This window comes from Pectinophora gossypiella, chromosome 21 (genome assembly GCF_024362695.1).
Source record: "Pectinophora gossypiella chromosome 21, ilPecGoss1.1, whole genome shotgun sequence".
NCBI classification, from domain to species: domain Eukaryota; kingdom Metazoa; phylum Arthropoda; class Insecta; order Lepidoptera; family Gelechiidae; genus Pectinophora; species Pectinophora gossypiella.
The window spans coordinates 4,239,676-4,648,769 of record NC_065424.1 but is presented as its reverse complement, the minus strand read 5'-3'; the positions used below and the strand labels follow the sequence as shown (position 1 = coordinate 4,648,769).

The following is a 409,094-nucleotide window of genomic DNA, read 5'->3' as shown; positions in this document are numbered from 1 at the left end:
CGGGTGCGTGTTATATAAACAAAAATCTACAACACAGTTGCCTCGACCATTATAGACGGCGATACGGCTCACCACCTATCACGTTGGTCTAACAGAAGCTGAGGTGCGGGTACTAAGTACATCTTGCGATGGACGTACCCCTGACTACCCCCATTGGGATGTGGTCACGAGCTTATGTGTTACAATAAGTAAAAAATACAAAGCGGGATGAATTCGGAAGTCGCAGTACTAATTTAGACTTAAATACACGCCGAGAGGCCCTTTTATCTCAAGACGTTCACCACCACCTTATGATCATTCTAATGAACATCCTCTACACTTCTTGTACAGTCATGAGCAATGTAATGTACCCACTTTAGGACTCTGTCGCACTGACATATTTGACATTTAGTGAGACTTACAGTTCAATGTGTCAAAAAAGTTAATGTGACATTGTACCAAAGTGTATACATATTAATGCTCGTGACCGTACCTAATTGTTAGGTGAAAATTTTTAAGAGATGTTATTGTCTTGTCCTTGTGTGTGGCGTCTTTTTATAATAAACAATTTCTATTCTATTCTACAAATATTAATCCGTTCATCATCCATTTGGGTAGTTTCCTAGGTCAAAGATAAATTAAATGATACTATTCTAATTACTAAGTAAATAAAAACAGATCTAAAGGTTACAAAAAACGTTTTCAATTTTCTATTTAAGTTATTTGCTTCTATGCTGTTCTGGGAGCAAATAAAAAACATAGAAAACGATCAGCTGCTTGTCTTCCCGGGCATGTCGTTAAAACCGACAGAGGGATTGTGTCCTCTAACATGATGGACTAATGTTATGGGCGATAGGCTGATCCCTTATCACCATAAGGTTCATCATATCCAGCTTACGACATCGTATCAACAGTGGCTGCAAGTTATCTTTGATTACTTGTGGCTCTGCCCACCCCATTAGGGATTACGGGCGTGAGTTTATGTATGTATGTATGTTATTTATGAATTTTAATAAAGAAAAATGTAATAATAAGTGCCACATTTTGACATGTTTTTTCTAAGACGAATTTCGTGTTACGTTTAGTAACTACCGGGTGAAAGCCCTCAGTGCTCCCCATTTGTCCGGCCAAGTAGTTAATGCCATCTGCGGCAAATCTACAAATAGTCATTTAAAATAAAAGACTGAATTTGACTAGTAGGGAAGTACCCTATTCTTATTAAGTTTATATCGACAACTTTACTTGCGAGTTGTTTTAAAACAGTCCACATAATATCATCTACGTCACTTAAGTACAACATTTAATATGTGAACACATACATAATTTAGTCTCTTGTAATAAACTACTGGAGATGTATGATTGTGTATGGACATCACAATGTGACGTGAGGCCTCTGCACGATTTGTAAACGTCCATTTGACTTTAAACATATTTGTCGTTTATAAACAAATTAGTTCGCGTTTCAAATTTATTGGGCTACTGACTTAATGTAGTTTTAATAAATTTAATCTGCCGAGGTTGTCTTGTACTTAAAATCAATAAATAAACTGAAGACTACATTCGCAACTGCAATCAGAGGTACGGTCACGAGCATTAATATGTATACACTTTGGTACCATGTCACACTAATTTTTTTGACAAATTGAACTGTAAGTCTGACTAAATGTCAAATATGTTAGTGCGACAGAGTGCTAAAGTGGGTACATTATATTGCTCATGATTGTACTTATTTAATAGGGTAGGCAGACACCTCGGAATTCCACTTACTACAATCCTGATACATCACTTTCGCTTCATCCGCTCTCATCAAAGATCACCAAACCCTTGTCTGTAGCTTCTTGTCGCTTAATAAATAAAAATAATTTCTCTCAGACGATATTCATCTATATTGTGTCATTATCTTCCATTTTTCTTATTAGCTAGTGTTACATAAACTGCCTATATACGTCCCACAGCTGGTCACAGGCCTCCCCTCAATCAACCGCAGGGGGTATGGAGCATACTCCACCACGCTGCTCCAATGCGGGTGGATGGAGGTGTTTTTACGGCTAATAGCCGGGACCAACGGCTTAACGTGCCCTCCGAAGCACGGAATCATCTTACTTTTTCGGACAATCAGGTGATTCAAGCCTGAAAAGTCCTTACCAAACAAAGGACAGTCTCACGAAGTGATTTGGACAATGTAAATTAGCTAGTGTTAGTAACATTTTATTTAAGTAATTGTTTTTTTTTATATAATTTATTGAAGTATGAATCTACACCCAATGATGCAACAACGGAAAGTAGACCTATTGAAATAACTACTTGGCCGGACAAATGGGGAGCGCTGAGAGCTCTCAACTTGTTTAAAAAAGTAAGACGACAGGCCTGAGGTTTGATTTGGGCGTGAATTGTATCGTGGGGAACTAAGTGACGCGTACGAAATATGCTCTACCGCTTAACGTGCCTTCCGAAACACGGAGGAGCTCGAGATGAAAACTTTTTTTTTGTGGTCACCCACCCTATGACCGGCCTTTGCGAAAGTTGCTTAACTTCAACAACTACCTGAACGGTTCGGCGCTGGTTCTAGGGGTGGTATTAATAAAATTATCTCAGCTGAGACTGCCCTCAAGACCATGCTCAAGTCTCTGTTTTTATATGAGAACTGTCAGATTGACACGATCTTGAGAGCAGTCTCGAAGCTGAGGTTAGTTTATTAAATTTAATACAACCCTAGGTAAGTTTTGTGTTCAAATGAAGTTGGATAAAGAATAGATAAGAAAATATTACTTACTTAGGTAGTCGAGAGATGCCTATGATGAATCGTAGCTAGACGTAGCAATGAGCGACGTCATCCGAACTGACCTGTCGTCAGTCAGTTTCTTGCACGATTTTTAGGCACTTACTTTCTCGCACTTAGTTTTATATGCGCAAATGTCAAATTACAAATTATTTAGCTTTCTTAGATAAATTGTTTTTTCCCGTCGGTTTTTTCTGGTAACAAATTTTGAGAGAATGGTGGCTAATCGCGGGTACTTATGTTTTTTTTCGATTTTTTCTATTTGAGAAAGGCAAAGGAAAATCCATACAGCCTTCCTTTTTTAAGGCAAGAGAAAATCCATACAGCCTGGTCTGATTTCTTCATTCTCATAATGTTTTTGAAATAGACTCCATTTTGGGATATAGTCGTGAGCTTATGGTTATGTTATGTTCTGAGTATTATATAATCTGTGGTTCTGATAAAGGCCGAAACCATGTCAAAAAAAAAATATAAAAATACTTCAGTAACAAGTAAGTAAGTACTTAATGGAATGGAATGTCAAAAAAATATCTGACGTCATTTTTATATAGTATAGTATATAGTATGTCAATTGAGACGAAAAAATGACGTTAGATATTTTTTGACATTCTATTCCATTAAGTAAGTAAATACCTACTTACTTGTTACTGAAGTATTTTTATCATTTTTTTGTTTGTCAGCCAAGCTTGACAAGCAGCCAAAATTTACAAGCCAAAAAGTGTGTACTTACTTCTTCTTCTTATCGTGTCGATGGCAAACTAAATAGTATCGGCCCAAAACTTGGCAACAAGTATGGCGCTATCTGCAGCGCTCATCAGATCTTACTTAAATATTATAAACAACTTTAAAAAGTAGAGGTGAGCCATAACAACTTATTTCGCCGATTAAAAGCTAAGGTGTGAACCTAACCCACCTCCTTCGCGCCTCTACAAAAGCAGTGAACATTAAAGAAATAATAACAAAAATCAATAACGGCAACAAAATAAAAGACAAATAAAGACGATTGCAGATAACCCGCGAATTCTTCGAGATGTCTCCGAAGATGAAAACGTAAAGAAACAACAAAAACTTAATTATCACGTGTTAGACCGAGACGCGGCGCGCGGGAAATGATGTAACTCACAATTTTGGATATTTATATTTATTTTTAAGCCAAACAAAGGACAGTCACACAAAGTGATTTAGACAATATCCCCATCGGAAATCGAACCTGGACCTCCAGATCGTGAGCCGTGATCGTCACTTTGCGGGCTTGAATCACCTGATTGTCCGAAAAAGTAAGATGATTCCGTACTTCGGAGGGCACGTGAAGCCGTTGGTCCCGGATATTAGCCGTAAAAGCACCTCAACCAAGCCTGTGCCCAGCAGTGGGACGTGTATAGGCGTATTATGTTATGTATTCTTTCGCAGAAACTTACGGAGGGATTTTTTCGTTTTTTTTATTTATTTTATTCTGGCAATGGAATCCCATATATACCTTAAACTAAGAATACATAGAACTTTAAAAAGTTAAAATTAGTATTGCTATTTTTGTAGTATTTTTATGTCCTCCACAAAATGATGGACTAAGCATGGCTGTGACTGTGACTTGCTGCATATGGCATTAACTACTTGGCCAAATGGCGATAGTATACGTATATTTACTTAAGTAAGTATGTAGTCTTTACATGGCCTTGGGCGGCTCAACAGTAACACCAGGGGGGTTAAAGAGGCCACATCGAAGCAATTCATCTTTTAGGTGAATTGCTTTTTGCCTTGTGGTCTTGTTAACCCCCAGAGCTGACATGAGTTTAGTCAATGATTTCACAATCAATACCAGAAACACAATAAAATAGATAACCCGCAGTGGAGCAGCGTGGCGGAGTATGCTCCATACCCCCTCCGGTTGATTGAGGGGAGGCCTGTGCCCAGCAGTGGGACGTATATAGGCTGTTTATGTATGTACCAGAAACACACAGGTTTTTTCTTCTGGTGACTTATGGTTCCCTCCCAGTTAGGATTACGTGCGACTGTCATGTATGCTTATTTGTCCTCATATCATAAAGTAACCCAAAAGCAATCTTTTCCATTCCATTTCTCCGACACTTCGCTCGCAGCGATACCACAACGCTGCTGCCTCTTTTTTTTCTTTTTTGACGTGACGTATTGTAGATTTGCCGCAGGTGGCATTAACCTTTAACTACTTGGCCGGACGAATGGGGAGCGCTGAAGGCTCTCACCCGGTACAACGTTTAAGACAACAGGCCTGAGGGTGCCCAGTTGGGCGCGAACCCAGAAATCGCCATTTCTCACTTATACACTTTTGCATGGAAACGTCAATACATCAATACTGGGTAGATGGGGCGGAGCAAGGGCGGGAGATATAATTACAGGGCCGGAGCACGGCACCTCGGGCCGATACATACCCTGGACGTTGCTGCAAATTATTTAGTAATTTTAATTTTATTTGTACTTATTCAGCCTAATGGTTTTGTTGTGCCGTTTGCCAAGTGCGTGTGGTATGGGTTTGAATGTGAATAGCACCTAGTCGGCGGCTACGACGTTCTAGGGGTGATGAACGCGATACCGAAACGCAGTTTTTTCTTTTCACACGCCAATTTTTTTGACGTGACTTATTTATTGTAGGTTTGCCGCAAATGGCATTAACTACTTGGCCGGACAAATGGGGAATGCTGAAGGCTCTCACCGGGTTACAACGTTTAAGACAACAGGTTTAAACTCAGTGCGTCGTCTGAGAGGAAAAATATTTAAAAGAATTAATCGACCCTAGTGGGTGGATAGCGATAAGCGCTGATTGAAGGAAATTGTCGACCACGCCGGCGGGGTCGGTATCAGGGTCCTGAAGTGTTTGGTGTCGCGAGCTGATTGGCTGCCTCTATGGCTAGAATAATCAGGTCGTAACTTCACACGCCTAAACTAAAGGGGTAGGCAAAGGTGTACAGCTTACACAGCCGTTCCTCGCCGCCAGCTTTGTTTACGTCCCATGTAATAGGCCATTAACCGGGCACAATATTGGAAACTACGTGATATCAATAGGCTAGTTTCCAACTAGTCAAATCAATTACTTTTTAATAAACGTCAAAACACGAAACTGCTCTATGAAAAAACACATTGTGACGTCATAAAAAAACGTGATAAAATGTCTGTCTTATAAAATTAAGTTTTTCTTGAATAAAATTCATAAATAAATTAAACAGAAAAAAGAAATTGTTTTTCCTTAGTATTAGATCTGTCTTTATTTAGTAATCAGAATTTCATAATTTATCTTGAACATAGTACACGACACAATAATCTATGATCTAAATTTGAATTCAAACTCAAAGTCGAATTTTGAATTTTAATTTTAGAATATATTTTTTTTTTTTAATTTTTTACTTACTACATTTTAACTAGCTCACAATCGATTTTGCGTAAAGTAAATAGGTACCTAATCTGACCTAATTATAGTATACAATTTGGTTTTCCTTACTACTACTTACATAACAGTACCTAACCGTTCTCATTTCTAAGAATTATTCATTTAATATTTCGCAACGATACTAGGTTTTTACACTTTAGGTTTAGCGATTCTATTTCCTTTGTATTATTATACTTAATATTACAATAGGAGGAGCTCGGTGGCGCAGCGGTAAACGCGCTCGTTCTGCAATTGTTGAAGTTAAGCGACTTTCGCAAAGGCCGGTCATAGGATGGGTGACCACAAAAAAAAAAGTTTTCATCTCGAGCTCCTCCGTGCTCCGAGGCACGTTAAGCCGTTGGTCCCGGCTGCATTAGTAGTCGTTAATAACCATCAATCCGCACTGGGCCCGCGTGATGGTTTAAGGCCCGATCTCTATCCATCCATAGGGAAGGCCCGTGCAGTGGGGACGTTAATGGGCTGATGATGATGATGATTACAATAATACTTAACTGTGTGTCCCTGTGATCCTGTGGCTTGCTTACCAACCAGGGAGCGCCAGTTCGAACCCTAGTACCGGACTTGCCATGAATGAGTTTTTAATTTATCAAAAGTGCAGTTTTTACTAACACAGTTGGCTCGATCATTATGGACGGCGATACGGCTCACCACCTATCACGTTGGTCTAACAGAAAGCTCGGTGAGGTGTGGGTTGTTAGTTCATCTTGCGATGGATGTACCTCTGACTACCCCAATTGGGATAGTCGTGAGCTTAAGTTATAAATACTTAAGTAAATGATATGCTCAATGTATTAAATAACAACTGATTTCCTTATCTTCTTCTATCATGTGGGTCGTGAGGTGAATTACCAGCCTCATCAACCCTGGTGTCAGGGTCACTATTGAGTCGCCAGAGGCCCCTGACATGACTTTATAACGACTACGTACTTACATCAATAAGTAGTAACCGGGGCCAACGGCGTAACGCGCCTTCCGAAACACGGATCGTCTTACTTTCGGACAATCAGGTGATCAGCCTGTAATGTCCTAACCAAATTAGGGACCACAAAGTAATTTTTGTGATATATCCTCACCGGGAATCGGGATTTCCTTATGGAATTGAGTTTTACCTTCTAGACCTTCTTCTTCTTCTTATCGCGTGGGTTGAGAAGTGGAATACCAGCCTCGTCAACCCTGGTATCAGGGTTATGATTGAGCCACCAAAGGCCTCCACACCTATTCCTGTTTACCATCACCACTAATAGCTTAATATACAGGGTGTTTAGTGACATCGTACCAAATACTGAGGGGGACGATTCAGCTCATTATTTTGAGTTATTATCAGGCGGAGCCCTGGTATCAGGGTTGCCCGCCAAAAGCTTAACATCTACAAATAGTTGTAGAATCCGACTACTTCACATGCCATCCGAAGCACGGATCATAGCCTGCAATGTCCTAAGCAAACAAAGGGATTTTTGTGATATTTCCCCACCGGGAATTGAATCCGGGACCTTCGGATTGTGAGCCTAATGGTATGTGTCATATTGCAGATTTCGTTACGTCAAATATTGATCTTCTAATCGTATCGATGGCAAACCAAATAGTAGCCCAAAATTTGGCAAAAATCAACAAAAGTCTGTTATGTCCCAACCAAACTAGAGATCACAAAGTGATTTTTGTGATATGTCCCCATCGGGATTCGAACCCGGGACCTCCGGATCGTGAGCCCAACGTTCAACCACTGGACCACTTACTAACTAATGTAATGTAAGTAAGTAGTCGTTACATGAGCCATGTCAGGGGCGTTTGGCGGCTCAATAATAACCCTGACACCAGGGTTGATGAGGTTAGTAATTTACCTCACAATCCACACGATAGAAGAAGATCAAAAAAAGTCATCTGATCCTCCTGCGTGGTGGTGGTGGTGGATAGTGATGTAAGCAAAAGAATACCACATTTTTAGAATATAAATTTTATTACTCCTTATAAATTTTCTTACAAATAGGAAGAACTAAGATCGCAGTGCGAGTGTGTTTAACTAAACAACTAAAAAATTGCAACATAAACTAGAAAAAAAATTAAATAACTTTTTAGTACAAATATAACTATGAGACATTTTATTAATAATCTTACAATTTATACAGATAACGTATGGAATTCATAACTTTATAAAAACTAAAAAAAGATAATTATAAAAAATAAAAATAGGACTTAAAAGCTATATCTACAGGCTTATTGGAAGAGCTAACATTTCGTTTTTTTGTTATTTTCGACTACAAAATATACAAAAATAGTTACAAATAAATAATCTTTTACATAGGAATCGATTAATTTACCTTTGTGGTAAGTACATGGGTTTGGACAAAATGAAAAAAAAAAAAACTTATGCCGAAAAGGACGTTCTAAAGTAGCACCAAAATTCGCCAAATTGACAAAGTATAATGAAAAATATATTTCTAAAATTATGATTATTTACAAAATTCATCTCGTCAGATTCGTCTTTCCATTAAAAAAATATTACACAATAATAATAGGTATTTTTTTGAGTTAAGATTCAAATCTACGAGCGACTTTTCACAGATTTTTTTTTCACTAGACCTATTAATTTTCGCTTCTAAAAGCCTAAAACTGGGGCCTAGCCAAGTTGCAAACGATTATGGTAATCCACAGTGACAGTGAAATGTCAACCCTATATACCGGGTGTTAGTGACATCGTAACGAATACTCAGGAGGATGATTCAGACCATGATTCTGAGTTTAAAAAAATCATGATTTCTTTTTAAAATATTTTTAATTCTATACTTTTGCGATAGAAAATTCCACTTGATAATCACTCAGAATAATCAGCTGAATCATCCCCCTCAGTATTCGTTACGATGTCACTTACACCCCGTACAAGTACATACAGTAGCCATACAAGTAGGTATGAGTGTTAGTGACACCGTAACGAATACTGAGGGGGATGACATCAACTCAGAATTGTGGTCTGAATCATCTCTCAGTTTTCGTTACGACAGCCTGTATTTTTATCACTCTCACTGTTGATTGCCATAATTTTTTGCAACTTGACTAAGGCCGGGGCCTTCAGTATCAATTTCAGAATCAGTTTCTCTAATAAATATTCACAGGTAGCTTTTGATACACATTTTACCGTATTAGTTAAGTACGTTTTAGGTTATAAACCATGTCTGTTGTAGTCACTGTGGTCGTATGGTACATCGGCTTGCTTCTCAATCGGGGCAGCGCCGGTTCAAACCCCGGTCACACCAAAGACATTTAATACAAAACACCTAGTTTTACACAGACACTACACGTGTGTACGCGTGACGTCTGACGACCATAAAATTTAAGACAAAACTAAGACCGAGGGGGTGAGGTAAACCTAGCTCAACCGCTGGTGGGGAGCGGAAAGTTGTCTCTCTTTACGTAGTATTATTCTTTATCCTACGTCCCGGTACCAGACTTGCACCAATGACTTACAAATTTATCTTAAGTGCAGTTTTCACTAATAGAGTTAGCTCGACCGTTATAGTCGGCGATACGGCTCACCGCCTATCACGTTGGTCTAACAGAAAGCTCGGCGAGGTGTGGGTACTTACTGAGGTGTGGGGACTACCAACTGGGATGTAGTCGTGACCTAAAGTTATGTCTGTTGTAAAGTATGAAAACGCTTAGTTTGAAAGATTCCCGTGGTCTTCTAGTCTAGTTTCAGTTTCTGCTCACTGGGCATCGTCTACTAGGAAGGTCAATTTAGTGTCATGACAACATTTCTCCTGAATGTCCATCACGTGGGTTCATTATTTTTACCAACATTTAATAGAAAACATTTTGTATACCAAAATCTAGCTTCTGCGTTTCCTTAAATACAACAAACAATATTTCATGTGTTCAGTACATTTGCTCGTGGAATTGATCTTTTTTTATTTTCTTCGTTATTTTCTAAGTGATATTCACCTAGCACATCACCTAAAACATCTCAATCTTCACAAATTGGTTCCCTATTTATTACAGATACATTATCGACATACAAGATCTCTTTGGGCTAATTAGAAGTCCTTATAGTCTAATCATCAGTTCTAGTTGCTGTAACAGGTCTGTCTGACTCCGGCCAGTATGACGCTAAACTCATCCTCAGGCCTCACCTCAGGGCCGGGAGCCGCCGGAGTGTAGGTTGTCGGTGGGGCCCCGGAGATCACCGAGGCGTACGGAGAGGGGTACATCCTCTCGCAGTACTCAGGCCCCGGCGCCTGCTCGCAGTACGGAGCCCTGTACTGCTGCGGCTCATATCTGTACTGCTGCTGCTGTTGATGCTCCATCGCACCACCCTCCTGCCCATAATCCAGATACTTATCAAACTCACGAGCGTCAACATCTGACTCTGGAGAACCAGTCCGTATCTCCGGGCGCTGGTTCATGAACTGCTCCGACTCCTGCTGCTGCTGGCTCGGAGGAGGCTCCTCGGAGAAGTAGCTCCCGCCGGTGTCGTACTCCGTCTTCGGCTGCTCAGGGTAGTGGGACACGTACGATTCCTCAGTCTTATACATCTGCTCGTATTGCTCATATGGATGGTATTGAATACTGTATTCCGTCGTCATCGGACCGCTTGGAGCTGATGACACCCGTGGAGTGCTCGTGCCTAGTGCCTGCTGATCCTGAGACGTCGCGACCGGAGGGAAGAACGTTCCGGTAACAAGCGGCGGCTGCTCAGCCAGAGTCCTCTGAGTACACATCACGTACATCCCATTAGCCATACCCATAGCGGCCACAGGAGCGGGAGAAAAAGACCCCGGCGTCCTGTAAGGCTTGTAAGGTGAGTACGAGTCAGAAAGAGACGACGCATTTATCGCTCTTCGTCGTTCTTCGTATTGGAAGTTCTCTTTTTCATTCTCTACGGGAGAAGCGTCAGGCGTCGGAAGAGGCGCTTCGGCTGGGGCGCTCCTCCTGCCCTGGGGTTCTGGGGACCTCGCCGGAGAAGACTCGGGGGTTTGGACGTGGCCGTTGAACTGGTTTGACTGGTAAGAATCGGAAGCTAGCGGGGAGGTGCGGTAGGGGGAGAATCCTGCTCCGGGGTTGTGTGAGAATCTCGCGTCGGGGGAATCTGTGGCGGCGGCGTAGGGGGAACCTAGGGCCGCTGATGCGGGCGGCGCTGACGATGGCGTGGTCGGCTGGTTGGGCCGCGTCTTGGTCTGCTTCCGCCGCCGAGGTCGGTACTTGTAGTTAGGGTGCTCAGTCATGTGGATGACTCGAAGACGCTCGGCCTCCTCCACGAACGGTCGTCGGTCCTGGGGAGTCAGCGAGCGCCATTTTTTACCTGAAAAATGGAAAGGTTTGAATTAGACATCTATGTGAATCAAAAAAAAAATAGCCAAGGCTATATTTTTGAACCGTCTTAAGTAAACATTTCTCTCGAATATGATAGAGTGATGAGAGATGAACTGTGGTGTGTACTATCCGAGTATGGGTTGGACGGCAACCTGATACGCGCGCTGAAGTCTTTGTATAAGGGTTCTAGTGCGTGTGTCAGAGTTAATGGCGCTCTGTCTTCCTGGTTCGACATCACTGTTGGTGTCAGGCAGGGATGCGTGGCGTCACCATGGCTGTTTAATTTATTCATGGATAGTTGTCTGAATGAATTAAAAGAATCTGTGAGTGGGGTAAGAATGGGGGAGTTGCTTCTGAAGTGCCTCCTATATGCTGATGATCAAGTTCTTGTAGCATCATCGGCGGAGGATCTTCAGTACATGGTATCTCTAATGGTAGGTGAATTACAAAAGAAGGGTATGAGAGTGAATGTTAATAAGACGAAAGTTTTGGTGATGGAAAGAGAAGAAAATGTGTCTGAGTGTAGAATTATGATTGGGAATGAAATGGTAGAACAAGTGAATGAATTTGTGTATTTGGGTACTATGTTTACAAGGGATGGTAAATGTGATGAAGATATAGAAAGGAGAGTGAGATTGGGTAATTCAGTGAATGGGGCAATGCACGCAGTTGTTAGTAGCCAATGTATCTCGCAAGATGCGAGGATGGCTGTTCACAATGCAGTGCTTGTCCCTACGCTGAAGTACGGTAGTGAATGTTGGGTATGGCAGAAGAAGCATGAAAGTAGGATCAATGCCGTAGAAATGAGGTCTTTGCGTAGCATCTGCGGTGTGAAGTTGAGTGATAGAGTGAGAAACAGTGTGATAAGACAGAGATGTGGTGTAAAAGACGATATAGTGACTAGGATTGAGAAGGGAATGTTAGGTTGGTTTGGACACGTACAGCGGATGAAGGATAATAGAATTGCAAAAGCGGTATATAACGCGAAAGTTGATGGTAGGGCTGGCAGAGGAAGACCGAGAAGGACTTACGATGACCAAATTGGAGATGTCCTTAGAAAAGGTTCAATACGATCTACTCTGAACCGGCGTGCGTGTAAGAAGCGATTGATGAATGTGGAGGAAGCAAGAGAAGTGTGTCAGGATCGAAGCAAATGGAATTCTATAGTCTCTGCTTACCGCGGTGGGAAATAGGCGTGAGTTTATGTATGTATGTTCTCTCGAATAAGCGTTCCATTTTTCTGCACAATATAAAATCAATCATAGAATGAATACTAATGATTATTTCATGATATTGGCCAAAAATGAAAGGTTACGCTCAAAATGTCTAACATTGAAACCACACAACAGAAGAATGCAATACAAATGAAACATAACACCAAAATTATTACAAATTACCAAGATTCAGATAAACGGAAATAACGTAAGTGGAATGTGAAGTAAAATAAAATAGTCTGTCAAAGTAGTGAGGCTAAATAATCTCGATAATGTTTTATCGAGTAACTATAAAACACCTTCTTCGTGTGCCTCATAAATAACCTGCGAGGTTTGACCAAGTGACTTTTATTTGCTAATAGTTTTTAAGCTATATAACTTAGTGGGTAAGGTGTGTAATCCCTTGTAGGTGGAAGCGTGAGGTTCGTTCAGAAATTATCAAGAAGCTTGAACAATCTTTGAGGATATTTATCAACGCGACACTACTTGCTACTGGCAAAACAAACAACTTCACTCCTAGTGTTGTACCGTTTCGATGAAAGTATCGATTATTCGAATTTGAATAAACTTATTTAATCTAAGTAAATCATCATCATGGTGCTTTTCCATTTTTGTAAATGCACGCAATAGCATACAAGATTCAACTGCTGGATGTTATACTGGATTTTGTCTCGGCCACTTTCGCACCAGGGTTAATATGAGATTGGTCATTCATCTCACAACCCTTATGAGAGATGATGGACTGAGTATAAAGAAAAAACAACAAAGAATTCATATTATATCATTCCGGGAATATAGAAGACTATTGCCTTACTAATAAAAAAGGTGAACGTGTGTTTAAGTATTTGATAGCTAAACAAAGTTCAATTTGAGGATTCAATTTTGCATAAGAGACTGAAGACAAGGCTTCAGCTTATTTTGATTATGAATTACGAAAATTAAATTACTAAAGTCAAGGCTGTATGGTCCGCAGATCTTTGCCTGCCTGATATAAGGCAAATTTAAAAAAAATCTACAACTAGATTATCATTTGGCCGTCAAAACACTTTCATGTTTTGCGTGTTTTGCTTATTTTTTTAATGGTAAGACGGTAAAAGTTTATGCGCTAAAAGCCTGTCTTACACGATGTTCATGATTACACCACAATTTATTAAGAATAAAAAAATATTTATATGAGTCAATTATGTATCTAAAGATAAATTGCTTAGGTAATATCTATTAAACAAGACATAATATAGGATTGAATATAGGTAGGTACATAGTTAGTTATATTACAGTTAAATACTATATTTATGATGGGTTTTTTACTGCTTCACAATGACGTCAAGAGCAAAGTTAGAACACGTTTAACAAAATAAATGTGTTAAATTAAGTACCTAGGACATTTACGTATATAAAAATAAGTGCGCATTGCAAACAAATGTCAAATAGCAATATTGCTTTTTAGATGAATTGCTTCGATGTCACCTTTTTAAATCCCCAGGCGGTCTAAAGAGGCTACGTTAAAGTTTTTCATCTAAAACACAATGTTGCTATTTAAAATTTGTTGATGTTAAATTACAATGTTGATTTTTTTTTACTACTGTGCCATTTTTGGGCGGTAAACTGTAATATCAACTCTATAATAATCGTCTACCATCAAGTTTAGGTTTATATTCCACTGAATTACCGATCTATATACCGATAATATATGAAACAAATAAAAGAGAAGGTGCAGGTCGTGTCGTATCGGGAGGTGAAGGTTTTGGCGGGAAGAAGAGAGGAATGGCGGTTACTCCACCGACAAGAGCGCAGCTCTTAAATAGAGAGAGAGAGAGAATTACCGATCTATGATTACGTATTACGCACTGAACGAATAGCAGTGGCGCCACGGTTATGTAATTTTGACTCCATTCGCTCAATAAAAAACCTGATTAATTACAATTGTAATTTCTAACATCCAACCACTAGCTAAAAAATATTGTAAAGGAGCACACACACCGTCAATCAGAGCCAGGTATACCATCTGAGTGATGTTAATGTCAAAGTGACTAATGTGAGCGCTGCCTAGCGCGTCGCACGATTAGTGTGGCCAATCGATATTTTTTATCGATATTTTTATTATTCACTTAATGGAAAGAGAAGGGGGAGGCCTTTGCCCAGCAGTGGGACATTGATTAGGCTACAGAAAAAAAGTCAAGGAATTAATTATTGCTTTTGACATCGAAGAGTTTTTGCAGTCATTGTGTTGAGTTTGTATTGCCTCTCTCTTTGAGGTCCCAGGTTTGAATCCAGCTCAGGCCTGAACCAATGATTGACGAATTTGTTTTCGAATTCATGTTTGGATCATAAATGATTATCACGTGCTCAGCGGTGAAGGAAAATATCGTGAGGAAACCCACAAACCATGAGACATGAATTTTCGGAGGTATGTGACTTAACCTGTATTGGGCTGGTTTTTCCTTCGCGGGCTGGTAGGTCAGAGAGGCAGTCGCTTCTGTAAAAAACCGGACCTGTCAAATCTTCAGGTTAGGTAAGCGGACCCTGTGAAAAACGGGGTAATGCTAGGGTGATGATGATGATGGTGAGTTGAGTTTGTATTTTAAAAGTCCGATCTCTGGTAATCCGTAAGTATATTGTGTGAGGTTTACTCAGTTATTGTCATAATTAAAACACATAATGCCGGGTTCGTACCGCGTTATTATAAGGGATATGATACTACCAATATTTCAACACTGTTTGCAATGGGACCAATCCAATGATTCAATTTCATCAGTCGTCCCGTACCGTACCGTACGGTACTACCGTACCGTAATACCGGGTTTTTACCGCGTTATTATAAGGGATATGATACTCTCAATATTTCAACACTGTTTGCAAGTGCCATGATCATGGGACCAATCCAATGATCCAATTTCATCAGTCGTCCCGTGATCATGGCACTTGCACTAGTGTTGAAATGTTGGGAGTTTCATATCCCTTATAATAACGCGGTAAGAACCCGGTATTATGTGTTTTAATCCGTAGTAGATATTGCGGTGGAGTATGCTCCACTCTCACCCATCTGTGAAGGGAATGTCGACTTCCATACATTCATCGGAAGATGAACTAATCACCCACGCCTCACCCATCTCTCTGTTCACCCAACGTTAGAAGTTTAATTAAAAATAAAAACAAAAAAAATTGTCAATCACAATATGCAACACACCTTTCTTTTACAAACAAAAACCATGTAACTACTTCCTACATATTTCTTACGTCCAAATGAAAAAGTGTGTAAGTCTGTTTTTATTGAAATTAGTCGGTAAGATTAATGCCAGTGACATGTCTACTAGGGTCGTCCATTTAACTGTCTGTTCGTCTGTAGATGAGTACCACAGATTAAATAATAATAGTTTTATAATTAAGTGACGATTTACAGTTAGCGTAATATGGGTGGCGTGGTTCAGTTGAAGATATCTTTTGATAAATTTGTTTTTGATTTCTTTTTTGATTTTTGCTAATAGACGTGTTTTATAACCGATAAAGCCCACCTTAGAATACGTGTTTCCTGTGTCTTCTGAATCATTATCCCGTTTTTCATAGGGTCAACTTATTTAACCTGAAGGTTTGACAGGTGCAGATTTTTACAGAAGCGACTGCCTGTCTGATCTGCCAACCCGCGAAAGGAAAACCGGTCCAATACAGGTTAGGTCACATACTTTCCACTGAAAATCCATTTAATAATAATACATTCTCGGGAATGTGGGTTTCCTCACGGTGTTTTCCTTCACTTATGTTTATGATCCAAACATGAATTCGAAAACAAATTCGACAATCATTGGTTTAGGCCTGTGCTGGATTCGAACTTGCGACCTCAAAGTGAGAGGCAAGCGTTCTGCCAGCTGGGCTAGCATTTGTATTATTATTTGTATCTCGGGCCTATGGAGTCCCTGACTTTTGGAAGGCGTGTGTGGAGCTGAAACCAACTTATTATAGGACAAACGTCTCTAGGGGTGTATAGAACGTATTGGGTAAAAAAAACTAGACACAATATCCGAAGTCCAAGTAGTAATTCGCAAGTTAGATTTTTTTTACTGGTTCGACTGTCGAAAAATTGGAAAAATAATAAGCTTGTACATACACACATACATACATAAACTCACGCCTATTTCCTACCGGGGTAAGCAGAGACTATAGAATTCCATTTGCTTCGATCCTGACACACTTCTCTTGCTTCCTCCACATTCATCAATCGCTTCATACACGCGCGCCGGTTCAGAGTAGATCGTATTAAACCTTTTCTAAGGACATCTCCAATTTGGTCATGGTAAGTCCTTCTCGGTCTTCCTCTGCCAGCCCTACCATCAACTTTCGCTTTATATACCGCTTTTGCAATTCTATTAATAAGCTTGTAGTTAGGTGGAATGTAATAATTTCATAGACTAAAACACTTAGCTTATGATGATAGATAGCACAGCATAGCATATTACAATAGGCTAGTTTTACTAAACGTCAAAACACGAAATGACTATGGAATTTGTATGAAAAAGCACACTGTCACGTCATAGAAAAAGTGATAAAATGTCGGACTTTTTAAAGTTTTTCTTGATTAAAATTCATAAATAAGTTAAGTTAGAAAAGAAGAAAATGTTTTCGTTAATTTTAGATCTGTCTTTATTTATACGTAGTAATAAGAATTTCATAATTTGTTTTTTTTTTATTTTTTTTTATTTAGACCTACTGCTTATAAATAAAACAGAACATTTAACAAAGTACTTATTTAACAAACCAACTTAAGCTACTTAAAGGTTACCCTAGATAAGTTATACAGATAGAAAGGTACATTATCATTATGAGCAGACTTGTGCATCTTCAACTCTAGTATACGACCCAATTATATTTTTTTCATTTCTGTCTAGGCCGGTGTAGTACTACCAATACTAAATAAAAAAATATATTTTTGTGTTGAATTTGAAGAGATAAGTATCTATGCTTCGATCCTTCTGCTTTTATTGCAAGATAAGTTGAAAAATATCTCAAATTTTAAGAACGAATTTATCACACCATCGATATGTCTTCCAGAGATTGAACCAAAAACTGAGTTATCTTTTAAAAGTATGTCTTCCAGAGATTGAACCAAAAACTGAGTTATCTTTTAAAAGTACAATTTTTGACAAAAATAGATTTATTCTGAGAAACCACCCCAGTGGCTAAAATCTTATCCAAATCGGTTTAATAAATGAGCCGCCATTAAGTCAAGGGATGGGGAGCAAGGCCTTTTGTTAAATGAATCGTGGAATGACACTTATCAATCAAAATGGATGGGTTTGCCTGGAAATGTTTTTTTTTGAGTTACACCGCTTTAAGTAAACACAAAACAAGAGCGTTTTTGAGTTATGTAAGTTTCACTGAGAGTCAATGAAAAATATGAAAATTATTTGTGTCGTGAATTATTTAATAAAAAGCAGATATTTTTTAACATAGTTTATCTAGGTAATATATTTATCAACTTATTATTTTGTCTATCCCGCTACGCTTTTATTAAATTCATTTCCTATAAGTACCTAAAGGTTGCCTGGAAGATATTGCTACCTTAGCGATAAGGCCACCTGTTGTACTACCTCATCATCATCATCATCAGCCGTACGACGCCCACTGCTGGGCATAGGCCCCAAGGATCTCCACGACGATCGGTCCTGCGCTGCCCGCATCCAGCGGCCTCCCGCGACCTTCACCAGATCGTCGGTCCACCTTGTAGCGGGCCTACCCACTGAGCGTCGTCCGACACGTGGTCGCCATTCTAGAACCTTTCCGCCCCAGCGGCCATCGGTTCTCCTCGCTATGTGTCCTGCCCACTGCCACTTCAGCTTTGCAAGTGGTGGTGGGAGTGGTAGTGGTAGTTGTACTACCTATCTAATTGTAATACTTACCTAATGTATTTTTAATATGATTTAAGTGCAATAAAGAGAGTTTTTGTATTGTATTGTATTGTATTGTATTGTAGGTATTCTATAATAGAATGTGTTAGTACTTACTTAGGTACTCCTCACTAATTCAAAAGCCACATTCTTGTCGGCGTAGCATTTTTCATTCTTCTCTATCAAAGGCCAATTCTAATTCATATCTTCTAGATAATCACTAAACTTTAATCTATTGTAAGTAGAATGGAATCAAGAGAAAACCAGTTTGTTAAAAAAAAATATGGCACCGCCAAACTCAAGTTGTAAATACCGTATCACATTTACTACTAATACAATTAAAAAAAAACGCTAACCAAAGGCCTATGACCCCAATTTTTTATATATCCAAAACAGAAGCCGAAGAAAAAAACCACAAAACTAATGATAACATTTTAATGATGCGATCCATCATACTTGTTATGTTATGATACGAGCCACGGTGGTCGTCAGCCGTCGACGGTCGTCGTAGGCTGTATAACTCTTCGTATCATTAATTAGATCAATTATTTATGAAATTAATGACCCGTGGAGTAATAAGTGCAATTATACTGTCATTTAAGTTACGTCGTTTTGTCTTAGGTATTACTAAGCTCCCGGATTGAGTACTAAACAAAACAAAGTCCTCGCGTGCCGGCGTGTGTGTATGATACGATTGATGAATGTGGAGGAAGCAAGAGAAGTGTGTCAGGATCGAAGCAAATGAATTCCATAGTCTCTGCTTACCCCAGTGGGAAAAAGGACTGAGTTTATGTATGTGTACCCCTCAATTAACCGAAGGAGGTACGGAGTATACCTACTCCAAATACAGATAGACACAAAAACAGAATCGAAATTCGTTATGAGTTTGACCCTAAAATCTTCTGACCATATCGATTTTAACTTTAGTACTATATCAAGCCTCTAGATGTTGGTCTTCAATTTTTTTTACCGTCAACGGATGTCACCGCGCACGCGCTGCATTCTAAATTCGAAAAACCGCCATTCCGCTCTATCTAGAACATTTTATATACTGCTATCTCTTTCGTATTTATTTTTTTGCATTTCGATTCCGAATGCGTGGTCATTTTTGTCGTTTTTTTCTGAACCCCGTTGTCTATAGCCTTGCTGTGGCCGGTAGCGGGATATATTTTTTTCATAAAAAAGGTTGAATTTCCACTTTGTGTTTCGGTAATAAATTAAGGTTTGATTTAAGCGTGGTGTCGACAATTTCGGGTTTATTTGGCTGAAGAGAAAAGCTTGGAATGTACAAAACTGACATGACTCACGCCTGCAATACCTGTAGCGTATGTAGTTACCATGAGTTCCCAGAAAAAAAGAAGCTAAATACACTAACAACTTCTATTTTATTGATGTCCCTCGGTAATTATCGCATTTCCAAATTTAAACGAGTGCTTGTTTTCATGTTCATCAATTATTATAATAATATTTATTGTGTTGCAGAATTTGAATTTCGAACTAAGTAAGTTTTTGTTGTTTTTTTCACGCGGGAATCAAAAATAAGTTCTAAATTCAAATTTTAATTCTACTCAAAACAGTTACTTTTTACTAAACGTCAAAACACGAAATTACCATGGAATTTGCGTGAAAAAGCAACCAGTGACGTCATAGAAAAACGTGACAAAATGTCGCACTTATTATTACATATTTTAATTAAAATTCATAAATAAGTTAAATAGAAAAAATTAAAACGTTTTGTCACCTTTAGATCTGTCTTTATTTAGTAATCAGAATTTCATAATTTATCTTTAACTAGGAAACTACCTAAGTATGAGGGGCATTAACAAAATAGTGCGAAAGGGACATATATCAGTAGCTGACATACCAGTCAAGCTAACGTAGATAAGTTGGAAAGTCGTTTAAAAAAAATCCAATCCAAGTAGTTATGCCGTCTGCAGCAAATCTACAATAAGTCCCGTCAAAAAAGTTTAAAAAAATGAAATGTATTTCTTAGCTTCAGTATGTGGACTATCAAGGTATGTATTAGTGTAGTAAAATTGTCCATGGAAAATCTCTAACAAGTGATGTCAAAAACCCTATTGATTTTTACATCAACGATGGACTCAGCCCAGGGGTGTTGGATTCTTAACTCAATCCATTTTCATTCCCACTGGCTGCCGCAGTAAAATACTTGTATATACTAAAACTTTCAATCAGAAACAGCGGGCGAATAATATTCCTTTAAGTTGGCGCATTCTATATTCCTTAAGAGAAACAGTAGTGGCATTCTATGTTGTCGTTGGTTAGGGCTGCCGATGATGTTCTGGGGGGTTAAAAAGGCCGCATCCAAGCAATTCATCTAAAAAAGCAATATTGTAATTTGACATTCGCGCATGTGCAAACAAATGTCAAAAAGCAATATTGCTTTCTTAGCTGAATTGCTTCGATGTGGACATTTTGACCCCCAGATAGTTTTTCGTATCTGAAACTCTACAGTTGTTACTGACATCGTAACGCAAACTTTGAGGTATGATTCAGAGTTGATATCAAGTGGAATTTTCGTACATACATACATAAATAAACTCACGCCTATTTCCCACCGGGGTAAGCAGAGACTATAGAATTCCATTTGCTTCGATCCTGACACACTTCTCTTCTTCTTCTTGGAATTTTCATTATTAATAAATTGGTTAAGCAAGCTCTAAGCCAATGCTCTCGGTAGCCCTAAGGTATGGAGCTGGAGTCTAGCGACAGGTTTTTTGCCAATTCATCGGAACAGGCATGTAAATAAAACTGCAAAGCTGCCGAAATCCATAAACCAAGGTTTATTCCGACTTAAAGCCTATATTGGCGGAAACGGAGGTTTTATATCTCTGGTGTGCGACAAGCGAAGAGATGTAGCGATTTGTTTGTTATATCGGATGAATGAAAGTGTAGGTTAAAGAGTAAGATAATATAGAACGAGCTAAACTCCCGCCTATTTCCCACCGGGGTAAGCAGAGACTATGGAATTCTTTGTATGTGTGTTCAATACTCAAGACAAATTAAGCAAGGCATTATTTTCCATCGTATTCATCTTACCCAGGTTTATCATACTCAGCTTAATGCAGAACGAGTAAGCGAGAGAGATATGCACGTGAGACAGAGATGCAAGATACGAGTGCAAAAGAGAAATGATATGAGTGAAGACGTACTCGGTTGAACCGAGTGGAAAAGCGTGAGGTATGATAAAAGAAAGGGACAGAAGAGGACAGAAAAGAAAGGGACAGGATGACGTGGGTGCGCATCGCTGAAGGCTTTTTCCCCCAATTCGAATATTAAGGTGTTAATTCTATTTTGTACATACATACGTACATAAACTCACGCCCGTAATCCCAAATGGGGTGGGCAGAACCACAAGTAATCAAAGACAACTCTATTCTGTGCTGTGTAAAAGCAAAATTATAGACGGCGATACGGCTCACCTATCACGTTGGTCTGACAGAAAGCACAGTGACGTGTGGATAGTTAGTCCATCTATGGATGTACCTCTGACTTCCCCAGTTGGGATGTAGTCGTGAGCTTAAGTTATATATTATGTTGCTGTCAGGCATCGGAACAAATTAATTACAAAACAAATTAATAATAAAATTACCTAACTTGAATAGTAGAGAGTAGAGAGTGTGGAGTAGACGGCGATACGGCTCACCTATCACGTTGGTCTAACAGAAAGCTCGGTGAGGTGTGGGTACTTAGTTCATCTTGCTATGGATGAGGTATACAAACAAATGACAGTCGCGATGTAGAGCCAGCCGACAGTGAGGTGTGGGTACTTAAGATTATCTTGCGATACCTTTAAGTCTATTAGGATATAGAGGTGAGCTTATGTTATGTGTCCTCTCGTCCCCGCCGATCGCTCATAGCTCGCACCAACCCCCCCACAGCAATCCACTGCAAGTAATAAAGTGTGCGCAGGGCACTTAACTCGCCGGCGCGCATTGTGCAGCGAGTTACGTTACGCCTCCAGGCAGCGCTCGCTGTTACGACCATGTACCATATACATGCACGCTTAGACTCCCTACTGCGGTGGGCAGGCAACAAAACTGCTTCCCAGGACATTGTATCTCTGTTGCGCTTACAGAAAAAAAGAAGCAAATGGAATTCCATATTCTCTGCTTACCCCGGTGGGAAATAGGCGTGAGTTTATGTATGTATGTGTGTTCAATACTCAAGACAAATTAAGCAGTGTTTGCGAGCCATTCTTTTCCATCGTAGTCATCTTACCCAGGTTCATCATACTCAGCTAAAGCTAATTAAAGCACATAATAACGGGTTTTTACCGCGTTTATATCAGGGTTATGAGACTCCCGATATTCCGACACTGTTGCAGCTAAAGCTTAAGCTTTTTACCGGGTGAGAACCCTCAGCGCTCCCCATTTGTCTGGCCAAGTTAATGTTAATCTTATTATTGTATAAAAGATTATTTTGAAGATGCTTAGAAGTTGAATAAGTAATAATAACGTTTAGAGAGTTTTGAGACTGTATATTTATTTTTGTTAATTATTGTAAGTTTTTTTTTTAATTAGATTTATATTAGGTTAGTTAAGTTAGTAAGTAGATTTATCCTAGCTAATTCAAATTCAAAATTCAAAAATATCTTTATTCAGTAGGTATCATAGTTACACTTTGAATCGACAATTTTTACATAACGAACGTCTCATCCGCCTAAAACTACTGCAGCTTCTTAATTTTAAATTTAATTAAGTACCTACCTACTTACCTCCCAAATTTTCGCATGCTTATATTTAGCAGATTATGTGATACTTAGAACAAATAACCTACCAACTGTTTACAAAACCAGGAATCCTATGCGAATAAATGATTTGATTTGATTTTTAAGGCAAAGTTGGTATTAAAAGTGGCTCAAAGTTGTCTTCCTCGTAATCGAAGGATTTGAGGCTCTGCCCACCGCATTACGGATCACATGGTGTGATATATGTAGTAGTTATTGTACAATAAGCGTTGAGTTCACGATCCAGACGTCTCGGGTTCAAATCCCGGTGGAGACATATCACAAAAGTCACTTTATCAGCCCTGTTTTGATTAGGACATTACAGGATCACCTGATTGGCCGATAGTACCTAAGATGATCCGTGCTTCGGAAGGCACTATTATTCTAATCAAAATAAAGTGAAGCAATATAGTTCACAATTCTATACTAATCTGATCCAAATATCAAGCAACAATTATTTTTTATGTATGCCTCCGCTTTAGATTATATTTTTGAATAATTACGTACACCAAACAATGAAAAAATAGGTAATTATCACGTTAAATCTGCACAGTGTCATCTATTTTTCTTTTGGAGTACGTAGCCTGGAAAGTCCCCGTTATGTTTAACTCCATTAAATTACCACAAAGACATTAAACTCAAAACCTTAAAAACTCAAATCAAAAAGAAATAAAAATATCAATAATAAAAATTATTTCAACTAATTTGACTGCATTTCTTGTTTCGGAGTCGTGACCATCAATTGTGTTGTTGTCTCTTTCTAGCGTTAGTAGCGTGAATGCTGCTGTCTCTGTCGCTCGCGTTAACATGCGATGCGCGTAGGCAACTCGGCGAGCGCGTGCCGCGACGATTTTTTAGAATTAAACAAGAACAAGAAATACCATAAAATGGGATTGTTAAAACGTCAGTTTTTTTTAGGATTCGTTTCCGTTTGGTGACGTCATCTTGTTCGGTTGAATAGCGACGTCACGTGCTGAAGTTGATTTTTTTTAAGTTAGGTTGAATGTTGTTTTTTTAAATTGTTCTACCAATTGGCAATGGAGTGGTGTGGTGAATTTTGCCACTCTGGTAGACGTTGCGTCGAGGTAAAAAAAACGTAAAAGGCCATGGAAATTTTCATCGTCACCACGTAGGCGCTCGTACTGGCCCATGACTGTATTCCCAATTGGGGTAGTCAGAGGTACATCCATCGCTGATGAACGAAGTACCCGCACCACCGAGCTTTCTGTTAGACCAACGTGATAGGTGGTGAGCCGTCTCGCCGTCTATAATGGTCGAGCCGACTATGTTAGTGAAAACTGCACTTATGATAAATTAATAACTCATTGGTGCCAATCTTTCATATAATTTATAGAATAATACTACGTATTTTTATAGACGTATAACCTCCTAAGAATTCCTTAATAGCGAATAGCCGTAGAAGTGCGTGTATAGCGGTGCGGTAGCGCACGTGCTCATTACATCTCTGCGCACGCGGCGCCGCGCGGCACGTAGCGGCGGCGCACGCGCCCTCACGCTGCGGTGCTGTGGTGGTGTTGTGTGGTGTGTTATTTTGACGACCCGATTACTCTAGCCGATACCGACCCCGCTGGCGTGGTCGACGATTTCCCTTATGCAGAGCTTATCTTTATCGTTACCTGGAAGAAATTGCTGCAGAGCAATAAGGCTGTCTATCGAATTGTATACTTTTTGTGTAGGTATGTTTTAATATTTTTTATTTGATTTGAACATAAGTACCTACATACATTATTATCACACCTAGACCACGCTTGCTTCCTATTGGGGTAGACAGAGACCGCAAAAATCCACCTACTATGAATACAATGCAAAGATAAATATAAAACTTTAATGATAGTTCAAATTTTTGAAAATTTGAATTTCGTTAAAAATAATATTAAAAAAAAGAATTGTAATTTTGGCAGTGCGCTCGTTGATGTCTTTCGTATGGGGCAACGTTTGATGAGGGTGTTGCGTTCGTATGGCTAAAACTTCGAGAAAAAAATGTGGTGATTTTTACTTATAGCGCATCCCGGACTCATCATACAAAAATACCTCGTTTTATACATACAATACGCATTGACGTTATCGTACACGCGCATCGTGTGTGACGGCTGACGTCATACGATTGAAATGTAGCATTCGAATGCCGAAAGATTTTTATAAATAGATCCGGTAGTTTTTGAGTTTATTTGATACAAACAAAAATAGACACCTTTCATAATAATAACAAACATAAAATTATAATAACAACAAATATAAAAATACAAAATAACTTCTGTAAAAAACCGGACCTGTCCAATTTACAGGTTAGGTAAGCGGACCCTGAGGAGCTCGGTGGCGCAGCGGTCAACGCGCTCGGTCTGCGATTGTTGAAGTAAAGCAACTTTCGCGAAGGCCGGTCATAGGTTGGGTGACCACAAAAAAAAGAAAAAAGTTTTCATCTCGAGCTCCTCCGGGCTCCGGAAGGCACGTTAAGCCGTTGGTCCCGGCTGCATTAGCAGTCGTTAATAACCATCAATCCGCACTGGGCCCGCGTGATGGTTTAAGGCCCGAACTCCCTATCCATCCATAGGGAAGGCCCGTGCCCCAGCAGTGGGGACGTTAATGGGCTGATGATGATGAAGCGGACCCTGTGAAGAAAACGGGAAAATGCTAGCGAGTTCATGATGATGACAAAAATACAAAAAAAGTAACATTGTTTGAGGGTTACCCGGTTATGATCGTGTTGAAATATCGGGAGTCTCATTTCCCTGATAATGAAGCGACAAGAACCCGGTATATGTGTTTTAATTACAAAAAAGTTAAGTCCATAAAAACCAAAATTATAAAAAAATACATAACTAAAGACCGTTGGACAAAACACCGTTGGATCGTCGATCCCTAGTCACACTAACAACTTGTGACTAGCGGGGTACTGTGCTCTGTTCGGTACCCCGAAAAACATCCTTCGGCGGCAGCACATCTTCGCCGCCAAATAAGTATAGATTACTTACTTAACACTTTCGAGGACAGAACGTCTACGGACGTTCCGATTCCAAGGTCTCACACTACCTATTATGAAACAGCAATGACCCATGGTCTCTGTCCGTGAAAGGGTTAAAAACGTCTGTTACAAACAACACTAAAACACCTAATATGCAACAGTGGTTACCTGGTTACAAAGTTTAGCCGTTACATAATACGCTTGTTTTTTTTTGTATATTCGCTGAAGCTGGTGATATCCTAGAACTCCTAGATCAATATTCGGACGTCGAACATTCCCCGAAGCACATCACTCGCGCCCGCCGCTCACAGGGGTGGACTCAGGACATAACATTAAACATACAAACATAATGGTGCTAATTCCTGTAAACACCGTCTAATTTTATTTTAAGTTATATCTGTCATTTTCTTATCCGCCGAAAAGGAAAGGGACGGGTAATCGACAAGCATAAAATTTATGGAACACACGTCAATTTTAAGCACAAATCTAAAACAACCGTCTAAAAATTTTACATTGGCTAATAACCCGTCAGAATTATGTTCACAGTACACGTCAAGCGGTTTGCATACCAACGAGATACATTTTTGATTCGTCCGGGTTATTCATTAATTTACTCATTCTTCCTAAAATTAAGAGCAGTGAATCATCCGTCCCTTTCCTTTTCGGCGGATAAGAAAATGACAGGTATAACTTAAAGTAAAATTAGGAGGTGTCTGCAGATTGCTGCAGACGCGTTCCTCATTCAAAAATTAAATTCTCATCTAAACACATCATGGGGATTAAAATTCCACATTTCAGCAATATTATTTATTGACATTTGCCTCGCATCCAATATTTTTTATGATTCCTGATAGTAGGTGTCTGGAAGAAATTGTTTCAGAGCAATAAGGACGCCCATTTGTACTGTTATTAAGTGTTTCATAAATAAACATTTAATTAACTATGTTTTGTTTGCTTTGCGTACTTAATTTTACATGCGAAAAAGACAAATTGTAATATTGCTCCTTTAAATGTGGCCTCTTTAGAACTCTAGATATTTTAAATGGTCTTAGATTGGCCGGAGTCCGTGTCTGTCTTGACCGATTAGCATTCAAAGCAATGCCGCTTATAACGGTGGCTTGCTACCGGCGTTATTAACGAGTTATTTCGTGTAATGTCGTATTTTAACCAAAGGTATTTGTTTAAAAGTTATTCCATGTAATGGTAAATAGCTATTTGAGTTGGTAGTCCAGTAGAACAGCTGGGCTGGGGTTAGAAACTAGAGGTAGCAAATTCGAATCCTGTCTAACAATTTTAGCTTCTACAAATTTCGTATTTAATTTTAGCAGTTTGTCGTAAAATACAAAATAAACTTAGATTGTACATAAATAATCTAAAGCCACTCTTTTGAATTCCGACAGAGAACAAGTTAATATATCAGTCGGCTCTGATAAAAAAATAAAATAAACAGCCTATATACATCCCACTGCCTGGCACAGGACTCCCCTTAATTCACCGGAAAGGGTATAGAGCATACTCCACCACGCTGCTCCACTCCGGGAGGTATTTTACAACTAATAGCCGGGACCAATAGCTTAACGAATCTTACTTTTTCGGACAATCAGGTTATTCAAGCCTGTCAAATGTCCTTACCAAACAAAGTGATTTCGACAATGTTACCCTCATCGGGAATCGATCTTGCACCTCCAGATCGAGTGCCTAACTCACTAATCACTAGCCCACGGACGCTGTCCGGTATTATACCTTATTTAGTATATTAATTGCGCAGGACACTGGCGAGTATCTTAATATACAGGATGTTAATAACTTCGTAACAAATACTGAGGGGGATGATTCAGCTCATGATTTTTCATGGAAAATTCCACTTTATCAACTCAGAATCATGGTCTGGATCATCCCTCAAAGTTTTCGTTACGATGTCACTACCACCTTGTCATCATCATCCCCCTAGCATCCGTTTTTCACAGGGTCCGTTAACCTAACCTGAAGACTTGACAGGTCTGATTTTACGCAGAAGCGACTGCCTGTCTGACCTTCCAACGCGCGAAGGGAAAACGAGCCGAATACAGGTTAGGTCTCATACCTCCGAAAATCGATTTTTCGGGAATGTGGGTTTCCTCACGATGTTTTCCTTCACCGCTGAGCACGTGATAATTATTTATGATCCAAACATGAATTCGAAAACTAATTCGACAATCATTGTTTTAGGCCTGTGCTGGATTCGAACCTGCGACCTCAAAGTGAGAGGCAAGCGTTCTGCCAACTGGGCTACCACGGCTCTCCTGTATAAATATTATTATAACGACCTCCGTGGTCCAGTGGTTGAGCGGTGGGCTCACGATCCGGAGGTCCCGGGTTCGATTCCCGGTGGGGACATAACACAAAAATTAGTTTGTGGTCCCTAGTTTGGTTAGGACATTATTGACTGATCACCAGATTGTCCGAAAGCAAGTTGATCCGTGCTTCGGAAGGCACGTTAAGCCGTTGGTCCCGGTTACTACTTACTGTTTTAAGTATGTAGTCGTTACATGAGTCATGTCAGGGGCCTTTGGCGGCTCAATAGTAACCCTGACACCAGGGTTGTTGTGGTTGGTACTCCACCTCACAACCGACAAGATAAAAGAAGAATATTATTATAAAATATAGTTACGAAAATCAGCCATAAAAACACTTTGAAAAGTAAACATTTTGTACCCATAATAGTGGTAACTTAGGACCCTAATTCACCAGGCTCATTCTGTATGGAGTCGTGACCATGAATTTCACGATGTCTCGATTGAGTTGTCTTTACTGATGCATTAAATATGAGTTGGTTCCATCTCACCATCTTTTACAATGTCAAAATGTTGTTTAATAGATACCTTAGGATATATTAGTTAGTGGTACCCAGTATAGCTTGGTTGCGATAAATCGATCCCGTATTGACATGATTATTAATCGGCCAAGGATTTGTGTAACTTTTTTAAATAAAATGGAGATGTAACCGCGTCCTTTAGATTTGTTCGGTTGATTTTAAAATTAGAATGTGTCATTGTACGCGTTTTCAGTGTAGAATAATAAAAAAAAAAACACAAACATTTTCCGACAGGAAATTCCACTTAATATCAACTTAGACTCATGGTCTGAATCATCCCCTCGAAGTTTTCGTTATAATGTTACTAACACGTGTACAGTCATGAGTAATATCATGTACCCACTTTAGAACCTTGTCGCACTATCATATTTGACATTTAATGAGATTTGCGGTTTAATTTGTCAGCAAAGTTAATAAGATATGGTTTCAAAGTGTTTACATATTAGTACTCGTGACCGTATGAGGTTGACTTGTCACCTGTTGTCACTTTATGTCCATTGTTATCACTGTCACTTTTCGTCGTTTGAAACTTGACCAACCGGGCGTAGTCACTTTAAATATCATCACCCTAATACCTTTCGGTGTAGACAGACGCTTTATTATATAAACACAAGACTAAAAACAATTACAAAAGTGACAAGAGAAGCACAATCGGCGGCCTTATTGCTAAATAGCAATTTCATCCAGATAACCTTAGGGCATAGAATAAGGAATAATACTACGTCTAGAACGGCAACTCTGCGCTCCCCATTAGCGTCCGGGCTAGGTTTACCTTTTTACTTTCGGACAATCAGACATAACACAAAGTGATTTTTGTGTTATGCCCCACCGGGATTCGAACCCGGGACCTCCGGATCGTGAGCACAACGCTCAACCACTGGACCACGGAGGCCGTTATTTTACTGACCGAAGTCAATTTCAACATAAAGCTAACATACATGAATATCGTATAACCGGGCGGCCTAATAGCTCTAGAGTAATTTCTTCCAGGCAACCACTTTTCAGGATATAACCATTTACTAGACTTGAAAGAAACAACCCAAGTAGCAATCAAGAATTGTGATTAAGTCATATATGTCTAAACTTTAGCTAAATTGAGATTTATCCAAATCAAATAGGACTTATTAGGACTTCATAAATTCATTTCCTTCTTTAATACTATATAGTTTTCAACAAATCCTACTTTAGATAATTTAGAATACACAAAACCAAGTTAAGTATTCACAAAACTATTTAGTCTTATCTCAGCCTACTGTTAAGTCTACAAGTATTATTTTACTTTACTCAGATTATTTAAAGGCTCACTTAACACTAAATTGATTTAGTGAAGTATCAGTTTAGTCTTGTAAAGTAAAAATTGATTGCCTAGATATACTTAAGGCAATTTTTATTATTTGTTGCTCCTATACAAGACTGTTTTATTCGTTTTTGACTACAATAAGTAAAACATAAAAAAAGTCTATTCAATGGACGATAAAATCGAAATAGAAGCAAGCAGAAAGATGGATGAAGTCCAAATAATAAAAGGATCTGGTGGTTTTCGAAGGCAGAATATTAAATACAGAAAATTAACCTGTGATAATGCACATCCCACTGTTTTTGTTAGCGATGCGATATCTTCTTCATTGCCATTATTTTTTTTATATCGATTGGTATAACACAATCATTTAATTTTGGCAAAAAAAACGTAAGTAAGTTCCTGTTTTTCAAATCCGATCCAGCGTGTGGCAGCCCAGGTACCTACGTCTCGCACAAATCTTCTCAAAAATGACTAAGCTAGTCTAACCTAGTCTAAGCGCACGGCAACATTACACCATGAAAAATCGAGTTTTATATTAAAACCTGCTAAGTTCAAATATAAAATTAGGTACCTATTAGTCTAATAATAAATAAATCCAATCAAAAACATAAATGTGAAATGAGAGCCAAGCTCAATATTATGCAATGCTTTGGTTGTTGACTTCAACGACAAAAGAAGTGAGATCTAAATGGGTGCCAAGTTCAATGGTCAGTCAAATCAAATCATTTATTTTGCAAAATAAACACTTACAAACCATGCAAAAATAGTTTAAGCAGTACATAAGACTTCAAGTAACAATAAGCAATATAACAATAGTAACTACTTGATTTAATTAACAATACTATTGAATACTATTGTTATTTAGTCCTGAAATGTATTTATAAGTAACAGTATAACATATCATATCTTCTTATAACATAAGATAATATATTGTAGCCTAAGGTCTGTCTTATTGTAGGTAAGTACATATCTTCGTAACGCGTGGGTCCTTTTAAAAGGACAAATTCAAAACTCTAAAAGTCGACTTTATAGGTATAAAACATTTTAAATACCTATTAAACTCGTTTAAGGTTCACGTTAAGTTAAAAAAAAATAATATGCCAGTAAAATGGATGAGAGTTGTGTTGTATCGTGGGCGAAAAGCTGACAACCTATCACCGCTAATCACATGTTCCAACTTGCTTACCTACCCTTAAAGTACTTGTCGAATGTGGCATCAAGTAGTTTTATGATCACTTAGTGCTCTGCCTACCCCTATATAGGCGTGATTGTATGTTATGTTAAGTTAATCTACATACCTACCACAAAAAGACCGGCTGTCATGAGTTTTGATTACTTACTGATTCTTACATCTATAGTTAGGTACAGGCACTAATTAGGTATTTATGTTAAGCGTTCATGATAGAATCTAATTATTAAAAAGTTGCCAGTTTTTTTTTATTTTTTCCTTTATATTCATCTAATTACCTATCTGCATACCAAATTTTAACTCTCTAGGTCATCCGGAACTGGGTTAGAGTTTTGATAAAAATGAGTCAGTCAGTCAGTCAATGATAAAAATGAGGATTATGGTTTGAGATAAGCTTATGAAATTTAGAACACTTATATGTATCTCACAAGTCTCAATATATGAGCCAAATTTGATACGTTTATGTGAAATAGTTTTTGATTTATGAGGAGGTCAAAAGTGGCTCCAAATGGTTCGTGTAATAATACACACGGTGCGGCTCGCCAGTTCTATTTCTTGAACTTGGCTTGACATGCTACCGCGTGTCTAGATACTTTTCTTTCTTCTTTCATTCTTTCTTTTAATAATTTTAAAATGTACCTATTTTTAACTAAGCTTTATACACAATCATAAACAAAACATATCTATTTTAAGTTTTGTGTATGGTTAAATGCATTTAAATTGGGCATTAGATTCGATTCCTTTATTTTTTTAGCTTGATAAAGACATTGGGAATTTGGCCGCCTTTTTTAACAATAATGTTTTAGGTGGGATTAGAAACTACCGCGCACACACACGACGTTAATCAAATTGCAAGGGTTCTTCGTATATACAATATTCAACGGATACTCGTTAATTTTTACAATAATCACATTGTTTCCATTGGCAATTAGAAGCGCGGTGATCGTACCTACTTTGCGTCAGCGAACCATGTAGGTACCTATGAGAATGTATGCGCGGAGACTCATTAGCAAATTGAGTTTATGTTTGTTAGTTCCAATTGTGATAAATATTAAATAATTGAGTAAATCACATTCCTATCCAAGTAAGAACTCAGCATAACAATATTTTTTATCTTCCACGAGTCGAAAAACTTACCTCTCAAACAAACATACTTTCCATAGGTTTTAAGCTTGTTCGATTTTAATTGTTACTTGTTACATAGATGATTCTGGCACAGAATAAACAAACATGATTTTACGACATTACTTTACTAAATCAAAATAGAGGATCACTTTAGATATAAGAGTTTTAAGTAGGAATTCACTAAATACTTTTTGTCTTAAGTTGGTATACTCCTAGACAATTGAAGTAAAATTTATCTTAACTAGTACTTGATGAAGTGCAACTTGACTTTACTTTTCTAAACTGATTCTTACGAAATCAATTGTTTCTAAAGTCTTACTTCATTTAGAAAAATATTACTTAACGCCATTTTGCACTTACAGGAAGAAAACATGTAATATTTTTTTGACAATATTATCGTCAAAAACTGAAGTAAATTAATATATATTTCTGTTGTAGTAACAATTACTGCGTTCAGCTGTCACATATTAATAGAAAATGAATTTCTCTATACTATATGTCACCATTTATTTTATTTGCTGAATAATCAATCCAAATTTTATTATTATTTTTCTGGTATATTAAAGGCCCTTCTGTTTTTTAACACTTTCTATCGATTTTACACGAGAAACAATCATGCGTTTATAATTTCCTGTATGTGAAACGGCAGAATAACCTTTTGTTAAAACAACTTAACAAATATTTTAGACGCCATTTTCTTACAGACTTCATTTCTTGTGTTAATATAAATGTTCGCCATTATATTCTAAAATAAAGACCCGTGAAGTAAAAATCGTTTTAGTATGACCTGAAGTTTTACTTCGCTAAGTTACAATTGACTCAGTGCAATTCAATCCTATAGTCTTAACTAAGTATTGTAGATATCTTCAAGTATACATTCTTGGTATTAAGTGATACTACAAGAATTCTAAGTTTAGAATATGCAAGAACATTGTCTAAAGTAGGGTTAAAGTCTGACTTAGCGTTGTCTTAAGTCTGTCTTGTATAAGAGTTAAAGTATGTGCCCACTTTTACTAAACTGTATCTTCAAGATATCTTGAGGGATATCTTGGAGACCTATAAGACTTATCCAAGACAAGGGTTTGATTTAGTCTACTTGCCTTCAAGATATCTACAATTCTCTTTTAAGACAATCGGTTGCTACTTGGGAAGGTACCTATCAATTAACGACAGTAGCGGCAACTTAACACATTTACGCTAAGCCCATCTCTACAAAGGTCAATGACACCATTTACCTCCCCATTGACAATTCGTTCTCATAACACAGATGTTCCCATACATAAAAAACAAATGTCGATGACCCCGAAAATTCCACCATTCCACAAAATTATAGGGCTGCAATCGTTCGTCGCCCAAATGACACGCCCGCGCCAAGCAAATGACATAATTGTCAAAATAGTCACTGTGACAGCCGCACGTGACACTGACACTAGAAAGAGACAGACATATATCACCACCTAAACCCAGAAAGAGATACAAAATGGCGCGTCGGTGTCAATTATAGGCGGGAAAACGGAATTAGAGAGCACACCACGCCGGTTTCAAATTTGGAACCGTTTTGTTTTAAATCGATAAATCGATCGATTTTGTGGTCGCCTCTCATCGATTGCGTGTGGTCGAATTTCTAAGAATGATCGAATATCAATATTAAAACGATTGTGTAGTATTAAAATGATTACTATCCGTGAATGAAATCAGAGATCGGATTCATTCACGTCAGAGGTGCAAAAATATGGTCGCGACGCGGCAATAATTCTTAATAAAGACCATTCTATTAAAGGGCATTATTATTGAGTATACGGTGTGATTTTATGAGGGCATTTATTATGAAAAATCGGTCATATATTTGCGTGGCTCGGGCCGTCCCTTTCGACGCCTGTCCTGCTTCGTACCTCCTAATTATACAGCGTGAGCGATGTGGGTGTTCGAAATATAAAATTATGACTTGGCGCGAACGTGCGACAAACATTTGTTTATTTTTTAATTTTATTTCTCTTAATTACGATTTCTTCTTGACCCCGGAAACCGACATATACAGCCTAGTTTATCATTCTTACTGTAGTTTTGAGTAAGTACTTAAGTACTTACATTAAATTATGGTAAGGGAAGACATTATTTTCTGCTTCACTTACTACTCATTTGAAGGGGTACGCTACGCACCCTATTTCGTATTCAGCTATTATAGAAAACCCTTAAACTTAAATAAGTTAGCTTTGTGTTAAAAGAGTTCAGAATCTAGTTGAGCTATGATTACCTCCAGTAAAAATGGTATGTATTACTATTAAGACTGCTTGTGTTGTTTTTTTGTTTTTATAATATTCTAATTCCGTCATATAATAATTATTGAAGCTAGAAATAACCGTGCTCTCCGAGGAACGGAGGAATCAGAGGTGAATGCCTCAAGACGGCGGAGCTTACGGTCGGGCACGATCGCATAAAATCGTCATTCAGCACGCGCGGGCGACGCGTGCGCTTCTTAAATATTACTAAACGACATAAATAAAAATTATATTCAAATGATCACCGGTATAGGTTCGAGCTGAGTTGGTTTGTCGATTTGACGCAGTCGTTTTTGAGGTGCAACTCTAGTTGCTAACCTCTCTACTCTCTAGTAATAAATTTGGGTAATTTTATTAATAATTTGTTCCGACACCTGACAGCAACGTACATAAGCTTATGGCTACGTCCCAACTGGGGAATTCAGAGGTACCTCCATAGATGAACTAAGTACCCACGCCTCACCGAGCTTTCTGTTAGACCAACATGATAGGTGGTGAGCCGTATCACCTTCTATAACGATCCAGCCAAATGTGTTAGTGAAAAGTGCACTTAATATCTGGGCCCAAAAGTAGGATGATTATATATAGGATGTTAATCACATCGTATCGAATATAATAATGATTAGTAAATATTGTAGAAAAATTCATTTAGTGTTTTCTTTAAATTATTTTCAGTTCTATACTTTTGCGATGGAAAATCCCACTTGGTATTAACTCAGAATAATGAGGTGAAAGTATTCGTTACTATGTCACTAACACCTGTATGTTATTTATGTACTTTATATGTATGTTTGTTTATATTAGTATGTTGACGAAAAAAAAACATAAAAAAAGATTATCTACCCGGGTGTACTGTAGAAACTGTTTGCTATTGTGCCGTTTCTAATATGATGAACTACTTATATAGCGATGAACTGATCAGCTGACATCACACAGTTCATAATGTTAAGACTTCGAATCAAAAGTGGGTGAAAATTGTCTTCCGATTGCCTACTAGGCAGTTGTAACAATAAAATAATGAAATATGTCGGATATGGTAGTTTATCATTTGGCGATAATTATCCAATTAATAATTATTGAGGAGCTCGGTGGCGCAGCGGTAAACGCGCTCGGTCTGCGATTCTTGAAATTAAGCAACTTTCCAAAGGCCGGTCATAGGATGGGTGACCACAAAAAAAGTTTTCATTTCGAGCTCCTCCGTGCTTCGGAAGGCACGTTAAGCCGTTGGTCCCGGCTGCATTAGCAGTCGTTAATAACCATCAATCCGCACTGGGCCCGCGTGATGGTTTAAGGATATTTTTTGAAATACTTATACGAAAACTGTCGAGAAGCCAATTACTTGTGACTCGATCTTTAAGGATTATACAGAAGAAGTTGTACTCAGAAGAACTTATTGACTCCAAAAATAAGTTCTTTGAAAGAACTTACATGATTACGAACAGAAGTGACATTATTTTTATAACAGATAACAGGATAATATTTATGCGATATAAACATACCGTGACGTGCCCGTATTGCCCGCGAATCATGAAAGGAGGATAATATTATTTATAGTTTTTTAATGAGCTTGGTTGAAAACCGTTGGATGGGAGCGATATATATCGCTGCTAATAAAGTGTATGAAATGATGCGCCAGTAAATCTTTAAGGTTTTTACGCTGCATGTCGGGAAATGGCAATATTTGCTTGATTTAAAATGGCAACACAGAAAAAGCACAGATAAGATTTATTTTATGAATAAGTACAGTCATGAGCAATATAATGTACCCACTTTAGGACTCTGTCGCACTAATATATTTGACATTTAGTGAGACTTACAGTCCAATTTGTCAAAAAAGTTAATGTGACATGGTACCAAAGTGTATACATATTAATGCTCGTGACCGTACACTACTTATTGCTGCGTTCTTTTATAGTTTTTGTTTACTTCTTGAATGCCGTAAGTTGAAATGCAACATAACAAAACTCATGACTATATCCCAATTGAGGTAGGCAGAGAAACCGGTGAAGGCAGATCACCCACTCCAGGTGCAACCCTGATGCTGACCACGATCCTCAGATATGAGGGACCGACCCAAGAGAGAGAGAGAGAGAGGAAAAACTTATTCTTAGTCAACCTCAAGGAGCATGGCACCTTCTTGGTAAGCTCATTACACCGTTGACACTTTCTTAAATAAGTAGAATATACCTTTGAAATATACAATCAAAGAGCAAAAGTGCAGTCACTGAGCCCAGCGAATTATTTGTAAACAGTGTTGAAATTATGAACCATTAGTTGTCACAATTATAAAATTTATGTTTTTGTAGGTGTTTTTGGTCATTACAGAAACGACATGTAACCAGGAGGTGTTAAGTGCAACCAGTTAAATTTATTGCTTTGCAAGAAACTGATTGGACTTTTGCAGCTTATCGTACATACTTCGAAGATGAACTAAGCACCCACACCTCATCGAGTTCTCTGTTAATGATACTTTTTATAGGCCAATAGTTATCCAAGCTTATGGAAAGCTCGTAAATTATTTCGTTGGAAAAATTCTGACTTGGACCGGACTGCATGTCTTCCTAATTTTGTTTTTAAAAATTACTGATATCGACTTCTCTATAACTCTATATATACTTAAGTTAATGTATTAATCATAAGTTACCCAAAGAATTTTTTTTTGTTTTGGTTTTCTCCGAAGGGTAAGGCAAAGGGAACTATGCCCATACAGCCATGTCTTACGTATTACCCAAAGATAAAAATGTCTAGAAAGCAACTTTCTTTTCATATGCGAATTTAAAAAAAACAGCGATTTAAAACTCGAGTTGTAAATGCAAAGGCTGAATACGTCAGTTACCACAGCCAGTACAGAGGAAGTCAATAAATTCGCTAACATAAAATCACGTATTCGACAAACACGGTCGTCCATAAAAAGTATTAACCGTACTTATACGAATGGCCGCGCAAGAAATGTATTCGTATAGCTAGAAAAGTATAATTTTTAAGAGTCGAGCAGGCGTGTGCGCCGACCCGTGGCTTCGCTTCCTGTTGGGTGCTCTGACCTCTAGAACCTCTATGGTACAAGCGTCTTTTTTTAAATTTTAACTTTTTTAATTGCGCGCGACACAGGAAATTGCCCGGTGGATTTTTCGATCGCTCATTTAACGGTCTGTTGGCGATCGCCTTTTGAATTTTTAGGGTGCTCTGACGGGTTATGTCGATTGGTTTGATGGGATTCGATTTTTAAAATATTTTTCGGTTGGTTGAAAAAGTTGTAACTTTTTTTTAATAAGTATTTGGTTAGGTTTTCAAGACGTGACAACAAGCAATTTTGTCAAAAGAGTTTCCTAACATATTTAGCTATCAACTTTAAGTAAGTAAACTTATTATCTAGGTATTATTCCTACTACTTAAAAAAGAAGATTTGAAATTTGTCGTTCGCCTATAACAATAAATAAGCACACTTGCCTATTAGACACTGTCCTAAGTTTATAAATAATACTTACTTATCTTATCCAACATATTTCCCCTTTGCACGATTGTAAACCACCAAGTTCAAGTTAGAACGATTTTCTTACTTTCCACACATGAAGTAAGACAGGTAACAAATGACGAGTATCTAAGTCCTAGAAACTGCGCACACAATACACGCATGCGCGATTAAAAAAAGAAAAGAAAGTTGACCCGCAGCGTTTCCCATACTTCATATTTATGACGAAAGCACGTAGCATCGATTAACTGATCACTCATAATCGATATGTTTTTGTTCTCAATAATTACTCCAGTAGCTTCCGTGGAGTTTTTATCGATTTCGTAATCGATTCTAATAACGACGGTTCGTTGAATCGATTAAACGCGGGTCAGCACTGATTATGGGAATTATAAATGTTTTTTCTTTGTTTTTTTTTTATGCGAAGTTTTATGATAATTATTTAAGCAAATTGGATTGATTAAATGGTATAATACGTCAGAAATTATATGTTAATGTTACGTGTAGAAGTGTTAATGTAATGCATAAATGTGCATTAAGTATATCGCTTCCTTGAAAGAAATAATCTAGAAGAAAACGGTACTAAAAAGTACCTTATTTCGCAAACATTCTCATGTTGTTCCGACAAGCAATATAAAAAATTAAGAATCCTATAAGTGAATAATAACTACCTAATTATGATGGTGAATGGAAACAACCTATTTGTAACTAAGTACTTTCAATATTATACAATTTTTACTGAGTCCCTGTTTATAAAGTTTTATTTCAATATAAAACTATTCACGCATAGTTCTATGCTAGGCTGGGAGCGAATAGGGTGAGTTTATGTATGTACTTATGTATACTTAATATGGTTGTCAAAATGACACATAACATAGCATCGCATAGCATAGCGGTACGGCAATGCAGAACGGAAGGGGCAGGTCACAGGGACTGTAACCTGGAACCTGATAGAGGGCAGCAGTAACTGTCAGTACTATTCAGAGGCGGAGGACAGGAGTCCTAGTATGGCTTTGTAATAGATTACTCTGGACGCCATCCCACTTGCGTCAGACAGAGTACTGCGGGGCGGAAGGCAAGAGGGAAACCACTGCCCTATTTTTCCTAAAAAAGTATGGAAAATGCTGCACCGAATAGAGCGTGGCTCTTAAATTGATGATGATGATGAACATAGCATCACTCCTATATCCCCGAAAGAGTAAGCAGGGGTGCTTATACACCCACTCATTAGCTATGTTTAAGTCCCATGTAAATAAAGGGCGAGCCTTGCTATTGACCCGGCACAAAACCCGAAAAACCACGTGATATCAATTATCTGATCCAAACATGAATGAGGATAAAAACTAGAAGCCAAATGTAGGCGGCAGCACTGACGAGTTGAGCAACAGAGCAGAGTTTTGCAGATCATTTATCCATGAACCAAAAATTTAAACTGATAAAGTCGAATTCAATGTTTTACAGCAGGATTCGAACCTGGACACTGTAGATCCAGTTTCCTACAATTAAGATTCCACAGCGTATTTTCTCCCACAAATTGTCAATACCACGCATTACCTATACGTTACCATGAATCTATGGTTCCCATAGTCCCAGATACTCCCCCCTACCACGCCCTGTCCTGAGGCTGGTACTGGTATAATTAGCAGACGGTAGATGACCATCCGAGCGTGCCTTCCGGGGTCATGAGTGACACGGGAGAGTGGTGGAAACATGATTAGTGATGTCTTATTTATTTATTAATTTGTACACAACAGAACAGACAAAAGAAACATACAAAGAAAACAGACAGTCTCTTGTTATTGGAGGTGATTCCTATTCGTGGCATGTCATCTCCTTGGTGGAAACCACTTTTTTGAAAAATCATTATTCGAATGTGATTTTTATTAACAAAACCCCGCCATAGACAAGCTAGTTTCATTCCAAATTTAAAAATATATGTAAGTATTCAGTATTCTAGATAGATGGCGTCGGCGACGGCTTAATGACGATATAGATCGAAAGAATTTCGCATGGACAGGAGGCCCCGGTGGTGTAATAGTTAACACGCTTGTCCCGGCTTGACAAGAGCTCAGCGAGTCAGAAAAAAAACAAAAAATAAGTAAATAAAAAAATGAAGGGAAAAAAAAATAGAGTTTCCCGAAGCACGGGTGAGTGCTATAAAAACAAAAATCATTTAAAAATTGAATTGAAATTAATTGAAAGAAATCGAGATTTTGTTAAAAAAATCCATTCGAATGGGATTATTCAAAAAGCGCTTAAATTGGTTTTTACTATAAGGCGATGATGTACGGGTATGTATTATGCGGCCAGCCAAGTACGGAACGCTAAGAGGTTACACCCGGGAAACGGGACGGGGTACCCAATATGTTGTGAAATTCCCCTTGTACCTACTATCGGTTGAAGATCATGATATTTCTGGATAAAAAAAATTAATGACACATCCTACTTTACCACATGCACAAGAAAGCTTTTGAATGTATTTTAATGTTTTTTTTATTTTTTCCAAATCCCAATCTAGCACAGAAGCAAATCTAGATAGTTCTAATTTCTTTATGCTTCAAACTATGCATGAAAAAACCAGTCATTTAATTGAGTCAAATTAAGCACCGCGCTAAATAAAACCTCAAACTTGCTCTAAAAAACACCCACCAGGAAGCTCTAAGAACCGTGCACTATAAAAAAACCTTAGAAAGAGAGAGCAAGAGGTCAAAGATCACAGACCTTGCGTAATTAATGCGAAAAAAAGAGATATAAATATGTATCTCAATCACGGCAGTACTGTTACGGCCAGCGTCATGGGAAAGCACACCTCATGCATATTGCACTATGCCCATAAAAATACTTACATTGCTATAATTATGTTTAGTGATGACTCCAGCGGAGAGTTTACGGGACATTTTATTTGTTAATATGTACACAGGTACATAGTAAGAGATACGCAAATTAATTTATAAAATATTAAGTAAGTGGAGGTTAGGGTTATTAGTAGAATAAGCGAAATCCCTTTTAGTAGACACGGGGGAAAGATTACTTAAAATATTTTAGTAAGTACTTTAAAATATTAATTGTCTGTGGTCAAATGAAGTCTAATTCAAAGGCTAGCAAACTTTTTGCAAAGCTCTTGAAACTTTTTGGCGCAGAGATCTTGTACCTAATATTAATTTCAAGATTTTAAATTAAGAACACAATTTGATTACAGTAATTTACTCGGACAAGCTTATTCGATATACCTTCCTCAATTATTCTTTATCAAATACGAGTAGGTAACTGCGGGACACGACAAAAATACGGGACAAACACTACATCAGCGCTCGCAAGTGTTAACGGGCTTCGGTAAAGTTACCAATGCGTGTAAAATGATAAGTGTTTTTCATCAAAAGAAAATGATCTCTGTTAATTATGTTGGATCGAACTTTTTTCACATTTGATTGAACATTTATGTTTTTTTCATACTAGCGGCTAGCTGTGAGAAAGTTGGAAAAAAGTCGAGATAATGTTGTTAGAACATTGTGTGCGGTTTGTAAGTAAAGGGAATCTTTTAAAAAAGGTTTATAAAATTCTTCGGACATTCGCTACATTCAGTCACACATTTATGGACTGGGCGAAAAAAAGTTAAGATTAGATTCAGCTGCTTGTATCCAGAGCATGTCGTAAAAGGCGAGTCATCAAAATCTCCCCGGCGTTATCCCGTTTTCACAGGATCCGCTTACCTAACCTGAAGATTTGACAGGTCCGGTTTTTCACAGAAGCGACTTCCCGTCTGACCTTCCAACCCGCGAAGGGAAAACCAGCCCAATACAAGTTAGGTCACATACCTATCTGAAATATATTTCTCGGGAGTGGGTTTCCTCATGATGTTTTCCTTCGCCGCTGAGCACATGATTTGCTGAGACATGTATCATGAAAAAATAATCTATTATACATGTGGTTAACTAATTATTACATTTCCATATATCACTATGAGACATTAGTTAAACAAAGTGTGAAATGTTAACGCCAGTAATGAACAATTATCATTCTTCACGCCGTTTAGGTACCATTTCATACAGCCTTCCTACAGGTTTTTTTAATCTACAATTATCGTCCCTCGACCGAGTAATTTAATTTAGAACCCGTGTACTCTAAAAAACTCTCTTTACTTACTGCTTTAGATACAAAAACGCACTGTAAAACCACATAGATAAGGCTCGGTTTGAAGTCGCATCAAGAATCGGTCGCCGGAGCAATATGATTTTCTAGGAGGGGCCGGGCTATACAACGTCTGTGCACGATAAAGAACCTTATTTTAGAAAATTAAGTTTGCTTTTTTAACGGGTTTGGATGCAGTGAATTATGGAATCAATCCCTGGTTGGCTGGTTGTCTAATTAACAGTTTTAATTAAAAAAATATGTGTAAACAAATGTGCTGTCATATCATAGAGCGTATTTATTTTTCTTTCATAAATATTGGTGTTTAGATCTTGTCTAGTAGATATCATAATATTGAATGTTTGATAATGTAAACTTGGCACCTAGCATATGTTTACAGATTTTATCATAGGCTGTCGTGACGTAGAACTAGGTATGCGATACGGATAATTTATGGACAGATTTGTAGAGATGATTTTCATTATTCTGAAATGCTTTAGCGTGTTATAAGCACGTGTTAGTTCAAGTATAAATTATTTCGTCAACATTACGCAACATTTTCACAACTAACAATGATTTTAGTGTAATATTGTGTAATGTGGATTTAGCAATAGCTGAAGTTTGTCCGAAATCAATAACAAAGAATATCCCGTCCATTAAAAAAATAAAGTATATTTAAATTATTTTCTTTTTTCTCTACTTACAATAAAAAAGTAAAAATTTGAACAAATTTTATCTATTTTAACGTCATTTTTCCCGCCCATCCGCCATCTTATTTCAAGCCAACTTTTTCTTCTTTTTTCTTTTTATTGGCATGCCTCTCAAAGACAATTAAACGGACTTTTGTAATATGTTTCAACACGGTCTTACGGGTCGCAGATTCAAGAGCACATTAAAATTCGAACGGAAACGGTTAATTTCCTCATCTGTGGCACCCCACGGGCGATGGTGCGTTCCGACACGGGTGGCTGCGCGCGCAACTGGAGCAAAGGTGAAAGAACACGGAGAAACCTGGGTGTTATGCGCAAGATTGGCGGTAGAAAATTCTTTATTACTTTACGTCTTTATGCTTACTTACTTATACTTGAGATTTCAAAAGAAAAAACATTGTTTGGTAGATTTACCTTTATGTTTCATGAGCATGTATAATTAATATAGATTATTTTCGGAGCTGTACCTACAACTTAGATATCGTATGACGTTTATTAATAAAATTGCATCAAATTCGAGTGGTCGACATAGTAGTAATTCATACAAATCACAAAGAGAAAATTTGCATATGATTAAAATTGGAAGGTTTTCGAAAGAATGTTTTCGAAATGGATTATGTTGGTTGTCGCCGAACGAAGTAAATACTCCTTTGGCCAAAACTCCATGGTCCAGTCCTTTAAAGAGAAACATAATGGCGGACATTTTTACGAAGAAAACAAGATACGAAGACAGTTGACGATCGGGAGCGAAAGTATATTCAATTAGTCGTAATGAATAAATACAGAATACTAGTAAAATTGGTAGATAAACGAAACAAATGTACAAGTAAGTGTGTAATGAATGTTAGTTGTCAATATAAATGTGTAGGAACTAATATGGATTTTCTTTAATAGATACGGCATTTTGTTAATGTTATTCTATTTGTTTACAGATTTTCCCACTGTTTGCGTTTTGTTTCTAAGAACACTTACTTGGGTAATCACTTCTTGGCGGATTTCACGATAATATTGAAGTAAAAACAATAATTAAATATTCACAATTTCGACTATTTCTTGACGATGACGTTCGAAACCGATCGAAAAGTATTTAATTTAATCATTTTTCGTCAATAAAATAATAAAAAAAAAACAATTTTGAAAATCGGTAAGTAATAAATAAAAAAATTACAATAAGACTACAGATAACACGTTTAAGGTATGTACGTAGATAAGTAACACAGGTAAGTACCCTAGATTTTGGCGACGCCAACTAGATAGCACTAAAAATTTAAGTAACTTATTAAAAAAAAAACATTTTCCTTTAAAAATACGGTACTTCAACTTGTAAAATACGGTACTAAACATAAAAAAGCACTTGCAATAAGACCATGAACCACATCTGACGTATGTAGGTGACACGAGATGCGCCGTGGGATCTTCACACTATTGTCGCGACTTTCACGAATATTTTAATTATCTGTGTCGCCAATTTAAAATTAGCTTAATGGTTATTAATACCAGATAGAGATCGGGTTATGTATAGCTTAATTAGCGTTTTAAAACGTACAGGTTGGGGAAAAGTGGTTAATTGGTGTCGTAAAAGTGACGGATTGTTTGTAGACATTGTGTTCCGACCTCCGTGGTCCAGTGGTTGAGCGTCGGTCTCACCGTCCGAAGGTCCCGGGTTCGAATTCCGGTGGGGACCTATCACATTACAGGCTGATCACCTGAGTGTCCGAAAGTAAGATGGTCCGTGCTTTGCAAGGCTCGTTAAGCCATTCGTCCCGGTTACAACTTACTGATGTACTTAAGTAGGTATTTGTTATATGAGCCGTCTTAGGGACCTTTGGCGGCTCAATAATAACCCTGACACATACTTCTCTTGCTTCCTCCACATTCGTCAATCGTTTCATACACGCACACCGGTTCAGAATAGATCTACTGGTTTTCCCTTCAAGTTCGAAGGTCAGGTTGGTAGGTAGGTTTGTTGGAGATGTCCTTAGAAAACGTTCAGTACGATCAACTCTGAACCGACGTGCGTGTACGAAACGATTGAGGAATGTGGAGGAAGCAAATGGAATTCCATAGTCTCTGCTTACCCCGGTGGGAAATAGGCGTGAGTTTATGTGTGTGTGTATTTTTTTCTTAGCTACATAGGTCATTGGGTCCCTCCTTTCCTTTAAAATGTTTTTGTCTTCACAGCTTTTTTATGTTTCCAGTACAACCCGTGACCCAAATACACTATGTTTCTGCCGTTTGAGTTTTAAGTAAAGTTTTCACTGAATTCCGAATGCGTTTAATAAGCAACCGGGTCGGGTTACGACCTATGTTAATAGGTTTCCCAATTGCACCCGTTTACTGGCTGCCCTGAATGTGCATTGAACGTGGCAGACGAGCGGGTAACACACGCTGCGGTTAAAAAAACGCGTATAAATTTCCAGTGCAGGCACCGTTAAGACATACAGGGAACAAAGAAATAAAATTAAAAAAGAAGAATAAAAATATAGAAGACATATAGAAATCGAATCTGGACCTAGAAATCGTGAGCCCAATGGTCTAACCACTAGACCATGAAGCTGTGGTGTGTGATCCGTAATTGAAAGAAATTGCTATTTAGCAATAAGGCCGCCGTTTGTGCTTCTCTTGTCACTTTTGTAATTGTTTTTAGTGTTGTGTTTATATGTGCGCAGCGCAAGGCAAGAGGGAAACCACTGCTCTATTTTCCCTAAAAAAGTAGCATGCAGAGTATTTTAAATGCTACATCGACAAGAGCGTTGGCTCTTAAATTGATGATGATGGTTTATATGTGCAATAAGGGTTTTTGTATTGTATTATAAAGGTTATTCATTTTGAATTAGGTAACTAGCTAAAGTGTCTAGATTAAAGGGAGGACATGAAGTTGTTTATATCGACAGTCATCAAAAACAGTTCGTGTTTGTCAATAATTTGGCTGACACTACTAATAACAAACAAACTTTTTAGATGTAGACTAATAATATTCTTATTTTAATTTCTAGTTCTTATAATGATAAAAAATAAATCCGTTTGCTCTAAAACGCGTAATTACCTGAAAACGTCCGTTTGTACGCGCAAAATTATATTCATTGAAATGACCCGCGGTGCGGTCCCAATTCGATTTGGGCCCCGATTTAGAATAGCAAGTCATTATCAATGCGTAAAAAACAGATGTCGAATATACTTGGTACCTGTCTGTTCAAATCAAATGCACGGAATTAAGTAATTTTGTAGACCGGCGGTTTGGCGGGTTTTTACTGTTGCTAAATGTTTGAGTTTTGTTTTTGCAAGAGAAGTGTGTCAGGATGGAAGCAAATCGAATTCCATAGTCTCTGCTTACCCCAGTGGGAAATACCGAGTTTATGTATGTTTGTTTGTTCTTTTAAATAATATAGGCTAGAGTTTGACCACAATCTCACCTGATACACGATGTGATCTACGGTGCATTACGCTTACCTAGCAAATGCCTATTCACTCTAGCCTTGAAGACTCCCATATTATAATGAGTTGGAAAAACAGACGACGGCAGACGGCAGTTTTATGTTTGGGAAAGATCCTATCCCATCATGATAAACTGGGATTGGATATAAGTTTGGTTATGCTCATAAAATTCAGCACGGTCTACACGACAACCGTGTTTCTTGAGGGCTTCGACAAATAGCCGTATATAACATTCAGGACATATAATGTCATGTTTTTTCATGGTCAGGGGCCTTTGGCGGCTCAATAGTAACCCAGACACACGAGAGAAGAGATGGCATTCGTTGCGTTTATTGGCTGAAGCTCTCGATAGAATTCGCGCAGCCCGTGGCTCGGTTGCATTGTCACGAGGGTAAACATACATAAAATGCAAGCCAGTAGGATTATTCTTGACTGATGCCATCATGTGACATATCTCTCGAATCTTTCGTACTGTTTACCGTTAGTGCGAAAGAGACATTATTTCTCATCTCTCTCTGTCATTAGGCGCTATACTATGTCACTGTCTTGCTCTCATTCTAATCACGCTAGTTAAAAGTCAGTTAGCTTTTCTTTCTTCTGAAAAGAAGAAAACAAAACGACAGCTTTATGTCTTCTTTTTGTAGCTGAAGAAGGAAAAAGGGAGAAAGGAACTTACCAGTTCCAAGGCAAACCTCAAGCGCTTAACATAAAAAATTAACAATTCAGAAATCAACTCAAAACATAGGTCTTTAATTTGACAACGTAAACCAGTAATCTAACAAAAACTGCAATTACCTTTAATGACTTGCCACAAAAGATTTCACATAGCAAAACATAAAGGTGCATACACATTGTCTGCCCTTAGTGGCGCAATATGCACTTTGCGCAATAGATCAGTACGCATGTGCAATGGGCGTGCGAAAACGGTTTTTGTGTCTGTGTTAAAGTCTTTTCATTGTCAAGAAGCGGATATTTGTGAACGTGTGAAAAAGAGATTGGGCGGTGGATAAATTAATTGTAGGTGTTGTAACTTGTTGGTGGGTCTTGCTGTTTTGTTGGGGTATGAGGATGGGCAATAGGCTAGTTTCCAACTAGTCAAATCAGCTACTCGTACTTTTTACTAAACGTCAAAACATGAAATTACCATGGAATTTGTGTGAAAAAGCAACCTGTGACGTCATAGAAAAACGTGACAAAATGTCGCACTTATTATTTCAGTAAGTTCATTTCCTTTATTAAAATTCATAAATAATTTTATAAGTTTTTTAATTTTAAAATTGTATTTAGTAATACTAATTGATAAATAAGTTATAAATTTTGAAATAAATAAATAATAAGTTACTTAAATAGAAAAAAAAAATACGTTATTGTCACCTTAAGATCTGTCTTTATTTGGTAATCAGAATTTCAAAATTTATCTTTGAGGAAACCATCCAATTGTAAAAGTGTGAAGGTTTTGTCAGTGAGAAGCGTAGCTTTTGTAGTGGTTATGTACAAGAAAAGGTACAGTCATGCCAGCCACTTTGAAACCCTGTCGCACTGTCATATTTGACTTTTAATGACACTTTCGGTTTAATTTGTCAAAAATGTTAATGTGACATGGTTTCAAAGTGACATACATGTTAGTACTCGTGACCGTACACGGTAGTTAGTTAATAGTGATGAGGGACATTCCAGGCTACGTTCCCAAAAAAAAAACAAGATGGCGCTGTTCAAATTTAACGTGATAATAATTGCCTATTTTCTCATTGCTCGGGTACATAATTATTCAAACATTGTGGAGCTCGGTGGCGCAGCGGTTAACGCGCTCGTTCTGCGATTGTTGAAGTAAAGCAACTTTCGCAGAGGCCGGCCATAGGATGGGTGACCACAAAAAAAAGTTTTCATCTCGAGCTCCTCCGTGCTTCGGAAGGCACGTTAAGCCTTTGGCCCCGGCTGCATTAGCAGTCGTTAATAACCATCAATCCGCACTGTGCCCGCGTGATGGTTTAAAGCCCAATCTCCCTATCCATCCATAATGAAGGCCCGTGCCCCAGCAGTAGGACATTAATGGGCTGATGATGATGATGATGATTTTATATTCCTGTCAAAAAAATGACACAAACTTAAAAATGAAGTCTTTAAGTGGAAGAAAACATAACGTGGCATCACGCTAGTATTCCCGAAGGGTTAGGCAGAGGTGTAAGTATACCCCACTTCTTGCCAGCTATGTATAAGTTTCATGTAATAGAGGGTGACCCAATAGAGGGGCTAATTGAGGGCAAAAGCCATTCTTCTTCTTCTTATCGTGTGGGTTGTGAAGTGGAATACCAGCCTCATCAACCCTGAAGTCAGGTTATGATTGAGCCGCCAAAGGCCCCTGGCATGGCTCATGTAACGATTACTAACTTACATAGCACAATATCTTCACAACCCTTGTCATAAAACTTAGTTACACAACGGTATTGCAATAAAACCCCAAAATCAAACTACGAAACTTTTTAATAACCCGAAATCGCATAATCAGATTAATCTCATAATCGGATTACAGCAATGAATGACCTTTAAGTTTAGAAAGGTAAATCTTAAGCATAATTAAGAAAAACTCGGTACATATGACCGATCCATTGTCTAAGGAACATATTCTTTATACATACATAAAACCGGTTATCAGATTTTCGCACGGTTACCGTTAACCGTTACCGTGTGTACAGGGTGCTGTAAATAATTAGAGATAGAATAGGACTGATGGAGCTTTACGGTTTTTATTTGGTTATAAAAACGGTTAAAAATAATCAAATTGTTTTGGTTTCTTAGCAGTTTATAATGTTGGAAAACGTTGGGCGAATAAAAAAAAATAGAAATAAAAGGTTTTTTTTTGTATTATTAAATACTTAATTACCTACTTACCATGAGTATTCATCATGTCCCAAATGTTTCGTTTAGTAGTTTTCACCAATCGATATTTTAATGTGTATTTAGGCATTTTAACCGATTACAATTATTAATTTTAACCGCGTTCTGAATCCTTCAGCACATAATATAACATAGCAATAGCATAGCATGGGTAAGCCGACATGACGTCACATTTTAATTTAGGTATAAGTTTCTGTGTTCGTTTTCCATGTTTCTATATAGAAAATATTTCGTGTGTGCGTTGACTTCTGATGTGATGTCATTATAATGTATATATATGTAATCCGTGTCTGTGGTGTCCTAAATAATAAATGTTTCTTTCTTTCTTTCTTTCAATACTCCTGCATCCCCGGTGGGGTATGAAGACACCCACTGCTCGCCCGCTGTTTAAGTCTAATGTAATAGGGGGATGAGCCCACTGTCATTAACCAGGGTCATATCCTGGAAACCATCTGATATCAATTATCTGTGATCCAAACTTGAATTTTCTTCTATCGTGTGGATTGTGGTGTCAGGGTTATTATTGAGCCGCCAAAGGCCCTTGGACGTAACTCAAGTAACGACTACGTACTTACACCAGTAAGTAGTAACCGGGGCCAAAGGCTTAACGTGCCTTCCGAAGCACGGATCATCTTACTTCTGGACAATCAGGTGATCAGCCTGCAATGTCCTAACCAAACAAACAAACATGAATTATCCGTGGTTTAAGGTCTGAGCGATAAGTGATATTAAGATGTAAATTCCGCTTTCTTCAAACAGGGTTTCTTAAAAAAACCGTGAAAAGCCCCGTCCGTCACAACACCCTGTATATATCCAATCTAATGTTACTGCAATGAATTCGTTTGCGCCACTCACATTGAGCAACAGTCCTTGAAGTCAGCTGAAACACGCTGAAACTCCAATTTTGACAGATTTATTAACTATGCATCTTCTTTAAATTGAGCAGACGTAATTATTTACGGTCGACCTTCGCAAATCATGTCCCAATTTCGTACAGGCTTCAGCCATTTCAATCGCTTAGGTTCTTCTGTCGTATGGCTTGTGAGATCAATAGCCAACCTCATCAACTCTGGTGTCAGGGTTACTATTGAGCCGCCAAAGGCCCCTGACATGGCTCATGTAACCATTACATACTTACTAAGGTATATAATATCCGGGACCAACTGCTTAACGCGTCTTTTGAAGCAAGGATCATTTTACTTTCGGAAAATCGGGTGATCAGCCTGCAATTTCCTGGTCAACCTAGGAATCACATGGTGATTTTTGTGATATCTATGGCGGGATTTGAACCCGGGACCTTCAGATCGTGAGCACAACACTTAACCACTGAACTACAGTTAGTCACATCGTGAGGAAACCCATATTCGCGAAAAATACGTTTCGGAAGTATGTGACCTAACCTGTATTGGACTGGTTTACCCCGTGGGTTTACCCTTCGGGTCGGAAGGTCAACATGCAGTGGCGTCAGTAAAAAACCGAACCTGTCAAATCTTCGGGTTAGGTAAGCGGACTACGTGAGAAACTGTTATGGAAAGAGGACTAGAAAATATATAATGGCCCCGATTCCTGCAGACACCGCCTAATTTTATTTTAAGTTATATCCGTCATTTTCATATCCGTCGAAAAGGAAAGGGACGGATAATTCACAGCTCTTAATTTTAGGAAGAATGAGTAAATGAATGAATAACCCGGGCGAATCAAATAGGTATGTCGCTGGTATGCAATCCGTTTGACGTGCTGTCTACTTACCTGTGTCGGGTTATTGACTGATGTAAAATTTTTAGACGGTTGTTTTAGATTTGTCCTTAAAATTGACGTGTGTTCCATAAATTTTATGCTTGTCGATTACCCGTCCTTTTCCTTTTCGGCGGATAAGAAAATGACAGATATAACTTAAAATAAAATTAGATGGTATTTACAGGAATTAGCACCAATACCAAGGTTATGTAATAATAATTCCATTTCTATTAGATCAAAATAAAATTATATTATGTACTGGTGGTCTTAAGAAGAAACTGAAGGAATATATGTTGGAATAAAATAATGAGTGTAGTTGTGTTATGTCTGATTGTTGAAATTTTAGTTCTGTGCAATAAAGTATTTTTGATTTGATTTGATTTGTTAAGTTTAGTAAGTTAAGTGTGTGTAGTATAAGTCAATTTATAGGATTTTAGTGGGTGGAGGGTAGTTTTTGTAAATGTTGGTACTTAAACAAAATTAGGGAAGGAGCAACAAACTACGGTTGTAGTTTGGCGATAGTATTAAAATGTATATGTATGTAATTTTGTTTATAAATAAATAAAAAAAGGGATAATGCTAGGGAGATGATGATGTATCGTCAGTCTCCCGGTAAAATATGAATTTTCCCCCAACGTCACATTGAATTGAATTAGTACTGATCTACGTTACTTCCGCTTGGTTACGGGGATACTCAGAAACTACGTCTTCAATAACGTCATTCTACTTCTACATACCGTCCTTATAAGGATATAACTTTGAAGGAAGTTATATGACGTACATACAGGATTTAAATTCAGAATTTTACGTTACTTTTTTATTGTTTTTTTCATTCTTCAGTGGGCTGCTTTTATGGCGCGGATAAATATGCGACTATCCAGGATATTTTCACCAAAAACAATATTTATAGATGGCGTTGTACATAGATTTTTAAGTAAGTAAATAATTATTCAAAAATATAATGTTATGGCAAAGGCATTTTATAAAAATATTTTTTGCTACATATTCATCTCATTTTTTATCAGATAAGTATGGAAAATAATTATGTATATATTGCTTCTCTTTATTTTGATTAAAATAATAATGAGTGGAAGATATGTTGTGTCTGGGTGTAACAAAGATAAAAGTTACATATTATGTCTGTTATCCATGAAATTAGGAGGTTATTCGAGGGAAAATCTTTACAGGACCATCTGTATTGTTTTTGAAAAACGTAGCCTGAAAAGTCCCGAAAAAGAGGATGGCAATTATGATGACCCTGTGGTCGCTGAGAGGTAACCAAGCTCAAGGCAAGAGGTGGAGTACCAACCTCATCAACCCCGGTGTCAGGGTTACTATTGAGCCGCCAAAGGCCCCTGACATGGCCTATGTAACGACTACTTTACTTTGTGGTCCCTAGTTTGGTTAGGACATTACTGGCTGATCACCAGATTGTCCGATAGCAAGATGATCCGTGCTTCGGTAGGCACATTAAGCCGTTGGTCCCGGTTACTACTTACTGATGTAAGTAAGTAGTCGTTACATGAACGAAGAGTTGCCGTTCTATACGTAGTATTATTCTTTAATCTATGGCTGGGTAGAGGCCTCCTTTCCTTCCCGCCATCCTTTCCGATCCTGTACAAGTCTCATCCACAGCTTTCTAGCATACCTCACAATGTCATCCGACCATTTGCCTATCCTCCATCTTTATTATTATTGCCTCATCCTTCTGACACATAAGTATACTTTTTAATGACGAAGTTAATTAGTCAGGGTGTTAATATAATAGAACAATAAAACCACAGAGTCGATAAAAAAATGTTCAAGTTTTTAGTTTCCGCGCACCTACTATTTACCTAAGCACCTATATGTGATTTGTTTCCCGAATGGTTTTAAGAATGTACCTAATAATTCTACTTTATTTTCTAACGGCCTTGAATTACCTGATTGTCCGAAAAAGTAAGATGATTCCGTGCTTAGGAGGGCACGTTAAGCCGTTGGGCCCGGCTATTAGCCGTAAAAACACCCGCATTGGAGCAGCGTGGTGGAGTATGCACCATACCCCTCCGGTTGATTTAGGGGAGGCCTGTGAGCAGTGGGACGTATATAGGCTGTTTATGTTATGTTATTGATTTCATGTTGGGGTTGCGAGCATTAACCCAAAAGCAGCTTCTTCCAGTCACTTTTCCCCGACCTTAGTTCCTTCCTTGGCACGTGTCACTGATTTCCATTCACCATACAACACAATAAAGTCTGTCTGTCTGTCGCAACCGTTTCAAAACACTACATATACCGTAGTTTTTCTTTTTTTCGTGGGAACTGTACGTTTTCACCACATAGTCTGCCATTGTTGGCCGTACAGAGAACCACGTAAAGTTATACGGTTGATTGAGACTTTATGTTAAGGGCATATAAGGTGATTTCCCCTGTTTCAGTGTCTTAACTTGGGTTATCATAGTATCTAGATATTAACGGTGTTTAGTAATTATGTGGTTGGATATTTAGCTAATTTGTTGGTTCGTTACATGGAGTAAAAAGTTGGGACTAAGGGAAGTTATGGTTGATTGATTATGTTTGTGAATCGCTTGCCTCTCACTTTGAGGTCGCAGGTTCGAATCCAGCACAGGCCTAAACCAATGATTGTCGAATTTGTTTCCGAATTCATGTTTGGATCATAAACGATTATCACGTGCTCAGCGGTGAAAGGAAACATCGTAAGGAAACCCACATTCCCGAGAAATGCATTTTCCGAGGTATGTGACCTAGTCCGTATTGGGTTTTCTCTTCGCGGGTTGGAAGGTCAGACAGGCAGTCACTTCTGTAAAAATCGGACCTGTCAAATCTTCAGGTTATGTAAGCGGACCTTGTGGAAACGGGATAGTGCTAGGGAGATGATGGTTGATCTGGGGGCACGGTAGTGCCCCCGCCTATTATACATGTGATTATTTTCAGGTTTTTTTTAATTTTTTTGCGTATGGCAGACAAAAATAAAATATCCCGCGTGGATTATATATCCAGCTTAAGCTCCCCAACCAAGTCTCTGCCGCATCCGTCACACAATGCAGCCCGGCTATGCCACCTGGGAACCGGTGTAGAGGGCACTCGTTCACTATGTGAAATATGGCTTGATCCGGGTGACCACTTTCATAGTACACACACCACATTTAAGTCGAAGTTCGGTTTCAGAGCCTACCACAACAACGACCCGGGATAGATATTTAGGAGTCGCCGGAACGAATACGGTTTGAACGACATGATGATGATAATGTAGGTGATGGTGATGAACAGGCGGGATGCTATGTTGGTATTACGTAAAAAGAGCGAACCCATCAGAGGTAAAAAAGTATCTCAATTGAGTAAGATGTCTATGTTACAAAATCTTCTTATTCGACCTTTGAATAACGAAATGGCAAATTAAAAAGCTGCAAATTAAAACACCATTTCGAACCTTGGACGCTTGAAAAGAAGATCGTATCAAACACTAACAAATATATACTAATGCAGCTTCAATCCGTCTTATTACGAAAGAAGAAACAAATAGCCGAACGTGGGTGGGTATGTAATATGAATTTGAATGTTGGTCTGTATATTAATCATTGGTTGTAGGTATTTTATACGTAACGGAACTTCGCAATTTTTTTCTTTTTAATGTTGTTTTCTTTTATGCAAAGAGTTTTTTTTGGCACGTGTAGTTTTTTTTAACATATAATGGTAGGTTTATCTCTCTCGTGTCTAGCAAGTAGGTGCAATCTGTCCTATGTTAGTCCCTGACTTTCGATGTATCTATGTGTATATTTTCATACAAATCGGTCTAGCAGTTTAGGCGGGAAATAGTATCAGAAAATAGGCTAGTTTCCAACTAGTCAAATCAGTTACTTTTTACTAAACGTCAAAACGCGAAATTACTATGAAGAAACACATTGTGACATCAGAGAAAAACGTGATAAAATGTCGGAGGAATTATAACGTTTTTCTTGATTAAAAATCGTAAATAAATTCGTAGAAAAAAGAAAATGTTTCTCGTTAGTTTTAGATCGGTCTTTTTTGTAATCAGTATTTCATAATTTATTTTAAACTTAGTACACGACCCAATCAGAGTTACTTACACATACACATTACACGCACACACCCACACATCCTTACGCATTTACCCACACATTGGCCCTGTTGGTGTTTTGACGTTTAGAAAAAAAAATCCTTAGCGAATGTGAGTCTATTTGTTTATAGTATATCAGTGACATTCGCATGTTAAACGGGTGGTCGTCACACCGACATTATCACTTCACGTCACCGAATACTAATGCACCATCATTACGAATAGGAGGAAAACGTATTTCCACGTGCAACACATATTCTAGATTCATAGAGCCATTCATAATCATTGTTAAACGATATCGTAATCATATCGCCTTCCATCATGTGGGTTGTGAGGTGGATTACCAACCTCATCAACCCTGGTGTCAGGGTTACTATTGAGCCGCCAATGGTCCCTGACATGACTCATGTAACGACTACGTACTTACATCAATAAGTAGTAACCGGGACCTACGGCTTAACGTGCCTTCCGAAGCACGGATCGTCTTACTTTCGGACAATCAGGTGATCAGCCTGTAATGTCTTAACCAAACTAGGGACCTGAACGGTATTTGCGGCAAATCCACAATATGTCACGTCAAAAAAAGGTGATTAATTTATATATTAAGTGCAGTTTTCACTCGTCAATTATAGTAAATATGTAACATTGTAAAAAGAAAATAAAAATAAAATAAAGAAATAAATGTTATGGTAAGTAGGTAAGTACCTTTTTTTTGACGTGACTTATTGTAGATTTGCCGCAAATAGCATTAACTACTTGGCCGGCCAATGGGGAGCGCTGAAGGCTCTCACCCGGTACAACGTTTAAGACAACAGGCCTGAGGGTGTCCAGTTGGGCGCGATCCTCGGCTCAGGGCGTCGTCTGATAGGAAAAATATTTGAAAGAATTAATCGACCCTAGTGGGACGTAGAACCCTTGCCCAGGGATACGGGTGAAGACCTCAACGGCTGCAGAGGCGGAGATGGGAGCCATCGGTACGGCAATGCAGGACGGAAGGGGCATGTCACAGGGACTGTAACCTGGAACCTGACAGAGGGCAGCAGTAACTGTCAGTACTATTCAGAGGCAGAGGACAGGAGTCCTAGTATGGCTTTGTAATAGACTACTCTGGGCGCCATCCCATTCGCGTCAGACAGAGTACTGCGGGGCGGAAGGCAAGAGGGAAACCACTGCCCTATTTTTCCCTAAAAAAGTAGCATGGAGAGTATTTTACAGAAATGCTGCACCGACAAGAGCGTGGCTCTTAAATTGATGATGATGAGTGGGTCGATAGCGATAAGCGCTGAATGAGGGAAATCGTCGACGACGCCGGCGGGGTCGCTATCGGGGTCCTGAAGTGTTTGGTGTCGCGAGCTGATTGGCTGCCTCTATGACTAGAGTAATCGGGTCGTCGGGATCGTATATTACGTCCTAGTAAGTACCTTTATTTACTTGAAAGTACTCGAAACCCGATTGAGTGGCAAGAATAAGGCAATTGCTCGGTCGTAGCGTGATCGCTTTGCTACAATTTCTTCAGGGTTAAATACTGCTAATTAAACTCTTGGCATGGAAAATCATGGTTACTACTTCATCATCACTAATTCAAGAGCCACGCTATTGACAGTGTAGCATTGTCCATGCTACTTTTTTAGGGAAAAGCCAGTGGGTTCCTTCCGCCCCACATACCACAAACTCTGTCTGACGCGAGTGTATAAGTTACAAGAAAAACGACCGTTGTCATTTGGCGGCCAACATTATACCATAAACACCCTGCTATATAAGTCCCACTGAGCACAGGCTTCCCCTCCATCAACCTGCATGGAGCATATTCCACCACGCTGCTCCACTGCGGGTTGAGGGAGGTGTTTTTACGGCAAATAACCGGGACCAACTACTTAACGTGCCCAGCAGTGGCACCCCTCAGCCGATTTTCAGCTGATCATTTTTCAAAGTGACTTTTGTGATTTATCCCCACCGGGATTCAAACTAATATATATAATACATACTTATATAATACACGATCATTATCTTTAAATTGACATCTATGCTTAAAATCCTACTGTAGAATTATTTTTTTAATATTAAGTAGGTACTCAAATAACAAGCCACTATTTGTATACTAACAGGCTGAATACAAGATTGAATAATTTTATGCAAGTAACATCCTTTTGCACGCCTGTATTCACAAATATAGATTTTGATTTAATTTGATTTAAATCTTTCGGCATATATTTTATTAAGATACGTGATACTACATAGGCGGTTGACGTTCACGGAATCATTTTACTTTTTCGGACAACCAGGCCTGAAATCAAGCTTAAATCTTTAAAACTGCGTAACGGATTTTGATGCGGTTTTTTTTAATAGATAGAGTGATTTAAGAGGAAGGTTTATATGTATATAACATCCATTAAAAAGTGGAGAAATACTGTTATTTTTGAGGTTTTTAATGTGATGTCGTAAATTATTTAAATTTTTTCCTCAGCATTGTAGTGAGTATAAAACATAAGTACCTAAAAACTGTAAAACAAGTACCGATGCGTAAAGAGGTGTTGCATCGTTTTATCTGTTTGTCTGAGAACGGATCTTGCCACAGCCTCATTAGAGATTCTAGGTCGTACCGCCTAATTAGCCTGGCTATTAATTGCATCCATTGGACTGGCTGATATCTTGCATCAATGCCTTTTGCAGGTAGTTCTACTTGCTCTAAGCTTTGTTTTTCTTTAGGTACTCGCGTTGGCCTGCCTTTGTTGTATTCTAGCTGGTTTAAATGAATGAAAAATGAGGAGCTCGGTGGCGCAGCGGTAAACGCGCTCGGTCTGCGATTGATGAAGTTAAGCAACTTTCGCAAAGGCCGGTCATAGGATGGGTGGCCACAAAAAAAACGTTTTCATCTCGAGCTCCTCCGTGCTTCGGAAGGCACATTAAGCCGTTGGTCCCGGCTGCATTAGCAGTCGTTAATAACCATCAATCCGCACTGGGCCCGCGTGATGGTTTAAGGCCCGATCTCCCTATTCATCCATAGGGAAGGCCCGTGCCTCAGTAGTGGGGACGTTAATGGGCTGATGATGATGAAATGAATGAAGAATAGCAGGACATTTGCAACAATAGAATAAACTTGGGGGTTAAGAACGCGACATCGAAGCAATTCGTCTAAAAACCCAACATTGTAAGAAATTTTAATCTAACAGCACTTAAACTAGCGCTGTCCTTCACCAACAATATGTGCAAGAAAGAGAAGGAACTACTTCTAGTTCTGTCAAATTAAGTTTTATTAAGTTGTTGGTTGCCCGAATCGGTATAAATCTGCAACTTGAACCCATTTTAGATATGTATTTTTTAGTTTCGCCAAAATATGTGTTTAGAAATTCCATTATATTTATTTGTGTCTGAATAATTTAAGTAAGATTTTTATTGTTTTTATTTACAGAATTTAAGGTCACTTGGTCAAATCACTACTTACGAATTACTGCCATTTAAGGTTGCTCACTTACCTGTAAACAAGAAAACATTATTAATATGAGAATGTACATTACATCACAACTTAACATAGAATCACGACAGAATCCTGGAAGGGGTAGCCAGAAGTGTATTTACACCCACTTCTCACCAGCTATGCTTAAGTCCTATGTAATAAGGGGCGAACCTATTTCCATTAACGAACACCAATTCTAGAAATAGAATAGAATAGATATAGATTATTATAAAAGGGCGCCACACAAAAAAAAGACAACAACATCATATCAAATTTCCACTAAACAATTACAAAAAAAGCAAGACGGATTGTTTGTCGATCGTAAGGTGGTGGTGGACGTCCTGAGACAAAAGGGCCTCACTCTCACGCACAAGTCGCGGCGTGGACCACGACGCTGATATTATGTGGACCCTGTTGGGTGACGCACGAACATCGTGCTCCATAAACATGTTTTAATGAAATCACGTGATATCAATTACACAGCCTCACACACATTATACTCACACATTACACATTATAAACTATAGGTACTTATAAAGAACAGGAGGGCGCTGGTGTCCATTTCTGTACATTCTCCATTTCTAACAACTGTCAAAAAAGGCGTTTCCACAGAATGCAGGGGTAGTTGCTAATTTGGCCTCACCATACATCCTTATCGATGGCACTAGCAGATAAATAGAGCTCAATAAATAATAAATTATCTTTCGCACTAAGTTATTTCTCCTAAACCCAGTAGATATATTATTACTTGATATCCGTAAGTTTGATAGACTAGACAGTAGTACTGAAAAGCTGATTACCAACCACCGTTAGCGTATACCGGAATTGGCACGCAAAAATTGACCAACGAAACTTTTACTTCAAATTAAAAAAAAACCATTCAGAAATTTAAACCGTAGATCCTTCGAAATCGGACGAGACCGCTCGCTTCGCTCCAATGCGTCCGAATGCGGCCGAATCCATTGCGAAAATAGAACGGATATTGCTCGTTCCTCTCGGCGGCCATTCTGTTCGAAATTTGAATTTTGCCGGTTAACTGGCCGCTTCCGGTCGTGCTTTGTTTCTATTGGGCAAGGGATGGCAAAGGTGTTGGGCTGTTACAGCCTCCGTTTTGCTTAATCTTAATTGACGGGCGGATGAAAACGTTGGCTAATTTTCAAACAGCTACGGAATGCTTTGTTGGATTGGAGTGATTGGTAATAGATATTCCGATTCATCATACGATTAATTTATTCAATTCTAAACTTGCTTCTCAAACGGGGAGCGGTGGTTCGAACCTCCGTATCGGACTTGCACAAATAAGTTATTAATTCGTCTTAAGTGCTTTCACTAACACAGTTGGCTCGACCGTCAGACTATGCGGTGAAGTGTGGGTACTTACCTCTGACTACCCCAATTGGGATACAGTCGTGCTTCGGTATTTAATTGTCTTCATTTTAAGACAGTAGTAGTGTTTAAGACAGTAGTTAAACAAAAACTTTACAAAAAAGGTTATTTAGAAGATATTATGAATGCATGGGATTAACTGTCTGAGAATTGATATTAGGCAGCTAAATTACTCAATTGTATACCAATATTTTTATTTTTTTAAAGTACGTCTAGGGCCCTGTGCTGAGGTTTTTCTTGCAGCTTCTTTTCTCCGGCTATACAGGTTGTGAGAAGCTGCAGTAGTTTTAGGCGGATGAGACATTCGTTATGTAAAAATTGACGATTCAAAGTGTTTTGAATTTAAGCGTTGATAGTAGTCTTCAAAACCCAACCTTTCCGTACACTTGGTAATGGTAGGTGCTCCAAATAGGTACGCCTGTAACCGCACTGTATGCAATATAAATTCCACATAGACTTCTCCACAATGGCGCATAACTGTTCAGCCGTAATTACAGAGGGAGAAAGCGGTAGCCAGTGTGGAGTATAGAGTACCAGTGACGACCTCAGGGGGGGTTAAAAAGGCCACATCGAAGCAATTCATCTAAAAAGCCGGCCTCCGTGGTCCAGTGGTTGAGCATTGTGCTCACGATCCGGAGGTCCCGGGTTCGAATCCCGGTGGGGACAAATCAAAAGAAAGAAAAAAACATTTATTACTTCCGGACACCACAGACACCGACAGACATTGCAAAAAAAAACACAAAAATCACTTTGTGATCCCTAGTTTGTTTATGACATTGCAGGCTGATCACCTGATTGTCCAAAAAGTAAGATGATCTGTGCTTCGGAAGGCACGTTAAGCCGTTGGTCCCGGTTACTACTTACTGATGTAAGTACGTAGTCGTTACATGAGTCATGTCAGGAGCATTGGGCGGCTCAATTTGTTGTTGTTGGAGTTGGTAATCCACGTCACAATCCACACGATAGAAGCAGATCTAAAAAAGCGATATTGCTATTTGATATTTGTTTGCATTGCGCACTTACTTTTATATGCGCAAATGTCAAATTGCAATATTGCTTTCTTAGATGAATTGTCCTGCTCTCAATTCGCCCGAGACGGTTATGACTGCCGTCCAATTCAAAATCTATTATGTATAATAAAATAAAAATAAAATTTGTATGGATAGACTTACGATATTATTATAAGCAATGATGTGCCTTTCCCGGGAATATTCCCAAATTTTCCCACACTAATAATGAAGGTACATATTTTATCATTACTTGGACGGTGACCGTTACTAGGTGGTAGATGGTGACCAGTGTTGTGCCGGAATACTCCCAAAACGGGAATGTTCCCTTTGTAAGCTCTCTTTAATAGTAAGTTCACTGGCTGCTTTCTTTTTCAAATTGTTCTTTCAAAGCAGTAAAGCTCTTTTTACATGGGTTTCGTTCCTTTTTACTGCCAGGAACGTTCTAGAAGTGGGAACATTCCCGAAGCGGAAACATTCCCGAAGTGGGAACATTCCCGGGGACAGCACAACACTCATTATAAAATAGTCTTTTCTTTCATTCTAATTCGTCAAAATTGTCGATCATTACGTTTGTTCACATCTACCGACTCTTGTCTATGGTGGAATTAAATGCACATTACTACGTCATCGGACCGTGACGTCACCCGCCTGACATGCGGTGACCTGCGCACATTGGACAGTAAGAGTTTGTAAGTAGGAAAGTGCAATGGTCGATTCCCAGCTGTGTCAGTTTAGGAAACTAACTTTGCTCGAATAGGTGCGGTGAACAATTTTTCCAAATTTGAATTAAGCATATATTTAACTACTTAGTCACTTAGGACTTACGATGACCAAATTGGAGATGTCATTAGAAAAGGTTTAATACGATCTACTCTGAACCGGCGTGCGTGTATGAAGCGATTGATGAATGTGGAGGAAGCAAAAGAAGTGTGTCAGGATCGAAGCAAATGGAATTCTATAGTCTCTGCTTACCCCGGTGGGAAATAGGCGTGAGTTTATGTATGTATGTAATGATAACTACTTAGTCAGAGAGATGAACCAAGTCAGAATTTTGAGCATAGACTAAGGAATAATACAAAAAAAATATGGCTTCCAAAAGTCCGGGACTCCATAGACCCGAGATATTGAAACGACATAAGTACATAATAGTATAAAAAATATATATAAGTACCTAATTATTATAAAATAAATAACAGGAAGTCTGAAACTAGCTCGGGTCACTGAGACATTAACGAGCAACAGGTTAGCATGGTGTGGACATCTATTGAGGAGGGATGAAAGGCATATAACGAGGAAAGTTATGAGTATGGGACGACCCAAGAATGTGTGGATGGATTGTGTAAAGAAGGATATATGTGTGAAAGGTGTGAGTGCCGAAATGACGACTAACAGGAATTAATGGAAGGGGAATACTAGTTGTGCCGACCATACCTAGTGTGATAAGGACAGGAGGATAATGATGATAATTATTATTAAAAAATATATTATTTATTTCCTTTTTAACGTACAAAATAACAAAACAAAAAACAACGCCGAGAGCAGCGCGAATGATATCGAAGCCTTTAAACAGTAGCCGTTTGACGTCCATCTACGTAGATAGCAATCGTATCGTTTATTGATCGAAGCGCTCGATATAAGTCGCGCCGCGCGCGCGTGGTTATGCAGACTCGGCAGCTTTTTATAAACAGAATACTTCCTCCAGCGCGCCACGCTGAGGTACAGCGCCCAAAACGCTGGCAGCATTTCGCCTCTGAACTGCCAGGCCTATTCTCTGCGTAAAAAAGCTACCAGCTCTCAATGAGACGCGCCGAAATGTCATTAAAAAAAAACGTTACTGGTTTCTTTCTGAGCATTGCTTTAGGAAACATTCGTTACTCAGTTTTCTTGACTCCGTTTTCCACCAACCCGCAGAAGATCAGCGTAGTGAAGGATGCTCTAATCCTAGCTTAGATAATTTCACTTAGACTTCTTTAGAGTTCCTAGAACTAGTAATAAATAAACACGCCAAGACATGTTCGAACATGAATCTAATCTTTGAGCACGCGAGGTTTTTATGCGACCTACAAGAGCTACAAGTTATTGCATGAGAACATAGAAGACGGGGACGGTTTATGTATTTCTGCTTAAGTAGATTTAAAAATAAATTAAGTAAATAGAGGCCCCGATTCCTGCAGATACCTCCTAATTTTATTTTAAGTTATACCCGTCATTTTCTTATCCGCCGAAAAGGAAAGGGATGGATAATTGATAACAGTTAATTTTAAGACGAATTAGTTCATGAATGAATAACCCGAGCGAATTAAATATTATCTCGCTGGTTGCAACCCTTTTGACATTGGCTGTCAACTAAATTTTGTCGGGTTATTGGCCGATGTAACATTTTTAGATTTCTGCCTAAAATTGACGTGTAGTCTGTCGGTTACCCGTCTCCTTCTTTTTAAGCGGATAAGAAAATGACAGGTATAACTTAAAATAAAATTAGATGGTATGTACAGGAATTAGCACCAGATGCACTGTAAATACATACGTATGCATCTGATTGTCTGAAAGTAAGATGATCCGTGCTTCGGAAGGCACGTTAAGCCGTTGGTCCCAGTTACTACTTACTGATGTAAATGAGTAATCGTTACATGAGTCATGTCAGGGGCCTTTGGAGGCTCAATAATAACCCTGACACCAGGGTTGCTAAGGTTGGTGATCCACCTCACAACCCACACGACAGAAGACGGTAAAATCAGGGATACGAGACTCCCTTCTACAAGCGTCTCATACATGTCAAAGTTTACTCGATTCAGTGATTTGCTTCGCCGACTCGGGTCGAGCGAAGTCGCGCCTCACTCGACTAACTGTCTTCACGGGTCGTGGGTTCAGATTATCTGAGGCACCCACCCGTGACGGGATCTGCCTATAATTGCTATTACGAAAACATTTGTTGGTGATCTCCACTTGTATGAACTCATTCTTGAGGCGAGAATTAATATCTTCGTGAATTTCTCGCGTCTGTGAACGCTCCAAAATAGGCTAGTTTCCAACTAGTCAAATCAGTTACTTTTTACTAAACGTCAAAACACGAAATTACTATGGAATTTGTATGAAAAAGCACACTGTGACGTCATAGAAATTGTGATAAAATTTCGGACATAGGTACTATACATCAGTAATTAGTAACAAGACGACTTAACGTATCTTCCGGATAATCTTATTTCCGGACAATCGGGTGATCAGCCTGTAATGTCGTAATCAAACTCACAAAGTAATTTTTGTGATATGTCCCCACCGGGATTCGTTTTCGTAATCCTTTGTTGGTCTCCGCTAACAGAGTGTTACTTATAGTCATTTTGATTGTACCATCTACTAATAATCAGCACTACTGCACGAAGTAGAAGTAGAAGCATGGGGGGTTTTTTGTAGAAACCAGTATAAGATGATCAAAAATCAATCTCATATTTTTTTGACTTAATTTCGATATTTTTTTATGAATTGAGTACGACGTTTGACCGCCTTTATTGATGGCGTCAGAGGACAGTATTTCCATACAAACTCTAAAGAAAACTATCGTTTTGACGTTTCGTAAAAAGTATCTCATTTGACTAGGTTGTGAAGTAGCCTATTAATTGCTGTTGTTTGTAAATGTAGGCTACGTGCGTCATCGAGGCGAGTTCCTGACTAAACACTTTATGTACACCAGCCTTATTCCGTTGTTGTTCGGGTATCTATCCAAATAAAAGTATGTGTAATACTGTGTGTTTTATTTAGTAAACGTCGGGTGAAGAGTCGAAGGTCGGAGTCACGCGTCGCTTAGGCCGCGCCCGCCGCGCCCCACACACAGGCTGGTTCATTATAACATTTATAAACATGAAGAAAAAAACACGACTACATCCCAAAGTAGTCCATTGCAAGATGAACTAAGTACCCACACCTCCAGAGCTTTCTGTTAGACTAACGTGATAGGTGAGCTGTATCGCCGTCTATAATGGTCGAGCCGATTGTGTTAGTGAAAACTGTACTTAAGATAAATTAATAATTAATTGATGCAAGTTCGGTACCAATTTAAGAGCCACGCTCTTGTCGGTGCAGCATTTCCATGCTACTTTTTTAGGGTAAATAGAGCAGTGGTTTCCCTCTTGCCTTCCGCCCCTCAGTACTCTGTCTGACGCAAGTGGGATGGGCACCCAGAGTAGTCTATTACAAAGCCATACTAGGACTCCTGTCCTCCGTCTCTGAATAGTACTGACAGCTGCTGATGCCCTCTGTCAGGTTCCAGGTTACAGTCCCTGTGACTTGCCCCTAATGAGGATAAAAACTACAAGCTCAAATGTAGGCAGCAGCGTACTGGGGTTCAAACATCGAATAAAAAATACCTATATAAATATAGCAGACGGAATTTTAGAATTAATATTTGGAAGAAGAAAAGCTAAGATATTTATAAGTAGCTAGAGTAAATAATAATTACAGACTGAGTACTAAAATGGGTACATTATATTGCCTATGTACGGTCACGAGCATTAATTTTGTATACACTTTGGTACCATGTCACATGATTCAACTTCAACTTTATGGTTGTATGGCAACCGGTCGTCATAGAGAAGAGACAACCATTACTGCCAATGTCACCCGATCACATGATTCTTTTGACAAATTTATTTATTTATTTATTTATTTATTTATTAAATTCTTACATGCTCACTTACAAATTTTACAAATTTATAATTTATTACAAATTGCACTGTAAGTCTCACTAAATGTCAAATATGTTAGTGCGACAGAGTCCTAAAGTGGGTACATTACCTATGACTGTACACGACCCAATTAAGTGCACAAATCACCCTGTAGTTGAGTCCTGAGTAGACATGGGTCACAATGTGTGAAATCAACCGAGAGAGCCGAAGACCATTAAATTGTCGAGTTATTTATAGAAAAAAAAAACGAATACCTACATATAACTACGTAATTATCCATTTATCGCGGTAGGTATTTATTTAACATATCCGCCCTATAAACGCCCTCTGCTGGCCAAAGTAAAGAAGTTGGAAACGCGCATTCTGTCGCCGGTTCAACCCCGCTCTCTTTTACCACTACTCCTGCAAACATATAACTACGATAGCTCTACTGCTTCTCAAATTCCATAGCCACTTTACCGGCAATGTATATTTTATGTGATAAGCTGCAATTTTATCATTACTTTTCGTAAGACACTGCATAAGTACATAAGATTTTTTACTCCCAAATTTATATATTCGCCAATAACACGACAGAATTAAGTTGACAGCACACGTCAAACAGGTTGCATAATAGCGAGACGCGGCTTTTTGGCGGGAAACGGGAACGGGACAGTTGCTTTCTTCATTGAATGATCTAAATAATTAATACGAAGTGGTGTTTTGTGGTTGATGATCGCATTAAGTTAGTCGGAAGACATTCGCGAGTGTTATTATATTGGAGTATTCAATAAACAAAGTGTATCTGCCTATTTTCGCTTCGTGTCAAGAAGCCGCTTCATAACTCGAAAGTTTATGCGGACTTTCGAGTTAATTCGTTTTGGGTTCGGAGTAGGAGTCTACTCCGAGGGTGGGGGCTTAGGTTTCATCATCATCACCTTTCATCATTTCATTATTCATCAAGAAAAAAAATACGTAAGACATGGCTGTATGGGCATAGTTCCCTTTGCCTTACCCTTCGGGGAAAACCAAAACAAAAAAAAATAGCGAGACGCCTATTTTATTCGCCCGGGTTATTCATTTATTTTAAAAATTACCGTTGTCAATCATCCGTGCCTTTCCTTTTCGACGGATAAGAAAATGATGGGTATAACTTAAAATAAAAGGTGTCTGTAGGAATCGGGACCACTGTCTAATTCGCACTTGCGCGGTAAGGCAAAGAACCGTTTACTCTTCTAAATAACCGTCAAAACGAAGCATGCGCGTATTTTTTTTTCTAATTTGACACTCCTATACACTCGTGTTTCCACATTCAAATCTGGTGAATGAACTGTGAACGTTTGACTTTTACAAACCACTTTTTGTTATGAGCGACATCCGATCCGCTACGGTCTGACATTACTCGATTTATCATTCAATATCGATTGGTGATCGACTAGTCCATACAAATAATCATACACCATACAATTATCACCATACCAAGTTGATTTACCGTTGCAGAAACCCGTTTTTGAGCTTCCATGACCTTTATTTCAAAGACCGTAAGGTAAAAAGTCAATATGTGTTTGATAGTTAGATTAGCAGTAAGAAATTATTACAATGCGCAGGTATTTTGCTGCTTTAAAAACTTGCTTGGTGCAGCTATAGCCTTTATTTCAAAGGTAGTAAGGTGAAAAGTAAAGTTTAGAGTGGCGTTGTAACGGTAAAATGTGTTGGTATAAAAAGTACCGCATGATTTCATTCACAGTGATCCTCACATGTGACGTAGTGGTTTAAAAAATAATATAAACCGAGAGTCAGAGACGAAATGGTGTTTTATTTTTGAATGAAAATATTAAACAGTTTGATTTACAAACGTTGAAACATGTGTGGGATGATGAACTGAGCAGGGAAAGATGGTTTTACTTCAATAACAGTGCGAAAGGTTTCACATATTTTTAATATATACATGTACATGTACAAAAACTATTCATATTTTCAAATATATACATGTGGAAATGGAAGATTATTTTGAACGTGATGGTACGAGGTGAAGTTTACGAACGTGTCCTGAGGGGGTGTGAGAGGGAGAGCGAGGAAGGGGAAGGAAAATGGCGGCGGTTAGACATTAGAAGCGAGTGTTCTGTATTATAATTTAAAAAAATAAAAAAATATAGGAAAACGTTGAACATTACGAGTGATTTTATTATTACTCCACCACCCTACATACATTATTTTTTGTATAATGGATGTGTGTGAAGAGGTAAAAAGACGAAAACGAAAAGTAAGGTTCGTGAAAATGTCATAGACTCGACAGTCGGCAATAATCTGCCCGGAAAACAAATGACGTCCTCTAAACCAATTTGAAATAAAAAAAAAAAAAAACAAATGCTACGACTTTAAACTAACCAACGGCCAGTCACATAGATCACAGAACTTATATAAAATACATTGAGATATTTTATCCTTTTCCTTGACTGCGTTCAACTTAACAACAACAGACATTTCAATTTTCTTTTTGTAAGTTTCTTCATAGAATAAGGAACGTGTAGAACTGCAACTATCCGCTCCCCACCAGCGTTTGGATTACCTCACCCCCTCGAACATAATTTAGACTCAAATCGTATTGCGTCAAAAGTCACACACACAGATGCGCGTGTACGGTTATATCAATGTGTAGTGTCTGTGTAAAACGAGGTTGTTTGTATGAAGTGTCCGGGTGGTTTCTCTAAGCATAAGTTATAACATTCGATACAAGTTGAATATTACTCCAGACTCTAAATAGACATTTGCATAGGCGTTCAGTTAATTGAAATTTGAAATCTGACACCTCGCGAATTGAAAGTGTAGTTAGAGAATTATAATCAGTTTTGTTCCCTATCAAGTAGGTACCTTTACTATTTAATATTAGATAATAATATGGACATTCTGGGATATGGAAGTTTTGCACCCGCTGGACATTTCGGGATTTGGACCTTATGGACCTAAAGTTAATTTTAATAATGGAATCTAAAATTATGGATATTAATCTGAAATAAATAATTTGAATTGAATTGAATTTACTGCTCGTGCGAAACGCCTACTAAAGAAAATTAGCAACATAATTATCTACACATCGCTACATTTTTTCTCCATGTATCCCTTCCGATTGATACAGGCAACAATAAGCTCACGACTATATCCGAATTGGGGTAGGAGGTACATCCATCGCAAGATGAACTAAGTACCCACACCTCACCGAGCTTTCTGTTAGGCCAACGTGATAAGCGATGAACCGTATCGCCGTCTAAAATGTACATCATGTGTGTACATGTAACGACTTCCGTGGTCCAGTGGTTGAACGTTGTGCTCACGATCCGGAGGTCCCGGGTTCGATTCCCGGTGGGGACATACCACAAAAATTACTTTGTGGTCCCTAGTTTGGTTAGGACATTACTGGCTGATCACCAGATTGTCCGAAAGTAACATGATCTGTGCTTCGGAAGGCACGTTAAGTCGTTGGTCCCGGTTACTGCTTACTGATGTAAGTAAGTAGTCGTTACATGAGCCATGTCAGGGGTCTTTGGCGGCTCAATAGTAACCCTGACACCAGGGTTGATGAGGTTGGTACTCCACCTCACAACCCACACGATAGATGAAGATGTACATCTATAAAAATTACAAACGCTTACTTTATACCTCTTAAAATATTTTATTTTGTCGAAAAAGCTTTACATTTGGTAATTAATATTATTTTTCTTCAAATATTTTAAATTTCGCGCGAAAGCGGTTGGTTACGTGACATTTTGCCCAGAGACGTCACATTTCAACAAACAAAGAAACTGTCAAACAGTATCACTTGAAACCTGACAGATAGCTTTTGTTTATTTTGTGAAATGCGACGTCACACGAAGCTCAATCATGGCCGCCCGTGTTTCGGGTCTTGTTTGCATACACAGATAAAAAATTGCATTATTATTTTATAAAAATAATATATTTAAAAATTATCTTAATAAAAAATAATATGGGATATTATTGTTAAATGATAAACTACTATAACCGAGATATTTCATATTTTATTGTTACAACGGTCAAGTAGGTAATTGCCAGAAATGGCATTAACTACTTGGCTGGAAAAATGGGGAGGGCTGACGGGTCGATACGGAATTTAAGATAACAGGCCTGAGGGTGCACAAACACCGACTTCACAAATCCAGTAGGTAACCATAGCAACTGCTCTAACTTCCAATTCCTCACTTTCTCCTCGCCTTTAAAGCCGACCTCGTGGACGGGTAACGTGTTAGGTACTACTAAATAACTGTTGTAGCAATTTGTGCGATTATAATAAGAGAGAAAGCACGAATCATGCAGCGTGGGCGCGTGGGCGGCCGGCGCCCATCTGTACGGTGTGATGGGTGGTCGGGGGAACAAGTCATCTTGACAATTGAAAGACGAAAATGACGTGTTAAGTACCAAGAAAAAATAATTTGGAAAGATTTGTAAATTCATACAAAACACTGCGTTTTGCACAGACACTGCACACTGACGTTATCGTACACGTGCATCTGTGTGTGTGACGTCTGACGCCATAGGATTGAAGACTTAAAGTAAGACCGACGGGGTTGAGGTAACTCAGCCGCTGGTGGGGACCGGAGAGTTGCCTTTCTATACGTAGTATTATTTCTTATTAAATATCTTTTTTTTAATTTGGCTTGTTGTCCGTATAAAGTCATTAATGTATTTAATATTTCTCCGATAGACTTGATTATACTAATTATATTCTCTATTCTCTAAACAGCGCAAATCATGTTCTTGTTTTTTTTTTACAGAAGTATAGAGAATATAATTTGAGCTACTGAGATGCAGTGAAGAGGCCTTTGCCCAATAGTGGGACATTAATTAGGCTATAGAGAACAGATTGTGAGAAGCTGTAGTAGTTTTTAGCGGATGAGACGTTCTTTATGTCAAAATTGACGATTCAAAGTGTAACCATGTTACTTACTGAGTAAAGATATTTTTGAATTTAAATGTTATAGTATCATCCTAGTCTATCGTCAATTCGCGCTTTTCACGTTTTTTATCTGTTCTCTCTTGCCGGTGAATGTCACAATTGGATCGTGTAATAGGTTCAAAATAAATTATGAAATTCTGATATCTAAATAAAGAAAGATCTAAAACTAACGAAAAACATTTTCTTTTTTTTGTTGAACTTATTTATGAATTTTAATCAAGAAAAACGTAAAAAGTCCGACATTTTATCACGTTTTTCTATGATGTCGCAGTGTGCTTTTTAATACAAATTCCATAGTAATTTCGTGTTATGACGTTTAGTAAAAAGTAACTGATTTGACTAGTTGGAAACTACCCTATATGTTCAACATAAAAGTGATCTCAAAGTAATAGTTTAATTTCACTAGAGTGTAACAAAAAACATTGAAAAGTTCAATCGATTTTTCTCTCCAACTGTACAGATGGGAGCAACAAAAAATAGTTTAGCATATTCAATCTATCAGGATAGTGCACACGCCGTGTTCGTCACATCGACTTTCTGACGTTCAGATAAAAAAAGAAGTTGAGTGAAGTCTCTGTCTAGCCTGCAAGATGTTATCCCACCATAAACATAAATGTGAAATGAGAGCCCAGTTCAATATTATGTTATATAACAAATCAAAAACAAAAAAAACAGGGAAAAAAATCAAAAATTCAATTCAATATTATAATATTATTTATCCTGTAAATGTTTTGTGAATTTGTGTGCAATAAAGTGTTTTATTATTATTATTATATACCTATGCCTTGGTTGTTGACTTCAACGACAAAAGACGTGAGATCTAAATGGGTGCCAAGTTGTCAGACAACTGAAATTTATTTATAACAACATGAAATATAATTTTTTCTTATAACTTAAGATAATGCATTGTAGCCTAAGGTCCGACTTGGGTAGATTTTATAAAAATATTTTTGAATTATGAAGGGGTCAAAAGTGGCTCCAAATGGTTCGTGTAATATTACACACGGTGCTGCTCGCTAGGTCTGTTACTTGCTGAACTTGGCTTGATACGCTCACGTGTATCTAAATGTAATGTTACTAATGCAGCGGCCTCCGTGGTCCAGTGGTTTGAACGTTGGGCTCACGATCCGGAGGTCCCGGGTTCGAATCCCGGTGGGGACCAAAAAATTACTTTGTGATCCCTAGTTTGGTTAGGACATTACAGGCTGATCACCTGAATGTCCGAAAGTAAGATGATCCGTGCTTCGGAAGGCACGTTAAGCCGTTGGTACCGGTTACTATTGACTGATGTAAGTGAGTAGTCGTTCCATAAGCCACGTCAGGGGCCTTTGGCGGCTCAATAGTAACCCTGACACCCGGGCTAATGGGGTTGGTAATCACCTCACAACCCACACGATAGAAGAAGAATAATCAGCCACATTCGTGCCAGCTTTTACTCAAAGAATACAATGCAATTTGAAAAATGAAGATATTTTTTAATGAAGCGCCGGAATCGGGCTTTCTTCCTATTTCGATCTACAGAATTTAAAAAAATGATTTTCTGCCTGTGACGCGAGGTTGGTGCGCGTACGCAAGCACAGTAACACTACACCTCTACATGCCAGTGCTGCCAGTTAAATACGTAGTAAATCACATAAACGTTTTATGCGAATTCACTTCAGTTATTGCTTTGTGTACCGACTGCAAAATATATTACTTGTAAAGCTTGTATGGTTTTTGTATTGTGTAAAATACTTTTTCATCTGTGGTGCAAAAAGTGCTTTTCCCGCATAAAAAGTATAAGTAAAGACGTTAAACGCCTAGTTGGACGTGACGAAGTTACGTATGTTTTTGATTATGTGACAAATTGTATTATTATAATAAAATTGTGAATTGTAAAATGTTAATAAATTTTGTGAATTTTATGATCAAATTGAATAGAACATAATAATAAATAAATAAAATAAATTTATTGCCAGTAAAGACGTTTATTTTTCGTAAACAAAATTTGTAGATATACTAGTACAATAAAAACCCCACAAAACCAATTCTTCGTATTGTCTGTGGGAGTCGAGTTGGCTTGAAAATATTATGTACTTATTAAAATACGTGATATTTTACGTGAGCCATGTCAGGGGCCTTTGGCGGCTCAATAGTAACTCCGACACCAGGGTTGATGAGGTTGGTACTCCACCTCACAACCCACACGATAGAAGATAAATGTTCTCGTAAGTCTACCCCTTTCACTCTTTCCTTCAACACACATACATTTATTGACATTTATGTATTGAATACAAAAATCAATTTATTCTACACTAATCTGCTATCTGTACAATCCCTTACTGGTCTGTGGTTGAGCCTTAACGATTTTTCCAGCACACCTTACCAGTTTGAAGTACCAAGCGTGAATATTAGCTATAATCAGGCTTGCCAACATATACACGTTATATACACATATAATCCCTACTGAATTGAAAAGACAGAAATCGTTAGAATATCATTTTTGCCGATCACTACTTTTCGTTTTTATGTGGCAGCTCACATTATCAATATGATAAGTCGCAGCAACTGCTGACATAAGTACCAAGATGGATATGGTGAACTAGCGACGGATTTAAGCATATGCTACATAGCTGTAGCCTAGAACAGTCTTCCAGATTTAAAATTCAAATTTAACATAAAAATATTTTTATTTACTTTGAGTCGTCATTTTTTAAATAAAGAACGTCTCATTCGCCTAAAACTACTGCATGATTCTGTGGTAAACTCACTAAGTTTCCGCGAAACTATCTATTTTTATTTTTACAAATATAAATTCCCTGTTTTGCACACACACATAACCTTACGCATAATTACCACCGGAGTAAGCTTTTTTTAGTAACATAACATACGCTAACGACTATATTCCAATTGGGGTAGTCAGAGGTACATCCATCGCAAGGGAAAATAAGTATTCACGCCTCACTGAGCTTTCTATTAGACCAACATGATAGGTGGTGAGCCGTATCGCCGTCTATAATAGCTTTTATTAGTCATCATTTGATAAAGCGTTCCATACAGTAAGTACAGTGTTTGGTTAGAGTTCCGTTACCTTAAAAAAATGGGAATCCTTTACCCCTATTTATCTATAATATTAATTATTATTATTTTTGAGTGACATTTCGGCGCGTCTCATTGAGGCAACTGGCGATCCGAGAGCTGGCAGTTATTTTGCGCAGAGGATAGGCCTGGCAGTTCAGAGGGGGAATGCTGCCAGCGTTTTGGGCGCTCTGCCTCAGTGCGGCGCGCTGGAGGAGATCTTCTATTTATAATATAAAGTTCGTATTGTTAATATTGTTATTTTTAGATCATTTATTTATTATCATAAATTTATAGTCAGCTTTTCCGACAATTAATTTTTCAATTAATTATATTTCTGTTTTGTTAAAATAATGAATGAATAAAAAAGGTGGTTTAATTAATTGATTTAAAATAATTAACTTACTTATTTATATTGTGCGCATCTACATGGTGTTAGTGAAATCATAATGAAAACTTTGAGGGATGATTCAGAATCATGTTCTGAATCATCCCCCTCAGTATTCGTTACGCCCTACATAAGTAAGTAGTAACATAAAAAACATAAACAGCCTATATACGTCCCACTGCTGGGCACAGGCCTCGATCAACAGGAGGGGGTATGAAGTGTACTCCATCACGCTGCTCCACTGCGGGTTGGTGGAGGTGTTTTGCAGCTAATAGCCGGCACTAACGGCTTATCGTGCCTGAAGCACGAGCCCATCTTACTTTTCACTCTTACCAAACAAATGACAGAGTCACAAAGTGATTTCGACAATGTCACCATTGGGAATCGAAGTCGTATCTCCAGGTTGCAAGCTCAAGGCTCTAACCACAAGTCCACGGAGGCTGTTACATTTAATATACATTCGTCCAACAAAAACAAATACTACTTACCTACTTAAAAAATAATCGTTACAAACGATATGTCTCGTACCCAACATCTGAGTTTTAATCTTCGGAACACTTGGGTCCATGACTTGTCATTTTAACCACCTCTGATGCTTATTATAAGCCACATAATATCTTTTGTTAAGATGACGTTTCGATATTATGAATTAACCTTTTTTGTTCACCCTTTTTATATGGAAATAATTGGTTGGAAATGTTAATGATAGGTAAGTTTTTTGTTGCGTTTAACATGTTTACAATAGGAAGATTTAATTTAATATCAATCATGGCGGGTTGTCACGTCGCTTGTGTATATTTTGCATGGATAAAAGGTTTTTTTAAGATTAGCATCAAAATGGCGGGACCAATAGGCTAATTTCCAACTAGTCAAATCAGTCACTTTTTAATAAACGTCAAAACACGAAATTACTATGGAATTTATATGAAAAAGCAACCTGTGACGTCATAGAAAAACGTGACAAAATGGCGCACTTATTTTTCTTTATTAAAATTCATTAATAAGTTAAATAGTAAAAGAAAACGTTTATTGTCACATTTCGATCTGTCTTCATTTAATAATCAGAATTTTATAATTTACACCCATTATTATTATTGTTTTTTTTTTTTTGACACCTGCATGTATGTAGCTACACAGCTTCTCAATAAATGTTTCTTGTTTATCTTTGACCTAGGAAACTGCCCTATTGCTTAATGTTGAAATTAGATATTGTTAGATATACTACCTATCCACTAATATTTGATACCGATACTAAAAAATCTAGTGCCTTGCTCATTCAAAAGATATACACGTTAAACGCTCCCGCCATCTTGACGTCAAGATGGCGGGACCAGAGACAACGGGGAACCGGAGCTAGATAACTACTAAATACATATTTACTACCTATCCAGTACCTTCTAAAACTGCCATCAGATTGTAATTACTTAACATTAACTGGTGGTCTATTAACAGTAGCTGTCAGTACTATTCAGAGGCGGAGGACGGAAGTCCTAGTACGGCTTTGAAATAGACTACTCTAGGCGCCATCCCACTCGCGTCAGACAGAGTACTGCGGGGCGGAAGGCAAGAGGGAAACCACTACCCTATATTTCCCTAAAAAAGTAACTTGGAGAATGCTACACTGACAAGAGCGTGGCTCTTAAATTAGTGACGAAAAAGTTTTTTTATAAATCTTTAAGTCTATGTCTAATTAGTACATCATGAAGTGGTACCATGACGGATACTTCACCAAGAAATTGTATGGAGTTGACACTGAGGAGAAGTGACAGGCGAGGTTTATTAGTATAGTGTACACACCCATTCACCAGCTGTTAAGTCACTCGTAATAGTGGGCAGGCCTATTGTTATTAAACCGGGCACAAATCCTGGAAACCAGGTGATATCAATTATCTATGATCATCATCGTCTCCCTAGAGCATTATCCCGTTTTCCGGGTCCGCTTATCTACCCTGAAGATTTGACAGGTCGGACTGTCTGACCTTCCAAACCGCGAAGGGAAAACCAGCCCAATACAGGTTAGGTCACATACCTCCGAAAATGCATTTCTCGGGAATGTGGGTTTCCTCACAATGTCAAATTTTATTATTGTTATCTGAAACAATTTTTAATCGTTTACCATACCCATCAGAGTATATGGAATAGTTAATAAGTGGCCAGGTTTATCTACCGGGACAGATACTCGCCGAGTGATGGATCTGCGCGGGAGGGCCTGCGTCGACAAATACGACCCACTAGTGCTGTCACGCTATCGATTGTCGACTATCGACATACTGATAAACGTTGGACCACCAATGGTGTCATTTCCTGTACACACCATCTAATTTTATTTTAAGTTATACCTGTCATTTTCTTGTCCCGCGAAATGGAAAGGGACCGATGATTGACAGCTGTCCATCGGTCAATGGAATAAATAACGCGGGCAAATCAAATAGGTATCTCGCTATGCAAACCGTCAGAATTAAGTTGACGTGTACAGTCAATGGCCAATGTAAAATGTTGTCGGTTATTGGCCAATGTAAATTTTTTAGAGGGTTGTTTTAGATTTGTGCCTAAAATTTAATTGAAAGAACAGTAGCGTAACCTTTTATTTATTACTCGACGTGCAATTCAATGCAAATATATTACCCACCTATCTCAAAACAATCTTGAATAACAAATGTTAGATCCTAAAAGATGTCATTTGTGCTTATTTTTTTAATCTATGCAACTGATATTCGCGACGGAACAGCTAAGCAATAAATCACAAGAGTTATCGATATGTGGCCATCACTAGAGTACGCATACCGATACAATTAGTCGATATCATGGATCGCAGCGCTAACTTTACGTACGGTACATTTGTCAAAGCTAAAAGTGGAGTGGAGTAGAATTAGTGGTGTAATTTTTTTTCACCTTTAACTTTTAAAGAGCAAAGAAAAGGATTTGTTGACCGGATGGCTTAGATTGTAATCCGCCGCGGTATGTTATGCAAAATGTCTCAGGTTTTGTTACCGGATCTTTTTCCAGTGGTTTAGAGATAAAAGGTTGCTTATAATTACTTCTCTTCTTCTTCTATCGTGTGGATTGTGAGGTGGATTACCAACCCCATCAATTCTGGTGTCAGGGTTATTAGTGAGCCTCCATAGGCCCCTGACATGACGTGCTTACATCAGTAAGTAATAACCGGGACCAACGTCTTAACGTGCCTTCTGAACGGATCATCTTACTATTTAAAAATAATTTAATAATTTATAAAAAAGCATCTAAAAAGTTTATCTATATAATGAAACCTCTACAATGCAATGTGTTAATAGAAACATGCATTATTTAGTAAGTAGTTATTAAAAATATATATATACCGAAAAATAAAAGTAAAATAATGGTGAACGGTGGTGGTGAATGGGAATAGTGTAGAAGTACGTTTGTACCCATTTTTTTAAACATTTGTAAGTAAGTTTGCATGCAGGCCGAATGCATCATACGTAAATCGTGTTAACGCACATAAAAAATAGATGTAAGTGAATATAATAGAATAGAATAATTTATTTGCCAGAAAACAGTATTTACAGATGTTATTGTATACAGTAGTCCGTGTTTTCAGCTTACAAGTAAGCATGAACATTTATGCCGTTGTGCTACACATGCATTACATATTACATTACATAAGAATCAAATAATAATAAAACTCTAATTAACAATGTCAAAGTTTAGTTTTTATAATCTAGAAATTCATTAATACTATAAAAGATGTAGCAACCATTTTGTTAAATTAACTAATTAAAAGCAGCTTTGGTCATATTTTTTAATGCGGTGGCAAGTTTATTATATATAACTATACACATATAGAATAAGAATATATCGAAATAAAGGAATATATCAAATATTCCTCCAGTGTATTCATATATTGGATGATAAATTCTTACAGAAATCATCGATCAATTTTGCTCTTAAAAAATGTACGTAAGTAGACTTGTTTCCAAACAACCTGTTCTTGACATCTAATAAAATACTTCTCCACGAATATAACTCCCTTACGACATAAGATCATTACTGCACTAGCACCATTACTTGGAAGTGTTATCTGAGCGAGTGCGGGGTCCATCTCTCATTTTGGGACCTCACGGGAGGCACCAGGCGATAACGGGGATTAACTACGTCTATTTATCATACCTTCACTTTTTTGTTCACTACTGTATGACGATGGATGATACTTCATATGTATGTGTGGCTGGCAGCCGAAGTGGTTACTAAAAATCTGTGAATTTATTTCATTTAAATGTGCTGTGAACTGACAGCGTGATCTAACCACTGTAGAGCGTTAGGCTCACGTGACGATCTGGAGGTCCAGGTTCGATTCCCGATGGGAACTTTGTAGAATTCACTTTCTTAGGCTGTTCTTTGTTTGGTAAGGACATTGCAGGCTTAAATCACCTGATTGTCCGTAAAAGTAAGATGATTCCGTGCTTCGGAGGGCACGTAAAACACGTCCACCGACCCGCAGTGGAGGAGTGTGGTGGATTATGCCCCCTCCTCCGGTTAATTGAGGGGACGCCTGTGCCTACCAGTGGGACGCATTAGGCTGTTTATGTTGTTATGTTTGTGACATAAACATAAGTATTTATATTATATTCTAATTTTAAGATCATAACTGTACTTACGTATGTTCTAAGCAAATAAATTTAACGGTCAATGATTTTATTTATTCAAGTTTTTTGGAATGGTAAGATCTCAAAATGAAGTATAAGAATTAGGTTTTTTGACGTAACTTGTTGTAAATTTCCCGCAAATGGCATTAACTACTTGGCCGGACACATGGGGAGCGCTGGGGGCTCTCACCCGGTACAATTAAGACTACCGACTTTGCCGTCACCATTCCGTCAGACCTACTGAACTAAACGACACTACACTAAAACTGTGTTTACATTCGACGCTATACTTACTGTTAAAGATGTACTGACGACCGATTGAGTCGTAGCGAATCATTGTGTGCAAATAAACTTGTTAGACCGAGTGGGAAATAAGATGTCAAACATCAAAATCAATCAATGCACTAAACAAAGCCCCATCCGTTACATAACAGCCAACAGACACTAGTAATACACGTACAATTTACTCAAAGACAATGACTTAAGTTCATTACAACTCTTTCACCGATCAATGGTACGCGAGATAGGAATCTCTTGGGACCAGCTGATCTTAACAATGACGAAAACAAAGTGAGCTATTTAAATGAAAGGCTATGGTGAATGAACTGGCTGCCTTGGGGTCCTCTGTTCGCGCAAATATACAAGAACAATGCCCTATTGTGTGAGCCTGCGTCATACCATGGAATATAGGTCAGAGGCCCAAATGCGATCAGCTGGTCTACGATCGCCGGGATCGGAACTCTCCGTGTGCCCGTTTTTGTGGCCGTATTTTTTTTAACCCTTTAAGTGGTTTGGACCGATGCGGTTTAGGTTTTTATTCAAAGGTGTTTGTTTCAAAAATAGACTTGACTATTGTCTGTCTGTTTGTTGTTTTCCTGCAATATCCCTCTGGGGAAGTCCGGGGGATTGAACCAGAAAAATATGGTGTTGTTTGTAAGTTTACTCACCTCTGAAGATAAGCTGTACGGTCTTTTTGTTTTCATTACATCATTTATATTTATGAACACATTGCGATTACTCTTTTGTTTCTTATTTAGGTTTGTATAAATTGCACTTACATAATATTACTTTTTCCAGAGGAAACCCCCTGTCAACCAAGTACTATAATTTTCAGTAAGTAAGCATAACTTTTACATTATTTCCTAATTAAAAAAGGGAATTACCCATGGTGATGATGATAGAGAAATCACGAAAACAGAATAAGAATTAGAATTAAAATAAATGAGATAAAAGAGGGAAAGAAGACTGTGAATTATTAGAATTTTAATTGATTTTAATTGCGAAAAATAATGTTTCTTTTTTATTTAAGTAAGTAAAGCTTTTTCGAGAAAATAAAATCTCTTTAGAGGAACAAAATAAGCGTTTATATTTTTTTTAAATACTCAACCGAAAGCTGTCAAGTAGCCAACTGAATAGAATCCAGTTCAAGTTGAACAATTTGAACATTTCTCTGGAGTGAACGTCCTCGGAGACAATACCGCATGTACCATTGTTTGAGCTAAGACAATTATGTGCCACGTGGGGCATTGTTTACCAATTGTTCTTATCGCGCATCTAGTGTCCTTGAGGTTGGGCAGACGAATGAGATAGCGCGACATATCGTCGCCTTGTGGTAAACATTATGTAACCGTTTTTTTGAAAAATCACATTCGGGAATTTTAGAGAATTGTTTCGAACCGTGGTGGCCTAGTTGGTAGCCCTTGCCTCTCACTTTGAGGTCGCAGGTTCGAATCCAGCACAGGCCTAACCCAATGATTGTCGAATAATTTTCGAAATGTTTGGATCATAAATGATTATCACGTGCTTAGCGGTGAAGGAAAACATCGTGAAACATTCCCGAGAAATGTAATGGGACCTAGCCTGTATTGGGCTGGTTTCCCCTTCGCGGGTTGGAAGGTGAGACAGGCAGTCGCTTCTTTGAAACCGGACCTGTTTAAACTTCAGGTTAGGTAAACGGACCCTGTGGAAAACGAGATAATGCTAGGGAGATTCTGATGAATTGTTTTGATCATAGATAATTATTTCATAGTAAGTATATTACATTTTCACTTAGACAGGGAGATTGTCCGGCTGTGAAACTTGGTCCTGACACTCTGCCTCACTCTTCTAGCGTTAAATACCTTGGTTTCTACTTAGACCGGCGGCTTAATTGGAAAATGCATATCAAAGCCAAAAGAGATGCAGTTAACAACAAATTCCGTAGCTTGCTGTGGTTGCTGGGGCGGCAGTCAGCTTTATCTTTGAACAATAAACTAATGATTTACACTGCAATATTGAAACCAATCTGGCTCTATGGAATCGCCCTATGGTCTACCGCCAGCAAATCCAATATACTAAGTCTGCAGAGGGTTCAGAACAATATCTTGAAGACTATATGCGCGGCGCCCTGGTTTATTCGAAACTCAGAGGTACATCAATACCTAGACATGCCAACGATCACAGAAGAAATTGAAAAGTACAACAAAAGGCATAAGGAACGGTTGAGTAACCATCCAAATCCCTTAGCAACTATGCTGTTGGAAGCTAGCAACAGGGTGAAGAGGCTCAAAAGGAAGGATGTTCTTGGGCGCTGAGTACTATGGAAGATGGTGGCATTGGTTGCTTTACTTCTAACTAATCAATTCACACACCAAATCTGATTAAAGTCTTGCGACTGATTGCAGATATTTAAAAAAAAAAAAAAAAAAAAAAAGTATATTAATTATACAACCCAATTCCCTCATTCAGCGCTTATCGCTATCGATCCACTAGGGTCGATTCATTATTACAAATATTATCCTTTCGGACGACGCGCTGAGCCGAGGTTCGCGCTCAACTGGGCACCTTCAGGCGTGTTGTCTTAAATATTGTACCGGGTGAGAGTCCTCAGCGCTCCCCATTTGTCCGGCCAAGTAGTTAATGCCATTTGCGGCAAACCTACAATAAGCCACGTCAAAAAATAAAACCACACCCCGTAAGTTATTTTTTCGGATACAGGTATCCAAGCAGGGGTGTAATTTTTTGTTCACGTCTGCATGATGCTATGTTATGAAAGTAACGAAATATATTTGTGGCGAATATTAGTGGTAGAGTCAGAAGGGGAATGTAAAGACACCTAATAAAATTGGATATTTGACTGGGTCAAAGATAAATTATAAAATGCTAATCTAGAAATAGACGTCAGTCTGTGATGATCAAAAATCAATCTCATTGTACTAATCGACTTATTTTCGAATTTTATTTCTGAATTAAGTAACAACAAGTGAGAATGAGGAGATCCACAGGAGAACTAAAGTCACCGACATAGCTCGGAGAATTGCAAAGCTGAAGTGGCAGTGGGCAGGACACATGGCGAGGAGAACCGATGACCGCTGGGGCGGAAAGGTTATAGAATGGCGACCACGTGTCGGACGACGCTCAGTGGGTAGGCCCGCTACAAGGTGGACCGACGATCTGGTGAAGGTCGCGGGAAGCCGCTGGATGCGGGCAGCGCAGGACCGATCGTTGTGGAGATCCTTGGGGGAGGCCTATGCCCAGCAGTGGGCGTCGTACGGCTGATGATGATGAAGTAACAATTAACGAGTACGACGTTTGATCGCTTTTATTGATGACGTCACAGGAAAGTATTTCCATACAAAATTCAAAGAGAGCTTTCGTTTTGACGTGTCGTTAAAAGTATCTTATTTGACTAGGCTGTCAAGTGGCCTATTACAACTGACCTTTCATTGAAGAAAATTTTACAGTTAACTCGCAGTAAATTTTCCACCACCTTCGAACAACAGTTAGGAACACACTAATAATGAAGGTACATATTTTGTCATTACTTGGACGGTGACCGTTACTAGGTGGTAGATGGTGACCAGTGTTGTGCCGGAATGTTCCCAAAATGGGAATATTCTCGTTATAAAAATCTTTACTATTAAGTACACTGGCGGCTTTTCTTTCTCGATTTGTTCTCTCTTGTACTACATCTTATTTGTCTCTCTCGCTCTCTCTCTCTCTCTCTCTATTTAAGAGCTGCGCTCTTGTCGGTGGAGTAATCGCCATTCCTCTCTTCTCCCCGCCAAAACCTTCACCTCCCGATACGACACGACCTGCACCTTCTCTTTTATTTGTTTCATAAATGTTCTCCTATGTCTACCCCTTCCTCTCTTCCCTTAAATTTTTCCTTCTATAATGTTTGTTATAAATGAATCGTGTCGTATCAGGTGGCCAATCATATTTCCTCTCCGGTTCTCTATAGTCTTCAATATGGTTCTCTTTTCTTCAACTCTTTCCAGCACTTTTTCATTTGACACCATTTCAGTCCAGCTTATACCCTCCATCCTTCGCCAACACCACATCTCAAACGCTTCCAACCTCTCTCTGTCTCTCTGTATCTTATTTGTCTAAAGGTTAGATAATAAAGTTATAATTATAATAAGTTATAAACGCGGGAATGTTCTTTGGAAACATTCCCGCATCCGCACATCATGGTGATGGTCACGAGTGGTGACGGAGTGGTAGTAAAGTATCGCTTGATAGGTTTGTGTCTAAAACGCGTCGGTAATGAAGGCCAGGTAATAAGTGAGGTATGTAGGATCCGCTTGTTTTCATAAACACACATAACATATCATAAACAGCCTATATACGTCCCACTGCTGGGCACAGGCCTCTCCTCATTCACCCGGAGGGGGTATGGAGCATACTCCACCACGCTGCTCCAATGCGGCTTGGTGGAGGTGTTTTTACGGCTGATAGCCGGGACCAACGGCTTAACGTGCCCTCCGAAGCACGGAATCATCTTACTTTTTCGGACAATCAGCTGACCAAACAAAGGACAGTCTCCCAAAGTGATTTCGACAATGTCCCCATCGAACCGGGACCTCCAGATCGTGAGCTTAACGCTCTAACTACTAGACCACGGAGGCTGTTAAACACACATAACGTAACATAAATAGGCTATAATTATACGTCCCACTGCTGGGCAAAGGCCTCCCCTTTATCAACCGGAGGGAATACAGCATATGGAATGCATCTCTGCCACGTGACAAAATAAAGCAATATTGCAATTTGACATTTTCGCATATAAAAGTAAGTGCGCAATGCAAACAAATGTCAAATAGCAATATTGCTTTCTTAGATGAATTGCTTCAATGTGGCCATTTTAACCCCCCTGATGTAAGTAAGTAGTCGTTACATGAGCCATGTCAGGAGCCTTTGGCGGCTCAATAGTAACCCTGACACCAGGGTTGATGAGGTTGGTACTCCACCTCACAACCCACACGATAGAAGAAGAATACTTACCTAAGTCGATGGAAAATACGCAGTAGAGTCTTGTTAGATATTGGAAAGAGACAAAAAGATTAAATAGTTATTTTTTTCTAAAAATTCAAAAAGATCAAAAATATTTATCCTTCAAAATTGGCTTATACTAGACAGCGCTTTTTTGGCGTTCAGTGCGCGAATCTTGTCCGATTTATTATAAGTTCCCGTGACTCACACGGCTCTAACGACCCCGCTGAGGGTTCGCCGTGAAAGTAGGTACATACCATGAAATACAAGTCATAACACGTTGATATATTGACAGAAATATATTGAGTGGAGGTTGCACCGGAGTAAATCTCACATTTTAACTTTATGGCAAGAAGTGAGCCACATTACTCCCACAGAATTATTGCTCGCCTCGGATTTTTTCCCATTTCGAAAAAAGCTTCGGAGAAATACGTGTTGGGAAGGCAATGAGGACCTCTCCATACATAAACACAACACAAACTTACATGTAGGCATATCTGCTCACAAAAGTTACGTGAAATCTGTATAGTATTGATGTATTTAGTAGTATTGATAAAGGTAGAGTAGGAAGGTAGAATTAGAATAGAGTTAGGTCTCAAAGCACTCGGAAAGAACTTGCTAGATTCGAGATTTTTTTTAACGAGAATTCATGTTTGGATCTATGATTATAAGAGTTTATAATTTATTACTCTCCACACCTCAGACGATTTGTAGATGGGAGTCGCCTTACATTACATACACATACACACATTGCATACACATTTTAGCTTTACATATTTTTTGACACTTTTGGGAGGGTTGGGGGTTTGAAGTGTACACGTACAGCACACATCTCTTTACTGCCGCACACTTATAAGCCAAAGACGTCTCTATAGGCGCATACCAAAACGAAACCGTCACACAAATACACAAATAAAAAAAACATGAACGGTTCATATACTTCGGCGGAGGGGACGCATGCGCTTGGTCTGGTCAAGTAGTTAATGCCATCTGCAGCAAATCTACAACAAGTTACGTCAAAAAAAAAAGCAGGCGCTTAGCAACTCCCATCTACTATTTCTCCAAGCGCGGCACAATTCGATATGCTAATATTTTTTAGTGATCGTACTTGGGAACATTACTTACTTCCTACTTCAAAAGGAGCTGATTGATAAATCTCGGGGTTAAACAGGCCGAATCGAAGCAATTCGCCTAAAAGCAATATTGCTATTTGACATTTGCGCATATAAGAATACTGTGCGTAATATCAACACATGTCAAATAGCAATAATTGCTTTTTTGATCGATTTTTTAGAATAATTGTTAATGTTCACTATTTGCATGGTATTGTCAAAAGTTTGGCAGAAACGTGTTTTATAAGGATAAGCATATATTTTAATGTTATCCTTTTCAATGGAAAATAAAGATGATGATTGTGATTAAATTGCTGAAATATGGCCTTTTTAGATCCCTTTTGCGATAGTCAGAAATGACGTACTTTTTTACGAACCTTTGCCCTGTTAAACGGAAAGTTAATCATAATGCTACCACTAAGCCGACTACTTAACACCGAAAGGGCATATCTCAGAAATGTGTCAAAAATCGTTCGGGGAAGCGATCGAATTATCTCCGCGGAGATTTAACATGAGTTTTACGATGGCAACACTGTTGCGGCCATCTTGTTGATTTATAGAGCCTCATGCGCACGCGCAGTACAGTACCGAAATGAGAACTCATTTTGAGTTTCTCTGAGTTTTGAGATACTTTGTTGTTCTAAAGGTGGTGAAAGTTCATTTGGTTAGATTCGAGATCTGTTGTAGACCGATAACGGTCGGTTGGAAGGAATCTTAGCCAAACCACAGGTCTAAATGGCTCTCAAGTTGAAAAAACAAATGACTAATAGCAAATGAGGCTGCAAATTGTCGTATGACAACATCTGCCTACTCAGATTAAGATTAATGGGCCGTTTTTCTAAATAAAACTGATGAAAAAACGAGAAAGGTCCAATATTTATTTTCAGCCAATATTTTTTCACTCTAACCTTCAATTATAACTCACTAACACAGTTGGCTCGACCATTATAGACGGCGATGCCACCACCTATCACGTTGGTCTAACAGAAAGCTCGGTGAGGTACGGGTACTTAGTTCATCTTGCAGTGGATGTACTGCTTATGCTGTGTTAAGCTGTTATATTGAATTATAATATGTATGTACCTATGTAAAATATACAAACGAATACTGAGGGTGATGATTCAGACCGTCATTCTGAGTTGATATCAAATGGAATTTCCTGTCCAGAAATTCATGAAAATTTTAGTGTTTTTTTTTAAATTATTTTCAGTTACACACTTTTGCGACCTGACCTGACTATCTGAAAAAGTAAGATGATTCCGTGCTTCGGAGGGCACGTTAAGCCGTTGATCCCGGCTATTAGCCGTAAAAACACCTCCACTAACCCATCTCACATTTTATTTATAATTTATAATGTTTCTACACTATTAATTAATACTGGGATCAAAGTCAACACTAAAAACAATTACTTACAAATGAAACTTAAACACTTCTAAACACGAAATGACAAATGCAATAAAGTATATTTGATTTGATTTGATTTTTGATTCATTATATTATAGTAATGAAAGTTTAAGTCCTTGTATAGTCGCCTCGTGTATAGTAAACATATTTGAAGGTTGTCGTGGCCGCTGGCGGGGCGTACCTAATGCAGAGAGAACCTCGACATGTGGTGTTTCACGGCTGGAGCGGATGACCAGCTGGTTCAATCGCAAAAGGGCTAATTCTCAAAATGACAGCTGAATCGTAACTGGCCCAAATCTTAAAATGGTTTTTCTCTTTTCATTATCGATTCGGCTCGCCTATCACGTTGGTTTGAGAGAAAGCGCGGTGAGGGTACTTAGTTTTTTTTTTTTATATTAGCCAAGTATGTTGGCTCGACTATGCCCGATGGTAGATAGAGCCCTAATTGCAGTAGCAACTGAAAAGCAACGCAATGAGTCAGTTTCGAATCAGTTGCGACCACCATACTGGCCTACTAGGTGCTTCTTCACGCTTCGCTTGAAGGACCCCATGTTGCAAGAAGGAGGGTACACTTGAGCCGGCAACTAGTTGGTTCATCTTTCCAGGACAATATTTGGATCAAGTCGACGAGAGTCAAGTGATGTAGGTAATTACCATTTCTTTGGAACGTCAACAACAGTTCACAACAGTTTCTTCGTATCAACAGTGGCTGCAAGTTGTCTTTGATTACTTGTGGCTCTGCCCACCCCATTTGGGATTACGGACGTGAGTTTATGTATGTATGTAAGTTGGAACGTCAAAGTTCAAAAAAGTGTCGTCAAGTAAAACTAAATAGAATGCTATTTTTGAATTGTCGATTCTATTTTTGACGATACTTTTACTTGACGATACTTTTTTGAATAATGTAATAAAAAAATAGAATGCTATTATGTAATGAACCGGCGGCGGCGATTCTATTTTTGATATTTCCAGTGGTCCGCTCGCCGTTCTCTAAGCCAGTGTGTCCCCACAATAAACAGTGAGAAACACGACGCCTGCCGCTGTTTTTGAGCAAAATATTGTACGTTAATTTAACACAGTCGGGCCGGTCATTTGTGGCGTATGAGCCCGCTTGCCAACGCCAGGTTTTTGCCTCTTATTGGAACTGCGCAGGGACACATTTGGGGTACATTGAGACCCTCATAATTAGGTTCAGTAATCTATAGTTCGATAGTGAATGGCCAGATTCAAGTGCTCACTTTTAACAAGTTTTTTTCGACGTGTATTATTGTAAATTTGCCGCAAATGGCATTAACTACTTGGCCGGATAAATGGGGAGCACTAAGAACTCTCACACGGTACAAAATGTAAAATAAGAGGCTTAAGGGTGCCCAGTTGGGTGCGAACATCAACTCAGGGCGTCTAAAAGAATTACTTATAAGTACTTACTTTAAATAATTAATCGACCCTAGTGGGCCGATAGCGATAACAGCTGAATGAGGGAAGTTTTAGTACATAATAATAATAATCATTTATTTCCAGATTACTCAGATCCATAATGTGTTAGTAAACATAAACCATGTAATTAAAAAACAAAGACTAAAAGATAAGGTAGGTTTAAAATACAGTCCGTTTCGCGGCGCCACTGTCGCAGATTCTGCATAGACTTATAAGACTTGTCAAATAGTTTTATTGAAATCCGTCGACTTCTTTCTTGGCGCGAATTATTATTTTAAACTTAGTTTATCAAATCAAATCAAATCAAATATACTTTATTGCACAAAACTAAAATTTCAACAATCAGACATAACACATGAATACAATACAATTTGGGCGGCCTTATTGCTCTATCTTTAGTCTCCGTTTTATCATCGTCATTAATTTTAGAGCCCTGCTCCTGTCGGTGTAGCATTCTCTATTGTTCGACTTCTTTATAAGACACGATATTCGCCTTTTCTTTAATGTTCATTCATGTAAGCTCTTCTTGGTGTTCCCTTTTCTCTCTTTCCTTCTAGCTTCCCTCCCGTGTCTTATTAAGTGTTTCAATATCTCTCAATATATGTCTCCTTTCCCTTACCTTTTCCAGCACTTCTTCATTAAGTAATAATCCTTTCTGTTCAAGTTATCCTTTCCATCTTCCTCCAATATCGCATCCGTTTTGTAATAATGCAGAAAATATGTGACCCCCACTGCGCCTGAGTCCGTCCGCAGTCATAAAACCTCTTTTTACCTCTTATTGGTCCTTTCACGGTGTACGTTTAGTGACGATCTCACCGTTTTGGTGACCAAATACTTTTCTTTGCCGTCGCAATGCGGCTCAAATTTTAAATTGCTTTTTCGCCCCTCAAAATAAATGTTTTAATAACATTTTATGGCTCGGTTCTGGTACTTCATTAATTTAAGTTGCTTCGTAAATGTTAATGAGATTAAAATACTTTAAGTACTTATATTTAAAATTCGACAAAGATTCCGTACGGATTCAAATATTGGTGGGTAATGGTTTGAGAATCTATCATACTTGATTTCTTAAAAGAGTCACATTCATTTTATTCAACACATCATTAATTTAAGAGCCACGCTCTTGTCGGTGTAGCATTCTCCATTCTTGTCTATCAAAGGCCAATTATTTGACTTCCTTATAAGACACGACGTTCGCCTTCTCTTTAATCTGTTCCATGTAAGCTCTTCTTGGTCTTCCCCTTCCTCTCTTTCCTTTTGATAAATTCGTCGTGTCTTATTAAGTGTCCAATCTTCTTGCCTCTACTGTCCACAATAACTCTCAATATTTGCCTCTTTCATCACATTCATGTTAATTTTATTGCATAATATTTTGTTGTCATTTATTTTTGTTAGTTTGTTAGAAAATATCCTTAATGCTTAATGAAAACTCAAACTGGATTCGTATCAGGAATTATTCCGTTCTAAATGAGACACCTAGGTAGTGTTTCTGCGCTTTTCTTGTTCGAAATTTCACAATTCACTTAAGTACTTCTTGTTTCTTCACAGACCTAAAACTTTTTCTACAATCCCTTAAAAACTGCTCCTGACCTATGAACCACCTTAGCCTCATTCATTTCACCTTTTCACCTTACGCTTCATTATAATACCCGTTCATTCAGCTACGTTTACATAACCCTGCGCGGGCGCATAAAATATCGTCATAATGTTTATACAATAAAATAAAACATGCGGCGGTAACCTGACCGTGTTTAGACTGATCTCACTCAATGGACTTCTGTACGCCGATTTGATTCATGTTGCGATGTAGAATCACCCAAACGGACTTATGAATGAGTTAACAAAACATAAATATGGAGGTATGGAGCATACTCCACAACGCTGCTCCAGTCTGCGTTGGTGAAGGCGTTTTGGGGATACTACCCCAAAGCTTGGGGTCAATAGTTTAACGTGTCTTACTTTTGGACAATCGGGTAATCAGCCTGTAATGTCCTAACCAAACTAGGGACCTAAAAGTGATTTTTATGATTATGTCCCCACCGGCGTCCGCCGCCTGGACCACGGAGACCGTTGAGGTGACCAAGAAGATTTTAATAATGTGGAATAAATAATGATAATCGTTTATTTTGTAAAAGTACTCAGCTACAATTATACATAAAATATATACAGAGTAGACATCACAATAAAAAAGGGATTTCGGAGGTCCCTGCACTAAGCACAGGTTGTCGCAGGGGCCAAGATACGATTTATCATATACGAATACAAAAATGAACACACGGATCTTTGCCAGATATAACATAGTAAAGTAAGCAGAGACTATAGAATTCCATTTGCTTCGATCCTGACAAACTTCTCTTGCTTCCTCCACATTCATCATTCATTCATTTTTATTTACCTAGTAATATAAAATATTTATTAAAATCCACAAACACAGAGTAATATACAATTCCTAACAAATAGAAAAACTCCTCCAAAGCATCACACCGAGGGAAAGTGCCCCAAGACTGGCAGCATTTCCCCTTTGAACAGCAAAACTAACCGTTTGACAAAAAGAATAGTTCCCAACCCTCGGGTCGTGCGTCGCCTAGACGAGATGCTTCGAAAGGTCAGGTTAATAATTGACTTATTATTGCTACAATACAGTACGATTAATCAGATCCTTACCTACTTACTTATCACTCACAAAACTAACATTAAAATAATACAAGAATTAAGTAATTGCAAAGATTTTACACCTATTGTGATAAACGAATCAACTCGCATTAATCGATTTGTACGGATCGATAATTCGTCATGAGCCCGTATCGAGAGCTCGAACTAATATCTCTAATCGTCTATTTAACGAATGATTTCGTTTCAGATTACGATATGAAATAATTTTTATGATGCGTGATATTTTTCGATGCGCTAAATGTTTTAAAGGAAAATAACTAAAATAATTTTAGTCTAGATTTTTCTACGAATTTAAACTCGGAGTTATAGTAACAGTTTAATTAAATTTAAACTTTGAATTTCGAACAGTAATATTAAGAAATATTTTTTGTTTAAATTCGCCTTATCTATGGCGAGCAAAGATCTGACGCCCATACATACTTGAATTAAAAAAAATACTTAGATTTAAAATTTGAATTTGGAACAGTAACATTAATAAATATTTTTGTTTAAAATCGCCTTATCTATGGCAAGCAAAGATCTGACGCCCATTAAGAAGAGCCTTAAATTAAGAAATAATGAAGGACATAAATACGAACTGCGACATGTCATTTTATATCTAAATGAGTATTCGTACTATGCGTATTTAATATCCGTGTGATAATCCTTACAAAACATAAACCTGGTTCGATTTTTTTGATAAGAAGTGTACCTACATACCTACCACACTATCATCGCCCTAGCGGTATCCTTGTTTTCATAAGGTCCGCTTACCTAATCTGAAAATTTGTCATGTCCGGTTTTTTTGAAGAAGCGACTGCCTATCTAACCTTACAACCCGCGAAGGGAAAACCAGCCCAATACAGGTAAGGTCACATACCTCCGAAACGCATTTCTAAATATCTCTACAATGTCCGTTTTAATTTGTTCAGAAAGAGTAATAAGTTAAAATAACGTTCTAGTAATACCTACTTCTTGTGACTATTACAAGTGCTATCAGTTCAGTGATTATAGTGTCTAGGGTTCTTTAGTTAGAAAAAATAATAATTTTATTTATATCACAAATTCTTACTCGGTCAGAATACGGAAGCATAAAAGAAAGAACTTTTGTTTTTCTAAACCACTGAATGCGACTTTATGAGTTTGAATATATATTTGGGTCGTATATAATTGATATCACGTGGTTTCCATGAGAAGACATAGCTGGCGAGGAGGGGGTGGTACATGCTTTTGCTTACCCCTTTGGGGTACAGGCATTATGTTGTTATGTTTACTTTTCATAATATTTTATTTGTTACAATCGCAGACCAAGCATCTCTAAAAAAATAATATTTCTGCGATTGTTGAAGTTAAGCTACTTTCGCAAAGGCCCGTCATAGGATGGGTGACCACAAAAAAAAAGTTTTCATCTCGAGCTCCTCCGTGCTTCGGAAGGCACGTTAAGCCGTTGGTCCCGGCTGCATTAGCAGTCGCTAATTACTAGCTCAGCGTCTGCAGCTCAGCACTAGGCCAGCGTGATGTTTAAGGCCCGATCTCCCTATCCATCCATAGGGAAGGGTCGTGCCCCAGCAATGGGGACGTTAATGGGCTGGTGATGAGGTATTATTATTGGTAACGGATCTGGAAAACGCATTTTTTTTTAATTTAGATAAAGATTAAAGACCAGCTCCATCTTTTTGTGAACGCCACTGCTATAGAAATATAGTTATAATTACACGGAACCCAAATGAAAAGAATGGTCTCGCTCTTGGCAACTTTTTCCATTGAAATATGCAAGTTTGTGACGCAAGTGTGACGTCAGCCGATCCAAGTCCATAATTATGGATTCTTGATGTTTATTAGCAAAACGATGTTGCCTTCAGGTACCTACTTAGTTATATTTTGACCCTAACACGCCATGTTGAATAGGGTTGACTGAGATCATCTACTTACTCGTATCCCAAACCGCTGTAATTAAAAGCTGGAATATTGGAAGTCTCACTATCTACTAGATACATAACACACATACAGTCATGAGCAATATCATATATGTACCCACTTTAGAACCCTATCGCACTATCATCATATTTGACATTTAATGAGGCTTACGATATAAATTGTCAAAAAAGTTAATGTGACATGGTTGCAAAGTGTACATATTAGTACTCGTGACCGTACATAGCTTTACTCATGGGATAAGAACCATGGCTTCACTCATCTTTCAGACGGGATACGATTGGGTCGTGTAATAGGTTCAAGATAAATTATGAAATTCTGATTAATACTAAATAAAGACAGATCTAGAACTAACGAAAAACATTTTCTTTTTACTATTTAATTTATTTATGAATTTTAATCAAGAAAAACGTAATAATAAGTCCGACATTTTATCACGTTTTTCTATGACATCACACTGTGTTATTTCATATAAATTCAATAGTAATTTTGTATTTTGACGTTTAGTAAAATGTAACTGATTTGACTAGAACTGATATTAGGCAGCTAAATTACTCAATTGTATAAAAATATTTTATGTTTATTTTATTTTTTAAAGAACGTCTAGGGCCCTGTGCCGAGGTTTTTCTTGCAGCTTCTTTTCCCCGGCTAATACAGGTTGTGAGAAGCTGCAGTAGTTTTAGGCGGATGAGACGTTCGTTATGTGAAAATTGACGATTCAAAGTGTAACTTTGTTACCTACTGAATAAAGATATTTTTGAATTTGAATTTGAATTTGACTAATTGGAAACTAGCCTATTCTTATTACGAATTTCAAAAACTTCGGAACTTCGGAGAACTGTCAAAATTTAGGAACACTCAACAGTGCTGCCACCTACATTTGAGCATCTAGTTTTTATCCTCATTGAATATTCTGTTTTGTTTACCCTTGAAATATGGCAGAAAGTACGTTGTACTGAGCTCTTATCTATTACAGCCCTGGCAAAGGTAAAAGACTATACATAAATTATGCAAAGATTAATTATGATGGTCAAATGCAAATAACACAGCAATTACGGTGAATCATGTTTTCCTGGGGGGTTAAAATGGCCACATCGAAGTAATTCATCTAAAAAGCAATATTGCTAATATTGTTATTGAGGACAGATGAGGCAAGGTGATTGGACACCTAATAAGACACGACGAATTTATTAAAAACATCATAGAAGGAAAGCTAGAAGGAAAGAGAGGAAGGGGAAGACCAAGAAGAACTTACATGGAACAGATTAAAGAAAAGGTTAACGTCGTGTCTTGTAGGGAGTCAAGGAATTGGCCTTTGATAGACTGGAATGGAAAATGCTACACCGACAAGAGCGTGGCTCTTAAATTGTTGATGATGACATTTGCGCATATAAAAGTAAATGCGGAATGCAAACAAATGTCAAATAGCAATATTGGTTTCTTACATGAATTGCTTTAATGTGGCCATTTTAATCGCCCTGAAGTTTAAGATTATTCATTTGCTATGACAATTTTCAATTCTAGAAGTGTACCATAGTGTGAATTGCGGATTTGTCGATCCATTGGGTTACATTACGCGTATTATCAGATACGAAGCGTCGGAATTGTTCACTGTAATGATCGGGTCGATAGGGCAAATATTTCGTGATAAGTACATTTTAATAATGCTATACGCGATTCGCGCGATTTAATATACTATAACGACCTCTGTCATCCAGTGAAGCGTTGGGCTTACGATCCGGAGGTCCCTTCGTCTAAAAAAGCAATATTGTTATTTCAAATTTGTTGACATTGCGCACCTGTTTTTATATGCGCAAATGTCAAATTACAATATAGCTTTTTTAGATGAATTGCTTATAAGTGGCTTTTTTAACCCCCTTGAACGCAGTTCTTTAGGAAATATAGGAATAATTGCAAAGCAAGAAATCGTGCCTGACGCTCCGATTACACTTCAGTGGACGCACAACTTTACAGTGATAAATATAATAGTTGAAATGGTTATAATGAAATAGTGGGTACTTACAGACGATGATAAGTTGCAAGACATATTGGGTGACTTACCTGTAAAAAGATAAAGATAAAATTAAAAATATGATATGAATCAAATTAAAAAACAAAGAACCAAAGCACGTAGGAAACTAATCTTATAATATATTTAGACTCCGGAAACGATGGCGCGATGATCTCGACGGTTATCAAAAAGACTGGATAGAGCTCGCACAGAACCGGAATACTTGGAAAGATATGGGGGAGGCCTTTGCCCAGCAAATAATAATAATAAATAATATATTGCCCAGCTAATAATAATAATAAATAATATTTAGCACCGCGTTAAAACATGTCGATCTCATCGACACCTCCTGTTTCCAAACAATCGCATCGTGACATTCAAAAAACGAATTTTCTTTTTTATAAAACTCGCCTGCCAGCCAGGATGATATACCTTGAAGAGGTCATATCGCCACACTATCTATTCGTAACTACACTGGACTGCCTACCATTAACCCAGCCCCAGGGAGGACAGAGTCATCTTCTCTGCCCTCCACTAGGGCAATCCCTGTTCGGCGCATTCTTGCCGGAGGGTGGAGACTTCATACTTAAGTAGGCCGGAGTGAGTTGGTGGCTGAGTTCGGATACACACCTAGACCTACGGGGTATTACGTAGAACCTTTGCCCAAGGATACGGGTGAAGACCTCAACGGTTGCAGAGGTGAAAATGAGAGTCATTGGTACGGAAATGCAAGACGGAAGGGGCAAGTCACAGGGACTATAACCCGGAACCTGACAGAGGGCAGCAGTAACTGTCAGTACTATTAAGTGGCGGAGGACAGGAGTCCTAGTACGGCTTTCAAATAGACTACTCTGGGAGCCATCCCACTCGCGGCAAACAGAGTACTGCGGGGCGGAAGGCAAGAGGAAAACCACAGCCATATTTTTTCCTAAAAAAGTAGCATGGAGAATGCTACAACGACAGAGCGTGGCTCTTAAATGAGTAATGATGATCGATATGTCTTGGCACATTTTACATTTTTTTTTCTGGGATTATAAAAAGTGCAGTAAGTACTTAGTTTTGCAAGCCAGTGTATAAAATTAGTCCATCACTTTACACAGAACGGGTTGATTAGCATTTAAATAAGAAACTTAAAGTAACCGAACAGGCCAGCATAGAATTAACCTCAAAACACAATCAGTTTAGCATAATACCGGCGGGTTGAGTGAAGGCTTTTCTTAGCCTGTCAACTCCCCTGTCAACATCTACCGTGAAGGTAGTATGTGTGAATTGGAGCCATTCTTTGTTGACTTTGACAGGGCTGAAGTTTGTAGGTTAACTGTACAATGTGATTGAGAATGTTAAGCAATCCGAGATAGCCCTGTACCGACGACGCGTGACTTATTATATCGCAGTGTTACGGGTTCGAATCCTGTCTCGGGCTTTAAACCACTGATTTCGACTTTATCAGTGTTACTACAAAACTAAAAATAAACAAGGTTTGAAATAGTATTTCGCGCCACGAAAGAAGTCGGCGGATTTTAACGAAACTAACTTGTCAAGTCATAATAATTCTATGCAGAGACTACGACAGTAGCGCCGCGGCCTTCGGGACTTCTTTCGTATACGGATTATATTTTAAACATAGTTTATCTTTTAGTCTTTGTTTTGTAGTAACACTGTATGAGTTTGAATTCATGTTTCGATTTTAGATCTGATACCACGTGATTCCAGGATTTATGCCCGGTTATTTTTTTCTTTTTTACTTTTGATGGGTTTTCTCTTGACCCCAGACTTGCCCGAAGGCATTGTCGAGGCCTAAGATGGAGCGATTCACTCTTAGACAATCAGGTGATTCATGTCTGAAAAGTCCTAACCAAACAAAGGACAGCCTCACAAAGTGATTTCGACAATGTCCCCATCGGGAATCGAACCCGGACCTCCAGATCGTGAGCCAGACGCTCTAACCGCTAGCCCACAGAGGCTGTTATCTCCATAATACAAACTTTAAAGCCATCAGCATTCAAATTGATATTTATTAAAATTACCATAATAATATACCTACACAGGAATTTGAGCTTTATTGCGTAGGGCGTGGAGAAATCGCTCTAGTTTTTTTTTCATGAATATTATGCTAAATGATCTCGTAAATGGCATATTGAATTGGGTTGGGGTCTTCGAACTTAAGGTGCGTTCAAATGTACGATATTCCATACTAATAATATAAATGTAAAGGTATGTCTGTCTGCGAGATTTTTACGCATAAACCACTGAACCGATTTGGATGAAAATAATGATGGAGATAGTTTGAGACCCAGAACCTTAAATGTGATAGTTTTTATCATGGAAATCATGGCTTAAAGGGATGAAAAGGACTTGGAAGATTATGATTATGACGTGTTATGTGCAATAACCAAAGTCCACGCGGACGGAGATAGCTAGTTGGAATAAAGTCGAAATACGTCTCAGATTTGATATCCGGTTGGGTCTTCTTCTTATAGTGTGGGTTGTGAGGTGGAATACCAGCCTCATCAACCCTGTCAGGGTTACTATTGAGCCGCCAAAGACCACTAACATGGCTCATGTAGCGACTACTAACTTACATCAGTAAGTAGTAAACCAACGGCTTAACGTGCCTTGCGAAGCATGGATCATCTTTCTTGCGAATAATTAGGTGATCAGCCTGTAATGTCCTGTCCAAACTATGGATCACAAAGTGATTTTCGTAATGTGTCCCCACCAGGATTTGATCCCGGGGCCTCCGGATCGTGAGCCTAACGCTTAAACCACTGGACCACGGAGGTCGGTTGGGTAAAATTTTGGAAAAAGAGTAGCTTTTAGAGTAGAAATGCTACGAATCTCCGATGAAACATGGCAGCAAACGAATTTCCTGTCTTCGTTCTATTCCAATTAAATAGTGCCTCTGAAAAAAAAAACATGTTTTGGCAGATCCTACCCACATATAACCACTAATTGTAAGACTTTTGTTTTCTTTAGTGTTGTAAATTGTATGTTTAATAATTAATTAAATGATAAAAACATTCGTAAATTAAATCTGATCTCACGTAGGTACCTAACACATTTTTATCGGTTAATCTTTACATTTGGCATAATGTTCGCGCCTTTGCCAAGACGAAACAGTTATAAGTTCATTATAACCTCAAAATCTAGCCATACCAAAAGCCCGCCCACTCGTAACGGTATTTTTTATCTTAAAGTTCGGCCACCAACACGCTTCATACAGCCAAACGTATACAGCCACAGTCATACAGCCGTGTTGCCTTAGTCATTTGCATATTATTTCGACGAAACATAATAATATACTTTTCGTATGTAACCCGTATTTTACTTGTGTAATATGTGAGGGATAAAGGGCGTAAGTTGATCCAATGGCACATTGTCGATGCGAGTCGTTTTTTTTATTAGTGTTTTTTTTTAATGAGGCGTTGGACTATGGAAGCTTTGAAAATTACCTGGATACGACTATTCCCAATTGGGCTAGCCAGAGGTATATTCACCGAAAGATGAACTGAGTACCCACGCTTTGATAGCTTTCTGTTAGACCTCGAGGGTTAAAAACTCCACATTGAAGCGATTTATCTAAATAGAAATTTGACATTTGCGCATACAAAAGTGAGTGCGCATGCGCAATGCCAACAAATGTCAAAGAGCAATATTGTTTTTTTAGATGCAATTGATTGATTAGGATTGATTCCAATGTGGACTTTATAACCCCTCTGGATGCTTGTGATGAGTGGTGAGAGGTTGGTCGGTACAGAAAAGGATCGGAAATAGAGACCTTTGCCCAACAGTGAAACACTAGAAAAAAAGCTATATACCTATTATAAAACGAATTATATTACGAATATTTAATAGGTAAAGCTTCTACGTAAAATACATTACAAAGCTCTTTTCTATTCAAAAAGTAAAATTGTATAATGTAAAATAAAATAAAATAAAATAAAATTGTTTATTGTCATAGAAAAAGATCGACACAACATTGGGTACTACAGCTAGGACACACAAATGCTACAGAAGTATAACCCTGCTACCTGAACTAGGAGACCTGTATCTCAGGAAGCAGAGTGTTCAGCAATTACATCTTTTATAACGTCGTATAATGTGAGATGTAAATAAGTACCTATTAGATGAGCAACGTATTTTTTTCTGTAAGTACAAAGTTTTTTTTTAAACGAAATGTTTGCTCTATGTTTGCTTTGTAATGTAACGCATTAAAAACGAGTTCAAACAGTGTCATTGGCTTTAAAAATGTAAACGACCATTCTAATTGGTCCTAATCATACCCTCTTTTGGGTCTCGTGTTAGGTAGGTAATATTTTTACCGCAAATATACTTTTTATACATGTTTTTATGTAAATAAATCAGGTTTATTTTAATGTTTGGAGATATTAATATTTTAAATATAAAATTAAAAGTTCAGAACCTAAATCCGCTTATGGAAATTAATTCGTCGTAAAAAAAAATAGTAAGTAAACAAGTAAAGTGACGTATCTACTTACCTACTAGGTAATCAAAGTTATTTTCTTTAAGAAATTGAGGTAATTGGGTACCTAGTTTCTTAATTCAAATAATAATGATCAAAGATCAATTATGACATTCTGATTACTAAATAAAGACAGATCTAAAGGTGATAAAAAACGTTTTCTTGTATCTATTTAACTTATTTATACATTTTAATACAGAAAAAAATTATAATAAGTGCGACATTTTGTAACGTTTTTCTTTGACGTCACAAGATTTTCATACAAAATCCATAGTAATTTCGTGTTTTGACGTTTAGTAAAAAGTAACTGATTTGCCTATTTGTAAACGACAGCTAATACTGTCCTACTTCACTCCACAAAGCATAATAGTGAATGGTTTTAAATTTTAGCGGCAAAATTACAAATAAGAAATAAAACTTCTTTAAAATTAAAAACCTTAACAGATTTGAATCTTCTTTTTCCAATAACATAAGCTGCCAGCAACATTTCAAATTTCGAACTCGGCTGGTGACCAGCTTGGGTTGTATTAAAAAAAATCTAGTCACTCATGAACGCCCACGCGTTCGAAATTCGAAATCCGAGCACATTTGCAATTCAAAATGGCCGCGATGACGATGCAGGAAGCGTATTTATTCCTATGCTGTTATTATAATGAACATATTCAGATAATTATTTTTACGTCGCCATACTTGTGCGTTCGGATATGGATAAAGAATAAATAAATTTTAATATCCTTCACCTTAGGTCGTTCGCAAAAAATCTAGAAGAGAACTTTAAAGTTGTTGTTTTCATTTAAAAAGAACTAAAGTTTAGTAATACAAGGAGTAATTAGGAATGCCTATCTAATTGTCCTGTTTAAGTTTTATATTATACTGTAGTATAATATGTCTGCATGTCTCTGTGTGATCTATTTAGACTTCAATGTGCCTAAACACCTAAGCATCATGGCAATCTTAACTCTAGAAGCTTCTAAGCTGCTGTGCACATGACAGATCGTGTGTTTTATACCATCCTCTGAAATAACTATAGAAGTCGACTTATTGAACCTATATATTGCTTCTTTTTATTTTGATCAGAATAACAATGTAATTGAAGCTGGGTGTATAACAAAAAGGGTCATTATTTATCCCCAAATACAAAAACAGAAGATGCATTTTATCTGTTATCCATGAAATTAGAAGGTTAGACGAAGGAAAAACTGTACAGCGCCATCTATATATTGCTTTTGAGGAACGTAGCCTGAGAGCGGTCCACGCAGCATACAGCCGTACGGAATGGAAAACCATAACCTGTGGTCGCGATCCTCAGCAGTGTGGGAACGACGAAGAAGAGAAGAGAGAGCCTGAAAAGTCCTTCATTACCGTAAGACGTAATCGGATGTCCATTAGTTTACCTACTGAAAACCTGGCCAACCATTCCCTCCTTCAACTCAAAAGGATCCCAAACAGTTTTCCCTATCCACACAACCGAAGCGCTCCCTAAACAATTCAACTCACATTAATCTTGTTCAGACGAGATAAAGAGTATTTACATATCGCGACAGTTTTTGCCGATCGATAGGGACACAATTAGTGTCGACGCAGTCAAGGAGCCGCGTGCGCATCGATAAATTAAAGGAGACAAGGGCAGACAAAACGCGATGTTATCGGGAGCGATATATAGAGAGCCAGCAGGGTTGGGAGTGGTACGCTTTCATTGAGGAAAGGAGGGTTTGAAGGATATTTTTGTCTCTGAGGATTAGAATGAGTGGAACAGAGCTTCTGGAATATGAGTATTGTGAAGTGGGGGGTTTAAAGGTAATTTCTAGCAAACTGAGGAAGGTAATAATGAGGGTGTAAGCAGAATCGGAAGAGAAAGACAAAGGTAAACATACCACGATCAGGGGTATAAAAATGCCACACCGAAGCAATTCATCTAAAAAAGCAATATTGCTATTCATTCAGACATTTGTTTGCATTGCGCACTTACTTTTATTAGCGCAAATGTCAAATTGAAATATTGCTTTTATAGATGAATTACTTCGATGTGGCTTTTTTAAACCCCCGATTCATGATGGTTTACGAGTAAAAGCCTGGATAAGAGTACTCTAAATAGGCGAGAAGTGAAGGAGTGGAAGAAGCGAAAGGAGTCTCTCGGAATTCCGGGGTCTCTATCTACTCCAACAGTAAATAGGCGTGACCTTGTATTCACAAGACACAAATCCCTCCACAAAGTGTCCTCTTCAAGCTTCAACATGTTGGACATTATCTGGGGGCTGGTAAATTCAGCTCATTATGATCATAATAATGTCTTAGATTGTTAATACATCTTAAATGCTGCTGTAAGATGTTGCAGTGGATTTTTGGCTTTCTAACTATTTAGTGATATTGGCCCATGGATGGCATTACATACCCATTTAACCATAATGGAGTTTGGTCAGTGGTTTCCCCGTTTGATAAGTGGTTAGTTTCCTATGTCAAAAATAAATTATGAAATTCTAATTACTTACTTAAGTACTAAATAAAGACAGATCTAAGGCCCTGCGCAGACGACAGACTATCCGTGACGCACTTTTTAGTCTGTGAAAATATAACCTATGCAATTATATGCAGTAACGCACACGACGCGCAAAAAGTCCGGCGCGTTACTGCATATAATTGCATAGGTTATATTTTCACAGACTAAAAAGTGCGTCACGGATAGTCTGTCGTCTGCGCAGGGCCTAAAAGTGACAAAAAATGTTTCCTTTTCGCTAAGTAACTTATTTATGAATTATAATTAAGAAAAATGTAATAATAAGTGGGATATTTTGTCACGTTTCTATATGACGTCACGTATTGCTTTTTCATACAAATTCCGTAGTCATTTCGTGTACTGACATTTAGTAAAAAGTAACTGATTTGACTAGTTGGAAACTATCCCATTCCGAAAATGCGTTTCAGAGGTTTGTGACCTAACCTGTATTGGACTGGTATTCCCATCGGATTCGAATGTCAGACAGACAGTCGCTTCTGTAAAAAACCGGACCCGTCAAATCTTCAGCTTAGGTAAGCGGACCCTGTGAAAAAACGGGATAACGCTAGGGAGATGATGATGATGATGATTAAATAAGTATACAACGTATTATAGTATCGCACTATCGTCTCAATGCATATCTGTTATCTAAACCAACCAACACCACTGCCCTTTTCTTAACCAAAAACCTTCACAATTCCCGCTTTATACCGTACCTACCTTACCGCACGCATAACAGACAAATCTTGAATTTCGAACAATAATTCAGCGTCCAACCCTATCAATAAACGGTTTAAATGGTTTAATTCTTGCGCGCGCACTCGCCGGCCATTGGTCGGTTCGGCGGCGTCCGATTGGTCGGCGATCGCCGCGGCTGGCCAGTGCGGCGACTTCAAAGCCAGCGAGAGGCGGCGCAGGCGCACTGACAGCTGTCCGTATGAATATGGATGCTGCCTATTCATATATGGAAATTGTAAGCGAGTATCGGGTTTTCGGATGATATTGAGAGCAAGTTTTATGTTAAATATCTGGGTTTGTCTGGGTGGAATAGTCTTTGGTGGGAAGAAACTTTTATGGAGATGGTATTTAGTTGTACGGAAGCGATCTGGGAATTGAAAGATTGGAATTTATATAGGTATTATTAAATCGAAAGGAATAACATAGCATAATGTTTATCAGCTCATTCCCTTCGTATGTATTTAAAACGGAATAGAAGAAAGAATTTGGAAAAGCCCTAACGAGAGAACCGCTACCCACTCTCTTTTACTACTATTCCTGCAAAAAGACAACTACGATATCTCTAAATTCCATAGCCATTTTAATGGCAATGTATATTTTATGTGATAGGCTGCAATTTAACCATTACTTTTCGTAAGACACTGCATAAAAAAGTATTTTTTTTTTATATTTACCGATCACACTAAGGTTTTTAGCTTTCCTGTGATAAGTAGGAATCTCCCTGCATGATAGTCGATATTTGACTTATTGCCCTGCAGGTTATAATGTACGGTCACGAGCATTAATATGTATACACTTTGGTACCATGTCACATTAACTTTTTTGACAAATTGAACTGTAAGTCTCACTAAATGTCAAATATATTAGTGCGACAGAGTCCTAAAGTGGGTACATTATTTTGCTCATGACTGTACAAGACAAACTTTTAATATACTTACTATCGCGGAGCTCCGTGCGTCGTAAAGTTTCCGGACGAGTGGAGTGCGAAGTTAAAGTATGAACTTTGCTAACACTTGCACTTGGTCCTTGCAACTTTTTTCTTCTTTTCCGTGGTATTTGACGACCTATGTGGTTCAATAGAATAGAATAGAATAGAAATAGTTTATTATAAAAGGGCGCCACACACATAAAAAAAGACAACAACATCATATCAAATTTCCACTAAAACAATTACAAAAAAGCAAGACGGATGTTTGTCGAAATGATCATAAGGTGGTGGTGGACGTCCTGAGATAAAAGGGCCTCACTCAGCACAAGTCGCAGCGTGAACCACGACGCTGATATTTTTAATATTCGAGCGTCATAGCCCCAGATATAGGTAAGTAAGCAAACTACTTATAATCTGTAATTTTCAAAGAACTCATTTGCTGCATCGAAGTAAGAAGGTAACTAATGGTTCAATTAAATCGCAATCAATATTACAACGAACTGCACTTAGCTGAGATAGAGTTATGAAACGCGTCCGTGATCCGTTGTACTAGATCCATACTTAGTACGTAATAGGTAGAAATAATTACTAGCTTCTGTTCTATTAGCTACTTAGTGTAGGTACTTAAGATTTAATGAACAGACACCTTCCGGGCGAGCGCGCTCCATCTTAGGCCTCGTCAATGCCTTCGGGCAAGTCTGGGGCGAACAGCAAACCCATCAAAGGTAAAAAATGTTTTTTTTTTATTTTAATGAGGTACTTTTCAGGCTACGTTCTCCAAAAATAATATAGATGGATTTAACGTTATAATTACCTATTTTCTCATTACTCAAGTACATGATTATTCAAAAAATAATGTAATTGCAGAAGCATATAAAAATAATTGTTGCTTGATATTTGGATCACAGTATTGCCCAAATTGTACTGTATTCATGTGTTATCTCTGATTGTTGAAATTTAGTTCTGTGCAATAAAGGATATTTGATTTTTGAAAGGATATTTGAATTTTGTTGCTACCTATATTGCTTCTCTTTATTTTGATCAGAGTAGATTACTATTACCCATTAGGGTGGAAGATGTATTATGCCTGGGTGTAATAAAATGGGTCACCATTTGTACCCAAAAACAACGGTAAAAGATGTATTAGTACATATATACCGCGATGTCCGTGGCCTCACTCGGCAGGGCCCGCAGAATACCAGCGTCGTGGCTCACGCCGCGACTTATGCTGAGCGAGGTCCTTTTATTCCGGACTCCACCGCAGATGATCGGGCCGTCAGTGTGTTGCATTTAGAATACTTAGTTTTATTATAATTGTTTTTATGATTTTAGTTTGTTTTTCTTTTTGTTTTGGTATATATTTTTTTTTTGTCTATGTACTTATTGATTTCCGTGTGGTTTCTGTCCTGTGTTAAATGTAATGTACCTGTCTGTCTGTGTCTGTGGTGTCCGGAAGTAATAAATGTTTCTTTCTTTCTTTCTTTCTTTCTTATTACCATATTATGTCTTTCATCCATGAAATTAGAAGGTAAAATGAAGAAAAAATTTAACAGCGCCATCTTAATTTTTTTGGAGGAACGTAGCCTGGGAAGTGCCTGATTATGTTACATTGTATGGTTTACATTGTGAGCCTTTTTGTCAGGTCAAAGACCGACCTCAACAACTCTTATCTTAGGATTCGAACGGTACGGTACTTTCGGATCGTGACACCAAGGCTGAAACTTTGGACCACGGAGGTCGTACTATAGTGATCATTATATAAACAGGTTGTGAGAAGCTGCAGTAGTTTTAGGCGGATGAGACGTTCGTTATGTAAAAATTGACGATTCAAAGTGTAACTATTTTACCTACTGAATAAAGATTTTTGAATTCGAATTTGACTTGTCAATTACCCTATTCTGAAATCCTCAACTTTACACTAGGCTACTCTCCCATAACTCACCCTAGTGCCACAGTACAATAACACCAGATGTGCAACGGACATGACTCACTAGTAAGCAGTCTATCCACGTTACTCTGGTGAGGTACCTACACATTGTTGATACGTGCCCTGTTGTAGTATGCGACGGAGATTAATATTTAATTGAAGGACCGTAAGGAATGAAGATGAGAGCGCCAAGGTTGAGGGCTTGAAGTGGCTGAATGCGAAAGTAGATATATAATACATCTTCCAACCAACCTCATCAACCCTGGTGTCAGGGTTATCACTGAGCCGCCAAAGGTCCCTGACAGGCTCATGTAACGACTACATACTTACATCAGTAAGTAGTAACCGGGACCAACGGCTTAACGTGCCTCCGGACGGATCATCTTACTTTCGACGATCATTGGTTTAGGCCTGTGCTGGATTCGAATCTGCAGCCTCAAAGTGAGAGGCAAGCGTTCTACTAACCGGGCTACCCCATCTTCCAATACTTAGAATTAAAATTTAAATACGTAAAGAGTTACCAGTACCACTGAGCAAAGTTACTACGAAGCCCAAAGCTGGTGTTAGCATTTTCCTTATTGCAGACGTCACTCGTGGTAATATATTCTTCCCAATAAGTATCTTCCATGCATTGATTACATCCGGACTTCAGAGCGTTAGTCAGAATGAATGAAATTAAAAATACTGGAGGGTTAAAATGGCCACATCGACGCAATTCATCTAAGAAATTGCAATTTGACATTTGCGCATGTAAAAGTAGGTGCGCAATGCTAGCAAATGTCAAAAAGTAATTACTGCTTTCTTAGATGAATTGCTTCGATGTGGCCATTTTAACCCCCCTGGCTGAGAACAAGTTCAAAATTAACCTAACGAAATGGCTTATGAACAAATGTTATTATAATTTGAAGGAATATTTTAAACCTAAAAACAATTAAAAAAATAATTCATTTCTTATTTTTTTTATATTTGTACGCCTGCATGCAGGCCGAACACATCACAACACTGTTATGTACTTAAATTATTATTATATTGGAATATTCAATAAACAAAGTGTATTCTTTCTTTCTATCTATTTTCGCTTCGTACCAAGAAGCCGCTTCATAATTCGAAAGTTTATGCGGACTTTTGAGTTAATCCGTTTGGGGTCCGGAGTAGCAGTCTGCTCCGTGGGGGCTTAGGTTAGGTTAGTTAATCATCATCAAGAAAAAGCATAGGACATGGCTGTATGAGCATAGTTCTCTTTGCAATACTTAATCGTTAGTCATTGTCAATCAAAGGTACAATCTAGAATTTATTTATGACACATACTAACAGTAGGTGACATAAAGCAACAGGGAATTGCGGTTTTAGTCTTCGACTTCTTCCTACGTCGGCTTGATTGCCGCTTCAATCTAAACCTTTGTACATACAAAGTAGTCAAACAACTACCCTAAGAGTTCCATTTGAATTTAAAAAAAAATAACGTCACCTAAAGTCAGACCTCGAAAAAGATGACTCATTAGTACTTGACGATTTGACATACGTCATACCGAATCAGGCAAGTTATTCGGTTAGTAACTGAAGGGAAAAAAGTAACCACATGACTAAGAATGTTAACTTTAAGTACCTACTTATTTAAATTAAATAGGTAACAAAGTCTGTTCCACACTGCACGTTTTCTTTAATAAAATAGTTACCTTTAGAAAGACATCAACACACGTGCACAATCCCTAAGGACGGGAAAATTGGAAACAATGGGGGGGGGGGGGGGGTTATTGAAAAGGCCACAATAAAGCAATTCACCTGGAATATTACTTTTTAGATGAATTACTTTAATGTGACCTTTTTAGACCCCCTGGAACTAAATCTGGTGTCAAATTTCTAAGATGGTCTGGCTGTTCTAAAATGTTGACCCGTAATGATGGCGGATCACCAAACCGTCTATCCTATTGGAGAAGCTAAAAGTCTAAGTAAGTTTGCTAAATTTGCTCATATGCTCTATGAGTACAGAATCGTGGACAGTCGCAACAAAAAGTTGAATAACACATATCATAACGACTATAAAATTGCTCCAAAAATGGCGATCATTTAGTCAGCTTGATCCATTAAAAAAACAATAAAAATTTCCCTACACAAAAAACTACTTAATGTTCTTAGAATCGTCATGAACAACATACGTCAATTGTCACCAAATACGCCGACAACACCCGAAGATGCCCGAATATAGCCGAACGAAATCAAATATGGCTTCATTCCGATTGCATCTAATAACCTCAAAATCAAATGCAAAATGGCGTATTGAATAATGACGCCGCTTCGTTTAGCATTCCGACATGCCTTAAGCGTGTACACATTTTCATTTGGGGCCATTGTCTTGCTTGATATTAGTATTGATTTCAATAAATAAATTAATCGTATGCCATCGCGTATAGAATAGGTTTGGCACGCGTCGCAGGACAAACGATGAATTGATAACACCATTAAGGACCGTCTGGCTATAAGCGATTTTATTTCTTGACTCATATAGGTTAGGGCATTAACTTCTATGTTATTTTCATTGTTAACAAATTGGAAGCCATTTATAAGCAGCTTGTTAAAAACATATACAATAGTTTAAATAGGTGTTTTATAATACCAAGTATCTACAAGGTGTCTTTATTTTTATAACTTGGACGTGTCTGAGTATATTTTGTTTCATATATTATTTTAACAGAGACGGAATGGCATCATAAAAGACATACTAACATTGATTGAATGAATGAATGAATGAAATATTTCATTTCGGATATTTATCCATATTTTGTTAGTAACAGAATATTATAAGTTAGTAAATAATTTTCATTGGATGTCACATGCATGTACGTCCAGTGAGTGAGGATGGGACTGTCCATCCTTTGTGAGACCACCTTCAGGAGACATTGACAGTCATTTTCCTACAGATTGTACCACAGATATCGCGTAGGTAGGTAATTAAAAACAAAACGTTAGTTTAGTGTTCTGTCACTAGGCAGTGCCCCGATTCCTGCAGACACCTCCTAATTTTATTTTAATTTACATCCGTTTTTTTCATATCCACCGAAAAGGAAAGGGACGGGAGACAACTGTTAAATTTAAAATGAATGAATAACCCGGGCGAATTAAATAGGCAAGTCGTTCGTATGCAACCCGTTTCACGCGTGCTGTCAACTTAACTCTGTTGGATTATTAGCCAACATAAAATTTTAGAAGGATTTTAGGAACTAACCAAACCATAATCACCACAACCACAACCCAACATACCAACCATAACCACACCATACCCATACTGGAGACGCAAACCACCATCCGCCATGAACCATATTGAAGACTATAGAGAACCGGAGAGAAAATATGATTGGCCACCTGATACGACACGATTCATTCATAACAAACATTATAGAAGGAAAAATTGAAGGGAAGAGAGGAAGGGGTAGACCTAGGAGAACATTTATGAAACAAATAAAAGAGAAGGTGTAGGTCGTATCGTGTAGGTGAAGGTTTTGGCGGGAAGAAGAGAGGAATGGCGATTACTCCACCGACAAGAGCGCAGCTCTTAAATAGAGAGAGAGAGAATAAAAATATTATAAAAACACTCAAATTGAAAACCAATGTGTGTGTTTCTGTCAATACAGAATTACGTCACTTTATTGAAGTAGCAAACAATATTGGAATCATTATTCAATACTTACCAAACATCTTACTTGGAGGAACAATAAAGCAACGTGGAGGTTAAAATCATTACCCTATCTGCGCTACCTTATTTGTCATGTGGGTTTAGTGTAGATATTATAACTATTATAAGACTATCATTTGTTACCACCCACTTGATAACAGGTGAATACACTTTTATTCCGATGGGTCTGCCGATGTGGTGTTGCTATTCTTTCGTCTTTTGACTAATTTACAAATAATATCTTTAAAAAAATATTGTTAAAACCTAATCGGTATCAATACTCTAATGGATAATTGAAGGTATGTAGGTTTTAACAATAGATTTTTTAAATATATTATTCGTAAACTAGCCAAAAGACGCAAGAAGAAAAGACGAGAAGAGAGAATAAAGAGTAGAGTTGACTCCATTCTAGATTTTCTAGAGTCGATGAGCCCAGTACTGAGCTCACAATCTACACGAAAGAAGAATACTAGATTTTTAAGTGAGTACCTATTGTAACAGAAGGCTTAAATTAAATCATGGACGAGATTAAGGGTATATTACTGTCCTTATTTAAATCAATTTAAAAATGCATCAATACAAATGATGCTAAATCAAAAAAAAATATCAATGATTTCGATGGCTAGAAAAGAATAATGAGTAGAGCTTCATTTTTAAAAGTGGCAACGCTCAAAATGATCACTGGCAAAGTCGACCTGAAAAAAGGTAAAACGCGATTCCAAATTCAAACCACGTTTGACAGCTGTCAATTTGTCGTAAATAAAATATTGGCGCGCAGAATTCAGATATTTCCAATGTTTTTACGTGTCGCGGTAAAAAGTTGATCGTATCTTTCAAATGATTTGCGGTGGAATAGTTTATAATTTAAATATGTACGCGTTTTTGGAAAACGTTTTTGGCAAAATATCCTTTGATGGACATTATATGCTGTCGATCACATCCACCTATGTCGTGCTTCTAGTACTTCTGATATTTCACAGATATGAGCGTGAAATAGATGCAACTTTGACAAAGTGTATTTCATTATCCACAGTATTTAACCAATTACTACCAACCAATTTTTGTAACAGACATTAATTAATGGGTCAATTTAAAAGCTCTTATGTGTCGCCCTCACCAAATTTCTTTTTTGTCAGGATATAATGTACATAAACTGCCTATATACGTCCCACTGCTGGGCACAGGCCTCCCCTCAATCAACCGGAGGGGGTATGGAGCATACTCCACCACGCTGCTCCACTGCGGGTTGGTGGAGGTGTTTTTACGGCTAATAGCCGGGACCAACGGCTTAACGTGCCCTCCGAAGCACGGAATCATCTTACTTTTTCGGACAATCAGGTGATTCAAGCCTGAAAAGTCCTTACCAAACAAAGGACAGTCTCACAAAGTGATTTCGACAATGTCCCCATCGGGAATCGAACCCGGACCTCCAGATCGTGAGCCTAACGCTCTAACCACTAGACCACGGAGGCTGTTATAATGTACGTAAATATCAATTATCTTTTAATATTTTTAACCCAATTGCACATAATATATTTTAAATTGGCAACGACGACATGCTATTTGCCTTTGATATGTTTAATGAATACTACAGCAGTAATTAGAAAAAGTCTCCAATTTCGGTCACAACCTCATACTCTCTTGAATAATACCTAGTTTAATTAAAATACTATTTATTCTCTCTAGATCTTTATTTCGGCTCATTATAGTGTTGTTTCTGGACTTGCGAAACCAAATAAACCTAACACTAAAGCGTCGTGGAAACGCTACGCGTTACGCACAGCACGTCTGTCGAACAGAGGTGACACCGCTTTTATGTGAACACTCTTATACGTCGCTATATGTTTGAATTCCCCGCAACACGCGCCGCTCGACGCCTCGCGCCTCCATACACAGAGCCTTACCAACTGATGAAAACCAAACAACACCAATTAATAACGCCGACCCACAAAACGAGTTTCCCTCAGGAGATAAATTTCCACCAATAGAATAGATTTATCACTAATAGGGCCCAGCATCGATTAGTGGGTAATAACTATTTGTCGTCGACGTCATATCGTACTCGCCTACTTGGATGTAATATATTCGATGGCCTACGTGACGCGTGGGCTTCGGTGCTCGGGGAACCGTCTTGATACTTGCTGGGACTTCGATAGTTGTTTGTTAGTTTTTTTTTTTTTTAATTAGGTTGTTTTTTTTTTCAATTAAGGTAACTGACGGTAAATTTTTCAAAATTAAATTCTTAATTATTCCTCATACGTGTTGAATTTCTAATAATTATGTAATTTTAATTTTATTGTTTTTAGAATGAATGTAATATGGACTATCATGTCTGAAATATTTTTTTTTTTTTTTCTAAACCAAAGTTGTAAAATCGTAGAAGTTGACTACCCATTAACAGTGTATTGAATAAATAGTAAGTGCTACTTCGAAGTTTCTGACATATATTTTAAATACATTTTTGTAAGAGTGTACGTGTAAGTATATAATTTAAGAGCCACACTCTTGTCGGTGTAGCATTCTCCATGCTATTTTAAGGGAGAAATAAGGCAGTGGATTCCCTCAAGTATAAAATATTGGGATTCTTCTTCTATCGTGTGTGTTGTAAGGTGAATACCAACCTCATCAACCCTGGTGTCAGGGTTACTATTGAGCCGCCAAAGAATTGGATTTTGGGATTGTAGTAAATGGAATTCCGTGGTGTCTGCGCACCCCAAAGGGAAATAGGCGTGATCTTATGAATGTATGTATTATTCAACTGTTGTCTCTTGTAGATTACTAGATACTGTCTCTCATTGTAAAACGCTGACCGTTACCCCCATGGCCTTCACCTATTGGAAAAATGCAAGTATCAAAAAGTTAATTCGGCGCACAGTCAAGTCGCAATCAAAACTTGGTAACCGGCGGCATATAGTTTAGTATAAAGTATACTTGGTATAGTATAGTTATAGTTTACCGCAGTAGGAGCATGTCGTGACCCCTTTTGCGTGTGTGAGTCATGTTCACGGCGCGTGCGCTGGTGCGCTTGATTTTTGGACTTTGAATTTTGAATTTGCATTCGAGTGATTTGGCATGTTGAAGTCTGGCTGGATAGTGTCGTTGACGATATTTTTTTCGCGCTTTTCTTCTAGACTTGGGGTAAAAAATGACTTCATCTCTTCTAATATTATAAATAAATAAATAAGTTATAAATGCAAAAGTAGCTTTGTCTGTCTGTTACGCTTTCACACCAAAAGTACTGTACCGATTTTGATGAAATTTGACACAAGAGATAGATTAGACATTGAGTAAGAATATATGATAGTTGTTATGTTATTTAGGGGTGGAATACAAATAGCACATGAGCGATTATTAAAATCTACGCAAACGGAGTTGCAGGCGGAACGCTAATAGTACCTAGATATGTTTAATGTATATTAATAAGTAGATGTTATAATTTATTAAAAGTTAGCCATTTGAGAAAAATAAATTAAATTCAACAATTTTTTTCGCATTCTTCATTTGAATTTGAATTTCGAATGTTTATTCGAAAGAAATAATTAATTTACAATAACACATTATTTTATGCCTAATACTATTGTTTTGTTAAGTACATTCTAAATAAAAAGCCCTAAAAGATAACTAACGTGATGAACTAAATTACTAATTAATTGACAAGACAAATGTCCCTAAATTAGTTATAGTTCATCATATAAACAGGTATTCTCAGACAAAAATATCAAGAATGTAGCAAAAAGCTACAGAAAAAACATCATCATCACATGGGTTTTTTTTCTTCATTTTTACATTTATTATTAATTTTATCATCTTTATGTTTAAATATATTAATACTTATCCGGTTATAAAAGGCTAACCTGCCACCTGCGACTTTGTCTACGTATAGACATCGGTTATCGCGCGGTATGTGTTTTTTCATCCCCTTTTAGGAGTAGCATAACATAACTAATACTTTATTGCACAAACAGGAAAAAAAATTACAAAACAAAAGAGAAATAGAATGAGTACAATAGGCGGCCTAAGCTAGTAAGTTTTGAGATAAAACCTACTGTTCACACCATTAGAAATTACGGGCGTGAGTATGTAGGTACTAGCTTCCCGCCCGTGGCTGTGTACGGCACGTATTTCCATCCCCTTGTGGGATGATTATAAGAACCATCCTATATGTTCTTTCCTAGGTCTCAAAATATCTCCATACCAAATTTCATCAAAATCGATTCACCGGTTTCATCGTGAACGTAACTAGATGTTTAACCTCTATGACAGACAGACAGTTACTTTCGCATTTTATAATATTATTGTAGATTCTAATTACTTAATTTAACATTCTAGTGTAATAATTTTAACAAGACAATTAAGTATTCCTATGTGGGTAGAACGCAGTTCAACTACCAGTTATGATTATACCTAATTAACTTCTAATTGAAGCCTACAAACACTTTGCATATAATCTCAATGTTAGGTAATTAATTATTAATGAATTCTTAAAAAAGATCTAGTTCAAAGGAGTTCAAATTTTAGATCGAGAACCACACCACGCTACACCAACCACATGAGATTGTGGTCACAGGCAAGTTTGTTTGATCACTTATTTCTTTTTATTTTTTTTTGTTTTTTTTTGGCGGGAAACGGGAACGGGACAGTTGCTTTCTTCATTGAATAATCTAAATAATTAATACGAAGTGGTGTTTTGTGGTTAATGATCGCATTAAGTTAGTCGGAAGACATTCGCGAGTTGGAGTATTCAATGAACAAAGTGTATCTGCCTATTTTCGCTTCGTGCCAGGAAGCCGCTTCATAACTCAAAAGTTTATGCGGACTTTTGAGTTAATTCGTTTGGGGTTCGGAGTAGGAGTCTACTCCGAGGATGGGGGCGTAGGTTTCATCATCATCACCTTTCATCATTTCATTAATCATCAAGAAAAAAAATACGTCAGACATGGCTGTATGGGCATAGTTCCCTTTGCCTTACCCTTCGGGGAAAACCAAAACAATTATTTCTTTTTACTCTATGGCGCTAATCACTTGCAACTTGGCTGAAGTGACTTGAATACATTCAGTGGTTTACTAAGATAATCCATAAGTGGTTTACTACTATGTTGTAAGATTAGGTCGCCTTTTTTGTCGCCATCATCATCAACTCTGATGTCGGGTTACGAACTATTGAACCGCCAAACGTACTTGACACAGCTCAGATTATTTTATTATATCTATTCTTCTTCTTATCATGTGGGTTGTGAGGAGGAATACCAGCCTCATCAACCCTGGTGTCAGGGTTATGATTGAGCCGCCAAAGGCCCTTAACATGGCTCATGTAACTATTACTCATTTACATCAGTAAATAGTAACCGGGACCAACGGCTTAACGTACCTTCCGAAGCATGGATCATCTGACTGTAATGTCCTAACCAACTAAGGATCACAAAGCGATTTTTGTGATATGTCCCCACAGGGATTCGAGCCCAGGGCCTCCGGATCGTGAGTCCAACGCTCAACCACCGGACCACAGAGGCCGTAATATCTATTGATTGATTTATTATATTATCAACACTATATAATCTACAACAATGAACTACGCAGCTCCAATTTCCCTCCGAGACTACCTCCCAAGTCGTATCCTCCTAAGATTTTCTCCAAAAGGAAACACAAACTTACATCTACACCTAACTGTTACCATTCTCCACCTTACTCCGTCAACTTAAAGTTCTAACCGACTTCAAGAGGAAGTTGTCAGTGGTTTTATCATCTGCGACACATCAGAATTAATTGTATTATATTATTATAGTTGACGTGTGTCGAATAGTAATAAGACGGATGGTTTTTGTTGTTCGCAAAAGTGTTCGGAATTCGATTCTCGGAAATCGTCCTAAGTTTGTTTCTAGACAGAATGATGATGTCAGAAACACACAGTCTAGTCTAACAAATAGACTTCACTCACGCCTACATAGATAACCCATGGGGTGAGCAGAGAAAATATCGCCAGAAGACAATTTTTAACATAACAGGCACACGCAAAAGTTCGCACCCACATATAAAAGGAAGTGCGCAATGCAAACATATGTCAAATAGCAATATTCTTGTCTTAGATGAATTGCTTCGATGTGGCCATTTTAACCCCAAGGTCGCAGTGATACGTGTGTACTTACTTATTATAATACAATCGTCACCATCTCCCTAGCTTTATCCCGTTCCTCACAGGGTCTGCTTACCTAACCTGATTTGACAGGTCCGGTTTTTCACAGAAGCGACTGCCTGTCTAACCTTCCAACCCGCGAAGAGAAACCAGCCCATGCAAGTTACATCACATACCTCCGAAACACATTCACAATGTGGGTTTCCTCGCGATATTTTCCTTCACCCCTGAACACGTGATAATCCTTTATGATCCAAACATGAATTCGAAAACAAATTCGACAATCATTGGTATAATACCAATGGAGCTCGGTGGCGCAGCGGTAAACGCGCTCGGTCTGCGATTGTTGAAGTTAAGCAACTTTCGCAAAGGCCGGTCATAGGATGGGTGACCACAAAAAAAAAGTTTTCATCTCGAGCTCCTCTGTGCTTCGGAAGGTACGTTAAGCCGTTGGTCCCGGCTGCATTAGCAGTCGTTAATAACCACCAATCCGCACTGGGCCCGCGTGGTGATTTAAGGCCCGATCTCCCTATCCATCCATAGGGAAGGCCCGTGCCCCAGCAGTGGGGACGTTAATGGGCTGGTGATGAAATGATGGTATAATGGCCAGTGTACGCGGACCTTGTCGACGGGCAGGTACCTATGTTGTACCACGAGTCAACAACTACTTTGGTGACAGAACACTTCGTAAACGAATACCGTATCTGTACAACATGCTGCCGGTCGACATTCGTCAGGAGTGCAATATAAATAAATTTAGTAAATCTTTATTTAAACATCTTATGAAAAATATCTCTTAGCTTTAAGTTAACTGTAAGTATTTTAAGACATAATAACTAAGCGAACTCCACTCCCACAGACAAACCGAAGAATTGGTTTTGTGGGGTTTTAGTGTAACAAAATTTTGTGTATTTTTTTTATGAAAAATAAATATTTTACTTACTTACTTAAAAATACAATCATAAGTAAGTAATTAGAATAATAGTAGTGTCTAACACAACGTCACATCCGACCCAATTACATTTATCAAGCATACCTACCACCTACCTTAAGAAGCAAAACCGTAATTTGTCCAAGATTATACAAGCATCAAGATTAATATTTCCATCAGCTTAACGAATGGTCTGTAAAAAGTTGTCCCAGACCAAAAACGGTTGAGATAAGACTGCTGGTCTTAGAGAGTTGAGTCAAATATCTCAGATATGCTTGCCTGGCGTAAGTAAGTACTGTAAACTGTTTTAATTATATTTTGTTAAGGTGCTACCTTATATCATAGCTTGAGAATAGTACTGCGTACAGAACGGTAACTCTCCGCACGAATTTGACCTAACCTACCCCCCCCCCCCCCCCCGGGTTTTAATTTAGTCTTAGGACCTTGTTCCGAAGGCGCGATTTACTCGCGTTTTCATACCACAGAGTAATTTGATTACTTTATAGATTCCTGCATGCTTGGAGATGTGCATCTGTATCCGTACGGTGTTAAGTACTCTGTGGTATGACAACGCGCGTAAAACGCCTCATCTGGACAGGCTCTAAATGGTGGTATGCCAGCACGGACGCTCTCCGCCGCGCGCTAATTCGTATCAGTGCTTAGCTAGATTTACCTCACCCCCTCTGAGTCTTAGCTTTAAATGGGGAGTAAGGAAGAACGCGCGGACAATCTATCTCACTCGCCCTTTACGCGTAAGGCGGCACATACGTCTTCTTCTTATCGTGTGGGTTGTGAGGTGGATTACTAACCTCAGCAACCCTGGTGTCAGGGTTACTATTGAGCCGCCAAACGCCCCTGACATGGCTCATGTAACGACTACTTACTAGTAACCGGGACCAACAGCTTAACGTGCCTTACAAAGCACGGATCATCTTACTTTCGGACAATCAGGTGATCAGCCTGTAATGTCCTAACCAAACTAGGGACCACAAGGTAATGTTTGTGATATGTTCTGGAGTCGAACCCGGGGCCTCCGGATCGTGAGACCAACACTCAACCACTGGACCACAGAGGCCGTTTAGTAGGTAATATCAGTATGATGTTAATCCTTCACGATTAATTTCGGCCATCACATTTTCATACGAATAAATACTTATTGCCTTATTAATAAATTATAAGTTCGACAGAACGATACGCGAGTTTTTACCACGATAATATGAAGCATCATATCAATAAATCATTATTTATTTATAAGTAGAAACAAAATAACATACGAATGTGGAGTTAGTTTTAATATAAATGCAACTAGGTATAAAATCTCGAACATACAGTCATGAGCAATATAATGTACCCACTTTAGGACTCTGTCGCACTAACTTTATTGAGACTTACAGTTCAATTTGTCAAAAAAGTTAATGTGACATGGTACCAAAGTGTATACATATTAATGCTCGTGACCGTACATTCATCACACTTGATTCCTACCGGGGTAAGCAGAGACTATGGAATTCCGTTCGCTTCGATCCTGACACACTTCTCTTGCTTCCTCCACATTCATTAATCGTTTCAAACACGCACGCCTGTTCAGAGTAGATCGTACTGAACCTTTCTAAGGACATCTCAAATATGGTCAATGTACGTCCTTCTAGGTCTTCCTCTGCCAGCCCTACCACCAAACGTCGCTTTATATACTGCTTTCGTAATCCTATTCATCCGCTCTTCGTGTCCAAACCAACAGCATTCCATTCTCAATCTTAGTCACTATATCGTCTTAAAATCCCACATATAATAATTAACAAAATGGCGACAACTGCTATTTTAATGATTTAATTTAACTGTTTAAGAAGAACAGGTGTTCACGTTAGTACGTCTTTTTAATATAAACTATTTTTTATCAAAATAAATAACATTATGCACTTAATTGTTTATGGAAAACGTAGAATGAGTTGAGCTGCTTTTCAACCCGGGTATTCTCAGTAAGTAGACGTAACGACTTAACGTGCCTTCCAAAGCACGGATCATCTTACTTTCGGACAATCAGATCAGCCTGTAATGTCCTAACCAAACTAGGTATCACAAGGTGATTTTTGTAATATGTCCCCACCGGGATTCGAATTTAGGACCTCAGGATCGTGAGCTCAACGCTCAACCACTGTACCACAGAGGCCGTTAAAAAGGGGTTAGTTATTGTTTACAAAAAGTAAGTACCTACCAAACTGAATGAAGTTTAATTATGATGATTTGAATAAATAACGACCTCTGTGGTCCAGTGGTTGAGCATTGGTCGAGCGACCATTATAGACTGCGATAGTCCACCACCTATCACGTTGGTCTAACAGAAAGCTCTGTGAGGTGTGGGTACTTAGTTCACTTAGTTCTTCTTGCGATGGATGTACGTCTGACAAACCCAGATGCGGCTTTTCGGCGGGAAACGGGAACGGGACAGTTGCTTTCTTCATTGAGTAATCTAAATAATTAATACGAAGTGGTGTTTTGTGGTTAATGATCGCATTAAGTTAGTCAGAAGACATTCGCGAGTGTTATTATATTGGAGTATTCAATGAACAAAGTGTATCTGCCTATTTTCGCTTCGTGCTGGGAAGCCGCTTCATAACTCAAAAGTTTATGCGGACTTTTGAGTTAATTCGTTTGGGGTTGGGAGTAGGAGTCTACTCCGAGGGTGGGGGCTTAGGTTTCATCATCATCACCTTTCATCATTTCATTAATCATCAAGAAAAAAAATACGTCAGACATGGCTGTATGGGCATAGTTCCCTTTGCCTTACCCTTCGGGGAAAACCAAAAAAAAAAAAAAAACAAACCCAGATGCTATATTTATATATTCGTGAGCTTATATTATGAGATCAAGATAAAGTGAAATGGTCTTGTTTTTACAGTATTGCGTATTGTAAACCATTGCGAATTATAAATTCAATCTGCAATCGATTATCTACATCGATTTATCTGAATGGCGGCTGGTCGTCAAATGGGGTATGATGAAGATTTCACATTCCATATTCTGTACCTACTATAATGTAACGTTCTACCGTACGAGCATTAATATGTATACACTTTGGTACCATGTCACATTAAATTTTTATGACAAACTGAACTGTAAGTCTCACTAAATGTCAAATAATATATGTTAGCGCGAAAGAGTCCTAAAGTGGGTACATTATATTGCTCATGACTGTACTACTATAATGTAAGGGCTAACATGCGTAACTTGATAAAATTTTGTCGATTCTAACTCTTCTATCGTGTGGGTTGTGAGGTGAACTACCAAACCTCATTAACCCTGGTGTCAGGGTTACTATTGAGCCGCCAAAGGCCCTTGACATGGCTCATGTAACGACTACTTACTTACATCAGTAAGTAGAAACCGGGACCAACGGCTTAACGTGCATCTTACTTTTTTGGACAATCAGGTGATCAGCCTGTACTGTCCTAAACAAACTAGGTATCATAAAGTGATTTTTGTGATATGTCCGATCGGGATTCGAATACGGAACCTCAGGTGAGCCCATCGCGCAACCACTGGACCACGAAGGTCGATTCTGACGATAGTAATTATGTCGTTTTGTCGATTGGTGCTAATAAGTGAACCCAAATAAGTCATGTCGTTCTGTCAAAATACGAACAGAATCACGTGGCAAAAAAAACGTGTTGGGGAAAAAACAAACTTATCAATTTCGACAAAATTTATTGAATTGATCGATAACTTTATTACATTGCGGTTAGCTCTGCAAGGTTGATGATGGTGGTGATCAGCCTCATAACCTGGTTGATAGAAGAAGACTCCCACTATCGACAGCTGGTTGGCCACGTAGACAGTAGCTATACCTGAGTGCTACTCGGTTTTAAGAGGCCTCGCTTAGTCTGCACGATTCGCGTGTCATATGTAGTTGGTCGATGATATCAGTTGAATGAGTCCATTTAGAGTTTTTATAGGGATCTGTGATCTTCAGTACGATAACTTGCTGATGATATGTGATAATGAAATGTGTCTTTTTTGACGTTGACTGTATGTATGTTTATGTATACAGACTCCGTGGTCTAGTGGTAAACTCTTAGAGCCTGTCCAGGTGAGGCGTTTTACGCGCTTTTTCATACCACAGAGTAATTTGATTTTTGACCTGCATCACATCATAGAGTCATGATTCTGACATCTCCACTGAACGGAGGGCCTTGCTGTTTTAAGACCTGAGTGGCGCCACTGTGTCAAAACAGGGGTGGCCAACTTTGAGCAAAATCGTCTGAAGGAACTCGACGAAAAACGCCAAACACGCAAGGATCGTCCCAAACCCATCTATAGGTACACTTTCAACTCGGATGGACAGCTATTCTGCCTCCATTGTGACCGGGTGTTCAGAACAAAGTTTGGCTTTGCCAGTCACATTCGAGCGCACGAGAGAAGAGACTGAGGTCGCCGTTATCGGATACGACAAGGAGGACTATATATATAGATTCCTGCATGCTTGGAGATGTGCGTCTGTGTCCGTACGGTATTAAGTACTCTGTGGTATGACAACGCGCGTAAAACGCCATCTGAACAGGCTCTTAGACTCACGATCTGGAGGTCCGGGTTCGTTTCCTTAGTGGAACATTGTTGAAAACACTTTGAGACTGCCCTTTATTTGGCAAGGACTTTGCAGGCTTGAATTACCGGATTGTCCAATGTAAGATTTACGTGTTTCGGAAGGCACGTTAAGCCGTTGGTACGGGCTATTAGCTGTAAAAACCACCTCTATCAATACGCAGAGCAGCGTGGTGGAGTATTCTCCATTCCCCCTCCAGTTGATTGAGGGGAGGCCTGTGTCCAACAGTGGGACGTGTCTAAGCTGTTTAAGTTTTTAAATTTATTAAAAAAAATATATCTGACGCATTTGCTCTATTTTAAACTTTTTGATGGACTTCTTGAACTTTTTTTGTTTTTTTTTTATGTTCTTCGTTGTTTAATTGGGTCGTGTACCAGGTTCAAGATAAATTATGAGAAATTATTCTGATTACTAAATAAATACACATCAAAAACTAACGAAAAACGTTTTACAATACAATACAAATACACTTTATTGCACCAAAATAAAAAACGAATAACGTTTTCTTTTTCCCATTTAACTTATTTATGAAATTTAATCGAAAAAGACGTAATGATAAGTCAGACATTTTATCACGTTTTTCTATGACGTCACAGTGTGCTTTTTCATACAAATTCCATAGTAATTTCGTGTGTTGACGTTTAGTAAAAAGTAACTGATTTGACTAGTTAGAAAGTAGCCTATTCTATTGACGTAAAGTGTGTTATCCGAGAACACAAATACGTCATTGTGACCGCCGGCGTCAACACAACGTCATGAATAGGCATGTTCAGTCTAGCCTGTCTGACCACAAAACGTCATCAATAAAGGTCTATTTTTATTCAACAAAACATTGTTTTGTTCTAATTTATTTTATTAAATAGGTATATACCTACGTATATATTGCGGTAAGCGTCATGTTTTTCAGTGTTGCTTGCTTTGTTTTAAGATAGGGTTAATCCCGCTTGAGCAATACCTATTTATACGAGTATCATTGAGCCGTGGTAGCCCGGTTGGTAAAACGCTTGCCTCTCACTTTGAGGTCACAGGTTCGAATCCAGCACAGGCGTAAACCAATAATTGTCGAGTTTGTTTTCGAATTCATGTTTAGATCACGAGGAAAACATCGTGAGGAAATCCAAAAACCTACCCGAGAAATGCGTTTCAGAGGTAAGTGACCTAACCTGTATTGGGCTAGTTTTCGGGCTAGATTTGATAAAAACGGGGATTTGATCAAATCAGGGAGGATGTTAAAATAACAACACGATTTTATCTTTTCCCTAAAGAAATCTGGGTGAATTGAATAAATCCCTGAATTGGTTCAGTGAAATGACAAAAAACATGTCAATGACCGGCCTTTGCGAAAGTTGCTTAACTTCAAAAATCGCAGACCGAGCGCGTTAACCGCTGCGCCACCGAGCTCCTCAACGCCCTGTATGTATTTATGTTTATGTACTTATTGATTTCCGTGTGGTTTCTGTCCTGTGCTAAATGTAATGTACCTGTCTGTCTGTGTCTGTGGTGTCCGGAAGTAATAAATGTTTCTTTCTTTCTTTATTTATCTTATAACAACTTGAAGCTCTACCTACCTCAATATCGATTATAGCCGTAATTTTACATATGTATTTTAGTCTCGGCCTTGTCATGATGCTTACTCAACTATGACCTTGGCCATCCTTCCTTCATCGTTAGCTAAATTGCACACCATTTAAGGCGAAGCCTCTATAATCATATCCTTGGCCACACGCGGAGCCCATACCTATGGTTAATTAAGTGTTCGCCTTAAGTAGATGGTATACGTTGAATTACTAGGGTGGTAGACGTTTGCATAATATAGATAGCTAGTGTAAAATACTACGTTGGTATCTATATGACTGGGTCAAATATTTATTACAAGATTGCTACTAATAGATAATAAAATCCAATCAAAGATCAAATTCAAAAACTAACCTCATTCACAGACATATTTGTTTCTTCTTTTTTTGAATTTTAATTAAGAGTAACGTAACTACGGCATTTGACCTTACCTATGATGATGGCACACTCTTTAGTGGCTTGGCCATTTACGGACAAAAATAAAAACCACAGGGGGTGAAGTCAGCACGTGATTTGAAATGGTGGGAGGCGGAGAGTTACCATATGCGTCAACGTGACGGCATACATACATACATAAACTCACGCCTATTTCCCACCGGGGTAAGCAGAGACTATAGAATTCCATTTGCTTCGATCCTGACACACTTCTCTTGCTTCCTCCACATTCATCAATCGCTTCATACACGCACGCCGGTTCAGAGTAGATCGTATTAAACCTTTTCTAAGGACATCTCCAATTTGGTAACGGCATAATATGGTAAAGTTGTCAAAAGACAACTTATGACGTCCCACTATTTACGTATTACTATTATAAATAGATTTTGTAATATAACTACTTACTTAAGTAAATAGGTAGAGTACGCGCCACGAAAGAAATTCCGCTGATTTTAATGGAACTATTAACCTAAGGTATAACGTAGAACCCAGGGATACGGAAGACCTCAACGGTTGCAGAGGTGGAAATGGGAGCCATAGGTACGGCAATGCAGGACGGAAGAGGCGAGTCACAGTGACTGTAACCTGGAACCTGACAGGGCAGCAGTAACTGTCAGTACTATTCAGAGGCGGAGGATAGGAGTCCTAGTACGGCTTTGAATTAGACTACTCTGGGCGCCATCTCACTCGCGTCAGATAGATTACTGCGGGGCGGAAGGCAAGAGGGAAACCACTGCCCTGTTTTTCCCTAAAAATAATGCTACACCGACAAGAGCGTGGCTCTTTAATTAGTGATTATAATTGCCAAGGCAAATACTGAGGCACTTCCTTAGTGACGCGGACTCTAATAATTAACAAGGACTAGACGATCATCGTTAAATTAATATAACATCATAACATAAATAGCCTATATACGTCCCACTGCTGGGCACAGGCCTCCCCTCTATCAACCGGAGGGGGTACGGAGCATACTCCACCACGCTGCTCCACTGCGGGTTGGTAGAGGTGTTTTTACGGCTAATAGCCGGGACCAACGGCTTAACGTGCCCTCCGAAGCACAGAATCATCCTACTTTTTCGGACAATCAGGTGATTCAAGCCTGAAAAGTCCTTACCAAACAAAGGACAGTCTCACAAAATGATTTCGACAATGTCCCCATCGGGAATCGAACCCGGACCTCCAGATCGTGAGCCTAACGCTCTAACCACTAGACCACGGAGGCTGTTAAATTAATAAAACATACATAAAGTATAAAAGCAATAATGAATAAACGTTTTCACACTTCAATAATAACTTTGAAGTATGAAGAATCATTATTACGGTACTAATTTTACGTGACCACATGGTTTATCTTGCGGTTTGGAATTACCATAATATAGTGATTAAAATAATACGTGTAAACAAGGAATTCCCTGTTATACCGACCATGGCGTCCTGTTAATTAGTAATAATATACTTAGGAGTTCGGTGGCGCAGCGGTAAACGCGGTCTGCGATTGTTGAAATTAAGCAACTTTCGCAAAGGCCGGTCATAGGATGAGTGAGCACAAAAAAAGTTTTCATCTCGAGCTCCTCCGTCAGAAGGCACGTTAAGCCGTTGGTCCCGGCTGCATTAGCAGTCGTTAATAACCACCAATCCGCACTGGGCCCGCGTGATGGTTTAAGGCCCGATCTCCCTATCCATAGGGAAGGCCCGTGCCCCAGCAGTGGGGACGTTAATGGGCTGGTGATGAGACGTTTATCGCTTCCCTAATGGAGCAGAGTGAAGTTTTGTAGGTACTAACACCCAGTGGCGGTCCTAGGGCGATGTGAGCGGTGCGACCGCTCCGGGCCGAAATGGCAGGGGGGGGGGGGAGGAGGAGGAATCAACCAACCAAGACTGGTCCACCCTGGCCGCAAGCTAACTTCATAGGGTTAGATGTGGCCGCAAACTTCATCGAGTTAGATTGCGGCCACATAAAACTCATACAGATGGCCGTAGACAACATTTTTAAAAGATTTAAATAGGTAAATTTCGGTGGCCGTAAACTGATCGAAAAATTTTGTATTTTATGGGGCTGAGGGGTGCCACTTTGAGGTTTCGCACCACCTAATTATTTTTCTAGAGCCGCCACTTCTCACACCCGTATTCAAAGATGTTAACTCGACTTTTCGACCACTAGACTCGGCGTCAGCTAGTATTTTAAGTTGACATTTACGCCCTCGATTTGAGGACTTTACTCACTGGAGTCGAGCATAGCATACTGCCAACAAATAATACGATGATTAATGACGTCATGCCCCGATTGTCCTTGCCGCGGGGGTGGGCGCCTCTTACTTCAGTAGGCCGGAGTGAGACGGTGGCTGAGTTCGAATAGGGACCCAGACCTACGGGGTATAACGTGGAACCCTTGCCCAGGGATACGGGTGAAGACCTCAACGGTTGCAGAGGCGAAGATGGGAGCCATCGGTACGGCAATGCAGGACGAAAGGGGCAAGACACTGTAACCTGGAACCTGACATAGGGCAGAAGTAACTGTCAGTACTATTCAGAGGCGGAAGACAGGAGTCCTAGTATGGCTTTGTAATAGACTACTCTGGGCGCCATCCCAGTTGCGTCAGACACAGTACTGCGGGGCGGAAGGCAAGAGGGAAACCACTGCCCTATTTTTCCCTAAAAAAGTAGCATGGAGAGTATTTTAAATGCTACACCGACAAGAGCGTGGCTCTTAAATTAACGATGATGATGCCCCGATTAACTGTGGCTCTGCCAACCCTGTGAGTATATGAATGCATTAAGTAATTAATTCAGTTACAGACAATAAGTACAACTACATAACAATTTATAATAGTAGTAAGTATGTAAGTACCTAAAGTTTAGCAACTCATAATTACACTTTACTAAAAACACAATTTTATTAATGCCTTTGTATCAAACGAGATTGTTCGAGTGACGACCTTGGTACTTCATAATAAGGTATTAGAAATTAAAGGTTATGTTTAGCAGAGATAAGATTAAGCTTGGAAAATATGAAAGGAGATGCGAAGGCGCTTATGGGACGAAGTTTTTGTGTTTATCACTCTCATAGGAGGTTTTTTTTGGCTAAAGTTTTTCGTTTACAAAGTGTAAAAAATCATTGATAATATTCTTAGATCATCAATAGTCAATATTGGCAATCTTGATCAATATTGCTTGTCGACTTGGATTATCGAAAATATTGACAAAGGAGTTTTTCATCTATCACTTCAAAGACCATCATTAAGACAAAAATATCAATAATTGTTAGATTATAATGATTTTTTTGTTTAGTTCTAAGGCTGGAGAATCTAACAAGAGTAAAATAAGGTAAATAATAATAATTTATTATAATAGCATGTATTTTTTGGATAACTATATATCTATAACAAAATGAACAATAGTTTCATTTCAGTAGTTTGTATGCATATTTTCCAAATAACATTTTCTAAGATAACAATTTTGACACCAACTATCTTAAACTCGCTCCAAATCTAATTTGGCCGATAATAGTTGATATCGGCGTCACGGCGGGCTTCCATTTTTTTTATTAGCGTTTTATTTCATTAAGAACGATAGCATCGCGCCACCCACGCCGAACGGTAATGACTTGCCATATCTAAGACTGCCCAGTACAGAGGCGAGTCAGGAGGAAAGCGCTTGTCTAAATGTTAATAATAAGTTGATGAATTTTATTATTCTAGATACTTACAAGAGGGAAACCATTGCCCCATTTCCCATAAAAAGTAACATGGAGAACAATGCTACACCGACAAGAGCGTGGCTCTTAAATTAGTGACATAACAATTGAATAAATGCATATAACTGTACGTAAAATAACATAACACGACATAAACAGCCTATATTCATCCCACTGCTGGGCACGGACTTGCCGTCAATTAACCGGAGAGGGTATGGAGCATACTCCAACGCGGCGTAATCCCTAACAGGGTAGGTTGAGTCTCAAGACAGCGATGAGTTAAATCTTGTCGGATAACAGTTTGTAGGACTTCAGTTTTTAAATCCGTAGATTTCTTTCGTGGCGCCGACACGGATATTTTAAACTTTTTATTATCTTTGTGGTACACCGGCTTGCTTCTCGGGCGCACCAGTTCGATCCACGGCAGCGGACTTGCACCAATGAGTTACTAATTTATCTTAAGTGCAGTTTTCACTAACACAGTTGTGGTCCAGACCATTGTAGACAGCGATATAGCTCACCTGTCACGTTGGTCTAACTGAAAGCTCGGTGGGTACTTAGTTCACCTTGTGATGGATGATGATCTCTAACTTCACCAATTGGAATAAAGTAGTGAGCCGTGAGTCAAAATAAACAAAATGCTTAACGGTTTGTGCGCGTGAGTGTACCCGTGTACATTACTCATTGCGTTTATACCGCTCGTGTCTGCTCCCGCGCTTATCAGAGAAAGTAGACAGGCCGGACAATTGTGACTACGAAATGACCCACAGAAACTGACAGAATTCAAGAAACATCGGCAACCGGCTGAGAGCGAGGGCTCCCCATTTGACCGGCCAAGCGGTGGCGTAACACCTTGCAGAGCAAAATGACCAGCGCTTCGTCTAAAAGCCGTTTGATGTCCATCTACGTAGATAGCATTCGTATCGTTTATTGGTCCAAGCGCTCGATATAATCCGCGCGGCGCGGTTTTTCATGCAGACCCGGCTGCAACAAGTTTATCTTGCGAAATTCACCCCATAAGGGAGCTTAATGAAAAGTTTTTACCACGCACTTCCCCGTGTTGCCAGTTCAGCGCCTAATCGCGCACTGAGGTAAAGTACTGTCAACGTAGCGTCGCTATATTAACAGTAACTTTGCGTCCCACTTTTTGCGCGCTGATGTTCAATCTACGGTAGTAGTAAATGTATGAGTTTTCTAGGTCAAAGATAAATTATTAAATTCTGAAATACTATACACTTCTGCCTACCCCTTGGGCGATGCAGGCATGATGTCATGTTACCTCGGAACTTTTTATCACCATTACCTTACATTCCACCAGTGATGTTAATATATAGTTTTAATGAAGCCGTCACAAGACAACTCGTTCTACCATTTTCAGTATAAGAATGTTACTATGAACACTTTAAGACTAATAAGTTCAATATTGCCAACATACTTTACAACATTTCTTAATTTCTTGCCTAATTTGGCCTTTGCCTATATATGTAAGGCACCGTCTATGATTTCTTCTCACGACTCTTATTTTAATTTGTTGTTAGATTAAGGAGCGTTTGCATCGGTTTAGTAGCTTGCTTACAAATAGTTTTTTCATTAAGTTCAGTTACTTGACTGTAAACATTTTATTGTTTTATTATTACTTACTTCATCATCATCAGCCCATTAACGTCCCCACTGCTGGGGCACGGGCCTTCCCTATGGATGGAGATCGAGCCTTAAACCACCACGCGGGCCCAGTGCGGATTGATGGTATTAACGACTGCTAATGCAGCCGGGACCAACGGCTTAACGTGCCTTTCAAAGCACGGAGCTCGAGATGAAAACGTTTTTTTTTTGGTCACCCATCCTATGACCGGCCTTTGCGAAATTGCTTAACTTCAACAATCGCAGACCGAGCGCGTTTACCGCTGCGCCACCGAGCTCCTCATTTAATTACTTACTTACTTAATCATTCAATATTTTTTTTTATTGCAACAAATATTTATTTAACACCTAATTATATTTTAGCACGGGAGCTTTCGCCCAAAGTAAATAAATGCCGATTGTCAAAAAAACAAGAATTTAAAATGGACAATAGAAGCAAAATCATTCACTTATTTTTTGTTTTTTATAGGACTCTAACAAGAGCTGCGGCGTTCAAGTCAGATTTCTTTCGATTTTAATTTACTCTTTGTGAATCATTGACCCTTTTGGCTTTCAATAATAACCTTGACATTAGGGTTGATGAGGTTGGTAAACCATCTCACAACCCACACGATAAGAAGACTGAGTTACTTTTACAGGTGACTCTTAACACGCCTATAGATAGACCTATCTAGCTGCAAACGGCTAAAACTATTTACTTATTGCGAATTGGCAAAGTTCTTCCGGGCAACCTTTGAGGGAGCGCATTTTTATTTTATTTGGAGAGCTTACAGCTTTTACAATGTTACATAATAACTTAATAACAGCCTCTGTGGTCTACTAGTTAGAGCGTTAGGCTCACGATCTGGAGGTCCGGGTTCGATTCCCGATGGGGACATTGTCGAAATCACTTTGTGAGACTGTCCTTTGTTTGGTAAGGACTTTTCAGGCTTGAATCGCCTGATTGTCCGGAAAAGTAAAATTAGTAAGATTCCGTGCTTGGGAGGGGCACGTTAAGCCGTTGGTCCCGGCTATTAGCCGTAAAAACACCTCCACCAATCCACAGTGGAGCAGCGTGGTGGAGTATGCTCCATGCCCCCTCCGGTTGATTGAGGGGAGGCCTGTGCCTAGCAGTGGGACGTGTATAGGCAGTTTATGTAACTTAATACCTAAAAGCCATTACAAGCTTCCACAGATTGATATTTACAAATGAATGAAGATGTTTTACAGTTGTTGTTCTAAGCTCACCCTTATAAGAATAGTAAAACAGTTGTGAGTGAATACTCGTGTAGGTAGTTATATTCGTCATTTAAATAACAAATCCCCGTGATTTGCTTATTGCTGAGTCACTCGAGTTTAATATGTTTTTTGTCTGCGCTTGTCGTTGCATAGGTTGAATCTCCATAACGAATTGTTTAGTGTCTGCTTATAGAACTTTAAGAAAGTGGTCCAGTGGTTGAACGTTCGATTCCAGGACGTATCACAAAAAAATGTGGTCCCTAGTTTGGTTAGGACATTACAGGCTGATCACCTGATTGTCCGAAAGTAAGATGATCCATGCTTCGGAACGTTAAGCCGTTGGTCCCGGTTACTAATTACTGATGTAAGTAAGTAGTCGTTAATTCAGCCATGTCAGGGGCCTTTGCCGGCTCAATATTAACCCTGACACCAGGGTTGATAAGGTTGGTACTCCACCTCACAACTCACACGATAGGAGATGAGTTACTTGCATAGATGACTCGTAATACGCCTATAAACCTATCGAGCTGCAAACAGCTAAAACTAGTCAAAAAAACACGCTTGATTATATATATACCTACCAAAGAAACAAGTAATTATGTCTTAAGATAAATCAATACTAGAATTAACAAGTTTTACAGACCGTCATTAATCTGCTAAAACTTTTATTAGCTGTGCGGTTTTTTGCATTAAATTAAATGCTCCGTTTTTATAAATTTTGTTTATTGTGTTGTTTTTACGAGACTGTTAAAATTATCCAAATATAGTAATTATAAGTGGGATCTTTTTAGTTAAACTGTTAATTGTCAATACATTATAAAATTGTAACGCACTAACAAAAAAGTAGACATTTAAGACAGCTAAAAAGAAAAACAAATCAACACTCCCTCCAAAATTATCAGAGCCCGAAAACAGAAATTAAAAATCAAAAATTTTTCTCTCACCTAACATTTTACTCAAGTCCGCGTTGTGCAGGTCTGGATTCTCATCGGCTAGCTTCTTCCTTTCCACCTTCGCCCACACCATGAAAGCATTCATTGGCCTTCGAATCCTCGCTTCCTTCAGCGCTTTAGCTTGCCCCATTTTCGTTGTAAACGGGGCCCGAGCATACTGCTGGTTGCTGTAATCCCTTGAAGTATCGTACGGACTACGGTAGTCGTACTGTGCTCTGTAGTCCAGGCCGTAAGGTAGTGTGGACCAGACCACGAGTTCTGGACTGGTCTGGTCTTGGACCGAGTCAGTGCTGTTCTCGACACCTCCTTGCACGTATTGCTCGTAGCTCCGGTGGTAGGTCGGGGGGGACTCCGCTATGCCCGCTCCGCCCGGGTCCATCATGCTGGGGAAGAAAACAAAAGGGTTACAGAACAACTTACAGGGGGCAGCAGTAACTGTCAGTACTATTCAGAGGCGCAGGACAGGAGTCAAATCAAATCAAAATAATTCTCTGCTCAAAAAAAAAACATTCTGAAATAAACAAAAAATAGATAAAAAAAAACTCTTAAAATAATAAAAATAATCAAAATCATCTCTTTAAATAATTCTGTTCTACTCTAGGCGCCATCACATTCGTAGCAGAGTACTGCGGAGCGGAAGGCAAGAGAGAAACCACTGCCCTATTTTTCCCATAAAAAGTAGCATGGAGAATGCTACACCGACAAAAGCGCGGCTTTTAAATTAGTGATGTGATGATTACAAGCTATACAAAGTTACACAACATAAGCTCACGACTATATCCCAATTGGGGTAGTCAGAAGTACATCCATCGAATGATGAACTAAGAACCGGCACCTCACCGAGCTTTCTGTTATCGCTGTCTTTAACGGTCAATCCTGACACACTTCTCTTGCTTCTTCCACATTCATCAGTCGTTTCATACACGCACGCCGGTTGAGAGTAGATCGTACTGAATCTTTTCTAAGGACATCTCCAATTTGGTCATTGTACGTCCTCCTAGGTCATCCTCTGCCAGCTCTACCATCAAGCTTCGTTTAATAAGCAAGAGAAAATTATTTACCACAATAACATAATTGCCACGAAAATCACTTGCGAGAAATAATAATTATATTTAATGTGGGTAATATATAAATATAACTAACAACACGACCTTTACATTAAAACTACATTACCGCACTGAAATGAAGGATTTCATCTCAAGGAAAATATGTTATATTATTTCAATATTTTTCATATATTATTATTGTTTTTTATCTTGCGGTTTTGGTAATACCGTAAACTTGATAATTTTATGTTTTTTTATATAATAATATAAAGTACGTTATTCTGCATTACGTAAATATTGTTTCATATTTTTCTCGTTTATAAATAAATACTAAGTAATATGCCTACTTAGTTTTTTTTTACTACTTAGGTAAATATGTAGTCGTTACTTGAGCTAAGTATGTCAGGGGCCTTTGGCGGCTCAATAATAACCAGGACACCAGGGTTGATGTGGTTGGTACTCGTAATCCCCGTTCGGGGTTCACACAATAGAGCGAGTAAAAAGTTTTTATTTACATATTTTTTTAAATGAATTTAGTGTTTTTGGTGTGTTTCCTTGGGCAGCTAGGCTTACTACCAGAAATATAAAACATAGAACAAGTGGCTCTAACATCATCCCACACGAGCAAAGATTCTCATATATATAGACTATTATACATATACCAATGGGGTAGTCAGAGGTATATCTATCGCATGATGAACTAAGTACCTACACCTCACCGAGCTTTCTGTTAGACCTTCTGCTAAACATTCTGAACCACTTCAAAAACCGTAGTATAAACAAGAATCCAGTAAACACACTATCGACTATCGTCTCGCACGTTACCGAGAAGGCGTCACTTCTCATGTACATGGAATTTGAAAAATCCAGGCTTCCCTCAAGTATCTGGTTGCTTCAAGCGAACACGCGCTCACAGGAAACAGTAAGTCGACACGGCTGATAATGGGTATCGGTTAGTTGCATTACTGGATCCCGTATCTATACTGTAATAGGAGAGGAAGTTAGATGCCCCGTTGCTATGGTGGTAAAATGATCGAGTTAATGTCCTGCATTCGGTGTCAAATAATAAGAATAAACACTAGAAGCTCAAATCTAAGCGGCAGAACTGTTGAGTTTTGCAAAATTTTGACAGTTCCCCATCCTGTCCAGCTAAAATTCGTAATAAATTGCTATTAAACGAGGAGCAACGTGGAGTGTATCCCGTCTGAAGGATAAGTTACGAGAGAGAAAAGCCATCAGTTGGAAAATGTCTCTTTTGATTGAAAATAAGTTTTCTTCCTTCCAATCTTTAAGGAACAAAATATAACACTATGATTTTGCACATTTAAACGCTGCGCAAAGGGTCAGGTCGAATTCAACGGTCCTTCTTACACAGTAAATTAATTACTTAATTAAAAATGTATTTCTAAGTGACTCTCAAGTGCACCAAATTTAAAAGAAAGTGTAGGTTGTCGTTAGTTTCCGAGAACGCCGTCAGCGGCGCAGGAGTGTGGGAATCTCATTGTGCGCAGATTTCACTGCGCACACCATGTGAAGTACATTCTTTGATGAGAATGTCGAGTACGTAACGGGCTGGGTATGGTATTCTATCATTATGATACGTTACCTTCTATGAGGAGCGGTGGGGGGATGTTGCATAGAATAAGGAATAGTACTACAGATAGCACGGCAACCCTCCGCTCCCCATCAGCGCCTGAGCTAGATTTACCTCACCTCCCTTTGTATCAAGTGTCCGGGGTGTGCTGTTAGCTAAGTTTTCAGATTTCGAAAACCGATCGTCTTCTTGTGTGGGTTGTGAGGTGGATGACCAAGCTTATCAACCCTGGTGTCAGGGTTATTATTGAGCCGCCAAAGTTCCCCGACATGGCTAACGGCACATGGGTAACGTCTTAAACCTAAATAAAGATTTTATCTATCTTCTTATTTCTAATTAGTATTGTCCTGTTCACCGCTTTAAGTGTTACGGGTATGATTTTGTTTATATGTAAGTATACATAATATTAAGTGTCGGCGGAAATATGCGTGGTTTAATAACCCCAACATAGCGCAGGAAGTTGACAGAAAGCTGTGGTGTTTCTTTTTCAAAAAAGTTAAATTCTATGCCATTGTAAAGTTCTATTGCGGTTCTCCAAAATCATAACACAATTCCAAGCGATAGTAGAGTACTTACTACAAAATTTATCGATAGTTCGCCTATCGTTAATAGGGTAGTCGTTACATGAGCCAATAATAACCATGACACCAGGGTTGATGAGGTTGGTAATCCACCTCACAACCCACACGCTAGAAGAAGAATAGAGCTTGAAAATCGTCATTCCTTACGCTATGAAGTCGTCTTAAATTATCGACAGACAAACGAAGTCACTAAAACAGTGAAGATAATTCTCAGCGTACAACCCAAATCAACGGAACGAACCCTGACACCAGGGTTGACGAGGTTGGTACCTCACAACCGATACGTTAGACGAAAAACATAAAATAGTCGTAAGTAGTCTCTGCTTACCCCGGTGGGAAATAGGCGTGAGTTTAAGTATGTATGTATAATGCTAACTTACGAACCACACTCTGAATTTCAATATAATTACGTAAATCTCGGTTTAAACTGGCACGCGCGGTGACCTGACAGAACAATTCAAGAATTTATCTTTAAGAAAACATTAATATGTGTTTTCCATTCTTCGAGTGTTTAGTATAGAGGTATGCGGCATCTAATGTTCAACAATCGTTCATTGATATGATATTTATTATTTACCTCATCATTAGAAAAATAACAATAGAAATGTCACTTGTTTACAATCGAGATTGGAAAATAATGCAGATGATGGAATAATTACGTTTGTTTATAAATTAGAAATAACGTTGTCTTGCTAGTAAGCCGTGAAGCTGTGATAGCCCAGTTGGTAGAACGCTAGCGAAATTCAGCACAGGCCTGAACCAATGAATGTCGAATTTGTTTTCGAATTCGTGTTTGGATCATAAATGTGCCCAGCGGTGAAGGAATACATCGTGAGGAAACCCACATTCCCGAGAAATGCATTTTAATGCAGACCTAACCTGTGTTGGGCTAGTTATCCCCGTCGCGGGTTGGAAGGTCAGACAGGCAGTCGCCTCTGTAAAAAAACGGACCTGTCAAATCTTCAGGTTAGGTAAGGGGACCCTGGGAGAAACGGGATAATGCTACGGAGATATTGTCTAGCTTTTAAATGTTGCGTCATATTTTTTAGAGCTCACGAAGTGGAGGTCCGGGTTCTGTTCCCAATGAGGACATTGTCGAAATCACTTTGTGAGACTATCCTTTGATGGGATTGGAGTTGGGACTCTTAAATGCAACCCGGATTTGAGGATTGGAAGCTTTGCTTTAGTCCAAGAAAACCACCAATTTGTACTATCTTTTGGTGTAGTAAAGTCGTACTTTAGTAAAAGAAAGAGATAGAACTATTTTTCGAACTAAATTGTGTCTTCCAGAATCGACAGCATAAACTTTGAGACTGTGTTGGACTGGCAGTGAATAGAAAACCGATCGCGTTCATCGGCTTATCTAACGAGATTTTGTCGCGCGCCACCTTTTTCCGCCCCCTTAGGCGATCATTCCCAGGATAACTGCCCCTTGTTCCTCCCTAGGTCTCAAACTATCTCCATAACAAATTGCATCTAAATCGATTCAGTGGTTTAAGGTTGAGAAGGTACCAGACAGAGTTTCTTCCGCATTTGTAATATTATAAAATATGTGTAATTACTTCCCCCCCCCCCCCCCCCCTTAACAGCCTCCGTGGTCTAGTGGTTAGAGCGTTAGGCTCACGATCTGGAGGTCCGAGTTCGATTCCTGATGGGGACATTGTCAAAATCACTTTGTGAGACTGAGACTGTCCTTTGTTTGGTAAGGACTTTTCAGGCTTGAATCACCTGATTGTCCGAAAAAGTAAGATGATTCTGTGCTTCGGAGGGCACGTTAAGCCGTTGGTCCCGGCTATTAGCCGTAAAAACATCTCCACCAACCCGCAGTGGAGCAGCGTGGTGGAGTATGCTCCATACACCCTCCGGTTGATTGAGGGGAGGCCTGTGCCCAGCAGTGGGACGTATATAGGCTGTTTCTGTTTCTGTAATTACTTCCACAACCAAATCAACGCTTCAGCGATTTTCAGGCTTCAAACAAAAAGATGACTTATCAAAAATTAAGCAAAAAAACTTCGAACGTAAACAGTATCAGTGATACAGCCCGCCCCGCTCCCCGCAAGGGTGCTGTGGCGCATATTTTCAAACAACATCCAAGACAATAGGTATTGTTGACATTAGCAACGTCAGCGCACCTCGCATCTCTCAACGACGGCTTTTTTCCTGATGATAAAGAATCAGCGACTGATTTTTGAGTTCATGAGTCATTACTATGGAATGCAATTCCGACTCGAGATCGCAAATTCGAGATCCCGCGGGATTGGAAATATCAATCCCACAAGATCCCGAAATTTTCGACACATCGCCTAGTTCATAAAAAAAGTTAGGATAACTGAAAACGATGAAAACTGCTCGTTTGTGAGGTTAAGAAATCCAAAACCGGATATTACTAACTTAAATAATTAAGTTTTCTTTGGAAATTAGCGTAATCAAAACAATTAGTAAACTCAATGCTTCTATGCTGTTCTGGGAGCAAATAAAAAACATAGAAAACGTTCAGCTGCTTATCTTCCCGGGCATGTCGTAAAAACCGACAGAGGGATTGTGTCCTATATGGGCGATAGGTTGATCCCTTATCACCATAAGGTTCATCATATCCAGCTTACGACATCGTATCAACAGTGGCTGCAAGTTGTCTTTGATTACTTGTGGCTCTGCCCATCCCATTAGGGATTACGGGCGTGAGTTTATGTAGGTATGTATGTATGTAGTAAACTCAAGGAGATTCGCCCGATCCCGTCAATCTCGAATGGGATCTCGTCATATTATGCTTCGGGATTAATCCCGAAAAATTAGACGAGATCCCGCGAGATCGGGATTTCATTCACTATTTATTACTCGTGAAGACCTACCTATTGGCTACCTCATAAAATTTACCTACTTTACCTAAATAATGTTAGATATAAAAGAATCGATCGACCTAATATCTACTGATGCATCACTATACTCAACTACTACCAATACCAATGATCGCTACTAGACCACGGAGACAGCCCATATAATGTCCCATCATATTAGAAAGTCGGTCACCAATTTTCACCAATTCTGTTCACCGTTTTCACCAATTCTGTTCACCAATTCTGTGAACCAATTCTGTGAACCAATTCTGTGAACCAATTTTTCACCAATTTTAAGTAAAATTACATGAGTCACTTTTTATGGACGATAGGCTGATCCCTACAATAAGGTTCATCAGATCCATCTCAGGACTTCATATCAACAGTGGCTGCAATCTTTGATTAATTGTGGCGCTGCCCACCTTATTAGGGATTACGGGCGTGAGTTTATGTATGTTTATGAGTCATTCGCTACCTCATGAAATCAAAGTAACTGCAGTACCTACCTAAGTAAGTTCATTAAATATGACTCAATGTTATACGAGACAGGATGTGAAAACATGAAGCTTGATATATTATTAATCGGTTTTCATTAGAATCGGTCGACAGTCAAAATCGATTTGGAATCGACTTACGTCTTCTGACAAAAAGTTATGTTCTACGAAAAAACTTTTTCAAATCGATTCGACTAACAAAATTAAATTAGCTACTGTCCTTTCAATAACAGTCTCTTTGTGGGCAACGCGAAAAGTTATAAGCGAACTGCCTACGACCGATCGAATATCGCGTGTATTTATGTTTATAGAATAGAATAGAAATTGTTTATTATAAAAGGACGCCACACACAAAGACAAGACAATAATATCACTTAAAAATTTTCACCTAACAATTAGGTACGGTCACGAGCATTAATATGTACACATTTTGGTACCATGTCACATTAACTTTTTTGACAAATTGAACTGTAAGTCTCACCAAATGTCAAATATGTTAGTGCGACAGAGTCCTAAAGTGGGTACATTATATTGCTCATGACTGTACCTACGATATTAGTTAAAACACATAATACCGGGTTCTTACCTCGTTAAAATCAGGGATATGAGACTCCCTCAGGAGTAGGAGGAACCTGGTATTATGTGTTTTATTCATGACAATAACCGCGTAAACTTCAAAGAATTTATGTACAAAATTAGGGTTAGGTTAGTAATAGACTATTGACCGCCTTTTGACGACGTCATAACTCATTTCTTTCATCGCATAAAACGATGATCGAACCTCCGTTGTCCAGTGGTTGAGCGTTGGTCACACGATCCGGAGGTACCGAGATCGAAACCCGGGACTTATCGCAAAAATCACTTTATGATCCCTAGTTTGGTTAGGACATTAGGCTGATCACCAGATTGTCCGAAAGTAAGGTGATCCGTGCTTACCATGTCAGGGCCTATGGCGGCTCAATAATAACCTGACACCAGGGTAGTTAAGTTTAGTCATCCACCCTCTAACCCACACGATAGAAGAAGATCTCATGAAAGTTTCATAGACATATTGAGTCAATTTGTATCTAGGTTATCATCTACTCTGTACTCATATCATCATTTGATGAACTAAGTACCCACACCTCACCGAGCTTTCTGTTAGACCAACGTGATAGGTGAGACGTATCGCCGTCTGTAATGGTCGAGGCAATTGTGTTAGTGGAAACTGCACTTAAGATTAATAACTTCATATTTGACACTAAATAAGTTTAATTTGTCAAAAAAGTTAATGTGACATGGTTTCAAAGTGTATACATATTAGTAGGTACCTACTCGTGGCCGCACCACAAGACCACAGATAGTCACAATAAGAAGGTGCAGTATAAAAAGAAAATAGCATAAAGGCCTTGAGTAATAGCAAGTAAACTATTTAATTCTAAACTGGGGTCTCGCTCCGTTGGTGCTGATAACAGATCGCTTATCTGGCGATAGCTTATCAGCTCGCGCATGCGCCTTGATATGATATGTTTACGTTGCATACTAGAATGCAACCCGCTGCAGATTCCAACCAGATTATTTCTGCAGTTTTGATTTTACTATCTATGTGTACCAAGAGAAAATTAAATCAAAAAGTCAGCTCTGTGTCCAGCCGAACTTTTTCGTTTTAGTTTTCTCTGTGTGAGTTTCCCTCAATTTCCCAAAGAGTATTTTTTTGTCCTAACCAGAAAATTGTAAAGTGGAATATTATTTTATTTTATAAGTACATAATTATTTTATTAATACTCATATTAGCCATGACATTGTATTGATTTTATTATCATCTATGTTGACATTCTTTTGTTATAATTTTCGAGGATCACATTTATGTTGTTACCGTTTTATATTGTATCTAAAATGTGTTGTAAAATACACCATCTAGTAAACTATACATCAGCCTATATACGTCCCACTGCTGGGCACAGGCTTCCCCTCAATCAACCGGATAGGGTATTTAACAAAGCACGATGTAATTTTAGTTTTTCGGGCAATCAGTTCTGCAATGTTTACTGTCTATTTATTTGTAATTACTCTCTTGTGTAAGTTATGTGTTATTCCGTGTTTTGTTTTATATTTGTTACTGTGGTGTCCCTTTATAATAAATGTTTCCTTCTTTCTTTCAATGTCTTACCTAACCAAAGTACAGTCTCAGGAAATGATTTCTGACAATGTTTGGACTTCCAGATCGTGAGCTCAACTTTACTAGACGACGGCTGTTTCCACAGAGTAAACTATATCACTACATATTTCTACATCCGCGGAATGTTCTAGAAACTGCGGATGGTTGTAGATTATTGCTAGTGTCTAACGAGGTTGATTCCGCGAACCACTTGTTTGGCTCACCGCAGCTCCCAGTATTGGTTGTTGACGGTATGCCGGCGGTTGTTGGTATGACAATACTGTGTATCACCACCGCCCCTGTGTAAACTTTGACAAGTAATTTTTCAATGTTTAGCTTTAGTTTCTTAGATGTTGATTATTTAGAAAGAAATAAATTAAGAAAGAAAGAAACATTTATTATTTTAGGACACCACAGACACACATAGACTTACACAAAACACACACAGACAGAGACTTGTTTTTATTTTAAGTATCTGTCCTAAGAGTTTGCTTGCCACGGCGGCAAATATTATTACTATTCGGAAGAATTTCAGGGAACTGTTCTTATTTCATGCTTTTTGCAGAGGTTTTTCCGTACATAGTCGGTTTTTTTTTTTCAAAAAATAAATTCTGTGATTTGGTTCCATTCCCAATTCGTCAATATATCCACATTCATTGTCATAACTTTCCTCATTATATGCCTTTCATCTTTCCTTCATAAATAAGTAAGTTAAATAGAAAAAAGAAAACGTTTTTTGTCACCTTTGCATCTGTCTTTAATTATAGTGCTTAAGTATATTAAAGCATATTTCCCTCGCCATCCAACGGGGCAACGCTGCGAGCGTGATGGGCACATTCAGTCGAGAGGTGATAAAAGGGAGCATCTTTAATTGAGCTTTTAATTTAGTTTTAGTAGTATAGTTTTAATTATTTGTAATTTTATAATGCTTAAAGTAAGTTATTTTAAGTTACATAAACAGCCTATATACGTCCCACTGCTGGGCACAGGCCTCCCCTCAATCAACCAGAGGGAGTATGGAGCATACTCCACCACGCTGCTCCAATGCGGGTTGGTGGAGGTGTTTTTCGGCTAATAGCCGGGACCAACGGCTTAACGTGCCTTCCGAAGCACGGAATCATCTTACTTTTTTGGACAATCAGGTGATTCAAGCCTGAAAAGTCCTTACCAAACAAAGGACAGTCTCAGTCTCACAAAGTGATTTTGACAATGTCCCCATCGGGAATCGAACCCGGACCTCCAGATCGTGAGCCTAACGCTCTAACCACTAGACCACGGAGGCTGTTATTTTAAGTTATGTAGAGGTATTATACAGTGTTTTGTTTTATACTTGTATCTGAATCTTTTGTAAAAAAAAAGTCCTACTTAATCTTTTCCATTTTTAAATATTTGTCGTAAGTCAACTTTTTTATTTGTTAATAAACAATACAATTGAACTTTATAGATACACGTGTTCGTATATCGACCGCGCGCGGGTCGGCGATGTGTTTTGACAAATCATAATGGATATCTGTGATATATCGTGACGGGATTGACGGCTGGTTACTGCAATCGCGAGCTACGAAACTTTGGATGCGGCTTATACTTCATTTACACACTGTAGTTCATTGTTACACACACATGTTGGCCCCGATTCCAGCACACACCTCCTAATTTTAAGTTAAACCCGTCATTTTCTTATCTGCTGAAAAGGAAAGGGACGGATGATTGATAGCTGTTAATAGGCTACTTGACAACCTACTCAAATGACGAAACGTCGAAACGAAAGTTTTCTTCTTTGTTTGTATGGAAATATTGTCCTGTGACGTCATCAATAAAAGCTGTCAAACGTCATTTTCAAATTTCAAATTCGAATATAAGACGAAAAGTAAAATGAGATTGATTTTTTTGATAATCTCAGACTGGCTTCTATTTCTAGATTAGCATTTTATAAATTTATCTTTGACCTAGTCAAATACCCTATTTTAAAATGAATGAATGAAATAGGCATTTCGCTCGTATGCAATCCGATTGACGTGTGCTGTCAACTTAATTCTGTCGAGTTATTGGCCAATATAACATTTTGGAAGGGGTTTTTTATTTTTGCCTAAAATTGTCGTGTGTTCCATAACTTTTATGTCTATCGATTACCCGTTTCTTTCCTTTTTTGGCGAAAATGACAGGTATAACTTAAAATAAAATTAGATGGTGAGTACAGGAATTAGCACCATTAGGTCGTCATCAAAGCTCGGTAAAGTGCGGGTACTTAGTTGATCTCGCGATAGATATACCCTTGCGCGTCATGCTATATTATGGTATAAGTAAGTAATTATTACTACCTCTGCACACCCCAGTAGATTACGACCATAAATGAGATTATAAATAAAAAAATACTTATGAATATTTATTAAAAGGAAATACCGCATCCACGCACACATAGATCGTTGTATTATATTATTATTACGAAGCCTACTGGTCGGCCTGCTTTCTAATTTGCCTGTCTACTTGTGATTAGCTGCAAAGCTGCGCCAGCGCACGCCGTCGTTTCGCCCGCTAATACTTGCGCAGATTAAATATTTGATTGTAGATCATAATGGGCATAATAGTTTAAAAAGATATTGAAGAGACATTTGAATGAATACTATAATATTTTATCAATGAAGATGATTCGTGCTTCGGAAAGCACGTTAAGCCGTGGGTCCCGGTCCATATGTTGGCAACATCCAACAAAATTATTATTTTTTACTTTTTAATCTATAAAATAGCAATACTTTTTCCTTCTTCTTCTACGATCAACGAACTGTGTAATAACGCAAATTGTGTGTGCCTAATTAATTTAATAAAACAACGTGGTCAACTCAAAGTCGCTGTATTCTTTACTTTTTTTTTTATTGACGTGACTTATTGTAGATTTGCCGCAGATGGCATTAACTACTTGGCCGGACAAATGGGGAGCGCTGTAGGCTCTCACCCGGTACAACGTTTAAGACAACAGGCCTGAGGGTGCCCAGTTGGGCGCGAACCTCGGCTCAGGGCGTCGTCTGAGAGGAAAAATATTTGAAAGAATTAATCAACCCTAGCGGGTCGATAGCGATAAGCGCTGAATGAGGGAAATCGTCGACCACGCCGGCGGGGTCGGTACCGGGGTCCTTCACAACAACATCTGTGTGCGACATGGTCCTTCGAAGCCGGCATTAAGAAGAGGCTTTTAAGAAGCGCCGACCAACGAGTTGCGATTTTTCTGCGAGTGCGATTTTATGACGCGCCGTCTATACAGCCGTCCACCCAAAGAAAATCTTGCAGAATCTTTTTGGCGGATAAGAAAACGACAGGTATAACTTAAAATAAAATTAAATGGTGTATACTGGAATCAGCACCATTAGAATAATTAATTATAGAACCTACAATAAATTGTTTATATACTTTATTAGTTAGTTACTAGGTAAGTACTGCAATAATAATGCCTTTAGGCTGAACTAAACTCGCAAATGACTACCCTGCGTACTTTAACATTACTCTGTGAATGCAAAGATTAATGTAAGATGTCACAGAAATTATATTTTAGAAAAATATAGATTATTTTTAATTTTAAGTATATTTAGATTTGATTTTAATAATTTTAATTTTGATTTCATTATTATTTTTAAATTTTTGATTGTAACTTTTATTTTATTTTTGAAATTGACATAATTGACTTTTATATAGTCTGTGGAATCCGCGATAGTTCGGAGAACGCGTGACATCGTAGTTTCACGGGTTCGAATCCCGGTTCGGGTTCTAAAGCAGTCTTTTAGGTCAATGACCGAATGTCCTTTTAATATGATTTATATTATTATTATATATATATATATACCTCACTTATATATATAAGTAAGGTATATCAGGTAGGTAACAAAGACACTTAAATGCCTTACTTATATGTACGTATTTATTATACTTTAACCTCGTAAGGCCGAGATTTCTTGACACAGCAGTTAAACGTTGGTGTTTAGATTTTAAAAGGACATTCGGTCTTAAAACTTGGACCTAAAAGACTGCTTTAGAACCCCAACCGGGATTCGAACCCGTGATACTACGATATCACGCGTTCTCCGAACTATCGCGGATTCCACAGACTATAATCTTTTCATACATATTATTATCCCGAGCGTGTCTTAGATGGGGCTAAATAAGTAATTCTTTTTCCTGCTCTACCTACCGCAATAGGAATTATGGGCGTGAATTCATGCATATGTCATATTATAATAATACCTTTAGGCAAAATAGCGTTTGCAAATGACCACCCTTTACTTTATAATACTCTATGAGCGCACAGATTAATGTAGCCTGTCAGAGAGATTAGAAAAAATATAAATCGAATAGTTTTATCGAGTCAATTCGAGTCCCCATGGCTACTCGAGTTGGAAGAAATGGAATGCCGATATCTGTGGTCGAAAGCCTCGATCAGTTATACAGCTTGTGATTTGGCGTTTCATTTTAGTTTACGAGTTTTCTTTTTACGATTTTCGCATATTAACAATGTATGACATTAAAAAAATACTTATCAGAGTGGCGGCGATGGGTGGGTGGGTGAAGAAAAACATCGTGAGGAAACTCACATTCCCATGAAATGCATTTTCGGAGATATGTGACCTAACCTGTATTGGGCTGGTTTTCCCTTCGCGGGTTGGAAAGTCAGACAGACAGTCGCTACTTTAAAAAACCGGACCTGTCTAATCTACAAGTTAGGTAAGCGGACCCTGTGAGGAACGGGATAAAGCTAGGGAGATGAGTAGATGCTATGCGATAAAATCGATTGGTATTTTGGTTAATATGTTTTTCGAATGACTTTTATTGCATATTTACGTTGTCATAATATATAAAAATAAGTTCACGGCTATAGCCCCAATTGCGCTAGTTATAGGCATCCCGAGGGATGAAAGAAAGCTCAGGTTTATTGCGATCAAGATGAACTGACCCGACTTCATCTGAGCTACCTATTAGATCAACGTGGTGAGCTGATTTGCCTTGCGTAACGGTCGAGTCAACTGCGTTAGTGAAAATTGCACTTAAGATAGATTAATCAAATTATTGGTGCAAGTTTGGTCACGTAGAGCGGATGAAGGATAATAAAATTGCGAAAGCGGTATATAAAGCGAAGGTTGATGGTAGGGCTGGCAGAGGAAGACGTAGAAGAACTTACATTGACCAAATTGGAGATGTCCTTAGAAAAGGTTTACTACGATCTACTCTGAACCGGCGTGCATGAATGAAGCGATTGATGAATGTGGAGGAAGCAAGAGAAGTGTGTCAGCATCGAAGCAAATGGAATTCCATAGTCTCTTACCCCGGTGGAAAATAGGCGTGAGTTTATGTATGTATGTATTGATGGAAGTCCAACTGGGGTTCGAACTGGCGGAGCTCCGAACACGCCGGCAACACACAGAACCGCAGTGGCTTATTTTTCTTTCGTTGTTATAAAAGAACATAACAATCGATGTTTGCTCACATATATCAGACATAATTTTAACTTTAGCATACATCAGGGTAAGTATAATTAATCTGTAAGTTAGGTAATCTGTAATTTTAATTTGTAACAAGTGCTCATTCAGTTAAGTGCCGTGAAGTGTATATTGGGAAGTATTCGGACCTCTACTGTGTTTATTACTGATATGTACCTAGATATATAAATATATATAGATATATTAATAAGGCCGCTTTTTGTGCTATTCTGTATTATGTTGTCATTATCTCTGTATTTTGTGTCCATTGTGCTCAATAAAGTATTTTATCTATCTATCTATATATCCGTAGTAAATAAAATAAAGTGAAAGTGCAATAAAATATTACATTGTACAATTGTACCATAACTACACTGTCCGGTTATTGGTTTTCGGTAGTGACAGTCAGGTGGTCAAGAGTCATACGCAACGTTTTGTACGAGATACGAACAATGCGCGGGCTGCTTGCGCGTTGACAGGTGATTTATGAACCGGCAGACATGTTCAAATTGAATCAGTTTGTCTAATCGCTGTCTCGGCTTGTACGCTACTCTGTGCGCAGTAATTGTTGGAATGCGCTGGACTATTAGAGATTTAGCGCGTATAGATGAATGAAGTGGCGGCTTAAGAATTTTTTAAAATCTAGTCATTCCATAGTAAAATTTTTCGTTCTCTTCATGATCATTGAACAAGAACGCTGGGTTACAAATACAATAATATTTTACACCCTACATACAAGTAAACTAATCTAATCTAGCCTACAAGATCCCACTGCTGGGCAAAGGCCATACAACTAAGGACAGTAAAATCGATTTGCTATTATTCGAAAGTTTAACTTTAAGTTGGGAAGTGAAAAGTGAGCGAAGTTCAATACAATACAAATACACTTTATTGCACCAAAATAAAAAGAAATACTTAATTACAAAAAAACTCTCAACTAAGTACATGGCAAATGGCGGCCTCAGTGAAGAAGAAAGCCTTAGGAGGCCTTAGAAGTTCAAACTCCTATTACGATTCCATAAGAGATCCCGCTATTCCTGCTTTCTATAAGATCACGCCTGCATTCCAGAAGGGTTAGACAGAGGCGTATCGTATAACACCCACTTATTGGTGTATAATTATGTTACTATTTCACCCACTTCTCGCAAGCTATTTTTGCAAGTCCCATGTAATATAAAGATCTTTTTTATTTGTTCTCCACAATGTACATAGATGGGTTTCACAAAATAATGCACAATTGATAGAGGGCTAGTGTATCGCTATTAACCGGGCACAAATGCATTAATCCATTTTGCATACCTAATAAACTCAGAAACAAAAGGTATATTATAGTAAATTAAATTTAAAAGTAGCCGGGTAGATCGGCGTGTTGTGCGCAAGAGTCGTTCAACTGTCCGCATTTCATGCTTGTTCCTTTGATACGACTACATGAACAAATAAACCAATATTATTTAGTTTTAATACACAGTCGTGGCCAGCCACTGACAACCGCTGCCCATAACTCCCATCTGTGGCAAAACAAAAAACAAATTTGCAAACGTATAAAGAAATTGAAAGGTACCGGCGGCCCCGATGCTATCGCAAAATTATTTCCAATTTCACCAGTTTGTGTCCCCGACGGAAAGCTTTTTTTTTTAATTTTATTTTTTTAAATTTTATTTCGAGCGATGGCCGACGCGCTCGGCCATCCAGGCCCCATAAATTATAGTTCGGTAGCTCTCTTAAAGGGGTTTTCGTGATTTTTTATTTTTGTTTAGCCGTTTGAAGAATTTATGTCCCGTCTTACTTAGTAGAGGCCGAGGAGCCTCCGCGAAATGTTTTCTGCTTGCTGCTCGCCTCAAATATGCTACAGTTTAAATATCTACACTGAGACTGCGGGTTATTTTGTTACAACGTGTACGAGTGGTTTTTGTTGTGCCATTAAATACTTTTTAAAAGCTTACGTCTTTAAAATGGTAGAGTTATGTAATACCTTATTAAGTTGCCCGTCAGACTGAACTGTTTAATATACCTTTTTAAATCCTTTTTGTCCTATCTTTTTCACGTTTATTCCCGTTCGCTTACCTAACCAGCTGAAGACAATTGAAGACATAGACAAGCACTAGTTTTTTTTATAAAAACACGACTGTAATTTAACTTCGAAAACCGATGAAAAAAAGACATTTGAATAGGTACAGGTTAGGTTAGGTCACACGTGTCCCAAATAGGGTATTTGACTAGGTCAAAGATAAATTATAAAATATAATTCTAGAAAAAGAAGCCAGTCTAAGATAATCAAAAATCAATCTCATTTTATTTTTCGACTTATTTTCGAATTTTGTTTATGAATTAAGTAACAATGGGTACGACGTTTGACCGCATTGATGACGTCACAGGACAGTATTTCTAAAACTTGTTTTGACGTTTCGTAAAAAGCATCTCATTTGACTAGCTTGTCAAATAGCCTATTAAAAGTGTTATACTATTGGTGACTCATCGGATACCTATTAAATTCAGCCATATTGGAACATAATTCGTCATTAACAATCAAACACTGTAGCATAGATCTTAATTTGTCAAAATGACATCATTTTGTTGCAAAATCGAAACGATTCAAAAAACATTTTCTTTTTGTTTTTTCAAAATGTGACGTCTCAAAAACAAACCATTGTGGCCATAGAATGATGGTCGATGGTTATTATGGCCGCCAGGTTTAAAAAAGCTCTTAAAAGAGGCAAAGTGATAGGTACTCCGTTTCAGTTTCAGGAAACAGTCAAATACCCTATTCATATTGGCATCATCATCATCAATTTAAGAGCCACGCTCTTGTCGGTGTAGCATTTTCCATTCCAGTCTATCAAAGGCCAATTCCTTGACTTCCCTATAAGACACGACGTTAACCTTTTCTTTAATCTGTTCCATGTAAGCTCTTCTTGGTCTTCCCCTTCCTCTCTTTCCTTCTAGCTTTCCTTCTATGATGTTTTTAATAAATTCGTCGTATGTGTCAATATTGGCGCTCGTTTCTTTTTTAACATTTACCAGCAATAAGTACCTATAGTCACTGTGTTCCTGTGTCAGAACGGCTTGCTTCTCAAACGGGAAGCGCCATCGAACCCCGGTACCGGGGCTATTCATCATCATCATCAGCCGTACGACGCCCACTGCTGGGCATAGGCCTCCCCCAAGGATCTCCACGACGGTCGGTCCTGCGCTGCCCGCATCCAGCGGCTTCCCGCGACCTTCACCAGATCGTCGGTCCACCTATTAATCCGGTCCGGGGCTATTAATGAGTTATTAATTTATCTTAAGTGCAGTTTTCGCTAACACAGTTGGCTCGACCATCACAGACGACGATACGGCTCAACTATTACGTTGGTCTAACAGAAAGCTCCATAAAATGTGGGTAGTTAGATGTTCTTACGATAGCGTACCTCTGACTACCCCATTGGGATATAGTCGTGAGCTTATGTTAGTATTTACAAATTAACATCGTTTTAACTACACATAAGTAGGTAATGAAAGGTTACCTATTTGGTACCTAAGTAATCAACCACATTTCTCAAGCCAAGAAGGATCAAAGTATGTGGATAAAAAAAAACATTGACATGTTATTTTTTACACATTTTCTGCTCATTAGTCGTAACACCTACCAAAACGCCAGTGAGGTCATAAAAACAACTTTTTTATACCGTGGTCTAGTAGTTGAGCGTTCAAGATCCGGAGGTCCCGGGTTCGAATTCTGGAGAAGACATATCACAAAATTCACTTTGTGAGGCCCTGGTTTGGTTAGGACATTGCAGGCTGATCACGTGATTGTCCGAAAGTAAGATGATCCGTGCTTCAGAAGGCACGTTAAACCATTGGTCCCGGTTACTACTTACTGATGTGAGTAATCGTTACATGAGCCATGTCAGAGGCCTTTGGCGGCTCAATATTAACCCTGACACCAGGGTTGATGAGGTTGGTAATCCACCTCACAACCCATACGATAGAAGAAGAATACTTAAGTCGATGGAAAATACGCAGTAGAGTCTTGTTAGATATTGGAAAGAGACAAAAAGATTAAATAGTTTTTTTTTTTCTAAAAATTCAGAAAGATCAAAAATATTTATCCTTCAAAATTGGCTTATACTAGTCAGCGCTTTTTTGGCTGTAAAACTACTACCACATCGGAAGCTGTATCGATGAGGGAAAGACGTGGTCAGAAAACTAACCAGCACAGGGCCCAACTCCTACTGTTTTATTTAAAAATGTCTTTATACACAATTTTTGTTTGCAAATATTTACGTACATGTTGATATTGGTAGGTACCTATACGTATATTTAAAAAATAAGTACTTATGTACTTTAATAAGCCATAATAAAATAAGTGCTCAATACCCCCTCCAGTTGATGGAAGGGAGGCCTTTGCCCAGCAGTGGGACGGGTATAGGCTTCTTCTTCTTTGCGAGTCGATGGCGATCGATACTAAATTTTTGCTGACCAATAATTGGCCACGCTTACGGCATTGTCAGTGGCTTCGTAAAGGTCTTTAATAGTGCAGGTGTTAGGGCACTTAGGACAGCACAAAAGGTGAGCCATTGTTTGTGGTGATACTCCACACTCGCAATCATCGCAACCATCAACCAGATATCCCCACCTGCAGAGATTATCCTTGCAGCGGCCAACCTGTGTCCGGAGCCTATTTAAAGACTTCCATGTGGGCCACGCTAGATAGCTGTTTATGTTTTTATGTAATAGAATAAGTATTATAAAAAATATACCTAAGTAGGAATATAAACTAGAATACCAAGCGAGTGATTAAAATTAATAATATAATCACAGTCGGTTTACATATTGCGTTACGCCCTCTGGAAAACATGTTAATGTGATAACTTTATTCAAAGAATAAAATGTATGCTAACATTTTTCACAGAATTAGCATTCTATTTCCATTATCATTAATCAAAGGAATATAGCAAAAATAACCGCAAACTTAACAGCAGACAAAACGGATTCCAAATCCTGGCAATTGGAATAGTTTTCAGTCTTTTTTGCCATTTTTCGTTGGGAGGCATCCTAACGGTATCAGAGACATAACTCCAAGCCGCTCCGACATTTTTTCTTTTTCTTTTTTAATGTTATTTTTCTCTTGACCTCTCTCGGTCACGTTCGATTTTCGAATCTAACTTTATAATCTTTTGTTTTAAACGTTTAGGAAAAGAAGAAATTGTTCCTAATATTCAAATATGATTTTCAGCAGTTATGTGCGTTACTATAAATTGAAATCAGTATGGGCAGAAGGAAGATAAAATTAAATACAGAACATAGACTTGGTGGCGCCATGACATGACCAAGCGAGAATTTTGACATTGATTTGTTCCGCATACCTTTATAGAATCAAAACCGGGACGGGCGCTTTAATTTCTATATCATAGAGCGGTATAATGAACAATTAGTCAAGAACAATGAAAAATAAAACGTATTAATGAAATTGAATTAATGAAGAACTCCTTAGAATTGCCTTGTTAATGAGCAATGTTAAACAGAATTTAAAACGAACTATTATCGCCGCACGGAGATTGTGACAAAAAAGTCATACTGGCAACCTCTAATTGCGTTCAACGCCGGTCGAAATTAAAAAGAAAAATCGCACAGCAAGAATCCCGCCTATTTTTAAAAATGGAACCCGACGATGATTCGCCTAATTAATAAACCAATCACGTACAGTCAAGACGCGGCGTTGAGGCGCGGCGGACGTGCGGGCGCGGGGGATGAACGTTCGGAAATTCGAATACTATATTTTTTCTGCACTCAAACCATTGCGACTTCGTTTGTAATTGGCTTGACAGCCATTGACGTTAAATCTTAGAGTCGAGAAAATCAATTATTTATAAAATAAACTATAATTTTGATCGTTATGATGCCTAGGAATTCATTTTACGAATCATTCAATGGATACCTGCGCGCGCGAGATACTTATCAGTTAAAATATTCACTTAGAATGTGGTGACACAAAAACCAATCCAGTAGTCGATCCGTCAAATCAACTCGAGAAGTATAAAAATTAAACTGGGATCGAGTTCTCAGAAAGCTGTTATGAGAACACCGCGGATTATATGACACAGCAGTATGTTTTCCTTTCTGATTGAATGGACATGAATGAAGCTCACACATTATTAACAAAGAGGGCCCTCCAATATTGACACCGAAAAATTACGTGAAAAAATGTTTAGTAGAAAAAATATCATTTATCAAATAAATGCATTCCCTGTTATGTCCTTGCGCAGCGTGACTGCAAAAACTAGTTGAATAATAAATGCGAAGGTTGGCAACACTGAACCGAGGGCAGCCGACGCGACGCGAACGAGAGCGAAGATTAGCGAGCGCGCGCTTTTTCTTTGCATCAATCGATGCGCTCGAGCATTCGCACGATGAATAATTCAAAAATTGACATGAAATGGCGTATGGTTCTTTTTTTTAAATGAAAGGTGCCCGATTGAGGACTGTAACCGCCTGACGAATTCATTGGGCAACAGGTTTTTGCGTTCTGTAATTGCTTTTAGGTTATAAGCCTGCTCTAGCATTCTAGTGCCTAGAGTATTGCCCTTACATTCCATAGCACGTTATATGATTATGGTTAAACAATCACAAACCATTTTCATATGTCAAATATTATTAAATGACTGTCACAAGTGCTAATGTCAACAATGGAGTGAAAACTTGTAATAGTATTATATAAAAAGTATCCAATTACTTTTAATAACATCATGCTTCAAATTGGAAAATACATTTAAAGATATCCTGTGAAAGAATCATGTAAAGTAACAATGGAATAAATTGTCTCTTTTAACTGCAACGCTTTGGGTAATTCGTTTCTTACTGAGTCAGATGAGAATGTTTCTGTTACCAATTGATCACAGAGCCTTCATTTTAAAATTTTAGGAAACTGGTAAAAAAACTTGTTTTTATTTTTACCTTTACCAGTATTTTTTACATAAGTAGCAACACTTTTAACCCGCCATTTTCTTTTTTCTTGCCTACGTTTGACGCGATTTCAAATTCTAAATTCAAATATACGTTTTGATTTTTCAATAAAATAAAAAAATGAACGTTGGAATTATTATTATTATTGAACTATTTCCAACGTGTCACGTGTGCCCGTCATCGAAGTGGGCAATAAACATGAATTTACTGTCAAACCGCAAATAAAGTTTCGCCTTGAACGATTTCAAAATATCAGGCGTAAAATTCCATAAATGGTAACCCTGGATTATTATTTCATCTGGTAATTTATGGGCGGTTATAAAATTATCGATAAGTATTAAATGCTGGCTGAAAAATACGTCAAAAATAGCTTCAGAAAACAACGGTCCTCGGTTTGGTGCCTAGCCTTTTGCTGTAGGTAATAAAGGCAACGAGACGGTGATATATGCAACGGTTTCTTTGTTTTTTTTTTAATAGTCGCACATATTTTTACATAGGACTTAATATAGCTGGGCTACTGAATATTATATAGCTCTACCTACTCCTTCGAGGATACAGGTGTGAAGAATCTAATCTAGCCTACAGATCCCACTGCGCGGGCAAAGGCCTCCCCTTCTTCTGCGTTCAAAAACGGGAATCGCTGATATGGGACGAAAAGCCGCCAGACTCAAATGGGATTGGGCCGGACATGTTTGTCGCATGCACCCTGAGCGGTGGGCACGGATTGTCGCGCATTGGGTGCCTCATGACGGGTACAGGCGTCGTGGTAGACCTCGAAAGAGATGGCGTGACGACTTGGACGATTGCCGGAGGGACTGGCCGGAGTACGCACAGGACCGCGAAAAATGAAGCTATGTTATGTTTTTTTTTATTGACTCCGTTCTGGCTATTATTATGGCTAACCCGCAGTAGGTAATCTGAAGATTTGTCTGGTCCAGCTTTTTATCCTGTCGGACCTTCCAACCTACGAAGAGAAAACCAGCCCAATACAGGTTAGGTCACATACTTCTGAAACGCATTTCTCGGGAATGTGGGTTACCTCACGTGCTTTCCTTCATCGCTGAGCAAATGACATTATATCTGTATTCGAAAATTATTGGTACAAGCCCATGCCGGGATTCAAATTTGCGACCTCACAGAGAGCGTTCTTCCAACTGGAATACCACGGCTCATCCAACTTACGATTATTTAGTAAAATAAGTACCTACCTTAGTTAATGATTTATGTTTTGAATGGCCTGATTCCTGCAGTGTCCTAATTTTATTTTAAGTTATACCCGTCTTTTTTTTTTCCGCCGAAAAGGAAAGGGACGGGTAATCAACAGGCATAAAATTTCAACTTAAAATAAAATTAGATAGTGTGTACTGGAATCAGGCACCATTGTTAAATCCAGCTTTTAGTTTGCACTTTTATAAAGAGTTTGGGGTCATTTCAGGCCAAGTAATGAAAGCCATTTGCATCAAACCCACAATAAGTCACGTTAAAAAAAACTGGCTCATAATATAGATTCTGTGATTTTTTTCAAAACGACAAAATAGTCGTCACAATGCGTCCGACTGAACACGTCTTCTAAAAAATACGATTGAAAAGCTATACAAAATCAGTGGAGGTATTTTTCTGACCGACTGAGACTTAACACAGTACTATTTACCACCTTAACCATAATATAACAAAATCATTATGAATATACATAAAATATAATTTTATTTTATTTTATAATGTTCGTTAATATTGAGAAGGCTATTTAATAATAAATCTTTTCATGGGTCACACAAGAAAGAAACACTTACAGTACAGACAAACCTTAATGCTACAGTGGGTAAATGCCGCATTATTGCTAAAAGTAACCTCTTCCGGACAACCCATAAGTAGAGGAAGTATAACATAATACAGACTAACATTTTAAGATTTTCTATCGGCCACACTAGAACGGAAAAACTATTCTAAGAGCGTTTACAAGCGGATGGCATTTGTACTGTTCACTGTAAATCTGCATCTTAGCTATAATTTTGATGCTGCCATTGCAACTGCAAATCGACTGCAAACCAACTTATTATAGTTTAGTTGGTTTGCAGTTTCAAAGGGTTAATAGAATGACTTCGATTGCAGCTCAAATGCAGTTTGTTTGTAATAGCCCTAAAGTAGCCTCAGCCGGCAATTAGCAGTATCGAAAAACCTAATTAATTCTTATATCGGTCGCGTTAATGATCCGTTCTGAAACTTCGATTTCCAAGTATAAATAAATAATGTCCCATCTCAATTCTGGTTGCGATTGCTCAAAATACCGTCCAGCTGTTTTTGGCTAAATGGCTTCATTGGGACGTCGGGATGTTTCAAAATATGCTTATGATGCTTTTTTATTTTAATTTTATTGATACAGAATGCCAGTGCGTTTTTTTTAATGGACACTCGGTTGAGAATTTTAATTCCGACGCTATCAGGGTTTGAGCGTATGCAGTTTACATACAATAAGTATTCAAACATTTGATCATAGTGGTTGAGCGTAGGGCCCACTATCCGGAAGATCCAGGATCGAATCCCGGTGGGGACATACCACAAAACTCACTTTGTGATCCTCAGTTTCGTTAGGACATTACAGACTGATCACCTGATTGTCCTAAAGTAAGATGATGCGACTATTTTGTGTGATAAACATCAAGTAGGTTAATTATTCAAATTAAAAAAGTAAAGTAAAAAATTAGACTTACTTATAAGAAGAAAACGACATATTATTGTCGAGGCAAGTCTGGTCGTCGGCTACTCCTCCTGTTGTCAGCATGAGGGTGTTCATCCGGGTAAGGCAGTCGTTTAAATCGATCGATTCTTCAGAATACCGATATCGCGCACAACACTAATCTTTCAAAGTCCGTCGATACTGCGCCGCGGGGACGCCGAGCATCCTGTCCGTTACATCACTACCCCTCCGTCTGGAGTCATATCTGAAAAAGAAATTATTGTTAAACCGTTGGTCCCGGCTATTAGCCGTAAAAACACCTCCACGAACCCGCAGCGGAGCGTGGTGGAGTATGCTCCATACCCCCTCCGGTTGATTAAGGGGAGGCCTGTGCCCAGCAGTGTGACGTATATAGGCTGTTTATGTTATGTTATGTTTTTAATAGTAAAGACTCCCATCAAAGATAAATTATAATATGGTATCTAGAAATAGAAGCCAGTCTAAGATGATCAAAAATCATACAAATAACCTCAGAGGTATATCCATCGCAGGATGAACTCACACTTCACCGAGCTTTCAGGCCGGTCCAGCCAACTGTGTTATGAAAACTACACTTAAAATTAGTAAATAACTCATTGGTCCAAGTCCCGTACCGGGATTCGAACCGGCGCTGCCCGATTGATAAGCAAGCCGGTGTACCTCAGGACCAGTCTGATCCCTTGTCATCTTAAGGTTCCTACACATCTTCACTTCGTACCAAGAGTGGCTGCAAGCTATCTTTCGATCACTTATGTCTCTGCCCACACCGTTTGGAACCGGCGTGAGTTTATCTATGTATGTATAATTAAATTCTTTGTTAGTTTCAAGTTTCAAGATTAGTAACGCATTTTCCTACAAGAAGTCATTAAACTTATATTATACCTAGTTCATAATCCACATCAAAGTTCTCTAAACCTTTAGAAGTCTGGAGTAACCCTGGTCCACAATTCCACAGTATTAGAATTGTACACTGTAACTTCCTGCCCTCACAGTAACGATTTGATGGAGATACGAAACCGGCTCGGCAGCCATGTTGAATCTGATTGACAGCTGTCAATGTTGGCAGCACTGCGACGCGTCGACGCGCTTGCGCACCACGCGGCACTCTAATTCGTTTTGAAAAAATGTTGTATTCTCTTTTTAAATAATAGTTGGGATTAGTTGTTAAGTTGATTGAGTTTGTCTTTAGAAGTATCTATGTTTAGCAGTAGGGTACACTGTACAGGATGTCATTTTTTAAATTTATCAGTAAACAATAAAATAGTTAACAGTAATAATTAATAATGTGATCCAAATATCAAGCTACAATGATTTTTATATATGCTTCTGCTGTTACATTGTATTTTGAAATAATTGTGTACGGTCACGAGCATTAATATGTATACACTTTGGTACCATGTCACATTAACTTTTTTGACAAATTGAACTGTAAGTCTCACTAAATGTCAAATATGTTAGTGCGACAGAGTCCTAAAGTGGGTACATTATATTGCTCATGACTGTACCGACCCGAGTAATGAGAAAATAGGTAATTATCACGTTAAATCTGAACAGCGCCATCTATATTACTTTTGGGGAACGTAGCCTGGAAAGTCAATCATTGTCTTCTTTCCCTTAGTCTTCTTAATAATGGATACCAATAATAATTAACAACTTTCGTAAAGGCCGGTCATAGGATGGGTGACCACAAAAAAAAAATCATCTCGAGCTCCTCCGTGCTTCGGAAGGCACGTTAAGCCGTTGGTCCCGGCTGCATTAGCAGTCGTTAATAACCATCAATCCACACTGGGCCCGCGTGATGGTTTAAGGCCCGATCTCCCTATCCATCCATAGGGAAGGCCTGTGCCCCAGCAGTGGTGGTGGTGGATGTTAATGGGCTGATGATGATGATGAATAATAATAATTAGGTCCGGTGGTCTTTAGTAAAGAAATAGCATAAAATCAAAGTCATGGCGCATGCGCAGAGGCAACGTTAAAACAATAATACTTATATGTCATCGTGGATCTATAAATTGCCATAATTTCACAACCTCATTACAGCTTTACATGAGGAAAACCCGATCAATAATTCATTCCCTCGAACATTATACATAGATAAATAGGCAATCCTTCAGCCAATCTTATTTTATGACTAGTGACGTCATAAGATACCTACGTCCTGCAATAAACTGCTTCATGTTATTTCTATGAGAGCTGTTAAAGTTTAAGTTAGGTAGTCCTATTGCGTAATATTTGCATGTTATTTTAAATAAAATGTATTTTATATTATGTATTTATCTACTAAAAGCGGTCGGGGTCGAAAAGACAAACTTACTGAGCGCACAGGGACCATAACCTGGAACCTGACAGAGGGCAGCAGTAACTGTCAGTACTATTCAGACGCGGAGGACAGGAGTCCTAGTATAGCTTCGAAAGTGACTATTCTAGGCGCCATCCCACTCGCGTCAGAGTACTGCGGGGCGGAAGGCAAGAGGAAAACCACTGCCCTATTTTTCCCAAAAAAAATAGCATGGAGAATGCTACACCGACGACAGCGTGACCCTTAGATTAGTGATGATGATGATGTATGGATTACTAGTACATTATATAAACCTATATACGGCCTATATACGTCCCACTGCTGGGCACAGGCCTCCCTTCAATCAACCTAAGGGGGTATGGAGCATACTCCACTACGCTGCTCCACTGCGGGTTGGTTGGGATGTGTTTTGTAGTTACTATAATAGTATGAAGCGAACACTTCCCATTGCAATTCAGAAATTCTACCTCCGAATCGATTCCAGAATAATGAATACAACGTATTAATGTGATAAATATCATCTACCTATATTATACTCACACCCGTAATCCCTAATAGGTTGGGCAGAGGTTGGCGAAGACAACTTTCAGGTACTTTCAACACGAAATTCTAAGATGCACCGTATGTACGCGATCAACCCATTGCGCAATGGTATATCCTAATATTAGAAAAAAATAAAATGTACTAGGTACCTACTTGTTTAGTTAAATGAAAAATACTCGGTATTTATGAACATCACCGTTATGTCGTAGAAACATGGAATAAATATTTTTGAATAAAGAATTCAGAATTTTGAATTTAGAATAAAACTGTTAGTTTAAGGCGTTCGAATTTCAACAAAAATGAACATGATTTTTTAAAAGCAAATATTGTAGGTAAGTTACTTTTAATACGATTAAATTAAAACTACTTACTTAAGTAAATAATTACTTATTCAGTTTTTTTTTTTGTTCTATGCGTTTGATTTAATTATCCCAATAAAAACTTTAGTTTCATTTTTCTTATCATATATGTATTGTATGTACAATCATGAGCAATATTTAAAACCCTGTCGCGTTATCATATTTGACATTTAATGAGACTTACGGTCTAAATTGTCAAGAAAGTTAATGTGACATGGTATCAAAGTGTATACATATTAGTACTCGTGACCATACGTAAATCAGTTTCTAGAGTTATTTTTATATTTCATAATGGCAGAATTATGAAATTAGGTTAAAAAATGTTGGACAATTCATTGATTTGGTGTAGGTATAATACCTAAGTAAGTACCTATCTTTCAGATAATAGAGGTAAACACCTCTCAACTCACACTGTAGTAAAAGACTATTTAAGTATTTAACTCCTTTTTTATTACTAAGTAATTGTCAGTTCCCTATCGATACCAGTAATCGATTGACTACAATTGTATCACCGCCCTTTATCGACAAATTCGATCGATTAACGACAACGTTGTCACATCACTATCGAAGTCGATCGCAATCTTGACGGCTAGACGACGCAGCTGGGCGAATTACAATTAGAAAATTAAATATTCGTGTAAGTAAGTTATAACCAGACAAACACAAAATCACGCCTGCATCCCTAATAGGGTCGGTAGGACGTTGCAAAATAAACTGTCTGCTTCTATCGTTAATTAAGTCGTAAATGTTGTTCAGCTCCTTATCTTCCCGGACTATGTCGTAAAAACCGACACATGGGTCTAACGCCAAGAACCATTATCCTACACTTCTTCTTCTATAGTGTGGATTGTGAGGTAGAGTACTAACCTCATCAACCCTGGTGTCAGGGTTACTATTGAGCCGCCAAAGGCCCCTGACATGGCTCCTACACTGATCTGATCACTTGTAATCATACGGTTAAGATGATCCGTGCTTCGGAAGGCACTTGAAGCCGTTGGTCCCGGTTACTACTTACTGATGTAAGTAAGTAATCGTTACATGAGCCATGTCACGCCTTTGGCGAATCAGTAATAACCCTGACACCAGGGTTGATGAGGTTGTTAATGCAATTCACAACCCACTTGTTAGAAGACGAAGGTTGTCATAATTGTCTATTTTTGGGATTCATATCAGGATTATTACGTGCTCAACGGTGAAGGAAAACATCGCGAGGAAACCCTCATTGCCCAATACAGGTTAGGTCAGGTATGTGACATATAAATTGGGCTTTTCCTTTCACGGGTTGGAAGGTCAGACAGGCAGTCTCTAAAAGACCGGACCTGTCAAATGTTCAGGTTAGGTAAGCGGACCCTGTGAAAATGGAACAGAAGAAGAAGCGACTGCCTGTCTGACCTTACAACCCGCGAAGGGAAAACCAGCCCAATACAGGTTAGGTCACGTACCTCCAAAAATGCATTTCTCGAGAATGTGGGTTTCCTCACGATGTTTTCCTTCACTGCTGAGCACGTGATAATCATTTATGATTCAAACATGAATTGGAAAACAAATTCGACAATCAATGGTTTAGGCCTGGATTCGAACCTGCGACCTCAAAGTGAGAGGCAAGCGTTCTACCAACTGGGCTACCACAGCTTTTTCTATTCTTCTTATTATCTATCAATATCAAAGTAATGTAAGTTTACAAGCGCGCCTATTGCCAGGATGATGCGTTTACTCATAGTTTATTTTTGCAACTTTAAGTTATTAATTAGGCCGGTCATAGGATGGGTGACCACAAAAAAAAAGTTTTCATCTCGAGCTCCTCCGTGCTTCGGAAGGCACGTTAAGCCGTTGGTCCCAGCTGCATTAGCAGTCGTTAATAACCATCAATCCGCACTGGGCCCGCGTGATAGTTTAAGGCCCGATCTCCCTATCCATCCATAGGGAAGGCCCGTGCCCCAGCAGTGGGGACGTTAATGGGCTGATGACAAAGTTATTAAAAGCAAAAGTAATGTTTATCGTCACATCGGCTCGCGAACTTACAATTAAAATGCGACTTCCGACATTAAGTAGGTAGCCGCTAACTAAAACACGTTAATGTTTTGGTAACCAACCAGTGGTTATAAAAAAACATCCGTGTCGTGGGATCCTCAACCAGTACCTCGTGTTATGCTTTGTCCGTCCGTTCGTCACTATTTTATTATATATTATATTTATATTATAAATTCATTGAAGGTTAAATATAGAAATGTTGGAATATGAAATTAGTTGAGTTACTGCGGTTTTGTTTTCGGCCACTAGCCACTTTTTCATGATTTCTTGCATACTTAGCTAGCGAATATATACAAGGTGTACCTAAGCTGATGCCACTTTTTCATGACTTCTTGCATATTTAGCTAGCGAATATATACAAGGTGTACCTAAGCTGATGCCACTTTTTCATGACTTCTTGCATACTTAGCTAGCGAATATATACAAGGTGTACTTAGGTACACCTTGTATATAGTCGTTTGTATATATATTCGCGCATCAGCTTAGGCTGATGCCACTTTTTCATGACTTCTTACATACTTAGCTAGGCTGTTGAAATGTTGATGCACGTATCGGCCGGTTCTTACCGTCCCTACGTCCACATGCCACGACATTTAAACCAGGATGTTAGTGACACCGAATACTGAGGGGACTCATTCAGCTCACAACCCCGAGTTAATAACAACTGGAATTTTCCGCCGCAAAAGTAAAGAATTGAAAATAATTAAACAAACCCCAAGTTTTGCTGTATTCATGTGTTATGTCCGTTTGTTAAAATCAAGTTCTGTGCAATAAAGTGTATTTGATTTGAAACATTATAAGTGAATTTTGCGACGGAAAATTGGACTTGATATTAACTCAGAACCATGAGCTGAATCATCCCCCTCGGTATTCGGTACCTACGGTATCGCTAACAGCCTACATAGGTATCTAATTCATCTCCACCGTGAGTACTCAAATATCTTCAAATGATTGTTTATGAATAAGTTAACGGAGAAAAGGATGTCAAATGGCACATATTTTTAGCGGATAAAAGCAGGACGGATAGATTTGTGGTTTTAGGGACTGTACATGAGTCATGCACATTGTCATGTACCCACTTTAGAACCCTGTCGCACTATCATATTCCTAACATTTAATGAGACTTACGGTTTAATTTGTCAAAAAAGTTAATGTGACATGGTTTCAAAGTGTACACATGTTAGTGCTCGTGAACGTACACCCCAGACACTTCATACAAAACACCTCGTTGTACACAGATACTACACATTGACGTTATCGTACACGCGCATCTGTATAACATCTGACACCGTACGATTGAAGACTTAAGTAAGACCGAAGGGGGTGAGGTAAACCTAGCTCAGCCGCTGGTGGGGAGCGGAGAGTTGCGGTTCTATACTATATAATGACAAAAGTGAAGCGAGCAGTTATAACAACTAAAGCTGAATAAAGCAATTAGGAATAGCTAGCAGCTATAAATTATTTCCTAAAGGCGTTAAAAGCTGTAATATTTTTAAATTCCCTTAACTTTTAATGACTTTTTGTTTAAGTTTCACGCTTGATTGATAGGGGCGCGTGTAAGCGTCTGTGGTAGTTTAAATTTACAGATTTACCTACATTAAATAACATTATTATCTTTCAATTTCAATTTTTACATATTTCCTCCTGTCTGGAAGAAATCGCTTTAAGTGATAAAGCCGTCATTTGCCATGTACCTAGTTAAGAGTCTTATGTAAATATTTCCTTTTATTTTGGTGCATTAAAGTATACTTATTTGTATTAAATTATTTAACCGTAATAAATATCTTTATAATTAAAAAATATAAAAATAATCTCCATAAAAAAATGTTCACTGAAACACGAAAGTGACAAGTGCAGTAACTCTATATTTTTTTATTTTTAGGGCGATCGTCAGTTTTGTTTTAAGTTATTTCTACTTGATAGTTCTTTTTACATTGGTTATTGTCTCAGAACTGAAAATAAATAATTATGTGGTTATTGTAGATTTGGTTTAGATAGCACGGGATGATTTGACTACTTAGTCGGGCAGATGGGGAGTGCTTAGGGCTTGCCCTGTACCTAAATAAAAAAATAAGTTTTTTGTTATTTGTATTACGTAAACAATTATGTATACTGAAGCATACTTAAGTTTATTAAATATGTGTGTGAAGTGTTTGTAAAATTTCATCGACATTGCCTTTTTTAAAGTTACATGTTTTCCTCCGACAATAATCCTTCGGAGTTTGTTCAACCATCAGATGCATATTCAAGTAAGGTGAAGAGGTCGCATTCGTTAAAGTCCCTCATTTTCTGTTAATATGCCTACGGTTTTGACACTTTTTTCGTGTTTTTTTTTTTTTTTTTGGAAACAGCTTTTTTTCTTATGCATACAAGAAAATGTATATTTTTGTTAAAAAATAAACTACCAGAATAGAAGACTGAATAAAATGACTACAGAAAATATTCGAGGAAAAGATATTACGCTTACTGTAGTTTTTTATATTAACATTAAATAGATAAATAAAAATATTTTCCTAGATTTTTTAAATAGCCTTTTTTAGATAAACGTATGAATTATTCAGATATTTTTAAGCATCTTTACGTAAAGAAATGACCTCAATTTGAACTTGTCTTTGTCAATCATGTATAACTAGTAGCAGTGGGGCTAGGAACAGCAACGCACTTTGAATCAACATAAATTGATAAAATTTAACGATATTTTTTGAACCGGTGATGCTTTTATTTTGCTGCATTATAAAAAAAGCTTATTAATACTTATATACATAATACGCTGGCTCTATATTTTCGATCAAAATAAATGGTACCTACTTAGATATGTACGATAAAATAATAAACCTATAGGTACATACTGTGCATCGAATTTTCATCACTTTATCGTAAGTTCCGATAAAGTCACAAGTAGTAAAGATAATAGATAAAAGCAATGTTGGAAAGAATTTCAATTGTAAGTCAAATCATACTATGGCAAAGTTTATAAATATCCGTTTCGTTTTATGCGACGTTTTTCATCTCAAAAAGGATGTGCCTTGTTTTTTTCTTATCCAAAATACAAATTTAATAGCTTACGACTACTTTTTTACTGCAAAAGAGTCATAATTGGTACTTACAGATTTTCAGAGAATTCTCGCCAAATGGCATTTTCGTTGTTACTATTGTAATTTAAGAGGTGTAAATAGTTTTTTTTTTTATATTTATCAAATTCGATTTTTCTTATTTGATTTCACTACTGTCGGCGATAGCTCGTTTTAACGCTAGAACGCTTTTGAGTTAAAATGGGGTGAAATTACATTTCCAGGCAATAACATTTGTTTTATTTTTAATTCGTTAATAATATTTTTTTGCGTTTGCGTTTATAGTGGCCTATTATAAAATTTAAAAGACATAATTATAGTATTTTACGCCTTTAAAATTAGTTTTAAAATAATATAGGTACATAACCTACACAAATCTTAGCTAGCTTTCATCAAGAGTTTCGGTATTTATCTATTGGACGGCAGTATCTCGTAGAAAGGGTAAAACTTGTAAATCTGGAGCTTAAAAAGTTAAGTTCCTTCTCATTGTAGTTACTTATTGTGGAAAAGTAGTTTTTATTTTCATTTGTACCGTTGCAAGTCACAAGTTTGAACTTTAAACTTGCAGCTTGTAATATGCAAATTTCTAAAATATTGGAAAAAAATGTGACGTAGAAAAGAGTACCTATATGCCACAAAAGAGTCTAACGTATAGATGCAAGCATAGAAGATATATGAGGAAAAACTAATCGGACAGAAGTCTTAAGGGAGTACGCTACTATCTACCTTAAACAAGTGTTAGTGCATCAAATACTGACACAAGATAATTATTATCTAGGAATAGTATCTAATTGCAATTACAGATAACTATAAACCACACAAAACACACACCTGTTCATCTATTATCAATTAATTTGCTGTCTTCTTTCTACCTATCGTTTTTACCATACACCACAAGAAACACAAGTTTTAATAAATAAAAAAACACTAAAGTATTTGAATCCCGGCCAATATCCAGTACATCCACAGAGGTGAACGCGAATAGTGAACTTTAACCGCAACTTGTCACATAAACTTTACTACATAACACATTTTCAAGAAATATTAAAAACACGGGTTATACAACTTCGCACTATGACACTGGAGGTACGTCGCGCGTTTTTTTTTTCTCAACGTCAATATGGCAAAGGTGAAAAGTCACACGGTTTGAAAAGCATTCGATGAAAGTTCGGGATATAAAAAAATAGTTTGACTGAGTGCACGGTGTGCGCCGGCGGCCAGCACGATCGACTGGAGTCGCACGCGCAGCTCGCCGCGGCCGTAGCTGAATGCAGGGCTCGCCAACCTTTTCAATACAATTTTATTGAAGCGCTTATTCTTTAGGATTCTCTTCAATACATCTACAATTTTAATTAAGTGTAATACGATTTAGTTTCTTGAATAGATTTACAGACTTTCAGCTAATATTATCAGTGATTTCATAATTTGTCTCAATTCAAATATATTTCTGAGTTTATTTGTTGTTTGAGCATCTAGCAATTTCTCATAAATATTTTATTTTGTGTTATCGATGAAATAATTTAGTTTGCAGATATGGAGACTTTCTGATTTTCCATAAAAAGCTTTATTATTAAAATTACAAAACAAAATGTTTGCAATCACAGCAAAAACCTGTTTAGTCAGCGAGCGTATGCAACCAGAGCCATCGGTGTCTGTTGAATATAGAATTGTCTCTTTCCCTCTTCAACGATTTATATACTGTATTAGAAAAGGACAACCACATCGTTACAGGTGATTTCACATGGAACTTACGAAAATTATTATACTTTGAAAAGTCCTAAGTCAATTAGCTACGGGTCACTCAATTTGAGATTTTAACTTCGAGTAAATAAGTCACATATTCGATTTTTTTTATCTCCAAGTTTATGTTGTCAGGCCAAAAGATAGTTTTGGTTTGTGTGAATTGGTCAATATTATTGTATTTATATTGCGGACTGTATTTATGAAGAGCTTTTTAGAAACAGAGGGTATTTATGTAAAAATTCGCGGTAAATCTCAAGTTAATGGCAGATAATTTCGGCATGGGATGCGTAAGCGACCGGACACTGGACACGTTTGATTAGTTGCGTACCTCATCAACAACCTTCGTCTCTTTCCGTCCCAATATGAAACTAAACGCCCAAGCGAGACAAAATGATGTTTACATCTTTATGGACCGAAATGGAGACGTGGCTTTAATGGGATCTTCCCAGATGTACGCTTAATTTTTGTAGGTAAGCGACGGGTAGGAGGAAAATGTGAATTATACGGTTACACCAGTTTTACATAACGCCGGACGCTTTTTTTTCTATAAATTTATTAAACGAACGCGTTTTAATAGCCAGTTGACTTGTTAAAGTTTTTTTCTTTTTAATTCCTATTTGTTGTACGGTTTTTCTCAAAGGAGTTTCTTATTAAATTAGTATCTCTTTAATGTGATTCAGGCCAGTTTCTTTGCACCTTTTGCGCTTCGTTTGAGGCATATTTGTAAATGTCACCGATGCAGTTTTTTCTTTTTCAAAAAACGAATAATAGTGAATGAACATTTGAATGAACCTTTAACGTCTCATTCCTTTTATCGTTATGTCATACTGTACGTTAATTTAATTACTTACTGTATTAAAATACTGCAACCAATCCATTTTAATACAAATTATTTGTACATTGAAATAATTTTACAGAATGCATTGCTGTTTTATTTAAAAATTAGGTGACTGTTTGGATAAAGAACAAAAAGTTTATTTGTGTTAGGTTTTCTGTAATTTTGTGCGAATTTGTGTTGCCTTCATATGGCAACACTAGGAGAAAGGGTATAAAAAGGCGTGTTTGTCTTTCATTGGGGTTCTTTTGATTCGAGCACGCATCGAAGGCAGACGTACCATTTTGAACACGTGTACACTTGTGTTTGAGCACGCGTGCGTTTTGGAAATTTAGAGTAAGTAACCAATATACTTATTATTTATTATTTCAATGGTTGTTTTCTTTATAGAGCATGTACCTGAGGCAGCTTTATGTATATCCAGGTATCCGTATGTTAGTTAATGATCATGTTACCGTGGTCTTACTACATTTCAGAAGTGGGATCGTATCCATATTTGTTAATCAGGATACACCGTTTTTGAGATATTTTACTTTGGAAATATATCTGTATAAATATATACATATAGGGTTATCTGAAGAATATTTACATGTTCCAATGTTTTCGAGTTCCAGATTATGCCTCTTGAAGACGAGATCGTTCCACGAAGACGACTGACGAGCCGAGACGAGCCGAGACGAGCCGAGCCGAGCCGAGCCGAGCCGAGCCGAGCCGAGACGAGCCGAGACGAGCCGAGACGAGCCGAGACGAGCCGAGCCGAGCCGAGACGAGCCGAGACGAGCCGATATGAGCCGAGACGAGCCGAGACGAGCCGAGCCGAGCCGAGACGAGCCGAGACGAGCCGAAACGAGCCGAGACGAGCCGAGCCGAGCCGAGCCGAGCCGAGCCGAGCCGGGAGCGCAGCCGGAGAGAGAGCCGGGAGTGCAGCCGGAGAGAGACGTCGCTTCACGCGTCGGCACAACGAGCGACACAGCCAACGACGTCGCGGCGAAGGGCAGGAGGTGCGACGTTCGTCGGCAGCTAAGGGAATAGAAAGGTCAGATAGCCCTACATTTTCATCTAAAGATGTTCTTAATATTGTTGAATCATTAGTTAACTTAAGATCTTAACCTAATCCGACAGCAGTCGCCACATCACATCCTTCCAGTAGTATTATGAACCATGTTACCCGAATTTGGACCCTCATCGAAAAGTCAAAAGATTGATACTTGGTTAAAGAAAGTTAATGAGTGTGCCACTGTTTACGGATGGGATGAGAACAACCGTTATCCACTTCGCAATGCAGAAACTGCAGGAGTTGGCCAAAGTTTGGTATGAAAGCTTCAATTCTATTTTGTACAGCTGGGCAGAATGGCAGCAAAAGTGGTTAGACGCATTTCCTTTTGAACATGATTATGGCCAATCCCTGGAGGATACGCTTAGGCGAAAGAGTAGGTTTGGTGAACCGCTAGAGGTTTATTATTATGAAGAATTAGCCATCGTGAACCGGTGTGACATCGAAGGGAAACGAGCCGTGGACTGCATTATCCACGGATTAAGTGACAAGATAATTAGATCCGGCGATAAGCGTTACGATGTACGCAGCCTGATCAACTCCATTTTCTGATGAGTAATAAGGAGAACCAACCGCCGTCCGATCGCTTTCATTTTAATAAAACAAAGTAGTCGACTGAATCCACAGCGGGAAGTAATAATGACAATAGGGATAAATCAGTTAAGACTTCAAAAAAATTCAAGTTACAAATTATTTTGTTTTAACTGTAGGGAAAAAGGTTACCCGTATCTTAAATGCCCCAAACCTCTGGTCCAATGTACAGGATGTCGTAGGTTCGGTCATAAAATGGAAACTTGCAGAGTCCCTTTTTTTTTGAAAACCGTGATAATCTAGGTAACATTCCTAAAATCATGCGCATACTTACCTCTAAGTCGGGCTCAAAATATTTCAATACAGTTAGGGTAAATGACACCTCTATGATATCGTTTATAGATTTCGGTAGCGAAATTTCGCTCATAAAACAAACAACGACACTGATTTTGGGGTAGACTTGTGATCAACCCCCGACTCCATTAAAAGTTTTGGTAGTAATTTTATTTTGTCCATGGGCAGGACACAGGTTAATTTATGCATCGACGGTGTTAGTGCGGATGTTTTGTGTCACGTGGTTGACAGTAATCTGCTCAATTGTCCGATATTAGTAGGACAGTCCTTCACCTAACAGAAGCAGGTGCTGGTATTCAAGAATGCCAACGAATTGAGGTTTTATTATGATGATGAATTCCCTTTTGCTAACGGTGGTAGTGGTGATACTGCGAGTGTAAAGGTCGTCTCCGCTTCATGCGCAAGATTGAGTGGAGAGGCGATTATCAGAGCTCGTACTGATGTTGTGATTAATTGATATGTTAGGCTTAGCGGAAGAGTCGTGGGGAAGCCAAACCGAGAATTCACGATAGCCGGCGGGTTATACAAAGTAGAGGAAGGTCAGCTCTTTGTTCATATTACCCCATTGTCAGCTTTTGTTATATTGATGAAGGTGATATTATAGGTAGATGAAATAGAGTTCAGATTGTCAATCATATTTGTACATCACCCACAGACCTCGTTGGCGAGCATTTAGGTATAGAGCCTAAAGATGTTAACTTTAGCAAAAACGCTTGAAGAGCCACATAAACGACGTCTATTTTAACATTTTGAACGAATACAAGCATTGCTTCGCGCAATCATTAGAGGAGTTGGGATGTACAAATATGACTGAAATGAAAATTGAATTGAATATTGAGCGTCCTGTGGTTTACCGGCCTTACATATTGTCGCACAAGGAACGACAACAAGTAAGAGAAATGGTTGGTGAGATGATGAATGCGGGGATTGTACGAGAAATTGTATCGGAATATGCGAGTCCAATTATGTTGGTTCGTAAGAAGGACGGTAAACAAAGGCTCTGTGTTGATTATAGGTTTCTGAATTCAATGACAGTTAAGATAAGGTACCTGATGGCAGTGATTGAAGACGAGATTGCTCGATTAGTGGGGCAGGCCTACTTTATAACTTTGGATCTGGCATCTGGATACTACCAGGTGCCTATTGCAGAAGAATCGAAACCCTTAACTTCCTTTATCACCCCAGACGACCAATATGAATTTAATCGTATGCCGTTTGGGTTGGCTAACGAACCAGCTGTATTTCAAAGGCTGATGAATAAGGTATTGGTTTCCGCTAGGTTCTCAGAAGCTACTGCTTACATCGATGACGTATTAACTTACGAAAAGGATGTAGAAGAGTGTTTGGATAGGTAAGAAAGGGCTTTACAGTTGATAGAAAAGGCAAGCCTAACTCTGAATTTGGCAAAATGTAATTTCTTACAGCAGAATTATTAACTATTTGGGTTATGATATTAGCGCTGCTGGGGTGCGGCCGGCTGACAAAAAGACACAGTCAGTGTTTGATGTTCCTCGTCCCACCAGTCCACATTCCGTCCGCCAATTTCTGGGACTAGTAGGATATTTTCGGAAAATTTATAAGGAGTTACGCGTCTTTATCACATCCGTTGAATAAGTTGCTCAAGAAGGATGTGGAATGGTGTTGGACTGAGGAACAAGAAGCCGCATTTGTTGATCTCAAGAGTAGTCTGATAGATAGGCCAATCTTAGCCATTTACGACCCGACCGCCGAAACACAGTTGCACACTGACGCCAGTGAAGTGGGCGTCAGTGGAATATTGATGCAGCGACGTAATGGAAACGACACCTACCATCCCGTAGCGTACTATAGTCGCCAGACATCTCCAGAAGAGAAAAGGTTTATAAACTTGAGACTCTTGCTATAGGTAGTAAGTTCGCTCAAAAGTTTCGGGTTTATCTTCTGGGTCAGAATTTCAAAATCATGACCGATTGTAGTGCGTTGCGCTCCATGCTTTCCAAACGCGATTTGGTTAGACGTATTGCCCGCTGGTGGCTGTTTTTGCTTTTTGAATATCGTGCTGGCACGAAAATGTCGCACGTGGACCTTCTATTTCGGAACCCAATTGAGGATCTTAGTTCAATGGAAATTGACGCTGGTCTTTACCCGACGGTTATGTCAATCAATGAGGGGGACAGGTTGTAGACTCTTCAATTAGGTGATAGTGAACTGGGTCGCATTCGGGAATTTCTTACCACTGATATTGATGCAGATGGGTTAAAGTACATAACAGAAAACTAATTCAAATGAGGGCCTATTCCACGTAAACGAAAAGTCGAGGTGCCTTTTCACACCCTGTACATCAATCACCTTGGACCTTTTTGTGCGATCAAAGAGAGGAAAACTCTTACCTATTGGTAGTCGTAGATGCCTTTACGAAATTTAAATTTATCAGGCCAGTCAGAAATACCAAAAACAGTTACAACAACGCGAGAATTAGAAGATATTTTCTATACGTTCAGAAACCCAGATCGAATTATTAGCGACCGCGGTACTTTCTTCACCTCGTACGTGTTCAAACGTTTTGCTCGGATAAAGGTATTAGACACGTGTTGAACGCAGTTGCAAGTCCTAGGTCCAATGGACAAGTAGAGCAGTGTAATCGCACGATGTTAGGGTCGTTAACTGCGCAAAATCTTAATTTTGACAAGAACGTCTGGGATGACAAGATAGGTAGAGTCCAATGGGGCATGAACAACACCCGTCGGAAGACAACGGGACGGACTGAGGTAATGTTTGGACTTCAGATGGATGCGGAAATTAATCCTATGTTGAACGAAATAGTATGCGAAACGCAAAATTATACTTTATTGTCAGTTCGGGAATCCCTTAAAGATATAAAAATTGACGATTCAAAGTGTAACAATGTTACCTACTGAATAAACATATTTTTGAGTTTGAATTTGTTGGGATTGATGACTACTTCATTTAACAAATCGAATGTCACCCTGGATTCACGTTAATGATGATAAAGAAAGTAGTGATGAAGATGACTGATTGTGTCATTATTATATACAATCAAAAGAAAGTAAGTAGAGGTACTGTTTGTTGGATGAAACTGTAAGATGTGTATTTAGTAATAGCTTGAGAAGGAGGGCTCATAGCTATTTAGTTAAGGTGACTTTCAATTTTGTGAGGAGGGTTCACAATTATTTTAATTATCGTATATAAGAAGGAAGGGTTTGTATACGATAGTTACAAGTGTGAGAAAGAAGGTTCACACTCAATTGCTTTGCAATAGTTCGTGAGAAAGAAGGGTTTGCGAACTATTGCCAACTTGAATAGCTTTATAATGTTATGATTATTTTAATTATCGTATATAAGAAGGAAGGGTTTGTATACGATAGTTACAAGTGTGAGAAAGAAGGTTCACACTCAATTGCTTTGCAATAGTTCGTGAGAAAGAAGGGTTTGCGAACTATTGCCAACTTGAATAGCTTTATAATATTATGATTATTTTAATTATCGTATATAAGAAGGAAGGGTTTGTATACGATAGTTACAAGTGTGAGAAAGAAGGTTCACACTCAATTGCTTTGCAATAGTTCGTGAGAAAGAAAGGTTTGCGAACTATTGCCAACTTGAATAGCTTTGTAATATTATGATTATTTTAATTATCGTATATAAGAAGGAAAGGTTTGTATACGATAGTTACAAGTGTGAGAAAGAAGGTTCACACTCAATTGCTTTGCAATGGTTCGTGAGAAGGAAGGGTTTGCGAACTATTGACAACTTGAGTAGCTTTATATTATGATTATTTTAATTATCGTATATAAGAAGGAAGGTTTGTATACGATAATTACAAGTGTGAGAAAGAAGGTTCACACTCAATTGCTTTGCAATGGTTCGTGAGAAGGAAGGGTTTGCGAACTATTGACAACTTGAATAGCTTTATATTATGATTAGAAAGAAGAGCTGATGTTTCACCCCGTAAATGTGATTATATGTCGTTGTACTTTTAGATTTTAAGTGAAGCTTTGTAACTGTTCTCGATGAGTGTGGAATCACTTGGCCCGCCGAATGTTAGGTTTGAACATTGGACGTTTTGTCTACGTGCATGAGGACATGCACGACGTCAGGATGGTCGAATGTTAGGTTTTCTGTAATTTTGTGCGAATTTGTGTTGCCTTCATATGGCAACACTAGGAGAAAGGGTATAAAAAGGCGTGTTTGTCTTTCATTGGGGTTCTTTTGATTCGAGCACGCATCGAAGGCAGACGTACCATTTTGAACACGTGTACACTTGTGTTTGAGCACGCGTGCGTTTTGGAAATTTAGAGTAAGTAACCAATATACTTATTATTATTTCAATGGTTGTTTTCTTTATAGAGCATGTACCTGAGGCAGCTTTATGTATATCCAGGTATCCGTATGTTAGTTAATGATCATGTTACCGTGGTCTTACTACATTTGATAGCCATTAAGTAAAAAAATAAAGTTATTTTTCTTTAATTTATTATACCTTTTTTGCGTATTTATGTGCCTTATGTATTTTTAACTTGTATTCTTTTCCTTTTTTGAATGTAATTTAGACAATATGTTTATTTAATCTATTATTAAATTGAAATACTACTACTGCGAATATATTTTTTTATTTATATTTACAAATGTAGCTATATAACTATTTTGACAAACTGACTGTCGTTTTAACATGTTGGACCATTGGGCGATAGCATCAATAGTGGCTGCAAGTGTCTTCATTCATTACTTCCGGCCAAGTAGTTAACCATGTAGTGTTTACATAAATACATAAACACATCTTATTGTAATACACGTAGGTATAATTAAATATATAAATATGTAATATATTATAAAATACTTGAATCGATATAATCGATTCATATATATTCTGTCTACGGGCAATGCACTACGCGGTGGCCACAATTAAAAAGTAAACTGTACGGGTATGTACGGGGGTGGAGTGAAGACGTAGTGTGTGGCAACGAGCCGATATTTATTTATTTAATTATATTGAGACGAATACACTACAAATGCCATATGGGGTAAATAATAGCTCCCATGTAATCCTGGAATGCACGGGAGTGACAGCACAACGGATACAAATCCCCAAAGGAATGGGGTCGCTCCGCGAAGCCTGTGAAAACCCCAGGAAGCTTCTGAGCTTCTGGAAGGAGTTAGGTTGGCTTATGTAGCCAACAATAGCACGCATAATGGACCATCTTAGAGTTTAAATGCGGAAAACAGAGCCCACAAACTAAAACAATCATCATAATTAATTTAAGAGCCACGCTCTGGTCGGTGTGCCATCCTCCATGCTACTTTTTTTGGGTAAAATAGGGCAGTGGTTTCCCTCTTGCCTTCCGCCCCGCAGTACTCTGACGCAAGTGTGATGGCGCCTAGAGTACTTAGTCTTCAAAGCCGAGCTAGGACTCAATACATACATACTGAATACTATACTACTGACAGTTACTGCTGCCCTCTGTCAAGTTCCAGGTTACAGTCCCTGTGACTTGCCCCTTCCGTCCTGCATTGCCGTACCGATGGCTCTCATCACCGCCTCTGATACCGATGAAGTCTTTACCCGTATCCCTGACCAAGTCTCAATAAAAAAAAATACTTACAATAACTCTCGTCAATATACCTCCTCCGGTTGATTGAGGGGAGGCCTGTGCCCAACAGTGGGACGTATGTAGGCTGTTTATGTTAAGTCTCGTCAAAAAAAAATCATTCATTAGGTACAATATACAGCCTCCGTGGTCTAGTGGTAAGAGCGTTAGGCTCACGATCTGGAGGTCCGGGTTCGATTCCCGATGGGGGCATTGTCGAAATTGTTTGGTGAGGACTTTTCAGGCTTGAATCACCAGATTGTCCGAAAAAGTAGGTTGATTCCGTGCTTCGGAGGGCACGTTAAGCCGTTGGTCCCGGCTATTAGCCGTAAAAACACCTCCACCAACCCGCAGTGGAGCAGCGTAGTGGAGTATGCTCCATACCCTCTCCGGTTGATTGAGAGGAGGCCTGTGCCCAGCAGTGGGACGTATATAGGCTATTTATGTAGGTACAATATATATTATTCATTCATAATAAACATCGTAAAGAAACCCATATCCCCGAAAATCTTTGACCGCCTCTATGGCTTGAAACGTTAGGAAGATGATAGGTAATGTTTTTAAGAGAAAAAAACATGTTTGAGATGTAAGATTAATGTAATGTCTTCTGTGAAAGTCAGTAGCGCCAAGTGTGACAATAATCACGACTCTGTGAAAGCAAAAGTGTTTTTTTTTACATCCCAAATAAGTAGATATTACTATATAGGTATTATTCTCTTGATGATATTAGTATTATTAACAATAATTCCCAGGTGAGAGCCCTCAGAAATGAAAAGGAAAAAATAAAATAAAACAATAAGTATAAATAATAATAATAAAGGCGTAGGGATGTGACAACCCTATCTCTGCTCCATCTCTCATCGTCCCTGGTGAATTCAACAGTGCAGTCAGTCTCCGCAGACACCACGGAGCTGAGATCCTCCGAGAGTCGGTCAAGCCCTCCGTCTCCGGCTTGCCTTCACTAGCCGGCCGGAGTGGACCCCAGCGGGGGCTGCAGGACTCTCACCTCTGGCTTGCCTTCATTGGCCGGCCAGAGTGGGGCGTTAGAGCTATACGCAGGGTGGAAGTGAAAGATGCATAAGTCGCGAGTTGGTAAGGCGGGTAAACCGCCTCGCAGAAAGCGGTGTACACCACTCGACGCCCTGAACTGCTCACAACCATGTTGCTGCGTTGCCGTCCAGTCGGCCAGATAGGGATGAGCCATGTCAGGGGCCTTTGGCGGCTCAATAGTAACCCTGACACCAGGGTTGATGAGGCTGGTATTCCACCTCACAACCATTTTTACATAACGAACGTCTCATCCGCCTAAAACTACTGCAGCTTCTCACAACCTGTATAGCCGGGGAAAAGAAGCTGCAAGAAAAACCTCGGCACAGAGTTCTAGACGTTCTTAAAAAAAAAAGAAACATAAGCTAATGGGGCGATGCATGCAATTGTTAGTAGCGAATGTAAGATGCGAGGATGGCTGTTCACAAGGCAGTACTGGTCCTGCTAAAGTACGGTAATGAATGTTGGTTATAGCAGAAGACCGGCCTCCGTGGTCCAGTGGTTGAGTTCCTGGGTTCGATTCCCGGTAGGGACATATCACAAAAAAAATACTTTGTGGCCCCTAGTTTGGTTAGGACATTACAGGCTGATCACCTGAATGTCCGAAAGTAAGACGATTCGTGCTTCGGAAGGCACGTTAAGCCGTTGGTCCCGGTTACTACTTACTGATGTAAGTACGTAGTCGTTATATGAGTCATGTTAGGGGCCTTTGGCGGCTCAATAGTAACCCTGACACCAGGGTTAATGAGGTTGGTACTCCATCTCACAACCCACACGATAGAAGATAGCAGAAGACACATGAAAGTAGGATTAATGCCGTAGTAATAAGGTCTGTGTAGCATCTGCGGTGTTAAATTGAGTGATAGAGTGAGAAACAGTGTGCAGATATATTTTTTGACATGACTTATTGATTTGCCGCAGATGGCATCAACTACTTTGCCGGACAAATGGGGAGCGCTGAAGGCTCTCACCCGGTACAACGTTTAACACAACAGGCCTGAGGGTGCCCTGTTGGGCGCGAACCTCGGCTCAGGGCGTCGTCTGAGAGGAAAAATATTTGAAGGAATTAATCGACTATAGTGGGTCGATAGCGATAAGCGCTGAATGAGGGAAATCGTCGATCACGATCAGTGTGTAGATAATGACCCCACCAGGAATGATTATTGATGGTTTAAGGCTGGCCTACCCCGATAGGGATATAGGCGTGACTGTACGGTGCAGTAAAAGGGATGTTCAACATATTGAAAGACAGTCGTCATAGTGTACACCGGAGGGCGATTACGGACAATTTTCCACTTTCACGATCGCCGAAACATGGGCGCGCTTTGTGCACCGTACACACGCAGGGAATATTGTAAGTGTTATTGAGTGAATTATTTTTAGCGTTTATCTGTACGAAATGTTTTATGTGTGCGCCTTAAACAGCGTCGACTAAACGTCGTACATAATACAAAAGCTATATTTAAGTCCCAAGTGATAAGAGAGAAATGTGGTGTAAAAGACGATATAGTGACTAAGATTGAGAAGGGAATGTTAAGTTGGTTTGGACACAGAACGAATTAAGGATAATAGGATTACGAGAGCAGTATGTTAAAGCGAAGATTGATGGTAGGGCTGGCGGAGGAAGACCTAGAAGAACGTACCAATATTGACCAAATTGGAGATGTCCCTAGAAAAGGTTTAGTACGATCTACTCTGAACCAGCGTGCGTGTACGAAACGATTGATGAATGTGGAGGAAGCAAGAGAAGTGTGTCAGGATCGAAGCAAATGGAATTCCATAGTGTATGTTTACTCTATGTATGTATGTATGTATGTTTAAGTCCCATAGAGGGTGAGCCTATTGCCATTAACCGGGCACAAATCTTGGAAACCACGTGGTATCAATTATTTATGATTCAAACATGAATTCAAACTCATACAGTCGAATTCAGTGGCTTAAAACCAGAGCTGAGATTTGAACTCGTTGTCTTCTGACGATTTATGAGTCTGCTAAGCATATTAGGAATGAGGTACAGAATTGAGTTGACGTAGTTACGTACAGTCATGAGCAATATAATGTACCCACTTTAGGACTATGTCGTACTAACATATTTGACATTTAGTGAGACTTACAGTTCAATTTGTCAAAAAAGTTAATGTGACATGGTACCAAAGTGTATACATATTAATGCTCGTGACCGTACCTACTACTTACTGATTTTATGCAAATTAAAAATATTATTTGCGTTTTGTAAAAACTGCCGTACAGAAAGCATTGCGCCCGCGCATGTAGTAACTACTGTCACAATCAAGATGGTATCTGGGGCGTGCCCCGCAGGTTTCACACTCGACGCCACTGACTCTCTCAGGGGACAATCTTCGCAATCTTACATCTTAAACACGATGGAAATACCAGAAGTGCATTACATTGGTCTTTTTTGACTTGATTTTTACTAACACAGTTGGCTCGGCCATTATAGACGGCGATACGGCTACGAACCTATCACGTTTACTTATTTATTTATTTTTATTGGAAGACCAACAGCTAACGATACAAAATAATAGTTAATACTAAAAAACAAACAGCCATTTACAGGTCCTCCAATAGACACGACTAAAAAAATGCTAGAAAACTTACAAAATAGGTACACAAGAAATAATAATAATGTAATTAATATGGTAGAACACGATGCAAAAGGTTATTGATTTATTCAACGAAGAAACTCTTGACTTAAGAGACGCCTACGTGATGCTTACGTGTTTTACGTTGGTCTAACAGAAAGCTCAGTGAGTTGTGGGTACTTAGTTCATCTTGCGATGGATGTACAATGAAAGAGCAAAAGTGCAGTCACTGACCCCAGCGAATTATTAGTAAATAGTGGTGAAATCACTACAAACAGCCTACGTGGTCTAGTGGTTAGAGCGTTAGGCTCACGATCTGGAGGTCCGGGTTCGATTCCCGATGGGGACATTGTCGAAATCACTTTGTGAGACTGTCCTTTGTTTGGTAAGGACTTTTCAGGCTTGAATCACCTGATTGTCCGAAAAAGTAGGTTGATTCCGTGCTTCGGAGGGCACGTTAAGCCGTCGGTCCCGGCTATTAGCCGTAAAAACACCTCCCCAACCCGCAGTGGAGCAGCGTGGTGGAGTATGTTCCATACCCCCTCCGGTTGATTGAGGGGAGGCCTGTGCCCAGCAGTGGGACATATATAGGCAGTTTATGTTATGTAGTGGTGAAATTATGAACCATTAGTTGTCATAATTGTAAAATTTATGTTTTTGTAGGTGTTTTTGCTCTATTACAAAAACGTACATGTAACCAGGTGTTAAGTGCAACCAGTTAATTTATTACATTGCAAGAAACTGATTGGACTTTTGTACCTTATCGTACCCCAATTGGGATATAGTTTGTGAGCTTATGTTATGATTTATTGTAGTTTTGTCACAAATGGCATTAACTACTTGGCCGGACATACGGGGAGCGCTGAAGGTTCTCAGCCTCTCAGTCGATACATTTAAGACAACGGGTCTGAGGGTGCCATGTTGGGCGCCAACCTCGGCTTAGATTATTAGAAGGATTATATTTTAGAGAATTAATCGACCCTAGTGGGCCAAATCATCTCGCCTGTATACATTTAAGGGGTAGATAGAAGTGTATAGACAATTACTTGTCGCCAGCTATGTTTAAGTCCTACGGGAGCGAACCTATTGCCATTAACCGGGCACAAACCTTGGAAACCCAAACATGGATTATAAAGTCGAATTCAGTATTTTAAAGCCCAAGGGATTCAAACTCATGACCTGATGTGACAGCGCTATCTCGAGATGTTGATAAGTAACTAAAGTACATAATGTAGCAATTTCTTCAAAACCACGTAATCCCCAATTACTCCTATTCTTCAGCAGCTAGGTACTGCCCAAACCACCCATCTGCGCATGCGCTTAGGTAATCGAATTACCAAACGCGCGTTACACAACGCGCACAATATGGAAAGCTGGGGGCAATTGCGCGCGGACAATTTCGGCGAGATCGGTGCGCGTACGCGTAGTACTGTGCGCAGATATGGGAGAATAGGAGTTTTCAATTTTAAACTCTTGCCCATGATCGATAGGATAGGAACCTTTCATTAAAACACATAACATACATACTGAGTCATGTCAGAGGACTTTGCCGGCTCAATAATAACCTGACACCAGGGTTGACGGGGTTAGTAATCTACCTCACAAACCCATAACCCACACGATAGAAGAAGATTAAAACATAATATAATAATACTTTATTCTTACCGCGATAAATCCGAAATGAGACTCCTGACTCCTGATATTTCAACACTGTTGCAAGTGCCATGATCACGGGGTAACTGGAGTGAAGTGGGTAGATCTATAATTTTCTAAAGGCAAACAAATCTGTCAACTTATTTTATTGTAAAAGAAAAAAAACCTTCTATTTGTTAGTGTTGAGACTGCATACAGAATTTCGAAAGAAAAGAGACATCCCGAGCTGATTTTTATTGAAAAACTGACCAAAACATTAAAAAACAAAAAAAAAACGAAAAAAACTTATTAAGACAACGGAAACCGTTGTTAACAGTCAGTCTACCTTCTGTTCTAATATAACATGGTAAGAACGAGTGGTCCTGATCCCAGTAGTAGATTCACCGTATCACACACCGGGGGTTAAAATGGCCACATCGAAGCAATTCATCTAAGAAAGCAATATTGCTATTTGACATTTGTTTGCATTGCGCACTTAATTTTATATGCGCAAATGTCAAATTGCAATATTGCTTTCTTAGATGAATTGCTTCGATGTGGCCATTTCAACCCCCACCATCTAATGTTATTAAAAGTTATACCTGTCAATTTAATTCTTATCTGCCGAAAAGCAAAGAGACGTGTAATCGACAGGAATAAAATTAACCGTAAAATAGACCTCCGCTAAACCGCAGTGGAGCAGTGTGGTGGAGTATGCTCCGCCCTCCGGTTGATTGAGGGGAGGCCTGTGCCCAGCAGAGGGACGTATATTCACCTCTATTACATTCCCATGTAATAGGGGTGAACATGCGCACAGCCAAGGAATGGAATGGGCTGCCGGCGTCGGTGTTTCCTGTATCTTATAACCTGGGGTCCTTAAAATCACGGGTGAATAGGCATTTTCTGGGTAAGCTCGTTCCACGGTCGATCTCTTCTTCTCCTCTTGAAAGTACGAAGACAAGAGCAAACCCATCTTAATTTAAAAAAAAAATACTTAACAGGAAGCGAGCCTATTGCCATTAACCATCCTGGAAACCACGTGATATCAATTGTCTATGGTCCAAACATGAATTCCAGCTCCTAAAGTCGAATTCAGAATTCAATTCAAATTCAAATTCAAATTCAAAAATATCTTTATTCAGTAGGTAACATAGTTACACTTTGAATCGTCAATTTTACATAACGAACGTCTCATCCGCCTAAAACTACTGCAGCTTCTCACAACCTGTATAGCCGGGGAAAAGAAGCTGCAAGAAAAACCTCGGCACAGGGCCCTAGACGTTCTTTAAAAAAATAAAAATAAACATAAAACATAAAATATTGGTATACAATTGAGTAATTTAGCTGCCTAATATCGGTTCTCAGACAGTTAATCCCATGCATTCATATCTTCTAAATAATCACTAACTTTATAATAACCTTTTTTGTAAAGTTTTTGTTTAACTACTGTCTTAAAACAGTTGAAAGGCAAATTCTGAATGTCAATGGGAATCTTATTGTAAAAACGTATACATTGCCCCTTAAAAGATTTAGTAATCTTATGTAATCGACTGACTTGTAAAGCAAGTTTATTTTTATTCCTGGTATTAACAATGTGCCGACCGCTATTTTTCGCAAATAATCCTATATGTTTTTTTACATATATTAAGTTTTCAAAGATATATTGTGATGCCAAAGTTAAAATATTAATTTCTTTAAATTTATTTCTAAGTGACATCTTGGGTCCCAATTTGTAAATCGCCCGAATGGCCCGCTTTTGCAGAACAAAAATGCTGTTCACATCTGCAGCATGACCCCACAGCAAGATGCCGTACGACATTAGACTGTGGAAATAGGCAAAATAAACTAATCGCGCGGTTTCTACATCGGTTATTAAACGAATTTTTTTGACCGCGAATGCTGCTGAGCTGAGCCTTTTGGACAACTTATCAATATGAGGACTCCATTGCAACTTAGCGTCCAAAGTAATTCCCAAAAATACAGCAGTATCCGAGAGGTCCAATTCTTTATTTTTTACAATAATAGAATCGAGCGGCCTACTAACATTCGATAACGTAAAATAAACATATTTTGTTTTATTTTCATTAAGTAGCAGGTTGTTTACAGTAAACCAATCCACTACCTCTGAAATGGCGTTGTTTACATCGTCAAAGGAATCTTGTCGTCTCTTTACTTTAAAAAGTAAGGAGGTATCATCTGCAAACAGCACCACTTCATGTTTTACAAGACTAGGTAGGTCGTTTATGTAAACTAGGAATAGAAATGGACCTAGAATTGAGCCCTGCGGGACGCCTATAGTGACGTTAGATCCACACGATCTGGAGCCATGCACATCAACCCTCTGAACGCGGCCACTAAGGTACGACTCCAAAAGAGCGATGGCATTATCTGTTATCCCATAGTGACGAAGTTTCGCGATCAATATATCATGACAAACGCAATCGAAGGCTTTGGAAAGGTCACAAAAGACACCAATAGCATCTTTGGACTCCTCCCAAGCCTGAAAAACATGATTTATTAACTCAACACCAGCATCGGTTGTTGAGCGACCCTTTGTGAAACCAAATTGTTTATTAGACATTAAATTGTTTAAATTGAAATGTTGAAGTAATTGCAGTAATAAAATTTTTTCAAATATTTTACTAAGCGTGGGTAGTATAGATATTGGTCTAAAATTAGTAGGGTCAGAAGTACTACCAGCTTTAAACAATGGAATGACTTTACTGTGCTTCATTAAATCTGGAAACACACCATTGTCTACACATTTATTAAATATACATGATAGATAGGGAGCTATGCAATCAATCACGGAGTTAATGATTTTAACAGAGAGACCATGAAGATCTGCAGTCTTTTTCATTTCTAAAGATTTAAAAGCTCTTAAGACGTCCCTAGGACTCACGTGTGTAAATGTTAGTTTATCTACTTTGGACGTATCTATGTGCTCCTTTACAAGTGATTGAGCGAGTGCAGGAGATGACTTCAAGTCCTTGGTAGTCGAAAATGGAATGTCAGTAAAGAATTTTTCAAAAGCTTCAGCAACTTGCTTATCATTTGTGAGTAGTTTACCGTCAATTTGTAATTGATACTCGAGATCGCGTGCTTTGACTTTCCCATTTTCGCTATTTATAACTTTCCAAGTCATTTTAATAATATCTGAGCTACCTTTAATTTTACTGCTAACAAACATTGCCTTCGCGGTAACGCAAACACTTTTGAAAACTTTTGAATACCGTTTTACATAGTCGTGAAAAGCTACGCTATGATTGTATGTTCTTTCTTCATAAAGTTCATACAACCTGTTTCTACTCTTATAAATTCCTACCGTCGCCCAGTCACTAAAAATTGGTGTGTCTGCTTTCTTAATTGTTTTTGCCTTAAATACTTTACTAACTTCCGATTTTGTTAGATTAAATAGGGAGTTATATAACAAATTTGGGTCATCACAGTAAGGAAGTTCTGGTAATTTGTTTGACATATTATCTTTGAATTGTTCTAAACGACTACTTGATATGGGATTGCATGTAACATCCTTTTTCAGTGAGCGGTCAATAAATAAGTTGAAAGATATTTGTTGACCACAGTGATCTGACTTTAATTTATTAATTATTAATTTATCACAAGGTTCTAAGTTACTAAAAATATTATCGATACATTTCGCGGACTGTGACGTGATTCGGGTTGGTTCTGAAAAAAGATTTACAAGATTATAACACAGAAATAAAGATTTGAATGTAGTACTTAATGAGCAATTTTCCAGAATATCAATATTAAAATCACCGCAGACGATAACATGTTTGCTTTTATTACATAATTTGCATAAAGCTTCATCAATAACTTTCTCAAATAGATCATAAGATGAAGCGGGGGGTCTGTATACGCTCAATACAATAAGCCGGCTGAGTTCAATACAGGCTAGCTCAACAGTTCGCTCAACTGAGAGACTTACAATATCCGTTCGTTCCTTATATTTTAAACAATTACGTACTAATATTAATGAACCGCCACGGATAGCCGTCTCCCTGCTGTACGAGCTGGCAACCTGGTGATTATTGAAGCAAACGAACTCATGTTTTTTTAGCCAATGTTCAGTTACGCACATAATATCAACACAATTACTGTTTAAAAAAAGTTCAATTTCAAGTTCCTTGCCCAATATTCCTTGTATGTTTTGGTGTACCAGGTTGATTACATTTGTATTTTTCTTATTGAATTTTATATTTAATATGTCCTCATTTAACTTACTACAGCCAAAGTTTTTCTCTGTTGTCATTAAATTTAATTTAAATTACAAATGTCAGAAATAAAAATAGGCTGCTCAATAGGAGCAGACGCGTTAAAAGCCAACGAATTGGCTGATTCTATTGTAAAAAAAAAGGATAGCGACTTCGCTATTTGTCTTTTGTAAAAGTTAGATAGATAGTAATATCTATCTTTGGTCAAATAAAAATTCCTAACATAGGAATTCGTATCAATAAACTGAAATTTATTATAATAATCGCATACTAAAGTATGCAACGTCAGGTTTAGATCATGTCTAAACTTATTTTCGGTTTTTAGCTGACTTTGGCTGAAAGGCAATGCAAACAAAATCACTTGTGCTACATTCGGTAGGCTGTTAAGTAAGGAAATATAATGAGTAAGTAGTTCTTTGTTCGCGTTACCTCTCCTACCGGCCAAGATTATGATTGTACTATTTTGTGAGAATTGATATGAAATTATTCTTTTTAAAATGTCTAAATAGGAGGCACCCGGCATACAATTATTAATTACTGCCCGCCTCAAGAAATGGCTAAGTTGTAAACCCATTGATTTGCCAATTTCGTCACTAAACATAATAATATTTTGCGCTTTGTTTACCGGCGCGGGCGCCGCCTGCCCGGTCGCCGACGAGAAGGACGTATTATTATCATTATCAATAGGTGTGAGGAGCAGGTCCTGCGGCGCCGGTACCAGCTGATGGGCCGGCGCAGGCGCGGACAGAGGGGAGGATTCGGAAACACGAGCAAGCCGCTCAGTCTGCGAGGATGAATGCTTGCATCTATACTGACGATTAATTAGTGAATCGAAGCGTTCCGCGTTGTGAAAACTCAAACTCACCATCTTATCAGCGGTCAGCTCGTGCTTTCGAATAGTTTTCTGAGCTACTTCGTAGTCCAGTGTCATATTTTCTAAGGATTTTGTCAGTTTTTTTATCTGTGCCTGGAGCTGATCAATTTCACACTCATATTTTTTTGTTTGGTTTTCTAACGTTACGGTACAAGTATTAATTTCGTTCAATAGATGTTGCCCCGTATTAAACAAGTGATGGTGTGAAGTTGATGCTTGTGGTGAGTCACAAGTGAGGTTACTCTTTGAACACAACACCTCGTGAGATGGGGTGGCGGCAGGGACCAAGTCAGGTGAGTTCAGGTGAGAATAGTTATATAAGTCACTAGCAGAAATAAGCTATGTATGTAGTTACAAAAAGTCCCTGCCTATCCTGTGCGGCAGGGGTACAAGAAAAAAAAAGTCGAATTCAGTGGTTTAGATCCCTAGCTGGGATTCGAACTCGTAATACTACGATCAAAGTCACGCGTTCTCCATACAGGGCTATCACGGATTCAAAAAATCTAAAAAAAAATATGAGGGAAATGATGAATGATGATGACCATGCAGACTGTACGCACACATCCCGTGCGCTTACGCCGCCCAAGTTCATGCGCGTGCGCTCCGCTAGCGTAAAATTGTCGCACTCTTACTTTCTCGATGCGCGATAGCCGTCCTTTCGCCTTAATTGCAATATTATTGTCACAAGGTGCTTGCACTGCGGTTAACATTATATTTTAATTACTTAGTACATCGAACTATAAATAGTAACTCTGTTCTACTTAGATGACCTGGGCACGGAATGAAATAGAGGATGGAAAGCCCCTAACGCGCATTTTGTATGAGAACCGCTGTCGCCGGTTCAAACCCGCTCTCTTTTACTACTACTCCTGCAAACCGATAACTACGATAGCTCTACTGCTTCTCTAATTCCATAGCCACTTTACCGGCAATGTATATTTTATGTGATAGGCTGCAATTTTATCATTACTTTTCGAAAGATAATGCCAATAAAAGTTTTTTTTTTATAAACAGCCGTCCATACTAACGTTTTTAGTTTTCCTGTGATAGGACATTACAGGGTGATCAACTGATTGTCCTTAAGATGATCCGTGCTTCGGCCGGCATGTTAAGCCGTTGGTCCCGGTTACTACTTACTGATGTAAGCAAGTAGTCGTTACATGAGCCATGTCAGGGGCCTATGGCGGCTCAATAATAACCCTGACACCAGGGTTGATGAGGTTGGTAATTCACCTTACAACCCACACGATAATTATGGTCTGAAAATAAACTAATAACAAGGAAAACATAAATCAAATTGTTAGTTTGTGAAAGAAATCAGAATCTTATTAGAATGTGCGAAATCGATCAAATATAAACCTCCTCCTTTTCTGAAGTCGGTTATACAGGAGCATTCTATTCTATTATTATACTACTTACGTACAATAACGTATAATACTACGTATTAAGTATTTCTTATTCTATGACAGAAGGTACTTGAGGCTTTCTCTCTACCCTCCCTATATTTGTACGTTCGGTCCAATACACCCGGGTGAAAGGCCTCAGCGCGGCCAAGTTACAGTTAATACCATTTACAGCAAATCTACAATAAGTCACGTCAATAAAGTCGGAACCAGCAAAAAAGTTTATGCAATAAGTCACACCAAATTAAAACAAAATTGCATGCGGTTTAAATTAGAATTGCAAGTTCATAACTTACCATAATCACACACCGGACCTTTCATACAAAACACCTCGTTTTACACAGACACCACACATTGACGTTATCGTACACGCGCATCTATGTGTGTGGCGTCTGACGCCATACGATTGAAGACTCAAGTAAGACCGAAGGGGGTGAGTTAAACATACCTCAGCCATTGGTGGGGAGCGGAGGGTTGCCGTTCTATACCTACTATTATTCCTTATTTTATGACATAACTGGCAACTTTCCCAACATAAGTAACCGTGAAGTCGACACAAAAACGCGCGGAAGCGGCGGGGTCGCCGCGGAAGGCAATATCCGCCAGGTAACCCTATTTTATTTTATTCACAATTACGAAGTTATTCGCTTCATTTCGTCGTGAATATAAATTGGTTCATAACGGTTGTGGTCTTGTAATTTTGTGCTTTATTTTAGTACATAAAACTCAACAAACACTGAGGGATATGATTCACCTCATAATTCTCAGTTAATATCAAGTAGAATTTTCCGACTCTGAATTCATGTTTTGGATGACAGCTCATGATTCTGAGTTAATATCAACCGGAATTTTCTTGGACTCGGTCAGTCAGTATTAACTCAGAATCATGAGCAGAATCAACCCCCTCAGTATTCGGTATATTTTGTCCTTTTCACACCAGGCTCTACAATACACGAATAATAAGCAATAATAAGTAGGTAGCAAAATTGTTGCAATAAATACTTTAATTTCAACACAATTCAGTTTCATCTTACATCATAACATATCAGTGTATATTTTTATACTTTTCACATTATTTTGCTATTTTTATAATATATATTTTATCTAGCACTTTGTCAATCCAGTGTCTTTGAATCATGAATTGTTTTAGGCGTCGTTTTACCAAATGTTTGGAATTAAACAAAGTAAATAAGAATAAGTTTAAGTGAGCGACAAATGCTTTAGGTAATAAATATATTTAAATTAAAATTCAACAGCGAATATAGTGTAAAGGCAGATAAACACGTACTTAGGCTTGGCATATGACGAATAACATCGCCGAAAAAAATATTAAGTTTTTTAATTGCGTTGTCTTTTCATTTCATAAAAAATAGATTTACCTGTGACTACAATCTTACCTGATGGTAAATGAAGACGTAGCCTAGTAAATGCATTCACTCTAGTTTTGTTGTTTTGTAAATTATACTAATACCTTAACTAGGAATAAAAAAATAATAAAATGAAGCTAACGGTAGCACCGACTAAAGTGTACGTCTTTAAGTAGTTCGATGCTGAAGTGCAACTGTTATGTTGTTGTGTGCGTGCTGTTGTGTTTTGTTGTTGTTGTGTTGTGTGAGTGTTGTTGCATGTTTTGTGTTCTTTTTGGCGCGTTTACTTATCGAGCAACTTCACCTGTTTGTGTTTAAAGTAGGGTTCACTTTGCGACGAATGTTACACGAAATCCGCTGTCGATTTTACATGACAAAACAGACGCCTAACACTTTGGTAACTTAGAATTCATAGCACCATAAAGTATTATCAAGTTTTTTCAGTTTTACTTCATAAATAAAAACTTAAGGCATAAACAACAAATTTCTGACTTCACTCTCTATTGTACGGTTACCCCGTGCAGGAGGAATGTTACAATAACAATTAAATACTGTTTTGTAAATTGCAATGTTCGTATGACGAACATATACGACTAAAGCGAGGAATGGAAAGAGCACTCTCGAATAAGTGGATGTAGGTTAACAGTAATATAAATCCTATCTACGTCACAGCAGAGCTGACTTGAGAGCAGCTTTTTTTATTATAAAACAGGCGTTTAAGATGTGACTTAAGGTTGTACAGTTATGAGCAATATCATGTACCCACTTTAGAACCCTGTCGCACTATCATATCATGACATTTGATGAGACTTACGGCAAACAAGTTAATGTGACATGGTATCAAAGTGTGACTCGCTTACTTAGTAAATGCCCATTCACTATAGTGAGTAGACAGGGAGAAAGCAGTGGGGCGAGGTAGTAAGTTATCGGCTCACGCAAAGTTCAACTGCCCGCACCTATCTATCCTTTTCTGTCACTCAAAACCGACATTTGCCAGAGCGAGAAAACTCGACTGCACGCAGCGGAAACGACCAGTGCAGTCGCACTAGCTCTTTATCTCGCTCTGGCAAATGACGGTTGTGCGTGGCAGAAAAGGATAGACGCAGAAAACAAGGAAAGTGACATACTGCTTGTTACTGTATTTGAGAGCACCTGAAAAACACAGATTATCTCTATCGTTGGGCATATATTTAAATAGTTACCTATATAATCAGAAGGTCTAAAGTCCACTGATCAAATTTTAAAAACATAGCGAATAAAATATCAAAGTTTAAAATAACGGTTCAAATGGTTTGACCAAAAACTTAACCGAACAAAGTTTGGTAGGTACGATAAGGTGCAAAAGTGCAATCAGTTTCTTGCAAAGTAATAAATTAACTGATTGCACTTAAGACCTCCTGGTTCCATGTCGTTTCTGTAATAAACCAAAAACTTAAATTTTATAATTATGACAACTAATGGTTCATAATTTCACCACTGTTTACAAATAATTCGCTGGGCTCAGTGACTGCATTTTTGCTCTTTGTAGATCTAAATTTAAATGGTCAAAATTACTTTTGGCCAAATCGTTAAGCCTTTTGAAATTTGACCGATGGATTTTTGACTTTTCGATATGGTCCCCATTTAAATAAAATGGTTAATTACTTTAAATCATTCACAACTACACATTAAAAGTTTTCAACGCTGCTAAGTACACAATTTCAGATTATTATAACAAAAAATACTTTAGAAAATTAAAATACTTAAATATAAAATAATAAATTCATTTAACACGTATGTTTAAGTTCGATTTTGAATTAAGTTTTGCTTAAATGAATAAAATTAATATAATATTACAGATAATTTTGATATGAGATTACCAATCCTACCCTTTAATTTAAGTATACATTGGCCCCGATTCCTGCAGACACATCCTAATTTTAAGTTATACCCGTCATTTTTTTATCGCCGAAAAGGAAAGGGACGCATTATTGACAACTGTTAATTTTAGGAAGAATGAGTAAATGAATGAATAACCCGGGCGAATAAAATAGGCATCTCGCTTATATGCAAATCGCTTGACGCATGCTGTCAAGTTAATTCTGTCGGTTTACTGGCCAATATACAATTTTGGAAGGATTTTTTTAAAATTTCTGTCTAAATTTGACGTGTGTTCCATATATTTTATGCCAGTCGGTTGCCCGTCCTTTTTTTTGGGGGAGTAAGAAAGTGACAGGTATAACTTAAAATAAAATTAGATGGTGTGTACAGGAGTCAGCACAATTAAATTAAGAATAGTCCTCTAAGTACGCAACTAAATATACCAAATTGGACCAAACAATATAATTTTAAGAATGCATAATTCTTTAAATGTAGAAACACTTAAAACAATATTTTAATCTACGCATAATTTGTAATTAGCTGTCGTGTAAAAAGAACAAAATAAGAGATTAAAAATAACCTCCTCCTTTTTGAAGTCGGTTAAAAACGGTCTTAACCCTGTTATATTGTCTCATATATTTTTATATTCATAATACATTTTGTATACAGGGTGTTAGTGACATTGTAACGAATACTCAGAGGGATGATTCAGACCATGATTCTGAGTTAATATCAAGTGGAATTTTCCGTCGCAAAATTCATGTTATTTTTTTAGTTTTTTTTTTAAATTATTTTTAATTCTATACTTTTGCGATGGAAAATTCCACTTTATATTAACTCAGAATAATCAGCTGAATCATCCCTCTCAGTATTCGTTACGATGTCACTTACACCCCATACAAGTACATACAGTAGCCATACAAGTAGGTATGGGTGTTAGTGACACTGTAACGATTCTGAGTCGATATCAAGTGGAATTTCCTGTCGGAGAAGTCATGAAAATTTTAGAGCTTATTTAAATTATTTTCCGTTCCATACTTTTGCGACGGAAAATTCCACTTGATATCAACTCAGAATTATGGCCTGAATCATCCCTCAAAGTTTTCGTTACGATGTCACTAACACCCTGTATATAGCACATCATTTCTTTAGATATTTTTTACACGATAACTTCTACAAATGTTGTGAATAAAAACACTTGCAACTTGCAATGACTTGTAAGAATAAAGGTGAATATAAAATCGCATTTTTTAAATTAACACAAATAATTAACATCGCTAATCCGTTAACAAGAAAGTTAACTTCGTTAATCAGTTAATTGAAACATTTGTATTCCATAAATTTTATGCCCGTCGATTACCTTTATTTTTCAACGGATAAGAAAATGACAGGTATAACTTAAAATAAAATTAGATCGCGTCTGCAGAAATTAGCACCATTATCCGCATTAAAAGTTAAAGCGTTACATTTTAGATGATAATATATCGTAAGTTGACGTAAATCGTTTACTCGTTAGTAATTTAGTTATACAACATTGGTTTAGGGGTTTTTCAAAAGAATGAACCATTGGAGTTTGTAATATTAAGTATATAATTTTAGTACTTGTCAAATTAGAACATGTTTTCGACGTTGCGGCGCTATCTACGGAGTACCCTTTTGGCAAATAGTAGGTAAGTAATTAACGATTAACGGGTAAAACATTAACGGAATTAACGAATACAGGAACGATTTTTAAACTTAAATTACAAGTTAATCTGTTGAAATGTTAACTTCGTTAATTAACGGACTAACGACCTTGTGCAGCTATGATTACTATAAATACCAATCACCTTCTTCAATAAAAATAAATTGATAACTATTTACCAACTTCATAAACTAATTAATTTCTATAAATCACTCGTTTTCAATGGCATTATTCCGAATTTTGTACGCTTAAAGCCGCGTTTTCACTTGGCAACATTTGGCGCGCAACATGTAGAAAGTTCAGCGCGGAACTTTTGTTTCACCACGTTGTCTGTCTACGCATCTACTACACGTCTGTCGTCGACAACATGTCGCCAGAGGAACTTGTGTTGTTGCGCGTCACGTCTCCACTCGACAACAATTGTTGCTCAACTAACGATGCTCTAAACAAACAACAATCCGCGCGACATGTTGCGCTTCAGCTGGCAACGTCGCGCGCTGTTGTGCAACGTTGCCGTACGGCAACATGTACATGTTGCGCTTCAGCTGGCAACGTCGCGCGCTGTTGTGCAACGTTGCCGTACATGTTGCGCGTTACGTTGCGTGTTACGCGGTAATTGTTGCTTTTTTATTCTTTTTTTTTGCTGTGGATTTGAGGCTTAATACCAAACACAACTTGATTGCTTTTAAAATTAAATTACATGCCAAGTGTCAAAATGTATTTGTAGGCTGTCACAATATTTACTGTCACTAGCCTAACCCATTCTATGTCCACTACACCCTCGCCTAATGATGGACTTTCCATGCCACGTTCCTCAAAAAATATATAGATGGCGCTGTATTCCTTTAGCGTGATAATTACCTATTTTCTTATTCCTCGGGTACATAATTATTCAAAAATATAATGTAATTGGCATAGGCAAATATATAAAATATGGCAAATAAATAAATTATGTTTCTACCTATATTGCTTCTCTTCATTGACCTTCATTGACATTGACCTTCAACAAGTTTATCCATGATAATTACGTTGAATAAATGATTCTGATTCTGATTCTTCATTTTAATTAGAATAAGTAATAATGTGTGGGAGATTTTTTGTGCCTGGGTGTTATAACAGGGCGCAGGGGTCATCATGTATACACAAAAACAAAGATAAAAGATGCATATGACATAACATAACATAACAAATACTTTATATATCTGTTATCCATGAAATTAGGTTAAACGAAGACAAGTCTAGACAGCGCCATCTATATTTTTATTAGGATACATGGCCTGGAAAATCCTTCATTGTATTCGAAATGTCGTATAGCTATTGGTCGAAACCTGCGAAGCTACATCGAGGTGCGTTCGATAGGAAAACCGTGCTGCAGGCGTAAGTCTGTTTCGGCTCGGCATAATATACCTAGTACTTGAAGCACAGCTCGGCTTAAGCGACAAGAGTGCAGCAGCTTTAAAGTAAATACATGGCGCGGTGTTAAATATTTCTGTACCGCAGTTTACTATGTTATTTAAAATTATACTAAATCACAAGTTCTACTAATATCATTAACACAGTAGCTATAATAGAGAAAGTATTAGGTAGGCACTTAATAGTTTTAACAGAACTATTTTTTGTGACCCGTCGATTGAGACATGAATCCTGGGATACGAGATTGCTCGGCGTCGAAACCCTTCGCCTTAATACAAAACGCAAACAAAAATTACCAAGAGAGCTAACATATCGATCGATACAATAAATTTTGCCGAAATCGATACGTTAGTTTTTTCTTAACATGCGTACAGTCATGAGCAATATAATGTACCCACTTTAGGACTCTGTCGCACTAACATATTTGACATCTAGTGAGACTTACAGTTCAATTTGTCAAAAAAGCTAATGTGACATGGTACCAAAGTGTATACATATTAAGGTGATGTGTTTCAGTCAGCTAGGTAACGCTGCGTCAGTAGATGGCGTTACTTCTGCAGTTTTCGTATTTTTTTCCATTTATTCGTTTAGTGTTGAGTTCTGACCCAGTGAAATGTTAGGTGGCGAAATCTTACATACATTATCTTTAAGTTAAGCTACAATTTTGAAGTATTTACTGAAGATATCATATTGAAACATTGCATCAAAAGTTGGTGTCATTTCAATTTGTGTACAAACACGAAGCTGTCACACACACATGCGAACTAGGTTAGCTATTAAAAGAGATGCATAATTTGAAGTCTACTTCTAACTTCTAAATGGCGCATTTGGTAAAGCAGTAGCCGCCATTCTTAAGGTTCACGGTTCAAACCCAACTGCATGTTTTAATTGTTTTTACTTTTTGTATTTTTTTTTACAATTGAATTTGGCGAACCCGTCTATTTGTTACGGAATTTTCAAAAAGTATCACTTTTACCAATAATATTATAATTAAGTATACAATAATTTACTTTGCACTAAAGTACCTTCCGTAATTTCCGTATTTTTTATTTTGTAAAATTCTAATAGGCATTAATCGGATCAGTGAACATGCGGCTAACTAAAAAACTACTGAACGGATTTTCATACGGTTTTCACCAATGAGTAGAGTGATTCATGGGCGTGCTTTAGGGTTTATAATTTATACAAGTATTTTTTTTGTATAAAATGGTTCAAAAATGATGATGAATGTCAAACATAATTATCGTTACAAATATAGCCGACTTGGAGCTTTCGGCGAAAACGCTGCCTGAGCCCATTGAGATATAACAAAACAACGTATGGTTGAATTGTTCCTTTTTTGTAGGTATACCGAAAAGTCCACAATATGTCGTAATAATTATATTGTGTATAAAGAATTGTGTATATGTATTGTATGATTTTACAAATAACGATCACAGTACAGTAATAATAAGGTAGATTTTTCCTAAATTGCGTAGGTTCAAACTTTGTCGCATCGCGTTTGAAAGATGTAATAGCGCTTCAGGACGTCCCGCAAGCACGGCGCTGATGTCGCAGTATCCGCATATAATTATTATGACTTGTCATTTAGTTCCAATAAAATCCGCGGGACTTCATACGTATGTCAGTGACAGCTGGTGATAGCATGCGGGACACTTAGCACCTAATCGAATTCTATGTTGTTTTCGCGCCCAGTCCAGACGACTCACAGCGCATTTCTGGAGATATATTTACGCGTGGTGTTTATTGTTAGGTTAGTTAGTTCAGGTTAGGACGTCTTTTTATAACGAGGACGTTAAAAAAAGACGAGGCTGGGACGTATTGAAGTGGTATTTCCATATATACGCGGCCTGAAATGGGCTGTTTCGGGGACCTGAACTGGTTGCTGTCGAACTTATTATCACGTTTTCTTGATTAAAATTCATAAATAAGTCAAATAGAAAAAAGAAAAAAGATTTTATTTAGTTTTAGATCTGTCATGATGTCTGTGATGTTTGTTTATTATACATAAGAATTTCAAAATTTATCTTATTTTTTTTCCCAAAGGGCAAGGCAAAGGGAACTATGAACATACAGCCATGTCTTGTGTTTTTTTTCTTGATGATGATTAATGAAATGATGAAACCTAAGCCCCCACCCTCGGAGCAGACTCCTACTCCGAACCCCAAACGAAGTGAGCGGCTTGTTGGCGCAAAGCGAAAATAGATAGGTACACTTTGTTTATTGAATATTCCGATTTAATAATACTATCGGGAATGTTTTCCGACTAATGTGATCATTAACCACAAAACACCACTTCGTATTGATTATTTAGATTATTCAATGAAGAAAGCAACCTTCCCGTTCCCGGTCCCACCAAAAAGTCCGCGGCAAAGAGAATATAAATAAATCTGTATGTGAATGTAAATGACTACTATTTGAGGCCGGCAAATGCAACAACTTCTTTTTTGATTTGGTTTTCCCCGAAGGGTAAGGCAAAGGGAACTATGCCCATACAGCCATTTCATTTTATGTATTGATTTTTTATTATAATATATGTCCTCTTTTAAAACACGGTATTTACCCATTATTTAAAAATGTTTAAATAAGATACGTTATTACAAAAATATTTTTCCAATATTCCTTTTCTCAGATTGTAGTATTTTTAGTTTTTTATTTATATTTATTCTCTTCATACAAAATCTCTTTATAAATTGTCACTGACATTCTATTACACTTGTCAAGTAGTCAAAGCCTTTAGAAAAAAAAAAACTATCACGCACACAAACTAACATTGACACCTCTACACGCTCAGCAAATACACTGTAATCTGCACCACTACAAATGTAGAATTGATCAAAATTGAGGGTCTGAAATATGGTACTTCTCGTATTCGGACCCTAAATTTTTGTTAGTTTGCGAAAATAATACACCAAAATATTACTATTTATCGGTTTTATAACAATATTCCTCTATCCGTTTTCCTGTAGCACTGCATCAACTTTTGTATGGAAAACGAATCACCTTAATGCTCGTGACCGTACGTGATTTTGTTCGTATTTTGACAGAACATGACTTATTTGGATTCACATATTAGCACCAATCGACAAAACGACATAATTATATTGTATCGATAAAATGTCCGTGACAAAATTTTATCACGTTGCGTAAGTTAGCCATACTGGTCTAAAGTATAGTCCCCCCAAGAAAGAAGTCCTCGGATTTTAATGGAACTAATTGACTAGTCATATTTCTATGCAAAATCTGCGACAGTAGCGCCGCGCCGCGCCGTGGTGTCGGGACTATTTTAAACCTGGTATTAGTGCCTGTTTGGGCGCCAAACTTAACCCAATTCTTCAACAGCTCTTAAATTACTGCCGTCCTTCTCTTCTAATACGTGTAAGAAAGAGATGCAGCTAGTTTTAGTCCTGTCAAATTAAGTTGGTAGTTGCCCGAAACGACGCTATTATATTTAGTATTCGTTTTGTAATAAGACGGCGAATGTTTACTACGGATATACAGTCATGAGCAATATAATGTACCCACTTAAGGACTCTGTCGCACTAACAAATCTGACATTTAGTGAGACTTACAGTTCAATTTGTCAAAAAAGTTAATGTGACATGGTACCAAAGTGTATACATATTAATGCTCGTGACCGTACATCGCAGCGTCAGTTAGGGGCGTTATTTTTGAATCGCTCGCTTTTAACTCACGTGCGAAAATATACACCCGTCTCATCTTGCTAATCCCACATTCTGATGAGCTATGTGAAACAGGTATATACAGGGTGTTAGTGACATCGTAACGAATAACGGGATGATTCAGATCATGATTCTGAGTTGATATCAAGTGGAATTTCTTGTCGGAAAATTCATGAATCATTTTCAGTTCAACACTTTTTCGACGCAACATTCCACTTGATAAATATTCAGAATAGAGGTTTGAATCATCCCTCAAAGTTTTCGTTACAATGTGCTATGAGAAACGGGTATGTATTTTCAAAAGTGACTTGAAGGCGAGTGGTTGAAAAATAGGGTCACTGGTCACTTTACATTGCGGGATATGGTACGGTCACGAGTACTAATATGTATACACTTTGAAACCATGTCACATTAACTTTTTTGACAAATTACACCGTAAGTCTCATTAAATTTCAAATATGATAGTGCGACAGGGTTCTAAAGTGGGTACATGGTATTGCTCATGACTGTACTGGGCTCTATTTTCCGCATTAGAAACGTGGATGGCCCATTATGCCTACGGTGGTATTAATTAAGTATGTTTTTACATTTCTATCAAATAACCTAGGGGGTTAAAATGGCCACATCGAAGCAATTCATCTAAGAAAGCAATATTGCTATTTGACATTTGTTTGCATTGCGCACTTACTTTTATATGCGCAGATGAATTGCTTCGATGTGGCCATTTTAACCGCCCTGTAATTCCTCCTGTTTGTTTGTGCCTTGTTTGAACGAATGTTCTCTCTCTATATGCTGGATAGGTGTTACGGTTGTTTCTTCTCCACGTTGCCCAGGGTGGCTTTACACACGTAGCCTTTCAAAGCCAAGACTCCTCGACACTTGATGTGCACCTGGTAGCGCGCGCACCACTCCAGGTTGCCACAGCCGACACCCGCGTCCGATAACGTCTTCACCGCCGCTATTGACAGTAGGTCTGGAAAGAGACGGGTTGAAGTAAGTTTCATGCTGAAGGATCGCCTTTCCAACGTGATGGATGGACCCTTGTATTGGTCTGACTATGCTGGAGGACGGAGGGGTTCATCTGGGCGATGACTGGTGGTGGTGACCTCACTTTTTTGTTTATTGGCCTAACCACGTGAACAGAACATGAAATTCTCCCCAATAACTTACCCTAAAAAGTTTCCAATGACCCACATTTTCGGGTAAATTTCCCTTCGCTTTTGATTTGGTTACCATACGAACCAGTATGAGTGAGCAATTGTACTGCCAAAGACAATAATTCTCCACTTTTTAGTTTCTTCTTTTCGGGGAAAAAACTTGATCTCATGAAAATCTCCCAAATAAATTACCCTAAAAATTGCCCATTACCCACATTTTCGGGTAAATTTCACTTCGCTTTTGATTTGGTTACCTTACGCACCAGTATGAGTGAGCATGTACTGCCAAACTTTTTAGTTTCTTCTTTTCGGGGAAAAAATGTGATCCAAGAAGCATGGAAATCTCCCAAATAAATTACCCCAAAAAATTACCAATTACCCACATTTTCGGGTAAATTTCCCTTCGCTGTTGATTTGGTTACCGAGCGAATCATAAGTAAGCAACTGTACTGCCATGAAAGACAATTCTCCACCTTATAGTTTCTTCTTTTCGGGGAAAAAACGTGATTCAAAAAGCAAAAGCATGGAAATCTCTCAAATAAATTACCCTAAAAAATTGCAAATTACCCACATTTTCGGGTAAATTTCCCTTCGCTTCTGATTTGGTTACCGAGCGAATCTGTAAAAAGCATGGAAATCTCCCAAATAAATTACCCTAAAAATTACCAATTACCCACATTTTCGGGTAAATTTTCCTTCGCTTTTGATTTGCTCACCTTACGAACCAGTGTGAGTAAGCAACTGTACTGCCATGAAAGACAATACTCCACTTTTTAGTTTCTTCTTTTCGGGGAAAAAACTTGATGTAAGAAGCATGGAAATCGCCCAAATAAATTACCCTAAAAAGTACCAATTACCCACATTTTCGGGTAAATTTCACTTCGCTTTGATTTGGTTATCTTAGGAACCAGTATGAGTGAGGAACTGTACTGCCATGAAAGACAATTCTCCACCTTATAGTTTCTTCTTTTCGGGGAAAAAACGTGATTTAAAAAAGCAAAAGCATGGAAATCTCTCAAATAAATTACCCTAAAAAATTGCAAATTACCCACATTTCTACACTTTTTAGTTTCTTTTCTTCGGGAAAAAACTTGATCTAAAAAGCATGGAAATCTCCCAAATTAATTACCCTAAAAATTACCAATTACCCACATTTTCGGGTAAATTTCCCTTCGCTTTTGATTTGTTCACCTTACGAACCAGTGTGAGTAAGCAACTGTACTGCCATGAAAGACAATTTCTCCACTTTTTAGTTTCTTCTTTTCGGGGAAAAAACTTGATGTAAGAAGCATGGAAATCGCCCAAATAAATTACCCTAAAAAGTACCAATTACCCACATCTCGGGTAAATTTGCCTTCGCTTTTGATTTGGTTACCGGGCGAATCAGTATGATTAAGCAACTGTACTGCCATGAAAGACAATTCTCCACCTTATAGTTTCTTCTTTTCGGGGAAAACATGTGATCTAAGAAGCATGGAAATCTCCCAAATAAATTACCCAAAAAAAATACCAATTACCCAAATTTTCGGGTATATATTTGCCTTCCTTTCGTTTTATATTTGCTTACCTGGCGGATCAGCATGAGTGAGCAACTGCACATCATTGGCGCGACAGAAGGCATGCAAGGACGGCGGCACGACGCAGCACGAGGCCAGGTTGATCTGGGCGATGGCGGGCCGCACACGCGCCCACGCGTGCAGGCGGCGAAGACACCCGCCGCCCACGTCCGCCACGCCCAGCTGGAGCACGCGACCTGAAGGTACACAACGGCGAATGTAAGCTTCATAACGTGATTCTAAACTACGGTAGGACTGACGAAAAATTCCATTGCCGCTGATTCCCTTGCCCTGGGATACGGGTGAAGACTTCGACGGAAAAAAAAAGGTAGGTAGTGCCCTGCCCTTCGCTTTTACTCGTCTTGGCTTGCAGAAGATTTAGGATACAATTTCGAAAATCAAGCGGATTCGAATCGGCGGATCACAGTGGGAGTCAATCGTTCATTCAAGTTCCAACTGGTTGTTCGAACCAGTCACCTTAAAGTTTATTATCCATCTTTGGACCGGAATACATGTGGTTGCAGTTTTCTGGGGAGTTGTGGCTCCGCTAACATGATATGTCTGTAAGATAAAGCTATAGTTTTAATCGACTGCCTACCCTGTTTGACATAATCTTCAAGCACGGCCCACAGCACCTTGATCCCCGGCAGGATGGCGTCACACTTGCGCGCGTCCGCTTCGCTGTCCGCGTCTACCTCCGTACTCGACATGCGCGCTGGAGACATAGGCAACAATTTATTTTTATTTACTTATAAAGGTACATACAACATTACAGTGTGGCCCAATGCGCTGTATGACCAGAAAACAATATAAAAACTAATACAACAAAAATAAACAATGAACGTATTTATAATATTTTTTCTATTTGATATAATGAAAAATAAATTTATAAAACGGAAAAAGAAACAAAAAGAAAAATAAGACTATAGATAACATGAAAAACACTAAAAAAATACAATTTCACAATTAAAAAGTAAACTATCACAAAAAATAAAAATAATAATAGAAAATAAATCTTCTCGCAAAAAGCCAAACACTCTCTCCATACACTCCACCATCTGTCAGCGAACACAATGTTTCAACAAACCCATAAAAACCTTTCGTATCTTCAAAGGTACTTACAAGTCGTAGTTCGAGCGTTCTTAAAAGCTAATAGATAATAGTATTTTATGCAACAGTTGTATAAGAAGGGTCAAAAAATGCGAGTGGCGTGAGTTGCGATGTGAGCCTTGGCGAACATCGCAATAAGAGACGCCACGAGCATTTTTTGACCTAGTTATACAACGTTGCATACAATACTTTTTCTACGACGACGTCATTTTTCCTTTTTATTTTATACTTTTTAGTGTTTTGAAACGAAACACAAAAATTTTCCAATTTATTTTCCAACGCGCGGGAAAATGGCGGCAAATGTATACTTTTTTTTATAGTATATCTATGGCACCAAACAAAGTAAAGGTGCCAGTTTCCAGGTCAAAAAAAAAAAAAAAACAACAACAATGCTTTTTTGGCGACATTATAGTACAGTTACACTTTGTAAACAATGCTTTTATAGGCCATAGAGCGTACACTTTTTCAAAGAGTTTAATTATGTATGTACTTATATTAGACTTTTTGGTTATTTAAATGCCAGATTAAAGTAGAGGAGTAGAAAAAATAACAAACATACGTACAACTATGAAATTCGGCATATGTATTAAGAAGCCCACGTTGACTAACACATACCTAACATAGACCACGTAAAATATTATGCAATGATGGACTTTCCAATGGACGTTCCCCAAACATCGTGTGTTTCTGATGCCTGTCGAATACCCGTCCCTTCCTTTTTGGCGGCTAAGAAAATGACAGGTATAACTTAAAATAAAGTAAGATGGTTTGTACTGGAATCGGCACCATTATTGTGTGTATAAATGTCAACTAGCAATATTACTATTTTAGATTAATTGCTTCAATGTGGCCTTCGGAAGTCACGTTAAGCCGTTGGTCCCGGTAACTACTTACTGATGTAAGTAGTCGTTACATGAGCCATGTCAGGGGCGTTTGGCGGCTCAATAGTACTCCACCTCTCAACCCACACGATAGAAGCTGTGCTTACCAATATTGCTGCCGAGTGATATTGGTGACGCTTTGGTGACGTAGCTGTGGTTGATGTTGGCGTCGTCACCGGGTTCCTCGCGGTGGGACAGTTCAGGGTTGTAAGCCAGTATCACATTGTCTATGTAGTCCGTCTGCAGGGCTGTGAACACTGAAATGAAGAGAACCATCATCATCTTCCAAGCATTATCCTGTTTTTCACAGGGTCCGCTTTCTGGTCCCTAGTTTGCTAAGGACATTACAGGCTGATCACCTGATGTCCGAAAGTATGATGAGCCGTTGGTCCCGGTTACTACTAACTGGTATAAGTAGTCGTTACATGAGTCATGTCAGGGGCTCAATAGTAATGCATGGGATTAACTGTCTGAGAACTGATATTAGGCAGCTAAATTACTCAATTGTATAACAATATTTTATGTTTATTTTTTAAAGAACGTCTATGGCCCTGTGCCGAGGTTTTTCTTGCAGTTTGTTTTCCCCGGCTATACAGGTTGTGAGAAGCTGCAGTAGTTTTAGGCGGATGAGGCGTTCGTTATGTAAAAATTGACGATTCAAAGTGTAACTATGTTACCTACTGAATAAAGATATTTTTGAATTTGAATTTTGGTCCCGGTTACTAATTTTGACTGATTGGATTTTTGACGACTTTTCAGTCACTCGACCGATTGCGAATTTGACCATATGCGATGAAAGGACGTAGTATTATTCCTTATTATATGCCCTAAGACTAGACCTAAGTCTATTGTTTTAGTTTAAGTTGATACAAATGTATACCTTCAGTTATACATAATATTATATGATAACCTTATTATATTAGACATAAATATAGATTACATATTACATAGTTAATGAATGGATCTCCTCTTACGAACGATATGGTATAATTAACAGATAAGTTAATTATGAAAGGAGACCTTGTTTGGGGGTACTACGCTTCATATTTATCATGCTGTGACGGTGTGATAGGTGGGTGTACCGTTTTGGGGCTTTATCTTTTTTTTTGACGTGAATGGGGAACGCTGAAGGCTCTCATCCAGTACAACGTTTACTGGGGCTCTAACGTGTACCTAAGAATTACCACACCCTGGACACTTCATACAAAACAACCTCGTTTTACACAGACACCACACATTGACGTTATCGTACACGCGCATCTGTGTGTGTGACATCTGGGGGCTGAAAATCACAATACCTAATTTAACCATCGTTACTTACTTAGGTAGGTAGTACTACTTACGAAAGAAACTTTTATAATCATGTTATTAACTAAATAAATAAATATTTCTTTACCACACAAATCACAAACAAAAAAAATTTGAACACTGAAAGTTCAAGAGCGTGGCTCTTAAATTAGTGATGAAAGTTCACAATATAAGTCAATAGCTTTTACACTTGACTTAAAAATTCACTGAGTTAACTTATTGCATTCATATTATTTTTACATTAAGCACTTAGCCTAGGTTCAATTTTTACCGACTGCAAAAAAGGAGGAGGTTCTCAATTCGACCGTATATTTTATTTTTAAGTGCATTTTTTGATGAATAATCACCTAGTTTACCTATGACGTAAACCTAGCACAGACGCTGGTGAGGAGCGGAAAGTTGCCGTTCTGCACTTAGTATTTTTCTTTGCCATAACGTCCACTCCCCTAAACAACCTATATGTTGAGCGCTTCACCGCCAACCGCGTCGGTGCGCGGACTCGTGTGAGAATAGCCTTAGTACATTTCCTTATCAAGTTCATTGGGGGCTCACGAATACACGAAACTTATAATTTATAACTGAGCATTTTAAATCACCACTTTAAAATTACAGATAAGATAATATACGGGAAGTGAATGCAAGTGATAACAGTAAATGAGTGTATGAACGAAACAAGAAGCGTATCAGCTTAATATTGATATTACTTTAATCAGATAAAAAGGTATCCATCAAAATGATAAAAAATCTGGAAGATTTTATTCGATTGTGATTATTAAAATTCGATTGAGGGAGCTCGGTGGCGCAGCGGTAACCGCGCTCGGTCTGCGATTGTTGAAGTAAAGCAACTTTCGCAAAGGCCGGTCATAGGATGAGTGACCACAAAAAAAAGTTTTCATCTCGAACTCCTCCGTGCTTCGGAAAGCACGTTAAGCCGTTGGTCCCGGCTGCATTAGCAGTCGTTAATGACCACCAATCGGCACTGGGCCCGCGTGGTGGTTTAAGGCCCGATCTCCCTATACATCCATAGGGAAGGCCCGTGCCCCAGCACTGGGGACGTTAATGGGCTGGTGATGATGATGATTATTAAAAAGTGCCTATTCAGACGGACACAAGCTTAAACTAATTTTAATCTGACAGCTCAAAATCAAATCAATTTATTTGCGAGAACACATAAAATACAAAAAGGTGGTAAACATACATACATACTTATTATTAAAAAATTACAAAATTTAATTATTGCTCTTAAAGTAACGAACTACAGTACTGTAGTAGATGCAGTATAAATAACATGGTATGCAAACTCACCATTTTCCAAGCACTCCGTCAAAGCAGCAGTACTGTCTTCATTTATGAAAATTTTCACGCCAATCTTCAAATTTTTTCTCTCCTCCTCCGCCATTTTGTTTCTGACGTCATCATGCGGCCTGGTGATGTTGAGCACTGCTTCTTTGGGCGTCGACGTGGACACTACCATGTAATCTGAGTGTGTTCTGGAGGTCTGTGGATTCTGGGCGCTCGGTGGATGACCAGGGGTCGAGCCGTTTTGTAGCGGTGTAGGGTTTTGTGAACCCCATTCTGTCAGTGTCAGCTTAATGCTCTCTGATAGCTGGAAAGAGTACAAAAATTAAATTAATAAATCGAACTGAAACATAATAAGAGTTAATAAGAGTTCTCTGTTGACAGTACAGTCATGAGCAATATCATGTACCCACTTTAGAACCCTGTCGCACTATCATGTTTGACATTTAATGAGACTTACGGTTTAATTTGTCAAAAATGTTAATGTGATATGGTTTCAAAGTGTATGTACATATTATTACTCGTGACCGTACATATGCATACATACATAATCACGCATATTTCCCGTTCGAGTAGAGACTACGGAATTCCATTTACTAGGATACTGACATCCCACTTTCGTTTCTCCCACACTCATCAAAGACTTCATGCGTACTCGCCAGTTTACAATTTCGCCAAACTTACAATTGTAAATTACGACGACAATTTGGTGTTCATTACGTATCTAATATGAAACTGTGAAGTATTCGTGATCACACACTCCGCAATGTACATCAAATTGTCATTGTAAATTACAATTGTAAGTTTTATTAAACAGGCTTCTGGCCTCACCGTACACGACATTCAAAATACGCTAATTTTTTGTGTATAAGAATATTACAAACATTACAAAAACTCGTGCACCCACGCGGAACGCTTCGCGCTTTTTTCGCGGCCGATCCGAGTCCCTGAATGACAGATAGGAGAATAGAAAATTAATTAGAGATATCGGATGTACTGCATTAAACTACCATACCAGTAGTGCTACGACTACCTACTTCAGATTCGTTATTTCACGAACTCGGATCGGTTCGGATAGGTAAAATCTTCGATCACCGGAAGTCAATATTGGCCCCGATTCCTGGAGACACCGCCTAATTTTATTTTAAGTTATATCCGTCATTTTCATATCCGTCGAAAAGGAAAGGGACGGATGATTCACAGCTCTTAATTTTAGGAAGAATGAGTAAATGAATGTGTCGGGTTATTGACAGATGTAAAATTTTTAGACGGTTGGTTTAGATTTGTGCTTAAAATTGACGTGTGTTCCATAAATTTTATGCTTGTCGATTACCCGTCCCTTTCCTTTTCGGCGGATAAGAAAAAGACAGATATAACTTAAAATAAAATTAGATGGTATTTACAGGAATTAGCACCATTGTACGTCCGACATGGACATGCTGTTGAGACAATTTTATAATGTTGACACCTGCATGTATGTACCTACACAGCTTCTCAATAAATGTTTTTTCTTGTTTCTTGTTTCAATATTATTACCGTGACCGCAAAAATATGCTAAAATAGGTAGTTTCCTAGGTCAAACATAAATCATGAAATTCTGATTACTAAACAAAGACCGATCTATAATTGACGAAATACATGTTCTTTTTTCTATTTAACTTATTTATGAATTTTTCACGTTTTTTGTAATTATTTCTTTTTTATTTTGGTACAATAAAGTGTCATCATCATCATCATTAGCCCATTAACGTCCCCACTGCTGGGGCACGGGCCTTCCCTATGGATGGATAGGGAGATCGGGCCTTAAACCATCACGCGGGCCCAGTGCGGATTGGTGGTTATTAACGACTGCTAATGCAGCCGGGACCAACGGCTTAACGTGCCTTCCGAAGCACGGAGGAGCTCGAGATGAAAACTTTTTTTTTTGTGGTCACCCATCCTATGACCGGCCTTTGCCAAAGTTGCTTAACTTCAACAATCGCAGACTGAGCGCGTTTACCGCTGCGCCACCGAGCTCCTCTAAATAAAGTATATTTGTATTGTATTGTTTTTCTATGACGTCACAGTGTGCTTTTTCACACAAATTACATAGTAATTTCTTGTTTTGACGTTTAGTAAAAAGTAACTGATTTGACTAGTTGGAAACTAGCCTAACCCTCCTTCACGAATTCGATTCAGCAGGGCTAACATGCACAATGAGATAAAATTTTGTCGATTCTGGCGATATAATTATGTCGTTTTGACGATTGGTGCTAATATGAGAAGCCTAATAAGTCATGTCGTCAAAATACGAACAAAATGACGTGGCACGCATGTTAGGGGGGGGTTGTAGTGACAAAACGTTCAAATTCAAATTCAAAAATATCTATTCAGTAGGTAACATAGTTACACTTTGAATCGTCAATTTTTACATAACAAACGTCTCATCCGTCTAAAACTACTGCAGCTTCTCACAACCTAAAGCTGTTGGCTATCTTAACGACTTGACCATCTCATCAATTATAAAAAAATCTGTGTCAATCCAAGACACGATATAGGCGAGTGTTGTAAGGACTGGCAGCGCATACGCCGCATGTTTTGACAACAAAGTAGAACGAGACCGATACAAAGCGACATAATCAATACGTTTCCTCCACGAAGATGGTAATATGACATGGAAACACTTTGATACTTTTGTATGGACGTTTCATACACACCCATACATATCCGTTAAGTTTTATTGAATAGTTAAGTAATTGTATTTGTTTAGGTGCAAATATGTTCAGTGTAGAGGTAACCATAGTAGTCTGTAGGTTACCAACATTGACCTCGCATGACCACGGGACTCAAACTCAGTATTTCTGTGTCGTGAGTGAAAGTCACCAGGCAGACCTTTGGTCTTGGTTCCATACAAGACCATTAACCCGGCCCCAGGGGGGACAGTCATCTTCTCTGCCCTCCACTGGGGCAATTCCTGTTCGGCGCGTCCTTGCCGCGGGGGTGGGCGCCTCTTACTTCAGTAGGCCGGAGTGAGATGGTGGCTGAGTTCGAATAGGGACCCAGACCTACGGGGTATAACGTAGAACCCTTGCCCAGGGATACGGGTGAAAACCTCAACGGTTGCAGAGGCGAAGATGGGAGCCATCGACATGGAAATGCAGGACGGAAGGGGCAACAGGACTGCAACACAGGGACTGGAACCTGACAGAGGACAGCAGTAACTGTCAGTACTATTCAGAGGCAGAGGACAGGAGTCCTAGTATGGCTTTGTAATAGACTACTCTGGGCGCCATCCCACTTGCGTCAGACAGAGTACTGCGGGACGGAAGGCAAGATGGAAACCACTGCCCTATTTTTCCCTAAAAAATAGCATGGAAAATGCTGCACAGACAAGACCGTGGCTCTTAAACTGATAATGGATGATGAGTGAAAGTCAAAAAAATACAAAGGTGGCAACCCTACCAGTGTCTGCAATAAAATGTTAATGTGTTGTATTTACAACTGCAGTATTATTGAATGGCCTCCATTGTGATTTATCCTTTATTGTACTCTGTACTTATTTATTATGTTGTTTTGTTGTTGCTTCAATAATATCAAAACTACTCATGCTCCATTTTATTTTAATGTTTTTTTCAAAATAGATAAGTTTATATATTTATGTAGGAATGAAAGATTATTATGAACGTGATGTGTATGAGGCGAAGTTTATGAACATGTCCTGAGGGGGTGTCAGAGGGTGAGAGAGGAAGGGGAACCAAGATGGCGATTAGGTTATTAGAAGCGAGGATGTGCTCTGTATTACTATTTTAATTATTATTATTACTGTAAGTTACCCGAAGAAAATAAAATATATAAAAAGAACGTTAAATATTATAACATATTATAATGGAAAATTTCAACTGACTATCCTGTAATGGGGTCTTGAATCTAAGAATGTATTAGATTCATGCACATGTTCCTAATAGGGTAGGGTAGGAAGTATCCCTTAGCAATCTGGGTCTCAAAGGTCATTTAGTTTAAGTTTAAGAAAAACAAATTAAAGAGTGTGTTTAACGTGATTTGTATGTATGTAAGTATGGGTTTGTGGGTTTGTGTGTGTGTGTGTGTGTGTGTGTGTGTGTGTGTGTGTGTGTGTGTGTGTGTGTGTGTGTGTGTGTGTGTGTGCGTGCGTGTGTGCGTGCGTGCGTGCGTGCGTGCTGCGTGCGTGCGTGTGTGTGTGTGTGTGTGATGAGGTTAGTTGTAGTAGAAAAAAGCATGTATACAATAATGTAGATAAATGGACTAACATTTACATATGTATCACAAGTAGGTACTTAAGTATGACTAATTCCAATCAACAGAACAATATGATATAAAGCGTGATAACAGGTGTATTGATGCTAATACTCACTAACTGTAAAATTAATAGGTAATGTAACTGAATACTTTTTATGCACATATTTTATTTTCTGAATAAATTAACAACAGGATTTTCTTACAAATACAGTGTACTAACAAAACATGTTAGTCGTAAGACCGAATCTTCTTTTTTTTTTCCCTCTCTAACTTGAGACCGGTCTTTCAACCATAAGCAGTAGTAACTTAGGATAACCTGTAGTAGATTGCTACAGGTTATCCCAAGTGTAGGATCTTGTTCTTTTAAAATTCAAACCGCATTGTTTAACTATTGTGTCTGGATATATCGGTGTTATGGGGTTATAGTAAAACTTTTAGCACACCTTAAGGGGACGAGATTGGTGCCTGATACGAATAAGTGAGAAGCATATCCTTTTTTTTATACTAATTTTTAATGAGGCTTTAAACACCAGATCATGCCAGCATCATAGGTGCTTTCATGTACCTATTTCATACCCAAATGATTGGTCAATTGGTTCTTTATTATTGCAAACTTTTTAATCAACTAGAATACAATATGTACAGCGACTTAGACTGAAGTAAGACCGAGCATGGCTGCAGGAAATCTAGCTCGGCACTGATACAAATTGGTACAGGGTGCACTGACTATTCTATACATACATAGTATTATTCTTTATTTTAGGACTTAAATATGCTAAATATCAACTTCGTTCGATTTTAGTAGTTTAAACACAACAAATAGGTTTGTAATTTATTAGTTTTAAAGCAAAAATGTGTCTAAGTACTTAAAGGCCAAATAAAGGTGTGTTGTAAGTTGTAACTATTGTATAAAAACTATAAAAAGCGAGCATTTAGTGAAGTTCAAGTTCAGAAAAAACTATTAAAAAAAGTATTAACTGCAAAAAATATCGAACAAGCAAAGGTACAAAAACTAACCTCCTCTGAAACGTTTTGTCCAGCCTTCTTCTTAATATCGATGAGGTTCAAAACATTCCCCGTATTTATAGTCACTTTCGATGGTGTTTTCAACATTCTGTCTAATTGGAACTGTTATGTACTGCACAAAAGAAAATATTGACCACCACACCTGCCTCCAAGGTTACCGGCCAATCTACAGATACTAGAGTATAAATATTTAATTCTAATCACGCGTAACAGCAACCGTGCAACGCCGGCGTCGTACTATACTGGCCTTGCATGAATAAACTCATAATTTTATAGCGAATCAGCTGGCGAGCCAGTGACGTACTTATGACAAATTATGACGAAATAGTAGCAAATGTCTGTGCGGCTTATCATCATTAATCAGCATATATGGGGTGGGCGTGGCTTTTGGTTTAACAACGAGTCTGCAAATACTAGAATTTTTGTAATTATTTCACATTTTATCCAGTAATCTGATGACAGAACAGATGAATTGACAGAAGAAAATAGAACCTGATGCGCTTTATTTATTTCTTTTTCGCTACCTTTTAAAACAGAAAAACAACAATTCCTATTGTTGTTTTCTCTTTTTATGATTATAATGATCTCTAAAATTGTGCCACAAAACCAAATTACACATTTATAAATACTGCTTTAATTGCATTTAATTAACATACTATACAAAAAATGGAGTAATATCGTATCGTATCGTATATTAAAAGATCCAAAAAAGATCGGATAAAAATAGTTAAAGTATCTGCCTGAATTTTAAATAATTGCAAAATAATTGACATAAAATTTTGTTAACTAAATAATAGTAGCAATATTTATAAATGTTTATTAGTGTTTTCTACACACTTATTTGCTTACAACTAATGTTAAACGACAAACCAATGCCATCAAATTTGTATAGCATTGTTTCTTTTTTACTAAATGTTTAGCGCACAATGAAAGTCCGAAAATCTACAGTAGTCAACTTTGACAAATTGATTGACATTTGAAATTCTCGATTTCGTTTTGTTCGAGTTCCGAAGTTCCGGTGGAAACGTTCGTGAATTTACTTTAGTTTACGTGTTTATTTGTGAAGAATCTTCTAAAATCAAGTAGCCATGGGTCTTGACCTTCTTGGATTCGCGTACGCCGCCACAGTTGCCGCTGGCGGCATAATGGGCTACGCTAAAGCAGGCAAGTTTATTTTCCTTATCACCGATATTATTTTTGATAAATAACAGTAGGTACCTATCTTCTTTGCGACTTTTTTTCGTAATTTATTCAACATGAATAAACGACTTGTTTTGTATGAATTGAAAATAGAAGTGAAAGCTTACTTGGTAATGTAGGATTAAAACAATTCAATCAAACTTATGTCCGTAAATCAAATCAGATAATGGTCCATTATCTGGTAATTGTTATGTATATAGCAACATTCATATATACCTTTACCTCATAGATACTGAATATTTAACATAAGCCAATTTAAATACACTTAATTATCTTGATGAAAGAAAGAGATAGAGCGCTAATTAATTGTCTAATCAATCACATACATAACAGGTGATCTATAGTATGTTTTAATTTGTGGTATGATAACACTATTGTGAAGGGTTATGTAGAAGAAACCATGTCATAAACATTGAGTGGACACCTATCATGAAACATTGGGTTTTTTGCTAAGAAAGTTATTTCAGTAGGATTATTATTTTAGGATTAGAATTTTTTACTTTTAAATAATATTTTTACTGCTTTACATCGTTACAGCCTTTAAAGATTTTTAAAATAAGTACATTAATATTTCGATTTTTAAAGTTGGTTGGTTCCAAAGTCCTAGTGGTACATGTTGGATGCAACATAGAGAATGTCCAAAGTGTGTGTCATAGACAATAAAATAACCCAAAGATAAAAGTACAATGTTTGAGTGGCAATATTTTATGTGCCATTCATAATGTTATTGAACAGTGAGATAGATGTTATATTTTAGTAAAGTATTAGGCATCTTACATGGTATAAGAAAACCAGGCATACTCAAAATTGACAATATATAAGTAAAATAATGCAATTGCAGTTTTTAAATTATAATTCACCATCTAATTTAATCACACAGACGGAGAATGTATCGTAAGGTACATTATTGTATGTAACATAGCATCACACAGGTATCTTCGAAGAGGGGGCATCTATAATTCAAATATGAATTCAGATGTTCCTTCGTTATTTACATAACATAAACAGCCTATATACGACCCACTACTGGGCACAGGCCTCCTATATCAACAAGAGGTGGTATGAAGCGTATTCCACTGCGCTACATCACTGCGATTTTACAGAGGTGTTTTACAGCTAATAGCCGGACCCAATGGCTAAACATGCTCTCCGGAGCACGGAATCATCTTACTTTTTCGGACAATCAGGTATTATTGTACTAATGAAGTGTAATTCATTTTCAGGATCTATACCATCACTGGGTGCTGGACTTATCTTTGGATCTATTTTAGGTGAGGATAAATTAATGAATTTCCTATATAATCTGTTCAGTCATACTCACATAATTCTACACACTACACATAATTTGCAACTATAATGGCAAAATTTATAACCATATGTAAATCTTAATGTTATTTTCATAGAGACTAAAATGCAGCCTCTCATAGCATCACTATCTTACTAGGGGGCATTGCAGGCTCATCAATCACATACATAGAATGGAGCTGACAGAGTCCCCTTTATACAGATTCTGTTTAAAGGAGGATGAGACGCCATTACACCTGCTGTGCAGCTGTGAGGTTCTCATACACAGAAGCCAAGCGATGGTTAGCCACATAATGTAGGTCAAAGGAGGTCATGGAACTGCCTCCTAAAAAGACACTAAATCTAATCGAACGGATCAGTCTAGAGGAGCATTTTAAAATGTAGGGCTTTGCCTTGCTTGCTCTCTTGACTTGCTCTTGCTAGTTTGCAGTGGCCATTCGGGCTGCATCAGCTCTCAAGCCCTTTTATAATAATGGTATGACCATTAAATCAATGTATAATCTATGTATATTACTTCATTGTATTCTTTCAGGTGTTGGAGCTTACCAGCTGAGTCAGAACCCATCAAACTACGGACTAATGCTGGGCACAACCACTACACTTGGAGGTCTTATGGGTTACAGGTAATATTAATTATGTATATCTTCTTTAATTTTGTTTAAAAAGCCCTAAGGTAGTGATGATGGTAGTGGTGTAAGGTGGTGGTGATGGATGATCAGCTCATTATCCCTTTGTCAGTCATTACACCATGACAAGTAGGCTCTAGACGGCAACTGCGGCGCGAGTTATATCGACGGTTTCGACCAAAAAACGCAGCAAATGCTATCCATGGTATGACAAAACCAGCCGGGTCTGCATGACAACCGCGTCGTGAATTATATTGAGCGCTTCGATCAATAAAAGATACGAATGCTATCTAAGTAGATGGATGTCAAACTGCTATTGGTCGAAGGCCTCAATATAATTGGCGCCGCGCGCGGCGCGGTTACCGTGCAGAGCATACAGGTATGCTCAAAAGTGACAGCTAACATTTCAAGGTTCGCCCAGCTAACGTCATTCCACCCTGCGTTGCCATTTCGTAAAAAATAAGTTACTAAAATACATGACAATACTAACCTTGATGTCCTCTCCTTGTCACAGATACTACAACAGCAGAAAGTTCATGCCAGCAGGGCTTGTCTTCTGCCTGTCGGTCGGCATGTTGGCTAGACTGATTGTCAAGAACGTAAACTCGGCCTCCACTGCGGTCCCTGTCAAATCCGGTTAATACACTCACTCTATTTTATCCCTGACATCTTGTGAAATAAGTAGGTAAACCTGGGTGTGAGCTTCTTTAAAAGCGGTTATTACACCTACCTGTCCGTCAGGCTAGATGAGTCAAGGTCACGTGTGGTTGCCAGGGTTCCTCCCCACCAATTCAAAACTGTTTATCAAAACTTACAAGCCCCGTATTACAAGAAATTTTCTTGTAAAAATTTTCATTATTACAAGAATATGAAAATATTGACACGTGTAGAATGTAATTTATATGTGTAATAAATTACATGTTACAAGTGTCAATATTTATTTCACAAGTATATTTTACAATCCCTCTACTTTTTTGATTAACGTAACTTACACATACTTGTAACTTGTAGCTTGTGAGTGTACTTGTAAGTTTTGATAAACATGACACAGATTGTGTAGTCTAATAGCAACGGTAACCACCCGTGACCTTGATGCATCTAGCCCGATGGACAGGGTATTGGAATATAATAACCGCTATTATCGTAAGAAATGTTTTTCTAAAATCCAAACCCCATTGTTTAACTAATGCGTCGGGAAATTTCGGTCTTACGAAGTTATATTAATGTTTATTTTACACTTTTACATTCAATTCAGCCATTAACGTCATTACCAGCGTGGCTAAAAACACACATTACACAAAACAAGAAAAAACAATTTTACCGGTATTGATCAAAAACTGTTATTTAGAACTACCCTAAAATATTGTCAAAATTGTGCACTATTCTACCAACAACTGAATTTGTTTTGACAGATCATATGTTGCGCGTGACTGAAGATAGTTTTTAGGTAAATAGCAACAGAAAAGATAATTGCACAAGTGGTTTTAAAAAGTAAGGTAATTCCAAATTTCTATCTACCCTACATTTGGTTTTTTCGAATAAAATAGCTTTATAACGTAGAATATTCGTAGTGAAAACTTTAAATACGTACCTATTGTAGACTGGTAGTAAATCATATTTATTTTAACATCACTTTTAAAGTAAAAAAAAAAACAGTTTTTTATGTGATGTCAGGGATATTGCAACTACAGTATAGTGTAGAACAATTAATAAATCTAGTACCTGGGTTGGATTTGGCTCCATTTGTGTTCACAAGGCATTCTTGTACCACTTCAGTTTATTTCTAGCCAATCAAATGAAAAATATAATTACGATTGTGGCGCCAAACTTATTTCGAAATGCTACCCAAGCGGATTGGAACTGTAACTTTTGCAGTTCAATATTTTCATTGAGAATTTTTCTGGCTTATTTAAAGTCATAATAATTTTGATTATTATTTTTACGAAAATAATATATTTAAATGATTAGATCCAATATAACAAATAAATGCTCAATCATTTGTGTTAGAATAATCAAGAAATTGTAATATTTAGCATTTATGTATATTTTTGTTTTTTTTTTAATTTATATACCTATAACAATTTTTACAAATGTTATTTTTAGGTGAAATGAAGCTGATGTGTGTCATGAGTATTTTTACAAGTGAAAATTGTAATAAACTGGTGTTGGGATTAATAGTATTTTTTTTTAATTATTTTGCTGTAGGTAATCACGATTATGAATGAAACACAAGAATTCAATATTTGTTATTTTCTATATTTTTTCTTAAAATTTAGGCAATTTGTGAGGAAATAAGAATTTGTTCATACATAAATAGTTTGAACGTAATAAATAGATTTCATAGGCAAGCGATGTTACAGATTAAAAGTCACTGAATTGGCCTATCCTTCTCGCCAAACTATAAAAATTTAATCTATTGGTAACTATAAAATTAAAGTTCTATATCATAAATAAATTTCCAAATAACAGACTTAAGTTATAACAATGTTTTTTTTTCGTTCAAATTGCATAATAAGTCAAATTTTTCAAAACAGTGAAAATTACTTAAAATAAAATGTATTTTAACTTAAAGTTGTTCGGAAGGCCGCGAACCAGTCGCCATATTATATTCGTAGTCAAAAAAAATTTTAAAACAAAAAAATATAAAACCTTATTTTTTACATCTTAAAAATTACTGTATAAAAGGCACATCGTGGCAGTATTATGTACTTAGAATGATGCTATTTTACAACCATTTTACAATAATAATCATAGGCTAAGGAGTATTTTGATCCAAAACCAAGCTACGCTTCGATCTCCTTTGTCCTGTTCTAATTGGGTATTATCCTAATGTACTTACAGTTCATTAATAGTAACACAATCACATGTAATATCACTCACAACTGTGTCCGACACTAATGTTCGTCTTCAGACACATTTTCACACACGACGCACGCTCCCGTCGATACCCGCTGCATAATCGAATATTACACAAACATTACAATTACACGACCCACTCGTGTCAAAACTTAAATAAAAGCAAGCAAAGTGTTGCATTCTGCTTGCTTTTATTCCCGTGTAATTATTACTAAGTCGATTACAGATGTATCACAAAATACATTTTGGTAATTACACAGTATTGCAGAAATCATATTCCGTCATATCATCGCATTACACGCGGATTATTCGTAATCAAATCACATAGAGTATTAAATTACAGTATTGCATTCGCTTGATCACAACAAAAGTATTACAATGAATCATATTCGTAATACGTTTGTATTACAGTTGTAATATTCGTTTTTAACGGGATGTGCGTACATTTCACAATCTGTTATGAAGTAGGGACTGGAAATGGGGCTGTCCTGGGGCCAAGAATATTTAGACCTGGGGATTGTGGCCTCGTTGAGGAATCGTAGACCTTTTAATACTACCTAATGTGTAGCCACCAATACTATGGTGTAACGGTAAAGTATCTCGATTGCCAAACCAGCATATTCCGGATTCTATTAAACTTCTTAATTTGGTCAGGTTTTCTTATTTCTGCAGCATAGCAGTGTGGTAGAGTATCCGTTGCTATTTTGTCGAGGTTATATCCTGTGCCCAGTAGTGGGTAGTACTAGGGTCAAGTGCCAAGTCTAAGCTTGGCCCTGGCTGTGACAGTCCGTCGATCCAGGGTGGCAGTCTTCAGTTGTCGACCAGCTATCTTCGCTAGTGGCGGCTGCTGCGGACATGAAACACGTATTAATATGAAGTTATGTTTGTGCTTTAGCGAGTGTAGTGTATCTTCAGCGAAAATAAGCCAAAATATACGTAGTCAGGACTATCGTCACCTTGTGAAAACCACAAAAGCGACTTTTTCATCAACCTCATTCGAATGTGATTTTTCTCAACTAAATCTCGCGATAGTAAAGCTTGTATCGCTCCAGGTAAAAATTGTGGTTGCAATTTCTACCCAGATTGAAATTAATCGGAAGTTTTATCGAAGAAAATCACAATAGAATTAAATTTTTCAAAATACGCTTACTTGGTAAAGGCGACGTTACGTGTGTTGAAAAGAAATAACATATTTTCTTATGTACATATCTATATTTTATAAGCAGCTATAATATAATTTTATGTGTCTACAAGATTATTTATGTACTTTCGCTGAAGATACTATGATTATAAGCTGAAACCAAGATAAGTGACCAATATGAAACAGATAGAATATTATTTACACAGTACACCTGAACTAATATTCAAAGATATATGCGAATATATCTTAATAAGAATATTTACATACAGAGTATATGAAAACTTTACAAAATAAGTATGTATTAAGAAACAATGGTAAGAAGTAATTTCTTAAACCTGACCAGAAAATATTTAAAATGAGATTACTAGGATTATGAGGTGGATTATTAACCTCATCAACCCTGGTGTCAGGGTTATTTTTGAGCCCACAAAGTCCCCTGACATGGTAACGACTACTTACATCACTAATTAGTAACCGGGGCCAACGTAAAGAAAAATATTTCATATTAAAAAGTATCTAGTCCTATTTTGTTACTTTTCTGATCAGGATATAAAAGTATGTAGACAGAATTAGACTTATGATATGATTTAGGTACTTATTTATGTATAGGTATATGTAATATGCTGAAGTTGTGTAGAAATTTACAGGTATGATGTTGAATAAGTAGAGCATGGTAGAAGAATTGAAGTCTTGCTTTTGTTAGAAATGTCCTGGGATAATGCAGTAACTGCCATAATTAGTAGCGCTGATGGCTTGAAGTTACCAATAAAGGCGCGAACCTTGCCTCTTGGCGTTTCATGCAATTTTGAGAGCCCTGGGATTCTTCCGCTATAAAAGTTGAAAAGCAAGACATCATTTTCTCCCATGAATTATGGTCGCAATGTGTGTGGCGCGTGATCAGTAGGATTGAAGTAACAGGCCGAGACCTGGTATGATTCAGGCATGAAAGGTTCACAGATGACGTCGGACAGTTGAAGACGATGGTGACAGAATGGTCCAAATACTCCAATGTCTCTTACCAATAATTTTGGCACTAATTTCGTATAATCTCTCCAGTGGTCAGATTCCTTTGGTAAGAGAACGCTAGTCTTGCAGGCTCTATGCTCACTTGCTGCGACGCGTCAGGTCGGATGGAGTTATCATTAGATTTCCCCTGGGAGGAATAATAAGTTCCTATCTTAAATAGGGACTTTATCCCCTTCTCCTGGTATGGGTTTTTCGTCGTCGACCTCCCGAAGTAGCTGTCGAAGTCGTCTTTATTGTAGAACCCTCGCCGCGCTTCGGATTTCTCTGTGACTTTAGTCGTTTTCGTTGTGATAAAGTCTTTGAAATCGTACGGGTTTTTCGTTGTGCTTATTGAGTACTTGTTTATTGATGGTGGGAACGAGCTCCTCTGAGTTGTTGTTGAAGGCTTATCTGAATAGTACGACTTGTAATCGAATGGTTTGCTCGTCGTTGATGTGGTTGACTTCTCAGTGGAATAGGAATAGTAGTCATAAGCTTTGCTAGTGCTCGATGTAGACTTGTCAGTGTAGTGCGAATAGAAGTCGAACGGTTTCTTTGTCGTAGTTGTACTATAGTAATTATTGTAGTATTTTTCTGTTGTTGATGAGGTTTGTTCTTTGTATCCTGAGTAGTAATTGTACTGTACAGGCGTCGTGCTAGATACGTATGGCTGTGTCGTTGCTTCGTAACTGTTGTGTATGTAAGAGATATTTCATTAGTATAAAGCTGTGTGGTCGTATTTACACACGCTGACTGTAAATGAGAGTGTGATGTGGTCTCATTTTTTTATCAAGTCTGTGAGTGTGGTTTACTTAACCAAATAACTAATTTGATCTAGGAACTAGTCATTGCAGGTGTTAAAAACGCAACATTGAAGCAATTCATCTAAATACCAATATAGCAACTTGACCCATAAAAAAGTAAGTGTGCAATGTGAACAAATGTTAAAAAGCCACGTCGCTTTCTTAGATGGATTGTGCTTCAATGTTGCCTTTTCCAACCCCCAGGCATCTTTAGGTACTTAATTATTTATCTACTTTATTTGATAAGTTGCCATAAAAGTGTCCATTTACATACATACTAAAGTTACCAGTGAGGAAAAATACTACTTTTGGATTTCGTACCTTTTTACTCAACTAGACCTAACAAGTAAACTATTTAATTTATTTATATATTTCCATCACATTTTAAACAATAATCCGAATATGCAATGTCACAACTGTTATTCACTCTGTAATTCCTTATACCATAATTGTAATTCAATACACTCTCTGTAATTTTTGCCAATTACAATTGTAATAAATTACCTGGTGATGTTCCCGTAGAAGGGGCTGGTCTCCGGCCGGACGTAGCTGGGCGTGTGTTGAGAATAGTCCGGTATTATATTCTCGTGTTCTGTTATACACCGCCCGTTTATGCAGTACTGTAATTATGTGATTACAATTGTAATTTATATTATGATGGTTATGTTATTTAATTGTAATGATGAGTTTAGCGGGTCAAGCTTTTATTTTATTTTAGTTGGCCAACTTTTTAACATTGTGTCTTCACGAATCGACATGGAATCTAAGTAAGTACTTATAACATCAACTTTATCAGTTAATGTACTACGAGTTAGTTATAGTAACAGATAGGTGTTGATTCCAGAACACACTAATAATCTTATATAAAGTTATACCTGTCATTTTCTTATCCACTGAAAAGGAAAGGGACAGGCAATCGACAGGCGTAAAATATATGGAACTCACGTCAATTTTAGGTAGAAATTTAAAAAAACTTTCCCAGATTTTTATATTGGCCAAATAACCCGACAGAATTAAGTTGACGGCCCACGTCAAACAGGTTGAATATCAGCTGTTAGTTACCTGTCCATCTCCACAGGGCGAGCCCTCAGCGGCGGGCCGGTACGCCACACAGTATCCACTGGCTGCGTCGAAGCAGAACAGCTGTGCGCACACTCGCTCGTCTTTGAAACACGCGCTGAAATTGTAATATTTTATTAGGTATATTATTTATACTATATATTGTAACCCTCGGAAGCAGCGTGGTAACTCCAAATACGAGCATATTAAATTGCTTACTGGGAGGTCCACAACTTCGATATTGTAAAATACTGGAGAACAAAAAAAAAGAAATTATTATTATTTAATACCCCCGCAGTGGAGCCCTCAGGTTCATTGAGGGGAGGTCTGTGCTCAGCAATGGGTGGTATATTAGGCATTTTTTTTGTATCATAAAAATAAAGGTACTTAAAGATTAGTTCTAAAACTCCTAGGTTTAAGATGATATTTGGGATCGCTACGTTCAGGTCGGTTACGTCAAATACCGCTAATCCCGTCGAGTCTCGCCTGCTACATCAAGTCTAGTTATACCTAGTCAGCTACGTCAAGTCTTGCTACGTCATATCCCGTTCCATTGAGTCACACTACGACGAGCCCGGCTACGTCAAGTCTCGCTATGTTCAGTCCCGCTACGTCGATACATGCTACGCCGGGTCCCTCAACGTCGGCCCTGTTACGTCAAGTTTCGCTATGTCGTGTCCGGCTACGTCAAGTCTCGTCATGTTGAGTCCCGCTGCGCGAAGTCTCCCTATGTCGAGTCCCGTTGCGACGAATCCCGCTATAATATGAAATACCACATCGTCGAGTCCTGCTACATCGAGTCGGGCTACATCAATCCCGTAGTTTCCGTAGCATTTTAGAATCAACGAATTGCGAATATAGGAAATCATTAATTATTATGGTCTGAAATAAATTATTTGAATTTGAATTAATATATAGTGTCATCTCACCTAGTGCCTCTATCCTTCCGGCACTGCGCGTCGAGTGTGAGCAGTCTTCCAGGCAACACGCGAGGTAGGGAGTCGTCTTCGTGAGGAGAGTTGTATAAGCAGGTCGCCGTGTCGCCACTGAAAGGGAGACAATATTGAAAAGGAAGGCACGTTAAGCCGTTGGTCCCGGTCACTACTTACTGATGTAAGTACGTAGTCGTTACATGAGTCATGTCAGGGGCCTTTGGCGGATCAATAATAACCCTGACTCCAGGGTTGATGAGGTTGGTAATCCACAACACAACCCATACGATAGAAGAAGAATTAATAGTGGGGTTTCACGCGAACGAAATCGCGGTGAATAGTTAATTCTCCATACATCTGCCTGTCATTAAAACATGTGCTAATATTATACTTACTTAAGGAAGTGATGGAAGCTCTGCACGCTGCAGGGTGACCAGCGGAACCCTTTCTCGGTGTGTCTCAGGTCGGACATGATGAAGCCGTCTTCCCACCGGCACTTCTCCGCGCCGGGCCCGCCGAGGTACGACGGTGGAGGGCTGCCATCGTGGACTGCGCCTAGTCTGTGGTATATGGGTGAAGTTTAATCAAAGTGAATCTCGGATGGGTTGGGTTGGCGGAGGTCCCCGAAACCCCGGTACACGCATTACAAATATCAGTTTGTTTTCCCTGCTTTGGTTAGGACATTCATTATACACTTTTTAGCGAGATGTCAAATTTCAGTACAGTCATGAGCAATATAATGTACCCACTTTAGGACTCTGTCGCACTAACATATTTGACATTTAGTGAGACTCACAGTTCAATTTGTCAAAAAAGTTAATGTGACATGGTACCAAAGTGTAAACATATTAATGCTCGTGACCGTACATATATAATGTATGTCTACTGTTTTAAAACAGCAACAAGAATGCATGTTATGCCGACCCCACTTACGAGTGGGATAGGGGCAGTAAGATGATACTTATGTTTAATATTTGTACTATATTTTCAGAGGTATGACGCCATACAGAAAACATATATACAGGTGTTAGTGGTATCGTAACGAAAAGTTTGAGGGTTGGTTCAGGCCATCATTCTGAGATTTAATAAAACACTAAAATTTTCATGAATTCTCCGACGGGAAAATCCACTTGATTTCAAATCAGAGTCATGGTCTGAATCATCCCCCTCAGTATTTGTTACGATGTCACTAACACCCTATCTACTTGTATATACTTGTACAGGGTTTAAGTGACATCGTAACAAATACTGAGGGGGATGATTCAGCTCATTATTCTGAGTTAATATCAAATGGAATTTTCCATCGCAAAAGTATCAGAATTGAAAATAATAAAAAATAAAAAAAAACACTTGATATTAACTCAGAATCATGGTCTGAATCATCCCTCAAAATTTTCGTTACGATGTCAATACACTCTGTATACTCATATTCATGTCGGTAAACAATTCCCAGTTATAAATAAGTACCGTAGGAACGTAACAGCCTAGTTTTCTAATTAGTATACCTAATCAGCCCATTAACGTCCCCACTGCTGGGGCACGGGCTTTCCCTCTGGATGGATAGGGAGATCGGGCCTTAAACCATCACGCGGGCCCAGTGCGGATTGATGGTTATTAACGACTGCAAATGCAGCCGGGACCAACGGCTTAACGTGCCTTCCGAAGCACGGAGTGTACCTAATAAAAAGCAAAAACTTAAACATCTAGGTGTGTAGGTAAAACACTTACAAATGACCAACTTCATGGGCAGCAACGATGATGCCAGAGAAGCCACCTGTATCCTCAATTATGGCCACAGAGTTCACCTTCTCCAGTCGCTTGTTCACCACACACGCGCCGCCCACATACGCAAACCCTGGGGGTGGGAGGTCGACTTAGTTGCAAATTGAAGGGGGTGATGTCGTGTTGGCGGTGCGATCTTTGGGGGTGAATGGCTTAATGAATGGTGGAAAAAAGATCTTTATTTTTTATATATTTTTATAGGTCTCTTCTCTCGTGTGGGTTGCGAGGTGGATCACTAGACCTTGGACGTCAGTGGTTTTCATAGTTACCTACTAATTATGTTCTTCCTAAGTAAGGGTGGATTTCCATTTCCGCCAAAGCGGAGAGATATTTTTTTGACGTGACTCATTGCATTTGCTTCAGATGACAGTAACTACTTGGCCGGACAAATGGAGAGCATTGAGGGCTCTCACCTGCTTCAAAAAATTACGTGCTAGGGCTTGGGGCAAGTCACAGGGAAAGTCACCTGGAACCTGACAGAGCGGAGGACAGGAATTCTAGTACGGCTTTGAAATAGACTACTCTGGGCGCCATTTCACTCGCGTCAGACAGAGTGGGGGCGGAAGGCAAGAGGGCAGTGGTTTCCTGCCCAATTTTTCCCAAAACAAAGTAGCATGAATATGCAACACCGAGAAGAGCGTGGCTCTTAAAGATGGTGAGAACTTGAGGGTACATAGTTGGGCCCAAACCTCTGCTCAGGGCGTCGTTTGAGCGGGTTTATATTGGAAACAATGAAACTTTTTTTGAAGTGAGTTATTGTAGATTTTCCGCAGATGGCATTAACTACTTGGCCGGACAAATGGGGAGCGCTGAGAGCCCTCACCCGGTAGAACGTTTTAAGACAACAGGCCTGAGGGTGCCCAGGGCGCGAACCTCGGGTCAGAGCGTAAAACAATGAAACGACCCTAGTGGGCCGATAGCGATAAGCGCTGAATGAGAGTGAGACACAAAATACTCATATATAATTGCTATTTATAAGTTTCTGATCGCAGCCTACCATAACACGACTGTAATGCTTAGGTATAGAAGCAGGTAGGGACTTAGTTTGTATAGGAGGGTAGTAGAGAACTATTTTAGTACTTACATGAGGCGTTCAGAAGATGGTAGGGTGGATGGATACATTTGGATAGAAGTTTAAATAATATAGAATATATTACTAATAAACTGTCAAGAATATTTTAATTGGGTAGCTTTCTAGGTCAAAGATAAATTATGAAATACTTTTAACTAAACGTTTAATATAAGTTTGTAGTGCGCCTAGTATGGCTATTATTTTAATATTTTTATCTTTATGTATGTACTTATTACACAAATTAAATGAGTAAGCAGGTCACTTATAACCGCCTTCGAGTTTTATAACACTTATTACATTTATAACGTCTCTTTGCTTTAATATTTCTTTCAGGCGCTTAAAAACTCGTCCATTCTTGACAGTTTAATAGTTAGTAAATATAATTAATGAAGCCAATAATAAAATCTACGAAAGCACATATTTTTTATCGTAAATACGTAATATTTATAAGAGCGGGATTTAATAATCTGTCCCACATATATTTAAGTGTGGTAAGCAGTTTATTTATTATTGACTTTAAAATAGAAATAATTAATTATTGTACTTAAGATATAGGAAATATTGAATATGTAGGTACTTACGACAGTATAATGATGATGTACTAGGAGAGTGCTACAGATTAGTACTACACAAACTTAGTTAGTCATGCAAAATAACATTTAAAGCATTCCCATGCAACATGTTTCTTCACATAAAGTTAGTTTTCGTAATAGAACCCCTTAACCTTAAAATTTTCCTTTATTGTAATACCTACCTTAGTGCAGTTAATAAATTGCATGCAATTTTATTAATTTAGTATCAAAAATACAAAAACAAAATAGGTATTCTGACAACAAGTTAAAAATTCCCGCCTTATCCTCGTAACGCCGAAGCATAATTACGATTTCGAAGTAATAAACGACGGTGCGGTGGTACCTTGAAAAGGACCAAATTTTTGTAGTCGTAAAGGCCGAGCACTTCAAGTACAAATTTTTAAGTGTTAGAGTTATCCGATCGGGTTCAAATTAAGTGGAGACCTATGTAAGGATGAATAGAAGACATTTTTGAAAAAAATACGTTTTTTTTTTAGTTCTTCCAGAAGGACTCCCGGTTTAAGTCACTACTTTTAGTAAAATCTAAAAAAATATTATTATTATAAAGGGTTATGTATTTTTTCATTAACATACATACCTATTTGTACGTCATAAATATGTGTATATACTTACATATTTAAATATAAAATAAGTAACGAGTTTTAGTTTTTATGATGTAGTTTGTGATTAGTCCCTCTGGAAGTACATTAGGTTTTTATTATAAGGAAAGAAATTAATTCATGGTGTCAGTTTTTATCATCATTAGAAGGAAAAAGGAAATAAAATGAAGACGGTAGTTTTTTTTTAATAATAAGATCACGTAAGCAAGTCAGTCTATATCGGTATGATTTAATCACATATAATAATTTAAAAAAGTATTTGAAAAATATCCGGACATGACACCTAAAGTCCCTTGCAAAGGACTAAAAAAGTTTGCTTTCATATTGCTAACGATATCGATACGAAATTGATAAAATAACTATGTCATGTTGTTGATTATTATATTACCTACGATTTCTGAAAATAATGTGTATGAAAAACTACGAAATTCGATTATTAACTTGATTTTTTTTCACCTCGTCGCCGTGTGCGCACCATCTTTACCAATAAAATGACAAATTACGACAAGTGATACATATTTCTTTTTTATTAAAGCCACCTATTCACGAAATTGAATGAACTAGTTCATAGACAAAATATTTTTTTTCTCAATCGGCGCAAAGGTTTGAATTAAATTGACAGGCAAAGTTTTGGTACTTTTAAAAGTACCTTCGTTGATTATTAGAACAAACTATTTCAAAACCTTCGGCCTTTATGACTACAATTATTTGGTCCTTCTCAGAGGACCCCAGGGCTTACGAGGTTATTGCATGCTTGTTTTTCATATTTTTTAAATCGTAGTGCTGTTGTACCATTAATTTTCTCGACTAATAATAATCGCTACTCAATTTTTTGTTGATTGCGTATAAAGGTTGCCAATTAAAATAGCCTGATGTACCTTCATGTAAGGTAGGGTCAACCAGTCTCGTAATTAATTTACGCAACTTTCTTACTAATCGTAAGGTTACAGACGATCAAGTGAACTTTTAAGTCAACCTCGGTGGCATGCAAGTCAATTTTATTGCGAAATGCGAATGAAACATCCTTTACAACAAATGAAAGGAAATAGGTATCGAATTTCTACCAATTTTATCATGCATGTAAGTTTTATCTATTTCGAAAGACATGCTAGTTTACCTTTTTTTCTACGTTTAGCTAACTCCCTTGTAAGAACTAAGAATTTTGAAAATAAAATATTAATTAAATTGTTACATTACGAGCGTACAGAAGAAAAAAGTAGTTGAAGAAATCAGCTAGGTATCTAGAAAATAATAAAAATAGGTACTGTTAAATTAAATAATGTTTTTTCTAATGATATTTAAACACATATCGAAAATATGACATGAACATTGGATAACGATTCTACATAAAGGATACATTATTTACATAACTACAAGTATAGTTCACAGATAATTTACAATGAGCAAGAAGAGAAGACAAAAGAGACAGAATATTATTCACAAGGTGCGAACATGAGATGACGGATTCGGATAAAGGTATCGGGTGGATAATCCCAAGTAAAATTTGTGTACAAAAAGGTGAGGGACTTTGATGAAAAGAGTAAGGCGTGCGTGAGGAATCATTAGGTCTTGACACACGCCTACCTGCGGTCCCTCTATTGCACGCATCGTTCGCAAATTGCCTCCTGCACATGTCTAGTCTGAAAGGGTTGGAAATACATAACTCAATAAACTGAAAACAACATTTCCTCACAATGTATCGACCTAAACATTAATAAAACGTGGCCTGACAACACATTTATTCCATTAAAATATTGATATTAAAATGAGATAAACATGCTTTTGAATTGTAAAAATAATGTTGGCCCGACCTTAATGTTCAATATTCATACAAACCTGAAATCAAAGAGTCTCTAAGATTTCAAATAAAAATATTGATCGTTTAAGGTGGCCTATATTTCGTGCTAATACTGTGTGTTTGTGATTGTGTAAAAAACTCTCATAACATATTCAGCGCCATTACCAAATCCTTTACCTCATACATTAAAATTATTAAGCCAAATTAATATTTCCACAAGCTTCTGTTAAATGCCGAACTCGTCAATACCAATCCTATGAGAACTTGTGTTTACCAGCGGTGCCTTTTGTACAGCGACCACCCTTGCGACGTCGGCACATGTCATACCTGTTGGTCAAATTAGTTTTGGTATCTTCATTCGGCTGTTTGACCGTGGAATACCTTAAGTATTTTAAGTGTAATGTTTAAACAATTTTTATCGGTCAATTAAGCTTGGAATAATGGCGCTAAATTCAATGTCAAATGTGTACTTACCTCCTTACCTGAACAGATCCATATGTGAAAGCTTTAAAAACAATAAATATCTGAAGTGATTGAGCTAGATAATAATATTAGGCCAAGGGGAAATTAAGTTTCGTTATTATAAATAGAACATTTTTTTGAACCGTGTTTTAAGTTTATATTCCGGTGTTGATACACTTTTACAACATATTCTGATTATTACGTCATATGATTCTGTCAGCGCTTTGAGATTTTAACATCAAAATTTATTTTCCTCTGTAGCCGTGAATTCACTATTATTAAGTAATTATAAAATGATGTTATTATGAATTATTTTGTAATATCCTCTATAAAAATTATTTGAAACCAAGTTAAGTTCTTCATACAAAAAAGATATAACACAATGCACTAGTATGTCTAATTTGATTTTGTCTTATTTGTAGTTACTCTGTTAAAGAGGCACTTACTTGGTGATAGCGACTGCGATGTCGTAGACCGGCAGCCTGCGCTCCCTGAATAGATACTTGCCCATGTCAGTGAGCGCGGCCGCCGAGTCTATAGCATCGCGTCCTACGCGGTTTCTTTCGAGGTATGGTGTCGCATCACGGCCCTGTAAACGAAAAGTAACACCGTTGTAAAAAAAAAAACAATAATTATTGTAGACGTGGCAGGTTAATTCTATTTCTCTTTTGTTTTGTATTTTGTTTTTTCCTGTTTGTGCAATAAAGTATTTGTTATGTTATGTTATGTTGATTTTCAACGTAAAGCAAAAGAAATCAAAGTCATAATAAAAAAGATCACGTGCAAGTAACGACTAGTAGAAACGTGATTGGATGTTGACGTAACTTTCACAACCTTGAAACATTGCGAATTTCCTAAACATAGAAACAAAACTAGTTTCTTCTGTCGTGTTTATCTCATTTTATGTCCACTCGCCGTGTGGTTTCTGCCGTTTTATGTTTAATAAAACAATTAAAGGATTTATTTGGGACTTATAAATATTGCAGGTGTTCATAATTTATACAAACTGATACCAATAAAATTATTTTTGATGTTTTTGAAGAACCATCAGTTTTATGACTTCTTTTAAAACGCCACGATTGCGATATATAAATTACTACTCTGATTTATTTTAATGTTTTTGACGTTTAACCCTACAACTAACCGCCTAAAAATTGAAATGTTGACAAAATATCGATTATACTTTTTGCTGAATCGAGAAAATAATCCTACGCACATCACTAAACCAGAAAACTGTCAAATGGAATTTCTGGCGGCATTTTAGAAAAATTGTTACGAAACCTTTGTTTATTTTGTTTTTACGAAATCTTTATCTGCAAAAACTACAAAAATGGCTAGCGATGCAATTCTAAAATACTTAACGGACACAAACAGACCGTATTCATGTGCAGATGTGACAGTGAACTTGCGTGGTGCATACACAAAAGGCGTCGTGCAAAAAGCATTGGACGCTTTGAGCGAAAGTGGCAAAATAAAATGTAAATTGTATGGAAAACAGAAAGTTTACGCTGCCATACAAACTGATAAAGTCGAAGGAGACAGTGATGTACAAGGTAACACGTATAATATGCTAAATAGTCATGTAAATATAATGCTACTCAATTTTATGTCAGGCAATAAAATTTCCTTTCCTTTGCGTTATTTTTCAACAGAAATTGAGTTTGTGAGGTCCTAAAATTATTCCTTACTACTTTATCTAGGTACCTACTTACTTACATAACATAAACTGCCTATATACGTCCCACTGCTGGGCACAGGCCTCCCCTCAATCAACCGGAGGGGGTATGGAGCATACTCCACCACGCTGCTCCACTGCGGGTTGGTGGAGGTGTTTTTACGGCTAATAGCCGGGACCAACGGCTTAACGTGCCCTCCGAAGCACGGAATCATCTTACTTTTTCGGACAATCAGGTGATTCAAGCCTGAATAGTCCTTACCACTACTTACTACTTACTTAAATATTATATTTATTGCTATTTTTTCTATTTAAATTAGGTATACCTAAGTATAGGTAATGATTAATTAAATACCTATATTAAGTAAGTAATTGGGTACTTATATAAATAAATTTAAATATTAAAATTTAAACACCTCCACCAACCCGCAGTGCAGCAGCGTGGTGGAGTATGCTCCATACCCCCTCCGGTTGATTGAAGGGAGGCCTTTGCCCAGCAGTGGAATGTATATAGGCTGTTATGTATGTTATTAAAAGTTAAATATTTTTCAGACTATGATGCCCAGATGAAAGTCCTAACAGAGAACCTATCCAAGACTACAGAGACCCTAAGAACAGCAGAAGTAACCCTCAAAGGGCTGACAGCAACACCAACCAGTGCCGCAGCCAAATGCCAAATTGAAGAAATAATGAAAACAATTGACAATCTAGAGAAGAAGCTGGCCACATTGAAGGACTCTAAGGAAGTTGTCAGTGCTGAGGAGAAAAAGGCTATATTGGGCGAACATGACAAACTTTTGAGGGAATACAGGTACCTATTTCTTTTTCCACTCTACAGGAATTATTGGCGTGTGTTTATGTACCTATGTGTGTATGTCATCATCACTAATTTAAGAGTCACGCTCTTGTCGCATTTTCGCTGCTACTTTTTTAGGGAAAAATAGAACCGTGGTTTCCCCTTTCCTTCCGCCCGCAGTACTCTGACGCTAATGGGATGGCGCCCAGGGTAGTCTATTTCAAAGCCGTACTAGGACTCCTGTCCTCCGCCTTTTAATAGTACTGACAGTTACTGTTGCCCTGTCAGGTTCCAGGCCAGGTGTGTGTGTATGTAAGTTAACAATATTGTAGATGAGGAACTGGAAACACGACAGGGGGGCTAAAAAGGCCACATCGAAGCAATTAATCTAAGAAAGCAATATTGCTTTTTGACATTTCTTTGCATTGCGCACTTACTTTTACATGCGCAAATGTCAAATAACCCCCCCAGGATTTTAACTAGCTCCTTCTCTTTCTTGCACTTATTGTAAGTGAAGGACAGAACTAGTTTACAAGCTGAATTAATGAATGTCCGCCCTAAACTGATCCTTATCACACGCATATTTTAACCTAAATGTCCAATCAATATGATAATATGCGGTAATAATTGTAATGTGATTGAATTATTTAATAGGTACGAAAGTCTGCGGTCGAATGGCGTGTTGTATCTTTTTTGCATTTTTTATTGGCTAAGCAACCGAGTACATGTGGATATAAGTTCAGGGCTAAAAGGTAAACCCCCCCCCCCCCCCCTTTCGATGAATTTGGAACACATATCACATTTCAAAAACTTAAAAGTAGATAGGTGGTAGGAAGGGTCAGATAGAGTACTCTTAACCGGCGAGCATGCATGGAGTCTTTGATGAGTGTGGAAGAAGTGAAACTGTGTTATGCAGGCGGCGTCCATGTTATGTGGTGTAATAAAAATGCGAATAGTCGATTTATTTCTTAGGTTCAAAATTACGTACCTATTCGATATGGAAAATTGTACAATTACATTTATTCATCGATTGTAATATCAATCAAGTTTTAAGTATAATCGACACCAGCGCCACTACCGGTGGATAATGTTACTAATTTTACGATATGATTGCCAACGTTTGGCCATATCATGAAGTAATCATGCGTTTAGTTGCTCATATCGTTAAACGTTTTGTGTTCACTGATTAGCCATTTCATGAAATGATCGACCACATCATGAAATGATCGACCACATCATGAAATGATCGACCACATCATGAAATGATCAATTCTACGATCTGGCCAAGACACCACCAACCCGCAGTGGAGCAGCGTGGTACCTACGCAAACTCGTATAGGCTGTTTATATGTGACGTACCTATGTATATTTTTTTTTATTTTAGGAGACGCAAAAGAATTTCATCCGACATGCTTGAAACAATATTAGAAGGCTACCCTAAACCGAAGAAGACTTTATTAGAAGAATTGTGCTTGGAAACTGATGAGATGGTGAATTTCAAACTCACATCAAACACATAAAAATACTCTTTAAAATACCTAAGTGATTCATGTAAAATGGCCTTTATAAATTTGTTGATTAATAAAATAATGGTATGCAAATTTATTTATTTTATTCTTTTATTTAAAGAACAAGTTTCGCTTTAATGTTGTTCTAATAGGAGTGATTTGTTTAACTATTTAAGTAGGTATATAATATACCTATATCAAAATGTATTTCCATAGATAATCGTAAAATCTATATAGTTAGCAAAATAGTCAGCCGAATTTATAATTCATGCATGGATTAGTTAATTAACATTTAATAAAATAATAATGTATTTTTAACCGACTTGAAAAAAGGAGGAAGTTCTCAATTCGTCTATGTATTATATTTCTTTTTATGTATGTTCACCGATATTTCCGTAAATTATAGACGGATTTCACTTCCGAAGTGTTCCCATTTTCACCAGGTCAGGATCTGTTGATGGGATCCAGGAGAAATCGAGGGCATCCACCGAAAATTATATGATCATATGATGCTTTCGTTATTAATGACGTTCATAATAATGTTATTCATATATGTTGTGTATAGAACTCCTTTTCAAATAGTTGGTTTAGTCTCCAACCTTCTTTAATTTTGAACTTTGTAGCTAGAAAGCAGAAGAGACAGTATACCAACCGAGCACCCCCGCTGACGTCACTAAACCTGAAGTTGCTCTACTTTACTTCTTTTTCGATTATCACGTGCTCAGCGGTGAAGGAAAACATCGTGAAGAAACCCATATTACTTATGAGACCTAACATTTATTGAGCTGGTTTTCCCTTCGCGGATTGGAAGGTCAGACAGGCAGTCGCTAAAAAATTCGTCGTCCGTAAAAAACCGGCAAGCGTTTTTTTTTTGACATGACTTATTGTAGATTTGCCGCGGATGGCATTAACTACTTGGCCGGACAAATGGGGAGCGCTGAAGGCTCTCACCCGGTACAACGTTTAAGACAACAGGCCTGAGGGTGCCCAGTTGGGCGCGAACCTCGGCTCAGGGCGTCGTCTGAGAGGAAAAATATTTGAAAGAATTAATGGACCCTGGCGGGTCGACAGCTTTTTTTTTTTTGACGTGACTTATTGTAGATTTGCCGCAGATGGCATTAACTACTTGGCCGGACAAATGGGGAGCGCTGAAGGCTCTCACCCGGTACAACGTTTAAGACAACAGGCCTGAGGGTGCCCAGTTGGGCGCGAACCTCGGCTCAGGGCGTCGTCTGAGAGGAAAAATATTTGAAAGAATTAATGGACCCTGGCGGGTCGATAGCGATAAGCGCTGATTGAGGGAAATCGTCGACCACGCCGGTGGGGTCGGTATCGGGGTCCTGAAGTGTTTGGTTAGCGGACCCTGTGAAATAACGGGGTTACGCTTAGTAGATGATGAGTAATTTAAGTAAGCTCAACAGTGCTGCCGCGAACATTTGAGCTTCTAGGTTTTATCCTCCATGGTTTTGAATTAGAGAGAGACAGAAAATGTTACACTTACCCTGGATATAATGATACCAGCGATGGATATCCTTATCCTGGGCCCCTTGAGCAGCTTGTATCGGAGGTCGACGCCGTTCCAGAAAGATACAAAATATCTCTTTATCTGTACGTTGTCACCGCCATGCAATCTGGGAACAATTAGATTTTTTTTATTAAGTATATTTTTTTTAAATATTTTTGTATGTCATTTCCATGTCTCGGGAATATGGAGTCCCGGACTTTTGGAAGGCGTACGTGGGGCCGAAGCCAACACGTAGAGGCCCTATAAGACAAATTAATCTAAATTATTATTAAGGCTTTAAATAACATTGGTATAAGAAGATCAGAGTCTCACTAAGATATGGTTAAATAGAAAAAAAATAGTTACAGGATTAACAATTAATTTGACAGCCTCCGTGGTCTAGTGGTTAGAGCGTTAGGCTCACGATCTGGAGGTCCGGGTTCGATACCCGATGGGGACATTGTCGAAATCACTTTGTGAGACTCCTTTGTTTGGTAAGGACTTTTCAGGCTTGAATCACCTGATTGTCCGAAAAAGTAAGATGATTCCGTGCTTCGGAGGGCACGTTAAGCCGTTGGGCCCGGCCGTAAAAACATCTCCACCAACCCGCATTGCAGCAGTGTGGTGGAGTATGCTCCATACCTCCTCCGGTTGATTGAGGGGCGGCCTGTACCCAGCAGTGGGACGTGACTTCCAGGGCCAACATGCGCACTTCTTCTACTCCTTTTATCCCCTGTTGGGATGTAGAGCTCGAATAACAGATTTCCATTCCTTGCGGTCTTTTGCTGCCTCTGTAGCTTATAAACGAGCGTCGCCAGGTCTCCTTTGCGTTCTTTTGCGTTTTCCACGCGCACACTGGGCTTCCGTGTTTCGGATGGCCCGTTAAGCCGTTAATCCCGGCTATTAGCCGTTAAAAACACCGCAAGTGGAGCAGCGAGGTGGAGTATGCTCCATACCCCCTCCGGTTAATTGAGGGAAGGCGTATATATATGCTATTTATATTTATTATAGACGGCGATACGGCTCACCACTCACCACCTATCACATTGGTCTAACAGAAAGCTCTGTGAGGTGTACTTAGTTTATCTTACAATGGATGTACCTCTGTCTACCCCATTGGGATATGGTCGTGAGCTTAAGTTATGGTATACTACCTGTAGCCATCATAGTCGACGATGACGAGTATCTCAGGGTAGATGACGTAGGGGGCGTCCCTCTTCCGTCGCCGGTGCACCTCGGTTGATCGCTTGTTGCGCACTTTCCTTGCCAGTTGGTCCGGTTCCATGAAGGCTGAGGACAAAGCATACGGTTGTTATTGGTGCCGATTCCAGTACACACCTAATTAATTTTATTTTAAGTTATACCTAACTTAAATTATAGTTTAAGTTATAATTAACTTAAATTATTTTAAGTTATACCTAACTTAAAATAAAATTAGAAAATTAGATTAATTACCTAACTTAAATAATTTTAAGTTATACCTTAGTTAAGTTATATTTAATTTTATCTAATTTAAGTTAGGTATAACTTAATAGATGGTGTGTACTGGAATCAGGTAAACCTACCTGTCATTTTCTTATCCGCTGAAAAAGAAAGGGACACGTAATCGACAGGCATAAAATTTATAGAACACGTCAATTTTAGACAGAAATTTAAAAGACCCTTCCAAAATTTTAAATTGGCCAATAACCCGACAGAATTAAGACAGCACACGTCAAAAGGGGTTGATATAAATGTAGTAATAAATGTTTCTTTCTTTTCTTTCTTTCATATGGGCGAGAGGCATATTTTATTCGTTCGGGTATTTCATTCATTTTTTAAAGTTGTCAATCATCCGCCCCTTTCCTTTTCGGCGGATAAGAACATGACAGGTATAACTTAAAATAAAATAAGATGTGTCTGCAGGAATCGGGGCCATTATCACAGTGGATATCTAAGGGTGGTATTAATAAACTAATCTCAGCTGAGACTGCCCTCATTATCATGCTCAAGTCCCTGTTTTTATATGAGAACGACGCTCTCATTAGTTGTCGAGTCGCTGTGGCCGCCCAAGTAGCAACCGATTGTCTTAAAAGAGAATTGTAGATATCTTGAAGGCAAGTAGACTAAATCAAGCCCTTGTCTTGGATAAGTCTTATATGTCTCCAAGATATCCCTCAAGATGTCTTGAAGATACAGTTTAGTAAAAGTGGGCACATACTTTAACTCTTATACAAGACAGACTTAAGACAACGTTAAGTCAGACTTAAACCCTACTTTAGACAATGTTCTTGTGTATTCTAAACTTAGAATTCTTGTAGTATCACTTAATACCAAAAATGTATACTTGAAGATATCTACAATACTTAGTTAAGACTATAGGATTGAATTGCACTGAGTCAATTGTAACTTAACGAAGTAAAACTTCAGGTCATACTAAAACGATTTTTACTTCACGCGTCTTTATTTTAGAATATAATGGCGAACATTTACATTAACACAAGAAATGAAGTCTGTAAGAAAATGGCGTCTAAAATATTTGTTAAGTTGTTTTAACAAAAGGTTATTCTGCCGTTTTACATACAGGAAATTATAAACGCATGATTGTTTCTCGTGTAAAATCGATAGAAAGTGTTAAAAAACAGAAGGGCCTTTAATATACCAGAAAAATAATAATAAAATTTGGATTGATTATTCAGCAAATAAAAAAAATGGTGACATATAGTATAGAGAAATTCATTTTGTATTAATATGTGACAGCTGAACGCAGTAATTGTTACTACAACAGAGATATATATTAATTTACTTCAGTTTTTGACGATAATATTGTCAAAAAAATATTACATGTTTTCTTCCTGTAAGTGCAAAATGGCGTTAAGTAATATTTTTCTAAATGAAGTAAGACTTTAGAAACAATTGATTTCGTAAGAATCAGTTTAGAAAAGTAAAGTCAAGTTGCACTTCATCAAGTACTAGTTAAGATAAATTTTACTTCAATTGTCTAGGAGTATACCAACTTAAGACAAAAAGTATTTAGTGAATTCCTACTTAAAACTCTTATGTCTTAAGTGATCCTCTATTTTGATTTAGTAAAGTAATGTCGTAAAATCATGTTTGTTTATTTTGTGCCAGAATCATCTATGTAACAAGTAACAATTAAAATCGAACAAGCTTTTAAAACCTATGGAAAGTATGTTTGTTTGAGAGGTAAGTTTTTCGACTCGTGGAAGATAAAAAATATTGTTATGCTGAGTTCTTACTTGGATAGGAATGTGATTTACTTAATTATTTAATATTTATCGCAATTGGAACTAACAAACATAAACTCAATTTGCTAATGAGTCTCCGCGCATACATTCTCATAGGTACCTACATGGTTCGCTGACGCAAAGTAGGTACGATCACCGCGCTTCTAATTGCCAACGGAAACAATGTGATTATTGTAAAAATTTACGAGTATCCGTTGAATATTGTATATACGAAGAACCCTTGCAATTTGATTAACGTCGTGTGTGTGCGCGGTAGTTTCTAAGCCCACCAAAAACATTATTGTTAAAAAAGGCCAGAATCATCTATGTAACTCCCGTTGACTTTATCAAGCTAAAAAAATAAAGGAATCGAATCTAATGCCCACTTTAAATGCATTTAACCATACACAAAACTTAAAATAGATATGTTTTGTTTATGATTGTGAATAAAGCTTAGTTAAAAATAGGTACATTTTTAAAATTATTAAAAGAAAGAATGAAAGAAGAAAGAAAAGTATCTAGACACGCGGTAGCGTGTTAAGCCAAGTTCAAGAAATAGAACTGGCGAGCCGCACCGTGTGTAATATTACACGAACCATTTGCAGCCACTTTTGACCCCCTCATAAATCAAAAACTATTTTACATAAACGTATCAAATCGTATCGTATCGTATCGTAAATTTGGCTCATATATTGAGACTTGTGAGATACATATAAGTGTTCTAAATTTCATAAGCTTATCTCAAACGGTTATTTAGATATTAATGTACAAAAATCCTCATTTTTATCATTGACTGACTGACTGACCTATAAATCAAAAGTCTAACCCAGTTCCAGATGATCCTAGAGAGTTAAAATTTGGTATTTGGTAAGATAGGTAATTAGATGAATATAAAGGAAAAAATAATAAACTGGCAAATTTTTAATTATTAGATTCTATTATGAACGCTTAACATAATTACCTAATTAGTGCCTGTACCTAACTATAGATGTAAGAATCAGTAAGTAATCAAAACTCATGACAGCCGGTCTTTTTGTGGTAGGTATGTGGATTAACTTAACATAACATACAATCACGCCTATATCGGGGTAGGCAGAGCACTAAGTGATCATAAAACCACTTGATGCCATATTCGACAAGTACTTTAAGGGTAGGTAAGCAAGTTGGAACATGTGTTTAGCGGTGATAGGTTGTCAGCTTTTCGCCCACGATACAACACAACTCACATCCATTTTACTGGCTTTTTATTTTTTTTAACTTAACGTGAATCTTAAACGAGTTTAATAGGTATTCAAATGTATTATATCTATAAAGTCGACTTTTAGTTTTGAATTTGTCCTTTTAAAAGGACCCACGCGTTACGAGGATATGTACTTACCTACAATAAGACAGACCTTAGGCTACAATATATTTATGTTATAAGAAGATATGATATGTTATACTGTTACTTATAAATAAATTTCAGGACTGACCATTGAACTTGGCACCCATTTAGATCTCACTTCTTTTGTCGTTGAAGTCAACAACCAAAGCATTGCATAATATTGAACTTGGCTCTCATTTCACATTTATGTTTTTGATTGGATTTATTTATTATTAGACTAATAGGTACCTAATTTTATATTTGAACTTAGCAGGTTTTACTATAAAACTCGATTTTTCATGGTGTAGTGTTGCCGTGCGCTTAGATTAGGTTAGACTAGCTTAGTCATTTTTGAGAAGATTTGTGCGAGACGTAGGTACCTGGGCCGCCACACGCTGGATCGGATTTGAAAAACAGGAACTTACGATTTTTTTGCCAAAATTAAATGATTGTGTTATACCAATCGATATAAAAAAATGATGGCAATGAAGAAGATATCGCATCGCTAACAAAAACAGTGGGATGTGCATTATCACAGGTTAATTTTCTGTAAGTAAGTATTTAATATTCTGCCTTCGAAAATCACCAGATCATTTTATTATTTGGACTTCATCCATCTTTCTGCTTGCTTCTATTTCGATTTTATCGTCCATTGAATAGACTTTTCTTATGTTTTACTTATTGTAGTCAAAAACGAATAAAACAGTCTTGTATAGGAGCAACAAATAATAAAAATTGCCTTAAGTATATCTAGGCAATCAATTTTTACTTTACAAGACTAAACTGATACTTCACTAAATCAATTTAGTGTTAAGTGAGGCTTCAAATAATCTGAGTAAAGTAAAAGAATACTTGTAGACTTAACAGTAGGCTGAGATAAGACTAAATAGTTTTGTGAATACTTAACTTGGTTTTGTGTATTCTAAATTATCTAAAGTAGGATTTGTTGAAAACTATATAGAATTAAAGAAGGAAATGAATTTATGAAGTCCTAATAAGTCCTATTTGATTTGGATAAATCTCACTTTAGCTAAAGTTTAGACATATATGACTTAATCACAATTCTTGATTGCTACTTGGGCGAATACGGTCAGGAAAGGATTATTCTTATTATTATGAGAACTGTCACATTGACATGATCTTGAGGGCCGTCTCAAAGCTGAGATTGGTTTATTAATACCACCCTAAGTTACCCAGTAAGTAGGGTAAGAAAAGGTAGGTGTTATAGTATGTCTCTCGGTCGCCTAGAAAAGTTGCTGCTAATACGTAGCGCCGTCGCACACGCGCGCGGGGTCGGTATTGGGATCCTGAAGTGTCTGTTATCGCGAGCTGATTGGCTGCCTCTGTGGCTAGAGTAATCGGGTCGTCGGGATCTTGTATTACGATCTTCACCTACATGGATAGACCGATTATTGGTCAAAACTCTCGATATAAGTCGCGCCGCGGAGCCGTGCAGAACTTGCTGACATGTAACCACGAACTTTACCTTGGTACCATGGTACCGTGTACCTAATACTAAATACATGTTTATATTCTCAGTACCACCCACCCAAGTCACTGTAATTTGAATAATCTTTATTTTGAACATTACACTTGGCTTGGTTACTCACGGCTCGGCGATTTCTATTCAAATCGTAATAGTTTTGCATTGTAAGTCCATAAAATGCAATAAAAAGATTTCATTAATTCCATTTGCGACTGGATGTAATCCACTGACCAATTTGGAATTAGGTATTACAGAGACATGTTTTACAGACGGAAAAGCTCTGTCATTCCATTGTTAAAATAAAAAATACGGGAATCCCTTTCGGCCCTACAAATAAAAACACTTGCATCATGGTTATACTAGGAATAATCAAACCTATTAAAAGCCGAAAATAAAGTTTAGACATAGAATAAAAAATAGAAGGGACACTCCTCTGAGCCTTACTTTAGTTTTAAATTGTCTGACTGCCTCGCACTTACACGTTAGACTTTTATATGGAATGTCCGGGATGTGGTTTAGATCACACACTCTCTCTCTCTCTCCTTGGCATTTATTATTCCCATCTGATGGTGGGGTCTGCCTTCTTCGTACTTCTTCTTCTTCTTCTTCTTCTTGTGGTGTAGATCACACATTTCCAAAAATACCTATTATATCTCCGACGCCTTACTAATCGAAATTTTTCAATTAAATGCAAAAAAGTAATCCTATCGTGTGGGTTGTAATGTGAACGACAAATCTCAGCAACCGCGTTGCGCACGGCGTAAATATGTAGGCTAGTTTTCATCCAGTCAAATCAGTTACTTTTTACTAAACGTCAAAACACGAAATGACTATGCAATTTGTATGAAAAAGCACACTGTGACGTCATAGAAAAACGTGATAAAATGTTGGACTTATTATTACGTTTTTCTTGATTAATATTGATTTAACCTCGTAACGCCGAAGCATAATTACGATTTCGAAGTAATAAACGACGGTGGTACCTTGAAAAGGACCAAATTTTTGTAGTCGTAAAGGCCGAGCACTTCAAGTACAAATTTTAAAGTGTTAGAGTTATCCGATCGGGTTCAAATTAAGTGGAGACCTATGTAAGGATGAATAGAAGACATTTTTGAAAAAAATAAGTTTTTTTTTTAGTTCTTCCAGAAGGACTCCCGGTTTAAGTCACTACTTTTAGTAAAATCTGAAAAATATTATTATTATAAAGGGTTATGTATTTTTTCATTAACATACATACCTATTTGTACGTCATAAATATGTGTATATACTTACATATTTAAATATGAAATAAGTAACGAGTTTTAGTTTTTATGATGTAGTTTGTGATTAGTCCCTCTGGAAGTACATTAGGTTTTTATTATTAGGAATGAAATTAATTCATGGTGTCAGTTTTGATCATCATTAGAAGGAAAAAGGAAATAAAATGAAGACGGTAGTTTTTTTTTAATAATAAGATCACGTAAGCAAGTCAGTCTATATCGGTATGATTTAATCACATATAACAATTTAAAAAAGTATTTGAAAAATATCCGGACATGACACCTAAAGTCCCTTGCAAAGGACTAAAAAAGTTTGCTTTCATATTGCTAACGATATCGATACGAAATTGATAAAATAACTATGTCATGTTGTTGATTATTATATTACCTGCGATTTCTGAAAATAATGTGTATGAAAAACTACGAAATTCGATTATTAACTTGATTTTTTTTTACCTCGTCGCCGTGTGCGCACCATCTTTACCAATAAAAAGACAAATTACGACAAGTGATACATATTTCTTTTTTATTAAAGCCACCTATTCACGAAATTGAATGAACTAGTTCATAGACAAAATATTTTTTTCTCAATCGGCGCAAAGGTTTGAATTAAATTGACAGGCAAAGTTTTGGTACTTTTAAAAGTACCTTCGTTGATTATTAGAACAAACTATTTCAAAACCTTCGGCCTTTATGACTACAATTATTTGGTCCTTCTCAGAGGACCCCAGGGCTTACGAGGATAAGTTAAATAGAAAAAAGAAAATGTTTTTCGTTAGTTTTAGATCTGTCTTTATTTAGTAAACAGAATTTCATAATTTATCTTGAAGCTAGTACGCGACCCAATTATATCGAGGGCTTATACCTATAGCCGTGCGACGTTTATCTCCTTAGATAGAATACACTGCGTCTATTGGTCGAAGACCGTTCGATATAACTTCCTGGTATATTCGATGTAAGTTGCTGTGCCGATAAAAGTGAGGATCGAATAATGATTCACGTAGACAAATACTTACTCGCTTAGACCGACTGACCTTAATCCGAATCACAATAACATCAAAAGTAAATACATCCACTAAGGCACACGAAGAGTAGGATTACCAAGCTAAACATAATAAATTACGTAAGTACATATATATACATACATAAGTAAGTAAGTAAGAAGTATTACGTAAGTATTGTCAAATATTGACTTTAGAAAAACCATACACCTACCTACCTAGAGCAGGTACGTAGACGTCTAAATCAGAATAAGTAAGTACTGGCCGATAACGGACCCGACTCCTGCAGACATCTCCTAATATTACTTTTATACCTATCATTTTCTTATCCGCCGAAAAGGAAAGGGAAGGATGATTGACAGCTCTTAATTTTAAGAGTGAATGAATAACCCGGGCGAATCAAAAAGGTATCTCGCCGGTATGCAAACCGTTTGACGTGTGCTGTCAACTTAATTCTGTCGGGCTATTAGCCAATTTTTTTTATAGGGTTGTTTTAAATTTGTGCTTAAAATTGACGTGTGTTTCATAAATTTTATTCTTGTCGAATACCCATCCCTTTCCTTTTCGGCGGATAAGAAAATGACAGAAGTAACTTAAAATAAAATTAGGTGGTGTCTACAGGAATTAGCACCAATGATAATCTATTTATAAGAATTTAAACTTTAGAACCTACTTATTTAAGAGCTAGTTTAAAAAAGTTTTAAATGCTTATTAATTATGCATTTATTTAATTTAGGTAAGTACTTGTAGCTTGTAGCCTCATCTCTACACTAATCTACCATGGCCAAAGAAAAAAAAACTCAAAAGCCATTCCGTCAAAATATAATTTGCCATACAAACAAACTATTACGTGTCGGTATTCACGCGGAACCATCTGTATTATCATAATAATCGGCCAATCTATTATCTCGGTGCAGTAATTGTATGCGCAGGCGCACGTGTGCAACTGAACACGTGATGTTTTGACGAATCGCACTCATGGTGATGAGTGAAAACTAGTTTTTAGGGTTCTCTATGAAGGGCTTGAAGGGCTATATTAAAATAAATTATTTATTTCAGATTTTTTTTGTCCATTAAAGAAAATAAGATAGTTACAATAAGCGGCAAAACTCCAATCAGTTTCTTGCAAAGTAATAAATTAACTGGTTGCACTTAAGACCTCTTGGTTACATGTCGTTTCTGTAATATACAAAAAAAAAACACCTACAAAAACATTGATGAATGTGGAGGAAGCAAGAGAAGTGTGTCAGGATCGAAGCAAATGGAATTCCATACTCTCTGCTTACCCCGGTGGGAAATAGGCGTGAGTTTATGCATGTGTATTAAAGTTAAGTAGGTATATTAAATTTATTTTTGTTTAATTACAATTTTGGAAGAAGAACGTCGTTACCTATGTCATAAATAAAACCTAGAAATGTGTTTAATTAAAAATTATAAATAAATTAAAAATAATTTATTTCAGATATCTACCTCAGAAATTTGTAACATGAGTACCTACATTCGATCTAGCTACTTTTCGCGGAACTCTTATCACCCGAGTCCGACTCGAACTTGACGACTTTTTAGTCCGGCATGCGCCTCTGCTACTGTTCTCTTGATTTATTGCTGTCAGCTCATAATTGATTGCTGTTTACCACACAATTATGGTAAATGTATGGTAATTCACGTCAAATCGACTATTGCCGTGGTAAAGTTTGTCGCGTGTTCTTCCTGGGGGTTTGGTATGCACGTGGGAAATTGATTAGCACATAGGGTGTTAGTGACATCGTAACGACAACGTTGAGGGATGATTCAGGCCATGATTCGTTCTTTTTAAATTATTGTCGTTCCATATTTTTGCGACGGAAAATTCCACTCGATATCAACTCAGAATCATGGTCTGAATCACTCCCCTTAGTATTCGTTGCCAGCTATGTGTTAGTCCCATATAATAGGGGCTGTCCGGATGGCAAATCCTGTTAACCACGCGATATCAAATATGAATTCAAACTCATAAAGTCGAATTCACTTAGATGGGATGATTGGGCCGAACATGTTTGTCGCATGCACCCTGAGCGCTCGGCACGGATCGTCACGCATTGGGTGCCTCATGACGGGTACAGGCGTCGTGGTAGATCTCGGAAGAGACTTGGACCTAGACGGAGGGACTGGCCGGAGTACGCACAGGACCGCGAAAAATGGAAAAAATAAGGGGAGGCCTTTGCCCAGCAGCATTGCGAAATCAGTGGTTTAGAGCCCAAACCAAGATTCAGACCCGTAACACTAGGCTGTACGGTCACGAGCATTAATATGTATACACGTTGGTACCATGTCACATTAACTCTTTTGGCAAATTGAACTGTAAGTCACACTAAATGTCAAATATGTTAGTGCGACAAAGTCCTAAAGTGGGTACATTATATTGCTCATGACTGTACGTTATCTTCATGTTATTTCTGGCTCTACCCACCTTGTTAGGGGTTACGGGCGTGTGTTTATGGTAGATACTAACCGTAGTCGCCGAGGTGGTCCCCGTGGGCGGGGTCCCTCTTGATGATGACGTGGTGGGCGCCATTCAGTGCTCGCTGTAGGGTCTCTTGCTGTTCTCGTTTCCTCTTTACTGGAATAAACAGATTATACATGAGTATGTTTAAGTTCTTCTTCTATCTTGAGGTTTGTTAGGTGGATTACCAACCTCATCAACCCTGGTGTCAGAGTTATTAACCAGCTGTTTGTAACCTAAATACCATGCATAGAATAAAATTCATTTAATTTCATTATGAGTAAGCCGCCATAGGCCCCTGACATGGCTCAAATAGTAATTGAGACCAACGGCTTAACTGGCCTTCCGAAGCACGGACAATCAGGTGATGATTCTGTAATGTCCTAACCTAACCAGGCATCATAAAGTGATTTTTGTGATATGTCCCCACCGGGAATAAAACCCGGGGCGTCCGGATCAACCACTGGACCACAGAGGCCACATCGAAGCAATTCATCTAAAAAAAGCAATAGTGAAATTTGTCATTCGCGCATATAAAAGCAGGTGCGCAATGCAAACAACTGTCAAAATAGCAATATTGCTTTTTTAGATGACTTGCTTTGATGTAGCCTTTTTAACCCCCCAGAGCTGGGGCCTGTTTAATAAAACTTACAATTGTAAATTACAATGACAATTTGATGTACATTGCGGAGTGTGTGATCACGAATATTTTGCAGTTTCATATTAGCTACGTAATGAACACCAAATTGTCGTTGTAATTTACAATTGTAAGTTTTATTAAACAGGCCCCTGGTCTGTAAGCGCACTATTACCCACTATTCCTCTTTCTATAGTATCTTAAACATCAATCTAATGCAGAATAGAAAGCCACGTAGCAATTAATGGTCGATTAATAGTTCTGTGAAGGTATTTATATAACGTTTAATTAACGATAATAGCTGATCACTGCTTATAAACGGCACAACGCAAGAATAGGCTAGTTTACAACTAGTCAAATCAGTTACTTTTTACTAAACGTCAAAACGCGAGTATGCAAAAGTACCCGAGACGTCATAGAAAAACGTGACAGAATGTCGCACTTATTATTAAATTTTAGAATTAAAATTCATAAATTTTAAGTTCCTTAAATAGAAAAAAGAAAACGTTTTGTCACCTTTAGATCTGTCTTTATTCAGTGATCACAATTTCATAATTTACCTTTGATTTAGCAAACTACCCAATTTACTGGTAGGTAAGTACTATGCTTCATAGCTAGCTGTGTCTTATGGCGAATAGACGAGTTTACTTAATGATTGTAGTCTATACCGGATGAGAACCCTCAGCTAGAGCTGTTGACACTACACATTGAGATTATGTTCAAATATTCAGGAAGCAAGTGAAGTGTTTTTGTTAGTGACTGCTTAACCTGGTGAGAGATCGGCGTGTTCAGAACAACCAGTTCAGTAATATTACTGATTATATTTCAATAAGATAACATTTTACAATCGTCTCAATGCGCGGTAAGAATTAGATCTGTCAAAGTACGCAAGCTAGTGTTGTGACGTTTGTTAGTACAGTAATGTATCAGTCGATATTAGGTCGATCGATTCTTTTCTATCTAACAGTACGTACACACGTTAACTTACAGCTTCCTCCCCAGGTAAGCAGATACTATGGAACTCTATTTGCTTCGATCCTGACACACTTCTCTTGCTTCCTCCACATTCATCAATCGTTTCATACACACACGCCGGTTTAAAGTAGATCGTGCTGAACCTTTTCTAAGGGCATCTCCAAATTGGTCAGTGTATGTACGGTCACTAGCATTAATATGTATACACTTTGGTACCATGTCACATTAACTTTTTTGACAAATTGGACTGTAAGTTTCACTAAATGACAAATATGTTAGTGCGACAGAGTCCTAAAGTGGATACATTATATTTCTCATGACTGTATGTAGGTATATAAAACTTACAACTGTTTTCTCCGTCCTTACCAATAGGCAAGCCAGTGTCGATGGAGACCATGTCCGCCATGCTGCTGGGGTCCATGAACATCTCGTCATCCTGGGCCGGTGACGTCATCGAGTCCGGGATGGGCCTGATGACCAGGTCGTGACCGATTGAGCCTTCCTGTTGACATAACGGTTGATTAGGTTGTGAAGCTGTTGAACGTATAACGGTTGATGCTGAAGCTGATGAACCGTTTTTTTTTTTGACGTGACTTATTGTAGATTTTCCGCAGATGGCATTAACTACTTCGCCGGACAAATGGGGAGCGCTGAAGGCTTTCACCCGGTACAACGTTGAAGACAACAGGCCTGAAGGTGCCCAGTTGGGCGCGAACCTCGACTCAGGGCGTCGTCTGAGAGGAAAAATATTTGAAAGAATTAATCGACCCTCGCAGGTCGATAGCGATAAACGCTGATGGAGGGAAATCGTCGACCACGCCGGCGGGGTCGGTATCGTCGTATATCGGGCCCTGAAGACTAACCGTTATTACGCTTCGGACACTTCATACAAAACACCTCGTTTTACACATTGACGTTATCGTACACGCGCATCCTAGTGTGTGACGTCTGACGCCAACACGATTCATGACTAAAGTAAGACCGAGGAGGGGTGAGGTAAACCTAGTTCGGCCGCTGGTGGGGAGCGGATAGTTACCGTTCTGTACTTAGTAGTCCTTATTACGGTGAGCTTATGTTACGTTAGTTATTTTGTTAATTCCGTAGGCTACTTAAAATATTAACGATATCGCAAAATTTTTGTACCTACTTAACAAGCTAAAAAATACAGCTCATAACCCTTTTAACGCCAAGGTCTTACCTCTCAAAACTAGAGGACACGCGTTTTGTAAAACTTAACACTGTTATTTAATCTGTGCCAAAGTGCCGAACACCATGAGACAATGGCGGCAAGTAGACTAAGGTCGGCGCTTGCGCAACCCCACGACAATCACAAGATAAAGATAATGCTAACAATAAGATCGGGGGTCTGGCCCCGTTCGCGGAGTTTTCATTCCAACACGGTTTGGCTAATGTTTTTGTAATGGTTTGGGAGTAAAATACGTTTAGGTACCTACGGTCACGAGCATTAATATGTATACACTTTGGTACCATGTCACATTAACTTTTTTGACAAATTGAACTGTAAGTTTCACTAAATGTCACAACTGTTAGTGCGACAGAGTCCTAAAGTGGGTACATTATATTGCTCATGACTGTACATAAAGGCTAAAGGTTAGACGTCGACGTCTTCAGACGTCGTTTGCGTACAAATTCGTCTCGTGCGAATACGTACGAACACACAAGAAGAGGGGGACTAAAAAGGCCACATTGAAGCATTTCTTTTAAAAAGCAATATTGCAATTTGACATTTGCGCATATAAAAGTAAGTGCGCAATATCAAGAAATGTCAAATAGCTATATTGCTGTTTTTAGATGAATAGCTTCGGTATTTTTCACCCCCCATTTGTGCCGATTCGGGCGGACACTAACCGAATTTTAGTGTAACAACTTAAACTAATCGTCCTTTACTCACTACGAAAATCACTTTTTAAGACTGTCCTTTGTTTGGTTAGGACATTGCAGGCTGTAACACCTGGTTGTCCGAAAAAGTAAGATGATTCCGCGCTTCGGGAATCATCTTACTTTTTGGCACTTTGAGGAACGTTAAGCCTTTATTGAATTGCGTGGTGGGGTATGCTTTATACAAACTCCGATTGATTGAGGGGCCTGTGCCCAGCAATGGGACTTATATAGGTTGTTTTTATTTATGTATAACTTGTTTGTAGACATACATACTAATGCCAAAAGTCTTAGTTTTATTTGAAATAAAAAAATCTTCAATATTGATTTGACATTAGTTACCGGATCTACAATACAAAACAGCTGCTGACATTGTCTTGAGTCGTGCAGATAAAAATAGATTTACCTATTAACCTACCTATTGGTTAGTTGTTGTGATCGAATATTGTTTTTTATAAACAAATAAAATTGATAAATAATAAATAAAATAAAAATACTTAAATAAAATTCGAAATTCTTCATATCGAGCTCCTCCGTGCTTCGGAAGGCACGTTAAGCCGTTGGTCCCGGCTGCATTAGCAGTCGTTAATAACCACCAATCCACACTGGGCCCGCGTGGTGGTTTATGGCCCGATCTCCCTAACCATCCATAGGGAAGGCCCGTGCCCCAGCAGTGGGGACGTTAATGAGTTGGTGATGATGATGATGATGAAATAAAATTCGAAAGTGCACGAATGAATTATTATCTTAAGTGCAGTTTTCCTGTGGAACACCTGTCACGATGAGCTCTGAACAGTTTATGTTTATGTGCGGATATTAGCCCTATAAACAGCCTATACAAGTCCCACTGCTGGGCATAGGCCTCCCCTCAATCAACCGGAGGGGGTATGGCGCATACTCCACGCACGCTGCTCCACCGTGGGTTGGTGGAGGTGTTTGGGCTAGTAGCCCGGGACCAACGACGTTCCTTCCGAAGCACAGCACAGTTACATTTTCGAACAGTCCATACCAAACAAAGAACAGCAGTGATTTCGACAATGTCCCCATCGGGAATCGAACCCGGACCTCCAGATCGTGAGCCCAACGCTCTAACCATTATACCATGGAGGCTGTTCTTATACAATATATCATCATCATTATCATCATCAGCCCATTAACGTCCCCACTGCTGGGGCACGGGCCTTCCCTATGGATGGATAGGGAGATCGGGCCTTAAACCACCACGCGGGCCCAGTGCGGATTGGTGGTTATTAACGACTGCTAATGCAGCCGGGACCAATGGCTTAACGTGCCTTCCGAAGCACGGAGGAGCTCGAGATGAAAACTTTTTTTTTGTGGTCACCCATCCTATGACCGGTCTTTGCGAAAGTTGCTTTACTTCAACAATCGCAGACCGAGCGCGTTTACCGCTGCGCCACTGAGCTCCTTATACAATATATAAAAGTAAAAAAATACATGTACTAACTAGTCTACTTGACTTTGATTCTCATCAGGTTACCACCCAGATATTTATGATTCCGAGTTAAAACGCGTCTATTCCGACCACGATCCAAGGTCAACCCATGACATAAGTCTGCACATAACTAATTTTGACTTCGGGACGTGACTTGCCCACTTATGGGATAGCACCTACTTGTTGCTAAGTTGTCTAGAAGCGATAAATTACTTACAACAACGTGTATTTTAAATCAAGTTGGGTTTCGATTCCAGACTAATTGATTGCAAACACAGAAAATAATTAATTCAATATGCAATGAGGGACTTTCTAGGCTACGTTCCTCAAACACAATATAGATGGCGCTGTATAGATTTTCCTTCGTTTAACCTTCTAATTTCATGGATAACAGACACATTGGGTGCATCTTTTATCTTTGTTTTTGGGTACAAATGATGACCCTTTTTATTACACCGAGGCACGATTAAAGAAAGAAACATTACTTCCGGACACCACAGACACAGACAGACAGGTACATTACATCTAACACAGGACAGAAACCACACGGAAATCAATAAATGCACAGAAAAAAAATCCAAAACAAAAAGAAAAACAAACCAAAATGATAAAAACAATAATAATAAAACTAAGTATTCTAAATGCAACGCACTGACGGCCCGATCATCTGCGGTGGCGTCCGGAATAAAAGGACTTTGCTCACACACACCCATCCACATATCCATTGGTGGATTACATCTTCCACCCATTATTATTCTGATAAAAATAAAGAGAAGCAATATAGGTAGCAACATCATTCTACACATAATGTGATCCAAATATCAAGCAGCAATTATTTTTATATAAATGCGTCCGCCATTATGTACCCGAGTAATGAGAAACAAGGTAATTATCACGTTAAATCTCAACACCGCCATCTATATTATTTTTGGGGAATGCGACCTGGAAATATGTATGTCGGGAACTACCTACCGTTTAAATTAACCGTAAGAATGTTATGTTTTTTTTTTTCAGTAATTAAACAGGTATACTAAAATGGAGATGGTCATAATGATGACAACAAGGAGGGCCAAACGGAATAAGGATATAACGGAATGGTATCCCAGGAACGGAAAGAGACAACGGGAAAGACCAACTAAAAGATGGGAGGACGACTTTCCCAGGATCTGGAGGAGACTAGCAAAAGATCGAGACATATGGAGGGAGCTAGAGGAGGCCTATGTAATGAGACAATCTGACTGCTAAGGATGCTGATTTAAGTACTTAAATAAATATTAATATAAAACATTAGATAGCTATTATACTTACGTACTAACAATTAAACGTAAGAAAATCTACTACTAACTACTTTGTAACTTTTGAAATCAATAAATAAAGGCTATTTTCATTTCATTTATTTAATTTCAAGCAGGTACGAGGGGAGGTCAAAAAGTTCGCGGAATGGAGGGGTTGGAGGGGGTTGGTTTGCTCGTACAGGTAGCCGCTAGTTGCACACCTCATTAACAGTATATGTACCAAGTTTGAAGCAAATCGGGTCATTAACGTTTGAACTATCGACCAGCAAACAAGTGAATCGGGAAGAACTCAGCGAATATGGAGAAAATTGAACACCGCGCCGTCATTAAGTTCCTCACCAAGCAAGGAAAATCCGCTCAGACGATTTTTCAAGAGCTGTTAGCAGTTTACGCGGACTCTGCCCCTGGTAAAACCATGGTTTACAAGTGGCATAGTCTTTTCAAGCAAGGAAGAGAGTCGATTGAAGATGACCCCCGCTCCGGACGGCCCATTGAGGCCACCACACCGGAAATCATCGAAAAAGTAGAGAAACTTGTATTAGAAGATACCCGCTTGAAGAAGAAGCAGCTTGCAGCAATGGTCGGTGTATCCGAAACAAGTATTTTAAATATCCTACATCAACATCTTGGGATGACTAAGGTCAGCGCAAGATGGGTTCCAAGAATGCTCACGCCACTTCAAAAAAGCGAGCGTGTCGAGTGTTCTCGCCAGTTTTTAGAGCTCTGTGGAGAGAATAAGGAAGAAGTTATGGCCCGGATTGTTACTGGAGATGAAACCTGGGTTCACCACTATGAACCTGAGTCGAAGCAAGAGTCGATGCAGTGGCATAAAAAAGGCTCACCTCCTCCAAAGAAGTTTAAGGTGTCACAATCGGCCGGAAAGATCATGGCCACTATTTTTTGGGATACAGAAGGTATTTTGCTGATTGATTATAAAGATCGTGGTGTTACTATAACGGGACATTACTACGCTTCTTTACTGGATAGATCGAATGAGGCTATCAAGGAAAAAAGAAGAGGACAGCTGTCAAGAGGTGTGCTCCTTTTGCACGACAACGCACCCGTCCACACGTGCCATGTTGCGACGGCTGCCATTCACCGATGCGGGTTCGAAAAATTAAACCACCCGCCTTACAGTCCAGACTTGGCCCCCAGCGATTATTATTTGTTCCCAAAAATGAAAAAGGAACTGCGTGGACGAAAATTTGGCGATGATGAAGAAGTCAAGTCTGCAATTTCGGCCTATTTTGACAGCAAAGAGAAATCTTTTTTTTATGATGGAATAAACAAATTATTTGATAGATCCGGAAAATGTGTTAAGGTTAAGGGAGAATATATTGAAAAGGAAAAATAGTTTCGTGTTTAATTTCGACCCCCTTCCCCCTTATTCCGCGAACTTTTTGACCTCCCCTCGTATACTGACCACCACCAGCTTGTCGTGTGTGGGATGCCTCCTGATAAGCAGCGCGGCGCCGCTCTCCTCATCCTGGTACACCTCCCCCAGGTCTTCCTCGCCTTCCTGCAATATAAACAATAAATAAACATTCAAAATATACTTAGATCATCTTACGATGGATGTACCTCTGAACGGAGTATCGTTCCGTGGTCCGTGCTTCGGAAGGCACGTTAAGCTGTTGGCCCCGTTTACTACTTACTGGTGTAAGTAAGTAATCGTAACTTGAGCCATGTCAGAGGCCTTTGGCGGCTCAATAGTAACCCTGACACCAGGGTTGATGGGGTTGGTAATCCACCTCACAATCCACACGATAGAAGAAGTAGGGATAAGCGTTAAAGAATGTAAAATTCGGTCCGTATTGGGAACCATAAAATAAATATTGAACAACCAGATTTTGAGCCTTCGTACTTATAGTATTTAGTAAGAGGTAACATCAAAACGTCCAAAATCGCATGGCCACCTTCACTTCCCTAAGTTTAAGGGCATCCACTCAATATGCCGATACAAATGCATTGATAATTGAATTACCATAAAAACTTAAAGAATTTTAATTAACTACTTAGTATTTTTTTCCTCAAACATTGTAAAGGCGGTGACTTTTTCAAGTTTCGAATTGGAAACAATTGACGGAAGACGGCAAGGCTGCGAACTTGCGCGTGAGCCTAAGAAACTACGTCGATAATTTCGGAAACTAACGACTGCTTCCGTATCGTGAAAATGTCGTTAATGAATTGTCCATGGTGTCTATCGACAAAAGATATGTAATTAGATAAAGCAGTGATATCCGGTGACTAAATAACTAATTTAAAAGATAACCTAATGATTGGAGACAGTGTACTAGGTATCAAAGTACTAAGCACCTGATTATCTGCTATCAGAAATGCATTTTATTACAAGAGTAAATCCAATTAATGTTTTCAAAATACTGACCAAGCACTAAATAGAGAGCGACAGTTATAAATAGAAAATTATTAATAAAAAACTAGTGTCGCTGACTATGGGAAAAACGCATCTACCACAAAACTCGTCTTTTTGTTAACAGCAGCAGATTTTGTTAAAGCGTGCGGTACGCCGTGAGAACCAACGGAAACGTGACTTGAATACACCCATTCTTGTGTTAAAACAAATATGACAAAGACAACAGTCGAGGCAGGCAACGCAACATAAGAACGAGATCAATATCTAATTAATTTAAGCCTATGGTATGCAAACACGATAGAATTACCGTGAGGAGATATTTCACAAAACTTGATGAGAGGAGCTTTTTTTAAGCCTAGCAAACTGCCTTCCATACTGACTTTAAATTAATTAATTTACCATCTAACATTCAACATTCATTTCATTCATTCATTTCATTATATTCATTTATTTTCACTTATTTCATTACTTTTTCATTTTCATTTTATTCATTTAACATTTGAAAGGATTATTAGTATGCTATTAACTTTTAATGACGTCATTCATTACATTAAACGTTACGTTATGTATTTGAATAAAAAGAAGAAATGTCTAGTAACTGCATTTATACGTTAAATTGACATTATACGAATGTCTTAGCCATTTAATAGCCCGTAGAGACAAGCTTTATTACACAAACCAACAAAATAGAAACAACAAGTAACATACTTGTAACTAATTACTTAGTATGTGTTAACCATTATTCATAGCAATTTAATGTTCCCAATGACAGTATTTATCACATCGCCCGCATACATTAAACTTACTTCCGTGGTCGCGTAAGTCGACGCGATGCGTATCATCTCACGACTGAGGTAAAGCGTTTTATAAAGATGACATACCCACAGATTATGAATTATGTTTACCACGAGAGTACGATGTAACATTCTTTGCGGTTAAAGATGCTTAGATAAGTTCTCAGTCGCACAGTTTTAACATTTTGTCTCTTTTAAGTGTTTTAAGAGGCTTGCAAAGCGTGACTGCCGCAAGGGAGTGTCTTTGGACCCTTTTTATTATTAAATAAAATGTAAGCACGAAGAAAGTTATTAGTTATGTCAACATTTTAAAAGTTTTCATAAAAAACCTATGTTCTTTAGTATGAACTGTTTGTTTTTAGGAAGAATGATAATCATGTTGTTTCATCATCAGAATAATTTAAAGAGTTTTTGTATTACGTACACTAACCAATTCCATTTGTCTTTACTAATGCATTAAGTACAATAATTTTTGCATCGGTAATGTTGTGTACAATAAAACCTCCATTCATTTACTCTCAAAGGATATACGCAAATAGATAATCGTAAAACAAATGTCCTATTAATATATGCACATATTGATATCATTTTGCGGTTGGATGCATCACCGGAGGGTATTATAATAATTGCAATAATTTGCTGATAATCGTTTATAAGTGATTTTCTCACGACAGAGACATTACTTGTTGACAAATATGAATGTTCCACGTGTAGACAAAGTTGGTAACTAAGTGAGTTTATTGATGACAAGTCTCTGAGTTTATAAGCCTTCATCAAGATTTCATACCTATTTGCTCTTTATCTCGGACTAGTATTCTAAGAAAGCGGGCAAGGAAGACGATTTCGTGGCTCTGACGTAACATACCGAAGTATTGCGAAGAGGTAGACTGAGGTTTATACAACACTTACTCCAGCTATGTTCTATGTAAGTACATACACAGCTTTGCTTATTTTTAACTTTATTTACCTACTTACTAATATTTCCAGGGTTGCTAAGGTTGAGTAATTCACCTCACAACCCACGCGAAGAAGACCTGAATGAAATCTCTTCTGCTATCTATTGAGTTAGAAACTAGCTAATTCTACTAAATTAAATAAAATTTATAAAAACACCAAAAAGGCGAGCCTAACTTAAAGTGATTATTATGTCTTCACCAATTATCATTAATTATGACGAAACTATTAATTAGATGCTTAATTATTTATCGGCATTCAATTATCTTACTCTATAATTAGCATGAGCAGTAAGTATAGATAGTCGTTTTAACTTAATAGATACTTAAGTGTAGATAACTATTAAATAATGGATGCATCTAATCCAGTTTTGTGGTGACATTCCATAAATATTATATATTTATTTGCGAATATTATTTATTTATTTTTTGTGATAGAGTGAGAAACAGTGTCATAAGACAGAGATGTGGTGTAAAAGACGATATAGTGACTAGGATTGAAAAGGGAATGTTAGGTTGGTTTGGACACGTTGAGCGGATGAAGGATAATAGAATTGCAAAAGCGGTATATAAAGCGAAAGTTGATGGTAGGGCTGGCAGAGGAAGACCGAGAAGGACTTACGATGATCAAATTGGAGATGTCCTTAGAAAAGGTTCAATACGATCTAATCTGAACCGGCGTGCGTGTATGAAGCGATTGATGAATGTGGAGGAAGCAAGAGAAGTGTGTCAGGATCGAAGCAAACGGAATTCTATAGTCTCTGCTTACCCCGGTGGGAAATAGGTGTGAGTTTATGTATGTATGTATTATTTATTTCACTTAACTAGTTAGGCAAGAGGGAAACCACTGCCCTATTTTTCCCTAAAAAGTAGCATGTAGGATGCTACACATGATGATGACATGATGAGTTGGACAAGCATGTAATGGACTGGACAAGGGATGACTTATCTCTAAGAGAGATCTCTTACTGCACACCCAGAGATAGCACAAGAATAGCTGCGGGAGAACAACAAATGTGTCCCGATTCCTGTAGACACCTCCTAATTTTAAGTTATACCCGTTATATTCTTATGCGAGGAAAAGAAAAGGGACAGATGATTGACAATGAAAAAGAATTATTCAGAAAGAGATAGTGACAAAATAATGATTTCTGGAGTAAGTTAGAAAATCTTGAAAAAAGTAAAAAATGGGTTATATCTCCTAAACCGGAAATAATCGCTGAACATACATGGGGGTGTTTCTCATATCTCTATTTTTTTTTTCATTTTGAACGTGAACTTCTGGGCCACCCTGTATAAAAGATACAAAATATATAAAAATTGTCTTCTTAAAAGTAGTTTGAGTTGTTTGTTTGTTTATAATTTGCTATTTGACATTATAGACCTCATGTCAGAAACACGAACCCTTAACGGCGGCGCCGGCGTCTTTAAACAAAAATGTAATTAGATTTATAAATAACCTACCATCATCACTAACGGCTGCGCACACGCAATTAGCGACCCGATCATGTGTGAAACTGTCGCGTCTCACGTGACTGACGTCACCTAATGACGATCAATTTGAAGTAATGGCCGCCTATGCCCCTATTAGAACATAAATAAGAATTATGTATTGCACCGGACAATTATACCTGATCGTTATTAAACAGGATCTGCTTTTAAGGACACGTGTAGGATTTATAAATAGAAGGAGAAAGATTATCATCATCTCCCTAGCTCTGGCCAAGTAGTGAATGCCATCTGCGGCAAATCTACAATAAGTCACGTGAAAAAAAAAAAGATCTGAAGATTTCACAGGTCCGATTTTTTACAGAAGCGACTGCCTGTCTGCCCTTCCAAGCCGCGAAGGGAAAACTTACCTAACACATACCTCCGAAAATGCATTTCTCGGGAATGTGGGTTTCCTCACGATGTTAGGAAACCCGCAGGAGAAAGATATAATTTAAAAAAAACTCACGCCCATAATCCCTAATGGGGTGGATAGAGACACAAGTAATGAGAGGGCAGCTCGCAGCTTTATTCGTATACACCTTTGATACGAAATCCTAAGATCCATAATACGATGAAGAAGAGAGATAGATGAATTTCAAAATAAAAAAAAATACCTAAGTATTAAAAAAAAACGGCCTCTAAATCTGTATTTTTTTACTAGCCTGGAATGTCCTACTGCTGGGCTTCCCCTCTGAGCTTCCACTTCTCCCTGCCCTGGGCGATCTCTCTGCAATCCATCTCAAACGCCTAATAAAAAATCAAATCTGTCTAATAAAAGTTCAAAATAACATTACGTTAAATACAACGTCAGAAAGAGTGTCAATTCTGAAAATTTATTGTTAATTTTTTATTGGTAAAGCGGTTAAAATATACTTACTATAATAACTTGGGAACTTAACAGCCTTTGTGGTCTAGTGGTTAGAGCGTTAGGCTCAGGTCCGGGTTCGATTCCCGATGGGGACATGGTCGAAATCACTTTGTGAGACTGTCCTTTGTTTGGTAAGGACTTTTCAGGCTTGAATCACCTGATTGTCCGAAAAAGTAAGATGATTCCGTGCTTCGGAAGGCACGTTAAGCCGTTGGTCCCGGCTATTAGCCGTAAAAACACCTCCACCAACCCGCAGTGGAGCAGCGTGGTGGAGTATGCTCTATAACCCCTCCGGTTGATTGAGGGGAGGCCTGTGCCCAGCAGTGGGACGTATATAGGCAGTTTATGTTTATGAATAACTTGGGAGCCAGCTACAGAGGCAGCAAAAGATCGGGTGGAGGGGAAATCTGTTATTCGAGACCTACATTCCAACAGGGGATATAATAACTTATAACTTTTCAACATTTCTCTAATGTTATAACTTTTCTTAATCTTAGTTCATCTTTAAAGGTTATCTTCAGTTTTATAACTGTTAGGTACCTACCATTACGTTTTCGCGGAAACATTTTGCGATAACACTTAATGGCTTTTTGTTAAGATCATACCGACTAAGTAGTTAATGCCATCTCCGGTATTTTTTTTTAGAATAGAATAGAATAGAATAGAATAACTTTATTCCCAAAACAGTGCAGTACAATAGTAGAGAAGATAAAGATAAGTATACAAATCAAAAATACACTGCCAGGGAAAAGGGACTGACTCAGCATGTTGTTGCGAAGAATAGTAGAAATACCACTCTTAGCAACACTGATATTCTGCCAGTACCTAAGTTACGCTTATAAATACTTTGAACTATCGTGCCAACAAAAAGTGTCGGGATTTACTTACAATAAATAAGAAAATAAGCAAATATAATTATGAAGAAAATATATGAATTAAGGGATTACGAAAAATATGAAAGTATTAGTCAAAGGTAGATAGTATGCCAAGGGGTTAAAGTATACATAATAGATACGACAAATAAACAGATGTGTAAAATAAAAGCCACAGATAAACAGATAACGAGAGAGATTCATAAACAATATATGACAAGTAGATGTGTATAACATAATTATGAAATAAGTATAAAGTTCAGTTACCGACGTTTTTCTGAATATTAAGAAGATATTCCTTATATTTCACCTTAAAAGTAATTTTGGAAGTAAGCTTCCGAAGGGGCGGTGGAATATCGTTCCAACATTTATTAGATCGGTAACTGAAGCCTCCACGAAAAGCGGCAGTCCTATGTCGCGGCAGATGCATCACTATTGAGCAGGACCTCGCAGATTTGCGCCACAAGAGTTTTTTAAAGAGGTATTGAGGTTCTTGAAACTTAACAATATCGTGCAGTTGACAAGCAAAATATAAACTTAAACGATGATGCATATTTAGCAAATTAGAATTGTTGAGAAAAGGCGTTATATGAGTACGAGGAGGAATCGGAAAACAAAAACGTGCACAGGCATTCTGAACACGCTGAATGATTTTTTCAGATTTTCCATATAAACAAGGCCCGTATACAGTGAAACCGAAGTTCAACTTTGACAAAATCAGTGTTTCACAGAGCATAATTCTTATATCCGTGTTTATAAATGGTCTGATTTGGTACAAAACTTTTAGCCTATAAAAACAATTTCGTGCCACTTCGACCACATGACTATGAAATCTCAACTGTGAATCGAAATTTAAACCGAGATTGCGTGCCTCGGATACGTGATCAAGAGATGTACCCTTTTTTGACGTGACTTATTGTAGATTTGCCGAAGATGGCATTAGCTACTTGGCCGGACAAATGGGGAGCGCTGAAGGCTCTCACCCGGTGCAACGTTTAAGACAACAGGCCTGAGGGTGCCCAGTTGGGCGCGAACCTCGGCTCAGGGCGTCGTCTGAGAGGAAAAATATTTGAAAGAATTAATCGACCCTAGTGGGTCGATAGCGATAAGCGCTGAATAAGGGAAATCATCGACCACGCCGGCGGGGTCGGTATCGGGGTCCTTAAGTGTTTGGTGTTGCGAGCTGATGGGCTGCCTCTATGGCTAGAGTAATCGGGTCGTCGGGATCGTATATTACGTCCTTTGGACACCGATACTTTTCAGTACCGTCCCTAAGCGGAACCATATCCGGCAAATCTACAATAAGTCACGTCAAAAAAAAAATGGTTAAGATCACAGCTTTTAAAGCTAAGGTTGTAAAACCTAAGTATTATTTAAAAAAATCTCACTAAAATGATTAAGTAAGTACATTACAAAAACAAATAATGGTGCTGATTCCAGTACACACCATCTAATTTTATTTTAAGTTATGTTTTCTTATCCGCCGAAAAGGAAAGGGACGGGTAATCGACAGACATAATTTATGGAACACACGTCAATTTTAGGCAGAAATAAAAAAAACCTCCCTAAATTTTATATTGGCCAATAATCCGACAGAATTAAGTTGACAGTAGGTACACGTGAGACGAGCATATGAGTGAGATACCTATTAATTCGCTCGGGTAATACAATCATTTTAATATTAACAGTTGTCAATCTCAATTTCCTTACCTTTTCGGCGGATAAGAAAATGACGGGTATAACTTAAAATAAAATTAGGAGGTATCTGTAGGAATCGGGGCCATTGTAACAATTAAAGTCACGAAATACTTATCTAGGCCAAGGTCACAGTTCTAAACCTAAAAAAAAATTAAGCAAATTAATTTCAATTAATACTTAAGTAAATTGAACACATTCTAAAGGAAATCTATGAAACTAAGGCTAAAAATGCTCGTATTATTCAATTGCGATGCAAGGGTTCTGTTTTTGCTTTTCAAGTTTGGAACCCTAAAATAATATACTACTTACTTACATCGACAATTGTATTAATTGTATTGTATGAAGTGTCCGGAGTGTGACAGTAGGCAAATAAAGTAGGTACAATTCCATTAATCGATTGATTACAAAATAACGGCCAATTCTCACTATTTGGTGTACACTTTATGTAAGTTTTACGATGACAGTAATATATTCATGTATGCATAGCATAACCAAAATGGCTTCACTGATTTATTATTTGAGTTAAGATTTAGGTGGAATGCAGTTTGTACTCCTATTAAATATGTAAGTTAGATGTAAGTGTTTTGATTTGAGTTTAGAGTCAAATGAAGTAAAATATACTTTTACGTTTCCATAGTATCTTACATACATACATAACATACATAAACTCACGCCCGTAATCCCAAATGGGGTGGGCAGAGCCACAAGTAATCAAAGACAACTTGCAGCCACTGTTGATACGAAGTCCTAAGATGGATATGATGAACCTTATGGTGATAAGGGATCAGCCTATCGCCCATAACATTAGTCCATCATGTTAGAGGACGCAATCCCTCTGTCGGTTTTTACGACATGCCTGGGAAGACAAGCAGCTGAACGTGTTCTATGTTTTTTATTTGCTCCCAGAACAGCATAGAAGCAATCTTATATATGTTTAGTATCTTATATATTTAATTTAATATTAATATCGTTATTTACGAACGGCCTCCGTGGTCCAGTGGTTGAGCGTTGGACTCACGATCCGGAGGACCCAGGTTCGAATCCCGATGGGGAGATATCACAAAAATCACTTTGTTGATCCCGAGTTTGGTTAGGACATTACAGGCTGATCACCTGATTATCCGAAAGTAAGATGATCCGTGATTCGGAAGGCACGTTAAGCTGTTGGTCCCGGTTACTAGTTACTGATGTAAGTGAATAATCGTTATATGGGTCATGTCAGGGGCCTTTGGCGGCTCAATCATAACCCTGACACCAGGGTTGATGGGATTGGTATTCCACCTCACAACCCACGTGATAAGATGAGAGCACTAAATACCTCTGCCTACCCTTGCGAGGATACACCCGTGATGCTTTGTCATGTTTAATGAAAAAAAAGTCACATCGAAGACAAAAACCGAGAAACGACCGACACAATACATTCAATCTTTATGCTTTATGTATTGAATTCGCATCAATTTTGTAAATTCAACAGGTCATTTGAGACTGATCAAACATATAGATTTACTTGCAAATAACTAGAATTTAGATCAACCACGTCTCGCAAGGTCGGCGGGATTGCTCTAGAAGCTAAAACAAAGCTAGAATCTAGATTTTAGTTCGTTACTTGACAAACTTAATTATGGCTTTGTTTTCGAATTCATGGCGCGTACTTACCAGAATTTAATTAAGTATATAAGTATACTTACTACAGAGCCTATTCATACTACATGATATAATAAAGAGTATTTTTATTAAAAGTATTTACTATAGGTAATAACAATAACCTAATTGGGGTAGTCAGAGGTATTCATGGTGTGATGAAGTAAGTAATTAAGTACCCACATACACTTCACTGAGTTTTCTGTTAGATCAACGTAACCAGTAGATAATGCTGTCTGTAAAAGTTTTATATGTACTGCTGTAGGTATGTGTACCTAAATAAATAAATTATTTCCAAATTCATGTTTGGATCATAAATGATCATCACGTGCTCCGTTGGCGAAATCTAACCTAAACTTATACGAAACAAATAATATAATATGTATATTAAACTACCGTCAAATTTAGGTTAGGTTACGTTGAATGGTAATATCAACTCTTTATACGTACGTAGAGTTGATATTACCGTTCACCACCTCGATGCCGTGCCTTGACTAATTTATGACTTTATTTCGACTACGAAATGACGGAACTTGATAATAACTTGGTTCTTGGAAACTTGAGACTTATATACTTTGTAATTGGCATTACGTTAGCGGATACTGACTCAGGTTACAACTAGATACCTATATAATAATATAATTATCACATCACTAATATAAGAGCCACGCTCTTGTCGGTATAACATTCTCCATTCATATTTATCAAAGGCCAATTCTTTCACTTCCTTATAAGACACGAGAAGTTCGCTTTTCTTTAATCTGTTCCATGTAAGCTCTTCTTGGTCTTTCCCTTCCTCTCTTCCCTTCTATGATGTTTTTAATAAATTCATCTTATGCAGGCTTGTTGTTGACGATGAAGAATGAAACCTAAACCCCCAACCTCGGAGCAGACTCCTACTCCGAGCCCCAAAAATATTAACTCAAAAGTCCGCATAAACTTTCCGAGTTATGAAGTGGCTTCTTGGAACGAAGCGAAAATATATAAGTACACTTTATTTATTGAATATTCCGACAGAATAACAATATCGCGAATGTTTTCCAACTAACTTAATGCGATCATTAACCACAAAACACCACCATGTCGTTCACGTTTCCGCCAAAAAGCCTCACCATAGATATCTGAGGCAAATTATAACACAATAACTTCAAAAAACTTATAACTTTACAAATTACACGCTATTTATAGGACCTCGAAATGTAAACAAAGCAAAACGCTACACTGTACAAACTTTGCACAATTAAAGATTATAAATATAAAGACTACACACGACACATTAATTTTAAACTTAAAAGGACGTTATCCATCTTTGACCACAGACAAGAAAATACATTTTTTTATTCTGATCTTGAACGTTGAGGCGTGACCGAGTTACAAATATTCCGTATTTAAAATTGCCGGGAAACGTTCACAAACTAAATACAAATTCAAAGTGACGTGTGACACGTGACCGAGTTAATAATATTCCTAGTTTAAAAACGGCGGGAAACGATCAGAAACTGCGCGTCACAACTTCATGGTTAGATAAGCGGCGGTGGGAACTGCTTTCACCCACATCAGGTGCTACGGTTTTTGCGACTAGTAGAACAATTGGCTGCTTGCTGCTGGTGTCTTTGCCCAGGCGCGGATTTAGAGTAGTATTTTTTTTTATTTTGCGTTTTATATGGCTACACTGGCTTTGCCTTTCCCCAAGGGCATAAACAAGAAAAAAATGCGTTTTATGGTCTGTTCTTTTGAGGTTTCACTAACATAGTTGGCTCGATCATTATAGACGGCGATACGGCTCACCACCTATCACGTTGGCCTAACAGAAAGCATAGGTGAAGCTTGAGTAGTTCATCTTGCGATGGATGTACCTCCGTCTAGCCCGATATGTGAGCATATGTTAGGTCTTTTGAGGTGTAATGGCTACTATACTGACTTGAAGGTCCTGTTCGATTACCCGTATTACTCTATATTTTACTTAATTCTTGTTATGTATCTTATTATTGTGTTACTAAGTATATATTATATGTTTTATTTAACTGACATATTGATAAGTAGACTAGTAACGCTTGTACGATACTTTTGACACATGTCAGTCGCGGCCATACTGAGTAAATGGCCTTCAAATGACTTGATAATTCTTAATTATTGAGTTAAATTCTATCTAGTATGCTACCACTATTATTATAGTAGTAGGGACTATTTTTACCCACTAAGTAGTACCAAGTACAGTCCTTCTCGTGTTTGCAAAATATTTTTTTAGTTTGACCAAAATAAGACTAATAATCTGTTTTAAAATAATATTCATATTAAGATTTCCTTTTTCTTTTCCTGTGGGTTCTGAGGTGGATGACCAACCTAATCACCCCGGGTGTCAAGGTTATTACTAACTTCACATATCATCAGGCCTGTAGGTAGATTGGGAGGTAATTATTGATATTACTTATATAAAATTTCCAAAAAGATACATACTTGTCTGAAAACCGTTCCACCTTAAACAAAAACGCAACATAAGCGAAGTCATCAAATTACTAAAGTCAAGGCTGTATGGTCCTTACATCTTTGCCTGCCTTATACAAGGCGAATTCAAACAACAACAACACAACAACGAAGGAGAAGTCATTCAAGAAAGAAACGGCTTTATGGCGGGAATATGAACGACATAGTTGCTTTCTTTATTGAATAATTTAAATAATTAATACGAAGTGGTGTTTGTTGGTTAATGATCGCATTAGGTTAGTCGGTAAAAATTCGCGATAGTGTTATTATATTCATCAGAATATTCAATAAACTCAGTGTACGGTCACGAGCATTAATATACAGTATACACTTTGGTACCATGTCACATTAACTTTTTTGACAAATTGAACTGTAAGTCTCACTAAATGTCACATATGTTAGTGCGACAGAGTCCTAAAGTGGGTACATTATATTGCTCATGACTGTACGTGTCTATTCCATAGCAATTACGTGTTTTGATGTTTAGTAAAAAGTTACTGATTTGACTAGTTGGAAATTACCCTAATTACCTTCTAGAAGAAGCCCACTTGGCCAATCAAATAGGACATCAATCCGTCACTACGCCCCTGGCCACATTAAGTTGTATAACATTCAATCACTTACATTGTGATCATAAGACGACGTGTGATCAGTTTTCGCTTTTCACCCATTTAATTATAGGCCGTTCTGTATGGGACGATGTTTATCATATGGGAATCCAGGTTGTATGCGCATACGATGTTATCCGGCGCGTGAGAAGGTTTCTATTGCGTATCTTGTGTGAATTGAAGGTTTATGGGGTTGTCATAGTTTCATTCAAAAATTCAAAAATATTTATTTTTCAAAATTGGCTTACAAAGTTAGCGCTTTTTGAACGTCAAAAATTTAATTACATATTATGTAACTAGCTATAAAACTACTACCACATAGGAATCTGTATCGCTGAGGGAAAGACGTGGCCAGAAAACCTCCCAGCACAGGGCCCTAGTCCTACTGTTTCATGTTTTCCTTTCTTTTCTGTTTATAATAAATCAAAATATAATAAATCTATTATTTATTAATTTCATTTCATATAACAAAAATATCTTTATTCACTTGTTTTTTTTTGGAATTTTTGTTTTCGAATTCATGTTTGGATCATAAATGATTATCACTTGTTTTTTTTTATTCGTTTTTACATGTCCTAAGTTTATGTTTTTGTGCAATAAAGAATTATTGATTGAATCATTAATTGCTACTATATAGTCTGTCAGTTCCGAAAGTCACAAAAAGTCCATCAGTCACAAAGTCTTCAGTTCCGAAAGAAAACAAAATGTTCATCATCTTCCTAGCATTATCCCGTTCCTCACAGGGTCCGCTTACCTAACCTTAAGATTTGACAGGTCCGGGTTTTTACAGAAGCGACTGCCTGTCTGACCTTCGGAAAACCAGCCCAATACAGGTTAGGACACATACCTTCAAAAATTTCTCGGGAATGTGAGTTTCCTCACGATGTTTTCGTTCACCGCTGAACACGTGATAATCATTATGATCCAAACATGAATTCGAAAACAAATTCGACAATCATTGGTTAAGCCTGTGCTGGAACCTGCGACCTCAAAGTGAGAGGCAAGCGTTCTACCAACTGGGTTACCACGGCTCAAAAGCACACACCTACAATGAAATTGAAATTGGAACTCTATTACGTCAGGTCATTAGTTCATCGCTTAAGTCAAACTGGTTAGATAAATTACAAGAAGGCAAATTTTAATAGTTATGCGGCATTATAGAGAACTGATGTTAGGCAGCTAAATTACTCAATTGTATATCAATATTTTATGTTTATTTTTATTTTTTTAAAGAACGTCTAGGGCCCTGTGCCGAGGTTTTTCTTGCAGCTTCTTTTCCCCGGCTATACAGGTTGTGAGAAGCTGCAGTAGTTTTAGGCGGATGAGACGTTCGTTATGTAAAAATTGACGATTCAAAGTGTAACTATGTTACCTACTGAATAAAGATATTTTTGAATTTGAATTTGAATTTGAATTATAATTGTATCATACCATATTTTATTCACACTACGTTTCTATGATCGTTATACTTATATTATAGAGATTACGATTCAAAACTGGTTTGTAAGAGGTTACTAAAGATTACGATTATAATTGTCGGAGTTATAATAATATGCGTGATTGTAAATATTGAAATACGGTAGTCTCATTATGTACTTAGTCGAATAACCGGTTGGGAAAATAGCATAAAAAAATAATTGAAGTAACATTGCGAGTAAGAAAAAATCACTTATAAAATACTCATACATTAAAATTTATGTAATACGTCTATGTGTAGGTATTTTATAACACACACACACATAAACTCACGCCTAATTCCTATCGGGTAGTGACTATAGAATTACATTCGCTTCGACAACTTCTCTTGCTTCCTCCACATTCATCAATCGTTACATACACGCACGCCGCGGTACTAATAAACCTTATCGACATAATGCGATAGATTTTTTACTTACTAGCGTATTCCGTCAAACAGCCTATGTTTTAAAGTTTTTTTTTAATACGTCCCACTGTTGGGCACAGGCTTCCCTTCAACGGCTATGGAGAATACTCCAGCAGGCTGCTCGTCAGCAGATGGTGTTTTTACAGATAGCCGGGATCAATGACTTAACGTGCGCTCAGAAGCAAAGAATCATCTTACTTTTTCGGACAATCAGGTCATTCAAGCCTGCAATGGCCTTACTAAGCAAAGGAAAGTCTCACGAAGGGATTTCGACGATGCCCTCATCGAGAAGCGAAGCCAGACCTTCAGATCATGGAGGCTGTCAATCTAGCATCTAGCTACTCACCGTCTCCAGCTCCTCGTAGTCGACACCGTGCGGTTGGCTGTCGTTTTTCATGACCTCCCACACCTTCAGGCCGTCCTTTTTGAACAGCCCCTCTTGCTTCTTCAAGTTCAAGCTCAGCTGTCTCCCGAACGCCTCCAACTCTATCCTATGCACATCATCTAACTCACTTTTCACATCATCATTCACTTCCTCACTGACACTTTCACTAGAATTGGACACACCGAACTGAACGCTCACAGTGTTGTTGAGATCTCCTATTATGTCTACATCTTTTATATATTCCTTCGCTTTGACGAACATTTCATCGTTCAGCAAAGATGGCGGACTGGTCTCAGTTTTCCAGCTCTTGAAGGGTTTCTGGTATTTTTCGTGTGGGATTTTGGTGGGGTTGTTAGTGTGGGTGTTGGTAGGGTGGGAGTGTGGGATGTTCCGGCGGGCCAGGTGGTGGAGGTGGACCAAGTGGTATTCTGGGACCAGGGTGTGGTGGTCCACGTGGAACACGTGCCGCAGCTCGTCTGCTGTCATTTGCTCGTGGATCTGGAAAGATAGAGAAAGAAAATTAACTTCGCATTGTTTACAGAAACATAATTTACAGAAGGACGTTTGGAAGAGATCGCTTTAATTTGAAAAAAGGCTCAAGAGAACCCTGACACCTGGGGCCTGTTTAATAAAACTTATAATTGTAAATTACAACGACAATTTGATGTTCATTACGTAGCTAATATGAAACTATTACAACGACAATTTGATGTTCATTACGTAGCTAATATGAAACTGCAAAATATTCGTGATCACACACTCCGCAATGTACATCAAATTGTCATTGTACTTTACAATTGTAAGTTTTATTAAACAGGCCCCAGGACTGATGAGGTCGGTCGATAACCTCACAATCTGCACAACGAAGAACGGGGGGAAAGGGGGGGGGGGGGTTTAAAAAGGCCACATCGAAGTAATTTCATAATTTTCATTCATCTAAAAAAGCAATAATAGCTATTTAACATTTGCGCATATAAAGTTAAGTGCGCAATGCAAACAAATGTCAGATAGCAATATTGTTTTTTAGATGTATTTCTGTTCAGAATATATAGAGCCACCAAAAGAACTTGGTAACGAAAAGATAATTTGTGTAGTAATATCTATATAACTGTTATTTTAAAAAAATAAAAGCTTTAAATATTAATTTTTAAACAAAAGTAATTATTTTTAAACACATGCTCGACCTTTCACCTGTAAAAGCCCTTATATTCTTTTTTACTATAAAACTTAACAAAGATCCAGTTCTGCCTACATCCGTATTGACTGTAAGTACACATATGATTGTTGAATGTCATCCACTCATTCTCGTATACCTTGACAACGGTCAATAACTATACAGCCTCACCAGTTTGCTGATTTGTATGCCGAGTTTACTTTATGAATTGGGTTTTTTAAAATCAATATAATAAAAAGTTTTTGTTTTATAAAACCTAACAATAGACACGCTAATTTCAAGTCTGGTATCATTTAATCCAGATTAAAATTAATAAACTAGTTTCCAACTAGTCAAATCAATTACTTTTTACTAAACGTCAAAACACGCAATTACTATAGAATTTGTATGAAATAGCACAGTGAGACGTCATAGAAAAAGTAATAAAATGTCGGACTTATTGTTACGTTTTTCTTGATTAAAATTCATAAATAAGTTAAATAGAAAAAAGAAAATGTTTTGCGTTAGTTTTACATTTGTTTTTATTTAGTAAAAACAATTTCATAACTTATCTTGCATTTTTTTTGAACAAAGTTTTGTTGAAGAAAGTCACATCAGAATGTGATTGTGAGCCCCAAATAACCAAAAAAGAGCCTATTAACCAAGCACAAATCATGGAAACCACGTGATATCAATTATCTATGATTCAAACATGGAATCAAAGTCATAAAGTCGAATTATGTGGTTTATCGATTTTAGTTTTATCGATTATATTAAAGAAGCACCAAACGCAATCCAAACCTTCGACTATCATTATTTATCGAGTCATCTACGAAGTTATAACTTAAAAAGTAATTTACAAATTATCATAATCCTTACCAAGCTGTCATCATAGGCCTATAAAACGGAATTAATTAGCGAAAAAGGCCGTACTCTTCTCATTACCAGCAACATTCCAAAAGACCGGAAGTTTAAAGGAGATATATTATGTATGATACTGTATGAATATTATGCGTGGGACGACCGTAGTATTGTTTAGTACGGGTTTAGACCAGGGCTGGACAGAGCGGCTTGTATGAGGGCCGCATTGGAATTACAAGTTTCGTTATTGATAAGTATTATGATAATATTGGCGATAATCTCGTCAAGTTCAACAATTGAGTATGTTCTTACTATGAGGCTTATTTTTTTTAAATTTATTTATATTATTAAAGTATTACATAGTTAGGTAAACCACTGATACCGTTAAACCACAATACGGTTTCTCTAGATACAGTCATGAGCAGTAAGTATAATGTACCCACTTTAGGACTCTATCGCACTAACATAATTATTTGACATTTAGTGAGACTTACAGTTCAATTTGTCAAAAAGTTAATGTGACATGGTACCAAAGTGTGTAAATATTAATGCTCGTGACCGTACTAGTCTCCTCAGTTCGTTCGTTACACAAACAGCAGTAAGTTTTATTATCTAAAAAATGTTGTTATGTTCCTCGTAATGAATTTTAAATAAATTTAAGTAACGTAAACCTTCAAATGCTATCCCCAAAAATATACGGGTTAACGCACAACGTTTAACATGTTTAGACAAAACTATTAATTAAAAGAAAAAATATTAATACGTATTAAGTATGAGCTAAATTATTATAAAACACTGTAAAATGTATTTATTATTTTGTGCTAAGACTGAACTGTCCTCTCTTTTACCTTTACTGTGCCCGTCAGGTTACTCAATGATACTTATTTTAAAATCTCACATGGAGGTCTAAACATGCCACATTGTTGCAATTCATCAAAAAAAAAAAAAATAAGTATTGCAATTTGAGCATATAAAAGTAAGTGCGCAATGCAAACAAATGTCAAATAGAAATATTGCTTTTTGAGATGAATTGCTTTGATTTGGCCTTTTTAACCCCCCTGTTCTATCTACATAGTGGAATGGCAATAAAGATAAATACATGATATCTCTCCATGTAAATAATAAGAGTTTTACTTTTCTTAATAAGTAACACTAATAAACAGGTCCTCAGGCTTTTTTGTCCAAAGTTGGCAGATAGTAACTATCGCGTATACTGGTACCTATTTTTTTAATGGTAACAAGTCACACACACACAACAACAACACACAACACAACACACACAACAACACAGGAATGCTTTAGAATTATTAGGCTGCAGATAAATAATAATAAATTGGAAATTGCGGGCCGTGTTAAGACGAAACTGAACACACTACGCCGACCCCGCTCGACTGGTCTACATATTATGCAACAAAACTTTTGTTCCACACAACGACAGCCAGACAGACACACTAATATTAATTTCTAATTGTTCTTAGTTATACTATAATCTTATAATGTCAAATAGAAATAAAAAAAATGTAATAATATTATGTAAGTATATAATGTTAGTAGTCGTTACGTGAGCCATGTCGGGGTCTTTGGCGGCTCAATAGTAACCCTGACACCAGGGTTGATGGGGTTGGTCACCCACCTCACAACCCACACGATAGAAGAAGATAATGCCACAAACCTGTGAATACTATGAGGGTGGCATATTCTAATCAATAACATTAAAAAAAAAGTAAGCACTTTAGTTAATGAAAATTAAATATCCTGTACTTTACGCTTCCAGAAGGCAAGTCAATACTCAGTAATGAAAGCTGATACCGTGTTATGTCATTGTCCAATATCGAATAACCATTAAACCAAAGGTACGACACGCAGATAACGTTACCCAATGCTAGTTTCCTTGTACGACAAAGTTAGTTCAGATATAGATCAATACCTACTGTAGACACTAGACGGAAGTACGAGACTCGTTGTGTAACTGAATACTGTTGTACCACGGAATAGAAGAAAGACGTTGGAAGGGCCAAGTGAGCGCGGAACGCGCGCCATACAAGTACGAGCAAATGGGTGAATATCAAAATGCGCCAAGTTTGGTGGCAAAGAGAGGAAGGGGAAGACCAAGAAGAGCTTACATGGAATAGATTACAGAGAAGGCGAACGTCGTGTCTTATAAGGAAGCGAAGGAATTGGTCTTTGATAGACAAGAATGGAGAATGCTACACCGACAAGAGCGTGGCTCTTAAATTAGTGACTGATATCTGATCATACTATAACGTTTTTAGCTTACTCTCCTTGCATGATAGTCGTTATTTGATTTTTTCTCCTGCAAGTTATAATGCACACGACGACCTTTTAATATGCTATCGTAGAGCTTCGTGCGTCGTAAAGTTTGCGGACGAGGGGAGTGCAAAGTTGAAGTAAGAACTATTTGGATAAATATCAAAATGTCAAGTTTGGTGGCGAACTTTCATATTATTTTTTCGTGAAAAATTGGATTCCGACATGAAAAAGGATAGTTCTAGCTACGAGGTAACTTGTTCCTCGAGGAACATGAACATGCAAGGAGAGTAAGCTAAAAACCTTATAGTATGATCAGATATCAGTCACTAATTTAAGAGCCACGCTCTTGTCGGTGTAGCATTTTCCATTCTTGTCTATCAAAGACCAATTCCTTCACTTTCTTATAAGACACGACGTTCGCCTTCTCTTTAATGTGTTCCATGTAAGCTCTTCTTGGTCTTCCCCTTCCTCTCTTTCATTGTAGTTTCTCTTCTATGATCATCATCATCATCATCAGCCGTACGACGCCCACTGCTGGGCATAGGCCTCCCCCAAGGATCTCCACGACGATCGGTCCTGCGCTGCCCGCATCCAGCGGCTTCCCGCGACCTTCACCAGATCGTCGGATGTCGGATCGTCGGATTGTCGGGTCTTTTATGATGTTTTTAATAAATTCGTCGTCTCGTGTGATCGGATATATATAAAAAAAATACTTTTGTATGCAGTATCTTATGAAAAGTAATGATAAAATTGCAGTCTAACACATAAAATATACATTGCCGGTAAAGTGGCTATGGAATTTGAGAAGCAGTAGAGCTATCGTAGTTACATGGTTGCAGGAGTAGTAAATAGTAAAAGAGAGTGGGGTTGAACCGGCGACAGCGGTTCTCATACAAAATGCGTGTTAAGGCCTTGAGGATGGATCCTCTTTCTACTATTTCGTGTTCTATTCTAACTATAATTATGTCGTAAGCCGTGGTAGGTAGTGAATTCCAAGACAAACCTATACTATAATTAGTTAAAAACAAATAGGCAAGTCATAAAAGTCATAATAATATCGTCAGTTATATGAACTACAGAACTGCGGAACAAAAGACATCAACGAGTTGCATTTATGACAAATATATTTAGAATAATAATTATTATAAAGTTTATTCCACATAAAACACATACATACATAAACTCACGACTATTCTCTGCTTATCGTGTGGGATACCAGCCTCATCAACCCTGGTGTCAGGATTGTGATTAGAGCCGCCAAAGGCCCCTGACATGGCTCACGTAACGATTACTCACATCTGTAAATAGTAACCAGGACCAGCGGCTTAACGTGCCTTCCGAAGCACGGATCATCTTACTTTCGGATAATCAGGTGATTATAATTAAAGCACATAATAACGGGTTCTTACCGCGTTTAAATGGGGATATGAGACTCCCGATATTTCGACACTGTTGCAAGTGCCATGATCACCATGTATCTCATATCCCCATTTAAACGCGGTAAGAACCCGTTATTATGTGCTTTAATTATGATAATAACCGCGTAAACTTAAAACAATCAGGTGATCAGCCTGTAGTATCCTAACCAAACTTACTTGGTAGTCCACCAACATGGGAACATTCCCACTTTGGGAAAATTCGCGGGAACAGCACATCAAATGTATGGGAACTTTTGGCGAATGAATAGCTCTTAAATACGATTCTTAGTAAGACAGTTTATGTATGGGCATAACATTTTTTTTATGTTCTTTCTCACTATTCTATTGTCTTGTAGAAATTGAAATATATTTACAACTAGGAAGCAGCATGATACGCAATGTCTATCGTAATTGGGTCGTGTACTAGGAGTAAGGACACAGTGAGTGCGGTTTGTCGTAGTGAGTTTGGTGCGAGTTCAGATGGTTCCGAACATTCCGATATCAAATACATAAACAAGCGGCAAAGAAAGAGGGTAGACAGATATGTCTGCCCGTAGAAAATTATGGATCTACCCCTTTGTTCTCACTAGTTCGATTCATTAGTTCGATCGTCGAACTAGTGAGAATTATTTTTCTCAATAGTTCGATCGACGAACTAGACCAACTCCACTCCAATCTCCTCAGTCATCCCGTGATCATGGCACTTGCAACAGTGTCGAAATATCGGGAGTCTCATATCCCTATTTTAAACGCGGTAAGAACCCGTTATTATGTGGTAATTAATCGTGTACTATGTTCAAGATAAATTATGAAATTCTGATTACTAAATTAAGACAGATCTGAAAATAACTAAAATCGTTTTCTTTATTTCTATTTAACAGACATAATATATTATCACGTTTTTCTATGACGTGTTTTTTCATACAAATTCCATAATAATTTCGTGTTTTGACGTTTAGTAAAAAGTAACTGATTTGACTAGTTGGAAACTATCCTATTGTAATTAGTAGGTACATTAATAAGTTTACTGGTAGCCCTGTTCGGAAAATGCGTGACTTTCATCCTAGTGTCAAGAGTTTAATTCCCGACCCAGGCTCTAATCTACTGAATTCAACTTCGAATTCTAGAACTTAAGACTTTGAATTCGATATTACGTGATATTTGATACTCAACTCCTCTGCTGGATTGGGAGTAAAGAAAAAACATAGAATGCTTCCAGCTGCCAATCTTCCCGTGCATGTCGTAAAAGGCGACAAAGGGACAGCGTCCTGTCGAACATGATGGGTCATCTGTAAGAGCGATAGGCTGATCCTCTATCATCATACGGTTTATCATTATCCACCTTAGGACTATGTATCAAAAGTGGCTGCAAATAGTTTCTTGATTATTTGTAATTCTGCCCACCCCTTCGGGGAATACGGGCGTGAGTTTATGTATGTATGTATGTTGATATCACGTGGTTTCCAGATGACGATGACGATGTAAGTCAGAAGCTAATTAATTACCCATTTACATTCGAATATAAAAGTGCCGACTTATACAAAAACCAGTACTATTGTTTTTAACAGCTTTCTAATTGCAACAGAATCCCTATTCATGTGTCCATAGACCAATTAATCTACTGCATTGATATGGCAACAGTCAATGGTCGGCTAGATGGTACTTGATAGCGGTTGGCGATTGATTTATGTTGCCTTATGTAATTCATGTTCAATAAAATGTGGGCGAACTCGCTAAGCGATTTGTAACGAAATTACTGTTATACTGTTAGATAGAAAAGAATCGATCTACCTAATATCGACTGATACATCACTATGCTCGTAAACGTCACAACACTAGCTTACGTACATTGTTTTAAGTTTACGCGGTTATTATCATAATTAAAACACATAATAATGGCACTCGCAACAGTGTCGAAATATCGGGAGTCTCATATCCCTGATTTAAACGAGGTAAGAACCCGTTATTATGTGTTTTAACTAGCTTACGTACTTTGAGAGATTTAATTCTTATCGCTCATTGAGACGATCTTCTCTTCTTCTTCTTCTATCATGTGGGTTGTGAGGTGGATTACCAACCCCATTGACCCTGGTGTCAGGGTTACTATTGAGCCGCCAAAGGCCCCTGACGTGGCTTATGTAACGACTACTAACTTGCATCAGTAAGTAGTAACCGGGACCAACAGATTAACGTGACTTCCAAAGCACGGATCAACTTACTTTCGGGCAATCAGGTGATCAGCATGTAATGTCCTAAACAAACTAGGGATCACAAAGTGATTTTTGTTATTATACTTAAGCTAGTAGATACTATTGATGTTTGACGCGTGCGCAACAAGCCTTAACAAGGCTGTGGTTGTTTGCGTTCTGTGATCTGTTTGTATAGTGAAGGACTCCACATGAACATAACTACAATGTTGATACAAATAAATACTTATTGTCAACACTGTCAATGGCCAAAGCATAGAGTTTATTAAGCCGTAGATAGGTACTTACCTACTAAACCACACCCCGGACACTTCATACAAACAACCTCCTTTTACACAGACACCTCACATGGACGTTATCGTACACGTGCATCTGTGTGTGTGACGTCTGACGCCATACGATTCAAGTCAAAACTATGCGAGGGGGTGAGGTAAACCCAGCTCAGATGCTGGCGGGGAGCGGAGAGTTGCCGTTCTATACGTAGTATCATTCCTTGTTCTATGAAAAAAATATGGTTTGTGTTTAAATTGTATTAAGAACGGGAATAAAGTTGTCATTTCATTTAAAAAATAAGGTAATAAAAAATTTAATAATATAAGTATCTTACACCTCAATCTCAAAGTATAGAAACTAGTGTTATGACTTACATTAGCATAGTGATGTGTCAGTCGAGATTAGGCCGATCAATTCTGTTACCTACTTATCTTTCAACACATTACATAAACATAAAATGTAGATAGTATATTATACGTCCAAACACATAGTGTGTTAGAGTTCGAGATTACGTACAGTCTAAAAATCAAACTTTAGTCTTTACAGATAAAATCTATGTCAGGTCTAGATTGCAATGGCCGATATCAGTAGTCAATAGAAATCAACGTAATCATTATTTCCTAACATTGCTGCTCACATCCGAAGGTAAAGACTATTAATAATAAATTATTACTAAATCAGTTGAGTTGATTATCAGTTCGTGAAATATATTGCAAATCTGTTACGATTTTACATTGTAAACTCTATTTTTATGTGGAGTTATTTAGGATGACTTTTTGGATTGATATTTTCAATCCCGCGGGGGTTCTCGAATTTCCGGTCTCGAGACAGGATTGCATTCCCTAGTCTAGAGTACAAAAAAAAACATGATGACATCCATATATGACATCAAATAACTAGCCATTTAGAGTAGAATACATAATGAATGACTTCCGATCTCAAAAGAGCTACAGAGACCTTCTACAAAACTTAATCTAAAGATACATTGTTTTAAGTTTACGCGGTTATTATCAAAATTAAAACACATAATAACGAGTTCTTCCCGTGATCATGGCACTTGCAACAGTGTCGAAATATCGGGAGTCTCATATTTCCCTGATTTAAACGCGGTAAGAACCCGTTATTATGTGTTTTAATTATTCTAAATATGATGTATAATTACTAAACACTGGCCAGTAGTGTGTATTAGGCTGTTTATGATGCTTTTAAATACCGTGGTTCTAAAAGTCACTGTGGTCCTGTGCTTCACCGACTTGCTTCTCAAATGGGGGGCGTCGGTCCGAACCCCTTTGGACTTCCACCAATGAGTTATTAAATTATTTAAGTGCAGATTTCACTAACACAGCTGGCTCGACCATTATAGATGGCGATACGGCTCACCACCTATCACGTTGGACTAACAGAAAGCTCGGAGAGGTATGGGTACGGTCACGAGCATTAATATGTATACACTTTGGTACCATGTCACATAAACTTTTTTGACAAATTGAACTGTAAGTCTCACTAAATGTCAAATATGTTAGTGCGACAGAGTCCTAAAGTGGGTACATTATATTGCTCATGACTGTTCTTAGTTCATCTTGTGATGGATGTACCTCTGTCGTGAGCTTATGTTACGTGACACACCGATAAATAGTATTAATTGGTATTAGTTTAATAACGTATCATTTAATTATATTTTTTAAATCAAAAAAGCCTTATAATTTGTCTAACACGATTACGTGATAATACCTCAGTAACAGCCCCGTTCCAAATTCGAATTGTTACGCCACGCCATAGTGTAAAGATAACAGTAGATTCAATACATACAAGCACTATTTATTATCTGTATGCCGCATACCTTGTTCGGATCACCGACGTCGGTCAAAAGTATATTTTCTTTAGTAGATGCACAAAAGATAAACTATTTTGGATATGTACTTATTACAACTTATATCTATTGAAAATTGAATATACATAACATGTTATGTCGTTTGTTGATAGTTAAGTGAGTTTACGTAAAAATTAAATAAGCTGTGATTAATTTGCCTGACAGGTTGTTTACCTTTTTTTAAGTCTACTAAGCAAATAAATGTGTGTACAGGTGTGCGTTATTTGTTCTTGAGCGTGCAATTAAGGCTTTTATAGACTGTACCTACTGTATTATTTTTACTACAGCCACGCCTCGACTTTCGTCCAAAACCTCCGCCATATCACGACTTGAAGCGAGAGCCGAAGCGAGCTTATTGTTTCTGAACGTTGCACAATACAGTGATCTAATATAATGTAGCAGCTAAAATACTAGTGGTAAATGGACTTTAAACACGGCAAGTAACTGGAGCAAGTAGCTTGAATGTTTAGCAGTTTAGCTAGTTCGTTTAGATTTTTACAATTTTAGGAGCGCGAAAATTCTCTTCCTCGATTTTAGAAAAACATTTAATAAGACAGTGAATTTGTTTGTGTGTGTAATTTACATACATACAGAGATACATTTAACAATCGCCGAGTAAACAGTGTTTTTATTTGCTCCACTTTAAAAAATAATTACGGTGGTTTTAACTGAACTGTTTAAGTTAAAATTTATACTCATACATTCCTTATAAAATTGTGATTTCGGACAAGTGTTTACTAGTGGAAAAAAGTGATATTTAATAAGTAATTTATTGAAAAAACACAGATATTAATTACTTACTTATATTTTTTTTTTTTACATATACTTATATCTTTCTAATTTCTAATTTTTAAGTTTGATGTGTAATTTTAATTTTACTTTATTTTTAAATACTTAAGTACCCTTAATTGTATAAGTTATGTACGCCGTAATTGTCATATATATTAGTCACAATACCGTAACCTTATAAATGTAATAATTATGTTTTAATATATGTGATGTGGTTGTACTTTATAAATAAATAAATAAATTGAGGAGCTCGGTGGAGCTGCGGTTAACGCGCTCTTCCTGCGATTGTTGAAGTAAAGCAACTTTCGCAAAGGCCGGTCATAGGATGGGTGACCACAAAAAAAAAAGTTTTCATCTCGAGCTCCTCCGTGCTTCGGAAGGCACGTTAAGCCGTTGGTCCCGGCTGCATTAGCAGTCGTTAATAACCATCAATCCGCACTGGGCCCGCGTGATGGTTTAAGGCCCGATCTCCCTATCCATCCATAGGGAAGGCCCGTGCCCCAGCAGTGGGGACGTTAAATGGGCTGATGATGATGATCATTGTCTATTAAGAAAGTCGTGTTTTTCATGAAGTACAATAGAAGGCCTTATTGCTAAGTAGCAATCTCTTCCAAGCAACCTTAGGGTTGTTATTTTTGTTATGATAATATAGACTGTATTATTTTGTCATGACATGTGTTTAGTATAGTGATAGAGATGTCAAGATCGTTTTAGTAAGGTTCTTTAATTATTGTACTTACGTACTTACTTAACATTTAATTGATCGTTGAATGAATTCTTACGGAATATTAATGAAGGTAATAAAGAGTTATAAATGGACTATACAATTATCATAATTATAAATAGGTAATTGTGTGCAAAACGTTTATAAATGTTTCTTACAGGAAATTTTGAAATATCAGGTAAACGCGCAAGAACAAGTTACTCGCATTGTGTAAACGAACCTTACTAAGTATTCGAAAATGACATCCGACAGCATCCACACACACTTAGTAACAGTATCTACGTTCTTGACTCTTGAACTTCTAACAAGAATTTAGCATAAAATGAACATCGATTACTTAAAATTTATCAAAAGTAAAGGTTAATACATACCTACTTAGCTAAAATCGATTTGGCGGCAGAGTGTATCAATTTTAAAACGTTTCATAACCTAATGCATGTTGGTTGTTGCATAGTAAATATTGTACTCTTTGCTTTTTTCGCACGGCCGCAATTTTGTACGTCCGGCGATCGGCCGACCTTGTCGTGTTACAAAACCTATGAGAAAATACCAAACAAAAACAAACTCTTACTTTTATTTCAAACTGGCTGTCTGATTGTCAGTCATTAGCTCGAATTAAGAATAAAAAACAAAGGTCATAACAAAGCGAAGGTGTTAATTAGTTTTAGGTTTTTGTTTCCAATGGTTATTTTCATTTCAACACCTAGGTATTTAGAAGATGAACTGCCAATGTTGCCATGTATGATAATTTTGCAAAGTATTACGACATGTATATTAAGGCTAACAGAAAAGAATTTAAATAAATAAGTGGTCGGTATACGTCAGCTAAGTAAGTATAAGACACTGTTTTAGTTTAAATGTTTTAAATACGAGTGAGTCTACGTAGCATGACAAGAATTTGCTATAATATTTTACACCGATTAATATTGCTTTACAATTCTAACCTCTACAGACCGGAATTGCCTATTTTCAACGTTACGTGTCGTGGCTGAAAACAATTACCAAAAAAGGCGAGTGGAACTACAGTACCTACATATTATTTAATCTGTGGTTGCAGGAAGTGAGCGCCCGCATTGTCTGCCAGCGGTTTTGGCGCGAAAGCGTCTGACATTCGCTGCCATGTTGCTTGACGGCCATCTTGCCGCGACCTTGCTCCAGAAACCGCACCGGTTTGTTTCGCAATCCGTTGGTGGGAAAATTCGTTATTCTATCGATTCCTTTTTTAAAACTTTTATAAGATTTTCACGGATTGAATTAAGTATTTTGAAATTCTTTGCTGAATGTTTTTTATGCGAAATAATTGAATTAAGAAAATTATTCTTTTTCTTTATCTTCAGTCAAGCGAACCGATTTTTTGTTAATTTTTAACGACAACGGAATATGAAAACCTTAGTATTGCAAAATTTTGCTAAGACTAAACATTTCACCGCGTCAATGTCCCCGTTTAATTTAATTTATTTCTAATTTAGACCTCAAATTGTTTGATTGAATGACAATTAATTGTCCCTAATAAGTATGTGTCAAGAGATAGCGTATCAATGAAATTGTTATAAAATAAGTAGCTTAGGGTTGTCATATTGCAGAATGTTGAATATATTTTAGGTAAAATTTATAATAATTTCTAAACCCATGACTTTTTTATTTATATTAATGTCAAATCTATGCGTTGAGAAAATTGGAAATTTAATGTTTATTTTTTCAACTTTAGTCGGGTTGATAAATTTTATCCTTTTAAACTTATTTACGAGAAACAAAGGCTTTCTTATCAATCTGCCTCCATCTTTAGCATCACGTATATCGTTCCGGATATGTCCAACGAGTCAGTTGACCATGTTATGGACTTGAGGTCACATGGTGCATTGGATTGGGAAAGGCGAAAATAGATACATGCCGATAACTTATCACATTCCTAATCATGAGTAAGAGTTGCGCCGGCGCCAGCTAAAGTGGGGAGTACGTTGTTGCTTCATATAGTAGGGTATTCAAATTATAACCTCCTAATATTTACACACATAATTCACGTTATTCATATGGGAGTTCACAGATACTATAAGTTCTGACTTAATGGTGGCAACTGTTGTAGCCAGCATAGGGAAACCTATATATAATAAAAGAGAAAACACTATATTGTGACAAATTATCACACTATCGCTATCTACGTACCTACATAGGTAGTTCATGAAATTGAAGAGGACAATTACTTTAAATAGTTTTTTTCCGCAACTGTCACAACATGCCTAGGATAATAAGGAGCTGAAAATATTCTACGCCTTTTCATTTATCTAGCTCCAGAAGAAGCGAAGCTGATATAATTTACAACTGGGCCAGGACTAGGCTTCGGTTGGTTGGTCTGGTTGGTCAGAAGTGAGACGTATTAAACACCTTATTTACAGTTTTATTTTTAAGATAGTTTATTAAATTCTCAACAGAACCAGCCCTAATCTGCAGCCCTGTCTATCACCGTCCGTCCAACAGCTTACATAATTCATTACGAGCCCTGAGAATATTCGTTTGTATGTAAATGTTGGAATTCCAGGCAAAAACCACAAGCACAGACAATGACCCGAGGACAATGCTGAACTGTAAACAATGAAAGGAACTCCGTTCCAGTCAACACTCTGGTCTACACTTGAGGTTTGGACAGTGGGTGGCACTCGGCCTTAATAATATCGTCGCTATGGAAAAAGCGCCTTTCTGTAAAATCGCACTCATTGGTTTGCGATTTTCTTCAACAAAACCTCGATTTTATTCAATAAATTTCATACCGGGTAAAACTTATTGTGGTATTAATAAACTAATCTCAGCTTCGAGACTGTCCTCAAGATCATGTCAATGTGACAGGTCTGATCCACAAACAGGGCCATCAAAGAGAAAAAAAAAGAAAAAAATCGCATGGACAGATGGAGGACCCAGTGATGTAATGGTTAACACGCTCGTTCCGGCTTGACAAGAGCTGGCGGGTTCAAGACTCATCCAAATCATCAGAAAAAAAATCGTTTTAAGTAATTTTATCTTTTGAGAATTTCGCTAAACACGCATGAGCGCTATAAAAATAAAAATAATTTTAAACTTGAGACCACATTTTTTTACCTGGATTGAAACTAGCGTGTTTATTGCGAGGTTGTTTAAACAAAAATCAAATCCGATCATGCGAGTTTTCAAAAAATGGTTACGTTGTTTTCAGTAAACGCCGGAGATATACAAGACTCTATTATAGTTGACTTAAGAACAATATTGAATTTGGTAATGGAAAGCAGTTTTAAAAATGGAAAAAGCTTTTTAATACCTAATTTTGAAAAGAGAATGTGAGTTGCATAAACTCGTGAGAGACGTATTAGTGTCTGCAAAGTTAGGAACAAGGCGAAACCATTCAAGAAAAAAGTTAGGAACATTGCTTTTTTTTAAATATACGTAAACATTAAGAGCTAAATAACATCAAAATACACAATAAACATTGGTAGATAACATCATCAATTTCCCTTAAAAATAAGCACATTTTTAAATTGCAGAACGGTTATTGTTGCAAAGAAATCGCTCTAAGCTATAACACAACCATAAAATAATACATTATTTTTCATATTTTTTTCTGCTTTTGGGCAATATTGTATAACTCTTTAATACGTAACAGTGCATAGCACTTACTGCCGATCATTCCGATCAACAATAAACATTCTACCAATTCAATGACAACGAATGACTTGCAATTTACATTCGTATGCAGATACTATTGTGTCTCTATCGGCACTGTAGTGATCTTTGTTCGCTCAGTCAATCCACGAGTACTATGAGTGACATTTTGACGGGTTTATCTCGAAAGAAAGCTTCTTTGTTAGGGCGTGTACAGAAAAAATACTAATATTAAAATTTGTAAGTAGGTACTTACATACGCATATAAACTCACTTCACGTCTAGTTTTTAATACTTCAGGAAATGAACAGAGCCTCAAATATGAAGACAACTTGCAACCGCCTTTGACATGGTCCTAAAATGGATATGACCACAGAGTTCTTACTATAGAGAGATGCCACGAGAGCATAGCCGGTGTTAGTCAACGATCGTATTACTACTTTCCATATCATTGCTTCTTTTGTATCGCGCAAGTACAGCTAGCGCTTGTACTGCTTTGCCATGAACAGCGAGCAAATCGATGTAGCGATCCGAAATGTCTTGGTGCGGCCGCTTCCCACTTCGACGTGAGTTAACAGGCGACATGCGGACTGGTGTAGGTTTAGTGCTAAGGGCATATCTCGCTTGTTTTTATTATCTGTGGATATAACGACACGTAGAGGTGACAGATCATCAGTCAGATCAATAGATAGGTACCTATCAACCACAGAAAGGAAAGGGCACAATCCCTTTGAATTTTGTTTAGATTTATTTCAACTTTCCTCAAACAAATACAACCTCTTTCTAAGACATTGTATGCCTGTTCTAACATAATAATACAAAACAATAGTCACTTAACAGTAAACAATAGAAAGTGGTTATGCAAATATAATAAGAACTGTAATAAGAATAAGTTTACACACAGAGTTCCGGTGCTTAAATGTCACTTGTCAAATTATAACGTCCGCCATCTTATTACGATGGGGTTGCTAGATTAGAAAATTGAATTATGGGATTAGGTAGAGCCAGGTTTTAAAAATGTGACTCAAGATACTAAAACAATAACTAGGATTACCTACTGAGAGCTTTTATCTGGATTTATGTGGTAATAAAGCTATTAAAATATGAAGTTAGACACGATGAACTGCAAGATGATAGCCTACTAGTCTTCCGGGTAGACAGACCATGGTTACATTACAAAATAAAAGGACTGCACATAGCTACTATCTTAACTGCTATAATCTTAAAATGAAGGTAGAATTTCTTCCATAGAAACCTAATCAAATCAATTAGGAGTATAACATAAATAAACAGCTTATAGATAGGTATATACGTCCCACTACACAGGCATCCCCTCAATCAACTGGACGGGCATGGACTCTACCACACTGCTCTACTGCGGGTTGGAATTAAGAATATAAAGCAGCTTATTCTCACAGATCACCTTTTATTGACGTGACTTACTGTAGTTTTGCCGCATATTGACATTAACTATTCGCAGGGTCAAACGGGGAGCGCTGAGGGCTCGCACTCGGTATAAAATTTAAGACAATAGGCCTGAGGGTGCCTTGGGCGCGAACCTCGACTCAGGGAGTCATCGGTGAGGATTATATTTGAAAGAGCTAATCGACCCTAGTGGTCCGCTACAGTCAATAAATAAATGAATACATTACATAGTTCACCATTTGGCTTAACTGCCGGTAAAACAATTTGCCGTAGATTACAAATAATTTTCAACTTAAGACGATGTTATCATAGTACTAAATAACATAGCGGAACTTGACATAAAACACAGTGACTAGGTACTTATTATTTTATCTATGGCAAGGAACCTCATTCCATTCAGCCAATAATAGGATATGCAAGTAGCCGATATTAAGAGGACCTCCGCTTATCAGTCCGTATGACTAATGTCCTTGTGTTCAAGAATTAATTAATTCCATTTGATATCCTACAGACTAGGATATGATTGGGTACAATAAGTTTATCTTATGTCCTGTATTGCGGCCTATTAAATAAATAATATGTATTTACGTCGGACATTTTTTACGCATGGCTAGTTAGACAGTTCTGGAAAAAGCTACGTTTGTATAACATGAAACAAGTTATTTTTTTCTTTTTTATACTTAATGTATTGATGCAATAAGAACAATATTTCTAGATACTTAAACATTTATATTGACATCGATATACGCTTAGGTACATGTGTTTTAATTAACTACCAATTACCAGTATTATTTATTATCTGTAGTTCTACCATGACCAATCTCTTTATTCCGCTCACAAAGTATTCGCCATTAAGTCTCTTTTGAAGAACCGTGGCTCAAAACAAAAACAAAAAGTAAGACTCAGAAATACCTTGCAGCAAGTTATGTTGCCTGCGCATTAAGAATTAAGATAAATAAAATATTCTATTCATAAATAAAAAAATCCTCTAAATTCTCCAAAATACTCTGGGCGATAACCTGAACTACGAATATTTATCACGTTTTAACATTACTTCGTGCTTCTAAAGAAAAAGGAACTAGAGTTACCAAAGTTATCGATTAGACAAGCATTATGATTGCAGGTTGTCGATTATGATATTAAAAAAAAAAAAAACAAATATAAAGCAAACAAAAACCCGCGCTTTGCGAATCGACAACAAACTTTGAATGTCAAGACCAAGGCCTGTACGACAGCCATTTATAAAAAAAAGTAATTAAAGTTTTTACATTCCAATTATCGAATGAATGTGATATTTTGTGTTCCGTTTTGGCGCACGGAAGTATGAACAATAGTCGCCGAGACATAATTGTTCTTGGCTAAGCCAATTGCGATCAGCTGATTGCGATCGTTTGAAACTTTGAAACTAACCAGTGGTTTGGTAATAATTACTGTACCAGCGTTGGCCTCACGAACTTTTGTAATAAAAGTATTTTTAGACCCGCCCATAGGCAAAGGTATGACGAAAATGGCGACGAAAAAAATAAGGTAGGTTCTTTGTTTCATAATCTTTCGATATCTCAAACTGTTTAGTTACACCTATTGTACAATAATGAATGTACACCTGAGTAATTATCTACAATAGAAAGAATAACTATTTGAACAAGATCCATTCAATTTTTATTTGTTGTTGCTTTTTAATGCTCTATAATCAAAGCATACTTCCGAAATTTGAAAAATAGCGTGAAATAAGAGGCTATTCAAAGTTCAAAGTTCAAAGTTCAAAGTTCAAAGTTCAAAGTGCTTTATTTGTAAGAATATAGGTAAGTACAAATTGATCTTATAGCTAGGATGTCCGCCATATTCGACCTTATAATTCAGGTATACAAATTAAAATTATATATCATGCATTATCATGTCACATCAATTCAATAAATTAATATTATTAAGAATTATAATTAAATCTATAACTTAAGTCATCTAGTAAAATTTGACAAAAAAGAAAAAAAAAAACAATTCATACAAAAACAATTACATTAAAAGTCATTATCATACATTTCATCAAAGTCAATTATAATAAAAAATAGAAAAAAATGTTTATATTATATTATATTACTTTGTAGAAAAATATTTAAAAAAAAAAAAAAAATAGATATTGTCCTAATTTAAATTGAAGTAAACTAATTAATAAATAAATTCTCTTAAATTGTATACACATTTATCCAACAAAAGCTTTTTTAATGCGATTTTAAATGAATTAAAAGGAAGTGCTCTGATTTCTTTCGGTATTTTATTATATACAGTTGGTGCCATACATATGACACTCTTTCTCATTAGCGCTGTGTTAGCGTATGGTACACTCACCAGGTCATTGTCCCGTCGGTTACGCATTACATTTTCTGAGAGTTTGGGGAACAAACTAGGATTAGATTTCACAAACATTGCTATTTCTAATATGTATATTGATGAACAGGTCAGTATATTATATTTCTTAAAATATGGTTTACAACTTTGATCTGATGGTACTCCAAACATTGACCTCACGCACTTTTTTTGTTTCTTAAATACTAAATCTCCATGTGTCGAATTACCCCAAAAAATAATACCATATCTGAGGTATGATGCCACAATGCCATGGTACGCAGTAAGAAGTGCTTCCACATTAAGAACTCCTCTGAGTTTGTTAAGCGCATACGAAGAGGAACTAAGTTTTTTACACAGTTGATTTATCTGTAATTTCCAGTCAAGCCTTGAATCTATAATTAAGCCTAGATATTTCGCATTTTCCACAACACCAATAGTGTTACCATCATAACTAATATCTACATTTTGTGGGGATATGCGCTGTCGAAAATGTGTTATTTTAGTTTTGTCAAAATTAATTTTTAAGTTATTATTATCAAGCCATTTTACTACAGATTTGAATGCGTCATTTATATCAAATTTGTAATTATTCTTATTTTTTGCGTCAATAGTGATAGTACTATCATCAGCAAATAGTGACATGTGCTGAGACGTGCATTTGGGTAAATCATATATATATATGTTAAATAATAAAGGACCTAGCACACTACCCTGCGGTACTCCATACACATTAGTTCTTGTCTCAGATTTGTAGGTGTTTAAAAATTTTGTATGTAGGTCTATTCTATTTATTTCTGTAATTTGTTTCCTGTTAGTCAAGTATGATTCTAGTAGTCTGTTCACATTTCCTCGTATGCCATACAAATGAAGCTTTCTTATTAACAAACCATGATCTACATAGTCGAATGCTTGGGTCATATCACAAAAAATTGAGCATACAGGTATTTTTCTGTCTACATTAGGTATAACCTTCTTCAGCAAGTCATAAATTGCCATTGCAATCGTTTTACCTTCTCTAAAACCTTTTTGTTCGATAGATAATAAATTAAATTTCTCAAAATATTGACTAAGTTGCTTATAAATATACTTTTCAAATATTTTTGAAATTACTGAAATAAGCGAAATGGGTCTATAGGAGCTAATAAACTCTTTATTATCTTTTTTATAAATAGGTTTGACAATTGAAATTTTTAGGAGCTCCGGGTAAATACCCTTGCTGATGCATAAATTCAATATATGACTCAAAGGATAACTTATAATCTCACTAACATATTTCAGAACCTTTGATGAGATTTCATCATGTCCTACGCTAGGAGTATTTTTAAGAGATTTGACAATGTCAGCTATATCTTTTGGTACACAAGGCTTCAAAAACATCGAGGAGGCATTAGAATTTATAATTTCAGTGGTCTCTGGCACTGGGTTTGGTATGACTTTATCTATGAAATAGTTATTAAAAATGTTAGATATTTTATGAGGATCTGTAACAATTTTATTATCATGCACAATTTGCGGAATATTATCTATATGTGTTGTTTGCAGTGTGTTGTTGATTATTTTCCACGTTGCCTTTAATTTATTAATAGCTGTCTTAATTATATGTACGTTTTGAGTTTTTTTCGTATTTGAAATTATATGTTTAAGGGTTTTTGAATACTTTTTATAAACGTTTCTATTAATATTACTTGGTTTGCATCTATATTTATGCAACAAATATCTTTTCTTTTTACTGCATGCCCTGATGCCGCGTGATATCCATTTATTCTTATGATCAACGTTGATTGTTACTAATTTGTAGGGAAAACATAGATCGTACATAAGTTTAAAATCGTCAATAAAATTTTGATACGCTTTATTGGGATCTTCCGTATCATAGACACTCGAGAAATATAGCTGTTGTAGGCATTTCCCAAATTTATCAATGTTGTCTTGACCAAAATCACGCCTTTTTACCTTCCAATATTTTATTCTGTAAATCTTTTTTACCGGAATTTTGATGACCTGGGCTGTATGATCAGACAATCCAAAGTTGAAAACTACCGTTTCAAGATTTCTTTTATAATTGTGTGCTATGTTGTCAATGCATGTATTACTCACAAGTCTAGTAGGTTGATTCAATGAAAGCCTAAGGTTATGGTTTAATAAAAGATACTCAAATTCTAAAGATACATTAGTTCTGTCAAGTCTATTAATGTTAAAATCACCAGCAACAATTAGATGTTTATTGCGATACCTGCTAATCTTAGTCAATACATTATCAAGTCTTCCAAAAAAATCGTTAATATTATTTGTATTAGGTACTCTATACACACACGCAACAATAAGCTCATAGTTTACTAATTCTATTGCACAGCATTCACAAGTGCCTGTTATTGAGAGGTTTTTTATTTCAGGAATCTCTCTCCATTGATGTCCATTTTTGACAAGAATGCATGATCCCCCTCTATTTATTTCTCTACTATAGCATGCGGCCAACTTATAGTTAGGAAGGGTGAGAAATTTCTCATTTTCTTTATTTATGAAATGCTCACTTATACATATTATTTCTACATTAATATTTTTTTCTGACAATTCTTGCAAACAAATACTTAATTCGTCAGTCTTATTTATGAGACCTGCTATATTTTGGTGAAGTATGTAAAGATTATTCTCGAAAAAATAAGTTCTGAGTCCCTGTTTCATTTTCGACACTGTCATTTCCGTTTGCTTCAACATTTCGATGAAATTGCAAGTTCCAGTCTTCAATTTCCTTAACTTTATCAGCGACATAATTGAAAATTGTTCTCATCCCGTTATTGTTAATTTTTCCAGTATATTTATGGAACATGCTTTCGTCATATTTCAGATGTAGATTGGAGTCAACTGGGCATGCATACTCATAGGTCATCACGTCATTATAAAATATTCTATTAAATGATTCTATTCTTGAATTATATAGATTTGAGTAATTAGCGCAATTAAATGTAGGTACGCATATAAGCAGATTGGTATTTTGGATTTCTTCCAGCAACGTTCGCATGTTTGAAACAAGCTCGTGATAATTACTTGAGGTTTTAAAATCTTCTTCGCCGATTAGTATGATACAATAGTCATCAAATGTATAGTCAACAATTTTGTAAGATAATTCTTCTATTATTTCTTTTATACCTCGATTAGGCATTATGTAATGAATTAGATCATAATTTTCATAAAAAGCATTTTCTGCAGCATTCAATATTTTATTTTTATTATTTGTGCTCATAATACATATTCTTGCTTTATCATGAGTAAATTTCTTACTAAGATGCTTGTTGTTTTCAGGTTTCCTTGATTTATTTGTTGTCGCATTTCTAATTTCACATTGTTGTATACTCTCCTTGATAGATTCAACTTCCACTTCTTCACCAATGTCGTATTCAGGGGTTTTCAAAGTCCCTGTATCTGTATCTGAATTAGCTACTGAGAAATCACCATATTCCTTTTGGCTGGTAAAATTGTTTGTATTGTTGTAACTTAGATTTTTTTGTTTCGGGGTCTTTTTCTCAGTCGCTTTGCATATTTGCATAAGTTTATCTACTTTTCGTTTGTAGAGCGTAATTGCTTTTTTTAAGTCGTCATTTTCTATCAGTATTTCTTCATATAGTTTGTCAGTTGTCTTTAGCCTGACTTCTAATTCTAGTACTTTCTTTTGTAATGTTTCGACAAGTTCATCATTACACACCTTTAAATCAGGACAACTCCTACTCACGCTAATTACAGGTATATTATTATCGCTTTCACTATATTCGTCTATATCATTTGAGTCGTCGTCATCTTTTACTATTAATTTTTCGAAAGAATTTGATGTTGGTATATTTACTTGGCACTTCTTTCTATGAGTAACATTTTCTTGAAATGCATTTATAGGTGAAATAGTATCATCTTTGGTGTTAAACGATGGATTGTGGTTTTTTTGAACTAAGTTTATGACATCTTTCTCATTCTGGTTTTGTGCGATATTATTATCTTGTCCAGTCCGCAATGGTGGTGTTTTGTCATTACTGCACGTCTCGGATGATAGTATTTGGATCTTAGGTTCCGGTGTAGATGTCGATCGCTGAGAGCTATTTTTATATAAAATAGGATTTTGTATGCATGATGTGCATTTCCATATTACTTTATTTCTGCTTATTCTATACAATTTTTCAGAATACCCTGCGCAGTCAAAATGATACTTTCCTTTACATTTACAGCAAGAAATAATTTCTCTCTGACCAGCCATATCATAACATTTGCAACATTTGTATATTGCTTCCATTTTTTGTCTAGGTTTTAAAGCTTTCTTTGTAAACGTATTCATTCATTAGACTATGATTTCTTAGGTATGCGTGAATAGGAACGTTTGTTTCAAATATCGCTCAGTATAGCGTTATAACGTTATTTTTCAAAGCGAACGCATCGCTAACATGTGTTAATGTTGGTAGTATTGACGCAATCTGTCATTAGTGTCCGAACTGTACGTCGTCAATCGCCAATCAGCTGATTGTTTATTTTGGTCGTTCTATGATTCGACGATTCAATTCTCATTACTATTTAAAATACAGCTGGTAACCGAAAAGCTTTTCCATACCTGAGTGTTGAAGTGTAGATAAATAGCTACAATCAGTGAATCCCAATACATTTGTGCGCACTTCCAAAGTTGATGTGTATACTCGTCACATTATTTTGCAGGTTAAATTGTGTTTTCTAATTATATTCAAATTATTAGTACGAGCACTTTGTTTACTAGGTGACGTTACGTTCCGTTCAACTTTATTTACTTATATAAATATAACGAATAAAAAGTAAACGGCACACCATTATTTGAAATATTATTAAGTAAGTACTTCCCTAGTTATTTATGTATTTTGGTGTACTTATTTAGAATTACAAAATCGTTCAAAATAGGGTTTTTCACTGGGTCAAAGATAAATTACAAAATGCTTATCTAGAAATAGAAGTCAATCTAAGATGGTCAAAAACCAACCTCCTTATTCTTTTTGGCTTATTTTCGAATTTTAATTACTTACGCATTAAATGACAATCAGTGCGATGGTTGACTACAAAATCAGTCAACAAAAATTGGTGACAAAATGAAAATTTTCGTTTTGACTTTGACGTTTCGTAAAAAGTAACTCATTTGACTAGGGTGCTTTTTATTCGGGCAGGCAAAGAGAGCTTAGCCCGAACAGTCTGATTGACTATGGTGCATTATAACTTAATGGCTTTATAAAAAAAAATACGCTTATAAACAGTTCCGATATTTTGAGGTTATATTTACAGAGCCAACTATGTCAGCGCACGATTGCGGGAGATTGGGGCCGCCCGGCCGCCACGTAACCGAGAATGTGGCTCAAACGACTCAAATCATTGTGCTCGGCACATTTCCGAACACTTTCGATCCCACCCGAGCCCACTTTCGATTTCTACCGACGTAACTTGTGACGTCATAACCGTAACACCTTCAAGCGTTTTTGCTCTTAATTGTATTAGCTAAAGCATTTATTTAAGGTTATGTCAGATTCATAGCAAGTTAATGAATTAGTGTTTAGGTTAGGTTAGGTTTTGTCGCATACATGGATTTAGAATACTTAATTGTGCTGTAAGAACTATTATAAACAAAATTATAAAAATTATAAATACATAATAATATACTTAGTAGGTAGGTGTATTTGAAAAAATATGTATATTGGAAAACACACTCATTATCTTTTAATTTATTGTAAGTTGTAGTTCCTAACCGTAAACAATGTCTCAGTATTTATTTTATATCAAAATAAATTTCCATAACTCATCTCAAAACAATATTATGTCTATATATGTAAACAAAATATACATAATTGGTATTGTATTCTTATTTCACATTTATTATTAGTAATATATTGATTTTAAAGTTAAATCATCATCTGACAAAATAATTTGAGACAATGACGCCATTTTGGGGTCAGCGCGACGCAAAATGGCGTCGTTATAAAAATATTAAATTGGCAAATAATTATCTTTAATAATGAGGAAGTGTCACCGTCATAAATCTTATCAGTAATTTCTTATAAACACAACTTGTGTTTTAACACAGCAATAAAGGTGACACCATAATTTTGTATTGTCTATTTTGTGCCAACTTTATTAGTTCGTAACATATTGCGAAAATGGTGAAAACAAATCGGATACAACACATTAATCGTCTTAAGAATAAAGTAAGTATAAAAATAAATCCTTAAAATATTCCAGACAACTTTATTATGGAATCATAAAATGTAAATAGATAGGTATAATTATATTAATTTAATATTAACATTCTCTTTAATATTATAATATTGTTGTTCTAAAAATAAAAATGAGTATCTATGCTTCTCGTAAAGTTATGTGATATGTCATATCTATATATTACATTTTAATCGATGCAAGTAAATACTGGCAAGTTTGTTAAAATTAATTTTATTATATTTTTTTAACACAAGAGGCCTTTGCCTTTCCCCAAAGGGATAAACAAGTTTAAAAAAAAGAACATGAGGCCAGTATCTTTTGTTTTAGGTATTTTAAGAGTCAAACTACTATAATTATGTAAGGTATTTTATAGTGTCGGTACTCGGTACTCATTATTTTACTTGTTACTTTTATTGTACCCATTAAAACCAACATAAAAAATCTTTATCTTAAAGTTGCACAATAATAATTAAACAAATACTTAATTTTACTTATTTGTCTTACAAATTCAGGATGCATTATTCAAGTTAATATGCTGGTAACAAAAGTAAATTTGTATGTTCCATTATAATAATCATTCTCGTTTTTCGTATTTGTGACCATATTTTTTCAATCTTTGTACTTATAACTTGAGCTAACGTTAAGGTGAATTATTTCGTTTTACATAAATTGAAAATAATGTGGAAAATTATCACATAAATAGACTCAGGTTATCATGACCGCACATTCACAATTAGGTATCATTAAGTAGCTAAAAATAGTTTCGTAAGTACGTCACAGAGGTCCTTTACGAATTTCATTTTTTTTTTATTGGGAATTTTAAACAACATAAACAGCCTATATTTTACTGCTGGGCACAAGCCTTCTCTCAATCAAGCAGAATGGGAATTTTAATGTGTAGATATTTTAAAACGTATTAACCGTAACATGTACTGTGACGAGCAGTAACATGTGTACACTTTAGGACCACGTCACATTAATTTTTTTGTCAAAATTAAACAAAGTCTAACTACATGTCAAATATGTAAATGTGACAAGGTTCTAAAGTAGAAATACACATGATCACGTACAATCGTACGTATAATCGTAGTTTTTTTTGACGTGACTTATTGTAGATTTGCCGCAGATGGCATTAACTACTTATGGCCGGACAAATGGGGAGCGCTGAATATAATCGTAGTCTCCTACAGACAAACTAAGTGCACCGATAAAATAAAATGTGCACCCGTTCTCATGAACTCTTTTTGTAGCTCTAGGGGAGGTTAGCTGAGATTCAAACGATTTCGAAAAGTGACTACTTATTACGAAAACTGACAGTAACTGTAATAAAAAATGCGTTTTTTTATCATGTGAATAAATTACATTTTTATCATTGTCACTGTTGTTTTTCGTAATCGTTTGCAACTTGACTAAGGCGTTGGTAGTTCAACATTACCATAGTCCTAAGTCGCTTTTGCTATTTCTCATAACTATTTTAGTTGTAGATTACGTATTGATAACTGGAGAAAGTCTAAAGGCGTGATAATGAAGGAAATAATATGCAACACCGGCAGTTTATTGGCGTGATCTAAATCTGGACCGTTTCACTGCGCTTGCGCCACTTACTGTTAAAATTTATGAATTGTTAAAATCTGTAGGTATGACAATTTAAAATATTAGGCTAGTAAGTATTCGAGTGAAATACTTAATTAATATAAGTAGATATCAGAAATCAAATCAAATATATACTTTATTGCACTAAAAAAAAAAAAAACAAACATTTATAAAAAATAGCAACAGTACCTACAAATATATTTGTACAGTAATTTAATTGTTTAGCAATTTTTTTTATTTTAGAAAACATAATTAGACATGAAATTAAGATGGACACTATTATTTTTTTATACTGCTTGATTATGGCCGCCATTTGCCATGTACCTAGTTAAGAATATTTTAGTAATTTTCTCTTTAATTAAAGTATATTTGTATTTGTACGAATTTAATGACGTCATACCTTACTGGGGTAAAGGTTAACTCGGGTTAAGGTTAAGGCGCTGTCTAAGAATGCTGATGTTGAGCTGCAGTAGTTTTAGGCGGATGAGACGTTCGTTATATAAAAATTGACGATTCAAAGTGTAACTATATTACCTATTGAATAAAGATATTTTTGAATTTGAATTTGAAAAATTTCGAGGAAGACCCAACTGAGGACGGAGTCTAGAAGACATCTTAGACGTTAGACAAGCTATGTTTGACATTCTGCTCTTTTGACAATTTGCTACCACTTGACATTTCGCTCTTTTGACCTTATGCTTCAAAACGTGCGCTCGTTCGTTAATTAGGTACTATGTCACGCGAAGTACAGGTAACCGAGTGACGACTGACATAATCTTCCTTCCCGCTTCCGAGCCCGCTACAATGACGTTGCGTCATCTAACTGTATTAGGTACAGTACGACTGATAAACAATAAACATAACATAACATAAACAGCCTATATACGTCCCACTGCTAGGCACAGGCTTCCCCTCAGTCAACCGGAAACCAGAACCGGATTGTCAAACAATAAAAAATATTAAAAAAAAATACAGTACTTAGATATCAGTTTAATACTTTGTCAGATTCAGTGATTTAGAAGATACAGGTTCTTCCTAGTTTGGGGATCAGAGAATCGTTTTTTTTATCTCCATTACAACCTATTCTATTGTAAGTAGATATTTTTTTCGCGGCAGTAATTTGAAATAAGTAAAAATATATTATTATAATTTTATCCTAAGGCGCCATGATAATATATACGTATATATACGGATATAATTTGTACACTTTTTCTACACATACAAACTTGCGCTGTTAGACTTTTTAGGATCAGAATAGGTATTACTAAAAAAAAACAACAATTCAAAGATGGCAGTATGATTTCAGTACCACCTAAGTAAAGTTTGTAGTAGTTGGGATGACGTGGTCTGTGTCATTGTCATTTGATTCTTCAAATGGGCTACTTAAGTGAAATAAATTTCCCAAGAAAGGTATTTTCTTACACTCACACTCTCAAAATGCAGCCACATTTGAGTCAAAAGGCAAATTTTAGCCCAAAAAGGGCAAAAACCAGTCACGACAACCCAAAATAAACGTGAGAAAAAATATCGAGACACTCAAAAAAAAAGTTAAGTAAGTTTATTGTATTTTGGTTCTCGAGTAAAGTACGAAAAATGTACACATCAAGCTTCGTACTTCTCTCTTTTTAAATAAAATCGTGTATTTTATGAACAAAATACTGCTAAGACCACGTTTTGCATGAAGGTTTAAAAAAATAGTGCTCATAAAATCAAATATAGAATAAAAAACACTTTGTCGGTAAAAAAAATATTATAATTATAATTAGGTACCTAATAATTCAATTAAAAAAAAAACCTGCCAAACATTTGTTCAATGGCGTTTTTCTGCGTAATACCGATAATAAAATTAGATAAACAATTCAGAATTCTTAATTAAGTAAATTATTTGTCAAAATTGCGGAATAGATTTATTTTTTAATAAATAAATAAAGTGTACTTAACCGATTAAATCAATTTGACTTTCGACGTTTCAACGTTGCTAATGAAATTATAATTTATTTATTAATTGTTTTTAACTTGGCTTAAGTAAGTAGGTATTAAGATTAAGATATTTATATTTATTGTCGGTAAAAGTTTCATCATGACTCTACATAATCAAAAATAGTTTTATACAAGTTTTAAATTATAAATCGATTCTTCTTCTATCGTGTGGATTGTGAGGTGGAGTACCTATAACCTACCTACCTATTAATCGATTTATAATAGACAATAACATAACATTAAGCTCACGACTATATATTTCCTATGGGGCTAGTCAGAGGCACATTCATCGCAAGATGAACTGTACCCACGCTTTTAACGAGCTTACATCCTAGATTCCATCCGGGCTAGACCAACGTGGTAGATGGTGAGCCGTAAACAAAGAAACCACAGCTTAATAAAACAAAATATTGTTCCAACTCCAAAATGTTCACAACCATAAACAATTAATAAAATAGATTTTAATCTCAACTTATTAATTTTCTATGCGTTGCTATAACTTAAATTAATTTTGCTGTCAATATTTTGACGGATTAATTTTGATAGTGTTATATGTCGGTATCTTTATTTATTTATTTATTAAAGACTACATCATATATATTATAAAACATTAGCAACTAAGACAATTACTAAAATTAAGACATACATATGACAATTACAGTATATAATATAGCATCTACAAATTAGTAATTGTTATAAACAAGCTTTATAAACGTTGTTGTAGATATTTTATGAGATCTTGTTACTATTCTCCTTTTTTATATATTTTTTTTGCCTGTGTCTTATGATAGGGTTGCAAACGGGGAGTGTCAAGGGCTGTCACCTGGTGGATTAAAAAGGCCACATCGAAGCAATTCATTTAAAAAAGTAATATTGCTATTTGACATTTGTTTGCATTGCGCAGTAACTTTTATATGTGCAAATGTCAAATTAAAATATTGCTTTTTTACTTTTGTATATATTTTGTTTATAGCTGCGCTTAGTAGGGATTATGTATATACGAGTAATATAATGTATGTATGAATGTTTTGAAATCCACTTTGATACATTGTTCTGCATCATGTTCGACGTTGTTATATTGCAAAACATCGCGAACTAAGCTGAGGTACCTTCTGTCAAGTCGATTTAGAAACTTGCCATTGAACGTTGAAACAATAGGTCTGTACATGAGACGAATTTTTAACACCCACTCAATCCCCAATTTACATAGAAGATAGAAGATTCGTTCCATCTCCTATCAGGATATTGAATTCTTTTGTTTTTTTTTTTTAATTAAATTAATGCGCGAGAAGGTTGATCGTAATTGATCCTTTGCCTATTTTTTCCGCGTTCATAAGGCCAAGGTATTATTGCGTACAGCCAAAATATAAACAAAAGAAAGTTATTGACAAGCTTGACAAGTTCACGATAAGAGGAAACGGAAGTGGGTATTGTCGCGGTATCGATTTCCGGTGATATGAGGCGTTTAGTTTTGAGGTGAAGGTCGGATCGTGTCAGATTGTTAAGGAGCATACTATGATTATAGAAAAGTAAGGGCGGAGCAATATATCTACAGCTCATAGGAAGCAGAGCCCCAAGCATAGAATAAGGAATAATACTCCGTATAGAACGGCTAGTCTCCGCTCCCCACCAGCGTCTGAGCTAGGTTTACCTCACCCCCCTTCGAACATAGTTTAGATTTGAATCGTATGGTTTCAGACGTTACACACACAGATGCGCGTGTACGATAATATCAATGTGTGGTGTCTGTAAACGAGGTATTATGTATGTAGTATCCGGGATGTGCCCCAAGTAACTAGAACATAACTTGCAGCCACTTTTGATACGAATTGAGAAACATTAGGGACTACTACTGCAGCATATATGTAGTTTTCTGCCCGCGACTCCGAAGACTTAGGTTATCGCGACACCTTTTGTTACACCCTTTTTCAGGGGTGATTGCCGGAATAAAACTATCCTGGTCTTTCCCGGGTTTCAAACTATCTCCATATCAAATTTCATCTAAATCTGTTCAGCGGTTTACGCGTGAGAAGGTAACAGAAATACAAAGCATCTAACTAAATATTTACGTCAAACGTTGTTCACTACTTGGCCGGACATACGTACGTGGTTGCTAAGGACTATAAAGTAACTATACCTTAATACGGCCACCAGACCGCGTAAGATTTAGTATTGCGGCAGAACAATGGTCGTTTGACCTAAATATTCAACTGTTCGTTATTATGATTGTATGTTGGTAGTCATGTTTATAGCTTTGTCAAGGTTGTCACGCTTAGAACTTCCTCCCACAGGCATAATGGGAGTATAAACTCCAGATTATGTACGATCTCTTTATTATACTATCGTGTGGGTCGTGAGGTGGATTACCAACCTCATCAACCCTAGTGTCAGAGTTATTATTGAGCTGTCATAGGCCCCTGACATGTCTGCGTGAAACGAGGTTGTTTGTATGAAGTGACCGGGGTGTGCCAATAGGGTAATGCAGTGTTGTCAGTGTAAATTAGGAAAGATTACCCATTTTAATTGGAAATCACGACAGCCATTATAGTAGAAGTATAATTTGACCAAAAGCACACTTAACACATTCCATACTAACGCGCAAGTGTGACCAAGACGCAAGTCCGCGCGCTTTCCCTTACTCATTAAAGAAGAGATTACGGCTTTTTAAGACTGAAGTAAAACCCAGAGGGGGTGAGGTCGAAGCCCGATACGAATTAGGGGGGAGAGTTACCGTTCTATACGTAATATTATTCTTTATTCTATTCTAAAAGAATGATCAAAATGTATGGACGGAAATATCAAAATCCATAAGGTTTAGAAGTTATAACAGCCTCGGTGGTCTAGTGGTGAGAGCGTTAGGCTCACAATCTGGAGGTCCGGGTTCGATTCCCGATGGGGACATTGTCGAAATCACTTTGTGAGACTGTCCTTTGTTTGGTAAGGACTTTTCAGGCTTGAATCACATGATTGTCCGTAAAAGTAAGATGATTCCGTGCTTCGGAGGGCACGTTAAGCCGTTGGTCCCGGCTATTAGCCGTAAAAACACCTCCACCAACCCGCATTGGAGCAGCGTGGTGGAGTATGCTCCATACCCCCTCCGGTTGATTGAGGGGAGGCCTGTGCCCAGCAGTGGGACGTATATACGCTGTTTATGTTATGTTAGAAGTTATGTAACAATATACGTATAATACTTGAAATGTTTGGACCCTATAACCAAATCATCGTCGATCACGGGTCTGTTATGAGTTAAAACACCCTTAAATAAGGATTAGCAAACTTAATAGCTCATCTTTTTGTCCCGATCTCCTCCGAATATACATACTTATACAGCTGATTAGAAGTAAAAGGTAAAAAACCTATGACCGTTGACCTTATACGGGTCATAGCACTGTCGGATTCAAGAAACTTCTAACGTATTGAAAAATATACTTATATATTTTTTGTTATATAAAACGTGTATATGACGGTACAGAAAGTGTTTGAAGTCAATAAACTCTCAATGATAGGTAATGATCGATTCTATTTTCAAACCGATGCTTCGTTGGATGAACTGGCTTCGAAAAACACAGACCGCGTTCAGCGCTCATCAGGGCATGTTTTAAAAACTGACATAGGAATTGTGTCCTTTGCAACATAACATAGCATCATACGGTACGGTCACGAGTACTAATATGTATACACTTTGAAACCATGTCACATTAACATTTTTGACAAATTAAACCGTAAGTCTCATTAAATGTCAAATATGATAGTGCGACAGGGTTCTAAAGTGGGTACATGATATTGCTCATGACTGTACTCCCGAAGTATATAGGGTGCTAGTGACATCGTAACGAATACTGAGAGGGATGATTCAGACCATGATTCTGAGTTAATATCAAGTGGAATTTCCCGTCGCAAAATTGAGGATATTTTTTAGTTTTTTTTTTAATTATTGTTGACAACCCCAACATTTTAGTTTTTTAATTATTATTTAAGCATGGCAATACTGTAACATATACCTTTTTCTAATGGTGAACAATACACGCGATTCTCTACACTTCGGGCTTTTGTCTTATTTTAACCAGCACCCTATCGAAAGTTAAACAATTATTTTCAATCGTATACTTTTGCGATGGAAAATTGAGCTAAATATGAAGTGAAAAAAGTGCCTCATAGATACTGTATAAATCATCTGAAAAAGATGTATGAGGCCTGATGATGATGTTTCAAGGCCATGCAATAGGGGGCGAGCCTATTTCCATTGCCACAGGCTTCTCGATCAACCGGAGGGGGTATGGAGCATACTCCACCACGCTACTCCACCGTGGATTGGTGAAGATAGTCGGGCTTAATGATAATCAGGTGTTGCAATGTCCTAGTCAAACAAAAAACAGTCGAAAAGCTATCATAATTATTAAGTATATTATTTGTAAGTATCTAATGGAACAGCCTCCGTGGTCTACTGGTTAGAGCGTTAGGCTCACGATCTGGAGGTCCGGGTTCGATTCCAGATGGGGACATTGTCGAAATCACTTTGTGAGATTGTCCTTTGTTTGGTAAGGACTTTTCAGGCTTGAATCACCTGATTGTCCGAAAAAGTTTCCGTGCTTTGGAGGTCACGTTAAGCCGTTGGTCCCGGCTATTAGCCGTAAAAACACCAACCCGCAGTGGAGCAGCGTGGTGGAGTATGCTCCATACCCCCTCCAGTTGATTGACGGGAGGCCTGTGCCCAGCAGTGGGACGTATATAGGCAGTTTATGTATCTAATGGAAAAAGAAGACGATCTTTCTTTTAAAAAGTTTTTTCCTTCCAACTCGTCATAAGGCTCGTCAAACGAGGAACAACAAAGTCAAAGACCCGAACAAAAGCAAAAGCAAGGTGCTTTACCCTCTCACGACTTCCACAAACACAGGAAAGGCCGTTTATATCCCCATTATAACTAGAACCGTGACATATCAAATCAAATCATGTACACCTACTTTATTGAACAAAACTTAACATTAACATAGACATAGCATATGAATACAGGACGATTGGCCGGACTTATTGCTATAAAGAAATTTCTGCCAGGCAAAGGCAAGAAGTCCAAAGATGGATATGACGAACCGATAGGTGGCAGAAGGGGACATTAACCCCTCTATCCCGGAACGATAAACAGCTGATCGCGTTCTATTCTAAGTATGTTCTTATTGGCCGCCAGACTGCCGTAAACGCAGATTTGTACGTCTTAAATAATAATTATTATTTATTTGGATTTATTATTTTATTACATAACATAAGTCATAAGCTATAACATAAGTTGATCTTATGTTATAGCTCATGTCTATAACATAAGATCAACTAAGTACCCACACCACACCGAACTTTCTGTTTATTTTTACTTTTTTTAGTGAGTCTTTTTGAAATTATTTCTTTTTATTTTGGTGCAATAAAGTGTATTTGTATTGTATTGTAAAGTATTTATATAATATGAATTTGAATTTTTGAACTATATATACTCAATGTCAGGGGTCAGAAAGTCCTGGTTTGAACACAGTTTTAAAGTTAACTCGTTTGTTTACTTTCAATATGTGCGAGCCTCCGAGTCATAAGTGGAATTTTTATTTTGTAATTCTTTTGACATTGATAATTCAATTTAACAATATTGATATTCTACTAATTTGTACCGAGTTAAGATTTTATAAAAGCTTGATACTGGCAGTATTGTGATCGATCATTGCCATTAATCAAAATTGAATTAAAAGATTAAAACACTCAAATAAATCAGGGATTTTCTTTTTATTTATTTTTTTATTTTTATCCTACTGGATATAACTGGCGCTGAAGTTAGTAGTTTACTGCATGGAACGGAACGTTATACTTATTACTTGTGTTTTTCTTTTTGAAATCATAAAACGAAACGTACATGTCACATTGATTATGTTTTGAAATAAACAAATAACTACCCGCAATCTTTCAATATTTTTTTAACATTTTTCTTCACCTTATAGTTGTCTGGAAGAAATCGCTTTAAGCGATAAGGCCGCCATTTGCCATGTACTTCGTTAAGAGACTTTTTGTAATTATTTCAGTGCAATAAAGTGTATTTGTATTGTATTGCAAGTGAGGAAATAAAACAGAATCTTATCAGAATGTCCTGAGAGAATGAAAATAAGAAAAAAATCTTTGTCTCGTTTATTTTTTTTTCTATCATTGGCATCTTGGCAATGGCCTAGTAACTTAGTTGATAAGCGCCATCTAACGAGGTCTTGAGAACTATTTTTTTTAAATTCTAAAAAGCAACCTCCCATTACCAATTAATTGAGTATTTCTAACCTAAACAGACATTTTTATTTTTTATATTTATTACTCGGCCGTATACTTTAATTACTTAGCCGGTTATAAACATAAGTACACATAATATATCTAAATAAATCCAGACTTAAAAAAGAAGACTATACTTAATAAGTACTGCTCACGTTTCAGGTAAACTGTATACTTACTAACAATTTTGATGCTCAAAAAGTTTTTTTTTGACGTAACTTATTGTAGATTTGCCGTAATGGCTTACCTACTTGGCCGGATAAATTGGGAACGCTGAGGGCTCTCTCTCGGTGTCAAAAAGTACAGAAATCTATACTTTCACGTTTATATTTATCGTTTACAGTAATTCCATGTTTTATTGCCCCACATATATTACACAACCAGCGATTAAATAAAGAAATCTTTCTATGATTCCAGCAATAAAGTACACTAATATTACATTCATATACTGAATTAAAACGCAACCACAAGATTCAATCAATCAAAATACCTAACTATTAAACACATTAACCAGATTATATTTGTCTGTCTGTTACATTTTCACGTCCAAACCGCTATACCGATTCGGATGAAAATTGAGACATACATAGGTCGAAAGGGATGAATATAGGTATAATAGGTTTTTTTAAATATAGCATTAGTAGCATTCTCCAACCTTGTCTATCAAAGACCAATTCCTTCACCTCCTTATAAGACGACGTTCGCCTTTTCTTTTATCTGTTCCGTGTAAGCTCTTCTTGGTCTTCCCCTTCCTCTCTTTCCTTGTAGCTCCATACAAAAATCTTATTCTTACCGAGTGCCTTTTGGGTTAAAATAGCTTACCATTTAGTAAAATTAGTTAAGTAAATGCCACTCCTGAGGAGCTCGGTGGCGCAGCGGTAAACGCGCTCGGTCTGCGATTGTTGAAGTTAAGCAACTTTCGCAAAGGCCGGTCATAGGATGGGTGACCACAAAAAAAAGTTTTCATCTCGAGCTCCTCCGTGCTTCGGAAGGCACGTTAAGCCGTTGGTCCCGGCTACATCAGCAGTCGTTAATAACCACCAATCCGCACTGGGCCCGCGTGGTGGTTTAAGGCCCGATCTCTCTATCCATCCATAGGGAAGGCTCGTGCCCCAGCAGTGGGGACGTTAATGGGCTGGAGATGAAATGCCACTCAGGAATAAAATACAATAAACTTAAAAAAATATACTCTACACGGACGAAGACGCGGCGGAAAGCTAGTGGAATATACATGTAAGCGAAATCAGTGGGTGTCTCCCTACTAACGAGTATAAGGTTGTATCCTGTGAAACCTAACCGACGACTTTCGATCTAACCAAGCGACAGATCGACTCTACGAACGTGATATCTTGATAAAGTATTTGTTGAAAGTAAACGCCTTTAGTTTTGTTTCTATAGCCTTCCTTTACGTCATAAACAAACTCAAAAATTCCTTTATTTATTAGGTAACACAGTTACACTTTGAATGGTCAATTTTTACATAATATATTTTTTGTATCTTCGGCAGAGGGCCCTAGATGTACCAGTGATAGTCGACTTTATGTATCTATAAATAAATAACCAAAAATAAGCATTTACTTTTTTATTTTTAGATTGTACTACACCGATAATTTAGTTTTCCACGTTTCCACGTGTATTTTCCAACCCCGACAGTCTGGCAGAATTGACAAAGATGATAGAAGCCATACTTCAAAAAGTTGAAGTAATCATACTTCAAAAGTTTGAAGTTATCATACTTCAAAAACTTGAAGTAAGCCTTACTTCAAACACTTGAAGTGAGCCATACTTCAAACACTTGAAGTTTTCTGTCACTCTCCTTCCGTTTAAAGGGGAATGGGTAGATCTTTGAACACCGGTGGACAATCCCATTACCGTTACGCAAAAATATCCTACAATCATTAGTGTTCTTTGCGAATATCCAGTTAGTTCTAACTGGATATTTGGGAAAACACAAAAACGGGCCGAATCCTGGCTTCATTAAAACAGTATAGATACAATAGGTACTTACATAGGGTTAAAGATTTTTTAGCCAATTCAATTAGGTCTAACAATAGTTATATGAAATACAGGATATTGTCGATTTGTGCAAATTCAATGGCATAATTAAAATAGCAAACATGGCATTCTTAGATCGGAAGTATATTATGATATTCGTATCCAAAGAGTCACGCTTGGAATCGACTTCCGAATTCGATATAATCAATACAATACTACAAGGACCGCAGATATCAAAATGACACTGACTTTTTTTGCTTATTCAATGCAATGGAATTTATTATTTGTTTTTTAATATATAGTTTAAGAAAACAAATAGTCTGGTCACAGACAAAGTGTCACTGGAAGGAGGGGTAGTTTTCTAGGTCAAAGATAAATTATGAAATTCTGATTACTTACTAAATAAAGACACATCTAAAGGTATTTCCTTTGTTCTAAGTATATAACTTATTTAGTAATTTTGATAAAAAAAAACATAATAATAAGAGCGGCCTTTTGTCACGTTTTTCTATGACGTCACAGGTTGCTTTTTCATACAAATTCCACGGTAATTTTGTGTTTTGACGTTTAGTAAAAAGTATTTGATTTGACTAGTTGGAAACCCTATTATGTATCTGTCCTTTCAGTCATTAATTTATATTATTATTTTATTTACTTAGAAGATCTTTATACATATTGCTTTCTCATTTGATCATCATAAACCAATTTTTAAGATATGCCCGGGAAACCTGGGCCGGTAACCAGTTGAACAACTCCTATTCTTTTTTCAGATAAGCTAAGATATTTGAAGATTTAAGTGTTTTTTTTTTTATTCAGTCAAGGTTCTTTGACATGTAAATTCAAAAGTACCTATACCTAACCAAGATAAAGTTTCCAAGCATGTTATTCACAACATCATATCAATATCATATTGACAAAAAAAGTACCTTATCGACATTATCGTAATTTGAGAAGCGACGCTCAATATTTCCAAAAATAAATAAAATGTTGCCTTTTTCTTTTTATAAGTATACATTTCTATAAATATCCTTTTTGGGGTAAAGATTGACCATTACCAATAAAGATTAAGTTACATTTATTGACTTTTAGGCATTTAGCCCTGTAGGCTCTGCACGGTAACCGCGCCGCGCGCGGCGCGAATTATATCGAGGCCTTCGACCAATAGCCGCTTGACATCCATCGATGTAGATAGCATTCGTATTGTTTATTGGTCGAATCGCTCAATATAATTCGCGCCGCGCGCGGCGCAGTTATCGTGCAGACCCTACTGGGGCCTTAGCCAAGTTCCAAACGATTATGACAATCGACAGTAACAGAGACAGTGATAAAAATATACGGGGTAGACATATCACCTTATATGACAGTGACAGTGATAAAAATGTATGTAAGTATATACACCTCCGAAAATTCATTTTTCGGGAATGTGGGATTCCTCACGATGTTTTCCTACACGTGATAATCATTTATGATCCAAACATGAATTCGAAAACAAATTCGACAATCATTGGTTTAGGCCTCTGCTGGATTCGAACCTGCGACCTCAAAGTAAGAGGCAAGCGTTCTACCAACTGGCTTGTGTACGAAACGAGACTGAAAAAAATGAAATGTCCTATTTCTGCTATCATCCCTGATACAAAATTCTAACTAGCTTAAATATTCTCCCACGGTACAACTTTTTCACACTATCTCACGACCTTAGCACCTACCACAGTCCACAGAAACATCAGGCACGTACCACGGAGGCGTGGCTAGTTATAGTTACGACGTAATTACGCAAAAACCGTTTTATTTGGCGGTAAACCTTCGGGTTGGTCTTGGACTGGATTATGCCTTTTGTCATTCAAAGCGACGTGCTAGCTGGCGTGGATTGAATCGTGGAAAAAAGCGAATTGGAAGCATTATAAGGGGGTTATAAGGCCACATTGAAGCGATTCACTTTTTTCTTTAACTACTTCTTTTTTCACTGCTTAAATCGCCCTCAGTAGAATAACGAGGCTTTTGATTTTGATAACAGTAGTACGGCTTTGAATTAGACTACTCTGGGTGCCATCCCACTCGCGTCAGACAGAGTACTGGAGGGCGGAAGGCAAGAGGGAAACCATTGCCCTATTTTTCCCCATAAAAGTATTATGGAAAATGCTACACCGACAAGAGCATGGCTCTTAAATTAGTGATGAATAGTATATTAATTTGTTACTTGACTACTCTACATACTTCTTAAAAGGGTAATTTTTAAATGTCATGATTAAACACAAATTAAATCTTACACTAGTGACAGAGTATTTCGTGATCCTCATTTTTTTCCCAAAATTTTTCTATTCAACTTTTTTATCGCAATGTGAACCAATTTTTCAAAATTAACTAACTAGGTGGCTATTAATTGAAAACAAAAAAAAAACTAAACCTCTATGGTCACAGTTTCATTCAACCTTAAGTGTAGGCATTACGAATGTTAATAGTCCGTACGCGGCCCGTTTTAATGTTGTTTTAATTGCGCATGCGTGCGACCGAGCCAGCTGATTGGTTGTTTTGTAATTCGTACGCTGTGGCATGCCGCGGCTTCAATTAAACTGTCTAATTTATTTATTTACTGTTTTTTTAAGCTGCGGTCTACCCTTATATTAAATTGGATATATTAAAAATCTAAGTATACAACTAAGTATTTAATAGAATGCCTTAGTTTTAATTTAGATATCTATTTACTAGTTGAATAATTAGCAAATATAAAAGTAGGTATATTATACAACTAATTTGAAAAAACATAACATAACATAAACTGCCTATATACGTCCCACTGCTGGGCACAGGCCTCCCCTCAATCAACCGGAGGGGGTATGGAGCATACTCCACCACGCTGCTCCACCACTAATACCACACACTAACCACTAATTTGCAAAGAAAAGATAAACGTTTAAGTCACATCACTAATTTAAGAGCCACACTCTTGTCGGTGTAGCATTCTCCATGCTACTTTTATAGGGAAAAATAGGGCAGTGGTTTCCCGCTTGCCTTCCGCCCAAACGTTTAAGTAAGTCATGCGTGAATCAGGCTTGCTTCTCAAACAGGGAGCGTCGGTTGGAACTCCGGTACCGGACTTGCACCAATGAGTTATTAATTCATCTTAAGTACAGTTTTGGGCCTATGCCCAGCAGTGGGCGTCATACGGCTGATGATGATGAAAAGTACAGTTTTCACTAACACAGTTGGTTGGAGCATTATAGACGGTGATACGCCTCACCACCAATCAAATTGGTCTAACAGAAATCTCGGTGAGGTGTGGGTACTTAGTTCATCTTATGATGGATGTCTCTGACTACCCCAATTGGGATATGGTCGTGAACCTGCGTTGAAGAAAATATATTTTTGCCACAGAAATATCTATCTAAGTTATTATACCTTGGTACTTAAGAACATTCCTTTATCAAATATCAATTAGTCAGCCAACTCGTTAATATTAACCCGACTAGCATGCAATCTAAGAACTCTATCAAAAAAATCGCAACTGGCGATTTTAATTTGGCAACAGTGAACAAGCGGGCCAATGTTGCCATTATAATTGGTCGATTCGACGCGCTTCGAGTTGCGCAGGAGTCGATCGTTTCAATTATTTTATTTGCATTCGATTTACGTTTAAATGCATTATTTGTAAATGTAGAAGTGTTTGTACCAGTGTATATATCATCATCATCAGCCGTACGACGCCCACTACTGGGCATAGGCTTCCCCTAAGGATAGAGTGTATATATAAACATACCTAAATAGCAAATATACTTCCCACTGCTGGGCAAAGATAAACAAACATTTCGTTTTGCGAACATAATATGTGTCAAGACATTTTGTCTGAATGGCTCTTTACATTGGAGTAAAAATAAAAAACTGTTAAAAGGGTGCGTGCGTGTTGACAGGGTTAAGAAAGGTACCATAAGTGTTTACCTTAATATAGATATGGACAGATTATTGACAGCATATACATATATATATAACATGACTAAGCTACTAACAAACATTTATCTGAATATATATGGATATTTAAAGTACAGTCATAAAAACTTATTTGCTTGATTAGAGTTAAAACAAAACATTGAATATATTTGGCAGTCAAACGGCCTTCGTAGTATAGTGGTTGAGCGTTAAACTCACGACCCGGGTTCGAATCCCGGTGGGGATATATCTCAAAAACCAATTTGTTCTTTATCCCTTCGTTTTGATTGGTTACGGCATTCTAGGCTGATCACCCGACTTCCCGAAATTAACATGATCCGTGCTTCCTTATTAAGTATGTAGCCGTTACAAGAGCCACGTCAGGGGCCTAAGGCGGCTTAATAGTAACCACAGAATAATACGTCACCTCTGACGGAATATTATTTGTAGTCTATTTATATTTTCTTATTCATCATTAATTTAAGGCTCTAGACAGACGGACTGCCAAATTGCAGTTCCGATGTAGTTTGAATGCAGTTGACATGACTGCAACAAAACGTGCGGTGTTGTATTGTTAGCGATGTGATAAACAAGAAAAACTTCCTCTTTGTCATACTGATGTGACAACCTGGTGTGACCACGAGTCCGAAGGCCTTTTTTTACTTTTAATTAAATTACTACATACACTAATTACTGAGTACGTTCGGGCGGAACTCGCTTTCCGGAGGGCTTTTTGACGTTTGATATGGTTTTTTTTTACATATTTTGATGTATTTTAGTGTAGGTTTTTAATTTGACTATGTTATATATTTTATTAACATTGTAACTATAATAAATAGACAAGTATTAAATTACTTTATTGGAACGTTAGCCTTTTGCATCGTCCTTCGCATTGAGCTAGTATTTTTGTGACCGTGTCAAATGAGCAATCAACTCTTGACACGCTATGCCTAGTAGGTCAGTTGCGAAACGTTGTCAAATGCATAACGTTGGACCAATTTTTCTAAAGTGCTATTTATCAGCTGTCAAATGGTTATAGTGTTAAATATAGTGTGCTGTGGACAGAGGAAGTTTTGATTATAGAGTTTTCAGGGTCGGTTTGTGTTGAAGAATTGCCAATGTTTATAAAAGTATTTTACTTTATGTACATATGTGTTCAAAACTTCTTTATTAAAGTATTTTCGGTCCCGTGACACTAGGTTCCTAGTATTTCCTTATGTTATTTTGATAGGTTATCTGTTTTTGGGGGTTTCAAATGGCCACATCGAAGCAATTCATCTAAGAAAGCAATATTCCAATATGACATTTACGCATATAAAAGTAAGTGTGCAATGCAAATAAATGTCAAATAGTAATATTGCTAATGTCAAATAGTAATATTGCTTTCTTAGATGAATTGCTTCGATGTGGCCATTTTAATCCCCCTGTTTTGGAATTCCATAGTCTCTGCTTACCCCGATGGGAAATAGGCGTGAGTTTATTTATGTATGTGTATGTATATAAATTATATTGCCTTCTAAACTTAACAGACTGGCAAGTTTCAGTATCTGTGCCTGGTTAATAGCAACAGGGTAAGATGATCCGTGCTTCGGAAGGCACGTTGAGCCGTTGGTCCCGGTTACTACTTACTGATGTAAGTAAGTAGTCGTTACATGAACCATGTCAGGGGCCTTTGGCGGCTTAATAGTTACCCTGCCACCAGGGTTGATGAGGTTGGTACTCCACCACTCCCCACACGATGGAAGAAGAAGCAACAGGATCGCGAGGAATATAGGTGTACAGTCATGAGCAATATAATTTACCCACTTTAGGACTCTGTCGCACTATCATATTTGACATTTAGTGAGACATACAGTTCAGTTTGTCAAAAAAGTTAATGTGACATGGTACCAAAGTGTATACATATTAATGCTCGTGACCGTACTTCCTATATACACCTCTGCCCACTCCTTCGGGGATAGAGGCGTGATACGATGTTATGTTGTTGTTTTATTGGTAAATAAGGTAGCAATTATTCAAAATCTAGATAAGTATTTGCTCTATGAATGAATTACTTGAAATTATGATGTCGTAAACGTCCGTAGATCGAAATATGAAGTGCCACAGAGAATTATTTACATAATCTAGTTACATTTCGTTCTCAAACGTAAGCAATTTAATATAATAATTATTATACTTCATAATACATAATAAACTATTCTAACCTGCGCAGCCGCATCTTTGTAATAGTTTTAATTATGTTCACCACAAATTGCTGGCTTACCAACGTCGGACGCAATGCAGGGTAGAGGGTAATTATTTAAATTATTATATATCTCGATTTCTCTGCCTTACCTGAAACAATAATAATATTTATTAGAGAAGGAATGATCGCTTATTAAAGTGGTAAGATGGCCGTTTTGACATAATAAAGTAAGTACATTTTGACACAATTCGCTACATCATTATAGTTATAAATTAATTGGATTGTGTACGGTCACGAGCATTAATATGTATAGGTACACTTTGGTACCATGTCACATTAATTTTTTGACAAATTGAACTGTAAGTCTCACTAAATGTCAAATATGTTAGTGCAACAGAGTTCTAAAGTGGGTACATTGTTGTTCATAACTATACTAGGTTCAAGATAAATTATGAAATTCTTACTAAATAAAGACAGTTCTAAAACTAACGAAAAGATGTTTTATTTTTTCTATTTAACTTATTTATGAATTTTAATCAAGAAAACGTAATAATAAGTCCGACATTTTATGACGTTTTTCTATGACGTCACAGTGTGCTTTTCATACACATTCCATTTTCATGGTTTGACGTTTAGTAAAAAGTAACTGATTTGACTAGTTGGAAATTAGCCTGGCTTTTTGGCGGGAATCGGGAACAGGACAATTGCTTTCTTCATTGAATAATCTAAATAAATAATACGAAGTGGTGTTTTGTGGTTAATGATCGCATTAAGTTAGTCGGAAGACATTCGTGAGTGTTATTATATCGGAGTATTCAATAAACAAAGTGTATCTGCCTATTTTCGCTTCGTGCCAAGAAGCTGCTTCATAACTTGAAAGTTTATGCGGACTTTTGAGTTGATTCGTTTGGAGTTCGGAGTAGGAGTCTACTCCGAGGGTGGAGGCTTAGGTTTCATCATCATCATCTTTCATCATTTCATCAATCATCAAAAAAAAATACGTAAGACATGGCTGTATGGGCATAGCTCCCTTTGCCTTACCCTTCGGGGAAATCCAAAACAAAAAAAAAATGGAAACTAGCCTATTATGAAACTCGATAGAGTCATGTGAGGGGCCTATGGTGGCTCAATAATAACCCTGACACCAAGGTTGATGGGGTTGGTAATCCACCTCACAACCCACACGATAGAAAAGAAGATGAAACTCGATAAGCAGGACACACGTAAACACAAAAGTCATTAATAGTATTTGATGTTAACTCAGAATCATGAGCTGAAACATTCCCCAGTATTCGCTACGGTGTCACTATTATTATCCTGTATATGGGTGAATTTTCGGTGGCGTATCTTTGAACATAATTTAGTTTCTTGTCGATCGAATCGAATGGATTTAAAAAAAATAACACTTTAGTTTTCTAAAGTGTTATTTTTTTTTTTTAAATTTATATTTTAATATACAGACTCTAAACATCAATCTCAACATTTATGCAGTTAAACTAGAGTTCATATATAAACTGCATGGTTCGTGCTTTAGCATTGTAATAGTGACGTGTCTTAGAATATTCATGGCTGTAACAAATTCATTAAGTTTAAACATTTAATAAAATTTAAAATCTTCTTCTATGGGTTGTGAGGTGAATTACCAACCTCATCAACCCTGGTATCTGGGTTATTATTGAGCCGCCAAAAGCCCCTCACATGGCTTAACGTAGTAACTGGGACCAACGGCTTAACGTGCCTTCCGAGGTACGGATCATCTTACTTTCGGACAATCAGGTGATCAGCTTGTAATGTCCTAACCAAACTAGGGACCACAAAGTGATTTTTGTGATATGTCCCCACCGGTATTCGAACCCGGGACCTCCGGATCGTGAGCCTAACGCTCAACTGAACCACAGAGGCCGTAACTACAAGTGCTAAGCATGCATAAGATGGTTATTCCAAATGTCACAAGTGCGAATTCCCATGAAGAACACATACGTCATTTACAAGCGGTAATTTGACCACTATAGGTCTTCAGGCACCAGGAAGTTACAAGCTTCTAAGAAAACTTGTCCTCAGTTTATTTGATCATCGTAAAGGTTTTACAAGGAAGTGGGTGGATGCGGTTTGGCTGACGTCATTTTTTATAGTCTATTTATCTACTTATCGCTGTTTTTTTGCAAGTAATAAGTGTTGTCAGATCCAGATACATCATCATCATTAGCCCATTAACGTCCCCACTGCTGGGGCATGGGCCTTCCCTATGGATGAATAGGGAAATCGGGTCTTAGACTGCTAATGCAGCCGGGACTAACGGCTTAACGTGCCTTCCGAAGCAAAGAGGAGCTCGAGATGAAAACTTTTTTTTGTGGTGAGTGACCTTTGCGAAAGTTGCTTAACTTCAACATTCGCAGACCGAGCGGTTTACCACTGCGCCACCGAGCTCCTCATACATACATAAACTCACTTTATGTGCCTTACTTTAAAAATCTGTATCTTTATCTTTAGAAGGCGTTCAGCCGCTTATTTTCCCGGGCATTTCGTAAACACCGACAAACTGATCTTCCTCTTATCGTGTGGGTTGTGAGGTGGAACACCAGACTCATCAACCCTGGTGTCAGGGTTATGATTGACACAGCTCATGTAACGATTACTCACTTACATCAGTAAATGGTAACCGGGACCAACGGCTTAATGTCCTAACCAAACTAGGGATCACAAAGTGATTTGTGTGATATGTCCCCACCGGGATTAGAACCCGGGCCCTCCGGATCGTGAGTCCAACGCTCTGCCACTGGACCACAGAGGCCGACAAACTGATTATGCTGCCTACGTTGCTCGTCCCGATCGTACTACTTCATTCGTTCCGGTTATTATTTCATTCACTCATTCGTTTTGAAATAGCTATCAATCATCCGGCCCTTTCCTTTTCGGCGCTTAAGAAAGGGACAGGTGAAACTTAAAGTCATGAGGCGTCCACTGAAATCAGCGCTATTATTTATATAAAGTTCATTGACATTTCATTCCAAATTTATTGACGTCACCCAACCTACTTACATGTAAAATACACTTAATTCATTCACTAAATCAAATCACGTCATTCGTTATAGTTCATTTCAGAAATTACTTTTATCTAACGGTTGTAACATGTTAGGTTGATATTTGGGCTTTGACTCGCCATTTGGTTTCGGAAGACGAATAGATCATGTAAATTTTATGTGACTCATCCTTTGATTAATTGATCTTGAGTTTAGGCCTAAAAATGGACGTTATATCTGCGAGAAGTGATTCAATACACGTGTAATATGGTTAAATTTACGTACACGTGTTTAGTAAAAACTTTTTATAAACGCGGTAAGCACAAAATTTCCGATTTGCTATAATGAACTAGCAGAAAATAAATAACAAAAATATCATCATCACTAATTTAAGAGACACGCTCTTGTCGGTGTAGCATTCTCTATGCCACTTTTTAAGGAAAAATACGGCAGTGGTTTCCCTCTTGCCTTCCGCCCCGCAGCGCTCTGACGCGAGTGGGATGGCGCCCAGAGAAGTCTATTTCAAAGCCGTACTAGGACTCCTGCCCTCTGCCTCTAAATAGTACTGACAGTTACGGCTGCCCTCTGTGAGATTCCAGGTTACAGTCCCTGTGACTTGCCCCTTCCGTCCTGCATTGCCGTATCGATGGCGCCCATCTCCGCCTCTGCAACCGTTGAGGTCTTTACCCGTTAGTCTGGGTCCCTATCCGATCTCGGCCGCCCCCTCACTCCAGCCTACTAAAGAAGAGCACCCCAGCGGTAAGGACGCGCCGAACAGGAATTGCCCCAGTGGAGGGCAGAGAAGATGACTGTCCTCCTTGAGGCCGGGTTAATGGTCCAAAAAGCCGCAGGTTCGAATCCAGCACGGGCCTAAACCTATGATTATCGAAATCGTTGTCAAATTCATGTTTGGAACATAAATGATTATGACGTGCTCAGCGGTGAAGGAAAACATCGTGAGGAGGCCCACATTCCCGAGAAATGCGATTCGGGGGTATCTGACCTAGCTTGTATTGGGCTGGTTTTCCCTTCACGGGTTGGAAAGTCAGACAGGCTTTTGTAAAAATCCGGACTTTGTCAAATCTTCAGATTAAAAACGAAATAACGCTAGGGAGATGATGATGATGATGAATGACGTAACGTATTCAATATAACGCAATAAATATATCCGAAACAGCCTAATCCACCAAAGTTCCAAGAAACCCGCAAAATATATCGCCCATCCGTTACGAAATGGAACACATTAATAACACTAGAACCACAATACATAATTTGTTAGTAACGGAAACGTTTTTTTTTTTACTGAGAGAAATATAAATGTATTCTTTTTTTATTCCATCAAATGTGGCCGAATGAGGAAACTAAGTATAAAAGTGCAAATTATATGACGGGTTTTACCCAATCTCGCCTCAGATATACATACATGTAAACTATTATACGTATACATAATACATACATAAACAGCCTATATACGTCCCACTGCTGGTCACAGGCCTCCCCTCAATCAACCGGAGGGGGTATGGAGCATACTCCACCACGCTGCTCCAATGCGGGTTGGTGGAGGTTTTTTTACGGCTAATAGCCGGGACCAACGGCTTAACGTGCCCTCCAAAGCACGGAATCATCTTACTTTTTTTGGACAATCAGGTGATTCAAGCCTGAAAAGTCCTTACCAAACAAAGGACAGTCTCACAAAGTGATTTCGACAATGTCCCCATCGGGAATCGAACCCGGACCTCCAGATCGTGAGCCTAACGCTCTAACTACTAGACCATGGAGGCTGTTATTATACATATAATAGGTTCAAAAATGTTTGGCAAAAATCGTTTTTAATTTTCACATATGTAAATAATAAAATGCCATCCACCCATCTACTATTAGACCATAAATATCCCAACGGAGTAGTCAGAGGTACACCAACGCAAGATGAAATAAGTACCCGCACCTCACCGAACTTTCTGTTAGACCAACGCGATAGGTGGTGAGCCGTATCGCCGTCTATAATGGGCGAGCCAACTGTGTTATTGAAAATTGTACTTAAGATAAATTAATAGCCCATTGGTATAAGTCCTCTACAACATTATAAAGGCTGTTTGACGTTATTATAAAAAACTCCAGCATCTTCCTCAAAGTAGCTACATCTGTACAGAACCATTAATATAAAGTGATTTAAATTGCTGTCACTTGTGTTAAATTAAAAACCGTGAAGTGAACTGAACACAGAGTAATGATTGGTGATTATGGCGGTATCATAAATTTTATACCAGAGGTCATTGAACTTTAAACGGCCTCTGTGGGCCAGTGGTTGAGCGTTAGGCTCACGATCCGGAGGTCCCGGGTTCGAATCCCGATGGGGAAATATCACAAAAATTACTTTGTGGTTCCTAGTTTGGATAGGACATTACAGGCTGATCACCTGATTGTCTGAAAGTAAGATGATCCGTGCTTCGGAAGGCACGTTAAGCCGTTGGTCCTGGTTACTACTTATTGATGTAAGTAAGTAGTCGTTACATGAGTCATGTCAGGGGCCTTTGGCGGCTCAATAATAACTCTGACACCAGGGTTGTTGAGGCTGGTATTCCACCTCACAATCCACACGATAAGAAGAAGAAGATTGAACTTTAACATTTGAGGGGGACACAAACGTACATAATCTGTTGGTGTGGATAGAGAGTTTAGTGTATGCTCCATATCCCCTCCGGTTGATTGAGGGGAGGCCTGTCCTCAGCAGTGGAATGTATATAGGCTGTTTATATTATGTGAATATAAAGCTGTAGACGAATTGATAACAAGATCCCACTGCTGGGCGAAGACTTCCATTTCCTCTTTCTATTTCTCGCGATCCTGAGCGCACTCCAGCTAGACCCTTCGGCAAGTATTTATTAAGTACTTATTTATCATATTTTTTATGCAACAACACTGAGGGCTGTCACCTTGTAAATAATATAATTGGGTCGTGTACTAGATTCAAGATAAATTATGAAATTCTGATTACTAAATAAAGACACATCTAAAACTAACGAAAAACATTTTCTTTTTTCTATTAAACTTATTTATGAATTTTAATCAAGAAAAACGTAATAATAAGTCCGACATTTTGTCACGTTTTTCTATGACGTCACAGAGTGCTTTTTCATACAAATTCCATAGTAATTTCGTGTTTTGACGTTTAGTAAAAAGTAACTGATTTGACTAGTTGGAAACTAGCCTATTATATAAGTATTTATTTTATTGTACACATCTGTCCTATTATAAAAAATGTACAAAGAAAATAGACAGTATAGGTAAGTTTGGGTTTTTTTAAACTTCAAGTTTTAGTAAATTTTCATATCTCGGGACTATAAAGTCGGGACGATTTGTGCTGAGTGACGCCCTTTTATCTCAGGACGTCCACCACCACCTTATGATCATTTCGACAAACATCCGTCTTGCTTTTTTGTAATTGTTTTAGTGGAAATTTGATATGATGTTGTTGTCTTTTTCTTTTGTGTGTGGCGCCCTTTTATAATAAACTATTTCTATTCTTTTTAAAGTTCCGGACTTTTGAGATACCTATAGGGATATATTACATATATAGGAGGGCTTATTTTTTGGGTATATTTTCTTTTCGTTTAAAAATCCGCACCCTATCTCACTCACCACGCCCGCCTTGCTAACCACATGTACAATAACCAAACCGTCTTCACTAATCTACTCTGAGGTGAGTGACCCATTTCACGGGTAAAATATATTAAAATGTAATTAATTATACATTCAGTCATCCGACACGGGCAACGGGCACTTTGAGCATCTAATTTTGTATACTCAAACCTGCTTAGAATTACCATTTCAATGAGGACGAAGTACTTAGGAGGTACTACGAATTCCCGATCAGTTTTGGAGTCCAATAGGAAAATGTATTTCAAATTCAAAAATATCTTTATACAGCACACAGTAGTCACTTTGAATCGTCATTTTTTACATAACGAACGTCTCATCCGCCTAAAACTACTGCAGCTTCTCGCAACCTGTATAGCCGGGGAAAAGAAGCTGCTAGAAAAACCTGGGCAAAGAGCCGTAGACGTTCTTTAAAAAAAAATATATTGCTGCTTTAGGATTTGATTTATTTCGATAAAACCTAGAAATACACATGTTATTTTTATTCCAGAAAAAAAAAGTAATTACAAACTGTAACTGGGGTTGAAATTAGCGTGTTTATGGCAAAGTTTTGTTTAAGAAAAATCACAACCGAATGTAATTTTTCAAAAATGCTGTAAGTGTATTGTTGGATGGTTCAGCGGTAAAAGAATAGATAAAATTAGAAATTCACATTTTATTGCTTCTTAATTTTTTTTCACAAGAATGACTAACAATTGTTATTTATTGCAATCACAACAAGGCGATAGAGATGTGCCATGTTCACAACATTCGTGTAAGTCGCCTACTGGGGAGTTAAAATGGCCACATTGAAGCAATTCATCTAAGAAAGCAATATTGCTATTTGACATTTGTTTGCATTGCGCACTTACTTTTATATACGCAGATATCAAATTGCAATATTGGTTTCTTAGATGAATTGGTTATATGTGGCCATTTTAACCCCCCTGGCTCTGCCCACCCAGAAATAACTCGAATCTGCCTTAGTAGGGGCAACTGGACACGTGAGCATTAGTATGCAAAGAGCAACTGCTTGGTACCTAATTGTAGGTACCTTTCATGGTACTCTTTTTCCTTTATAACTTTTTGGTGATTGCGCAACGATTTTGTAATACATAGTTCGTATAGGACTGTACGTAAATAAATATGAGAATTACATCTTCTAAACCTGCTTCAAGTTATATTGGAGGGAAAAATCTAGGGTCGTAGACGCGTGCGCTAAAACGTTGTACCGGGTGAGAGCCTTCAGCACTCCCCATTTGTCCGGGCAAGTTAAAGCCATCCACGGCAAAACTACAATAAGTCACGTCAAAAAAGAGACGCGTGCGCAGACCGAGGATGACATGGTTCGACAACATCAAGGAGTGGACGAAGGTGGCGACTGCCGAAGAACTATTTTATAATCTGTATATGCTGTTAATATACATCAGATCGTTATAAAACTATTATACTTAAGTAATTGTCGTAATTTTTTTTTATTAAAAAGTGTTACAATAATAATGTTTACCATAATTAGAAACTATTAATTTAAATTCGGTAAGTAGCCATCTTTAAGATCTTGATCAGGGGGGTTAAAATGGCCACATCGAAGCAATTCATCTAAAAAGCAATTTTGCAATTTGTCATTTGCGCATATAAAAGTAAGTGCGCAATGTAACCAAATGTCAAATAGCAATATTGCTTTCTTAGACGAATTGCTTTGATGTGGCCATTTTAACCCCCCTGTACTAATGTGTAAGCCAAGTGAACACAACATTCATCATAAAACCACCACTAGCCAGGTCTTCCCATTTATTCGAGTTAATGTTGAATGCAAACATGTCACGCACAAGCAAGCATTTATTTTTAATCATATTTAATCCAAGCACTATGCTAAGCTCCGCTGCTGAACTGGGAGTAAAGAAAAAACATAGAATGTGTTCTGCTGTCTCTCCTCCCGTGCATGTCGTAAAAGCCGACAAAGGGAAAGCGTCCTACCAAAAATGATAAATCTATACGGGCGATAGGCTGATCCCCTATCACCATACGGTTCATCATTATCCATCTTAGGACTATGTATCAAAAGTAGCTGCAAATAGTCTTCTGATTATTTGTGGCTCTGCCCACCCCTTCGGGGAACATGGGCGTGATTTTATGTGTGTATGTATGTACTATGCTGCTACCGCGCATGCCCGCGCTAAAACAGCCGCCGCGACTGTACCTGGTTACTTTTCGTGTGCCGGCCGATGGCTTTAGGAGTACAGTCATGAGTAATATAATGTATCCACTTTAGGACTCTGTCGCACTAACATATTTGACATTTAGTGAGACTTACAGTTCAATTTGTCAAAAAAGTTAATGTGACATGGTACCAAAGTGTATACATATTAATGCTCGTGACCGTACCTTTTTTTTTTTTTTTTTTTTTTTTTTTTTTTTTTTTTTTTTTTTTTTTTTTTTTTTTTTTTTTTTTTTTTTTTTTGGTAACGAAGGGGAAATCCTCATGGATACCTCGCCACCCGGGGGAGCGACGAGGTTATGTCGGACTCCTACCGACTAAAACCCCTCCGATGGCCCTCTGCGGTGCATGTCGGGGAGCTCCGGGATCTCTGTCGAACGCACCGGTGCTCCCCTCGCACTTGCTTTCACTAAAGCGCGTCCCGGGGTAGATCCCCACCCCTACGCCATCCCAGTTTTACGGCGATGCGAGGCCATATCGCATTGCCGTCCATCCCGGAGATCGTGTGTTGAGTGGTTCGGGCCCCCGCCCTTATCACTCACGATCCCCAGTGTCCCCTTTCAGTCGCCTCTTACGACAGGCAGGGGGTACCGTAGCCCTATTCTTGCGCCCGGAACTACAGGGCGGTCGTGACCGTACCTACGTATATAAAGGAATAAATTGCATTTTCTAGAGTAAACTCACAGTGCAATACGATCACATGAACTAAGTAAGCACTTTACTTAATGAAAATTAAATAACTTCTACTTTACGACACATTAATTATGCCCTTCAACTCATAATTACTGTTACTTGTTGCTTCAAATGACTCTTGAATGAAAGTCATTAAAGTTGAACTTGCAGCAATGGTTGAATCAAGGGCTATTATTATATGAAAAGTTAACATTTAATTAAGAGTTTGAGACATTTTGAAGCCTTACTAAGAAGTTGTATTTCTGTAATACCGACACGGCACAGAACCTTAAAAATAATCCATAAGTACGTTTGTGTCCTATCCCGCACAGTAATTTGAAGTCATAAACCATTCATAAATATAGAATTAATAAATAGTAAACATAACATTTGGGCCTTATTAATTTTTATTACCTATGTACTATTTTTTATAAACTAAAATGATGGGTAAGTAATTACTTGCGTACTTAGTAGGTAGGTATTTAATTTCCATGACATTATACTTACTATTAATTACTTTATTTATTAAATATTTTATTTCAAAAATATATTTTGTATATTTTTAATACATTTTTCTTTCGTTATTTTAATTAGTTTTACTCTCTTGTGTAAATTGTTTTATTAATACGTGTTTTAATTATTCCGCCTTTTGTTTTATATTTATTATTATGCTGTGCATAAAATACATTCTTTCTTTCTTACTATTGCCGGGAGTAATTAAGTATTTTAAGCTAAGGAGTAGAAATTCAGGAACCGTAAATAACGCGCTTTGTTTGACCTAATTTACTGAAGGTTTGCCCCAAAAGGCATTAACTGCTTGGCCGGACAAATGAATAACGCGCGCGTTCTATTTTACCTACGTAGGTAAGTAAATGTATTTAAATTAAGAACCCGAAATTTCCAAACATGTCTAAATTAAATTTAGAGTGACGATAAGGTAAGTGGTTAGTATTGGACCAGTAAATCATGTTCGGAATGAGGTGTCGATACTGTCCACAGTGTTCATTTCACCACCGCACCACGCCCGGTTTCGTAACCAACTCGCTTGAACGAAAGAACGCGTGTACATTCGTTCTAGTGTTAATAACTTGGCGAGTTTTGTATATAATGTTTTGTTCAAAGATATAATAATAAAATAAGTTTATTTAGGTAAAATCTACGACACACATATACATATATATATAAATCATCATCATTAATTTAAGAGCCACGCTCTTGTCGGTGCAGCATTTCCATGCTACTTTTTTAGGGAAAAATAAAAAAAAGAAAAGAAATAAATAAAAAAAAAGATAAAAAAATATAAATAATGACACTAATTCCTGTAGACACCATCTATATTTATTTTAAGTTACACCTGTCATTTTATTATACGCCGAAATGAAAAGAGACGGATGATTGACGGCTGTTAATTTTGAAATGAATGAGTGAACGAATGAATACCCCGGGCGAATCAAATAGGTATCTCGCTGGTATGCAACCCGTTTGATGTGTACTGTCAACTTAATTCTGTCGAATTATTGGCCGATGTAAAATTTTTAGTGGGTTGTTATAGATTTCTGCCTGTTTTCAAATTTTATGCCTGTCGATTACCCGTCCCTTTCCTTTTCGGCGGAAAGGAAAATTACAGATCAACATTGACTCGGTAAAGGCTCTGCAACTTGTAGAGAGGACAACATACTGAATTATCACTCAGTGAGGTACAGTATTCCATGTTCAGTAGGTAATACGCCGTCGCCGACTCAAATATTTAGCAAGTTCTCTCACCCTAAGGTTGCCTGGAAGAAATTGCTATTTAGCTATAAGGCCGCCGATTGCCCTTCTGTTTCATTTTTGTATTTTTTAATGTTGTGTTTATATAAATATGTAATAAAGCGTTTTTGTATTGTACGTATTGTGTTGTAATATAAACTATATTATTCCACCAAGTGATAATGCGCCAAACGCGATTGGGAATAATAACAAAAATATTATAATAAAAACAAACAAACAAAGCTTCACATCCGCGATTAATATATTAATGAAGGTATAAAATTTCCAATTTACATAATTTTTTTGATGAATTTCTGAGAAGTAATTCGAGGAAAATAACTTGAGTAGATGTAGGTACCTACCACGGTACCGGTCTGTGGCCTGACTAGCGTTGAAAATTCCGAAAGAAACAAATTGTTTTTTTCGGTGAAAAAAACGTCAGTTCGTTTTTTACCGTTTTATTTGTTTGTTACATTGAAATATATCCGAAAAAAACCTTAGGAAAAAAACGGGTATTTAATGAATTTTCGCCGTTTAATTCGACAAATTAGAAAAAAACGATTGAAAAAAACAAGTTTTTATCACCAAATTTTTAAAACAATAAGGCATATTGTATTTCTATCTTGCTCACAAATCAGATACAAAGTCACTGTCGCTTTCTGAAGAATCAGTATTACAAGGCTCAAATTCAAAAGATTTAGATTGCATTAAATGTAAATTTGATCTAACGTATACTAGCACGTTGCTTATTATTAGGTATTTTGTGTGTACTATTTATATAAGTAAATTTAAAGCTCACGTGAAGCTTACTTTATGTAAAAAAGCTTATTATAAGATTAATGATTACCTAAATGATAAACATGTCTGGTATTAAATGTGTTCCTCTAGTTATTAAATAACTTGTAATGTACCCTCGTTGATTTAAAAGATGTGTTGCTGTTGCAGTTTCTTGTCATTTCTTCTCCTCAGCCATAACACCTTGCGAAATGACGTAAATTCAAAATGTTACATTGACCTTCAACAAGTTTATCCATGATAATTACGTTGAATAAATGATTCTGATTCTGATTCTGATTCTGAGTAGGTATATATGCTAGGTTATGTATATAGGTTACACCCTGTATATTATATTTGTAAGTATGTTATATATTTATTTGCATGTATTTGTTGTTAAGTTGTATGCATAGTTTGTACCCGCAATCTTTCAATTTTTTTTTTACCTTTTTCCTCACCTTATGGTTGTCTGGAAGAAATCGCTTTAAGCGATAAGGCCGCCATTTGCCATGTACTTAGTTAAGAGACTTTTTGTAATTATTTCTTTTTATTTTGGTGCAATAAAGTGTATTTGTATTGTATTGTGAATTGTTAAAATTATTCAATAAGACTGAAAAGTACCTAACTACTAAAACTAAAATTAGGTACATGTAATGATTGTAGTAGTGCGTGCGTGACATGAACTAAGTATCTGTGGGTCGGAATGAGCGTATGACAACAAAACAAGAAAAAAAAACATTCGACCCTCCAAAATATAATAAAAATATTCTTCTAAAAACATTAATGTAAAGTATTAATACTTTTCCGTTTCTTTCATATTTTTCCGGTTTCTTTCGTTTTATTCATAAAAAACATGAAATATTTCATATTTATTTTTCTTGAAACTTTCGAATAAAACTTGTATAAAAACGAAAGAATTTGAAAAAAACGGGAAAAATTCCCGCTTTTTTCAACGCTAGGCCTGACCATAGACTGTATGGCCCGTAGAGGTCAGACATATACAAAATGACACATACTTGTGTAATAGATATGAGTTATACTGACCCGACTGCGGCGAAGCAAAAAGGGGGGTTATTATTTAATAAAGTTGTAGTGAAATGACTCATCCAACCAAGACCGGTTACCATCTCAGGACTACTACTTCGGTTACTACTTACCGGTGTAAGTAAGTAGTCGTTACATGGACTATGTCAGGGGCCTTTGGCGGCTCAATAGTAACCCTGACACCAGGGTTGATGAGGTTGGTACTCCACCTCACAACGCACACGATAGAAGATCTCAGGACTGCATATCAACAGTAGTTGCAATAATCTTTGATCATTTGTAGCTCTGTCCACCCCATTAGTTCAAAAGAAGGGATTTAATGGCCGAAATAAGCACAGAGCAGAGAGTTGTACAGGAAGTATGGTGGCGTGTGTTCATGTGGAATACATCAGGCTAGGAAATAGAAAAAGAAAAAACTAATTACTTATATAAAACAAAATTCTTGTATTTGTTAAGTTTATTGTTTTTATTTTGAATTTCGAAAGCAGTTGTCTTTGATTTTTCTTTTATAACAGTCCGTTTAAAAAAGTAATATTTGAAAGAAAGAAAGAAAGAAACGTTTATTATAAAGGAACACAACAGTAACAAATACAAAACAAATAACAAATATATAATATAAAACACAAGAGTAACACATAACTTACAATCAAACAAAACACATAATAAAAACAACATACACGAGAAATACAAATAATTGAGTGTATAGACTGGTCAACGATGGTGGTGGTGTCCTTTATAAAAGGGCCTCACTCAGCATAAGCCGCTAATATTTCAGTTACGCCGCCCTTCGTTGAGCCACCAATTAGTGGCCAAGCCAACCAAGTTATTGACAAACAGCTGTATACACGAAACGTAAGTATAAGTAATGTTTCCTCTCAACCTTGGGGATTCAGGTCGTAGTTTCCACAGTTTTTGTAAGACATCTGACATTTTGATTGACCGATGAGTCGCTTGCGCAACCACTGGGCATAATTGGGTCGTCGATCGTCACTTGTTCAACCTGACACAATTGCTATTGGACAGAAATGGACCCGAAGTTATTGGACAAGATTTTCGTGTATTTTGTACTTTGGTGACTCTTTTTTTTTTTTTTGACGTGACTTATTGTAGATATGCCGCAGATGGCATTAACTACTTGGCCGGACAAATTTGGTGACTCTCTGTCTCGTATCTATCTTGTATTGACTTCATCCTCAAAGATTATGCTCTTCAAAACTTATTATTAATATTGGTACTGATTCCAATACACACCATCTATTTTTATTTTAAGTTATACCTGTCATTTTCTTATCCGCCGAAAAGAAAAGAGACGGGTACTCGACAGGCATAAAGTTTATGGAACACACGTCAATTTTAGATGGAAATTTAAAAAACCCTCCCAAAATTTGATATTGGCCAATTAGCCGTCAAGATTCAGTTGACAGCACACGTCAAACGGGTTGCATATCAGCGAGATGTCTATTTTATTCGCCCGCGTTATTCACTCATTTTAAAATTAACAGTTGTCAATCGTCCGTCCCTTTCCTTTTCGACGGATAAGAAAATGACGTGTATAACTTAAAATAAAATTAGGTGTCTGCAGGAATCAGGGCCATTATGCTTGGAAAGAAAAGGAGATTACATGGAATAAATTAAAAAGAAGACGAGCGTCGTGTCTTTAAAGAAAGTCAAAAAATTGGCGTTTGATAGATAAGACAGGAGAATGCTATACCGACGCGTGGCTGTCAAATTAACGGTTATGATTACATTTTAGGGATCAGCTGAAAATTCACTCTTTTGACCTACGGCCTTCAGAGTTGCTGAGCTGAAAACCCACTGTGGTCTAACTGTGGTTTGCAGGGTCCACAGAATACCAGCGGTCGTGACTCGCGCCGCGGCTTATGCTGAGTGAGGCCCTTTTATAAAGGACACCACCACCATATCGTTGACCAGTCCATACACTCAATTATTTGTATTTCTCGTGTAAGTTGTTTTTATTATGTGTTTTGATTGTAAGTTATGTGTTACTCCGTGTATTATATTATATACTTAATAGTTATTTTTTTATATTTGTTACTGTGGTGTCCCTTTATAGTAAACGTTTCTTTCTTTCTTTCTAACAGAAAGCTCGGTGAGGTGTGGGTACTTAGTTTATCTTGCGATGGACGTACCTCTGATTACCCCTATTGGGATATAGTCGTGATTATGTTATGATGAGCGGAAAAGTGACAAAAACTGCTCATAAATCTCTGACGTCTTTAACACGTATTGACGTAAGAGGAATCGAATAAACAAAACCTGTGGTTTTGACACCTGCACTTCTAAAGGTCAAACCGAACATCCGACTGAGTCAATTCGTCTCATAAAGGGCTATTATCCAACTAGTCAAATCAGTTACTTTTTAATAAACGTCAAAACACCAAATTACGTATTTTCTATGAAAACGCACACTGTGACGTCATAGAAAAACGAAATAAAATGTCAGACTTATTATTACGTTATTCTTGATTAAAAATCATAAATAAGTTAATGTTTTTCGTTAGTTTTAGATGTCTTTATTTAGTAATCAGAATTTCGTAATTTATCTTGATGTAAACTACCTAATTATAGTAGCTATTAAAAGGGGGGAATCCATCACATATTGTGGTTAAAATTCCTAAAATCATTGGATATATTTAAAATTTAAAAAGTAGCGGGCTTCTAGCCCACTCGCCTCCACCAATACGCGTTGGAGTAGCGTGGTGGAATATGCTCCATACCCCCTCCAGTTGATTGAGGTGAGACCTGTACGCCAGACGTGTTAGGTTATTTACTTTTTTGTTTTATTTATAAAAAAGTCACCGGAATAATTAAAAATTGAGCACAAAATTATAACGAAAAAACTGATTTCCTTTTAAATGAATAAATTAATTTAATCTTAATTGCTGACACGATTATAATATTAATAAAGATGTTACTTATTATATTTGGTATAATAACGTCTTAATAATTAATTTCCTATTCATAATATATAAATCACAGGTACGAATAAACATGTTAGTCATTTAACTTGAACTTGAGCCTACAACTCAAATCCGGAAATGGCAAATGTTTCATCGATTTGCTATTATGATTATTGACTGACCAGATAACGTGGTACTTTATAGCTCTGCTCACCCCGTTAAGGAATACGGGTGTGAGTTTTGTCGGCATGTGTTTCTATACACCTGTGCCTAGCCCTTCGAGGATAGGCATGATGCGATGTAGATATGTTGCCGTATGGTTCATCATAATATACAACTCATTTAAAAAAAATCTAAGGGCGCGAAAATTTTGAACATTAAGAATTTAAAACGTATTACTATTGTACCTATATTTTTCTGGTAATCCAGGGCAATCCTTATAAAACATACACTTACTAGGTATTTGGAAATGTAGGAAAAATAAACCGTTGTAAGAAAAATTAAATGTTTTTCGTTAGTTTTATATCTGTCTTTATTCAATAATCACTAATTTCATAATTTATCTTGAACCTAGTCGTCATCACTAATGTAGGAGCCACGCTCTTATCGGTGTAGAATTATCCATGCTACTTTTTAAGGAGAAATAAGGCCCTTTCCTCTTGCCTTCCGCCCCGCAGTACTCTGTCTGACGCGAGTGGGATGGCGCCCAGAGTAGTCTATTTCAAAGCCATACTAGGACTCCTGTCCTCCGTTTCTGAATACTACAGATATTCACTGCTGCCCTCTGTCAGGTTCCAGGCTACAATTGCTGTGACGCACCCCTTCCGTCCTGTATTGCCGTACCGATGGCTCCCATCTCCGCCTCTGCAACCATTGAGGTTTTCACCCGTATATCTGGGCAAGAGTTCTACGTTATACCCCGTAAGTCTGGGTCCCTATTCGAACTCAGCCACCATCTCACTCCGGCCTAAGTAAGAGCCGCCCACCCCCGCGGCAAGGACGCGCCGAACAGGAATTGCCCCAGTGGAGGGCAGAGAAGATGGCCCTGTCCCCCCTGGGGCCGGATTAATGGTCTTGTATGGTACAGTCATGAGCAATATAATGTACCCACTTTAGGACTCTGTCGCACTAACATATTTGACATTTAGTGAGACTTACAGTTCAATCTGTCGAAAAAGTTAATGTGACATGGTACCAAACTGTATACATATTAATGCTCGTGACCGTACATGATGGTACCAAAGGCTATTTTTGTGACAAAACTCTTAAAATTAAGAATGAAAAAAAAATGTTTTTCGTTACTTTTAGATCGGTTTTTAGTTAGTAATCAGAATTTTATCTTGAACCTAGTACGCGATCCAATTCGCACGTGCGAAGCATCTCGCCAGAAACAGAGAAAGTAATGCGGTAACCAGCATTATGTATCTACGCCTCCGGAACACGCTTCCGAACCGATTCACTCATTACATCAACTACACTATAATAATCTTGATAATTGAGGAATTAGACGCACATACGTATACTTAGTATAATCTTGTTGGTATTCCGTACTGGAGTGAGTAAAATCAGTTAAAATATTCATGTACTTAAGTACTCATCATCATCATCATCACCAGCCCATTAACGTCCCGACTGCTGGGGCACGGGCCTTCCCTATGGATGGATAGAGAGTACGGGCCTTAAACCATCACGCGGGCCCAGTGCGGATTGATGGTTATTAACGACTGCTAATGCAGCCGGGACCAACGGCTTAACGTGCCTTCCGAAGCACGGAGGAGTTCGAGTTGAAAACATTTTTTTTGTGGTCACTCATCCTATGACTGGTCTTTGCGAAAGTTGCTTAACTTCAACAATCGAAGACCGAGCGCGTTTACCGCTGCGCCACCGAGCTCCTCGTGATTACTTAAGTACTATGAGAAATAAAAAGAAATGATTAGAATTTCTCTGTTGGGGTCTACAAACACATGGGAGCCGCATTGAGAGCAAAAATATTAATCTTAAAAAAAACAATAAACTCTCACCACTTACCACGTTGGTCTAACAGAAAGCTTGGTGAGGTGTGGGTACTTGCTATCTTGTGATGCATGTACGGTCACGAGCATCAATATGTATACACTTTGGTACCATGTCACATTAACTTTTTTGTCAAATTGAACTGTAAGTCTCACTAAATGTCAAATATGTTAGTACGACAGAGTCCTAAAGTGGGTACATTATATTGCTCATGACTGTACCTCGTCTCTTGTTATGTGTAAACAAAGCAATATTGCTATTAGGCATTTGTTGATATTGCGAGGTTGATCTCAGGTTGTCTAGATAGCAATATGGCTAACTACATTAAAACCTACATCGCAAAACGACTAGAAAAAAATTTACCAAACGGCCTCCGTGGTCTAGTGGTTGAGCGTCGGGCTCACAAAAATTTCCGACAGGAAATTCCACTTGATATCAACTCAGAATCATGGTCTGAACTGTCCTGCCCCCCTCAGTATTTGTTACGGTATCAATAACACCCTTATCTACTTGTATGGCTACCTATATGTACTTGCACGGGGTGTAAGTGACATCGTAATGAATACTGAAAGGGATGATTCAGCTCATTATTCTGAGTTAATATCAAGTAGAATTTGCCATCGCAAAACTAAAAACAAAACATAAATACGACGGAAAATTCCACTTGATATTAACTCAGAATCATGGTCTGAATTATCTCCCTCAGTATTCGTTACGATGTTACTAACACCCTGAATAAAAAAAAAAACATTTCCAGTACATTCACCCGAGATAGAAAAAACCCATGTTTCATTCAGTCGTGATAAAATCAGTTAATTTTACCATCATTAAGGTATTATAACTTGTAAGTATTAGGGAGAAAAAGAATCAACAAAACACGAACCAGTTTCGATGTAATTATAATAAATTATTTGTAATTAATATTTAGAATTCTGCTATCAACAAAATGGAACAGGTGTGTGAAAAATTTTAAAAAAAGTTTTTAGAAAGAAATCTAAAGTATAAAAGGTTTAAGCAGACATTAATTTATAATGGTTTTTAAGTATAATGTTGTTTCGTTATTAATCAATTAACACACAGATTCTGAGTTAAAATGAATGAATGAATTATACATATTACACACACACACACACACACAGTCAAAACGCGAATATATTCAAATGTTGGAAAATTCTGCTATTTCCTACATCAATCCGGTTTGTTTCTTTGACGTAATTCATTGTAGATTTCCGTAAAAGTGTATTTCCTATTGTCCAGGCAAGTAGTGACACTTCCATTGGTACTTATTGATGATAATTTGTCGTATACTTTCATCATCTCTTCATCATTATCCCGTTTTTCACAGGGTCCGCTTACCTAACCTAAAGATTTGACAGGTCCGATTTTTTACAGAAGTGACTGCCTGTCTGACCTTGCAACCCGCGAAGGGAAAACTAGCCCAATACAGGTTAGGTCTCGGGAATGTGGGTTTCCTCACGATGTTTTCATTCATCGCAGAGCAAGTGACAATCATTTATGATCCAAACATGAATTCGAAAAGAAAGTCGACGATCATTGGTTTAGGCCTGAGCTGGATTCGAACCTGCGACCTCAAAGTGAGAGGCAAGCGTTCTACCAACTGTGCTACCACGGCTTCACTGGCTATACGACTTTGTCGTATACTTTGAATATATTAATTTCGATATAGGTTTAAAGGAAGCCGAGTCGCAAACAAATGGCCAAATTATAATCATTGACACATGCAACACATAGAAAAGAGGCATGATGAAATATTAAACTGGGGTTATACGTCTTTCCGGTGGAAGACATACTGGACAAAGTTAGCTACATACAGGGTGTTACTGACATCGTAACGAAAACTTTGAGGGGGATGATTAATAATAATAATTCCCGTTGTTCCCAAAATCTGCAATAGTCCTACACGAACCGGGGATTGTCTTTGGGTGCACTCCCATAGTGCATACAGGGATAATCGCCGGTTGGTGTCACACCACATTTAGATTAAACTGTCTTAAGGGGCCTCTACGCTTCGGCCCCACGCACGCCTTCCAAAACTCCGGGACTCCGTAGGCCCGAGATATGGAAATGATAATAATAATAATAATAAACGTTTATTGCAAACGTGATTGAATTGATTCAATTCATTATCGTTTAATAACAACTAAAATATGTTTTTATTATACACCTACGTATCTCCACTTATGATGGAAAATGGGACTCAAGCGGCTATAAGAGTTTGCAGTAGTTTTTGCAAAAGTTAAAAGTAAACTCTGTTTTGAAACATATAAGGTAGCAAAAGCGTCTGATTTGGCGTCACATAACGTTTCAAATATATACCAAACGTCGAAATTCGGCAACGCACAGTCGAAGATGTAGGTATACAAATCGCTAGGCTTAAGTGGAGATGGGCAGGACACTTGGCAAGACGGGAAGACAACATATGGACTAAAGCTGTTACTGAATGGTGGCCAAGGGATGGTATGCTATATCGAGGCAGACAACCAGCCCGGTGGTCGGATGACATTGTGAGGCACGCCGGAAAGCGATGGATTAGACTTGCACAGAACCGGAAAGGATGGCGTGAAAGAGAGGAGGCCTATACCCAGCAGTGGGTGGATACAGGCTGAGTAGATAGATAGATAGAACGATTCAAATTAGCCAAATCTCACGGCGATCAACCTATATATGTATACACTTCATTCATTAAAAAAAATGCTTACCAACAATAAAACAAGTATAATAACAGCAATCCCCTGCAGCAATATAACAAGAATTGGCAGAATGAATTAATTGGCTAAACGGCAGCCCGTCCCGCTGGGTGCGCACGCGTCACGTGCCTTCCACGCATGCGCGGCGCAAGCATCGCACGCGATGCACACGCATGCATTACCTGCGTTGAAGATCATACAGGAAAAGTTGCGTGCGAGATCGGGAAGAGGATACTTTTGTTACTTTGTATAACAGATGCTCTTGCGCCGCCAAGTATTTCTTTTTTGTTATTGAATTATTGTAAGTGAATTTTCCTTAAGACGGTTTCAATAAATGCTCAGCCGAAGAGATATTATGTCGTATGTAAAGCGATATGAATTTGCTTGGTATGTTTATGATATTTCCTTATAATAGTAAGAATATGGGGGGAGGGGGAGGAAAGGGTTAAAAAGTCCACATGGACAATTCATTCGCATTCAAATTCAAAACAATTCATCTAAAAACGCAACATTGCAATTTGACATTTGATTGCATTGCGCACTTACTTTTATTAGTTGATAACGCTTTGACTAAGGCAGACTGTTTCCAATCTTCGCTAATTCTTTATATCCCCAATGACGGGGGGTCTTCTTTATTACCTACTTACATCGATAGTTTCTACAGACGTTACCCCCCACTCCTGCACTTCCCCCTCACACAGTCCATCCATCTACTCTCCCGTCCGTCTCTTCGTATTTGTGACCAACTAGTACCGCGCATAGGACATAGGTGGCGCTTATCGAGGCCTGAAACGCGGTATCGAAGTTTTAACATCGCGACGCATATATATAACTAGGTTGCTTACCTTAGTGTTGAGCGTGTGTGTGGAGAAGAAGGAGCAGAAGAGGATGAGAGCGGAGAGCCAGGAGGCCGGCACGCGGGGCGTCGACTCCATACTGGAACTGCAACAATAATTATGATACCGATTAATTATTTGATGACGTAGCTATTTCAACAATATGATATCATGTCAATACAATGTGACATGTAGACGTTACATGAGTCACGTCACGGGCCTTTGGCGGCTCAATAATAACCCTGACACCACGGTTGATGAGATTGGTTATCCACCTCACAACCCACACACGATAGAAGAAGATTAGAACAATAGAAATCGTTTATTATAACAGGACGCCACACACAAAGACAAGATATACCATCATTTAAAAAAAATCACAAAACAATTAGGTACAAAAAGCATAGAGGATGTTCATTAGAATGATCATAAGGTGGTGGAGGAGGTCCTGAGATAAAAGGGCCTCACTCAGCACAAGTCGCGGCGTGAACCACGACGCTGGTATTATATGGACCCTGCTGGGTGAGGCACGAACGTTTGTTCCATAAATATGCGTTGATATTCGTACATAGATCAAATATTTCCTATTACTTACATAGAATTTAGGTTTACATAAACAAATTATTTAACATACTGGGGTCAGAGGTTCATCCATCACAAGATGAACTAAGCCACCCACACCTCACTGAGTTTTCCGTTAGACCAACGTGATAGGTAAGCCGTATCGGCGTTTATAATGGTCGAGACAGTGTTAGTGAAAACTGCACTTAAGATAAATTAATAGCTCATTGGAGCAAGTCTGGTACCGGGGTTTGAACTGGCGCTCCCCGTTTGAGAACCACATCACCACAGTGACTAAACTGAAACTGGATTACCATGGATAAACAAAAACTAAATCTCACTTATGGTCATTTGATCCCTTCTAAACATCCAACTAAACCTTGGCAGTCTAAAATATATGCAGTCGGCGTCTTTTAATCTAGACAGTCTGTATCTGTCTGATCAGCTGATAGCGGGGAGTGCGGGAGGCACGTACATTTTACGTGCTCTTGCGCATGTCATGTGCGTCACTCGGGCTAGTCTCACTGATAATATAACGTTTATATTTTTAATATCTGGGTTTGTAAGATGTACTTTATAAGTATAATATTTGCCTTCTGATTACTTGAAGATCTGTCCATCCTATTAGAGATTACGGGCGTGTAGCACATAAAGCATACATTACACAAAACAATGCCCTACTATGTATACGCACATACGTAAATATTCTAAAATAAAACCATTAAGCTAAGCATTGTTAGAGTCAATAACCAGGCCTACTAAAGCCGTCGATCATGTGCACGCGCATCGGAAGTGAGCGGCGTCGAACCTGCGACCTTCACCCCATCTGATAGCTAGATAGCTCGCACACTAACACTCATGTTTGTTTATTTGTAGCACGATGTAACAGAAGACCACTGACACCATTAAGAAGGTCTTTCTATCGATCGAATTAATTATTTATCAATTAAAAAAAAAACTTTATTTTTAAATTTTTATGGGACTTCGCATACAGCCATACATAAACTCACGATATTTCCCACCGGAGTAAGTAGAGACTATGGACTGTTTTATCTAACACAAGAAAAGTAATAATAATAAGGGAATTGTACTGTATTGTACCTGAAGCAAAAAAGTCTTCGTCGTGCTTTACCACCTCCTGAGGAGTCGCGTTTTGTGTGCGAACGATGTGGCAAGAAATGCCGCGCTGCCATAGGGCTCTATAGCCATCGGCGGCGCTGCGGGAACCCGTAGACTCACAAGTGCTGCAAGAATCATCTACGATAGATGCGTGGCCAATGATGATGATGATGATGATGATGTACTGTATTCATGTGTTGCCGCAAATGACATTAGCTACTTATCCGCACGTAAGCATTTTTGATATCATTCTTTATATTGAACAAGTTAATATAACATAAAACGTGTTAGTAGAAGTTATAAATATTTTCAAGTCATAGTGAAAGGATTCGCCTATGCAACGGTCAGGGAGCAAACTCATGAATGTAGAGTTACGAAAGACGAGTAAAAGGCAAAGGTTAATAGGTTGCTAGATGTAGAGTTACAAACACCCACCGAATTCAAGACACACTTCATGTATTAGATGATTATGTTACATTAAACAGAACAACCAGGGGGGTTAAAATGGCCACATCGAAGCAATTCATCCGAGAAAGCAAGAACGAAAGAAAGAAAAATATTTATTTCCCCACACAAAAACATTGTACATGACAATTTACTAGTTTAAACTGACAGATTTTGTGAAAGGGCTGATGCCTAAACTAAGTTAAAAACTTGTAGGTTATTTGCCGCAGATGGCATTAACTACTTGGCCGGACAAATGGGGAGCGCTGAATGCTCTCAGTTCGAACCCGTGACATTACTATGCAAGTCACGCGCTGGTGTCGGATTGCGCCGACACTATTGTTTAGTTAGTCTTCATTACACAAAGATTATTGTATATAAATCAATAAATAAATAAAATCATACTTATATACGTACAAGCTTAAATAAGTTAAAAGATAAATAAACAAATAACCAATACGGAAAACACTGAGCGATCGTGTCTTGTTAGTTTTAAAAAGTAAAAAAATGTAGACTAAAATCCAGTCAGAGCCGACCAGTAAACAAAATAACGAAAGCAAAGACCGTTGACCTCAGGACAATGTCTTTTCTGCGAAGTCAGGACGAAATAAAAAACCTCCTCCCGGTATGTTTCCGCGTTCACACGAGTTCTTTCGGGTTCGTGTGAGTTCGTGCGAGTTCGTAGGATCGCCGGTCGCCAGGTGCGCGGCGATATGCTTTTGTTTTCGATATTACTTTTTTTTAAACTTTCAAGTAACTTTGTACCGAGTTGACAGTCGATGCGCTTTAAGGTGTTGTGGGCACGGGAATTTATGTTGTGTCGTATCGTAAGATAATTTGCGTGCGATTTAAGCTTACTCTTTCTAATCGAAGCGCGGAGAGCGAAGCAAAAAGAAGGGTTATGGGTTTGACCGCTATGTACGGTCACGAGCATTAATATGTATACACTTTGGTACCATGTCACATTAACTTTTTGGACAAATTGAACTGTAAGTCTCACTAAATGTCAAATATGTTAGTGCGACAGAGTCCTAAAGTGGGTACATTATATTGCTCATGACTGTATATATGTTGCCCACGGCATTGAACTCATAAAATATACCTACTTACCTATTTCCTTGTTTCATACTTTTTAGAGCACCCACTTGCGTCAGACAGAGTACTGCGGGGCGGAAGGCAAGAGGGAAACCACTGCTCTATTTTTCCCTAAAAAAGTAGCATGGAAAATGCTGCACCGACAAGAGCGTGGCTCTTAAATTGATGATGATGATGACTTTTTAGAGCGTGATTTTTCCATAGTCGGGTTTTAGTTTATAAACTTTTATTTTTTGTCATCGTGGCAAATGCATTATTTTATCATATCAGCTTTTAAAAGGTTTGTGTTTATTCGTAAATACATTCCAGCTAAGTATTTCATGCCTTCAGAGGCAAACCTCTGTGGTCCAGTGGTTGAGCGCTGAGCTCACGATCCGGAGGCCCCGGGTTCGAATCCCGGTGGGGGCATGTCACAAAAATGACTTTGTGATTCCTAGTTTGGATAGGACATTACAGACTGATCACCGACACGACCACGATCGAAGCACGGATCCGTGCTTCGGAAGGCGCGTTAAGCCGTTCGTCCCGTTTACTACTTACTGATGTAAGTATGTAGTCGTTACATGAGCCATGTCAGGGGCCTTTGGCGGCTCAATAATAACCCTAACACCAGGGTTGATGAGGTTGGTACTCCACCACACAACCCACGCGATAGAAGAAGAAGAGGCAAACCTACAATAAATAAGTCACGTTAAAACAATTCACCTCTGCCTACCCTTTCGGCGATATATGCGTGATGCTTAAAAAGTCAACAATATTCAATACATAGCTCACGACTATAGTCCCTAAAAGGGTGGACAGACTCACATCCTACAATGCACTACTTACTTATATAATTAAAAACATACATTATGTTCTCAATTACATTATAGTTTAAAACAAGATCCAAAACAGAATATATTTTCCTTTAAAATTCATTTCGTCATCGTATCTCAGTTTATACAAAGGTTATCTTTGGTTTAAAGTAGAGGTGCGCCGAGTAACACTTTTGTCGAGTAACGAGTACCGAGTTTTACTCGGCTCAATTTTTTTTCAACCGAGTACTCGGCCGAGTAACTCGGTTCAATCAAATTCGCATTTCACGAGCGTATACAAGTACAAACAGGTTTGCGCCGGTCAAGATGTCGGCTCGCGTTGATACACCCCTCACCCCGCCCACGCCTTTCAACAACTAGTCACTTGATTGTTTGCAAACAAACACGTCACGTTGCGCGTCATAGTAGATAAATAATTGAAAAAGTTTGTTATTTACCAGTGGCTGTATACTCGTTACTCGTCGTCAAATAACCGAGTTATTCGGCCGAGTACGAGTATCAAAAAACCCGCCGAGTACGCAGAGTACCGAGTATCAAACGAGTACTCGGCCCATCTCTAGTTTAAAGCAATGAGACATGTCATTAAAGTTCCGTAGATGTTTTAGATAAACGTAGATTAAGTACATAGATAAGATATCGTACTAATTCCGTAATTGTGTACTGAGTCGGTAGTCGAGAGACATATTTAAGGTACATACATTTCTTTATCAGAAAGGACAAACGATTCAATTCGACTTGATATTAACTCAGAGTCATGGTCTGAATCATCCCCCTCAGTATTCGTTACGATGTCACTAACACCTATACGATAAATCATTAAATATTTCGAGTCCTTTTTATTTCGAGATCTTATGTAAGTACTTCTATGCTGTTCTGGGAGCAAATAAAAAACATAGAAAACGTTCAGCTGCTTGTCTTCCCGGGCATGTCGTAAAAACCGACAAAGGGATTGTGTCCTCTAACATGATGGACTAATGTTATGGGCGATAGGCTGATCCCTTATCACCATAAGGTTCATCATATCCAGCTTACGACATCGTATCAACAGTGGCTGCAAGTTGTCTTTGATTACTTGTGGCTCTGCCCACCCCATTAGGGATTACGGGCGTGGGTTTATGTATGTATGTATGTATGTAAGTACTTAATCAAAAAGTTATCTTATTTAGCCTATACGATCCCACTGCTGGGCAAAGGCCTCCCATTGCTTTTTCCACTCCTCTCGACTTTGCGCGATCTCCGGCCAAACCCTCCGATAAGCATAAAAAATTATTATAATTTTAAAAGTGTGCAACTATAAATTTACAACTTGAACGATGAATAAATATAATTTTCATTTTTGTTGCATTTCAGAAGCGCACGCGCAATACTTACGTGCAAATTGATTCACCGGAGGATTTATATCGCAGAAGAAAAAACTTGTATTATTACAAAAGGTGTTGCGTTTCATGCGAACAGAAACAACGGACTTGCAACACTGCTTTTACGCAACAAAAGTCATATTTTGGTGACAATTTACGTCTGCGCTTGCGACGAAATTGTACGTCGCTTCTTACAAATATACTTTATTGCACCAAAACAGAAACAATTACCGGCCTCGCGGCACGGCATCCTATCCGCGCGCGGCGCGATACATATCGAGGGCCTCAACCAATAGCCGCACCACGTTTTTCTACGTAGATAACATGGCTTAGTAGACAAAGGACTTATTCGCAAAACGCCTTACTCCCAAAAAAAGACCTACTCGTAGTAATACGAAGTAATTTTTGTGATATTTCCCCACCGGGATTCGAACCCGGGAGGTCCGGATCGTGAGCCTAACGCTCAAACACTAGACCACGGAGGCTGATATTATTATCCTCTTGGTCACCTATAAAAAATGACTAAATGACGTTAATTTACATTGAATAACTCGATATTGTCACTCTATAATGGCTACTTTTATTACCCTTCCAAAAATAATTCTAGTTTCAAAGTTTATTAAAACACAATAATTTTTATGACGTTGTGTCTAGTGCTAATACATTAGCGCCAATTTTAGCATTCAGACTATTTTGCATGTCAAGGTAACTTTTGTTATTAACAGTACGCTAAAACGTTACTTATTACTATGTCATAATAATAATCATTATTATTTTAAGTTTTTTTTTATTAAAAATGTATTGTGTAGTACACAATGAAGGATGCAACAATATTTTATGTTTATTTAATTTTTAAGGAACGTCTAGTGTCCTGTGCCGAGGTTTTTCTTGCAGCTTCTGTCCCCCGGCTATACAGGTTGTCAGAAGCTGCAGTAGTTTTAGGCGGATGAGACGTTCGTTATGTAAAAATTGACGATTCAAATTGTAACAATGTTACCTACTGAATAAAGATATTTTTGAATTGGATTTTGATGTTACTAATAATAATAAGATTTTGTCATTTATGATGGCTACATTATTATGTATGTGCGCCCGACATATGCGGTTATACGTACAGTCAAAGTATGTACTTATATATTTTTGTGGACTGTACAAGTTTTTGGCACATAATTCGTGGTATAAAGACGTGTGTTGTTTAAATCGCCGTTTAATGAATTGGGTAGTTTCCTAGATCAAAGATAAATTATGAAATTCTGATTAAGTACTAAATAAAGGCTGATGTAAAGGTAACAAAAAACGTTTTCTTTTTTCTATTTAATTTATTTATGGATTTTATTAAAGAAAAATGTACTTAATAATAAGTGCGACATATTGTCACGTCTTTCTATGACGTCACATGTTTCTTTTTCATACAAATTCCATAGTAATTTCGTGTTTTGACGTTTAGTGAAAAGTAACTTATTTGACCGGTTCAGAGTAGATCTTATTGAAACTTTTCTAAGGACATCTCCAATTGGTCAATGTACGTCCTTCTAGGTCTTTCTCTGCCAGCCCCACCAGTAACCTTCGCTTTATATGCTGCTTTAGTAATCCTTTTATCCTTCATCCGCTCTATGTGTCCAAACCAAATTAACATTCCCTTCTCAATCTTAGTCACTATATCGCCTTTTACACCACATCTCTCTCTTCTCACACTGTTTCTCACTCTATCACTCAATTTATTTATTGATGCTATATAGTAACTAATAAGTTTTATCGAGAAGTGGAAATGATGTCTGTTTCTTACTAATGTATTTATACTCCAGAAAATGCAGATTTTTTACATGCCCATATCTCCAATGCACACCTTACTTATCTTAACGAAAACCAGCACTTTTGCACCAATTAAATTAAATATCATATCTGACAGTAAGCCGCATCTGTGAACCCAATCTTTATATTTTCACTAATTGACTGACGCGATAATATTCGGTTAAAATTCGTTTGATGTCGCCGCCGACGTGTCAAGCGGTTAAGTAAACTAAGATTTTGGTCTTTTTACGTTCACACGACTTTTATAACAAAGTTTTTTTTATTTATTGAGATAAAAATTCTCGTGTGCTTTGTAGCGAGGTCTTTAACCGGCCAATGTAAAGTGCTCTGTTAAATATATCGGTGTGAACGTGCCTAAATTATGTAGATGTGTCGGTTAAGAAAATAATTAAATTTATAAGCATCTATTAAGCTTAAAAGTATAGTATAGAAAGCCATACAAGTAGGTACGGGTGTCAGTGACACCGTAACGAATACTGAGGGGGATGATACAGACCATGATTCTGAGTTGATATCAAGTAGAATTTCTCGTCAGAAAATTCATGAAAATTTTAATGTTTTTTATTATTTTCAGTTTCAAACTTTTGCGACGGAAAATTCCACTTGATATCAACTCAGAATCATGGTCGAAAGTTTTCGTTACGATGTCACTAACACTTTATACATACCCTTTCCCTTATCACCATAAGGTTCATCATATCCAGCTTACGACATCGTATCAACAGTGGCTGCAAGTTGTCTTTGATTACTTGTGGCTCTGCCCACCCCATTAGGGATTACGGGCGTGAGTTTATGTATGTTTCCCTGTGGGGACATAGGACATCGCGTGTCTCTTAAAATATACAATTTACTTACTTAATTAAATGTTATATAATTTATAACAAGTTATTTTGACACGTGCTAACTACAATCGACGTTGTCAATTTATTTATTTTTTCAATCGATCTCACTTTTTTGGCATGACTGTTTTTTTCTTAATGAATTATTATTATACAATCCAATACAAGGTGTTGTTATATTAACGTTCCAATGTAATAATTTATAATTTATTACATTGACACGTACTTAAGTATAATAACGCTATGACCTTATCTTCTTATGTAAATTTAGCTATAAGATCATTTTGTACCTGTATTCTTACAAATAAAGAACTTTGAATTTGAATTTGCATTTAAACTGATTCAATTGGCTATTTGACAGTAGTATTAGTTACGTTGTCACTATCACCTGTATTTACCTAGTAGCTAAAACTAAATTCCACTTTCCCACAAAGTAAAAAAAAACCCATCGAAACCGGAAGAAAGTTTTTGATGGAAGAATTAAACCCATTATCGATTCTCCACACGACTCAAACGGGCTCAGTTAAATATTGTACATTCGGTAGCCATCACTACTGCGTATAGAATCTAAATTATTAACTTTCATTGGTTCTGGGCACGTAACATGACGGAGTAAGAGAGATAGAAGACAAGCGAAATTATTCGCATTTCATTTTCCTAATAGCCCTGTTCGGAGAATGCGTGGTATTCATCGTAGTGTCATGAGTTTGAATGTCAGCTCGCGCTCTAAAGAATAGAATAGAATAAAAATAGTTTATTAAAAAAGGGCGCCACACACAAAAAAAACAACACCATATCAAATTTCCACTAAAACAATTACAAAAAAGCAAGACGGATGTTTGTCGAAATGACAACAAACTCTTCAGAACCCCGATACCGACCTCGCCGGCGTGGTCGACGATTTCCCTCAATCAGCGCTTATCGCTATCCACACACTAGGGTCGATTAATTCTTTCAAATATTATCCTCTTAGACGACGCCCTGAGCCGAGTTTCGCACCCATCTGGGCACCCCAGGTCTGTTAACTTAAATTTTGTACCGGGTGAGAAACCTCAACGCTCACCATTTGCCAAGTAGTTAATCACGTCAAAAAAGCACTAAACCACTGAATTCGATTTTATACGTTTGAATTCGTGTTTTGATATATGTATAATTGATATCACGTGGTTTCCAGGTTTCGTGCCCGGTTAATAGCAAAAGGCTCGCCCCGTATTACGTGGGACTTAAACGTAGTTAGATGTAGGCGTATTGCTGTGTTTTGTTATTTTTTAACGTTACTTTTGTAGAGTTGTCTTAGAAATGGGAAAGGTAAATATGTGACCTATCACATAGATACCTCCGAAACGCATTTCTCGGGAATTTAAATTTTCTTACGATGTTTTCCTTTACTGTTGAGCTCATAATAAGTAATTAACATTGATGCAAACATGAATTCGAAAACAAATTAGAAAATCGTTTGTCTAGTCTAGGCCCGTGCTGGGAAACAAACCTGCGACGTCACAGTAAGAATCAAGTGTACTTAAGTGTTTTTTTATACGTATTATAAAGAATAAAATAAAACAACATACAGCTTTAAGGTTTTGAACCTTATGAATACTTTTTAACACAAAAACTGGGTTAACACAAAGCGTATTAAATAAATATCTTTACTGCAATAATCTTAAGTTCATTGCTAATTCTCTTTATCGTAAAAACGGGATATGTACATAAAATTACTAAAACAGGACGGTCCATTCAAAAAAACCGTTCGGTTGAATACAAAGTCCTTATCATTTCAAGTGCGGAATTACTTTAAAGCAATTGTGTTAAATAAATGTGTGTCTTACGCGATATCAAAAAAATTAAGCTGTATAGATAGTCTTCTTTGTTGTACCGCGGTATGATAGTCTGAGAGCTGGATGTAGAATACCTAATTTTTGATCAAACCCTTTCCAGGATACGTTTCTCAAAAACAATATAGATGGCGCTGTATACATTTTCCTTCGTTTAACCTTCTAATTTCATGGATAACAGACATATGCATCTTTTATCTTTGTTTTTGGGTATAAATGATGATCTCTGTCATTACATCCAGGCAAAACATATCTTCCACCCCATTTATTTGATATATATATATATATATATATATATAAATTCCTACTTGATATCAACTCAGAATCATGGCCTGAACCACCCCTCAAAGTTTTCGTTACGATGTCACTAACACCCTGTATATACATATATTATTAACATTGTAACTATAATAAATTTTAGTGTTAATTGTACATAATTTATTTTATTTTGAGTTTTGGTTATTTGTTTTAGTTTTATTTAATTTAATTTTTGTTTTGTTTCATATTTTTGTTCTGTAACTGTTTTGTTTATGGTCTAAATAAAGTTTGATCATAATGTCTTAGAAAACATAAAGTAAGTACATTGTATACAAATAAAAATACTGGCTACTATTTATTTATCATTCATAGAATTCGTTAATTATTATTATTATTTTAAGATTTTATTGCATTCTATTTTGTTTAAACAGTTTTGGAAATAATAATTTATTATAAAATAAATCAATTCAAACCTCAAGCTCTTAATCTAAAAGCAAGTCCTTTCAAAAAGAGCGCGCCAAAATAAAATTCGGATACACAGTTAATGAATTTCACGTCACATCATTATTGCATAACGGGAGGTTCGATGTAGTGGAGAGGCTCCGATATTGTGAGGTCAATGACCGGGTAATATTTTTTTGGAAACAGTAGGGGGGCTCGGGGAAGGCTTTAGGCCATGTACACATGGTCGTACTTATAACTGATAGGGGGGAATTCAGCCCTTTTTAACGGCCTCAGTGGCCCAGTTGTTCTGCGTTGGGCTTACGATTCCGGGTACGAATCCCAGTAGGGACATATGACCCTGGTATGGTTAGAACATTGCAGGCTGATAATTTGATTGTCCGAAGGTAAGATGATCCGTGGTTTTAAAGCCGTTTAAGCTTTTGGTCCCGGTTACTACTTACTGTTAAGTAAGTAATCTATTACATGAGTCATGTGAGGGGCCTATGGCGGCTCAGTGATAACCCTTCTTCTTCTTGTCGCTTCTATGGCATTCAGATTTAATCAGCCCAGTATTTTGCCACTCGGATAGCATTTTCGGTGGCATTCATCAGCTCCTCTCGCGTATAGGTATCAGGGCACGCGGGCAATAACCCTGACACCAGGGTTGTTGAGGTTGGTCATCAACCTCACAACCCACACGATAGAAGAAGATTTTATGGTCTATTATAATGGCGAACGGGCTGATTATTACACACCATTTGGTTCGTCATATCCATCGTAGGCTTAACAAGAATAGAATATAATAAAAATTGTTTAATACAAAAGGACGCCAACCGAAAACAAGACAAAAACTCTTCGGTTCGGTTGGGCCTGTGCGTAGCAGTGGGACGCATATATGCTGTTTATATTAAGTAGTTTTATGTTGAAATAACTCTAACTTTTCTTCTGATTAATATGGCTCTGCCAACCCCTATAGGGATTAAAGACGTGAGCTAGAGACTTAGTTAGGGGAGCTTCAGCTGGATAATATGATCCACGCAGGATATTTTATGTTTCTTTGCCATACGCAATAATAATGTATTATTCACCATACAACAACAAAATAACATCTTTTTTTAGCCTTAAGTGTTCCTTCCGGCACATCAATAACTCATTGAAATATAAATATACATGTTGAATAAAAACATTTTCAACTTAATATAAGTTTGTCATTACCAATAACACTAAAACGTGTTTCCACAACATTGTGGCATAATGTTAGGAAGTGGACACGGCGACGTTGTGTAAACAGAAGTCTACAACCAGTTTCTTATTTTTTCTTTGCGCAATTTATTTTTTTATTTAGCTTATTATATTGAAGTTTGTATTGGTAGACGTCGATAGTCTTTTTGTAGGTCTATCTAGTATAGGTCAACTTGTGACTTTTTTGCGAGTGCAGTATAGAGAAACTCGCTTTTGTTTGCCCAAAGACGCAACTATAAAATACCACTGCCACTCAGATGACAAAACAGGGCTAAGCATTGTGTTTTTTGGTATGCATACAGGATGCTAGAGACTGCGTAACAAATACTAAGGGGGATGATTCATACCATGATTCTGAGTTGATATCAAGCGGAATTTGCTCTCGGAAAATTCATGAAAAATTTAGTGTTCATTTTCAATATTTTCAGTTCCATACATTTGCGACGGAAAATTCTGTTTAACAGCAACTCAGAATCATGATGTGAATCACACATCAAAATTTTCGTTACGATTTCACTAACACTTTGTACATATAAGGTGTTAGTATACAATATATATAGTTTATTCAGGACTAGCTTTTGCCCGCGACTTCGTCCGCGTGGTGTGTTATATAAGAGAGAGATCTTTGTGTGTGTGGTGCATATCAAATTTCAAGCATCTAACTTATGCAGTTTAGATTTTTTCATACAATTTTTTTCCCAATAACTCCCATTTTTCAAAATACAGCCAAAAATAAACTTTATATTTACTAAGGTATGCATGCATGCTAGATTGAATCAATTGATTGAGATTTTTTTTTAATTGATTGTTCATTGAGTTTTAATTTTAATACACACTTCCTCTGTTCCCTTCAATGTTGCTGTGCCCTACAGGGTCCATGTTTTAGTTCCTATGCCTATGTAACACCCCATTGTACTACATGGAATGCAATAAATAATTTAATTGAATTGAATTGAAAACATCTATCTTACGCGGTTTCGATTTTTTCATACAAATGTTTTTTTCCCGCTAACTCCCGTTTCCGTGGGAATTTTGCAATATCCTGTTGCAACTAAGCTTTAAGTTAACTAAGGTACCTGCATGCCAAATTTCAAGCATCTAATTTAAGCGGTTTAGATTTTTCATACAAAACGATTTTCCCGCTAATTTCCGTTCCCGTGGGAATTTCAGGAATTCCTTTCTTAGTGCACCTCTACGGTACTTAAGCTATGTCCCTTCCAAATTTCAAATGCCTACGTTTAGCCGTTCAGGCTATGCGTTGATATGTCAGTCACTGAGTCAATCAGTTTCTCCTTTTATTTAGATTTGATTTTTTCATACAAATGTTTTTTCCCGCTAACTACCGATCCCGTGGGAATTTTGTAATATCCTGTTGCAACTAAGCTTTAAGTTTACTAAAGTACCTGCATGCTAAATTTCAAACGTCTAACTTGAATGGTTTAGATTTTTCATACAAAAGGATTTTCCCGTTAATTCCCATTCCCGTGGGAATTTCGGGAATTTCTTTCTTAGTGCACCTCCACGGTACCTAAGGTACCTGCATGACAAATTTCAAACGTCTAACTTGAGTGGTTTAGATTTTTCATACAAAAGGATTTTTCCGCTAATTCCCATTCCCGTGGGAATTTCGGGAATTCCTTTCTTAGTGCACCTCCACGGTACCTAAGGTACCTGCATGACAAATTTCAAACGTCTAACTTGAGTGGTTTAGATTTTTCATACAAAAGGATTTTCCCGCTAATTCCCGTTCCCGTGAGAATTTTGGGAATTCCTTTCTTAGTGCACCTCTACAGTACCTATGGTACCTGCATGCCAAATTTCAAACGTCTAACTTGAGTGGTTTAGATTTTTCATACAACAGGATTTTCCCGCTAATTCCCGTTCCCGTGGGAATTTCGGGAATTCCTTTCTTAGTACACCTCTACGGTATTTAAGGTACCTGTATGACAAATTTCAAATATCTAACTTGAATGGTTTAGATTTTTCATACAAAAGGATTTTCCCGTTAATTCCCGTTCCCGTGGGAATTTCGGGAATTTCTTTCTTAGTGCACCTCTACGGTATCTAAGGTACCTGCATGCCAAATTTCAAACGTCTAACTTGAGTGGTTTAGATTTTTCATACAAAATGTTTTTCCCGCTAATTCCCGTTCCCGTAGGAATTTCGGGAATTCCTTTCTTAGTGCACCTCTATGGTATCTAAGGTACTTGCATGCCAAATTTCAAACGTCTAACTTGAGTGGTTTAGATTTTTCATACAAAAGGATTTCCCTTCACTACTCTGCTCCTATTGATTGCAGCGTGATGAAAAGTATACTATAGCCTGTCCAGGAGTGTGAAGAATAATTGTACCAAATTTCATTAAAATCCGTCCAGTAGTTTTTGTTTCTATAAGGAACATACAGACAGACAGACAGACAGACAGACAGACAAAAATTTTACTGATTGCATTTTTGGCATCAGTATCGATCACTTATCACCCCCTGATAGTTATTTTGAAAAAATATTTAATGTACAGAATTGACCTCTCTACAGATTTATTATAAGTATAGATTTTACCAATGACGCTACGCAGTGACATAGACATTCTTAATGTTATTAAATAATGACATCTCTGCATCACTAATTTAAGATCCACGCTCTTGTCAGTGTAGCATTCTCTATACTACTTTTTAGGGAAAAATAGAACAGTGGTTTCCTTCTTGCCTTCTAGCCCGCAGTACTCTGTCTGACGCGAGTGGGGTGGCGCCCAGAGTAGTCTATTTCAAATTTCCTGTCCTCCGCCTCTGAATAGTACTGACAGTTACTGATGCCCTCTGTCCGTTAAATAATCTACTTACTTACATAAAAACTATTCATCCACCTTTTTAAAAACATGTAAATTATTACACTATGACAGGCAACATTTAGCAGGCTCAACTATTGGCAAATAAAAAGAGGAAGAACTAAAAAAAAACTTGCAAATGTCATCCCATTGATCAAACTTGAACCAACAAAGGAACAAAAACAATTACATCACCGAAATCTTCCATTATTAATGCTACTTATAGATTAATACGATAACATTTTTGACTTCAAAAGGAGTACTTTGCAAACTTATAAAAAAAGACTTGAAAAAGTACGAAATTACTACAAAAAAACTGTTTGAAAAAAATTGAAATATCAAACGCTAAATGTTTTGAAAACAAACAATGGGAATTTTTTGCAAATAAATCACAAGTATATATCCTTAATTAAATGCTACTAGATAACCCGTCCATTCAAAATAGCAATAATCAGTAGCACACCTATCGCGATCGAAATAGTTTTTGCAAATAGTTTTTGCATGATTAAGTACTACTAAGGCAAAGGAAGATCCATTGTTTCTTAAGTACGTTAAGGTTGTAAAGATTAAAATTATGTTGTCAGTATTCTATGCTATCTAATTACTATAAAGTTTTTTTTTTTACGTGATCGGTTCGATTTTGTATTAAAATAATAAGGATAAAAAACTAGAAGCTCAAAAGTAGGGGGCAGCACTGTTGAGTGTTCCTAAATTTTGATAGTTCTCCACACTGTGTAGCTAAAATTCGTGATAAATTGCTATAAAATGTGGAGTAACATAGAGTATATCCCAAAGAATGAATTACGAAAAAGAAAAGCGATCAGTTGGAAAAAGGCAGTTTTGATTGATAATAAGTTTTTTCCTTTCCGATCTTATTAAAATAAATATAACACTATGATTTGCAGTTAAACGCTGCGCACAGGGTTATAGTGTCAAAATATAACTAAAACAATATGTTTCTTTACTCAAATAGTAACTGTAAACTGTCAAAATTTAAAAACACTCAACAGTAGCGGCACCTGGTGGGAGAAATCGGCAGTTTTTATTCTCTCAAATATACTGCTGTATATGTATATCACTTACCACTAGATTATTTTCAGGAAATATCAGTGACTCAGTGAAAACCTTTTAGTCCAACAGGAAGATGACGAGCGACATTGACACTTACCTGTAAGAGAAAAAAGTGCATAAATTTACTATATAATTCACAATTCATGTATATCTGTTATCATGTGTACAAATAGTTCTTGTAAATAAGTATAGCAATTACAACATGAGACCCCGACGGGGCATTGCCAATGATTTCTTTGACTTAACAAATGATAACCAAAACAATATTATTTGAAAAAAAAAATTGTTTCGTCCTAGGTTTATGTCCTCTAGAGGGCGCCACATTGAATTAAGCGTGACGTCACATAGCCTATAACCACCGGACATTCAAGACGGTTCTAATAACACCTCATTTGTTAAATTCTGACAGGTGGTTTAGAAGTTAGGTGGGAACAGACGAGCGTTCACACATACATACAACTTCTTTTGCTTCGCCCGCAGTCGGGTTATATTGAATTTAATTAAACAAATAATACACACAAACGAAACAACGCACAACATTACGATAGTCAGTAAATAAACACTATTACAAATAAAAACTTTTTTTTTTCGATTATATATCTGTTTTTTGTTATCTTTTTCAAACGATACGCTATAAAGTTGACTTATTGGAGACTTTCCCCATATAGCATTAGCTACTTGGAAATGGTAATGCTGAGGGCTTTAACCCGGTACAAATTTAAGTCAACAGGCCTGAGTGTGCCCAGTTGCGCGCGAACCTCGTCTTAGCTCTAAATTCTAAACTTGAATATTAATTGCTGTCCGAGACAAATTATCTTAAAAATATATACTTAAGTAATATTATTATTTGTAAGTACTCTCATAAATACAAGTCAGTGTCATCGACCTCCAAACACACTTAGGTACAAGTATTGAGTAACAAAGTACACATTACATAAGTGCCCGGCGACTGAGGTAATTAGTCGGCGGTCACTAATAAGTTGGGCACATATCGCTCGGGGCCCGTTAGTGACAGGTGGACCATTTTAAGCCCATTTGTCACTAATAGATAGGTGTTATACAGTAACGTTGACATAATAGTCGAAAAATGTGTTGACGGAATTGATACCTAGTGAACTGTTTGTCACGTAATATACAATAACATAACATATATAAGTTCACGACTGTATCCAAATTTGGGTAGTCAGAGGTACATCCATCGCCTCATACCTCACCGAGCTTTCTGTTAGACCAACGTGTTAGGTGGTGAGCCATATAGCCGTCTATAATGGTCGAGCCAAATGTGCTTGCTAGTGGAAACTGCACTTAACTTTATTTTGGGCTTTTGCATACATAATTATATAATAGGTGAGAAAATCCACATTCCCGAGAAATGCTTTTTGGGAGGTATGTGATCTAACCTGTATTGGGTTGGCTTTCCCTTCACGGGTTGGAAGTTCAGACAGGCAGTCGCTTCTGTAAAAAACCGGACCTGTCAAATCGCCAGGTTAGATAAGCGGACCCTGTGAAAAACGGGATAATGCTGAGGGGAATGATAATATAATAGGTATACATAAATAGTTCAATTTTCTAAGTATTTATATCCAAACGTTTGCGTTTTCTTTACATTAAAAATACATTTTAAACGCCATTATAGTAAACCCAGTTCATGCCGGCTTGTACGTGGCCTACTGTTGCCCAACCGTGGTAATATGCGGCGAAATTGCATCGTAATTAGTTTCAGCTCGCTTTCTACACCGCTCGGGCCTGCTACTAATATTATTCACACCTTTTGAAATTGCATTATTATACTTTACATAAACATAATCAGCCTATATACGTCCTACTACTGGATACAGGTCTCCCCTCTGTCAACCGGGGGGTGTGTGGAGCATACTCCACAACGCTGCTTCATTGCGAGTTAGTGGAGATATTTTACGGCTAATAGCCGGGATCAACAGCTTAACTTACCCACCGAAGCACGGAATCATCTTATCATTGTTCGAAAGGATGATTCAAGCCTGCAATATCTAAATAAAGGACAGTCTCACAAAGTGATTTCTACTTTGTCCCCATCGGAGATCGAACCCAGTCTGTGCCCAGCATTGGGACGTACCTATATAGAGAGGTTTGAATCACCTGATTGTCCGAAAAAATAAGATATATTTAGCATTATTTTTTCATAATATAAGGAACACACACCATTAGAAGGTGACCTAATGCGCTGTATGGTTAGTACACTACATGTACTCTATACGTAGGTATAAAAATAAATGTCCTCACTAATTGCTAATTTAAGAGCCACGCTCTTGTCGGTGTAGCATTCTTCATACTACTTTTTTAGGGAAAAATAGGGCAGTGGTTTCCCTCTAGCCTTCTGCCCCGCATTACTCTGTCTGACGCGAGTGTGATGGCGCCCAGAGAAGTCTATTTCAAAGCCGTACTAGGACTCCTGTCCTCCGCCTCTGAATAGTACTGACAATTATTGCTGCCGTCTGTCAGGTCTGTATGTAGATATATGAAGTGACTGATTACTTGTGGCTCTACCCACCCCATTAGGATTTACGAGAGTGAGTTTATGTATATATGTACACTGTAAATATCCTGTAGCTGTTTATTGACTATGTTTAATTTCAAGAAAAGCTAATGAAGCAATGATTCCAAGACTAATCATGTACGGAGGTTTCTAGTTCTCTGTAACAAGTTTTACGTCATACTTGTTCAAAGATACTTAATTATTTGTTTAAACTACAAACGTGTTAAGGTTAAGAATAAACTTGAATAGGTAATTTTTGTAGCCGTAGTAGGCCAGATGGTAGAACGTTTACCTCTCACTTTGAGGTCGCAGGTTCGAAACCAATGATTCTCGAATTTGTTTTCAAATTCATGTTTGGATCATAAATGATTATCACGTGTTCAGATGTGAAGGAAAACATCGTGAGGAAACCCACATTTCCAAGAAATGCAGTTTGGAAGGTATGTGACGTAACCTGTATAGTGCTGGTTTTCCCTTCGCGGACTGGAAGGTCAGACAGGCAGTCGCTTCTGTAAAAAACCGGGCTCGTCAAATCTTCAGGTTAGGTTAGCGGACCCTGTGAAAAACTGGATAATGTTAGGGAGATGATGAGGTATTTCTTGTAAATGTTTTAGAAATGCGTGTGAGTTATATACACACATACTTACCATATTGTCATTATAAATACAAAACTTTGAATACAAATAACCCATTAAATCTCTATCTGAGATTTTGCTTTGAAATTTGACTAATTTATATTAAAATTTATTGTATTTTTTCAAATAATATTGTGATTATTTTGGATAATATTGTCTCTTAGTGTCAAATTAGCATTCTTTCTTTAAACGCAGTTTAGTGTGACTATCGACCATGACCGAGTGATCAATTTCTGACCAACGTACAGTCATGAGCAATATCATGTACCCACTTTAGAACCCTGTCGCACTATCATATTTGACATTTAATGAGGCTTACGGTTTAAATTGTCAAAAAGTTAATGTGACATGGTAACAAAGTGTATACATATTAGTACTCGTGACCGTACCTGTATATATTCCGCAAATATATTTTTTTGGTCCTATCTGGATATTGGTTGAGTGATAGAGTGAGAAACAGTGTGATAAGACAGAGATGTGGTGTAAAAGACGATATAGTGACTAAGATTGAGAAGGGAAGGTTGTTTTGGAAACGTAGAGCGGATGAAGGATAAAAAAGTTATTTTAATGGTGCAGTGTATCGCGTTGATGTCTTTTGTTCTGAGCTTCTCTGTTCTAAATGGAATAGTTAATAAAATGATTCCATTTATTTCATCTGACGTAAACAGTGAATACATTTTTTTTTGCAATTGTTCTGTGAAAATTACAAGTGCTGTTTTTGTCTTGTTTTTGTGTGTGGCGTCCTTTTATAATAATCATTTTCTATTCTATTATATTATTATACAAGCCCCATCGATTTGCAAACGATTATGATAATCGACGGTGACACTGATAAAAATGTATGGAATTGACATGTCACCTTATGTCAATCCCATACATTTTTATCACTGTCACTGTTACTGTGTAAAAGTAAATGGCTGTTAACATTTAACAACAAACACGCAGCGGTGATGTAGTACGGTCTTCTTGAGCCTTAGCCAAGTTGCAAACGATAATGACAGTGACAGTGATAAAAATGTATGAGATTGACATATCACCTTATGTTAACAACCACTTACTTTTACACACCATTAAAGATCAATCATTCGTTAATTCAAGAAATTGATTTAGACTAATTAATTGTTTATCGTCTTGCCTACGTTATTTTTGAAGGAGATCATTAAAAGGGCACTTCCGTGCACTCAAAAAGTAACACAAAGACGCAAGTAGGCGTTTCCCGAGTATCTGATGATTATCGAAGGTTAGGTTGGAAGCTGGTACTTACGTCAGTTTTTAATAAGATATATGGATACTTCTTCTTCTTCTTCTATCGTGTGGGTTGTGAGGCGAATTACCAACCTCATCAACCCTGGTGTCAGGGTTACTATTGAGCCGCCAAAGGCCCCTGACATGACTCATTTATAACGACTACGTACTTACACAGTAAGTAGTAACCGGGACCAACGGCTTAACGTGCCTTCCGAAGCACGGATCGTCTTACTTTCGGACAATCAGGTGATCAGCCTGTAATGTCCTAACCAAACTAGGGACCACAAAGTAATTTTTGTGATATGTCCCCGCTGGGAATCGAACCCAGGACCTCCAGATCGTGAGCACAACGCTCAACCACTGGACCACGGAGGCCGTATGGATACTTATTACGCATCAAAGTACAAATTCATTCATGGACATAATTGAAAATGTACTTAGAAAAGATTCAGTACGATCTACTCTGAACCGCCGTGAGTGTATGAAACGATTGATAAAATGTGGAGGAACCAAGAGAAGTGTGTCAGGATCGAAGCAAATGGAATTCCATAGTCTCTGCTTACCTCGGTGGGAAAGTTTATATCGTGAATCAAAGTAGCTTTATTAAACGATTTATTTGATAGTGTGTGAATCCTACTTCTTTGGGTCTTTTATAGTACAAGATTTTGACTACTATTGATGGTTTTAAAATCATTAGACCCGTAATGTTTCAGTATTGAGATACATGAATCGCATTAGTTACTTAAACAACCAGAACATAACCGAATTGTGTTTATAAAACATTTTATAATTTTAGCGACTAATTGAACATTTTAAACGTAATAAAACGTACCATATAAAACACCTTTTGTTACTTAGTAATCCCTAAAAGAAATGGTGTAGGTACAATTATTTATTTCTAATATTAGTAATTTCTTCTGGAATCAATTTTTATGTTTTTATCTAGAATTGGGATTTTATGTTATGTTATTACCAAAAAAATAATAATATTTATTATTAGTTGTAACATGTTTCATGTTTCTTGATTGTGTTGTGTTTATAATGCACTGGTATTTAATTAACATTTGCAATAACGGCCGTATATGCTGGTCTCAAATGTAAATAATAAATATCATATTCTGCCAAATAACATAACATACACAGCCTACCCACATACATAAACACCTATATACGTCCCACTGCTGGGCACAGGCCTCCCCTCAATCAACCGGACGGGGTATGGAGCATACTCCACCACGCTGCTCCACTGCGGGTTGGTGGAGGTGTTTTTACGGCTTATACCCGGGAACAACGGCTGCCAAATAAATGATTTGTAATTTTATTTTTATCAATTTTTATTATTATGTAAGTTATAAAAAATAACACAACTTGTTCGGTGGCCGTAACTTTTTATTATTTCCATCGTAATAATAATTATTATTATTTTTATCACTATTACCGACATTAATGGCATTTATTATCTTTGTTGTACTACAAGTTTAGTAGTACGCAAGTGATTATAATTCTCATTGCGCCCACGTAAGGTCTTAACACCATTATGTAATTCTGTCGAAGTATTCAACCAGACCACTTACCTTGTAAGTACTGTGTATTTATTGGTGTACTTATTTGTTTAAATGTTATACACTAGTATCAGACGCGTGTTTAAAGCGTTTATGTTATATTGACACTTGCATATACATTACACGTACCGGGTGCGCGCTCTATTTGTCCGGCCAAGTAGTTATCGTACATTTACCTGATAAACATGTTTTCCTTATCATGTCTGGAAGAGACAAAACATAAGTTCACGACTATACCCCAATCGCGGATTACCGCAAAAAAATTGTGAATGTGAAAAAATGTATTACCTTTGACTACAGAGGTAATACATTTTTTTTGACGTGACTTATTCAGATTTGCCGCAGATGGCATTAACTACTTGGTCGGACAAATGGGGAGCGCTGAAGGCTTTCACAACAATGTTTACGTTAAGACAACAGGCCTAAGTATGTACATTCATCCATCGCAATATTAACTAACTCCCCAACACCTCACCGAGCTTTCTGTTAGACCAATGTGATAGGTAGTGAGCCGTATCGCCGTATATAATGGACAAACTCATTAGTGCAAGTCCTGTACCGGGTTTCGAACCGGCGCCTCCCGATTGAGAAGCAAACCTATGACACGCAGAACCAGTGACCACGTCGGCTGGAACAGATCAGTAGCAACATAATTCTATAAATAATTTTATCAATTTTTTTTATAAGACAAGCCATTACATTGTATTTTGGAATAATTATGTACTTATAAGTTCTTTTTTTTTATTTTGTCACCACTTGCGATCGGTCCGAGGACCAAAAGCAGGTCTGTTCCTTCATTTCATCAGTCGTGTGAGGAGAATATGGATTCATCAATCTCATCACTCCTTATTAGAAGCCAATCCTCTTTTGCACAATTGCAGGATCTGGTGTCTTTTAATGTATCCGAGTAATGATTTTTTTTTGACGTGACTTTTTGTAGATTTGCCGCAGATGGCATTAACTACTTGGTCGGACAAATGGGGAGCGCTGAAGGCTCTCACCCGGTACAACGTTTAAGACAACAGGCCTGAGGGTGCCCAGTTGGGCGCGAACCTCGGCTCAGGGCGTCGTCTGAGAGGAAAAATATTTGAAAGAATTAATCGACCCTAGTGGGTCGATAGCGACAAGCGCTGAATGAGGGAAATCGTCGACCACGCCGGCGGCGATCCGAGTAATGAGAAAATACGTAATTACCACGATTAAAGCTGTACAACGCCATCTATATTGTTTTTGGTGAACGTAGCCTGGAAAACCCCTCTTTGTAAACAAACATTCTCAGAATTACTAAAGCAATAGCGTGCAGGTAATTAAAAATTGTGTACCATCGACCTTCACTAGACGCTGTCGAGGGTTCGTTGCTTAATAGCGATTATACGAGGAACAAGTACTTTATACATTGTTTTAAGTTTACGCGGTTATTATCATAATTAAAACACATAATAACGGGTTCTTACCGCGTTTAAATGGGGATATGAGACTCCTGATATTTCGAGACTGTTGCAAGTGCCATGATCACGGGATGACTGATGAGATTGGAGTGGAGTAGGTAGATCCATAATTTTCCAAAAGAGTCTCATATCCCCATTTAAACCCGTTATTATGTGTTTTAATTAGAACAAGTACTTTACTTCATAATCACAATCATTTGTTGCGTTCCACATAGTAAAAAGTTAGTAATATTAGGTGAGAAGCACATTATGGACCCGGAGTGGTCACAGCGATTTTAAAAAAAGAGTTACAATTTCATATCTTGTTAGTTTAAGGGCCGAAACCGAATTTCTACCAGTGTTAGTTTCGGCCAAAACCGAAACCGAAAGCGAAACTTCCATATAGATAGATAGATAGATAAAATACTTATACTATACTACTACTTACTTACTTACTTACTTTTTACTTTATTATATTGCATGTTTTCGTGAAAAAAAGAAATAAATTAAATATTATGCTATTAAAAAATATATTATTTATGATGTTTATGTAGTATTAGTTATTTTTTAAAAGACACCTCCTAAACCGAGACCGAAACCGAAAGCTCATTTTTTATGACGTGACTTATTGTAGATTTCTGGAGAACAGACAATACCTTTTGAAACCACTCACTCGCACGATCTTGACTGTTGCGGGACGATAAAATGACGCTCACTGGGATTAATTTATTATTATTTGAGTATATATTTATTTCTGTGTTATTTCCAAATAAAATCTTATAATTTATTTTTATTATAATTTTCTACCAATTATTATTAACCACTTTAACGTTAACGACGAACGATATATTACTAATGTCAGACTTAGCTGAATCGATCGATTGGAAACATCACTGATTTTTATCACGCTGATCACATCACTAATTTTCACTTTCACAGTTCTGACTCCCGCCGCGTAATAAAATTGTAAAAGTTATGATGTATTAAAATGTTATTGTTTTTTATACTGAACAGTATCTGTGAGTCAAAAAATGACACATTGAAGCAATTCATCTGAACAGCAGTATTATACTTTGACATTTGCGACCAATGTCAAAAGCAATATTGCTTTGCTAGATGAATTGATTCAATGTGGCTTATTTAACCCCTCTGTTCTATGTATATCATCTTAGAAAAGCACTAAGAGCTAGCTAGTTTTCGGTTGACGTCTGTTCAGTAGCTCTAACCACAAGGAACTACGGACAGAGCTGCTATTTCATCGTTTTTCCCAACTAAGTTTGTTTTTTTTAGTAAGTATTGTATTTATATATTCACTTCCTCTATAGCTACATCAACAACAAATATTCAACCGGACATCACTTACAGCTAATAGTTATTAAACAACTCCGCGCCTATTAGGAAATCAAGATAGACAAACAAAAACTTAACAAAATCCGGCTAAAATTGTTAACATCCTAAATTAGTACGAAGGACGACCTCGTCCGTATAACGGTTATGCATTTTATAAACTCACTATTGTTAGTTCGAGTCTCTGCCAAATGAAATTTTCAAAACATACGAGGTTGGAAAAATTCCACTTGATATTAACTCAGAATAATGAGCTGAATCGGCTCCCTCAGTATTCGTTACGATGTCACTTACACCCCGTACCAGTACACACAGGTAGCAAGGTACAAGTAGGTATGGGTGTTAGTGACACCGTAACAAATACTGAGGGGGATGATTCAGACCATGATTCTGAGTTGATATCAAGTAGAATTTCCTGTCGGAAAATTCTCGATTTTTTTTGTTTTTATTTAATAACTATTTTCCGTTCCATACTTTTGCGATGGAAAATTACAGTTGATAGCAACTCAGAATGGCCTGATCATCCCTCAAAGTTTTCGTTACGACGTCACTAACACCCTGTATACCTGAAAGAGTTTCTGTCGCATTTATAACATTAGTAAGTATAGATCAGTAAGGCTAACACGCAACGTGATAAAATTTTGTCACGGTCATTTTATCGATTCTGACGATTTATAATTGTCATTTTGTCGATTGGTACTAATACTAAGTGAACCCAAATACGTCATGTTGTTATGTCAAACTATGAAGAAAATCACGTGACACGCATGTTAGGGAAAAGAAAACTAATCAATATCGACAAAATGTATTTAATAGATCGATAATTTTATTATATTGCGCATGTTAGCCCTGCTGGCAGCATTTTACTGGCTTGCAACCAATCACAACGTTGGCAAAGGTTGACGTGTACTTACAGCCAAAGAGCCGAGAGATCGGGTTTACTTTAGTCACAGACTAGCAAAAAAAAGTAAAACAATATTAAAGAACGCGTTTTAATTTCCTAAATTAATTACGATTTGGGATGGAGTAGCGTGAAGAAGACTGTTTTCGAATTTGAACTTTTTTTTTAATTATCTGCTGTAGATTTTTGCTTCGTAAGGTATTCATCTACCTGGCAGAAACACGAAATTAATTCTCCGAATAAAAAATTCCAGACAACATTTCTGTATATATATAAAGAAGTACATACATAAACTCTCGCCCGTAATCCCTAATGGGGTGGGCAGAGTCACAAGTAATCAGAGTCCTAAGCTGGATAATATATCGTCACTGGAAAGGCAAAATTACGTAAGCGCCAAAAGGCCATTTCGAGAAAAAGCCGTTTAAAGTTTCATTTTTTCGTTTTTTTATCATAACTTTTTACCCAATTATCCAATTTAGATGATGTCAAGGTAAGGTTACATTGTTTTTTAATTTTCTATGTCCAGCAATACATATTATAACTGTTGGATTTCTATTTTAGGATATAGTGGCGCTTACGTAAAAATGACTTCAGTTTACAGTAAAGCAAATTTACTTAACCGCCATCTGGTTAAAATATTATTTGGAAGCAAAATTACTTACAGCTCTTAAGACAATGCATACGAGAACGACAATATTTCTTTAAATATAGTAATACTGTAATGTTAGCGGAGTAAAAGTTACTGTAACGACTTTTACACATCTGCTCTCATTATGTAAAAATTGCCTAAAAAGTGATCGATTGATTATGTCAGTTCACCAAAAATTCTTTAAAGTAAGTTTTTGTAATATCTTACATGGGTAAAAAGACGTAAGAGACAAATAATTATTCTTAATACCTCCTTAAACTACTTATTACTTCAATTGATTTATAAAAATGGCTATTAAAATACTGAAGTGCCAGAAATAAAGTTTCATAAAATATAAAATAATAGCGTACAACCCGTTATCTGTTTGTAAAAGTTTCTTTTTAACACTTTCAAAGACAGAACGTATACGGACGTTCCGATTCCAAGGTGCCATACTACCTATTATGAACCACCAATGACCCATGGTCTCTGTCCGTGAAAGGGTTAAACGGTTTTATTTAGCTAAACCCGTACGGTATATTTGTATCAAAATTAGATATTGCAATTTAAGTACCTTCCTGTTGTCAGATTGATCTGAAATTTGGTACGCACCTTTAATTCCGATGTCAATACAATATAATTAAATCAATAACATTATAATAAATCTAAGATGGCAGCCGGTACATAATGGGGGATTACATATTTTTCCAAACCCCCTCAATATGGGTATCAAATGAAATAGCTACACAAGTAGAATACTGTGATTATGTCAAAATTTAAAATACAAGATGGCCGCCGTTCCAAAATAGCGGACTAGGTACATATTTTTCCACAACCCCCTCAATATGGGTATCAAAGATAGGACTACACTAGTAGAATACTGTCATTATGTCAAAATTTCAAATCCAAGATGGACGATATTACAAAATGACTGAAAGAAGGATGTTGCCCTTAATTTTGTCATTGTCATCCACCGTCCATAATATGCAGGGCAGCACAGTGGATCGCTGGGTGGGGTCGCTCCGCGAAGCCTGTGAAATCCCCAGGAGGCTTCTGAGCTTCTGGAAGGAGATAGGTTGGCTTACGTAGTCAACAATTACACGCATAATGGGCCACCTTAGAGTCTAAATGCGGAAAACAGAGCCCACTAACATAACATAACATATGCAGGGCAGCACAGTCGACCATGCAGTAGTATATTTGGGCTCAAAATTGTTTGAATTAGGCAAGCATACGTGGCTCTAAGTCGAGTCAAGTCTCTGGAAGGGTCAAGTCTTTTTAATTCCTCAATAATTCCCCTTATTGTTTTTAAGAGTATTTACCACGAAGTTTAATACACTTTTCCATTCGCTCGAACCAGGTGTTATTTAACATTTATTCCACTCCAAAGTAGAAGTGTTCAAAATGGCTGACTTGAAAGCGTTGGCCGCTTCTTCACCGCACTGGAACCTTTGACCGCGAAGAGTTTCTTTTTTAATTTTAGGAAATGTAAAGAAATCATTGGAGCTTAGGTCAGGACTGTATGGAGGATGGTCAAGAATTTCTACGTTTTCCTGCTTCAAATAATCGTTTGACGAGCGGTGTGTGAGCTTGCGTTGTCATGGTGCAGCATCCTGCACTCCTGCGCATCATCATGCGTCGCTTTGGGTTAGATTTTCGAAGTTCGGCGATGACTTGTGGTATACCAATCTGCATTAACCGTCCTACGATCTTCAAGTGCAATTGTCGCAACATGACCGATTTTCTCCACGAAGGTAGCCACCATCTTCTTTGAAGTGCTTCGAGAGCGAACAACTTTGACTCGTTTTGGAAGACCCAAACTGTGGATTGTTGTTTGGAATCAGGATAATAGCATAAATCATCACCACTGATGATGTCGTACACGTGATTTGACTCTCCTCGGTTGAACCTCTGAAGAGTTTTCTTACACCATCTGACGCGGGCTACCTTATGATCGTCAGAAAATGCGGGATGCAACGGCAAACTAGTTTTCTCACACCAAGTGCCTCATTCAATATCGTTTAAATGGTTGTCCCTGAAATGCCTAATAACGCCTCTATTCTCGGTATGTCACATGACGATTTTTGAGGATTAGTTGTCTCACAGCAACGATATTATCTTCAGTGAAGGCGGATGTCCACGCTCGAATTCTAAATACCAGCGTTCGATGGCTCGCAGACATGGCACTTCATCGTGGAATAGAGATTTTAACTGTTTGAAACACTGAAGTCGCAGTAGGCCTCTTCGAAAGTTATAGAAAATTTTTCTTTGTAAGATTCATTTTCGGACCTGACAGATTCAAACCAACGCTGTGACTAAACAATTGCATTAAATCCTAATGCTTTCAATTGTTTTGATATTCGAAATTCCAACAAATTTGAATTTTGAGTTCTCAATTCAAAATTGGCGCTAAATATGCATCGACAGAACTTAAAAAGTATAACAAAGTCGCTTTTTCTGTCTTTCTTCTCAAATCTTTAAAATTGCGCAACGGATTTTGATGCAATTTTCTTTAGTAGATAGAGTGATTCAAGAGGAAAGTTTATAGGTATGTATAATAACATCCAATAAATAGTGTAGAAATACTGTTATTTTTGAGGATTTTAATGTGATGTCGTAAATAATTTAATTTTTCCTCAGTATTGCATCCGAGCGAAGCCGGGTCGCTAATAAATTATAAAATCAATTCTAAAATAGTTTTACTTTTAGATCTATTGTTAAAAAATAACTTCCTGGGAAACTTACTGCTAGCCCACAAACTTGCTTAATAACAGCATAAAAATGCGAAGGCAAATTTACGTACACGCCTTACTTATTCTAAATACTGTAAGTCAAAATTACTTATACGCCATTCACTGCATAAACATGCTTAGACATTTTTTTCTTATACGCCTTACTTATTTTAAAAGCTGTAAATAAAAATGACTTATACATAGTCTATTTTTTATTTTCAGTAGTCCAAAATTACTAATAAAATTATACTTTTCAAACTATAGAATGCCAAATTTACTTAAAGTTATTATGTAGTTATTATATAGGACCACAATATTACTTATACACCAGTCACGAAAAAAACACCAAAATCTTGTCGTTTAAGAAACTGGAATTGAAAAAAGTCAACTATTTTCAAATTTACGTAAGCGCCAAAAAAGTGCTCGTATCGCAATGCTACCCAGACAGATCGACGCAGAATGAAACGCTGATTCCGAATATATAAAAAACCCAAAATACCTATTTTGGCGCTTACGTAATTTTGCCTTTCCAGTGACGATATGATGAACCTTATGGTGATAAAGGATCAGCCTATCGCCCATAATACTAACTTACTCCATCATGTAAGAATCCACAATCCCTCTGTGAGATAAAGAAGTAGTGCCTATACAATTGATGTTTTTATCTAGGTGTTACTATAGTCACTAGAAAGTTGAGCTGCTTATTGTAGGCTGAATGTGCTCTGTTCGCTTCTACTATATACTGTTGAATAACCTCTAACATTTGACAGACACAGGTACTGAGCTACTATTTCATCATCTTTCCCCAAGGATCTCCGTAGTCCAGTGGTTGAGCGTTGGGCTCACGATCCGGATGTCCTGGGTTCGATTCCCGGTGGAGACATATCACAAAAATAACTTTGTGGTCCCTAGTTTGGTTAGGAAATTACAGGCTGATCGCCTGATTGTCCGAAATTAATATGATCCGTGCTTCGGAAGACACGCTAATAAAATTACTTGGCCGTACAAATTTTAATGCGGAGCGCTGAGGGCTCTCACCCGGTCATCTCTTTCGTACTAAGCTACATATAGTGCGAACGAGACATCGCTCATCTCTTTTCCACTAAGCGATGTACTGTATCGCTGTCTTCTTCTAATCATGCTGCATTAAACAGGATATATTTCCTACACCGACAATAATACCTATCCATTGGTGACAAAGAGAGCGATTCAGTCTTCATTAGTAGTACTTATCGCTTGAGAGGTGCGTGGGTTTCATTGTCGACGCGGAGTATGACATGAATGAGCGGTATAATGTTGAAAGTGATAGGCTAAAGCCCACAGTTGGGCATAATAACCTGGAACTTAATTTGACTACTTATTTAATTAGAAATATGTCTGTAAGTATATTAATGACGCAGTGAACACCAAATTGATGATGTAATTTAAAATTGTAAGTTTTATAAAACCCCTGATGCCTGCGACAAATATTAAACTGATAAGCAGCATGATCCCAAAGCATTTAGGTAACTACTGTCAGACAGAACAGAGTCGTTAGGGCTAATCTCGACAGACGCATCACTATGCTAATGAACGTCACAACACTAGTCCCTGTAGTTTGACAAATCTAACTTGTACCGTAATAAATAAATAAAAATAAGTTATATTTCTCACTCACAATTACAGTAAAAACTTGACGACCTCCGAGGTCCAGTGGTTGAGCGTTGGGCTCACGATCCGGAGGTCCCGGGTTCGAATCCCGGTGGGGACATATCACAAAAATCACTTTGTGATCCCTAGTTTGGTTAGGACATTACAGCCTGATCACCTGATTGTCCAAAAAGTAAGATGATCCGTGCTTCGGAAGGCACGTTAAGCCGTTGGTCCCGGTTACTACTTACTGATGTAAGTAAGTAGTCGTAACATGAGCCATGTCAGGGGCCTTTGGCGGCTCAATAATAACCCTGACACCGGGGTTGATGAGGTTGGTAATTCACCTCTCAATCCACACGATAGAAGAAGAAGAAGTAAAAACTTAACTTAGTACTACTCACAGTGAACATGTTTATATTGTGAGAGCGACTGGTGTCCATACTAGACGGAATGCCTGTGTTACGGATCACCAGTCTCTCTTACTCCCTATTTTCATAGTACATGGCAAGGCATTGTTATTGCTATTGTAGCTATTGTAAAACTTTTATAAGACTTTTTTATCTTTTATTTTTAAAATATAATCACTGATTTAATGAACTAGGCGTTCTAGATAATAATACTAGTAATACTACACAATTAAACTGTTACCTTATATTATGGTTATGTAATATACTATTCTATGCACTTATAAAGTTATGATTGTATACAGGCTGTTAATGACATCGTAACGAATACTGAGGTGGATGATCAGGCCACGATTCTGACTTGATATCAAGTAGAATTTCCTTTCGGAAAAATCATGATTTTTTTGTGATTTTTAAAAATTATATCATTTTCAGTTCCATACTTTTGCTACGGAAAATTCTACTTGATATCTACTCAGAATCATGATCTGAATCATCTCTCAAAGTTTTCGTTTCACTAACACCCTGTATATATTTACTTGTAATGCTCTATATTTCAATGGGCCAACAACTAACTGCAGAGCAGTAACGGTCGAGCGAATTAGAGCCTTTATAACTGCTGTTTCGTAAACGTCGTACGATTTATAGCAGGAATCGAACTGATTATAGACGTTCATGGCAATGGACAATTACGCAACGGCGACGTATCGATGGCTTTACAGTGAAAATTGTAGGTGTATTTGTGGTTTCCTTAATAAATAAATGTACCTTTTCATTTTTAAATCAAAACAAATCAAAATTATTGTATGAATTATTAAGGCTAAGTCCTACCAAACTCTATCTTTGTAGAAAAATTCAAACATTATTTATAAAAATAAAAGAACATTCATAACTTTACAATTTAACAATATGTAGTCTTATTTATTTAAAAATTTTGTTGAGATCGTAATAACATTTTTCAATTAACCAGTTAAAATTATTTTTTAAATTCAATAATATTCATATCTTTAAATTTATCAGGTAAATTATTATATACATATTTCTATACTCATCAGGTAACAATTATTTGAACATTTTGTTTTAAGTTCAACTGTGGTAGCTTTGTAATTGGCGTTTGTTTACACATATAAATATCTACTTTGTAAAAGAGGCTGTAAGCTACCCGAATAAAATAAAATAAAATAAAAAATAAAAACATAACGCAAGTCTTATATTTGTTAAGATGCCATAGAGGCAGCCAATCAGCTCGTGACAACAAACACTCCAGGGTCCTGCACCGCGATACCGACCACGCGAGCGTATTCGACGATTTCCCTCATTCAGCTCTTATCGCTATCGGCTCATTTTGGTCGATTAATTCTTTCAAATATAATCGTCTCAGACGCGACGCCCTGAGCCGAGGTGCGCGCCCTATTGGGCACCCTCAGGCCTGTTGTCTTTGAGCCAATTGAGAACTCTCAGCGCTCCCCATTGTTCCGGCCAAGTAGTTAATAGCGTCTGAGGTAGGTAACAAAAAGAACGCTGCAAAACGTCATTATTTTCGTAATTTTTTGCCACTGTCACCGGCGCGCGCGACGCCGACGACGTTCGATCATTCGTCCCCAACCCACATGCTCACTCGCGTGCTACGTTGCGACAGTAGGAAGCGAGACTCTTGCGCAACTACTAGTAGTTAAGACGATACTGTTCGACGACAATATTGTTATTTGCGAATGGTATTATAGTGTTTATTGAAGTGCACTGTTTATAGGGTGATATAATAAAAAACATACATACATGAACTCACGCCTATTTCCCACCGGGGTAAGCAGAGACTATGGAATTCCATTAGCTTCGATCCTGACACACTTTTCTTGCTTCCTTCACATTTATCAATCGTTTCTTACACGCACGCCGGTTCAATGTAGATCATACTAAACCACAACAAAATAAAAGAAAATATTTACCTATTATGGCCTATAAGGTCATCTGCTATAGCAGATTTAATTTCTGATATTAAGAAAGTGTTATTTTACCAGGAATGAATTCAATTAGAAGAAATCAAGGTTTTGCTGAAGTAAATCACATCACAATTAGATTTTTCAAAATGGCGCCAACGCGGTTTTTGCTATGATGACAATAAGTACCTACTTTCATACTATTTATTGCAAACACCAGGGACCAACGGCTTAACATGCCTTCCGAAGCACGGATCATCTTACTAACAGGCAATCGGGTGACCAGCCTGCAATGTCATAACCAAACTGGGAACCACGTAGTGATAAGTCCCCACCAGGATTCGAACCTGGAACCTCCGGATCGCGAGCCCAACGCTCAACCACTGGAGCACGGAGGTTACTAACTGTTCATTAAGAAACCATAATGTAAAGCACATTACCGCATTGCAAAACTATAACGGACAAACAACATGCAACTATAGGAAGACTAGCCATTGTTCACAGCTGATGGCGAAACTCAGCTTTACATTATCGTAAACATCGTCGAGCTGGTGGGAAATAAATCGAACATGGACCTACGAACAAATAACTAAGTGTGAAGTGATAAATAATTAAAGAAAGAACAGAACATACACACACACTCACACACATAATCTACCTTTTATAAAAACCACTGATCTCATACTATTATTTGAGAGTTGTGAGGGCCGGACTGAATACAGCCCGCGAGATCACTGCGACCTTGACAGATCTATTGTGACCTAAATCCGTACATTTAAAAATCCTCCTCTAGACCGATCCGTTCGAAGAGATCCAACGTCTTTTTGGGAGAAAGCTCCATGACTTCCTGGCGGTCCATTATGTGCCCCCCCCAAGTTTACGGCTTCTACTATGTATGAGAGCCTCACAGCTGCACAGCAGATGAAGTGGCGTCTCATCTGCCCCTAAGCAGAATCTGCATAAAGGAGACTCGGTCAGCTCCATTCTGTGTAGGTGCTTATTGAGTCTACAATGCCCCGTGAGGGCCCGTATTAAAATCCTAACCTGCCCCCTAGTGAGAGTGAGGATTTTTGATGATAATTCCTTAGAAAAAAGGTCTAATCAGCTGCGTCGAATGTTTCAGGCCAACTGAGTTGGACCAAAATTTCTTGGATTCATTTCCTAGTCGCACCCCAGATGATATCTAGAGGTGCTTTCTCATAATATACTCATATACACAAATATGGCAGATATCACCATTTTTTTTTGTTTTTTTTTTTTGACGTGACTTATTGTAGATTTGCCGCAGATGGCATTAACTACTTGGCCGGACAAAATCAGATAACACCAGAGTACAAGAAAGAACTACTTAAACGAAAAAGAAAAGCAGCCAATGTCCTTAAAGCTATACAACGCCATCTATATTGATTTTGGTGAACGTAGCCTGGAAAGTCCCTCATTATGCAAAGTATACTTTTTTTTTTTACTCCTCTTTTTAATGCACTGTCATCTATCAGGCTTGCAAGGCATAGAACCATTATCCCATCCTAAATGGTTACTTGGTTAAATCTTGTGGCGCTTTCCTCTTCAGTCTCAAAAATGTGTTTGGGCAAAGTATACTTGAGTCTATAATGATAAAATTTATGAATTGTTTTGGTCAGGGCATATGCCAGTTCTTCGAGCCTACATACTTACAGCTTGGACACCTGTGTCAGCTTAAGCTACAGGCTTACAGGCCACAGTAAAATGACCACCCTTAGGCACTAGAAAGATAATGCTAGTACCTTCATAGAATGCCCGAATGCAGGCACGGAGTAAGGATAGGATTTTGGGGCACAGACAAAAATCTTGCCAGTAATCCCAGTCACACTACCAGGGTGGACAGAACAACAGACGACAACATGGCGGAGATGTAAAATATATACACCATCCACCATGATTCTGAGTTAATATCAAGTGGGTTTTCCGTCGCAAAATTCATGGTGTTTTTTTAGTTTTTTTTAATTATTTTTAATTCTATACTTTTGCGGTGGAAAATTCCACTTGATATTAACTCAGAATAATGAGCTGAATCATCACTCTGAATACTCGTTACGATGTCACTAGCACCCCGTGCAAGTACATACAGATAGCCATACAAGTAGTTATGGGTGTAAACTGTAACGAATACTGAGGGGGATGATTCAGACTCTGATTCTGAGTTGATATCAAGTGGAATTTCCTGTCGGAAAATTGATGAAAAATTTTGTTTTTTTATTATTTTCCATACTTTTGCGACGGAAAATTCCACTTGATATTAACTCAGAATCATGGCCTGAATCATCCCTCAAAGTTTTCGTTATGATGTCACTAATAGCCCGTATTATTTACAAAAGAAAATGTATTTCAAGCTCATAAAGTCACCGCAAGATAAGTCTTTTTTTATATTTTGATTTTATACTCTCATATAATATTACCTAAGTAAGTATATTATTTTATAACCCTTTGAAACCCCAGTCTAAATACACACCTGTCTACTACCAGCGAACGATTTTGTAACAGCGAACTAGAAATGCGAGGTTAGGGAAAACAAATGTCCGCCATTTTGTATTTACATTTTATTGTTTTGTCGGTTTAGTAGTTCCTTGAAGTCGATGTGTTAAGGTTTATGTTGTCTTTCGAGTTACTAATAAACTGCGTTCTTACCCATAGGCATTTCAACACTCGCTAGCATTTACGATATGTAGATTATATTTCACAGTATGACAGATAAGACAAATCGCAAAGCAACCACACTATACGAGTTTTCCAGGCCACGTTTCCCGAAAAAAAGCCGCTGTATAATTCCTTGCACGGCGTTCCGAAGCACGGATCATCTTACTTTTTGGACAATCAGGTGATCAGCCTGTAATGTCCTAACCAAACAAGGGATCACAAAGTGATTTTTTGTGGTTTGTCCCCAATGGGATTCGAACCCGGGACCTCCGGATCGTGAGCACAACGCTCAACCACTGGACTACAGAGGCCGTTAAAATAAATACATATATTATTTGTGTATATTGCGGACCAGAAGACTCGATACAACGACCCGAAAGAAACTTTATCTACTTTTATAACTCTATTAAATAATAATTACTTACTTAATAAAATAAAAAGCAAAATAAATAATAAACGTAGGTAAGTACTTACTATAAAAACATCGTAAAATTCTAATTTCTTTAATTCCAACCTTGCCATATAACAACATACGCTGCATATACAATTATACCGCGAGTCAACGAACGAAAGTGAAGGTACGCGCACACATATGCGCGTGCGCATACGCATAAGAGCGTGCGCGTGCGCGTGGAGGAAGTGACGCGGGATCAGTGAGATCTAGCCGCTGGAAGTGTTGTGTTGCAATGGATTTATTGAGCGGGTCGGTAATGTAGAGTTTACGTGTATGAAACCGTTATGACGGGTTTTGTAAGTCTGTTGTCGTTTTCAAAGTGTAACTAGCTTGTCGTATTAGAACTAAAGAATGGTGGATAATGTTCCCTATTTTACCTATTTATAACAAATAGAGAGAAACAGCAAATAGAGAGTGAGAAACAGTGTGATAAGAGAGAGTTGTGCTGAAATAGACGATATAGTGACTAAGATTGAGAAGGGAATATAATACTTAGTTGCTTACCGCGGTGGAAAATAGGCGTGAGATGTACGTATGAATAGATAAATTATAGTTTAAGTGTTTGTTTGTTCACTGTACTGGATCCTATCACCCAAACGTTATCTGGAAAATATTGCTACCTTAGTAATAACGCCACCTTTTACACATGTGTTTAATTTGTATTCCTGTGTTGTATGTCTCTTCTGTGCAATAAAGTATTGTGAATTGTATTGAGTACCTATAAAGATAAATTAATCGTCGATTTTGCTTCGCCGCAGCCGGGTAATGAATGCAGATTTTTATCATACCGCGCTTGTCGGCAAAAGCGACTCCAGCTCAAATTATTTATAGACGGCATACAGGGTCTAATTATATATCATCATGACTAATATAAGACCCACGCTCTTGTCGGTAAAAAAATAGGGCAGCGGTTTCTCTCTTGCCTTCGCCCCGCAGTACTCTGTTTGACGCGAGTGGGTTGCGCCCAGAGTAGTCTATTTCAAAGCCGTACTAGGACTCCTGTCCTCCGCCTCTGAATAGTACTGACATTTTCTGCTGCTCTCTGTCAGGTTCCAGGTTACAGTCCCTGTGACTTGCCCCTTCCGTCCTGCATTGCCGTACCGATGGCTCCCATCTCCGCCTCTACAACCGTTGACGTCTTCACCCGTATCCCTGGGCGAGGGGTCTACGTAGCGTTCAGACCTACGTGGTCTAATTAAATATACGTAATGAAAAAATATATCTATGTTATTAATAATCATTTATTTTACAATGGAAAAGTTTAAAAACCAAATAATTTATAAGAAAAACATTTCAAATTAAGCTAGAAGATTCTCTAAACGTCAAACTAAAACAACAATTACGCCATTTGCATTAATTAATTGAAAAGAATTCGCAAACAAACACGGAACGGTATTTTGTTTCTTTTTAAATATCGATTAATATTCACTCCGTATCGATTACGGTCTATTTGATATGCTAATCGATTATCGGATACAGTATTCAATCGCTTCTGGCGATCTTATCCACGCCCACATTGGAATCGTTGTTGCCTACACTTGTTATTTTAAGGGTAAAAACAAATAAGTAAGTAAGAAATGTAATGTAAAATTAGTAATAACTCTTTTTGTTCGATTTTATTACATAAATAACATGCGTATATAAACTCACGCCTATTTCCCAACAGAGTAAGCAGAGCCTATGGAATTCCAATTACTCTATAGACGTCAAACAACTAAAGAGTAAATAAATAGCTCTTTTTTATTATAAACGTCTCTAGACGTTTCTTGGTTCAAAAGAAATGTAAGTTACTTACCTCGAAATATCCTCAAAAGGGTCAGTATTCCAAACGCAAAACGAACAATTTATCTCAAAGTACAAAGTCTACTACTCTTATACAGGGTGTTAGTGACATCATAACGGAGACTGAGGGATGACAGAGCCCATGATTCTGAATTGATATCAAGTAGAATTTGCCGTATGTATGGAAATGAAGATAATTTAAGAAAACACAAAAAATGAGAATTTTGCGACGGAAAATTCAGCTTGATATTAATCCAGAATCATGGTCTGAATACCTCACTCCTCCTCCTTACTTGTGGCTCTGCCCACCCCATTAGGGATTACGGGCGTGAGTTTATGTATGTATGTATGCATGGTCTGAATCATCCCCCTCAGTATTCTTTACAATGTCACTAACAAGCTTACCACCTTAACAAATTGATTTCACCTTTCCGCCCTGATTAGGTTTATGAACTTACCTGGAATAGAAAAACAATAATTTAAAATCAATGAAAATAGGTAATAAACATAAAAGTTAAAACCATAGAATCGCGTCTGTAACGGTTCTACCCACCCTATCACACATCAAGAGCGTGAATATTTGTATTGTAACTTTGATGGCTTCTTCCAGTAACAGTAACAAACTCCGCGACATGACAACAGAGATCTATCGATCGATAGATCACGTTATTTGCAGAGAAACTCGCCATAAACCGGAATGCGAATTATCGATTTATTAAATCGATTATAATATTGGCAAATCGATTTTCCATCGCTACTGCGTGATTGAGGAAGTGACAATGGAATCGAACGCATAGGACTTAGAAAAAAAAATGAAAGTGTAACGGACAATTGCAATAGGAAGTATGGTTATTTATTTTTAATCTTAAACAGTGGCTTCAAGTTGTTTTTTTATATTTGTATACCTGCCCACAGCATTAGGGATTTATGCATGGGTTTATATATGTAAGTATTCTATCTTAAACTTAGTATTTATTGTTATTAAAGCCTAAAACAATTATATATTATTTTCTTATGACAAATAATGTCTTTTTCTATCGTGTGGGTTGTGAGATGGAGTACCAACCTCATCAACCCATAATAATAAATAAAAAAAATAATGTAAAAAATACCTGCTCAGTTATTCAGGGACTAATGTACTTTCCCATACTTACATAACATATAGCATCACCGAATGGGTAAGTAGAGGTGTAGACATATTTTCCTTTAAAGCGTTCATTGATACGGACACAATTTTTTTCTTAATTTGACAGTTTTTAAAATAATGCAACCTTCTCTAACGATAAGTGCAAGAAATAGACAGAACTCGTGGTGTGCAGGGTGGTAAAATGGCCACATCGAAGCAATTCATCTAAGAAAGCAATATTGCAAATTTGACATTTGTTTGCATTGCGCACTTACTGTTATATGCGCAAAATCGATGTGGTCTTTTTAACCCTCCTGGTGGGTTAAAGACAAAACCTATTTACTTATTTTTAAATTGTTATTTATTATTAAGACACAAAATGAATTTAATACAAAAAATAAACAAATAAAAAATAATAATAACAGAAGGTTCTTGTGGCAAAAAGTGCAAATTATTGTCACCTTGATTTGTGTATGAATGGAAACGCTGTGACCATTCACATTTGGTTCTTAATAATGAATCATGGACACATAGTTCCACGGCAGAACTAATGAAACAAAGGTCGTACGGCGCCATGGTGACTTTGACAAAACTATTTTACATTACAATACAAAACTACAAAAAAAGTAACTGCATAAAAACGTATTTTGAGACTGGCTAGTTTTCTAGGAGTGCAGCTTTATAACCATCTACCCACTGAGGTGAAAAGTGTTAAAACTCGAAATATCTTTAAAAAGGCATTAAAATTCCACATTGCATCCCTTCCGGGCGAGCTCGCTCCATCTTAGGCCTCGTCAATGCCCTCGGACAAATCTAGGGCCAAGAGCAACCCCACCAAAAAAAAAAAACTTAAACATTATTAACCTCTCATATGCCGGGATACCAGACACAATAGATTTTACGCGTTCCGGCATTCGAAAGATTAATGGTTCTTTTTCGTAGTGTGGATCTTGCGTTGGTGCTGATTAGAACTATGAAATTGTCAACACATATAGAACATTTAAATACATTATATTCCAATCAACTTAATAAAACACGTTATAGATTTAAGCAAGGTGTTTCAAGTCCGCTCAGTACGCTCTGCACGGTAACCGCGACACGCGCAGCGCGAATTATATCGAGGCCTTCGACCAATAGCCGTTCGACGTCCATCTACATAGATAGCATACGTATCGTTTATTGGCCGAAGCGGTCAATATTATTCGGGCGGCGGGCGGCGCGGTTGTCATGTAGACACGGCTGGTTGAAGTATAAATAATAATATATCTAAATTGACATGTGTAACTGCTAAGCAGATTTTTCATTTTTCTTTCTGTACGTATGGTGCATATGGTGTGCAATAAATACTTTGACTTTGACGTAAGTACACTTTGAATCGTCAATTCTTACATAATTTAACGTCTCATCCGCCTAAAACTGCTGCTTCTCACAACCTGTATAGCCGCCGAAAAGTAAATATATAGCTGCAACAACATATAGATGTATAGGTAGGTATATCATCCCAACTTACAGCTTCAAAAACAAAGTACCTGCGCCTCTTCAAACCGCATTGATACAGATCTCACATTACTTAAACTTTTATAAACCACGCTGCGTAGGCGCCACTTGCATGAATGACATTTATGTTCGTTAAAGGGCACGAGAATTCATTCAATTTCATAATGGGAGCCCACCTGACGACCGCTGTTTTAATAAAGGGTTCAGTATACTTTTTTTACACTACCTCAGAATAAAAAAAAAAAAACAAAAAGCGTAATAAGTATGTACTTATTGTGTGTGTATGTGTGTACATTTTCTCTATTACGTCTTGTATGAGAATGAAAATGTCTGTGATTTTTAGTATGTTTAACAGTCTCTGTGGTCCAGTTATCGTTGTGCTCACGATCCGGAGGTCCTGGGTTCGGATTCCGGTGGGGACAAATCACAAAAATCAGTTTGTGATCCCTAATTTGGTTAGATTGTCCAAAAGTACGTTAAGCCGTTAGTCCCGGTTATTACTTACTTATGTAAGTACGTAGTCGTTACATGAGTCATGCCAGGGGCCTATGGCGGCTCAGTAATAACCCAGACACCAGGGTTGAAGGGGTTGGTAATCCACCTCACAATCGACGCGATAGAAAAGAAGTATGTTCAAGAGTCTTCGGAGTTAAGTTTGATCGATGCCTGAAAGCTTAACATATGAAAATTACTGCGATCAATGTTTGCAATATAGTTTATATTTGAATTTATGGTTAATTAATCTAGAGGCTTTCCTATACCACCCGCGGAACCCTAAAACGATCATGTCGCAACGATTACGATGAGATTACAGTTATTACTGATACAACCTTTGAACTGGTAAAAGTCACTTTGTTGCAAAACTAATAATAATATATTATATATATAATAATATACACGACTTACTGATTGATTGCTTGTTTTTTTTGTCAATCTTTTTCGTGGATAAGAATACTTGACAACTGAATAGGAAAGCACACATGTCTACTCAGCTATCAGGATCATTTATTCAACATAATTATCGTAGGTATTTGCTAGAGTGATCCACCCTAGGCGACATAGTCACTTACCATCAGGTGAGATTGTGGTCAAATGCGACCTACGTTATTAAAAAAGAAAGATGGATAGATAGATGAAATGGTTTATTGAGCACAATGGACGCAAAATACAGAGATAAGGACAACATATATAGAAAAGCACAATAGGCGGCCTTATTGCTCATGCAGCTATTTCTAAAGAAAAAAAAAAGATACATTTCAAATGATACATGGCCGGACATATTTGTCCCATGCATCCTGAGAATTAGCCACGGATCGTCACGCATTGGGTGCCTCATGACGAGTACAGGCGTCATGGTAGACCTCGAAAGAGATGGCGTGACGACTTAGACGCCTGTCGGTTACTATTTACTGATGTAAGTAAGTAGTCGTTAAATGAGGCATATCAGGGGCCTTTAGCGGCTCAATAGTAACCCTGACACCAGTGTTGATGGGGTTGGTAATCCACCTCACAACCCACACGATATACGAAGAAAAAATAAAGAGAAGCAATAAAGGTAGCAACATAATTATGTACATAATCATCATCATCAGCCCATTAACGTCCCCACTGCTGGGGCACGGGCCTTCCCTATGGATGGATAGAGAGATCGGGCCTTAAACCATCACGCGGGCCCAGTGCGGATTGATGGTTATTAACGACTGCTAATGCAGCCGGGACCAACGGCTTAACGTGCCTTCCGAAGCACGGAGGAGCTCGAGGTGAAAACTTTTTTTTTGTGGTCACCCATCCTATGACCGGCCTTTGAGAAAGTTGCTTAACTTCAACAACCGGTACGGCACCGAGCTTCTCGGTTGTACATAATGCGATCCAAATATCAAGCAACAATTATTTTTATATACGCTTCTGTCATTACATTGTATTTTTGAATAATTATGTAAGTTCCCGAGTAATGAGAAAATAGGAAATTATCACGTCAAATGTCAACAGCGCCATCTATATTATTTACGGTGAACGTAGCTTGGAAAGTGCCTCATTATAATAGAAGTACACTGCGTACCGAATGTATAAATAACATTATAACGTAACACATCGATAAATAACTGACAGGTAAAATAAACCAATAAGAAAGAGATATGATTTCTTTTATTCTTATTCTTATTTGATATGAGCACATTACATAATTCATCTGTGGCACTTTATATAAAGTACGGTACCTACATAATTGTATATCAGAGCGCCAAGGAGAAAGATGCGATGTTAAGCGGGTAACCTGCAATATATTTCATCATGTTTATCTTATGTGACACCAATAAAAAAGTATTTTTTTTCTACCGGGAAAGAGTCCTAGCGCTCCCCATTTGTCCAGCCAAATACTGCATGCCCACACAAAAAACCCTGTTAACCCTTTCACGGGCAGAGACCATGGGACATTGATGGTTCATAATAGATAGTATGACACCTTGGAATCGGAACGTCATTAGACGTTGTCCTTGAAAGTGTTAAAAAGTCATGCTAAGAATAGCACTTCATCCAACATAGAACGGGCGTGAGTTCACATGCCGAAATGTTACACAAATTACATTACATTTGGTCCATCATTTTCGTGCTCACGCGCACCCATCTCATAATGATGTGATGTAACTCTCATTTCATGTATAATGATTACAATTTTCACCTAGCGTTTGTATAATTAAATAATTACGAAGGTAATTTCGACAATATTTTTTTTTAGTTATTGTTGTATCGTGCAGTGTGGGTTTTGACATAACACAAACTCACGACTATATCCCGATTGGGGCAGGCAGAGGTACCATCGCAAGACGAACTAAGTATCCACGCCTCACCGAGCTTTCTGTTAGACCAACGTGATAGGTGGTGAGCCGTATCGCCGTCTATAACGATTTTGTCATCACAAGCTTTATATAAAAGGTAGTATTCAAATGAGCATTTACTTTGGCCCAGCAGTGGGAGTGGGACACAACATAAAATCTCGTACCTCATCCAATATATTTTCACATCATCACTAATTTAAGAGCCACGCTCTTGTAGGTGTAACATTCTCCATTCTTATCTATCAAAGACCAATTCCTTCACCTCATAAGACACGACGTTCGCCTTCTCTTTAATCTGTTACATGTTAGCTCTTCTTGGTCTTCCCCTTCCTCACTTGAGGACAGAAGAGGCAAGATGATTGGACACTTAATAAGACATGACGAATTTATTAAAACATCATAGAAGGGAAGAGAAGAATATATTTTCTAATTCGCCAGAAAGAAAAATATTTTTTTTTTTATATTTCAAATTATTTTTAACCATACCAAAGACTTAATGACAAAAAAACAAACAACAATATAGAATGACCCGATAAAATAAATACCTAGTGATGTGCACAATTTTCGGTATCGCACCCGTTGAACCAAATAAACCGGTTACGAACAACGTAACGGTACGTAACAGGTATCGCTATTGAGTAACCGATATAACCGTTCCGGGACGTAGCGTCCAAAGTGGCATATAACTTGCCACGGTCCACTCATCCTATTACGTCACTAGTCACTAGTTGCATTCTAGACACACGTTAACGGTAAAATTTCGGTATTACCGGTAAATCGGATTTGTGATTCGATTATGTTGATTTGCGTTCGATGTTCAAAGTAGTGGTACATAAGTGAATTAGGTTTAGGTGTAGATGATAATTATTTAAAATAAATAAACATAAACAGCAACAGGTTTAATAAAAAGCAGATAAATTAAACCATGTGAAAAAAGCATGTAAATATTTTTATAGTCACATCATCACTAATTTAAGAGACACGCTCTTGTCGGTATAGCATTCTCCATGCTACTTTTTTAGGGAAAAATAGGGCAGTGGTTTCCCTTTTCGCGCGCTCTTGGTTTTCTTCGATTTTTACAGTAATGGTTATAAATATACGAGATTTTTATCCTAGATTAATCGCTTTAAGTATAACAAAAAATTAAACGATTGAGTATTAACTGATGTTTACTTAGCGAGGAGACAAACCCATGTCGCGTTTAGCAAAATACTTCTTAGCGTACCTATAAAGTATACCTATTTACGTTTTTCAACAAATAAATTAAAAAATAAAATAGTTACCCACTCGTTGTGAAATTTAAAAAAAAAATGCAAACAGAAACGCGCGAACAATTGCAAATTCTACGCGTTTATTGATTTTACAGTTAAGAAATTGTGTTGACATTTTAAAATTCACGGTCATGTAACTGAAATAAAAAATATAATATAATCGCGTTTAATTAAAATGGCTCTTGAAAAAAGTTGAAAAAAATAAACAGTTTTTTCTTTCTTGCAACATAGGCTATAATAAATAGAAAAAAAGTACAAAACATGACACTAACCAACCCGCAATAGATCAAGTAGGTATCAAGCAGGTAGGGTAGGTAGGTAGGTAGTATAAATGAAGTAGGTACCTACCTGACCGGGTGAGAGCCGCGCGCCTCATTTGTCCGGCCAAGCAATTAATGCCATTTGCGGCAAATCTACAATAAGTTGCGTCAAAAAAGGTACCTTGTGCTTGTCGAAAACCCCCTTCGGTTGGTGAGTTACGTGGTTAGCGGTGAGACGTACTTATAGGCTATTATGTATCGAGTGCTATTAAGTCATTGACTCTCCTATCAGATATAACATCAACGTTAGATACTATTAAAGATTGGCTTTCTTTTATAATTGCATTAATCCAATTACTCTGTGTATCGTACAGAGAACTTAGTTCAATGTTTACCCCATTTTTACTTCAGCGTCCGCTAACCAAACATAAAACTATTGAAATGTTCGTTTTTTATAGAAGCTAAGGACTAATCTGACCTTCCAACCTGCAGGACAAAGAACCCTGATGTCGCGGTTATTATTGAGCCGCCTAAGACCCCTGACATGTTTCATGTAACGACTACGTGCTTACGGTAAATAGTAACCGAGACCAACAGCTTAACGTGCCTTTCGAAGCACGGACCACGAAGTGATGTCTGTGATATGTTCTTACCGGGATCCGAACCCGGCTCGTGAGCCTAACGCTCAACTACTGGACCACGGAGGCAGTTAATGCAATGTCCTGATCAAGAAGAAGCAAATATCTCACAAAGTGATTTATTTACCAATGTCCCCACCAGGAATCGATGATCACGATGGCTGTTGCCCCGGCTATGCTTATCTACAGCAAAATAATATTACAATCACGGGATAGAAGAAAGAGGATGAAAAGGCCCTAACGCGCATTGTGTATGAGAACCGCTGTCGCCGGTTCGACCCCGCTCCCTTTTACTACTACTTTAGCAAACAAATTTAACTACGGCAACTCTACTGCTTCTCAAATTCCATAGCCACATTATTGGCAATGTATATTTTATGCGATAGAATGAAATTTTATCATTACTTTTCGTAAAATACTGCATACAAAAGTATTTTTTTTTTATCGTCATCATCAGCCGTTCGACGCCCATTGCTGGGCATAGGCCTCCCCCAAGGATCTCCACGACGATCGGTCCTGCGCTGCCTGCATCCAGCGGCTTCCCGCGACCTTCAACAGATCGTCGGTCCACCTTGTAGCGGGCCTACCCACTGAGTGTTGTCCAACACGTGGTCGCCATTCTAGAACCTTTCCGCCCCAGCGGCCATCGGTTCTCCTCGCTATGTGTCCTGCCCACTGCCACTTCAGCTTTGCAATTCTCCGAGCTATGTCGGTGACTTCAGTTCTTCTGCGGATCTCCTCATTTCTGATTCGACCGAGCAGGGAAATACCGAGCATAGCTCTCTCCATTGCCCGCTGAGCGACACCAAGCCTCCTCACGAGACCCATACTAAGCGGCCACGTCTCACTGCCGCATTTTTTTGAAAAATAGCCTTATACTAAGGTTTTTAGCTTTTTTGTGATAATGAAGGTTCTCCTTGCATGATAGCCGATATTAGATTTTTTACTCTGCAGGTTATAAAGCACAAGACCACTTTTTAATATATTATCGCGGAGCGCCGTGAGTCGTAAAGTATGCGGACAAGGGAAATGCAAAGTTGAAGTACTTATGAACTATTTGCTCGTACTTGTTTGGCGCGCGTTTCACGCTCACTTGGCCCTTCCAATCTCTTTCTTCTATTCCGTAATTACAATGTTACTTTTCCGAAATTTTTATTAAGAAATCTGTCTATTGGACACAGTTTGCTCTGACATTTCTTAAGAGCAAGCTGTATTTTTTTTTGTGAACACAGACAATAGATGGAAATCTATTGCGTTTTATTACAATATTTGAGATTGTCAAAGTAATTTATTACTATTTCAGGGTGTAACAGCCACATCGCTAAAGTTTGTCACACTTTTAGTGCATTTCGTAAACTATAGAGTGTTGAAACTAACTAACTAGAACTAACTAACTTAATAATTAGTTAATCTGAATAACTGACCGTGAACTAGAAGGTTTACGGTTTTGTAAAATTATTAGAAACCGTAATTTATGGGTCAAACGGGTTTCAGGTTTCGGAATCGTGCTTAACAACGATTTTTTTATTTCAGAACTAGAAAATGTTTATTAAGGCTAAGACTATAGATATCGTGACAAATTCATTAATTTACTTAAAGTCTAGAGCCGAAAACTATCTAGCTCAGCCTACTTTTTTGCGACTGAATTCCCTGAGAATTATTTGAGAAGACGCCCGGAGTCTACGGCACCAGATCCTCAGGCATGTCGTCGTTTTTTCGTCGATCGTATCGTATAATACGTTCGGGACGATTTAATACATTCATCATCATCAGCCATACGACACCCACTGCTGGGCATAGACCTCCCCCAAGTATCTCCACGACGATCGGATCGATTTAATACATTAATCACGTATTTTTATTTATTGATTTGTTTACAAAATAATAAACTTAAAGCTCACATCATCACTAATTTAAGAGCCACACTCTTGTCTATGTAGCATTCTCCATGCTACTTTTTAGGGAAAAATAGGGCAGTGGCTTCCGTCTTGCCTTCCGCCCAGCAGTATTCTGTCTGACGCGAGGGGGATGGCGCCCAGAAGTTCATTCAGCGCTTATTGCTATCGACCCATTTGGGCTGATTAATTCTTTCAAATATAATCCCCTAAGCTAAGATTCGCACCCAACTGGCCACCCTGTTGTCTTAAATGTTGTACCGGGTAAGAGCCCTCAGCACTCCTCATTTGTCCAGCCAAGTAGTGAAAGCCAAATGGGGCAAATCTACAATAAGTCACGTCATAAAAAATCACTTTAAAGTCTGCAATATACTTTTGTTAAAACATTTCTCAGGCATCACGACATTAGATAACAAATGACAACCACTCCTTACTATACTATAATTCTACAATAAACCATTTCGCAAAAAATATCAATAACACGGTGGCATTACAGCAGTCAAAGAAACTTAACAACAATTTTCTAAGAAAAAAATAGTTCGCGATCACGTAAAGTTATTGGCGACGTGACCATCGACGATTTGGCAAACGATAAGAGCGCTGGCGCGGGCGCACAATTGCACAGAATTGCAGATAGACCACTTTCGATAAGTTATGTAACATTCGCTAACATAGTTTGAGAATTCCCGCGAGATTTCGTACAGATAGCGCTGTTTATTATTTACTTCTAGTCTTGTAAATACTTGCAACAAATGTCTTTTTAATAGTAACTATAATTATGTGACGTGTTGCTAATTAATTAATGTGATTCATTCAATTTGATATAAGTCAACGAAAACAGAACAAAGAGACAGAGATGGACATTTTGGATGGACATTTTCAACTTGAGCCCTTGCGGAAACGCAGGAACGCCGCGTGGGCCGCGAATTACCTATATCAAAACCTTCGACCAATAGACGTAGTGAAGGCTATCTATGTAAACGGATGTCATACGGCTACTTTTTAAAATTTATTTATTTATTTACAAACTAAAAAGATTCAGTACGATCTACTCTGAACCGGCGTGCGTGTATGAAACGATTGATGAATGTGGAGGAAGCAAGCGAAATGTGTCAGGATCGAAGCAAATGGAATTCCATAGTCTCTACTTATCCCAGTGGGAAATAGCCGTGAGTTTATGTATTTACATACATGTATTGGTCGAATCGATATAATTCGGGCCACGTACGGCGCGGTAGCGATGCGAACCCTGCTGAAGTTTGCAATTCTATTGCGAGTTGATGGAGAAACAACAATACTCGGGTAAAACTGTTTTAGTAAAGATAAATAAATCATAACATAACATAAACAGCCTGTATGCGTCCCACTGCGCTGCTCCACTGCGGGTTGGTGGAGGTATTAGGGCTAGTAGCCAGGGAGCACACGGAATCATCTTACTTTTTCAGACAATCAGGTGATTCAAGCCTGCAATGTCCTTACCTAACAAACGACAGTCTCACAAAGTGATTTTGACAATGTACCCATCGGGAATCGAACCCGGACCTCCAGATCGTGAGTCCAACGCTCAACCACTGGACCACGGAGGCCGTTAAGGGTTTTAGTAAAGTTAAATGAATGTCAAAAGTCAAAAGTACTTCGGTAGGGCCACGCAAGGGCCGGTATTTCGGCACGCAGTGTTTGACTTTGCGCAAATCTTATTACGTGTACAAAGTACCGGAGTCATATTGCGACATTGCTTAGTGCACATCTGTCAGGGCGCGTGGGCACAGTGGCCATTGCTAATGCATAACACACGTTGGCATTAAACCGTCGATCATCAATACTTATCATATTATAAATTCAAATTCAATATTGGCTCCGATTCCTACAGATACCTCCTAAATTTATTTTAAATTATCGTCATTTTCTTCTTCGCCGAAAAGGAAAGAGACGGATGATTGACAACTGTTAATTTTAGAATGAAAGAATAACCCGGCGAATAAAGTAGGCATCTCGCTCATATGCAATCCGTTTAACGTGTGCTGTCAACTTAATTCTGTCCAGTTCTGTTCTGTTTTATAAATTTTCCTCTTCGGCGGATCTCTTCTTCTTTGCGAGTCGATGGCGATCGAAACTAAATTTTTGCTGACCAATAATTGGCCACGCTTACGGCATTGTCAGTGGCTTCGAACAGGTCTTTAATAGTGCAGGTTAGGGCACTTAGGACAGCACAAAATGTGAGCCATAGTTTGTGGTGATACTCCACACTCGCAATCGGCGGATAAGAAAATGACAGGTATAATTTAATATATACAACTTTAAAAATAAATGTTGTTGTTTTGGTGGGAAATAGGCGTGAGTTTATGTGTATGTATGTATATAACTTTATCCACCTTACAAATAAAAATGTATGAAAGTTGAATCCAATTGTCGTACAATTTGACTGAACTTTGCTTGGCTATCAAATGCTAAACCCACGTTCATCCCTGGTTTATTTTTTATGTGTAAGGTGGTAAGAGTTTAAATTCATTCATGTTTGGGTGATAAATAACTGAAGTCACGTAGTTTCCTAGATCTCTTTCGGTTATGGTTATGGGACTTAAACATAGGTGGTTAAGAGTGGCTGTGTATACTTATAAAGAAGGACTTTCCAATCGACGTTCCCCAAACACACGATAGATGGCGTTGTTCACCATTAACGCGATAATTACTTATTTTCGCATTGTTGGGGTACATAATTATTCATAAATTTAATATAATGGCAGAAGCATACATAAAACTAATTGTTGCTTGATATTTGGATCACATTATGTATAGAATGATGTTGCTACAGTATGTAGTATGTATCTTGTTAAGGAGCTCAGTGGCGCAGCGGTAAATGCGCTCGGTTTGCGATTGTTGAAGTTAAGCAACTTTCGAAAAGGCCGGTCATAGGATGGGTGACCACAAAAAAAGTTTTCATCTCGTTCTCCTCCGTGCTTCTGAAGGCACGTTAAGCCGTTGGTCCCGGCTGCATTAGCAGTCGTTAATAACCATTAATCCGCACTGGGCCCGCGTGATGGTTTAAGGCCCGATCTCCCTATCCATCCATAGGGAAGGCCCGTGCCCCAGCAGTGGGGACGTTAATGGGCTGATGATGATGATAATGATTTTGCTACCTATATTGCTTTATTTTGATCAGGATAATAATGGGTTGAAGTTGTAACTGTACCTTGGTGTAATAAAAAGGGTCATCATTTGTACCCAAAAACAAAGATAAAAGATGCATATGTCTGTTATCTATGAAATTAGAAGTTGAAACGAAGAAAAAACTTAACAACGCCATCTATCGTGTTATTGGGAAACGCAAATTGGAAAGTCCCTTATTGTCGATAACGTATTGTCCACAACGCGGTTTGAATTAAGTATGTCCATAATTTACTTACCTACTTATTTTATTAATTACACTGTGATCATCGTTAATTATCAATGCAATTTAAGTCCACAGCAACATTTTCATTTCACAACATCGGATGTAACTTACCTGTAACAAAACAAAATAAATAAAATCAATAAATAAGAACATAAAAAAGAAAAAAATAACATATTAACACTTTCAAGGACAGAACGTCTAATGACGTTCCGAACCCAATGTGTCATATTACCTATTATGAACCATCAATGACCCGTGATCTCTGTCCGTGAAAGGGTTAAACTTATGAATGTGGATAAATATAGAGGTAGGGAGGGGATATGTGTGTGAAAGGTGTGAGTATGGAGAAGACGACTGGCGGAAATGAATGGAAGAGGGATACATGTTGTGGCGACCACACACAGAGTGGGAAAACGGCAGGATGGTGATGACCTATGGTGACGGCGCCCCTCTGCCTACTCTTTCGGACATACAGGCGTGATGCTTTTATGTTATGTTACGCATAAACGTATTTAACTGTCGTTAATTGGAGATAACACAGCCTCCGTGGTCTAGTGGTTAGAGCGTTAGGCTCGCGATCTGGAGGTCCGGGTTCGATTCCCGATGGGGACATTGTCGGAATCACTTTGTGAGACTGTCCTTTGTTTGGTAAGGACTTTTCAGTCTTGAATCACCTGATTTTCTGAAAAAGTAAGATGATTCCATGCTTCGGAGGGTACGTTAAGCGGTTGGTGCCGGCTATTAGCCGTAAATCACCTCCACCAACCCGCGGTGAAGCAGCGTAGTGGAGTATGCTCCATACCCTCTCCGGTTGATTGAGGGGAGGCCTGTGCCCAGCAGTGGAACGTATATAGGCTGTTTATGAATTGGAGATAGCGTATTCAGAATAAGCTTCCAGTGAATACAAATAAAATACGTAATATTTTTAACGCACGCAAAGCGTCTCGCATAATTGGGTCTTATAGATTCAATTTAAATTATGAAATTCTACGAAGGAACGCACGTTAAGCCATCGGTCCCGGTTACTACTTACTGAAGTAAGTAGTCGTTACATGAGCCATGTCAGGGGCCTTTGGCGGCTCAATAATGACCCTGACACCAGGGTTGATGGGGTTGGTAATTCACCTCGCAACCCACACTATAGAAGAAGATGAAATTTTGATTACTAAATAAAGACAGATCTAAATCTAACGAAAGACAATTTCTTTTTTCTATTTAATTTATTTAAATGAACTAATTTTCATTAAGAAATCCGTAATAATAAGTCCGACATTTTATCACGTTTTTCTATGACATCACAGTGTGCTTTTTCATACAAATTCCATAGTGATTTCAGGTTTTGACGTTTAGTAAAAAGTAACTGATTTGACTAGTTGGAAATTAGCCTATTCCTGCCGCGTCTAACCGCTATCATGTGTTTCTTACTTTTACATCCGTTGTGCAAGTATAAACAATAACAGTGTCCAAACCGGAATCATTACTTAAAGCCAACGTCTATTCGCATTGTTTCGCTACTTTCGTTATTTTATTTTCAATCGCGATAGCGAAGAATAATAAAATATCAATTTTGTAACTTATATTAATGGTCACTTATTCCCGTTTGTAATCAGAATCGATCGAGGCGCTTCGAAATCGATTGCCAAAATTGATCGATTATTTGTTTGTTGAATAACTACTGTTATTAATTGTGTTGACTCGTGGCTTATCTTTTTGACTAAGTACTGTTTTTTTTTTGTCGACTACTGATTTATTAAGTAATTTAATAATGCACCGCCATGACATGTTTTTATCTTTAAATTGAAAATGTGTAATTTAGCACGTTAGAAAGGACTAGCTTCAATGTATGAGAATGTGAAATTTTCCTTTAAATCTGTCTGTCTTGCAATCTTTGAGGACCAATTATTTTGTTTTTTTTATTAAGAGTTTTTTTTTCATATTTCTAAAAGCCTATTAAATGGAGCAGTTTTTAGGAATACCTTCAGGGTCCATGACTAGCTCATTTGTTTACTCAAGGCGAAGTTTTGTAACAATTTTGGTCAAATTTTCACTTTTTCGCAAACATTTTTTATCCTTTTATTGGCTGTTTTTATTTTTTAGCTAGTGGTCCACTTTCTTAAAAGAATTATTAAAAAAGAGATAGCGACGAAATAATGAATTCTGAAGTAAGAAAAAAAATCTTGACAAAAGTACAGAATGGATCAAATCTCCTAAACCGTAAATAATCGCTAAACATACATAGGGGTGTTTCTGATAGCCAATGACCACCTGTATCTAATTTTTCATTTTGAACGTGAACCTCTGGGCCACCCTGTATAGGCTAGACTTTCAACGTTAAATATATTCATACAGTCTTTTTCTTTTAAATTCCGACCTGACTTTCTAAACAACTTAGTACCTTTCTTATTTGCGAAATGAATAGAAAATGTCTTCGCCATATGAATGTATAAGCGTATTTAGTTTTCAAAATTTGACGCATAAACAGTTGCATTGTGCAGTTGAATGAACCGTTGCTAATGCGTTTAAAACGCTGACACTTTTAACGAAAAATATATTTTTCGCCTTCTATCGTGTGGGTTGTGAGGTGGATGACCAACCTTAGCAACCCTGGTGTCAGGGTTGTTATTGAGCCACCAAAATATCCCCGCTGATATGGCTCATGTACAAACGTATGACTTACCAATTAGTAAGTAGTAACCGGGATCAACGGCGATTTTTTTAATGTTTTATTATATAAGCTGTTGGTGTACCTTTTTTATAATAAATATTACCTACATAATCTTTTTTGATTTTTAGTTTTCGATTTGCCTTATAGATGATATGCCTCAGAATACATTCACTACTTGGCCGGGCATATGGGAAGCATATGGGGCTCTCACTTACTAAAATAAATAGCTAATCTCAAAGTAACCTCTAACAAGACCCATCAAAAACACGTTCCGGGAATCAAACCTTGGTACTGGTTTAGTAATCTAAGCAATAGCTATTTGCGACATGTCCTGTGAATAATTAAACTGTAAATTTACTGCTTGCAGTTATATTAAATCGTCAATTACGAACGAACTCGGTGACCCGAATAAACTGGATTACTTTAAACGAGAGTAAGATTAATCAATTACAAATTAATGGTAAATAAATAGTCAAATGAATCATTGATTGATAATGGATGATGAATGTCAGTGATTGTCGAATTTGTTTTCGAATTCGTTTTTGGATCGTAAATGATTATCACGTGCTCAACGGTGAAGGAAAACATCGTGAGGAAACCGACATTCCCGAGAAATTCATTTTCGGAGGTATGTAACCTAACCTGTATTGGGCTGGTTTTCCCGCGGGTTGGAAGGTCAGACAGGCAATCGCTTCTGTGAAAAACCGGACCTGTCAAATCGTCAGGTTAGGTAAGCGGACCCTGTGAAAAACGGGATAATGCGAAATCATGGTTTTTGTTATTCACATCAAAGCAAGTTATCTAAAAAGCAACATTGTCAAATAGCAATATTGCTTTTTTAGGTGAATTGCTTGTAAAAACAAGACCTCCAGATTATGTGGGTAACGTTACAGCCAATCTAAACATACCAGGGCTTAGACCAAGAGGACGACCAAAAACAAGATGGGCGGATGTGGCCAAAAAGGACCTGTGTATGTGCAATGTCTCCGAGAACGACACGTCCGATAGAGCGAAGTGGAAGAGAAGTACGAAGAAGGCAGACCCCACCATCAGATGGGAATAATAAATGCCAAGGAGAGAGAGAGGTGAATTGCTTCTATGTGGTCTTTTTAACTACCCAGATCATTTATTAGGCAGCTACAATGAACAACATCCAATTATTTTGCAAGAGCGTTGGCTTCATAACTTGCATTATTACTTAGAAATTCCCACACCATTAACACCTATAATGAACGCGCAGACAATACACTAAAATCCTTTTATGTAGGTATACAAATATAGGAAAATCTTTTTTGCTTCGTGCAAAATTGCCTGCTATTGAAATAAAGATATAAAATGTGTGAGACGTTTTGAAGAAATAAGTTGGTAAGACCTCTTCTTTTGATTGAAATGCATATAATAAATATACCTACTATCGCGGAGCTCCGTGCGTTGTAAAGTTTGCGCACGAGTGGAGTGCAAAGTTGAAGTACTTATGAACTATTTGCTCACACTCGTATAGCGCACGAAACGCGCGATTTTTCATGATCACAAACGTTTCAAAATTGTCTAATACATTTTTATTTAACGTCAATTCATTCTTTTAATTTAATTTCATTTACAAAACAACTATTTGCGAAACAATCCCAATGCTTATCTAATTTCTTTTAAATTAAATTAAAAATTGCGTGTCAAATAAAACTAGATAGAATAACTTGAAAAGAGCAATTACGTTCAGTTATATAATTGACCACAGTATAGCTCAAACCAGTTATACCACTTACCAACAATAGGCAGTTTAAGTATTTTGGAAGTACAATCGAATTTTAGTATAGATGAATCAAATTTAGTAATTCAGATGTCGACAAATTTAGTTGTTTTTTTCACGACAATTTAACGGTTAAATTGTGTTATTTCTTTTACAGTTAAAATCATAGTTATCGTTATGAAAAAAATGTCTCCTACGCACTGTATAAATCATCTGGAAAAGATGTATGAGTCGTGATAATAATCACAGAAATACTTTTCCAATAAATAGGCAATAGACACCATAGAATAAGGAATAATACTACGTACAGAACGGCTCAACGTACGTACGGAACGAACTCTCCGCTCTCCACTGGTGGCTCAGCTAGGTTTACCTCACCAACCAACTCCTCTCCTGCCATTTTTCAGTCTTTGTAAATAAAAAAATATTAGAAATTACCCTTTCTTTCACAACGGAATTATTTTATTTATTTTTTAATTTTTAAGTACTTATAAGATTATTTACTGAAAATTAAAATGTTATTTTTACCTATGATATATCTGCACATGTTAAACTTGTAATTCATTGTTAGTAATCTACTTTAAATTTATTTTTGTTTTATATATAAGAAACTGTGCATATATACCTTTCAAGCTTTTCTATTTAGAGATGCATTACGATACTTATTATTACAAAAAATAACAGTTACATAACACCCACTTAATGCATTTAAGGCAGCCCTAGTTTTAAGTCACGAACTCATCTGACCATTCCAAATTACACTCTGTACCTGATAAAATAAGTAACAAACTGCTATAAAGAGATATTAGGATGGTAATGTCAAATTTTGACCGCAGAATCTCTTACACAATGGTTATGGGAACTTTTGCAAGCGTCTAAACTTTTTAAATGGTACTGAAGATGTAAGATATCTACTTCCTGTTTCCAATGTGCAACTGTCACGAAATGAAACTGTAATTGGGTCGTGTACTAGGTTCAAGATAAATTATGAAATTGTGATTACTAAATAAAGACAGACCGAAAACTAACCAAAAACATTTTCTTTTTTCTATTTAACTTATTTATGCATTTTAATCAAGAAAAACATAATAATAAGTTCGATATTTTGTCATATTTTTCTATGACGTCACAGTGTACTTTTTCATACCAATTCCATAGTAATTTCGTGTTTTGACGTTTAGTAAAAAGTAACTGATTTGACTGGTTGGAAATTAGCCTATTATGTCGAAAGTAGTTGACATGATGTTGTAATATATTCCTATGATAAACGGCATAGCGCTAGGGAGATGATGAAAATGGAGAATGCTACAGCGACAAGAGCGTAGCTCATAAATTAATGATGATAAGAAGCGCTGTCCGATAGAACACCCCGGAAACTTCATACAAACAATTTCGTTTTACACAGACACGACACATTGACGTTATAGTACACGCGCATCTGTGTGTGTGTGTGTGACGTCTGACGCCATGCGCTTGAAGTGTAAACCATGTCCGAGGGGGGTGAGGTAAACCTAGCTCAGGCGCTGGTGGTGAGCGGAGAGTTCTTCTATCGTGTGGATTGTGAGGAGAATTACCAACCTCATTAACCTTGGTGTCAGTGTTATTATTGAGCCGCCAAAGGCCCCTGACATGGCTCATGTAACGACTACTTACATCAGTAAGTAGTCACCGGGACCAACGGCTTAACGTGCCTTCCGAAGCACGGATCATCTTACTTTTTTGACAATCAGGTGATCAGCCTGTAACAGCCAAACTAGGGATCACAAAGTGATTTTTTTTGTGATATGTCCCAACCGGAATTCGAACCCGGGACCTCCGGATCGTGAGCCCAAACGCTCAACCACTGGACCACGGAGTTGCCGTCCTGTACGTAGTATTATTCCTTATTCTATGCCGATAACTGGGTACTATGACTATGAGTTTTATGAAGATAGCTCATTGTACCTATTGTATAGTATTGGACAAGGTGTGAACACAGATAAACCAGTAGTTGACAAACAAATGACATATCGGTACAAGCCATTCCGTTAAGTATACCCGAGAAAAACTCTCGAATAAACAAGTCATTGCACTATGAATGGTTGTTCGAAACGTGCACATAAGTGTTGGTTATAACCGTGTTGTTTTGACATAAGGTATTAATCTGGTATTTTTTAACACTTAGAGCATGTGAGCACAGTCGGCTCGACCGTTATAGATTTTGATACGGCTCACCACCTATCACGTTGGTCTAACAGAAAGCTCGGTGAGCTGTGGGTACTTAGTTCATCTTGCAGTGGATGTACCTCTGACTACCCCAATTGGTATACAGTCGTGGGCTTATGTTATGTTGCTGTTATGTTTTGAACACTTAGAACATGTATTATACTGAGAAAAGCATGTGCAGTAACAAGCCTGTCTGAAGTCTGTACATACATACATACATACTCTCGCCTATTTCCCACCAGGGTAAGCAGAGACTAAGAAATTATACTTGCTTCGATCTTGACACACTTCTCTTGCTTCCTCCGTTTGTTTTGTAGATTTATCCTCTTCTAAAGGGTGTTTAAAGTTAAGATATTTTAGGATAATAGGATTACGAAAGCAGTGTTATAAAGCGAAGGTTGGTGGTAAGACTGGCAGAGGAAGACCTAGAAGGATGTACATTGACCAAATTAGAAATGTCTTTAGCAAAGGTTCAGCGAAATCTACTCTGAACCGGCGTGCGTGTATAAAACGATTGATGAATGTGAAGGAAGCAAGAGAGTGTGTCAGGATCGAAGCAAATGTAATTCCATAGTCTCTGCTTACCCCGGTGGGAAATAGGCGTGAGTAAATGTGTATGTGTAAAGGGCATTTAGGACGTCGTCTACTTGACTTTAGAAGTGCATGTAACTTTTAGCAATACATTTTTCGTTCCGGTTAATTTGCCATAATCCGTAACTACCTACGTACCTAAGTACAACAAAAAATATCAAAACAATATAATTAAAAGATGCACTTTTTACGTGGCATGATATCAAATCCGTTATTTTTTACTATGTTCAATGACGCGATATAAAATCGATCAACTACATATTTAACTTACCCAGGCATGCAAACAGAATGCATCATTCTAAGATTTATTTCCGGCCCAAACCGTATCATCCCCCAAGCATTATCCCGTTTTTTCACAGGGTCCGCTTACCTAACCTGACTATTTGACAGGTCCGGTTTTATACGGAAGCGACTGCCTGTCTGACCTTCCAACCCGCGAAGGGAAAACCAACCCAATACAGGTTAGGTCACATACCTACGAAAATGCATTTCTCGGGAATGTGAGTTTCCTCACGATGTTTTCCTTCACCGCTGAGCACGTGATAATCATTTATGGTCCAAACATGAATTCAAAAAAAAATCAACAATCTATGGTTTAGGCCTGCGCTAGATTCGAACTTGCGACCTCAAGTGAGAGTCAAGCGTTTTACCAACTGGGCTACCACGGCTCCCAACCCAAACCATAATTATATAATTAATTAATCCAATAAATGACGTTACTTTTTAAAAAAAGAAAGGAGTATAAATTCTATATAAAAAAATGCACAAAATGTTCTTGCTAGCATAATAACGCCTATATTTATTTTTCTAATAGGTCGATGTACCATTGACAGTTATTTCATGAGTAGGTATATTTACCTAACATGAATCAACGGTACACGGAAGTATTTTTGTATATTTTATTTCGAACTGTAATTTATATCTTTAAGCATGCGCATACAATACCGTTTGTATAGAAAGGCATATTATTAAGACATTATACATTTTTGAAAGAATTAATCGACCTTAATGGGCCGCTCTATAAGCGCTAAATGTGAGAAATCTTCGACCACGCTAGCAGGGTCCGTATTAAATTGGGTAAAGGTCGGTATCGAAGTCAAAAACAATGAACCATCTTTGTTAACGAATAAATGTTATTAACTTTTCATTATGACAATATGACAATGTTTTTAACTTTTCATTATGGCTTAAAATGGCCACATCGAAGCAATTCATCTAAGAAAGCAATATTGCTATTTGACATTTGTTTGCATTGCGCACTTACTTTTATACGCGCAAATATCAAATTGGAATCTTACTTTGGAGATGAATTGCTTGGATGTGGTCTTTTTAACCCCACTGGTATGAATTCAAATATAATCGCGCATAAAAGTTTGATTTGGATTGTATTTCTAAATTCACATTATATTATGGTTTATATTATGACAGTTGGAGTAACAAATGCTACATCCGCCATCTTGCGGTCGAATTAAAAAACTATAAAACTGGTTTTGCCACATTACTACTAAAAAATAATAAAATCATAATTAATAAACAATATAAACTAACTATGTATATTTATTAATTATTATTATTTTTTTTAATTATTGTTTTGTGTCCATTGTGCTCAATAAAGTATTTTATCTATCTATCTACTACATGTGAGGTTTCGAACAAATATGTTTAAATATTTGTAATAAAGATGATGTCTTAATTTGTTTCTTAAGATATCAAAGAAACGTTGAGTCATCCCTTCGGGGGATTTTCCTCATTCAGTTCAATGTCTTAAATATAATATCATAACAAGTAAGTCAAAATATAAGATTTATTAACAATGAAGTTTTTTCCACCTTGTTTTGTGTACTAACATTAATTTGTTCCAGTAAGATTACTATGCAAAAATTATGACCCTAATTTATAATATTAATGAAATCTGAAGTAAAAATATGTTTTATAAAATTTGATCATATCTGCTAATATATTTTTAATCGATTTGTTATTATGACGTTAGTTTTATTATAAACAAATGATTAATTGTTTTAAGTTTACGCGGGTATTATCATAATTAAAACACCTAATAACGGGTTCTTAGCCTTTAAATCAGGGAAATATGAGACTCCCGATATTTTCACACTGTTGTATTTTCACACAACCAAACCTGATGCCATTAACCGGGCACGAATTCTGGAAATCACATGATATCAATCACAACAAACCTACTCGTGAAGTACTTTTTTAACATGACTTATTGTAGATTTGCCAGACATTAACTAGTTGGCCGGACAAATGGGTGCTACGGGCTCTCCGGACGGGAAGTACTGAAGACTCAAATACGTTGTGTGAAACGGCAATAAGGGAATGCATAGGTACGCATACAGGCTAAAATACTTAAACAATGTATATTTATGAGGTAACGTGCAGGACAGGTTTGCAGCCAGTTATGGGGTCAAAGAGGTCCATATTCCTGCCCAATGGCCTTTAGAAATTACACTTACTCAACGTTGATCATTACTTGTAGACGGTCAACATTATAGTGCACATGTTTTGTGCATCAGAACCCACTTGGTCGATTAATTCTTTCAAATAATTATACCCTTAGACGACGCCCTGAACCGAGGTTCGCGCCCAACTGGGCACCCTTAGGCCTGTTGTCTTAAATTTCGTGATGAGAGCCCTCAGCGTCAGTAAACTTTTCTTAATCCTACAACGTAACAATAAATCACTTGCCCATTACCCAATCTACTTCTTCTATCATTTCGGTTGTGAGGTGAATTACCAACCTCATAAACCCTAATGTCAGAGTTATTATTGAGCCGCCAAAGGCCCCTGACACGGCTCAAGTAACGATTACTCACTTACATCAGTAAGTCGTAACCAGGACCAACGGCTTAACGGATCATCTTACTTTCGGACAATTGGGTGACCAGCCTGTAATGTCCTAACCGAACTAAGGATCACAAAGTGATTTTTGTGGTATATCCCCACCGGGATTTGGACCCGAGACCTCCGGATCGTGAGCCCAACGCTGAACCACTGGACAACAGTGGGCGTTGCCATTACCCAATAAACACACATAATAATATGCGCAATAAGCATAGTAAATAAACAATTATCTTCTAACGAGCTATACGTTAATACCTATTTATTCTCGATCCTTAGATGCATTATTATCACACTATTACATAAATGTGTGCTTTCAGTTGTATAACCAATGACCTTTCAGTTGGGGTGTTGCAATGTTGGGAGCATCTAAAAGCAGCGATGTGTTTCGAAATTGCTTTCGCTGCGCATGCGTCGGTAACCTAGTGACATGGGAGTGACCTGTGGCTTTATTTAGTTTGTGTTTGGACTACTGCGAGGTGGTAGCGGATAGTAGACTGGAATACTACCAATTGATATAGCTTTAAATTCGGTAAGAACCCGTTATTATGACTGTGTTTTAATTACAATTACAGGTTAGGTCACAAATCTCCGAAAATCGAATCAGAATCTGTATAAAGTGATTTGAACATCAAATTATTTTCTGTGCAATAAAGTATATTTGATTTGAAAACACACAAATACATTCGCCCACAGTATAACTTAAACTCACATGTACAAAAATGACAGATGCTCAGTAGGTGAACATTGCAAAATTGTATTTTTAATATCGTTAAATGGCGTCGACCATTCTCTTTTTATATGCAATATTATGTCTTTATTTTAAGCAATCTCTCAGACAATAGTTAACTAGGTAAGTATGTTTGGTTACTATTTATCATTTTCTTTTGTAATAAAAAGATTCTAATGTGTTACACACGAGACACCATCTTGTTTTAAGTGCTTGATAATTTTAAATAAATTAAAACGTAATTATGCATGCTTTAAAGTTCATTGTCTTAAGATTTGTAAGTATAGTACTTACCTACAAGGAAAAGATATGAAAATATTACAAGCAAGCATTCAATTTTAAGATTTGTAACTTTACCAAATGAGACATATGTTAACGTGGCTTATTGTAGATTTCCCGCAGCAAATGGCATTTAACTAGTTGGCCGGACAAATGGGGAGCGCTGAAGGCTCTCACCCGGTACAAAATTCAAGACAACAGACCTGAGGGCGCCCAGTTGGTTTAGTTGGTATAGCTTTGGTCATGTTACTTAAGTATAAGTACAGTTTATTATTTTTTTCTTTTTATAATGCTGTCTGTCTGTTTAATAAGTATTGCTGTACCTAAATAAATAAACATTTTCAAGCGATCTAACCAGGCAAGTGTGGCCTGCGATCGTAAAGGCTAACACCAGTTCACCTTTCACCTCCGGCGGCCATCTTTTGCTCCCTGTCTGTGTACTTGCGAAAAACATCTAACACTTGCACAACGTGTTAATAGTAGTATTATGTTTGTTGATAATATGTTACTTTCCAACTAGTCAAATCAGTAGCTTTTTTGTCAACAAAACACGAAATGACTATGCCGAGAACCCCGATACCGACCCCGCCGGCGTGGTCGACGACTTTCTTCAATCAGCGCTTATCGCTATCGACCCACTAGGGTCGATTAATTCTTTCAAATATTTTTTCCTCTCAGACGACGCACTCAGCCGAGGTTCGCGCCCAACTGGGCACCCTCAGGCCTGTTGTCTTAAACGTTGTACCGGGTGAGAGCCTTCAGCGCTCCCCATTTGTCCGGCCAAAAAAAAAACTATGCCGAGAAAAAGGTCTTGACAGACAGACGGGCAAAGTAATCCTATGGATCATAGATCATGATTCATTCAACTTTCTGATATCTTTTGATACGCATGCTCATGTCTACATTTTTCCTTTCAACGTAATTGGGTAGTTTCCTTAGGTGAAAGATAAATTATGAAATTCTGATTACTAAATAAAGACTGATCTAAAAATGACAAATGAACATTTTCTTTTTTTTTAACACATTTATGAATGTCAATAAAAAAACGCAATAAAAAGTGCGACATTTTCATACAAATTCCGTAGGAATTTCGCGTTTTGACGTTTAATAAAAAGTGAGGAGCTCGGTGGAGCAGCGGTAAACGCGCTCGGTCTGCGATTGTTGAAGTTAAGCAACTTCTACTATTAGACTCGCATACACTAAACTCGTATACTCACACATTCATATTGCTACTTAACACACACCCTTCGCTCTAATACTTAGATGTAAGTTTAATTTTAAGTTTCCTTTGGCAAACTATGCGCCAATATCACATGTACCCATTTTTTTACGGTTTCCCAAGATACAGGCTCCGCCTAGTTTGGGAACCTCTGTTCATTTGGATATATTTTTAATATAAGTACTCATCCTATTTTATGTGCCTCATTTGTATTGTTTTCTGGTAATAAAAACATTTTTCATTTTTTTTTCATTTAATTAGGATGGGTGACCACAAAAAAAAGTTTTCATGTCGAGCTCCTCCGTGCTTCGGAAGGCACGTTAAGCCGTTGGTCCCGGCTGTATTAACAGTCGTTAATACCCATCAATCCGCACTGGGCCCGCGTGATGGTTTAAGGCCCGTTCTCCCTATCCATCCTTAGGGAAGGCCCGTGCCCCAGCAGTGGGAACGTTAATGGGCTGATGATGAAAAAGTAACTGATTTGACTAGTTAGAAACTAGCCTATCAGCCTTTGACTGTTCATTATGGTCGTGTATAGCTAAATAGAATCAACGGCCATGTATTATGGCCCAGTAACATTATCCAGCCATTATTTATATGACATAACAGAACATAGAATACGTCCGCGAGCATATTTCGTGAACAAGGTAGCAATCTCTCAAGTTGATTAGCATTTCGTAACAGTCGCAATATACGATGTTCCCACGACATTCTGATTGTACCTATATTAAAGGGGAATATAATTCAAACCACGTCAAAGTCTGCAAAGGTATATATAACAGTTTTTTTTTTTGCGTATTATACATTTGCCGCAAATTGCGTTACTGAATAGTTTGCCTGAGAACATCAGTCTCAAAGTAAAAATACTTAAACAATTATTATTTAGTATTTTGTAAAATTTACTTTTTGTTCATGGTACTAATTGTTTATTTAGTTAATTAATGTGATACTTACACTTATTGTGATCATCATCATCAATTTAAGAGCCACGCTCTTGTCGGTGTAGCATTTTCCATTCCAGTCTATCAAAGGCCAATTCCTTGACTTCTTACTTATTGTGATACACGTCGTACAAATTACTATTAGGTATATATATATTTAATTAATATTATTACTAGAGACTCTTTCCTGCAGACACAACTGATTAAACAGTTTTGCAAGGCATTGATAAATTGTATATTTAGTATTAAGATTTAATAAATAAATAAATAAAATAACTAGGTACTCTGCCGGAGAAACTTAAAAACAAGTTCATTTAAAAAGTCTTTTGTTAATCTTCTTCTTATATCTGTGAGGTGAATTACCAACCCCATCAACCCTGGTGTCAGGGTTATTTTGTTAGTAAATAATAGGTAACAAGAATCTTACAGACTATTGTTTGTAGAAAAGGTACAAAGAAATATTTTTCTTAAATCTAAATCGACAATAGGCTAGTTTTTTTTTTTCTTCTGGCTTCCGCGGCTAGCGACGTGCCAATGACAAATCTTGAGTGATCTTAATCTTAGTCTTCAATAATAATTATCGTGGTATCAAAGGCATTTCATATTGTTACTGTGCAGTCGTTAAAACGAGGAATAGGCTAGTTTCCAACTAGTCAAATCAGTTACTTTTTACTAAACGTCAAAACTAAATTACTATGGAGTTTTTATGAAAAAGCAAACTGTGACGTCATAGAAAAACGTGACAAAATGTCGCACAAATTATTACATTGTCATTATTAAAATTCACAAATAAGTTAAATAGAAAAATGAAAACCTTTTTGTCACCTTTAAATCTGTCTTTATTTAGTAATCATAATTTCATAATTTATCTTTGACCTAGGAAACTACCCAATTGTTGGAAGGTTCGTATAAGAGTAACCACGTTAAAGTAATACCAAGGTTTGACATTCTATGATAACGAATGGTGCCAAGACGATATATGTCATCGGTAACAAGGTTCACTGACAATTAGTCATTTTTATGTTAAAATGTGTCGTGAATAGTCGTGATCTTTTAAATGTTACCGATAAATTATTATTATAAATTGTGATTTATTGTTATCGCTCGGTCCCTATTGCACGGGACTTATTAAATATTTTAAAAATATACTCGTCCGGAGTCGCCTGAATTGGCCAATCTTTATTGACTACATGCTACATTTAATTAGGACTATGTTATGTTTAAGAAGAAGAAGAGGCAAGATGATTGGACACCTAATAAAACACGACGAATTTATTAAAAACATCATCTAAAAGAAAGAAATCTACAAGGAAAGAGAGGAAGGGGAAGACCAAGAAGAACTTACATGGGACAGATTAAAGAAAAGGTTAACGTCGTGTCTTACAGGGAAGTCAAGGAATTGGCCTTTGATAGACTGGAATGGAAAATGCTGCACCGACAAGAGCGTGGCTCTTAAATTGATTGATGATGATGATGTTATGTTTAACCAAACTAGGGATCATAGAGTGATTTTTGTGACATGTATCCACCGGTTTTCGCGCGCTCAACGCTCAACCACTGGCCCACAGAGGCCGTTATAAAGGAGAACTACAATACATTCCTGCACCAGTTCAACGCGAAGATTTTGCCAAACTTATTGAACCGAATTATACTTAATAATCCAATTCTGCAACGCTCTATAATCCGCTAGGGCTGTCGCGCCGCTCGCGCAATCGTTGGTTAATCGTTGAGCAACTCCTGCGCATGGAAACGGAGGAAACCGCGCCGGACGGACGCAATGATGTCAGGTGTTGGAAACGGACGCCAATGACTGATGTTAAGTTTTGGATGGTTTCATCATCATGCGGTGACCTAGTTAGAAATTATAGATTTTTCAATAACATTTGGACTGGAAACCCGCGAATGCGTTGACTAGTAGCCTAAACACCGATTCCTATCGGGGTGGGCACAGCCACTTTTGCAACAACGAGTATTAAGTCCATGTGAAGCGAATACCTAAATATGACTTTAACTCATACCTCCATACCTATACAAGCTCACATACATCATCATTATCCCGTTTTTCACAGGGTCCGCTTAGATAAGAAGATTTGACAGGTCCGCTTATTTATAGAAGCGACTACCTGTCTGACCTTCCAACCCGCGAAAGAAAAACCAGACCAATACAGGTTAAGTCATATACCTCCGAAAATTTCTCGGGAGTGTGGGTTTCCTCACGATATTTTCCTTCACCGCACGTGATAATCATTTATGATCCAAACGTGAATTCGAAAACAAATTCGTCAATTTTATTGGTTTAGGCCTGTGCTGGATTCGAACCTGCGACCTCAAAGTGAGAGGCACGCATTCTACCAACTGGGCTACCACGGCTCGTAATATTAGGAAAATACGTCCACATAAAAGTAATTGCGCATGCTATATGAATTACTAGAACCGGAACACCAGTTCCGGAACCATCCCATGCGCAGCGATTAGCCAGGAAGACATTCGTGACATGTTACTTATTTGTTTTTTTTTCTAAGTACGTTATCTATCAATAATAGCATATTGCATGCTCCATTAGTAATTTTGACGTGGAACGAAATTATAATGATATATTCTTTCTTGTGACTTGTTTCGTTATAAGCAGAGTATCGCGCTATTTACTTCAACTAATATTTGTTTTCGAATTCATGTTTGGATCATAAATGATTATCCCATGCACAGCGGTGAAGGAAAACATCATAAGGAAACCCACATGCCCGAGAAATTTTCGAAGGTATGTGACCTAACCTGTATTGGGCTCGTTTTCCCTTCGCGGGTTGGAAGGTCAGACAGGCAGTCGCTACTGTAAAAAATCGGACCTGTCAAATCTTCAGGTTAGGTAAGCGTACCCCGTGAAAAACGGGATAATACTAGGGGAATGTTGATGATTTTAGAAATATTATGACAATAACTATTTATGCTTTATGCATGTGGAAAATCTAACGATGTTATACTGATCGATAGCACTTTGGACATGTGCTAGAGGGTCTGGCCAGAGTGCGCACAGGACCACGAAAAATGAAAAGAGACCTTCGATGGTATCTTGCAGGCTATATTAGATTATATTGGCACTTTGGCTGTTATCCAATAGTGCACTAAAACCACCCTTAGGTTTTGTTTTTGAAAGTGCGATCCATTTTTGGATGGCTAGCGAAGCGTGGGTGTATACTTCACATCTCAATCAATCAATCAATAATTATTATTACACAAAAATACACAGCATTGCTGCATTACATTTTTACATTTATCTCTGCGTACCCCTTTGGGGATACAGGCGTGATGACGCGATATGTGACGCTCGTTTTCGGCTTGCTTATTGTAGATTTGTTTTGGTTCATTTTACTACTTGGGCTGAAAACGGAGAGTGCTGAGGGCTCTCACCTGATATGAAATTCAATGCAACAGACTTGAAGGTGCGACTCGTTGCATAGGCCTTAAGCGACGCGGCGCGCGGAACGAGATTGCATATCAAAAATCAATCGGCTATGACAACGGAATTGCGTGAACGCTCCTATAAATCGCCATATGTTTGAATTATCCGCGCGACTATACAGGACGTCAGTGATACCGTACCGCATACTGAGGGGGTTGATTCAGCTCATAATTCTGAGTTAATATCAAGTGTAAATTTCCGTCGCAAAAGTATCATAACATAAACAGCTTATATAACGTCTTACTGCTGGGCATAGGTGTCCTCTTAAGAAACCGGAGGGGGTCTGGAGCATACTCCCTTTATAATAAACGTTTCTTTCTTTCTTTCTTACTCTACTATGCTGCTCCACAGTGGGTTGGTGAAGGCAAAATTAAAAAGTTAAATGTAATTTTCCATTGCAAAAGTATGGAATTTCATCATCATCAATTTAAGAGCCACGCTCTTGTCGGTGTAGCATTTTCCATTCCAGTCTATCAAAGGCCAATTCCTTGACTTCCCCTATAAGACACGACGTTAACCTTTTCTTTAATCTGTTCCATGTAAGCTCTTCTTGGTCTTCCCCTTCCTCTCTTTCCTTCTAGCTTTCCTTCTATGATGTTTTTAATGAATTCGTCGTGTGAAAAAATAAATTGCGACGGATAATTCCGCTTGATATTTAACTCAGAATCATGACCTGAATCATCCCCCTCAGTGTTCGCTAAGGCGGCAGTCACCATCTAGGTATGTTTGAATTCTCCGCGCGACTAACCTCTTCGTAAACGCAGCCTTATAGTATGTTTCCGCGGCACATCACACATCGACTTGCCAACCAAACGCTAACCAACGTAACTATCACGTAATACCACAAAAAGTGACATTTCACATTAAAATTAAAATGGCGGAGTTTCTTCGACGTTACGTTATTCAAGTCTACTGTGAACGTGCAAAAAATGTGTGAAGACACGCGTTGGCTAAAACAAATAATTAAGTTTTTGTGTTACCGGGGAAATTCTTAGAGCTGTATAGTGTACTTATGTACATTATATCACGCCTATTACCCTTCGGAGTAGACAGAGACTCCACTTATCGTAGCCTTACAGCGAAAACCATATAAGGACCTCTTTTAACCCTCGCAATAGACACGCTAATTTCAAATTCCCTCATTCAGCGCTTATCCCTCATTCAGCGCTTATCGCTATCGACCCACTAGGGTCGATTAATTCTTTCAAATATTTTTCCTCTCAGACGACGCCCTGAGCCGAGGTTCGCGCCCAACTGGGCACCCTCAGGCCTGTTGTCTTAAACGTTGTACCGGGTGAGAGCCTTCAGCGCTCCCCATTTGTCCGGCCAAGTAGTTAATGCCATCTGCGGCAAATCTACAATAAGTCACGTCAAAAAAAAAAAAAAAAAAGCTAATTTCAAATTCAAATTCAAAAATATCTTTATTCAGTAGGTAACATAGTTACACTTTGAATCGTCAATTTTTACATAACGATCGTCTCATCCGCCTAAAACTGCTGCAGCTTCTCACAACCTGTATAGCCGGGGAAAAGAAGCTGCAAGAAAAACCTCGGCTCAGGGCCTTAGACGTTCTTTAAAAAAATAAATAAATATTTCTACTCTTAATCTAATCTAACCTAGCGTACAAGATCCCACTGCTGGGCAAAGGCCTTCCCTTCCTCTTTCCATTTTTCGCGGTCCTGTGCGTACTCCGGCCAGTCCCTCCGGCAAGCGTCCAAGTCGTCACGCCATATCTTTCGAGGTCTACCACGACGCCTGTACCCGTTGATGAGGTTGGTAATCCACATCACAACCCACACGATAAAAGAAGATGGACAGGTGGCAACTGATTCGAAATTGACTCATTGCGTTGCTTATCAGTTGCTACTGCAATTAGGGCTTCTCTATGCTTACCATCAGGCATAGTCGAGCCAACACACTTGGCCATTATAAAAAAGGTAGGAAAAATCTAATGTCGTTTCTCAAATCCTTGTAGAATCTGGCTAAATCATAGCTAATAACCTACTTAATATTAAAAAAGTAATTTCGGTAAAATATTTATCGTCGAAGGTCAGCCATCTTGTCCGGTGGCGTGATTCACTCGCCGAACGACTCTTGCGCACATCAAACATACAAATTAGCATTTTTACACAACTCCGTGTAGACTGACAACGTAACCGGCGACTTTGGAATGTGTACAATTCCTATTACTGGGCAGAAATTGTTTTAAAAGTGATATAACATAAACTGCCTATATACGTCCCACTGCTGGGCACAGGCCTCCCCTCAATCAACCGGAGGGGGTAGTATGTAAAGTAAACATTATTACTTTACATATTGCACGACAATTAAATCCCCCCCCTGTGATCCATCTATTAAGTACTTACAACATTATTACCGGATTGCAAAATCAAAGGGTGCTGCTACTATCATTTTGTAAATGCTGTATGGAAAATTAATAGAAAGTTAATTGATTTATTTTCGTTACTAGAGAATGATTATTTTTTACATATTTTCTGTTTCATTGTACAGGTAATATTTTGAGAATATAATATTTTGCGAACGTAATGTTTTGCGAATGTAATATTTTGAGAATATAATATTATGAGAACGAAGGATACAAATTTAGCTTGAAACAATTGGCATGCACTCAAAATGATTGACCCATTTGAGATATAGTCATGAGTATAGGTTATGTTTATTTTATCCACATATCTTTAGCACAGAATGTTCATTATCTACAGTAAGATACGAATTCTATCGTGCGTGACGCGAACAACAGAACTACCGACCATACATCACGTTCAACAGATTTTTTTAATAACTGCCGGGTTTGTATGGAAATGTGTATGAATGTATGACAACATATCTGTAATTATAGAGCCTTAGGGAAGGACAATGCAATTTTCGTGTTATATTCCGATTACTATAATAAATAAGATGATTCAGTGCTTCGGAAGGCATGCTAAGCCGAGTGTATTTATTATAAACATAAACAGCCTATATACGTCACACTCCTGGGCACAGACCTCCCCTCAATCTGGTCCAATCACTGTACCGCGGAGGCTGTACAGTGTACACTAATGGGTTAGCAGAGTCCAAAGCAATCACTGATTATGAGCCATTTTTAAAACAAACCATTTATTTTGGCTTACTTACTTAATAATATTTTAAATTCAGACGTTTATTATAAAAATCAATATCATGATTTCTCACCAATAAGGCAAAAAAAAGACTCATCCAAAGTGTATTGAAATTGTAAAGTGCGTTATTGAAGTGTAAAATACAAAATAAAGAGTTACCTTATAAATATCAGTTGAAAGTGCTCATTTTTCACTTTGCAATACACTTTCAAAAATTACGTAACACAAAGTGTTGGTAAATACATAATACAATGTAACTTGCGAATAAAATTATTAATTTATAATAATTTATTAATGATTGACAACTTCTGTGGCAACTTTTATTTTTAATACTTACATATATATACTCTTTGATACTATAAACACCATAAAGTTTCATACTACACACCGATCCGCGGAGGCGTCCCACTGGCCGATACGACCTGGGGGGTTCTTCTTCTATCGTATAGGTTGTGAGGTGAATTACCAACCTCATCAACCCTGATGTCAGGTTTATTATTGAGCCGCCAAAGGCCCCTGACAGGCTCATTGACGTTAAGCTGTTGGTCCCGGTTACCTTCCGAAGCACGAATAATCGCACGGCGCACTTACTTTTATATGCGCAAATATGTCAAATTGCAATATTACTTTTTTAGATGAATTGCTTTGATGTGGCCTTGTTAACCCCCCTTGTAGTGATTTTTAAAATATCCAAATAATGCTTAAACATTACTACATAGCGTTACTCCATTTGCACAGGGTCCGCTTACCTAATCTGAACATTTAGCAAGTGTAGTTTACAGAAGAGACTGCCTGTTTCCCTTCCAAGCCAAACAATGCTTACTTAATTAATTACTATTGTAATTTGTAATAAATAAAATATAATGTAACTAAAGTACCTAATTTCGCGAATTCATACACCATAGAAACTTGCCACATTCGATGTTATCTTAAAACCATTCGTTAACCTTTACCGCAACGTATGATATACAATCAGTACGTCAACTAATTATAGAACGGCGAAGAAACAATATATAAGTACGTAACTCGGTTACCTAGAAATAATGGCAGAGCTGTAAATGTACTATTTCTTGGAAGTATCTGACCTAACCTGTATTGACAGGATAATGGTTGGCTTTTCCTTCGCGGGTTGGAAGATCAGACAGGCAGTCGCTTCTGTAAAAAACCGAACCTGTCAAATCTTCAGGTTAGGTAAGCGGACCCTGTGAAAAACGGGATAAAGCTAGGGAGTCGATGATGATTTAATGTAATATATTAAAACATATTATGTATTTTCCACCGGGACAAGCGGATATTATCGAATTCAATCTGCTGGAATCCTGATCCTGACATTTCTATTGATCTTGTGGCATAACGTTCTAATTTGTACTTGGACCTACCACACTGCTTGTCTACAAATATACTGCCTTATACTGCTTACAACATTAATATTCTAGTTTAAGCAACGCGTGACGTCGCAAGGCTGGTTTAAGGCTGTGTTGCACTAAACGGAAAGAAAACGTAGTAAGTAAAAATGTAATGGCTGGTTAGTTTGACGCGAAAGTACGCACATCTGTTTACATTTTTTAAACAATTTAGTTAGTTTAGGTGAGTACTGCGGGGCGGAAGGCAAGAGGGAAACCACTGCTCTATTTTTCCCTAAACAAAGTAGCATGGTAAATGCTGCACCGACAAGAGTGTGGCTCTTAAATTGATGATGATGAACAGTTTGTTGTACACAGAACAGGATATAAAACAATTAGACTTACACACTTATTTCTAGTAGAAATCTCTTCCAGCAGACCGGGAAAGACAACCAACAAGAACAATCTGGTGGGTCTTAGATTTCTGAAAAGTTATGGTTTTTCGAGTAGATATTACGTTTTTTATTAATTTTATTGTGTCTTATAAAATATGTGATAATTTATTACAAAAGTTTAAAAATAAGTTAATTTAAAAACGAGTTATTTCTTAGAAGAAATACATATTAACTAAGTATATTGTTTATATAATATTTGTACTTATATTGTCATAAAATCTGTCGTTTATGAAATATACGCCTATACTTATGTACAGTTATGAGCAATATCATGTGCCCACTTTAGAACCCTGTCGCATTGTCATATTTGACGTTTAATGAGACTTTTTTTAATTTGACAAAAAAGTTAATGTGACATGGTTTCAAAGTGTATACATATTAGTACTCGTGACCGTACTTAGATATTGAGATTTGAACTTAGCATTGGCACCTCCGCTTAACTTTGGACACATTTTGATGGTGACGGAAAATGGATAAAGAATAAGATTTTTTTCGGATTTATTCATATATAATGTGTAACATTAGCTATACCCCAATCACAAGACATGACGTAAAATCGACCCAAATACGAAACTACAAAGATGATCACAACATTAGGAACAGATTACAAAACATTATCATCACTCATCAACTATTTCTTGCAAACTTTACAAAATACATGTGTGCAACTACCTAACTCTAATATGCATAAAGATCTGGTGCAAATTTTTGCATACTAACCTCTCTAATATAAAGTTACGTAAAGTATCAAGTCAGTTGAAACGAGGTACATTCTCTCTTACCTATATGAATGTTTGCTTTTGCGCCGGACTGGTAAAGATAAAACGGAATATGTTCAGTTTATCGTCCCGGACATTCGTTAAGCCGTTAACAGTTTGAAATTAACTTTAAAAAATGCTAACGGAGTCGTTAACTTCCGTTCCACTAGTCGGCACAATGCGTATATTTCAAAGTGTTTCCATTTCCAAATATTAGATCATGATCATCAGCCCATTAACGTCCCCACTGCTGGGGCACGGACCTTCCCTATGGATGGATAGGGAGATCGGGCCTTAAACCATCACGCGGGCCCAGTGCGGATTGATGATTATTAACGACTGCTAATGCAGCCGGGACCAACGGTTTAACGTGCCTTCGGAAGCACGGAGGAGCCCGGGAATTAAAACCTTTTTTTTGGTGGTCACCCATCCTATGACCGGCCTTGCGAAAGTTGCTTAACTTCAACAATCGAAGATCGAGCGCGTTTACCGCTGCGCCACCGAGCTCCTCAAATTTTATAATATTAGTGTAGATTAGTATTTATATATGTCACAATATTATTGAACGAGTCGTTATAAATAATAATATTGATTCCGTATCGACAGTAGATCTGTGTTTGTACTCATTGATTAGCATACAAGATCACCTTATCTGACCATGCTCTATGTATATACTTCGGACGTTATTTCTCACTTGATTTGTATATTTAGTGTGTAAGTAATTTTAATGTGAGATTTTTATAAGTAAATCCAGTGGCGGCCCTAGGGCGTGCGAAGTGCACCGGACGCCGAAATAGGGGGGGGGGGGCGCCAAAATCAACCAAGACTGGTTCACCCTGGCCGCAAGCTAACTTCATCGGGTTAGATTTCTCATACCGGTTGCTTGTAATTTTTTTTTTTATTTTAAGGGGCTGAGGGGTGCCAAAGTGCGGAAGGCACGTTAAGCCATTGGTCCCGGTTACTACTGACTGATGTATGTAGTCGTTACATGAGCCATGTCAGGGGCCTTTGGCGGCTCAGTAATAACCCTGACACCAGGGTTGATGAGGTTGGTATTCCACCTCACAACCTACACGATAAGAAGAAGAAGATAGCTTAAGTTCAAGATTCTTATAATGTACACATAATCATTTGTACCGAGTCTTTCATCGGGGGTGGCATTATCAGTCCCTGATAAAACCCTCTGTAATAAAAAGATTTTTTTTTTCAAATAACAGCCTCCGTGGTCCAGTGATTTAAGGGTTAGGCTCACGATCTGGAGGTCCGGGTTTGATTCCCAACGGGGACATTGTCGGAATCACTTTGTGAGATTCTCCTTTGTTTAGTAAGGTAAGTGCGAAATATCAAATAATATCAAATTGATTTTTAAGATGAATTGCTTCAATGCGCAATGCAAAAGTTTTTAATATAATAGTTACAATGTTAATAAAATACGTACGGTCACGAGCATTAATATGTATACACTTTGGTACCATGACACATTAAATTTTTTGACAAATTGAACTGTAAGTCTCGCTAAATGTCAAATATGTTAGTGCGACAAAGTCCTAAAGTGGGTACATTATATTGCTCATACGGGCGGGGCTCGCATTCTGGAGGGCTTTCACGCCTGATATGGTTTACTATATCTGTGTTTTATGTGTTTTGGCGTATTCAAGCATTAATTAATTAATATTCTACCAGCATAGACTTCTCACCTAACCTTTACCCAGACAAAACAATAGACAAGAAAACTTTTTTAAATCGTTTAGGTATTTACCTGACCTCCAACCATACCGCACGGCGGTCAAACATAATATAAAATGTAAAATTAATAGCGAAAATATACAAAACATACTGGTAAAATACGAGTTTTATGCCCTATTCCGATGATGTAACGCTTATTATTCGGTAAATCCGCCTGGCACCCGCCGGGACAGTGTTTAAACTGGTTATACAGGGTGTTCCGAGACTAGTTTAGGCGAGTATTAATTGTTCACAACTATGTGATAGCTGAGGTAGGTCCTCTTCAAAATTAGCGAGATTTTTTTCTTTTTTTCGTTACCTATTTGGTTTTATTAATTGTCATCGCATATGTACATAATTCACATTTTTTTTTGTAACGTAAGTAACTTATTAGTAGGTTTGGGCAGATAGCAATCAGTGGCCCCGATTCCTGCACCTCCTAATATAATTTTAAGTTACACCCGTCATTTTCTTATCCGCCGAGTCAACAAGTTAACTTTAAACCGAATGAATAACCCGGGCGAATAAAATAGGCATCTCGCTGATATGCAATCCGTTTGACGTGCTATATACTTAACTCTGTCGGGTTATTGGCCGATGTAAACTTTTTAGACGGTTGTTTTAGATTTCTGCTTAAAATTGACGTGTATTCCATAAATTTTATGCCTGTCGATTACCCGTCCTTTTCTTTTTCAACGGATGAGAAAATGACAGGTATAACTTAAAATAAAATTAGATGGCGTCTGCAGGAATTAGCACCACTGTTACCGAACAAAATATACTTATCTACTCAACAACAGACGAAACAAAACGCAATTAAAGTGGAAAGGTATTGCACGCCCCAATAAATTATTTCACAGATTTAGATAATTTACGTTATCTAGGCCACTAAGCCTACTCTAGACTAGACTATGAAAATATCTTTAAATCTTTTGCATATCAATGGATAAATTCATTTACAATAAATACACTATTCTTCTTCTTCTATCGTGTGAGTTGTGAGGTGGATTACCAACCTCATCAACCCCCGTGTCAGGGTTATTATTGAGCTGCCAAAGGCTGACATGGCTCATGTAACGACTACGTACTTACATCAGTATGTAACCGGGACCAACAGCTTAACGTGCCTTCTGAAGCACGGATCATCTTACTTGCGGTCAATCAGGTGATCAGAATGTAATGTCCTAACCAAACTGGGATTATAAAGTAATATTTGTGGTATGTCCCCACCGGGATTCGAACTTATTTTATTGCCGTCATTTCGTAACCTCGTAAACCCACATTCCCGAGAAATGCATTTTCGGAGGTATTGACCTAACATGTATAGGGCTGGTTTTCCCTTCGCGGGTTGGAAGGTCAGACAGGCAGTCGCTTCTGTAAAAAAACCGGGCCTGTCAAATCTTCAGGTTAGGTAAGCGGACCCTGTGAATAACAGGATAATGCTAGGAAGATGATAATGTGATGCTACTCGTATGTGTCTAAAATTTTTGATACTTACATTTTTTTATTTTACCTTACTTATCATCAAATTTAAATCTACGTAAAGGCTAAGTAAACAAACAAACATTACAACAGACAAACATTATAGAAGGAAAAATTGAAGGGAAGAGAGGAAGGGGTAGACCTAGGATAACATTTATGAAACAAATAAAAGAGAAGGTGCAGGTCGTGTCGTATCGGGAGGTGAAGGTTTTGGCGGGAAGAAGAGAGGATTGGCGGTTACTCCACCGACAAGAGCGCAGCTCTTAAAAAGAGAGAGAGAGAAAGGCTAAGTAATAAAGCTCTTTTTACATAAATAACTTTTGCGCCCTTTTAATGCCTGGAATGTTGAATGTTGAATTGGGAACTTTTCGGAAAACAGCACATCCCTGTATTTGATCGGGTTCGAATCCCGGTGGGGACATATCACAAAAATCACTTTGTGATCCCTAGTTTGGTTAGGACATTACAGGCTGATCACCTGATTGTCCGAAAGTAAAACGATCTCTCCTTCAGAAGGTACGTTAAGCCGTTGGTCCCGGTTACTACTTACTGATGTAAGTACGTAGTCGTTACATGAGTCATGTCAGGGGCCTTTGGCGGCTCAATAGTTACCCTGACACCAGGGTTGATGAGGTTGGTAATACGCCTCACAACCCATACGATAGAAGAAGTAGAAGACTGAAAAAGAAGTAGGTCAGCTGGTAGAAATCTCTTTGTTTAGAGATAAGCTTACCTGTACTATCTGTTTTCTTTGTATGTTTCTTGTGTCTGTTTTATTGTGTACAAATAAATAAATAAAAAAAATAAGACTGGTTTTGATATTTACTAAAAGACTGATTTGATTAGTTGGAATCTAGCCTATTATAGCAATGAGCACGCTACAGTCGTGTCGTACGGAACCTTTAGCAACAGCCTGTACTCGGCCTTCGAGAGAAAACCCTCCTTTCCAAACAGTTCAAAGTTCGCCATTCAGGTTTGGCAACTGCTGTAGAAACGATTATGTTTTAAAACACATTAGCTATGACGGTTTTTTATTGTCACAGCGACTTCTGGGATTCTGTAAAGTGTGATTTGTACTTACTTAGTTAATTATCAACAGCCTTCGTGGTCTAGTGGTTAGAGCGATAGGCTCACGATCTGGAGGTCCGGGTTCGATTCCCGATGGGGACATTGTCGAAATCACTTTGTGAGACTGTCCTTTGTTTGGTAAGGATTTTTCAGGCTTGAATCACCTGATTGTCCGAAAAAGTAAGATGATTGCGTGCTTCGGAGGGCACGTTAAGCCGTCGGTCCCGGCTATTAGCCGTAAAAACACCACCAACCCGCAGTGGAGCAGCGTGGTGGAGTATGCTCCATACCCCCTCCGATTGATTGAGGGGAGGTCTGTGCCCAGCAGTGGGACGTATATAGGCAGTTTATGTAAATGCAACTAAAGGCCCTGGCAACTTGCTTCTAAAGGCCCTGTCTGCCCTGTTAGAGTTACAGGTGTTAGTGTATGGTTTGTGTTAGTATACAAATACAAAGTCTCACATAATTTAAATTCAATTGCTGATTTGATTATCCTCAACATTTATCTTCTATAACTTTTGTCAATATTGAAAAATATTTAATGAACATGATGTCATAGACATAAACATTACATTAACTTGAAGTATATTTTCTCGTAGGTTTGCCGCAAATGGCATTAACTACTTAGCCGGACAAATGGGGAGCGCTGAGGGCTCTAACTCAGAAAAAAAATAAAGTTTTTTTTTTTTGACGTGACTTATTGTATATTTGCCGCAGGAGGCGTTAACTACTTGGCCGTAAATAACAAAATTAACGTAATGTTCTCACTTTCTATGCAAAAACATCTTAAATTCCTTCTCCATTAGCTATGTTAATGGTACAAATAAAGTCATGCCTATGGAATTCAATTTGCTTCGAACCTGACACACTTCTCTTGCTTCCTCCACATCGTTTCATACACGCAGGCCGGTTGATCGTACTAAACCTTTTCTAAGGACATCACCAATTTGGTCAATGTATGTTCCTCCTAACTGATAACATACTAATTACATAATAAACTCACGCTTATTTCCCACTGGGGACTAGATAAATACTTAATGTTTTTATCACTAGCACACATACATAAACAGCCTATATACGTCCCACTGCTGGGCACAGGCCTCCCCTCAATCAACCGGAGGGGGTATGTAGCATACTCCAACACGCTGCTCCAATGCGGGTTGATGGAGATGTTTTTGTGGCGGGACCAACGGCTTAACGTGCCCTCCGAAGCACGGAATCATCTTACTTTTTCGGATAATCAGGTGATTCAATCCTGAAAGTCCTTACCAAACAAAGGACAGTCTCACAAAGTGATTTCGACAATGTCCCCATAGGGAAACGAACCCGGAACTCCAGATCTTGAGCCTAACGCTCTAACCACTAGACCACGGAGGCTGTTATCACTAGCGTTCCTAACCAATTAAGCATATTGACTAAAAAATCTTACCTACATGTTAGCACGTGTTTATTCCGGTTTTTATAGCCAAAGAAAAGGCCATATTCATAGGTAAATAAAACATAAGAACTAGTATCACAAGGCATATCGTAATGCTATTTATACTCATTAATATTTAAAAGCATAATAGCCGTAATCGCTCTAATGACACCTATATCATTAACTATAAGACGTTATACGTTTTCTAGTATAAATATACATTTAAATAATACTTCTTGTAGTTTCCTTTGTGTACACCAAGTCAGTTTTAGTCTATTCAAGTCTAATTTAATTGAACTTACAAAAACATGAAGTCCTTAAGGACTCACGGTTTGCTCGGTCACTTTGTGATCCCTAGTTTGATTAGGATATTACATGCTGATCACCTGATTGTCCGAAAGTAAGATGATCCGTGCTTCGGAAGGCACGTTAAGCCGTTGGTCCCTGTTACTACTTACTGATGTATGTAGTCGTAACATGAGCCATGTCAGGGGCCTTTGGCGGCTCAAAACCCTGACACCATGACAAGAAGAAGTTTTCACTAACACGGTTCGACCATTGTAGACGTTGATACGCTCCTATCACGTTGGTTTAACAGAGAGCTCGGTGAAGCTAGGGTACTAAGATCATCTTGGCATGAATTCACCTCTGACTAGCCTAATTGGGAACATAGTCATCAGCGCAGGTTATGATATCTCTCTCTTTATTTAAGAGCTGCGCTCTTGTCGGTGTAGTAATCGCCATTCCTCTCTTATTCCCGCCAAAACCTTCACCTACCGATACGACACGACCTGCACCTTCTCTTTTATTTGTTTCATAAATGTTATCCTAGGTCTACCCCTTCCTCTCTTCCCTTAAATTTTTCCTTCTATAATGTTTGGAGGTTATGATATAAACCTTCTAAATTCAAACTTATAGAAACATTCTCGTTATACTTAATTGAAAAATGTCTAAGCTAACTGATATCATAGTCACGAAACTAACTTAAAAATGTAACCTTTATTTCTTAACAAAGCTAGAAGTAGGTACAAACAATACATGGAGTATAGTGTTGTTTTGAAGTCCATAGTCTATCGATAAATTTGCAAAAATCTAAGAGGTTAGCCAAGCTCCAAACGATTTTGAAAAGGGACAATAATAGTGGTAAAAAATTATGGGATTATTATTTTTTATTTATTTATTAAGTCTTGAAACAATTTAACAATGTCCTGCAGAACTGTTTAAGTAAGGAAACAGTTTTTCTGTAGATTGACATACGGTTGCCTGGAAGAGTATAGTAGGTTGTTAAATTGTATTTTAAGTATTAAGGTAGAGGGTTTACCCTGACACTAGGGTTGATGTGGTTGGTAATTCACGTCACAACCCACACGATAGAAGAAGAGTATTAAGGTATTACGATAAAAGAGTTGATAGCAATAAAGACGCCTATTGTACTCTTTCTATTTCTTTTATGTTTTGTATTTCGTAATATATTATGTGTGTATTAAAGAATTTGTTATATTATGTTAAGATGACATAACAATCCTATATACTTTTATCACTGTCATTGTCGCTTTTTTTTCCGACCAAGTAGTTAATGCCATCTGCGGCAAATCTACAATAAGAAATCGTTCGCCACTTGGCTAAGAGTGGGCTGGTATGGTAACCATAAAACTCATCATCATATCTATATACTTAAGGACTTTAATATCATAGTAGCTGCATGTTTTTTTGCCAAAGAACAATCTCTTATTAATAACTTCTCAAGTCAATGTTACACCCTAAAGTTGCTAATGAAATTCCTTTTTAGTTTATGAATTTCCATTAGACACGAACCTCCTTTTATAGTGTAAATTATGTATTTTATGACGAGCAATAAAGATTATTTTATTACCTATAGCCAAAGTTCATCTACTAAGCAAGATTTCTTACTATATTTTTTACTACAATCATCTTTTTCATATTTTTTATCAGCATTTATTTTTCTATCATCTTTTTGACACATTTATTACATGATTGGATAAATAAGAGCGCTGAATGTTGAGAGGCTGTCTTTTTTTTTGTAATAAGTAGTAGTACATATAAAGAACTTACCTACCTATAAAGAACCTATAAAGTGTGCCTATAAAGAACTTTAATACCAGAATGTATTGTTATATTTGCTTCTATATTATTTTATTAATAAAATCATGTTTAATAAATTGATTATCCACCACAGGCTTCATAAAAAACAAAAGAAGAAAAGAAACGAATGTAATATTTTTGGCTGTGTGAAAAAATGTTGTAGGTACCTACAATTTTTTTTTACAATTATTTTAATTTTAATAAGAATTTCAATCGAAATTCGAATCCTCGAGTGAACTGCACAGCACTGGTCCGTTCCATTAGCACGAGCGTAGTGCGCCTTTCGCAACACTTTCAATTTTAAAACCACCGAAAACTGTTGCATAAAACGTTACACAATTTTTTATAAAATATATTTTTCTCTCGTGCTAAAATCTCGTATGGTGAGATGTACGAATTTTGAAACATAATTTAAATTTAAAATTTTATTTTTAATTTTATTTTTTATCCCGAAATTATGAATTTTATTTTAATGTTAACATTTTTGCACTAAATTTATTTTTTCGATAAATAAATTTCTAAATTCCTCACACTAAATCTTGCTAAAAGCGTACTGATTAAGTAAGAGTAAAACTTTACTTACGTGTGAATTTAGTGAGGGAAGGAAGGTGGGCCGGGGCTGCTGAAAATGTCACTGTTACACTTTACAGCCATGCACATAATCCATCACAAGACACAGAGTTTTTTTTTAAAAGGTATTTTTAGGTCCGCGTATTTCGCGACACGATTTTTCCTGAAGGTGGAAAACTGGTGCCGCGACGCGGGACGCTGGCGGAGGCGAGCGAGCGACTGAGCGCAACAGCCTCTCCCCACGCTACAAGCTGCGCAGGAGAGTGGGGCGGCGTGCCTTTTTGAAAACGACAACCTATTTTTAGAACGTAAGGATTTCCGGTTAGAGCGGGATGAAAATTTTAGTAAGGATATTTTTTTAATGTAATTTTTCAATTACTATTTTTTGTTTAGTTTTAAAATCATTTAAAGTTTCAATTGTGAAAGTTTTTATT

General features: G+C 37.6%; 5 protein-coding genes across 13 annotated transcripts; 2 read left to right on the top strand and 3 right to left on the bottom strand.

Moving 5' to 3' along the window:
- Nucleotides 1-429: 429 nt before the first annotated feature.
- Nucleotides 430-207,349, bottom strand: LOC126376652 (glutamate--cysteine ligase regulatory subunit). Of its 3 annotated transcripts, none has more exons than XR_007567729.1 (7): nucleotides 206,856-207,349; nucleotides 201,591-201,891; nucleotides 199,085-199,234; nucleotides 197,585-197,701; nucleotides 196,998-197,183; nucleotides 193,614-195,246; nucleotides 430-472 (listed from the first exon to the last, which is right to left on the bottom strand). XR_007567729.1 is itself a non-coding variant. In XM_050024194.1 (6 exons), the coding sequence occupies exons 1-6, from the start codon at nucleotides 206,949-206,951 to the stop codon at nucleotides 195,077-195,079; spliced, it is 1,020 nt and encodes a 339-aa protein (XP_049880151.1). In that variant the 5' UTR covers nucleotides 206,952-207,349; the 3' UTR covers nucleotides 193,510-195,076. The 3 variants fall into 3 exon arrangements, 1 of the variants encoding a protein (XP_049880151.1); XR_007567728.1 differs by lacking the exon at nucleotides 430-472 and adding an exon at nucleotides 175,643-175,704; XM_050024194.1 differs by lacking the exon at nucleotides 430-472 and having other exon boundaries at nucleotides 193,510-195,246.
- Nucleotides 8,965-163,585, bottom strand: LOC126376546 (putative transcription factor SOX-15). The gene is made up of 4 exons (XM_050024013.1): nucleotides 163,202-163,585; nucleotides 154,063-154,293; nucleotides 130,256-130,647; nucleotides 8,965-11,466 (listed from the first exon to the last, which is right to left on the bottom strand). The coding sequence occupies exons 2-4, from the start codon at nucleotides 154,143-154,145 to the stop codon at nucleotides 10,232-10,234; spliced, it is 1,710 nt and encodes a 569-aa protein (XP_049879970.1). The 5' UTR covers nucleotides 154,146-154,293; nucleotides 163,202-163,585; the 3' UTR covers nucleotides 8,965-10,231.
- A 543-nt stretch (nucleotides 207,350-207,892) lies between the features above and the next one.
- On the top strand, nucleotides 207,893-210,682 carry LOC126376761 (transmembrane protein 14C). Its single transcript, XM_050024332.1, has 4 exons — nucleotides 207,893-208,028; nucleotides 209,288-209,335; nucleotides 209,902-209,992; nucleotides 210,510-210,682. Exons 1-4 carry the CDS (start codon nucleotides 207,953-207,955, stop codon nucleotides 210,634-210,636), a joined length of 342 nt encoding a protein of 113 aa, XP_049880289.1. The 5' UTR covers nucleotides 207,893-207,952; the 3' UTR covers nucleotides 210,637-210,682.
- Nucleotides 210,683-212,230: 1,548 nt separating this feature from the next.
- On the bottom strand, nucleotides 212,231-408,884 carry LOC126376487 (A disintegrin and metalloproteinase with thrombospondin motifs 16). Of its 7 annotated transcripts, XM_050023904.1 has the most exons (18): nucleotides 408,674-408,884; nucleotides 372,766-372,821; nucleotides 327,432-327,528; nucleotides 262,669-263,205; nucleotides 248,081-248,176; nucleotides 242,356-242,512; nucleotides 240,408-240,515; nucleotides 230,735-230,870; nucleotides 229,578-229,707; nucleotides 224,544-224,686; nucleotides 223,422-223,477; nucleotides 219,520-219,646; nucleotides 218,187-218,351; nucleotides 217,789-217,905; nucleotides 216,863-216,977; nucleotides 216,305-216,420; nucleotides 215,012-215,686; nucleotides 212,231-213,698 (listed from the first exon to the last, which is right to left on the bottom strand). In XM_050023904.1, exons 3-17 carry the CDS (start codon nucleotides 327,519-327,521, stop codon nucleotides 215,026-215,028), a joined length of 2,754 nt encoding a protein of 917 aa, XP_049879861.1. In that variant the 5' UTR covers nucleotides 327,522-327,528; nucleotides 372,766-372,821; nucleotides 408,674-408,884; the 3' UTR covers nucleotides 212,231-213,698; nucleotides 215,012-215,025. The 7 variants fall into 7 exon arrangements, with proteins under 7 accessions (XP_049879861.1, XP_049879862.1, XP_049879859.1 ...); XM_050023905.1 differs by lacking the exons at nucleotides 223,422-223,477; nucleotides 372,766-372,821 and adding an exon at nucleotides 223,910-223,962; XM_050023902.1 differs by lacking the exon at nucleotides 372,766-372,821.
- LOC126376703 (homologous-pairing protein 2 homolog) lies at nucleotides 223,138-228,173 on the top strand. The gene is made up of 4 exons (XM_050024257.1): nucleotides 223,138-223,355; nucleotides 225,489-225,650; nucleotides 226,325-226,583; nucleotides 227,953-228,173. The coding sequence occupies exons 1-4, from the start codon at nucleotides 223,295-223,297 to the stop codon at nucleotides 228,086-228,088; spliced, it is 618 nt and encodes a 205-aa protein (XP_049880214.1). The 5' UTR covers nucleotides 223,138-223,294; the 3' UTR covers nucleotides 228,089-228,173.
- Nucleotides 408,885-409,094: the final 210 nt, after the last annotated feature.

Excerpts from the sequence above, each read along its gene's own strand:
- LOC126376546 (XM_050024013.1), bottom strand. The coding sequence starts at position 154,145 with ATGAACACCCTCATGCTGACAACAGGAGGAGTAGCCGACGACCAGACT. Across the intron at positions 130,648-154,062 it reads ATGTCGTTTTCTTCTTATAA|CATGATGGACCCGGGCGGAG; the intron begins GTAAGTCTAATT and ends TTTCTTCCCCAG. Across the intron at positions 11,467-130,255 it reads GGACTTGAGTAAAATGTTAG|GTAAAAAATGGCGCTCGCTG; the intron begins GTGAGAGAAAAA and ends TCCATTTTTCAG.
- LOC126376652 (XM_050024194.1), bottom strand. The coding sequence starts at position 206,951 with ATGTTGAAAACACCATCGAAAGTGACTATAAATACGGGGAATGTTTTG. Across the intron at positions 199,235-201,590 it reads GACGGAGTGCTTGGAAAATG|TGTTCACAGCCCTGCAGACG; the intron begins GTGAGTTTGCAT and ends TCTTCATTTCAG. Across the intron at positions 195,247-196,997 it reads CACTCATGCTGATCCGCCAG|ACCTACTGTCAATAGCGGCG; the intron begins GTAAGCAAATAT and ends GTCTCTTTCCAG.
- LOC126376761 (XM_050024332.1), top strand. The coding sequence starts at position 207,953 with ATGGGTCTTGACCTTCTTGGATTCGCGTACGCCGCCACAGTTGCCGCT. Across the intron at positions 208,029-209,287 it reads AATGGGCTACGCTAAAGCAG|GATCTATACCATCACTGGGT; the intron begins GCAAGTTTATTT and ends ATTCATTTTCAG. Across the intron at positions 209,993-210,509 it reads GGAGGTCTTATGGGTTACAG|ATACTACAACAGCAGAAAGT; the intron begins GTAATATTAATT and ends TCCTTGTCACAG.
- LOC126376703 (XM_050024257.1), top strand. The coding sequence starts at position 223,295 with ATGACGGATTCGGATAAAGGTATCGGGTGGATAATCCCAAGTAAAATT. Across the intron at positions 225,651-226,324 it reads AGGAGACAGTGATGTACAAG|ACTATGATGCCCAGATGAAA; the intron begins GTAACACGTATA and ends AATATTTTTCAG. Across the intron at positions 226,584-227,952 it reads AAACTTTTGAGGGAATACAG|GAGACGCAAAAGAATTTCAT; the intron begins GTACCTATTTCT and ends TTTTTATTTTAG.
- LOC126376487 (XM_050023904.1), bottom strand. The coding sequence starts at position 327,521 with ATGGAGTCGACGCCCCGCGTGCCGGCCTCCTGGCTCTCCGCTCTCATC. Across the intron at positions 248,177-262,668 it reads ACTACGAGGAGCTGGAGACG|GAAGGCGAGGAAGACCTGGG; the intron begins GTGAGTAGCTAG and ends TTTATATTGCAG. Across the intron at positions 216,421-216,862 it reads CGCCCTGTGGAGATGGACAG|TACTGCATAAACGGGCGGTG; the intron begins GTAACTAACAGC and ends ACATAATTACAG.